The sequence below is a fragment of the Larus michahellis genome, chromosome 7 (genome assembly GCF_964199755.1).
Source record: "Larus michahellis chromosome 7, bLarMic1.1, whole genome shotgun sequence".
Lineage (NCBI taxonomy): Eukaryota > Metazoa > Chordata > Aves > Charadriiformes > Laridae > Larus > Larus michahellis.
The window spans coordinates 58591997-59168712 of NC_133902.1; the positions used below are offsets into that span (position 1 = coordinate 58591997).

Below are 576716 nucleotides of genomic sequence, written 5' to 3' on the forward strand. Positions count from 1 at the left end.
AGCCCCTGGCCCAGGTTGCCCAGAGAAGCTGTGGCTGCCCCATCCCTGGAGGGGTTCAAGGCCAGGTTGGACGGGGCTTGGAGCAACCTGGGCTGGTGGGAGGTGTCCCTGCCCAGGGCAGGGGCTTGGAACGAGATGATCTTCAAGGTCTCTTCCAACCCAAGCCATTCTATGATTCTATGACCCCAAGGGTTGTCATTTCAGAAGCAGTAGGAATAATCCATACCATTATAAAACAATTTCCAGCCAACTTGTGCAACTGGGCACTTCCAGGATTATGACGCAATGTCAAGAATATTAGTTAGCACTGTACTGAATTCTGTAATCGTGGTATTGCATGCGTAAGGCAATGATCAGAGACACCAGCTTGTTTCTCTTGAGCTCACAGGATGTGAATGGTGCCCACGCATATAAGCAAATCCATAACCTAACTCCCCACAGAAGGTTAGAAAATGGGTGACAGAGATCTAATACATCATACTAAATGAAATAAAATAAAACACAAAAAAAGCTGATAAAATACTGAGTCACCATGGCATTAGGAAAAGACAGAAAATTGATTTCCTCAGAAGCCGAAGCAGACAGCAGGAGGGAGGAGAGAAAATGAATGTGCAGTGGGGTAGGAAATGAGTGTTGCAGACATAAAGGGACATCTTAAGCAATGACTGCTGAGACTAATCCACTGAGTATGTTATCACCATATTCATCTATCTGGGTTTCAGAAAGGAATTTAGCATAAAACTGCAAAGCAGATTAATGGGTATGGTCAGCTTTTGTGGGACCGGAGGTACTGCCCTTGAGCTAACGAGGCGCCTGTGAGACCACAGGCAGATTCTGCCGCTGCCATGCCAGTGTCCGGGATGGTGAGCTAACATTTGGTTTACCAAAGGACATCCCTGTGGAATATCTCTGTATTCAATTAGAAAATCTGACATACCACACAAAATGAGGACTGAGGTAATAAGAAAGCAAATGACAAGTAATAGAGGGAGAAGTAGGGAGAAGGAGTAATAATGGCTGATGGCTTTTGGAAACAGGAATGTGCAGAACGCTGAGGCTGTCCAGATGAGAGACGGGGTTTGACTCCAGCGCGTATCTGAAGGGAGTACCAGTGCCTGGGGAGCCTGGCGATGGGCTTCCTGGGAAACCAGCCTGGGACACAGCATGGAGAGAGGTTTGTCCCAAACCATAAACATCCTTTTCCAGATCTAGGGCATTAGTCTGCAGTTCCAAGCTTGTGACCTCCATCCAGTTGGGACTCACAGCGTGGGGGGACACCCTGGGCACGGGTATGCGAGCTTCTGAAGAGGAAAGCAGACCTTAGCCTGCTTTTTGTGAAACGAGCGGCTGGCGGTGCGGTAATGCGGCAACCCGGGGCAGCAAGAAGGCATTAGACTCAAGGAGTCTGAAGGAAATAGTGGAAGAAAGAGCCTGAACAGGTAGCCCCTAGTGAATTAGGGATTTTCCCGTTGCCTTGGATTCTATGCCCTTCCCCAGACCCTTTATGCATTTTACATAGCTGTATTTCTGTAGCCACTGGATAAAACAAGTGACGAGTTCAGTGGCCTCCAGGTGTTCCAAAGTGCTGAGTTTAGGGAGGAGTGAGGCAATGCTGGGCTGTTCACTTCAGTTCCACCCTGGGTCTAATAAATTCCTTTTTAAATCTGTCTACCAGGAATATCGATCAGAAACAATGCATCAAGAGCACAGAGCAGGAGACATTTTGATGACCGCTTATAAGGCCCATTTTTCCAAAGTATTTAGATACCTGGCAAGATTTTCGCAAGTATTTGTGTGCAAACTCATGGGAGTATTTTGCTTCCGAAAATTCACTGCCTGCCTATGTACATCTTAGGGTACGAAAACAACTTCTAAGATCTAAGATGTTATGAGATGGACAAATGAATGGGGTTTAAAGTAAAAGAGGTGAAAACCAGGGGTCGGATATTCAGCATGTATATGCTCTGAATGCCCGTTAGAGGCTCACTTAATGGAAAGGCTCTTAATTCACACACTTAAATTAGATGCTTGGAGTTAGATAGTGTGAATAGCTGTGCTATATTGTAAGCCAGTTAAATAATTATAAACATAGGAGACTAAAACAAGCCCTTATGAATGCTTATTTACTTTAATTATGAGGAAAAAAATAATTAAAATAGTGACAATAAGTGTTTTCTTTGTAGGCAATACTTTCAATTTTGCAACAACTTATTTGCAATAATTTGTAACTATGCAAGATCTCACTGAAAATGTAATGTGAGTAACGTGAATTTTTGCTGTGTTCTTTAATTTAGTTATTAGTTCATTGTGTCCGCTTGGTGTATTTTAACTGTTGCCAGGACAGGGATCATTCTCACAGTGCCACAAAACTGAGTAGTCACATAATTAGTGTAAATACATAAACCGGCAGAGAGAAAAAACATTTTTTCCTTTTTGCTGAAGTAATTATTCACTGCAGCTTATTAACTGCCCTTGGTAGGCATAAATAATAATCACTGCTATTTCACACATGGTAGGATTTCTTGGAATTACCCATTTTTTAAAGCAAATAAGCTTACAGGAATGTTTATTTCCCCGAACTGCTCGAACACAGTCTTCCATGCAAAAATTGTCTCCATGTGGTTGAATGAGCACCAGCGATTTGGCTCTCATTTTGCTTTCACCAATGTAAAAATAGTTAATATACAATGTTTTTAAAAAGCCTTGTAATGTAAATACTAGATGTTTCATATAAGTTTGCCAGACACTAGTATTTTTATGGACATGCTTACTAAAAAGAAACACATCATCTTTTAAACCTCTGATTATTAGGTCTTTTATGTATGTATTACAGGCATGTATGTATCCTTCTTAATGTCTGAGCACATCCTGGTGCTCAGCACAGCATAAATGTTGAGTTGATGGGATAAACCAATATTTTGGTGGGCAGGTTTTCTTCTGGGAACCAAAATATTTGTCTTTTGAGGTCAGATGTGACTTCAGTGTGACCAGCTGCAGGAACACGGAGCAGCAGAACCCTCCCCGGGATCTTCTTCTGAAGCAAGTTCCGTTTCCCAGCAGGCAAGAAGACCTTTCTGTAGTGGCACCACTGGATAACAGCTTCCGAAACATAGGTGCAACGTTTTCATCTGCTTGAAGGTATTTGAACCTACACAGCTTAGCCACAACGGCATATGCCAGTCAGCAGTCCGTAGATATATTGTGGTGATTCTCTCTTAGCGTTTCCCTTTAAAGCTGCTCCACTTTGCCTAGAAAACTAAACAGTCCTTCTATCCGAGAGAAGGAAAAAAGCGTCCTTCTAAGAACGCTGGAAGAACAAGGCCTGGGTCAAGTTTTTTACTACATTGGCTGTTTGATACGTGGTATTCAGTGGACAAAACTCAAGTGTCTTAACTATGGTACTGAGGGACCAAATTCTGTACATCTGACTCTTCGCATACATTAATTTTGCAATTGAATATTAATATTTTCACATACACACACACATACACCCCAAAAGTTGTTGCAGTTTGCTTTGCGATGGCTGGAGTTGCAAGGTATTTTTTCTTTTAGGAGTTTCTTGGCAATCTTTGGAGCCTGTTTGTCTTGGCGTCCCCCTACCATATTACCCGTTCTTCAGTATCAGATTCTAGAAACTGTGTTTAAAATATTTTGTGATTTTTCAATATATTTGTGTAGTCTAGTAAAATGTAAACATAGAAGAACATAATGAGACACTTTTAAATTTTATATCTGTATATATTTTTAATTTTGATAGATTCAACTGTTTTATTTAGAATTACTGTCACTATAGGATTTCAACTGACAAATATTTTAACTTGGCAAATGTTCAGATTTTTTATAAGTGAATCCATTATACTCTCCTAACATCTGCTTTTAATAATCCCAAATGTTTTTGGTTTGTTCAACTTTCACATGAAGTTTTTTCTTTGCTTTTTTTTAACTAAAGCACCATTACACAGCACGGTTGTTTCTTATCTCATTGATGTGCTGATAAAAATTGGCATCGATTTCAATGAGAATTAGACCAGAAGACAAAGGAGAGTAAGTTTTAAAATAGTTATAAGACAAAATACTCTCTGAAAGGTTAACTTAGCACTGTGACAATAAATAGTAAAATCATTGGCCAAATAAGTTCTCACGTTATAAAATTCTTCTAAAATTGCATCATCTGAAGCATATAGGGGAGACAAAAAGTTAGGAAATTTCATTAGAAATTCCTTCCGTCTTTAAGTACAACAAATGTGCGACAATTTAGAAAACCTGTTTTGTAAATTCATCATGAAGTGAGTTTCTCACTAGTCCAAAACATAAATCTAAGAGTTCCCTCAACTCTTTTCCACAATACACCATTTCTGTAACACTTTTCAGCTTTCACGGAAAGAAACAGAAAGCATACAAGAAAAGAGAGGTTGGAAAAGCGGATTAATATACCCAGGTAGGCCTACCAAATCTCATCGGTTCCTTTCATTTTGGCTGCATTTTCACACTTAAAGCATCTTCTTTTCAAAGGCATTTTGCATGAAATAGGTATTTTTAAAAACTATTTATTTTTAAAGGAAATTTCACTAACAGCAAATGCCAAACTAGGATTTTGTATAAATCGAAATGCCATCTGGAAAATATATGACACAATTCTGCGCTATCTGACACGGCAGAGTCTTTTGTTGGAGTATTGTGTTTAGTTTTGGCATGACACTTCAAGAAGGATGCCGGCCACCCGGAAGGAGTACAGGGGAGAGGAACAAGAATGATCAAGAGTCTAGAAAATATGAGCTACAGGAAAGATGAGAAGAAGACCCTGTTTATTTTTCAGGAGAGACCTGAAGCGAGGTAGAGTAACAGTTGTAACATAACTTTCCTGCTACAAAGAGGCGGTAAAGAATCCACGACTTTAAGTCTGCTGAAGCAAAAAGAAGAAATAGGCCAAAGTCGCAGCAGGAAACATTTTAGTTAATACAAGATGTTTTGATTAAGGATGGTATTTAAACTGTTAGGAAGAGTTAAGCCCCAGGAGGCTGTGGAATTGCCACCACCGCGGGTTCATAAGAACAGGCTACGCAAGTATCTGCCAGGAATAATTCAGGTGTAATTATTTCTGCCATGTGGCAGATGGTTGGGATCTGATGGTTCTTAAGGTCCCCAAGGAGGTTCTGGAGTGTGGGACAATCCTTCAACTTGTACCTTGACAGCTTCAGTTCATGGAAAAAAAAAAAGTTTAAAATAAGATTTATTTAAAATGAGCTAAAAATAAGATTTATTTAAAATGAGCTAAAAATAAGATAGCGCTGGGAGTGGCCTTCTTTCAAAGAACACCATCCAAGCTCCTGCTCAAACATCATCTCAAAATAAGTTAAGTGTTCTGTTTGTTTGGCTGTTCTGAAACTTCTCTGGTCTTACGGATTGAAATTGACTTCTGCTTTTCAGCCTAAATTTAACTCTAGATGGGATGAGATGGGATGATATTGTTGTTGGGCTAACATTTTCCTTTCTTTCTTTAGGTTAAATAGCTCTTCTTCCATTCTCAGGTTTCCCAGTAAGTAAATTCAATCAGTGTGGTCATATTCCCCCTTTCACATCGGCTATTTTAGGTTTTTTTCTCATAAGAAAAACCTAGCTTTAATTGTTTTGCTATCTTTTTCCCTGCATCCCTTTTTCCTACACTTTCCACCAAGTAATTTTTTCTGAATGAGATTACAGTTTCTTGCAAAAGACCCCTCCCAATGAAAGGCTCTTCACTGCACGCCTTTCCATTTAAATACGTCATTCTTGGTGTCACTCTCAAAGCTATAAACAGTATAATTGTAATGTATTCTATATCACTGATAGTAATATATGAATCTTCGAATACAAAAGCTAGAAATATTTTTACCATTTTTGTTCATTTATAAATAGAAAAGTGAAAAGTTTAGGTGCTTAATATTTAAATTAATGCAAAAGAGATTCATGACCCACATAACACTGCTGTTGTTTTTTTTTAAATTCCTTCATCCTCAGTGGTTCATCCATTAAGCTACTGGATTGTTTTTCCTTTGTGTCATTGCAATTAGTTTTATATTGCTGCGGGCTTCCCGTCACAGTTTGAGAACTACCAAGTTAGGGCTTCACTTCCAACACCAGTCAAAACCACAGAATAACTTTCAAACTGTATTTCTTAACACATGTGTGTGTGGAAAGAGTTAAGGAAAGCCATCTCCCTCTCCCCCCACAATTTATATAAGATTTGTCTGGGATATATTTAAATGTGGAAAACTTGGAAGAAAACTTAAGAAAATACTGTCAGATGAATGTCTGGAAGTGCCCATGTACAGCTGTGGAATATCTTCTTCTTGGTGAGGGGTTCTGCTAGGATTTGCAGATGAAAACTTTCCTTTCCAGCTCACTTGGGAGGCAGATGTGTAGGACTCAGTGTCTGAATGTGTTACTTTATTGACGCTGCAAGTTGCACAGACTTATGCCTGGGCTGAATCTGAAGCATATGTCTAATGTTACTACAACACAATAGCAAACATTAAGTTGTTTCCTCAGGTATGAAAATATTCACCCTACCCAATTACTCGTCACTATAAAACATGTACTGAACCCTGTAAAGCTTTTGTCACCGTCCCACAAATTAATTTGAGGGATTATTCAGAGGATATTACAACAGACATCTGAATTCTGGCTTCAAGATTGGGTGACCTCTCGTGATCCTCAGTTATTCTCTGATTCCGTGATTCATAAGCCATTGTATTTCTTTGGACTTATTAGACAGTCTTGTTCCTCCAGGGAGGTGTGTATTCAATCAAACATTAGACCCTGTATAAATCAAGAGATGCTGTCAGGCGCTGTCATTATTAGAACTGTTTGTTACTTTATGTCCTTTATTTATTAAGTTGCTTTTTCTAATTGAAGCCTTTCACCGTTAGCAGTTAACTTCAGTAAAAAAATATTTTTTTATTCATTATTGCATGAGTGTCTTTCTCAAGAATTTCAGTATGGTAGTCCATCACAAATCATCTCCAAGTTGGTGTTCACTCCTTGCTTTTATGAGTTAGTCACTACTAACACATTTTTGTGATCTTGTGGGATTGGGACGCGCCTACCACAGAACAGAACAATCCCCTGTGGTGTAGACATCTGGCTCTGATAGAAGATCGTTAGGCTATCAACTCACGTTGCAATATCATCCAGAGGAATTTGCATGGAACGGCAGAGAGAAAAGGTGGCCTGTGCAGCGATAGACATCCACGTCATACTTCTTCCAGAAAGAGAAATCTTCGCATCAGCCTAAGAGGATTCTCTTTGTCTGAATCAGTAATTTGTCTTTTTGGATTACCAGTGAATTATATTGCTGTTGGATTTTCACTTTCCTTTGGTTTTCATTGCTTCCCTCATGCCTCTTTATTGTTTTTAGGTTCCCAGAAGATACCATGAATATGTCACAACGCCAAACCAGCAAAGGACAAGTGCCAGTCTCCTTCAGCTAATGAGAAACGAATGCTCCAGAGCAACACACTCAGCACTGTCTCCTCAACTCACCACCACCCCATCGGTTTATACTTATGTAACTCCTATCCCAGGTAACCTCAGATACATGTCTGGGATGTTGACGTTTAGAAAGCAACAGACTTCTATCAGAATGCTTTCACAGAGTAATGTCAAATTAGGTCTCATACAAAAAGCTTGGACTCTTATCTCTTGGGCATTACCGTAGAAAACAAGTACAAATAAAGCACCAAGCCTTGTACCTAGAAAGAAGAAATGGAGTAGGGCTCCTACCACTATGCAATGAGACAAGTCATTAGGACAAGAGGAAATGGCCTCAAGTTGCGCTGGGGGAGGTTTAGATTAGATATTAGGAAAAATCTTTACACTGAAAGGGCTGTCAAGCATCGGAACAGGCTGCCCAGGGAAGTAGTGGAATTGTCATCCCTGGAGGTACTAACAAGCCGGGCAGACGTGGTGCTGACGGTCATGGTTTAGTGGTGGCTTTGTCAGTGTTGGGTCGATGGTTGGACTCAAGGATCTGAAAGGTCCCTTCCAACCTAAACAATTCTATGACTATGATTCTAAGTCTCTGAAGTGCTTTCTTGTTTTGGTGACAGAGGAGCTGTAACATATGGTGGGACAAGCAGTGTGGTGGGACCATCAGTGTGGTAGAGGCTCGTGAACAAACTGGCAGGCAATATCCCTGGTCCCAGCATCCCGCTCTGTGATAGCTCACCAGCACAGGAAAGAGGACAATAAGCCACTAAGCCCGGAATGTCCCAGGCTGGTCAGAGAGAACCAGGAGGCTGTCATCAGCTGGATGTTTAGCCTGGAGAAGAGGAGGCTGAGGGGAGACCTTATCACCCTCTACAACTACCTGAAAGGAGGTTGGAGAGAGATGGGGGCTGACCTCTTCTCCCTGGTGACAAGTGATAGGACGAGGGGAAACGGGTTCAAGTTACGTCAGGGGAGGTTTAGATTGGATATTAGGAAACATTTTTTCACTGAAAGGGTTATTAAACATTGGAATAGGCTGCCCAGGGAGGTGGTGGATTCACCATCCCTGGAGGTGTTTAAAAAAAGGGTAGATGGGGCACTGAGGGACATGGTTTAGAAGTGGCTCTTGTCAGGGTAGGCTAAAGGTTGGACTCAATGATCTTAAAGGTCCCTTCCAACCTCAACAATTCTATGATTCTATGATTCTATGATACCTGAGCGGAAAGTCCCAGTGCCAGGCCGTGACATTAGTGCACATGAGCTTTGCTGGGCATGAGAAGACACGTATAGATTGTACACCTACTGCTGCACACCGCAGGTTCAAACCGAGTGGGTAAGGCATACAGCAGGAATGTATGATAGGTGAACTTTGTTGGAAGAACGGGTTTGCTCTCATCAGTGAGTGCTGAAGAGTGACAGGTCAAGACATCGGTACTTTGGTGGAAGATGCCTTGCTACTGCGACGCAGGGGAAGGACTCTCTCTCTCAACTCTTCTTCCCCACAGCTCTCCCCTTCAGCAGCTGCCTGAGTTGTAGGTGGGAGGAATACGTGTGTGTGTGTGCCTGTGTATGCAGCGTAGCTAGGCATTCATCGCTTTGTGTTCAGACTGGTGTGGTGAAGAATATCTTCCTCATTGGTACAACAGTCATCTATGTAAAATATTTTTGAGTAGGCACAGAGTCCTCCACCCTTTCCTTTTCATTTATTTTAATTTGATTGTCTTCATGGTCATGAGCACAACTTCTTCTATAGCTCCTGACTCAGAAGTTACGAATGTTATCAGAACTGGAGAGCAGAGTCTTCCAATGGCTGCTCGGGAGCGTGGAGCACCAGACCATTTTCCATCCTGTCATCTTTCCCCCTTTCTACTCTCCCACTCATCCACAAGGAGCAGCTGCAGTATTCACTTGCAGCCAGAAGGGAAGACCGGCAGACAGCTGTCACGCTATGAATCAGATTTTAAACTGTGGTTTGGAGGGGAAGATTTTAGCTTTATTTCCCACTTGCAGAACAAAGAGCATCTGTTTTTGACACTTGCAGTTTTATGCTGATCTGGGAGTTTGACTTGCAATTACAGATTCCATGTCGGGAAACTCAATTCAGATAGCCAATGCAAAATATTCTCCTTACATTTTTTCATTGATTAGGTCACTGTGAAATTAAATCCAAATTATACATGAAAGAACAGAATGCTTAAATGAGAATAAGAGGTAGTATGTGTGATTCTCTTCAGTCCTGTAAATGGTGTGACTAGAAACTCTATAAGCAGATAGACTGGTTATTAGTTTTATTGTTTTATGGAATTTGAAGACAGTGAGTGCTGAAGAATGAACAGACTTTGGCTTGCAAAGTGTTCATGTGTGCTGCAGTAGTGAGGGATAGAACGGTTTCTTGGACACGCTGGGAATGGAGGGAGCCAAAAGTGAGTCACATGGACGACTGCAGACATCACATTTAATTGTGTAATAATACTACAGCAAGCACAATTGGAGCAGGCTTGCTGACCTCACAGCTGAAAGCACTATTTAAGATCTGGCTACCAGATGTTCCAATAGGATCTAGCCAGCAGCTAGCAGAGGTTACCCTGAGTGTTTTAACAGGGAATATTTACAGCCTAATAGTTCGGAAGAGATGATTGCACTAATTTTCGTTTCTGCCCTGCTGTGGGACAAGGCTCAAGCATGGGGATTCAAGGACGGAGTGCTGCATAACTCCATTTGGTTAGGTAAGAAATACTTTAATCATGAATGTTTTGCTGCAAAAGTCACTGTGCCTAACAGTATAAAGATGAGCACCTAGCAGTACAAAATTGAATCCTGCATTAATATTAGCAAAATCCTTTTGTTATTTTATCTTTTTTATCTGAGTGGCGACTGTAAGTTTTGTCCTTATGAGCTTACTATTTTTACTACTTCTCTGAAGTGCAGGGAAAAGTAGTTATGGAATATTTCATCTGAATGTATTTTCCTGCAGCATGAGGTAAAGTGAAAACAGCATTAAATAGTAGTTTCTTCTAATGAAGGAAAATGGGTATGAAAAGAAACATTTGCCAAAGGAATGAATTACTTTCTGCATGAACATACTTCAGATGCCTGGGGTCCTACATATGAAACTAAATGATCTGGAAATAATAGCAATAATATTTCCTAGGTTTCTAGGAAAGTACAAAAATGTGTATGTTTTGGCCGTTGGTTTGTTCACATCATTAAACAGTGGAGAGAATATTCCAAAAGGGCTATAGAAAATGCTGTGGGAATCATTTCTTATACTTCAAGTGGGTTTAAATAGCTCTTAGAGTTCCTTTATAGGTCTTCATAATTATCCAATGCAACAGAAAAACATATCCAGAATATAGTCACGTAAAGGAGCCAAAACAAGAACATACACTGAGTGCTCCGTTTTATAGACAAATATTCACAAACTCCTTTTACCTCTCTAGGATGTTGTGTATTTCTTTAAGGATTTTAAGGAACTCCTGTAGCCGGTACTGTTTCTGTTGTGCTTAGATGTTTCGTGAGGGATTGGGGCCACGCTCTATTAGCTGGTGCAGCAACCACGTGACTCCGGTCCCTTCTCAGAAGACCACATAAACTAACAGGAACATAAATGAGAAGGAGAAGTGATCTATATTGTTTTCCATTTGACTGCACATTTTTAATGACTTCCCTTTCCTTCTAAACTTGGAACGCGCCTGCTGTGTCCCATAGTTGCGGAAGGTGCTCAGGTGGGGGAGAGCTCCGAGGGAGGACAGCTTGGCAGCTTCGTGCGCCACCACCTCAAGGGGCTGCTATTCAAAAAAATGATGACAGAGAAGAGGTTTGCGCGAGAAACAAGCAAAGCTTGTATTTTTGTCTGGAATAACAGGAAAGAGACACAGAAGATAGGTAGGACTGAGGCTGTGTTAAGCCCTGATGGTAGGAGCAGACAAGTTGAATTTAATACGGGCTGTGATGGGTGCTCTCATATGGAAGGGATGTGGTTGGAGCAATGAGCAAAGGGGCTTGCTGGCTCAGGCCGTGGTTTTTCTGTAGCTGGTACAGGCTGTCCCTGCAGAAGTAGTTGGACTTGATGATCTGAAAGGTCCCTTCCAACCTAGACAATTCTATGATTGTACGATTCTAAGTGAGGAGTACATGGCCAAGCACAGGTCTTGTCTGTGGTTTAACCATCCTCACGCTCCCTGGCACAGTTTTGCCCCGAGCCAGCCACTGGTCTGCTAGAGAGTACTCCAGTGCAGCGCCAGGGAGAGCTGGACCACGGACTGTCCCTGGATGAGACCCCCCCGATGGTGGGGAAGGGAGCTCAGGCACACGCCGTGCCGCTTGCACTCATGGCCACAGAATGGGCCCTGCGTGTTTTATTTGCAAATATTGGCATATCCACGTGAGCGCGGCAATCAGCCACCCTGGATGTCACCTTTAGGGGCTTCTACAACGTAAATGCGAATTTGTGATAACAGTGATCATTTAAGCAGTTTTATGAATTGAAGTCAATTTGAAGAAAAAAATTGCTATTTCTTTAAAATGAAGAAACATAGTGCTAACTGGAATGCATAACAAAATTATGCTTTTCTACACCTTTAGCATTTACCATGAGAGTAAATAAAAATAAACCCTGGGGTAAAAACTGATGACTAGCTCTAAATAAACAAACACGTGCAAAATCTGGAAGCGCAGTGTGCAACTTTGAAATAACCACTCCGCTTTCTTATCTCCAGGACTCTCTTGAAGCTCCTTTAGAAATGCACCATTGAGTGTAACTACAGCAATAAAGTTATTGAAACAAAGCTCAAAATGCAGTTAATTGAATTACCAATGGAATTCAATGACATTATATATAAATATATGAAGAAAAATTTGGCAAAATCACAGCCATGCAATTTACGCATCTTTGTATTTAAAAAAAAAAAAAAAGGTGTAACTTGAACAATAAACCCAGTAACCCCAATCTCATACTCAGCATGCATGAGTATTAAAGCAAGACCCTCTCCCCTGAATGAAATCTAGGAATGCGCAGCAACATCCGAGCTTTGCTTATCTCCTCTTCTCCTGATAAAGCATTATCAAGGCCAAACTGAAAATGAAGGGAGTTTTCCATTTTAGCTTTCTTCCTCAGGAAATCATTAGCACAAATATAAAATCTTCAGTTAATGCCAGTCAGAAATGCTCGTGTCTTTTACTTTTTGTCTTGTTACAAAGCATCTTCTGTTTCCTCGGTGAGCATGTAGCGCTGCTGCAGCTCACTCTATTGCCTTCCTGTTAGTGTCTTTCCTGTGTGAATGGAACTTCATTATTGCTCATTTTTGACACAAGCATATTATAACCGAAGGTTTATTGTAAACTGATGAGAGGCTCAGAACAGTCTTGCCCAAATACGCTCGTATGTTTAGTCGAGTGCCAGTTCTTAGTGCCACAAGGTAGGTTTCCCAGGACAGCTGCTGTGCTTTTTGTGTTCCGAATTTCATCCCCGTTCGCACATTCCCGTGCGTCAATGCGGTTTAGAGGCCATACCTACTCCATTTGGTAGGCGGTTGGAACGAGATGATCTTCAAGGTCCCTTCCAACCTGAACAGTTCTATGATTCTATGATTTGGTGGAGTACTCCGAGTATCACTGCGTGCGTCAGCAGAGGCCCGTGCCAGTAACTCTACATGGCCATCCCCTGCTTAACAATTAAATATTTCTTTTTATTTAGTATTTAGTATTTGTGTCATGCATATTGAGGGAACTGTATTAGGCCAAATCTCATTCTTACTGTGTTTGTGCAGAAGAGATTGGCTACCTATTACCATCTCCCATGCTGTGGGTGAGTAGAGGGTCACTGTCCTTGCAGGATCCTGCTGCCTCTGGTCTTCAAGGAGAGATTTTAAGAAATGTGAGTTGGAAGAAACATGCCCTGTCAGCCAGGTAACCCATGATCTTTTGAGTAAGAACCAAAGAAAAAAAAGTGGGTGGAGAAACCCCTGAGACAACAGTCCCAATACGCAGGTTTTCAGGCAAAAACTTTGCTGAAAGTTCTCCCTGTTGCCCAGGAGGAGATTTCCGGCAGGTCAGATAAAGAGAGCAGCCTTCAAGCAGAGTCCCCATCAGAGAAGATGCCGCGCTGAGGCTGGGGCACGTCGTACTCTGTGGTGTTGGCCCCATGGTATATGAACGGTCACTGCATTTACAGTGGTAGGCACGCGCTTGGGCTCGCAAGTAAAAGCAGAATTTCATGCAGGTTTATCTACACGGCCATGATATCGCCTCCATAAAGACTTGCAGTAATTTGTGTGTGTGTGTGTTCATGTATGACTGTGAATATTTGTATATATGTATACAGATATATAAATATGTGAATTTATATTAATTGTTAATAAGTGCAATGCTTTGACCTAGGTCTGTTTTTGCTGGTGCAGTTTATCTTTCTGCACAGCCCCTAACGTAATTAAGAGGGAGGGGAAAAAAATGCCCGGCCAGTTAGATACAAAAAGATCTGATCAGTTAATTAGGATATACTGTTAGGGAATACTGTATCGTTAAACTGTGACACACCGAGCCAGCATCAAGTTGCAAAGCTTGGCAGAGTACGTGTGTGTGGTCTGTATGTTTCCAAAGGCTACTTTTGTCACTTTGCAAAGGGGTGAGAGAGATACAGATTGGTTATTGCTCTCAGCAGGGTAATGCCACCCATCAAGACCTTGCAGGAAGACTCAGTGGTGCTGCTGTTGGTAGAGCAGCCCTTGCAGATGCTGCGGAGAGCAGATTTTCCAGCAATATTCTGTAAAACGTGATGCCCGTCCATACTGGCATTTTAGCGTCAATAAGCGGGGGTGGATACCTTTTGAGGGATAAGATTTGAAAACAATATTGCCAGGTGAAAAAGTCAGGAGAACAACTGAAAATGAGAAGTTTTTACTGTCAGCTCCAAAAGTGATGAGTCTAAGCAGTGGCCGATCCCTGGTGGCACGTCCAGCAGCACTTCCAAGGAAGGAACGGGGTGGGTCTCGCAAAGGTGGCTGCCGGAGCGATGGGAGCTTTTACCAGCAAACATCACTGACAATAAGCTTTGAGACTGCTCTTGCTTTGGCTGTGGCTGGCCACATTTGCAAAGGTGACAAACCTTAGAATTCAGCTGCCGTGAATTGTCAGTTCCAGGTTGTCCCCGGAGCGTGCAGTGAGGCTAAATGGTGCGCTCTTTTCTGTAGTACTCAGATTTTCAATTCAGGCACACCGAATCCAATACAATCGTAGTGTAAAGAAGCAGTGAGTGGATTTACCAGGTTAGACACGGTAGACTACTGAATGAATGAAAAATAATACTTCCTATGAATAATTTTTTAATTAAAATAGATTTATTTTTTTTTAATATGACATACAATTATTCCACAGCTGTTAATTTTTGTGACTCTTCTTTGCAACAGAGCTGGCTTCTTCAGAAAGATTAAGATTTTTCCAGGGGCTATATGTTATCCCATGCCTATGCCAGTGACATTCCCAGTGATGTTACAGAAAGCAGCTCTCCGTCTCCGAGACTCTCGTCGGCAATATCATTTACTTCACTGGGCATGAGGCCAGTGACTGTGTGGGTCCAAAAACTACATTGGCAAATGTCATTCTATATCTAGCAAGGGTTCTCACCATTGCTAACCACAATTCAGTGGTGACTTTATTTTTTTAAAAAAATATCCTAACCTAGCCAAAACTACTGACTCTAAGTATGTCCCTAGAAAAGACATTCTTTTTTTCCCATGATACAAATAACTACTGTGAAAAATGCTTCCTGTTTTGCGTCTTTTTTCAGCCATTTTGTCTAGCGATAGCTACAGACAACCATTTTTCTCGGATTATACTAAATATAAGAAACATCTAAACAAAAATGCCATTCAGATTACATATGCAGATTGGTTCTGAGACAGATTTCCATGCATATGGCATCAGACAAGCGAAACACGAAAAGATTATGAAACTTGCAGTAGTACTGACAGTTTCTAGTTTTCCCTGGAAAGCTGCTTTATATTGTACTTGCAACAGCAAGGAAAAAAATAATGAAAAAAGTGTATTAATTTTCTGTGCAGCAAAAATGTCAGCCAGCAATTGTTCTGGTCCTGCCCTTTGTGACACAAGCTCAGATATTTTTATTTCACATTTTTATTCTCATCGGTTTCTGCCTCTCCTCTATCTAAGTAGCTCTGATTTAACTCCTCTGGAGATTCAAAACAAAGCTCTGATTCATCTTACAAAGGCACTTACAGTTACATCCAAAAGAATGCTGTGATAGCAATCCAGAAGGAGCTTCCCCTGAGTCAGGACACACAGAACTAGTGACGCTGACACCAGCCGATCGTTCCCATAACTACTGCCTTCTGAGTAGTCCTAGGGGAGTCCTTCCCTGCATTTGTTGATTTTCTGTTGTTCAAAACCTCACCAAGCTCTGACTAGCTCTGTTGTTCAAAACTTTTCCCCAAAAAAACATACCTTTGGGTTGCAAAAACATGTCTTTGGGTTGGGAGGGACATATTTTCCTGACACTTTCCAAGTGGCACAGCCACTAGCTGAACGTTTTGTTTCTCATCTCACCTGGGCAGTAGCCCAAAGTGCAGGTCTGGGGGAAACTGCTGGAGGCGGTGAGAGCACGCCAGGGGGTGGGCCAGCTGGGATACCATACTGAAATCATTTATTGCTTTGGTCCCACAGAACGAGCAGCTGGAGTGTATCACAGGGAGGCACGCTCTGGGAAGTACCAGCTCACCTATGCAGAAGCAAAAGCCGTCTGTGAATACGAGGGAGGACACCTAGCCACGTATCAGCAGCTGGAGGCAGCAAGAAAAATAGGTTGGAAAAAAATCACGGCTGTTTGCTTTTCACCTCGCTCATTCATAATGTTGCCGGCCTTGTATTTTCATGAATGCTGTGAACTCTGGGACTGGGAGACTTGTAAACTCCCTGGATTTTTGCCCAAGTTGCATGCAGTTTTCCCCCTCAGTAACAGAGCATGACTGCGCTACCTACGGAGCTGTCGGGGATAACGTCTGCACACACTGCATGCCCCTGAGCTCTGGGTGCAGCGCAGTCCCGGAACCAGTAACACCCAGCGGAGAGCTCTTTGGCTGAGCTGGGAAGCAACGGTACCTCCCCAGGTACAGCACCTGGGGGCTGCTGGGGGCTGCAGGGGAAGGTCTTTATCCCCAGGGAGCTTCTACAGTAAATGTGCATTGCTATTTTTCATATCATCAGTCAAGGTGTTGTCATAATGTTTATTCCAGCCGTACTTGCTCTGAGAGTGGTGTGCTTGAAGCGAAAAGCGGAGCTGAGTGAGGGCTCTACTGTATTCCTATCTGATTCCTAATAAGAAATTATGAATTCATTCAGAGCATTGGGAAAACAATGGAAAATATCCTCCACTCTAGAAATTTGCAGGCTGCGCCGTTGAGTCAGAAGCTGGCTCTCAGCGCCAGCACACATGTAAAAAGGGTACTTTTGTCTTTTCTGAGTAGCTCATAGTCCTAGGGCGCCACAAATATGTTCCAGTCCGTCTCCGTGAAAACATTGAATTGGTCTCTATCAGACAGCAAATAACATTGCATTCCTTGGCTATTGTTGTTAAGTTCTCAGCCACAAAATGCATTAACAGGATCTTTTTGTTTAGCAAGAAATACTTGAGGTATTTCAGGTATTTAAATTTAAAGTGTTTTAAGTAAAAACTTTGTTTTCTTAGCTCTCTTTCGTATGTAGTATTTTATTCACTCTCAGAGCTTAATGCTGCAAACTCTTGAGATAGGATGACTTCAAAAGGGAGCCAAAGAACACACTTATCTAACTCATCCAGCATATAATTTGATTACAAATGCTGGTACAGCACTTAAAACTCACTACCCGGGAAAATATATAGTCCATCTGCATCTGATTTCTGTTTTCAAATGAAGTACCAATAATCATATTGTGGAGAACACAATGCAATTTTATATTCTGTGTTTAAAATTATCCTCTCACAGTACTGTTCTTTCCTGTAATTCAATTTCTATTAGGCCAATTACACCCAAGTCATTGATCAGCTTGAGTAAGGCTTTACCTACTAGAATAAGAAGCAGAGTTTCTTGCCTAGGACCCATTTAGAACATCCATGTCACGTTTTCTCCCTGTTGCAGGTTTCCACGTGTGTGCTGCTGGCTGGATGGCAAAGGGCAGAGTTGGTTACCCCATAGTAAAAGCTGGTGCCAACTGTGGCTTTGGAAAAACGGGTATTGTTGATTACGGGTTTCGCCTCAACAGAAGCGAGAGATGGGATGCCTACTGCTACAACCCTAACGGTGTGTTTAAAAACAACCCATTGCTCTTCGGGTCTAAGATTATGACTACACTCCATGCTATCTGGCTGCGCAAAGGCACCCCGGCTCTGCATGAATTAGCTTCAATGCCATAAATATGCTGTCTGAGGAGGGGGGTGTGTTGATAGAAATGTATTTGGAGCCTTGCACCAAGCCCCCTCTGCCGTTACCTGCAGCTGATCTGGCTTGCTCAGCGCTCCGTGTCCCTGCGCTGCATTGCACCACATGTAACTGGGCCTAAGCAAAGTCCTTTCAGAAACTAAAAATACAGTGATATGCTGTTGTTGATTAAAAAGGTAAGTAATATTTCCACGTGATGTGTGAATGTCTTGTTTTCTATAAGAGTGTTTACAATTAGCCTACAACTTCATCTAAGTAATCTGAATTGTTTAACATAGGAACCATTTTCCAGATATTTTGCCTGTAAACAGGCTAAATTTAGCGTTAACCCTTATTCCTTCTTTCTTGTGCCCGAGATAGAACAACTTTTGAAAATGCATGCTATGTCTGGGACTGAAATACCTGACAGATCCAGCTCCCAGCAGGTGTGGGGGGTTGTGGGGGGGGGTGCGGGGGTGTGTGTCAACTCTATGCGCTGCTTGGCTCTCCTGCTCCTCCAAGCGCACTACCCTGCCTGGCAGAGCCAAAAGCTGGAGTTGTCCGTGACGTCTGTACAGCTGTGCACATTTTGTTTGTGCTCAGAAGGCTGAAGCTTGTTTATGTTAGCGGGGCAGTTGTTAATCAAATAGCTCTGTGGGGTGGGGGACGCTCACAGATGTTCAGCATACAAAGAGAACTGCAAGCGGGACTACTGCATTCGCTATTACTGCATGTAAGCTGTCAGCCCCACTTTCTCCTTTGTCAGCCTCCTCCTCTGGGCTGAGAGGTAGTTACTTTCCAAACGCACTGTTTGGTTAGAGGACAAAAGGAAACCAGGACTGCCAACACTCAGCAGCTTGAGTCAGCCCCATGAAGGATACGTATTCACGCTTGATGGACAGCCTGCTAAAAAAAAGCCTGGCAGAGTTGTCTGCTTTGCAGGTGGGAGACAAGTAGCCTGGGGGAACAAAGACAAACCTCGGCTTGAATTGAGCCGGTGCTCTTCTCTAGGATGCTAAAGATGTCAAGAGGAACTTGCGGAACTGTTTGCATGTTTGAAATCTACATCCAACCTAGCAATGATCTGCAGCTGAAGAGTACAGGACAATGCACAGACTGAGGTTTAATCACACTATCCAGCCTAAGGGACCCAACTCAGGAGCCCTGGATCACCCTTAGAAAGTATCTCCCCCTCCCCCAGGTCTGAACATAGGCAACTATGACAAATCCTAACGTCAGGCCGTGTGAGGTCCCCAAATTGGTTTGTCCCACCATCAGGGAGCTGTTAGAGTTCAAATGGCCACTGAATCAAACCAGAATGAGTGTTTTTCGTCCCAAAGGAGACATTCCAAAGGGAGTGAAGAGCTGCAGCAATAACAGGAGTACAATGCAGTGTGTGAGATAATTAGCCTTTATACGTTTTCTTGAGGAAGACACACTTTCAGGAGGTTTTTGAAGAAGAAAGGATGAAACTGAATGGCAGGGTGACTTGGAAATACAGCTGTAAAGCTTACAGTTTGACATAGCCAGAAACCCCAAATGCCTTTTTCATAAAACACTTAGCTCTGGCCCAAAGTCCACTGGAGTCCATGAAAGGTTTTCCTCTGAATTGAGTGAGTTTTGGATCATGCCTCTTGTTTCCAAGATACCAGCTCCCAAAAGCTAGCAATGACTGACGTTTCTTGTGAATGCTGGCTGCTTAAATATATGAAAAGTGCAATCACCCCAGATGTTCCTATGTGATTTTCTAGGGATCTTCTGGGTCAAAGTGCACAAAGATTTAAACCATAGCCATATCCAGCATGAATGCTTAAGCTATGATGTTTTTATTTTTCTCTCAGGAAAAGAATGTGGTGGAGTCTTCACAGATTCAAAACATGTTTTTAAGTCACCGGGCTACCCAAATGAGTATGAAAACGAGCAAATTTGCTACTGGCATATTAGAGTAAAGTACGGACAACGTATTCATCTACAGTTTCTAGAGTTTGATGTTGAAGACGACACTGCTTGTATGGCTGATTTCTTGGAGATCTATGATAGCTATGATGATATCAGTGGCTTTGTGGGCAGGTAAAGCAATTCCACTTTTAATATGCAAATAATCAAATTATTTGATTTTTTTTCCCAGAACATTACTTCAGAAGAACACTGTATTGCCTTATCCAATTACCACCTCTGAAATGCCCATAACACTTGTAGCAATAGCACCTGACGTATCTTTCCTGGCAATTTACTGTCATTAACACAGGCCTGGAAAGAGTTTCAGAGAATTGCACTTTGCCCTTTTCTGCTTTGTTAAACGACATGAAAGAAAACTTTTTGCTTAACTGCTTATCATAATTCTCTATCATTATACAGGAATAACTCCTAGCAATCTCAAACAGTATTTTGTATTTGCTTTAATTGAAAGGAGGGAGGCAGGGTGTTAAACTGTTCGCAAAAATGTATTTCATTTAAATTACTATTTGCTACAGAAGTATAATATTTTCTAACAAAATTGCAACAGAACAAGTGTTATATATCATCTCTCTTACTAGATTTAGTTTCCCTCTTTGCTTAATTCTCACTTTCTTTTTTTCAATGTCATCTTTCTGCTTGTTCTTTAGCAGTCATGTTTTGGTACGAAGTACCTCAATTTTCCAGAACAAAAAGTAAACCAGAAAAAGTGATAATAAACACTTCTCAATTCCTGCCACTTTTCACATCCTCTCTACAAATCATGTGTAGCAAAGCAAGGATATAGTCCATTTGTTTTGTCTTTACAGATAAATTTGACAATGTTTTTCCTTTCTTAGCCTTGGGCCATTGCTCTTTTCCTTAGCGCCTTGTTAAATTGCTCTTTCTCTTGTTTTGCATCATTTACTTCCTGCATATATTGAAAAATGTTTCCTGCATTTTTCCCTCCCCTTAACCTTACTATAAGATAATGACAAAAATACATTAGGCAATTGCTTTAACGTATAGCAGAGAAGTAAAGACACTGCCTACCTGTAACCACTTTAGCCCCGGAAGCCACAGCTCCAAAGCAGAGTACAGCCTGCGAGCCACCAGGGCTGTGGCAGATTTCCTGCGTTGTTTAGTCGTGACCATTTCTATTTTTTCCCAGGTTTTGTGGAGATGAGTTGCCAGACGACATCATTAGCACAGGTAATATATTTGCGCTCTTTATGGTTAAAAAGAAAAAATCAGCCCAAAGCACCTTTTCTCCCTCCTTTCTAATAATATATGGTTAAGATGCCCATAGACACAATCTCTGCTTCCTGTCATAAATGGCTATTCAAAACTGCCAGCGTGCTCTTTCATCAGTGCAATTACTTCTAAATAAACGTAAAAGTAAAAAAAGCCTAGTTAGAAGATAACCAGGGTGCATCCTGCTGGCCTTAGGGAGGTAGTGCATCTACGCACGTTCCTGAGCTTTCACGCCGCAGATCCGGCATTAGTAACGGAGCCCACCTATGCACACAGCCTTCGGGCACCAGTTTTTCCCATTCCAAGAGCAAGGATTGCAAGAACAGTTCCAAAGCCGGTTATAGACATTATTCTTTGTGTATGTTTAAACAGCAGGTCGAGGTCTGATTACATGTAAATCGAAGCCACTTTTACCTCTCTTTGCTCAAGCATCACAAAGTCGCTGTAGCACAAATGTGACGTGAGCCACCCACGCGGGGAAGCAGCCGTGTTCCCTGGGACAGTCTACGGACAGTCTGCGCTGAAACTTGCGTTACCACACTCCAGCCACAGCTGTAATCAGCAGAAAGAGAATAGAAAAGTTGAATTGTGCCATCCCTGATCTCCCCGTTGCCTGGTGGAGACGAGCAGATGACACTCGCGGCAGAGCGATGCAGCAGCTGCACCGCTGTGTCACCTAGGGATCCATGAGGCTCTGTGCCAGCTGTGTCTCACACACGGAGTGTGACATTTCACAGGTGGAGTGAAGCAGAGCAGCATTTTAAAGAACAGGAGATGCTTTGCAGAAAGCACTGGGTACAGCAAAACTTTATCAACCTCTGGGCTCTGCAAACAAAGAAAACTGATGAGAGTCTGCCTGGTTTTCCATGGGGCTAATGGAACCAGAATCCTCCCAGCCGGGAACTAGACAGACCAGGCAGATTGCGCTAAAGGTCTCAGAAGCAAGCAAGCAAGAGCACTTTAAAAGTAACTCTGAAATATGCCACCTGAAAACCTAACCTTTGTTTTTCTTTTTCTTGTCCCAGGCAATGTTATGACCTTGAAGTTTTTGACAGATGCCTCAGTGACTGCTGGTGGTTTTCAAATTAGGTATATGACTATGGACATGCCTTCAAAGTTAAGTGATGGGAAGAATACAACATCCCAAGGGAAAACAAACTTCTTATCTGGGAAATTTGGTATTATGTGAGCAGACTAGTGAGATACGCTCAATAAGAAACATGTTTTAGAACTCAATTCAGATTCCTGTTTCTTCAGATAAGACATTTTCTTCATAACTTTCTGACTTTTTATTTTCTGCTTTTATATAAGTTTTGTTAATAAAGTATACTAGGAAATAAATTATAAAATATACTTACATGAATAATAGAAGACTATTTTTTCATTACATGTACTGTAAAAATCTGAAGAACTCATTGTTACCAAAGATTTTAAAAGTATTTTTCTATATAAACTGCTCCTTCTCCTCATTTCTTGCACCATTTGATCAAAATTTTTGTGTGACTGTTTCAATTTTTTTTTTAAATTTAATTTGCTGTTCTATCCTTATTTTCCTTTAGAGTAAGCTTATTTTTAAAATACATAAATTCATCTTGTGGATGGCCTAGAAGCCACCCATGTGATTGTCTGAAGTCAAAAGACTGGGAAGCAGCATGAAAAGCACAGAGTCAATTATATTATCATCATAATTTTGTTGTGAGATGAATCAGAAACTACTCAATTAATTTTGTCAGGGTTTCCTCATCCAGAGAAGAGATGTTCAAGTCCTTTTACTTCTCTGATTTCACTTAGTAAAGAATCAAATTAAATCAAATGAAATTGCATCAGAAGCAATTGCTAATCGAGTACCAGCAAATCTGTTCGGAAGATCCTGTCGAGATGCTGTATGTTGTTTACACGGGTTTTAAAAAGGCTGTACTATTTTGAATTGATGAGCATAAATCATTCTCCGTATGTTTTTAACTTCAGTTTAAATTCCTCAGTCTGAAGCAGCATTAAAGCTACCTCTGTTTTAATCGTGTCCTGAGTTTCCAATGAATTCTTTTTATTTCTTGAGAACTTTTCAGACTTTAAAACGTTTTTCTTGATTTAAAGCAGTAAATAGATTTTAAGAGTTTCTTTCTCTCGCTCTGAATGGTTTCCTGACCCCAGATCTGCTGAAGTCTAATGCCCGCTGAGAATCTCCCTGTGAACTATATTTTTGTTTGGAGCACTGGGAATTCCTCAGACAGAGTTTTGCACAAGAGGGGGAGAATCTTAAGCTAGTAAGACCCATCTTTGCTTTATTTATTCTAATTCTCAGTTCTTTAAATTTATTTCATCTTTGAGATTTTATTGTTGTAATTTCACTGGGAATACGATCCTGCTTCCCAGCTGTACTGGAGAGCAATGTTGCCGTTTGCACTGCAGCTTTTCTCCCTGCCATTTCCAAGAATTTATTAATGTTTTATATAATGCTATTATTTCCTGTGAGCGCCAGGAAATAAAGTTCATATCACTAGGTTTAATGGGATCATGCTGCACCTAAAATCTACTGGCGCTTTTTAATCCTGCCACCAGGTGGACTGAATAAACCTGTTCACATCCTCCCGTTATAAAATGTCAGTCCAAGATCAGCAAAAGTGTTTGTTAATAAGGAAAACACATGAAGAGAACTGTTAACATTTTTTTTATGACCTAGGATGGTTTTTTCATTGGTTTTGGAGTTGTTCTGTTGTTTCTTTAATTGAGAAGCAACAGGTCTTGAGCGGGTGTGGATCAGAACCAAAGGGTGTAAAGGGAATATCTGCCTGTCCAGAAAGCCCCATGGAGCCGGAGTGGTGACGCTGTTTGGGGAAGAGTTTCTTTCCAGGACAGGCACTCCTGCTAAGCATCTCCAACGCCATGACGAAGCCCTGCGGATGACTAAAGACTCAGCCATTAACGTTAGTGCTCAGGCCCATCACTACCCCTGGGAAAACGGGCTTCTCCGCACTTCAGATTTGCTGCCACTGCCATTATTTCATACTACACCCGCAAATGCCCTGAGGTAATTCACCACACGTCCGTTACTTGTCCCCTCTCAGTGGCTTTACCTACCATGAGGTGGGAATTACTGTGCACAGCCAGGCACTAACGTCTCCCACCCGGAGATGATGACAGCAGGTATTGGGCAGCGTGTGGTGCTGCAGCCATGGCAGGGAGCGAAGACCCAAGGACACTTTTCCCTGACATTCGGAAACCCTGCACCTACTTGGGGACCAAAAAAATCCCAACTGGAAATGGCTGCGGGGCGGTTTCTGCAGAGCTTGAGCTCCATTCTAGCTGCTGATCAGCTCTGGGAGTCTAGAGACTATATTCCAGTCACAAATAAATGATTTGGCTGGGGAGGTGGGCACATGCCAACCTCATAAAGTTCAACAAGGCCAAGTGCAAGGTCCTGCACGTGGGTCGGGGCAATCCCAAGCACAAATCCAGGCTGGGTGGAGAATGGCTGGAGCAGCCCTGAGGAGAAGGACTTGGGGGGGCTGGTGGGTGAGAAGCTCAACACGAGCTGGCAACATGCACTGGCAGCCCAGAACCCCCCACAGCCTGGGCTCATCCCCAGCAGCGTGGGCAGCAGGGCCAGGGGGGGATTCTGCCCCTCTGCCCCGCTCTGTGAGACCCCCCTGCAGCGCTGCCTCCAGCTCTGGGGCACCAACAGCAGAAGGACACGGAGCTGTTGGAGCGGGGCCAGAGGAGGCCCCGGAGATGCTGGGAGGGCTGGAGCCCCTCTGCTGTGGGGACAGGCTGAGAGAGCTGGGGGGGTTCAGCCTGGAGAAGAGAAGGCTCCGCGGAGACCTTCCAGCCCCTGCCAGGCCCTCAAGGGGCTCCAGGAAAGCTGGGGAGGGACTCTGGAGCAGGGAGGGGAGCCACGGGACGAGGGGGAAGGGTTTTACACTGACAGAGGGGAGATTGAGATGAGACGTGAGGCAGAAATTGTTTGCTGTGAGGGCGGTGAGCCCCTGGCCCAGGGTGCCCAGAGAAGCTGTGGCTGCCCCATCCCTGGAGGGGTTCAAGGTCAGGTTGGACGGGGCTTGGAGCAACCTGGGCTGGTGGGAGGTGCCCAGGGCAGGGCGTTGGAACCATAAGATCTTTAAGGTTCCTTCCCACCCAAACCGTTCTACGATTAGCACAGACAGAGCGCTCCTGTCAGGGCCGGGGCCGCACCGCGCGGGCCGGCAGCCGGCAGCCTGACGGCCGCCGGAGATGCGAGACGGACAGCCCCCCGCGCCCCCTCCACCAATCAGCGGCGAGGGGCGGTGCCCGCCGGGGGCGGTGCCCGCCAGGCGCGGGAAGCGATCCATCGCTCGGCGCTCCGCCGCGCGCGGAGAACGCGCGTGGCGCCGGTTCGATGTCCTCCGGTTCGGCCGCCGGCCCCGCCTCCCCGCGCTTCCCATTGGCTGGACCGGCGCAGCCCGGGCTCGCGCGCCGCGAGTCCCGCCCGCCGCCATCTTAGCCCGGGAGACGGCTGGGGTCGGTGCTGGCGGCACTGAGCTGCTCGGCCCTCGCACCATGAGCGCTCCTGCCGCCTGCCCCGGCTTGCAGCCGCTGCTGGAGACCCTGGAGGATCCGGCCGCCCCGCTGGGGGACCTCACTGACGCGCATCTCACTATCGCCAAGTGAGTGCGGGCCGCCGCCTCCTTCTCCTGTAGCGTGAGGGGAGCGAGGGGGCCCGCGCCTCCTGAGGGAACGGCGGCCGCCCTCAGCCTGTGTGGCCCCTCGACGGCGCGGAGGGAGAGGACGGTGTGCATGCCCGGGCCGGCGAGCTCGGCCCACGTTGGCCGGGCCGCGGTCGGAGAGAGGGAGCCTAGGGCAGGCGCTGGTGCCGTGGCGGGGCAGGCAGGGAAGCCTCTGCCCGGCCTGAAATTCGCGTGGTTGGGAGGGCTGCAGGGCTCGGGACTGCGTGGCCGCCGGCTGTAGGTCGTGGGAAATGTGCCGGCATGGAGTGGGGGAAGGAGAAGGGAGGGAGGGAGCGCGTCTTCTGCGTGTGTGCTCATCCGAGAGCCTCCTCTTACATTTCCTGGGGAAACTGCGGAGATAGTGGGGAATAGTAACTTTTTCCCTCCTGAAAGAAGACTTGCATGTCAGCTGTATGATTGATAAAGTTAGGTTTGTTGTGTTTTGGAATGATCGCGTCTTCTCTTAATTGCATTTCCTTCTGGAAAGTATGTTTTAACCATGAGGTTCTGCTTTTACCTGGATCTTTTGAATTTGTTAGCATATATGTGCAAAGGCATTATCTCTTTCTGTCGGTATCCCCCTTGAGTTCCTGCCTCTCAGTTTTGTAGTGACTTTTAAAGTTCTGACTGCTTAGATGTCAGTGATACTGATCACACTGTAAGATTTTACAGGCTTCTAGTAGTAACTGCCAAAAAAACCCAGTATAACTTAAAAATAGTATTAAACAACAGATTTCTCAGGTTGTCTTGTGGATGATTGCACTTAGTATGGTTGGTTTTTTGCTCTGTGAAACTAATAAGTTCACGTTTTACAGGACAAGTACAGCTTTTCTGTATGGATGTTCTTCAGATATATGCAAAGTCATCGCTATTAGTTGCCAAACCAGAATTTTCCCAGAGTGGGGAGCTTGCACTCTAGAACTACTTTTGAGGAATGAGCTTTTTAAGCTTATATATTTCTGTGGAAAGTATATCTAATTTTCATCAGTCCTTTAGAGTTTGCATATTAACTTTTAAACCTTTTTATAAAAGATGATTAAAAAAAAGTGAAAGCCCATAATGTTTTTTACAAAGACACAAAATGGGTCATTAGTGACTTCATTTTTTCCAATATACTAGGACGTGCGTACTTTATAGTACAGCGTTTTACTGATATGTCAGGCGAACTGCGGTCACTGGCATTTTTGCTCTTAAACTTCTTCAGTGTTGTATTTTAGCTTTGTAAGGAAAGAAATGTCTCCCTGCTAGGTAGTGAATTTTTTTTAGAATAGAAGTTTAAAGTTACGTCAGTTATATCATGTTTGACCTGTGAATATTGCTTTGTTTCCCTTCTGCAACTCGAAGTCGCTTGACGGGTGAGGAAGGCAAAGAATTCACTGCAGATGTCAGAAAACACTTTTCTCAACTTTGCAAAGTGTTTAAGGTACGTCTTTTCCATTTAATTTTTTATACTTTGGTGAACAAAGATATGTTTAGGTGGTCAAGCTTAGTGGGCATTGTAAGACTTGAATTCAAGTTCATTTCATAAGAATTCAAGCTAGTGACATAGCAGTAAGGGTTTGTTGGCAAAATATATCTTCCATGTTACTAGAAAATACTACAGAAAAAATAAAATACAGGGTCTCAGATATGTTCAGGCAGTGTTAGGCAGTCAAATCTGATCTTTCAGACAGAAGAGAGAAAGTGTGTTCTGTCCGCCTTTAGAAACACTTTGTTGAATCGGAATATGCAGTAAATGTCAAATTTTTTTGATCATTAAGGTAGAGACTGTTCTTAGCCATCTCTTTTTCCTGTCTTAGATGTTTAAAAACAATGGGGGCGTGAAGTGGTAGTATGCAGCAAGTGAAGAAGTAAAGAACTTCGGATGTTTAGAAGTTACTTCAGTAAAGATGTCTAATTACAGAGAACAAAAATGTCTTCAGAACGTCAAACTGTTTTACTGATTTGGAGTGTATGTAATTAGGAGGAGTTTCCTAAATGGGTGCATTTTTCATCAAGTGCGTGTGTTTGACAGCTCTCGCTTCATTGAGCAGAAGTGTTGGTATTAAGACGATACTTCACAGCTACTTCTGTAACCCGAAACTTTATGTTTATGTTTTTTTCAGGCACACATTTCTAATCAAAACTCAGAGCTAAGTAATGCAGCATTACAGGCGTTAGGATTTTGCGTTTTTAATTCAAACATTACATCTGGATTATCTGGTAAGCAAACAAACTTCAGTGTGGATGCTGGTTGTGTGTATGTGTATATATAGATCAGAGTTCTTTCTTTATGTCTTTGTTAGCATATACTTTAATTTTGACCAAGTTCACTGTTCCCAAGTGGTGCAGTGGTTTTGTCTCTACTATGAGAAGTATGATCAGTTCATTATTTCCATCTTGTACAAAAAAAACTAGTGTTTTTTTCATGCTGTTATACTAACACTGTTTTACTAACTTTTAATTTCACTAAATGCTTTGGTAGCAGTTAGGTACTGTAATTAGTTTTATGGAATTAGTAATAAAAAAACAAGTCCAGGCAGAAAAACAATGAAGAATGCTTTCTTGTTTGTGGAATTGGGGTATGATGGTAGTGCTTATCAGTGTTTTTCAGCCTTTACCTGGTGATTCCTGGTTGTTACATTGATTCATAGAATCATAGAATGGTTTGGGTGGGAAGGGACCTTAAAGCCCACCCAGTGGCACCCCCTGCCCTGGGCAGGGACACCTCCCACCAGCCCAGGTTGCTCCAAGCCCCGTCCAACCTGGCCTTGAACCCCTCCAGGGATGGGGCAGCCACAGCTTCTCTGGGCAACCTAGGCCAGGGGCTCACTGCCCTCACAGCAAACAATTTCTGCCTCACATCTCATCTCAGTCTCCCCTCTTACAGTTTAAAACAACTTCTGGTTGAATGGATCTTTAGTAATGTTAACTGAGCAAAATGACCCAAAACTTGCTAAGACGCTGATTAGAATTAAATGAACAGAATTTGAGTGCTGTGTATTCTGTTTTCAGCAACTGAAATACGAGACTTGCTTTCAATGGTGAACAGTGTTGCTGTAAAAACTTCAGACAAAAACACTCGCACTCGGGCACTTTGGGTGATCTCTAAGCAGGCGTTTCCTTCTGAAATTGTTAAAAAGGAGGTAAGTTTCTTTGCTATTTTTTGTGTGTGGCCTCTTTTCCTAGGGAGATGAGACTTGTGCAATCTCTTGGTCATTCTCCACTCAGTAGGTTTTGAATCTGAAGATCGTTTTCCATCAGATTTGACAGCCAAGTGTAGGGCCTAAGTTCTTGGAAAAAATCTAAGGGCAGCTACAGAGGGAGAAGAGCCAACAAATTATTGCATCTCTTGAGGGAGAAGCTGTGGTGTGAGCAATTCTGTTAGATACAAGTGAAGCAGCATAGGGGAGAAATGTGAATACTCAAGTTTGATCAGACTCACTCAGTTTGCTGTAACCTTAAAACTAGACCAAGCATAATCCAAACACAGGGCACAGTCCTGGGAAACAAAATTTCATAATTTTGGCTCCTCATGGAAATAGTTGTATTTAGATGCACACTCTAATGTTGTCGTCTTATTTCCTCAGGTGTCCAGTATAATTTCTACCCTGGAAACAATACTTACTAAAGGAGATGTACAATCTATGGTGGTTGAATACGAAGCACTAAATGTTATTATACGGTACGTGCGCTGCAATTTTGTTAAAATAGATGCTTAGTTTTTGGGGCAAACTATTGAAACAAAGTGTTAGTGGCACAAAGTATTCTAAAGAAATTTTTTTTGAATGCTCTTTGAACTGTTCATTATGTTCAAGACTGTTTCCCCACAGAGTTTTGTGTTACAGTCAGTAGAAAGAACAGAGTGAAATGGTGTAAACTACCATCTCTGTTTCTGTCTATTCGCCAGCGGTTCTCCTGAACCACTTCATTTGCAAAATATGCCATTAATGATAATATGACAAAATTATTCTGACACTGAAAGTAGTCAATATTCAGATAAACTTCCATTGCTTTAATTTTTAATGGCTTATTAGGAATTACTACCAAAGTCTCATGTGTGCTTCACAAGTCACGTTCTTACATTCTAGCTTTCATTTTCAGCATCTACCCAGTTGAGAAATTCTCGGCCATTATATGGGTTTTTATTTAAAAATGTCCCAGTGGTCATTTACAAATTTTACTTCAATGTTTCTTGTAACACTACTGAGGGTACTTCTTAGGACCAATACCAAGAATGCGTTGTTTTGGTCATCAGTGCTAGAATAGTCAGATTTTATCTTTACTTAGTGTTAATACTTATTATTAATTTCACTTCTTTATTAGTAAATATGTTGAGCTTATATCTTTACTCTTATTTAAGTGTTCTCTAAGCTCGTTGGCTTCTGTGTGTGATGGTGTAAAGATATGGAATTGTTTGTTATACTGTGCTCTAAGAGCTCAGGAGCAGAGGGATAAGGTAAGAACACTTGAGTAGGCTAACATCCATTGAGCCTGTGCAAACCTGTGCTGCTTCAGGGTTTGAGGAGTTTTTCAAAAGCGGGCATATATTGTTTTCAGCAAACATGGCCTGTCGGAGCTGGTCTGAACCTCTAAGAACACACAGGGCATGGTTAATATGCAAGCTTTGTACTTGGTCACTGATAAGGAAGTTATGGTGTGTTTCCTTCAGGCTCTCAATTCAGCTCATTTGCCCAAAAAGTTGTGAGAGAATGGAAAGGACAACTGTAAATGTCAGTCTATTCTGCTTTTGGAGGGGTTTATCTGAAATAACACTTCAGCATTGCGGTTTTCAGTGAACTGTCAAAATACAATTGTTTAGAAAAATAAAAAAAATTATTTAGAATGGTTTCCTGTAAATCATAGGTTGGATTAGAGCATTTATTGGTGAAACTAAGATTATCTTTGAGTGTCTAAGCAGTATGTCTGTTGGAGATCTGTAATACTTATATTTGTTTTTTGGATCTAGCTTGGTGGAGCAAACTCCAGCCCAGATGGGAGAGGAGGCTGTGAGGTGGGCAAAACTGATCATTCCTTTGGTCGTCCATTCAGCTCACAAGGTGCAGTTACGAGGTGCCACTGCTCTGGAGATGGGCATGCCACTGCTGCTCCAGAAACAGCAGGAGGTAGCGGCTGTCACTGAGCACCTAATGACCACAGTAAGTTTTTTCTAGAGGCAAAGTCAATTTTTCTACTGGCAACAGGAGTAGTAATCAGGGTTGTTGGTTGGGGGTGGTTTAATTTCATTTACAGTCTAGATAGTGGCAGCAGAAAGCTACTGTGCATTGACAGCAACTTCTTGATGGCTGCAGTTTCGACAGAAAAGTTAATGTAACAGGAATGTAAATACAGGACAACTGTATAAAAAAAAAATAAAATTAAGCTTCTGACAGGAATCATTGATCAGGAAAATAACTTGCTGTTTTTAAATGACCTTTATGCACCTGTCTTGATAGCATTAACTCATAAATATCATTAAACTTTTAAAGAGGATTTGCTTACTGAACTAGAATCAGCAGAACTTGGTGTGGCAGTAACTCGCATCATCTAGCTTAGCACTTCCTTCTCAAAACAGGGCTAGCTTCAAAGTTAAGGCCAGGTTGCTCAGGGCCTTGTCCAGTTGAGGTCTGAATATGTTAAAGGATGGAGATTCTACAGCCTGTCTGGGCAACTTGTTCCAGTGCTTAACCACCCTCATGGTAAAAACAGGATTTGTCTTGTTGAAACCTGTGTCTGTTGCCTCCAGTCCTTTCAGTACTTCTCTGAAGCACCTGGGTTCTTCCTTGTAATCCAGCTAATAAGTAGTGGAAGGCTGCAATTATATTCCTTCCACTCCAAGCTAAGCATGCCTAGCTCTCGTCATGAGCTCTGTCCCCCTAACCATCTTAGTGGTGACCCTCTGCTGGATTCACTCCAGTTTGCTGGTAGCTCTGGTACTTCAGTGTGGCACAGTATTCAAGAGGTGGTCTGATGAGTACCAAGTAGAAGGGTCAGTTCTTTTGACTTGGTTCTTGTGCTTCTGCTAGTGCAGTCCAGTATGCAGGAGCACATTACTGACTTCACATTAGAATTCTTCTCTGCCACTTTTTTTTTCTGCAGATGGTCACATAGCTAGTGAGTCCTCAGTGGGTACCAGGACATGGGGTTTGTCTATCCCAGGTATAGGCCTTTGCCTTAGAATTCTGAGGTTTCTGTCAGTCCATTTTTCAAGCTTGTAAAGATCACCATGAATGGTAAGCCTTGTCCTCCAGCATATCAACCAATACTTCCCCCCGATCATTGATTGTGTTAAATCGTATCAGCCCTTATCAACCCTTCGCAAATCGCACACGTAACCGGGGCTCTGAACTGCTAACCACCAGCCTTTGAGCCCAACAGTCCAGCCACACACCTTGTAATCTTAACTAGTTTGTATCTCCCTAGTTGGGCTACAAGGAGACTAGAGGAGACTGTCAAAAGCCTTGCTAAAGTTGGAGTGCAGAACATCTGCTGCGCTCCCTACGTCTGCAAAACCAGGCCTTTCCTCGTAGAAGTCAGTCAGGTTGGAAAAGCGGGTTTTGCCCATGGTAAAGCTATGCTGGCTGTTGGTAAGGACCTTCATGTTCTTCCATATGCCTAGAAATAGCTTCCGAGGGAATTTGCTCCATAATTTTTCCAGGCATGGGAGGAAGATTGGCTAGCTTGTAATTCCCCAGATCCTCTCTTTTGCAGGTTTTTTTGTAGGGTTTTGGGTTTTTGTGTGTCCTGCTCTACCCTGTCATTGGGCATCTCTACCAGTTGCAGTGACCTCCCAAGAAATAAGAGTGTGGCTGTGTTGTGTCATGAGCGTTTTTGATGAAGCTTTTCATGTTTCATCTCACTTCCATAACTGTAAGCTTATTTATTTTGCCTTATTCACTGCTGAAGTGAAGTATCTTTACAAAGAAACCCACGCAAACAAGGTGGTTTTTTTAGGTTCACAGTGTGTTTTTGACTTGAGAGTTAGAGAGACTACAAGTATTTAAGTAAATGGATTTTGATTTGTTGGTTGCCATTAGCAGAATAATTGAAAAATGAAAATAATTGAATAATGAGATGGTAGCAACATTGGACTGATTTACCAGCAAATGTTATGTGGTACAGAATTAGATCCTTTTAATCTAGAAATAGCATAGTTCCAGGTTGGTTGTGTCTGCAAACATTGGTATGAGTATGTAGTTTTTTAGAACACTTTGAATAGATTTCTTGTAGAAATTATGTTTCTTTCTGTCTGCAGAAATTAATTTCAGAACTTCAGAAATTGTTTTCTGCAAAAAATGAGACTTACGTGCTAAAATTATGGCCGCTGTTTGTCAAATTACTTGGAAAGGTAAGCAGAAAAGCAGTAAGTTTTACAGTCATGAATCTTTAGGGAAGGATTTTTTTTGACAACATAAATATCTTAATTCTGAACTTCTTTATCTTCAGACTCTGCATCGTAGTGGCAGTTTTATCAACTCATTGCTGCAACTGGAGGAACTTGGATTTCGTAGTGGCTCACCAGTGGTAAAGAAAATAGCCTTCATTGCGTGGAAGAGTCTAATAGATAATTTTGCTCTAAATCCAGGTAGATTTAAAAAAGTTAACCTGAATTGTTTTGACTACTGTCACTTTACAGAAGTGGAAGAGAATATTCTGTCTAATAGTGGTCAATACTATGGTACATACCATTGGATATACACATAGTATATCTGTGGTATGTACACAGTGGTGTATACTGTGTGTATATACAAAAGTAAAACTCAAGTTTTGTGTTTCTGTTTTTTTTTTTTTTTTTTTAAGGAAAAGTGACAGTTTGATCAGTAGCTTTGTCTTAATTTTTCTGCTAGGAGAAATGAATAGAATAAAATTAACAACCTTTGTTTTGTAACGCTTTAATTGATCCCGACAGCAATGAAGTAGAGAGTAAAACGTTCTGTAGATCTTATTTTGGACTGTGTGGATTAATTGGAGAAGAGCAATGCTTGAGGATTCTAGAGGTGTTAAAAAAGTTACTTTAAAGGTATAACTGAGACGTGAACAGGTCTTTTAAGTGCAGCCTGTGTCAAAGCACACAATATTATTTTTTTTTTTAACCTTGATTGTGCTTCTCCTTCATGTGTATCCTAAAGAGAAAGCTAAATGTGGGCATTTCTTAGTTGAGCTGAATTTAACTTAAATAGTGATTTTAATTTGTTTCTTATCTGGTCATGTGTTCTGATCATTGTTTCCCATAAATTAAATAACAAAGAATTTGACTCTATCAGAAAATAAAATCCCTGGCATAATTGGCATTTGCTGTGCGTGTTCCAGTATGGCGAAAGCAGTCTCTGTCAGCAGTTTCTTACGAATTGCAGGTGGGCAGGTTCTGATGCTGCTGAGCTGGCTAAAAGTTGTTGTTTTCTTATTTTCTAATGCTTGCATAGACTTGAGTAAACTTGTGTCCAGGCACACTGTGCTATTGCTGCTTCAGTGGGAAATAATCATTTGCAGCCTCAGAATACTCTATTTAAGATCATTTATTCTCATGCAGTGGTAATGCACATATTGTGAAGTGTTTGGTTTTTCTTCTGCTGTGGCAGGTAGGGCTCTCTAACATAGCAAGCAAGAGTGAATTTCTTCCTGTGTATGTTGGTGTTCAGTAGATTTCATTTCAGTCTTGGTACTGGAAAAAAATACTTGCTATTTCCAGGATGATTCTAGACAACAATTAGAGCACTAAAACAAGTCTGAAAGGTTCGTGCATTTACTATGTGTTTTAGTTCTACAAACTGTTAATTGCGTTTTAAGCTAAAATATATTAGGAAAAAATCGTTTAAAAGTTTTCCTTTTTTTCTTGTTCTGTGATTTAATTATTTAATTCTGTTGCTTAATAATATGCTCTTTTGGTCTTCAAGATATATTGTGCAGTGCTAAAAGGCTGAAACTGCTAATGCAGCCGCTGAGCTCGATCCATGTGAGAACAGAGGCTTTGGCACTGACAAAGCTGGAGGTCTGGTGGTATTTGCTCATGAGGCTAGGACCTCAGCTGCCCGCAAACTTTGAACAGGTAACACAACTGAAAATAGCCGTGACATCGTTAGCCTATCTTAAGTGCGTGAAGCCACGTTTCCTCTTTGTTACTGTAACTTATTCTGTACCTGCTTTGTCCTTCTCTAGTTTATTATTAAAATAGAACTGTCTTAAGGAACCAGATCTGACTTACCTATTTGCATGCTCTGTGTGTGTGTTGTATATAGCAAGAGTGCTTGGGACTATGTGTGCAATCTTTTTAAAGTTCCGAAAGATTTGAGAGCACATCTGCATGTCACGTGAGCATCTTGGAGAACATCTCTGGTGAGAGCACAGCTATAGTAAACATAAGCACATTGTATACAGACTGCTTTGTCCTTTTGCTGTGCAAGTGTTGCTTTGGAAAGCCTGCTATAGGGAAACGGATCACAGAATATTTAGAAAGATGCATAGAGAGAAAAATGATCCAGGTGTTTCGTTACTGCACACATTGTAACTGGAATGAACAGTTTCTGTTAGGATTGCAAATTTCATTTAATTAAACTTCAGGATGGGAGTAAAGGAAAAACAATTACCCTTTTAGATATGGTGCAGTTGGCTCATTCTGACATGAGTTATTGTTTAATCTAGCTGTTTCTAATTCATGTCTTGGTATGCATGTTTTATACAGCATCTTAAAAATATTGTTAAAAGTACCCAGAAGCTCTGAAACACTGATGCTGTGAACAACAGTGCAGTCCATGCGATACTTGAAATGTGTAGTTCTTTGGGGCTTATGGCTTGTATGGCATACCTATTTTCACTGTGGTTTGATATCGTTGCAGGTTTGTGTACCGTTAATCCAAAGTACTTTAAGTTTAGATTCTTCTGCTCCATTGCAAGGAACTCCCTCGCGTGTACCAGCTAACCAAAATTTAGCCTTGGCAACCCCTACACCAAAATCAGGTACTAAAGTACAAGCCTGTTTCCAACTCTATTCTAGATACAGGAAGTAATCTGTTCTGTTTAATGTGTTTATGCTTTTTCTTTTGCAGTATATTATTACTGAAAACAGTCATTTTTCTGCATGTTCATTGGAGAGCTCAGAGGTAGAGATTTACATTGGGTAAAATTAAGCTGTTGCAGTCAGTATTTCAAGTTTACAAAATCGTGCTAGTCAAATTGTGTTGAGGACCAGTTTTAATGTCCTGAGTTGTGTTCTTTTTTGCAAGGGAGCATTGGTTTGAAACCTACCACATAGATGAATACATGAAAAACACTTATATATGCCATTCTTATTTCTATAGCGTTTTTAATTTCTGCCTGAACAGTAACCAGTGATCATAATACAGTAATTCTGATACTTTAACTACATGTGAAATAGCACCTATTTGAGCTTTACATCTAAATGCCTGAGATACGGGACTGCCTCTTTTTCTTCTCTGTGTGGAAAGCCTAGCGCTCACAGCTTGTGTAATTCTAGACTGCTGTAATTAGAAGCTTCAGGTATGTTGTGGAAGTGTTCTAGACACGTAGATCTTCATTTGTTCCCTTTTTTTTTTAAAAAAAGTTCATCTTAGTTCTGTGAGATCATAACTGAGGTTTGCACATGAGGCCTCTTAAACTTGTGTTCAGTGTAAAAGTTTCTAATGGAAATTCTCACAGCAGTAGTTACTATGCAACTAGGCTATAGTGTAGCATGTGACTTCCTCTATAACCACAACTTGCATGGAGGCTTTTGTTGCCAAAGTGAAGTTTGGCATCTGAGACTTTGCAGTCTTTGGAAGATAAGTATTTTAGCTTTCAAAATACATGGTTATGACTGTGATATTAAACACTGCATAATAGGAGTGCGTGCTAGATGCCTGTCTGGCTGTTAGAGGTCCCTTTTAGCCCGTGCTCTTCTATGATTTGTGCTTTTCATGTTGACTTTGGGATTTTGGTCTATTGGATCTTTCCTTTTGCTTGATTGCAGGTGAAATATGAGGCAATGTAATTTTTCTGCCCTTGCTCTAGGTCCTTACCCGTTTGCAAGTGCGGTCACACCAAGGATGAACTTGAATTCTAGTACAGCAGGAGTGGTGGTGTTACCTTCCATTCAGCTTTTGGGAATTGAAATGCTGCTTCACTTCTTGATGGGACCAGAAGTTGTAGATTTTGCTAAGCAAAACAAACTTGCACTTAGTTTAGGTATGTGAGTTACATTTTTTTGGAAGTACTTTCATGTAACTTTAAATCGAACAATGTTGGTAATTTCAAGATGTCTACTAGCATTAAATGCTTTAAACATTTAAAACTGTAAGTTGTCATCTTTGATACTAGAAATTTTTATGTTAAATACTTGATTAATTTTCTAAGGCTTATCTTGCCGGTAGACTGCAAAATAACAGATTTATAGAACATGTTTTTTTGTTCTCCTAGAGCCTCTCCAGTACCCACTGATCAGTAGCCCTTCTTTTTTTTGTAAGCATGCCAGCACACTTATAAATGCAGTTCAGGATGGCTTTATTGCAATTGGAAAAGAAGTTCCTGGTAAGAATTTAGTGGTCAAATTTGATTTCTTTTCTGGAAAATAAAATGGGGGAGGGAAACCTGATTAAAAATAGCCACTTTCTGTAATATTCCAGTGTTGCCATTAAACAGGACTGGTCTGACTTGGTTTGAAAGGTTATGACGCTCTGGGCTTACGTCAAAGTCTGTGTTTAAGACAGTTTGTATTTTAACTGCATTTGTGTTTAGTGTTTTTATTACAAACTGAATAAAAATGTTTTGTTATCTTGTAGATTGTATGCTGAATGTTATATGGAAGGACATAAATGGATATGTAAAAATGGCTATTGAATCAGGTAAAAAATGTGGTTTGTTCTTGATCTGTGGGTTGTTTTTTTTAATTTGTTACTGCTGATCAGTTAGAGGGGTTTTTTAAGACTAGACCTTAAGTATTACTTGCTTCGTTGCTGGTAAAACTTGGTTTTAGGCATCATCAATAGTTGTTTTTGAGGCAACAACTGATGTTTTTCATGATGCCTGCATCTTTGTGTGACAAATACAAAATCATACTGATCTGATCCAGTGAGGCTTAACGGGGAGGGCAGAGTAGTATCGGACTGCAGGTGGATTGCATGTAGCAGTAAGACATGAAAGCGCTTTAACGGCTTTTCTTGCTGAAGAAATCTTTCCGTTAAAAAAAAATAAAATCAATTCCACCTCATCTTTGGTATTGAGAAATTGAGACATTCAGTGTATTACTCAAATAAGTATAAAGTCTTTGTTATGTGACTGTGACTACCTTTTTTTATTTAATTAAATTTTATTTCATAATAAAGTATAGTGTCTTTACAGGTTTAGAAAAGATGTTTCCTATTTAAAAAAGTCCATTACTCTGTACAGGCTTTGAAAGAACAGAATACTCTTAAAAATGAAGCTTTAATATTGAAAGATCTAACTGAAAGCATAAGAGAAATGGATTTTGCATTGCTTGGATGAACACAAAATTTCACAACTTTTCTTAGCATGTCAAAGTTAAGGTTGTTAATGATAAAAAGGTGCTTCCATTTTACTAATGAAACAGAGGGGTTTTTTATTTGAACTTCTCAGTTTCAGTTACACTGTTCTTCAGAGCAGAGACTTGGTATCCAAATATATTAAGTATTTGTTCTATGACTATAAACATACACAATTTTTTTTTTGATCTTACAGTGCATTATATTTAAGTTTTGAATGATGGTCAGAGTCACCATTACTTTGTTCTGCTCTAACTGCGAATATTTTTGTTCTAGGAAATAAGAAAGAAAAGCAAGGGTCAGAAATACTGACTATGTTGCTCCAGGCCTTAAAAAACACTGTTAGATCAAATTCTCTTCCTGTGCAGAAAATACTGGTAAGTTGGATGGATTTGTCTTGTTTTTGAGATCTCATTTCTTTTTGATGGTCTAGATTCTGATTGGTAGCAGGCGTTTGCATCTAACTTACCAGAATGGTCTCTTTAAGAGAAACAACTTTTTTGGTATAAATTAAGTTATGCAATTCTCATCAGGTGGTGGAGTCTTGCTTAAGGGTTTATTTCTCTAAGCGTTCTTCAGATTTATCAGCAGTGTTCAAATAATTGGGTATATGGTTCTAGTACCAGAACCTTCTGCTTCCAAGGACAATTACTTTTATGATGGATTTTTTTCTTTTTGCTAAACAGAAACAATTGTTACAATTTTGCTTTTATTTGTGGTGTTATTTAAAATATTAGGACACTCGGGGGAAAAATGTTTACATATGTTTTTCCTCTTTTCCCCTACTTAGTCTCTCATTGATATTACTGTTAAGGAATTGCCTTCAAAAGTATTGGGATCACCAGCTTATCAGGTTGCTGATATGGATCTTTTAAATGTAAGTCTGACTTCATTCCAGAACTTCCTTTATGCTGAAATGTATTAGGATGTCATATTTGTACCAACATACAGAGCACTTCATAAGTCGTTAGGTCCAGACCTTTCAGGAAGTTGTATTATTCCATGTTCCAGAATGCAGACTGTTTCCAGCTCTCCCTTCTGATGAGTAATCTACCTGTCTATAGCTAAAAACAATATGCTGAAAGTCCTGTAATAATGAAAGAGGATTTTTATTTTGAAGTGTTAGAATTGAGAGTTTCTGACAACTTTTAATAGTTGCAAATTTCTGATTTAGAGCTAAATGTAATAGATAGATAAGCACACGTGTGGGGGAGGCAGGTGTTTCATTTGATCAGTGTGTGTGTTGTTTTGACCTCTTAAATTTCACTTACCAGGGAACACCAGCTCTGTTCTTAATTCAGCTGCCTTTCCATAATAACCTCTTGGAATGCTGTGTAACAGATGAGAGGTATGTGGTGGTGTGTGTTTATTATCAGCTTCCCATAGGAGACTTCATAGAAGTTTTTTTCCGAACTTCAGCTGAAAAAATTATCTTACCTGTTTCCCTTTCTTCCCTAGATTCTTTGTAATTCTAACAACGCTCGTGGGTTTTGTTTTGTCTGGGCCTACGTCTCCGCTGGCTTTCAGTGAATCTGTGATCGGCATTCTTAATCAGAGCGCAAAGCAAGTGGAAAATAAAGAGCATCTTTGGAGAATGTGGAGTATTGTTGTTAATCCGCTGACCGAATGGATTAATCGGGTATAGTGGCTTTTTGTTCTCTTCCCCATCCTCCCCCGAAAAAAAAGCCACAGGAAAACTTTGTGCTGATCATTTATCTTAATGTATTTTTAGGAATTACATGCCTTGAAGTGATAGTAAAATTTAAATAAGCCTTTGTAGTATTCGTGAAACTGGAAGGTGTGCAGCACTTTTTTAAAGAGTCTCTAAGTGGAGTATGAACATTTGCAGTGAGGTAGATGAAGGACGGTAGTGGAGTAGTGACAAGAGTGTGTTTTGTAGTCATTCCAGTCAGTAAGAATGATCACTCTGAAGTACAGCGTCGGGAATGTTTTTCTCCTTTTTTAAGATCATAAGCATGTTTCAGATGTGCTTCGAGCCTTTACTCCTTGGCGTAGTCTTGCTGCTACCGAGGATGGGAACCTGCCCTCCAGGACCTGTTAACTTTTAAATACCAAGAGCCTTGTTTACTTTATGTGATAATACAATAAATACCAAGTCGTGATGTTCAGGATGTAATTAGAACAGTGTTTCTCACTAATGATACACTTCTTGATTGGAAGCTCTAATGAAAGCCATATAAATGTAATATTCAACAGGTTCTGCAGATTATTTGCTAGAAGTACATTGACTGTAATGTCAGAGCTGTTGAACTAATCCTCGTACAATTATTTAGACCTAAAAATCTTAGAATTTGTGAAGAAAGCTTTAGGTGCTCTAAGTAGGTTGCTGTTGTCACTTATTGCAAGTGAAATATTGGTACTGCTTCAGTAGAAAATACATGACACATTCGAACTGATTGTTTTTATTCTTGGAATTAAACTGTTTGAAATTTAGAAACAGTGCTTTTTGTCTCTTTAAATAGTAGGATCAACTTGAACTCTTCTAAGAACTGAAAATAGCTAATTTCAAAATGCCACCGGCAATTTAGCTTGCGCAGATCTTATGTACAAAGTAAATGTATTCAGAACAGCCTTATTTGTCATCTAAATTTTGCAGCTTCATTACTCAGAAAATTGTTTTCTCATTGCAGACTAACGAAGTAAATCAGGGTGATGCACTGGAACACAACTTCAATGCTGTTTATAGTGCATTGTTGCTACCAGTATCGCATATCTTCCCCATTAAGGAATTTCCACAGGTAATAGTGAATGCATAATGTCGATTAGAAACAATGTGGGGTTTATAAAAACAACTGTGAAGTACTATCTGATGGTCTCGGAGTAGAGTTTCTTACAAATATGTTTATACATTGGCCCACTGCTCCAGGGTTGGAATTCTTGAGTTACGTAGGTTTTGACACAAGAAGAAAACTTAAAGCAAGTTTTTCTCTCTATGCACAGACACTGATATTTATAAACTTTTTCTTTCTGTTGTTAAAGCCAACTATGAAATCCTTGTTGCGCACTTGGTCAGACCTGTATAGACCATTTGCTCGCTGTGCTGCTTTAGTTGCAACAGCAGAAGAAAACCTATGCTGTGAAGAACTTTGTGCCAAAATAATATCTGGGCTAGAAGGTGAAACTCCAGTAGTGAGTATAAACCAGTGATATTGAACTATATAAGTACTTTAGCAGATAAATTTTAAAATTAGATATAAGAACCTATTGTAAAGTCTAATGTAGTACTTTCTATAGCATAAAGTGTTTTGGGTGAGACTTAAAGCTGTAACAAAATTCTTTGTACTAACAGGAGTTGGAGTTAATCTAGAAATGGATTGGAAGAAGGGAGTAAAAATAATTATAAAGCTTAAATACTAAAATAGCAGTTAAGCAATCTTTGGATTTGTCTTCTAACTATTTAAGTAATAATGGTTTAGGGAGTGTCATCATCATGTTAAATATTTGTCTGATTGAAATGTGTGTGTGTGTGTATTAAGTAACTTCAGGTTGAATTACATATACTCCAAAAGTAGGCATTTGGATTAGGAAGGCGGTTAGAGTAGCACTGTAGTATTCAGAGGGTGTAACTTGCTGTGTTCCTGGAACTGTCAACCTTGTACGCTAAAATATAAAGATTTTTCTCTTTTATAAAGCTTTAGAAGTAAGCTTTTGAAAGGGGAAGCCTTACTGTCTCTGTCTTGCCTGTTTGCAAGCCCACATCATACGGGCAGATGGAGTGTCTGTAGGTGTTGGTGAACATTAGCTTTGGAATATAAAGTCCTTCATGCTTCAAAGTTGACTATCTTTTGAAAAAATACTGTGAAAGGAACAAATAGATGAGAAAGAGACGTGGAATCTGGAGAATTACACTTTTATAACTTGCTGTATCCTGATGACAAACTTCAGTTTTCAAAAATGAATAATTATTAAGCAAGCCAAGTTTAAACCATTTAGAGCTTCAGTATGTAAGTTATATTGAAATTAAACTCTTTTTGGCCCACGGTATCAGTGTTCCTTTTAAAAGCAAATTGTGTTTTATTTAGAAGAATTTATGATGGGTTGGGGGAGAAAAAACCCACCCTTGAGCCATCTTTTTGAATGTCCTACAAATGGATGGTGCTTCCTGAATGTTAATGACAACCTTATTGTTGTGCCCACAGTGACTTTTCTGAAAATCAGGCTTTGGTACAGTAACTGAACTTAAGCACACACTGACATTTGGTAACATGTTTTGTAGGCAGCTAGTGCATCAAACCTTAATACTTTTGATGCATCTTCTTAAACTGAACACCTTCTTACAGCTGCCTGTTGCTGTTTTGCTTCTTTAGATAGTGTAGATGCTTATGTTCTATTTGTATAGTGTGGGGAGACTCAATCTTCAGCTTCTGTAACTGTGTGTGTTTTGAAATGTAAACTTTTCTGCATTTTACCTCATAATACAGACGAATTTCATCCACTTTTAAATTTAAAAGTTGCTTGCGTTGCTGTCCTGAATAGCCAACTTGATGATTTTTTTTTTTTTGGTCACTGTTGCTTTTTTGGGCTTTGCTGATGACTTCTGTTTCCTCCTCAGATGTTTTCAATGATGGATGGTCTCACCCATATTATATCAGTTATGGTTGACTGCATCAACTTTGCACCATATGGTACTAAATATCAGCCAAAAAATAGATGTAAGAAAATACTTGAATGTTGAGCGTTTCTGTCTTTCTTTCAGAGCTGGTTGAAAATTAGAGTTGTAGATGCAGAAGTGATGACTGTAGGATATCAGTGGCCTGTGCATGCTACACATTCCAGCTAAGCACTGAAGGCGTTGACAAAAAAAAAATCATAAAAAGGAGCTAAAAACATCATCCAGTACACTGAGTATCAGATCTCTTCTACTCGTTGAGCAGTTGAGTAGTTACTGCACAGCCTGACAAAATACATGTGAAATTGATGGAAATGTTGAGGCCGCTTTACTATTCAGTCCACTGTAAAACACAGCTGGTTTCTGAAGTTGTGTTTGATATTTTGGCTATGATTCCATTTTTGCATGTGAAATCTGCTGCTCTTGCTTTGTTCAGACGCAATCCCAAGCAGTAATGCTTGACCATAATCCACAGTCTAAATACTGTGGTAAACCGATGCCTAAAACCAACGGTAAACTGGGAACATGATGTTTGCAAAGCTACTGCTCCTGAAGCTGCTTTGCATAAAATAGTTGAGAATAGGTTTAACAGAAGACAAAAGGTCATTGTATGTAAAATGTTCTGTGTTTTGTTTCCTCCTCCCACTTACAACTACTAAAGCTGAAGAAATAATTTGCAAAATAATGTAATTTAGTATACGACTTGAAGTATTTCTCTGCCCCATATGAATTTGTTAAAGTAGTAAGATGTTGTGTTGGACTGCTGAAAGAATGAAATGCTGTAATTGGAAATGTTAATGAGGAAAAGCATGATGGAAACTTCACTTATAAATAAATGAACTAATAGAACTTCCCCTTCCCTCCTCACCTGGTCTGGAATTTATGGGGAGCAGCCAGTACCTGTAGAGTTGTAGCTGTCCTTTTGCAAGTAGGCATTAAAGATACTTAAGAGCAGAGTCATTTGTATGACCGACCATAAATATAAGTAAGAGGAATAGGAAACATATCTGTACTGGAACGATAAAATTATGCATTAAAATGTATGTCTTCTGTTAGATCTGTTTTTAAACTATTTATGCGTAGATGTAGTTTGGGAATCGGAGTTCTGTTTTTCCTGTAGACAAAGTTCAGATGTCTTTTGTTATGTGTGTGGTTAAATAGCAAGAAGACTTAATTTATTTTCTTTTTTAATGTTAGCTCCACAGACACCTACAGATTGGTCTAAGAAGAAAAAGGAACCCCTTGGAAAGCTTGCCTCTCTATTTAAACTCCTGGTGATGTTACTAAACTCTTTCCATGTGTTCAGTTCCAAAGAAATCTGTTCAGAAACATTGGTCTCTGTTGGTCCTTCAATTATTGCTATTCTTCACAACATCATCAGCCACGTTTCATTGCCTTCAGTGATTGGGACTATGTTTGCAATTTTTTCAAAACCCCTGGCAGTGTTTTATGAAAAAACAAAGTAAGTACTTGAAGAATGGTTGGAAAACTGGATTCATTGTATTGCTGCATATTGGTGAAATTTTGTGTGCTCTGTAGCAAGCGGCGTGTTTGAATATAGCTCAGGTTTTTTCAGAGTTTTGGCACTAGTATGCTAAGGATTTTCAACTCCTGCCAAGCCTCTCGCTTTGAGAGCACCATGTATTTTACTAGATTCAGCCTAGTTAGTAGGTATTGTTTTTGTAGTGCACCCAGACACTGCAGAAAGAATGGGTCTGTAAGGCAGAACTTGCTGTTTTCTACAATTCCTGCAAAAAACCTGGGTGCTGGGACTGAGCATGGGGGTGCCTGAGCTGGGGTGACTGCATGGAGCTGCCAACCGGTGCATCGCAGCCCTGCCCTCTGGGAGTTCGTCGGGACTCAAAAACCTGCACATCTGAGTAGCAGTCTCCGTTGTCATGCTCTGCTTTAGAAATAAACCCGCACTACCTGGTCACACAGGAAAGGAAACCTGTAGGACTTCTGAAAGCTTGGTATTTAAAATTGGTGTCTCTTTAGAGTTGAGTGTATTCTCATCTCTGCAAGTCTGAAGTGTTTTGCTGTTTTCACTGCAGTGAAATTACTAAGAGTAATTTGGTTTCTAGTGGGCAGGAACTGCGTAAATTTTTGTAGGAAAAAGAGAAATCGTAATTATTTGAAGTGCAACCTGTAAGTTTTTAAGCAGAGGGAAGTACCGAGAAATGCTCGTCTGTTGCTATGCATGTTTTTATATGGCTTTGCTTTTTTATTTTTTAATTATTGTAGGTTTCTCTTCCTGGGACAGGATGGAATTATCAGGGGCTTGGTGGGAGGGGGCCGGCAGAGACTTGTCTCCAGTTTGTTGATGGTGCAGGAGATGTACCCTTGGCTCAGGATAAGGAAAAGAGGTGGAGCGCAGCTTTGAGGGCTTTGGGAGGAGAGGATGGGGTAGGACGCAATGGTGCCAGTCAGCCCATAAACGTTTTCTTGAAGGTTTTACTGAAACTTGAAGCAGGACTGTTACCACTAATGTAAAATTCATCAGGAGTCCCTGTCTCGAAGGCAAGAATCCGCTTGTTCCTGTGTAAGGTTGAGTTGAATGCCACCTCTCTCCATCTCCCATCTCATCTGCCTTTGTTTGAGCATTGTCTTTCTTAGGATAATTCATTAAAAGGGAGAAGTGAGTGTTGGATATACATTTTTAAAGGTAGGCATATGCAAACAAATACAAGTTTGGGAACCTCTTCAGGCTGGAGGTCACAGGCTTATAAAATGGAATGACTAAACGCAGTTTTCTCACATTTTTCAGGATGATGTGGGTACCTAGGGATTTGTAGACATGAAATTGCTTAGTTTAGGTGGTACTTCAGCTTTTTAATGCGGATTTTTCTGGGGCCTGGGAAATCTGCTCAGTGAGAGGGTTAAGCACAACACAAGGCAGTTAGAAGTTAATTCCTAAGTAAACCTTTAAGTTTGTAATAATTACTACTATTCTTTCCATTAGTTTCTCTTAAAGTTAGCATGTGAGCGTCACTGGGGGTTAAAGGATAGGCTGACTTGAAACTTCACATCAGGAAATCTTTTAATTGCCCAATGGGAGGCTTGTTTCACAACATTATTTCATCCAGTTGTATACTAAAACTAGTGTGCGGTGCTCAGTGCGTTATGTGTTTAATTCTTACACTTGGGATAAGTGAGGCAGCAAAACATAACTTTTTTGTTTGTTTTGACAGGCTTGCTGATGTACCTAAAGTATACAGTGATCTTAACAACAAGGTAAATTTGCTAGAGAAATAGCTGGGGTTTGGGAAAATGTGTGACACTAGAGTTTTGCCATTCATCCTGTATTCTAAAAAAATATTTTAAAAGTAATTAAGGTAGAGATTTGTTTTCAAATTATTTATTTTTTACTAAAAGGGTAGCTAAGGGGAGGACCACTAGGCTTAGCTATTAGACTTTTTGTATGGTGTGGCGCTTAAACTTGTTTATTCAGGCCATACTATTCTATGGGATAATAATGTTTTAAATAACATTTTAAACTCCTGAATAAAACCCCTCTTGTTTCTTCTCTCCCTCAGCTTGAAAAACTCCTGTCCGAGATCATCCAGTGTTTACAGTCTCACTGCACTGGCTCGTACGACAGCGATCTGCTAGCGCAGCTTTCTCCGTTGCTCTGTGTAATATTTCAGCATAAGAGCAAACAGATACGCAACCAGTGTGCCCACTTCTGGAACGCGACATTCGCTAAGACGACGTCATTGACGTACCCTGAAGAGTTAAAGTAAGATACGTATTTTTTCATATTTATTTATTTTTCAAGGAAGAGATTTTGGGTTATGTGCAAATGAGTTGATGTTGTTCTGGTTACTATTTGTATTCTGCTTTTTGTGCAAGCTGGGATATCTGCTGGTCTTGTTGTGTACCTCTCCCCCTCCTCTGTAAGTTTAAATTTCTTTTTTGTTGAGCAGATCTGTGTTAAGCCAAGCCAAAAAGAAAATCCCGCTCTTGCTGCCTGGTTTTGAAAGCGTGGAGATAGCCGAAGAATGCAGTGGCCCGTTCTCTGATGCGGTAAGGATTTTGTTGACCCCAATGGGTGCTTCACGGTGTAGAACTTCATGTCAGTTTTGATTTTTACTGTGACCGGCCTGCACTTGCTTCATGTTTGGAATGATAAACTACGCTGGGAAAGCATGTCGGAAGACTGAGCTGGTTCTGAACAGTTTATGCATTTTAAATTTGGGGGTTCACTAGCTTGTTTGAAATAACTAAATTTTCAAGTTGTCCTCTATGGAATTTAGAGGAAAAAGGGAGTGTGGGACAACTTAGTTGTCGAAATTAATACGTCTCAGGATGGGTTTGTTAGCTTGGTGTTTTTTCGTACAGTGCATTCAGTGTATTTTTATTTGACTAGATGGAAAACTCACAGCTGGATGCAAGGATAAGTGGAATGGAGGTAAAGTTGGGTCAAAAACGAGACTCTATATTGGCACAGACGAATGAACTAAAAAATGAAGTAAAAGACAAGTCCAGTAATGTGCAAGTAACATCTGCAAAGGTAAGATTACAGATAGGTGTGATAAAATCAAACCCATTCTGTTCTGGAGCAGAATATCTAGAACGGTGCTGTAAATTCTCGGGAAAAATGAATGGGCTTTGTGATGCTGGAATGTTTTTCTTTCAAACGTACGCTGTATAGCACACCAGTTCCTCTGCTAAGCTTACGGATTGGTGAGCTTTAAGGGGGGATGATGGGGGGCTGCTCGACGGGTGGGAGGAGCAATTCACACCGTGGTGTGTTTGCAGGTTGGGACAGGTTGAGGTGCTGAGGTCTGAAAAGTGCAGCCCTTGGAAGTGCAGAACCTGACTTCAGGGCAGGGAGGAGGGGTTGCAGCATCTCCTGGGTGGTGTTGGGGTGTACCTGAACTACGAAAACACTTCCAGCTCCTCTGTTTTGTTTGTAATCCAGTGGGGTTTTCTTTTTCCTTTCTGTAGTTGAAACTAGAATTTTCATCTTCGAAGACTAAAAGTGAGAGACTTCTGGAAGAGGAGCAATCTGTTGACTTTGTGTTTATTCCTCCAGAAACAAAAGAAAGAATACTAACAGAACATCAAAAAGAAGTGCTTAGGTCAAAGAGGTCTGTAATTTATTGTTTTAAACTTAATGTGAAATGTCATTACAGTGAGCCTGTTGGAATGGCATAATTTCAATTCCCATATCTCAGACTACTAGAGGCAATTAAAACTAAGTCTTACTCTTCCAAACAAGTTATAAAATTTAAAGCTAACAAAGCTCCTTGCTTTATTATTTTAATGCAACAAATTATTCTCTGATCAGCATCTCCTATTTTGATTAAATATACTTGTTATGTGTTTGGAGTTTGGTAATTTGGAGTTAACATTTTACATCGTGACTCTGACTTGCAGTGTGACATGGAAGATGTTGTTTTTCTTGAATCATTGAAATCAAAGGGTTTTTTTACCTGGAGTTCAGTCCATTTCATACAAGTATCTGCTCTTTTGTGATGAATGCATTGCACTACCCTATCCTTTTCTTTTTTTTTTTTTAAAAAGAATCTGCCTTACCATTTCTGGGTTTGTTTCAGAGTTGATATTCCTGCAATGTACAACAATTTGGACGCATCACAAGATACTACCTTATTTTCTCAGTATACTCAAAGCCAGGAAGATTCTTTGTGAGTAAAGGCAGCCACTATATACAGTAAAGGTGTCCGTCTTTTCTGCTACACTTCTAATCTGAGGAACTTCTATTTTAGGGGAAAATCACCTGTAACAGAAAATGCAAAAGAAGATACTAAAACCAAGCCTCAGGTAATATCTCCTTGTCTAATGGTAATTAAGATATCAGATTTATAGCGATTCCATTGATGTCGTCTTCATATTAGTAGCTCTGGTAATAACGGCAAAATGCTTTGATTACCATATATGATATGGCTTTAAGGTTGATTTGGAAACTCTTCAAGCCAAAAAAAAAAAGTACCGCAAGTGTATCAGCTCACAGGAATAATTTATTTTCGTTGTATTGATTGAGCTGCAAGAGTCTTTAATTTGTAAGTCCTAAACGTGGATCTGTTCAGTTTTGGAGAGGAGTTGGCTGCACAGCTTGCTTGAGAAACTGCAGTGCTGAACAGGCAGTAGGTAAAATATGAAAAACCTTCTATAAAAACTGCTTTAGTAATAGGTTTGTTTATGTCTCTTGCAAAACTCAAAATGTTTTTGCAGTTCTTTGTGTTTTGAGATTAGATGACTTTTAAAAAAATAATAATCTTTGCCTTTTATAACTACCAAAGAACAGATAATAAAATAATTTGAAGGAAGGGTGGTTTGAAAAACCTTGTGGCTGTGGTGTTTTCTATTCCACCAGAGCTGGGTTGGTATGTTAATGTTCATATCAAAATTACAATCCTTTGCTGTTCGTATTTTTGGGACAGGAAGAAAATGCAAGGAGTGAAAGACGCACCAGCAAATCGGATGAAATCGCAGAGGACTGCAAACCAGATAATCCACTGGAGAATGCTGCCTGCGTGGAAAAGTCACCCGTTACTCACATCAAGGAGAGCTCAACTTCCAACAGTGAGGGAGAGTCACAAAGGGATGTGGCTGAAGCAGCTCCGGAGGAGCCATCCGTTGGAGAGGGATTAGAAAAAAGTACTGTGGAAGCAGCCTCAAAGGAGCCCTCAGTAGGGCACAAAAACACTTCAAATGTCAGCAGCAGTTCAACGTCAAGTGACATCATTTCCGGAACACCGCAGCCCGTGAGCCGACGGCAGTCTTTTATTACTTTGGAGAAATTTGGTAGTTCAGAGAACAGACCCTTTAGCATTTCGGCATTAAACAGTTTCTCCGAGATGTCTGGAAGTGCTTCTGTGGCAGGGAAACAGGAAAACACAAACGTATGCAAGACTGGTGCTAAACCAGAGAAATCTGGAGAAGATAAAAAGCCTTCAAAATTTGAGACTGAACAAATAGTTACTGCAATACGAAGGCTGACTCGCAGGCAGAGTAAAATGGAGCACCAAGGAAATAAGCAGTCCAAGCTGTTGGTTAGGTCAGAACAAGAGAAAAGCATGCAAGAGTCTTTTGCTTCCAGCAGTATGGAAAACAGTCCTGAACTCTCTTCTACAGTAGAAGACGTGGAGCATGTTCTCCTTGCTCAGTCCCAGGCTCTCCATTCGACAGAAGAAGAAATTAAAAAAGTTGAAGATACAATAGCGGAAATAGAAAAGGTCCGGGTGTTAGATATGGATTCTAAAGAAAATACACCCCCAGAGACGACCGTGTCACCTGACCAGGTAACAGGGGACGATAGTCAGGTTCCACATGTGTCTCCTAATCAGAAGATACCAAGACGTTCTTCAAGACGACGGTCAGAAACCGTAGAAAGTACATCAGGCAGTCAAGATAAGGAAGATGGCCACCAAAAGAGAGACAGACGTAAAGACGATGAAAAATCTGGGCAAAAGAAGGTGCCGCAGGCAAAAGATGACGTATCCCAAAAGCAGAAAGCAGTTTCTGGGAAAACTACAGAAAATACAAATAAAAAAGAAAGCAAGCTACTGGAGAGAACTGCTGCAGAGGACATAAGCTCAAAGGAGTCTCCTGCTTCAAGGGGCCTTGACGAGGAAGTGAACAAAAGTGGTAGGAGGTCAGAAGATAACTCGAAGACTGACACAGAAGGTCAGGACTGTAGCTCGAGCACAGTAGATCAGAGGAAGATGGAACGCCCGCGATACCACACCAGACGAGCTTCACAAGGGTTGCTTTCCAGCATAGAAAACTCAGAGGCTGATGGCTCCGAGACCAAGGAAGAAAGCACGAGGAAGAAAAGATTGGCAAAAGCGAAGAGCAGAAGTGATTCTCTTGAAGGTAAATTGAAAGATCCGCAGCCAGGAGGCCGCAGCCAGGAGGCGTCTTCCCACAGAAACGAAACCAAGAGTGTGTTGGAAACAAATGAAGGTGAACTAAGCCCTGAAGTCGGCACAGATGCTGAGTTGACCTCTGAAGTGTGTGAGCCAAAGCACCAAGAAATGCCTGCAGATCCTGTCAAAGCTGTGGCATCTGCCAGCTCCAGGGATTCGTCTGATGCACAGAATGCAGATGTGGAACAAAAGAGCAGTACATCGATGGAACCGTTCCCCAACCCCTGTGTATCTGATCCGGATTTGAAAGCACCAGAGGAAAATAAACCTGTTAAGAAGCAAACAAATTCAGAAGACAGTTGTCCAACTGTTCTGCCTCAACAAGTACCAGGAGGAAATGCTTCAGGTGGTGATCTCTCCTCTTTGCAAATACCCGAGTGTCAGCACAAAAGAAGCAAAAGGGTAAAAAGACTAAGGAACTGTGATTGCTGTAGTACAAAGCCAAAGCAGCGAGTAATGTCAGTCACTGAACCGAAAAATGAGAACACTCTTGAGCTGAACGAGCCCCAGGCCACACCAGTTCAGACGCCTGACAATACATCAGAGGTGTCTGGTAATTCCAGTTTGGACGAGAGCTTGTCCGTGGCACCTTGTGCCATGAGCACTCCATTGCACCCTCCTAAGGAACCCAGGGCCTTTGACTTGGAAGGAGAGAGAACATCTGAAGATGATCTGCAAGGAAGTAGTGTTGTAGCGCAGGAGGGTGTGGAGAACCCAGAGCGTACAGCAGGTGAAATTACCGACTCTGTGGTGGAAACAAGAGAACCTGCTGATCGGAGTGACCCAACTGAGCAGCGTCTGTCTGAGCGTGGTGCAGAAGAGCCTGGTGACAGCTCTGTGCTGGCAGGGAATTGCAGCGAAGAACCATCGGCTACAGAAAAGGAAGAAATAAGTCAGAGTGGACAACTGGAGGAGATACCTGGGGCACTGATTGTTGCTATCAAACCTGAGAAAAATCAGGTGGATGAGCTAGAAAGCAATCGGGGTGATGAAGAAGCAGCTGAGAGTACTGTAGGAGAAACCTGCGTTATCCAAGATACAGAGATGAAGGAGGAATTAGTGAAAACTGAAATCACAGTGCCTGAAAGTGCAGCTTTAGACAAAGAAGATGCTGTAAAAAATAACGGTGTGGATTCACCTCAAAAGCCGGAAGACCACAATTCTTTGGCATTAGTTAATGAAAGCCCCAACGGGATGCAGGCTCGCTGCACGTGGTCTCCCTCAGCTTCTCCATCCACTAGTATTTTAAAGAGAGGTGTTAAAAGAAATCAAGATGATGATTCCCTGTCACCTGCTAATAAGGTATTGCGATGCGGTTGTGTGTTCGTAACTGGGAGCTGTAACGGTGTCTGTAGAGTTCCAGATGTGTTGGATTACTGGCTGTATTTTTCAGTCACTGGTGGTTTGAGTTCATAGTATAAAAACTGCTTCTCTCTAAAACCAGATTCGCCGAGTCTCTTTTGCAAACCCAATTTATCAAGAAGGACTGGCCGATGACATCGACAGGAGGAGTCCTGTTGTTAGGTCCCATTCTTCACCATCTTCCCGAAGCCTTAAAATTTTATCTAATATTCAGGCTAAGGTAAGTTCTGTTACGTATATTCTGTATGCCCTGAGCACTCGCGGTTCTCGCTTAGCGTCGGTCACCTTGTGTCAGCGTGTGTTCAGCCACTCGCAGAGAACCAGGGAGCGTAGAAAGGGTTGTCGCGGGCTTAGCCTGGCTCATTCTGTTGCCCTCTGAGGTGTAGGTCGGTAGAATCTTGCCGTTAACTGAATTCCTACGATCCTGAGAGATCTTTTTTTCCTCTTTTTCTATCCAGCATATTACCACTCCAACCAAAGGATTTCTGTCCCCAGGATCTCGTAACCCTAAATTTAAGAGCTCAAAGAAGTGTTTAGTAAGAAGTGCTTTGGTTATGTATCTCTTATTTTTTTTTTCCTGTATTCAGTCGTGTGATAGTTAGTTTAATATTTTTTCTGTATTATTCAAGATTACAGAAATGGCGAAGGAATCGCTGCCTTGCCCTACGGAATGCGTGTATCCCGCCTTGGTTGGCTGCAAAGCACCGGTTGACGTCATTCTACCTCAGATCACATCGAACATGTGGTAGGTGGATTGGTGCGCTTGAAGGTGACGTTTTACCAGAAACTGAATTCTTTACGCAGCCCGCAGAACCAAATACTCGGATGCAAAACGTGATGACTTGGAGACATTTTTATGCCACAAAGGAGGGAGGTTGGTTTGGTGTGGGAGAGACATAACTTTTTGTAAGGCTATGGAAAGCTTGCACCTGGGAACACGGGGTGCTTTCTCCGTGTGACGCGGTGGAGCAGACTGATCTTAACGATCCGTGATGAAGCCGTTGGAGCTTTCTGTGTATTGAAGACAAAGTGGGGATTTTGGGAAAGAAAAAAATCTACATTTGAAATGTACGAAGTGTTTTTCCTTCACTTATGTGCTTGTGAATCAGCATTTATGTAAGATTTGTCTGCTCCGCCGTGCCAGGCAGAAAGGACATGAATTCTAGCATCATAAACCATTTTTTTTCCCCTCCCTGCAGCAGCGCCAGAGGCCTGGGGCAGCTCATTCGGGCAAAGAACATCAGGACGGTGGGTGACCTGAGTACTCTGACAGCATCCGAGATCAAAACCCTGCCCATCCGCTCTCCGAAAGTTTCCAATGTTAAAAAAGCCCTGAAAGGATATCATGAGCAACAGGTAACATTTAACTTTCGTACCCAAAAGGCCAATATTAGCCTGACGAACTGCTAACGTCCAGCGTGAGGAATAATGGGGCTTCTGTTTTTCCCCCGTTGAAATAGCGCTTTAAAACATAATCTCTACCTGTCAGAGTAACGCGGGAAGTCAAGGTAGGGATGTGACTTAGCTACAGTATTATTAACAGGGATAATGACTGTATTTATTATGAGCTTAAAACATGTCCCACCATGCAGTCTTTTTTTCCTCTCGTTCTCTCACAAAAACTCTTCAGGTAAAATCTCGAGGATTTGAGGAAATGTCAGCGCTTGAGGATGCAGAAAAACCTGTAAATAACGTAGAGGATAAATCTCTTCCTGTAGATGAAGAAAAACTTGCAACAGGTACCCATTGCCCGCTTCCTGCTTAGGCTGCGGTTTCGCTGCTTTAATTCTCCCCTCGTAGCAACACTTGGTCGATTTTATTTGTTTTGAGTGTTATTAGCTATACTGGCACAGTAGATGGGTGATTGAGTCGGCCACTTCATGAAGCCGTGTAGCAATGGCTTTTTAAAACTTGTTGCGTATTTTGAGGGAAAGATGCTGGTTTTCCCTGAATCAGCGTGCGTAAGTGTGTGAGACACCGATTCAGCTGGGCTCCAAGTACTTATTTCTCAGTCTCAGCCGGGTTTGTCTCCGGGGCCGTTCAGCCCCGCGCGGTGGGTCTGGGCACGCGCAGAAACGAGCAGCATGACGCAGAGATAGCGGGGTGGTGCCTCATCCTGAGGGGGGTGTGGGACAGAGCGGGGACGATTCCCTGTGTATTTTGGATTTGGGTGCCTCAATTTTAATCTGAATTCTGTGCGTTTGGGGAGTTTGGCCTGATGGGCTCAGCCAGGCATCCATGGTTGTTCTTCCTACGTGACTCTTGAAGCATTTGCTAAACTGGAGAACAAGGAACCCAGGAGTAACTAACTTCTCAGTTGTCCCATTTAAAAGTTGGGCTTTGGGATAACACATCTCAAAGGACAGTGGCAGAATTGGAAAAGGATCGAATACTTTCATTTCTGTCCTTAGTTTTATTGTATGATCCTGATGAACTATGATGGAAGTCACCCTAAAGAAGGGTAGCATGGAGCTCTGAGGGCGGCCTTGGTCAGAAACTCGTGTCATGTGGAACAAATACTTTGTAGACTTTGAATACGTTGTTTTGTACAAAAGCAGCGGGAACACACCTCTGCTCAGACTGAAACCCGCACTCAGCCTGCCCTGCCCTGCCCCCTTTCCTGCCTTTCCAGATCTGCTGGAACCAGTTGTCCTGAACGCGGACGAGCAGCCGGCAGCAGATCTGCTGAGCCAGATCGACGCGCTTGCGGCTCAGCTCGCCTCCGAAGATCTTCACGGCTATTCGGGAAGCCAGCTCTTTGAGATGCAAGAAAAACTCATTGGGATGACGAACTGTATCATGAAAAACCTGCAGTCCCGCTGGAAATCGCCACCCCATGACAGTTCCGATTAGTTGCTTATTTCTAAGTAAGGAGGATTTTGTTACAAATTCCCCAAAACCTGCTTTTCTTACTGATGAATTATTCCTTAAACTGTGCATTTTGTACTATAGAAGATTTTTTTAATATCTATATGAGCAAAATGTATTGTGGTTTCCTCCCCCCCCCTCTTTTTTTTAATTCTAATTTCTGGGATTGCGTATTCCCTGTTGGAGGTGTTTGTACCGTATTGCTATGCATATTTCTTTCAGGTAGTGAAAGAAAACTTGGATAAAGTTGTGCAATAGCAAAGACTGTGAAACCAAACCGACACAAATTTTATGGGTTTTTTTTTTTCCAAATCCAAAGTGTTCTTAGTGCTGCAGACTCTTATCTCGCAGCTCTGCTCCGCTGCTGCCCCCCTTCCTTTCCTCCGAAGCTGCTGCCCCGGACAGACTCTCTCCCTCCCCAGCACCGTTTTCTACGGAGATAAACTGTGCTTAATTCCTTCCAGCAGCGGCAGCCCGGGAAGCTGGTGTTTGATAACTGGATGCCATCTGTTTTTGCATGTAGTTTTGTAAGAATCGCACCAAGAAGCTGATAACACACGGCTCCCGCACCGGCGAGAGGCTTCCCGAAACTTCTCAGGCTCTTTCCCATCTCCTTTGTTTGCAGCAGTTCTTCTGTGGAGAAGAGTTTTTTCCTTGGGGAAATGAATGGATTTGACGAGAGCTCTTTGTATATTATTGTACAGACTTATCATGGCAAATGTGGGTTAATAATTTATGATTTTGAGTTTCAATTGCATGGAATGCATTGCTGCTTCTCGGAGACCTTCAGATGAGTTCTCGGGTTTTACTCTGGAAATGGAATTTGTATATATTGGACTGTAGCTATCAACACGGACATTTATTGAAAGAAATTGCTGCAGGTGGTTTTAGAACTTACACACGGACAAATAAACCAGCAAATAGTTCCCAAATTTGTTCATGTCCTTGTGGTTTGGTGGGTTTGGGGTTCCCCCCCCTGCCCCCTTGTGATGTGTTGAGCCCTCCTGCAGCTTGGCTTTGGATGCTCAAGGTTGGGAGGGACCTTGGAAGGTCGTTGCTGCTGCGTGGTCCTCAGGGCCATGCGAGTGCCTCGTCAGCAAGACCTGAAATACTCTAAATATTCTTTGCCCTCATCTCTCGTGAAGAAAAAGGATAGGACAGAGGTGTCTTGGAGCAATAATGTCAATGGCGCCAGTTCAACGCCTGCACCCCGTGCCCTGCACAGACGAGGATGTTGCTAACGCACCTCAAAAGGGTGTTCACATCCAACCACCACCCTTCAGTGCTGGCAGTCCCGAGTCCTGCTCTGAGGAAGGATGTGTCCCTTTCCCGCTGGCTGTGCCCACCCTGACGCGCTGGGCGTTCCCTTTCAAGAACGCCCTCGGGTTAATGCTGCAGCTCCTGCTACGTTCACTTGGTTTTAATCTTTGGTCTCTCTGGGACACAGTATCCAGGGGTTTCTTATTTCCTCCTTTCTTGGAGACTGGCTGGTACCAGGCGCTTCAGCAGACGAAGCAGAACCCGCTGTGTTCAGGCAGGAGACAACCTGTGCGCTTCAGCCACAGCCCCTCGCGGTCGGACCTCTCCTGGGGCCGGTGCATCTGCTGTCGCTGTCTGGGTTCTTGCCCTTTCCCAGTAACGGTTTTCTGAACAAAACCACTTTGTGACGGATTCCTGCCCTTCCGCCCGAGTCAATACAGCAAACGTGCTGCAGGAACATCGGCTTTATTCGGTCACTAATTTACAAGTAACAACAGCTTCTGACCCAGGACAGGCGCATGAAGAACACGTGCGGAGCAGCTCAGCAAGCGGCGGGAGAGGCCTTTGGGTTTGTGGGGCTGGGTTTGCCCCTCCCCAAGCTAAACGGGGGTTTGAAATACTAAGCCTAAATATTGCTTATATGGGAAAGAAGTGAATGCATTCAAACACTTCAGAATGTTTGAAAAATACTCCTGTTGAGGGAGAATGAATAAAGTAACAGCTGGTGGTCGTAGTCTGAAGTACACGTATAGAACTGCAGCGAGGCTGAACTGGGTTGCAGTTCGAGCACCGTTAAACATTGGGATGGGACGTTGAACTGTTTGAAAATCCAGGCAATGTTTAAAAAAACCTTTTTTTGGACTCTGGAAGAAACACAGCTCTCATGAGGAAGGCCCAGGACTGTGTTTACAAGAAGTTTTCAAAAATCTTTTGAAAGAGTGTTTCCAGAGTATTTTACTCTGCAGTTACTTCCCACCCCCCCCGCCCCCTCATGGTTCCTAAGGTGCTCTCAGCATGGGAGACGATACGGCACTTCAGAAAACGTGTTACAAACCCTTTTCAAAGGTTACGTTTTGAGAAGTGCCGGCAGGTCTGTACCACACAGACGGACCTTAGGCAAAGCCGCGCTCTGGTTAGACGGCCTCCACGTAGTTGGCGGGCAGCATTCCCGTCTTGCCGGTTCTCTGGACAGTCCCGTACATCCAGCCTTCATCGATGGCCTGCACGTTCACTATTGTGTCGCCGTCTTTGAAGGACACCTCATCAGCGTCGGCTGCCATGTAGTCATACATGGCGCGGTAGGTCTTCTGGCAGTGTGAACGGGGAGGGAGGCAAAGAAGAGACACGTTCATACCCCTGCGCCCACTCGGGCTGACGCTCAAGTGTAACTACCGCTGTTTTGACTCATTTCAATACCCCATTGCATTGCCTGCTCTTTTAGATCTGGTTTTTAAATGTTTTTTTTAAATGTCTCTTCTCAGTACTTAAGTCCCTCAGTTACCCACGTCCACAGGACCTGAGTCACAGCCTGGCTCTCGGTGACACTGAACAAAGTGTTTTCAGAGTGTATTTGAGCAGCATCGGCTCCAGGTGGCTCCAGCCATAACTTTAAGGTGGTGCCTCCCAGGGGGTGGTGTGGGGAGGCCATGCCATGCCCATTGGTGTATCTACTCTAGGATTCAACCTCAGGAGGAGGAGGAAGTGTTAAAAGTTTTCAATTATAGGCGAGGGCCTGTCCCCCTGCAACGGATCTGTGACTCCTTCCCCTGGTTTTGCACCAAGCTCCAGCCCAACGGGAGGACACCCGACCACCTCACTCCTGGATGAATCGGCTGAAGCGTGATGGAGCCACACGCCGGCCCCTGCTGGAGCCCTCCCGCGCTCTGCTCCTTTGGCAGGCGGCCAGCTTTGCTCCTGCAGCAAGTTTGGGATTGTGTCTTACTACACGTGATGCGTGTTACTTACTCCAGCAGTAGAGGGGTGAGAAGGAACCGATGACACCGTGGTTTGCTGGGTGGCAACTGACGATGACCGTTGTTGTGGTAACTCTATGGTTTTAGCGTGTTTGTAGCCCACTGCAAAAGGAAAATGTATTGTTTAATGCAGACTTGGCAATAGGGTTAGAGTTGCTCTGAGTAAAGCTCATGCGCCAGGTCGTGCCGTGGGTCACATCTGCCTTTCACCCACTGAAATACAACTTTACATCTCTTGGTTCTGTCCATAACTCAGTGTTTCCCAGGTGTGTTTCTGTGCTTTTTCCTGGCTGAAGGAATTGCTGACCGTGAGCCCATGCCCAGCACCGCCCCGAAGAGGGTCTGGACACCATTTGTCTCATTTGTGAATAAATGGCGCTTCTGTTCTCCCCGTACCTGTGGTGGTGGTGGTGAAGAAGCCCCCGTTGCTGTAGTAGGACAAATGTTGATCCACGGCGTCCGAGGGTTCGGATTTTTCCTCGCCGCCGCTGAGGCTCAAGGCACTGGCGGAGCGGGAGTGCTCCCGGCTGCGGCGCTGGGCTTGGACTGCGGGGAGAGAGCAGCGGGAAACCATTTACGTCTTTGTTTTGTAAGGAGAGGCACGCATGAAAATACGTTTAAATATACACACCCACAGCCCCCCCCCCACACAGAGGTTACTTCATATGTACACACATATGTGTGCGCACACACGTTCTGTGAAAACACCCGAAGGGCTGCACCATCGTTACCGAACGCAGCCACGTTGTGCTTGTCTTGAGTAGAAAAGTGACGGAGCTAAGCAGAAGTGGTCACTGTATTTTACAAAGTTTATGGGACAAAGCGCGTGAATTCATCAGTCTGGTTTTATGGTTACTCAGTGGCATTGCCAGGGCTTTCTTAACATACTCTACAGACACCGTGCTGACGTTCTACTCAAAAAGGCAAAATTATTACGTCCCTTTTATCTTTAATATTTAGAATATTTTTTTTTTCTTTCTCCAACCTCCCTCCCTTTACTGCTGGCTACTTCTAAAATTTTGATTCCAGTTATCCCATGCTTTCCTTCACCAGCTGCCAGAGATCTGAGCCGTGCCAGAGACTCTGTTTCTCTCATTCAGGAGTTTAAAAAGAAAAAAAAAGGGTAAGTGAGGGACAGTTTTAAAAGGAAGCACACGTTAGTATCCCCAAGCTGCCGGTTTTGCAGACACAGTGCAGCGTGTGGCACAGACCAGAGATCATGTGTAAGCTTCTGGACTGAATGTTGTCTTCTGCTGGGTCGTAGTCAAAGACTGAGCCGGGGTTTGTGCGCCACACGCGGAGACCTGCAAGAGAAAGAGCCTTTTCTGAGGAGAAGCTGTAGCTCAGGCGCCTGTCAGAGAGCGGGAGCAGCAGGCGTAAAGGAGCAGGAGTGAAAGCGCATCTGAAAAGGGCAAGTAGTATTTCATAGATCTGTGTTTCCTAAATCTATAGCACAGATGAAAGTTATACAAAATAAAAGCCTAATCTACATCAGGTGAGCTAAGGTATTTCCCTAGGATGCCTAGAGATGAAGTTAAAAACGTAAGTAAGAAATGTAAATGTAGAGTTACATTACGAAGGCGGAGCACAGGTGACTTACAGCTGCTGTAAGAGGATGTTTTCAGAATGGTCTGATGGAAACGTCGCATCCAAGGAATGACAAATTTGAATTGCTGTGGCTGAGCTTAAATAAAGCAGCTCATCCAGGTCGGCCTGTGGTTTGTGTAAACGAAGCACTGGTGTTCTGCTCACCTGTGAGAGTCTCTTGATCCTGGTCCACGCGCTTTCGCTCCATTTCTACTACTCGCCTTTGAATGCCCCTGTAGCTGATGTCGCTGAAGTCCTGCATGTTCTTTTTCACGCGTTCTGTAATGGGGTCGGTAACTACAGGTGTGAAACTACCTTTGCTTTTCTCAAAATCTTCGTGGTATTTCACCTGCAATTAAAATGAAATGTCTGTTCTCCGCAGCTTTGAGTAACTTCCATCCCTGCTTACCTCAGGTGAGTTCTAGCGGAGGGGTCGCTGCTGGTCTCGACTTTGGCTTTCTCCACCCCAAGGAGCAATGAGAGAGCGCCTGACCCCAAACATGCCTTTCCTGCAGCCACTTTTGCCTTTAGTATTTAAGAATTTGGGTAACCAAATTTGGTACATGTACATCCTCCTTGAGCTGCCCACCCCGGAATGTCTCAGCAAAAAGGTTTTTATTTAAATCACTTGCCAAGTTAAAAATACATCTATAAATGCTCTTACTGTAGAGATATGTTTCTGGGTCTCTCGGACACGCCGCATTTCAGGTGTATCCAGTACATACGCAGCTTTGCCTTGCACTTGTTTTCGGAAACTGTCTGAATAAAGCACCTGCAGATGGGAAAAGGCACGTGAGCGCAGGGCACAGAGCTCCTCCGGCAGCGCGAGCAGGGGGCTGTACCCGCACACCCTGGCACAGACGGATACAAACAGGTGGCAGCAGCTGCGTCGGTGAATAACATTAGAATGCAAAGCAAAATTCTTTCTCATGAGACACGGACAGCTCTGGCCTTGATCCCAAAGGTTCCTGTTCTTAACTAAAAGTTCCTTACCTTTTTTTAACCGTGTAACAACAGGCGGAGGCCGTGCAGTGGCCTGAAATGCCCCTCACTGACTTTGCTGAAGTTATCAGTCAGACACACCGTGATTACACCTGTATTTATCGCTGAAATACTACCTTTTTTGCTGTATGTACTGTTACTGGAGAATGGTCATTTTGTATCTCCTACGGTATAAGATCAGTAAAAACAGAAGATGTTTGCCACTGACTCGAAGGCAGCATATGTTATTTGAAATCCAACTGGTGTTTATAAAACAGCCCCCAATCTAAAGCAGTGACTCACGCGAAAAGAAATACTCAATTGCAGCAGAAAGTAAAAAGCAAGAATTAAAGGATTGGACTTTAGTATGGTCACTGCCTACTCCCAGCCTAGCTAGCTAGGTAGTTAACATCTGCACTGTTAATTTGAGACAGGATTTTGGGGATTGAAATGGTACTTTTTAACGTATTTTCATTTACCGGCTGAACAGAACCTACCGAGCTGATGTTTTCTTGATTGCGTTTAGCTCTCTCCATCTCCGGAGTCATTGGTGTTGGAGTTCCTTTCGCCAGATGTTCCTTGTACAAAACCTACAAAAAGGTGTCCATAAATCAGAGCAGAGTAAGTCAGTGACGGTGTTAGTGTTTAAGCATACTCATCACTGCAGGGGTGGAAAAGATCTCGGGAAATAAAGCATCTAAAAAGTTATTTGCTAGAGCAGAAGGTAAAAATCAAAGGGAAAAAAAATAGGCAAAGAAAGGAAGGAAAACTGAGAAAATAAGGCTCAATTAGAAGTGGAGGTTATTTTTAGTAGAAGGCGGTTGTCTCGTCTTTCAATACCGAGCTAATGTGTTCTTGATTGCGTTTGACTCTCTCCATCTCGGGAGTGACCGGGGTGGGGGTCGCCTTCCCTAAGCCTTCTTTGTACCCAACCTACAGATCACAAAGTAACCCAAAGTCACAAATGAACAATTAAAAACTGTAACGTTACTGGGTTTAGAGTAAACACCACCCATTATGAAACCGAAAAAATAGGTCAGAGGAAAAATAGTATTAAAATGTTAATTGACAACAAAATCTTTTAAGTACGATAATTTTAAGAGACGATTTTTCTAAGTTTGAGGGGAAAAATTACAGGGTTACATAAAACCAGGCAGACGTTAAGTTATTAAAAAAACTTCTCTATCACATCCCCTCCACTTCTTGCAGACAATACCGAGCTAATCTGTTCTTGATTGCGTTTGACTCTCTCCATCTCTGGAGTGATTGGGGTGGGGGTCGCTCGCCCCAGGTTCTCTTTGTACAACACCTGTGGGATACAGAAGATGCATCCGGCATCTTAAACCCCCCCCAAATCAAAAGGATTCAAACACAAATTCTTACTTTGTTACCACATTTCAAAAAAGTCACTACTGATTATGATACGCAGCACTGCACAAAAGCCAAACATCTACTGCTGTGAGAAAGGGTAAGAAAAATAAACTGTAAAAGAAAAGCTTGTTATTTTTCTGGTTAAAAAGAAGGGCTCTATCCAGCTCCAACTGCGCCGCCGGCGCCACAGGCTGGGGAAGCTGCCTGTGCCCCGGGAGAACTATCTATTGAAAAATGTTTTAGCCACTGTTTTATCTGTATTTGAAGAAATCTGTGGCCGTGTTGGGAGGGAGGAGGCAGTTTTGTTGCCACACTGACCTTGGGCAGCCAAATAAAGGAGGGTGTCGAGGCCGGGCGTCCGGTATCGCTGCACCATTACGCCCACTCACCTCCCCGAGCCTTCGGGACACCTAAAAGCTCCTGCTGATGTGCCACCCGCAGCAGGAGCGGCCGCCTGCCTTTGTGTCATTCTAAGGCCTCCTAAGTCACCCGCCACAGCGACGCCACCTCCCGTGGGTCAGAGGCGGGACTTCTTGGTGTGCGTGCGTGGGTTTCTTGCTGCTTTGATTTTTTTTTTTTGCTAAAGTCAAATACCCCCGAAATGCCAATGAACGCCTGAACACGAAGCACAGATTGCTAAACACAAATACCTTCACCACAGGATGCTAATCTCTTACGGCTGTCTGGACAGAGCCCCCAGCGCTACGAACTGAGCAGCAGAAAAGGCCTACACATCTGGATCAGACTGTTAACACCAAAGTCATTTTATTTTAGAAGAGGAGCGATTAATTTGCAGAAACAAGTATTTCTAGTTTTCAAATCAAAATCAACTTTCAGTAGGTAGTTAGATTGTTACTTTATTAAAATATAAGCACAAAGGCAAAAAAATTAATCTGTTTTTAAGGTACCGAGCTAATGATTTCTTGATTGCGTTTGACTCTCTCCATCTCTGGAGTGATTGGTGTTGGGGTCACTTTCCCCACATTTTCTTTGTACAAAACCTACAGGATACAAGGGAGTATCCAAATGTCATTAAAAAGGCACCACAACCAAAAAAAAAAACCCAACACAAAAAACCACCCACAAAACCAAACCAACATACAATAAAGCTTTTGAACCATGACGCTTAGAGGGCATTAGCTCTGGGGCACGCTGCTGCTCCCCAAAGAAGCCACGGGAGCTTTGCCGTTAATTTACTTTGGATGCCAAAATGACCCCCGTATGGACTCAACACTGCACGAAAGCACAACAGTAGTGAGAAAGGGTTAAAAAAAAAAAAAAAGGCAAAAAAAAAAGCAACGAAACAACATCCACCAAACCAAAGGTCAAACCTAGCTCTAGTAACATCCCGCTTCAGACAGTGTTAAACAGAAGATCCTACGATTTGTTTGTAAGCGGAGAAGGGGGGAAGTTTATGGCAGATTCAGTTTATAAAGTTAGAAAGCAGCGACTGCTAAACTGCTACAGTTACGTTACACACGTCAGTCAGAGCTTTGGGAACGGGTTTCCTGTTAAAAGTACCGAGCTAATGATTTCTTGATTGCGTTTGACTCGTTCCATCTCGGGAGTGACAGGTGTTGGAGTTGCCTTCCCTATGTTTTCTTTATACAACACCTGGGAGACATAAGAAAGGAGCCAAAGAAAGGACAGTAAATAAAAAGCTGGTTGGAGAATAACTTGAAGCCTAAGGCATTTTTTTTCTTGTCTTTATTTTCTCAGGGCCCAGGTTAAAGGCGGCACTACCAGAGAAGCAGGGTGTGGCGTACTGGCTTTTTAACTACAGGATCACTCGTAATAAACAGTGTAAGTACCACGTAAATGAGACCACAAAATACCATAGTGAGGGGCTGAGAGTGTTACAAACATGTAAATTATTTTTTTTTTTTTAAAAACAGAATGTCAGCATTGCAGAGAAAATGAGTGGAGGCTGTTAAATGTTTTTAGGATTAGAATGGGGCAGTAAAATCACTCTTAGAACCCAATAAAAACGGTAACAAGTTAAAGTCACCACTGTAAATCTCAGTCAGACAGAGTAAGAAGTCATCACGTGTGTGAGCTGCTTTAGAGCTGGGGTCGGCATTATTTTGGAACAAGCGTTACAATGTCCATTCACTAAAACTGTTAAAATGTTCCTTTAAATCGAGTTAAAGGGAACTTTTTTTTCTTAGCAAAGTACCGAGCTACAGATTTCTTGATTGCGTTTGACCCTCTCCATCTCTGGAGTGACAGGGGTGGGGGTTCCCATCCCCACGCTCTCTTTGTACAACACCTGCGTAGGAACAAGAAGCACCCAAAAAACATCATCACAACTCAAGAAGAATTACATCCGACATAAATGCAAATATTATTTGAGTCTGCTGGAGCTCAGCCTGCTCTGATCTGCCCTAAAAGCTCCCCCAGGAAGCAATGGAGACTGGATTGCACTGGGAGGTCTGAAGGCCAAGAGGTCTATGGCTTTCTCTTCGCAGGTGTGGCAAATCCAACGCAGAAGCCTCTTACATCAAATACATTGTCCTGGTGGAGGGCAGCTTTTTGACTAGCACTGAAGCCTGCCAGAAAGGCAGACCCTCCCTCTTCTATAACAGCGTCAAAACAGGAAACCGAGAGGATTTAAAAAACCCAACAAAACAAAACACCACCACATATAAAAGGAAAAGGTTGGAACAGGGAGCAAAATGGTTAAAAATATTTAGGATAATGTAAATAATTAAATATATGAGGAAGTGGTAGGTCAGTAACATTGGAAAATATAGTACAGTGAAGAAGAAAGGATGGTTTTATAAGTTGATTACGTGGAAGTAAGGAGTGGAATCGTTCATTTTTAATAAAGGTTAAAAAGTTCTGTTTAAGTGGAGTTAAAGGGAACACATCTTTTCCTCCACAAAATACCGAGCTAATGTGTTCTTGATTGCGTTTGACTCTCTCAACCTCAGGAGTGACAGGTATTGGGGTTCCTGTCCCCAGCTCCTCTTTGTACAACACCTGTGGGGTGACACGTATTAAACAAAGGAAACGGCAGCAGCACACAATCCAGCTCGCTGAGAGAACAGACCCACTGATTGTCAAGGACACTCCGAGCCAAGGCTTGGAATAAAAGAGAAAAATTACAATGCTCCTCAAAACTATAAAGCTGAAGAGTAACACGCTGCAATGACCTCTGGCAGAAAGCTAGAATACCTCCCCTGGTCGCTTCTCGGGAGCTACAGAGGAAAACTGTCTGTGCAACAGCAGATCATGAAAGACCTCCTAAAGGCAGAAAATCTCAAATACAACACAAAAGGAACACAGAAATCAGCTCTGTTTCATGTACCCACTCCATAAACATCACCGCAGGTTACACTGGCGTGTGTTAGTGCACGGTTACGCTGGGGTCACTTCCCCAGATCTGCATCAGGTGCTGAACAGTTTAGTTTTCATGTGTAAATTAAGTAAACTCAAGAAAAAAGCCCACCACTCAAAACAGAACAAGGATTGTTGTGATTAACAAAAGGAAAAATGGGGTCTTTTTGAAGAATAAAAAAAAAAAAAAAAGATAATCAGACTCAAAAGAAAGGTGGAATTAAAAGTTATTATTAAGAGGACGTAATAAAAAAGAGGAACAAGAATGTAAGTAACAATTATAGAGGAAAAAATCTCATAGGGACCAGGATATTATTTTTGTGTAAGTTGATTATAGGGGAACAAGAATTGTTTTCGTTCTGTGTTAAAATTATTTTCAAATAGATTAAAAGGGAATTTTCTGCTTTTCAAATTAAAAAATACCGAGCTAAAGTTCTCTTGATTGCGTTTGACTCTCTCAATCTCAGGAGTGACAGGTGTTGGGGTCCCTGTCCCCAGCTCCTCTTTGTACAACACCTGTGGGGTGACACGGCTGCGTTAAACAAAGAGCAAAGAACAAGCAAACAACAGGAACGCTCTGTTTGCTGAGAGAACACACAGAACATGGGATATTTTTCTGAGCTGTCCTCATTTAAAAAATCCGTAAAAATAAAAAATAGTTTAAAACTCCGAAGACAAACACTAATACACCGGTATGGCGTCTACCAGAATGCTAGAATACCTTCCTGACTTGGTTAAGTGCTTCTCAAGGTGAACATTTAAAACTGGTGAGTATTTAGAAGATTAACGTCTTATATAAATTAAAATAAAGCATATTATTGTCTTTTTACCAGCAGTGAGGTAAGCTTTTTCCTGACTGTACTTGAGTCACTTGAAGGTTTTTCGGCACACACACCGCGCTCAGCCAAGAGCCATCCACTCCCAGAGTGAAACGCTACACACCGTCCAGAGTTTAGCAGCAAGGAATCTACCTTGCGAATGACAGGAAGGACGCTGAGACATGCCCATAATACAGGCGTACGTGTGAAAATGGTACCTGAGGAATTAGAATTACCGGTGCTCTCCTCTCTTACGTGACACTTACCTCACCCTGAGAAACGTCCTAACGCTACAAACTTTTTTACCCTGCAAACCTGTGCTTCCAGTGTCTCCAGAGCAGTTTACACCCGCTGGAGATTTGGGCCACTGTCTCTGTGCAACAATATTAAAGACTTCCTGAAGGAAGAAGGCGGCAAATACAACGCAGAAGGAATAAAGAAATCAATTCTGTTTCAGTTACCCATCCCATAAACATCACAGCAGGTTACACTGGTATCACAGCACTCTTAGACTGGGCTCATTTCCACAGATTTGGATCAGGCTATAAATAGTTTAGTTTTTATATGAGGTAAAACCAGGAAAAAACCCAACAAACCAGGGATTGAAATGATTAACAAAAGGAAAAGCACATATTAAAGAATCAAAAAATACGTTCAGAGTCAAAAGAAAGATGGGAACAGGGAATCTAAAAGTTATCATTAGTATGAAGATCTAATCAAAAGAAAGTAAGTCACAATTATGGAGGAAAAAATGTCAAAACATGGGGGATAGGGTATTCTTTTTTGTGTAAATTGATTACAGGGAAACACAAGAATATTTTTTTGGTGTTAAAATTATTTTTAAATAGATTAAAAGGGAATTTTCTGCTTTTCAAAGGACAAAAAGATACCGAGCTAAAGTTCTCTTGATTGCGTTTGACTCTCTCAATCTCAGGAGTGACGGGTGTTGGGGTCCCTGTCCCCAGCTCCTCTTTGTACAACACCTACATGGTAACACGGGAGTTTTAAAAAAAAGTTAAGAACAAAAAAAGCCCCTGCTTTTGATGGAAGTAACACATATAATTTTTATGCCCACTAAATATAGCAGAAAGCAGGAAAAATTAGGAAGTATAAAAGAGTTAACAATTGTGATAAATTCAGATGAAATCTTCTGATAGCTAGAAATACTGCATCCTAATTCTCAGATACGCTTCAACAGATAATAAAGCATTACGGGAATGGAATTTAGCAAATAAAAAACACAGTGTTTTTTAAAAAGAAAAATACCTTAAGCTTCACAAAAAACGCTTTAAAAATTAAAGGACATGAAGCATCAAGTGTTATTATTAAAAAAAATCTTTTTTAAAAAAAGTACATAAAATATAACTAACAATGACTAAAAATTTTAATAGCAGGAAGGGGCCGTTTCTATGTTTGTAAGTTAATTAGAGAGAGTAGAAACTTTACAAGTGTTAAATAGTTATAGGGAATCCTTTCTTAAATTACAAAAAAAAAATACCGAGCTAAAGTTTTCTTGATTGCGTTTGACCCTCTCCATCTCAGGAGTGACAGGCACTGGGGTGCCAATGCCCAGCCCCTCTTTGTACAACACCTGTGTGGCAACAGGGAAGCATTAAAAAAAAAAAAAAGGAAGGGAAGGAAAGGAAAAGAAAGGAAGGGAAAGAGGAAGACAGGGAGGAGAGAGAGAGAAGACAAGGAATTTAATATAGTGAAACTTCAAAGTAGGAAAATTGAGTTTTGTCAGCCTTGTTCAAAGGCTAGCAAAAAAAAAAAATAAATCAATGAAAATAACCAGCTAATATTGTTACGAGGTTTGTGGTCGTCTCACCTGGGTGCATGTAAATAACGCCAAGAAGACCAGCGGGGGTGTTGGTGCAAGCACAGCTTGTGCCAAGTTACCCCAAAAGCCTGCATTTACGTCTTTTTGCCCAAAGAAGTTTCCTTACTCAAACAATAGGCCTTGAATGAGCAGCTTTGCTCTAAGATTTCCAAATAGGCTCACCAGCGGGAAAGAGAGCCCAGGCGACCGCACAGACAATTACATGGAGCAAAAAGTTTAACACTGTGGCTTCTCTGAACTGTCCTATTAATCTCGTCAGGATTGAGTTTCGTATCAGTCACGTCTGAATTGGGTCAGAGTGAGTCAAAATGAGTGCTAAGCTGCGCTAACTGAAACAGAAATATAGAACAAAATTATGACATAATGGTGATTTGACTGGAATGCGTCAGGAGTCGAAACAATCTGGATAGAACGTCATTACTACAGTATTTTTCCTTACAGATGTCATTTTTGTCATTTTTTCATATGGCGGTGATATGGGCATGCCACCCAGGTTTTCTTAGAAAGACCTGCAGGATATAAGAAAGCATCCAACACAGCACAACCAGGAAGAGACAAGACAGGCTGCTTTGCATTAGATGGGAAGGGTTAGGAGTTCATTTTTCATTTGCAGCGCAACCAGCGTGGGGAGTCTGAGGACCATTAGAAGGATCGACTTTGTTAATGAGGAGGAGAGTGAGATCACTCAGACTACTACGATTTCATTGGGAAGAAAAATAAGGCACTGCTTCACTGCTTTAAGGAAATGAGGTTAAAATCTCACAGCTGGAATGATTACAATTAAGTTAGACTGAGTGAAAAATTAAAATATAAGGATACTGAGAGGGTTTTAGTGATTTGATTAAGAAAGGGTTGTTCAAAGTTCAGCAAAGAACTGAAAGAAAAATTTAATATGGAGGAGTTAAAGGGATTTGATTTGCATTTCAAATGGTAGGGTGTGTTTTATTTAGCAATACCGAGCTAATGTTCTCTTGATTGCGTTTGACCCGCTCCATCTCTGGAGTGACCGGTGTTGGGATGCCAGTCCCTAAGCCCTCTTTGTATAACACCTGTGAGGTACAAGAAAGTTTCCACAAAAAAAGCACTCAACACAGGCAAACTCATCAAATCTGAGTATTTTGTCAGTTACGTTTAGCGTTAGGATTACTTTTCAATTAATTTCACACTTGTTCGAGGCAAATATTAAGGAAGGGGCTGATGGTTGATTATTCTGTAAATACATAACTACAGATACTAGAAGATCAAGGGTTAAGATAAAACAAACATGGAGAGAAAAAACATGTTAATGTCACAGCTTACTTCCAGTTTGGGTTCTTAAAAGAAATGCATGTAAAGTTGTAAATCACCAAAAAAAGTTAAAGCACAAAAAGGTGGACTATAAATGAGTTAAAAATATTGCCAGGGAAAAGACAGGATCAGGGTGAGATTCTAAACCACTGAAGAAAACAGATTATATGTTAGGATGTTATGCAAAAATAAGTTGTTATAATTTTTTTTTTTAAATACCGAGCTAATGTGTTCTTGATTGCGTTTGACTCTCTCTATTTCTGGAGTGACAGGTGTTGGGATACCTGTCCCTACGTCCTCTTTGTACAGTACCTGCAGAACACAAGCACCCAGCAAGGTGAGAACTTCATATTCCTTTCACAAATACAGTACATTCGGATAGTTAATTTACCTGGTTTATAGGTAAATATAATCTGAGATTATACGTAAATACGTGCACAATTTCTTTTCCTCAGTGTGCATCTTTTTAAGCACAGTCACCAGCTCAGCAAAGTACTTAAAGTGGATGTTGAGGTGCTTGAACCCATTGAAGCCAATGGAGTACTGCACTGGAGCAGGAGACAACTTCAAACACTCTGCGGACCTGGTGTCAGAAGCAGGTACGTTCTGCTTTTCATCTTAGTTTAGGAAATGGAACAGTATTATTTTTCAGGCAGTCAGCATTCCTGAAGGGTTTTTTTTATGGTGCTAACAATCAGCTGAACCTTCTACAGACATGTTTAATATGAAAATACTTAGTTGTGGGCTCTATTTGATTTTGATCTCTGTGACTATTTGGTTGGAATTTTGCTCTGTTTTGTCTCTAGTAAGAAAAACAATTGAGTTTTAGCTCTCGTATCATTAGATTTAACTGAACCTGTAGTTGTCTGATTTAAAAAATTGCATTTTTCATGAAAGGCCTTGCATAGGAAATGCCTGGGTTGGTTTAAAACCTAATCATGTAGAAATACATTACAAATGCACTACCAGTTCTTCTTGCATCTAGTAAAATACTTGCAACAAAAAGAGCTAACAAAAAAAAAAAAATTCACTACTTTATGTCATTGAAACAATGAAAAAATACAAAAATAAAGCACTCACAGCAAGGGAAAACCAATTATGTAAATGAAAAAATGAAGAATCATTTGAAAAAACAACTCAATTGTGCAAAAGTGAGCTGTAAAAAACATATCATAAACAGCTCAAAAAGGAAATAGTACTTATAAAAACAGGAATGGAAGATCTTAAGGTACTCGTTACGTGGCTGTCACTGCTCCTCGGCGTTGTATAGCAAACAGCCGAGGTACCGACCGTCACAAGACCATATCCTGCCTCAGTTCTGTATGCAGAGAGCAAAGTAAAGCAGCAGCGGCTCAAAACCAGGAGAGCACGTTGTGGTTATTTAAATCCGTACTTAACTAGATACGGGAAGAGCCAGGTACTGTTTCCACTTAGAACCATCACTAGGTTTTGTGACTAGAAAAAAGGCTGCAATTATTTTTTTCCACAAAGCTCTCTAGCCGATCCATTTTTTTTCCAGGCTAATTGTAAGACACCATCTGGGTGTTCTTTGTTTCTAGTTCTGTGTTTAGAAAAGATCGCAGAAGTAATCCAGGGAAGTGGCTGACTGTAATGGTCACTGCAAAATTCAGATAATTGAACTTCCCGCTGCTGCATATAGGGATTTTAGACATCTGATCTCTTTTCAACAAAAAATACCCACAAACACTACCAAAGTTTGGAGCTTGAGCTCTGCATGAGTATACAGGTAAATCGGAAATATTGGCCTTTACCGAACTGATGTGCTTCTGCGTCTCCTTGACACGCTTCACCTCTGGGAGATCAGGAATTGGAGTGCCTTTCCCAATACCCTCCTTGTACTTAATCTACAAAGATGCAGAAAAAAGCAAAAGGACTTACATTAAAGCACAGCTGATGCAGGCACGAGTAAAAGTCCCATGAGTAAAGAAACACAGCTCCTTTACACTTTACAAACTCATTCAAATCTCAGCTACTAAGTGTATTCTCAGAGAAGGAAATCATCAAGGAACCTGTTACAGAGTGATGATAGCTAGCCTGCCACGCTTCTACAAAGCAGTTTAACGAGAACTCAGCTCAGGGAAAAAAGTAGTGTCTTCTTTGAGCCAGAATTTTTCAATTGAAGCTTAAAATTTGGGTATCTAACATCTCCCAGGAGCTTTATTTCAGCAAGAACCAACCCCCTAATTTATAACAACTGAACCATTTCAAGGTTTCTTACACCAAGTTCCAAGAAATTGCGATATTAAAAATTTAAAGTAATTTCTAAAAATCTTAGCCTGATGTGAAATAGGCACCTAGATTCATACGTGGATATAGAAAGAGCATTATCCTGATCTCGAGAAGACTGAAAATGTAAAAGACCTCATTTAACACGAGCAGAGAGCTGCTGTTAAAGCATTCCCATCACCTTTGCAAGCAACCCGGTAGAGGGTAACTTCAGCTGCTGCTGAGATGGCACTGTTTGTGGCACTTCACTGAAAGCGTTTTCTAAACACAAGTACAAATACCTTTAACCTGATACCATTTGGTCTTTTTACCAATGGAAGAAGGATTCTGTAAAAATCTATCATATTCAACAAAGGTGGGAGTCATCGCACAACATTTTAACAATTACAGTGCTGCGTGCATTTCTACTTTAGCGTAACAAAAAAAAAAGGCACAGCATTTCACAAGAACATATTTAACACACTATGCATGAAACAAATTGTGTGAAAAGTTAGTATTTTTTACACTAAAATGATGTTAGCGTTCAAAAAAGCATGAAAAAAGATTTACAAGTTTCAAAAGAAAAGTAATACACACAATTGTTCCCATTTTAGAGTGTTACAATTTTTTATGTGCTATAAAGGCTTTACGAGACATGCTTTAGTAAGGCTTTTGACACCGTTTGCCCTGGCATCCTCAGAGACAAGCTAATGAAGCATGGGTCAGATCAGTGCACAGGGCCAGGCACTGAAAACTGGCCAAACGGCTGGGCCCAGAGCACTTTGACCGGTGGCACAAGGACCAGGCCGCTGTGGTGTATCCCCAGGGGTCAATACTGGGGCCAAAACTGTTTAACATCCTCGCTGCTGACCTGGATGCCGGGACACGGTGCACCCTCGGCAGGATTGCAGATGACACAAAACTGGGAGGACTGGCTGATACACCCAGGGGTTGTGCTGCCACCCAGAGGGACCTCGATGGGCTGGAGAAATGGGCTGAGAGGTATCTCCTGAAGTTCAAGAGGGGGAAATGCAGTCCTGCACCTGGGGAGGAATAACCCCAGGCACCAGTACATGCTGGAGGCTGACTGTTTGGGAAGCAGCTTTGCCGAGAAGGACCTTAGGGATCTGGTGGACAACAAGCTGACCACGGGCCAGCAATGCAGCCTCATGACAAAGAATGCCAACAACATCCTCAGCTGCATTAAGAAGGGCACTGCCAGCAGGTCCAGAGAGGTGATCCTTCCCCTCAGCACTGGTGAGGCCACATCTGGAGTTCTGCATCCAGTTCTGGGCTCACCAGTACAAGAAACATACGGACTTACTGGAGGAAGTCCAGTGCAGGACTACAAAGATGAGTAAGAGGAGCTTCTTTGGGACGAGAAGAGGCTTAGAGACCTGGGAGTCTTCGGCTTGGAGAAGAGTAGGCTCAGGAGGAACTTAACAAAGTGTATAAATACCCAGGGAGAAGGAATGAAGAGGAGGGAGCTACTCTTCTCAGTAGGGCTTGGTGATGGGACAAGAGGTAATGGCCACAAATTAAAAAAACCAGAAAATTCAATCTGAACACAGGAAAACAACTTTTTTTTTACCATGAGGCTGGTCAGACACTGGAATAGGTTGCCCAGAGAGGCTGTGGAGTCTTCATCCTTCAAGATATTCAAAACTCGACTGGACATGGTCCTAGGCAACCTGCTCTGGCTGATCCTGCTTGAGCAACAGGGTTGGAATAGGTGATCTCTAGAGGACCCTTCCTACCTAAATGATTCTTTGATTCTGTGATAAATACACTATGTTTGTGAGGACATTAAAAATGATGGCAAGAGCTTTCATGTTTTAGAAATGGATTGTAAGTAACAAATTGAATGTTAATCATTAGAAAGATTACTGTTTCAGTAACAAGAATAGGAAAAACTCCTAGAAAGTAGCCCTTAGATGCATAGATTATTGCCAATCCGCTGTTAGCAACATTTAAAGAAATGAAGGGTAAAAAAAAATGTTATTTCAAGTTGAATTAGCACTGGTAGAGTATTAAAAATGAATTCTTTTGTACCGAGCTAATTGCATCCTGGGTTCGTTTAACTCTCTGCATCTCTGGTGTCTTTTCAATAGTAGTTCCAGTCCCAATATCTTCTTTATATAAAATCTTAATATTTAGAATGAAGACAACAAGGTTAAGCATATAAAACACAACATTATTTCTTCTAGAGAGTGAATACGGACTCATGACAGTGATTTGTAGACACCAGTGTAGGCGGAAAGCTGACTTGGAGGATCATCTCCAGTCACTGCCTCATTGCCTTATCTACGGTCTGTCTGTCCTGATACGAGTGCCATTTGTGCAAAAAAGGGCCTGATATTTTATATTTGTAGTAATGCATTTTAAGTAGAATGTCATAACATTTGTAGGCCACTTCTAGGATTGAAGACTAGTATTTGTTTAAGTACAGGATTGATTGTTTAACTGTATCACAGCTACGTGCCTGTGAAAGAGTGCCATCAGGGCACTGCACAAAAAGCAGTAGATAAAAAGGGGTAGCAAAAATCAGCTAAATCTACATTGAAAAAAATTTTGTTTGCAAAAGTTCCTATCCACTTTTAAGCAGATCAAGAACATAAGTACCTATAAGATAAGAGCCAAAAATAGTTATTTGATTGAACATACTAAACTGCATTTTTTTGGAATGAGAACTGAAAACAGAAAATAACTATACCGAGCTGAAATTCTTCTGGTTTTCTTTCACACGCAGCATTTCTGGTGTGTCTTGTACAACTGTAACTTTTCCTTTGCTGTTCTGTAGGTCCCACTGATACTGAAGCTGTTGAAGAAGTAAACCGTCAAATGTTGACCCTATGCCATAAAAATTTACTGACAGAGTTTTCTTCAAAGATGAGAAAAAAAATATTCAAGTATACCTTGCAAGGAGGTCATTTTAACACCACCATTAGTGATATAAAGATGCACCACAGTTACAAGTAATCTCATTTAAATTAGCAATAGGGGATCTTTAACTAGATTCATTGAAAGATCTTGACAGGTGCCAGTTTGTCTGTAAAACAATTAAGTCTCAACAATGAAAGGCGAAGATTTCAAGTCAGATTGTGTTCTCTTACTGACCATATACAGTCTCGCAGCAACAGACAACTTCTGCAAGTATAATTCTCTACTACTTGCAAAGGAATTGCCAAAGCACTGCAGCAGAAGGTTTATTTCAAGAAAACTATGGAATCATTCTGGTTCCCTGTGTAATACCCAAGTGGGCTGCTGCATACATAGCGGACCCTCTAACTGAAGATCCCTGAGAATATAAAGGCAGCCTAGTTGGGGTTAGAGTGTGACAGCGGGACCTTATTAAACGAAAAAAAAGCTTAACATTTTTTATTATTTGAGAGTAACAGTGTTTATTACTTATATACATACTGTGCTAAAGTTCTTTTGATTCTCACGGACTCTCTGCATTTCTGGGGTGTCTGCTACAGGCACGTAGTATGGCATGGTCCTTTCTGCATCTTCCTTATATTTTTTCTGATAGAACATATAAAATGTATTCCATTAATACAAAAACAGTAATAAACAATCTGGTATTACTTATTGTTGTATAATGCCCATCTTTATGGAAATGCGAGTACTGTGTCTGATACAAATTCAGATTATGCTTCTGTGTAAGATTTATTTTAAAATTTACTTAAGATTTATTAAAATAAATTAATTTCAACATTGAAATGGAATTTCAGAGTAAAAAATGCAACATCACAGCTCTAGAGGAATTTGTTTTTCTGGGGTATCTCCTGACTGTTGTGACAGGTAGTCATTTAGGTGTGTATCCACCTTAGTATTTAGTATCCACTCAAGTATTAGTATCCACTCAAGATTCCCACCTGAACAATGATTAAATTGTTTCATTCAAGTACCTGGCTTGAAAGATTCTTGACCTGCTGGGCATGAATAATCTCCGGAGTATCGACAACACTGGTGTAGTTGGCTTTCTCCATTTCTGCCAATTGTTTGTATTTGATCTGTTGGGCAAAGCTCACATTTAAGTGCCTGAATCATATCTTGACAATAATTTTCATTTAGTTTAATCAGAAAAAAATGTTAATAAATTTTCCATTAAAGAAGACATCTGATGCGATATGTAAGATATTCACACAGACCTGGCTGGCAATGTCAGTGGCATTCTTTGCTCTCACAAAATCTGGTGTCTCCAAAGCCAGTTCTGTGAGACCTTTTCCTCTGATTTCTAAGTCCAAGGCTTTTTTGTACTCTTTCTGCAGATGAAGACGGTAAATAGATACTTTGTCAATGTGAATGCAATACTCTTAGCAACTTCAGATAGTTTCATGACCACACCAAAAAACAGGGATATTACTAATACAAACTCACAATGAAACACAAAAATTGTCATTAAAGTGTGTACTTTCTGACTTAAATCTTGAAAACGAACAGCCCTACGCCAGCAGTAAATGGAGGACACAACAGGCCAGCTGTATTAAGGTCACTCTTCCTTCTCCCACCAGTAATCTCAAAGTGTAAATTTATTAAATATGAAATATTTATTGTACCAGTCCACCACCTCAATAAAGTAGCTGTTAGGTTTGCATTCTGACTGTCTGCTGGCCACCTCTTTCCATCAAAGTGAGGAAGACTGTCTCGGCCATCGGTCCTGCAGCTGCCAACTGGGCATCAGCCTGGGGCAGGGGAAACTGTTCAGGAGCACGGCTGGTGGTTCTGACTCACCCATCACGCATAAAGTGTTCAAAAAGGGCACAGCACGTCTCCCAGAGCACAATGACAAAGTTCAAACTAGTGTCATACAGCCACAAGCATTTATCAGTTGGAGGCTGTTACATCCCTTCAGGTATTTTCCAGATAGCTTTTGACATACCTCGTTCAGGATTTGAGTTGCATTCTTTGCTCTTAACATGTCTGGAGTCTCCTCTAAAGCTGTTAGTCCTTTACCTCTGACACCTTCCTCCAGATCCTTCCTGTACTCTTTCTGCACAAGAAAGAAAACGAAAACTGCAAAGCCAGACTAAAGAGAGTTTTTCACTCTGCAACTTTGTTCAAAAATTCAAAAAAAAAAAAAAAAAGAAGAAAAAAACTCCAAAAGCTCCAAAAGAAAAAAGAATTTTTTAAAACAACAGAAAATATTGCATAGGGCTATACAAGAACTACGACAACAGAGCAGAGTATAGTAATTATTGTTCAAGGTAAAATGCAAAGGCTCACACACACACCCCCTGCCATGGAATGTCAGAAAGGGGTACACTAAATACAAATACAGTTAATGAACAATGAAATAAATGTCCACAACAAATTAGATCGCAATACAAAATATATGTAAACACGCTTAATGTGAATGGTTAGGAAAATGAAAATGTGAAGAAATGCTGCTGAGAACACTTAGTGGAATTATTTAACTCAACAGAGGAAATAAGCACAGAATAATTGCTACCTCGCTTGCTATTTTGGTTGCATATTTGGCATGTAGTAAGGATGGTGTAGTCTCCAAGCCAGTAAGGTTCCTGCCCTTAATGGACTCTTCAAAGTCCTTCTTATATTCTTTCTAATGAGAGTAAGAAGAAAAAAAAGCAAAATAGCAAATATTTATTACATTATTTTTAATTGCGTGAAAAACTACAGGGAGGATGGAGCAGCAGTTTGATATTGCTGTCGCAATGATGATCTGCTACAGTCAGTGGGCACCTAAAGCAATAAATCCTGTTTCTACTAAAGCCCATGAAACAGCTCATTACTTTCAATGGAAATATAACCTGACCCTGCCTTTTTTCTTTCTTTTTCTACTTATTTGTATATGCAGGGGAAACATTCAATGGAACCACTCAAACATAATGACTAGTGGCCTTATACAATTGTTTTTCAGCATGTGTGACAAAACAAGATTACACTTCAAACAACCAGAAAAGTACTGCTTGAGGAAAAAGACAGGTCAGTGAAGAACACTACGACAGTGGAGACAAACAGGAAATAAATGGGTTTCTCAAAAAGAGAGGTCTGAGGTGAAAAGACTAAGCAGGGTGCTTTCTATGGACTATGATAACTGACACACATACTCTACTTGTGTTACAAAAGTTTAAGTGAAATGTATTTCATATTACACTTCTTCTAAAGACTTGAAGACTTTCTTAAGCTTCATTGACTGATAACCTCTTGATGAAAAATTACAGATAATATACACTTCATCGTGACACAGGAAAGCTTCATGAATTTTAAATGCAGTATTTCATAACCAATATAAAGAAATGTGATATAGCTATAATTTTTCAGTCTATCAGCATCCACAAGATGCAAGTATAACTGCCCGTCTAAATCACTGTGAAAGTTTAAGTACAAAAAATAAATTTTAAAGTTTTTTATCTATCAGCGTGGATTTTAATCGTACCTCACTCTGCATGAGCTGAGCTTCCTTTGCAGTAAGGTATGTTGGAGTTTCAAAGTCCAACATAGGTTTTCCTTTTTCCTTCTCATACTTTTCTCTGTATTTCACCTGAGAAGAAAAGAAAACAAGTTACCCTCCTAAATAATCAAGGAACCAATTCATTGACTGGTATGTGCCTACTTTGGCTGACAGATCTGTGGTAAAAATTGAATGTCTAATACTGTTTACCTCCCTGAAATCTGTATATTGACCATAAAATATAAAATCAAAGGTCAGGCTTGCAGCAAAATGTGTGTGGCCTACTAATTTATTTCCTGTTTCTTATTCCTGAGAATAAGCAGTGTCAGCTCAGATTTCAAGAATTTCCTGATCACAAGAAGGAAGACGGGTAGCTGTAAAAATGGAACTTGAAGGCACTCAGGCTGCTCGTGACCCTGGCTGAGTTCAGCCAGTTACACGTTAATGGATCGCTGGAGTGTTAGTGGCAGGGCTTGAAAAGATGCAATTTAGCAACTTGCTAACTAAGTCTGTGCGTGAGTGTCCAGGAAGTAAAATGTCCGCAAGGATGAAGATATTCTTGTTTCAAGTTATAATATCCAGCCTTTAGGGCACCAATTTTCAGACTGCTGCATGAGGTGATGCTATGCCTTTGGGTGAGAGACCTGGAGGTCAAACTGGAGCAACAAGCACCGTCTTTAACTACAAACTGATTAACAACTGTTTTTCTAGTCTTTGCTACGTAACCTTTCTGCTCTCCCACGCCATGCAGCAGAACAATAACTATGGCCCTTTGTGTTCTAGCAGTAATTTCTTTCTGGCTTTACAGTCACTAAACACCTGGAACAGGAAAGATCAGAGACCAAATTGGAGTATGGATTTCTCTGGAATGATCACCCCTTGCTGCATTCCAGAGGGAAAAGACGTCAGACACATTTAACAGCAGCAGTAGGTATCGTTTCGGTTAAAGCAATTTTGGATGCAGAAAAAGAGTGGCAGAGCCTTCCTTTGTATCACTTGAGGCTAGAATGGATAAAGCAGTTGAAAATATACTGTCAGCAACAACCCTACTTCTTTCAATTTCCAGTTTCTGTGATTACTGTGTCCTTTTTTTCTATAGACAAAATCACCCTGATAAATGTATTATACTGTGTAAAGAGATCCATACACAACAGACGTAAGTACCTCTGAGGTTTCCTCTAGAATGAAGAAATCATGCAGATATTTTATAGGTGTTCTGATCTTGCAAATATTTCTCATTGACTTGTTTACTTAGGTGTGGAGTGTTTATAATACAGATAGAGATTGTTATACACTGGAGAATCTGCAAGAATGACTTCAGTGATGGCGACCAGTACGCAACGAGTGGGGTTAATGAGAAACACACGACCAACTTACGTGGCTCTGTAGTTCTGATGCCTCCCTTAGATGAACCTGTTCAAGATTATCTGGCACCACATGGTAGTGACCCTTACTCTTCTCATATTGCTTCTTGTACTGGTACTGAAGGGAAAGTGTCAAAAATCATCTCAATAAAAAAAAAAATCCCTCAGCAAATTTACTTCTTAGGTCCAATCAAAGCAACACTTCAATGGAACATCAAAGAGAAATTAGAAATACAAAAAGCAAAACAAAATCAAGAAGTTTAACTGCCAGTATCAAAATATCACTTCTAAAGATGTGGGTGAACAGGGTTTTTTTTTGCCAATTTTGATTGCAACAAAGATTTTTTTCAAAACCAGGATTCAAAAAGAAAAAGAAAAAAAGAAAACACAGTGGATACATGAAAAGGCTGCAACAGGCAATAATTCTTCTCTTTTCTCAGAAAAATTATTAATTATTTTGTTAAGCATAATTCTGTATATCTACAACAGGGGTATGTTAAACACAAACATGAAATGAAAAAAACCAGACAAAACCAAAAATTTTATATACAGTAAGCGTAAAGAAAAAAGTAAAAAAAGAAGAAAATGGTATTTGTTAGTGTAATGCAATCAGTTAAAATGCAATAAAGAAACAATCCACCAAAAAATTATTAGAGGATTTAAAACATTAGCAGTTCTACAGCTAATAAGGATTTCACTTCCCAGAGGACAAATGCGGCAGAGGTGCTAGTTCACTAGGAAACAGTCATTAGAAAGTAGAGGAAGAGATCACTACCAGGTGATGGCCCATGAACAATAACAGAGGGAGTAATTGTTACAGAAATAGTTAGCAGAGATCAGTTCAGAATGGAATCAATCGGAACGGAAAAATCAAATGGATCTGGGATTAGTTAACGAGCTTACAGCACTGGCGAGCTGGCTTGTGCTCAGGACATGGTTCATGATCAGCGATTCAGACATGTCTGTGACAGGCTTATGAAGTTTCTTTAAATCCGCCTTGTATTTCACCTGCAGGTAAGAAAGGACAAACAACAATAAAACCTGTGATGTTGAATGTATTAATAACATAAAGGAGGTCTTCCTTAAAGAAATGTGAAACTTTTAATTTCCCTGGAGGAGAAGCATAAGTAAACATACCTCACTAGCCATGTTGTGAGCATCTTTCATGGTCTTGTAGATTTTAGCCTCCTTTAAATCATACTTTGGCTTTTTACCCAGCTCTTTGGAAAAATTCTCCTTGTACTTCACCTAAATGAAAAACAACCAGGTATTACAACTGTTCTTGACTACTCACTTGCTGGCTGCACAAGGCAAAGAGACCCTACTTCAACGCTGATGGTAAGCAGCAGAATGAAAATGTGGTAACTTGAAGGCATCCCCTGGAATAAAGGCTATTTTAAAGATGACCTGACATGGAAAGAAAATATACATCTGTATTTACAAAATAGCACTTGCAATTTTTCTTTCAGTGCACAGGTGATATCTCCTCATTTTAAAAATAACAGACGTAGTCAAGAGAAGTATGTTGACAAAATACAGCTAAATTCTGACTCTCAGAGATGAAGAATTTTTCACTTGATGGGAACTGTGCATAGATAAAAGATATCCAATTTCACAAAGAGACAAAAACCGACACAAGCGCAAAGAGTATTTAAAAGAACTTTTTACGTACTTCTTGGAGAAATATGAGCTTTACAAACTACCTCAAGACATACGAGCACCACAGAAGATGGCAACGTATCAAATACTTTTATGTATACTGTTATAAACGTATTGTGTTCTGTATAAATCGGAGATGAAGAACGATGTTAAAAATCACAAACAGAATAGTGACACGATTAATTACTAGGAATTAGATTATGCAAGAGGCTTAGTCACACTTCCAAACCACATTAGCATCAGCAAGGCAAAGCACAGGCATGTAAGCCATAACACTCCAGCAGACCCAGGCTGAAGGCACAGAAACGTTGGTAGCAGTAAGAGTTTTGCTAATGACTTAAATGAGGGCAAGCCCTTCTTCCATCGTGACTTGTCCCGTCCCACTGCTGCAGGTGCAGCTAAAGGCTAATTCCTCATTATTTCTTGGAAACCTACAAAAGGGACAGTTTGAGTAGGAATATTTTTGTTTTATTACTTTGCATAAAATTGTTTCAGAAGAGTTACTGAAGAGTGCAAGAAAAACTCGAAGTATTAAAGATTAAGTTGTGGCTTATCTAACTGGATCCCATAGTTAGTATGTACGCCCATCGCCGTTAGAGTAAACATCAGTAGAAAAATTCTAAGGATTTCTCCTGTCTTTCTACTACTAATATTCTACCAGGTCCATGAACAAGTGAGGCAACGTTTCTTTCTGTTTACCACTCCACATTTCCTTGGAGATACTTTATAGGAAATAAGCTAGCAACCCCCCTCCCTTGTCTAAAGAAGAAGAACTGAACAACGGTCATCAGCCTTTCTGAAAGAATTTGATCTTGTACAGGACCAAGATAATACTTACAAAAACATGCAGAAAATATAAGGCTGTGGCTGATGAAGTAAAAGGAGTAATGGTTCTTCAGGAAAAAAAAAAACAATCTCCCAAGCAATATTTACGTGAAAATTCAAGTGAAAGAAATAAAATACTGAAGAACTGATAACTAAGTTGAGGAATGGCTGACTCATGCTAGGGTTTTTTTAATGACGATTACAGAAATGTAAACAGATAATGTTATATTAGTAAAAGAAGAAAGACGATTGAATGCAGAATTAAATCACATTCCACAATCACATTTTAGATTTGAATTCGCTGCCATATTCTTGTCCGTACAGCACCATATGGTTCATGCTGGATACCACGGTTGCTTTTTGCTTTGCAAATTACGGCAACGTTCAGCTAAAACACACAGTGAAACAGGCAAATCCACAAATTATACAGCTGCTGTAAGAAAACAAAGAATATTAACATTTCTGACATAAAGGAAACAGTATTGGTTCTAACCTCACAAAAATTAAAATCAAGCAGAAGTATACTAGAATCTGTTAAGTTTTGCAAGCTACACAACATACGATGAAGATCAGACCATCATGCCAAAGAGTTCACTTTTATGCCCAGAAGAAATGTTACTGGAAGATCTATGCAAAATTAAAAGCAAGCATGTCAGACAGGAAGATGAAATACAACTGAAAAAAGGCAAGTGGATAAACAAATGGACATGAAGTTTTGTAAAGAAGAAGTTTATGTGAAGAAATGTCTACGGAAAAAAAATGTTAAGGATTATGCCAATTATTTTTTACTCCCTTACTGCCTCTACAACAGTTAACCTTCTGTCAGGACCAAATCAATCTCATCAAAGCACGTTTGTAAGACCAAGAGAACTGGCTAACATTGGAGAAAAAGCACGGAAAAGGAGGATATCATCACTGAATGCAATTCTTCTTTTCCTTGTCGTTCAATTGTTCAGTTTAAGAATCCTTGGTTCTTCTGAAAAGATTCTTGTTTCTCCTGACAAGCACGATGGCTGATATGGAAACATGCGACAGTTACATGCAGCACTCATGCCTAGATGTGGAAAAACCATAATCCCCCTTTTTTTCATTTGGAAATACATGTAAAAAACTGAAATGGCACAAATCTGTTTGCTGCCACTTCAAAAACTGCTATGCAGCCATTGTTTTTTCTATTTTCCAAAGGTTTTGAAATGTCAAGAAATATAAGAAACTACCTGCCCTCCAATCACTACAGACTACACTTCTCAGAGGCTCGGGGGCTGATTTCTGTCATACACTATGCTTCCATCTGCCATTCCAGCACAATGTAAACAGAAGAGTTTAAATGAAGTTTAAATAGAAGTTTAAATTGACGTTTGAATAGTTGAAAGGAAGTTCTAGTGCGAATGGCATGCATATGGTACGACTGTTCACTAAAAATTACCAGCACCATTGTTTGGGTCTGTCACACACACATATTTCTGATTTTTGCACAGTTTCACGAAAACCAGCTCAAACCGATATGTCTGGTTTTAGGTTTTGGGGTGAAAAAGGTGAGTTTCAACATTGCATGAATGCATCGGAAACTTTGATTAAAAACACTGGAAGCTCCAAAACCATTATGAAGGGCACAGCACCATTGCACGTGGCGTTTCTGAGACAGACAAATTCCCCAGGTGCAGAATTCCCGTGCACTGTCTTTCCAGAGCAAAAAAAGGAGGTCACATCCAAATGAGCAATCTCACAAATTTTGCCACATTCAAGACCTTTGACACAACATCAGTGCAACTGGTGTATCATAAACCCTTTAACAGCTTGGAATCGTAAGATGATATGCAAGCAAGAGACAGATGCACAAAAATGGCATTCCCAGATGTGTCACTTAAAATTATCTTACATGACTACTTAGCATATTAGCTTTCTTAAAGGTTCTCATCCATGGTGTATCATAAGATGCAGCTCCATGCCCTCTCATATGCCGTTTGAGGTACTCTGCCTATAATGCGTAGCAAGAAAGCAAGATCAGAAATTCAAACAATTACAGGATTAAAACACGAATGGGTCAGAAAGAACCAAGTTGAACTGAGGTCCTGGTGGAAAAAATTAATACAGGAAATAGGGAGCGTATACTTCAAATTTGACCATTGCATTGAAGAAAGCAAGCTTCTATTAATACAGCATATTAACTTCAAAATAGAAGATTCTTTTAAAGGCACAAAGTAGAAAGAAAGTGGCTGAAAGAAACTGAATGTCCATCTCATAAGTGATGGATGATAAGAGTTAGGTAAAAGGCTGCTTCTTTTAAAGCCAATACCCAGAAAAGATTAAAAAACAGAGAACACAGCTAACACTTCAGCCTTAGTATTTAAAAGATCTTGTCATGGCATTGTTTTAAGGAGATTCTATACCTCCATTACTGACATTTAGTAAGTCCATAGAAAAGTTATTAAAAATCTTTAATGCAAGAGAATTCCGTTTGTATGCAAGTGCCTATTTTAATTTAATTTCTTCAAAATATACCACACAAGTGAATAAGCAACATATTTGTGTCCACTTCACCAGGACAGGTACTACAGTTTCGAGGCTTCTTAACATTTCTAATTCCAACAATCCTTCATTTTCAGGCAACCCTTTTCTGAAAACCATCAGATTGCTTGCAGAGGTAATGACTGTCCTCAGTTTTAATCTTTAGGACATACAGATTTACCCAACTACGCAACTGTGAACCAACAGCGTCTTGTGAGAAGGCCAGTTTAATTCTCTGCACATCAACTGTTTTCAGCATTAACAGAATATATAAATTTGTAAGCGACAAAGATATTCAGGTACCTCTATACTTCTATGTTTTAACTTTCCATATTCCATAAACATTGGAAAGTGGACATTGTAGAATTATAAATGACATTTTTAAGAACACGGAAACATAAGATTTTAGAGATGACAGAAGAATTAAAAGAAACTGAGTATTAGAAAAGAACACAAATAAAATTCAGAGGAACTACATGTCCCTTCTCCCCGCTTCTGTGAATCCTCTCTCCAGCCGGTACAGAGGGGTCACTTCTGTTCCCACTGAAACCCGCCCCCAGGCACCACTGTCTGCCAGCCCAGTCTGTGGGAAAGCGACTGACCAGTCTTGTACGCATTGCACCGCTATAAATGACCATAAGAAAGTGGTGAATCACGTCTGACATTGCTGTAAGCAGAATCAGACTCTCAAGTCAATGTTTATTTAACAAAGAAATACCTTGCATTGGGATTAAATTTTTATTTTAACAAGTTCCCTTTCAAATGTTTCCTTTAAAATATTCCCTTATCCCCTAATCTAGAAATAATTTCAGTTATAATACCAGTATTACTCTGTATGTTAACATCACGTATGTTTTTTCATTATTACCTGGCTAGTTAGCTTGGACACTTCCTTTGCCAGCTCAATATCTGGACGTCCCAGCATGGTTACACCAATACCAGCTTCTCCACGCTTTTTATATTCAATCTAACAAAGAAAAAAATATATAGTTTAGTAGTGATGACACTCCCTTTTAATTATTTTACTGACAGTGTTATTAATAGTAAAATTACTGATAAAGAATTACACAAAAGTTTTAAAAATCACTTACATCACTAATTAACTTGGCAGCCTGAGTTGCTTTCTTAATATCTGGTCGATCCGCTATAGGTGTGTAGTGGAGCTTTGACTTGGCATCTTTCTTGTATTCAATCTAAACCATAACGATAGGCACAGGAAAGAAAATCACTGAGGTGTGTTCATGAGGAATATACCTAATAAGGTCACAGCAATGTTGCTGGGAAAGCGCCTGAGATTTTTTTAAAATACAATTCACAAGGAATGGATTTGGGAATCTGTTTGTGCAAGATGTCTACAAATGAAAATATGCGCATGTGCAATTCCATCTGTATTTGAAGGAATGAAAAAAATTATTGTGTGATTTGCATTAGATGACTATAAATCTTAGCCTGTGACTAAACAGAAATATGATTTTCAGAGAAATCCTTCAATTCAGTGTAATGTTCAATTTGTAAATATTTGCAGCTCTATCTTTCAGAATTATACCTGATCATGGAGGCTGGGAGGAAATCCAGAAGCATCTGAACTTCTGGTGTTGTCAGCTGACGGTGACTGAATTTGCTTACAGAAGCTACTTAATTCATGAAAACACAGAAGCCAAACTTACTGTACTCTGTTTTTTAGCAACTTCCATGGCATGTTTCACTTCGGGAGGCTCCAGCATGACAGAATAATTAGACTTCCCTTTCTCCTTCACAAACTTCTTTTTATAGTTTGTCTGTTAAGAGCAAAAAGAGCCATGTGTGATTTTTTGATTTCACATGGAGGTAAATGCTACCAAAACTTGGAAATAAGGCCACTGAAACAGTTAAGATAGATAAAACGCAGTCTATTCAGTCTCAACATGTATGGTCCCCAGCTTGTCTGTCATCATTTGCACTTCAGATTACAAAAGCTTGTTAGTTGGAGATAATGATTTGTGTTTAAACTGTGTTCCGTGAAAAATAAAATCTGAACTAAGGGCACCCATTAGCACTCCAGACTTTTCTCTACTCACTTTTCTCCAGCGTATTTCAACAGATTCCCAATAAAACACGATTAGCTCTTTGTTAAAGTCTCATTCTGGTAGAAATTAATCTTTTCTGACTCCTTGGGCATTTTATGATGAGACTCTAAATGTGCTGCATGTGTACTAAAACATGCGACAGTCTAATCAATTACAGGCAGCAGGGAATAATCTCACCATAAATCGCTACCACACTGGTTACTTACCTCACTGACATTCTTGGTCACCTCCTTCACATGCGCAGTGTCTCGTGTCTCCGGCAGGGTTGTGTAAGACCCGTGCGGGAGCTGCTTCTTGCTATGTTCTTTGTATTTATTCTGAAAGCCCAGAATAACAATTGGTAAAAAACAGCAATGCAAGGTCCATGCCCCGTTCTATGATTCCCCCCCAGTATTAAAAGTATGTACTTAAAAATAAGAAGTAATTGTCCGATGTTTTACCTCAGATACAAGAGAGCTAACATTCTTAGCCAGGAGGATCTGAGGCGTATCTGGAACGACATGGTACGTTCCTCGAGCTTTGTTGTGCTTCTCTTTGTATTTTATCTAGCAGAAAGAAAAGATATCATTTTAAGCAATGTGTATCTTGTCTTGTGGCAATTTAAAAATAAATTACTATAGTTGTGCCTGCTTGTTAGTGCAAAAGTTTGCAGAAAATCCCATATTTCGATGTTTTCCCCGATAATTAATTCCAGTTTATTTATTCCTATAGCTGTAACTTGGAATTTTATTTCCAATATTAGAATATATTATTCCAATAAAGTAGTTTACGTAGTAAGTAAAGTCCTAGCAGAACAAACCAGTCAGTGTGCAAGTACTTACATCACTCGCCAAAATGGCATTATTTAAGGCCAATACTGTGTTTTTATCATCTGTGACAGAGAGTTTGCATCCCTTTAGGAATTCCCGGTCCAGTTTGTATTCATACTGCAAGAAGAAAAAACAAAGATAAAAGAAGAGAGTCTCAAATCTTCTACAATCTTTTTTTTTCTATTCTGAACATGAGAGATGTGAGGAAAGGGACTATTCGGTTGTTCTGATTTTCTTACATCACTCTGCTGCAGAGATGACTTGGCTGCTTGAACAAAGTCAGGTCTATCAGCAATCCAGTGCCAATGAGCCTTGGCTGCTTCATATTTCTTCTTATAATCCAGCTTTTTATAATGAAACAAGAAGAAAAAAAATAAGTTAATTGGAAGTCGTGTACTTTACACATGACATTCACACAGATGCAAATTCTCCTTCAATCTGTACCAATGAAAGAGAGAAGAGGTAAGAAAGTGCATCTACATCAGAGTAGGGCTTTCCTCTGAATCATGTACCATCCAGTGGGAGTCCATTTACTCCAGTTTTTCCATAGCTACGTGAAGAATGGAATATAAATGACTGAAAAGATGGTGTGACTTTGAAGATGAGTGCTTTCAGTTCCTTGCCAATTGAAGTGAATGTTGGGGCACCAATAATAGAAGAGCTTCCCATGAAGCGCTCACTTTGTCTACGAGAACATCATCACAGAGAATTTCTGGGACAGATATGTCTCTGTCAGGAAAACAGAGGGGGACTAGAAGAAGAGTAGATGTGTGACATACAAGGAACCTCAAGTGACCTCAAGGACACCTTGCAAGAGTGAGCACTTTAGTATGAAATAAATTAACATATATTTTATTCAAGCAGCAGAAGAATTAGAAGCAATGTCCAAGCTCAAAAAATTTCAATGGAACTCAAAATCACTCTCGTGGTCTCCATTGCCAGTCCCAAACCCGTAATAACACTAAAGTACTGAACTCACGTTGCTGTTCAGCTTGTAAGCATGCCTTGGAGTCTTAATATGAACTGAATCTGCTACGACATTGCAGTTAGATTTATTCCTCTCATACACTTCTTTGTATTTCAGCTAGAGAAAGACAAACATAAAAATGTTTACAGAGATAATATCATCATCAACAAGAAAGGCATCAAAATATGAAAAACATAATACTAAAAATTGCTCCTGTCAAGATAAAATTTTAACAGAAGAAAAAGAAATTATATCAATAAAACTTGGTAAAAGTTTTAAGAAGTAAAAAGTAAAAAAACAAGGATAATTTACTTACATCGCTTATTCTGTCCTTGACCTTGCGCACATGCAATAACATAGGTGTATCATGGATTGTAGTATAGCCTTTAGGCTTCGCTTTGTTATATTCCAACTTGTAAATAATCTGAAGACAAAAATTATAGATTACATTATTTCTTGACATTATTGGTGTCAATTGAAAAAAATCAAGATGAGAAACATTAAAAACGCCATATTCTTAATTATCACACTTCAAAGGTCAGAACTGAGAGGAAGAGGAATGCTCGAAAGGGACCACGCTTACATCACTAATCTGTTTGTTGACTTTTGTAGTCCTTAAGTGTTCTGGAGTATCCACAACTGTAGTATATTTGTCTTTCTTCTTTTCATAGTCCTTTTTGTATTCAACCTGGTGATTGGGAAAGAGCGTATGTTAACCACACAAACCAAGACAAAACACCTACAGGAGATATGCTTATATTCACGCACAAAATTGCAAAATCCTTCCACCAAAGCCAATGGAAGCTCAACATGCACAATAAGTTAAACTTTTCAAACCCTTTATTTGCCTAGGAGGCTGCTCATCTATTTGCGTGATTAATTTTACATTTATTTCACTGAGTGTAAAAGCTTCACTTCTATCCTAAATCTCCAAGGCTGAGCTAAAAAAGCAATCTTGGCAGATTAGTGACTTTTAAAATTTGTCACTGGACAATAGCTCATTTTTAAATATTTGTCAAATCAAGAGAAACGTAAAACGTCTTACACAGTAGAAGAAAAAACATCCACTGACTATATCACAATGCCAGGCAATTTTAAAGGCTTTGATATCAGAATTTGTACCTTCATAATTTCTTTCTTAAAGATCCCCTTGCCCTACTCAGGACTCTAAGCCTGTTTTCACAGAATTCAGTGAGAACAGACTGTACACCAAGAACGATAATTCACTGTAGAAGCCTGAGGGCAGGTGGAAGAGGTTAGAAAACATTTTTAAAAAAGAACTTTCATGCTCATCTCGCATCAGAATATAAACCCATGCTTTTGAAACAGGACTACGACAGACAAAATATAAAAAGTTATACACAAACAACAAATCATAACATGAAGTCAACTCAGATGAACATGCAGGTCAGGCAGAATGCTATTTTTTTTCTTCAAACATATTCAAACTTACCTGCAAGGAGTATTTAATGAGATAATAGAAATCCACGGATAAATTGAACAAAAATGTCTAGTAAGAATCTTCAGTACCTTATTACTGAAGAATTTTATTAACTGTGCTAATAGTTACAAAGAACAGCCCTCTCCCTCTCGTGTAACTGTTTTCCACTGTTGCATTTCCAGTTTATAATTTAAATGTTATATGCCAGTTGAAAAGAGTAAGGTTACTGCTAGCAGCTGTGATTCCAGAGCAGAAATAAATATGTATAAGCTATTTAATAAGCCACATTTTTATCCAACTGGTACAACCAAAATATATAATCTGGAATCCAGATTAAATGAAGGTAGAATATGGAAAACTAATGCTTCACAGTAATATCAGAGTCACCACAGGCTTTCTTTTACATCATCAGAAATATAAATGTTATACTCTTTGTTTTGTATGAAAAAATAGGTGAATCATACTCACTTTCTACCTTCTGATTCTTATTAGAATTGGCAAAAGGAGAGAGTGGGTTTTTTTCATAAATTGTATTATGTGACTGCATGGGGACTGCTTTGTTAGCCTTGCTTAAAAGCAGAAGGTAGAGAAAGAAAGGGATGAAAACATGATTTACTGACCTGTGCACCTATACCTTTCTAAGAGCACTCAGCAGTGAGACATGACTCTGCTCTAGGCGCAATCTGACACCGTTCTCAGATAGTGGTAGATAAATGTTGTAATCTACTCGCCAAATTTCTTAATCATGTTCATACTGAATTAAGGGACTTGTGTTATGAGAGGTGGTCAGTCCAAGAAATGGTGGCAGAATGAGAATTTGGTTACGAAAATATCAGGAACAGCTAACATACAATATCTCAAATGTATGGAAAATTGCTCCTCATGTAAGTATGTGAATTATTATATGGAAGTATATATAACAATTACGTATAACGAAAGGAGAAAATGGAGGCAAAATCAGCCTAAGCTGAGTGAAGTCCAAGTTACAGTAAATATTGTTTCAGATATTCTGTTTTCAAAAGTTTTCTATCATAGCCAGCATTCAGCATATCAACAAAACTCTGGAGTCTGATATCCGTAGAAATTTAGAGACCTCCCAAGCATTAAATATTAGAAGTCCAAGCAGCTAATTTGTATATATATATATTTGTATTTATAATGTCTCCTACAGCAGCAGTTCTTCGTATTACCTGGCTCCATAAGTATGTGTTGTAGAGTGCTGTCAGCATATCTGGCCTCAGAATTTCATTACATCCTTGTTGCAGGAGCATCTTGGCAAGGCATTTATATTGTCTCTGTTCATGCAAATGGCAACGAAGCACAGAAGAGACTTATGAACACCATAAACAACAACACTGCTCTAGATCCCAGGCACTTTGAGAGTGGAGAGATTTAGGCAAGGTACCATATGTATTCATTCAGATGTGCATACAACTTACATCTATATAATTAAGAATGTCAAGAGTATATATTAAAGGATTTATATACAATCCCATTAAGGAAATTGTGAAATTTTGGGGGGGGAGAAAAGAGTAAATTATAGACTAAGGTGAGACACTCAAAAGCCAAATATGTTACTGTTGCTTGAGTAATGACTGAGAAGATAATGTTTGTAAAGGTCATTAAAAGAGAGGTTATAAAAGAAATGCATGATACAACATGCATTTTTTAAAACCTCTCCAATGACTTCAAGAGGCACGAGATTTCTGATGTCAATTGATGCACAATATATGAAAGTACATACAGTAGAGATTAGCTCACTCAAAAAGTAATAATTCTTTTTGGGTGGCAAAACAGAGACTGTCTGATGAAGTGAACTAAAACATCAGAACATCACAGGTGAAACCCGTGACACCGCTAGCTAGAGACACGTCACACAGACGGAGTAGCTGTGAGTGAACCAGGCACTGTCTGGCAGCACCGGCTCGTGCTCCTACAGTACCTGACTGCTCAGTGTAGTCCCCCACTTGGCCAGGAGGTTCCTAGGGTCATCCACAATAACGCTGTACCTATCTTTGAGCTTCTCATAGGCAGCTTTATATAACTTCTGCTCAGAATGGCATAATACAGTGTAACAAATTAAAAGAGAGTGAAGACACAGAGAGATCATAGTTCTAACCATTGAAACCTCTTTACATGGACTATTTTAAGGCCAGGATTGAAGTTCAGACCCAAAAGAGAAAAATATGTTAAAAAAATAAAACCACAGAGAGAAAATATTTCCAAATAGCATATACATTTCTACATTTCCTCTGGAAGGCCTAATCTACAATTTAAGGATGTCTATATTCTGTCTCTGCCACTCTTCAATAAGCCGTTTTATGATGGACTTTCTTCGTGAAAAATAACTGCTGAAGCAACTCTGTACGGAACGAGGTTCTTGATTTGAGTACAAAGAGAACACAATGAAATGCAAGGGTAAAATAAAAGGTTATATTATCATCAGACATTTTGTAAGCAAAAACTATAATCCCTCAGCGTAAAAACGATCACAGAAGATACTGAGGCAAGTTCATTTCAATGTATGGAACCCCCATTGCTAAAATTTTACTCATTTATGTTTCTCATGTTAAATTTTTCCTTATTTGCTCTACCGAACAACAAGAAGACTGAATACTAACAATCTTCTATAACAAATTCTAGCTCACTGCTAATCAAATTGAGCATGAAATTATAGCAACGGTACTGGAACCGTTGTGAAACAGTTTTTCTTACCTAGGACAGATAATACTGTGATACATTTACTGACAGGTAAACAATTTAACATAATGTCTGGTGAAAAGGAATAAAATACCAAGATCTGAGAGTCTAAATATACGCTGCTATAATGAAAAGCATCAGAGTCTGGTGTGGAACGCCAGCTCTAAGCTGATGAGAATTCATGTAGCACCCAGTGCTTTTCAATGGGCTTCGTCTCACGACAAACTCCAATCACCAAACTCCATTGGTGATTTTAATCTTAAACCCGCGGGCATTCACCAGCCCCCTTTGCTACTATGAGGTGTTTATTGTTTCTTTAGCACTGCAGGAGAAGAGTAAGAAAAATTAAGTAGCAGAGTGGGAGAATTCAAGGCAAAATATCTGAAATGAAACGGAGCTACGGTAACTTCAGACATAACATTACCTTTCTAACACTGATGAAGGTTTTTAACAATGTTTCAGGAAAGCAATTGTGATTCTCTCTATACCTTTTTCACATGACAATCAACAATCAGTGTTACTAAGCGAGCAGCATTATTTAAATCAGCAAAGAAATTTCTTTGCAATGACAAAGTAATGGAACAGGTGTCAGGATTCCACTTTTTAGTTACTGTAAACCTGCCCTAATACTCAGACAATAACAACAACCTTGTCCTTCATTATTTGAGTCTGACCTTAAGACACCTTTAAGCCTGAATGTATTTTGATTTCATAAGGAAGATCAGCCTTCAAGTCGGTATTAACATACACACACTTACTACTTCAGTATGAGACTCTACAGAAATCTTGAACACTTACCCCATCCATCAACTGAGTTGCATATTTAAAATGCTGGTTAATTGGAGAGTCAGCTACATACTTAAAATGAGACTTAGTCTTCTCAAATATCTCCTTGTACTTACACTAAGAAAAAAAAGACATACAAAAAAATTTTCCAGTGTTAATCCAAAGAAGGGTAAGGCAATGCAAACATAAGATTTTTAGAAATAATCTGCAGCAAAACCATGGCAGAATTATTGCATATGTGCATTTAACATATCCATAAAGAAAAAATAGTTGTAAACGCAGTAGTTTGCAGGATGGATCTACCACATCAAGAAAGCAATGGAAATTTCAAATCTTCATAATTTTAAAGCTAGAGTTAGAATCACTAGAAAAAGTACTATGGAGCTGATAGCTTTGCAAAGAACAGAGGGGATAAGTAAAAGATCATTTTGCCTATGTTTTCTTTTATAGTAAGAGTTTAAATTTTATATGCTATACATTAAGTTCTACCATGAGTCATTTATATCGAAGTCTAAGTCAAAATTGAATTCTCCTGCGAAAAACTTACCTACAGCACAAGCAAGCATCAAAAGAACATTTAGCAACAATTCCAGACGTTTTACTTACCCCACTGTAGAGCACCTTATTCTTTTCTGCCAGAGCAAAGCTTGGAGTATCCCATGCATAACAGCCAGTGCCCCTGAGCCATGTCAAGTCTTCCTTGTATTTAACCTTTAGAAAAGAAGTAAAAGGATTCAGTTTTAAGCAACACCAAGCGGTAAATTACAGTTATTCATACTTTTCTGATGGACTCAGATTATTCATATACCTAATCTATCATTAGCTATCGGAGTCCCTGATTGAATTAAAAAACATTTATTCTTGTACAATTAAGGGGTAACCGTATATGTACAGATATGTACAATTAAAGGTTGTTAAAGGGTTAAGAAACACATCTAAGCAAATGCAACTGAAATGCACTAAAACTGTTCTGTTAATTTCAAAAGGAGATGGGCTGCAATTTTAGCCATCTGATTTGCTCTGTCATTTCACGGATCTGCCAGGGGAAAGTGTAAATCACTAAAAATTTCAACTGCCTTCCCTTTCTCAAGAAATAAGACTTGGTTTTCATGTTGGAGACCTACTTACAACTTTCAGCCTCTCACATCCAGGAACTATTTGAACTCACATCACTAATAGCATCCGTGACTGCACGATGATGGAAATGGTCCGGACGGTCTGGGATCGATCTCCAGATTCCCAACTGACTCATATAATTTTCCTTGTATTTCACCTACAAAGAAAATCGAAGAATGAGGTCAAACAATTTGAGAAGAGAACACTCTAGACCATACAGTTTCAAGACGTTCCTTTTTCTGAAACGTCCGAACTAAAACAGTGGAAATGAGATTAACTTGCATTCACCTTTGTAACATCAAAGGCAACCAAGTGTATAATATTCCAGAGAAGGAAAGAAGTTAATATTAATAGTGCTGATCATATTTTTCTAATTATTTGACACACTTAAATAGAATGATAGCATAAATGGCATATTCCAGGTTATTAAATGACAAACACTAATTAGGAATGAAAATGTTGTATACATACACTGCTAATATCATCGGTGACCTTTCGATGATAGACAATATTCAAAGCATCTTTCACTGTGTGGTATTTGCCCTTGGTATTCTCAAAGGTTTCTTTGTAGCGCAACTGGTAAGAAAAATATCATATAAAAGAATATATTATATTTATCTGTCAGGAATTGTTTTAGTTAAATTTCCTGCCTCTTGGGAATGACATGCAAGGATATGTTACTGTCCAACATCCTAATGTAAGGCCTGAGGAATTCTAAGAAGCTGCAATTGCCTACAATCAATTGTAATTTGACTGAGACTTATGGTGAAAATTAGAGAGAAAAGGAGCTGGTACCTCTAAAGCCACATTTCACCCTATTCGCTTTCAGACTGAAGACTGAGGAAAAAACATCCATGAATCACAGGACTACTCTCTAGAATAGCAAAAGTGACACTTTTGGCATAAAAAACCTATTTATGCCTTCTTCCATGTCCTGGTCTAGAAGAAAGCAGGAAGATCATTCCAGTCTTTGCAGAAAGACCTTCTCAGAAGAAATTCAGATGTGCAAAAGAACTGGGATGCGCCTTAGCAGTATTTAAAAATCATTCTTACGAGAGCAGTAAGACTAATCACTAGAACAAAGCACCAGCCCAGCACATACCCTTTCAGGATACAACGTGCAATCTGAAATACATAGCAAAGTCTCATGAATGAGTAGAGTACTCTTAGCCACTGTCTGAGATCACAAATCACTATTCCGCTTGAAGGAAAAATCAATTTCACCTTAATAACTTTATGAGCAGCAGCTCAGATAATTTTTCTCTCTAATATGAGCACACTCTCTGTGACATGCAACTTCACTTCTAACACAAAACTGAGATGAAAATATCTGATAAAAGATGTTCTATCCTGGCTCCGGCATCAATCATATCACTCTGCACTATTTGGAGATTTCACGTGTAAGCAAATTACTTCAAGTCTATTTTTTCTTTGTTGTAAGACCACACTTCAGCACAATGGAAAATGAAAATTAATTATAATAAATGCAAAAAGCACTACAGTGACAGACATCAAGTAAAAACTCAACAATTGCTGTAATATCAAATGGAATTGTACATGCAAATGGGGCGACCTAGTTTATGACCCACACTGAGATACTCTGTGCTTTGCGTGCTTGTTCCCCATTGATCCTTTTCCTGTTCTTTTCCCAAAGAACGCAAGAAAAAGCAGCAGTGAAAGTGTTCATAGACTACATACATCACTGGCATTCAGGTAGGCTCTCTTGGCTCTTATCAAGACTGGTGTGTCAGGGACTGGCGTGTATTTGTCCTTCATCTTCTCATACTGGGTTTTATACTTTTTCTAAGAGGGACAACAAAAAGGAAAAGTTATATCTTTAACCTTAGAAGCATTTGCTAATCTGGCATTATGTTAACAACCAGGGGTGCTACACTAAGTGCATAACGGCATTCTTGCAAAGTGCTTCTGTCAAGGCTTTGGGAAACAAGCTCAGCTGCTCAGCTCTTTCTAGGGCTTCCTGGTCTTGCAGCCAGTGTACCTCAGACTGCAGACACTTAGAAACAGGTATCTTATAGAATACTAAAACTTATTTTAAAAGTGTACTCTTTTAACACAACTTATACAGCAAATGTGGAACTTAAGCATAACAGACAGAAAACTAAATGAAGGGTAAACAGATCTGAGCCTTGAAACCATCACTAAAATTAAAAATAAAGCTTCTAAACAGTTTGGCATGGTGGTACCAAACAAAAAAGCCCACATATCTTACCTCACTGACCATGTCCTTTACGTGCCTTGCATGTGTAAAGGCTGGAGTCTGACTACCAGCATGATGATGGGGTCTCTCTTTTGTGGCAAGTTCCACATACAAATACTGCAGTAAGAAGAAAAGAATCAAAACCCATCCATTTCAAGTACGACCTACTTTATCTCTCTGAAAAATGTCTGTAAATTCATATCGTATATATAACCACACAATTTACCCCAGAAAAAATAATGTGGCCTCTCCTCTTCCATACTACCTCAGTTCATCTTTCTCTGTCAGTACTCTTGATATCCCGTAACTGCCAGTACCACGCTCACAAACCAAGAAGTCAAATGCATGTGACATTAATGACCTCTCTGCCCTACACTCAGACCTAGCTTTAGATAGAGGCATCCATAAGGTCTGTTTTTCTCTGGTGAGTATCTTCATTTCGTTCTGCAAGTTTAAAAATTCCACAAAATTTGTAGCTAATAACTCAGATAATGAACTACTATGTTAATAAAGAAATGATGATGAATAAAAATAGATGGATAAAATTGCTCATTCCTCTGATGAAGACGTTCAGAAAATCAGAGCGTAACTGTACCAGAGCTCAATGCTCTATTTCAGATGGACAAAGCTGAACACATCCATTACAGACACAGTCAACACAAAAATTCATAGCCACTTAAAAATGAGCAACAGTCATTTTAAACATCCTATCTAGGAATTCTACATTGCTTTGAAATGGCCTGGAAAGATTTTGCTGTACTTCAAGAGTACATTAAGAGGGATTCCCTGATTGCTTTTCGATCAGTACAAATTTTTCACCTGGCTCTGTATTTTTTGTCCTTCCTTGGCTCTTAAGAAGTCAGGTGTGTCAAGGACAGAAGTGTATTTTGTCTTCAGCTCCTTGCCTGCAGCTCTGTAAACCAGCTGGAAAAAAAAAGGTCCATGAATTATTTCTTCTGTTACAGATGTTCATTTAGCAGCTGAGCAGCTTTGCAATTATAACATCTCATGCATTTCAGTCTGAGCTTAATTATGGCTAACAAAGATGTGCAAAAATAATAAAGAACTTACTTCACTCAAATGGGTTTTTAGTTCCTGAACTGCTCTGTATCCAGGAGTATCCAATACCACATTGTATTTAGGCCACATCTTCTTTGCAGTATCGGTGTATACATAATTAGACTGCAAAAAGAAAAGCAATATTACTTAGGAAGCTTTCCTTATTCTTAGTAGTGAAGAAAATTTTACAGTGTAACCTAACAGTGCTTTGAAACAACTAACTAGCTGCATGGCAAGAAATTCTGTCATAAGTCCTTACTCATTTTCATGTACTTGACTTCCTGGAAGCACACAGCATGCACGTAAATAAATCAATTGTTGTTATACACAGTTCTCAGAAAAAAAAAATCTTACCCAAAGCTTACGCAGGTGACGAGCACGGACCATATCAGGAGTATCATACAGGAAGCAACCCAAGCCCTTCAACCACTTCAGATCCTCTTTGTATTTATTCTATGAGGCAATCAGAAAAAGAAAACTCAAAAGTTAACTTTTGGGATAATTTCATTAATCAGTCCCTAAACACAGTTACAAAGCATTTATCTATTACAGACTAGAACGCAAGCGAGAGAAGCCAAATTCCATTTTCAGTATAAAAGCACTAGGCCTGTTGTATTCAAATACCAGGTCTCTTAACAGAAGTCACTTACATCACTTGTGATGTCCCCAACATGGCGGCAGTGCAACACCTGAGGAGTGTATGGCAAGGAAATCAAGTGTCCCTGCATCTTAAAGAAATCTGACTTGTAGATCAGCTGAAAGACAAAGAACAAATAGCATTTCACATGTCTGGTCATGCTGAATATTCTAAATCTCTTCTGCTTTTTATGTTAGGAAGACACATACGTCACTGACAGCTTCCTGTGTCGCTCTGACTTGACGGATCTCCGGTGTGTCTGGAGTGGTATGAATCTTGTCCTTGTACTTGTGGTATGTTGCTCGATACAGCCTCTGTATCAAAGGAGACAGCATTCTACACGTTAAAAACTTAAAATGGCAAGCAGTTTGGCAGAGTGTAAGCACTTCTCTTTTAAGGGCAGGTTTTTTGCTAGGTATTGCTTAACTACCAGAGAAAAGGGAGCAAGCATACTATTTTCTAATCAGGCAAAGACTTTCCACAGTTGTTTTTGATAGCAGTATCTCTAAAACATGGCGAATCAGAGACTCTAATCCTACAAATACATAAATCTGTATGTTTAATTTTCATCCTACTAAAGCCAATGACCAAAGAAGTGAGTACAGATATATAAAACCTAAAACTATCAAGACCCAGTGTCATACAGATACAATATTTTTATGCAACTTTAATCAAGTAGCATCAGATCGGTTAATAAAATTGGGCTGCAATTGATTTTATATTACGATAACAATTTTACAGGATTACAGAAAGTTAGGGTTATCAAGAACCTTAAAAAGCCATACAGCCCGACTCCAAGCCTGGATCAATGATTCCCTTGCCATTCTTGATGGATATTTGTCTAAAGTGCTCTTAAAAGCCTCAAAGAACAGGGATCCTACAATCTTCCCAGTCAACGTACTCTCATCATTTGTATCTTGGGCACTACAAACACAAGCGAAAGCAAATACATAGATTTACTGTACCTCATTAATGACTTGATTCACTTTCTTCACATTTACAAACCCAACATCTTTAGGTCCCAGAGTGTAGCCTTTAGCTTTCATGTGTTCATAGGCTTCTTTATATTTCAGCTACAAAGTGAGAAAAGGAACAAATCCAAACAGAAACTAAGTTTGATTGTGATTCTCCTTACGCAGCGGTGCTGACAGTAATTCATGCAGTATAAAGACCCAGATTTTTAAAGATAAACAAGTGAGATGTAGCTATATCAGAGTTAACTACACTACACATCATCTGTATTTTTACTGTTATCATGTGGCCCAAGATTAATAACATTTTAAATTTCTCTTGCATCTAATAAGGTATTCGCGTCTGCCTGGGGAAATTTATATTTTGATAGCAATTACTTCAGAAAATTATTTGGTTTGGTAACATTTAAATTCTGCTAAGGCAAACATTATCAATGTTTGGGCTTGCATGCACTAATAAGTTCTAACTGCCCTGACCAGCCACACCTGGGACATCAGGCCTTGCCTGAGCTATGCTGTAAGCGCATCTGTCTTCAGCCCTCTCTCTGCCCTCATTTCCTGCATGGGCACTGGTCCTATGTCATTGGTAACTTGTCTCTAGCCCTGTCTCCTGGATTTATCTTGGACCTATATTGTAGGTAGCTCATCTCCAATCTCTGCTCTGTTTCCTACAGCTCATGCCTGGATCCCCCTGGCTGGACCTCGGCCCTGGTTTCTCACCTTGTCTGGGACAATACAAGCTGCTACCATCCCCCTGCTCTGCCCACCCCATTCAGGTACAGTGTGACTTCACCCTGGAGGATGGACCACCACTTATATCGTGGTGACCCTCAGTTCCTGGCTCACGCATCCACATGGAACTGCCCCGCTCTTGTTGCTCTCTGACAAGCAATCTCGTATCTCAGAAATAACTTTCTCACACAATTGCGTGCTCATACAGGATGGGCATCAAATATTCCCTTGTAACTCGTGTTGTACAAGGATGTAGTACGTTACTTACATCACTGCCGATGTACTGGACTTGTTTAGCATGCTGAAAGCTGGGGGTATCTGTGGGAAGGCTGTAGCCAGTGGGTAGAGCATTCACACCAGCCCAGCGATACAAATTCTGCAAGAGAAGAGAGAAAGAGAGAGTTTGTGACAACTGTGTGTAATATTTGCGAGCATTCATTAGCTGCATAGGAAATCTCTTAATCGTAATTGGCAAAAGATTTCCCCCACATCTGCATTATAATGCATACTGATAGCTTAAAGGAGGGCATTTTCCCACTTTCATTTCAGAGCTGTGAAATCTAGCTTTTTTATCTGAAAAGCTAAAGACAAACATTGACTTTATAAGAATTTGCTTTTTGAATATCAGAAACCTCGTGGACCCAAAAGTTTTATACTTACTTCACTCTGTATTTTGTTTGCATGATATGCCCGCTCCAAATCTACTGTTTTATCAGTCGGAATCATTTTGCCTTTAACATTGTGCTTATATTCACCACGATAGACAGCCTGAAGAAAAGGAAAAGTAATTAGAGGAGAGTCATAATTGTGATGTTCTCTCACAGTATGTATTGTTTGCATACATAAGGGAATTTCTCTTCAAAAAAATGTATGAAAGTTTTTTGGAATCAGGCAATTCATGATTTTCGTGATTGTGTTCTCATATCTTAATAAAGGCATAGGCAATGAGTTGTAGATAACCAGCAATGATTAAACGATTAAAGAGCAAATTATTAAAAAAATATTAAAAGTCACATTTCTAGAACTTGTGAGGTGATGGCATATGCGATATCAGAGGCGAAAGGTGATACAAAAACTTACTTCACTTAAATTCAAGCCACTGAGGACATTCTGGACATAGACAGGAGTGTCCATGACCACACTGTAGTCATTCTTCATTTTTTCTGCCTTAGATTTGTACTTAATCTGCAGAGAGAAATTCAACAGCTCTAATTAGCACGGCTAGTTATTGTCAATTGAATTTATTATATTATTATATTTACTGTATTTACTATTTATTTTATTACTGAACTATTCTATTAGCAAACCAGCATTTAAACAGAAAGTCTATTGAAATTATATCTACTTCTAGAGCAGCAAAGTTTAAATAAGCATACATTTTCCAGATTACATCTGGAGTAGAATAAAGCTATGCCATCCTTTTATGACAACGGAGTGAAAAAACTAACAAGCAAAAGCAGTATCCACTCACATCACTGCGAAGATCATAGGCATGTTTGGCATGGAGAATTTCAGGAGTGTCCCAAACAAAGCAGCCAATGCCTTTCAGCCAGTTAAGATCATCCTTGTACACCACCTAAGGTAGCAGAGAAAAGAAGCAATCTGTAAGACTTCCACTGGGATCTAACCCCTTATTGCTAAATCAGTCTCAAACACAACTGTCAAACGATGGCAAGTAAGGTTTCCAGTATTTTGACTTTTTTTTTTGTTTGAAAAAATCGTAACAATTCCTTTTGGAATGTAAATACTTTTTCTTCCTTGCTTCGATCTGGCTAATAAACAAAAAAAACCCAATTATTTTTAAAAAAACTACTTGCATATCCTACTGCACAATGATTTACTGAGAGATCGCTGGCCTACTCCTGGGGTGACCTAGGCAAGGCAAATGCATAGCAGCTTTGCACCATCAGGATTTTCTCAAACTTCCAAAGTTTCCACACCTGATGCAAGCAAATAATAAAGGACAATTTACAGACAGAGTTGCCCGAACTGGTAGAACTGTAATGTTATGACCCAATGCCTACACTGATAACACTGAAATTATGCACACTAAGCCACATCTCAGCTACGCACTTATTGCCAAGTGTTACGAAAACACGATACAGCTGCTGTTTAGCAATGCGTAACACAACGGATTCAAGTGGCAACTTCAGAGTGCTCCGAAGTTTTTCCTAAATTATTTCCTCTAACAGAGCATAAATGCAAGAATCTTTTTAAAAAGTGAGCCATGAACACGTGATTTGTGAACTTACGTCACTGAGTTGGTCAGTTACTTTTCGAACATGGGCATTGATTTGAAGATCTGGTAGACAGATCCATTCATGGAGATGGGTGCGGTAATCAATTTCACTGACTTTCTTCTGCGCATCCTTAGCAGAAATTATGTCTACCATGTCTGGAATAATGTGGACTTTGGCTTTATTCTTTTCATAGACTTCCTTGTACAGACGCTGCAGAGTTAAAACAGCACATTAATAATGCTCACAAATAGTCTGAAACATTAACTGTTGATAAATTTGAAGCAAAATTGTTGATATTTTCACAGAATGTTAGTGGGAGAGCAATCACTTTGTCTATGACTAAAATTTACATCTTGCCTGCTCAAAAAATAATTTGTAGAACCTGATCAAGGGTGATAAAATACGATTTGTCAAATTTTCATTGTACTCACATGGTAAAAGGAGGCAGACTACGTAGTGCTCCCTTTTATACAAAAACATACTCACTAAAGGTTTAGCCATGCAGGCAATTTAACAGTTGAGTCCCAAGCCTGAAAAGGCATTCGTAGGTGTATTAGAGAATTCAGCAAGTGCATGTGAAATGTGGTATCTGAACGAAGGCATGTGGATTCTTTGAGCAGCCTCTTCTGAGATAAGCATGATTTTATCAGGGAAACACACATCAGAAAACAACACTTACATCAATATTAAGCTTTCCAACTCTAAGGCACCTTGCTGTATTGGGATCATCCTCAACACCTCTGGGTAGTGTGTAGAGTGCTTTAAACTTGTCATATTCTTCTCGGTATTTCACCTAAGCAGACGCAAAGAGAGGCAACAAATAACTGACTCCAACGAGTCAACTGTATTTTTGGAACAAAATTCATCAGTAAGCAAAATACGTAGTCAAGTTCAACAACCAGAGAAAGTCTTTGAAGCAGGATCTTTGTTTTCTATTTTATTCTAAGTAGCAAAGAAAGCACATCGTAACTATCATGTGAAAATAATGACAGCCGATGAGAAGACTTTAAAAATAAATAGACGTAGAATAAACTCTTTATTTATTGTTCCAGTTCTTTCATTTAAAGATATCCATGAAGAGAGTGATCTCTCACAAGCCTCAGTTCACTAAAGCATAAGATTATGTTCTTCTATACTCGGTAAAGCATCATTTAAAGACATTTGGTGTTTTTCTGACCTGGATGCTTATGCAATTTAGACTAAAAAAACCCACCTAACCAGACATTTTCAAGAAACTGTTACTACAAAACGTGACCTTTTTTTCCATGAAAAGAAGCAGCAAAGGACTATCTATCTGTTATCCAAATGCTTATCACAGAAAAGTGATTATCTACAGATACTTATCATATCTAAATTAAAAATGGAAGATAATTAAAAAAAACCAACTTTTTTACACCTATAGTGTGTGCAAGGCATGAAGGATTTCATTGCTAGAATTGATGATCTGATAAAAAAGAAGGAAGTATTTTATTCACTTACAATACTAGCGTTATGCTTCAGTTCTTTTGCACGTGCTAGGGATACAGCATCGGAGGGCAATATATAGCCAGTAGCTTTCACTTTTTCCCAGGCTTCCTTGTAGAGATTCTGTGGGGAAACAGAAAGCTTCTGTGAGTGGAAAAATTATTCTCCTGGATAATAACGAACAACCAGTAGAAATCAAAAGCCCTTCTGTTTTTATTTACATGCCGTAACTATTACTCAATATCAAGAGGCTGTACACTAGTTTAATCTTGAGAGTGCACATAAAGGGTGACAAAAATGCGTTCTACCTATTCATGTCCCATCTCTTAATTTTAATTAAGGTCTTAATTTTGTTCAGGTGGAATTTTCTTCAGGGAATCTGTTTATTAGTGCATGTATTTTGACACGACTGGAACTACAGTCAGAAAACACGTCCTCTGCATGAAATACAGCATCTTTCCCACACTCAAGCAATGTGGAGGACTAACACTGCTTTTGATAAGCTCCATGCTTGGACGGTTATCTTCAGAGTGAACAAACAAAATAAAATAAAAATCCCACACAGTAGTCCCTTAAGAGAAAAAAATGTGTAGAAACACTTACATTGCTAAAGAGATGTTTCAAATTTTGAACTCTTTCAGAATCGACTGTTTCAGTCACAGTTGTATACTTGTCCTTAGTTTTGTGGTAATCCTGCTTGTATTTCACCTGGAAGATGAAAGACAGACTTAGTTAACTTGTTTCAATTCTCAGAAGCAGCCGGGGGAAAAGCCTGAGTAGAAAAAGCGGGGAGACGTACATCACTAGCGTTTATACCACTCTGCAAAGCAGTCACGTAGAGAGGAGTGTCAGTAACAACGCCAAAGTTCTGAAAGTTCTCTTTTCCTGCAGCTGTATATTTTATCTAAGGAAACAAAACAAAGCAAAACAAAACAAACATTAATGCTGAAAATGACCAGGAATTCCCTGCCAGCTTCCTTTAAAATCAGTTCTACACAACGGAAGCCCAAGATTACAGCCCAGTTAAAAACTACTTTAAAAGTGACAGGCCATAGAAAATAAATACTGAATATATAGCCAGTATGAACTAAGGAATAATGAAAATTGCACAACGCTGTATAGCATCTAGTAGGCTAAGAGCACAATTGGCAAGGCAAGAGACACCATTTTCCCAACATAACTGTCTCACTGAAGTATCTTGTGCACAGGTGGCACACAGAAAAACAAAGTGTTATCTTCTCGCTGTCAAAACCCACAACCTCGCTGTCCTTCCTAAGCTTTCTGTGCATTCAGTAACAAAGGCGATCATGTCTCCACAAACGAAACTGAAAGTGTATTGTAACAGTTTGAACAAAATATTTCTGGTGTAATAGGAATTAGGACAGGTGTGGGTTCCAGTGAATCACAAATGGAAGAAAAAAAATAATCTTACAAATATTTCCTTATTTGAGGAAAACATGCTTACTTGGCTCTGGAGGTCATACGATTTTTTAGCATGCAGGATTTGTGGAGTATCCCAGACATAACAGCCAATTCCCTTCAGCCAATTTAAGTCATCTTTATACACCACCTGGAAGAACACAGACTATTAAGTTCGAAAGGAATTTGCCTTCTGCTTGAAGAAAGTAGTATTTGTTTCTTCTCTATATTCAGTATCTTCCACTTGTGCAAACTCAATGCAGAGGTTACCTGTGAATCTGAACCAGGCTCATTCAGTAATTCCCATTTATTTGGAAGTTTCGAAGACTAGCCCGTTTCACGGTTTGACTGAATGATTTTTACCCACAGGATTTGCCAGGGAAACTAAACCAAATAATACAGCATAGTAATAGGGCAGGCAATTAACACATCATCAAATTTTATTAGGAAGGTTGGTTGGCCCAAGTTGAGATATTGTTGACTACGTAACATGAAAAATTGTCGTGGTTCAGTGTGCCATTCACTCAGCTCAGACTCTGGGGGCTGACAGAACCCCAAATGAAGGAAGAGAAGTCTTTTCCAGACCCACTGGATCCAGGAGGATTGTGGATGCTGTCCTGGCCCCTGGGCAAATTACAACATTCCCAATTACAATACTTGAGGATCACTGCAGTGCAGAACATTCTGATTGTACCACGGTACATCCACGTCTCGTCTCTGCTTTCTATACATCTCATCCAGTTGAAAATAGATTTTGTGTTGATAGCAGTGACCCTTGGGAAGGTTTCATAAATGTTAACTTAAATTTTTTCCAATTTACGAGTGAATAATAAATAACCTGACCATTAAAATGTCCCAAAGAAAACTGTAAAAATGTAATTTTTGGTACTATGCTACTAAGCAATCAAAGACCATGGTTATCAATTTCATATATAAATACCATGGAAGATATTTGAAAGTATTTTATATTTAAATACCATAGAAAAAATTACTAAAATGTCAAACAAATAAATGAAACACATACATCACTCAAAATTTCCTGGGCTCTTCTGGCTTGAATAACATCATTTTCTTCAGGGGAACAACTCCACTGGTGGAAGTAAGTTCGGTATTCAAGATCGCTGAGGATATACTGGCACTTCTTGGCTAGTACATGATTCATCATGTCACTTGGAATATGAACATTTGCTTTGGTGTCTTCATAATTCTTTCTGTATGCCAACTAAAAGGGAAAGGTTGGGGAAAAGGTGAGAAGAGAGAATGGTGGTTTTTTGCATATTTTTTACTCTAGTAGGCTACAGGTTACAGCATAATCTGAGGTCTGCTTTCTAGATTTAGTGGCTAAAATCCCATGGGACTCAACAGGATGAAATCTCAACTTTCGTATTAATCGCTATTTATTCTGATATGTGGGATTATACTAACTTTATGCCCTGCATGACATGCTACATGTACAGTGGTGACAATAACAAAACACGAAATGTGCCTTCACTTTTCCAGCTCTTCAATTCCTATCTCAACTCAAAATTAACACTTTTTTTTTTGTAAAGCAAAAGAATCCCAAGTCCTGTAGTATTTCTTACTGTTCAGGTTCTTAAACTGAAATAGAAAAAAGTTCTTTTTCCTTATTCTAATATGTCTAATAGCTAAACAAATCCCTTTCTAACCTCCTAAATCATTTCAAGTTCAATTATTCAGCCTACATACAAAATAATCATTCAGGAAATAGAAACACGTTGAAAACAGTTTTACTGATATTATTAAGCATTGCATTATCTATGTTTAAAAATGTGACACTAAAATAAAGAAAATGGAAAATACCACACCAAGACTAATCCTTTCCTTACCGCACTCCTTATTTTCTGGAATGCCAGGGAATGAACGACACTGGGGAAATCGCCAATCTCTTTTCCAGCCAGGTAATGGCCTTTCAGCTTCTCATATATTTCCTTATATTTAAGCTGCAAAATATCCACGTGGAAATTTTAAAGTTCATTCTAACAACATACAGGGGGAAAAAAGAGGAAGAATGGAAAATTCATACTAACCTCACTATTTATGTAGTTCGCATGCTTTGCTCCAACAAGTGGAATATATTTCTCATCCAAATTGTACCCAATGGGCTTGCTAATTTCCCAAGCATTTTTATACAGTTTCTAGAAGAAAAAAAAAACACATACAGGTTTTGGTAAAAAACACATTATACTTTCCAAGAAACCTGTCTCTGCCAATTATACACATATGGAATATGATTCCTTTTATAAAGTAGTTCCTTATGCCATGAATTGTCCCAATAAAGAAAACAAAGAACGTTCATTTTGAACTCTCGTTCAGCATAAGGCAAATGGAATAAGTGTTCCAATTCAGGAATGCACCCGAGCACAAATTTGCGGTGATCTCTGCTTTCTTTACTGATTTTGGAATTCAACATTTCTCATCCAGAAGAGTCATAAAAATATCCAAAATGTAGATATGAACTCTTGTTTAAAAGTGCAGTATAGAATTGACATTGATAATCTTACAGATACATGTGCAAAATTGTGAAAAATCTCCAAGTAATACTATTGTTATTTATAAGAGCATTAACTGTGTCAGTGGCACTTTTCTAATACATCATATTTTGTTAAAAATTAAATATATTTACCTTCAGACTAAATTATGAAGCGCCTATTTGTTTGAATGAGTAGTCACGTTTTCAAAAAGTACATATCCCATTAAAATTAGTGAGGCTCTTCAAAAGTAACTGCTTAATAATGTAAATCGTCTACAATTTTCCTCTCTTACACAAAATAAATGTAAATTTTATCAGGAGTCTAGGAAGATATTATTGGATGGAATTATAAAGTGGTTTTGTCATACAAAATCTACTGCTACTACGACTACGGTATTACTACTTCCAAGCACCCCACAGCAGTGCTTTAAGATCAGTTCAATAAGAAAAGAAATTATCCTTATGCCAATGATTCAAACTGGGAAAAACTGAAACACAGAGATTAAATAACTTTCCCAGTGCCACCAGTAGACTAATGACAGAAACTGATATAGAATAGTTTTCTGAAGTCCACTCCACATTCTGTTGCTTTCAAAAGAAACAAATTAAAGCTTAGTTAGATATTTATCGAATCTTACATCGCTGTATAGTAAGGACATGTCTCTGGCGTGGTTCAGCGCAGGAGTATCATCAGACCCAATATACTGGCCTTTCTCAAGGTTAAATGTTTCTTTGTATTTTATCTACGAAAGAAAACAAACACAATATTAATTCCACAGGAGAAATAAATTATCCCAGCTAGTCCATCCATTAGAAGTAGACATTAATTTTCGGTTACGCTATCATATCTTCAGTGATGTTGTGTAGTACATTCCAACCAGTATAATACGCAGGCAAATGTCACCAGCACATCACACTACACAATCCACACCATCTTCTAGTGAAATTAAACGTACCGATCAGCAAATACAGGTTAGCAGCAACACCAGGAACTCCACTAGGACTATACAACTAACTGCTGTTCACCAAGGACAGGACTCAATTTTAAACTACTATAAGCAAAATCTATGTAAACTTGAAGTAAGGGACATGCTATATTCTACAGAAAAATGCAAATTATTTTGGATAGCAATATTGTGTTTTTCATTTCTATCACTTCTGACTAAACTTATTTACCCCGGTAAAAGTCTACTATTAATGAAGCATGCATATGCGCACACGCACACATGCGTAAGGCTAAACACAGTATAGTTTAGCAAAAGCAATTATGTCATCTACTAATTCTAGCAATAGAACAGTTTGTATTTTAAAAAAAGTACATACATCGCTCTGATTGACGGAGTTCATCTTTGCCAACACAATGTCGGGAGTGTCAACCACACTGGTATAATTGGAAAAGTTATCAAGGGCTTCTTTCGTATACGCTCTCTGCAAAGAGATGAAATATTTTCTTAAACACCGTGCTTGAGAAAGAGGAGCTAATCGCAGAACTGCTCAAATATTTTCTCTTACCTTATTTATCAGTTCTTGTGCATTCTTAACTTTCTTATGCTCCACCGAATCCAGAGGAATCCAACCACAGCCACGAAGCCATTCCAAATCAGATTTATAAATATTCTAAAACATAAAAGATAATAAAAAAGGAAAGAAATTATTTAATTCAGGGTGACATTTTTCAGTCTTACGTAATATGGACAACATACTTAGACGAAACTAAGTGGAAATTACATAGTATGTAGGTAACATCACTTACATCACTTTGCAGATCGTAGGCCTTCCTTGCCTGAATACAGTCATTCTGGTCGGGATGGCACGTCCATTCATGCAGGTATTGGCGGTAGTCAATATTGCTGACCAAGTTCTGACATTCCTTTGCTGCTACAACTGCCACCATATCCGGAGGGATGTGAATTTTGGACTTTGTTTTGTGATAGTCTGATTTGTACAACCTGTCATTCTGGATCTCTCCTGCGTGCTCAAACCACACCAGTTTGGGATCGTCTCTCATACTGGCAACTCCAACATAGTGACCTCTTTGTTGGATGTAGTCGGCTTTGTATTTAAGCTGATGGAAGAGGGGAGAAATACACATAAAATCAACACTGATTCTATCTGCTCTGTTCCTAACCTGTGAACAGCTATGGTTTCATCAACACAAAGAACAGATGAAACCGGGAGTTGTCAACTGCACTCTTAGGTTTTCAGGACATGACCAGATAAAAATATGACACAAACAGTAATGTTACTTTGCATAGTCCTTCTACTTCAAAATCTATAATTTTGTAAACAAAAAAAAAATAATTTCAGTAAACAGTATTTTCAACATAAAAGGAAAGCCTTGTCAGAAAATGTTTGCTAATAAGCATTTTGCCTCATTTTTTTAACATATCTTTGTAACAAATTATTTCAGACTGTCTGAAGAGTGGGTGCTTATTTAAGGTATCTACATCACACTGTTTTGATAAAATGTATATTCAAACTAAGAGACATGTAATAATTTCAACATCCATTATGCAGAAGTTTAAAATGTAATGTGCATACCATCTTACAGTTTTTCAAGGAGGAAGCCTCTGTAATATGCCCAAAAGTGAAATCAGAGCCATTTATTATAATCATAATATCACTTCATTTATTTAATGTTTATAAAATATGGAAGTCCACCTCAGTTGATTTTGAAAGGACTGTTTGTGGAGAAAGTGAAGGTGGAAGGATAATCTCACCTTTCAGACTGGTATCTGTAAAACCCATAATAACAAAGATGGCTGAATGTTTGGAGGACAGTGGACTTCATGGGCCATGAAAAGTCTCCTGGACGTTACCCCTAATGGAAAGCTTTCTATACCTGCTGTTGAATTTCCAAGGCTTTTAACATTTCCAGACTTCCAAGCCCTTGCTTTCCTAATGAGAAAAAGTATTACCTCACTTTGGACATCATTTGAGCGTTTGGCATGACAGATCTGCACAGTGTCAGGAGGCAAGAGGTAACCAGTGGCTTTTTCTTTCTCCCAGCCTTCCTTGTATAAATTCTGTAGAAAATGAAAGTGAGGAGGAATTCAACACTACTATAATGATAGTTATTACCATGTATATGTAACCTATATTAGAGTAGAAGAATAAAGAGTCTTTCCTTTAAGACATTCTTAATAGGGCAAGTTTTCTAAATTCCTCAAAAGAGTTATTAATGTGAGTAGAAACTGCCAAGGAGAGATCACGTACCTGATTAAGAATTCTGGCTGCCTCTCGGGCCATATCTAGCTGTGGGGTATCTGTGAGAGTATAATTTGACTTGACCTCATTCCATTCTTTGTGGTATTTAATCTAGAACAGAGAAAGAAATTACTACCTTGCAGCACCATCACAAAACTGTGAAAACAAAATAGCAAGACCTGTATTTTATGCATGAAATAATGTATAAACCCCTAAATTTGCAAAGCATTTAGGCATGACATATTAAATATACATCCAAATGGGTATTTTTTAAAAAAAGGAAATTATACAAGACAAGAAATTACAAAATTTTTCAGAGAAAATTTTGAAAACTTCTTCCAAGGCAGCTGGATGGACAGGGAAGAATCGTCAGAAGTCAAAGTTATGCCACCTCTTTGGTCTACAGGGATGTACAGCCAACAGCCAAGCAAGAAGTGTCCAAACCTGGGCAATAGATTTTAAGCTTTTTAAGAGCAATTCTCTTTACTCAGCATGATCTCTATGTGAATGCAGCATTTGAGCATCTCCCAACCACAGACACCTACAGAGTCATGTTCCCAAACGTGTGTATGTGGTTGCATGGCAGTACGCCATTCAACTGTACCATTGTTACTGCCAACCTTTCACCACTGTTTGAGTTCATGTAAGTGCTCAGCTTGGCCTGTCTCTAACAGAAGCACATAGAAAAAAAGAAACAAACTCAGGAAGTGAGAGGAGGTCATGTCATTTCATCCTCACAGACCAGCTCCTCACAGACTAGCCTCAAAAACATATAAAGAATGGCAAACTGACAGCACACCAGTTTTGCTCATGTTTATTGTTACACGGTAGTTAACTAAAAAGTGCGAACTCATATTGGTGTAAGTGAGAAGGATTAAACATTATGGTTGACAGAGTGCAAGTGGCTATTTATGTTCGTGTTGTCGATGATCACCAATGAGATCAGCCAAGACTGAAAGAAGGGCCTGGTTGCAGAACCACCACTGGCTTTTCACATGTCTAGGAAAGATGTTATTCTGCTTGAGGAGCTTCTTCCCTCATAAGTGATGGAGATGAGCTAGTGAGGTCCTGTTCGTATTTATGTCATACATTCTCAGAATTCCCAGAGACTGACCAGGAACTCTTTTGCATTTTTTTTAAAAGATAAAATCCTACCACATAACTATACAGACCAAGTTAACAGCCCGGAAACACGCTAGCAAACTTACATCACTAAGAATTTCACCGCTATTCTTTGCTGTGATATAATCAACTCTGTCTGCCACTGGAGTAAATGGAAGAGTTTCAGCTTTTGTACGGTACTTTCTCTATACAAGAAAAAAGATGAACAGTCAGATTAGACTGGGATATTTCATTGCTAACACAGCAATTCTGAATACATAGACAAGACAAGAAAGTTTACACGGGAAGAAAATCTCTCCATAGACAATGAATGCTGTTGAAATACTCCAGTTATATTTTTTATTTTAAAAAATATTGATGTATTCAATCATTAAAAATACTTTGAATTACAAATACCCTTAAGAAAATTTTAGCATGGGAAAACATTTTGTTACCTCGTTCAAGAGATCTCCAGCATATTTGACGTGGTTGATTCCAACTGAATCATTTGGCAACCATCCAATTCCCCGTAGCCATTCTAAATCAGATTTGTAAATAGCCTGGGGAAATAAATAGGGTCCATGCTGTTAGCTATAGTTTCCTGTACAATCCAGCAAGATTCATAAAGGCACTTACTTGTACTGGTTAAAAGGAGAGCAGTTAATTCCAACATGAGCACTATATCTGACTTTATCACACTCCAAACTTGGCAATATGTAACAGTGGCATATACACATGCATTCCCAATAAACAGTAACGCCAATTCACTGAATTCAGCAGAGATTCCCACTACTTAGAGCTGAAGCAGACTAAGAGGAGACAATACAGTAATAAGTTAACTTACATCACTCTGAAGATCGTAGGCTTTCCTAGCTTGTATGACATCATTCTGATCTGGAAGACAGATCCACTGATGCAAGTATTGACGGTAATCAACATCACTGACCAAAGACTGACCATGTTTAGCTGACAGGATAGACAGCATGTCTACTGGTAGGTGGCACTGTGTCTTCCACTTGGCAAAGTGTTTCTTGTATTCTAGTTCGCTCTGAACTTTGCCTATGCCAAGGGCAAACTGCATTTTCGTATCTTCTTTTGCATTTGGAACTCCAACATAATGTCCTTTCTGCTTCTCGTGTTCCAGTTTGTATTTATACTGGGTAAAGAGCAAAGAGCACCATTACTAACAGTTATCACGAAATAGCTCTTAAACCATGTGAAGAGCTCAATGCCTCTTTTGGCACTTACGTCACTAGCAATTTCCCTAGAAGCTTTGGCTGCCTTGATTGGGATTGCATCTGCTCTCAAATCATAACTCATCTTCACCTCATCCCAAGCTTCTTTATACAGTTTCTGAAAAGATAAAAAAAGTCACGCATATGTTAAATACTCTGGCATTTGCCATTAAAGAAACACATAGTTTACTGCCATTGGTTTGCTGTAATACCATGAGAATCTTTTGTGCATTACTCCTGCTCCTAGCCATAAATACTGCTGCAAATCTTACTGCCTTTCAAACATGTATAGTACCTGCAACACCAGTTTTGCAACCTCTACAGCATAGAAAGATATTTGTAAAAGTTTAGAAAATATTTATATGCCTTGGGCTCTCATCCATTTCAACAGAATATCATCTCAGTGGGGCATGATATTAACAATTTTTAAAAAACTGTATGTAAGCATTTATTTTAAAATGTCTGAATATTTTAAGAATACTCAGCAGAGGGAAGGGAATGTTGCATGCCCTGTACGAGGACAAACTTCAATGAGACTTATATCACTTAATCTTCAACTTTGTTAGAAACATCTTAGAATGTTAAAATTCACTGGATGGACATACTAGTTTATAGAAATGTAGAAAATAGAATGATAAGCATACCTGGCTATAATTAGCAGCATTAGTCTTGGCTAGGTTGATTTCTGGTGTGTCTGGCATAATATGGATCATAGTCTTGTCCTTTTCCCAGGCTTCTTTGTATTTTGGCTGTTAAAATAGTTCATTTTGTGATATTGTAATTATGGATTTTCACTTGTCAAGAACATAAAATCCCATAAATCTCTCCTGAATTACCATCTCCAAAAAGTAAAATGGCTGGAAAAGCATTAACTTAAAACACCACTGGTCAATTTTATATTTTAGCAGTGAGATTTGTCTTTAACCATTTATAGCCTCCAAACAACTTTAAGAACATTGTGACGTACAATGCTGACTTGTTCGGCATTCGCTTTAGCCAAAATAACGTCTGGGGAGTCAACAACACTGGTGTATTTCAGGCTTTCAATAGGCGTACGATACACATTATCACTCAGGAGATCCTGGGCATGCTTCACTCTCTTAACTTCTGGAGACTCATTCGGCAACCAGCCAATTCCACGGAGCCACTCCAGGTCTGACTTATAGACAGCCTGTATCAGACATGGTCAGAAAAGGACAACATTGTGTTTAAAATGCCTGTCAATTATTTTAAACTATACAAAGCAGTTTATGTTTTAGAAAAAGTCAAATCAGCTACAGCTAGATTAATCCTTTTTATATACAAGAAATGTTCAGTGTCATAAGTGAAACACAATCTGGGAACCAGGTTTTAAGTAGTTCATTTCTTACACAATACATTCTAAATCTTGTGCAGTTAAATAGAGGGGAAACAACTGAACAGGATTGCCGTTAATGATGATGAGTATTAAGATCTGAAAAGAGTCTTCCTGTCCCATCCAAAATACTTATTCCTCTAGTCACTTCGACAATTTACAAGTCCAAACAAAAAAATCAAGCTGCCCACCCAGAAATTTGACAAAAAGGACAAAAAAAAAAGGTAATGGGGATTGGAGGAAACTAGCAATAACTCCTGAAGTGGTATCAGGCAACATTATTAAGTTTTAATCAAGCAAATCCTTCAGCAAGGAATGTGAACCTCATCTCAAAAGCTCGTAATTGAAACAGAGGAAAAGTGACTGATACTGACTGATAAGTAGGAAAGCCAAGTCAGGAAATCAGCTGCACTGATGACTCCTGCTTTGAAATCAGCCACTAAAACATCCTAACTGCTATCTTACATTGCGTTCTTTCAGTTAAATAATTTTCCAAGTCGTCTCAGTTATACATATGTAATAAAAGCCACCTGATCCCAAAGCAATAAACCGAAGTTATTTCATAAGTCAGATCAAAGTAAGAGAGACAAATCCCTCATCCTCTCCAAATCACAACAGTCCAAAGGCATATGTAATATAGCAGTTTCAACAAAAGCTGTTATAAAATTTAGAGGTAAAACCAATACTTTTAAAAGACAAAAAGAGCAGATCATAGGAGTAACATGAAAAACTGAAGAGACTAAAGATAAATCTTTAGATATTACATAATATATATTAGATAGACATATATTAGATATTAGATAATATCAGGTCATCAAAATAAGGCTATAATATATTAAATAGCAACAGTAGTAACTACCACATCACTACTCATACGCACATCACTCTGGAGGTCGTAGGCCTTCCTTGCGTGGATCACGTCATTCTGGTCGGGTAGACACGTCCACTGGTGGAAGTACTGGCGGTAGTCAACATCACTGACTAGCGTCTGGCACTCCTTGGCTGCCTGCACGGACATCGCGTCGACCGGAATGTGGACCTGGGCCTTGGAATCATGGTACGCCTTCCTGTAAATGCGGTCGTTCTGCAGCATCATGGCACGCGCAGCCCACGACAGTTTGGGATCCTCCTGGGCAGTCCGGCACCCAATGTAGTGGCCTTTCTGCTTCTCGTGCGTTTCCTTGTACTTGTACTAGAAAAGCAGAAACAACGTAAGTAGCCACACATTGCTCACCTGAACGTGATTAATGAACAAAAAAGGCGCTCAGCTTCCTAAGCTGCAACCCTTTGAACTGAGCTTCACTCGCTTCTGCTGAGCAGGACACAGGGAGAGACAGACACAGCAACCACATTAAGAGAAGACTGTACCTCACTAGCAATGTCTCGGGAAGCCTTGGCGTGTTTGATGGGAATGGCATCAGCTCTTATGTCATAGCTTTTCGCCTTGGCCTCATCCCAGGCCTTCTGATAATGTTTCTGCAAAGGAAAATAATCACCATTGTTACATGCAGTCAGGACTCTGATAGTAATGTCTTTTCCTAAAACCTACTCTGGAAGAGCAATTGTCACACTCTTGATTTTGTAACGCTTCACATGCATATCATTTTATTCTCTTACGTTGCTGATGTTGAGAGCATTGACTTTGGACTGCAGCATCACAGGAGTATCAGAAGGTATGGAAATCTGCGTCTTATCTTTATCCCAGGCTTCACGATACAGACGCTAAGGAGAAAGGAAGCACAATGACATTTCACTATGGTCTGAACACTGAGAGAACCTCACCAACAGGAATTCTTAGCTAATTCTGACTTGAATTAGTTTCCAGTCAGCCATTCCCATGGCAGAAATTCTACTCCCCATCACAAAGAAAAGAAACACCATCACACAAAGGAAAGGTAAGGGAAAGGTAAGCTTACGTCACTCATCTGCAAAGCATTGATCTTGGCCTGGACAACGTCTGGCGTGTCAGTAATGCTGGTGAATTTCATCTCATCTGGCCGCGTGCGGTACAACCTCTCATTCAGGAGCTCCTGGGCTTTCTTTGCTTTGACCACATCTACAGAACCTTCTGTCAACCAGCCGATGCCTCGCAGCCACTCCAGGTCTGACTTGTACACGTTCTACAAATAAACCAAGGGTTAATGACGTTGCAGAGACAACTCTATGTGCAGAGCGGGTTTGTACAAGGCTTTCCCCAAGCTCCTTCTCATACAGCTACACAACAAGCAGCAAATGAGACTGTGGCGTGCCCAGCCCTTCCCACGCACAGCTAAACCCCTATTTTGCACAGCAACAAAGATACCTTTAAAGATACTTGCTACACACAAATCAGTGGCACAATCTGCAAGCAATCTGCAAGCAAAAGGCAAACAAACATTCTACAGTGGACCAAAAAAACAGGGCTTCATTCCATGCGAACTGCCTGGAGTACTTCTGGAGCCCAAGCTGAAAACACTACTGATCTGGAAAGGATCATCCAGATGAACTAAAATGAACATACTAGGACCGACTGCAGGCTCATGAACCTGCATTTGAAAAGATACTTGCGCAGTCACTAACAAACGGAGCCTGTCATAAAGCTTTTCTACAGTTATTCTCACTCACATCACTCTGGAGGTCGTAGGCCTTCCTTGCGTGGATCACGTCATTCTGGTCGGGCAGACACGTCCACTGGTGGAGGTACTGGCGGTAGTCAACATCACTGACTAGCGTCTGGCACTCCTTGGCTGCCTGCACGGACATCGCGTCGACCGGAATGTGGACCTGGGCCTTGGAATCATGGTACGCCTTCCTGTAAATGCGGTCGTTCTGCAGCATCATGGCACGCGCAGCCCACGACAGTTTGGGATCCTCCTGGGCAGTCCGGCACCCAATGTAGTGGCCTTTCTGCTTCTCGTGCGTTTCCTTGTACTTGTACTAGAAAAGCAGAAACAACGTAAGTAGCCACACATTGCTCACCTGAACGTGATTAATGAACAAAAAAGGCGCTCAGCTTCCTAAGCTGCAACCCTTTGAACTGAGCTTCACTCGCTTCTGCTGAGCAGGACACAGGGAGAGACAGACACAGCAACCACATTAAGAGAAGACTGTACCTCACTAGCAATGTCTCGGGAAGCCTTGGCGTGTTTGATGGGAATGGCATCAGCTCTTATGTCATAGCTTTTCGCCTTGGCCTCATCCCAGGCCTTCTGATAATGTTTCTGCAAAGGAAATTAATCACCATTGTTACATGTTACAGGATTCTCTGATACTATTGTCTTTTCTTAAAACCTACTCTCAGACTTAACAGCTTGGGCACTCTGTTGGCCCACTGTAACTGTCAGCGTTACAGTAATGATCCTGGCAAGTGTCTTAATAGAAAAGTCATGTCTTTTAGTAGGTGCAAAATCTAAAACACAAAGAGGTGCCTGAAATATTCCTGAAAACACATCACAAGGTCCCTTTTAACAGACTGCTGCAGACCACATGCATGAGCTCCCAACACAGGCCCCAGACAGGGAGTCCAGCTGACAGAGTGTACGCCTCCATGACCAACACTGAATTCTGCATGACCCTACAACAGTCAGACGTTCTGCTCACACACACCTGATTGCAGGATCATAGCTACTGGTGACAAAACATCTGTTCTACTGACAAAACGTATCCAGACCCTACTTAAGTTATGAAGCCTCCTGACAGCTGCTAGAGACTTCTTTCTTTACCAACGTTTTTTAGTCCTACCAAGAAAGTGAGTGTAGGCAGAGAGGCTCAGGCCATTGGTGAGACTGAACAGAAACCAAACTGCCTTCATGTGTCTAGAGACACCCAACCTGTCCAGGACATCAAGCCTAAGAACATGAGAGCTCCTTCTTTAGCGGCACCTGGGACCACAGAAGCTTGGTCAGCCCACTGGGTCAGCCCAGTTATCATTAGTACAGGTGGGTAAATGAAGTGATTTTTAGTTCATTTTTGATGACCGTGGAAATTCAGAAACTGAATGCTATTGCAGGTCAGACTACAAGGAAATTAGAAAAACGCAGTAATCAAAGCAGGAGCAAGACAAAAACAGGGTAAGTGAAATGTCTGTTTCAATAACACTGGAAATATTCACACCTAATTCAATCACATGAGGTATTTTTGAAAAATACTTAACATACTATCAACATCAAGAAAGGCTGGGAGTAAATACAGTTTCCAGGCAAAGCCCCAGACAAGTCCTGCTGAAAATGCAAAATGGGAAATGTTTCCAGCTTTACAGAACTCCCAGTGTGTTAGTCCCATAAAACTAGTGAGTGAAACAACAAAAATCTGCAAAACATGGCAGGGTCGATGAGTCTACAGACTCCAACAACAACTCCAGGGAAAGTATTTGCCAGTTTTTGTCAAAGGGAGGAGCAGTTGTGTGGAACTGCACACTGAACTTTGGAGTTCGCTCCCGAACACACAGCCTATCAAGCAAGGCAGGAAGCTCCATGAGTCACCCTCTCAGGAATCTGCACAGTTTAGGACAAAAGAAGACAGTGCTGCCACATTCCATGGAAGCAGTTCCATGAATTTCACATTCACACAGACTGAGAGAGGATACAATGGCATGGATTCCAGAACACCACCTCGGGCCTCCTTGCATAATGAATGTCTGGTCCGTAAACAGTGGTTCATCAACAACACACGCTGCCTAAATAGCCCCTAGATGTAAGGGGGCAGCTGTTTACAAGCACATTACAAGACGGTGTTAGTACACCAGCATTTACAGCAAAACCTAAGAGACACAGGCCAAACGCTGGAAGAACAATTGTCACTCTTAATTTTGTAACGCTTCACATGCATATCACTTTATTCTCTTACGTTGCTGATGTTGAGAGCATTGACTTTGGACTGCAGCATCACAGGAGTATCAGAAGGTATGGAAATCTGCGTCTTATCTTTATCCCAGGCTTCACGATACAGACGCTAAGGAGAAAGGAAGCACAATGACATTTCACTATGGTCTGAACACTGAGAGAACCTCACCAACAGGAATTCTTAGCTAATTCTGACTTGAATTAGTTTCCAGTCAGCCATTCCCATGGCAGAAATTCTACTCCCCATCACAAAGAAAAGAAACACCATCACACAAAGGAAAGGTAAGGGAAAGGTAAGCTTACGTCACTCATCTGCAAAGCATTGATCTTGGCCTGGACAACGTCTGGCGTGTCAGTAATGCTGGTGAATTTCATCTCATCTGGCCGCGTGCGGTACAACCTCTCATTCAGGAGCTCCTGGGCTTTCTTTGCTTTGACCACATCTACAGAACCTTCTGTCAACCAGCCGATGCCTCGCAGCCACTCCAGGTCTGACTTGTACACGTTCTACAAATAAACCAAGGGTTAATGACGTTGCAGAGACAACTCTATGTGCAGAGCGGGTTTGTACAAGGCTTTCCCCAAGCTCCTTCTCATACAGCTACACAACAAGCAGCAAATGAGACTGTGGCGTGCCCAGCCCTTCCCACGCACAGCTAAACCCCTATTTTGCACAGCAAGGAAATTACCGGTCTTTTAAAGATACTTGCTACATGCAAATCAATGGTGCAATCTGCAAGCATACATTCAGCAACAGACCAAAAAACCATCAGAAACATATGCTTTGTTTCCCTTCCATGCGAACTGCCTGGAGTACTTCTGGAGCCCAAGCTGAAAACACTACTGATCTGGAAAGGATCATCCAGATGAACTAAAATGAACATACTAGGACCGACTGCAGGCTCATGAACCTGCATTTGAAAAGATACTTGCGCAGTCACTAACAAACGGAGCCTGTCATAAAGCTTTTCTACAGTTATTCTCACTCACATCACTCTGGAGGTCGTAGGCCTTCCTTGCGTGGATCACGTCATTCTGGTCGGGTAGACACGTCCACTGGTGGAAGTACTGGCGGTAGTCAACATCACTGACTAGCGTCTGGCACTCCTTGGCTGCCTGCACGGACATCGCGTCGACCGGAATGTGGACCTGGGCCTTGGAATCATGGTACGCCTTCCTGTAAATGCGGTCGTTCTGCAGCATCATGGCACGCGCAGCCCACGACAGTTTGGGATCCTCCTGGGCAGTCCGGCACCCAATGTAGTGGCCTTTCTGCTTCTCGTGCGTTTCTTTGTACTTGTACTAGAAAAGCAGAAACAACGTAAGTAGCCACACATTGCTCACCTGAACGTGATTAATGAACAAAAAAGGCGCTCAGCTTCCTAAGCTGCAACCCTTTGAACTGAGCTTCACTCGCTTCTGCTGAGCAGGACACAGGGAGAGACAGACACAGCAACCACATTAAGAGAAGACTGTACCTCACTAGCAATGTCTCGGGAAGCCTTGGCGTGTTTGATGGGAATGGCGTCAGCTCTTATGTCATAGCTTTTCGCCTTGGCCTCATCCCAGGCCTTCTGATAATGTTTCTGCAAAGGAAAATAATCACCATTGTTACATGCAGTCAGGACTCTGATAGTAATGTCTTTTCCTAAAACCTACTCTGGAAGAGCAATTGTCACACTCTTGATTTTGTAACGCTTCACATGCATATCATTTTATTCTCTTACGTTGCTGATGTTGAGAGCATTGACTTTGGACTGCAGCATCACAGGAGTATCAGAAGGTATGGAAATCTGCGTCTTATCTTTATCCCAGGCTTCACGATACAGACGCTAAGGAGAAAGGAAGCACAATGACATTTCACTATGGTCTGAACACTGAGAGAACCTCACCAACAGGAATTCTTAGCTAATTCTGACTTGAATTAGTTTCCAGTCAGCCATTCCCATGGCAGAAATTCTACTCCCCATCACAAAGAAAAGAAACACCATCACACAAAGGAAAGGTAAGGGAAAGGTAAGCTTACGTCACTCATCTGCAAAGCATTGATCTTGGCCTGGACAACGTCTGGCGTGTCAGTAATGCTGGTGAATTTCATCTCATCTGGCCGCGTGCGGTACAACCTCTCATTCAGGAGCTCCTGGGCTTTCTTTGCTTTGACCACATCTACAGAACCTTCTGTCAACCAGCCGATGCCTCGCAGCCACTCCAGGTCTGACTTGTACACGTTCTACAAATAAACCAAGGGTTAATGACGTTGCAGAGACAACTCTATGTGCAGAGCGGGTTTGTACAAGGCTTTCCCCAAGCTCCTTCTCATACAGCTACACAACATGCAGCAAATGAGACTGTGGCGTGCCCAGCCCTTCCCACGCACAGCTAAACCCCTATTTTGCACAGCAACAAAGATACCTTTAAAGATACTTGCTACACACAAATCAGTGGCACAATCTGCAAGCAATCTGCAAGCAAAAGGCAAACAAACATTCTACAGTGGACCAAAAAAACAGGGCTTCATTCCATGCGAACTGCCTGGAGTACTTCTGGAGCCCAAGCTGAAAACACTACTGATCTGGAAAGGATCATCCAGATGAACTAAAATGAACATACTAGGACCGACTGCAGGCTCATGAACCTGCATTTGAAAAGATACTTGCGCAGTCACTAACAAACGGAGCCTGTCATAAAGCTTTTCTACAGTTATTCTCACTCACATCACTCTGGAGGTCGTAGGCCTTCCTTGCGTGGATCACGTCATTCTGGTCGGGCAGACACGTCCACTGGTGGAGGTACTGGCGGTAGTCAACATCACTGACTAGCGTCTGGCACTCCTTGGCTGCCTGCACGGACATCGCGTCGACCGGAATGTGGACCTGGGCCTTGGAATCATGGTACGCCTTCCTGTAAATGCGGTCGTTCTGCAGCATCATGGCACGCGCAGCCCACGACAGTTTGGGATCCTCCTGGGCAGTCCGGCACCCAATGTAGTGGCCTTTCTGCTTCTCGTGCGTTTCCTTGTACTTGTACTAGAAATGCAAAATGAAGTATTAAAAGAGGTAGGGAATCTGGGATGATTTTCCCATAATTTCACATTGCTACTGATCACGAATATATTTTTTATGTTATGAAATATACTCAGTAAGAGTTTAGAAATGTCTAACACATTCTTTCTCCACAGTTTTTGTTTGGTTTCATTTTTTTTAATTTTCTAATATATGCTTAATGTCAGGATTTATAATTCAATGTTCCTTTTGGAAACTGTTGCCATTTTCTCTCTGCAGTGAATTCATTTCAGCAGGCTTTCAAAATGAATCTGAAATACCCTGGGTTTTATATTGTACATAGCTTATTACTTCATTCTTGTTTCTCAAGATAACCGAAAATAAATATAAAGGAAGAACATACGTCACTCGCAATGTCTCTTGATGCCTTTGCGCTTCGGATTGGAATTGCATCAGCTCTCATGTCATAACCCTTCTTTTTGGCCTCTTCCCAGGCCTGTACATAAAGTTTCTACACAAAAAAAGACAGAAGATGGCTTCTCAATATTCTGAAAAACAGAATTTCTACCTTTCATAATTATTTCTTTAAATTTTCATGATTGTGTATTTTAGAAGATCTTTATGGTTAACGAAATGCTTACTTAACTTCTGAATTTCCATTATTTAGTATATGTTTAAACATTCTTACATGGCTAACATTAGCTGCATTGGCCTTCGCTAACAAAATTGTCGGTGTGTCAGGCATGATGTGAATTGTCTTTTTGTCTGCATCCCAGGCTTCTGTGTATAAACGCTAGGAGAGAGGAAAACACATTCCTTTAAAAAGTTTCTTTACATATGTGATGATGGAAAGACTGCAAATTTGAAAGCAGTAGTTAACAAAAATATATCCATGCTATAAAAGTAATCTTGAAGCAGAGCAAGATACATATAAGCAAACTAATATATTTGTCCAAAGAAAGTATTTCACAAACTGCAAGTGGTAGTTCAAGCAAGCTTTAAATACCCTGACTTAGCAAAGCTTCTCACTGAACAGCTTAGGAAGAAAACTCTGTCCTTCCTCCTTATTCCTCAGGCTAAGTTGGCACAGCAATTGATCGATTTAGGACTGCTGTAGGAGGAAAACTACATTCCTTATTCTGCCATATCTGTATGAGTTGTTTGATTGATGTTTCTTATTAAAGAGGAGTAGGCACTTTGCGACTTTCATCCTCCAGGTCTGAGATAAATTGCAGAAGCCTTACTTCCAGAGAACATAAGCTATTTCCTCATAACTTCTTCATCATAGAGTATGACATTCAGTCAACAATACGTTACTATAGCAGCTGCAGTAAAAGCCTCAACATTCCACTACTTTCTATTTCATAGCATGGTCATGGCACCGCCACCGCTGGACATACCCTAACACCTTTCTGGAACATCACTTCTGCAGATTTCACAGCATTGTCTAAGAACTGCAAAAAACTTTAGCCTGTTCTGTCAGAGATGAGCTTTGTGTAGTGAAGTAGCAGTAACAAAATAGAAAAGCCATACCAAACAAATATTTAAAAGTAGGATTTCAGCTGGGATGGGAGAAGAGGGAAATTCACCAAAATTTTTAGTATGATTCTTGAAAAATATGTGCTTCTGGTGAATTTTTTTCTTGGCATTTTTGCTAAGTGTTTAGTTCAGACAGAGTCCTGAGATAAGAGCTTTTCTGTGCAAAGGCTGAATTTAAACATCAATTTTCTCTATGTCTACAAGAAAAGTGTTTAGTCTTACTTTGCATTTTGTATTTTTCACCCCATGAACAAGTTCTATTAGCTAGTGAGCACACTAGTGATTTTGAGAAAAAACAAAACACCACAAATCTCACCTTGTTCATTATCTCAGCATTTTGCTTGGCTAAGACCATGGCCAAGGAATCTGTCACACTAGTAAATTTAATTTGGTCTGCTGGTTGACGATACTTCCTTTCACTCAGGATTTCTCCAGCTTTCTTAGCTTTCTCAACATCCATGGAACCAATAGGAACCCATCCGATACCTCTCAGCCATTCCAGGTCTGATTTGTAAACAGCCTGAAAAGATTTGGAAGTTCATTATATGGGTGCAAATGTGATAAAATATTAAAATAATTATAAATCAGGATATCCAAGTCTATACAAACAATTGTATATATTTATACATAGTAGCAGAATATGGTTTTTAAAACATATGGTTATTTTTGAAGAGCTAGTAAAATAATTATTAAGTAACAAAAGCGACAGAGTTATTGAAAAACTCCATTAATACCGGAGTTAGACACAAATTATAACTCAAGCTAAGGACTGAGAAAATAGGATCAAACATAAATTTGATGATAGAATATTAAACATTTAACCTCTATCAGTACGACTGATACAAGCAACTAAGGCATATTATATATATATTAAAAATTATATTGTACAAGACCCAGTGTATTTGATTATGTACTATAAATTTAACAATTTACTCACATCACTCTGTAGATCATAGGCCTTCTTAGCATGGATAACATCATTCTGGTCCGGCAGGCAGATCCACTGATGCAGATAGTGGCGGTAATCAATATCGCTGACCAACTCCTGACATTTCTTGGCCAACACGATTCCCAGCATGTCCACTGGGCTACTGAAGTGCGTCTTGGTCTTCTCAAAGGCTTTCTTGTACTCTCTGTCACTCTGGATCTTGGCTACGTGCATCGACCACATCATCTTGGGATCATCCTCTATGTTGCGGGCCCCTATGTGGTGGCCAAGCTGCTTGCGATAGCCTTCTTTGTATTTGTACTGAAATAAAGTATATTCATATTCACATGGTACGTTTTAAAATTAATAAATAATTCACATAGTCTAAAATAACCATTAATATTTTGTTTAGAGAAAAATATGGTTCAAGACTTTCTACTGTTCTATTAATTTCCACATAAAAGGGATTTTTATTACAGATATCATTATCTCTGATTTTTTATATAACTATATGACATTTTCAATTACCTAAAAATTTAATGTCACATACTTCCGAAAATGTTTAGTATTCCACATTCTTTTAATATTAATATTAAAATGTAAAGATTAACTTACTTTAAAAGCTTATTACAAAACACCTAGATGAAGACAGTCTGAGTTGGCCTTAACACTAACAGTTGAAACATCAATCTTCATAGAAAAACAAGGAGCACAAAAAACTGTTATCCTTTGTCTCTTAGTGATGTTTCCTCATCCCCGAAGCAAAACCTGTCATTGCATTTTTTTTTCCTTTTTTTGTATTCGGACATCTTACATTTCAATATGACACTTCGACAGAACTATTTTTTTCCTTGGGAAAATACAATGATTTAGAACTTTTAGAATTCATTTACTAATACATTTATTTTGGGGAGAGATTTTAAAGTATTTCCTATTTTGAATTAGAAATTATTTTGACTCGTACGCCTTATTGATCATCCTACTTGAACATCCACAGACATCAGTGGAACTATTACATGGGGCATAGATATAATCCTCACATTATTTTATTTATTTATGACTGCGATATATACCTCATACATAAAAACACCGGCTATCCATTCCTTTCACGTACTAAAGGCATGCAGTAGAATCACTGGTTTTCAGCATTATCTATTCTATAAACTCAAGGTATTACATTAACAAATAACGGAACGAACATTCTGATTGTTCTCCATTACCAAATCCATACAGACAGATAAAAAAACCTGCTTACATCACTGGCAATCTCCCTGGATGCTCTGGCAGCTTGAATAGGAATGGCATCAAAACGCAAATCATGACCCTTCTTCTTCGATTCCTCCAAAGCTAGTTTGTACATTTTCTATGAGAAAAACAGTCACATTTTTGTTTCAAAAACAGAATCACACTTCAGTTAGCAGAGCTGTGCAATAAAGCACATTAAGTCCTTAAACAATATTGTTAATATTCAGACAACATAAATATCTGAACACAGCCCTATCTTCTCTAGAAAATAAAAAAATGCAGATTTCAAAGGTCTTGTAATTGTGTTGTAGATGCTTGGAAATTGGAAATCATATAGGGAAGGCAATGAAAGGAATATTCTAAAAGTTACATTATTTATTTCCATACCTTGCTATAGAAATTATTTCTCATTTATGGCAGATAATATATTTTAAAAGCCCAATTACATACCCAGGAGGTAAATTCTAGCAAAAGAACAACTCCTATTTTAGCAGTGGAGTGGGCAAATTGTGAAACTAAACAACTTGACAATATAATAATACTAATTAAAAGCCAGAGATGACAAAATTGTACTTGTCAGAAAACCTTTAATTCTCTTAGCTCTTCAGTTTTACTCACATGACTGTAGTTTAATTGGTTTTGTTTAGCTAGCAGGATTTCTGGTGTGTCAGGCATGACATGAACCATGGTCTTATCTTTATTCCATGCTTCTGTGTATAAACGCTAAGAAAGAATATAAGAAGAGATTAATATTTCATTACAAAACAAGTTAATACCTAATTATTCAGGTAAAACATAGAGCGTACGGGGTAAAATTATAGGAAATACAGCATGGATAAACTGTTACGTATTTAATCATATTGGGATACCATTATTAAAAAGAGAATTTATCTGAGGAGATTTAACAACACTTAGAAAATTGCCACATTACTTAGAATAGTGAATAACCCAAAAGCATTATCACTGCTCACTGGACAGACATGTCAAAGAAAAAATTAAAACATAATATACAGAATATCATCACAAAGTTGAGTCTTCCATTACACGGCCTAATAGTTTTGATGGAAACAAACCGAGCCCACAATTTGGAAATACATTATCTCTGAACTTTAGCATTACTTGTGATCATTGTATTTCTACTCCTGTTTCCAGGGTTTGGGCAGAGACTGCTGATGTGTTACTTAATCGAATCAAGACTCACCTTATTCATTGTCTCTGCATTCTGCTTGGCTAAGACCATCTCTACAGAATCAGTGACGCTAGTAAACTTGATCGTGTCTGGAGGCTGACGGTACAGTTTATCACTCAAGATCTCTCCCGCCTTCTTGGCTTTTTCAACTTCCAAGGAACCAATGGGGACCCAACCAATGCCCCGCAACCATTCAAGGTCAGACTTGTAGCAGTTCTATTACAAAAAATACACAGGTTATTTTAGTAATAATAACCCAGTTTACATGGCGCATTTTTTCACAGTTAAGTAACCTACCTATCAACTTTTCATTCAAATAAACTCAAAACCCTAGAGAAAATCTTAGAAAAAATAACTGCATTTGATCTACATTAAAAGTGAAACCATTACCCAAGTTTCACAGAATGGCAAATAATAAAAAGCCCAAATTTTGGTATTACAGAATTTAATTTAAATATCAATTCGTTAACATATCCTATTGAAGATGTGAGTTTCAGTTAGCCACAAAACTTAAAAATAAGACTTGAAAATTTGGTTCTACCACACTGGTATTTGATGACCTGGTCCACCTATGTAAAATATCAAATACATTCCTCACCAAAAATTAAATCAAAAAGAACTCACATCACTCTGTAGATCATAGGCCTTCTTAGCATGGATAACATCATTCTGGTCCGGCAGGCAGATCCACTGATGCAGATAGTGGCGGTAATCAATATCGCTGACCAACTCCTGACATTTCTTGGCCAACACGATTCCCAGCATGTCCACTGGGCTACTGAAGTGCGTCTTGGTCTTCTCAAAGGCTTTCTTGTACTCTCTGTCACTCTGGATCTTGGCTACGTGCATCGACCACATCATCTTGGGATCATCCTCTATGTTGCGGGCCCCTATGTGGTGGCCAAGCTGCTTGCGGTAGCCTTCTTTGTATTTGTACTGAAATATAAATCACGATACTATATTTCTGTATCACCTCTAAATATCGCTTACTCGTATTAAATACTTGTAATAATAAACTCTCAAAATTTCTCTGTAACCTACAGTCAAAAACCCCAAACTGTCAAAGCAATTCTGGAGCTTATAACCATTAAATTTTTGAGATATGAGTTAGAACCAAAACAGAGATTTTTAAGTAACTTTTTTGAAAAAACACTCTCCACTAATATCAGTGAGAAATAATTATCTCCTTATTAAATATATTTAGTTCATATTAAATATAATAATATACGTACTGTTAATATTTAATTAATGATACAGGTTTATGAGCTATAAAATTAACATGAGAGCAACATTATATTGTCCTTATAACTTCTCAACATTTAATTTTCACAATTAAGTCTTTAAGCATATATAATAATTTGCTTCCAAAAATCCATTATTTGAGATCACAGCTTAATTGAAAATGCCGGTTACAGAATTCAGTTGATGACTTTCAGGTTGCCGAGATCAGATGTCGCCACACAAAGATACAAAAAAGTATTTTCTTACATCACTGGCAATTTGCCGGGACGCTTTGGCAGCTTGAATGGGGATAGCATCACTTCTCAAATCATAGCCTTTCTTTTTGTCTTCTTCCATGGCCTGTTTGTACAGTTTCTAAGTGAAGAATAAAAGAATGGGATTCATGTCAGTAAGTTCCATGTATTACATTCTATACAAAACAAACTGCTTGTGAGCAGATGTTAAAAATTATGCTAAGATTTATCCTAACTCAGATTTATCTAACTTTCTTAACTCAAAGCCCCAGATCAGTAGCTGATACAAATTCATATCAAAGGAACGCCTTTGCTAAACACATTAGCTAATGATTTTTTTCTTTCAATACTTTAAATAAGATAACATTGACTACAATTTTAGAGATAACTACTCTTCTATACAAGTAGAGTAAAACTTACTTTTTGAAGCCACCCCTTACCAATGTGAATTTATTTGCTTAAACTAACACTGAACACTGGGCTCAGAGCTCTTCAGAATTGTGCTAGAAATTAACTTTTTGGTATTTCCAATGTTGGAATTAATTTTGTGCCTTCCCAACAGTATGCACGCTGGCAGAAATTACTCCTAAAATCCACTGGGACACACAGCTTTTCATGGAATTTATTCTCAACAGTGTTCACTGACGTATGTATGCACTACCGAACAAATATGCAAACAATGTTTTTAAAGGCACAATTTTGAGGATAAATATTGGGAGTTACTTAAAGAAACTGATGGTATCATCTATATAAGGTTTATTAGAATACTGATGACCCAGACATGAAACACAGCAGTTACACTTGGAGAGCTAACACACTTACCACGCTGTAGTTTTGCATGTTCTGTTTTGCCAGTGTGATTTCAGGTGTGTCAGGCATTATGTGGATTTGTGTCTTGTCTTTATCCCAGGCCTCAGTATATAAACGCTGCAGGAGAAATAACGTATGTTAAAGGTGGGGAAAAAACAGTGACTACTTGGAGATGTCCTAAAACATAAGAATTACAGATCTGTACTCTAAGTTAAGTCTAAAAAATCCTTATTCCTTATATAGCAATGAGATTTTATATTCAATCCTCTAGGTACTTAATGTCCAGGTTAAGAATAGTAACCTCAAAGAATTCTGTTAAAAAAATGTTTAGAAAGATGCACAGAATGCTAATCAGACACACAGAGATCTAAACTCTAAAAACAAGGCCTGTTTGAAAGAGGAAATGTTTTTATTGACATAAGTAGAATTGAAACGAGGGCCACAGATTCAGAAAAACTCTTACATTTTAAGTACTACGCTGAATTGTTTAATATATGGCTATTTCAAAGACTACCCTAAAACAAGTAGTTTATTAAATACTAGATTAATAGGTAAACTTGATAAATTATTAGACTTATTAGACAAATTGTTATACTAAAAATTAGATGAAAGTTAGGTAACACATCACTAGATATACAGTAGGGTATGTGGAAAGCTTCACGACTGATAATTCCAATTTAACCTGGCAACTTGGAAGATATTATTAAATTAGCACTTGCTGAAAAGAAGTTACCTGTTGATTACCAACAATGTAACTTACACTTTTAAAGTCTCGCTGTGCTGAAATCTCACACAGCAACCGCACATCTGTGTTTTAGCCCTGTCTGCAGGGTTTGGGCAGAGACTGCTGATGTGTTACTTAATCAAATCAAGACTCACCTTATTCATTGTCTCTGCATTCTGCTTGGCTAAGACCATCTCTACAGAATCAGTGACGCTAGTAAACTTGATCGTGTCTGGAGGCTGACGGTACAGTTTATCACTCAAGATCTCTCCCGCCTTCTTGGCTTTTTCAACGTCCAAGGAACCAATGGGGACCCAACCAATGCCCCGCAACCATTCAAGGTCAGACTTGTAGCAGTTCTATTACAAAATATGAAGACAGCTGTCTCATTAATATTGCCAGTTAAATATATCATATATACCATGCAACTAATGCTTCCTTTCTGTAAATTGCCTTCCTCCTAGTTCAATCTGCAAAACAATTTCTGTTAGCAACCTAGATTCAGACCCCATATCTGTATTCAAGAGGCAATCATTCACCCAACAACATGTCGGGGAATGGTAAAGAGTAATGAGATTAAAACAAAACCCTGAAAGTCAGTATAAACTTTTCCTGTAATGTTTATTCACAACAAATAAATGGTCACGGACTAGGAACAGCGTGTCTTAATTTAAACCATTTTCTCCAACATAGAACAAAGGAATTATCTCCACTAAATTCAGGCAACGAAAAAAAAAGTCACACATGGCATTTCCTCTTCATATGCAATTAATCTGCATATAAAGGTATTAGGATTGTCTATTATGAAGGACTATCTGCAGCTAATTCTACTATTTGTCTAAATGATTAGCTGTACATAAACTCTCATAATACACAATGTTCCTTACACACAGATTCATTGACTTCTAAAAAACTTACAACCTTGCTTGGTACAGGTAAAGAAAAACACAATGTGAAAAACCACTATATGAGAGAGACAGTTCTAGCACCTTCTATAGCTTATACGCGAAGGAAATTACATACACTTTGGAACACCAACGCTTATCAGCAAGTACTCACATCACTCTGTAGATCATAGGCCTTCTTAGCATGGATAACATCATTCTGGTCCGGCAGGCAGATCCACTGATGCAGATAGTGGCGGTAATCAATATCGCTGACCAACTCCTGACATTTCTTGGCCAACACGATTCCCAGCATGTCCACTGGGCTACTGAAGTGCGTCTTGGTCTTCTCAAAGGCTTTCTTGTACTCTCTGTCACTCTGGATCTTGGCTACGTGCATCGACCACATCATCTTGGGATCATCCTCTATGTTGCGGGCCCCTATGTGGTGGCCAAGCTGCTTGCGGTAGCCTTCCTTATACTTGTACTACAGGCAAAAAAAAGTTCAGTGAGTATTAGTTGAGTTTTCTTTATATCCCTACCACCCCCTGTGACACAGCTTCCAGAAAACTTAGTATCTAAAACCACAGTGACTTCAGACTAAGAAAGAATTCAGCTGATGAACTGCAGCGTACGGCTACAAAAGGATTCATATAACATTATCTGCCTGATATGACCTTCACATTCTTGAGACACTCCCTGGCCTAAGAGCTACTACTCAGTAACTGAGAGTAAAAAAAGTCTCCAAATTATGGCAGCAATACAAAAGGCCCAAAGTTCAATAAATATCCACTACATAAAGAAACAGAAGTGAACTTCAAGCACAATAGCCAAATAAATTCCCATTCAATCTACTGAGGTTATAAAAACCGGAAGAACATAGAGACAGACCGAGAAGTTTAAACAGAGACACCAAACACATATATGGAACAAATTTCGATATTAATAGCAAATAAAAATAAAAAATTTATTTACTTTTACACTGCCTCTATTTATACACAACACCTTGGTTTCTGTTTCCTTTCCTCATGTCCAGCTCAGCTGTGGAGCTGCAACATCAGGGCCATGCAGACTGGCAGTTCGGGGGCAGCACACCACCTCAAAAGTACAGGCTGTTGCATGAGGAGATGCCGCCACAAGCCCAGCACGGACACCGCTTTGGAGGATGTCCATCACGCAGCTCCCACACTTACACCCTACACCATCTACGCACGCCCTCGCAACAACACACACCCATAAAGTGCAGGGACAGCTACAGGAAGACCCTCCAGAGCCAACACATTTATGGACCAGCTGAATGGCTATGACAGGCAAGCGCTTTGTTGCCTCCATTGGGCTGAGGTTGCAAACTCCGGGCTTCACCAGCAACCGCCTGGAAACTGTGCAACACACCGTGCCACCAAGGGCTCCTGCCTACTTACATCACTTGCAATATCTCTGGAAGCTTTAGCAGACTTGATCGGAATGGCATCTGCCCGCATGTCATAGCCCTTTTTCTTCTCTTCCTCCATCGCAAGCTTGTACAGTTTCTGAAAGAAAAACAAGTATTCCCCTCAAACAACACTTCTGCCTGGGCCATGGCAGTGTCCAGGGAGCAACACTTAACCCCAGCTCAAACACCTACCTCACTGAAGTTCACTCTGTTCTGCTGCGCTAGCAAAATACCAGGTGTGTCCGGCATTATGTGAACGCTGGTTTTATCCTTCTCCCACGCCGCTACGTACGAGCGCTGAAAAAATGAGAACAACGAGAAATAAGATCTCGCAAACACAGGGAAAGAAACTCCAAGAGCAACCTAGCCCACGGAACTGAAGCAATGGGCCTCTACTTTGCACCGACTCAGGAAGGTCTTTTCTTCTCCCAAAACCTTCCAACGGTTCACCCTTTGCTTCTACACACTGCACCCAATCACTCACGCAACCACACAAAAGAGAATTTGATCAAAAGCAAGGAACACAAATCCCTGATGCAAGAGGACGCAATACACCCCTTGCAAAACCCCGGCCCTGGAAGGAGAGGGCCCAACATCCTGGGAAAGGAAGGCACTCGTTTCCTTCACGTGGCAAACACAAGGCAATCTCACCTGGTTCATGATTTCAGAGTTGTGCTTTGCCAGAACCATAGGCATCGAGTCAGGAAGGCTCGTGAATTTGATGGTGTCTGGGTGTTGTCGATACTTCTTGTCACTCAGGATGAGGCTCGCCCTCTTATTCTTCTCATCGTCCAGCGAACCACTTGGGGACCAGCCAATGCCCCTCAGCCACAGCAGGTCGGACTTGTACACATTCTGAAAGGACAGGCAAGGACACAAAGCACCTCAGCAACCTCCCTCCTCCATGCAACCTCTCCTCCTACCAAGGGAAGCTCTGCCGAACAAAACACATTCCCCTCTGTTAACTCACCAGCTACCATGAAGGCACTCCCAGTAAAGCTAAGCCCCCTGGATCCCAGCTCCCCACGCCTACAACAGCACAAGCAGGTGCCAAGCAATCCACAAAGCCTTCCCTCCACCATCTTCTGCATATAAGCCTTAGTGTCCCTGGGATAGAGCGACCACAATCAGCAATCCCCAGCTGGCAGTGGTACGGGAAGAGTCTTTACCTCACCACATAAGGCTCTTCATACCATTCACAACTGCACACACGGCTTGCCTTTGCCCACTCTCAGTCCTCCAAAAGAACATATTTGACTCCATTGCTCTTCCCCTGCCACACAGAGCTCTAGCCACCTGCAGCAACCCTCCCACCAAGTGCTCAAAGCAACACAGGACTCTTCTGTGACTATAAAGTATGACACCCCCACACACGCTTCATCCCTACTCGTTCACAACAGCAACTCTCAGCAAGACAGTACAGCCACAACAATCTTAATCTCTCAAAAAAGCCCAGACTTATGCTCCCCACCTGGACTTCCCCCAACAAAGCAACAGAACACAACACCACAAGAGAGACTTCTGGCTTTCACACAGCCAGTAAAGAACAACTTACATCGCTCTGAAGGTCATACACTCTCTTGGCTTGGACAACGTCGTTCTGATCGGGCAGACAGGTCCACCGATGCAGAGGGTGCTTGTAATCCACGTCGCTGACCAACTCCTGACATTTCTTGGCCAACACGATTCCCAGCATGTCCACTGGGGTACTGTAGTGCGTCTTGGTCTTCTCAAAGGCTTTCTTGTACTCTCTGTCACTCTGGATCTTGGCTACGTGCATCGACCACATCATCTTGGGATCATCCTCTATGTTGCGGGCCCCTATGTGGTGGCCAAGCTGCTTGCGGTAGCCTTCTTTGTATTTGTACTGCAGGGTTAAAGAGGCTCAGTAAGTGTCAGGACAGCTGTTCTCCCTTCTGACACTATTCTCCAGCAGCACCTGGGAGCAAGCGCTTTGCTAATGGAGCCTGGCAGGATCACCACAGGAAGAGGTGTCTAAGCACAGCATATCCTTACTCTGTCCTACACTTCCACCCCACACTTACACTGGGCCACAAGAGACACATGGAGGCTCACCCTGAAAAAGCGGCACAGCAACCTGCAAGCAGTCCAGGAAACTTCTGGAGTGCATTGATGACTACTTCCTAGTACAGACGATGGAGAGCCTGACCAGAGAAGAGTCACTGATGGACCTGTTTCTCACTAATGAGGATGAACTTATCGAAGAAGTCAAGACTGGAGGTAGCCCGGGCTGCAGCAACCATGCCCTAGTAGAATTCTCAGTCTTGAGGGGTACAGGACAGGTAAAAAGTAGAGTCGGTACCCTAAGCCTCAGAAGGGCAAACTTTCAGCTGGTTTGGGCACTAGTGAGTGGGATCCCTTGGGAAACTGCCCTCAGAGATAAAGGAGTGAATGGGAGCTGGGAGATGTTTAAAGACATTTTTTTTAGGGCACAAGAGCTCTCAATCCCAACATGCAGGAAGTCAGGCAGGGGAGGCAGGAGGCCAGCTTGGCTAAGTCAAGACCTCTTTAGCCAAACTAAAACACAAAACCAAAATGCAATGGCAGTGTAGGCAGGAATACACATCCTGGGGAGATTATAGGGATATGGCCTGGGAGTGCAGGGAAGGGATCAGGAGAGCAAAGGCACAGTTGCAGCTGAACTTGGCTGGGGACATAAAAAATAACAAGAAGGGTTTCTTCAGGTACACAGGACAACAAAGGAAGATAAAGAAAGTGTACCCCTAGGTCTCCCCCAGTTTCACCATGATGAGCCAAACGGGAGACCTGGCTACAACTGACATGGAGAAGGCTGAGATACTCAACAACTTTTTTGCCTCAGTCTTCACCAGCAAGTGCTCTAGCCACACTGCCCAATTCACTGAATCCAAAAGCAGGGACTGGAAGAATGAAGTACTGCCCACTGTAGGAGAAGATCAGGTTCAAGACTCTCTAAGGAACTTGAATGCGCACAAGTCCATAGGACCTGATGAGATGCATCCGCGGGTCCTCAGGGAACTGGCAGATGAAGTTGATAAGCCACTATCCAACATATTTGAAAAGTTGTGTCAGACTGGAAAATGGGAATTGGTCGACAGCTGATGAATACGAGCCAGCAGTGTGCCCAGGTGGCCAAGAATGCCAGCATCATCCTGGCCTGTATGACGAATAGTGTGGCGAGTAGGACTAGGGAAGTGATCATCCCCCTGTACTCAGCACTGGTGAGGCCTCACCTTGAGTGCTGTGTCCAGTTTTGGGCCCCTCACTACAAGAAAAACATTGAAGTGCTGGAGCGCATCCAGAGAAGGGCAATGGAGCTGGTGAGGGGTCTGGAGCACAAAACTTATGACAAGCAGCTGACGGAACTGGGGCTGTTCAGCCTGGAGAAAAGGATGCTGAGGGGAGACCTTCTCGCTCTCTGCAACTCCCTGAAAGGAAGGTGTAGTGACGTGGCGGCTGGTCTCATTTCCCAAGTAGTAGCTGATAGGACAAGAGGAAACATCCTAAAGTTGCGCCAGAGGAGGTTTAGACTGGATATTAGGAAAAAATTCTTCACCAAAAGGGTTGTCAAACATTGGAACAGGCTGCGCAGGGAAGTGATGGAGTCGCCATCCCTAGAGATATTTAAAAGATGGGAAGATGTGGTGCTGAGGGACATGGTTTAGTAGTAACTTGGCAGTGCAAGGTTAATGGTTGGACTTGAGGATCTTAAAAGTACCTTCCAACCATAACGATTCTATGATTCCATAGCTGCTTTCCAGTATGTAAAGGGGCCTACAGAAAAGATGGGGAGGGACTCTTTATCAGGAAGTGTAGCCACAGGACGAGGGGTAATGGTTTTAAACTGAAAGAGGGGAGACCTAGATTAAGTATGAGGAAGAAATTCTTTACTGTGAGGGTGGTGAGACACTGGCACAGGTTGTCAAGGAAAGTTGTGGTTGCCCCATCCCTGGAGGTGTTCAAGGACAGCTTGGATGGGGCTTTGAGTAAGCTCATCCAGTGGGAGAGGTCCCTGCCCATGGCAGGCAGGTTGAAACTGGATGATTTTAGGATCACTTCCAATGCAAACCATTCTATGATTCTATGATGATATGACTTTTTCCACTGCCTCTTTCTGAAAGCTCAAGTAAGACTGAGGAGAGCATGCCTCCAAGGGCTCCTGCGTACTTACATCACTTGCAATATCTCTGGAAGCTTTAGCAGACTTGATCGGAATGGCATCTGCCCGCATGTCATAGCCCTTTTTCTTCTCTTCCTCCATCGCAAGCTTGTACAGTTTCTGAAAGAAAAACAAGCATTCCCCTCAAACAACACTTCTGCCTGGGCCATGGCAGTGTCCAGGGAGCAACACTTAACCCCAGCTCAAACACCTACCTCACTGAAGTTCACTCTGTTCTGCTGGGCTAGCAAAATACCAGGTGTGTCCGGCATTATGTGAACACTGGTTTTATCCTTCTCCCACGCCGCTATGTACGAGCGCTGAAAAAATGAGAACAACGAGAAATAAGATCTCGCAAACACAGGGAAAGAAACTCCAAGAGCAACCTAGCCCACGGAACTGAAGCAATGGGCCTCTACTTTGCACCGACTCAGGATGGTCTTTTCTTCTCCCCAAACCTTCCAACGGTTCACCCTTTGCTTCTACACACTGCACCCAATCACTCACGCAACCACACAAAAGAGAATTTGATCAAAAGCAAGGAACACAAATCCCTGATGCAAGAGGACGCAATACACCCCTTGCAAAACCCCGGCCCTGGAAGGAGAGGGCCCAACATCCTGGGAAAGGAAGGCACTCGTTTCCTTCACGTGGCAAACACAAGGCAATCTCACCTGGTTCATGATTTCAGAGTTGTGCTTTGCCAGAACCATAGGCATCGAGTCAGGAAGGCTCGTGAATTTGATGGTGTCTGGGTGTTGTCGATACTTCTTGTCACTCAGGATGAGGCTCGCCCTCTTATTCTTCTCATCGTCCAGCGAACCACTTGGGGACCAGCCAATGCCCCTCAGCCACAGCAGGTCGGACTTGTACACATTCTGAAAGGACAGGCAAGGACACAAAGCACCTCAGCAACCTCCCTCCTCCATGCAACCTCTCCTCCTACCAAGGGAAGCTCTGCCGAACAAAACACATTCCCCTCTGTTAACCCACCAGCTACCATGAAGGCACTCCCAGTAAAGCTAAGCCCCCTGGATCCCAGCTCCCCACGCCTACAACAGCACAAGCAGGTGCCAAGCAATCCACAAAGCCTTCCCTCCACCATCTTCTGCATATAAGCCTTAGTGTCCCTGGGATAGAGCGACCACAATCAGCAATCCCCAGCTGGCAGTGGTACGGGAAGAGTCTTATACCTCACCACATAAGGCTCTTCATACCATTCACAACTGCACACACGGCTTGCCTTTGCCCACTCTCAGTCCTCCAAAAGAACATATTTGACTCCATTGCTCTTCCCCTGCCACACAGAGCTCTAGCCACCTGCAGCAACCCTCCCACCAAGTGCTCAAAGCAACACAGGACTCTTCTGTGACCATAAAGTATGACACCCCCACACACGCTTCATCCCTACTCGTTCACAACAGCAACTCTCAGCAAGACAGTACAGCCACAACAATCTTAATCTCTCAAAAAAGCCCAGACTTATGCTCCCCACCTGGACCTCCCCCAACAAAGCAACAGAACACAACACCACAAGAGAGACTTCTGGCTTTCACACAGCCAGTAAAGAACAACTTACATCGCTCTGAAGGTCATACACTCTCTTGGCTTGGACAACGTCGTTCTGATCGGGCAGACAGGTCCACCGATGCAGAGGGTGCTTGTAATCCACGTCGCTGACCAACTCCTGACATTTCTTGGCCAACACGATTCCCAGCATGTCCACTGGGGTACTGTAGTGCGTCTTGGACTTCTCAAAGGCTTTCTTGTACTCTCTGTCACTCTGGATCTTGGCTACATGCATCGACCACATCATCTTGGGATCATCCTCTATGTTGCGGGCCCCTATGTGGTGGCCAAGCTGCTTGCGGTAGCCTTCTTTGTATTTGTACTGCAGGGTTAAAGAGGCTCAGTAAGTGTCAGGACAGCTGTTCTCCCTTCTGACACTATTCTCCAGCAGCACCTGGGAGCAAGCGCTTTGCTAATGGAGCCTGGCAGGATCACCACGGGAAGAGGTGTCTAAGCACAGCATATCCCCACTCTGTCCTACATTTCTGTCCCCCCCAAGCCTACACTGGGCCACAGGAGGCACATGGAGGGCCAACAGAGCCACTCCAACCAAGCTAGCTCAGGGAGCAGGGGCAATGCATGCCAGCAGACCGGGTCTCCATACAACCTAAGCATCCCCATGGAGAAACAACCTCAACAGCTGGGATGCAAAACTTGGGGAAACCCACCAGACTGCTCCAGCAGGCAACCTGGGCCTCATCCTGCACAGACCTGGCTGCCCTCACCCACATCGCCCACACCAGCTGCACACTCCACTGCACCAGGCTCTGCTGCACAGTGCTCAGGACTAATTTTCGCAGCCCCATCTGTGTCCTCATCTGCAGGCCTGCAGCCACTAAGCTTGGGAAGTGACAAGGGCCAACACAATACGGTTTCCCTCACCTCTTACTGAAATGTAAAGTAAGACTGTGGAGAGATTGAACTCAGGTCCATACAGTAAGGGAACAAACATGAACTACAGAACCTTGCATTAAAGAGTAAGTCCAACTCCTGCAGAGCCCAGGCCTGAAAAGATGCTCTGGGGCACAGTAACGAGTGGCTTACTGTGACTGGACCAGATAAAAATGATAAATATCCAGGTTAAAACACAAAACTTGCTTTGGGTTTCCTTTCCTCATGTCCAGCTCAGCTGTGGAGCTGCAACATCAGGGCCATGCAGACTGGCAGTTCGGGGGCAGCACACCACCTCAAAAGTACAGGCTGTTGCATGAGGAGATGCCGCCACAAGCCCAGCACGGACACCGCTTTGGAGGATGTCCATCACGCAGCTCCCACACTTACACCCTACACCATCTACGCACGCCCTCGCAACAACACACACCCATAAAGTGCAGGGACAGCTACAGGAAGACCCTCCAGAGCCAACACATTTATGGACCAGCTGAATGGCTATGACAGGCAAGCGCTTTGTTGCCTCCATTGGGCTGAGGTTGCAAACTCCGGGCTTCACCAGCAACCGCCTGGAAACTGTGCAACACACCGTGCCACCAAGGGCTCCTGCCTACTTACATCACTTGCAATATCTCTGGAAGCTTTAGCAGACTTGATCGGAATGGCATCTGCCCGCATGTCATAGCCCTTTTTCTTCTCTTCCTCCATCGCAAGCTTGTACAGTTTCTGAAAGAAAAACAAGTATTCCCCTCAAACAACACTTCTGCCTGGGCCATGGCAGTGTCCAGGGAGCAACACTTAACCCCAGCTCAAACACCTACCTCACTGAAGTTCACTCTGTTCTGCTGCGCTAGCAAAATACCAGGTGTGTCCGGCATTATGTGAACGCTGGTTTTATCCTTCTCCCACGCCGCTACGTACGAGCGCTGAAAAAATGAGAACAACGAGAAATAAGATCTCGCAAACACAGGGAAAGAAACTCCAAGAGCAACCTAGCCCACGGAACTGAAGCAATGGGCCTCTACTTTGCACCGACTCAGGAAGGTCTTTTCTTCTCCCAAAACCTTCCAACGGTTCACCCTTTGCTTCTACACACTGCACCCAATCACTCACGCAACCACACAAAAGAGAATTTGATCAAAAGCAAGGAACACAAATCCCTGATGCAAGAGGACGCAATACACCCCTTGCAAAACCCCGGCCCTGGAAGGAGAGGGCCCAACATCCTGGGAAAGGAAGGCACTCGTTTCCTTCACGTGGCAAACACAAGGCAATCTCACCTGGTTCATGATTTCAGAGTTGTGCTTTGCCAGAACCATAGGCATCGAGTCAGGAAGGCTCGTGAATTTGATGGTGTCTGGGTGTTGTCGATACTTCTTGTCACTCAGGATGAGGCTCGCCCTCTTATTCTTCTCATCGTCCAGCGAACCACTTGGGGACCAGCCAATGCCCCTCAGCCACAGCAGGTCGGACTTGTACACATTCTGAAAGGACAGGCAAGGACACAAAGCACCTCAGCAACCTCCCTCCTCCATGCAACCTCTCCTCCTACCAAGGGAAGCTCTGCCGAACAAAACACATTCCCCTCTGTTAACTCACCAGCTACCATGAAGGCACTCCCAGTAAAGCTAAGCCCCCTGGATCCCAGCTCCCCACGCCTACAACAGCACAAGCAGGTGCCAAGCAATCCACAAAGCCTTCCCTCCACCATCTTCTGCATATAAGCCTTAGTGTCCCTGGGATAGAGCGACCACAATCAGCAATCCCCAGCTGGCAGTGGTACGGGAAGAGTCTTTACCTCACCACATAAGGCTCTTCATACCATTCACAACTGCACACACGGCTTGCCTTTGCCCACTCTCAGTCCTCCAAAAGAACATATTTGACTCCATTGCTCTTCCCCTGCCACACAGAGCTCTAGCCACCTGCAGCAACCCTCCCACCAAGTGCTCAAAGCAACACAGGACTCTTCTGTGACTATAAAGTATGACACCCCCACACACGCTTCATCCCTACTCGTTCACAACAGCAACTCTCAGCAAGACAGTACAGCCACAACAATCTTAATCTCTCAAAAAAGCCCAGACTTATGCTCCCCACCTGGACCTCCCCCAACAAAGCAACAGAACACAACACCACAAGAGAGACTTCTGGCTTTCACACAGCCAGTAAAGAACAACTTACATCGCTCTGAAGGTCATACACTCTCTTGGCTTGGACAACGTCGTTCTGATCGGGCAGACAGGTCCACCGATGCAGAGGGTGCTTGTAATCCACGTCGCTGACCAACTCCTGACATTTCTTGGCCAACACGATTCCCAGCATGTCCACTGGGGTACTGTAGTGCGTCTTGGACTTCTCAAAGGCTTTCTTGTACTCTCTGTCACTCTGGATCTTGGCTACGTGCATCGACCACATCATCTTGGGATCATCCTCTATGTTGCGGGCCCCTATGTGGTGGCCAAGCTGCTTGCGGTACGCAGTTTTGTATTGGTACTAATTGAATGCAGAAACAACAATTATCCATATTTTTCAAGCTGTAGTGTAAATTTCTCTGTTGATAATATAGTCACTTAAATTTTCATAGGTAATATACTTCAATTCTGTTTTATATTCTTCCATGAATTTTAGTGTTTTATTGCATGTCCAGAAGGTATTATCTGATTTTTTTAATAGTTATATATTATCTCATAAATTATTGTATTTAACTTAATTAACTTTATACCGTTAAGAGTTATACAGCCTCTGGTTTGGGCAGCAATATATGCCTGATAAAATTTTTGATGTCTCCTTTTAAATAGAAGACATCTTTTCCCAAAAGTGTGTACCAGCTCTATGCCCCATTATCGTTTTCACTGCGTAAGACTTACTTCACTAGCTATGTCTCTGGATGCCTTTGCTGACTTGAGGGGTATAGCATCAGGAGGAAGATCGTAGCCTTTCCTCTTCAGTTCTTCATATCCTAACTTGTAATGTTTCTGTTGGAGAAGGATTCAAAATAATTAGTGGAAATAAAGCTCTCTAGAGAGTTTTTCAATGCTACAACTTTCCTCCCGACTATTGAAAATAAAGTATGAGATTCCAAACACAGTCTCATTCATCAGATTAAATACCTTTAATAATGTGTATTTTGTAACTGATGATATACAATATTTTAAAATTACTATCTGTATGTTTTCTGATTAACTCATTTGAGATCAAAGTTTTCTTTTACTTAATTTACCATTCTGAATGATTCCTAGTCTTCCAGAGAGGTGAATAATACAACCCCATGATTCTCTACATCCAATTTCAATTGCAATTATTTTTGTCTTCTTGATTTCCTATGACAGAGCTGCTAACTTTTCTTTATCTTTGCATGTAGTCTATATTTGTTCCATTATAGCCAGGAATTTGATGTAAATTACATAATCCTATGTAATTCTAAAGAGGGAAGTCAACATAACCAGACATTTTAACAAGAATGACAGGCTTACTAAAAAGTACTAAACACGTATCTACAATGTTAATATGATCAGTAGGGATGAAAGAGAAAACTGCTAACTTGTGTCGAATATTTTTGTGGTATTTTTTATATTCTAGCAGCTCCACTTCTGCTTTATATTTTAGCAATTCCCCTCGGGCTTCTCGGCCCATAACGATTTTCACACAAAAAGATCACAGGTGTGCTTACAGCTGTTAGAATTGCAAAATTACTGTACTGCATTTTAAACTAAAGCCACAATAGGTAATTTCAAATTCCATAAAAAAAAATAATTGTAGAGACAAACTTACATCACTTGTGTTAATTAAGTTTGATTTAGCCAGCAAAATTTCAGGAGTATCAGGCATGATGTGAACCTGAGTCTTGTCCTTGTCCCAAGCTTCTCTATACAGTATCTGAAAAGAGACACGAACAAAAATACCTTGTCTGATAAAAGGCTCCCACGCATAGCAGTAAATTCAGCAATGTCAAGGAAACAGCATGATGACAATAGATTTCCATACTACAGAGTAAGTGTCTTATGTGCAGTTATTACAGAATAAGTTATGCAACGCTAAAGACCTTAATCTTCCAAGCAAGGCATAGCACTTCTTGACAACTGAGCAGCAAGGCACTGATTGTAAACATCTGATGTTTGTTTATTTTAAGCACATGTTCTGATATGGAGATCTTTTTGACAAATGTATATTAATGTATTTATTTACTGAATCATATATTCTGTCTTTAAAGGCAACTTACATTACTTCTATTTTTGGCATTAGATTTTGCTAAAACGATATCCATGGCGTCTGGGATACTTGTGAACTTAATAGTATCTGGGTGCTGCCGGTACTTCTTTTCACTCAGTATTTCAGAAGCTTTCTTGTTCTTTTCAGATTCCAAAGATCCCAAAGGACTCCATCCAAGGCCTTTGAGCCATTGTAGATCTGCCTTATATAAATTCTGTTAAGGAAAACAAAATCAAAACCATACTGGATTATTTCCCTGTTCATTTATTAAAAAATATTAAAAGACCAACTGTTATTTCGGCTGTAGTCTGATCTATACTGACATCAAAAGAGAGTTATTAAAGACACTTTTGAATGAGCAGTAAAAATCTCACAAAAATTAAATTAATTAAATCCAGAGGAAGCTTACATCACTCTGAAGCTCGTAGACCCTCTTTGCCTGTGTGACATCATTCTGGTCCGGCAGACAAGTCCAGCGGTGTAGTATCTGTTTGTAGTCTATATCACTAACCAGTTCCTGACATTTCTTAGCCAGAAGGAAGCCTAACATATCCACAGGCATATTAAACTTTGTCTTCCACTTTTCAAAATCTTTTTTGTACTCCCTCTCACTCTGCATCTTAGCGACTTGCATAGACCACAACATCTTAGGATCATCCTGTAAGCTGCGGAATCCGATGTGATGTCCCTGTTGCTTGCGGTAACCTTCTTTGTACTTGTACTAAAATTATAAAGATTGCATTATTGAAATTACAGTAAGAAACAGACAATGGTAAAATATATAAGCAAAACATCAGGATATTCACTCAGCTTAATGTTTCTCGTTACCAATGAAAAGACCATCTTGTTATGGCATCTCATGAAAGTTTTAGTAGCCCCTTGATTAATGGGCATCACTTGGTGCCAGTGAATGCTCTCCCTGGGAATGAACAGAGTCCCTGGAGAGGCAGAGTACGTGGCTATAAACAGCCGCCTGTGTCATCTGATTCATACAGTCGTACTGTTCAGAACTCCCAAAGGCTGACACACTGAAATATTTTGATGAATAAAATAATCAGCAATGAAAAATGCAGATGCTTAAGCATTAGAAACATTTCCTAATGATTAATAAAATCTCTTCCATAAATGCAGGAGCTGTATTCATACAAGTTATGACAACAGCAATACATGTGTCACCGTGTCTACTTCAGAGCTGTAAAAGGGATTTCTCAGTATGGGCACTGGGATCAGCTAATTGAAGCAAATTTGCTGCTACTCTGAAAATGTAACATCCAAAAGAGCAGACAACCCCTAACTCTGTATGACTAGCCACTTCATGGATGGATCAAAATCTTTGGAACTGTCAAGATGTCAGAGCAACCATTCTTGAATTGTTTTCTTCACTGGCAGACCAGGAAAGAGCTTTGTCAGCAGTTTTGCTTTCTAGTCCAAGGCACTCCTTCGCCGAGAGGTGTATCTGGATTGAGTGCGGCTGTAAGTTATAGCAACTAGATAAAGTGCAATTCATATTGAATTAGAAATGTTGCTTACATCACTTGCAATGTCCCTTGAAGCTTTGGCAGATTTCACTGAAATGGCTTCAGGTGTGAGGTCATAGCCTTTCTTTATCATTTCCTCCCAGCCAAGCTTGTATAGTTTCTAAAATGGAAAACAATATTAATTAAATAGTCTTAGTAATACATACGTCACCTTCTATTTAGATATGCTAATGATCTTTGGGGTTTGAAACATATCAGGGGAATCTGAAATATATACATCTGGGATAACTGAAAACTTTTCAATTGGCTTAACAAAATTTTAATTAATAAGGCTGTAATGTAGCCATTTAATAGTTAATTCAATTTGTGCACAGTTGATTTTAAGTACCAGCACTTGCAAGTAAAAGATACGCCCCTGAGCAGTCATGCAAAGCAAAACCTAAGTATTTTATATTGGAACAATTGTAACTTTCTCATATCTGAAAGCTGTCAGAAAACTGAGAATTGCTGCATGTATTTCTTTTCCCATATCTAAGTAAAAATATACTCAATGAACTTGTAATTTTATAGGAAGGAATTTTTCATGGTTGATTTCTAAGGTAAGCACAGGGTATAGACTATGCACATCCACATTTCAAAAATAGGACTTACATTTTCCATACATTATAATGTAATTTAGGTTGTTTGTTACCCTGAAGATGCTACCTATTGCTACTCTGAAAATATTACTCACACAAAAAATTTTGCCTTTGTTCTAAACCCCCTATTCCATTTCTTCTAACTTATACAAATTACATACTTTGAAATGGGAGGCACCTTTAAATTTGAAGAAGGTAGATAGTAACTTAAAATGCAATAGGAAGTATTAAAAAACTCTACCTGACTGTAGTTCGCCTTGTTCTGTTTTGCCTGTAGAATATCTGGCGTATCTGGCATCACATGAACCTGAATTTTATCCTTCTCCCAAGCCTCAGTATAAGCATGCTATTGAAAAAAGTAACATCAGATGTGTTAATATAAATGACAAATGATGGCTCTTTCGAGGTTTTCACCATCGCCATCTGCGCACTTTGGATATGGATGGGTAAAAAGACAAAGCTGCTGACTTAGATATATTTTGCTACGCAATGACCTAATTCAGAATCAGCTGAATTAGGATCCAGTCTTGCTTCCAATGAAGTCCAATTATCAAGATTTTCAGGGCCAGTAATTTCTATACACAAATGAGAAGAACAGACGTTGGTGAGGTAGAAATGAGAAAAGATTGATTTAACCAACTCTATTTATCAGTAACTGAGTGTTTCATTAAGAAAAAAAATTAAAAAAGAGGAACCTGTAAATGACAGTTATTTTTCGTAGGGAAACACTGCTACATAAAGGCGGTGACTGTTTACTGAAATGGATTCTGTGTGAACGTTTGCCTAATTTTTCCCCATAAATACTCACTTTGTTCATTATATTTGCATTCTGCTTTGCAAGGACCATGTCCATGGAGTCATTCTGTTTTGTAAAGGGGAACATGCTGGGATGCTGGCGGTATTTACGATCACTCGCAATTTCTGTGGCTTTCTTAGATTTCTCCACATCCAGAGAACCAGCAGGACTCCAACCGATACCCTTGAACCACTCATTGTAATCCTGCTTGTACTCATTCTGCCAAACAGAACACAAAAGGATAGTTTAAAATTTACTAATGACTCACACAAAATAATTTTGTTGTTTCCAAAACACAGGCATAATGAAAAAACAGGGAAAAAAGTAACAGCTGTGACTGACAGAAAGAAAACAAACTTACATCACTTTGTATCTGATTCATGTTTCTGTACAGTTCTAAACTCATTGCATCTGGCAGAAGCATGTACTGGTGAATCAGTCGTTTGTAGTTAGTATTGGTTACACGACCTTGTGCCTCCTTAGCTGCCACGATGCTGAGTGTATCAGAAGGCGTTTGGTAATGTGTCTTGCTTGTCTCGTAAGCTTTCTTGTATTCACGATCAGACTGCATCTTAGCCACTTGCATGTAATGGACAAGTTTGGGATCATCCTGAAGGCTGCGGAAGCCTACAAGTTTTCCCTTATCTTGTTCATAACCTAATTTGTATTTATACTGTGAAGAGAACAGAGACAGAGATTTTAATTCTACTTAATTTGTTGAATACGCAATATCTATCTTTTAACAAAAAAACCCCACAAAACATCACAAAGCATATAGAGGTGGTGGCTTTGTCCACCTACTCTTACGGTGCACTCTAAAGCAAAACAGATATCTAGCATCCCTTCTAAAAGAAGTACATTTAAAACATTTTCTTAATAAATGAAATTTCCTTGCAATAGTTTATTCTGCTCCTGCATGGGGTTCGATTGCTTTCTAATCTCATTCTAAATGACACAATTATAATATGAAACATAGTTACAGAAAGCAAAATGCAAAGGAACACATAAGATCCTGTTTGCTGAAGGCAGTTCTTTGGAAAAAAGTGCACTTTTTATTCTTTTCACACTATAGTTTAGAGATACCCATATTAGCTCTAAGATGAGCTATCACAAACACTAGAACCAGGACACATTAACCCACACAGTTCTCTGTTACTATTGCTATCCTGCTTCCAAGATTTGGCTTAGGGAACTACTTTTGTGGGAGTCTGCACCATACTTAGAACGCTTGAGGTCACATCTAAAGACTAACCATAAAATCAGAGATCAAATCACCGCTTCCATTAGGTTCACTTCTTCAGATGGTTAAAAAATTCAAGACATTTCCCAAGATCTTTTGCATTTTTTTGTTTAATAAAACCAATAGTTCAAATTCTTAACCCCTTCCTCAATCTCTAATCAAGTCTGGACAATGAACTACACAGACCAAGCATCAATTCCTTTTTCCTTCACTGCTTACTGCTTGGAGAGAACTCAGAATGGAAGTATCTGCCCCTCAGACTTAGAGGAGTGGCAGAGCAAATTGACTTTGCAGTGTCTGCAATATCCCCTATGTTTTAAAAAACCCAACTGGCAGAATAAACAGCATGTCCTTAGGCCCTAACTTCACCCCCCTCTCAGGCTGGATTTGCCCCTGCCACATCCCTCATCACTGATACACAGAGGATTTCAGAATGGTCCCGATTCCAGACACTTGTATTTCCTGCACCAAGAAATTTAATGGGATTTTCAACAAAGGAATAAAGATAACTGTACCACAGCAGTAAAAATAATTTAAATCCGCATCTGGTTTTTTTCAAATATTTCTAAGAACAATCAGTAGTTTCTACCTAAACTACAAATAGACAACATACATTTATAAAGTATCCAAGCGCCATCACACTGAGGAATTAGCTTTTTTTCTTTCTAAAAGTCCCTCATACATCTCCTTAGCTTTCTAATAAAGTAACTGTTCTTAACCCTGTTAGAAAATGTATTAGAATATATATCATATATGTCAGAATTATTTACAAGCAAGACAATAAAGAGACTTTATATAATTGGCATATAAAATTCAATTCTGTCAAGAAAGGAATGTTTCACAATATCTGCAATGGATCATTTTTTTCTTTCGAGAACTTACATCACTAGCAATATCCCTAGAAGCTTTGGCAGCTTTAATAGGGATAGCATCAGCTCTGAGATCATACCCTTTCTTCCTAGATTCTTCAAATGAAAGTCTGTACATTTTCTGTGAAAAGAAAGAAACATCCTTTAAAAAAAGCAAAATACACCACAGCTACTGAAATAAAACTCTACTCATTTTATGTAACTTGAAACACAAACTATTCATATGTTTAACACTCCTTGAACAGTTGTTTAAGGCACTCAGGCACACAGAAGCAAATACTCCTTCAAAATTAACTGCAATCCTAGTATCATACAGCAATGCAGCTGGACCGCACTACAATCACTGCCAGTCATCTATAACAAAAGGGCAATAAATTGCATTTGTTTCCCAGATGCACAAATATTGGTGAAAAGTTACATCTATAAGCATGTCAGCTTTTAAAAAAATGAGATAAACACGTCTATTTCTGTGCACATTAAGGATGTGCACAATCACAAACAATACTTTATTTAGCCTATGCTGATTTAGCAACTGGCTACTGAAAAATCGTCTATAGTATCATCTGTTACTGAAAGAATAGGTTCAATCTGCAAGAAAGAATTTTGAATCCCATACAAAAAACTGCGCATGGGGTAATAAAGTAATAAATACAGTAAAAACATGGATAGTACTCAAACTCTACTATTTTGTGAGTAACTATTATATTTTAATGGCCCACGCGAACACTTCATAATCTGACTATAAATACTATAGCTTTTTCTTGGCAACTTTTGGCATTGAACTTTGGGGAAGGAACAGGGAAAAGAAAAATTAATAGTGTTTTATGAAATTACTCCAGGTTAGCAAAGTGAGAATTAGGGAGACTTTTGTATGCTGTCATCTCACTTACTTCTAATAAAAAAATAAGAGTTTTAGTCTTACAAACAGTACTCACATCACTTAAATTAAATGCATTAACTTTTGCTAAAGCAATCTGTGGAATATCTGGTGTGATGTGAACTTTCTTTTTGTCTTCTTCCCATGCTTCTTTGTACTTGTGCTGGAAGGATAGAAAAAAAGAGATGTCAACATAAACAAAAAATTAAATAAAACAATTTAAAAGGATATTTCCTATTTGGAATATAAACTTTCTTTACAATGATGCAACTACTAACATGGTAGGAGCATTTGACTTTTTATTTTGGAACTTAAAAGCAGTGTGAAGCAGGAATAGCTCTTATGAAGTTAATTGTGTGAAGCTGAAACAAAAGTGGAAGAAATACCAATCTTGCAAGTGTATTTTATTGCTGTCTCTTGCCCAGCAGTGTGTTCAAGCACATTCAACAGCACAAAATAACAGGTTTCAAAATGTACTGGGTCTGGCTGGGATGGAGTTAAGCCTCTTCATAGCAGCTTGAGTAGAGCTGTGTTTTAGGATTTGTGACTAAAACAATGCTGATAACACACGACTGTTTTAGCTGTTGCTGAACAGAGTTCGCACAGGATCAAGGCCTCCTCTGTTCCTCCCTGTCCCCGCAGTGAATGGACTTCAGGGTGTGCAAGACATTGGGAGGGGATATAACCAGGCGGATGAACTCAAGTAACAAAGACATACTCCATGCCATATACATCATGCTCAGCAAATAAAAAGGAGGAAAAGAGGGTTTAGGGATGTCACATATCTTTTGCTCAGCAAGTGGCTGGGCATCAGTCTACCTGTGAGAAGTGATGCGTGATTGCTTTTGCATCACTTGGGGTTTTTGTTTTCTTTCTCTTTTCTTCCACTTCACTTTTGCTTATTAAACATCTTTTTATCTTGACCCACAACTTCTCTTGTTTTTACTCTACACTTCCTGTTCCCCCATCCCACTGGGGCGGAAGGGAGGAAGCGAGTGAGTGGCTGTGTGGTGCTCAGCCGCCTACCGGAGTTAACCCACAACTAAAAGCCAAGTCAGAAGGTACATACAAAAAAATTGTTACAAGTGGAACATTATTAGTTTATCTCCTGGAAAATAAGTATCAGTTGAGAGAGGCAATAGAGCTTTTCTTAGGGGAGACAGAGCTAAGGGAAGTGCACATAAGATTCTGATGGTCCCTGTAACTACAACGCAGATGAAGTCTAGACATTTCTAAAGAACACCAGAAGATCACATCAGTTCAGCAGGAGAATCAGAAAATAAATATCTCATTATAAAAGCACTCATATCATGTAGCATTTTCATATTAATGTAACAGGCATCAGATGAAACAGATGACACATTTAGAAGTTTAAATCCTATTTCTGAAAGAGATCACTCCGGTATTCTTAGCCCCTAGATTTAAACTGTGAGAAGTCTACATTCAGTTATGTTGAATAACCTTTATTAATAAAATGTAACCCCCAGGTCTGTCTTTATGTGTATTTCTTAGAAATACTAGGGTCATGCTTTGCTTTCAGGTATAGCAAAGGCCTATTAAGAAGAAATACAATGACAGTCAAGCATATTCTTAGCTGCCAAAATCAACAATTTCCAAAGCTATGCATACAATAGGACTGGCTATTACATCAGGCATAGCCTGTTTCTTACTTCTGCAAACTTGAATGAATTTTGATGCGCACTTTCTTACCTCATCCATAATTTTAGCATTATTTAAAGCTAAAACAATGTTCATGGAATCCATAGGAACAGAATACTTCAACTTGTCTGGATGCTGGCGATATTTCTTTTCACTAATAATTTCCATCGCTTTTTTGTTTTTCTCAGCTTCCAGGGACCCCAGTGGCATCCATCCAACACCCTTCATACTTTCATCATATTCTGCTCTGTATTGATTCTGGAAGCAGAAAGAAAAGAAAATAATCAGATGCATGAAAAAGTCTTTAAATCATGACACTTCTTTCTGTGTTTAATGAATATTAGATTTTGAATGCACTTATTCTAAAAAGAGGCAAACAGTATCAAGACGCATTCAAGGTTTATTTAGAAACTCATTTGCTGCAGTGGTGTCTATTTTATTACTCTGCCTTTTATACAGTGTTCAGATCCTCCTTATGATGTATATCGTTTGCTCGCATGAGATTACATTACTCTTGAACCACTATACTGAGAAAAAAAAGCCCTCTTCTCTAGAGGTTAAATATCCTAGAAAATCTGAGACTATAGCTATTTAGCTGGTTTCCCCTTTTTGTGAAAAGATATCTTTTTGGAAGTATAAGATAAAGCTGTTAATGAAAAGTGAAGCTTTTCCTGTCTTGGCTGCACACAAGCATTACTCTTGAGGAGACTGATGGGATGCGTAAACAGTAAATATCCATTTTATTTTATACATAACATTTCTTATTTCTGAGCCCAAATTCTTTAGCAATAGGTGTAATGTAATATTTCAGAGTCTTAGGAAAAAACAATAGCTATCATTGCTGCAGGTCTCATTTCATTTACTACAATTAAGTACATAACTGAACTAATTTCACTAAGAAAACAGTACTATTTATCTTACAATGTGCTTTCGTAAACTAAACATCATTGTATTCAAAATGCAAAGATGGAAGAATCTCTCACTTACATCACTTTGTATCTGCATCATGTTTTTGGCTAATTCAAGACTCATAGCATCGGGCAAAACATTGTAGGTATGGATCAAGCTTTTGTAGTTTGCATTTGTAGCCACTTCCTGTGCTTTCTTGGCTGCCACAACACTGAACATGTCAACTGGAGTATGGAAATTAGTCTTTGCCTTCTCATAATCTTTTTTGTATTCACGATCAGATTGCATTTTAGCCACCTGCATGAAGTGCACCAGCTTGGGGTCGTCTTCAAGGCTGCGGAACCCAATATGCTTTCCTTTCGCTTTTTCATAGGCTAGTTTGTATTTATACTGACAGCAGGAAAGAGAAAGGACATCAAAAACTTAAATCAAAAAAACGCAGTAGAAGTTCAATCTTACCTCTAAAAACTGAAAATATTTGTTCTTTATAATCACAAGATTTCAGGTTTAGTCATTTAAATGTATTCAGTCTTACAAAATAGCCCATTGAACACAGGCACATGAAGCTCAGCAGCTTGCTGAACAAAGAGCAAAAAAGCACAATTCAGTGTTATTCCACTGGAGAACAAATACTGGAAAGGTTTATCTCATCAAGCACATAGCTGAAACCTAGACAAGTCAAGATACTTGAAAAAGCACATTTGAGCATAACAGAGCACTTTGAAAACGTTCTGCTTGTCTTTATAGCTGCTCTGCATACCATCACGCAATCAAACTCACATCACTTGCAATGTCTCTGGAGGCTTTGGCTGCTTTTATTGGAATTGCATCTGGCTGCAGGTCATAACCTTTCTTCTTGTCTTCCTCCCAGTCGGCTTTGTATAGTTTCTAATTTAAAATGCAAAAGAGAAGAGGTACTCTATTATGAAGGCAGAACTACTGAAGTACCCTACATCTGAATTTAAATATTTTCAAAAAGGACATAAAAATTACACACAGACATTGAATGCCCACTGTGAGCACGGTAACTCACGTTACTCATGGTGATCTGGTTCACTCTAGACTGCAGAATTTCTGGAGTATCTGGCATAACATGAATGCTGGTCTTCTCTTTGTTCCATTTATCGGTGTAGAGCCTCTGCAATTACAAAGTCATATTTAGCATTGAAAAGGCATTGCACTCATAAAATAAGAGCTTGCTTTCATTTTGCTCATTTGCAAGAAATAATATTTTACAGTACAGTAAAGTTCCATAAGCACGACAAATAATCTTCAGAAACAGAACTGCCAAGTGGCAATATTATATTCCTCCTCTTTCTTTAGTACTTTATTGGGGAAACTTGCAAAGTATGTTTTGATAACTAATAAATACTGAAACCGAAATTTTCAGTCTGCGTTCTTCCCTGCTTTAATGCAAAGCACAAATTTTGGTTTTTTTCACACACCCTCTTTCCATGGAAAACATGGAATATGTATAAGTGGTGTCCCAGATAACTAGGGACACATTTGTAGAACTCCACTTTTCAAGAAAACTTGCACAAAACAGACAGAATGTCAGGGTTTTTTCATCTCACTGATTATGAATACTCATAGCAGAAAAATAGCAAAGGTTACCAAAGCATTATAGATCTGGAGAAGACCTCTTTACTCACAAACACAAAAGAGAAATCTTTAATCTTTATAAACAGAAAATGAAACTACCTTAATTATGAATACAGTCTGAGGCTTCCATCATCTCTTAGTGTCCAGTCTTAACCAAGCAAACCACAACACCCATTTGAAATTCTAAAGACTTCAGTGAGAATGCAGCTGTCCTACAATTTTGCAAGACAAAGACCCAATCTCTGACTTAGTCATGATCATTTGAAGAAGTTCTCACCTTATTCATGGTCTTGGCATTTTGCTTAGCTAGCACTTGTTCCATTGCATCCATTGTAATAGAATATTTCAGCTTGTCGGGGTGCTGGCGATATTTCTTTTCACTGAGAATCTCTGTAGCTTTTTTGGCCTTTTCTACATCCAGTGACTGAATTGGTATCCAGCCAACTCCTCTCAACCAGTTATTAAAGTCTGCTTTGTACACATTCTTTTAAAAAATAAACAAGGAAAAACACAGTGAGACAAGGAAAATTAGAACGTCCACATACATAAGACCAGGTAAAACTTCTTAAAATGTAACCTGGTCATCCATTTTTGAAGGAAAATGTAGACAAGCATGTTATAACATCTATTGTTTTCCAAATTCTTTGCATAACATTAACAACTATTGATTTGTTAGGGATAAAGAAATTCTTTTCACTAAACCAATGTGTATAACTCACACTACAAACCAAACGCACAGACCTTACAAAAAATTCTGAGTGGTAAATATGAAAATCTGACAAAAACATAATAATTTTTTTAAATTACATTCTTGTTTGTTAGTAGACTCAGTTTGCAAAAGAATTAATTCAGAGAAAACCAACTTCTCCTAATCACCTGGTTCTGCACCATCTTGAATAGACACCATTCCTATTTAATCATACTTTATGACGGGGCTTTTAGAACAGATAAAGGTACAGGAATGCTGTGGAAATAAACCTGTTCCTGAACTGCAGTGTTAGAAATAACAGGGAGAATATCAGAGTTTGAGAAAAAGACCACATACTTTCATAGCATGTGTATACAGGGCAAAATCTGTCCTCAAGTATCATGTTTCTCTCCTTGCAAACATCCTGAGTTAGACAGCCAAGCAAGCTCAGCCAATTTAGCCAGGCTGGGTAAGAATACAATGGGCAAGCAAAAAACTTGAGAGAAAAAATTCTGTATTTGAAAAGAACAGTGTCTAAAGGTCAGATCCCTCTGTCTGTGGACCAACGGGAATATGCACATTACCCTCTCCAAACAATGCTTAGAATCTGAAGAACAATTTCAACCAGATTATTAACATTTTGAAGAATTTCAAATTTGTCAGAGGACTGTTAAAAAAATGCAGATTAAACGAAATACTTCCTGGATAAGCAAGCAGACCCTAAAGTTACAATAGTGAAAAAAATGGAAACGAGTCACAAAACCCAATGGAAACTACAAAGCTTTTGCATGACTCCTTATCATGCATGGCATATGCATCTGTTAGAGGATAAAGGCAGGAAGGAAAAGCGAACAAACTAAATAAGTCTCAAATCCCTAGGTATAATACAAACATACAAAATGTACATTTTCGGTAAACTTAAATAAAATATAGTCAGAATTTACACTGTACATAACCTACAATTTCTGACAATACAAATAATAATCACAGTAATAACTGGCAGGGGGGTTGGACTAGATGATCTCCAGAGGTTCCGTCCAACCCAATGGTTCTATGATTCTGTCATCCTATGAATAACATGCTGTAATTGCAAATCCAACTACAAAAAATAAATGAATTGGAAAAACATGTTCATTTGCTGAGAATTAGCCAGGTATGTAGAGAAACAAAGAAAGTTGTTATTTGCTAGTTAAGTACCCTAGAACTTATCAACTACACATAATTTTGATAATCTTTGGAAAACACAGGGTTCCAGACCAGGCGTTTACATGTCAATCTACTGTTAATCCAAAATAGTTAATTTTTTAGCCTTAAAAGGTTAATAATGTAACACAGTCACTCTGAGAAGAGAAAAAATGAGCTGATTAATCATTACATACGTCACTCTGAAGCTGCATCACATTTCTTGATAGCTCCAAATTCACAGAATCAGGCAAGAGTGTATAATCGTGAATCAGCTGTTTATAGCCAGTGTTTGTAACTGCTTCCTGGGCTTTCTTGGCAGCCGTCACGCTGAACATATCCAAAGGAGTATGGTATTTGGTCTTGGTGACTTCATAGTCCTTCTTGTATTCACGATCCGATTGCAGTTTGGCCACGTTCATGTAATGAACAAGTTTAGGATCATCCTGCAGGCTACGGTATCCAACCTGTTTGCCTTTATCTTTCTCATACGATTCCTTGTACTTGTACTAGAGAAAAAGGAAAAGAAAGCTTTATTGTTTTTCAGACAGCACAGGATTATTTAGGTCAAAAAAATAAGAGGATTGCAGGATTTCTCAGCGTGTCTTGACCCCTGGTATCAATCTAAATCTGGATATGCAGTTACATGCCCTCTCTTGCCATTGCTTCTGCCATATTATACTTTACTGCCATAGACTTCTAACTCCCAGGAACATTCAGCTCTTCATTAAAAGACTAGCATAATAATATATTATTGAAAAGCCCAAGACTACTAAACAACTGGATATCCCAATATTCAGCTACTGGAGGGGGGCATGTTTAAGTAGGGAATGGAAATAATTTGCAAGCTTTTGCTAAAGTTAGTGAATTTATTTGTGTTCCAAATTTCCTTTCAGAGTTTGTGTCAGACAGCACACCAAGCTTTACTATCGCCAATTGATGTAGCTGCCTGAGAACAGCCACATTTCTGTGCAGCTCGTGAATGCCAGACAAGCAGAAGTACAGGTCTCCAGCAATTAAGAATACAGCATAGATAAATTATAACAAAGGAACTTTCAAATAAGCTGATGAATACTTGAAGCATGTATAATAAGCAGCCCCAGCTCACCAGCACTCACACACATTAAAAGGTATTTCCAACCAAACAGGTTTTTTCAGAGGTTCATGTAAAAATCTGAATTAATTTGTTACTTAACAGTATCAGGAGTTTCAGTTCTCAGAGCTAAGTGTGTCTATACCATTATATGTTGACAGCATATGCTCTATAGCATAATATGCTACAGAAAGCTGGAAGGCAGTAGATGTATGTATTCTACTTCATGTAAATTATACTTACATCACTTGCAATATTTCGAGAGGCTTTAGCAGCAATAATAGGAATGGCATCTGGTTTCAGATCATATCCTTTGGCAATGGTTTTCTTCCAGTCTGCTTTGTAGTTAGCCTTATAGGGAAAAAAGGTACCAGTTCACAATGTTACATGTAGCAATTTTAACACAGTTGTTTAAGCCTATATTTTTGTTACAGTTACAGGAATCAAAATATTCAGTTTAGTCTGTGCAATTGCAAAGAAAAACATTAACCTGTACACAAACTACGGTTATAGTATGATAACTAAACCTATTACTAATATAGAAGAGTCCTTCAAGACTACCAGTTTAATGTAGCTAAATCATTAACTCCATAAGCAATTTTTCCAATTTTTACGTGGAACAACTCTATCAGTAGCATTTTTGCCCTTACTTAAGCAACACCCTTTTTCATTTGACCAAACCTTCAGAAATTTTTTCCTTTTAGCTTCAAAATCAGGCTTGTGGTCCTAAGTGACTGAAGAAAGCAGTCTGGCTGACTTTTTGTCAGCAGTGAGCGTACGGACAGACTAATAGTATTTCTAGGCTTTCTACGGGATAGGATTAAAGGAGATGTCAGCTTTTACCTAGTTCCTGGAGGCCTGATAATGCCACCAAAAATTTTAACATCACTAAGGCAATAAAACTGACACAATCAATGGAGATCTTTATGGTGTTGGATGGATGCAAGAAGTGATGGAAAGCAGGCAGACCAGTAGCTGAATGGCAGAAAAAGGCATTACTATCTTTCCACTGGATGACTTAATTTCTTTTGAAATATAGGAGCACAAAGCAACATACAGTGAACTTGTCCTGCTTGCCTATGCAATGTATTTTATATAAAAATGACATAAGTCTTCCTACCTATAAGAATTTGAATAGTGAGTCATGCTGGTTTTCTCATTCACGTTATCCAAGTAGTTCGGCAATAAAGCACTGAAATGCGTTTATGTTCATGAGTGCTCAGACAGTTTAAAAATTAGCTTAACAAGCATAAAACTCACTGACTTCTAGAAGTAAAAGTTCAGCTGCATTCAGAGCTTGTACATTTCTATATTCAGTATCATAGCATGAATGAATAAAAGTTGTTTTTTCTATTAGTAAATGACAAATATATTACTGAACAAACTATTGGTCATATGCTCACATCACTCAAATTGAAGGCGTTGACCCTGGCTTGAATAAACTGAGGAACATCAGGATCCAGGGTGTATTTGTGTTTTACTTTTTCACCCTCTTGCTTATATGTTACCTGCAAGGAAAAATAAACAAATATTGTTGACAAGTACAAGGCAGGTAACGTTAGTGTTAACAAATAGAGACAATGCAACAATGCTTAATTCTTACCAACAAATTGCAATTGTACTATTTTTACAGTTTTTAAAATTTAAAGGGTTTTTTAGATGGAATATCAGACAGTAACATTTAAATCATAAATATGGCAAAAAAAATAAAATCACTATATTGCATTAATAATGAAAAATTTCTTACATCACTCAGTTGTTTGGTGTTGTGCTGAGCCAAAACCATTGGTATTGAATCTGGTATACTTGTAAATTTGATGGTGTCTGGGTGCTGACGGTATTTCTTTTCACTTAATGCATCTCCAGCCTTTTTAGCTTTTTCAACATCCAGAGAACCGAGGGGACTCCATCCAATACCCTTGAACCAGCTGTTATACTCTTGTTTGTACGCATTCTGAAGGAGAGAAAGCCAACATGGACCAAGATTTTCCCACAGAACTGTAATCATTCTGTTTAAAACAATAATCGCATAGTCTAGCTAGTTTGTTCTACATTAGCAGGAAATATTTATAAATCCTTGAAGAGAACAACAGCTATTTGTTATGATTCCCTGTGATTTCATAAAGAAGAAAACAAGCTGTTTTTTTCATCATGAGTCATTTCTTATAAACTGTAACATCCCTTCAGTATTTACTGACCTTCCTTTTCTTTACCCACATGAAAAATTTCATGAACCTTCAATTCTTAATAACTTCTAAACTACCAAACGGTGACCATTTAACATGGGTTAATTTGTTCTATGTTTCAGCAGACTCTACGAGACTTGGCCTTATGCAAAGGTCCACAGAGCAGAGGCTCAGTTTTTGGTTTTCTTCCTATAGTTTTTCCTACAATAAAATATGCAGAATTCACAGACTGCAAGTGAAAAATTTATCCTGGCTACAAAATATGCAGAAGGTTATCCCATATAACCATTCAGACAGGGTTAATGCACAGTCTGAACGCAAGATTATTGTGGACACTCTTTTTTAAGACCCTTCTGTGTTCTGAGTGGTTCTCCACAGGGATCCATCCAGAGAAAAACTGCACAGTACACAAAGAGGTGCAAAGTGCAAGCATGTATGCCCAAATAACCATTTGAAACTCTGTACCTGCAAGAAGGACCGAGAACATCCTAGGAGAGATCTCCAGAATGTATTTCTAATAATATCAATAGTTATTTTGTCCACTCCTTCATCCTAAATAGTTAATAATAGTCCAACTACACTATCATATCCATCTCATGTGAAGATAAAGCAAGACAACTTAAAAGAAGTCTTAAAGAATAAAGCAAAATTGTGTTAGTTGCAAAATAAAGTTTTCTGAGGAAATGTGAAAAAAAAAAGTTAATTTGAATTCAATATTCCAGCAGTCTGCTCTCCACTGATATGCCAACATCAAAATCCTGTTGAGTAGAACTCACATGGAATTTGGTATTTCTAAATGCCACCACCAGCTGATAAAACTTTTAACGATCTTCCCCAAGACATAAGAAAACCAGACCATTCCCATATAGTAATGGCAATTTGCATTGAATATAAACTATATATTCTATTTTTCAAAGTGTGCAGGAAACCATCCATCAAATTGCGATCATTGAAATACTTACATCACTCTGAATTTGCATCATGTTCTTTGCAAGCTCAACATCCATGGCATCTGGCAGATAGGTGTAGTGACGGATCAGATTTTTGTAGTGGGCATTGGAAGCTACATCCTGAGACTGTTTAGCAGCCTGGATACTGTACATGTCAGGAGGTGTGTGATAGTTAGTCTTGGTCTTCTCGTAGTCTTTCTTGTACTCACGCTCAGACTGAATCTTTGCTACATTCATGTAGTGGACAAGCTTAGGGTCATCTTGCAGGCTTCTGAAACCAACCTGTTTTCCTTTAGCCTTTTCATATGCTTCTTTATATTTATACTAGAAACAGAGGAAAGAGATCAAATGTACTGTGGCATGGCTCTTGATATCCACGCTAATGCAAAAGAAAAGAAAAGCTCTCATGACTTTCATTGGAAAACGAAGCTGCAAGCAATTCAGGAAGATAAACTCTCCTAAATGACACACTCAGTGACTGTACCTACACTGGCTTTTCTGGCTCCACCATCTAAGCCTGTACATGACAGGTTACACACACCACAGTAAGATTTATCAACAATTAGCTTTTCTTGTAAGGAAGGGAAAATGTTTCCTAAGCATTCCTGTGTGGAAAGGTGTGTATGAAAAATGTCAGAATAATTGAGACAATCCTTCTCAGTCATGTGAAAGCAATATCAAACAAATGCAGTACGACTGGACAGCTTCCTCTAGTTATATGAAACCACTGAAACATATCCCACTTTATATAACTCGCACTATAAGGCCTTCTGATTCATGTATAAGTCATGCTCCGCGGTATAACCAAAAGCACCCTTAGCACCTCTTATCTCATGGTCTGTAAATAGGTGCTAATGTAGCGTGTTTTCTGGAAATTTGTCACAAAATGATTGCAAGAACTACTGATTTCATTTCTCCTGTGAAAAGTGAGTAAAGAAACAGTGCAATAGCATTTGCCTATCTAAAGCAAACAAGACAAGCATAAAAAAAGTTCTATACAAACTAAGCCTTTGGGAAAGACTAAGAATCTCTTTCTCATAATACTGACTCTAGTGACACTTGTGCAACATATGAGGTCTACCACATGGCCCAGAACAGACAACTTTTTTATTCAATGCCTAAGAAAAGCGTACCCGCAATAGATACTTACATCACTAGCAATGTTTCTTGAAGCCTTGGCTAGAGTAATGGGAATTGCATCAAGTGACACATTGTTCCCTTTAGCTATTAGATCATGGTAGCCTTGTTTATAATATGCCTAAAAAAGAAAATCCATATTATTCTAGAGAATCAAGTAATCACATTAACTTTATTCAAGCTACTCCTAAGCTACTCCAAGCAATTCTTTAGAAGCAGATGCAGTGGAGATCGTATACAACTATCCGTCTTCACTTATGCGAACAGATTTATCTATTGATTAAATTAATTAAATGATTACATTATTAAATGGTATCCAGTTGGAAATTCAAATGATACCAAGAATGAAAAATTACAGTGATACATGTTGATTATATAGAACTGCATATCAGTGAAAGGAATCTGCAATATGAGTGCATCTGTTAACGTATTACTCAAAAATTCAAGAACAATGTGAAAACATGTTGTAAAGAAGTCACTTACATCGCTGATGTTAGCTGCATTGTATCTAGCTTGGATAAACTGTGGAACATCTGGGGTAAGAGTATATTTATGTTTAACTTCCTCTCCAGAAGATCTGTATAGTTTCTGTAAAATATATGATATAGAAATAAATCCTTCTTTCCTTCTATAGCTAGCCCCAGCTCACCGTAAATTAACTGAGGGTTTATGATTGATTTTGCCAATAACTGTACATTTGCACCTATCTCATAAAGATCGAGGCTGCACTTTTCATACAAAATGTTGATCTTATTGATAGAAAGAACGCACCATAAAAGCTCTATGCAGTCTTTACGCAGTAAAATTAAGCCCTTTAATGGACATAAAAACCCATTTCTGAAAGAGTGGGATAAAACGGGATGGTAGGAGAGCATAACATAAAACAAAGCTTGCTGATTTATAATAATGGACATATTGTGATTCATCAAACATTCTGTAATTCATTCACTATTGTAGGTGGTAAAATGTCAATAAACAATGTGAAAATTTCACATTTCTTAAATCACATGTATTTCAAATGCACTTAAAATATAAATGTACAGAATCAACTGATTTGAACTGAAAAAGCCACATGATTTCCTTAGAGATTTGTAGACTTATACCAGGAAATTCGGGCAAAATCAGAGCACAAAACCATGACGACACAGAGAAACGCTTCCAGGCTAATGGTACTTAAAAAAAAATTAAAGACAATGCTCAGCTCTTCAGTAGATACATCTCTAATTTACTCTAACACCCATTTCTTTCTCTACTTACATCATTGAGTTGAACTGAATTCTGTTTGGCTTGGACCATTACTGGAGAGTCCACCACACTTGTAAATTTAATGGTGTCAGGATGCTGACGATATTTCTTTTCATTCAAGGCATCTCCAGCTTTTTTAGCTTTTTCTACTTCTAGTGAGCCAATGGGGATCCAACCAATGCCCTTCATCCAGTTATTATAATCTGCTTTATATGCATTCTAATAAAGGAGTGAAAACAATGTTTTAGAAGTTAGGAATTAGAAAAAACACTTCAGGGGCCTCTCCTGAGTCTTCACAGCTTTTGCTTAAGGAATCTCAAAAAAATTCTGTTCACATGAGGTTTTACTTACATCACTCTGAATCTCCATCATATTTTTGGTCAGCTCCACATTCATTGCATCTGGTAAATAAGTATAGTGGTGTATGAGGTTCTTGTAATTAGCATTGCTGGCAATCTCTTGAGCCTTCTTGGCACCAACAACATTGACCATATCCATTGGAATGTTGTAATTAGTTTTTGTTTTCTCATAATCTTTCTTGTACTCTCGTTCAGACTGCAGCTTGGCTACCTTCATGTAATGAACAAGTTTGGGATCATCTTGGAGGCTCTGGAATCCAACGAGTTTCCCCTTGGAAAGTTCATAGGCTTTTTTATAGTTTACCTGTTAGAATAGAATAGAACACGGAGAATATAATCTTAACTGTAGTAACTTAGCAATAAGTAAACTAAAAGCAAAGGCTACACTTTGTTTTCTACAAAGAGTATCCCTCACATTTAAGTCAATGACTATACATCTCAATAAAGCCAGACACATATCTCTTTACAATTCACTGCTACACAAATCAGTTAATTAGCTTTCAAAGTAGTATTATCTCACTTGTACTGATCACAAGAGGGAGAGGAGTCTTAAAATACTAAGGGACTTCTGCGAGGCCACCCCCAAGAATACCCAAAACCCAGTGAGTCTTTCATCTATGATCAGGCCTATAATTAAGGATAGAGAGAATTCAGGGGTCCATTGCTCATGGAGCTGTCACTACTGACCTGCTCCTCATGATCTTCCTTAACCATACCAGCATGCAAGGGCAGTCTGTTTATTCACAGAGAATTACATAATGAAACAGGCTTTTCTAAATGTAATTATACAAATACATTAGTGAAGCAATGAAATGCCAACGAAAATATAACTGTGTTAAATACGTCCAATAAAATGCTCAAAAAAAAGGCAATAGAGAACTTATCCTTCAGATATCCTTAATAAATGTAACTGCAAACATTGTTTAAGTAAACTTTTTTGAATTAAACTGTTCCTTTAGGAAGGATGCACTTACATCACTGGCAGCCTGCCTAGCAGCCTTGGCAGCTCGGATAGGAATAGCATCACTTTTTAGATCATATCCCCTTGATTTTAATTCTTCCAATCCCGTTTTGTAATAGTTCTAGAAGAAAAGGTGAATTTTGAATGAACGGTTTCTAGCTAACGGAAACTTCACATTGTTGATTCATTGTTGAATCGAGAGCTGGATTCAAAATCTACTTACATCACTAATATTGTAGGCATTAACTTTAGCCTGTATAAACTGAGGCACATCTGGAGGGAGGTGGTACTTGTGAATAATTTCTTCACCTTTGGATTTATACAGTATCTGCAAAGAAAAATAAAGAAAGAAATTTAGTAGCCCGATGTTTATAGATTGTAAATGCTTAATAACACTGTGACACAACTCAAAGGTCTCGTGTGACCTCCCTCACAAAGAAAGACAGAGACTGAATCCTAGCCCTTACCAACCGAATCGTATGAACTCCATTGCCTTAACTGGTGCAAGGAATACATCAAGAATGATGAACATAAGCAAATTACAAACATACACACTAAAAGTTGCCATGAGCAGCCACTTGAAAAACTAAAAAAAGCAAACTGATTTCCAGGTGATCTTCCACTGGAACATAACTGCGACCATGCACAAATGGTTTTGTGCTTGTGTGTGTGTATATGCACACACACTCACCTACACATTCATTTCAGGAGCTCTCTTAAAACTGGATGATAAAGGCAAGGTGGCCACAGTGCACAAATCGATGATGTCAGAGCGCAGCAACATGTTTTCTAGGTTTACTTACATCACTCAGCTGCTTGCTATTGATCTCTGCTTGCTTCTGTACTGGAGAGTCGGTCACTTGAGTAAATTTGGTTTGATCAGGATGCTTTTTGTAGGTGTGCTGAAGGAAAACAAGGAATATATTTGCAGAAAATGTATAAAAGCAAAACTATTTTAGAAGACATAGCAATGCAGCATTACTTGGGGTAGCCCCCACGTGTGTAGATAAGCACTGTCATGCACAACGGTTCTTATGTTACTTTTTAACATAATCAGAGAGGAAATAAATTTGTTAAAGTATTTTTAAAGTATTCATGTAAAATATTTTGAATAGGTATGTAAATATAATTTATAGTATATTACACTGTATATTGCATATTATATACAAATACATATTTAAAGTATTTTCCAAGTATTGATAAAGTAAATAAAACTAGTATTAATAAAGTAACTAAAGTACTTTCAAAGTATTCATGTAAAAATATGTTTACTGAAGCAGATAAATGCTTGTTCATTCTTCATTTTGGTACTATTCCTCTAATTTTATGTTTTTACTTGTTAAAGATTGTGCTATATCTGTCTTGATCACTAGGTGTCACAAAAGGCTCTAAAATACAGATGAATACGGTTTTTAGGGGTGCATATGGTAACAAGGCCACATTCAAAATCACTGAAGTTAACAGGAATCACTCTGTGAATTTCTATGTGCCTCAGAAGCAGATACTCCGCATGTAGTTGGCTACTTGATAACCACTACTGTCCTCTACTCACATCTTTACACTGCTCCAACTTCTTAATAGCTTCATACTCTTGAGTTATGGTCTGAGGGAAGTAGCATTTTGTCTTTTCCTCCTCATACTCTGCTTTGTAATTTTTCTAGGGATAAAATCAACATTCAGTAAGAGATCATAACTGAGTTTTCTGTGAAATGAAAGTATGACCGTGAAAACAGAATGATCGCCACACTTACATCACTCTTCATAGCTTCAACTTTCATGCAGTGTGTATGATGTGGGTCCTCGAAGCTGCCCAAATAGTGTCCTAAAATATTCTTTTGGTATGCATCTTTATATTTTACCTGGAAAAATAATCACAAGTTGATAAACAGAAGCAATCAAGAGTGTCAGGACAGGACGACATAACACTAATCAAATACATACATCACTAAAATTCTTCAGAACAGCATCAGTTTGGAACTTTGGTGTGTCACAGTAATTCATGCTGTTTCCTCTTGATTGTTCGTAGGCTTCTTTGTATAATTTCTGCAAAAGAAAATAACGTCAGATAATGCAGTACTTTTCACTGCAACTCACTCACAACACACTAAAAATGACAAAACTGTGAAATTATTGCAAAGAAAAGCTTTCCCAGAAGATTGAAAAACAGATGGCACTTTTTTCCCAATCATCTTTTAGAACAAACTTTTCTTAGTAACTATTAGGTTTGTAAGGGAAGATGGAAAGGTATGACTAATGGTTTTTTAACCTCTGACGCTTTCCATACAGATGAAAACAGCAAGAGGAAAGAAATAGAGAGCGCCATTACAGTGTGTAACCAGAATATAATATATATGAATTTTCAAAAGTACCACATATTTTATCATTATTGGCACAGGCTGAAGTTCCTTAGAGCCGTAAGGGAAGAACGGTCATCTTGTGATCCATTTTCCACGGGGATCTAAATGAACTATAGAATAATTAGCTATCCCGTAACATGCTACAGCTATTGTTACACTCTGCTGCAGAGAAATGACTCGTTATCTACACCGTTCTGGCTGGTGGTATCTCATGACAAATACTGGTCTATAAAACTAAAAATACTAACAGATCCAAAGGAGAAACCTTGCGAAGAAATGATGATTTTGATTTATTGTACACGACTGAAAATCATCCAGCTGTACTTTGATAATACTTACATCACTCAGCACATTTCCTGCAGTTTTTAATTGCCTCAGCAACGGGTTCTCTGTAGCAGGAAGCACATTATAATCTGCAATAGCTTTGTTCTTTTCATAGTCTGCTCTGTATTTTGTCTTTAAAAAAATAAAAATAAAAAGGGTGAAGTTCTAAAAATCAGTACTAGCCTCTATCACCTTGAACTTTTCGGGAAAATTTCCCCTGGTTTTTTAACTTATGATTCATGATGGCAAAGGACCATAAAAGGCACTCAGATGACAGGAGTGCATGGATGCCCTGGGAGGCAGGGTGAGAAGATAACTTAGAGCTATTTAGGAGATGTCCCCACCTCTAAGCACCTCTCCAAACGTTGTAATTTTTCAAATATCACTTGACATCTCAGAATAATCACATTCTTACAATTACTGACATAAGATTGTCTTTGCTAATGTATATACTGTTACAGGAAATGCAGAAGCCACATAGATTCTGTATTTTGAACAAAAGATGAGCCAGCAAAACATCACTGAGATACACTGAGCAAAGATGAATAAATATGAAAATACTGACCCAAATTCAGCTAGCTTAAGTTGGTCGGGGTTAACAGTATTGATTTGTTCCAACTAAAGATCAGGCACATAACATAATCAAAACAAACAATGAAGCAAATTCTACTTCACTGAAAGAAAATACTACTTCATGGGTACTATTGTTGAAGATCATACGCATGGCTAGGAGTTGTTCCAAGCTTCCTGGTGGAATGCACACAAGAATACATCTTTTGCATCTAGGAAAATATTTTTGGCACTTGACAGAACAGTTTCAGCACAAACTGTCCTGACTTCAGAACTAAACTCTAGCTAAACAAATGGGAGCACGCATAACATACCTTACTGACGTTATCTGAAACTCGCTTATTAGCTTCATATTCTGGAGTTTCAGTCTGCATAAAATAGATTTGGTCTTTTGTGTTTTCAAAGTCTTCCTGGTATTTTCTCTGTTAGGAAAAGAGACAAACAGATACCAATGTATCAAATGCACTTAAGTTATAAATCAGACATCCACAACAGTAGCTTATTAAGGAAAAGAGAAATACCACAAATGGAGCAGACAAAATTAATCAGTATTTTCCACATCAACCTAAACAGAGGATAAAGCTGCTCATTTCAAGATTCTCTGAAGAATTCACTCACCATACTTATATTTTCTGCATTCATTTTCGCAATTGCAACATCATAGCATGGAGTTTGACTCCACTTGCCTTTGATCTTGTTTTTATAGTCCTCATGGTAAATAATCTATAATGAAATAAAAAAAATAAAACGTAAGCCCCAAGATACAGCATAATCTTCACTTGGCAGATTTGTTTTAAAAAGTCTTCTTTTTAAAGTTGCTTCACATTTTACATCTGCCTTATAACGACTTTATCAGTTATTGTCAAAAACACCTTAAATATGATATGGCCTAAGGACTCCAGTTATTTCTCTTAGTACCTTCCCTGACCAGAAAAAAGGAAAAATAAGTGAAATAAGTCCTTGTAGAAGACAGTTATTAATAAGAAATTCTCTCTATGAGACATCACTAACATAGTCCTCTAGTTCTGTTTTCTGACTGGTCACATAATACTGGGACATATCCTTGCCCTTTGGTTAAGCCAGAATTTATTGTTATTGCTGCTGAAACTTGTTATAAGCAAATCCTTTTAATATATGGATTGCCTGGTATATGTGATTTCTATTACACTATATTCAAGCACACAGAAAATCAAGTATCAACTGTTTAAACAGACAGTTCCTGTCTGTCTAATAACAAAATATCTCTCCAAGTTTTGAAAATGCATTTGTTCCAAATGCATTTGCAGCCACAGTTGCATTGCTTATCACAAAAAATATAACTTCTCCAATGCCTTTTTAATTGTTACCACATTGATATAGAACAAATACACTAAAAACAACCTTAAAAAATATATCTACATTTTATCGTATTGGAGATACATATATAGCTTAATATTTTATTTATTTCAAAGATTACGATACTGATTTTGCTTTTTACATGCCTAAAAATTCTCTTGATGACAATTTAGCTTTGAAGCTATACAAGAATAGGATTACAAGAAATTCTCTCTAAATTAAATACTACTTTCTTTCACCTTCCAAATGGGTTCATGACAGTATTTTTTTAGTGGCTTTGCAACCATATGTGAATACTGTAACTGCGTAATCTTAAAGAGCACATAATTTTCAATGCACAGCAATAAAATCACGTGTGTCCTCATCATAATAACTAAATTCTGAATGGAGTTAAAATCCTGTTTCTGTCTTATAAGATTATGCAATTTAGTTCCAGTTTCTTCAGCAAAAGTTGGTCTTCCTATATTTTACTTCACCTCCTGCATTCCTCAGCTGTGATTTATTCTAGGTATACCCAAAATGCACTGAGGACTGGTGCTAGAGGCTCTGTTAATTATGCCACACAGTTATGGAATTCAATGTTACTTGTTAATTTGGTGTGCAGATCAGGAAATGCTTATCTAATTTGCCAGACCTTCCCACTCATTGATATATCCATGAATTTAGGAATGCTTGGGATATGTATGTGTACAATGGTTTGACACTGCAATGAACATTTAGAATGTATTCTGTGCAGTTGGCCGTGGCAACTTTTCAGCACCAAGTGATATTAATAAGCACCAAGGCTTATTACTTGTAAGCAAGTAGCTCACTCCAAAACCAGACACATATTTAAATGCCATTGCTGACACTTAAGAGAACACCGAAATGGATATTATTTACTATTTTCTCCTGTAAACACAGAAAGCGTAAAGCAGGAGACAAAAAAAATAGTGAGAATGGGAAGTAACGTGTGTCTGGCAGAAGCAGAAATGTTTGTTGAAAACTAAATTCACTGATAAGAAAATTAATTTTCACCTTTCACCTGAGACTGGGCAGGATTTTCTCTAAGACATTTGAGGAAGAAAGGAACTGACTTCCGCCACTGAAAATCAAAGGGTTCTTCATATGAGCTCTGGTCTTTTTTTTTGCCTTTCCTCTCTTTAGGTACCTTTTTGCCCCTCTAGCTCCAAAAGCGAGGTTTCTACAGAAAGAACAGCACTGCATTCTACTCACATCACTCAGCTGCCTTGTCACTTTCTTGGCTTGTTCCACATCAGGTGGATCTGGCAGAGCAGTATATTTAGATTTGCGTTCATCGTGCCCTTTTTTGTAGACAATCTGTAAATATGAAAGAAGTAAACATTTACAGTAACTACCAACTTAAGCATCAGAACATTTATTCTTAACTCTGCTAATGCCACCATTCTGTCCACAGCTACTGCAGCATAAACTCTTTCAATCAAAGTATTCTGGAGGACTACTTTCTCTTGATAAGAAACAGGAAAAAGAATCAGTTCCCTGGGAAATTTTTCAAGTATATTACTCTGTTGCTCCTGATAAACATGGACTAATGAACTTCTGGACATCTGCAAAATTCACTGAAATCTTTAAGTGAGGCCTGAAATTCTCGGCTGAAGAGCTCTATGTATCTAAGCATCAGCAAATCAGACAGCCTCACAAATTCCTGACTTTTTTTATCACCGTTTTAGAGAGACCGACTTGGAGACCCACAACAAAGAACTGGGCTTACATCCTGGGCTTACATTTTGAGAGATACTTGAGGTCTTCTTACTGATTAACTCAGATGATCTTTAATAAATTAATTATTTCATTCATTCATAATCTGGCATCAAATTGCCAACAGATTTATACTCTAATATAGAGTACATACTTTCCTATTGAAATAGCACTACTACCAGAGCAAGCAGCGCACATGTGAGCATTTTTATTTTCTGTTCCATTATGAAGTTTTTGTATCTAGTCGAAGTCCACCATGAAGACTACCAAGTTACACTGCAAGAGTGACCCAGCTGTCAATTGGGCTTTGATACTTACATCACTCAGAGCCTTCTGAGCCTGTGCCACCCTTCTGAGCTCTGGACTGTCATTGTATGGATAGAATAATGTTTTGTCTCCCTCCCAGTCTTCGGTATAGAGTTTCTAAAAAACAGAAAAATGCCAGAATACTCATTATGAATTAATCTCTGACTTGGAATACTTCTTGCACTTCAGCTGCCTAGACTTGGGATATTTTTTTTCTTACCTTACTGAACATTGCTGTGTTTTTTATTGCATTCACAAGCTCTGGAGCATCAGGGGGAAGTAGGTACTTATCCTTATTCTCCTCCCAGTTCTGTTTATATAATACCTGTAAAGAAAGATCAGCACCTTGGTTACTATCATTAGAAAAATAGTTATATTTGTGAATAAACTGTAACTTTGGTAGAGATTTTTTCGAAGTGAAAGGCTCAAACCAGTGACATTTGAAGACATGAATTGGAAATATTTAAGATGATTGTATTTATACTTGCCTTACTAACTTCTCTGCAATCTCTCCCTGTACATCTAAACTGTCTAAAAACATCGCTTTAGTGCCCTGAGCTCCAAACTTTATTCATATCAGTAACCTCACGAGCCACTAATCTGGCCTTCCAGAAAGTCGGAACTCGCTCACCTTGCTCACTTGCTGTGACACCTTCTTTGCATGTTCTATATCCTTGGCCTTTTCATCAACATGGCAAATAGTTCTGGCAACTTCACCAGCCATGCGGTATTTAACCTAGATGAATGCACAACAAAATGCATTTATTCTTACAGCAAAAAATGACAGTTTTTTAAAAAAGCAGAACATTGGCATTTTGGCACTTAATACTACGAATACCCAAAACCTGAATTCAATAAAGCATTTAGGACGAGTTGTTCCTTAGAAATGAAGCCTATGGAAATAAACAGATTTGGTGAATTAATTGAGAAAGAAATGCAGCTTTGAGACAGTTTCAAGAGCTGTGAATCCCTGTTAGAGGTAGTGCCCTTCTGTAATCACAGAGTTCTTTCTAAGAGTACTTCCACCCTGTATAATGAGATAGAGAGATCCCCATGCTATGCGGTATATCCGAATTTCACAGCCCATTACCACGTAAACACTAGCTGTACTGCCAAAAGCAATATAGCCACATCATTACCATGGCAAACCAGCAGCTTGGGCAAAAAATCATCCTAATGCGGTTATACCTCTCCCAGCTTGACAGTAGGCTCAGTCAGCATCAGTGTATGGATTGCTGCATCACGTTCCTCAATATAGCCAAAGTCAGGGGTGGTGCAGAATTTCACGCATGCTCTTCTCCTGGCCACCGGTTAGGTTAGTTGACTACCCTCTCAGTTTTAGGGGTTCCCATTCCTAGGGACTCAACTCTCCCTATCTACCGTACAAAGAATTAAGAAGCATTTGTAGGTGGGTTTCAGTTTCCCAGACTGTGATGTGATTTGTTGAAGGTAGACTAGCGTTGCTTAAAAGAAAGAGGGGAGGATGAGCCAGCTTCCAGAACTAGAGGCACTGCATCAGTGGGACAATCGCACCTGGGCTAGCTTTCAAAGGCACATCACTAAGAGTGGGATTCACACAGAGGGGACAACACACCTTGGAAATTCCCATAGTAAATTACAAGATCCACAGAAATTCATTTTGCAACACACTGAGAATCCAAGCATCATTTTTTCCAGTATCTCTTTAGGAAATTGACTTTCAGTTACTTTATGAAAACAAAAATGTTTAAACACATTTTAAAAACAAAATTCTAGGGTTATTTACCCAGTGCACAACTTAACAGAAAATCATCAGGCACATCATTCATGATGACTGCAGGGCATAATGTGTGGCTGCCCCATCCCTGGAGGGGTTCAAGGCCAGGTTAGCAACCTTTGAGCAACCGGGTCTAGTGGGAGGTGTCCCTGCCCAGGGCAGGGGGGTTGGACTAGATGGTCTTTAAGATCCCTTCCAAATCTAACTCCATGATTCCAGGAATCTTCAAATGCAATGATATGGGCATCACCATCATCTCCCGTGCCTGTAGCTTCTGATCAGAAATTTTCAAACCTCTTCAGGCACAATGAAGCAGGGCGATTATTCACCTAGAAAGGAATCATCACATCTCCCTTCCTGAAAGCCCTAAATTCCAACCAACATCATAGAACTCAAATTTGACATATAGTCTGTATTCCTTACTCTTGTAATCTGATAAAGTTTCTGTTAAACATTCAGATTGTCTTATCACAGTATTATCAAGAAATGATCACTTCTTATCCAACATTTAAAATTGTGATTCAGTTTGCTTCTTTACAACTCTGTAAATATTTTTTCTTGTGACAACTGCTACCTACCTCACTGAGCTGGTCTTGCACTTTTTTGATTCTCCGAATTTCTGGGGTATCAATTGTGGAAGCATACGGCTTTCCTTTTTCTTTTCTAAATTTTTCTTTGTACTTGTTCTGAAAGAAAATAATGACAAATGTAATTAAGACATATCCTAAAGCTCAGGCAGAAATGTATCTCGCAATTATTGATTTAGTTTATCTGGTTAGTAGAGGAATTTTGGGCAGATTATTGAATAATAAAAACTAGTATTACTCAATTACATTTGCAGAGTTATGCTTATTTTAACCAACTGACTTTCTTCCATCTGACACAAGAGAAAAATTCCATTTCTACCTTTAGCCTGTTTTAGGTCATCTTTGGTTGATTATATTCTCCTTAGGAGCTTGATATTGATAAATTCACAGTTATTTGTTTCAATGACAAAAGATAAGGAAAATATGGTGGTGAGGGTAGCAGTTCTAGACCTATGATCTCACATAACCCTTAAACAGTGAACACTGGTAGGTAATATACATTAAAATTTAGGAAAAGCGATATGATGCCATCTGCATCTGTGCAGAGTAGTTTTCCACTTTTCACAATATCGTACTCTATTGGTCTACTGGACTGTGACAGCCTGTACCAGGAATTTAGGTTGGTGCTTGTTCCTATATACTGTGCACAAGGATTTTTCTTGGATATATATATAGAGGGATAGAGATATATCCTATTATAAAAAATATTGAGGTTTGCTATTCAATAGACGTTAGTCCCTGTTATCTCCCTTCAGTTGGATATCCAAATCAGTGCAGGAGTCGTATTAACTGACAACTCTGATAACCTTCAGCCATCTGCCTCAAGTCACTTTTTGTGCGCTTAAGCAGCAAATGGGCAAGAGGAGCTAATTCAAAGAAGGAATCTTCCTACTTCAGGCAAATAACATTAATACATATCATAAAATGAAGTACAGGAGACAAAACAGTAGCATGAAAGTTTGCAATAATATGGATTAAACATCTTTAAAGTTGGTGTTCCTCAAGAAATAAAAGACAGGTGACAATTTACCTCACTGAATAGGTCCTTCATTTTATTACTGTGTTGCAGATAAGGTGTCAAAAACTTAGATGGGTCCACTTTTGTCCGTATTGTCTTCTTTCTGACTGGAGGTGCTGCATCCTCAACAGAAGGTTTTTTGCGCTCAACAGTATAGGTAGTAGTTTCAGGACCTCTGATGTCTGTGCTAACAGTCTCAGTGATCTCAGTGATCACCTGGGAACACAGAAAAAAATAATTATTTGCTTTATAACTGTAAATCATCATTTTACAATAAGCATGCAGCAGTACCTGCTGTTAGCCTTATAACAAAACAGTTGTTTATAAAAAGTTGTAATATATTTCTAAAACTTGGGAGGGGCTTGTTTCTGAAAATATTGCATTTTGTGCAGAAAAAAAAGCTTTTATTTTCCTATGATAACTCATAGGACAACATGATGCTAATGCATTAGACTATATATATAGCCGATGGGAAAAGGTCTAATCACTTTAGCTAGAAAGACATTCATACTCACACGTAATTCTTCATCCCACAATACTGTTTTCAAAAACAGACGCAAATCAGACACAAAAATAATCAGTCATGCTATTGCTCCCTTTAAATCCCGTCTGGCTACAGATTTTAGAACCCCTGATGAACGCAGTGGATGAATTGATCTTCAAAATAATAAGCTGGCAGTCTTCCTTCCAAAGTGTAGTCCTAGATTATTTGCTCAAACAGTATTAATCAAATCGTATTTTATTAAATTAAAAACTTAGGAAGACTTTGGGAACAGATTCCTTGTTTGGAAGGAAACACACTCACAAAGTGAAACGTTAAGCCTTTGTTTCCACATAAGCCTATGCCATAAAGAATCTTCCATGGTAACATAGCAGAGAGTTGCGTTATATCTACATTATAAGTGAATTTCAAATTATGGCAGTAACTCCTTGGTGATTCCAGTATTTGTTACCAGTGACATGAAAAAAATCTGCAAACCACCGTCTTTCAGTGAAATTACACAAGATGAAGGGAATAGAACTGATACATTGAAGCTGGTTTCAGGCAGAATCTTTTTATATTTTTCTTCATAACAAGGTTAAGTATAATGTATATATGTGCTTGTTGTTCATATGTACAGATCTAGTCACATTCACATCCACAATAATTCTGTTCATCTTTAACACTAATGTTTGGATTTTGTCAATATGGTACCCAAGTAATCCTTCCTGTCTGTGTTTCTTGTTGTTAACACAACCTGCTGTTTCATTTTGTCACCTCATGTGCACAGCTGCTGGGCAGGAGCAAACGGAAGACTATCAGCAAAACACAGGGTGGGAGAGAAATTAGCACAGTGCTTTCCTGATGGACACATCCACTCCTTCGAATGGAAACCAGAGTGGCAGATACGATACTCAGAACAAGCTAGGAACCCTCTAGCTTGGGGTGATCCCCCACAACAGGGTCCTGCAGAGGAAATAAAGTATTAAGAGGCAACTGTTCACTGATATTTGTATGTTTAATATGAAAAATTAGTCCTCAGAATATAAAAAGCCACTAATTTAGCATAATGTATTAACACTGCATGCAACATCACAGGGACCTTTACCTCATATGGTTCACCCTCCTCAATAACTGTCTCCTCAATGTAGTACTATTAAAACAAGAGAAAAAAGTCATTGTTAGGCCAGATCATACAGAATAGCAAATTGTCGCTTCTCTTAAGCTGTTGTAAAAACACACTTCTGGAGAAATATCACTGTAGTTCATAGTTGCCTATGTAGTCACATTTCCATCCTTGGTAATTCTGAACATTTGTTCCTTTTTTTTGCATTAATGGTCAGATTTTTTTTTCCCTACATTCCACAATTAAGCATCCTCCCAAGTAATTAATGAAGGATCACTATCTAATTTTAGATGGATCACTATCTAATTATAGACCTTGTACTACTGATCACAATTCTGAGCTCAGCAGCCCAGTTCCATCCACTTTATTGTCTACTTATCCATCCCACACCTCATAAATTTGGTGATAAGAAGACTATGGGAGACTGTTTCAGAGGTCTTCCTAAAGTAGTCAAGGTACGCAACATTCACTGGTCTCTCCTTGTCCATAGCAGCAGCGAACTCATTATAAAAAGCAATGGGTTTGGTCAGCCATGATTTGCCCTTGATAGATCAATGCTCACAGCTCTCCATGACCTTCATGTCTTTCACGTGTTTAGAAATACCTTCCAAAAGGATTTGCTCCATAACCTTCCCAAGGACTGAAGGGCAATTGACCAGCTTGTAGTTCCCTGGCTCTTCTTTCCTGCCTTTTTTGAAGATGCGCATCTGTCTTTTTCCAGTTGCCAGCAACATCCTTGCATCACTATGAGCTTTCAAAAATTATAGCAGCTGTGCAATGTCCTCAGCACCCCTGGATTCATCCCCTCTGGTCCCACGAAACTATGTACATCCCAGTGGATTAAGTCATCCCTAACTCTGTCTTCCTCTGCTGGGGCTACTACTTCACTCCCACGTCTCTGGTAGAAAGCTCAGAGATGTGGAGAAGTGGATGACCATAGGACAAGCCTTATCAAACCTGAGGCAAAAAAGACTTCAAGTACCTCAGCATTTTGCCTGTTCCTTGTCACTAGCTTCTCTGCCCACTGAACTATGGTCCCACACTCTCTTAGCTTTCCTTTTGCTGCCGATGGCACTTGCAGAAACCTTTCTTACTGTTCTTCACTTCCCTTTATGGCTTCAACTCCAGCTGAACTTTGCCCATGCGTGTAGGAATGGAGTTGATGTCTTATGTCTTTATGTTCCTCCCAAGAGGCCTGCTCCTGCTTCCACCTTCAGTATACTTCTTTTTTCGTGTGTTTGAGCTCAGTCAGGAGCTCCCTCTTCATCCATACCAGCCTTCTGCTGTTTGACTTCTGCACATTGGACTGAACTATTCTTGTGCTCTGAGAAAATTGTTCTTGAGGATCACTCAGCTCCCCTGGGCCCCTTTGCCCTCCAGGACTGTTTCCTGTGAAATCTTCCCAAGCAGGTCCCTGAACAGGCCCAAATCTGCTCTTATGAAGTTCAGGATTGTAATTCTGTTTATCTTGCCCATTCTTTGCTGAATCTTCAACTCACTGTAGCCATGGCTGCCCTTGACCTTTGCATCTTCCTCCAGTTCTTTCTTGTTTGTGAATAGCATGTCCAGCAGAGCACCTCTCCTAGTTAATTCATCGATCAACTGCATCAAGAAATTTATCGTCGATACTTTCCAGAAATCTCCTAGCTTGCTTGTGCCCAGCCATAGGCCCTTCCAGCAGATACTGAGGTGGTTAAAGCCATCCTTCAGCACAAAGGCTGTGCCTGTGAGGCTTTCTCCAGCTGCCTAAAGAAGTTCCCAGGGTGCTACATGTACTCTGAAATGGTAGATCTGCAGGTGGAGCACGGACCTTCCTCCCGTTGCCAGAAACCACGAGCTTCCTGCCTTCTCCAACCTGACGGCCATCCTCCATCATCCATTTAACCAGGGTTTCCAACCGGCACTCCTTCCTTGCCATCTGTGGCTCTGCCTCTTGCTTTTCATGCAGGTGCTGTCAACCTCTTCTTGACCTTCTTCCATGATGGTGTGAAGCCTGCTCACCTCTTCCTTCAGCAACCTGCAGTGCAACTGAGCAACCTGACCAGAACACGTCTCCCACTGGAGAGGCAACAAGGGCTTCACATCCCGGGTGGCCACTTGCCTTTCTCTCCACAGCAGCCAGGAATCGACGGCACCAGAGTCAGCTCCAACCTGAGCCGCTGCGCAAATGCAGAGCCCGCCACCGCCCTGACTGCCATTTGCTGAAAAGAATGTCGGAAAGGTCGTACTGGTTCCTGAAGCACCCACGGAAAAATTTAAAAAAAAAACAAAAAAAAAAAAAAACAAAAAAAACCCCAACCAACCTAACAAACAAACAAAAAAACCCCCACAAACCACAAAAAACAGCAAGACGAGAGCTGAGAAGAAGTGGGTGCAGATCGCGCCTCCCTGAGGCGCCACACAGCAAATGGCGGCCGCACGATGGCGCCGGCCCGCCACAGCGCCGCGCTGCCCCGCGGCAGACGGCGGCCGCGCTGAGGGGAGCCGGCCGCGCCACCGAGCCTTCACCGCCCCCAAGCTTCGCCCTCCGCCTCCCCTCGCTGCTTAATGAAGAAAAAAATAACCCAAAAAAACATTTAAAGGTGTTGCTCCACCCACTGTAGTAAAGAGCAGCTATTTTAGTCAAAAGGTGTTTGACTTGCCACTGACTTCCGGAAAGGAGAAAATGTAAAATGTGGGGTTTATCTTTGAAAAATCTCCTCAGCAAAGATTTGCTCAGGGTCACGTGCCAAAACTGTGGGAACAGAAAGCCCTTTGAACCAAGCCCTAAATAAATTCTCATTAAAATTTAAGCCCTTTTCCCAGAGTTGTCCCTCAAAGTCAGGTTTACGTTAACTAGCCCATACTTTTGAAGTTGTCTCATATTGGGCTGTTTCGAGGCGATTTCTGCTCACTGGCCCCATACCGTGTTTGACCTGTCTTCCACAAAGTCTCAAGTAACTCAGCAGAAGAGGTTTGTCTGTTCCACTGTGGTTTTTTGCACATCACAAATGGCTGCAATGCCCAGAGGAAGAAAAAATAGTACCTTAAAATCCTCAATATTTTCTCAGCCGCTCATTATTCAGCAATGATTTTCTGCTCTTTCAGAAGATGAATTTCTGATAGAACTCGTACAGGTTTAAAATAGGCGATTCATACAGAAGTGGAATTCTATTTAAGAAAACTCTGGAAAGGCTTAAGCTGCCTTAAAATTGTACCAGATGCTATTGTTCCTATTTTATTTAACTTCTCACTATGAAAATCTCGAGGGAAGCTACTAAAGCAGCACCATTCCGTTCTGTCCTCGGAAGGTGGTGACTGAAAATTAAAAACAAATAGTGAAACAGAGCTGTGTAGACAAAAAGCCCAACATACAATAATTCCAGCAGCAACAAATAAACACTGACAGCAAAGAAATATACATTTTGTTACAGAGAGCACATAATGCTCAGGAAGCATAAAAGCAATTTCAAGTAACATGGTAATAGGAAACTTAATGAAGGACGGATGTCTTTGTAACTAGGTGGTACGAGGCCTTTAAAATGGACTTTATGAGCGGTAACACTTATTTTCCAAAACACCTTTAACTGATTCAACTGGTAAACCATTTGACTTTACTTCATTCACTATTTGAAATGTATAAAGTTGGCAGTCAGGGCTCAATGCTGACACACTGCCTGAAATCAACAGTCCATTCAATATAGTGTGGAGATAATGAGTTGTGGGATGTCTACATTTGTATTATCTTCTCCTTTTCCTCAAACAAAAACTGAGCAATTTCTTATAATCACTTGTGTATTTCATAAGATGTAGTTTCATTTCAAAATAGTTATAAAGCAGCAGGTAAGACCACACTGTCTGTTAACCTCATAAACTGTTTCAACAGCGAAGTCGTTATTCCAGTGACACTCGCTCATGATAGTAAGCTGTAGTCCCACAGTTCCTGGGGATTCTTTTAATCAAATTGCTGAGACTAATGACCTATCGGCAAATTAATCCCTGATGCAACTCCGCGGACATCTACAGGTTTAAATCTAGCTCCACCTCTGCAGCTTCTAAGGCTAAATTGGTTAACGGTGCCTTTGGTGGCACAAACCTGCTGCATTTCTGCATTGCGTTGGGCACAGAGGCAAGGCTAGAAATTGTCTTCCAAAGTCTTCTCTAGCATGGATTGGATGACAGAGGGCAAGCCAGGAGCAGGAGGGAAAAGAGATGGCCCACTGCATCTATAATTACGCAGAAGAGTAACCACGAAACCTCGCGATGGGGGTGTGGGATGGATACAATCCTTATTTAAACAGAGAAACTATGACAGGAACCAGAAAGATTTTGCACCACTGTTGTTGGTTTTTACTGGTCAAACCGTTTAATAGGTATCTATCCATACCCTAACCTTCAGAGGGCAAACAGCAGGTAACCATCTATGTTCATGAGCAACATCTCATTAAAGTGATTAATATATTCATTTACAAGGCAGGAACCAAATATTGCTACTCTCAGATTTTCTTCTTACCTCCACAACTTCCTCATATTCTTCTTCCTCCATTTTGAGGGTATTTGTCTGTCTCTCCCCCACTCACTGGTCGTGCAGCAGATGAAAGAGTGAATATACAGTATTAGCCCAAGACTGAAAGTACTATAAAAGCTACTAGCCTAGTTCATAAAGGGCCTGGGTCATGGTTAGTAACTAGTCAGATTATTGCAATGTTGTTGGCTAATTAGTGAAAGAACTCGAACAACAGAGAGAACTAAAGTTGGCATCTGGCATTACTTTGTTTCTGACTGTTATGGGAAAGCATTGCATTAAGTTTCAAACATACTGATATAAATCACCATTTTGGACAAATACTTTATTCTAAAAGTTGTAATACCGGTACTGGAATTCAATGAAAACAAAAAAGAAAAAAATCAGAGGAAGGGATTTCTTGAAGTATGATTTGATTTTTTTTCATTACAACAAAATTATTTAAAGAATTTTTCTTTTCTCTATGACTACGTTCTATACAATTCCATCACGTTATTCAAGCTTCTGTTTGAATGGGATCTTTATCTGTATATTCTACTATATTCATTCACAAGTAAAAGCATAATGTAGAAAAAGATCGTAAATATTCTTTTTAAGTGACCTTAGGTTAATGAGGCAATTTCTTCTTCCAGCATTAGCCTATATAGATGCTATGGTTTGGGGATTTTTTACCTCTTGTGGCTTTTTTCTCTATATTTCGTCAGACCTGGAAAATATGAAAATCCATATAGTTGGCTGAATTCCAAAGTACAGATTACTGTCAAAACCTTTAAACAAATTAATTAACACAATGATTTTGCTATAAGGCAAAGCTACAATTTTCCACCAGAGACTGCAGCCCTGTTTCTAATGTTGGTAGGGGATGAGGCTTTGGAACAGCTGTTCCTGAGTCCAAAGATATTTGCCGTGTAAGCTAATACTACCAAATGACGGGGTGGTTTAGTTTAGCTGGCTAAACTGCAATTCCTTCTGAGGCAAGTGAAGTCTAGTAAGACAGGTTAAATATAGGAACATAGAATACTGTCCCTTTTTAGTTCCAATGTGTTGAGAAAAATTACCCCCAAAAAAGTCAATTTGTTAAACAAGAATGTTACCTATTAAAATAAATTAAGGATAACTCAGTAAGTGGCATGCCGTGTGAACAAGTAGGCCAAAGTTTATGTAGAAACCCAAGAAGTAGGGATTGCATATGAGGATACAATCTATACAAACTGTCACTATTCTAACCTTCAGTTACGCTTCCAAAACGCAATTCCAGGTCCTTTCCTCTTACTGCAATTTGCAACTAGTCATCCAGACAGAAAATCTGACTTCCACAGGCAAGGCACGACAACTACTCCCAAAAAAATTACAGAATCAGGAAACAGCCCAAGATCCTATTGTAAGGAAAAGAAGTCAAACACGATTAAAATGTTCTTACCAGCAACATCTAGTAAATATTCCTAGGAGCAAAGCCTCTCCAGTCCTCCCTCCTGAGCAGCACTGGGCGAGAACGAGCCTGGTGCATCACCTCCTAATTACGCATGTGGCTAGCACAGCCAATCTGGCTCCAGCCCGCTCGAGTTTCATCCCTAAATATACTTGGTGACCCCGGAGGAGGCCACCTGTTCTCAGCAACATGAAAGAAAAGGGAGCTGGGCACTTCTGTGCTCCCAAGGAATCCCAAAACACACCAGAGCTTGACTGAACTTCACCAGGTCTCTGCTGAAATGGATCCCTAGGCAAATCCAAGGGAACACTCAAATGAAAAAAAAATGCACATTTTCATCTTTCAGAGTTGGCAATAGTAACAATAAATTTGAATTGACAGTTTCATTCCGATATTGTACCTGAATCAAAACTGTCTGAATTCAAGAATCTCTGAACTTCAAGAGAAAGGAGAGAGGAGTCTGGACTTTGAACTAAATTTTTACTATAAAGCTGTCTTTAATTTCATCCCTTAAGTATACCTGAAGTGCTTTATCAACTTAACTTGATGCAAATCGTGCCAATAGTTTTATCACTGCTTATGAAATGCTATGTAGCTGAACACATGGACCCAGGAACACTGGCTACTTGCAAGGAAAAAAACTTGCAAGGAACCGGATTAACAGCCAATATGCCTGGTGAAGAAAGACTAAGAGTACAGCATAAACAGATTAAGTGACAGGGGAGCAATTCTAACACACAAAGTATTTTGGAAGGTCAAGAATTACATGATGTCATGTAACTGACATTACATGAGTCAGAATCACGGTGACGATAACAGAAGTGACCTCTTAGGTCATCCACTTGACTCACATTGTAGGGTTGGCTTTAGTTCTTCAAGGAGGTGCATTTAAAAGCCAGTATCAACAACGATCTCTTTTCAAATACTGTATCACATAATTCAGTAAATGATTGTCAGGAGCCCTTGAGAGACACCTTCTTGTTCCTTAACTCTTTCCAGAAGTTAATATTTATATCCAGATGAAATATCATATCTCATTCACTACTGCCAAGTATTTTATATTCTGCACAGAGCTGTAGATCCTTCCCTTTCTCCTTTAGGCAAGCTATATGCCTTCAATTACTTAGCATTTTGCTTTACTAGGCAATCCTTCCCCTTTTAATCTTATTTCTGTTTATTTAAAAGTCCTTCAGTTTCTTACGATCTTTTGAAGATGTCCAGAAATGAGTATAGCATGTTGATGGAGTCTCACAATAGCAATGTCAGCTTAACCTTCTGCTCTCCAGTCCAGATCCTGTCTGTGTGCATTCCAGAAAGAACTCGCAGAGTCGCTTTTCTCCTGAGTACTGCTTTTCAGTTGATTGGATGCATAATGTGACATCTACGTAAGTGATGGCAAACATTTATGTTGTGAAGCGCCAATTTTTTTTATTAAATATGTAATTCATTATTGCCGTTTCCAGCTCAAATCTCCATTGATGCCAAAATTAGCGGCACGTCTGGTGACTCACCATCCCCCTTCTTGGTTCTTTTCAGCAAGTCTGGGTTCATGGCTTCTTTTTCAGACTTAACGGTTGTACTTTACATTGCTTTTCTCTTAAATGGCATTCCCCCATAGTCACTGCTATGATATTGGATATTATTATGCCTCATTCCAATCACCCGATTTAAATCAGGTTTACTAGATCAACAGAAACTTCTGTTCCTCTGTCCTGATGGTTATTCTGACAAAATTAGCAAGCATTTTCAAATGGGATGCAATTTTCTGTGCAGTTCTCCTGCAAGTCCCTGCAAGCAATCTCTTCCTTAGTGATATACTCTGCAACTCCTAGGTTACTAGAACATCACCTTCAGATTCTTTTACAGTGCTGTTCAGTATATCTTATTTAGAAGGACAGCAAACAAGGCCAAAATTACATGCAGGATGCAAGTGTCACTATTTCTGAAATACGTCTGTCTGGTGCGAAGCATGTCAGATCTTTAGTAGCCAACAGTTCAGGACTAGAAGCGAAGCATGGAATAACACATCAAAATTACAGAAGGGGTTTAAGAACCAAAAGTATTATTGCTGAAGTGAAAAGTCGCACAGAACATAAGATCTGTGTTCTGACATCAGAACACGAAGAGGGGAGGAGAATGCTCATAAGTCACCTACGGCTGCCAGCAAATCTTTCAATTCTTACATTTGCTGCTTTATTCCTTCAGCTCCAAATCTCAGGGAACAACTCTGACAAAACTACCAATACTAGCTTCATTTTTGTTTAAAACTGAAAAAAAAACCCCACCACATTTTCTTTGATTTCTACTCAAGCCTACAATTTATTACTGAAAATTTAGTCTTTGCTTACTTAAGTGCTTTTATCTACATACAACACACACCACTAAATGGCTTTTTTGCACACCTGCCTATATATAAATACGTGGTTATTGGTATATTTATATATAACAACTAAACACGTGCACAGATATCTTCACATATGTCTATACATTGGTCTTCACTGTGGAAATAAACTACTATGCTCATTGTTACATTTCATAACAAATTTCTCAGGACGGTTAAAATGTCAATGATACATATTCATATTGAAATACCAGCAAGTATTGCATGCTGAAGTAGAGCACGCATGAGGTGCGTGGAATACTCATGGTTAATATTCCTTTAACGTTTTTTAATTGCTTTATTGTGAAAATTTGTGTCTGTGACTTGGATTTCAAATCCCTGTTTGCTGGAATATTCTGAGAATACCGTCTGGACTTTTTGAGGGACAAATGTTTAAAGGGCCTTAGGAAAATTCTGCTGTAGGTGACAGCCTGACAAGTCCGACACAGGTTAGCACACCGGACCAGATTCTTTTATCCACAGTACATAAATATGCATGTGCTCAGCAGTTTTGAACTAAAAAGAATAGTACAAAATGACTAAGGTAGAGGAAGATGTTGTTTTGCATTTAAATGGCCGAAAATTTTAAAGCAGAAAATATTTTCTTTTACTCAACTTTTTAAAATATCGCCATGTTTATCAAACAGTAACCACTCAGGGCAGGGGGAAAGGAAGGCAATAACATGTGACCTTCTCTAGATTTATGTAGAAGGTATATAATACAAGAACTGTGAAACAGCAGCCTACGTTTACTCACTCCCTTCAGCCACACAGCATTCACATACGAAAACTCACCGCTTTTTTCTAGAACTGCATGTAGTTCATTTTGGGAGGCAGTCTTCCACCTATGAAAAATACATAATTTAATCCTGGAGCCTGATCAATGTAGAGGGCAAAATATAGAGGATCCGTACGTAAGGCCCAAAGGGCAGACACACTGTAACTCCCTAACCCCCGAAAGACCAAACTATTACAGAAATTCTAGTTTTTACAACCTCCCCCCCAGCTACTGACATTTGTGTGTTGCCTTGATCATTCATTCCCTTGTATTTCTGTTATAGTGCCTCTCTCTAGATCCCCAAGGGAGAGTTTGGGAGAATTTTAATAAGCCACATGATCCCACATCATGAAACCTAGGCAGTACATATCACTGAACTGCAAGCCTGCACTTGTTTCTTGAAGACGACGACTTCGAGACTCGAGGGACTTTCTGTCCATCCTTGCATCTGTCTGACTGAAAATTGCACAGGAAATCTGTTGTGCCGGAGATTACACTGGCTTCTCTGTGCCTTGCCCTTTGTGTGGATAAACTTACTGACATCATGGGTACTATATTTAATCTCCTGAGGTAATCAGTAGACCACCCGGACTTAACAAGCATTGTATCATTGAAAAAGGACATATTTTAATACATATTTCTGTCATTTTTTTTAACTACTACTATTAAGTTACTTCTCATTCTTTTCACCATTCCTTTCTGCTTACCAGATTTTGCATGGCAAAGCTGGGAAAAAAAAATCTTGCACTTCATTATTTAGAGGGCTCCCACCTAATCTAATCAGGTGTCCAAAATTTTCCTTTAGAGTGCAGTCTCCGTCAAAAATCTAAAAGTGCCCTGGAGACTGTAAGACGCGAAATGTAGTTTGCTTACGATACATAATCTGCAAGACAGAAAAATGCTGTAACAATCAAGAAGCTTTAAACACGAAAGCCATTTATAGCCTGGGATGAAAGCATTAACTGAAGAGCACAACATAGCTTCAGAGCCCTAAAAATAAAGTAATTCTTGTTAGAAAAGCTGTTACCAGCCTCTGCTGGGAGGCCCATAAGCTATATTTGTATTTGCACTCCAGGGATCCAAACGATAGAGGAAACAGGTGTAGGAAATGCAAGTCATAGAAATTCCGCTAATAATGAAAAAGGGAGCGAAAAGAGAATTAGGTAAGGGGTTTCCCTCACCCTACTGTGCTTACAAGGGCTTACTGTTATCCAGTGTTTATTGTACCTTCCTAAGAGGTGGGAGAGAGTCCTCTAAGTAGGTGGGGAATGAACCATGACCTATTACAAGTTGCAGTAATCATATCGGGGCGGTGCCAGCACAAATTACAGACACTCAGGCCTGCATGAACATTGTAGTAGACCATTTTCTTGTATTTTTCCCCAAAGAACATTTACCAGATTGAGACCCTGTACAGGCTTGACTATACGTGGTTTCTAGATTCCACGTGGACCTGATGATGAAGTCCACACCTAAGGGGCATTCTCCTTGTTTAGAGAGCCTCGGTGGATTTGACTTGCTGCAGCGTGAGAAGCATCTGAGGAAACCATTTTCAGGAGCCCAGTACTGAATCTGTATGGCACTGCAGTTGGCAGTGTAGCGTTGGTTGAGCAAAGAAATATCTGCACTTGGAATACGTGCCATACATTTCTGCAATTTCTGTAATTCTCCTGCAGCCTAGTAACTAACTAAGACGTGGTTTTGAGTCATTGAGCAAAGGAAAAGGCATGCTCTCCTAGGACTAAAAGTCTTTATTTCTCAGTATCTGCCTTATTTTTCTTCTTACTAATTATCATGCAGTAAATGTGGCACATCATTTTAGAAGTACAGAAAAGCCACATCACGAGAGCTTCAGCTATAGTCAAGGAAAAGAAAAGCTTACACGAGTAAGTTGAACTTGTGCGTTTTTAATGGTCCGACTGAGCTTTCTGTTCATAAGCTGCAGGTGCAGATGCAAAATTGGCAGATAAGGATATGAAACATAACAATGTGTTTCTCTTTTTAAAAAATTCAGGTGCGGTCTATGGTGCAGACACGTGTGCAAACATCTCTCTCTCGTAATTGTTTTGAAACTACTAAGGAGATCTATTAGCATATGAAACTGTGAGGCCTGGGTGGAAGCCTGAGTGTTCAAAATCTGATAAAGGCCTCCAAAATGCAGAGGATGTTGATGTGTTGTTGACAGAGGTGGCTGAGAAGAGAGGTTGTTCTGGAAGTACCTTGTCTGGTGCAGAGCCGGCAGCCACAGCAGCCGGCAGCCAGGCTGAGCTGTTGGCCCCGCTTCCCCACGGGGTGGTTTGACTGCGAGGAGCCGCTGCCCGGGACCTCTGCAGTGGGGGCCGGCAAATTCTGGTCTGATGTATAGAAATATTGTGGCAAGTGGGGGAAATTTTTTTAATGAAAAATACAAAGTGAAGGGTTTGGTTAGACAAATGCAAGTAATTGCCTTAGAATTATATATATACGTATGTATATTTCTCTGAGACCTACCTTCACGATATGACAACTGGCAGTACATTAAGCCAACCTTTTTTCTTCCTCATGAAAGCAGGCAAGGAGCGCACGCGTTGTCAGCGACTGGGTCTTGGGTTAGGAATGAAAATTTCCAACCGACAGGGAATGTAGTTGTTTGAACTATGGATAATCCTTGGAACTGACAAGTTGCATAGCACTGAGGAGTAACGCTCACCGTCTGTGCTTGGAAGACCTCTAGCCCCCAGCCACTGAGCCGTTAGCACTGAGTCCCTGCACACAGGCTGGAAAACTATCCACAGCTGCGGCCATCGGCCACGGCTGAACCGCCAGGTCCGTGTCCCCATGTCCCAAAGCTGTGAGGCAGGTGAGAACCTGAATATGACAATATCATAGACTCACTGTTCTGTGGTGATTCCTGAACACTGGAGGCAAGTCAGTATCTAATGATGAATGGTTTCCTAGTTCATTAACACCTGACTAATTAACTCACTGGGAATATAAAAAAAATACAAACTGAAAAAAAGCTGCTTCCCTTCATCCTGTCCTGCAAGAATTGATGCCTATGCATTTGTAAAAGTAATAAGGTGATTTTTTTATATCTTGTTAGGTTATCCATCCAAGTGAGACAAAGATTTGCAAAAATTATTTTTTTAAATGGAAGTACCATAGAAATGCGTTTTTTTAGGAAAGGATACGTGTTCTAGCAAGATGAACTTCACTTTTTACTTTGGTGCTGCTTGTCTTCTTTCTTAAAGTATTAATAGAAAATATTAGATCATAACAAATAATATACTTAGAGGCCATGCAATCAAAATGCCGTAAGTCATCTACAGTGTCTTATTTTCCCATTTATTTTTTGATACTGACAGGTCAATACAGGGTGAGTAGCAGCACAAGCTGGCAGCTCTGTGGTGTGCGAACCAAACGCTACGTACGCTGCCATGAGTCAAAAAGACTTTGCTGGAAGAGGAGGAAAAAAAGGAATATTGGTATGAAACCAAAATTCATTTCACACTTCCTGATGTTTCTGGACAGAGGAGGAACTGTCTTCTCACCGAGCAAATTGTTGGGTTAGGAAATCTGTCTATGTGACAAGCTTCTGTTTACTGTCCCCCCTCACCCTCTTGGTGAGATTGCAATCTTCGCTTTTTTCTGTCAGGTCCAAGCTGCAAAATGAAGTCCAAATAAATGTTAACCCTGTCCTTGATGGTCTTTGGATATAGGACTGAAGTTTTTAGTACAGAATGGCATTAGGAAAAAAATCACCAAGGTATTTCACGTCCCTCCTCATCTTACATCTAGGCAACTCACATTCAAGCAGCAGTCAAAATCACCGCCCCATACTGCTTCAGATGATTGATTATTATTTGAACTCACAGGGTAACATGTATGCACTGACATGTTGGTCGCTTGCTGCAGGTATCTCTCCTCAAAACCATAAACCAACTACTGTTCTCACACAGAATATTTGTTTTCGTTGTCCATTCATGCAAATCTCACATGGTCACCTCTGTTAGTGTCCAACCAGGATTATTTCAAACATTGAATCAAGAGGGGATTCAAAGGGGAAAAACCAAAACCAAACCCAAACAGAAAAGAATGTGAACAAGGTGCCAAGTTATTTGTTCATTTTTCTTTCATGATGAGCTATCATGAAGCAAAGAGAAATCAAATGAACAAAATGCACCTCAACCTAACTCTCCCAACTACTTGTAGAAACTTAAAAATTAGTATAAGATTTTAAAAAAACAAACCCTAAAGATATAAAATCACAGTGTAAAAGCTACCGTATATTGCCACAAGATATTTACACAAAATTAACAGTCAGCAGCAGCCTTGTTCTGTTGTTTTTTTCCCAAACTGAATCTGGTCATTGGCATGAAGGGTAGTTCTCCTCACATGACAGCGTCTGTCACAGCCTCCACCGTTCTTTACTTAGGTCTTCTGAGAGTCTTAAAAGAAAACATTTATCAACAAGATGATGTCAAACACCCTAATTTATCTCTCCTACTAATGTTCCCAAGACAGCAACAGGGCTTTTCACATAGGCACTGAGCAGAAAGAAGATCCACTGAAGGAAGGTTTCTTCAAGAACACAAAACCATCGCTGATTGGATTGATCACATTTTCTAACATGAGCTTATGGGGTAAGCTTAGACACAGCACACAACTCTCTCATCTGTAACTCAAACTTTCTAGTTTTCAGAATATTAAGTTAGTATAAACTATGAAAGGAAGGGGAGGTTCCTCTCAAATCTTTTCTTCTTCCTTCTATTTATAAGATAAATAAACTTTTATATTTTTAGAACAGAGGTACAAATATCAGCTGTAAATGCCAATGAACAGCCATGACTGGCAGCCAGAAATTCAGTTCTTATCCTGTCTCCAGCACTCGTCCCTTTGGGCGAGCCTCTGCCTTACCACTGTGCAGTAAAGATAACTCAGATCTTTTATCTGTTGACAAACTTTTTCATTATTATTACCACTGTTGCAAACCATCAGCTTACAGCAACTGCGGTGAGATATGCAGGTGTGATACGCACTCTTGTAAGCAGAGTGATCTACAATTGAGAGCCACAGACACCCGGTGAACGGTTGCAGGGGGAAGCGGTGCGGTGGCAGACAGGTCTGCCCTGCAGGGACAGAGATCCTCTGGAGTCACGCAGGTCCACGATCAGCAGGGAAAACATAATTTCTCCTTGGTTGTCCACCTCGGGAGCAGGTACAAGAATTGTCCCGCCTCAGTTCTCAAAATGCTGCTGGCCGTTATGACACGATCCAGTTTTCTCACAACGCGCCAGTTTAATTTTGCCTCAACTTTTCAAACCTATCTATTCGTTTCCCCCTGTATGCATTCTTCCCCCGGCTTCTCTCTGAACCCAGCAGAGCCTTACTGTGGATTTAGAGGCACAGTCGTTGTGGTTTCTTATGCAACTGAGCTGAAACAATTTATTGAGAAATCATAAGCCAGTCCAGGTTCATTTATATCCCAGCCCACGTTCAGATCGTTTAATAAGTCTTCACATTAAGTCTATTATTTCTAACAAAGCTTGGCAGCAGGAAAGTTGCATGTGGCTTTAACAGCATTGCCAACTTTCCACATCACCCCAACAGCAACCAATAAATGGATGGATAAACACAGCTGTAACATAAAGGCATTCCCTGTCGTAAATCCCTTGGGATGAAGGGACAGGGCTGAACACGCTCTTTGATTTCTGCAAAAACGGTGATCAGTCCCTTAATTCTGGAATCACCTCTGCTGCCGTTTTAAGTTCAACAACAATTGCACCGATATTGATGAAAGATATTCACACCCTATGTGAGAACAGAGAGAATAAATCAAATATTTACTACTTAGGCCCCCACACCTTTTTTTCACCAAGGACGTGCTTTCTTCCAAAAAGGGAACAAACTATGAACAGAAAGGTGTGATTGAGATAACAGTCCTTTGAGCTTTTCTTTTCTTGGGCAAAAGAAGAAAAGTGCTTCTATCAGTCTCCCTTATGGCATCTCACCACTCCAAGGGGTTTTTGAATTTGTGCAGGGTTCATTTGTAAAGTCTCTAGTAAAATGGCATCAGGCACTGCCGCCCGATCCCTCTCCCTCGGAGCCCCGCTGGCTCCCCTCTGTTGCAAACTAGTTCCCGCAGTAAAGGGAAAAGCAAACATGCAAGTCAGAAGAGACATGGGCTTCTACAAGAATTGTCCAAGGGCAAGATCACACAAGCTGCTATAAAAGAAGGTCAAGATTTAGATCAAAGCTCAATGATATGCTCAAGAAATACCATAATAACTAAATCACTCCATCAATATACAATCCATGTGTCCGTAGTCTTCTTGACCTGAAGGATGCTAAAGTGCATGTCTAAATCTCGATGTTACAGACTTCAGCGAACTTTAACCCGTGTCCAAGAGCCATTTTTTTGGAATTCCCTCTTTTACTCTGCTTGTTTAAATGGAGCATATGTATATGAAAGGTTACTAACACCTCCAACTGTAAACCGTGGGGGAAAGATTGCAACATGCTTTGCATTCCTAGCTTACATTGCTGAAATGGTATCTCATATCCAGAAATACAATCTGCAGTAGTCCATAAAATATTAAGACTACTCGCTCGTTGTGGCCAGTAATACTTTGCAGAGGCAGTTCCCGGTGGCAGAATGCTCCGTGAAAGGTCATTAACACAACAGAAAGGTCATTAACACAACAGCCACCATGAGAAATTCCTCCCTGGCCTATTATTAACAGTGCTAACCCGTCACCAGGAATCTGCCGTTGCTCCCGCTGCTCAGCTCTGCAGCGCCACTAGACAATAAGATAACCACTTCATTACTGAAGTCAATAAAGTGACATTTAATTGCAATAAGGAACGATACCATTGCAAATAATGTCCTCTAACTCATTTGGCATTAGGCCATTCTGTCCTAAGAGCAGTTTCCTCCGTGGTGTAATTTGCAGGAGCTCATGAGCTAACGCAGCCTTCTGCAAACTGAATTCCTCCCATTGATGCTCCCTCGGCGACATAAATGGGGATCGCACCTGAATAACTCACACCCAGGACGGAACGAAAAGAAACAACCAGGAAAGTACAAATTATAAGACTGAAATTCAGCCTCTGGGAAATTATTTTCTTCACCCTTACGTTACGCAGCCTTTTCAGCACTGGGTATCACGCCGTCAGGATAAGAACTACAAGCCCTCGACTGGTCTCATGTTGAGGTGAGCCACGGTCCTTCTGCTCACCCCGTGCTGTAGCTGCCCTCTGAGCCCCCCAGCCCTCCCCACACACGTGGGGAGTTCGGGCCCATTTGTCTCATGTACGCATCTTTTAGCATCGTCTCATTCATCTGTCAAAAATGACTCAGGCTTCTTGATGCGTTCTTTCTCTACAATAAGGGAGCAAGGGGGAGGAAAACTTAATTCGTTAAATAGTTTTCATTTCAATGAGTCTGGCAGACTTTCAGCTCATTTCCTTGAAAATGATTCCATGGGAGGCTAAACTCCTGATGACTTCATGGGTCTTTTTATAAAGCAACATAATGGCGAGGGACAGACAGAAGCAGCTGCAGAATCACCCGGGCTTCGGCAAAGATGCCCTGAGCACAGCGGCCTTCAGCAAGCCCACCACCCCGGCGGCTGCCAGCTCGAAACCATCAGTGACCAGAGGCAGAGCGTGTCCTTGTCACCCCAGAGCAGGGCGAGTTACCACCAGCATCACGTGGGACACGCTGGTTTTCAGGGGAGGAGACGACTTACCTTGCATTTGGGAATGTCTTGTGACGGATCTTGCTATACTCGAGCACGTTCTCAGCGTACGTTCGTCAGAGTTATAAAGTCATAGAATTGCCCAGGTTGGAAGGGACCTTTCAGATCATCGAGTCCAACCATCAAGTCTGGGATGGTTTAATGCAGACATTCACTTCACAATCTGAAAGTTAAGCGTAATGACACAACACAGCGATGGGGTTCCATCAAGTTCAAACACTTTTCACCGCAGCACATCATCTTTGGCGTTAGTCAGTGCACGCTCCTCTTCCATGGGATTGCAAAGGACGTGAACAGAAGTCTAAATATCAAGTGGCTGGAAACCCAACAACCCTGGGGCAATACTTGCCATTCCATCGGTGAGGCGCAGGCAGCTCTGCACCCCCCGCCTCTCCTGAGACTCGCAGCCGGTCTCGGGCTGGATCCGGCCCATGGCAGGTCAAGAGCAATGGAAATCCACTGTCGAGAATATCATGCTGAAACGTACAGGAAAGATTCAAAAGCCTTGAAGAACACTCTTGCAGAAGTGTTTTTAATCCACAGATTTCTGAGTAACAACCATGGAACAAATATTTCTGTTCATTTAGTTTGTTGAATTTTTTTGGCTTAGACACTGGAAAGCAAGTAAATCATTTTCAGGTTTGAGTGGAGTCGTTCCTACAATGAAACTGTCTGTTGAAAGCCAGCAAAACCTGTCTGTTTAAAAACAATCCATCTCCTTCACCCTTCAAAAATACCGGAAAACCCGTTGATCTCAAAGTTACTGAAGAAAGGCTTTTTTTTAAAAAGCAGAAACAAGACAGACTGAAGCAAGACTGAAGACAGCAAGGTCCCGCACGTGGGTCGGGGCAGTCCCCAGCACAGACCCAGGCTGGGCGGAGAACGGACGGAGAGCAGCCCTGAGGAGAAGGACTCGGGGGTGTCGGTGGATGAGAAAGCGCGGCAGAAGAGGTTCCCGGGTGATGACCGAGGGCAGGGGACAATCGGGGAGCAGCTGGGTGCGGAGGAAGCATCGCGGGCACGGCAGGAGGCAGTGAAGTCCCCATGAAATCGCTGTGGGACTGTCTTCTATGGAAGATATAAAATAATAAGATAAAAGATCTAAAAACTAACTTGAGTAAGGGATTACTAGTCTTCAAACCAGCTCATTAAATTACTCTGTGACGTTGTCAGCATCTATTTGGGCTGAGAGGTGACCGAGGTTTTAGCAGCACTGACGAGTCAGAGGAAAGACGATGGTCTGCAGGACCAGGATGGCACAGGGGAGCCCCGGCGGGGAGAGCGCTGGCTTTGTGACACAGAGCCACCTGAAATCCATCAGGCTCCAGCTCTAGAGCGAAACCCAGGAGCTTGTAAAATCAGTTCCAAAAACTCCAGCGTGAGCAGGATTTCCACCCCGAGTGCTGGACAGAAAGATGAGAAGCTGAAAATGCAGCTGAACTGAAGAGCGAGCCCGTGCAACTCCCGGCTTCAGCTTCAATAGATTAAGAGAGGAGTTTGTGGAGGTTAACTGTGCTTTAACGTTCATTCATGTAAAATCAGAATAAAGTGGTTTTATACATGAATACCTGAGGGACTAAAAAGCTAGTTTAATGTCAAGCTGAGGAAATTTGAAGTTCAGTATATGTTATAATCTTCACTCCAGATGATAAAAATAGGGGCTGCTACAGCCGCTTCCTTAAGGTGACAGCTCTACAAGCACCATTTTCTAAGGGAAGGCCAGTAGCAGTGGCTTCATGGTCTTAAAAGTATTCCAGTCATAGAAACACCCTACTCCTGTGAAACGACGGGCTCAGATCCTGGCAGGGGTTCTTTTCGGGGCAGAGGAAGTCGAGCCCCACACAACGACTAAGGCACTCGCTCAGGAGAAGTGCTCACCGCCTTTCCCAAGCTGCTGCTGCACTTTCCTCATCACAGAAGTTAATAAACGATGTCGTGCCCATTCGGAAGGCGCACAATGAGTGTGAAAGAAGGACTTTTCCTACCGCCCGATGGAGGGAATGAAAGGAGCCTGGAGCTTCCCGGAGCCGCTTCACTCGCCGCTGCAGGACTGCGGAGCCCCTCTGCCCCGCGGCTGGTGACTGGGGGTCCGCAGTGTTCTCCTTCAGAAGCCATCCCTGAGCTAAAACACTTTTTCCCAGCTTTAGTAATTGATGCTTCCCATTGTTGAGCTTCAAGTGCAGCTGCAGCTGCTTCCCCCCACCCTGGTCCTTGCAACCTGCTGTTCCTTCCGTGATATCATTGATGCACTGAGCTTATGCGTCACCTTTCCTTTTACTAGACTGAGGATTCACCTTATCCAGCCATTTCATCAAAAAATAAGATCCAAGAAAATAAGAGCCTGTTACTAATGACTGCAGCAAAGATCAAGCTTTATGGATTTGTTGCATGGCTTAAACTTAGCCAGACTTTTCTAATGCAAGTGACAGGTACATTGAGACAAATTTGATTATTTTTTTTTTTAAAGGTAGAATTTTAAGAACCCTAATCCATTCCTCCTTGCTTGCTTTTGTGCTGTGTTGCCGGCAGAGATTTCTGAAGCTGGGGCTGAGGCAGCAGCTGCCCATGGCACAAGTGGGTTTTCCTCCCAGCATCGCCCGGCCTCTGCCGCGGGGATCAGCTGCTCCGGCCGTACCGACGGCAGGACCGGCCTCGGCACGCTTTGTCGCTGTTGTGGTTTGAAAAACCCACAGCAATTTATTGTTGTTTAAACAATTATTCTCTCACACGATGACCCCTCCCCAGCCGGGAAGGGGAATCAGGTAAAACCAAGGAAACCCGATGGTTGAAATACGAACAGATTTAATAGAAGACTAAATAATTAGCATTAATAACACTAAAGAACCAGCATTGATCCCGACACCAACATACAACACCCCAGGACTGTCCCCAGCCCCTTCCCCAGCAGAAGCCGTGCGCTCCCCGCAGGGACAGCCAACGGGGGACCCTGCGAGCGCTGCGGCTGCGGGAGGGAGGGAAGGGCTCAGGGCTGCGGCACCGGGGCGAGGAGGGCTCAGGATCCCAAACATCACGGGAGAGTGAGAACTCCTCAGCAAACTTTCTAATTTCTATGGAATGTGCCATTCACATTCTGTTGGCAGCTTGGGGCAAGTGCCCGGGTCTCGCTCCTCCTCGTCCCCACACCCGGGGGACTCAAAAACACCAAGACCTTGAAACCCGCACCCCAGAGCTGGCTACAAAGCAAATATTTTCCCAGATTCAGACACCAGAGTCTTCTAAAAGCGCAGTTTTCCCAAGCATTACAAGAGACCTTACTGCAAAGTAAAATGAGCAAAAGAGAGATTAGTGCCGTGTCACCCAAAGCAGGGCAGTCGTACCACTCGCAACACACCACTGTCGTCCCAGACACTTTCTGCTTCTCCCTCTGAAGGGCCCAGTTACTAAGGAAACCAACAGCATTTGCCCAGGCGAGGCTTAGTAACAGTAAAGCGCAAAGGAAAGTAAGTTTATATGTGCCACAGTTTGAGAAATAAGGCAGTTTACGTGACACATCCTACCCACACAGATGGTATGACTCAAAACCGCATCTCCTTTAATCTGGTCCTGTTTTTCCCCCCATTCCCTTCTGCGTAAGAGGGGATCTGTTCAGACAGGCTGGCACACGAGGACATGGAGTGACAACCCGGCAGCTGGGGACACGCACACCCCTGGCAGCGCTGGGGAGGGCGCTGGGGTCCCGCCAGGCCAGGCAGGCAGCGCGGCTCCCCCGGGCTCTGGGCCACCTCCACACACAGCGGGGCAAGCGGCGGCCACCAGTGACACCGCCCCATTCCCACGGCTTCTCAGGAGCCCTCCGTCCCAAATAGTCACTGCAACCCTCACCTAAACCAACAGGGCTTGTCCCAAGACTTTTCCCTTAATTCTACCAAATTCACATCAATGGTTTATTCTGCCTATGGACCCTGGAAGGGAGAGGCCTGAAGCAGCTGCAGGTGTTTCTCTGGGCGAAGGCAAAGCTACCACAGATTTTTAAAATAAAAACAAGGTTTTGAAATTTCACGCCTACGTAGGATTTCCTTCCCCTCCCAACATGCCGTGCAGCTCCGTGCTTTGGGTTTCTCGCTACTGGTGGGTGCATTAGTGCAAGTGCTCAGGTCTCATTCCTTTTGAGGTCTACGATGATCTGCATGACGCTGATGGTTTCAGCCCTTGCCCTTTACTCAGGAACCTCCTTACATCAGTGACAGCCTCTGCCGGGTTCCCTGTTCACGGGGTTCCGCTGTTAACATCACGTTGCAGGCTGATAAATAGAATATTGCCATAAAAAAGGCCACAGACTTCCTATCCACGCGACAGCCCAGGGTCTCGGTCTCAGAGCTTCTCTGGCCTCGTCACTCTAACTGTTACGTTGTGATTAGACATTAAAACATTAGGCTAACACATTACCAGCCCCACACATTACCAGCCCCACGTGAGACGCTGAGCCCAACGCTATGCCAGAGTGGGGCCACTCAGCCCGTGTCTCAGTGTAGCAGCAAACCACTACCTGGGCACAGGCATCATCTAAATTAATTGAAATTATACTGTACCCGAAGGCAGGCTCAGGAGCTAAACCAGCACTAGTGCGACAAAGCGACACGGACCCTCCCAGCATCTCCAGCTCTTTCAGTCCTACCTCCATCATCGCTCTTCCTACCCTTGCCAGCGCCAAAAGCAGCAGTTTGAGCAGTCAGCACACCGATTTAGCTATAAATTATTCAGAAGGTTACAAAAAACCAGTAGTTTTATCACAACTACATCTCCAAGTGCCACACAGGCATTCGTAGTGCTGCAAGGGACGGAGAGGGGAAGGGGATTTCTGTTGGTGGCAGCACCAATAGAAGTCTTTGATCACCTTGGATACAGCTCAATTCCCACCAAAAAAAGCTTCTAGTTTTAAGTATTTGCTAATAAAAAGGAGGATCCTGCCCCCGTCTGGCCTCCCTGGAAGGAAGCAGCCCCGGAGCAAGAAATCCTTCGCAGCGGCTTCGGAAGGGGAGCGCTGGGCAGGATGCGAACGCTGGCTCCCGAGCCGCTCTCCGCACCCAGAAACGGGTAATAATTCAGGTTTTGGATCAAGGTTTGACTGGCAGAAAAGCAGAGATAATTATAATCTTTCTGGAGCAGCTCCAGTCACGCTATCGTTTGTTTGGGGGGTGCAGATGGGTCCAACTGTGCCGTGCGAAGGGGAATATATAGGCTTCACCATCTGCTGCCGATGTGGGAAGGGAACCGTAGTCCCCTCAGCAAATCTGCGCCCACCGCTGAAAAACAGAAAAACAATCGCTTTATTCGTTTTGCCTCCATAAAGCTCCACCACAGCACATATTCCACATACTCTGTATTACGCTTCCAGGCAGAAACAGCTTTTGAAAAAAATTACTCAGCCTGCAAAGCGGAACCGGCCACAAGGAGGAAGGGGGAGGAGAAACCGCTGGGTGAAAATCCAGAAGGACCTCTTGCTTTCAGAAAAACAGAAATACGGTTTCATTTTAAATCTTAAATTAGCTGAAGCCTAGACACCCTCCAAACGCCTTCCCCCACTCCCTGCCCCAGCCGCCCTCTGTCCCGGACCTCTCGCTCCTTTGCTGGGCTCAACATGAAATAGCGGCTGTCGCTGCTGGCAGGCAGCAAAAATCACAGAATCATGGAATGGTTTGGGTGGGAAGGGACCTTAAAGCCCCCCCAGTGCCACCCCCTGCCCTGGGCAGGGACACCTCCCGCCAGCCCAGGTTGCTCCAAGCCCCGTCCAACCTGGCCTTGAACCCCTCCAGGGATGGGGCAGCCACAGCTTCTCTGGGCAACCTGGGCCAGGGGCTCACCGCCCTCACAGCAAACAATTTCTGCCTCACATCTCATCTCAGTCTCCCCTCTGTCAGTGTAAAACCCTTCCCCCTCGTCCCATGGCTCCCCTCCCTGCTCCAGAGTCCCTCCCCAGCTTTCCTGGAGCCCCTTGAGGGCCTGGAAGGGGCTGGAAGGTCTACCCGGAGCCTTCTCCAGGCTGAACCCCCCCAGCTCTCTCAGCCTGTCCCCACAGCAGAGGGGCTCCAGCCCTCCCAGCATCTCCAGGGCCTCCTCTGGACCAGTGTAATCCCACGGAAGAATGGGATTTTCCCACCTTATCTCAGTTAAGAGTTACCTCACTAATACACATATTTTGTGCATTATCCCAGGATTCTCCTTAAATGCACCAGGAACAGTAAGAGTTAATGGCCTAAGCACAGGGTAGAGAAGCTGTTCTGCCTGGGTTCTTCCTCCATGGGATGGCGAAGAGGAGCTGGTTTCTCTCTGCAGCAGTTTACCTTTAGGGAATAATCCACCACTGAATAAAAGTGAGGTCTGGCCGTGGCAGTTGATCAGCACACAGATCGCCGAAGGATTCCTTGTACAAGACACGCAGAGGGCAAGCGACGCTGGGATTCGCCGGCCACAACTGGACTTGGGTTGCTGCTGCCAGAACCAGAAAACAGATCTCGTATCAAAGATGTCCACATCAGATGACCTGAAGGCCACTTTGTCTCCACGTCTTACATACATTAAAAAAGGAATACAAACGGGGTAACTTCCAAAATCAGTTACTCAAAAACTGCACGTCTGAGTTCCCGTCTGCTGCAGACGAAAAGCTCCAGAGGCAGTGGCTAACGCTTTTTGGATAAAATCAGTTGTTTCGATCACCTTGTCTCTTGCATAAAAAAGCACAGGTTCATATTTTACGCCAAGGTCCAGAGGGGATCCACAGAGCGTTGGTGTGTGGAGGAGGAAGGTACGTGGGTATCTGAGTGCCTGTAAAAGAGGGTCTTAGTGGTCTTAATTGATTGTTAGCAACTCCCAGCACACAGCAGGCAAACGGTTACCACCGAGAAGCCTCGCCCAGCGCAGCAAAGATCCTCCACGACCCAGCAAGGTGTGGAGGAACCGTGCTACGGGCTCCACCTTGGCCACCACTGGTCGTGAGCAAGTGCAGGCACGATACGAGGATCGGTGCCTAATTACGACTGTATTAACTCCCAGCTGGTTTGATTTCTCTCTCATGCCCCTGACTGACGCGTGCAGGAGCTGCTCAGTGGGGAGAGAAAACTTACAGTTTAAAAACGTGCTTTGGAAAGCAGCTTCCCCTTACCATGTTAACACGTTCGTAAGAAACTAATCATTCTCGCTTTGTTCCTCGAGACATGTTTTGGGGAAGTCCGGGTGAAAATTTAGATATTGGAAGGTCTTACGAAAATTCATGTATGAAGCAAAGTTCAAGACTTTCCTTCATTTATCAGCCAGCCCATCCACTGCAGCGTAAATAGTCCGGCACCTTTGGCATCCCGGAGCAAAACACATCCGACACCCGGCCCACGAACTACAGGCTACGCTGCTTCTAGGAACGTGCTACCAACAACCGCAACTGTACTCAAGTATGTTGTCAAATATATTTAAAGCCTTTCAAAAAGACCCCCAAACCAACAAACACTTCTCGACCAACAAAGCAACTGGATTATTAGTTGCTGACTACAGTGTATACAACTGAGCGTTTTCTAAAAGCACAAGCAAATCCTATTGCAACCGCGTGGGAAGATCAATCACAGCATCCCCCGGCTGACCGGCCACCGTCGCTCCAGGATGAGACCAAACACACGCCCAAGCCATCATCGCCCACGGGCTCTAAAACAATGCTCACGTGCTTCTGCAAACAGTAGCAGCTACGTATGACGCGCAGCAAATTCAAAATTATTAAAATATGCATTTCACCTTGAAAAATGAGTTCTCCAGCTTACTCTGAAAATGGTACGGTGACTCCAAAATGAAGAAATTATCTCGCCAACTTAATAGAAACAGTCGGTTTATTAGTTCTTTACACAGCTGCAATACGCATCCATTAATCCAGGTACGAACGGGGTGTCCTTTCGGATTCAACAGGACGAGGACCTCGGAAGCAAGTCTTCAACAGTACCGGCATTTGCTCTGAGTCTTTACTTATGTACAAAAAATCAGACAATTTTCATTGTGACTATTCCATGATCTGTGTCTCTTTGCGTGACCCCGGTAGTTTGCCTACATATGTATATACACACACACATGTATATGTTTGGAGGTGGAGAAAAAAGAAAAGCCTTCCAATTCTGAAGAATCAGGGACAAAAAGTAAGACGGAACAAAAAAGTTAATAACGAATTAACTCTGAAGATGCTGAGTATTCTGTAGTTTTGCAGCTAATTCAACCTCATATTAAAGAGCCACATTCAGAGACTAAACCGATGTAGCCCAGGCAACAAAAGAGTTATGACATGACCTGTGATTTCAAAAGTGGTAATAGGATCAAAAAAGTACTGTATGATGTTTTAATTAAAAAAAACAACCAACACAATAAAAACCCAACCCAACCCAACTAAGAGAACGCAGCAGTCAAACTTTCACACAGTCAAGAAAAAAAGCCAAAAAGTTACAGCATTTTCTGTTAAAACGTCTATTGACAGTTCCGTAGCCCAGAAGTAAATGCCGAAGCCGAGGCCCATCTGAGCAGGTCTGCTCTGCGCGGGATGCTCCGCTGCTGGATGCAGAAGTAAAACGGTCAGAGTTCAGCCGTGGCAAACGCTTTTCTTGTGCGCAGTTAAAAAGAATAAAGGTATTTAATGCTAAAACCATCCCGGAAAAAAACCCTTTGGAAATACTCCTTCACCCTCTCAATGAACACAGGTGGAACAAGCCTGTTGGGCCTGCAGAGATCTTTGCTTGGGAAGTTTCCCCACAACACACACAGACAAAAGGTTTAACGCAAACAGTAAAATTTTGACAAGTGCTTTCATCTTACAATAATAACTACTGGTCGTTTTTCAAGACTGAGCAGTTCTGAAGCAATCTATCAGTGTGTGTACACGCGGACACAGCTCCCCCAACAATTCCACACCACATCTGTGTTTCACCTCGTCAACAAGAATGACAAGAACTGGATGAGTCCCCTCCAAATAAATGAAAATCAGATTTGGAAAGACAGAAAGAGGTAAAGGGGAAACAATCCGAGGAATGTTATGATAATATTTCAGGAAAGGTTACTGAAGAGAATCATAATTGAACTTCATTATAATGAATAGCTTTTTAAAAAGTTTTAGCTAAATCACGTGAATAAACATGCTTAAATTTCAGGCACAGAAGTGCTCGGGCCAGGAAGTGCAGCCCTCGCAAGTCTCTGGATTAAACTGAAGCAGTAATTTTGTATGTTCTGGAATGACATTTTATTGCAGTATTAGTGTTAGCCACATATTTCATGCATTTCTTTCGGAAAGAAGACAAACTTTTCAGAAAGAGAAGTATAAAATACAAGTGATGAAGAGAAATACGAGCTTGGTCGTATGATTAATGCGTGAAAATACGGACTTTGCATTTGTAACAGACAGATAATATACTGTAACGTGTCCACATGGTTGGTATACTCATCTGAGATGGTTATTTTAGACTCAAAGAATGCCAGGTTGAGTGCTGGAAGTTCGCATTGGCATCCAGAGCTCGGCAGAGGCTGAGGACACGGAGCTCGGCTGCATCCCCGGGGAGCCAGGGGGGCAGCCCCACACCTGTGGCACCAACGGGCTGAGTACGAGACTGCGGCTGCAGGATTGAAGGTCTTGGAAAAGAAGGTAGCGAGAAAGCAGAGGCTACGTTGAAAACATTTCATCAAAACATAATATAGACACAGTTTAAACGGGATCGGTTACCATTCCGCTATCATATACTACCAATTCTTCAACTTCTTTGCCATAAAAGTGCTCAGGCTTTCCAGTCGGAAAGGATTTTTTGTTTTGTTTTTTAATCTTTGAATCTCTCCGCAGGAGAATACGTCTGTTCATGGCCACCTCTTCCGCCCTCTGCAGTGTTTGATGCGGGAAGCATTTAGACAAGAGTAACACCGAGCCGACGATTTACAAAGAGTGACTTACAGCCTTCTAGGTACAGCAGCGTTTTCTCGCCTCAGCCAGCATCAGCCAAGTTTTCTGAACTGACAGTAGGAAAAGCTTAAAAAACCTCACCCAACTTGAGCCTTTTCTCACAAGGCACCTGGCTCACAAGGCGAAGGCCTGTACACCGGTATGACCCTGTCGGGAATAAAGGCTACGATCCAACGTGAAGAACATTTGTGAAAAAAGTCTCTGTACAATATAAAAATTAACCAGTAAAACCCTTGTAAGGCAAGAATATAATTTCTGCTTATGATGCTAAAGCACACTGTAAAAAAGTTACAGTGGCAACCACTTATCATTTCTCATTTTTGTACATTTACTATATTCACTGCAACAATTATATTCGAGTCACATTTGTATTTATAACCCACCACAACTATATGCAAAGACGTTTTTCTTTCTTAGTGCCATTCGTCACGGCACCAAATCATTCTCGTCCCGCAACGCTCAACCGCGCACCATTTAAAGGCTTAACATTACGTTCATTTGAATGAGCTGAAAAACTACTTTTCAGATGTAATTAGTCTGACAGTAGCAAAGCTAATGTTTTACTCGCCAATTAAAAAAGGAACTACTTACATGAGGATGCTCACAGGGCCAAGGAGTCTTGGATTAAGTTATTTAAACAGTTCCTTGAAAAGAATTCCAGCTACCCAGTCGGATACAAGGACAAATTTACCATTTCCTCTCCCAAAGGAAGCTGGCTACAGCGTGTCTGACAAATGGAAAAGCGCCTGGAACGTACAGGGTAGAAAGAACCGTAACAAATATATTTATCATAAATCACGTTAAAACCGGTGTGTAGGGAGGGGAAACCCCCACTCATTTACACGCATTTAGATGCTTTTATAGAAATAGATCTATTTGAAGGAAAATGGAAATTGCAGCATAGGAAGAAAAAAACGGCGATCACTGAATCAGTTTTAGGCACTTGAGCTGCACAGAGGGGAGGAGGCGCCCGTCAGACACCTCTGACATTCGCACACGCACCCCCAGGAACACACCACACAGTGCACAGGAGAACAGCTAGTATAAGCCTCCCTGAAAAAAAAGAAAAAAAAAAAAGAAAAAAAAAATGAAGCTAGGCAGATCCCTGTTCACATTTTCCAAGTTCTATATCCCACCTTTCCTCGCAATTAAAAACCTGCGGAACTTTCAGATCACAGAGGCAGCGAATGGCAGGATCGATTTACCAAGTTTATTATTTGCTAAAGCAAAAGAAACATTTAAAGTATTATTGAAATATGAGTTACTGCTGTATTTTTTTGCTAGTAAAATGGCATTCTGCGGCATAAACTTAATAACCATTTTTAAAGACCCCCTCCCTTTTTCTGTATAATATCCTAAGAATAAATTTCTCGAAGAACAAAGGCAAAGTCATGTTAAGCTGTAGCGAAAGGCAAGGCAACACAACGGACAGAGGGAGAACACACAAAAGCAATACAAATCAAGGTCATGACTCACGTTAAGACAATCACTCCCAAACAATAACGAGAGAAGTTGAAAGCAGCATTGATGCAAAGCTGCTTTTCTAAAACTTGCTTTTCTATGGACAGAATTGTGAGAAAAACGTGAATTGTCCCACGGGGAAAAGGGAAAAAGCCGTAAACAAGAAGTACGTGCAAAGAGGGTTTGCGTGTTCAAAAGTTCATCCGCTCTTCTCCAGCTCTACTAGGGGGCTAGATTTAAAAACATTTCTAACACTAGGCAAGGTGTGTAGAAAAGGACCGGCACAGCCACAACACTACCCGAGCGCACAGGCTTGTGCATCGCTCTGATGTTCACCTCGTTAGTACCCGAGCAAACACACTGGTGCTCACGAAGAACCTTCAGGCAGACAGACTTCCCTACAACAACTCCCACCGCAACGTCTGGATGACACAGCTCCACTTCTGCCGTGCCGTGCTGCCCTTCCCGCAGCACCACACCAGCCAGGCAAGGGGAGGATCCGGAATTGCCACCTCGTGACAAAGAGTTTCCCAACTACTGTAGACAAAATCCATCATCCTTAGAGACGGCAAATCCAGCACTTAAAACAAAGGTGTGTCTTCCTTCGATTCCTAAGCCCTACTAAGGACGCTACAGGCACACGATGCGTCAGTAAGCATCGGCCACCACTGATGCCTTGCTACTGAAGAGCGCATCTGCCCGCTAAAGTACTAGGGATCACAAAACAGACAGAAAAGACGACTCGTCGTTACATTGATGTGACACACACCTGTTTTGGAGTCGGGTTAAGGCCGATTGCTCACCGCCCAACAGACAGACAAGAACTGACTCTTTAGGGCACAAGAGACATGGTTTGAACAGGCAGCATTCACCTGTGCGGTCGTTCCAGCTCCCTGCTGGGGTCTGGTCTCTCTTGTGAAACCAAGACGAAGCGAACCACCCAGTATCTCAGAGGCCACAGAAAAGTGGAAGTGGCCAGGATACTGAGAAGGAAGAAGAGTAAACATACAATTACTGATGTGTAAACATAAGATGTCTGGTTGCAACGTGAGCCATATCTGGAAAAAACACCACACTTCCATTATACGGATGACGCACGTCCTACAAATTTAAGCACAAAGGAGTAAGCAGCAAATTTCAGCAAGAAGCAGATAGCAGAATACTGCTCCATGATTTTTCTTTCATTAACAGGAACAACTCGTTTTCTTAAAAACAAAACCCCACCACACACAACCTGTGTGTTGAGGCAAAGGGATGCAGTATTTAACAATACTAAAGCAAAATATTTTAAAGGGGTGAAAGGGAAGACATAAGACTCAAAAACCAAATACTTAGGTTTATAAGCAAGTCTGCTTTTTCTTTTTTAAGACTAGAAAACGTACAATTCCATTTCATATGCAAGTGTGCACAGAGCTCATTTCTTGAAGATACTATCAGATAAACTGAGAAAGTCTTTGCATTAAATTGTTATTTCTTCAAACATTTATACATTTTGCAATACACCAGTTAAATACCAATATCTATGTGCATGCACTATAAATATATGCATGTACACGTTAAAATGTTTAACAAAGACAGCAGATTCCCTAGCCAGTGAGCATCATAAAGAGATACCAAAAATATATTAAAAAGTTAAATTCTTTACCTGCCTTTGTTAAATACAGACTTTTGAAATTGCCTCCCTTCTTTTCCCCAAAAATCCACACCATGATCCCCGGAGAAGCGGCCAAATGGGAAGGCAGGTGCGCTGACGAGATTATCCCAGAACCGAAGGGAAGCACCTTAAAAAGTTCAAACTAAGCTTTTTCTTTAAAATGTCTTTTCCATCCTTATCAGATGTATGAGCTAAGAGAGGGAAGGACATTTTAAACAAAGTTTTATTTCATTTTGCTGTACTCCCCAAACATACATCTCCAACATAAAAGCCTCTGATTAAGGCTACGTACACTTTCACAATACTGACATTTCAAACCATCCAACTCATCCCGCTGCAAAGCCTGTATCCTTGAAAATGCTCATTCTGAACGACGCCGGTATGGGACGTCCACCCATCCCGTTAGGTACTACAGTAAGAAACGACAATCCCATAGTGTTCTGACACTTCTTTATAACTCACCTGGGGACCATGCACGGGAGTTACATTTTCAAGAAGTGCTGCCCTGGAACTTCTGTGGGAACACGATCCAGGGGTGACTTACGGCCTTTCAAGTAGTGTAATCTGTTTTGTTCCCCACCTCAGTTCCATCCATTGCATATAGATATATATACATTTTATGCTATCAAAGAGAAGTGTGCCTTCCTCTGAAAAACACTTAATAAAGAGTATGACTTGTTTTGTAAGATTCCAGTGGGACTTTTAAACATACTTTTGTGCCTCTTCTTTGGTTAAGAAAAAAATGAGAGAGATGACATTTTTCCCTTTATGACAGCTAAAGGTACTTCTACTAGACCTGAATCATAAATGAAGAGTACTGCAAAGAAAGAAAAGCAGTACCACAGGACAGCATGACGTGAACCTTTTGGAATCGCCTAATCCAATGATGACTACCATAAAAAAAAGAAAATCCGTTTCATTTTCAAGTCTTTGGCAAATGCTTACTGTTTGCCGACACTGTAATTTGAAGTTCAATCCATGCCCCAATCCGTTATGGCATCCTCCCTAACTGAAAAATCATGTGAGAACCAAGCAACGGTCTTAAGAGAGAGTTTGCTTTACAAAGTTCTGGTGAGCCAACTGTCTGATGGACGTTACAGCCATACAGATAACAAAGGAGAAGGTGTGACACGTTGGCAATGTCAAATATTAGTACTACTGTCAACATACTGATTCAGCTTTACACGCTGGTCTGAACAGATTGCAATTAACCTAAAATTGAGGTATAAATATACACAAATATGTACAGTACACATACAGGAAAATATTTTTGCATTTGTAACATCAGTAACCTTAAAAATACTGGAAAATTGATATCTATGCCATTGATTTGTTTGCTAATTTACTGGAATAATGAAGCCAACATCTTCAACTAGAGAGGACTACAATGGAATAATAAAACTCAAAATTAAAAGCTCCTTCCTCTCGCTTCATCTTCACCACACTCAACGTTGGACTGTTCTGACTGGCTGTATCTTGAAAAGAAGGTTGATCACAGCTTTTAAATGCGTCCTCGGAGGAAACCAAACAGGAAACCAAACTGGAGCCTCAACTGCATCTTTTTGCTGAATGGTCTTAATTTATATACACGTGTGTGTGTGTGCATCTATGTAGAAAATAAAGTTGAAATCAGTTCAGTATAAATACATCTAACCCATTAATTCTGCCACTGTGAAGGTAATCATGGGTACAGCTCTTTTTAAGCAATGTCTGTGCAAAGAGGTCATTAAAAATCATCTGATCTTAAGTCTTGACATCATCCATTCGAGTCCTTGGCACAGTCTGTAAACAAAAGAGAGAATTTTTAAGGAATACATGCACTTCTCAGGATAACTTCAAAGATAATTCCACGGTACCAATTTAATTTCTTCCTAAGAACTCTGTAATTCTGACTGAAGGAATCATGTCCAGAAACAATTCACTCCAAGCACAGCATTTCCTGGATCTTATCATGCAATTTACGGGTGAGAGACTTCAGATCCCAGCATTTCCGAGACATACACTGAAGTTTTCTCAAATTATGATTAGTCTTAACAAACCAGAAGAGATTTTAGGTCACCCTCGTTAGGCCCAAATCATACCAAGTTTTATCACTGTGAGGTGAGACTGCGGATTTGATGTAAAAGTTGGTTTTCAGATCACACTGATCCTAAGTCAGTATGTTCTGAGCCCAAAAATCTTTAAGCGTAAGATTATTATTGACAGGGGAGGAATGTGTGTTAAAACCAAACACCACAATTAAAACACCAAAATAATTCAAGATTCCCCTCCTACAGACAAGAGTAACTCTTACCCCTCTCCAGTTAGAGCACAGCATGCCTGAATGTGCCACTGGTGATCCTTAATCGAAGTCAGCTTCAGGAACTGAGATATTTCAGCGACTGTCATACACTCCTTAACATCCTGCTTGTTAGCAAAGATCAGCAAACCTGCTTTTTTTAAGTCCTAGGGAGAAAGAAGAAAACAAGATGATGATTACAAGTCAGCCCTCGGAGGCAAGAGATGTGACACCAAACTAGAGAACCCAAAGCCCTAGCAAAAGAACCTAAACTATAAGACACTGCAGGCTGATCGGCAGGTAACTTCAGAAAAATCTTTTGATCCAGCAGATCAAACATCCAATTTTTGCCTAGGATGACCTGTAAAACTACGTACAGTGTTTTGTTGTGCTGCGTGAGGATCAGAGGCACCCTGTAGCCATGTGTTTGCAGCTGCAATAATGCCACACACCCCTCCAACAGCCAAGGCTCCTGTTTAACCCTGACCTTGCAGGTCATTCCTGCCGGCGTATCCAAACCAACCGCTGCCTTCTCCTCAGCCTGGCTTTTCTATAGACACACACCGCACTTTTACATATTACCATCCTGTTAAAATTGATTTTAGTACAAAATGAGTAGACTGTGCAGTTCTCACCCAGGGCAGCATTGGGTTACCCCACCAGAACGTTTTAAGCACTGGTAAAACCTTGCCAAGCCTGACGGCAGCAAGCGCCAGCAGCGTGCGTGCTGGCACCCAGCCTGGCACCATGGCTGCCCAGAGCCAGAAGGACACTCTGCCCACGCTGCAAGCCCTCAGCCAAGGAAATGCCACCCATTAAGAGGCTTTAAGACTGCCACTGACAGTGTAAAGCAAGCTGCGGTAATATTTTATTTAGAGGATACACAGAAAATCATCGCTTACGCTGCTTCAGAATCAAAGGACGGACATCTACATGATGCAATATTTAAAACATCAGTACTAACAATTTAGAGAACAGCAACTCTAGGGGCAAGCTTATTTTATCTCAAGCTGCTTGGAATTACACTAGTACAGGCATGTATTATTGAAGATCTGTCCCTCTGAAAGTAAAAATGTCTCCCCAGAAAGCCCAGACAACTCATTCGCTTAAATGCCTATCAGGCACACTAATTTTTACAATCAGTAAAATTAATTCCCAAACGATCTACTGGTCCAGAAAATAGCTGGAACTGACCTGGGCAACTCAATTTTGCCTTAACAAAAATTCAATTGGACTGGTTTTCAAGGACTGCAAGGAAAAGCCATTCTAAATAAATACTTGACTTTCATTTCAGCTTATATGTATTGTTATTCTCCCCAAACGTCATAGCATCTGGGGAGCGAGCAGAATATACTGAAAACATCCTGTTGTAAAACAATGTTAGATTGCTCTTTAGAACCCATCAATGTTAGATGGGTTCTTTCGGAGCACAGAAATAGTCTCCCAACACGAAGCAAGGGCATTCATGCTTCTTGGGGTTTCAGCCTTCCCTCATGTCAAATTCAGTTCGTTAACAACTTCCGCATCTTCCTTTATAGATGATGAGACAGAAGATGCAGATTTAGTTTAGGGACTGCAACAGACTGAAGAGCACATCTCTGAAATTCTAATTATGACAGCAGCAGACTCAATGGCCACAGTCCCCCCCGCCACACTTAACACTCCACCAAAGCCAGGAAAGCCAGACCTACTTTATTAGAATGTATATTAAACACAATTTTAATTTAAATACCAAAAATTATAAATACAAGACACTAGGCAAAGCACTTGTTTTTTCTCAAATGCTTTAGATCACCATGATCACTCAAAGGAAATACATAGGCAGCCTTTGCCCTTCCTGCAGTCATCTGCTAAACATTGGCTATAGTTTAAATATAGATGTAATATTTTGGGATATAATGCCATCAATTTTATGCACGTTTTTGTATTCCAGCACTTAGATTTGGAAGCTCATTGTCCTCAGTATCATCTCATACAAACTGATCCAGTTTGAATTAAACTTGTCTTATGAGTCCCAGTAGTCAAGCTTATATAAACACATCTTCAGTAAAAACCGGGGCTGCAGTCCTGTGGCACTGCCTGGGCTGATTAAAGTCTTTGGGACGTTCAGGTCATGCAATAGGTGCTCCTTGGCTTATACAGCAGTCCAGCATCTCTGAATCAGACCCAGATAGCTCAGTTTTAGACCTGACACAGGGCTCAATTTTAAGGAAGGTCTTTACAAGTTAGCAAATTCTACTCTCATTCTGTAATTTCAAGTACAAACAGACAGAATGACAGCTATTGTGGCCATAGGCAGTCTGTTTCTTCAGTTTGATAGCTGGTTGCTATAAGACATATTATTAAGGCTGTATCTGTCTTGCTGTGAAAACAGAAAACATCAAGCAACCATGAAGGTATCAAAAATACAATTAAGTTGTTGGAGGAAACAATGTTTTTTTAAAATTATCTCATTCGGCTATTAATATGGATTGAAGCATAAAACACGAAAAAGTCACTTATAGGACCTAACTTCTGTTTCACGGAAGCATTCAGAAGTTGAAAAGGTACTTTCGTGGGAGTTCTCTTTACTAATTTGGTATTAATTTAGATCTTCGTTAGGAGCTTCACAAAAGACAGAGCCTCAAGCAGGACAAGACAGCTCTGACACAGCACTACCTGCAGCTGGGAGAACGCGACCGGTAATGTTTGCCTTGGGCTTCACTGGAGAGGCCTCTCTCTCTCTCCATTCTGGTCTGTCTCCAGCCAGCAGGCGTAGGTGAGAGCTCTCACAAACAGCATGCGAATCTGCTTCCCTTAACACCTATCCGCCAGATCTTACCCACAAAAAATATTAAAAGAAAGAAAACACAGGGTCTACTCACCTCGTGTGCTAACATTTTATACAGTTCTTCTTTAGTCACAGAAATCCTCTCTCTGTCTGTGCTGTCCACAACAACTATCACAAACTTTAAAAAGTGAAAAGTTATTAGTCAGAGAACAAACTCTATTTTTCTGGCCACACACCTGTCAGCAGAACAGATTACTGTTCCCATCACGTCATCCAGACAGTCAGTTGGATTATCAGATAGCATCATATCCCAGATACACCTCTCCCAGCCAGAGCGTGATTACCCACAGCACTGGTATCGTTTACAACTCATGCTGTGGTTTGTATACAAAAGTAGCTCTGACACATCTTTTGACTTTCTGTTTTCCATTTCCAAGTGAAAAATTTATATTGAAAGCAAGCGTTTCCCTGTAATCCCAGATCCGGTTTTGTTCTTTGCCTAGCATAATTGAGGTAGCACACAGATCCCTCAAATAGTTTGTTGCAGCCTTAAAAAACTTAAACTCTGTCAGCTTTCTCCCTCAACTTCAAATACTAACATGCAAATAGATATTTGCGAGGGATTTTAAAAAATCCATAAGCTCCATACTTCAAGAACAGACATGCAGATGCATGTCACAGCATCTTATAGGGAAGCACAGGAGAACAAAGTTAATTATTATAAAAATTAACTTATTTTTAAAACCACAGTTGATAACACATAGGAAACCTTGACTTAAATCGTTATTTTGATCAAGTTCAGTATATGTGCTGCAACTTCATCACTGAAGAGTTCTTAAAATTCTTGGGGGTGCTTCAGTAAATTGATCACGGGAGCTTGCAAGACAGAGCTCCCACAGTCTTGGAGGAAACTTTTGGGTTTCAGTATTACTCCTGAGGGGTTACCCAGGTATTAGAGTACCGGTTACAGAGACAGAGCAGTCGGCCACAAGAGGGGACCTGTAAACACGGGGATCTGCAACACCAAGACAAACTGAGCACCTGCCCTAAGGCCGCAGATACCCAGACACAGAATCCTTACAAACAAGCTGTTTTTAATTGCAACTCCATATTACGCATCTTACTTAAGAAATCTAAAAGCGAGTGGTACAACAGCTTGCTAAGGATGAGACTTCAAAAAATCAAAACAGGAGTACCCCGAAGTAGCTACGGTAACTTTCAAAGGCCAGTTAACGCTGGAAAGGCGTCTGGTACAGATCTCCGGTACGCTGTATTCCTGTCACCAGCAATGGTTGCACCAGGACTTCCAGCAAGGGGTTCAGGTCATTCTCACCTCAGTGTTTGTGTAGTAGGTGTTCCACGAAGACCGAAGAGACTCCTGCCCTCCGATATCCCACATCAGAAAGCGCGTGTTGTTGACCACTATCTCTTCCACGTTACTCCCTATGGTGGGCGAGGTATGCACCACTTCGTTCATGGAGCTGCAGAGGGAAGAGAACAACTCGGTCAGACACGGCATTGTCGAGCACCTTAGGACTCCAAACTGACCTACTGCTGTAAAAGCTAAACTCCATGCTTATTCCAAGCTAGAAAGCTTAGTGGGAGAAGTATAGCAAACACTTCTTATGCAGCAAATATAGACAAGGTTTGACGGTGGAAGCTGAATAAAAATAAATAAAAATAGCAATAAAAAAGGAACCAGTGAATAATCAAATTATGAAGCTGAGAGAGCATTCATGAAGAAAGCTATATTACAATTAATTAAATCATAAAGCTGAGAGAATATTTGGTTCTGAAGCTGTTTTAAGCAGTCAGCTTCTCTTTTTCCGGGCTGATTTTGGCACGCATGGGAGAGAGCAGTTGTTTGCTTCAAGAATGCGGTTAAGCCACAAGATTTCCAAGGTTGCAGAAAAATAATAACTCAGCATCCAACTCCACCAGACACACTCCATCGCGCTCTCCTTCCAGTATAGGCCACGAAGAGCGTACTTTCTTCACAATGCAGTCACTTTATGACCAAACTTGCTTCCCTCTCCCTTCAGCACAATCCAATAACGCCACTTTTTGGAGACAAATGCAGACATTAAGTCTTTCAAATATATTGTTTTAGAGATATTGAGTGCAACTTTGTCATTAAGACCACCACTTTCACATCAATAGTGATAACCAAATGTGTACTCTGGGTACTCCTGAAGTTCAAATTATTTAAAAACTCTACTGTATCGAAATACGCAAAAAAAATTAAAAGCAGCTTCAAGGGAAACGTCAACCATTTTCAAAGAACTTAATTATTTTTTCTTCTTGATAAATTTTTCATTTTATGTGAACATTTTTGAAGTTTTAGCAGAGCTTTTAGTTACAGTGACAGCAATTTGAGACTTGTAACAGTGCTGGAATATTTCCTGAAGAGGATAAAGAGAGCCAAGGAGATAAAAGGATGGTCCAGTGTTCTCAAAAGGAATCCCAGTTACCCAGTGCCTTAGCAGCATAACGAGATACCTTCTCACCCCACACATTTCAGGGCAACTATGTAAGGGAAAGAGAAGGACTAGAAGAAAGAACCATAAAACCAAATAAGATCCCTGTGGCTGATTTCATATTTAAAAAAACAGGTTTTAGCAGAGGTCTTTTAATGCTTGAAAGAGATGTATCACAAATCACCTCCCCTTGGTTGAGCCTGCAGCCTTTCACGTTCAGGCTGCTGGCATCTCACAGTTTGCAACACAATAGGTGGATTTTTCCCTCCTCCTCACCGAAACAAGGTGAGCACGAAGCTTAATGGCACTTCTAGGAACCTGATCGCAAAATCCTATGGCTACCTGAGGGGAGGGAGGAGATCCAAGCACGAAAACAGGAAGAAGTGAAGCGTCTGTGGAGCTGCCACAATCTCTTAGAAGAATCACCTCTCCAATGCCTGCTGTGACCCTCCATGGCATCAAAGTGACGGCCAGTGCACTAACCAAGACTAGTTGTCCTGCTAGTTATCTCTGCCCATCTCTTATGAAAAAGAGTTAAACATATTCATCCATGCTCAGAACACTTATCTGCTATGAAGAAATGGCAGGAGAAAAAATGGGATATGCACAGATGGAGGCAGGGCTTAAGGAGGAGTCAAGCAGGAGGAACAGAGGCCAGCACATACAGAGCTCTGTCAAAGCGGCAAAGTGGGCAAGGGGAATACAAGCAGAGAGAAGGGGAAGTCCTGTGGAGCTAAAACGGATATAAAGAAAAAGGAGGCATATAGAGATCCACTGTACAAAAGGGAAAAGAAAACACTGAGGCTGCAGAAATAAGAAGATGAGAAGAATCATGAGACATTCGTGGAGGAAGTGGAAAGACACCAGCAGCATTAAAACGCTCCAAGGACGGCCCTCAGCTGCAGCCGTTACTAGTTTTAAAAAAGTATTCTTCATTCTATTTATGCTTTTTAAAATCTCTCACTCCCGATTTAAATAACGACAACCACCACCATCTTTTCACTTTCTCTGCAGAGCATGCTAGGGCGTAAGTGGCTGGAAATGCTGCAGGAGTTTCACGTTTCAGAAAGGCAAAAGCAGATCATAATTTGACAAAATCCGAACACTTTGAGAAAGCATATTTTAAGTGTAGGATTGGACCAGTACGACCATATCGCTTAACAGGAATTATTTCTGATACTGACCCAGGAATACTTCCTAATACCAGACTACTCGACGTGAGAAATCACAAATCTGTTTCTATTATAAACAGACCTTGAGTCCCCTGTCCCACCCAGAAGCTTATGAGCCTGTGGACATATTTGTACCCTTTTATCAAAATGCAGTTGAGGACCAGAGATATGAAGCTCGTACGAGTTTCATGCAAACCAGTAGCAAGGTTAACGCAAGACAAACACAAGTCAGTGCCACCACTAAAGGCAGAAGCTGCAGGACAGCTACCAACACTGGGGGCTCACATAGAGCCCTGGCCAGGCAGCACGGGCTGCCACCAGCCGCAGAGCTGTGCTCTCCTGGGCTCAGCCCACGCTCAGCTCCTCCTTCATCCCCTACCACAAATGACATGGAAGCACACCTTGGTACGCCGGACACGAGTCATGGCAGGGAGAGGTCAGGCTTTGCTGCTTTGCTACTCACAGAACAATTTGTTTAGTATTTATGTGCTGTGGCATGGATCAGTTTAGCAGCACTGTCCTGTGGCTAAACCTCACTATAATCATATTTTGTGGAGCTGGCAAACGGCCTACACGGTGACACCAAAGGCAGTTGTGATTAAGTGGTAATAGCAATGTAATCTGATGAATAAAAGCTCTGAACAAAACCTTATTCATATATCAGGCAAAACACAGACGATTTCAAACTCTAAACACACGCTCTGACCCACCGACACCTACACTGTTCAGTAATCTTCAGCGTAACGCTTTTAAAGTAAAAACTAACTGGGAAAGCAGCGACAAGTCAGAGAAATATATACAATGCACACCTTGAAATACAAGAAACGTCATCTGCAGTTCATACTTACAATTGATAAAGAATGGTCGTTTTTCCTGCATTATCCAGACCAACAATGATTACTTTGTGCTCTGAAATAAAAATATCACCAGTAAGCCACATAGTTAACTTTGCTATCACGATAACAACTGTGTTAAGAAACAAGGTTGGTGTTGCATTTTTGACTGATTTCCTACGCAAACACTGCCAAACTTCAGGTGCCACATTTCATGGGCCATGGCTAAAAGCTGGTTTGACTGTGGAGGTGTACAAACCCACGTACTGTTCTGAGTGGGTAAGTGACCGTTGATTTTTTCCCCATCTGCACATGTACAGGAACAGTTTCTGTGAGACTACATGCGGATTTGTTCCTTCTCTAAACTGCTGGAGAAACCTCACGCTGGAATCCTTTCCTGAGCTTCTACACATTTTTGCAGCTTGTAAGAGACTGTACTCCCTATCCCCCCCAACTACAGTAATTCTCCAGAACACATGCTCACACGTGTTAAATGTTCATTTCCGAGGCCGTACTTTTATTACGGCCTGCAACATCTCGATGTCTTTGCAAAGAGTTGTTAAAAACCACAGCGACGCTGATTTGCACTGTAAGCAGGGTGATCCACCTGTCTCCCTAAGTGCCCTCTTTTCCTTTCAGCAGGTTTGGAACCCAGAGAACACATTTGCCTACGAATATTTTACAGTACGCATTCACCCAATTTAGTTTTAGACAAACCAACGAATACTACACAAAACTACTCTGACACATATGCGAACACATTCTGGAGCTCAATGCCAGAATCAATTATTGTTTCTATTTAGCACCTTCTTTCCTATACACCACAGAATTGAATTTGAGTTCTACAGCTGGTGTTGTCAAGCACATTCAAATTTATGATTTCCAGGACGAGTCAGCGCTGCCTGCTCTCAGCTATATTACGCAACTTTTAGTTGCACAAATAACCTTGGCTTCAACGGGACTATTCATGCAAGTAAAAGCTTTGTGAGAAGGGGCTTTCTTCCCCCCCTCCCCAGTGGTCCAACAAGGGCAACAAAAAGCCATTATAAGTCTGCCCAAGCTTCCTTCAGACAACCAGAGATCAATTCCTTCTGTTAGCAAAGTACACTCGCATTGATTCATCACAGAGGAGAGAGGGAGGGGACAGGGGTCAGGTAAGTGGGGTTTCTTGGTTTTGATTTTATCAATATTGTGTGGTTTTGCAGAGTTGTCTTATGTACCATCAAATATAAATTCCAGGTTTAATAACTTTGCATAACTGCACAATATTGTAAAAGTATCTGCTTACCTGACCCCACATAACTAGGAACTTTTGTTTCTGGTGTGATGTTGCCAGCATAGTGGATGTTAGGAAATCAGTTGGAACAGAAGATCTGAGGTGGGGCTGGATGCTACAAGACAAAAATATTTTGTTGTGGTTGCACTAAGTGTTAATGGGCATATAATTGGGACATTCAGCATGCATGTGTAAGAGCATTTAAGTTTACTCTAAATCAAATTTAAAAGACCTTATAAACACAGAGAAGAGCCCCAGCATGTGTTTTATAGTTAAAAGTTACAACTCTCATTAAAACCTCACTGTAAGGAGACAAGCGTCACCAATCTGAAGTTACTTATAATATTTACTCCATAAACAGCAGTTTTGCCAGATACGGGGGCTGATCACTTAAGGCCATTAATAAACAGCAGGTGACGAGACTAGACACTAACGACGCAACACGGCTGTATTCTTTCGGCACAGGTTAATAATTTAACATCCACCTTTCATGAAATGAGCTTTTCAGTGACTTATGAGGAGGGAGGTTAAAAAAAAAAAAAAAAAAGGTTAACACCCCCCCCCCCCCCCAACTTTCCTGGCCGCAGCCTGTCCTCCCGGGCCGCTCCCCCCGCCCGCCACCTCAAGGCTCGTAGCCTCGTAGCCCCAGTGGCCACCGCTGTGGCGGTTTACCAGAGCGGGCCCCCACCTCAGAAAGGGGCGAGGAACCGCCGCCTCAGCCCGCCCCGGCGATCGCCCCTCAGGCCCCGACACGTTCCGTCCTCCACCTCGCCCTCACCCTGATGGTTGAACAGCCTCCATATCCTGGTGAAGAGGATCCCCATCCTCAGCCGGGGCCCTCGCCGCCGCCTCCGCCTCCTCCTCCTCCTCAAGCGCCTACCGCGGGCTTCTTCCCCACCCCGACCCTCTTTTCAGGGCCCGGTCCAGCTCCCGCTTTGCCGGCTGGGGCCTGGCCTCATCACCTCACGCTGGGACATCGCCGCCGGCTCCTCTCGCCTCAGCCGGGGCCGCTCTCTCGCCTCAGCGGCGGCGGGGGGGCGGGGGGGGGAGGGGGGAAGAAGGCGCCGGCGACACCGCGGCCACCGTAGGGACGGGGGAAGGCGGGGGCTGACGCGTCGCTGTGACGTAGGCGCGGCGGCCGCCATTACGCGACGCCGCCTCAGCGAGCGGCTGCCGCGGCGAAGGCCGCGCTCGCCCCCTCAGGGGCGAGCGCGGCCTTCGCCGCGGTAGCCGCTCGCTCAGAATGCTTCCCCCCGACTACAAAGACACCTTTAAGCGGTTCGCACGTTTTTTTCCCCTCATTTATTGTATAAAAGTTAATTATAATGCAGTTTTTGTTTTTTTTTCTTTTTATACATCTAAATTCCATAAAACAAACCCATAGAAACGAGGACGCCCTCAGCATGCAAGCCCGCGTTTTCTCTCTCTCTCTCTCTTTTTTTTTTTAAATGATTCCAGTCACAAAAATAACAACACTTTTTTTTTTTTTTACTTTTTTTTTTTTTTTTTTTTCCTTCGAAAGCCACTAAAAGCAGAGGGAGAGCAAAGCATGCAACACTGTACACAATTTGCATAGTATATTTTACCCGGCATGCCTCGTAGAATGCTACACATACAGTATCTATAGGAGTAAAAACAGAAAAAAAGCGGGGGGGGGGAACCGGCAGAAAAAAAACAACACAAAATTTGTGTGTATTCTTTCTTTTTTATTAGTAACAGCTGAACTGGCTCCCACCGAGGTACCACCGCCAAGCTATCGCTGGGAACCAGTTTGGGTGAGAAACGGGAGATTTGTCTGGGATGCGAGAAGCCCAAGGTCCGTCGTTCGCAGGGTGAAGGGCCCCTTTTCACTGCCTTCCGCCACCCCGCTGCTTCTCTCACGTACATGCAAGTCGCGCTTCGCTCGATTCTCTTCCTACGCTGCTCTTCCACAACCGTGACTTCTCTCTGCGTGAGAAGAGAATCGGGCGTATTCCAAATGTAAACACACCTTGGGCCCAAACATGCATTCCTTAAGCTTGCTTGTCTTTACTTTCAAATTTACTCTTTTTTTTATTTATTTATTTATATATTTTTTTTTAAATTCAATTTTAAATTCTCAGCAATATTAGTGGAAGTTTTGGGTGGGCTCATCCACAGCTCCTATGGTGTAACATTCTTCTCTCCCCCACCCCTCCGTCCCCACACACGAAAGCACGTAGCTCTGTGGCCCCGAGCACTGATTTACCGGGGGTATTTCATTCCCAACCTTGGGCTACTTCCGTGTTTGCAGGATATTCATCAGTCGTATGCCAAAATCTGTACACTGGCCAAAAGTAGAAGTTACTCATGTAATTTCAGCTTTGAGGAGGAAATTAGCAGAAATGAATGCAGTGCACTTTCTAATTTTAAAAGGTTCTTTCCCCCCCTCCCCATTCATTAGTGTGGAGGGAATACAAGTTATTGAAAAATCAATCACATATGCAAAATGTGAGGCTTAGAAATAAACTGCTGAAGTATCAGGCAGCAAGTTAAACTGATCAAGAATGCAATAAATCCATTGACGCTGGATCAAAATATCTACTCCTTTTTTTCAAAAATACAATGCCAAATGCAATAGTGGAATTACTGTAAATTTGTGCTATTACAAATGTGCTTCTTTTTCCTTGCTCTGTTTTTACATCATTGGCAAAATATATTATTCTGTATTGTACAATATATTTTCTCACTATATAGATTTTCTACTGCTTATACAGAGTAGAAGTAGTATCAAAGGGGACTGTGGTGTTAAATTTAATTACATTTTGTTTTTCAGGAAATACGGATAAGGCATATGATCATCAGTATGCGACATTATGGTCAGACCTTGCAAATACTGACTCGGAGAAGACAGTAATAAACGCTGTGGCCGGCAGTAGGTGCCTGTAGGCTCTAGTCCAGATAGTAACTCACTGCCAGGAAGTTTGAGGGGAAGAGGCAAGTCTACTAAACATGGCCGAGACCAAGCCGATGCTACTCCCAGCTTCCCCACTTTCCAAGGAACAAAGGGATGACGCACTCTTCCTAACATTTTTAAATGATTTCTACCTTCTCCCAAAATTCTCTGCATGGATTCAATTACAACATTTCTCTTCACTTCTTAAGTGGATTCCACAAATAATGAAAGAGATCTTAACACAAATTTCAATACTGAGTAGCATTTCCAGCTCCTTCTCCAAGTTAATGCCCTACATATATTTTACAACATAATTAAAATGTCCCTTTATTTTTAAAGGCATACCTTTATTTTTCTATATAAAATAAACTGGACTTGAATAACAATCTAACAGAGGTTATTCAAACGACAACTCTTCAAATAATATACTCTCTTTTGGCATCGTTTTAAAGATAGTGGGAACTTAATTCCCCCAAAGTTAAAATTGGCTACATTACAGTATCTTCATCCTTGTTACTCTTTGTACAACTACTATTTGAAGGAATGAGAGGTAACAGCAACAAAATACATGATAGCAGACCACCACCTATCCAAGCTTGTATTGAGACCAAATGGGGTAATACAACCCAATTTGAAGATACAGATTTTTAGGAGCAAAACCAGATTTGTATCGGTGATATTTTACAAAATATGCATTTGATTTTTTTCTTTTTTGGTCTCCAATTATTTTTGCTTTAAAGAAAATGAAGACCATAGCATTAAGGACAGGCTTCAGAAGCACTGAACTTGGAAAACAAAATATAGCAGAGGACACATTTAATACATTCCTAAAGAAAAAATGACTTGTGAAAGCCCTAATTTACCCAAATCAGTATGCTAAAAGTAATAGTATTAGCAATATTATTTTGCGAATGGTAACGTCAGTAAAGATATGAGATTCGGGGATGTTTCAGAGAAGTCTACGGTATTGAGACCAAACTGAATTCAGAAGATTTGGAGTCAAACTGAAGTTACGGGCCTACGCACATCCAGAGGAACTACCATCCATCATCTTGTTATTCCTACAGCTACCTTTCCTCCTTTTTGTCATTTTCGCTCTCTAAAGTACATATTAAACGTTAATTTAAAAGCAAGGAGTACAAAAGATTAAACCCCCAAATAGCAACTTCAGAAGCAAACCTGGAGAAAGCACAGTAAAATGTTTTTCTGTTTGCAGCAACCCCCGTGAGTGCCATCACTGGCAACTCAGTCTGCCGAGTCCGCGAGCCACCTCCCATCCCAAGCACACCTCATTTATCTGGCTCCGCCAGAGTTACCTCAGAAAGCCACGGTATCGGAAGCAGGCGGAGTGCCCAGCAGGGTACCGAGATTGGGGGTGATTAGCAAGAGATAACAGCACTTGCTTCACAAACTGCTCTTGCTTATCAAGTACAAAATCAGGGGGTGCCACCTGATTTCTGTGGCAATATGATTTTTCAGGATAAAATCTAGGTGTCGGGCCGTACTGCACTATCAGTTCTCAAGCAGAGGAACTGATTTTTGCCAGACCGACCTGTTTAGGTAATGATAATCTAATTTGGCCCACTGTTTATCAACTAAAATTTGATACAGAATGCTTTAGTTGCATTCCTTTAAACGTAATTTCATAATAGGCTCGGAAAACCTCATCAGTTGTGAGTTGCGCATCCCACGGGATAAATGTTCGTCTGTGGAACTGGTAAAAGAACCTATACGTCTGTTAAATACAACTCGCCAAAGTATTTGAAATTAAAAGCTTAACAATTAATGGTCTTTGAAGTGGCTTCAAGATTTTTAAAATACTTTGTTAATTCATTCACAAACATATGAATGCACTGACATATATTGTCTTTAGATATTAAGATTGTTGTTATCACCTTTATTGGCTAAATTGTCATTCATCCAAAAGTGTCCTAATGAAAAACTCAGATAACAACAACAACAACGAAAAAAAGTTTTTATAAACATTTCTAAAAATTCTCTGTATAAGCCAGAGCCTAGGAACAGAACTCTGATCTTTAATAATATTTTAATAACAAGAAGAAATGGTATGAGGACTGGAAAATTAGTCTTACTCGTATTCATTCAGGAATACATGAACTTCACAATTTTATACAGCGCCATTGCATAATAAATCACAATACAGCTGGCTAGCGTTGCTGAAGTTCTAATACAAATACTATGAGTTAACATGTCCTGATCAACATCGCAGCTTTTACTGATTACTGTGGTTCCTAAAAATAATTTGCTTTTTAAAATAAAGAGTTCCCATAGCTTGTATCTAGAATAAATTAATCATCTATTAGCATGTTCAATATATTTGTACTTAAAGATGTATCTGTCTCCAAAGAATAAAAAATAGCAAGCAAGGAGACCTGCTGGATCACTTATAACTGGTTTCTTATATTAAATGGGCGATGGGCAAGGAGAGAGTAAACTAATTACGTACAACAGTAAAGTAAACTTAAACCCACATAATAAAGGAACTCCATGTGTTCTTTCAAGACAATACATGACTTCCCTCACAAGCTTGTTTTTGTTAGAACAAACAAAGTAGTTTTGGCACTTCAGATGCTGCAGGTGATGGAATTTGTGCATATGTGTCGTGTAGATCTTTCCCTTCACTAGCATGACATGGAAGACTTAAAAACAAGGCTCCAAAAGGCTCTAGAAATAAATGACATTTTTGTCTAGGAAATGATAAAGCAGTAACCTTGTTTACTAGAAAATATATGTAGATGCTTCGCAGCTACCTGCCATTAAAATGCAAATATCTTCAAGCAGTTAAATGATCTGATCCCTAATGCTACTACAGAATAAAGATAAAGAGCTGTCTAATCTAGGTTTATACATCTCAGTGCATCCTTTGCAATTAATACTTTAATGCACACAAACAAGAAACTTATTAAAGCTTATAGAAAAAATGTTTTGCCTAATGCCTTCTTTCTCATGCAGGTATGTGTGCTGTACATGTAACAAAGATTTGTAAAAATTACTGGAGAATGCTCCACTGTGCTATAGCAGAAAATATTAGAGAAGGCAGCTGAAGCTACCATTCCCAGACCGGATCTTGCCGCGCTTTCTCAGCCTAAATGCTCTTTGGGAATCCGCAGACATCCAGCCTGAGAAAATGAAACAGGATCAGGTCTGTCATATCCATTCTTCACTCTGTTACTCCAATGGATGCAGATATTCTCTTTTTTGGTTTTTTTTTTGGTAACCGGCCCATTCAAATCATCTAGTGGTGCCTTTTAGGCGGTGAAGTTGTTTAAAAAATTAATCATGCATCCACAGTCTTTTAATGCTGCTAGAGATGTACATCGTTTTTGGTTGTACCAGATATGAGATGAATTACTTTTCTCATCGTTAACATCAAGAAGATAACCAGACTCAACAGTGGTGGAAAAACACCAGTGATTTTTGCCAACTGGTCCAGAAAGTAGAAGAAACCGTAATATTCAGGAAATTCATTTAGTGCTACATGCTTTTAAAGCCTACTGTTAGCAGGCTTTGGGAAGAAAATAAGCAAATATAAAAGTTTATGATCCTCATTTTTGAAAAAAAATAGTTTTGACGTGAACCTGCATAAAAACCTGCACGTTCAGCACAGGTGTGTCAATTTTAGAAAACGCATGCAGTGGGGATTTCAGGAGTCTCTGCTTAAAGACATCAGTGGGTTGTACAAAACGGTCAATTACGGTCAATTTTTCAATCACATCGGATCTAAGGCTTCACTGATCATGTAAGACATAAGGTCCAATCACATAAATTTATCTGTTCAAAGAAACTGAAGACTCAGTAGGTGGAAAGAAGTGATTGTTAGGAAGTAAGGCAGCGATATCTCCAAAGATTTACCATAGTTCTTTGAATCAAAAATGTCAGATCTAAGACTTTACTGTGAGCAATTTTTTTTCTGATACTCCCATTTTTATTGCAAGCTAATTCTGACCAATATGTTATTTTCAATGTTCATCATTTCGAAATATTTAACCCTGCCCCCTTCCCTCAGATTTCATGACTGGAATTTAAACTGATGTTCTTCTGGAGAGTTCTTGTGCGATGCTGGAATTTTCAGACATTCTGGCTTTTGGAAGATGTAACACACAGGCAGGTACTCGGATGTACTGGAATGTAGATACTCTACATACTGGGTAAGAAGAGTGTATTATTTTCCATTTAAAAAGGCAGAATACTAAAAATGGGAGAAAAAACTATTATGTATCTATACACTAATGTTCCATTTTGGGACTACTAGCTGTATTCAGGTAAACGAGAGGAAAACAAAAGACTTCTCAACCTCTAGCCATACAAACTATTCTTCCGTTTGTTCATTTTCCTGGTTCTGTTTCCCCTTATCCTGTCATAGTTCATCATCGCTGACCGCAAAAAAAAATGTCAGTACTGACTAAACTAAAGAAATCATTTTGCTGCAACATTCATGCCAGGTCTAAAAATAATTTCAAACTGGAAAGTATTTTGTAACTGCTGCAATAATTTGTGATATTTGGCACTCTCAATAGTTTACATTTGGTTCGTCTGAAAAAGCCATTCTGGAAATAAGTAGTTGTTAGAATAAATCCTTTTATTCTAACCTTAAATGTAAATTGAGCTTCCAGCAAACAAATACTGGAGCTGACTTTCTGGCTTCTAGCGGTTTGTAATTTTCAGATTTTTGATTTGTATTTTTTTCAATTGTTTGCAACATGCTCAAGTCGACTTTCCAGTCAATTCACCCAAATTCCAACAGGAATTGGTTTATAAATTGGTTCCAACTGGAACTGGTCATTTGGAATTTCCAGCACAGGAAATTATTTTATAAGTGCCTTGATAAGTACCCTAAATTACAAACGGATGCGTCTAATATCTAACGACAAGGAAAAGTATGGCTATAAATGCAAATGCTGTACTAAAAAAAAAAAAAAAAATCCAAAAAACAACCTATATGATCGGGCATAAACATAAGGGCATGGTAACTTTTTTTTTGCCCCCTACTTAACATCAAATGACAGCAGAGTGCAACCTCAGTATAACCGCGGTACATCTGCCAAATTAAGATGATTTATTTTTATTTTTCCTAGCTACGTTATGGCAAGTTATCAACTGATGAATACTATTTTTCCCCAGGTTCTTGAACTCAAAGCCTATGTCGTGAATCATGGCTATATCCTCCAGGGGATCCTCGGTTCCTATGGGGTTTGTAAGTGTCCTGGTACGAGTCAGAGTATTCTTCTTCCACTAGAGGATAGTGATCTCGGCTGTGTTGGGAACTGGAAGACAAGCGGTTCCTGCTCTTCCGAGCCCTTTCATTGTGATAATTTTCATCTGAGGTCATTAGACTTCGTCGCTCAATTGGAGAGTTCTCTGTAGAATGGCTGCTGTGCCTCATACGCTGGCTCTACGAGTGCCAAAGAATCCAAGCGTTAATACAGACAAAGAATATTTGACAGTTTTTAGCGCGTTTTGAGACTTATTCTGAGGTCTTTCAGAATCCATCCACTTTTGTGTTAGTCATTTTATATTAAAGTCTGTACGCTACAGGAATGGGTTACAAGAATAGTCTGGTTCCTAGAGCTGAAAGCAGACCAAAGGCAGGATTACAGTGCGCACCTTACGGTATTCACCTTGTTAAATATTACAGGCCAGTTAGCATGAAAAGTGAGCTGATGTATTCAGCATTTATCACTTTTCTCTGATCATGAACATAACATTCATGCTTCTATTTTGCTTAGAAAATTTTGAGCATTGATTTATGTGGTTTTAGAAAACATCTGAAGGTGTTTGTTGTTTTTGGGGGTTTTTTGTTTGGTTGTTTTTTTTGTTTTTGTTTTTTTTTAAAAAGGTGCGGTTCTGAGCCCTGTTTAAGAACCTTCGTATGACCAAACAAATGGTGGACTGCTCACCAGGCAGCTAAGGCGTGGCTAAAATGATTAGGTATTAAAAAATTCTTTCAACTAAAACATAATAAATATTTTAAATATGTTGACAAAAAATCCTTTTCTAAGATTATTTATTAATTAAAGGGTTTTGCTTTTGCTATCCTCACGTTCCCATAATATGCTATATTTGTCTCACGAACAAAATCAGTTCATATTTTTTGCCTGTAAACTGGCACAATGAAGAAGTAGCCGGAAAACGTATTTTGTTAGCTGTGATCACACGTTACACCTCTCAGGAGTATAGCCATCTGTGCTCTCAGAACTAACTTGGGCAATACTTTTCTTTCTCCAGATAACACACCCAATGGCATTTTCCTGATGCTGTCACTGCCAAGAGAATGCTGCCACTGTGGCTGCACTCTTGTGGCCTCAGGTTCCCGTGCACAGACGGCATCATCTGCTCCTCTCAGTTCGGAAATGCCAACCGATGCTCCCTGTGCTCTGAAAACCTTCCTCCTACTGCTGCACCCTCTCTGGATGGCAACTGTTGAGCTGCATAATTTATAACAAAAGGCTTGTCTGCGCGGGGCAGTAACTGTGCCGACGGGTGTACATTTACAGCACAGCAGATGCGGTGTCACATCTCCTTCTGTGGATCGATGCTCCCAAGGTTACTCAGGGAGAGATGCCACATTACGAGCTGGCACGGAAAAGGTGCCCTTCTGCAAATTCACACACTCGGCTACTGGGCAGCAACTTCTACCACATTATCCCCAAGTTTTCCCTATTGCATCATGTTTTAGTAGTCATTATAAGTCAAAGTCCACATCTTTTCTTCACAAATTACACTTCTCATCTTTATTTGGCCTGGGCATACAATTTTCATATATAATCACCTAATCAACTGCAACTTTACCTTTGTGTGCTCACACTCTCGATCTTCCCTGTAGTAATTTAGTGGCCTGGCTGCAACCTGCTCCTTTCTGGAAGCCTTCCCGTCTCCCTGCCTTGATTGCAATCCCCCTATTTACCTCCCGAGAGGTGTAAGCGTGGCACAAAACTGGTGTGGCTGCATGCTGGTCTTATGCCCCAAAATAACTTTTGATCCAGCAGTGCAATTGGAATGATAAGCTGCATTATGTTTTCTGCAGTAATGGACTTAAAATGCAAATGCCCTGGAGCCTAAGGGACACACATCCCCGAAAGCTGACTTACAGGATTTAAGGCCATTTGCTGAAATTAGACTAGACTGTAGGTTTAGAGCTAACCAGGGATGAGGTACAAGGGTGAACCACTGGCCCCTAGGAGTTAGCAATGACAAAATTTACTCTTCCTGTTGAGGACTGCAAACACACACAGCTCAACATTGGCATCTTCCCCTTTTAGGCGAGGTCACGACCAAGGACACGGTGACCACTGGCTTTGGCAGGAGTACCACACATGGTGCGATGGGACGCAGCGAGAGCACACTGTCGCATATACCCTCTCTTTTTTTCCCCGATTCCTCTGATTCTGTGCCATTTAACTTCACCCTGGTGACCGTCACGAAGCCCGAAGACTTAAGTTAAATAAGAAGTTTCAGTTTCCAGTAAACTAAAGCCCAGGCCACAATCAAGTAAAAAAGAGATACTCCTAAGTCCTGATTAGGTGAAGTATGTACAGATCGTCCCAGCAAATCTGTACCGTTCTCAGGCGTGACTGTTACACGAGGCTCTGGGCTTCTGGTATTCAGTTCCCCAAAGGATCAGGTGAGAAGGAGTCACAAGGTCGTAAGTATAAATTCAATATATCATAAGCACCTAAGCTAGTTTAATTCTTAGGATTTGCACGAGTGCTTTAATTACCATCTTGCCATCATTTCAGTTAAAACTGATGCAAATCCTTCTGAAGGCTTGACTTAGTATAAAGCCTCGCGGTGGATAAGCACTTCAGATGATGGAAGTCTTTACTGCGAGGTAACCATGTACAACATGAGAACTCTTTACGTGGGGCTGAACACTGGAGTGGCACCGAAAGCCAAATCCAGCAGCCTCCAGCTGGGCGCCATTGACTCAGGGAGAAAGTGACCCCTCTGCAGAGAACTAGCACCATTCAAGTCCCACCTAAGCCTTCACGATTAGGGTGAAGTGGGGATTAAGTGATGCATACCTTCAGCCAGCCCACTGCACAGGGGTGATTTTCATCTTCAGTGTGAGTTTTCCCTAAGTAAATGGAGCAACATTTCACAGTTACTGCTGGTGTCCATTGATCAGAGAGAAATAAATGCCTGAAAAAAATTCTGTGGATACACCCAGTTTTCAAAATGAAACTGAAGAGGTGAAAAGTTCTGCAGATGGTATTTTATTGTCATGAAGGGATGGAAAACTGAAATTTTAAGGCAAGTGAAAATGGAAACAACACTTTACATGTGCATGTCATTAGTAATAGAACGGTGCTTGTGCGTTCAGCCAGTCAGGAAACAGTGACTTACTGATCCTAATAAAATCAAGCACAGCATTAGAAACGTGAGCATCAGGTATCATGCACCTTCAGTGAAGTGCAGTTCACTCACAGAAAAAACAGCTTTATGTTAATTGAACACACTGAACAACTCATCATTTCCTTCAAAACTGTTACCTGCTTCCAGATACTCTACAAGCAGAACAGAGGTTAAATTTGTCAGGTGAATTATTCATTAAATGTCATTCTCTCAACTCTACTTTTGACGTACATTAGCAAATGCACACTCCTAGAAAGTCACACACATACACAACTCCTTTTGAGACTTTCAGACTTAAAAGTTCGCTGCAATCCTGATCTTCTCAAGCATTCATAACTATTAATCAAAAACATTTTCTGTTTTCAAATTTAGTAAAGCACGTACTTCTCATTAAGGACTATTTACATGCCACGTTTGAAGTTTCAAAGTTCAGCCGTTTTTGAGCTATCCCTGTGGAAAAAAATGGTCAGAATTTTTTTCAATGGGTAAAAAAAAATGTATTTTATTCACACTCAAAAGAACTCAAAAAGGTGAAGGCATTTTGCTGATACAAGAGACAAGCATGGAAGTTTTTCACCCAAAAGCGAATGCTTTGTGAAGTTATGAGGGAAGAAATAAGAGGGACCATTGCAGACACTGTTCTGCATTCTAAAATACGGCAGCTGTTAGCGCGACTGCTGTCACATACTCTACACGCTGACTCGCACTCTGACAGGGGCTCATTTGCAATGGCACTTTTTCCAGGTTAAAAAAAGGCCGTTTTCTAATACGGCTACACCACCACTTGGCAGAGCGTCATTTAACTCTTCGTCAAGAACTCGCTCCTTGCCAGAGAATTCATGGCCGTTTTATTTCCCACGAAAGCAAGCGCGGCGACAGCGCTTCAGCACTCGCCGACTACGGGCCTTGCCTTGCCTTCTTACTGCTGGCAGTGGCCAAACAGTGAATAACAACTCACGAAACAAACGTAAATTATGCTTTATAAAGCCTATTACGCTATTTCCCCATAAATTAAAACCCCCACCTGATCTGCCCTGGGGTTTGGGGCTGAAATGGATTTTCATACCTGTAATCCAGAGATCGCGGCAGGGTATGGTGAAAGCGCGGTGGATCCTAAATTCCGCCCAAGGAGAGGGGTCATGGGTGTGCTACTGGTGGTGTGAGTAGCACGCCAGTATGCCTCCAGATATTCTGCCAAGTGTTCGCAAGCATCTTCGAGCTGGTTTTCATCCAAAATTACATCAAACATTTCCTATCAAAACAACAACGAACTTTGGTTGGTTACAATGTTACAGACGAAAACAAGAAACATTTAACAATTCTCCTTGTGCTAATGCCTTTAAAAGTCAATAAATAAGAATCAGAGCATGGGATTGCACAAGACAATCACGTCAGTGGATTTAGAAGGTGATCAAAAGCCAAGGCTCTCAGAAGTCCCTGTATTCAGCGAGGTTCACTAGAGGCTGCGCGAGCCCGACCACGCTCAAAGGCACGAGGCTCCTTTAATGAATTTATTTTGCTCTAAGACAGGGACTGAAGCTAGACGTCAGAGTATCAGGGGTGCCTGCCGTTGGTTTTGAACCTGAGGACTCACACGCACTTCTCTCACCCTAACTGCGAACACACTTCTAGGGTGACGATGCCCCTAAAACAGTTTCCACTTGAGCAAACGCAGCGTGCGGTTCTGTCCGCAGAGGGACTTCTGCTTCAGCAAGGCTATTGATAATGAACCGCCGTAAACTGAGTCCCTCCAGAGAAATATAAACAGCAGTGAAATTTTGTACCTCATCTTTAACCTTAACTCACGCCTTAGTGGAAAGAAACTATTGTGCCAATAGCACAGGAAATGAAAAATAAGTGCAGGCGTTGCAGGTGTTAAGAGTAACCGATACAAACCACAGGCTGCTTTTTCCTCCGTGCATATTCATAGACCTAGCCAATATCCACAGAGCTGACATCTCCAGAATAAGATGTGAAACTGCATGGTGAATTTATCAGAAATCTCTACCACGCACCTACCTTCTGCCCCAGAGTCTGGTCCAGAACTTACTTTAATACTAAAGCCATTTTATTTATTTTTTAATTTATTCTCTCCTGGTAGAGAAACGTTTCCTCCTCTGCCAGCAAGTGTGGAGTTGCCTTCTACTAGGAATACTTTTAACACTACATCCTTTTACATCACTACATCTCCATTTATCCATACCCTTTACACCCTCCTTTTTGCTATTTAAACACACGTTGATACACTACATATTCCATTGTATCACTCACATCATCATTTGTGGAAGAAGTTAGGAAGAAGTGAGTAAGAAGTTAGTAATTCAAACATACTTAAATTAGGAAATAAAAGAATGTGGTTTGCTTACATATACTTTGCTTTGGAAAATACTGAAATCAAAGTATTACACTTGGAATACAATGAATAGTCATTTTCTGGTCTGAGACTAGTAAGCAGTTTTCCTGCGCTGCTCATTCCTTGCGTCGCCAGCCGCCGGTTTGAGGGCAACGCTGGCTTTTTCTACAAAACTCCGCTTTGCAGGTTGCCAGGTAATTCTGTCTCAAGGCCTGTTTTCAGCTGCGGGGGCTTTTACCAGCCAGTGGGTCAATGAATACTCTTCAGCGCCCTCCAACCTCCTCCTGCTAAACTGGGGAACTGCTTCTCAAACTGTTCTTTTTAACCTGGATCAGTTGATAAAACGTGGCATTGGCATAAGTAAAGGTGCAGGAAGGTGGAGGTAAGACAGAGATGGGAGAGGGGAACGCCAGTCCTGCTGCCCACGGCTCCCTTCCTTCTCGGGTAACGCCTTCGGGCACCTCCAAGAAGCGCACAGCTAACATTCCAGTTAACGCACAGCTAACACTCCAGTTAGCGCACCTAAACCACCCCGTTCTGTGACGGTACGTAGCTTCATGTGGTATTTTGACAGTGATCACAATTAAATTGAATTTAGGGAAGAAGAACTTTTAATAGTTGCAGTAGAACTGTCACCTTTTTAACTGCTGACTGTAAAATGACCCCAGGGCCGGTAACGGCGAGCCCCGCAGGCTGGCATTTGAGGGTCATGGGGAAAAGCTGCAGAACTGGCAGGAACCTGATTCCAGGGCTCTACAGTGTTTCACAGGGAAAATAAATTACAGGGAAAGCACTCGGGCTTTTTCTTGCATTTAACAGTTCAGCTCATAGCTAAACTGTGCTTGCTCTACTTCTGTGTATTTGGGAGGACAGAATCTTTCAAGGAGATCCTTGTTTGTAAGGGTCATGGAGCAAAGCAATTTCTTCCCAGTTCCCCTTACAACGCATTTTATTCACCACAATATTTTCTAACAACATGCATAAAATAGTTATCAAACGGGCATTTCCATATACTAGTACTTCTTCAGTGATATACATTAAATCAGCGCTCTTTCCTGAAGAGAAAATTAGTTGCACCGTCCTCTGCACTTTCTTTTGGTTTACTGTATCACAGAATCACAGAATGGTTTGGGTTGGAAGGGACCTTAAAGATCGTCTAGTTCCAGCCTGTGAAATATTCGAGGTGCATTACCCCACATCAGCATCCTCAATTAGTGGAGCCAAGGGCAATCCCAAATTGCATCTAACTCCCAGGGGCTGGGGAAGGTGAACTCAGGCTCCAGGGGAAAAGATGCCCCAAACAGAACTGCAAGGACAGAGATGGACCTGAGGAGGAGGAGGGATCTGAACTTGTACATATAGCTGAGGTACTGGCTATTTTTAATTATGCCAATGCGTTTTAGTTCCACTGGAGTGTAATTTCTGGTATTTTTAGGTCGTACCAAATAGACCAGAGGGATACGTACCCTCTCTCAGCATTGGCACGAATCCAAACGTTTAAAAAAGAAATCATCATAATGAACTGTATATGACTAGTGTATTTAAAGCTGTAAGGTTAGTGCAGTTCATGTTTCCCTGAGCCACGTAACGCTCCCGCTTAACGCAGTCACGCAGTGAGAGGCAGGCCCAGCACCGGCTTCAGCAGCATCAGTGAAAGATTAGCGAGGAATTAATAATGAAAGCGGTTCTTGAACTTGAATATGCCAAAAAAGACAGCTATTTTTAAAATGTCTAGACATACAGCACCATCTGATTACTTAAGGCTGGCTCTCAGCAAATGAAAAAAAATCGAGTTTTTTATGGTTTGCAAGTATCTTCACTTTAAACAAACACTCCTCTAGCAGGAATTTGAGCTGCAAAACGTATGAAGCAGGTCACAGTGCCCAAGACAGCCAGCAGCGTCAGTGGTCTTAGCAGTATACTTTTACTTCATTAAATCATGGATCAACTTGGTCCTTCAACTTAAAGTTAAGCAAGACTGTCATCTCCCCTCGAGTGCTCCAAGTCAGCAACAACTTTCTTGAAATCAAACAGTGCGAAACCGCTCGGGTGGTTTCTGCAGAGGGCTGCTGCGTGACTCAGAGTGGCAGGCAGCCTCTGAGCAGGTACATGTTTGAAATCCGGACACCCTGAAATCTGGAAATATTTTTTTTATCTAGGCAGGGTCTCACTTTGTTGCCTTAGGCAACAAAATACAGTTACGGGGTTGGGTGTTAAGCCAGAGTTTACAGGATCCTGGGGATGGACAATCTAAGTGCCATGACGCAAGGAGTCAGCTACAACGTGCATCTGCTGCTCCACGCTGTTTATTTCCATCCACGCCGCGACCTGCCTCACTCCAACTGATATGAGCAAACCTAAGTGGAATAAGAGGAAATCACTATATAAAGAGCAAACAGGGCGGTGACACATGCAGAGCCTTCTCTGTGCAGGTGGAAGAATAAATACACCTTTCAAATGAGAAGAATGCGCAGCGGACTGTTCTCTGTGTACGCTCAGTGACAGCTCGGTGTAAATACCACAAGCCATATTCAAACGGGTGCAGGTGCCACTCCATTTGACTGGGCTCACACCCAGTAAGAGCTAGGATGGTAAATGCTTTTATAGAAATTATTCTGTACTCCAGAAAAGTGTGCAATTTTGTTTTGGTTAATGGGACCTGAATGGCTCACAGGAATTCTCTGTCATCAGTTTAAGAGATAACAATTCAGTAGAAAGTGACACGTGAGAAACATAATATAGCTGCGTGCCCCAGAAGAACTCGAGATGGCCTGAACATCTTTCAGGGCTGCTCGAAGTGGAAAACAAGGACGAGACAGTGAGCAAAATGATCTACAGTTACCGTAACCAGAAGCTTACAGGTCTTTGCAGCGACACAACCAGCTGGAGGCAGAGGCAGTCACCATCTACCACTTTGGACATCTGCAAGCGGGGTGACAGGGCAGGAGGGCGGCTGCGAAATCCACACCGCCAGGGAAACAGCAAGTGCTCTGAGGCACGGTGAGCACTGCGAAAGTGTATTTAACTGGTGGGAGATATACCTCCCGCATACCACCAGCACTTTTCTGGATTATTTAAATTCTTGCTCTATATCAGGCAAATGTGGAATTTGAACCATATCTCTCCCATTCTGGACACAAACCCTTCCGCTTTTAGGTAAGGAGGACAGAATTTCAGTCAAACTTATTACCTTTTTTCTCTGCTTTCTAACATTCCAGTGTGAATCTAGCCTGAACATACACCAAAACATTGCAAAACCTGCCAAAATTCAAAGTTTGACAGACCCACATTAATTATTCCTCACTTTGCATTTGGCTGAAACTACTGAGTAAACATAACCTGAACTTGCCGGCAGCGTCAGCAGCTTGAAATGGTATTTTCCAGAAAGGTATTTTCCTGTACCCGTGGAATTACCCCACACTCTGGCTAAACCAAGGCGGAATGATTGGGCAGAGCTGAGGCCAGAGAGGGGCCCAACTCTTCCATGTGGGCAGGAGAAGGCGACGCTGCTGAGGAAAGATGCAGAGCAGCCTCCACACGCTGGCTTGCAATTAGGTGAGGTCCACCTGATGGCAGGAACCAACTAACCTGAAAGGCCAAGCAGTGGGCAAGAGGAGGAGAGAGAAGGAGAAAGCTCTCTCCAGGTCTCCCTTTCCGCTGGATGGAGTGCCGCCACTCCCACCACCAACATCTGAGGGGTGTGAGAGCACTGGCCTAAAGGAGATGGGTCTCAGCCTCAATTCCTACCAGCAGGAACAGTTAGAAAGCAACATCTATCGCTGTAATTTAGGTGGAGTGCCCAGAAATACCTGAATTATCTTTTTTATGGCCAATGGCGACAAGAGAAGAGGAGGCTGTGAAGTTTGGTATCTTACGAGCAAACAAAACCGAGTTCCATGGAAGTAAATCCTTGTAGATCAGTACTGCAGAACGAAAGCTCCTTGAACTTTGTTACTTTCATTTGAGTCAAGACTAAAAGCCATCTGAAATGGAGGCGATCTCTTTAAGGTCTACATAACAGAAGGCAAAGTCTTCTAGAAGCATTATCTGACCATGAGCGTCGGGCATTCGTTCTGCTGATCCCAACTCCCAAATTTGTTCCTAGATTGTTCCAAGACATTTCTTTTGTCAGCACTTTGCCTATTTTAAATCAGAGAGTACGAGCAGGGAAACCTTCCCAGTGCCTATTCTGAATTTCTCAGAATTAATCTGATTTCTCCTCACAGTTCTCTGGCATGAGAAAGATGGGCGATATGGCCAGCCGTAGGCTGGAGTGTCTGACCATTGCCCCAGTACGAACAGCAGTCTCTGCGCTACCAGAGCGATGTTACCAGACCAACGAGGACCAAAGTCCTCATCCAAGTTTGTTTCTACTGAGTGGCTTTCTCTTTTGCTGAAACCAGGTGTGGTTTTCAAAACTAAAAGCAAGTTTGAGCCGCCCTGTCCAAACACCCGTACGGCTTCTCCGCACAGCACTGCCTGCCTCATCAGCTCTCCCAGACCTCTGCTCCTTCAGCAGCAGGCGATTCAAGGTGAGTAATCAGTGTCTTTGATAAAATGGTTGGTGAGCAGTGACTGTGCTCCTATGAGGTAACCAGAATGGCTTGCAGGCGTTGCTGCGTCAGGAGTCCGAGACTTTGGCCCTTTGAGACGCTAAGATAGCACTGTTTCACAAATGATGTAATTTGCTCGTGTGCTAGTACATCAGTTTTACCATACATGTCATTTGTGACCTGTCACCTTGGCAAAGATCATCATAAACCCAGCACAGGAGATAATCAGGAGGAAAGTATCAAACAACTTGTTTCTCAGCAATAAAAGCTGGTCGAGGGTTGCAGTTGCAGGGCTGCCTGAATCGCCATAAAGGGACGTGATAACGTATCAACTCATCTACAATCAAGGACGAGCACAGCAGAAATCTTTAAAACTCCACGTATTACAAGCTCTTTAGCCTTTCTTCTGTACTTACTGGTGGGCATTGTGCAAGTTTATCAGCTGCCACCAACTGAACGTTCAAGTGTTTACTTTGTGACTTGCCTCTAGACTTAATCAGTCGCTGCAAAACCTGGCAGAGGAAAAAGGAAAATGTGAGTTGAAGAATCGTGTATCTCCGTAAAGCTCAGAGCTCCATAAAACACCCCATCGGAGGATTACCAAGTTCAGAAGCTCTCCATCATGTTTAACAAAATGGATAAAATATTGTCCTTGAATAAAAGCACAAACCTTTCTGATAACCTCCCTGAAAGCTGTGCGCATTTCCCTCTGCATCACGTTTGATCCCTTGCAAATATTCCAAATGCAGTGTGAATGGTGATTTTGCTTTACTCTGCTTGAAGCAATAGGTTATTTTTGACAAATGTAATCTTCTGCAGGACCACAAAAATTACACATATACAGAATTATACTGGATTGCTGGATTGACTGCGGCACGTCAGTAGCAGCATGTTACATTGTGTAGCAATAATGCTTTAATTTAATCTGTTTGAGGTGCATTTTGGGTATAGAAGGTATTTTACACACACAGTTCATATTACCTTTTTATTTTTTTTCCTTCCACTGTGTTCATTACTAGAATTTAAAGGGCAGAAAAGTTAGGAGTCCTAAATTATTTCTCTGTGAAGTTTAAAGAAAATTGGTGATAGAAGAACAGAGCATTTTTTGAATTGGAAGGACCTCTAGAGGTCTCTGTGCCAAGCCCTCACTCCCAGTAAGGCGGCTGGATCAGATTGCTCCCGTCCTCGTCCCGAGTTTTGAACACTTCCAAGGAGATCCCACCACCTCTGCGCCGGGACTGATGCACTGTTGCTCGTACAGCCGGACATGCAGCCAATTCCCTGCTGCAAGGGCACACTGCTCACTCCTGTCCAAACTGTCATCCCTCAAGACCCCCCGGCCCCCGGCCGCAGAGCCGCTCCCCAGCCCTGGGGTGGGGGCTACTCCAGCCCAGGGGCAGGAGTTGGTATTTCCTGAACTTCAAGAGGTTCCTGACAGCTCGTTTCTGCAGCCTGCCAAGGTCCCACTAAACGACGGCCCTGTCCTCTGGGACATTAACCTGCCCGAGAATTAGGTATTGCCCACAACCTTCCACATTAACAAGGCTTGCCACATTCTTACAGAAGCCTTTTTCATTACCCTTAAGATCTCTAAACTTCTTCAGGAGCAGATAGCACACTGCTCCCTCCCACACTGCCCGCCAGGTCCCTCTCAAATGCACGTCTTTCAAGGGTGAGATACATTACCTTTGGAGAAGACACTTTAACATGGACGATAATTGGAGCTAAAGATGTCTTGATAAGTTGTGCGGGGTGATTGATAGTGTCTGCATCTAGCACAACCAGTTGTAAGGACCTCGCCAGCTCAAAGATTCTTTCAATTTCACTCTGTACTTCGGCTGGTAAAGGAAAATAAAACAGGTGAAGCCATTCAACCCCAGCATTACTTAAGACAAAAACATCATCGCTCATTTATTTTCATAGAATTTACCACAGAATAACCTATTACTCAAGGCAATTTTTAAATTTGGAGATAATTTTGTTGCCTGAAAATACATATGTACTATGTTAATTTATAATACGAGTGTATTTAAACATTGGGTACAATTATATGCACATTTCTATTAACACAAAACAGACTAAAGCATATTTTCCAAATCTGCTAAATAGCTCAGGAGTCATAAGATTTTTTTTATCTCAGATAACAAGTGATGTGTTGATATCCCTTAAAAATTTTTTGTTCTTGGATTGCAATTCTGATTTAACTTAAACAAGAGTCTGTATGAAAAGCAGAACTGTGACCTCCTAATTCTATAACCACAAAATTTTGTTTATGATAAATAATTGACAGGGTATTATTTAAGACGACACGAATGGCAATGTTCATACCAAAGCACTTTTGTCTGAAGAAAAAGGAGAAATTTATTGCCATGTAAGTTGTATTTTTGATATTCATTGTTCTGATCCTTCTTAATCACGCGCATGCATGTGATGAATTTTAACTAGATACTAACTCAGTGCAAATTGAAGCCTCTAAGTTACACCAAAGTACAAAAGAGCTGTGTGTCAGCAACTCACATGCATTTAATTTGCCTAAGAGCTGTTCCTCGGAGCAACGTACGTTCACAGGCACAAGAAGACTTAGTACTCACCCTTGCAGCACTTAATTTTGGGGTGCCTGCTCCTGTACTAGAATGGCAACTAGAAGGGAAGCATCCTGTGACCTGCACCTCTAGTTCAGCCGCTCAGGATGTCAAAGAATTGGGTTTAAGAGCCTTTTCTTCCTGAGAAGACCGAAAGCCATCTCCTCCTACCTCCTGGGATGGTGTCCAGAGACCGGGTTACCAGCAGGCATATACTACACACAAATTTCCGCCCTTGTGAAGAAATACAAATTCCCCAGGGCAGTGTAAGCCAGCAGCCGTGTCACGGAGGGGAGAGTGGGAGGACCCAGACCCCAGCCTCTGCTCTCACTTGCTAGGCAGGAAAATTCAGCGTAAAATATAAAACCAGTGCCAGGGTCAGGAATAAGAACATGTTTCCTTCTTGGCTGGGCAAGGTGAAACCTCTCCAGCACCTTGGGACACGGAATTCAAAGCACAGGGCTGAGAAGAGGGAGCTGTGAGGCCAACTCACCCTGGGAGGAACCAGCACCGAACCGATACTCTGCCTGCAGGTCCCCAACTCATTTTTAGCAAATAATAGCTAAAATACTGCTCACTCCAGCCCAGGTAGTTGCTTAATGCGAGGCCAACACAGCACACTGTGCTCTGTTGCCACTCCTTAGTCAGGCAAAACTTGTCTGCCACTGGAGTATGTGAAATTCAGAATTATACATTAAAATGCTGGAGACACATTTAAAATTGCAGAACTGATGATGTCTTGAAGGCTGAAATCCTGTCACTTTCCTCCAGTACGTAAATATGTTGAGAATGTGTCAATGTCTTACCTAAACTGGATCTTGTGTTTGACCGCTCAATTATTGCCCTCTTGCTGGGATTATTTAGAACCGACCTCTTAGCGAGAGAAATGTCAGCCGTCACTCTAGTTATTGATATCCTATGAGTAAGAACACAGGACAGAACAACACAGCAGTCAAATTTTCAGTGCACTGTGCATGATTTACAGCTACATTCCATTCCAAAGTGCAAAGACAATAAAAATACCACTCAGACATGTTTTATAGCTGAGTTATGTCATCGTTAAAGAACAACTAAAGAGAAATGCTGCATAATTGTAAAGTATTTTCTATTCCCTACACTACTGTAGACTCTGGCATATAGTTTCGGCTATTCTACTTAATGCATTAGTTGACTTTTCTCTTCCCCAACTCACTTATCTCCTACATGAATTTACGCAGTACCGGAAATACTATGAGTTATGCGAGCCTTAGGGCACACAGAACAACGGAGTCGTAACAGTAAGAGCACTTCTCCTCCCAGACAGTTAAACCATTGATTAAAGCTGACGTTGCTGAGGGCTAAGGAACCCAGGTTTGGACCGAGCAGATTGTGTCACCCATATCCAAGTGCCCGGCAGGCACTGAACAGAGCTGCTGGCTTTGGGAGACTGGTCCTCCAACACACGCTCTCCTTTTCCAGGCCCGGAGCTGTGCCCATGGGCTAAATGACTTGGCTCCTGGTTAAACAGGAGAAAAACAAGTTGAGTGCAGCTACCTGTACTGCCGGAGCCTCCTCTTTAATTTAAGGAAGGTGATTTTTTTACTTAATATGTCAGTGAGCTGACAAGAGACAAAAGGTTATAAAACAAAGACCACAATCACTTCACCTAAAATCCATTTAGGGCTGTGATGAGCCAAAGAGCCATGAATAATGAAAAGAAAGCAAGCTGGAACTGACTAGCAGCTATTCCACAGAACATCAGATTTATGCAGCTCTAAGTGAAATTACCAGATGTGGGGTTAAAAAGAAGTGCAAGTACTTTTCTACATAATACATAAATAAATTTACTGCCAGAAAATACAGTAGAGACCAAAAGTGTAAATGAGTTTTTAAATTAAATGGGAGAAATTAATGGATCATGGGTCTAGAGGTGACGACAAAACACAGTGTTCCAGATTGCACCTCTGGCTCAGGGAGCTCCTGGACCTCTGACTGCTGGAATCAGAGACGTGTAACAGAGGACGGAGCAGAAATGCTCACCTACTGTGCCAGATACAAGAAGCATTTCAGTCTTCCTGAGGAAGAAGTAATCCTAAGTATCACTGTTGCTGAAAGATGTGCAGAAAAATACATGCCTTTGCAATGTGCACAATGCAACAGTGATTAAACACAATGCGTTCAGAAGACGACGCACTAGAGCCTCTGCAACAGCCATTCCCCGAGTGCCGAGTGCCAGCCGAGCTTCAGCAGCTTCCTCTCTGCCCAACATGGCCCTCCAGCCATTCCTCCAGCCCTTCCTTCAGCTCGCTGCCCAGAGGAGCATGATGCAGTTAGAAAAGGAGGAATCAACAGAAGCCAAGTGCGTTAAGAGGGAAGGAAGGAGTCCTGCAAGTTCAAGTCTTACTGGAGTTTTCTGAAAAGCTCCTCCTTGGACAGTCATTTCCCGTCTTGGTAATGGGGAACTGTCACGAAATTGCAGAAGAGATGGAAAGAAAGAAAAGGAAAAGGAGGGGAGGGGAAGGGAAAGACTGCAAAGCCATAAAAGTTGGCAGGAGAACCAAGGAGCAGATGAGGTGCCTGAGAAGGAATTTAATTCATTTTTCTGAAGTTACTCAGAGCTAAAGTCAATTGTATCAGTTTGCTTGTGGCACTTAACTTTTTCAGTGCTGAAATTTCATACTTCTACCTGATCTCGTTGCCAATACTGCTAATGGCACTAGAATTTCCAAAAAATACCTCACTCCAGGCAGAATCTCCCAAGGGCATGGTGGGGCAAGGACAGAGCATGGGGCAAGGCGCAGTCCTGCCTCCCATGGGATTACGCAGCCCAAATGGGTGCGTCCAAGTGAGCTTTCATCTTCTTCTCTGTAGTCAAGCACTGCTGGTCTTTGTGGATCAGGCCTCTGCTGAGTGCATTCTCATATAGGCTACAAAAATATACCTCATAAAGGATATATTCATAGCAATCACGTCGTGGCAACTGGAGATGACTTATCACTTCCCGTTGCCATGGTTTCCTACCGAAAACAATGACTCTCTGTCACTACCAGCATATGCAAAGCTGACAGACATATGCCAACAGCTGGAAGAGAACATACACTGCAGTTCTGTACCTGCCCCTAACGCAATCGGGCAGCAGAGCCCATGCGGGAAGCGGCAGTGGGACCAGAGCAGCGCCACGGCTCCGGAGCAGGGAGCAGAGGCACCGGCAGGACGCATGAACAGCCCAGAAAAACCATCCTTTGACTGCCACGGACGGCGCTTCATCTGTCAGCTTTTAAATCAATCACTGCATTTGTAGGATCTGCTAAAATCGCTTGAGCTGGGTAATTAAAAACAGGAGAGGAGATGAGATATTTTGCACAAAAGTTGGTCATTAAACGTTTTGTCTCAGCTGTTGATGGCTTCTCCATCAACATCAACATCAGTGAGTCGCCATCTCCTCACTGCACCCAAAAGGGTACCTTGACCATAAATCCTACTCCACTGCTTCTGAACAACAGACACTACTGTTTTCACTCTCCTAGTACCAATGTTTTAGGTATTTTCAAACCTGACTTACTGTCATATACTAGCTAGCACAGTATAAGCTCCTCTTCTCAGTTAGAATATTCTGGTCAAACCAGGATGAAGGAAGGGCAGAACATCCCAAAGATGCAGCAGACACCTACGACTACTGATGAGCTCCAGTGGAAAGGAAGAGATGCCATGGACCAAGCCTGTGTTCCTAGCAAAGAAATCCAAATTATCCTTCCCACAGCTCATCAGGAAATAGCCTCTGTGTTCCAGCTGAACAAGATGAACCTTCCTTACAACTTCTGAAGTTTTGACACACTTTTTTTGTATATTTCAGTTCTCAGCATTTCCTTCCTTAAACTGCCTTTTTAAGTATTTTTGACAGAGAATGTTTAAGAGTTGATTTTTCTTAGGTGTTGTTCTGAGGCACCATCACTGCACCCTGTTGAAATCTGCTGTCTCTGCTATGTATTTCAGGGCTAGGGTGTGATCAGTTTTATTTAGAGAACATCCTGTTGTAGAGGAGCCTGGAATGTCACAAAAGGTGCTGGAATGAACCCAGCCAAATACAGCACCTTCAAAATAAAACCAAGAGGCACTTATTATTTGGTGTCTGCACACTTCAGCGGCTGGCTGAGCTGCTCCAGCAGTACACGCTTGTATCCAATGGTTAAGAAATTTTCATATGCCCAAAGGACTGTGAATAAAACTACACTTTTACGTGCTATCAGTCAGGCTGGTAAGATACAGAGGCAGAATTATTCTGTTAAACCTAAGAATGATCTTCAGATATGAAAACACATGCACTTCTAGCAATACATTAGCTGTGTTCCACCCCACAGCTGGCTGCATTTCAGTGTCGACACAAAGCCAGTAAATCGGTTTTGAACATGCATCAATCTTCTTGCATGAAAAATAAATAAATCACTGAAATGTTAGTAACACAAGGGGGAAGGGAGGGGGGAAGCATGAAAAGGACAGTATTTCTCACCTCCCATCAAACCTGTGCTTCAGGAAGTCAAAGAGAGCTTTCTGCATCATGTCTGTCACCTTTGCAGAAGTGAGGAAGATTGAACAGGGAGGATTGACAGGGAGAAAAAGAAGTCAAAAGTAAGAAAAGAGGTAAGTAGAAGGCAAGGATACTGCCAACAATCAACACCTTTTACAGGTAGCAATCATTTAATTTTCATGCTCTTGGCAGCACGCTTTGTAATAAACACTTGCAAGTTTTCTGACTCACTCTCCAAAAGGCGGAACGGAGGATGTGAGAGCTGTCACTCTCCCTGCTCTTGTCTTGACTTGCACTGAAGCACCAGAGCACTGGAGCACACCCCACCACCTTCCCCAGCAGCACCCTTCCCAACAGCCTTCCCAACACGTCAGAAGCATACGGGATTATTCCGCTCAAATACGTCATTTGGGTTTTTCCTACAGTAACATTATTAGAACTGGCTTAAAACCTCAGATACAAGATTTATCGTGTTGGATGACTGTTCTAACAGCAGAGAAAAACGATTCTCAGAGAGGCGTACAAGCAGAAAAAATGGACGCTTCCATTCCTGGGCATGGTAAAGCACCCGAGAGACGCTCAGCCCCAGCAGCTGTCATCTCCTTTATTGAATGAGCTCCATGTCCTTTTCGGGACAACTCAGGCTGACACCTATTATCTGCCAGTCTAGACAGGAACTTCAACAAAGCCCCCAGGCCTCTGGCAGTTTATTTCTCCTCCTAGGTTATCTTTCAAAATGGTTCCTTCAGAATTTAGTCAGAAAAAAAAACGTCAAAAGAATTTTCCCATGTAGGTTATAAAGTAAGATCAGTGCGTTTCTGTTATGTAGACCAGTATTTGTAATTGAAATTAATATTCTGTGTTACCATTTATACGCTTCTATATGTTCAGGATGTCATGTTTAGTGTATTTTCTTAAACAAAGGCAGAAGGGCCTATTTGTAGAGGTCTGTATGAACAAACAGCCTCTCTCCCCTCCAAACTCGAGCGTCCCTGGGCAAATTAATCTGGGGTGCAGCACCATGCAAGTCAATGGATGAAATTTACTCCTGCCAAGAAACATCACCATAAAATTAAAAGACAGAGAGTAGAACATGAGGCACCTGCTTTGCTAAACTACACTTTCAGTCATTCTTAGCAAAAAAAATATTGCAAGAACACTGCCATTATGCCAATAATGGTACCATGTTGTAATCTTCCCAAAAGATCCATGTTTAATAATATTCTATAAAGTACTAACAATATTAATTTAGCTCAATACAGTGTATCTTTGATTTTATGTTCATGTTCCTTCAGTTCCTAATTCAGCACAACACTTAACAGACGGTTAAGTGCACTAAAATGCCCTGCTAAAAGCCTATGCCCCTTTAGCACGTGCTAAATGCTCATTTAAATCTGCAGCAGCCTCAGAAAATGGTTATCATGTTTATCTGTGCATGTTATCACACTTCCATGCTGAACAGAGGCAAATAATTTAGAAGGGTTAAAGGTTTCTTTACATATATTTCAATATACTAACAATCTTAAAAAAATAATCATCAAGAAAACATGCTGAAATAATACTCAGTCCCATGTTCGGTTTCAGGTGCTGGAGAACTGGATACGCTGTGACAATCCAGCTACCTCATTTGCCAACGCTGAGTTTCATGGGAAGAGGTTAAGTTTTTATACGTGAAAAAAGGAGAAAAACAGGAACGCTTCTTCAAATTTTTTTGCTAATTAAGTTCAAAGCACGTGCTAGTTTGACTACAATTTCACTTGTGTACAGAAGCCCAACTAGTTAATTTGACTGCTCCAACTTTTTCTCGTAGCACGCACAAATTCTCTTTTTCTTATTTGATTTAATCAAGAATAACCGATATTAATGACTGAAAACAATGGATGCGCACTGCGTTCAAAGCAGTAAAACTAGAAGGAGAGCACCAGTGAATTATGCTACCTACCCTTCGGCTGAGACACCACAGACACCGTTGCAAGGCAGAAAAAAATTCACCTCACCCAAACGCTGCAAAGTGCTGACTATGCTCTTAGTTCTTATACAACATTTTTGACAATTATTTAAGCTTAGATCACTTAATTACCATGAAACAGTTGCCCTGGACCACACACACTGAATGTACTACGGAAGATTACAGATAAGAAGATGCTAGCTCATTGCAAACGCCTGGAACACATACCTCATAGCCTTTCAGTGATGGACCCACCAAGACCACGGGTCTCATGGATGGCACTACATCATACGGGGGAATGTGTTCTGTCTAGAAGAAGAAAACAACCCTTCAGATCATTAACCAAAGAAGATCCATACGAAAATCCTGGGAATTATGTGTTAGAATAAAACAAAGTAAAATGAAAGTGAAAGTACTACTTACCACTTTTTGTTTCTGTTTTGCTAAAAGACCAAATGAGAATTTGGTTAAAAAACACACACCATGTATAACAACCACAAGGCTTGCAAAACAAAAATCCCTTTGTCAAGGCACTTTCAGTTTCTCTCAGTTCACGTCCCTTTTGGTCAGCCCTGTTTAAATTGGTCATTTATTCTGTTTTGGGGCAGCTGCTACTTTTCCCAAGATTTTTTTCCCAGTCCCTTAGCAACTACCGCATGTCTAGAAATAGACGTCTTTCTCCACCTCCGCATGCAAGTGTTTTGTAAAACCTCTTAATAAGTCAGCAAAGGGCGGGGCGTGGGGGGAATCGGCATTTTTTATGTATGGTTTTTAAAAACAGAAGTATTAAAATAGCAAGAGTTTCCTTAAATAAAATTCTGTCTTACCTGTGGAAGTGGGTGTGGCTCGAAACGTGCCAGAAACCATTTCTCCAAGACTTGAAGAAGAATTTCCACTCGATTTCCTGTGGTATCAGAAAGAGCCCCATTAACACCAAGTGCCCAGAGATGCAAATGTGTGAGGTTTCAGGCAGCAGCGTTGAGAAGTGGCCCCAAGAGAAATCATATGGTAAAAGAGAGTCTTCACCCACATTCATACTGCAAAAAAGCTTCCTCTGAAGCGAGAGGTCCCAGGCAGGGACATGGGGAAATCAAAGTCTCTGTAATTTAGTAGACCTCCACGTCCAGCAGACCTGGCTACAGGCTACAAGGGGAGAGCAGGTTCCAGCACAGACTAAGCACAGCTTTTCTGTCGTCTGCTCTGGGCACGGACATCTGCTAAACTCAGCGCAGAGCCCAGCTCGGCAGGAGACTCCCACCCCGCACTCCGCTGTCGTGCTGGGTCTCTCCACCAGCACAGGTGACTCACCAGACACATCTCTTGGGAGGTTTGGGGTCTTAACTGGTGGTTTAAATAGCTGTTGGTGTGTAGCAGCAGTAGTTTAAGTAGCTCCTTTTTCCACTCGCTGTACCTCCCTGCTTCCAGTTCTGCCCCTGTGCCCTGCCCTCCTCTCCCTGCGGGATGCACCCAGCACAAACCAGCAGGAGACTGGAACGGGAAACTGGTCTGGGGAGGGGGAAGATGCTCAGGTGAACGAACTCTCCAGTTCAGCTCGTTGCACAAGCAGCTGAGGAGGAGCTGGGAGGAGGGAAGAGAGCCCAGGGCAGAAAGGACTGTTGAAGGAACCCGCTTACTGCCGTGACACAGTCCCAGGGTACAACCCACGTCTTTAGCACAGTATTTAGTATTTTTCATTACATCCTGACGGAGCAGCAAGAGGACACTAGTCCCAACCAGTATTTTGCCCTTGCTTTCTTGCCATATGCTCTCCAGAGCAGGGATTGTTTACTCCTGGGCTTGGGAAATCCTTTGTGAACGTATACTAGGCTGTAGAAACCCTCTTTAATAGATGATTTTTCACTGCCTTACTCAGACAAAACTAGAATTCTTCCTCGCATGGAGCCTTAGTATGACAGCTAGTCACAGGTTTTAAAGAAATCTTAAGGTACAGACACCATAAAGCTATATCTAAACCAAGATGCTCAAAAATAAACTATGGTATCATTATACATTACTTTCAATTTTATCATAGAAACCCAGAAGTGTTAGTGCAGGCTACTTAAAATCTTAATAGATATCCGTTACAATGTTTCCCCTGTCTCTTTCATACTTGATTTTATTCCTGATATTCTCCATAGGTGAGATTAGACAAAACCTTTGCAAGAACTGGTGGATTCAGTGGAGTTGTACCCATTGACATAAGCAGAGAATTCTTCTAATATGCTGTATCTGAAACAGTATCCTACGTACTCTGTCAGTGTCCATCTCTCTGAATTAGATAATCTTCTTTCTGTACATTGAGATACACTGGCTTCCTCTGAAGCTATTGCAAAAATTACAAAAGCAATTTGGAAAAAGCACAGTTAATGCTGTTCAATCATTCTAAAAACATTTCCCCAGATGGTTTACACTTGAAATGATTCCTGACCTTGATTCAGTATATTAGTATGCCAATTCCCTGACAGTGCTATACCGGCTAAATTATGCTCCTCTTACTGCTATCTATTAGGTCCAGATTCAATTGGCTCACATCTCTCTCCTCTGCAGTACTAAAGGTTTTGTTCTCCTTGTTATCTGGGTGAACATTTACATTTTGTTTTCAATTAGTGGGAATAATACGTTAATAGTAATTTTTTTAAAAAGAGAAAAGTATTTTGTGTATTCAGTGAACAGAAGAGTGTCTTCAGTGTCTGAACTGAGACTACAAGAAATCAGTTTAACTTCCTAGACCAGTGACCAAGTTTATATTTTTCCAAGGACTTGCAATCTCCAGCAGCGCAAAGACACAGAATGGTCAGGCTGGAAGATGAAGAATAAAGAAAGTCGAATGACAAAGCTCATCTCAAAGTTCAAAAAGTCTGGTTTTGCGCAAAATGGAGAGAGAGAAAGAAAAAAAAAAGAAAACCCCACAACCTTAAGAATATAAACAGTTGGGAAAAAAATCTGGCAGCCTTTGAGCACCAAGTTGACTTAAACCCATGGGGACGTGAAACTCTCTAGCCTTTCCGAAATTTCTGTCATTACCACTCACACCGTGTTACTGATCTTTCCTAACATCAATACACATTTTTTTCTTGTTTCTCATCGTCAATATCTAACACGTCTGTTCTCTGCAAATATGTATTTTCATTTGAAATCCCAAATCAAACACTCCTCCAAACGCACTGCAATAAAAAAGAATCAAGTGACCTTTGAAAATATGGTCCGGTGTCAGAAATGATTTTAAATTATTTTAAAAGGTTACAGCATTCTTACCCTCCATGGAAACGTCCTCGCTTCTGCTCCTGTTGAATGCGGATATTCTCCAGTCTAAGCGGGCTTGGAATAAAGCCAATCTCGCAGCCCTCCTTAACCAGCCTTCCTATCCACCAGTCATTATTATATTTCTGGAACACAGAAAGGTTACTGGCTTCAGTTCAAAGCGCTCCGTGGCCAAAACTCCCTTATTTTGTTACCCGCAATCCTGAACTCCATACTGGTCAACAAAACCAGACTCACGCTGACATGTGAATGCTGGACAATCCGTCAGAATTTAAGTGAAGTTAAAAGGTGCTAGGCAATATTTGGAAGGTTGAGGTCTTCTTTGTAGCCAGAGAGTGGAAAGCGGCGCTATCTGTGGCAGTACTGGGTTATCTCTTACCTGCCCCAACACATCCCGCTGTGACTCTGATGTCCCCAACTAAGGTGCTTGGTGTGATGGTCATTTAATGAGCCAAACCAATTTCAGGTGAACCAAGGCCACCAGAATACCTCAGAGAGGCCACGTAAAACATAAAAATAACACCTTCAGATCACCATCAAACTCATCATTTTTGGTTCCTTGCAAAAGCCAACACCAAAGGTCACCACCCACCACGATCATTTTTCCTTCTTCCTTTCCAGGTACTTGTACGGATGTCATTAACATGTTGTCCCTTTGCAGAAACCTTATGTGCTGGAAAAGGTCTACAAACACCATTCTAGAAACCAAAATACAGACAGACCAACTTCCCCAAGACAACATAGAAAACTTACCAGCTCCAGCAATAAACTGAACCTGTTTCTGGTTAACGCTATGGTAGAGCTCTAACCAAAGTTGTGACACTGCTCTACAACTGAAGTTTTCATTGTGCTGCTGTCTAGAAGTAGCATGCCTATTTGGAGGCATACACTTCCAAATTTATGACAGATGAAGAAAAATTCACCTTCAGGAAGAAACTTTAATATGTACCTGAACATATAAAATTTATTTTTATCATTAACATACATTTTTTCTGCATTACTGACAGCCAGGCCTAACTTTAATGATGGAGAGATGAAAAGCGGTATCATAGCGGAAATCATAGTGGAAAAGGATTTGTTGTAGCTGGCTGCCTGCAGAGCGGAGCTTTTGAAGAGAAACATCTGAAAACCTTATACTCTGCTGTGCTTCATTAGGTACTTCAGTGTTCAAATGAAACGTTACTTTTCACAACAGACCTTCAAGTCATTAAAACCAGCACGAGTAAAACCAATTCTGTCTGCGTGCCTTGAGGAAAAAGTTATCACAGAAATCTCCTCTTAAAAACGATCAGTTCTCTTGGCTCCGTATTCTCGAGCACTTGAGTTCTTGCAGAAGCACAGAAATACGATGCCCTAGCTGTCGAGGGTACAAGAGTGCCTGACTGAAGTCTCTGAAACATACAGAGCCTCAATGCCTTTGAAAAATAAACTACCCTATTTATTAACCCATACATACACACAAATACGAACATACACAGCTACGGGAAATGCAATCCTTACACCATCATCCTGAAAGCCTGTCCTCTTTATATAGCTGTTATTTATGCAAGAGGTTCCATTACTTTATCATTTCAACTTTTTAAGTGTCTATTCTTCATGCTGTTATGATTCTGATTTGGACAATGTCAGTAAGCAAAGCTTAATTTTAAATACGTTGCTTCTGCTAAAGTCAACAGAACTACTTACATTCTCTAAAACAGACAAATACTTCAGGATTTAGCATTCTGCTGTTGTAAATCACTGAAATCAATCAATGGATTTAAACCACTGTCAAGCCTGAATCCCATGAGCATTACCCACGCTATTTTGGTTCTAAATGTAGGGCTTGAACATGGGAGTCTTTCTTCCATTAACAGGTCATGGACCTCTAAGTGATGCCTCTAGACATGAGATCAGAGCCAGCGTTACGCTGAGAATATCTGAACAATACGAACAATAACAATGCAGCAGGGAACGCGAGGCTATTTGCATTAGGTCATTACCTCCCATATGTTATTCCTCGTGTTCAGCATGTGGGAGGACTACAGTTCGTTCCCATTGGTTGCCATGCCCATGATTTCTCCTGCATCGTCAGTAATTGTTGCCACTTCATCTTTTAAGTAAGCACATAATGTATAGTCTTGTAGGAGACAGATGAGACATACAAGACACATTCTCAATATAGCAACTCATCAGTTACTGCTGGCGTTTCATCCTGTCAGCAGACTGACCTTACTTCTTACCTAGTTTAGCACTATTCTAAAATCCGGAACCATGCTTGTTCTAGCCCAAGCAAGCCTGCCAGATAGTTGAAAAACAAATTCTGCAAAGCCTTTCTCCATGCACCTCCAGATTCCAGCACGGGGAACCATTCCTGAAATCCTACTGAGTTACAGCCACAGCTTCAGGCAAGCTGAAGGTTTCAGAGTTAAGAAAGAAACTATGCTAAACCCTTAGCAGAGCTGACAAATACCAGTAAGCCAGATGGCTTATTGTTTAGTGGTGATGTGATCCTAGTCATTTACAGCTTGGAAGGAGACTCACAGAATGCCAAGACATGGACTTGGCCACTTCTTTGGAAAAATGTGCAGGGCAGCATGATAGGAGCACATTCAATTCAATCACTGGCCTGACAACAAAGGCAGCCACATCCCAGGGAAGCCAAGATCAAATACTTGTTTTAATGGTGATGCAGAGTTACCTGAACGGTTACACAGGACTATGTATGCTAGAAAGATAGTGTGTCAGGTAGGGTACACTGCTGGTATGGATGGGAAAAAGGAAGGTAGGTGAGAAAGTGGTCTGAGTGCTGAAATGGATGCAGCTGTCTGCATTCCACTTTGGGTGCCAGCAAAGGACCTTTTCCTGATGGGAAGCAGGTTTAGAAAGTGGCGGACGTCCGGGGAGTTCAGGTGTGGTGCTAGACAGAACAGGACACATTCCTGGTGGACGAAGAGGAGGGGCAATCCCCCAGTTCTGCGTGCAGAGATAGCCAGATCCAGACTCAGTGCCCCACTTCCTCAGCAGGGGTTTAAGGACTCTTCCACACAAACATGAAAAAAAGATACACACACACAAAAAAAACCCAAACCCATGCAAAACAATCCAAATCAAACTTCCAACCGTTTGCAATGAATTGAGAAAAGGGAACGAGGGATCAACTGCCTCTCCCGTATCCTTCTCAGGGAGAAATCTAAAGCAAACCCTTCTGTTCTACCACCAATCTCTGCTTCTAGAGGTGCAGAAGCAGGTGTTTTCCTCCTAAAAGTGCTCAGTCGAAGGGAGATCAGTGCTCTGAAGTGATGATGGACACTTGTTCAAAGAGAGAGACAAATAAGTACTGAACACCCTTAAAATAAACCCAGAATGCAGAGATGAAAAAATGTTTTTGCAAGCTGGAGGCCTGTGTACAAATCTACAAAACAACAGGGGTCTATGCAAATTTGGAGGGCTCACTTCAGATAAAGAATTGCAGAAAATATGCTCAACATGCAATAAAACGTATTTTTCTCTATCAAAGGCATACTCAGGGACCATTTGTTCCCATTCCTTTTTCCTTATTTTTGTACCTGTCCTCTTCAATATTTTCTTTTCTTACTGTACTATTCTAAGTCTTATTTCCTCCCTTACAAGCCTATCTGGTGCTTTATGAAGACCTGGTGTAACCTGGCACTACTCCACTTTTTGGTCAATAGAATCCCTTTCTATTATGTAATCTCTGATCCATCACAAATTTCATTTGATGAAAAGAATCTGTATCTACCACGTTGAAGGGGATTTAAATTATAGCAAGGTATTATTTCCTTCCTGTGACATGAAAATCCAACAACAAGCTGGTGACGTCAAGCGTTTAAAAAGTGCAGGATAACCACCCCAGGGTGCTGGAACTCTAAAAAGGCTGAAGTACCGCCCCATCATCATTAATCAGACGGATGTGCTGTGCTCTCCTGCCTCCACTCGGCTCTTGGCTCGCTTTTCAATCCAGTATGGCTCAGCCCCGACTGTTCAAATCCCTTGGCATGTAAAAAGATTCCCTTTCACATTCCCTTTTACTACTTCTTGATTTTACCTCTTTAATGTGTAGGAAGTCCTTGGCGTCAAAGGAGATGGCAGTGCTTGGGACAGGAACATCTTCATCCAGAGCTCCACAGTAACTCACATTAGTCTTAACAGCAAATGCTACTGGTTTGGACTACAAACAGAAACACACATCACAAACAGCGGAAACTTTTCTGAATCAAGGACTGTATCAAATTACCAAAAACCTAGCAGAGGTCATTGGCCAAACACATCAAAATTCCGACCTGATAATTTCACACAAGCCAGCAGAGTTCAGCTCACTAGAGAAGATCCCTATTAACAGGAAAATATTTATACCATATTCCCCCAAACATCTTGTCTGCAGGTAACCTGACTCAGTTGCCAACCTATTTCAAAAGGTAGCAGCATCATTACAAACCAACAGTGTGAATTCTAACACTAGGCAAAAGATAAACGCCAAGTAACTTAGTTATTATTAAAGTTGAAAAGAACACACCTTCGCCCTTTCGAGTTGTATAGCTGCTTGTTGTTCTCTTTCTTGGCGGATTGCTTCCCTGTCTTCTTCCAAAGAGACATCAGAGTCTGAAGGTCTGCTTGTGTACGAATCTGCTGAGCCCTGAAATTAAATGCACGTCACTAAGAAAACATATGTAAGAAATAGAAACCCCCTCCCCACTCAGATTCATAAAATACTTCTAAAATATTCATTTCTTAATTTCTTTGAGTGGGTTTTATATATTGTTGCCAGCACGAAAAATCTGCAGAATTTAGCAGAGAAATAACCTGGCTTTACCGATCAGGTGCACGAAGCCAAAGACAAAAATCCCATGAAAAACCTCTCTCTTTCCACTTTCAAATAATCTCTTCACTGACACAGTGAAATAGAGCTCAGTTGTGGGCACTGTCCAGAAATCTTTACAATATTTAAATCCTGTTTGACAACCTTAGATTCAAGACTGTCAAGGGCTAGGTCACATGAAGTATAATTAAGGTATTATAAAGCTTGGTCAGAATCACCCCTCCTTGTAAATACAGTACCATTGTGTAAGTACTTCCCTCCCTGCCGTGGCTGACACTCGCATAAAGCTTTGTTCTGTCCTTCAAGAGGGAAAAAGTGCCAAAAGTCACATTATTAAAAGCTACTCAACAGGGCAACCCAAAAGCTGTACAATGATACGAAACGAAAACCGCACATACAAGCAGCAGCAGAATACAACAGCCTATAAGGCAGGAAATAAGGTATGGCCGCTGTTAGATTTTCTGTCTGGGACATTATTGAGGACGCCTGGCAACATCTGAAGTATGCAGTGGCTCCTCTCTTCTGTCTCCAGCGTCCTACGCAGCTGAGCTTCCTGTTTGCGTGGAGCCAACCGAAAAACAGGGCTTTAATCTTCCAAAACAGACAAGGTAAGGTAAAAGGCAATGTTTACTCATGATGAATCTGAAATATCCATCCCCCTCTCCAAAATCTCAAATGAACGCTCAACTCATCATAGAACCCTTCCAACTGAAACAGTCTATTCTATTCTATTTTATTCTAATGGCCCAGAAGCCGAGCAAGCCTAGGGCTTGAACCTAGACTTCCAGGAGCACCGAGGGAGGTGCGTAGGACTGGGTGTTCATACAAAAGGCAAAGTAAATTTTCACTATAGGAGGAAATTCCTACAAAGATCTCAAAATCCTAAAGTCTAGGTTTAACTTCCCACTCAAGGTAAGTGTTGAACAGGAAACAGATGTCCCTTATTGAGCTGTTTCCCCAGCAAATGGAATTTTTACTAATAAATTAATACGTCTGTCTGGTGAACGATGGCTTTTGCTTAAGCCAGACTCCAGCCTTGCAGAATCCTCTTCTGTTCAACACGGCATTGAGTGATTTGTGGTGGGGTGGTTAGTCTGCTCCCAGCAGGGAGAGGTCTGCGTTCCACCCTCCCCAGCCCGACGCAGGTGAGACGCAGCCACCCTGCGCTCCCCAGCGGGGCTGGCAACGGCTGCCAGAAACGTCGGCATATAAAGTTCAGCGTAAAGAGCTGCATGGAGTTTGCATTGTCCTCTAACTTTTTAACTTACGTATTTTACATGTCTTAGGAAAAATAACTAGACAAAACCCCTTTCATAAAAAAAAAAAAGCAAACTTCAAAAGGATCAGGATAATGCAGAGCTGCAGAAGGATCCGGCCCCAGTACTGTGCTCAGGAGGAGGAATACACAGCAACGTCTGACCACTGCTGAGAGACACTCTTTCGGTGTTTAAATAAGGGAAAGGAGTGACACACTGGACTGTGTATGCTGTATTTTATTACATAACCAGTGTAACAAATAATTTCTAAGTCATCACATTTCTAGCAACAAATTGAAGACATATACATCTATATATCCCCATAGAGCACCAAAATCTGTATCTCTATACATGTTCCAAAAGAGCCATTCTACAGCATTATGTCTTTCAAACTTTCTTCCTTAAATTGATTTATATCCTGCAGCACGGAGACACATATTCTATGTAATCTACCATAGAAGTCAATGTTCTTACTCTCCATGTGAACGAAGATATTCTTAAATATTGATGTGAGTACACATCCATTAGAAGACTGCTGGCAATGAACCACTGATGAGCATATGCTCTCTTCTTGTCACGTACTCACAACTTGGCCATAAGCATGGTGCTGTCACCAGGGAGGGCAAATTTCCTCTATGTCAGGAACAGGATTCGCGTAATGTGAGCTAGCGCACAGCGACGATTTGAACAGACCAGACAAACTCCTTCCCAGGACAGGCGGCTGCCCCGGGGAAAGGGCAGAGCAGTCTCAGCAGAGACCCACACGTCTGGGTCCTGAGCTGGAACAAGTCTCACATCAACAGGCTGAAAACCAGCGTTAGCCACTGGCAGTGGCACAGCTTTTCCGAGGTGGGAAGCTGGACGTGCTGCTCTTCCTTCTGCTTCCCTCAGGATGGAGCAGGGAACTGGCCAGGCACTGCACTGGGCAAGGTGGGCACCAAAGATGCCTCTCGTGCTGCCCAGTGCCTCCCAGTTACTCCTCTCTCCCCGTCTTGGGGGCAAGATTAAAACTTCAGCAACCAAATGCATCTCCAACAGAGGCATAAGAACGTTTCTTCCCTGATCAAAAGCGAGAGTGCGAAGCGTGCCCGCTCATCCCACCGGGGTGAAATGGGAGACCTCCTGCCTGGCCTGCTGCTCCAACCCCCATCTCCGGTCAGCACCTGAAGGAGAAGTCTAGCAGCGGGAGACTGAATTTATATGGTCAAATATTCTAGTCCTAAAATTAGAGCCTGTCCTTCAAACCAGACTCTGCATTGTTCAAAGCAATTAGAGAAAAAAAGGAGAAAAAAAATAGAGCAGGAGTTGCAAAGACAGACCAAGCTTGTGGAAGGGAACAGCTTATCATTTATTGTCCACTAAACACTCTGAAGATACAAAATGCTTTAGAGCTGCTGATCATCACATTTTTTAGTTACAGACAACAACACTTCAATAGCAGCAGAAAGGAAGAAGGAAAAGTAATCACACTCTCCAAATAATAAATATAAAGGCACAATAATAAATACAAATAATATACTGCAGTAGGAATGGGCTTCTTTCCAAGATTTTAGTCCTACCTGGCATAATAGCCTGGAGGAGGAACGCACCACATCCCGGCATGCCTGAAGCCTGAGACAAAGCCTCTACTGCTGTCATCGGGAGTAGCAGACACTGTTCCTCACCCACGTGCTCTCTGACCATGTCATTTCCCCCTTAATTTTCTGGGTACTGAAAGGTGGACGAGAACAAGGCACAGCACACATCACTGACAGGACAGATAGCAGCATCACGCACGTAGGTGGATCGCAGAAATCATCCGTGTGGGGAAATGGTGAACCAAAAGTGCACAGGCGCATATCTATATATTTATTCAAGTCCTCTGGATACGATTTAGCGTAGCTCTGTAAGGAAATTTCATAGAAATAGATACCTATGCTGGATGCACAGTTTCCCATACTGGCTTTTAGTGGTATATGTTTGAGCACTGACCTATTTAATGCTGTCAGAACAAAGCAGTCTTAACCAAAGTAGCTGATACTGCAAGGCTACCCCAGGCTGCTAATCACTGCCTGTACGCCAAATGATATGGACTGGTACAATCACAGCCGCATGATCCCTTCTCTTGCAAGTTATGCCAAATAGCAAGTGGCTTATCTGAAAGATGCAGCCCCAGGACTGTGACTCACATGATGCCGAGCTGCAGCATCACACTGAAAACAAGGCACGGTTCTGCAAATAGCAGCAAGACGGACAGAAAAAGCAGCCCGAGGTAAGCAATGAAAACTGGTATTCTGTAACGTACCGTACACGTGGAACGCCGGGGTCCACACTCAGTCAGAGCAGAAGACCAAGCAAGATTAAGGTTTACTTTTCTCAGCTCAATCACTGCCCTGCACTGAGCAAGAGCACCCCGACTACTGGGTACAGGCACGGACCATCGCAGGCATCTCACTGACGTACCCGTCACCTCTCATGCTTCTGCTGACACCACCCTCCATTTCTGCACTCAGCTTTCACCGGCCAAGATCCATCTGTAGTGACACTGGACTCCTGGCAGCAGCGACTTCTACTCACAAAATGGGACTCAGAATCTGATTATAGCTTCCGGGAACTACAATAATACAAGCAGTCCATAAATTAAAAATAACCCCCGTTATCCTTAGAAGTCCAGCTTTTGACTGTTTTTGAAAACCGTGCACAGACAAACGCATCACTTCTTGTATTTAATTAACTTAATCGGTTCTGTTTAAAATTTTTGATTGCAGATCAGAATATTGACAGCAATATTGTGCCATATTGACAGAATATTGTGCAACAAGCCAACACGAACGCCCCTGCCTGTACAGCACCAAGCCCAATGAAGTTCTGGCCTGACAGCTCCTATTTGTTGAAACTGCAATAGATGGGCTGATACTAAATACTACGATGCACCCAGGCCCTTGTTGCAGATGGGAAAGTATAACTCACTGCCTGACCAGACAATAAAAACAAGATTTTGTTAGTAGTCTTAGGGAAGTGAGAGGAGAATAAAGAGGAAAGAAGACAGCCCCCTTCTTTTCCTGTGCATCAAAACTTTATCAAAAATACCCTCGAATTTCTTTATTTTCCTATTGCTTACAGCAGCAAGCTGATAGTTTGGGGCATATCGCATATGTCCACAGGTTCACGTTTGCACATAATACTCAAGGACCAATTATCACACTAACTGTCACCCAACCTCAACCTCACCTCCCCCTGGGAGACAGAGGAACTTTGTGAAGTGGGAGCATATGCGACGAGTTCAAGCGCACACCAGATTTGACAATTTGAAGGAAACAGGCTCTGCTAGATAATTATATTATTCAAGGCAATGAAAGACTTGTTTCATATTTCACAGCCTTTTAACTTTGGGCTTCTGTGAATTCATTTTTCTTGCAATTTATTATTTATTTTCTCCCTCATTCATTTTCCTCTCTCATCAATTAGTATAATTCAGTTTTGACAAAAACACTGAGGTTGAAGCGATCCCAAAAATGCTTGGGAAAAAGGGTAAAGCAGAAAGAACAGTGGGTCGGTTTATTCAGCAACTACAAAATGATGGTAAATCATCAGTCCCTCTTGCTCACTGACTGACTGGTCTTACGCTTGAGACTGCTAAAAGTTAAGTGCTGCGGTGGCTGGGAAGGGTAACACGATATTCCTCATGAACATGGTGTTTCTATGCCTCAGCCTGTTCAGGGAGAAAACCTTCACACGCATCCTCCTCCCGGACACTACAGACACCAGCCAGGTCCAGCCTTCCTGCTCGCTGAAGAAAAGAGCAGAAGAAAATACCAACTTTTAGCTGCTATGGTTTCAGAAGGGGGAAAAAAAAATAAAGACTTCAGTGAGGCTGCAAATAATTTTTGTTCCCCAACTGCCATAAATATACAGATCTGAATTGCTCTCTATCCAGCCATAACTTGTAATGCTCTGTCATATAGCTTGTGCAATTAAAGCACCAATCCATTAGGAGCTCCAATAAGCCAGATGACAGGCAGTCTCTTTTGAAAAGATTTAGGGTGCTGCAGAGTCCATCGCAACCCAGAAAGCATTTCTGAAAACACACTCTGCTCGGAGAAAAAGCCTCTGCCTTATCCATTAAGCAAGACAACAGGGCAGCATTGTCTAATTGCAGGCATCCTTCTCCGACAGAAGGACTGGCTATGGGCATTCCGAGCGCGTCTCTCTCTCCAGGAATAAGCAGACATTGAGCACACGTGGCAATCGCTGTGCTTAATAAAGCATACGTGCCACTGAAGAGGAAAGCCCGAGTATCTGTGTTCATACGCACGCGTTGTTTTCAGCAGCGAACATGAAAAATGTCTTTGCAACAACAGAGAGTTGACTTTGAAAATCTACAGCACTTTAAAATGACAAAGTACCAGGAGCAGCAGCACACCTCAAGGCAGCCAATTATTTTGAATGGTTTGCTGGAGTTTGAATAATATCAGAGCTAGGGACAGCAGGAAACACTTCAGGGGAAAAAAAATCACTCCTCCCCCATCCTGTCCCTCCCTCTACCCACCTCTCCTCCTGTGCCTCCTCTTAGTTCCTCCCCACAACAGGAATCCCACTTGGTACCTTCAAGCTTCCCTACAGGTTTTTGGACGCTCGAGGCAGTTTCACTTCCTGGTGAAACCAGGGCCCCTCTGCCCCGCTCTGTGAGACCCCCTGCAGCGCTGCCTCCAGCTCTGGGGCACCAACAGCAGAAGGACACGGAGCTGTTGGAGCGGGGCCAGAGGAGGCCCCGGAGATGCTGGGAGGGCTGGAGCCCCTCTGCTGTGGGGACAGGCTGAGAGAGCTGGGGGGGTTCAGCCTGGAGAAGAGAAGGCTCCGGGGAGACCTTCCAGCCCCTTCCAGGCCCTCAAGGGGCTCCAGGAAAGCTGGGGAGGGACTCTGGAGCAGGGAGGGGAGCCATGGGACGAGGGGGAAGGGTTTTACACTGACAGAGGGGAGATTGAGATGAGATGTGAGGCAGAAATTGTTTGGTGTGAGGGCGGTGAGCCCCTGGGCCAGGTTGCCCAGAGAAGCTGTGGCTGCCCCATCCCTGGAGGGGCCAGGTTGGACGGGACTTGGAGCAACCTGGGCTGGTGGGAGGCATCCTTGATTCTAAGACACAGCATGCAAAGGCCCCAAAGATCCTAAAGTTCCTGTCCTGATGTTGGACACAGAGGTTACACAGCAGCCTAAAGAGCTGAACCAGAGGTCACTCCAATGCTTTTAAACCCAGTCAGGACCTCAACTCCAAATTTTTCAGCAGACATCCAAGTGTGCGAGCACACATACAGCACGATGGAGGTTTACGAAAGCAATATTGTACAAAACAAGATTGCTCATCATTGTTTAGCTGTTTTCTACTGGAAAACAGATAAACATGGCCTTGTAAAGCACAATGCGACTTTCTCCTACACGCTGTTTTTCGCACTCAGCCTGCGTTGTCACATCCCTGTCTCTGCGAGGTTGGGGCCAGCCAGCAAAATCCACACTGAAGGCTGGCGCACAGAAGCCCTGCTGCACAGCAAGCCTGCAACTTTTGTAATAATTAGTAAAAGAAAAATTTACATTTACAGATGGATGTACAGATAGGGAAACTTGTCTTATGCTGCAATTTGTTCCACATCGATTCCGATGCATTATGCTGACACTGCATGGCAGAAGCAGAACCGCACTGGTTGGGAGGAGCTGCAGACTCCTACGTACCCCGGAGGAGAGGGACAATACAGTGGATCTGGCTTTCTGCGGTGGTTTTGTTGCTGTTCTTGTTTTTAACTAATCATGTTACCAAGAATCAAAGCATCAGAAGTAGACTTCTGGGTGCAATCTTGATGTGTCCTTTAATGTCCAGCTCATTCAAATGTCCTTATATAAAGCTGGACACTGTAACTTGAGGATCTCTCCCCAGTCTCTGATCTCCAATTCCCACAAAAGCAGGGAAGTGCCCCATTTAGGACCGGAGCTGTTGTTACAGCACTGCCAGGAAACACTAAACTTGCATGCAAAAATGCTGAAATTTCATGTCTCAGCTAAAACATGGAATCGTGGAGATACTAGCTACTACTAGTCACTTTGGCTGGATTAAATACATACTATCATGGGGCTTGAATTGCTCTCAATCCAAACCATATTCCAACCCAGACCAGGCACGATTACTCACTTTACCTGAGCATCAAAAGCGAGAAGAGTTCACTCTAAACCAGTACCGTATTTGTTCTAGATGCATTCAGTACGTCTCTTGATATTAAGTTATTTCATGAGTACTGTAACCAAAAGTATTTTGTATAAAAGCAGGCAGGAAGCATTCTTCCTGCCACATAGGTGAAATCCCAAGATTTCATTCTCCCAAAGCAGAACAGAAAGCTGCGATCTCAAAAGCCCTGGTGCAGCCAAAGCTCAGTTCAGCGCGACGCGACCTTGTGCACGCTGCCTGTTCCAGCCCCCTCCTACCCACAGCACCGACCCATGCCCGCAAAGCCCCTCTGTGCCCACCACCTCTTGGCCAAACGAGTAATGTTTTCCGTATGACAAAAACTGCTGGCTGTTTTTCAGGATATGTATTTAGAATTATTTATTCAAGTGTGATACAGGTCTTTAAAACTACTCATTTACAATACTTCTGAACTTGGAAGGTATGTGCATGGACATAATGAGAAGACTCTTTTTTACTACCAGCACAGCACAAGCAGGTAAATGTTCAATATAACCCCATCAGAGGAGTGGTTCTTTATATTTGACATATATTGCAAGGTTTAAGCAACTCAAGATTTGTTTATTGATATTATTACTATTATTAGATTGTTTTCCTTCATTGCTTTGTCACTTCTTTTCCATTGCAGTCATTGCTCCATTCATTCATCCACTTTAAAAAGAATAATAAAACCCCATGCAATTGTTTACGCTCCCATCTTCAACAATGAGCCACAACAGCCTGCTCAAACGTCAGTGTGATTGGGGATGTCAGCACTGCTCAGAAACAAAAGATATCTCCTAAAGCCTGCTTAACTCCAGACCATAGCTCTGTCTCTAGCTGGCGCTGAGGTATCTTCACGCTCCGACAGTGGAAGTAGCCAAAACCCAAAGTAGCTCCTCGGAGAAGGAAGGCTGATTTAATTAGCAGGAAGGTGACATTAGCCCATCCTCTACCTGCACACGAGACGGATTCATCAAGAACCAGAGTTCTTGAAGGTTCATCAAGAACCAACCTGAAAAAAGACCGAGTGTCCTCAGTCCTCTGCAACTCTCAGCGAGAATCGAGGTCGACGCACATCGCACATGAGGCCATGCACCTCCTTAACAACTTCCCAGGAACTCGACAAAGTTCTTGGCAAAGCAAAAGGAGAACAAAAAAGCACAGTGCTGGCTGCAGGGCCATATGCTGCCATATGCCACATGCGCTCAAGGAATGATGGCTTGTGGTTTTTTTTTAAAAAGGGAAAAACTATTCACTTTAGATGCAGTTCACTGCAAGACCCAACATACACCCCATCTCTCACTGGTCCACGTGCATCGTGCAGTCCCTCTGCACAAGATTAGTCTCTACGCAAACTAGTCATAGTGTCTGTATTGTTCCCACTGCCTCAAAATGCTGGTTTAACTCACAGGAATTACTACTGTAAGTATGCCACAAAGATGGGTGTTACAGAGTGAAAGTACTAAGATATTTTTACATTGCAGACTTCAAAAAACCCTACATTTTAAATAACAGTGGCCACTACTGCTGACCACAGTTGGTGCTCACCTGGTCTCAGCACTCAGGGCAGGCAGCTAAATTTAATTACTGGGCAGGTGATGTAATTAAGAAGCAAATACAAACCAGTGGGTATCTATTCATTTGGCACGAAGACATTACTGTGCTGCAATCAGAGTCGGGGCCAGAAAAATCCATGTTTGCTAGAACAAGCCCAGTGCAATACTGCAGAGAGGTCCTACCTATCCTAGGCACGGGAGTGAGACTTCGGGGGGGGCCCGAGGCAGGAGGAGCAACCCTTTGCACTAATGAAACCAAAGGGGTTATTCCCACCCAGAAAGAATTTGCAGAATGAGGTGCAGAGATTACACTTGAAGCACAGCCCCTATTTTGCTTTTAATATCCTCTAGAATTAGTAATATCCCCCTAGAATTACAAAAGCTGTTACAGCTCTTGTAATGTGAAATAACAAGGTCCATCAGAGCCGTAGGAAAGCATTTTAGTGGGACTTTTTCACAAATTCACATCTATGTGACAATGTGAATGTGCCATTGAAAGTCCAAACAGGACAAGGTTCAGCTCCCAACCAAATCATTTTCCTGCTGAAGAACTGACACACACACAAGGCAGCTGCATAACCATTCTGCATTGAGTTGCCATTTCAGAATTAAATGCTCAGCAATTATTTCCTTCTATATGTTTGGTAAATTTATTTAAGACAACTCATTAGGTGTCTCAGCAATTTGGAAATTACTAGGTAGTTAGAACATGGGGGTTTTGTGAATACTAATTATTAGAAAATAGGGCAACTGTTGTAACATTTCTTTTCACCATCTCTTTTTTTTTCTTGAATTTAAAATCTTGCAGTCACATCTTTTTCAAGCTGCCTTCAGTTCAGCACAGATTGTTTTTACAGCTAAGAAATTTGGTTTTAAAAAAAGTACCAGTAATACATACATTTACTGCCAAAATACTACATCTTTTTCTGTAACGTTCAAATGAACATGCAAGACATGCAAGATTTTGCCTGACATGCATCACAGGTAAACATTCACGAGGTGCTACACGTGGAAAAGGTCTACAGTTTAAAGATCTCTGTAGACTAAAAAAGAAGTCCAAGATAAAGGTCATTGAATATGTTAGTCATTCTAAACTTTTCACGTTTTGACAGACGTGATTTCTTATGTTATAAATAACTGTAAACTCCAATGTTGTTTTGCTTTAGCCGGAATGTCAAGTGCTAATCGGTCAGGACAAAGCGTAGATGTTTTAGTGACAAAAAGGGCAGCATGAACTACTTGAAGTACAAAGATGGACAAAACGTTTCACTAGTTTGTCCACGAGTGTTTTCATTCTCTTGACCATAAAAATGCATTTACACATTATTATCAGTAATAAGTAAGTTGTTAAATGCGTTGTGGCACTACTTAAACTTCTCCAGCTATCTCACCTCTGCTGGCAACAACTACATAGAACAGCGGAGGGTACCAGAAGTTACCGGGCCCCCTTCACAAGAACAGTTCTTGGCTGCCGTGTCAATTAAGCACATGCCTACATCCATCCTCTTACTCAGCGAAGCCCATCAGGTTGCTCTGACTACCGCTGTGCAACCCAAGGAAAGAAACAAAGATTGACTCTGGGGCATCTCTAACCTGAAATATTCACCACGGGAGGCTGCCAGAATCTGCGATGTGTCTGCCCATGGCATTCACAGCAGAACTGGACATCGACAGACATGAGTATCTGCTTAGCCTTTTTTCTACCCCTCCCTCCAAATTAAGTCTTTTTATTTTGGGGTGAGGATTTTTCTCTCCCTCCAAAAAAGAGTTGAAATTCCAATCTTCCCACACTAAGTAACACCCAAAGCACTTTTCCTGCAGTCTCCAAGAAAGCTGAAGGGTGAAGATCACAGCCAGATAGGTAGCTACAGGTGCAGGTTGTTATTTCTCCAAAAATACATCCAAACCACGAAATTTGAACAATACACAAACTTTTCAAACTCCATTTTTTATTCACCCATAAAAGAACAAAGATCTGTCTGGGAATGCTCTGATCTGTGTTTTATTCCGATTGCCAGAAGTGTGATTGAATCAACAGCTGAACACCTCTAGTCTGAATTTTGCTTCAATCTCTGCAGCTGGTTCCTCTTTTTCATGAAAGCTATTTAGAAGACCCAGGAGAGAAAAAAAAGGTGTTTTTTTCAGTGATAAAAGGCACTAAACTAAAGCTGCAAGAGTATAGAGACACCACTTTATTTTTTCTAATTACTTCGGCTCTTGAAAGTATTGCGTGATCTTCCCGAGGCTCTGGGGAAGCTCCCACTATTGGGTTTTATGACACCTGATAATAATACACCAGCTAATAAAATTGCACCTGTTCTCCTAAATGTGCTCTTCTGGAAAGATGCTGCTCTGTGTCTGTCCCCAATAACATGTTAGGAAGCCAAGAATGTTCCATAAGTCTTTAGGAGAAAAAGAAAAAAGAAAAAAAAAAAATAAGAGAGACAAATATTGCCCCCAAACTAAACTTAATCATACTGCCAACTACACAAGCATCTGTGTTTACCATATGTGGTCTACCACAGCATTTCCTCAGACACACAGCATGAAGTCTTCAGCCAGGAAGTCCTAAAATAATATGGTGTATTTCTAAATCACTCCCTGAGCCCCCCGTCGCTCCCCCTGCCTCCTCTGCATTACTCAGAGATCTCTTTTGCTCCGTGTGCAGTGTCCTGGAGCAGGACAAATCAACCGCAGGTCTCGGAACACTGGGGGTGCTTTCCTGTGCTGGCTGTGATGAAGCATTTTTGCTGACATGGGTGGACCACATTTTCTTAAATCACACATCTAGTCCCTTTTTACAGCATCACATTAACTTGCCAATCTGGAAGAGGATTAGCACCCATTTCTCCTCTTATTAGCTTATTCTCCTCTTATCCTCACTCTGTTCAAGTTTATTCCCATTTCTCTTTTGTCTTCATCTAGCTTAGCTTTGGTTTCTCTTCCCGGCGCACTCTTCAAACTGCTGGCTGCAATTAAAAAAAGCCCTGAAAATTGAAAGTATTTCAAATTTATTTTCTATCTCTGCCTCTATTTTTCTTCTGGTGAACAGACTGCAATTTGCTTCTGAAAAGCTAATTCACAGAGGGAGCTGGAAGTGACCAAGCAGAAGTTTGTTACTTATGCTTTCTTCTGTGCCTGAGGATGGCTGGTATTTCAGCTGATTCCTTTAGAAAAAGGGAAAATTAGAGAGCTGAGATAGAACAGGTAAGTTTATTTTCCTGGAGAACTGTTCAGCAGCACGTGGACATCTGACATTCGTTTTCCTCAGTATCTGCTGTGACCTCCGGTTTCTATTTCGCAGACTATGTGCATAAGGGACCTTATTTTAGTAAACGGGACCTGAGCGCAGAAGTTGATGGCACAGAAACAGAGGAGGTAGGGTGAGCCAGACTGCCGCTGTTTTCCAATCACTGCCCTCGCAGTGTGGCTTGCACAGAAGAGACTGAGGGAACTACGTTGCCAAGTGCCACCCTCGCCACCACCCCCCTCCTTGGCACCTCTTCCGCCCAACACACTCGTGCTGACCTGGCATTACTGAAAAAGGTAAGAGGTATAAAATGAAGGATCTCAGTAATTCTTTTCTCCCATTCATTGGCTAAAATGGTTTTTCTCAACTTCCCAAAAACCAGTACATTTCTCCTTGGGTTGCAAACACACACAGAAGACTTCAGCTGCTGAAGCAGGAATGTTCAACACAATAATCTGCATAGTGTTATAAATGCGAGGAAAGAAGTGGAATTTTCCTCGAGACCTCATTGTTGAGAAGATCCTCACCACATGTCTGTTTTCACTGCATGCTTTTCCTAATTCAAACAGTTAAATTAAAGAACATATATCTTTTTAAGGATTTTTACGATTACAGCGTCCCGATTTCCTTCTAGTGTGGTGTCACCACTTCCCACACCATCAGGTTTTATACAACCAAAATAACCCTGACTATTTCTTTTTATTTTTTAAACAGAAGTGGTTTAGAACACGCTGAACCGTCTCACAATTTGACCCAAAGCCAATGTGGTAAAACCACAGACTCACTGACGGTGCTCAAGCAGACGGGTGGTTGGCTTTGCAATCACCAGTTAGTTTGTAAGACAGAAGCAAGCCCCGCACGTCTGTAGAGCACCAGGTTTTCCAGCTCCGTACCAGGCCCCCAGCTCACAGAAGTCAAAATCCCGATAGCACACGCTTTGTAATCCTTCACTGAAGAAACCTGGTGGGCAGCCAAACTCCATTTATCACACAGAGGACTGCAGCTCTCTGCTGTGACAAGTTCTATTTAGGTGGCAATGACTTCCTCTGAAGTCATCCCATCCACTTTGCCTTTGCCCACCTCTCACAGGTTTTGCCAAGGGTCTCACCAGGGTGCAAAAAACCAAACCAGACTTACATCTTCAATGAAATTATAGGAAAACTACTTTGTTTAAAATATTCACGCTGTGGAGTGAATGGGAAAGAATTGTGACACGCTGTTACGGTGTTGTTGAAATGAATTTCATGCTGCTTAATTTAAGCCAAGCAACTGATAGGGTTTGGGCTAAGGTTTAGTATGTTGTGTTGTATTGTGTTTTTAATTAGCTTTTTCCTTCCACAAGCTTCCAAACTCAGAAGCTTAGAAACAGCTTTAAACACTAATAAATAGGACTTACAAACAGCGCATTTTACTTTTTTTCTTTTTACATTTTCTACTCTTTTTTTTTCTTCTTTTTCTTCCCCAGAGAACAGACTTTCAGCTGCTACGATCTCTTAATATTCTTCTTGCAGCAAGGACCAAATTCTGAAATCACACGACTCACAATAAGCTATTACATAATGCTAGAAATAGCTTAGTAAGAAAAAGCCCTAATTTTCTAAGTACTACGCACTCTGTAAATAGCAACTCCTTTCCCCCTATTTTGCAGAGAGCAAAATACAAGTGAAAGGGCATCTTGCTGTCACCTACTGTGGTAATATCTGAGCGACACTTTGTGGAACTTAATTGCTGTAATCAGTTCAGGACTCCAGGGACTTTCTAGGACCTCGAGGTTATTACAGTCCGTACTTTGCTGCCCCACAGGCTGGATGGGGACGTCACAGTGACAGGGCTGGAAATCCAGTTTGCCCAATTACACCAACTCTGACCTATTCCCACAGCTCCGAGAGCATTGCTGAGTAGTGACGGAGCACAGGTACCCCAAACAAACTAGGGGCTTTTTATCACTACTACATAAAATAGGGGGAAAATCCCCACTGATAGTATTTGCTGAGTGCTACAATACCTGTTCTGACTTGGATATTCACATGTTGGAAACACACCAGTGTTTTGAGAGGTACTTGTTATTATCATCACATATTCTTAGATGGGTTGTAAGAAGGATCAACAAAACACAGGACAAACAAACAACAGTTAATTTGGGGGAGATTAGAAGAAGGAACAAACAATGTTAAAGACTTAAAAAAATCTTGGAATGCCACTGACTCAATAGTCTCTCCATATATTCACTGTTGGGATAAATGGGAAGGTACTATGTTATGCTAGGTAGAAAGGTAAATCCAGGAAGAAGGAACAGCCAAGACCTAAGTCTAGATCTAAATTCCAGACACTGTAAATAGTTTTTCACAAGCTCATGGTAGTCGTAAGAACTTGAGAAAATATGTTCAGACCACGCTACATACCGAAAAAAAATATTTCAATTTTACATAGTACAAAAGTATTTGACAGTTATTTAAGAGAGTTAAAAATTAGAAACTCAAAGACAAAATCCTTTTTCTTTTTTTTAGTAACTGCCTCTAGTATTATCTCAAAATGGATTCTTAATTAAATGGCTTAGGAGAAACAATACTTTAACATTCCTTCTTACTAGCATCCAATAAGCATTCCAACCAAGAAAAAACCCTTTGGGAATCACTGTCATACCCACAGCCTCAGAGATTTGACAAAAGCAGTAACAGAGAGACAGGGAGGATCTCATTCTGTGCAAAAAGCTCCTTCCCTATCAAAATTCTCACATGCATCAGTAACACAAGTCCACAGAAGCAGCAAACAGGACAACTTTAAGCACCTGGATATTGCTCTTTGCTGAACGAAGGGAAAAAAAAAAAAAAAAAAAGAGCCTTGTCAGGAGTGGAATCTGTCAAAAGCTTGACAAGATTTTAAACGCTTATTTTGGTCTAAAGCTTTTGCCGTTATTCGGGATATTCTAGAAGAGGTACGTCTGCTCAAAAAACAATGTCACTGCTGTCAAGGGTTCTGATAGCGCCCTATAAATCTGCACTGAGACGTAACCAAAAAGGCAGGGAATGGGTATGATGCTAGAGTGAAGTCAAAGCCTGGTCAAGGGTACAGAAAAATATTCAGCAGAAAAAAGGAAAACATACAAAGATCATCAACCAGAATATAAAAATCACAAGTAAGGAACTAAAGTCCAAAAGACGGAAGATGGTTGCTTCCTCACAACCACCCTTACATTGCTATTACTCCCATTGGGTAGGTAAGCATCTCACTGACGTCAGACGCAAAACCATTCCTTGCACTCCCCAAAGAAAGAGGAGGATGAGGGGAAGGATGTAAAGTTCAGTCAGATGAACTTTAGGAACTTCCTGAGTTCCCTTTCTGCCTTGGGTTAACCAAAGTGAAACCCTCAAAGCTTGATTCTTGTGTAGACAAACTGCTCACGCTGAACAGACAGGCCCTCAACTTACACTGCAGGTGTAATAATAAAATATTTCAATGCCACGATAACATGATGTTGATCTAAACATATACATAAACAATACCCATTTTAGCTCCTGTAACAGGAGAGATTTGGGGATGCGCATACACTGAGGCATAGCTTATCTAAGTATTGATGCATTCGTGGCATCACTTGCAGAGATCACCACGAGATGTCCATGCTCCAGAATAATTCACTGCAAGTCCAAGTGCCCTGTGCTGCTGGCAGGAAGGAAAGGCTTGTATTAAACTCACGTTTTCTTCAGTGCATTTTATCATTAACTAAATCTTTCGTATTTCATTCTTTATTTGCAGAGCGTTTTCTGTGCCAGGAGCTCACTCCCTGGAAGCTGTAGGGTTGAACGCTCCTCTGGGATCAGGTCCGTGTTTAGCCGCGGTGGCTGCTGTGTAGATCCTACTTCCCGCAGCACAAAACCTGCAGGAGAATTCAATTACTAAAGAGTTCTCCCCCAGTCCGTTCTGTAAACCCTCCTGTGTTCCATTAGCTCCGTGCGGAGGCCACCGCATCACTCTTCTGTTGTTTTTCCTGCGCTCAGCATCTCTCTCCCTGGCTTGGCAGCAGGTGGGAAGGCTACGGAGACAGCAAACGGTGTGGAGGAGCAGCAGGCCTCACGCCGTGCTCCAGCAACCTCCTCTATAGCTGCAGAACTGATGAGCCTCCCCGCCGAAGGGACGAGCCAGCACAGCAGCGTCTGCAGTGGCCAGTGGTAGCCAGGGGTGGCAAAGCCCATGTACGTCCCAGCTCACCCTCAGCCTTATGGCAGCAGGAGCCGTCAGCACAGCCAAGCCTTCCCCAGACACCGCCAGGGAGGTGGCACTGCGCCCGCTCCATCCCCAGCGCAGGCCGTGCTTTCATGTGTATACGGAGGAGCTGAGCACCTCCACCAGGCTCACTTCAGTCCCACCAAGGCTTTACACCACCCTCCTGCTCAGAGCCACCTCCTGAAGGAGGATTTTTACCCAGTTCTACCAGCAAGGCACAGCACAGTGAAAAGTACAAAATCCCAGACTCCCCCTTGGAGGCTGTTTGATGTCCCCCCTCTCCAGGAGCAGGGCCTGGAAGCCCTGGGCTCCTATGAAGCTCCTATTCCACCGCACGTGTTTTCAGGGCACACTGTGGGCAGGGAACTGCAGAGCAAGCGCTGTCACCGCAGGAACAGCCTGGGTTCAAGCTGGTCCTTGCTGACATTTGTATCTGTATCGCTCTTGAGTTGCTGTCCTGCTGCCCCCACGCAGCCCCTTCCCTATCGCTCTACACCTCGGTATCTCTCTATATCGCTCTTTGAGCAACCTGGTCTAGTGGGAGGTGTCCCTGCCCATGGCAGAGGGGATGGAACGAGATGATCTTTAAGGTCCCTTCCAACCTAAACCATTCCTTGATTCTATACTGCAGCTCTTACGTCAGTCTCAAACTTAGAAAAGCTGTGCAAGCCAGTGAAATACAAATAAATTACCAAATTAGTAAGAGGTACCAAACAGAATCATATAATTGTTATGGCTGGAAGTGACCTTTAAGATCATCAAGTCCAACTATTAACCCAGCACTGCCCAAACCCCCACCACCCCATGTCCCTCAGCACCACGTCTGCCCGGCTTTTAAACACCTCCAGGGATGGCGACTCCACCACTGCCCTGGGCAGCCTCTTCCAATGCTTGACAGCCCTTTCCGTGAAGAAATGTTTCCTAATATCCATCCCAAACCTCCCCTGGCACAACTTGAGGCTGTTTCCTCTTGTCCTATCGCTTGTTACTTGCAAGAAGAGACTGACCCCCTCCTAGCTACACCCTCCTTTCAGCAAGCTGAAGAAATAAGCAAGAGGAAAAAAAAAGGGCTGAGCCTTAGGGAGGAGTGATTCCTCTTCCTTTCCCCTACTCCATCATCCTGAAGCAGTGACCAGTGGGATGGTCAACCACCAGTTTTGGCCATTTCCCTGCGATCAGACTTGAGGAACGATAACAGCAGCTGCTGAAAGAGAGAAAAGCGGAGAAGAGCAGGATCCGTCCTGCTCTTCCTGGCAGCCATAGCTCCCTCGGGCAGAACCTCTCGCAGCCAGGCTCTGTCTCAGCAGCACCGCTGCAATTCAGAGCAAAGGCAGAGAGGGACTTGCTCTAGGAGAAAGGAGCAAAATAAAATGAAAGCAAAAAAACCAAACAACGCCGAATGCCTCTAGGATCTCCAGAGACTGCAGCATGTACCCAGCCAGGCAGGCAGCCGCTTGGGAAACCACTTTGCTCATTTCCTTCCTGAACCGGTTTGATGGGGGAAAGCTGGTTAATCCTCCAGCTGCCGCGAAGAAGCTTTTTTGTGTGTAAGTAATACAGCAACTGTACTTGGGTTAAGAGGCAATACAACCGAAGGGAGGAATTATTTAATGGCTGGAAAAGATGAGCAGGAATTGGGACTTTTGGGCTGCACTTCCCTGAAATACATTAGTCTAGCTTCACTGAAACCTAGGCTCTCGTCTTGATTTTATCCCTCAGTTCAGTTCTGGCTCCGAATTTCAGAGTTAACGGGCACGTGTAATTTCTACTTAGGCCAGACAGGTTTGCAAACGTTCAGCAAAATCAGCCTGAAAAGCAGGCTGTAACGACTTCGGACATAGCTCTTCACAGATCAGTTTTCAGCAAAACAACACTGCAGTGTTTTTATTTATTTACATCGTTGTTGTTATTCTGAGGATACAGACTAGAATTTCTCTATCTGTAAGAGATCAGACCATCCAGAAGAAAGTTAGCCTAGCTTCATATTTTTTTGTTGTTATTGAGGAATGTAAAATATTCAATTCTGATGCCAAACAGACCTCACATATTTTTCATAAATTAAATGCTTGCTTATGAAGGAAGACACAAAATAGCTGTGCAAAGTTACATTCCTTTCAATGCATTTTCCCACTTAGCGGCTATCACTTGCAGGCCGAGAACCAGAGTAAGAAACCTTACAAACAGAAGCTTCCTCCTGCAGACAACAAAAAGTCTACGGAAGTACAATGTTTTTGTGTTTTACATCCAAGAATCTTAGAAATAGATATTATTACTTAGCATATTACACATTAAAATGACTGTCACAATCATCCCTTAGATATCCCTTGGAACTTTAAACTTGGTTGATACCAGGGACACACTTGGCCTGACGCAGTCAAAGGCCCAAGACGTTATGGTCTTAAAATGTATAAAACCAATGGTTAGAGATCAACCTGAGTATTTTAAACTTAGAACTGTACACACAAGGAAATATTTGATGTAGTAATCTTTTTCTGGACCACTCTTAACTAGTAGCAACATCTTCAGCAAAACTCTCATCCTGCAAGTGTTTTTTTTTCAGTCATATGCAAATTCTTTTTTTTTTTTTTCCTGTCTTCCAAATGTATATAGACCAGTCACTGGGAGGCATCACACCTTTTTCATGAAGCACAGCTTCATACTTTTTGATGTATTTCATTACACATGAAATACACTGAAATACACGTAACTTTGAAGTTGTCAGTTGAACACTTCTCCCACGCTGGTGCAGTTCTACCTGCAGAGTCCACACAGCACCAGCCGCAACCTCCCTTTCTCAAAAAAATGATATTGGAAAACAAGAGGCTCAGAAAGAACAAGAAGAGGAGCCAAACACATCAAGAACAGAGACAGACCAGTAACAGGGAAACTGCTTTCTCGGGGGCTGGAGGCTCTATCAGTCAAACCCCTGAGTACAAATTCCTGCCCAACATAAGCCTACACAGCAACTGCATGCGCTGGGAGGGTGCTATGGGACACCTCTCTTTAAAAATAAGATGGAAAGGTTTTACTATGAAATGGAAAACTACAAATCTGATTCTAAGCCAACCAAAAGGAAACATTCATATGTGATATATTCAGAACCGAGCAGTGAAGCTAAAAATTTAACATGGTTCTTAAATATTATAATAGATAAAACGTCTTCAGCACAATTAGAACTAGTGGCACATCAGCACTAGAAATGACATTCAATGGCAAGTTTCAAAGCCTAAGTCAACTTCTTAATTCCATTCAGCAAAACAATTTCTATGTATCCACCAGCACACTATGAATTTTAAATGTATAAGAGGAAATATTCCAGTCTGTGACTCTTTTCCTCTCTTACACTCCCACTCATACTGTATGTTTACATATAGTAGACCTAATCTATTAAAGGGAAAGATTACTTAACGCATTCCTGAAATGAATCCACTCCAGGGTGTAACACAAAAGCTATTCAACAGTGTACTAAAACACTTCCTACTGCTCTGCTCTTTAGGACAGTAAGCAAAAAATAACAGACAACTGAAATTAGCATGGAAAAGTGTAGGGAGGCAAAGTGTAAGTCATTTGTCTGGTTTTCCACCTGTCAATATCCTGGTCATTTTCTAATAAGAGATCGATTAAAAGTGCAAAGTTCCAATATTCCTGTTTTATGGGGTACAAGAAGGTCTTGAGAACATTTTAACTAGAATAAGCACTACACTGGGGATAAAGCTACTTCTCATATCTCATCAGAAGCTTTGAAAACAAATACACTTAGAAATAATTTTGCCCACTTTTTTTTAAACAGACACTTCAGTAAGTACACTTTATTACAACAGCATATCAGTAAGGTCATTTTGCTTGAAGAACAAGACCCCCAGTGAGGTGAGATTTTTTTTTTTTTTTGCAAGAAATAAAAATAATCTAAGATGAACAAGTTGGTCAAGACATCTGAAAGGTAAAGAGACTACCACACGCCCACTTGTTTACTCTCCTTTTGGCACTGACCTACTGCAGTTAGTGCTTGCCACTTGCTGGCTTCTGGCTAGGTCAGTCTTTCAGTAGCCCAGAAGGTAGTCCTGGCTGGCCGGGAGGCCGGAGAGGCATGTTAAGAACACGCCATGTCCCATCTCTGGGTCTTGGCAGTCTTTGCCTGGAAATCCTGAAATAGCGTTCAGTCCCACAGCGATGGCGCAGGACAAAGAAGAGATTCTCACTAGTAAGGGAACTTGCACGTCCTCCAGATCTGGCTCATTCTGGTACTCAGGCATGAAAACAGTGATGGAGAGGCCTTTTTCCCAGGGCCTGAAGCTTTTTTCAGCACATGTGAAGACCAGTTCTCCAATGCTGAACTGGAATGTCGTAGGGGAGGGTCTGATCCTCTGTACATTGGTCCCAGCGCCAGACCCGACAGAGCAGCTGACACCTCAGCCAAGTCCATGGGCAGCAGCAGCCACCGATACAGACTGTTTTCTGCACATCAGCAGGGAGAGCGGACACCAGGAGGTAGTGAGTCACACATGATGCTGCAGATCATGCTCATGCTGGTAGCTTAGTTGCATTCCCAAACTGGACAAACCTTTGATGAATCGAGGTTGAGTCAGCAGCAAGGACTGCTTTGGTGGAGGCAGGATGAGCGCCATCACAGCCTGCTGAATCACGGGTACTTCTTTTCCTAGCTTGGCGTCACCTGGAGACATATTTCTGTGGTATCTATCATTCCTGGAGTGTGACGGGTTTATTCTTGAGCTTTCATCATGCCGTTTAGGCCAGAGCCCTCGGTGCCAGGAGCTGCTGCTAGGTCACACCCAGCAGCAGCCTTTGCTGACAAAGGCAGGGCGAGCTGCCACCAGATTTTTTTTTTAACTTGGTGAGATTTGCTTTGCATTGGTCATAATTGAAACTCTCTGCCCAAGAATGATTCTGGGGCTTGTTTGGTCAGAACCTGATGAGATCACCACTGATTGTTTTGGAAAATAAAATTTTATTGGGGTATCTCATGACCTATATATCTTAGCAGAGATTAATTGATGATTTGTCAAAATACACCTTTTTCCCAGGCAAGAGAGATACACCAATCACACAAGGAACATGGCTTAAAAATATTGTCAAGAAGTCCCGCATGGAAAGAAGTTTAAAGAAGCAGAATAGGGGGGTAACCATTAGAAACATGATTTTATTATGTTCTTATAATAAGAGATTAAAAGATGAAAAGTTTTGAAAAAGTTTAGTTTGAACTAATAAGCCAGAGGTTTTCAGGTTGTACCCAGCTACCCGAGCAGGAAGGGGGATGGGGAGGATGCGTTGGCCACCTCACTCTATACCTCGTCCCATGGGGGCGAGAGGTGCAGAGGGCTCGTTTACGGCCATAATGGACACAGCTGTTAAAAAAACAAGTCTTCCAGCCTCATACACACCAAGAGCACGTAGTACAGCATCGACAGCAATGCATTTTCAAAGAAAACATGATGTTTATGATCATGTAATCACTAAACTGTGATGCCACTGCACCAAGGACAAACAGCCCACGGGAGGGAGCAGGAAGCGCAAGTGAGCCGAGCAGACAGAGAGTCGATTTGCAGGGAAATGTCCCAGCACAGAGAAAAAAAAAAAGAAAATAAGAGAGGACTCACAAAGAAAATATATTTGGTATAAGCAGAATTCTCTCAAAATAGAAAGGCTTGTGAAGTTTTATATGAAGTGTTAGCAGCTCGTTCGAACACACACTTCACCACTTCAGTACTCAGCAAGATGATAGGGAGTATTTTTTCCTCATGATTTCTTCCACGTTGCTGTAATAAATCAAATCACTGCCAGGCTGCATTCCCCATGCTGGTGAAACAGCACAACCAAATAGCTCCATCTCTGTAAATTATATAGCCTTTGTACTACCTGTCTTTTTAGGAAAAAAAAAAACCCAAAACAAAACAGAAGAGCAGCCCCTTGTCCCCCTCCCCCAGGATTTTCTTGCTTTTAATGCCCTTGTGAAAACTAAAACCCTCACAGCCCTGAGGAGCGGAGCAGACCCTGCAGCCCACCATTGCTCCTTCTGAGCTCTTTCCTCAAATCACTTGGTACTCTTTCTGACAAGGCTGGCTTTAGAGAGAAAACAGAAAATGCAGATTTACATCCTGTGCTGTACATGCACAGAATCAGGCACCACTGGCTTCCTCCAGCTCTCTGTGCCGGGTGGAAATGCTTGGCTGACTCTGGACATACGGGTGGTCCTCCAAATCAAAAATCAAGTTTTCTTGATCAGCGCCATGGGGTAGACAAAGATAGATAGGTGGGCAAAAGACAGAGGCATCAGAACCTGCAGTTGGAGAGACCTCCCCTGGCTTCTTGCCTCCCTTTCTGCTCTGAAAGTCCTTCAGTTCTCATAGAGTAACTGAACAGCTGAGGTTGGAAGGGACCTCCTGAGCCCAACCCCCCATATATACATATGTATGTATATACACATATGTATGTGTATATATAGACACAAACCCATCATCTGTTCAAAGGGAGTATGTTAGGAAGTGAGCCAACTGAAGGGAAGCCAGAACCTTAGAGGAAGGGAAGGTAATGAAAGATGCAGGAGAGAGGAAGAGGAGGCCCCGAAGTTATTTGGCACATGCCAACCTACACTGCCTACCGCTCTCTCTAACCCACCCAGCTGTCCACATTGCCTCTCATTTTTCAAGAATTGCTCTCCTGTGTCTTTTTCCAGAGGAGAACTCCCTTCTGATGCCCAGTAACACAGAGAAAGATGGGCACAAACCACATGAGCCAGTAAGCTTTAATGGGGCATGGGAGCTCCAGTCCCATTTTTCTTTTCTTCAGCAAATAATGAAAAGTTCCCTCTAAGCCACACTCACGAAGAGTTTCATACATAGATGTAACATCAGGAGTGACTGGCAGGCAGCGAAATTCATTTGGCATGCACAGGTCCATGACCTGAAAGATGTCATGAGTGAAGAGAACTAAGATTCCCGCTAGCGATGGACCTCTCCTGAAAGAGGGAAACTACCCGGGCAAAGCCGAGCCCATGCCTGTTAACAGGCTTTAACCTCCTCACTGTGCTCCGTGTGGCAATACTGCACCTGAACATTAAGTACATGTTGAAGACATGAGAAGAAGGAAGGGACATGGCAAAATGAGACACTCAAGAACTGAAAACAGTTCACTGTTGGCATGAAAACCAGCAACAAAGCACTGCCGAAAAATACAAACCAGGATCTGACAGAAGTCTGCAAGCAAGTCTTGACACCACCTGCAACCTCTACAGAACTCAGCATTCAGCCAGCTAAATGACTTTTTGAAATTAATTACTGGATTCCAAATGACCGTGAACAGTTGTCAGGCTTGTCCTGTTTGTAAAGTCATCTGCATTCGTTCAAGTTGCTGATTTTCAAAACCAGGCTCTACTCTCTCTGTAAATGCGTACTCAGTGGAAAAACATCTAACGGCTCAGTATCTCACAAGCAGGACATGCTCTAGGGAGATACGGAAGCAAGCCGTGACATCAACAAAGCCTAGGTTAAGCTTCTCCCCTTGTTATTTATTATTCCTATGATGTGTTCCTTCAGCACCAAGAGCCATGTTCCTCCCTGAGATGCCCTTGAGCCCAGGGGGAGCTGTTAACACTTCCTAAAGACAGTAGCACTTTCTTAAGCACTGGGAAACGTTTAAAGCAACCTGCAGTCCAGGATCAGCAGGTTTGCGAGAAGCCCTTGTCATTTCAGCTGCGCTCCGCCGTCATTCAAGAGTTCACCAGAAGGAATCCAAAAGCAGAAGTAAAGCTATAGTTTATTACACGCTTTAGTCCTTCGTATGAACAAACAATATTCTAAACACGCACCATCCCAATCAGGTGAGCTCCTACTTGCAGCTGAAATGGAAAACATGCTGTTAGCTATTCTTCATTATGTTTCTTTTTTTTAGATGACTTGGCTTTTTTTTTTTTTTTTTTTTACATTTTAATGTATTTTGCTGAAAAAAAGTACCTCTTTGGAAACAGCAGGTAGTAATTTATTAAAATTATTTATGATTCTTACTGAAAGTTTTATTTGACTACCATACTATCAAATCACAATATTACATTTAACAAACAGAAGATCTGAGTCAGTTAGAAAATCATGTTCATGCGAGCACAAAACATTAGATGTAGTAAGAATAGCTAACGTTGTAGCAGTACTAGGACTTTGGACATTTTAGTAGGAAAAACGTACTCAAAAACATCGAAGCAACCCCCAAAACAGAAAAGAAGCTAACTTCCCAACCCCTGTCAGACAGCCCTTTTGTATAAAGAGAAACGTTAGGCACATGATGAATCATTAGTCAAGGGAATCTATTAAGAACTAATGGAAATGAAAACAGATTTGAAACTGTCAAAAATGCACAAACGCTTTGACCATGTAAAAGCCAAATCTCAACGAGAATTCGGAAAACTTAAGGGGCAGAAGATAATCTCTTTTTATCAGAAATTATCGCATATGTTCACAGCCAAGACATTAGTGCACACTTGAAACTAAAAATCCTACATAAACAAAGAGCAAGTCAATAACTGGTAGCAGTTAGGCAAGCGATCCTGCAATGAGTAGGTCCTGACATTACTCATCCTTTTTGGATTAAACATGAGGAAACTTAACTAATTCAAACAGAGAAACAAAGAACAGCTATGCCTGAAGAGAAGCCAAGGGCCATCAACAAATGAAAGGCACTGCAAGCACTGTTTTCTCAGTTCACATACGCATCCGCGGCCTCTCTGAGGAGTAACAGAAAGGAAATCTAGTTGCCTCCTACCGATAATCAGCCCCACAACTGAGGGTCTTACAAGACCACCCACCTGCTGTTTTATAAAAGTAGACCTTCCAAAGAAGGACGACTTCAGCAGGCTCCATCTCACTTCCCTTCGTGTCACCAACCACGAGGAAAGCTCAACGTCTCACAGACGGTCTGTACAGCCGGGTACTCAGCACCTTCCCTGTGCAGTCTTACCCTAAAACTAATGTTACCTATAAACCAAGCAAAGATTTTGCAAGTATGAAAACTCCTCTGTGCACTGTAAAGAGTGTGTATCACCAGGCTTTCCACTACCAGAGAATCCTGCTGGCAAGCACGCTGGAAAAAAGAGAAATGCATTGACTCTCACTAGCAGTTTTCATCCCTGCCTACAAAATCCATCAAGCCATATAAAATGACAATCAGATGCAGACTACCGACTTTCAATCTTCAGCTTGAAGATTTCAGAAGGGACCTGTGGAAATGATGTACCCAATAACCACTGACACCCTTCTAACCCCACTGAAAGCCCCAGGTTTTGTTTGACAGATGTGTGAAGCCTTCTGCTTAGTCTCAGCTGCACGTTGTACAAAGATGTTCTATAAAATGGCTCAGGTATTAGAAAACTCACTACAATAACTGGCTGTGGGACAGCAGAAAGAGAGGACAATCTCTGCAGGCACAGAGAATGAACTTCAGAAGCAAGTGCAAAAGAACGGCTGAGAGTGCAGCCCCAGCGTACGTGCTCTGTGGGCATTGCCCCTTCCCAGGACAGCCTGTCCGGCACCTCTCCCCTTGACAGAGGTAAGAAATCAGATTAAATATATTTGCTGTGTGAGCAGCAGACTGATGTTTTGGGCTGCAACTTCTGCATGGATCTACGCTTACCACAAGCAATACTGCAAAACCGTTTACAACTCAACAGAATGCAACAAGTCTTTAAACTTACACTAACTGGAAGAGTTTTGTAGTATAATCACCAAAGAGACAGGATGAAGAACACTTCTAAATACACATTTTATTTATTTCTTATTCTCAACCTATGACAACTGATTAAGATGTACAGAGCAAGCAAAGACCACCTTTCCTTCTCCTTCAGAGATCAGAGAGGGACCATACAGAAATCCAATCAATATCTGAATATGAACTTCCCTACCCAGGTTTATGCTTCTATAATCATGTTTTTCTACTTGAGCAGCATCCAGATCTTCTTGTCTCAGTTGCCATGAGAAAAAGTGCACACTAGCAACAGAAAGAATGACTGGTGTGAGGAGTAATGTCACGCAACTGGAGAAAGGGAGTGGAGTACACTGTCCTCTAAACACTGACACTGGCCATTTGCATGGTGAATAAAATGTATTTTCCTACTATTCCCATCACCTCTTCCCTAAAAATTCTCAGCAATGCTTTCTCTAGAATTATATGCAGTAACTGGAGACAAAACCTACACGTCAGAATGGTTTTTACACAGATGTCACATCGAACTATGGCATAGTGGAATGAAGTCCCAGTGCTGTTGCCCTGCATCAAGCAGTCTCCTTTCTGGCTCCAGTAGCGTACACATGATGTCACCAAGTTGCGGTAATACCACAGTTTGTACCACTGGTTAACGACAGGCTGGCATGGCTCCAAGCAGAGCCTTCTACCCTAATGTATGACCTAAAGCCATTAACACTGCAGATGAAACTCAGACCTACCACCGCACACACTGCCAATATGATAATGCTATATGCTGTATTGAGATGCTGTACATCGCACTGCCAGCCACAGTTTCCCAACTCCCCGCTACAGCCCTGATGTTCCAGGGAGATTCTACAGGGCTGTAGAAACTGCTACAGAGTCTAAGCACCTGCATATGCAGCCCTTCTACTGCCTTTTTTATGGCATACTCTGAACATTAGCTACCAGGGTCAGTCTCACCAGTGTTCAGTTCCTATAAACACCAAAGGACTTGCTTTTGTGGATCCGGGTACGAATCCCACTGTAAGTGTTTATCTAATTCTTGGTGATAGAGTTTGAGCTCACATGGTACCTTTGGTTGACACATCCTGGCTTACAAACCAGTAAAGAAAAAGCCCTGCTTCTCTGGTGTACTGAGAGCCCCTCTAGCACCAGCAGCAGGAGGCAGGCTGTGGATGCAGGGATGAGAAGAGCCTGAAGGAAACCAAAGCAGGGTTAGATGCAGGCCAGAAGGCTAAGAAGTCAAGAAAAGAAGGTGTATAGACAGCTTTGGAGATGGAGACTACTCTGGAGAAAAAGCAAACAGGTAAAAGCAGTTAAGAAAAAGGACCTACTACAACAGAGATGTGTAGGGCAAGGAAAGACCACCTTTTCTCCTCCTTTAGACATCAGAGAGGTACCACAAAGAAATCCAATCAATATTTAAATATGAACTTCCCTACCAAAAAGACAGTCAGAAGACGAAGGCACAAATTAAATGCCATCTTAAATGACTTGAGGACAGAGAGGAAGACAATGACCTGAATGGGAAACGCTGGCATTATTAATCAGAAAGGCATGCGGAGGGAGCGCTGCAGTCTGTCACCGGCTCACACTGAGTGGTGACACCATGCAGCACCCTCACCACCACCGTGGCCGTACAAGAGGGGCTTCTCGCCCAAGCCGGCTTCCAGCCCTGCCAACAGCAGCCCCTTGCTAATCCCCTGCCAGGCCACCCCTCGCTCGCTCTCTGCTCTTTCTCCTGATGCCAAACCAAGCACCTACCCAAAGGCAGCTATTCCCAACAGCCCCCATAACCCATTTGAGTGCACAAGATAAAGCCTCTCACGTGTTGACAAGCCTTAAACTTACACCTTGTGAGAAGTGAGGAAAGCCATTTCACATGCTCAGGTGTTGCTCTGAAATGAGCGCTTTGGAGGTATAAATATAAACAAACAATCTAAAAGGGACCGGTCTGATAGTTCCACAGGTGCAAAGAGGGTGACACTTATTGCAGCGGGTGTCATTCCCAATCGTTTACTGCGGCTGGGAAGGACTCTGCATTAGAGGCTACTTGTTGCTAACCCCTGGAGAGAATTTTTCAATGAAATGCTGTTTTAATGGAAAATGTAATTTTACAGAAAATGCTATTTCTTATGGGAAAGTTTCATTGAAGCTTGTTTCTGAAAAAGATGGAGTCTTTACTGAAACCAAAGAGCACCGGGAAATTCTGGACCGATGTGTCAAGCAGCAGTTACATCTTTCCCCACCGTAAACAGACACACACCTGCTAGTTCACAACTGTGAAGGTAAAACAGTATTATCTGTTTACCCAATGGACCTCACCGTCTTAAGCCCCCTGTGCTGATGGGAGTTTATGTCCTATTCTCCTCTTATCAAGAATGTGAGACATTTCCCTACAAGGCAAACAAGCCCTTACTCCCAAAAGGGTAACCTAGAACTACCCAACGCACCAAAAAAAGACCCTCAAAATCAAAGGGAAGGGCAACAAACAAGGCAAAAACATTCACTGGGAAGATGTTTCTCTCTATGGTCACGCACCTTCCATGACCCGAAAGCCTGTGTTCATTACAAGGACACTTGTGCCTGCAAAAGTTGTTTGCTTCCATATCTCTGCACCTCTTTTCCTCAACATGGCAACTAGTTTTTGTCTACAATCGCTGGTAGGTTTTTTTCAGCTTCAACAATGTAATTTTCCTCCTCCAAAAAGCCTCACACTAGCTAGTGCATCATCTACTTCACATTAATCATCACAGCTGGTAATGGATTGTAATACCCATGGATTGTAATACCCATGCACGCACTCAACCCATTTCTTTATATATACATAAATAAAAATATGTATTTTTGCATATATAAACGCACACATTCAAACACTCTATAATAATATCTTCAATTACAAGAAATCATCTATTTATCTTTTCCTTGTTAAAAAATGTCATGTTTGTTCCTAGTTTTAACAGGAAAATTTCACCTGCACCCTTCTCCTAGAGTGTTCTCTGATCACTTAACCTGCGTATTATCTACCAGAAGAGACTAGGTATAAATTCAGCACATACCTCAGCATCTCTGTCTTTAAGTGTTGTAACTTCACAGTACCTTTCCAACAGTGAGCACGTTTACTCTGTGTAAGTGTCGTACACCGATGGTTCCCCTTTTCCTCCAATGCAAGTTAAAATGTACATACGGGACTTAGGTACAGTTTTATTTCTGAAAAAAGTCACCACGGATATTTGAAGTCAGTGTGCCATTCAGCTGATTTCTAACTGTAACACCACTAGGTTAGCTTGAAGCACTTCAGAGGCACTCAGCAACACACATCTCTCTCAGTCCAGTGAAGATCGACAAAGGTTAACCCTTGATCACCATGGCTGCTCTTCTCACTGCTTTCATCGACAAGGGACAGATTCGCCGTGGTAAACCCAGCCCTCTAGCTACTCTCTTTATGTTGCAGGGACAAACCCCGAGAAAGGAGGGTGAGTGGACGTTCCTTTTGGCCCTACCAGTAGAGCTAGGCACAGCTTCAGCTCCCACCGCATCTCTGCACAAATCCTGCCTGGGAGCGTGCCTAAAGCACGCTCTGCAGCTGCACGCTTTGGCTCGCTCTGGAGTGGCTGCCTTCCGAGCCGGAGGCTGAGACAAACCTTCTGAGTCAACATCGCTAGTCCACCAGGTTGTAAAGGTTTCCAGCTGCTTCGGACACACACCAGGATTTCCTTCAGAGAAAACGCAGTGTGGACATTGTGCACACACAAAATAATGAGAACTAGGGTAAAAAATACAATGATTTGTTAGCTTTTATTTGTTGCCATATTAGACTGTATGGGTTTTATAAGGGCAAATACCTACTTTAGGAAGATGCTGCTGTACTAGAATGACTCATCTTGATATGGTTTATTTTATGCTAGAAGCATTGCAAGTAGCACAAGTCCTCGATCACATCTCCCTGTGCTTCAGGGAATGAAAGAGCACATAGAGTATACAAGCTCGCAGCTCCTTCAGTTCACTTCAGCACTACATCTGGGCTAAGCCTTCCAGGTCCTAAACCCCAGAACAATACAGAGGCCTTTTCTTTCATCTTTCCACACTCACAGTTATTTTCTCTTAACCGCAGGGAACCAGTATTCTACCCTTGATTTGTTTTTCACTATATTAATTCTATTACGTTGGCTCTCTTGGGCTTGAAAGTAATACTTATATGACCCATCACGCTACCTGTTTGCCAGAACATTGTCTCAGCAGGCATTCTCAATTCATGAGTCAGAATTCAAAATAATAATAAAGTATAATGTTTTAAGCAAACGGTTCAGGAGCATAAAGCAAACAAACACTTCGGGAATTTTATCTGCTTTGTGTCTGAGCCTTTGGGGTTTACAGCCTCTAGCTTCTCCCTATGACTATGAGATCTAGATTGCTTTTAGGGTTTGGTGGTTTGGCTTAGGGTGGGTTTTTTTTTTAATTAATGAAAGCTGAGATTCTCACATATTCCCACGATTCCAGAATTTAAGTCTACCGAAAACATTCTCAAGTACTGAGAGACTGCAAAATTACAAAAGCTGTCACCAGCATTATCATGAACTAGTTAAGGGTATTAAAGAACCTGGAAATGCCTTCTTCATCCCAGTCCTTCGAAGTGGACGACTACAGACTAGTTCCTCTCTTCTATTACTAACATGACTCGTACAGTACAAACCCTAACACAGATGCTCGTGTAACAGGTAGGTCTCTGGTCTTCTGCTGTCATTAAAACTGCTTAAACTGCTTTTCCCATATAACGTTCTTGGAAGAAATCAGCGGGGCTTTATTGAAATACATGGAGTTAAGCATCTCAGAAGCACCCTTGAATCCCATTAGACATTTAACTTTAAAATCTGGCTTTTACAGATAAAACATTTCTTCTACAGCAACCACTATCCAGCAAGTTAGCCTTCTTAGCCACACTACTGTACTTTTAAGTTGCCTTCTTAAGAGCGTATTTATGCTGTGCTGAGAGACATTATACCAGCACAAGGCAGACTCAGGATTGAGAACAGTTCCCAAGAATTCACGCTTTGCCTTACAAATGCCTGGTTTACAGAAACATCCAGTTGGATCCTAAAACACATCCCTAAAGGAACCAACACACTCATATGCACTTGGCATGGCAGCTTGTAAGCAGCAGTCAGAGAAAACACCAACACCAAACACAAATTAACACATGCATAGTAAAAAGGCAGGAATTTCTAAATTGACCTAAAGCAGCACAGTTTTGAACGAATTCATAGTTTTAAAGGATTCAAATACGAGGGGATTCCTCTCAACACGGTGTACTGCGTTAATTTCAATTCTGCAGTTGGGGCTCCTCTCCCTCTGAAATAAACAGAGGCTAAAACAAGTTGCCGGTACGGGAGGCAACATGTAGACAGATGACACTTCCCAGCCCTACACCGATACAACCTCATTGTCAGGCAAGGAAAAAAGCCTCATCTGAAGCGATACAGGATCCTGTCCATTCTCCTGGGGATACCACATCATACGATACATACGTCTGCATTGACGTACACTCTATTTTATGTTATCATCTGTGTATTTTACGAGCTGGCCACAACGCCTTATGTAACAGATCCCTGTTTAATATGGAACGGCGCGTTCATCGCCGCGGCAATCCCGGCAGTTTCCCTCGCCCCGAGTAATTCTGCCCCACGGGGCTCCCGCTGGAGCAGCTCCCGCTGGAACGCAACACTGCTCGGACGGCCACCGCCAGCACTTCTTATCCTTATCCATCAGGGCGTCAAGCCCTGGCCACGGTAACGGGGGGGGCCTCCGCAATGCAAGAGAACCATTTTGTGAGAGATGTCACCGGCTTCCCAGCAAGGCTGGGGGGGAGGCGGTGGGGAGATCGTTTCCCAGCAAACAACGCCAGCCTGTCCCAGCTTCTTTTGGGCAGTAATGATACCGTCACACCGGTGATGCCTTGGCCACCACCGGCACCTGCATCGCTGCTTTCTCCATCCACACCACAGGCGCCCACGCTGACCGGGTGGCCAGCAGACGTGCCGTACAGATGGCAGCCGGGCAACTTCTGCTGCTGTTTCGGCAAACGCGCACCGGGTATTGTGTAATTAGCAGTTCTCCCTGCTCCGCCGATGCACCTAACGGCGGCAGGAGCGGGTAAGCTCTGCCGGGACCCCCAGATACCGCCGCTCACCCCCAAATTATGCAACGGAGGAGGGCTTCGGGTGGCACACGCCACCGCCGGTAACAAAGCCTGCGGGGTGGTTTTGCGGCCCCCCCCCCGCCCCCGCGGGACCCCCGCCGCGGCACTCACCGCCTCCGAGTCTTCAAATCCATGCAGGTACAAATTGTCGTACATGGAGGTCCGCTGACGCCGGGCGCCTCTCTCCGTGCGGAACCGGCGCTGCGAGGCGCCGCGGGGGAGGGGAAAGGGGGGGGCCCGAGCGGCGGCGGAGGCCTGTGCGGCGGCGGGGCCGAGCCTGCCCTCTCAGCGCTGCGGACGCCCCAGCCGCCCGGCGCCGCCTCCCGCGCCCACCGCCGCCGCAGGTGCCACTGCCGGCGCCGCGCCGCCCCGCAGCTCCCCCCCGCGCCCCTCCGCCTTCCCGCCCGCCGCGGCCCGCTCCCCGCGCCGCCGCGCCCCATTGGCTGCGACGCGCGGCCGGCGCGCCGCCATTGGCTGCGACGCGCCGCTACGCTGCCCCCTGCCGCCGCCGAGGCAACGGCCTCACGGCGGCCGGCCGCAGCCCTGACAAACTACCGACGGGCGCTGGCTGCCGGCGGCGGGGCCGGCTTCTGCCGGGACGCCCCAGGAGGAGGCGAGGGCAGGCAAATAACGGAGGCATTTCCTTCTTTCTTTCCCGCAGCCTCACTTCTTCGAGATCCCAGAGAGCAGCGGGTCGTTTCTGAGGAGAAACGCACACACACCCCCAAGGTCTGGAAAGAAATAAACCAAATCCTGAACACTGAGAATTAAAAGAACATAAGTCTGGGCCTTATTTACAACTAAATTAAGAAACAAATTTCTAAAACGGGTCCTAGTGGAGCTCTGATACTGAAGTTTCTGGTCCCACCTCTCAAATAACTCCTTGCTCCAAGCAAATAACTGCTTGTTCCTGTGGAGTACCAGCCACCCACACACGATGCTCATGGGACAGGCCACCCTCGTCCCACAGGTGAAGGAACCACCTCCAGAGAAGCTAATTGAGCATCAGAGTCAGTCACACAGCGAGTAAACTGCAACGCCAGCCCTTCGCTTGTACGTCTTGTGATCTCATACTTCAGCACTCAACGTTTCTCCTTCCCAGAACTTCAGAACTTGTAGTGGGCAAGAATAACGCTAAAACTGCCCTATCTCTCCTTTCCATTTGCTTCCTCTCCTTATTCCTTCCAAAGGCTTAAGCAAACTTACCACTAATCACTTGAGAAGTGTCCAGCAGACGTCTGAAGCAAAGCCAAAGGTATTATTCTCCCCGTATTCACAATCTCTTACAAATTTCATCAAAGATTCCACAAAGTTATGGTAACTCTTATTCCCAATTTACTGTTTCCCCTGTGCTCCCAGTGCATTCTTTGCTTCTGTCCATATAACTCCCTGGTTTGCAGGAGCTTATATATCTACATACAGAGGAAGCATGGTCCCACTGATGATCAAGAGAAGAATCTCATGGTTAAAGTTTAGATCTCTTGAAGAGGATTTTTTTTCAGGAATGAGTTCTCAGACTACGAGATCTTCCAAGGAATAGCAAATTCATCTCTAGCCCCGTGCAACGAGCTTATTGCCGATGGTAACCCAACAAACAAAACACAAGTAGTAGTTAATTAATAATGAATTTCTGATGGCTTTTCAGTGGTCTGTTTCAAACAAGACAGCACTTGTGTCAAACTCCTCCTGGTGGAAGGGTTATTCAGATGACAGAACCCTCTTCTACCATTGATGCTAACTGCCTCCTTCCTGGCCATCTCAACTGAGCGCGGAACAGCCCCAGAGGCTAAGCGGCTCCTCCTCCTAATGGGGGTTACCTTTCTAGTTACATCGGGGCTGAAGAACACAGCCAACATGTTTGGGGACACTTCACAGTGATTTGAGCAAGGCTGTTCAGATAGAGGAGCATTTCAGCTTCTAAGATTGCTTTTAAAATTCTCATTAAACTTCCTATGCAGGAGTTAATGGATCAATTTTTAGGGCCCGTGCTACGGAGCAGGCCCCTTCCCCTCCCCACCTTGAAGATCTGTGATGTTACAAACTTAAAGAAATAAATACATTGTTGGTGGGAGACTATTAAACTTTAAAAGGAGAATGAATTTCTAAGTGCGACATCAGAATCATTTGTCATCTCAAAATAAAAAAAGGCCACAAAATCACAAGAAGAAAAAAAGGAAAGCATCTGAACTTCACATAAATTTGTAATGAAATAATTTAATTCAGAAGTCAGGGGAATCACTATTTGATTTCCAGTACTTACATTTCACACTGTCCTTTTAAGACACATAGGTTATTAAAAATATATATTTAATGACTCAACTTGAAAGGCTCCTAAAAGATGCTGTAAAAATACACACAGCTCATTAAATAGGGATTGTACTTGAAAAAGATCTAAACATAAGGGACAGTTGCACAACCTGCTTCAAGCATTTAGCTTAGGTGCCTAAAATCCAGTGTTTAAGCCATTTAGGGTCTCTGAATCCCCCTCCAGGAGCCTCGGATCACTTCTTCCTGGTTTGCTGGAAGGGCTGCGGGCAGGTCTGGCAGTCCTGCCCCCCGACACCTCCCCAGGGCCACCAGCACAGGGGCCAGGACGTGGGGAGACCCAAATTGCCCCCCCATGACAGTCAGCCCAAACATACACATCTAACACTCATTTTCATAGTCTAAGTTGGTGAAAATCATTACAGACACAAATAAATATAGGAACCCTTGTATTCATAAGGTTTTTTTTTTCCCCAGGCATGTGCCTAGAATGCAAAAATTCTCTATGAAGTAGAGAAACTCTAAATCAAAGACCCTTTTGAATATTATGAGGTAATTTATCCAAGAAACACGCAACGCAAATCGACAGAGACAGCACACCGAAGCGAGAGAGGAAGATGTCCAGCTCTTTGGAAGTTGCCTGAAAAGTAATCACGGTCTCAAAATATCCTGAAGGAAAAGGAGGCTGGATGGAACTGGGGAACAGGGAGCAAGGAAGCTTTGCAGAGAGGAGGATATACAGGCTATGGAAAATGACTCAAAATTCATTTCAGTGAAAAGCCGTCACTATGCCACTGTTACATGTCATGCAGGTATCTCCATACATGACTGCCAGAGTATGGGGCATTATTCAGTAAAAACCTGCTGTATTTTTACAGCGAGGGACACCGTGTTACACTGGATATATGGGCGGTCATCTCTGTCAGCTTCCAGAAAGTCAAGTCTCTTTGGCTTCAACTTCTAGGCTAGCTTAGCACAGGCAAAATGGAAAGAGTACAATGGGAGAGGCAATTAAAAGCTTCGTCTTGTTTAGGTGAGCTTCCCAAAAAGTGGTTCAAAAGAATTAAAAAAAATAATCCACTACAATAACAGATGAGGATCACACATTAACTGAAGGTTTTGAGAGATCAAAATGAATCCTGGCCTGTTTTGGAAAGAGAATACAGATGATCTGATAGTATCAGGCAGGGAATTCCACTGCCTCAGGCCATAGAGAAAGACTCTGGTACCTGTCATCTTCACTCTGCACTTGGCTAACACTGCAGCAACGAGCATCCAAAACCCAGCACTGCTCGTGTGTGTGCACACGCGAAGCTGTGAGAGAGATGGTGAAAACATGCAATGGGGAAATGAGCTGAACTGAGCCTTTTTAAGGTCTAACGCTTTAAAACAGGCATTTTCAAGCAGTCCGGTCTCCACTTATAATGGGATTCAATAATGGTGCATTGCAGACTCCATAAGGGTGTGGGATATTCCCCACTGAGGATTGCCGCCCTCTGATGATGATGGCAGGACCGCTATGAAGCAGCTTTCACATGGATTTACTGCAATATTTTATGCAGAGAGCGTATGTTGTCCTTTGATCTCAGCCCACAACTCCACATGTTTCCAAGTACACAGGAGATTTTGAAGGAGATATAAATAAAAAACCACAAAACAATCCAGTTTCTGTAGGACCTACCCAATGCGTCTGTCAAAAACCAGGCTGTCCCATCGCTGCAGACTCGCACAGGCAAATATATACTGTAGCATAATCACAAGTGGCCGAAAGTCTCTGGTCTCAGAACTGTTACACAGAGGAGGCTGTTCTTCTGTGCTTCCTTTTCATTTTGGAGTTGGAGAATGATCCTGCAAACATGTGCCTTAAGACAGCACTACCTATAGCTGCTGTTTCCACGTGGCTCCTAAGATAATATTAGCATTTCCAAAGAGTCTTCTAAGACCTCTCACGACCAGTAAGTCACTGGGAATATAACACAGACTGACACATTTTCCTCTGGCCTCAAATAAATGCAACATATAGAAATTCTGCATAGAAAAGAGCACATAACAGTGATTAACTATACCCACCTTCAAATACTACCTACCAAAAACTTTTCCTGAGCAGAAATGGGAACCACACAAGGAAATCCAGGAATTATTCCAAAGAAAGAATTCGTCATGAAGTTAGGGGCCACATAAGAGACTAGGCTCAGTGATAATTAAGCTGTTCCTGGAATTTTGAGCCAGCATGAACATTAAAGCCAAGACTTCATTGCACCCTACTGGGAAGTGTGGGGTAAGAGAAGGGACTGCAAGTCAGAATATTTTTAGCGTCCCTCAGACCTCTGAAATACTTGGCTTCCTGCAAATACTCTGATCCCACTAGAGATTATTCATATTCTCCTTTTTTATTAAAGCCAACCCTTTCTGAAGTACAAAGGAAGTCTCTTTGAGACATGCATCCATATATTCCTGAATATCAATTATTTAGTCCTTCCTAACCTATCCAAATGTGGGAATACTGTTTTTGCTCAGGGCATGAATTTTGTACAGAACCATAGGAAATTTTATTTAAAGCCCCATCTAATGATTACACAATCAAATGACAGCACTTGTGTGGTTCTTTTAGGAGATGTAGCAATGAACTATTTGCATAAACACACTAAAGTGCTATTTGAATAAATGCACAGTAACTAGATTGCCAAGTCAAGGAAATGCCTCGGCACTGCAGTGCGCAAAGCCAGAATGTAAGTCAGCAAGTTCTCTCTTTTTCCTACTTGAACAAATTTCACTTTCACCTGGGATTTCGCTGTTCCTAACTCACTGCGAGCCATGCAGCAGGACTGCAGGCCTTGATGCCTCTTTTCCTGCTACTGCAGAGGAGGGAAGGATCGACGGGAATATTAACCCTGAAGCAACAAAAGCCAAATACCAACTCGGTGAAGAAAGTGAGAAGTTCTTCATGGCCTCTTCCTGCTCTGACAGCAAGGTTATGATCCTGGACTCTCAACATCAGTTAGGGGTAATGAGACAATATCCCCACAGCAGGTGAGGGCATATTAACAAAAAGCATTAGTTTAGTGGTTACATTAACAGCACATTTGGATATGAACCCACTTCTTTCAGCAGTCTTAAGCACAGAGAAGACTCCAAAACTCGCAGTCTTTATCAGCGTACTTCATATGAAATGTAAGCATTGGGTTTGATCTTCCATTGCCTGAATTCTGGGACCTGTTGAAGAAAATTGCTCTCTCCCATATAATGCTGCTCTTGTTGAAATCAGCAAAACAGCCCAAGTATACATTTCATTAATATAAAGGAAAAGGACCGTCAGCATTCTCCAGCAATCCACCTAAGGCAGAACTTGCTTCCATCATTTGGAATGAGTCCAATTCCTCACTCTTCTAAGTTATTTGGCATAGCCCAATTGCTTGCCCCTTCTCCCTCTAAAGAAATTTCCTTCTCTCTTTTTCTCCCCTCCTCTGTTTTATAATATAGATTAAATAAGCATCTGGTTCAGTAATAACAGCTTCTGCCTTGGGGTGGAGGTACAAATAAGATAACCTCTTGAGATCCCCACTAACCCTGTTTTCCAACATCACAGGAGCAATGAGAACTGGATGACATTTGTGGTATTCGGCAGTCCTCAAAGCTATCAGATGAATAAGTATTAAGTATGTATTTTTATATATATATATGTATTTCTGTTTGGGATATATCGTGCAGAGGATTCTGCGCATTTAGAGGTTTTATTCGAAGAGACTACTGGATGGCATGCTTTAATTCTTTGAATTTCAAGTAATAAATTAGTCTGGTAGGGTCTAATTTGACAGTTCTTCTGGAGGAAGTGAGGTGCCACCTATTCTAAAACACATTTATCTGACACTGTTATATAAAGGCTGCTATAATTAAAGAGAGTGTGAAGACTTCATTGTCACTTTCTCTTGGTTTAAAGCACCTACAATGAGAGAGGTAACTGGGCTACATTTGTAGGTATCCTCTATATTTAACTAGTTGTGAAATTTCTCCTTCCTGCAGGCACTATGGAGATTTGCAAGAAGCTGCGCTGTGGGGAACTCGGAACCATAGCTACAGCCTTCCAGAGTGTTTTTGATAAAGAAGAGTAGACTACCTCCACCTCCTGAGGCAGATCTGAATGTGCTCTGAGGTTTTAATAACTCAAGCCAACTCTAATTGTGGCTTCCACTGGTGCACAGTATCGAGCAAAGGAAATCCAAAATTACCTGCAAAATGTTGCAAGACGTATCCTGTAGCCATACCACTGTATTAGCACGGGTCTCCCTCTTAAAGACTTGGAACTTGAAATGAAGTACCTACACTGGTACGTGGGCAGCTGAGCAGTCATGGTGACATCCACAAACGCCAAACACACAGAGAACTATCTCCTACCAGTAAAATTCCCATCGATCAGCAGCTCTCAGCATCCACCAGGTTGCTATGGGCTGATGGTCCAAAATACCGAGTCATGCTACAGGTACCAACTCAAAGAGAAAGAGCGGTTTTATGGCTAGAACTGTGTCATGTTTCTTTGTTGGAAAGAAGATAGGGGGTTCTGTTCTTAGAGAAGATACACATTTTTATCTTCCATGCCAAAAGCCATCTGGGCCAAAGGATTAAGCATTTGCTTTATTTCTTATTTTAAGCTCCTCTTCTTTTCTTATGAATGCTAATCAATCTTCTTAACTGCTGTAAGTGCCGATGCTGAGTGTTGCTCTACACCACTTTAGACTGCAAGGGATGAAATGATGGGAAACTATCAATAAAAGCCAATTACAAAGTTTATGGGAAGCTGGTGCTATTTTACCCAAGTAGTAGAAGTCCCCACTGCATTCTGGAAAGCCTCATCAGTACTGAAACACAGACAGACACACACAGGAGAGCAACAATCATCCACCTGGGGCTGCTAAAAGCAAAGTTTCAGGAAGCCTGTAATGGGGGAAGGAGCGCTGCAAACGTACGGATGCCAGGTACATCACACCCAACCACAGCTCTCTGTATAGTGTTATGCGCTCTGCATATGGATCATCTCCAGATCATAGAATCATGGAATGGTTTGTGTTGGAAGGGACCTTAAAGCCCAGCCAGTGCCACCCCCTGCCCTGGGCAGGGACACCTCCCACCAGCCCACGTTGCTCCAAGCCCCGTCCAACCTGGCCTTGAACCCCTCCAGGGATGGGGCAGCCACAGCTTCTCTGGGCAACCTGGGCCAGGTGCTCACGACACTCACAGCCAAGAATTTCTTCCTCACATCTCATCTGAATCTCCCCTCTTTCACTTTAAAACCGTTACTCCTTGTCCTATTGCTACGCTCCCTAATCAACAGTCCCTCCCCAGCCTTCCTGTAGGCCCTGTAGCATCTTCAGCATCATCTGGTACCCATTATAACAAAAGAGTGTATTAGCTGGTAGCAGTAACACGCTGCTACCCTAAGTGAGTTCATCAAAATCCCAAACTTGTGAGATGGAGGATGTCACAGAGGCTACAGAACAATGAGCAGAAAGATTTTCCAATCTTATAAAAGACATACAGCCTTGACAGTGTCAATTTCCCAAACACATTCAAATATTTGTAGGTTTATCAGTAAACATTAATAAAAAGGTTACTTGAAATATATTTTTGATAAATTACAACTACCTAGTAATAGCTCTTTAGAGAAAAAAAGCCTTGACTGAGCAGTCGGAGCTGGACAAATGACCCTGCTAGCTACAGTGAAATACCCGCTTCTGTAAAAAACATGATCTCCCTGGAGTTTTAGGTTTTTTCTTCAGATAAACTAGTACAACTACAATTTCTATTTTGTATTTAGGGTAACTTAGACTAGGGCAAAGGATGTCTTAAACAGAGTCAGACAAAAGGTTTTGAAGTCCTAGCGCTAAGGAGAATTTGTTGTTCTTGTTAAGAAGTTAAAGGGATAAATAAATAAATAAAACTAGGCAAACGTAACACAAACTTATCTGTACTTCGGTGCTTCTGCTTGGGATTTTACAGGGATGGCTTGATTAGCCTGGTGATTTTATTGCATTTTCTTATGCTTTATAATCCAATTACCATATACTGCAACACAGCACTTTGAATTTCATGGCAAGGGACTAGATGAAACTCTTCAGTTCATTTCAGTAGATTTCCATGACAGCCGTCCAAGTGGAGAAACTGATCCAGAAACAACAGATCAATGAATGAGGAACCACTAATCCAACCTGATTTCTTTAAATATTTAGTAAAGATAGTTGGGAATCGAGTTGAGGAAAACAAAGATTCAAGGATTTGGCTATGTGTATTTAAGTAAGTCGAGTTCTTGCCTATAAAGCCTCTGTGAGATCTTTTCTTATCTACCTGATGAAACGACGAGTTTGTGATATTCTCACCATCCAGAAGCAGAACACAAACTCTGTGTAAAAAATCCTGAAAACGTAACTGCTTATCATCATTATTCTAAAGTATATTTCAAATGTGTCTCTGTTTGAGAGGTTCACCCCCTTCCGTTGGTAATTCTTGCTATGAGCGTCCTTGAAGGAAATGGCATCATTTCCAGGAGGAGGACTAAGGTCCTTAGTCAATCTTGTCAACAGTCACTTTGTGCGCTGTAGGATGGATCAAAACAGACACAGAGCAGCCAAAACATCAGCCCTCTTCCTTCCACAGTCTACCCTCACTGCAGGGAGACCTCATGCCAGGTGGGGTCTGCACCAGTGGACCCAGGTCCAGCAGTGCCTTGGGACAGGACAAGAATTCAGGGATCCTTGGGCACTGACATCTTCGAGCAAAGTCAGACAGGAATCTGGGGTGAATTGAGTCATCTGTGTTCCGCCCAGGGTGATAAACACCTGCAATTCTCACTTAATTCATTCAGCATCTCAAAATACTCCACATGCCAGCAGCACTGTATGAGTCCTTTTACAAATCTGAGCAGTTAGAAACGACTAAAAATACCTTCTGCCTTTTCCTTACAAAAGGGAACAATCATAATTATAAAAATCCTTGCAGCAGCAGAGCCCATCTTCATGTTACAGGTATGAAAAGCCCTATGTGTAAAGGGGGTTTGATGAATGAGGAGCGACTGAAATAGGATAGAATGCAATCTGTTTCTCAGCTTTCAGGCAAAGATGTTTGAACCCCCTGGTAAACCTTTAAAATTCCCAGTTTGAAATGAGGCACCAATGCACATGATGTTAGGATGCAATTCTGTGAAAGCTCAGGTGTACTTCAGAAGCCTGATCACATCAGGTAACTTCTGATGCTCGGAACACTTACACAAATACTAATATTTTCTCCCCTGACTGTATCATGCAATTGTTAGACATGTATTTTCCCTCATCTCCCAAATCCTACAGTCATGCACAAAAAAAGAACAGAATGATTAGTTTATTCCGGCCTTTGACAACATCCTTACAGAGACTACTTAAAAAAAACGCCAAACCCTAAATAGATTGCTGAGAGGAAAGTTCTGTCCTAGATCTAAAACTGCCTATGAGACAGGAAACAAAAAGAGTAGGACTAAATGGAGAGGATCAATACATAGGGTCTAATATTTGCTATGGTCCAAAAAAAAATCTCCATTACGATAGCAACGTTCTCACATGAAACCAAGTCATTTGAGAGCAAGCATGGAAAAATTCAGCTTGAACAGCTACGCTTGACAGAGTTACAAGCAGAAAACAGAATATTATAATTGGAAGTGTAGAGAATAATAAATAATGGCAGCTCTGTCATCCCTGCCTATAATCATTTTTAGCAATAGAGAGCAATAGAGAAGCAGATCAGAACCCCATGTTCTCAGAATTTAATTCAATATCCAGATGAGGAAGTTCAGAATTAAAAGGTGATAAAAATCAAAATTTATAAAAGGACATATTTATCCAAACTATAGAAAAATTCCAAATTCTCTTTAAAGAAAGGATGGAACCAAAACCTTGTAAAGCTTAGCCTTAAAAAAAAAGATTGTACATTTATTTGAATACTGCAACTACTGTAGCTCTACACATTCTGCTTAGCAACATTTGAAGGGATATAGTCAAGCTTCGCTTTCAGCCTTGATCCCCTGGCAGGGACAGGCTTAGGAAGAGACCTAATATTGGTGACAGATTATTCTATGTATTTTCCACTGCATTTATTCTCCAAAAATATCTGCCATTAGCTGCTGTGATGGGCAGAATATTAGATTAGACTCTACTGAAATACGGTAGTTATTACTTTCTACAACACTGACCCCTGTGCAGCCAAAGAGAACCCAACCTTTTAGGTGTAGACCAGAAACTTATAAGCATTATTTTCAGACACATCTGTGCACTGATGAAAAGTTGGTTTTATTCCAGTTCCACCTAGAAATAAAATTATGACTTGAACCTTCATTACTGCTATTAAACATTATACTACAGTAAAACATGTCAAATGTCTTCATAATGAATACTGCTGCCACCTCTTGGTTCAGCAGAATAAAAATAGCAGAATAAGATTACCGAGTAGCGTTCTGCAGATGGAGCCTTATGTACGAGGAGCTTTCATTAATCTCCAACATGACTTGTACAGTCACAAACTTGGCCATTGGAAACCTGTGGCTTTAGGATGGCTTTCCAAACCTAGCTGGTACCGGGATACTCTGAAGTCACTTCTGTTGATCTGGACTGAAGTAAAATTGGGTGGACATGGAGCAAATCTCAGGGGGAAAAAGCCACATTTCAGTTTTACTATTTTCTCATTCAAACTCTCCTTGGAACGCAGCTCCTTCACATCTGGAGCATGAACCTGGAAACAAGGGCAGGTACAAGCCATAGCTGTATGTGGCTATACCCAACAGCTGCTTCACCCAGGGAGCGAGAGAAGACTTGTTCAGAAATTCAGAGTTTATGTTCAGAAAGGACAGTGATCGAGTTTGACCTTCTGTAAGTTGTAGACCACCACATCCCTTAACTGAAACCTACAAATCTGTGTGAGGAAAAATAATTTATACTAGGTGAACAGAAGTTCCCAGGAAGGCATTTGGTCTCAATTTGAAGCCACCAGTGACAGGACCGTCGACAGCTTCCCTTTGCTCTAGAGGTTAATCATCCTCACCATTAAAATGCCACTGACAGCTACTGTTAGGGAGCTCGGTTCAGAGACTTTTATCTTCTGATTTTTGGGAACAGTCGCCTTCATTCTTTTTAAAGTACCTGAGCAAATGTTACTGAAGATAGTTGTTCCCTTAGCATAGCATTGGGAGTTCACTAGTAGAAACGCCACTGAAACTTGCTGTTTTTCTAATTGGTTGAATAAAGAGACGAGATTTAGAGCATTAAAATGACACTTCCATGCTTTAACAAAAGACATGTTTCTGAGAAACATAACGCATGTTTTATGCTCACCTTTGTGAGACGACTTCTGGCCTTGTTTTTCTCACCATCCATCTGTTCAATGGACACTTAAGATAACTTTCCTTCAGACTGCATTTTTGCAGCCAATTAGCATTTTATTGTCTGCCCACATTCATAACCTGCCAAGATCCCTTTCAATTAGTCCTCTGTCCTGACAGGTAGTGTGACAGCGGCTGGCCAACAAACAGGAGGATGTCAAGACTCTAATGAGAATTTTTTACCAAGAAACTGAAAAGCCCATCAGTTTTACTGGACTGCCAAGGTCTCTGGTTTCACACAGTCAGAGCTCCCAGACCTGAGGTCTGCCCAGGGAGGCCACGGTGTGGTTCAGCACCTGGGGCCCAACCTGCTGTATTCCAACATAGTTGGATCTTCATAAATCCCCCCCCAGCTACTCCTCAAAATAACTTGGTACAGCTTCCACTTTTGCTAGCTGCCTGGATACATCCCTGCCCCAGGAAGACACACGCCAGTCTTGCTTCACTCTTCGAGGGTGTATCATTTATGCATCTTCTCACTGCATGGGGGAGGCACTGCTATGACTTGTTGAAGGTAATAAGATGTAATTGCTTTGCAGATGTACAGGAAGCAGCAAAGTTAAAAATGTGTTGTAACTAAAATTCTGTGCAGGCATACATTACAACAGCAATACAGCCAAACACCACTGTGTCCAGAGCAGGGAACGGTCCTTCAAGCAGGTGATAAAGCGCAGCATCTTATAGCTGAGGAATGTAACACAACTTCAGTACAGCTGCCTTACAGATTTAGCCAAGGAAAAAAAATAAAAATAAAAGACTTTTTATTAAATGTCTTCAATACTTTTCATAGTAGCAGGAAGCAAGCATTAAAGATTTAATAGCTTCTTTTGTCAGTGGACTCGTTCCTTCCCACACACATGCATGCCTGCTCTCCCCACTGAATTTGAAAGCCTTGATTCTTCTTCATGCAGCTAATTCAGTTTTATTCATCTTTTGAAGAACCCACCTAAAACTTGGGGGTGTGAAAGTAGGTGGTAAGGGCATAGGTGACAAAGGAATAGCAGCGAGCTGAATTACGCTCTGAACTGTGAATATCTAGCTCAATAGGTGAAGCTTGATGGTTCTGATACATTAATGAGAACATTTTCTTAAAATACCAAATGTCTTTAATTCTATGCAGATTGTAAATCAGACATTTGAATGCCTTTGTCTTCAATGAGCAGTGATGTGGGGGTAATGAGAATATTCCTTCTACCTGCAGGCAATTTTTTCCCCTCTCCTCTCTGGGCATTAGCAGACATAAGCTCCCAGAGCTTTTTTTGATCTTGCTAACGTCCATAATGCAGACTAAAATGTCAATATTGAGAAATTGAGAAGCTATTTCCAGAAAAAGCTTTTGTTGTAGCAAGACCCACAGGCATAGTTTGCCAACCACAAAGAGCAAACAGCCCAAAAGTATTGTCAGGTGCCTGTATCATCTTCACAGGTAATTTACAGTACAGGCAACCCATGCATAAGCCCCTTAAATACATTTAATGAATGGAATAAGCACATTATGGCTATTTGTGGCACAGGTATACTTCACACATGCTGTGCCATGTTCTTGTTTCAAATGAGCTGTCTTTGGTCTCTGCTTGAAGTCCAACGTCCAAAACAAGCATCAGTTAATGGCAGGTGCGGAGTTACCAGCTTTAGAGACCAGATCTCTGATTTTCAGCATTTCTAATAGGCCACTGAATATATGCGTGAGCAAGACAAACATGCGTACCAGCCTAGGCTGGATGTGGTCCAGTAACCCAAAAAACCGAAAAGCCATAGTCTTTGCGAGAACACTAAATTGCTAACTTGCTGCTGATATTACAAAGCAATACAAATGACTTAAAATAACTTTCTAGAATGAGGAAACGGCACCACACTAAGTGTACCGTGGGAAAAACAGCTTTATGCTTGCATTGTATCATTCATCAAGGAAGGGAGGAAAGCATTTCAAGAATCTCTTCATAAGAGGAGCACCATGTGGTTTCAGTTAAGTTAGGAAGTACAGACGAACCAGATTCCATATCAGTGTTTTGAACAAAGTGAAAACATACCCTGAACTTGAGTTTCAGTTCTGCATCAACTCTTAGAGACGCGATGCAAAAGTGAATTTTCAAAGACTTCATCAATTGTATTTTTACAACTACATCTCAACCTCACTGAGCATTTTCTGAGCATCCACTACCTCAACAGAACTGTGCATAAACCCACCCTCTGTACTGCTCAGGAACGTTCTGGCAAGTAAAATAATTGGAGGACATGAAAAAAAGAATGCATTCCTGTTACACTTCACTGATCACAAACAAACAGATAAATAAAAATACACAAGTGCGCACCCACTAAATTTATCTCCTGCAGTCATCAGTGAAATCATATCATTCCTATTCTCCTCCTGCTAGAACAATTGCTTTGCAGCATGAAAACCTTATTTATTTACGGGTTCAGTGCTACCGACCTCTCCACCATGGGGATCTGGGACCCACCATGGGGCAAGAGCAGGGTTTTCTGCATCCCCTTCTGCGCAGCATCCCCAAAGCCCCTGCCACAGCCTTTCCCATCAGAGCTGCACCACCAGCTCTCCTGCAGATAGAACAACATTGGGTCTGTATAGGCTAAGCTCATGCTCTTAATCAAAGACCCAGCAAGGCACTATCAGGGTGCCCCGATACCTTCCTCTGCAGCTATGCTGGGGTGTGACTCATAGCAGAAAGCTCATGTTTTTACACCAATGATGAGTAAAATATTTACAGGATGAGAAAGTCTGTCAGTTATACCAGGAGTGCTATGACATCAAATGCTTTCCTTAACACTTCAGTTTCTGGAGAAAGAATAAATAAAATTAAAAAAAAAACACCAAAAAAATACTTCTCAGCTTTAATTCAAAAGCTTCTGGCCAACAAATTGAGGCAAACAGCCTTCAAAAAAAATCGCAGCTGCAAACCGCTTTAAAACAGAGGTACACAATACGGACAGGCATAAAGTTAATCCAACCAGCTATTCTGATAGCAACTGAAGTCAGCTTTATTTTTGGGAGTCAATACGCGATTCCTAACTTCTTGGAGTTGGTAAACCCTCACTGATTACATCTGCATCAGATCCTTTTAGCCCAATCGATCATCCCGCTCAAGTTTCACTGAGTCCAGAGCTATAAACTGGAGCTACAGGAAGGACTGCATAGAACTTAATAGCTGTGCCTTCAAGATGCACCTAAAAATAGGCTGCCTTGCGAACCTGGGAATTCTGCCTGTAGCAGCCACTTGTCCTCCATTACTAATTGCTGTCAGTCAGAAAAGTCAAAAATATATAGCATGTGTTATGCAAAGCAGAAGGTTAGCTATTCTGTGAGAGATGCTCCTAGCACGATCACTCTTCGCCTTTTCCTAGGAGGATTCACAGTTACAACATGACTGCAATTAAAAAGGGAAGCGCCTCCATTTTAAGGATTTTTTTATCAAAATCTATAGTATGCATCAGTTAATAAGGGATAAAAACCTGGTTTTCTTATGCTAAGTGGCCTTATACTGCTATTTGGAATGTGGGTTACCATGGTAATCAGCAGAATCTGGAATTAATTTGTTTCGTCATAATTGCTGCATAATTTTGTGCAAACAGCTAAATACTATCCTTACTATTTCTACTGGGTCGACTAAGTAGCTGGAGCTTTCATGCAGCTCATGATTTAATGAACAAGCCATCAAAAAATATGACGAATTAAAGCAATTATAATTATTTAGAACAACGAAGCCTGAATACTGCAAGCGGGTAGGAGTGTTTATTAGTGTTTTCATGACTCAAAACAATTCCATCTTTACAGCATCTTCAAGATTTTCTCTGTGCTCTACGATGTCTGGGGAGCAAGCAGCGAGATTTCCACATCAGCATACCGTGTCTGGGGCTCCAAGAAGACAAAGACAGAGGATGAGCCAGCTCTGAGATCCCCTCCAGCCTGCCGACTTCTCCCAGTCCAGGGCACAGAGAGAAGATAAACCTACCCCACACTCCCAGGAGATGCTGGAAATGCTATGGGCTGCCCTAAAAACGTACAAATCCATGCAGCTGGAAAGCACTTATCAACAGGGCTCATGAATTCCCAATCAAATAAGCTTTTATTGAAGGGACTAGTTGGTGCCCAAAGCAATAAATTACTAAATTTGAGCCACCATATTACTCTGAGCCTTCAAGGCCATGATATAACCCAGGACAGTAAGGGCACAGATTTTTGTATTTAATTAGAAATCTATAATGTCATCATGCAGAAGACCTCATGAGACCTTTTCCTCTGCTGGTTTCCATGCGCACTGTCCGTGGCCCAGCAAATTTGGATTTAAAAAATAAAAATAAAAAAAATAAAAAACACAAGAAAATCCAGAAAGGAAACACTTGATCAGGAGTATATAGCTAAAAATATAAAATCTCACGGGGGGTGTGGGGGGAAAGCTGTGATTCAGACACAGCAAGGTGCTCTTACCTTGGCTTCCAGGGTGAAAATAAGGCAGTGTCCCCTCCCCACAGAAATGCCAAGCACAGCATGGTGCGAATAACCCCCTTTTCCCTATGAAAGAGCTTTCAGTACAGCACATCAAGGGATGGGCCTGAAGTCTGCTGGGAAAAGTAGCCTCTCAAGTACTCTTTCTATCAGATTTCTCACAATTTTGTATTGCCAAACGAGCAGAAACAGAGTCGTTTGCATCAACAAATCTGGCTGCCTTTACCAATTATTTTATTTTACAATTTAATCTGGAAGAAAACCCAAGAGATTATAGTTTAAAAAAAAATATTAAAAATCCGTTTTTAATTTACATAACCCCAAATCTCATCAGTGCCACCATACATTACACCTCCTTGCCACGTTGCCTGGTGGCTATTTATATATCTAAGCATATGAGCATATCACATTGCCATGAGCAAAACAAACCAGGCAAAACAAGCGCTGCATTCCAGCTCCTTGCTTATATGAGCTTCAAATGCAGAGGTTTAACGGTAAATTAGGTGTATGTTTGTGGTCTGATAGCATGTAATTTTCTTCTTCTGAAAGTGTGTGTTGCAATTCCCATCCTTTACTCTCAGGACAAATATTTTTATGAAATTGTGTCAGCGCAGCACCAACACGTTCTGAGGCGGTGAAAAGAAATTAATAAGCGCTTTTGAGTAAAACCCTTCAAAATAAGACAATGGTCTGTACTGGTGTAAATAGAAAAACAAAAGCCAGTGCTTGGGCATGCACAGGGAGGAGTACAAAGCAAACGTTTCTTCCTCAGTTCCCTTTCATTAGTGGCTTAAACACTGCAGGTTGTTGCAAGTGAAGCCTTAGGAGGACGAGAGCTTCAGGCAGCTGTTGAAACAGATGTCAGCTGCCTAAAATACGGTGCTGGCCTTATTACCCGGGCAAGTGGGCAGAGTGCTGGGCATCTCATTAGGAGTGTGACTCTCGGCCATGAATGAGAGATGACAGACAACGAACGTGGGGCCAGGCTGTGAGGAGTCATCGGCATGAAGATGAGGGGGTTATATTTGTTTGGGAGTGAGGAAGAGACACACACAGGAACACGTGTCAGCAGAGTCCTAAACATGGAATTGAAGAAACAATTTTTATTGCATGCCCAAAGAATGCTAATTAATCACAGAAAATGTTTTTTAACACATCTCCCCTTCAGAGGACAGATTCCAAAGACAGCATAGCACTGATGTTTGTTTGTCTTTGCACATTTTAAAGTGTCTTTATCCAACAGAGGTTTTTTGTATTTATTTGTTTTCAGTCTTTGGGTGTGCCCAGTAAGTATGAGAAGACAACAGAGAGTGTAGATGAGAGAAGGGGGGAAAAAAAAACTAGCAAGAAAATGATGATTGACATCTCCCTTCTATGGCTTAATGCTATGGGAAATATTTAATTTTAGAAGTTCACAAATGCTTCGTAATTACTGAATGTTCGGTTCGTCTCGTGCATCCTGCAAGCTCCCTGCCTACAAGTGTAAATTCAAAGCAAGAGCAAGAACTTGCATCTTTCTTACCTGGGCTACAAAAATCAGAAATTCCTGAAAGCACTACTCCTTGTAGCTCCAGCTAACTCTGCTCCCCTAAGATAACCTAGGCATTTTACCAGACATCCAGGACTGCAAATTATTCCCCAAAAATCAGCAGGAGGAACTCTTTGGAAATTAATTATATTGTGCTTGTGACCTTTGTGCCTGAGCCAAGCTCTTTGCTTGTATAAAGACCGCATTTAAATGACTAAAAGGACATAAAGACTTCAGGATTCCGAACTTGCTGCTCAAGGACTGAAGTATTACAGCAAGCCTTAAAGTAACAACCCCACCCTGTGGCTTTTACCATAACTGCAGGTTTTTTAGCCCATTAGGAACACAGCTCACGCTGCAAATAATTGCAAAGACACATGGCACATTTTCCTGCATGCCATCCTGTCAGAAAAGCATGTTTATATTAATTTATCTGAGATTATAAAGAATTGGGAATTTTGTGTTTGATAAGCAATGAAACACCTTTTAGTAAATCAAGAAAATCTCTATCTTCACCTTAACGCTGCCACAAGAGTAGATGAGCGCAGAAACCCCAGACACCCGTCCTGTACAGAGATGACTGACACAATTACCCTTAGGAAATATTCACATTTACCTATCAAAAACCATACTCACCAGGTGAACCAGGATTTTCCAGCTTAACCTTGCCTGCAATACTAAGGAAGAATTTTGTGAAAAGAGGCTTTTAAAATCTAGTAAGTGTAATAATTAACAACTTTCTATGGAAGTGAATAGATGGCTCAGAGGTCTAAAACTGTTATCTGAATCACTGTGCCTATTTTTTCCTAGGACCAGATACTTAATTCCCATGAAGTTCCGTGTTGTCTATCCTTACAAAATAGCTCGAGTGATGGCATTAGGGTGGAAGGACTACGAAAAATGCAAGACAGCATCAATACAAACTAATTGCCAGCTGAGCCCGTCCACAGCGCAGGGACCCAAGTTGATGTACTGTTGACGGCACCCAGCTTCAGCCAGAATCCCAACTTCTGGAGCCACACAAGATACAGATCAGCAGCAACAACCACCAAAAAAAAGCATTTCTGAAGCCTAAATTGGAATTTGATGTTTCAGACAACAGCCCAGCTGTTTGTGCCCAACTCCTGCGCTAGACCCGAGTAACAAGTGACTGAGGATGAGAACACAACCACGGCAATAGCCAGTTGCATGATCTACAAGGCAGCAGCATCCTCCCCAGCCTTCAACCTACGATTCTGCCTCAATGGCCCAAATGGTCCTAGCCCTCATTACAGGGAAGACACAGGATTTATTTCCAGAAAATCTTACATTTTGGAAGATTATTATTACTGCCAGCTATCTGTCAGAAAAGCAAGGTCATTTGTGTCTGCTCCCTTTCGTGCACAGAAGACCTAATAGCCTGCTGCGCACAAGGAGGTGACGGCTGCAGGCAGCTGCCCCCCTCTAATGACACCAGGGCACGGACAGGTTCCACTCATGGCATCAGCCACGGCAAGGATAATGTCCAAGGAGGACAGGCAGAGCAGCAAGGACTCTAGCACGGCCATGCAGGGAGTTGCACACCTTGTGACGGAGCACGTGGCACTGGCCACTGCAGCCTGAGCACGTGCCTACTGCATGGGCAAGCTGGTGCAGTAAAAACTGTGCAGTAGATGATAGATACCTTATAGAAGATGATAACCATGAATATAAGGGGTGACACCGTCTATTAGAAACGATCAGAGACTCATAGAGGGAAGCTGGACTTGCAATCTTCCCAGCCCCGCTGCTGGATCAACTGGATGCCACTGGATTTGGGGTCAAATAACAACAATTAGTATGCTGCCGCCATAAAGAAATCCCTATGGCAAATCCAGCGCCAAGACAAGCACGCCAAGACAAAGCCGAGCACGTTTGGTCCCAGAAGATGCAGAACCAGAGCAAGACGACGCCGGAGCTGCTGGTCCCAACTCCAGAGGTGGGCCAGCCCCCGGGACATCGGTGGTCCCTGACACTGCCCATGGCGCAGAAGCACCCATGGCAATCTGGGGAGACAGACCCCAGAGGGAGCAGCCAAAACCCCCAGGAGCTGCTGTTTGAGGAGTGGCAGCATCTGTGCCCTGCTCCCATTGTCATGTGACCACACAGCCATCTCGCTACACAGCTCCGCCCTCCAGATGGTGACAAATTCCCAAAGATGTTTTTAAATTCAGGGTTTGTTTTTTTTTCTTTGCAGAGCATTTTGCTTCCATAGGAATAATGCAAGTTCATTCAACCCTAGGAAGCTGCTTTTTAGGTACAAAAGATAACATTTTTCCTCCTACAAAACAGTAACATGTAGGTGAACACAGCAGAACTAATTAATGGGCACAGTCCCAAACATGGATACCGGAGAGTCAGTAACCATCTGTACAGTGCATTTTGTTTTGCGATTGTATTAAAATATATTGTAGCAAGTAAGTATTCTAAGAATAGAACTGAATGAGAAAAAAAATATGGCTTGAAACTGCTGCGTACAGTAATTTTATCCATCTCTAAAAGCCATATTTAGCTGAACTCCAAAAACCCCACAGAATTATTGCTGTGAGTTAATACAGTTCATTCTAAATGCTCGTTAGCAGTTAGATTATACTGCCAGGGCCTGAACTTCGGTATTTAAGTGCATGACAAAGACTGCAGTGGATATGGAATTGAGACGGTGCTGGCTGGCATCCCGTGAGAGGCCCTGCCCTCCTTGCCTTTGCTGTGCAAACCCAGCACAGAAAAGAATTTACACTGCAAGGTATTAGGAAAATTGGCTAAAGAGCTCTCTGAGTTGTTACAGGTTGACCAGGTTTTTTTCTTTCAGGAACTTCTCAGGACTAGGGGTCAGGTAGCATTGCGTATATAAATGGGGATCATTTCCAAAAGACATTAAGGGAATCCTGAGGTGGATCATTATCACTGAAGAATTGAAGAGAATTAGCAAAATAACGGAAATAACTATAATTTCATTGGAAATAAAACAGACTTTGAATGGTTTTCATCAGACAACATGTAAAAACAGGTTGATAAGGCTTTCTTTCACATACACTAATACCTGATTGAGACCTGCCTCACATTTCAGTAAAAGGGATGCTTTATTCAATAGAGTCTAATATTAAAGAGATTAGAAAATGGTTAATCAATAGATCTCAGCAACATCGCTGCTGAAAGTTACTGAAACACTTATAAGATGCTTCAGCAATGGGACAGTGCAAGCCCAGAGCATGTTCACCTATTCCCAACCCATGGAGCCCTCTCCTCCTCAGGCTCCGAGCCTTTCCCTTGCCTTTCATCGAGCACCCATGTCAGAGCAGACATCCCCACAACTTCACTTTTTTAGCACCCTACCCATTCATGATGGCCATCTTTGTACTAAACGCAGGTTGTGGCAAAAATATCGTAATGTTCCACTACATGTAAAATTCCATAATATTGCTTAACATGAGTATCAAGCATAGGGGGAATGCAGTTTCCAACTCTGTGTTTTTGTGTGAGCATGCAAAAGGTCTATATGCCTTTGAGAAGTAATATTTGCCTGCATAAGACTGGAGACAAACTCTAAACAACAGCAACACTGAGGAGGGGGATTTGGGGAGTAAAAGGCTGAATGAGCAGCTCCACAACACTGGGAAATGCAGCCCTTGGGGGCCTGAACACAACTATGAAACAAACAAACAAACAAAAAAAGGAGCATCATGTAGCCACAGGGGACACGTGGCATGACTTTGCTTAGGGCATTGCTGAGGTCATTCCTGGATATGCCATTTTCTGTTACCCACATTGGGAGAAGGATGTGAAAACTTAGAAGGAATACAGAAATTAACCACAGAAATAATAAAAGCTCTGAATATGTGCCTTGAGAAGAGAGGTATGAAATACAGTTTACTTAGTGTATCAAGAAATGTCTTTCTTACACAGGGAAGAAAAGGAACCTCAGGGCTGATCAAAGATCTGCCTGTCCCAGTCCCCTGCCTGTAGTAGTACCAGTGCCTTTCCAGGGAGGGTGTAGGAAGAGGGCAAGTACATCGCCGTGTGCTCTGAGCACCCAGGATTTGGCTCCATCCCAGAGACAAAAATTATAGCCAAGTACTTGACAGCCTGTGAAAAGATTTCTCTCCTGCTGGTTTGTCCATTCCCTTTTTGATTTGATCTGGTTTTTTTGGGTTTTTTTGTTGGTTTTTTTTTGCATCCACAGCATCCTGGGGCGAGGGGTTCCCCGCCTGAAAGACAGCGCTGAGCAGCTCCAAAAGATAATTATTCTCACTACCTTGTAAAATGGTTATTATCCGTCCACACGGAGTCCTTAAAAGTCAAGTTGAAAGACCTAGCACTGTTTTTATCATACCGATCACCAACAGAAGTGTTTCTCAGTCTAGTGCTACCTAGAAGACCGGACTATATGAAAACTACTTTTCCTAGCCACGTCACCTTTGAAATACGAACAGCCAGCTGGTGTCATACATCATTCCCCCAGGCAAACCATATTTCATTTTTCTGTTGGGAACCAAATTGATTTTGGGGCCATTCCCACAAATGTTTATCAAAACGTAGACGTGCAGGGGCAGCAAACTTCAATTATGCTGACAATGGCAGACAGGAGGAAAAAAATATCTGCTCGTGTTATTAGCTCATGTAATCCTGCTTGCTTTGCACATGGAAGACCCTCACTGCTTTCAGCAGGAGCAGGACAGAGGCACTGTTTGCTTAGACACATCAAAGGAAGAGAAATAATTGTGCTTTAAAAATAACATAAAAAAGAGGGAAAAAAACCACAGAAAAATACTCAAGAAAGCACACAGAGACCAACTATATATATCCTAGGCAGGCTCCTAACATATGACAATGAAATATACCAACTACCTCTCTTCAGCATCTTGAAATTCCTTTTTCCGCATCCATGACAAAATCAAAATGGTCTTCCATGACTGCCCCCACCTTCCTCGCCACTAAAGCCTTTGCTTGCTCACATCTCCGCTCCTCCACTCCAGGCGAAGCCTCATGCCACCCCCTCTCCCAGGCTTGCCTACGCTGGTCCACCCACACCTTTATTATAATGAAAATCACACTTCTCTTTGACTTGTTCTCTCCATAACATTCTGTATCCTTGTAACAAGCCGATTTTAGGTCCAAAGCTGTTCCATCTTCTCATGTTCCAAACAACCATTCTTCACCTTCCAAATCCTCCTCAAAGCACTTCTCAAAAAATTGCTTCTTGCCGGTTGGTGCTCTTACTGCTGCCGTCTCATAGAGGGAGCTCCAGCTTTGCAACTGCTCCTGAGGTGAAGACCAGACCTCCACCCTGCTGCTCCCCAGTTACTACTCATGGCTAAGTGGCTAGGGCTATATGCAGCGTTCCTCTAACCACTCCCAAGCTTTGCTAGCTTATGGCCAAATAAATATTATATTTCTATATTGGGCCAAGCAAATATTATATAGCGGACAGCATCATACTTTGCTTTCTTCATGAATTGTTTGCAACTTCTTTATTTCTGCGCTCAGGTTCAAAGGTTTTGTGTTGCCCGTGACCCAGGAGAGAAAGCTACAGTTCTGAAGAAGTCTACAGCCATGGTTTGCAGGAAGATGACTGCACCCAAGAGCAGGCTGCATCTTCATAAGTGCATTTATTCACATATATCCTTACTACAACAGCCACAGGATCTCTTCAGAGATCTCCAAAGCATAAGATGTAGCTCTCACGTGGGAGGGCTCTGGGAGAAGTAGTAAATTTAGGAGCCCCTTTTCAAAACAGGGTCTTTAAAGAACAGGTCTGTTGTAAGGAAAATAAAGAAACATCGGGAACCGCACGTTCAGCAAAAGTTTACAGATGATCTAAAAATAAAGGTGGGGCAAAAGGGAGACATTTGAGTCAATGTATGTACTGTAGAAATTTAGGGCATGATTCATTAGCCAAAAAAAATCTGAACACCCTCTGTAGCTATTTTCAAGGAGGTACATGCATAATTTATGTGGAACAAGAGTGGGCTGCAATTTCCCCCACACTGCTTCTGCATAAATTACACCGGCTTGTAATTCATCACACTTCTGTTTTTCCTGCATGTAAGTGGTAACCTCTCATTTAATGATCACAGAAAACAGAGTCATCTGCAGGAAGGAAGGTGAAGTATTTACAGGTGAAACAGTTGCATATCTGACACATACATGTGGTCCAGAGAACTGGAAAAGGCACCATTTTCTGGTAAGGGGTTTGCTGTGCGGTGACTTTTCACAGTTATCTCATTTTCAATGACCACAGTTAACAACAGAATACAGAATTCTTTCTAAATCACCAGCACTAACTCAGAGAGGACCAAAAGCACAAGATTATGCAGAATTTTAAAATACCAGGAGATTTGTCATGGAGGGGTGTAAGCTGCTCAATTACTTGTTAACGGTCTAAAGCAGAAAAATCCTTAAGTGCATTAAATGAATAAATAAAACACCTTTCCTTCGAACAAGGGTAAAAACCCACATGAATCTGACACATAGAATAAAAGCTCCATTATGACCAATTACCCAGTTGACTGAACAGAGTGAAAAATGTACAGCCTCAGCCTTTGCCTTGCAATATGAGCATCGCGGCCTCTGTTGAGTCCACCAGTCCTTTCTCTAAGCAAAGATGGGGAGAAGAGAAAATTAATTGTTTTCCAGTTGATCAACAAGAAGTTGGGCAACAGATTGGCACTAATAAGAAGTACAAAGCTCGCACCAAGAGATCCGCTGGGGACATCAGTAATACATTTGTACCAGCACATCTGACAAGAGGGCAGTGCATTAGAAACGAACAGGAACAGATGAGGATGAAGGAGGCACAGTGCACAGCAGGGACACACAGTGTGCATGCCACTCTTCATTCTGTTCTTTGGAACACAAACTCAGACAACGTAAATTTCAGGATTTACCATGAGAAGCAAGTTCATTATAAAAATCATAAGCAGGAGGGCTTGGATATTCAGCCAAACAGATGGGTGTGCTCTGCTCAGCAATGCTTACATCATTTTTTTTCTTTTTTTTTTTTTTTGTACTTTTGGGCTCTGAAAATCATCTGTTTGACAGTAAACACTGTCATGAGTGCTGAATATGGCTAAGAGTAAAGCACCCATTTCTAATCAGTCCCCCCTCCTTGAGGTTGGTGTTTGGGGGCTCAACATTAGGATTGGTAATTCATGCTTTCACTTTAAAAAAAAAAATTGCAAAAAGAGTAATACAAAGAGCAATGGTTGTTTTAGTTGTCTTTCATCTCCTCCTGCATCTTGCCATTCTGCCATACAGCCTAATGCAACTCATGCAGCTCACCCTTGGATCCTTCGTGCCAGGACTGTGCCAGGACAGTACACAGCTGAACAGGCCAGGACTCTAGGATTATTGCAGTAACTTTGTAAGAGTTATTCCATCTTTATTTTGTTTCATCATGTTTCTTTCTGTGGTAAATAAGGAATCTTATTCTTGGCTGAGTGGAGATGAAAAGGGATGAAAACAGAGGAACCTGCTATAGGACCAGCTAGCATAGCTAGGACACATCTAGCTGCCCCCTAAAGGAAAAGGGAAAATGTTCCTTCTAGAATACATACGAACAGGGGTGAATAAAGTCATAGAGGATGAGTTATACAAGAGCCACCCATTTTGGCAAGCCACTACTAACATTATTAGTTCATATACTCTTTGTTCTGCAAACCAGCTAGAGATATATTCCACCTCTTCTTTCTCAGTTTCTCCTTTTCCCCCCTTTTCTTCTTCCTCTCACCTTCTTCCTCCGCCCCTGGTTTTTGTTGGGAATTTTGTGGATTTTTGTGTTTTGGTTTTTTGCTAATTTGATGGCTGGCACTCTGTATACTGGGCAGCTCTCGTTAGCCAGGGAGCGAGTGTCACAACATGCTGAGTCCACTGTCAGTTTTATGAAAGAAATACAAGATGTGGCAAACAGAATGTGAGATAAGAAAATAACATTCCCAGGAAAAAAGCAAACCAAAAAAATCCCACGCAGCGTCCACAGTCAAATTTAAATAGTTACTTAAGTAAAAATTTGTGATATCCCCTCTTCCTACTCTTTTTGTCTTGTGCAAAACTGGGTAACAAGGCAGCTGCTGAAATTCAGTATGGAGGAACGAGAGGCACCTGGGGTGAGAAAGGAGACAGACAAGTCTAGGCTAGTGACCAGAGGGAGGTTTCAGAAGAGGACGGGAATGCCAACAGCGGAGTTGGAATAGGACAGAGATAAGAAGCAGGGCGGTGAGCTGCAGGAGGCAGCACAGGAACTCTGTGGTGAAAGCCATGGACAGCAACTAAGCAATGGGAGGTGAAACATCAGAAGGAGGATATTAGTTTAGAAAAAAGGGTGAACGTGGCAGGAAGAAAAGCATCATGCAAAGGTCTGTTGTGGCACATGGCAATGCCCATTTACCCATACCTCCAGAATCTCACTTCCAAATTGCCTCAATCCTCCCTTCACCTCACCAACATCCTTCCTACCCAGCTTTAAACCTGTCCTGTAACTGCATCCCTGGCTCATCCTCTTCTTTCACCTTCCTGATGCCTTTTAACCCCATCTCATTCTTCATTTCTCTGCATCTCCGACCTGACCTTCTTCTCTAAGGAAGCAGGTTACATTCAGCAGTCCTGGATTCCCTCTCCTGCTATCACAGTCTGCAGAAACATGAAGATAAGCTTCATTACTGTTGCCACCCAGCACTGCCACCAGCAGCTCTCCCATCTAACACCCCCAGGTCACACATCTCGTATGTCCACAGCCATCACGGCAGAGCAGCTCACATTACCGCCCCGCGGGAGGGATGTTTTCTCCCCATGACGCCAACATGTGGGGAGGGGGGAGAGGGAGACAAAGATGCTCCTAATGGCCCAAGATGCTTAAAGCCAAAACAGAGGCAGAATATTTAAGCCATAACTGCCACCAGGCACTTTGAAGATTAATGACTGGCTGGATGTTTAATATATCCTGGGACACTAACCCCAACTGCTCATTAAGCCCTAAGAAGTGCCTGATGCTGAGGTCATTTTTATCACTCTAAGACAAATAAAAGAGAGAAGAAAAACAAACAAACAAACAAAAAAAAAATCTACTAGCTTATGAAATTTCTCCTAATGGAAAAATCAGTTTCAATTGCTAAGAGGTCACCCGAGGAACGAACGCCCCTCCAGGCACAGCAGATCAGGCCAACCAGTCTACAGAAAGAACTGAGTTTGGACAAGATTTCTTTTCAGTTCTCCACATCTTCTGTATTTAAGAAGAAACCATCCCTTTCGTGGCTCAATGTCTATGACCGGGCTGGCCATGGGGAATCTGCCACTGGAGGAGCTCAGAATATCTGACCTGTCACATTAACTGGGGGAGGCATGGAAAAGGGGTCTCCATTTCAAAGTATAAACCCTTTGCCTTTGCATTATTTATAGGTATGTCCTTCATTCGTAATCACAAGCATAAAAATGGCCATAACAAACATAGATGCTTTAGCAGAACTGGCAGCCTAATTTCAGCAGAATTTCATTTCAGTTAATTCCTAATACAAAGTTTCCACTCATGAACTTCCAGGTACATAGTGCCTTTGTCATAAAAGGCTCAAAAAACACTTCACAAAAATTGAAGTAGGACACGTATGTATGATGTGCATGTTGAAACCACGGTCTTGTAGAGGACAAGGTACCACTAAACCCCTAAGGTGGGAAGTAAAGAATATACCTCACCACAAGAATTTGGGCAGGCAAAATCCAAATCAAAGGTATAATTTGGTTGCAAAATCATAAAGTAATCTACCTTTATCTTCAGAAAGAGACATGTAACGCTGTAATTATCGAGGCTTACTGAAGTCACAAGTGAGGAGCTTAATTTAGGTTTTCTTACGTATCATGCTGGATGGGATTCTCCTGCTTACACTCAGGTGTCTAAGGTTGTTTTCAGATGACCAAGCAAATCCCGTGGGGCTGCAGCAGGGTGATGGTCTTCCACAGTTGCCCAGATCCTACCTTCTACCTGCCACAGCATGCTGTCCTTGGATGCTCTCGGCCTGGGATGTCCCAAGTGGGATGAGACACCAGAGCTGAGGCAAGTGACTCCTGCCTGTTGCGTCCAACTACTGCAGAGCACACCATGAAAGAGCCCACACCAAAACCACACCAGAAGTGTCACCTCCTCTTTCACCATCCGGATGAGAGCCCTTACAAGTCTCTCCTGCCCACGGTAATTCAGGTATAAGCCTGTTTTCAGTTCACAAGACCCAATGTATTCCCAGCCAACGAGCAGTGTGAGAGCAGCTCTTCACGGAAAGCTCAAGAAACAAAACCAAAGGGCCACACGAAACACAGTCAGCAATACCATGAATGTCCCTAAAACACCCATTAGGGTGTAAGCTTAAGGTGACACAGAAAACCCCGAAGATGTGTCCTGAAATGCTTATAATAACAACTAACTAATTTTTGCACGCATTACACAAAGAGAATCTACTATTAAATTCCGATGGGAATTTGATTACAGAGCTGCCCACGTGTAGCTCGCTGCCTCACTGCACTTCTGCTTCTTCCTCCCAGAGAATAAACCACTGGAAACATTTCCACAGGTGAAATGTGCAAAATTAATGCAATATCACTGGGTAGAAGCTACCAGATTATCCCAATAAAAGGATTATCTTGACTTTCAAAGAACAAGTGTTTTGAAAAGGTGTCTTCAAAATTCTGACCTGTAGCATTTTCCTACATTATCTGAATCAGGTTATCAAATTTTGCAAGGGATATCAAAAAGCATTAAGTGTATTAACCTAAAGAAATATTGAGACATAGGGACGGTTCCTGTTGTCTGTACGTGTAAGTCGAAAAATTATATATTATGTAAACAGGGAAAAAGAGTCACTAGTTAAGCACTGACACCATCAGTCTTCAGAATGACCGTCATAAAAATACAAATGATAGCAGAAACAGAATACAAGTAAAACCAAATGAAGATTACAACTAGGATGTTGCTTCTTCTGCACAAGAAAAAGTATCATAACCCAGACACAAGCAACACAAAGCCGTCAGAATTCAGTATTCAAAACTGACTCTTACTTAAGGATGTTAAATCTCTTATTGAGAACAAAAAAAGGCTTTCCCAAAACCAGTGATGCTCATCATAAAAAGTGCCAAAGAAACAGAGTGCAAAGAGGGTTTATTATTAAGAGGGAATGTGACTGGAGTGTAACTACTGAGATGTATTTTTACCCTACTACCTTCAAGCATTTAACGTGCTACGTCCCAGACCTCACAAAAAGACATGTGCAAGTCACTTTGCAAAAAGCAGAAACCCCAGAGGTTGGTGTGGGACCACTCTCATACAACAAGGTACCCGTGGGAATGCCGACATCAAAACTTCCGACAGCCATACAGCAACAGCCCCCTTTTACAAGCCATGCGATTTGGGCAAGGTCACAAAGTCGGTTAGCGGAAAAAACACACTTTATTTGTACACATCACAGATGACTTGCAGGGCAGAGAACGGGGACAGGAAGGCATCTCCATCCTTCCTCCCCATGTTTTACGAAAGCTTCCAGTTCTGATTAGAGGGATAGGGGAAGGCACACGAGTGCTATCTATTACCCATCCCACTTTGCCCCAAAGCACCAGGGACAGCTGGAGACCTCATTACAAGCAGCCAAAAATTAATACAACAGACAAGAGACATGTTGTTATTCAGACTCTCTAAACACGTTTTTGACATCTTTTCTCAATTGTCATGTGACATCGATTATGAAAATTACCTTCTAATTGTTTTTATTACATTGACTGTTAGCCAAAAACTGTCTTTTAACAGATCTTTTTAACATCCCAAGTGGCTGAAGAAGTTCCCATCTGAATTTTATTTTGCTAGAGCTCTGCTTTATTATTTTAAAGCAGAATTTTGAAGATATACACGTCAGGCGTTCCAATATAACCCTGAAACCAACAGAAAGGAGTTAAGAAGCTATTTTCTCCAACTCTGCAGGTCACCCAAGACCTAAGGATTTTAGGAAAATGCTATTTCTGTCTCTACCCTATTCTTTTCAAAGCAACAGAACATATTTTAGCAAATACAGGTTTGGAGTCCCATGTAATCATCTCTGCTTCCTCCATATTCAGCACAGACAATCGCATCGAGATTGCATTTGACACAAACCATCGGTGTCCATAGAAACTGCATGACAGCAAGCGCAGGCAGAGCCTGGGCATGGCTTGAGCTCCTGAAATCTGCCAAAGTGGCTCGAGCGCGTGGCGTTACACTATAATCACACAACTGGAGTTTTGCACATTCTGTTACCGTACAGCAAAAATATCGGGGGCAAAAAAAAATACCGGTGAGACTGTCAGAAGGTGGTGGGCGATGGGAGGTGGGAATGGAGCTGCCCAGGGCGCTCGAGCCCCGGCTTTAACGCAGGGTTTGTAGAGTCACATAGCATTTTTGCCTCCAGTTTCCCCATTATTGAGACAGTAACAGCACCTTGCATTTATACTGTCATATGCTGTGCATGTCTGTAAAGATTTTTTTAATGGTTACCTATTAAATATTATGCATTTGGTATTATGCTAGTATTCTAAGTGTTACTGTACTCATGTAAACATTTCACGGTAATAACATTGCATGAATAAAGAGAAGTAATTTTACAGGTCACGCTAGAAAAGTACATTTAAACAAACACCCACAGTATGTACAAAGAGACAGACAACTCCCAAATACGAGAAATTTTGGATGAGGAATAGCCAAATCCTATTTTTTATTCATACCTACGCTGCTTATGCTATTAATATCTGACTTCTCTTTTGTGACTTTAGACTATTTTAAAAACGAAACCTTGTTACCATGGAGACAATAAGCCGGTCAGCACATCTGCTGAAGAATAGGACATAAAATTTTTAAAGCAAGAATTTCGAAGGCTCAGACTTTTATGAATCCACGCCAACAACTCCATCAAATACACGTAAGGGAGCCTGATAATTTAGTTAGCTGTCACCTACCAGATTTCTGACAATCTTATTAGCTGTTATTGTGCATCAGGACCCACCAGCAGAGACTGCAGTGCTACGAGCACGGGCACACTGAGGAGATGAATCATATTCCCCTTCCACGTGCTGCCCTGGCCATGCTCACGGAGCGGCGAGGACAACATCTTACTATGAACATAACCCAGTGAACCTGCCTAAAAGGTTGATAGATGGCTCCAAAGAAAACAAAAAAAAAATAACTGGGTGATTTTTTTTTATTTAAACGCAATCATGATTATTATTTGCTTGCAAACAGACACACACACAAAAAATCTTTTTCCGTTTCTAACAGAACACTAAGTGGGAACACAATTTGAGATTCAATTAGTACATTAAGAAACATTCAATTAAGCCTCCCAGTGACACAGAGATACACAGCCACACTCGCTTTCCAGACAAAGAAACGAAACTCGCATAAGTCTGCTGGCTTCTTCATGGTCAGATGAAGTGATGGCAGAATTAAGGAGAGAAGCCAACTTTCCTACTCTCTGTTTTATAACAAAAAAATCCCTTTAAGTTGCCTTCTACTGTTATTTCAACCTTGTGAAGCTTGTCCCCCACCCACCACCTCTTCCTCCCAACCATGCAAGGAGAAACCCAAGCAAGGCAGGATTTTGGGGTGCCAGGGATCACAGCAAGACCGTTAGATAGGACAAGGCAGCTTTCAGGAAGGCAGATGTGCACACGTAGGTGTGACAGCCACATGCCACCAGCTGTTACCAACAGGGAAGCCAGGAACAGGGGACACACTCCAAGTCCATTAGCCTCTCAAGCTGTATCAGAAGACAACTCTGGAAAAGCTATCAGCTCTGTATTCTGTGATTCTGACTTAATCTGCATAGGCAGCATCCCGTAGGAAGTTATGGAGCAGAGAGATGTCATCTAAGAGTTGTCAGCACCGGTGAGCTGGTTAGAAGCTGCTCAGATATAGCACCCTCCATCACTGAAACAGGCACAGCGGTAACAAAGCGTTGTTTTATTTCACAGCCTTCATCATTTCTGTATTTTTCCTAATTACAGTTGTCATTACGAGCCTCACCAAGGGTCACAACAGATCTTCTCTTCCAAACCTAGCTGGACCCATCCGTCGGACAATCTCTCTCCAGCTGGCAGGAGACAACTCTGTGAAATCTCTCCATCCCATCGCAGGCAAATCCAGCCATGGTGGGTCAGATCACCCCAATGCCAACCGTTCAGGACCCAACCGTACAGGACCCTATGAAATTCAGGCCATGATGACATCAAGGGAAAACACCGATTTCTCTTGAAGCTCATAGGACCTTTCGTAAACTTACTCCATGGTGCTGTACGCAAAAGAAAACTGCAAACCAGCTTCTAAGTCAAATGATTGTTGGAGTACAAGAGCAAGATGCTCCCTGGAAATTTATTTCAGTTCAAGCATACCTTACTTTGCCTTATTTTAAATCTACATATTTAGGTTAAATCAAAGTAATCTGGTCTTAAGCATGGTTTAACTTGAAAGAAGCAACTGTTGTATTCGTTAACTACATCGATTTAAGAACAAATGTGAGTTAAAACAATGTCACTCTGCTGTGCAGACAAGGCTTATGTTCTTTGGAGAAAGGGTTGAATCTTTTATTCACCTGCCAAATGCTTTAACAGTTTCTGAATGCTGTATAGAGAGAAGTAACGATCCAGTCCTGTGTCTAAGGAATAATCATATTCTATGACAGCAAGTTATATTTTAGAAATTAATGACTCATTGTAGAATTGAGCTCATCCTGGTAAATTACTGAAATTCTAATCTGCTCCTTTGCAGATATGTATTTTATCAATCTAATCAGCATTTGATTTTGAGAAATGCCTGGTTCACTGCACACCTAGGTTGGAACGGACCACACCACTCAGCATCATCCACCTCCTACATACCAGAAAACATGTATTACCAAAGACCAAAATCTCAAGAGCATAACTGAGGTCTCATTTCATCCTGGGGAAAATTATTTTAAGACAAAAAAATGCAGAACTGAAGGAAGAAATCAAGTGCACATTAAAAAGTTTGTTAAGAAATGGTCACTGAAGCTGCCTACCTACACTGCTGAGGAGCAAAGACCAAATGTTGATTCCCCCTAATTCAGATCATTACTTGACAGGACAGTCAGCAAATAACATCAACTTCAAAACTCAAACCTGTATTTCAGGCCATGCATTGCTCTTGAAAACGTTGGTGTATGTAATTAAGCTAACATCTGCCAGAGCTGACGAGCAGCCTTGTGTGCTTCACATCTGTGAAGTCACACCTGAGGGGGACACGGGGCAGCTCGGTGTGCTGTGAGCCAAGGGAAAGGAATGAATAAATAAAGTCAGGAATGACTTTATAAATGACAACAAAGAAAATTCAGACACCCTTAAAGCTTCCCAAGTCTGACCTACAACTATTTTTGCTTGACTAACCAAGAAGATACCTGAATGTAGATGCCAACATCCAGCTAGAGTCCAGCACTCAGTCCCACTGGAAGGACACCACAACCCCATCTCCACACACAGAAAACCTCAACTGAAAACAAGGCAACAAAACTCTTGAAAGATTTTTACTTTTTTCTGGTCACAATATCATTAACTTTTTTAAAAGGTTGCTACAGCTTGAGAGCTGGTCTAATAACAGAAAATGGTGGTTTTCTTTTCCTCTCAATATTACGTGGGAAAAATGATATTTAAAAGGGGGAGGCACAAACATTGCAAAAGATGCAATACTAGGTGTAACTATGTTTTAAAAGAAAATTAACTTTAGCTACCCCTAAACATAAGCAGCAAAAAACTTCCAGAACTAAAACGCATGTCTAAATATGATTTTATGTACAGCTTAATGTGCTTGGACTGAACAGGCACACTCGGTGGCTTTACCTGAAGTCTCTGGCATGAGCCGGAAAGAATTTCCACCGATCACTATGAGTGTTTCAGTAAGATTATATTACAAGGCCCTGCCAATTTCAAAGAGCAGATAACCCTGTATTTCACTTCAAGCATGTAAGTTATGGTAAGGTCATACAGAGAGGCAATGCAGCACGTGAGCAGACAAGTACCAGCCCCGTTGGGGACCAAACCACCAGTCCACCACCAGGCTTCAGTTCTGGTTACACCTTCAGAAGCAGAGCTACTTGACACCTCTTCAACACAGACCACCTCAAGAAACTTAATTCCACAAAACGTTTTTTAAGTGAGGAAGGGCATGCCGAAGGGAGACCTAGAATAAGGAGAGGTTCAATCACACCTGCACCGAGGGCTGCAGTTTGGGTAACAAAACGGAAAATGTATAAACACTTCACGCACCCCTGGTCAGAGCAGGTGGATGGGCACCGCTGTGGGGTGACACCCGGCCAAGCTGAGGAGTGAGGAGGAGGAGGAGGAAGAAGGGAGGCTGAACCTCCACCTCCAGCACCACAGTTAAAGAGCGGCCACCGTGGCACTTTCTTTTGACAAGAAGCGATGCTCTAATACAACCTTTGGGCGACTGTTGCTGCTCTTCACAGGTCACTTCGCTTTTCCCAGTGAAATAAATTCCATTTAAAAAAAAAAATCACAGGCAATAAAACTGATGCTACCAGAAGTCAAAGGAAAAAAAAACTGCATTTACTCACAAGTCACACCATGTCACAATAAGTGATGGAAACATAAAATCTTCCAGAAGAAAACAACAATAAATTATTATTAAAGCATTTTTCAAATTTATAAGCATATGTTTTCATCTGACCTACTTATTGTCTTATAATTGACTTCTGTCCCTTAAGGGGGTTCTTAAATATAATTGAGCAGCACCTGCCACGTAAGAGGAACAATTTTGTACACCCGTTCCTTGCTCAAATATCGCACTTAACAGCTTCAGCGCCAGGTTTACTCGCAACTGTGGCCATGCCACTGGAAATAGAGGTGCCTATCCGACAACCTGGGAACCTCCTGCACCCGAGGTCACTCCAGGACACAAGTGATCTTGCTCACTGGGTAGGTCTTAGGCTTTGTTTATACCAGGCCAATGATTTTCAGCACATACCTACCTGTTCCCACTTGCACATCACTCCATCCATGTCTTCCAGTGCAGCATTTCCCACAGCAAGAGGCAATTAGGGGCCCTGCCAGCTTCCCATGCTGGTGACGCTGGAATCGGGAGCTCTGCCCTTGCTGACACACACATGGGGCTCGGCACCATGAACTGCCTTTGCTTATCACCACGTGGTATTGACAAAAATGCAAATTCAAAAGCCCATCCAAACCTTATTCCCTTACTAAATTAGATTGGCCAATGGATTGAAACCAAAATTAAGTGCAACATCATGAAAAGTCAAGGAAAAAGTTCAAGTCTTGGGGACCTGTGCCTCTCCTGACACAAAAGGAAACCAATGAAACAATTTCCATTGGTATTTTGGACTTGGGCAAGAAGCTGGTGCACAATTCCTAGTGCATACAAGATCTACAAAAGATTAAAACTCTTTTGGGACATTCATTGCAAATCTTACTGACAGAATTTCTATTTTTTTTAAATTATATCTACAACCACCACAATGTTACTTGAATTTAATTTCTGCTTTTAGGGCTTCTTTTTTCCACTTATGCTTCTAAAGCCTGATTGCTGTTAGGGAAAACTCCACAGCGGGGGGAGAGGACAGCAACACTGGGCAGCTGGGACTGCTCTGCATCTGCGGAGCCAAAATCCCCCATTCTCAAAGAAAAACCACTAACCACAAAGGTTGAGAAAACGGTCTCATTCAAGCACTAAAGGAGCAGCAGAAGGACCGTTGTGCAAAGGAAACACTGTCCTGAGAATCGTCAGAATCGTCCATGATGAATCGTCCCATGATGAGGAACCTCCATGAAGCCCACATGAAAGAGCAGCGAGACCCTCATCCCAGCACGTCTCCGGCTCAGCCCCACCACGCTCTCCCCCAGCGAGGGGCAGGCAATCCCGGAGGTGGTTTGCTCGCTCAGCTCACACAACTCAAATGAAATCTTCTCGCCCATCTCACAGCGAGAGCTACTGCACTTGCCTGTTGAAAAGTTGCTAAGGTAGTCACCCCGGAAAGTGACAGCAATTTGTCTGCTCCCTTCTCATTTGGGATAAGCAGGTTCTGATATGGACCAATTTGGCAGCACCCCTCAAATGTGTTACCTAATGTAAAGCCCTTGAGCAGGGGTCAGAAGTAAAAGTGAGTCTCCCCATCTTCCCAAAGAAGACAACAGACAAACAGATGCTGAAGCACTTGGGGAGCACACCACATCCCAAGACATGGGACATAAAAGAAGTGCAAAGTGCAGGAAAGGCCCCAGTGCATTTTGCACAGGCATGAGGCGTGCGATGCCGTCCCTGGAATTCAGCTGCAATGCCCAGTGCGTCGGCTTGAGGAGCCAGGCTCTTCCACACCTGCAGCAGCTTTCCCCGGGCACTGGGGCGAGCGCTCCCTCGTGTGAGGTGTTCAAAATCCCAGGTCACATCCTCACTCCCGCAGACACCAAGTGCTCCGATGACGCCGATTACCCTCTGTTTGCCTAGATCACAAGCCCTCGGTTTCCGTGTGAGCTCAGCATGAAGTCCACCTCTTGAAACAACGCGTCTGACAAGCTGGAAGATTCTCCAGGACATCTCCAAGAAGGGCCCACAGCCACCTGCAACATCACTTCAACCACTACAACAGACTATCACAGGCTAAAACTACCTTTATATTTATTTATCCTTGTTTCAACTCTAATTTACATGGCTGAGATCCCATTAAACATCAAATTCTTACTGTGACATTCCCATCTCATTCTGCTGGTGCTGGAAACAGGGACCGATAGCCCAACATCACTGTGGTTCTGCTCCGGGCTGGATCGGTGACGAGGACACACCGCAAAGCAAAATAAAACTTCCCTGGATTATCTAAATCTCTTTCTCTGCCAGACCAGCCTCACAACTTCCACATCCCGAGCAAAATACGCTTCCATGCATGACAAGCGTCCCCGAATTTGTCAAGGGCCCAGTTCTGCTTTTCTCACGCTTCCTTAAATTTCTACTGAAGTCACCAAGGGATGCGGGGGGGTGTGGGACACAGGTTCAAGCTCCAGGCAACGTTCTACCTCCTTTACTTTTGAAGGAAATCAATAGTATTCACTCTAGGAAGCATCCTTCAGGAGAGAAAGTGATGCTTGAGTGAGGCTCGGGATGTTCGCCTCTATTTCACCCCGGGAGAGCCGGCAGGCAAGAGTGTGAGACCGGGAACGGTGAAGGAAAGGGTAACGATCCGTATCCGCAGGAGGTTTCATCTAGATCGCTCACGCCGCTCCGGCGGCGCCAGGGGAAGCAGGGCTGCTGTATAATTAGCACCGACGAGCCCCAAACCGAGATGCCAGTGCTCTTGACACCTTTGCAAGTGTCTCTTTTTTTTTTTTTTTTCAGAGACACCCGGCTCTTTGAGCTAGGAGTGCTGTAAAAATCTCGGGTTCCGTTCTTTAAGAAAAGTGTCTTGCCCTCAGCGTTACAGGGAACGGCCAGAAAATCAGAACAATGTATAACTGCCTTCGGGGACTGACGGCAATCACGATACCAGAATCAGAATAAATTACGACTTCAGGCGGGTTTTTTTAGGCCCTTCTACGAATTCTGGGGCTCTCTGGGTTTATAGTTTCAAGCCCAGCTGTGCCTTGTCCCCAAACTCCCCAGCTCCGGGCGCTGAGGGGACGAGCAGCCACCGCAACTTGTGAGGTGCCCTGAGCGGGGCCCAGCACGGAAAATCCGCCCCCCCCCCCTCAAAAAAACCCCGCGATCTTTTATTAAAAATCAGCCAAAAGGGGCTTCACGAAAAGGTTAAGTTCTCCCCCACCCCGCCCCTCACCTGCCGCAGGATGAAGCTGGTGGAGGTGGTGCTGCCATCCGAGCGCTTCAGCCGGCTGCGCCGCGTCGCCGTGCCCCTCGTCACCTGCCCCGGGGGGTCACAAGACATCAAGGTCGTGTCACCACCGCCGCCGCCACCTCTCCCACCCTCCCACCCCCGCCGTCCCCCGGCGCCGGCACCCACCGCGGCCATGGCGGCCAAGGATCGGCGGTTTCTCCTCAGCCGCCGCCGCCGCCGCGCTGAGGGGAGGCTGAGGGCGGGGCGGGGCGGGGCCGGGACACGCGTGGACACCGCCTCGCGGGCGGCCCGGCCCGGGGAGAACGGGGCGAACCCAGCCGTGGCGGGATACCCCTGTCACGGCTGGGTTTGCCCCGTTCTCCCCGGGCCGGGCCGCCCGCGTGGAACCACAGAACGGCACGGACACCTCCCACCAGCCCAGGTTGCTCCAAGCCCCGTCCAACCTGGCCTTGAACCCCTCCAGGGATGGGGCAGCCACAGCTTCTCTGGGCAGTCTGGGCCAGGGGCTCACCGCCCTCACAGCAAACAATTTCTGCCTCACATCTCATCTCAACCTCCCCTCTTGCAGTGTAAAACCCTTCCCCCTCGTCCCATGGCTCCCCTCCCTGCTCCAGAGTCCCTCCCCAGCTTTCCTGGAGCCCCTTGAGGGCCTGGAAGGTCTCCCCGGAGCCTTCTCTTCTCCAGGCTGAACCCCCCCAGCTCTCTCAGCCTGTCCTCACAGCAGAGGGGCTCCAGCCCTCCCAGCATCTACGGGGCCTCCTCTGGCCCCGCTCCAACAGCTCCGTGTCCTTCTGCTGTTGGTGCCCCAGAGCTGGAGGCAGCGCTGCAGGGGGGTCTCACAGAGCGGGGCAGAATCCCCTCCCTTGAGGTGCACCAGTGACCCTCATTCTCCATCCTGGCTCGCTGCCTCCCACACAGGATGCTCCTGCTGCATCCCACCTTGCCTGACTGGAGATGCCATGGGCAAGTACCGGCCCCCAAGCCCAGTTTAACCTCCTCAAGCTGAAATTGAGCCACAAGTGCCATGACTACATAAACCCCAGCACCACCCAATGCTTCCGAGTATTGACTAGCCTTTATTTGCATCAACTGCTGGTCACAGAGAGTGCCACGATTTCCAGGGTATGGAGGAAAAAAAAAAAAAAAAAAGAAAAAAGAGTAATCAGGAGATGAAGTGATTTGTTTGAAGTGAAAGGGGAAATCTAGGGAAGAATTGGAAGCAGGACCTGGATTTCCTGCTTCCCACTCCTGTGCTGTAACTGCAGGCACATTGCACCTCCCACTGACATGAGTAAGAGCAGAAACGTGTGCATCTTTGAACTGATCCCACTTTTACACGAGAAAGCTCTGAACACACACACACACACACACACACACACACACACCCTCTGCTGAAGGTCCACAGCAAATCACAGCAGACATTTCTTTCTCTCTTGCTGTAGACACAAACTGATGATTTTTTTTAATTCCTTGGATGAAATTAGGCAGCCTGGTTTCTTTGTCAAAGATGAATGTGGGTCATGAATGCTGTAAGTCTAAATTAGATTATTTTTAAATTCAGTTTAATCATTAAATTGGTACTAGGAAGGATAATTTTCTTTAAACGTTAATCTTAGTGCAACTGAGTACGTGGCTGTTCCCAAGTAAAAATACCATCCAGAAACCTAAAACATCACTGTCTCACTTTAACAAGACGTAGTAATGTTTAGGTTGAGATTCAAAATGGAAAACCAAGAAGCATTTGCCAGTAATTCAGCAGACGCTTGGCTTTGTAAGGGCTTTGTAAGATTTAGGTTTGCAGCCTGAAGTGACTTGAAATCAGCCCGCTGGGGTCAGTAACTCGAAAGGGCTGTAAATAAATGACAAAATGCAGTGATTTTTGTCTAAATAACCATTAATGGAGCTGCCCTCAGGTATATTAGACTCCCTGCACACATATTTTTTTTGGTGTCCATTCACAGCAGTAGCAGAAGGTATCTTTAAAGCCCAAGGATTTATTCTTATTTTGGATGAGCTAGAAATCTCTGGGTAATTCGTTTAGAATCTTTGTGAAAACCTGTAAGAAACCATAAGCACTCTTACTGAAGAAACTTAATACAACCAAATTTAAAGAGTAGAGTCGCTTTCTATATAAACACCTTGTCATTTGTGGTGAAACATGTTATAATTTCATGTAAGGTTATTCTCTTCAATTCCCCAACAGTTAACAGCTGGTGATATTCTCTCGCTAACCCCCTGAGCCGAGCGCACAGGCACTTGGGGCAACGGAGCGCTGCTCCCCATTTAGAAGAGCTCGTCAGCAGAGGTGACACGCAGCACAGCTGCGAAACGCCGGAGCAGAGCGCTGGCTGTGCTGACAGCCTGCGGGAACACGAGGAGCTGGAGCCCGCCGGGCTGGTGGCTGAGCCCACGGGTGTGCGAGCCCAGGGCGGGCTCCCACGGGGCAGCAGGGGAGGGCTGCAGCAGGGATGCTCACACGACTCACGGGGCTTCTGCCTCACCTTCCTGGCAAGGACTTTGCTACGTCGCAAACAGAAACTCTTCGCCCTCATCTGTTAAACAAACTTTGTTTTATTCAGACAAGGCAATGCACACATATTGCAGACAGGAGGCCAAATGGATATCCCAAGAAAACAGATCCCCTCTTCTTAATACTGCAAACTCTTTAAGACAATTTTCTGCAAGAACTGTGATACATCTATTAACCAGTACACATTCGCCTTAACCCCCTGACAAAACAGAAGTAGAACCTTGTTCTCAATTCCGAGTCCAGGCATGCCATCCGTAGCTGGCCAGGTCACCAGTAAGGAGCTGTTACAGCGCCGGTGACGGGAGCAGAGCCGTGAGAGCTCAGAACCTGCCCCAGGCTTATTTCCTTTCCTTCCTTTTTTGTTTTCACCAATTCAAAACAGTTTGAATCAGCTTCACATAAAATTTAACTGGTAAGAACCATAAATTCTAAAAAGTTATTCATTCATTCAACAGACACATCACAGTGTTCAATGTAAGCGAGAGTAGTGCCTATTATTTCTTAGAAAAGATGCATAGATTAAAATAAGGAAAAAACCAGTATCTTCCTATCAGAAAATAATTCCTGTGAGAGATTGCAGCTGCAGCCATGTCCCCCTCAGCTCTCCTTTCTTAGGGACAGCCTTCAAAAGAATTACACTGTGCCACAAGTCCACAAACACCTATGAACAGAACCTGAAGTAAAACGAACACAGAACATTATTTTTAACGTTTACTTGTTACAGAAACAATTGGATTTTTTAACATTGTAATTTCAGTACCAAATTAAACAGACAATCCATTTGTCACATCAAGGCTGTATGAAAGACCACAATTCCTCAGAACACGTCTCTGCATGGCGATATTACAGACAAATTCAATTGCTGCTGTCAGCTGACTAACTTAGACATAATAGGTTGCCAGCTCATACTAGAAGAAAATTTTTCTAGTATTGATATTTTCAACACCCATGGAACAAATATATTACAATAAAATTCTCATTATAAAGTTGCAGAGATTTCTATGTTAACCATTAAGAGTTTCTATGAAAAAGCAGAAGTTATCTACTGTTGATTCCTGATATAAAACAGTAGGTAGAAACCTAACGTAGAAATCTGAAGTTAGATAAATCCTTTGGCAGCATGTTCAGTTACAATCAGGCCTTAAAAATAAATATGATAATGTATAGAAGTATGAAGAGAAAAAAACCAATCCTATTAACACCAAAACCCTCTAAATACACTATTTTTATAATAATAATTAAATTATTTTACACTATCTACAAGTTGCATATCACAGAATTAGGAATATAAGAGATGACAGAGTGACAAATCCTGCTTTTATAAAATTTCAGGCTTTAACAGTATGCATATATGTAGCCGTGTAGAAAACCTCAGACAAATGAGTATATACATTATTTATATTTAATAATTAACCGAACATAATCAAATCACATCTGTCTAGCCATCTCAATTTAAGATACTCAGTATTTCTGCTGGATCAAAGTCTTGAATCCAATAAAAATACCTACCTTAATCTCAATTTACCATCCAACATGGAGAAGCTATAGAAATGACAGCAAGGTTTAGCTTGACTACATACCAACTTGGAACAAAGTAAACTCTTACAAAAAAAATAATCTCCAAACAAAAAGAATTTTGATCAGCAGCATTGAAAGTAATTATTCTTCTTAAAGAACACGAGGAACAAGTTATCAAAATACTTCAGTATTGCAACAGGTGTTATTGATACTAAGCTACTTCAAGGGGAAGGATAAAGACAAATTAAAGTCACATCAAAAGGAAAGACAAAAGCTTCCTTCCAATTGCACAAATCTAAATAAAAAAAAAGATTTAAAGGGCAGGTAATGAACACCTCATTGCATAAGCATGAGGCTGCAAATGAATAAGGTCATGATACTAAATAATTAAATAAGAAGTAAAAGAAGTGGAGGTGGCGCTGAGTGAAGGGTGTTTTTTATTACTCAACAACAGTCTGCAATCCGATAGTTCTCATTTGGTAGAAAATTTATACACCAAACATACTTATTTAGACATCTGGGAGTTTCATGCATTTAATCAAGACGTTTTTATCAGTGATTTGCTTCCACTGTTTTCCCAATCTAAAGATTACTACTCATCATAAAATTGTTAAAATAGGTATAAACATGACTGTGCTAAAGCGAGTAGGTATATAGAAGAATGAAGTGATTTTTTTCAGAGGCTGAAACAATAAAATAAAGAAATCCCACATTCCTGAAAGATAATTCAGCTCATCTGCTCCTCTTGTACAAACCCCACCCATTAAAAAAGTGCATCAGGGAAGAAATTCTTAGATTTCTTTTCTTAGCCACCAAATGCTACGCTTCCACGGTTCCAAGGCAATTCCTTTTCTAAAGACTCGTCTGTCATTTTCAATATGCAGCCACTCCTTGTATTACGTGAGGAGCACGGTCCCACTCACAAAGCACCTGTATTCTGCCCGTACAGGTAGTGCGTTAAACACACCTCTTCCAAATGGTTAAGGAGTTTCTCCGACTGTGATGGGCATTTATTTAGCCATGGAAATAGTGGCAGAGAAAGGAAATCCAAGAGAGGCAAGAACCTCCTGGTCCCATAAAAATGATTCCTGTTCCACTCGGCTCCCTATCGGAAAGGGAACAAGGCAGATTCTCACAGTCTTAAGCTTCAAACATTCTTGAGCCCCTCCTTTACCACAAGGAACTACAATACTCCTTCACTTCTAAATACATCCAAAAAGGAAAAGAAAAGAGATTCTGTACAAGTTTCTGGCTCAGCACCTTGTATCCACAGAGTGCCCACACAGTCAGCTGGGAGCATCCCTCGCCTGCTCTCGCAAAGGAGACTTGTGCTTGCAGTGCCACCTCCGTCAAAAGACACAAAACTCCACCTGTTTTCTTCAAGAGAAACACATCACCAGGTCTCTGTAGTTTCCCAAAACCTAATAGGCAGCACTGTAAAAATCTCATTTCTCACATTTCTGTAGGTACATGGTCCTTGCTGTCACAATATCAAATCATTTTCTCTTCCTTCTCTCATCTGCTGAACCCGTGCAGTTGTTCCAATTACGCAGTGCACATCATGTAAAGCTCGCTACAGCAGCGCAGAGAGAAGGTGGTGCCTAAATCAGCAGAGATTTCGTAAAGCCACTTGGACAGTAAGATACCAGAAGAGGCAACGCATAACAAGAGCAACACATAACAATGATTAAGCATCCTCAAGTTTTCAGAAACACGTTTAAAAGAAAATTATTTCTGGACAATATTTTAACTTAAGATTCGCAAATGGTATTTCTTGAAACCACTGAAATAAGGGCTCAAAGTAATCCGAAATTATTTTAAACCATCAGCTAATCTAGTTCAATCTATCTTTATGCAAATGCTTAACAATCAGGTCTGATGCATATTTACTCCGCATCACCCTAATGCCATAAGTTGGGTTATTTAAAAGGAAGATGTATTTTGATATCCGTGACAGGTTTCCATAGAAATCATTAGGTCAGGCAACCTTTATTCATTAATTCAGAAACATGAGCTGGTTTGGTTTTAAAGGAGAGGCTGTTGGTGGTAATTTGTTTGTTGCTGTAGAACGGAATGGGCAGGAACTGCCACGGGATAACCTGGTCCTTGAGGCAAATTGGATGTACTGTTCTGGTACGCCGACATATCCACTGACATTCCCATCTGCTGCTGGGTGTAAGCAGCTGTGCTGGCAGCTGACGGAAGGCCAGGGGTCTGGTTCACATACGTCTGGTTTAACACAGAATCCGGTCCTGGGCTGCAACAAAACAAAAACAAATCTAATTCTGACAAGTTCATGTCTATTTATCTGATAAGCAGATTTGCAAGAACACTGCTTAGTTCAAAAGCGATCTGCATGTTTTCAAAATGATCAAACAGTATTACCTGTCACTGAAAACATCCCAAGAACACCCAACCTCTAGACAAAGTAGTAAAATTACTCTCAAGAAGGCGATTTAACAGTTTGCTGAAGCGATACCTGAGATACGCAGCTTGAGCTGGCTGAGTTGCTCCAGAAGAGTTTATACTTTGAGGCAGAGACCTCAACTGCCCCATCTGATCAGGTCCTAGGCTATAACCTGGGGAAATGGTGACTTGGTGAACACCCTGGATCATGTAGTTTCCACTAGGTGGCTGTACAGGATATGACTGTAAATAAAGAAAAAAACCACATTGTATACCTTTTATTTTCAATTAAGTAGCAGCAAATGGGGCACAGAATACGACACTGGACAAATACATCAGGGTTCAAAACCTGAATGAAGGTCAATTGATTTTTTCCAACAAGGTTCTAAAACCAAAACACGTAACTTACAGCACGTAAATAGGCAACCTTTATTTCATCAGAGGGTACCTTTTCCAGAAATGCACTCTTAACGAGGTCAGTGCTTAATATCTGGAAGAAGAACCTTTTGTATCACATGCAAGACCTCTGTGCCTCCCAGAAAGCTTCTTTCTTTCACTCTAATTTGCCTTGTCTTTAAACGTTCAATCCTTATATATTTTGAGGCACAGAGTCGAGTAGGAAGATGGGCACCACACGAGATTTGTTATTTAACACATTTTTGGAAATTAAAACTTGAGAATATCCTAAGACACATAACACAAAAGGAAGGCAAAACCTTTAGTTTCTTGTATTTCTGGTTTAAGATAATGCAAGTCTTCACTCAAAATTCAGATAGAACAGGTGGTATAACATGCTTCGTCTACAGAATTGTATGCTGCTCGTTGGTTTTGCACTAAGCTCAGCATGGTTAGCATTACCTTGTATTTTTTACCCCTGGAAGCCCACATCTTGGAAGAAATGGTAAACTCCAGTTGCCTTTTGGCTTAAATTACTTTTTAACCTCCAAATATAATGAATTTTCCATCATTACCAGCAGTTAAGGACATGAAATTACTTTTAACTGACATATTTTCAGATCTAGCAGTTGCCATGGCAACTATTCTTTTCCCACTGAACAATTAACATTAAAGTAAAATTCACTTAAAGTAAAAACACTCATTCTATGCTTTCCCCAAAAAGGATCTTTAAAATCTCGTTCTCCTCCATTTTTGTTTTCTTAAAACACCAACATGGCACATTAGAAATACTGTAAAACAGTTCTGAGCAACTACACCCCCTAATACAACATGTTCGTTTCTTAAGAACAAAAAGAGAGCTAAAAGCAGACTAGGGTTTCTATACTTAGAAAAAGTACGCTGCACTCATGATTAATGCACTAATATTAAAGTTCACTCACATCCCCACTATTAGATAAGACAGTAACATTTTACTTGAAGACTGAGGACATGACTAACAGCAAGAATATCCACCAAGCTGCTGAAGCACACAATTCTAACTGTAAAAAATTAATCACGGAACGAATCTTTAAGTATTTTCAATAGAGTATCTTTCTGTTAAGTAGGGCAAAATTAACAACTATACCTTACTGTACAAGCAGGTAACTGCAAATTGAAGTACTCTGTTCTGCTGTGTAAATGGTGTTTTATTCTAAAGGCTATAAAAAGTCACCAGGCAATGTCAGATTGTTCGTAGGCTAGCAAGAAAGCATACACTTCATTTTTGCTGTCATCTTTTAAAATAGAAATCTATATTGGGAAAGTCTCTATTTCCAGAAAGGGATACTGACCTGCACTGAAACGCCAGAAGATGTAGGTGGGTATTGTGCAGGATGGTGGAGTTTTGAGTAGGCCGAATACATCGGTGTTTCATTCATCAGTTTGTTATAGAGCTCCAGAGCTTCTAGAACTTTCACATTCAATTCCGATAATTCTGAATGTTTTCTGTTTCAAAACAAATATATGCAAACACTAAGTTTCTCTAACAACTAGTGTTGGATGGCAAAAGAGTGGTTCATTAAATAGTTCTGAATATGCAAGAAAAAAAGCAAACTTAAAAGGCAGAATGTAGATGTGTAAGAAATTCACCGTCTAACATCGCCATTCTGTTTTTTACACCACGGGACTGGAAGGAGAGTCCAAGTTGTGAACAACTATTCTTCCCTGGCTGCAATAAGGCAAGCAACTCTACAGGTGTTAGTTAGCTTTTCTTTTCACCCCCAAATATGCCTCGGAGTCTGAGGGGGAAGAGGTGACGACAGCACTGAATAGATTTTCCTGTCGTGGAGGACAGTCAGCAGCAGACTGAAAATACCGAGCTCTAGACAGAGTGCAAAAGGCTGCAGTCAAGAAGTGCCAATATAAAATGAAAGTTCCAAAAAAAAAAAAAAAAGAAAATTAAGTACAACTGCGCAATTTAACGTAAATCATAGTAAATAATGCAGAAGCTACGTTACAGCTCACCTATCTATCTCTTCCAGTTTTTCATCTATCATTGGACCCATCTGTTGACAAATATCTGTGAAGACAAAAAGTGTCAAGGTGGTTGATGTCTTACACAATTAAAATTTTAAATGCAGACAAAGAATACTTTATCCAAGTACCCCAAAATAGCATATGAAATTGGAGAGTGCACCTAGTTATCATGTGTGTCCCATTCCTCCAGCCCAAATAGACAGAAAAAAATATTTTGGTTGTTCTGCCTTGTCAACCTCTCTCTTCTTTCCCTCTACCCTCTCAAACAAAAGGCTACTGACGAAAAACATGGAAAATTTTGCATTTCTGCTTGCACTGTGCAAGACCTATGACTGTCACCTCCTACTGGAACACCTAACCTCGACTGCCTATGAATCCATCTCGATCTGTTGTACTGTACGGCTTCCTTTACCTTCCCTTTTTCCACTCCAGGAACTCTCCTTTTTTAATGTATGCTCAATTGTTATTACACACCTTGAACTAATTGGCTCCTAAGCGAACTGAACTTTCGCTCCCCTCCTAGCCAGCAGCATTTTGGAGAAATTTTGACACAAAATTAATTGCTTGTTTCAAGCAGAGTTTTTATATGTAGATGGATCTTGCAAAGATCAGGCATTGCACACTAGCTGGAAGTTATGCAAATTACTCTGCTAAACACAGAGTTGGCTTGGCAACTATTAGAAAATTTAGAGTTATACATATAGCCCCACCCTCCCACTGCGAAATAAGCTATTCTGCAGCACACTATTAGTACAAACCACGGTTTCTCTAAGCCTAAAATAAATGCAAAAGAATTACCAGCTCAATCCACAAAATATAACTGTGAGAAGAAATACAAAACCTAGGTAACTTAGTGCTCAAAGTACCTTCTGAATCCAGCAGATCTGGAGAATCAAGCTTTAAATCTGTAGGATCTATACTCTGAAGTACCTGCAGTGTTTTATCCATCTTATCCTGAAAGGCGAAGAAAACATTTAGAACAGTTATTTTTGAAGCGTGGCAGAGACTGTTTTAATGTTCCATTTTTAAAAAGAGTTCTTTATATAAAAAGAGTCATCTGCTAACATTCAGTAACAAAAGAATGTTTCAACCAATGTAAAATCTCAGCAATTTTTTTATATTGAAAGTAACTGCATACCTCATCTATATAAACTGGCTCAGGTTCTACTTTCTTAATTTCTTCTGTAGTATCCTCAGGAACAGAATTTTGATCCACAGTTGCTGAAAGAACAAACATTAGTTTCTTTTCTGCAGCTGTGTTACTATGCTAACTTAAAATACACATTTTTCTCCTTGCTTGCCATCAGATCTTTAAATCAGAGAAATCTGAAAAAGTACTTTGAGCAGTGATGCACCTAGCTGGTGGAGAAGGGAAATCGTTCTGACAAGCTGCTTCCTTTGGGCTGTTAGCCTGATTGTGAACCTGGGCCCGGCAAGGGAAAAACTCTTGAGTCATATTACCATCTAAAAAACACCTCCAACACATATACAGTTACTTTAAGCCAAGTCATAAGCGTTAAAGATTTATTTTGGTATCATGAGCACAAATAAAGCTAACAATGTGATTCTTACAAACCACCGACATGGGTATGGATGTTCTTCTATACTAGGTCTGATGTCTGAAAAAAAGACTTTGACATTTCAAATGGCAACTTACTGGATTTATATGCAATATGTTACTGACAGAGAATTATGGTAAATTGAACTGAATTTCTATAACAGGAAAACGGTAACAACTTAGAAGATAATTAGAAGATAGAAATCGTTGAAGCGAGCTACAGCACTGGTATACGAGTGCTTGCTTGTTTGAAACAAGGGCAGGATTTCTCTTTCAATTCTTTCCTTAGGCTGATTTCAGGAAATTATTTTGCTGATAGGCTAATCAGTAGTTCCACCATAAGCCCACCTTTCTAAAATAATCTGTCAGCTTTTAGTAGCCAACTTACCTGCCTCAGGTTCCACAGTTAAGTCAGAAGTCACAAAATTAGATGGAAACAGTCCTACTCCTCTATGATTTTCACCTTTCCACCAATTGGTGTCACTGGGGAAATAAAGATATATTACAAAACTCTGAACATTAACACTAGCGTCAGCGACATATTTTGGGCTTTTGAAGGAAACCTGTGATATCCAATACACTGTTTCCCTGTGTATTCAATAACGAAGGCAAAGGAGAACATTTGCAGAGACGAGCAGCAGAGTCAAAAGAGCTGCCAAAGGGCAGAGGGGTGGGAGGAGGGATGAGGGGAAGTAAAGTCATTTGGTAGCAATCACTCAAAATTTAACACAACTCTTCAATTCTTTAGATTGATTAGATGATAGCCCATTACAGCTTCATCTAAAAGTTTACAAGAATTACACAAGCAGGGACTAACATTAGAAATATAATTGATCTGTCACAGTCTATTAAATTGTAACAGCATTAGCAGGGAAGAAGTTCTGTTTCTTAGCTATCGTTGGGGCAACGGTGATAACAACAATAATTATCTTAAGTGTTATTTCTTCAGTTTTATTCTTCGCAAACCTGGTGCTTCATAGCGAGAAATTTAACAATTTCTGGAAGTAGCTGGAATTTAGCACTGTAATGTGTATGTATATTCTTATGACATACGTTATAAGTAACAAATGTTTATCTTACGAGCTACAACTAAATTGGACATACGTATTGAAATACCCAACGTAATACAGTAAGGTTCTCCCTGCACCAAAAATGACTTGAGGTCAAAAACTTAGGGTATGGAAAGAATCATGAAAGACAAAGGGGTTTGAGGGAGGCCGGAATGACAATATACATTTCTGTATGGAAAAAAGCATCCGAGGAAAAAAACCACTATCCTGAGAAAACAACAGTTGTGGAATAAAAGCACTTTCATTGGAGTATATTATACCTGTCATCCAAAACAAAAATAATTTCTCCACTTTTAAAGGTGAGCTCATTGTCCTCGACAGCTTCAAAGTCATACAGAGCTCGCACCTTCCTCGAGTTCTGATTGTTTTGCTGGATTTCTGCAGATGGGTACAAGGATTTAGTTTCCATTTGTTGCTGTTTCTGCTCTTGCAAGGACAATTCGATAGCTACAATTAGAGGAGGAAAAAAAAAAAAGGTTTGTATATTTTTTATCACTGTATACAAAGGCAGTTTGCTTTCCTAATAAAAAAAGAAAAATATTTATTGCTATATTATAAATATGGTGTGTATCTGCATCTTTACTATTTTACATTGAAAATGCTTGCTCCAAACTACTAGCCGTATTTCACATTTCAATAGCTTTACTCTGCCCTGCAACAGGATTAGAAGACAAGATGTGATCACACACAAGTTATGAAACATTTAAAAAAACCTTCTGCTTTTCATGGTACAGGCCACTACTTGAAGCGGCGCACACACTACTAATGTCAGTAGCATCATTAGCACGATCAGAAATACTGATAAATTCTTCACTATGACAGCTGAACAACAGTAACTACATCTAAGGAAGAGGAGGAAGAAGAAAACATTTAAATGTTCTGAATTTTTTCTTTGAAGCATCAAGATGAAGGCTAAAATAAAACATGTGGGTGCAGAAGGGAGAAGACCAAGCTCTCTGGAGAGAAAGCAGTCACCAAATAATGCTTATGGCTACGTGATGGGGCAGAATATCTCTCACCCCAAATCTTCATAAGAAAAACACCTTCAATGACACAGTCCACTAATTCCCAACCTGCTGTGCCCTTGCTTTCCATTCTATGCAGCAGAAGAGAGTACAACTTCCTATTTCCATGCATTTTAACCAAACTTCTAGTGCGCAAGTCTAACGCAAGGCTGTGACTAACAATTACCTTTAGCTATATCTTCATCTTCTTTGGTTTTACTTAATGATGAACCATTCTTAGCAGCATTTGTGGTAGCCTGCAGATGTATTAACAACAGAGTAAGTTCAGGTTACAAAGGAAAAAGAAAGCTCTATAATTATATACTTTAAAAAATTCGTAGTAAGTTGTTCCTGGTTAGCTGCCCTACTGTTGCATTTCTTCACTGAATCAAGATGACACTCTAGAAGAAAAAAATTCACTTTTCAGAATCTCGGCCAGGTTTTATTTTGTTTTCAGCAAGGAACAAAATAAAATAAATAACAAGATCTAATTTAAATAGCTGATCTCATTTAAATAATCATTTTAGTCTCATTTAATAAAGTGAGAATACTCATTTAATGACTGCTTTTTCCACCTTTGTCCGCCGGGCCTCCACCCCTCCCTTCAAAAGGGAAGAAAAGTTCTTTGGAGTCCTACATTTGTGAAGACCCAAGTTTTAAGTAGCAGCTGGACTCGCTGAAAAGGGAGATCTCTCTCTGTATTACAGCAAAAAGCCACCCTCTATCTCTGCTGGTAGGACAATGGGAAGGAAAAGCAAATGCACATCAAGTTGGGAGCTGCTGACTTAAATAATACGAGTCTCCACAACAGCATAGTGAAATCATTCTTACGAGTTTTCATTCTGACAAGGAAGTCTTCCTGCGCATAACAGGAATGAAGAATCTCGTTTCAGATACTAGCCATGTCTAGGACTTACCAATGGTCCTCAAAACCAATTCTGTACAAGTGTACCAAATACTAATAACCTCAGATTTGCTTGTCTGAAGTAAAGTTTATGTGGTAAAAACATCAAGACGTCATTTTACATGCATTTACAGGAAAGGAAGCATAAGGTTGCCAGTACTCTAGATCTTACATGTTTCTGCCATATGTTTTATCACGTATCCTAGATTTAGAAGTGAAAACATCTTTGTGTAGGAAGGAAAGATTGTAAAAGTAAAAAAAACCCTCTGTTTAATACAGAGAAAAGTAAACTTCATGTAAGGAATATGTAACAGAAGCCGCAGTTCTAATTTTCAGGACTGATCTTCACCTGACTCATAATTAACAAGAAAATATTTAGAAGAATCAATAATAAAGCACAGAAAAAAACCACCTGTCATCGTATCTGCCAGCTAGAAGATTAGGCATAATACACCACCAGAAGTAAAATACAAAGGGTGAGGTTAGGGATTGGTGCACCCCACCTACTGCAGCACCAGGACAATTCACGACACGGACAGGTAACAGCATGCACAAGAAATGGGGACTCGGAAGAGGAGAACGTAGCACAGATCATCTTCAAAAATGTCTCAGTGCCAGATATTGCCCTTTGTTTTGTGAGACACTGGGAAGAAAAATGAAGGTATGTGCTCTAAGTCAGCAATTAGAACCATGAAACACCAAGTACAAAGTGTGGGTGTAGAATTGCTTCGATTTAAGGTGGTGACAGCTCAATGAAGCTCTAAAAATCATTGGAACAAAAGAAGGATCAAAAATGAAACAACTCATAAGGGCATCATGAAATAGCCTTTAGCCTGTTCTTAGGAAGGCAAGGACGTAAAAAAGCAGAATGAGTAGAAGTGAACCTCAGCATAAGGAGGCAACCAAATGAGAACAAGGATCGTACTCTCCTCTGATCGAAAGCACCAAAGATCTCATTTGGACAGGTTTTCATTTTGTTCTCTGACAAGAACAGTGAAGCTAACAGTCCACATATCCCAAATCAGCTCTTACCTGCGATCCAGCTGCAGGAAAAGTTACACCTTCTTCTTTTAAAGACTTAATAGTTGCAGATATTAAGCTACATTGCGGGTCTTTCTGAAATTCTTCTGCCCACTCCACCATTAGGGTTTTCAGCTTTTCACATACTTTTGGATGGGCCTAAGAAGACAAAATTGCATAGAAAGGGATGCTTGTACCTCAAAATGAACAGAAACAGTTATTCCCTCTCAGTAGAACTTTGTTACCAAAACCATTTTACTATAAGTATCCTTAATAATTGCCTTGATTATAAAATTTGGAAGAGGAGAGCCCAAAATATACTGTCTTTTATACATTACAGATAGCATGTTTGGCTTCTGGAGCGCCATCCTTTCATTGGGAAGCTGGCATAGCTGTTTCCAACACCATTACCCCTGTGCAGCAACAGACTGCAGGTAGTTCAGATTTCCCTGATTCTATCAAACAACTGGTTATTTTAAATCAGGGCTCCTTCAACCCTTCCAACAATCCTCTGGCGCAAATTCCCTTGCACAGCCAAAGCTCAGGTCTTGCAGGCAGCTCACCTACCTATACTGCTGTCACTTTAGTGGAGTCCATCTTAGGTGCTTACGGAACAGTTAAGGAATAAGACTGACAAACTTTTTGACTTTTCAGATGTCAGCCATGTTTCCACCTGAGTAGTTTTGGAGAGATTCAGGCTACCACGCTTATGCCAACTTTTCTGCACCTCTATGTTAGTTACCCTCCATTTTACCTCAATTTTCTCTTCGTTGCTTCTAATTTGTATTGTTATTCCCCTCCCAACCACCTAAGTTGGTCTAATATAATATACTGTCTTTCCCTACAAGACAATACCCCGTTGCTACCTTTTATGACCTCCGCTGTCTTCTCCTCAGATGCCAGAACACATTTCTCCCTGTTGACTTCTCAAGTGACACGATCTCACAAAACACGATCTTTGTACCATCTTTGTATGCACATATGTATGTATGTCTCCTTGATTCAGATTCTCTCACAAAGAGGAGTTACGCATCACGTACAGTGCCACCCAGCTCACGGGGACAGTTTATACTACTAGCCCTGAATTAGGAACTGAGGTGGAGGGACACAGCCTGGTAAAGGAAGACATTTGCTTGCAGTGGGGGCAAACCAAGATCAAGTTCATGCTCTGCCTGCAATTCCTCTGGCTCCCACATCCTTCTCTAGCCTCTTGCACAAAAGAGCCTCTACAGCTCCCCTTCCTCCACCCTCGTCCACAGGATTTACAGCTACTCTAAATCCACACAGGACCATGATTTCATTCAACACGGCAAATTTTATGTGCTAACAACCTCACCTGATGTGATAATCCACCTTCAGAAAAGCAGGACAGAGTCATGTATTACTCTACTGTATGGTTAAAGAATACCCTTCGGAGTATACCTCAGTCACATTAAACATCAGCTGCTGTTAATCCTGTAATAGCCTTCAAAAGATTACTGGAGCAAAAAAGAACAACTCTTCAATAGAGCAGCTAATATATGTGAAGGTCACGCCAACACTGTGAGGGTTAAACATGGACCAAAGCGCTTCAGACTTCCTGGTTTTGTTGACAGTTGCTGAAGAGACTATAGTTTAAACCCAAAGGACCCAAACTAACCTCAGGATACCTGCTGGCCAACAAGGGTTCTGGGGCTGCTGGGCTCACCTACACCTGCTTCACGTGGCTGGTCTGGATGAGAGCCTGGGACTGCACAACCGCGGTGCATGGCCAAGATCTCTCATTTGAGTGCAGTTCAGACCACACTGTAAGCCTGCGCCTCCCATGTAAACATATGCTGAACAGGAAGAATGTTGTCAATTTTGGGCTCAAGTATGCATTTAATTGAAAGAAGAGATGCAGCTTGATAGGCTCAGCATCAGCACAAAGACATTTGTGACACCTGTCTGAACTAATTTTCTTTTGGAGAAAAGGGAGAAAGTACAATTTTATCAGTCCTCTGAAGATTATTCCCCCAAGCGGTCCAGGGGTAAAACATAAGTATTTCCCAACAAAAAAATAAATTATGCTCCAGTAGACTGTTCTTCAGTGGGATTAAAGGTTTGTTTTTACATCCGAGTGCTGTCAGACCATGAAGGTCAATGTTCTATTTCAGAATGGACCATCGCTAATGAGAACAAAGGGGAGGACTTTAAGACCTATTTTTCCACACAAAGCGAGAAACAGAAGAGCTGTGAACTCATTTTGCTTCCCAGCAATTTTATTAGTTTCCTTAATTGCTTTGCTCCACCTCTGATGATTCCAGGCCTCCCATATATTTGAAGACAAACTTCTTTTTAACCCATTAGCCATTTTTGTCTTCAACTGGAGCAGTAATTAGGGGAAAGCTGTTGCTGCTTATTCAATTCATTGCAACCAGATTTAGATCCCATCAGTTGCTTTGACCCTAACCATTTAGGTCTTCCTTTCTTGGTTACCTCCTCATTCAGCATTCTGAGAATCTCTGGACACTATTAAAGTTGTCTGAAGACTTTATTCTTTTCCTTGCAAAAACATAATTTAGCAGTTTAACAGTTCTCATAGGTTTCCCTTTGCACTTCAGACCATGAATTTCATTCAAGCCAAATAAAAACTCTTTTCAAGAAAAGCTGCCTTCACCATTATCAAATTAATTGAGCTTAGAAAGAGTCCCTGATGTTAATTAATTGCTCATGTAATTTTGTAAAAATTTGGAGTAGGTATTATCAGCCTGTCACTTCTTCAATACATTACGTTTTCATAGTAAGAATTACACAAATTTCAGTGATAAGACAAATAACCATCAGTATCTGCAATTGCACCCAAAATAGAAAATGCATATTAACTAGAATGTTAGTTTTGCCAATTCTTTGCTACGCTGAGACAAAGCAAAGAAGTTCCCAAAATAATTACCCCCCAGTACTTAAGTTTATAAAAAATTACCTTATTTATTATACTTCGAGCTTCACTAGCAAAATCACGAGAACATACTTCTAAGTGAAATATTTTTCCACAGTTTGATACACAGGCTCCTAAAAGCTGACAACAGAAATACAATTGTGAAAATGTATGACAACAATGAAAATAGTCCAAAATAAAAGCATACATAAAAAGAATTAAATTTAATCCTCTGTTCAGCATGCACACTCTCACTGACTTCTACTGGAGATATATATAGGTATTAATTGATCAGTACACATTTATAATAGCTGCATTACATAAAAGAACATGAAGTTTATTGAAAATAGTGATAATCTACTCACTGTAAGTGCTTGCAAAGCCACATGGGGAACTTTATGGTTTACTCTCTTCATGATGGCTTTAAGGCAATCCTTTGCTCTGAAAAAGGAATAAAGAAACTGAGTGATAAATGCGACTGACATGATCTGCAGAATGAACAATACCAGATACTCAAGTTGGGCAAGCAAACAAAGCTGGGTCTATTGAAAAAAAAGTAACCTAACCTGAACTTTTCCCAGAGCTGGTCTGGAAAAAATATTTAGCAACTCGTTTCTTCTTATATGTCTATTGGATTGGAACGGACTCCATTTATACTGGCATTTTGTATTAATTTCCATAAAACCGCTGACAGGTCATAAAGGGAGCAATTGCCATTGAGTTGTGGAAATTGATTTGAAATAGACAATGAAAGAAATGTCTACATAAAAAAAAAAAAGGAGGAGCAGTAATGATTAAATAAATGGTCATTTTACTGGCTACTGTAAAGGGTCTCTATGATTTAATTTAAAAATTGTGCTCACAGGTTGTCAGCTCTTGGATCCTATTTTCAAGACACTAAGGACACAAAGATTTTATAATTTGCTTCAGTAAAATACGAGATAAGTTTAGAACAATGATTAGCACTCTAAATGTTACTCTACTAAGGAGTTTCATACTTAAAATGCGCATTAACGGCACGCACCAGGTACACTGGCTGAGGCATATGTAAGGCTTCTTTAACACCACTATATTGAACCTCCTAAAAACATGAAATCTCTACATAAAGGGCTGACGCTTGAGCTGCTGTATTACCGAAGCACAGAAATGTCTCTGCAAGGCTGTGTTTCTCCATGTTGCCCAGCGACCTCAGCTGGAACAACCTGTGCTCTTCACCACTAAGGCTCTGGTTCCCCGGTCACTTTATGCAGGCACAAGTGAAAGCCACCAATGAAAGTAGTGGACCAAACGCCCAGGTCCCTTCCTACAGCAATGCAGTCCCCTTCCCTTCCTGACTGAGGCTTTAGCAGTGCCTGGATCAAGGAACTGATGTGGCTGAGCACGTGATTCCCCCAGGAATCCATTGCACAAGGGAATAGAGGAGATATCTGACTACCCTCTTCAATGCAAATTCTCTCTCTCGTCAATTTAAAGTCGTCATGGAATTGCAACCTTAGGCAAAGCTTAAAAAAAACTGTGCGTAAATGAAGCCAAAACTGTTTCACTGTTAACATAAAAAAAAAAAAAGATGTTTGTTTCAAGGTTTTGTTTCAAAGGATGTCTGTTTCAGTGTATTGTGTGTAAAGTAGCGAGGAAGATTTTATGCCCCTGTATTAAACAAGCTAATAAATTGCATCTATATTCTCATTTTGGTTTACAGCAGTAGTCTGGTTTTGAACAAATTTTCTGATCATTCCCACATGTTGCACATTTAGTTCACAGTGGCATTTTGTGCAAGCAAATTAATTTCCTTTTGGAAGAATTTAAGCCAGAAGCTCCTCTGTGCACACCAAATGCGCTCCAACACCTCAAGGAGCCGTTAGAGGCAGAGCCAGTGACAGGATCTGCAGACAAATTTGCACCAATGCTGGTGTGGATATTAAGTTTAGGAGAAGAGATTAAACCAGTTCTGTAGGGGGGAAAAACCCCAAACACCCCGAGCTGCAAATTGGATGGATACAGCAGCTTCAGTACCAACCGCTCTGGTTTACACTTCCAGCCCCAGCCTGCTGAGTTACTTGGTGATGTACACACAGCCAGAGAAATACGGGTTTAGTCCTAACATTGAGTATGTTTGGTGATAGTTAATACACCAACCATCCAACAAAGTCAACATACTTGTTAAGCTATATATTTATTTAAGGGTAGGCAACAATATTTATTGTTTTCAGAAAATGGCTCTTACTGAAGGGCAGGAGGGAAAAAACTACACAAGATTGCAGTACAATATCCTAGCAGTAGTGGCATTTAAAAATTCAGAATTTAGGATTTTATTGTATATAAAAATATATATATTAAGATTTAATTACATAATTATGTATAGCTATATGTTTTGCACGTTTGATTAAAAAAAAAACCAACATCCTAAATTTTTTTACCATCTCCGCTCCCCAAAACAAGTAGATTTAAAACAATCCCATCTACTAAAGTGTTCTGGCACTAAAAAAAAAATAAAGAATAGATTTTTAAGAAACGACATTCTGTACTTTTCTTCTTCAGGACTAAAGATTACCAGATTGAATAGATCTGCTAATATTCCTTGTGGGACATAATTAATATAAAAAGAACTTTCTCAGTGTAATATTCTTAAACATTACGTATAAGTGATAAAAATTCTAAGATCAATTAATAATTCATCCTATGTACTAATTCAGGTTTACTTCAAAATTTAAAACATCACTCAAAAAGATTACCTTAAAATTCAGCAAATACTTTTGGCCATTATAGGATCACTGAACTACCACTCAGGCTAAACTGATTCAGATTGTTCTGTGTTTTGATCCCAATTTTTCCCCCTTTTCTCCACCATCAGTCCCATTGCTCCTAATGAATAAATACAGACAAATTTCTCATCATAAATAGCTAACTGTCCCAGCTTGGTAATTTTCTGCAAAGAAACTAGTTCACTGTTTCCTGCTGGCACAGTTGCTTCTTGAAATTTATGCAAGATCATTAAATACGAACAACTCGGTCTACTGTGCAAAACTCCATAAAACTTGGAATGCACTCAGCACATACAAATTGCTCTACTAGAAATCCTGTCGGAACATTTCTTTCAAAGAATTTTAAAGCCAACTACATATATTTGTAGAGCTTGCAGAAGTGTCAGATTGGTAGCACTTTTTGCATATCTGACTACGCTGAGCGTTTTGAGATGCGTTCTCTCTGAAACAGTATTCTTCTTCCTCACATAAACATGAAATTACACGTTGTAATGCTGAGGTACAGCTTACCCATTAGGAGTACTTCCAACTTTGTCACATATGTCCATAATAAGACCCCAGTCCTCACTGGTGGCGTATTCATTTGTAGCCTTTTCTATAAAGAAAACCAAGACTGATTAAGTGTAATACCCCAATAAGTCCAGATTCTAGTCAACAAACAGTGACTCGGTCACACACACAAAAAAGAGACTCCACGGACAAAATACTGAGAGGCGGTGTGTTCTACAGATTAGCGCTAATTCTTGCTATCTTGTAAAGCGTTATGTACCAGTTTTCATATGGGAAGAACAGCACAGGGCTAACAGTTGTGAGAGGTATTTAAAAGATCCAAAAATAGGAACAACTCTTGAAGTGTAATATTGTAAATGATGAAAAAGAAACTGCTTCTGTACAGTTTATTTAACTCCAGGTTTAAGTCACAGCCCTAGTTTAGATTTGCTCAAGGTCTTCTAATATTTGCATGCCGTTAAATATTTTGCATGGATGTTCCAAGGAAAAGAAAAAAATAAATCTCTTTAAGACTCTAAAGGAAAGCCATCTCCTAATTGAACACACTCATTAAATATTTTTTTCTACTAGATTTTTCAGGAAATCTAAACACCACAGCAAGTGTTGAGAAAAATAAATGGCATGGAAGGATGAATAAAGAACACAGAAGGGGTCAAGAAAAAACAAGACTGCTCTATCAAAAGCATGTATCCCTACTTAATATTTGCTGCATATGATTCTATATATTAACTGATAAGGCTTAATGTTATTTATTTGTGCTTTCCTTTTAAATTTTGATTAGAGTCATGTTCTTTTAATCACATGTAAATATTACAGTTCTATTAAAATAGCTTGTAAACAGCAAATTAAATATTTTATACATTGCTGCCTTAGCATTTAATTTTAACCTGATAATTTAGTATTTTAACTAAATTCAAAGATAAGTGCTTTTAGATTTTTACATTATGTATTAAACCCAGCAGAATGCACTTCATAATCATGGCAATATCATCACCAGTACTTCTACAGAATTTTACTTTGGTAAGGGAAGCCACTAAATCCCTCTGGGACTGAGTATTTTAAAGACTATTTAGTAGATTAAAGCAGAACATAATGGTCACTCACTACCAATGTGATGGTGTTCTGTGATAGCAGCTGTTCCAAAATTACACGGTTTGCTGACAGCAATACTACAGCAGGATAAACCCAATTTCATGTGTGCAATTAAGCATCTTCTCTGCTAATCAGCTTCACTACTTAGTTTTGCAGTCAAAAGTTGCAACAATGCTCAGGCTGGCTCAGCAGAAAGGCTTCCACAAAGAAAACGCAAGCACAGCAGCCAACGGTGCCCCGACAAATGTTTTATTACAGATGTAAAAGCAGATCGAGAAGGAGGAATAGAAATTTGCAATTTTGGGCATAGGTTATCTTCACAAACTAGACTCACTACTTAGAGGAAGCACATACTGTATTGAAAGCATGTTCCTACAGCAAAAACCTTCTTTAAAACTTATCTGTAAAAGACATAATTGTTAAATTTTCTTTTAAGTGCATCAATATTTTTAGGAGATTAACACAAAATTCATTGCTCGTTCTTGAAAATAAATGAGTGCCGGCAATTTTAAACACTTTAACATTCAATTTCTTAAAGAAAAAAAAGAATCAAACAAAAAACACCTCCATACGCACATTTCCTGGATCTACGTACCATAATTACTGAACAATCACAAAACAACAGCATAATGCAATGTTTGGTGACAGAACTTCAGCCTGGTGTTTCCTATGAAGTTCTGCCAGCTAAAACTGCTTTTTAAAAGCATTGCCTTGCACGTCTCCATCCCCAGTGGTGTGAATCCTCCCATCAAAACTAGTCAGTCAAATTAATCCATCTCATCAAATGACAGCAGCCATCAGTTGTGCGTATAAAGCCATCCCTCCAATGACAAATAGAACCGACAAATCTAAGCTTTCCTCTTCCCTTCTTTCTCTCTGCTACTCTCCCTTTAACAAATCACGTAATTTACTTTTGGAGAAGTTATTTTTTAAAAAAAACATAATTGCATCCACAAAATACATATAAGATGGTTTGAGAAGACACACCTATCTGATTCGCTAGTAAAAAGCACTCTCTTCTAAAATAATCACAGCAAAGAAACAAACTGAAATAGATACTTAGACATAAAAATATGTAGGAAATTTAAAATTACTCTGATCGTTTACAAGACAGTCAAATGCAAGCTTGTAAAATGACCCTGCAGTGTAAACACCGCAAAACCAAGCACCTCACTTTGTACACGCTGTCACGCAGATCCAAAAAAAAAAAAAGATTCCCCACAAAGAGTGCCAGATAAGAGACAAGGTAAAACAAGTGCAGTGGGGCAGCTCAGTGGGGCCCCAGCTCCTTCAACCTGCCGGGAGGCATCAACAGCTCTCCTCCCTCTATGGTGCTGGTTAAGTAGACATAAGTGTCACTTCTGTCCTCTACAAAAATTCAAAAGCACTTGCCAGAGGATATATGGAAGTTTTCCTGCACCCTTAGAGGAAATCAAAATCAGCTTTGCCTGCCGTGACAGATGTCCCATGCTACCCTGATAAACTCTTCCACTGTCAATGGGAAGGCTTAATATTTACCAGCCTTCAATGAGAAGTGTTCACCTCCACACCTTCTACACCGTGAAGAACAGCATAGCTTCCATAACGCTGAGCTCTACTCACTCACAGCTCCTGTGCTTTTTTCCTCCTCTCTCCCAGCCAGCACATTCGCACATGGAGGCACGTCAAACGCAAACTCTTGCATCTCCGCAGCCTGTTCTCGGAGCAGACGTGGTCCCGGTGAGAATATGAAGGCTGCCCTATGGCAAACTCTTACAACTTTTGGTTTCTTCCCTGCCAGCATGACAAATTTAACAGCATCTGTTTTTTTGCTTAACATGAGCTCCAGCTGAAGAATAATCTTGAAGGATAACTACTTCACAGATGCTGAGACATGGACTTTCATCAGAAGAAACAGATGTGTGAGGATGTATTTTCCAAGATTTTTTCAGTGCTAAGAGAACATAAACTGTAAGAAAACGCTATGACTTATATTCTGTAGTCCTCCAATTAATGAAGGAACACTAGATTTAACTTTTACAGAAATAATGATAAAAGCAAAATATGCTTCTTTTTATTGCTGCTTGGTATATTTTTAAAATCCCACAAAGAATTTAAAAAACCCACAATTAATCATTTTTGACTGGATCAGCTCCCTGATCTGATTGGCCATGCAGCTGCATGAAAAACTATGCCAACACAAGAGAGGAGATAGCACTAAAATGAGCAGCTGGGAAGGGGATAGGAACTGTTTACTGGTATTACTGCCAAAAGAAGAAATGCTTGTCAAGCTACTGCCTTAAAATACTGTCACCAGCTCTTCCAGAAAAGAAGGTAATGCTTCACCAGGACATGCTAAAGTCAAGTTTTTCAGGACTCTCCCTCTACCACACAACATCCAAAAGGAGAGCTGACTGTCACCCTTTCCAGCCTAACCGCACTAGTTCCTCTCCCCCTTTTTCACAAGAAAGGGATGGGTAATACACAGAAATAAGACCAAAAGACAGGAAACAAAATACTATGAGGACTGCAACTGGGCAACACGTGGCAAGCCTCAAAAGCCTCCCTGTTTGCATCTTTTCAAACATCAAGCCCTCAGTCTCTAAAGATGCTGGCATAATGTCAAAGTGTCCCAGATCGGCATTCATAATTAAGTGTCCTACTGCACATCCAACTCTTAAAGGCCTGAAAACACCAGGCGGAGCTGGCAGCCTCCATCCCTCGCAGCTTTCCTACAGCCCCTCTCTTCAGGCCTGCTGCACTTTCAGCAATGCACACCCAGCACTGGGATCCCTCAGGTTTGCAAATGCAAAAGCAACACGCCCCATCTCCAATACAACACTGAGAATTCTGCAGATATGCCTCGGATTTTTCTATACTCACAATGGCAAGGAGTAAGGAAAACAGCACGAGCATCCAATCTTAAAATACCTACATGGACATGAAAAGGAAGAATAGAAAGGGAATTGCGAGAACCTCACAGCCCCCAGAATTGCCTAAGAATGATATGAGCACCCCAAAAGTTCTGCAGAAATCTCTGCCAATGCAACAAATGTGACACACTGATTCCTACCAAAAGTGTATCACACTGTTACACAACAGAAGTCTCTCGCTGACTGCTTCTGCTGGAAATCTATATCCCATTTAACATACAGCATTAACATTTGACACTGACACAGCGAAATCAGCAGTCCTGGTCTGATGACAGCCCTACCTTTATGCTGCCTAGTACATATGACCTTCAAACTTACAAAATATTTGTTATTCCAATAATAACAAATTACTGAATTCCCTTGAGCCAAGCTTGCCAACATGCCAAATAACATGTCAGTTAAAACAAAAATAAAAATACTAGAACATAAGTTTTCTTCACACCTGTGTCAATTTTTGTGCTAGAAACAGAAAATAAATACTCAAGCACCGACTGAGCACAAAGAGCTTTTCAATTTTGTATGGCATTTGCTAAAAACTGTGGTCACTCAAAAATTTTTAGAGACTGATTTTCCCCCCAAAGCCATGTGAAATAGAATCTTGTCTGCACATAAATATTTTGACTTCCACACAAAGCCATTCTAAGTACGTAGAAACAGAGTTCATATATGAAAAATGAAAAATAAAAAAAAATAAAAAATTGAGGACTACTCCAGACTGCTGTGTTTTAGAAGATCAAGCAGAACCACATGGATGAAAACCAGAAATTTAATCCCACACGCCTTCATCTGTGTACTTTGCCTTTGTATAGCCAAAGTAGAAAATTCTAGCTTTGATTTAATTAGTGATCATAGACATGCTGACACTACAGTCATATGACCTGCATTTCCAGTAACACTGCATGGTCCTTTCTGAAAAGGCACCCCTAATTGTAATGATCCCAGGTCCCTACTCACGTCACTAAATTTTATATTCTAAAAAAACTGGATCAAAGTAGAATATTAAAATAATTTTTTGCAGTGTAAGTCCATTTCACTGAGAGGGCTTTTTGAGATACAATTTTTGCTTAAAAAGCGAGTCTGAGATTTTGTTTCTTTGAGTCAATTGGCCAATAACCTGAAAAGCAAGCAATTCTGTTTGTCAGACAATGTGCAAACTACAAGAAAAACACTGAGAAGAACAAGGAGAGATTAACAGAGACTTACACTTTAGAGCCTGGAAAGCACCAAAATTAAAGTTACCAGCAGTTGCATGCTATATAACAAAACATCCCTCATAATAGATTTAAAAACACAAAAAGTGAGGCTATGATATATTAAAAAAATAATCAAGGCAGGGGTGGGGGAGCAGACCAGTAATCTCAAAAATGAGAAAGAAACGCCTCCAAATTTCAAGCTCAGAATTCAGGAATTTTAATCAGTCAGATCAAGGAAAAGCCACAGACTGAAGACTGCAAAATACAGTCCCTACATTTAAAGAAGTGGGGGAAAAAAGAAACAGCCAAGCAGCACCCAAAAAAACCCGACTGGCTTGCTCTCAAACTTTAGACCCAACACTGAAAACAGGGATTATTACAGACTGAGAAATGCAAGGGAAATATGGTGAATTGTAACAGAAAGCAGCTACTCTTTTAGGCAGGCAAGGACATCTTACTCAAGGCTAATCTAACATCAATTGTCCGTTCAGACTGCAGAGCAACATTCCATAGGATGCCATGTGTAAGCTATTAGCTATGCTACTTGCAGGTTGATCCAAGAAAGCACTCTAATGAGGGCGGGGAGAGTTTACTCCCCAAATGTCTCAAAAATGGGTCTTGAAATCAATATTAACATATCTTGGCTGACACTGACAGCAAGGGTAAGGGTCTTGTAGGGAAGCTAGTGGAAAGTCGGAAGATATCATCAATAAAAGGAAAGGCTAAAACATAACATAAGGGGAAACACAAAACCTTGAGGACTGGATTAGGTAGAAAAAGGTAACAGTTAGTAGGACAAAATGCAAATTCACACAGAGTCAATAAAATATTCTCCTAGAAATGAAGTGCTCAGTGGTTGAAAACAAGAAGGGAATGACGAGTACGCTGAGTTCTAGCACAAGAGGACACAGGCCACCAAAGAAAGGGAGCCACAAAAAGGTAAATACAATCCTAGAACGAAACACACCAGATAAACATTTCAGCAAAGCACAAGGAAACATGCAACGCTATCATACAAGTTATCAGCTATCCATGATATGGCGTACAATTCTGGCTGCCAGTCAAGCTACACAGAAAAATACTTCCTACTCCCTTGATCACGTCAACAATCTTATGAAAGAAGGCTAACTAAACAAAAGATGAAAGGCAATAGGCTTGTTCTCTATTGAAGGAGCAACTACTTAAGAGATGAAGGTTATTTAAGAGGAAGGACAACGCTGGGAAAACAGCAAGTGCACATGAACTAACTATGAATAGATTTAGACAGGAAATTAAAAATCTTCTAACACTCTAAAGAACTGAAGTTTTGGGGTATCCTCTCAATAAAAAAAACAGATGATAGAAACCACATTCCTCTAAAACACTATTCCATAGGTTAATATTGCAACACTGCAGCTATATACAAAGCAACCAAAGCAGATGCCAAGGAATTAAGACTCTGCACAGCTCTGATGAAAAGAAAACATAGGGGTTTAGAACCAAGAAAGCAAAAACAGCTCTGGCCAAGCAAAAGAGTGTTTATCTACATTTTCTAAAGTGCCCCAAGAAAAGAGCAGTACTAGAAGTATGGTGTGACAAGACAGCTGGATCGACCTCACTGCTTGCTACTAACAAAAGCGGGGTCCTCTTCTTCCCATTCACCTTTGCAGGGGTGTCCTGCTCCTCGTTTTCACTGCCATTTCCCAGCCTTTGCTGAGCTGATTCAAGTCACCAAACGGTCGAACTCATCACCTTCACAGATGATCCAACTCACAAGCCAAATGCTTTCTTCTGGCAAATTAGTTTTCTGCCAGAAAGAGCTGAATCAGCTCAATGGTGAAACCAAAAAAAAACCAAAACAACTACAGGGTGGATGGGGCCATGGAAGAGGATCTCTCCTTTCCAGCTGCATCAGGCAACCAGCCAGGCTCAACTCTTTTCTTGGTACATACCTTTTTTCTTTTTTTAAATGAAAAACAAAACAAAATGTAAAAAAGTTAAATCCTGACAGATGCATATTAAAAGCATGAAAAAACACTTGTGTAAATACTGCAAGTTAAAGTACAGACCATCCACATTTGATATTCTGGATGGTCTAATTTACAATGGAATAATAACTTTTTAAAAAGCTCCTAATGGCAAACAGAAATTTCTCCTGGCAAGGGATTGTAAGATTTGGCCTCAAAAATTACAAAGTTCCTATTCTGCTACACTTGTTTAATTGTAGTAAGTGCAGACAGTTACACTCAGTATATACCAGGCAAAATTTAAGAAACTGCAAGTGAAGAGAGTGCCACTTTTGAAGTACTATAGTCTTGAAGTTCTTGAAGCACTTCGGTTTGCTAAAGAATTGTACAAAGCTGGGGTACTTTTTGTACCCCAGTTCAAAAGTCTTCACTTGTGCAAATACATTACTTAGAGCCATGCGAAAGACAAGTCTGGCAAAACACACATAAAACTTCACAGGGTATTTCAAATAACTGGACTATGCGTAGCTGGTCTGGCAAGTTTCTACTTCCATTTCAATCATATGTCAACAATAAAAATCTCACAATGGTTTGTGAAAAGATAAAGAAGAAAGGAAATGGGAATTACACAAACTTTGCAGACACATTAAAAAAGCAGTGTAACTTATACCCAACAGAAAAGAGATGGTGTGGTAATACGAGCACTCACAACAACCTCTTCTATGTGTATACTTCCCCAGCCTTGACAAAAATCCTAAGAATGTTGAATTCTTCTCTTACCTAAAATTCCAGTGTAACAACAAATGTAAATCTGACTCTGGTATCTAGCTTGATTTAATGGCTTCTTCCAGTGCTTTGATCCAGAATAAGCATTGTTTACAAAAAAAAGAAGGAACACCCACCCCACCCCCCCCCAAAAAAAAAAGCAACACACAGAACAAGTTTGATGCTCCAGAAAGCACAAGACAGAGCAGAAGCACAGAACAAAACAACTGAGTCATCATCTTCATCCCGTCGATGGCACCAACTCCAGATGAAGTTGCCTCATGGTTTCGTAATGGGAAGAAATGTCCACTCAGGCATAACCTGATGTCCCCAAATCAGCCTCTAGATGCTCCCAAATCAGCCTTGGCATCAGGTACTGGAAGAGGCATAAAAACGGGCTCCTACTGACATTAACAGAGCTGGTTTCCACCCTCGAGTTCTACCCCCAAATGACAAGCTTTACAGCCCACTTCACTCAGTGTACCGAGCAACCCACTGTGAAAGGCAGGAAGTAACGAGCCATCTCAAAGGCTGTAAAACTTTAGACGTTTCAGCACGAGTGGACACAAAACACTCCCTAAACCTGCTGAGCGCAAAGGGGACTAGGCAGAGCCGGAGGCTGCCGTACCCCACCAGCCCGGTTTCTCTGTCAGAGCCGCAGAGGGCAGCCGGGGCAGTCGGGGGTAATCCTGTCCGAAACACACCCGTTTTCCCCTAAAGCTTCCCGGCGGGACTGTCAGCAGCTGCCAGCCCCCTGCGGCCTCACCGAGCAGGCCTGGAACCGCGGCCTCCACCTCCGCCGTTACTCTTTCCCTTTCAGGAGCCCAGGGCCCACCGCGGGGAGGAGGAGGCCGCCGCCCCGCAGGCACCGGCCCAGCTGCTGCTGCTGCCGCCGCCGCCTCCCGCCCTGCCTCCCCGCCGTCCCGCTGGCTCACCCACGTCCTGCTCGAAGGGGTTGGGGGCGAAGAGCGGCATCTCAGCAACGCTCGCCCACCCTCCTGCCCTCTCCTCAGCCGAGACCGCCCGGCCCGCGGCCGCCCGCCCCGCCGCCGCCGCCGCCTCAGGGCCCCGGGGCTGCCCCGCCGCGCCTAACTGCCGGGCGGAGGAAACGCTGCAGCAGCACCGCGACGACGCACCGGTCCGTCGCGGGGGTGCGGGAGGGAGCCGATGCCTCCCGGTAGGATGGGGAGGAGCGGCACAGGGAGGAATGGGGCGAGCAGCGACCGCGGCAGCGGCGCGGTAGCGTCAGGCGCTCGCTGGGGCACCCCGGCGGGACAGGGGCCTCGCGGGGGCGGGGCTACCGGCGGCTGTGGGCGGGGTCCCTCCCCGGCCCCGCCTGCGGGGTGGAGTCGCTGTCGGCGGGCGCCATCTTGAGGCGACGGTCGCCGGCTGGGCTAGTCCGTCTTCGTCCCCCTTTTCCTAGCAGCCGCCATCGCTCGGTTTCCCCCTCCCTGGTGCCAAACCCGATGTTAAGAGCTGCCTGAGGGCACGGGCTTTGCCGCCGCCGTGGGTGTGGGGAGGGGTGGCGGGCGGGGAAACGGCGCCTGGTGCTGTGGGAGTGTGGCTGTGGCGGGAGCATGGCTGAGGAGATGGTGGCCGGCGGGGTATGGTTGGGGGTGTGCGGCTTGTGGGGGGCTATAGTTGAGGGGGGGGCGTAGTCTATCCTGAGGGAAGTGGCCTACTGCCGGCTGTCCCCACGGGCAGGGAGGGGAAGCCCCAAAAACAACTCCTGGGCCCTCCTGAGGGACTCCTGGCCCTCTGGGCAGCCATCACTGAGACTGTTTCACGCTTCTTGTTTAGCCACTTTTGGGAAAAAAAAACCACCTGGAAATCAACGTGATTTTGAAGTACTGAACGTTTTATTATGTTACACGTCACTGCTGTAACATGTGTCTTCCTTTATCTTTTATCAAATACAAGCAAGTTCTGTTCTCTAACCTGGGTGATTTATGAGAAGTGTTCACTCAAGAAATACATTCTTAGTACATCCCAGGCCAGGTAGGACAGAACTCGTGAGCAACCTGATCTAGCTGAAGATGTCCCTGCCCATGGCAGGGGGTTAGACTAGATGGCCTTTAAAGGTCCCTTCCAACCCAAACCATTCTGTGATTCTATCAACAGCTGCTTGCAGGAATGCAGGAGCTCCACCGCTGCCCGGTGTACCTGCTTTCTCTGAGGAGTATTGTGACTTCAAATAAACTCAGGCCGGGCGGGGGGTGAGTCAGTAGTTTCATACCCAGTGCCATGTGGTTTTTGGAATACGCACAGTCATACATTTTAGAGCCGTGTCTCAGAGTAGTCGTGAGCCTTAGTCATCATCACGGCAGTGTCAGCGCATTAGCGCATTAGTCAGAGCCTATTTTTGACTTTAACAAGAGAACTTGTGGAAAAGTGAGCATTACAGTGGCTGTATTTCTGTTAGAAGGGTAGGACTTTGAAAGTACTGAGAATAAGATACCTGAAAGATTTCTGTATGATTCAGTGATACTTTTCTTCCCACTCATCTCAAATTTGTGGGGCCACAATTTTTTTCCTCAGCTGTGATATGCAAGTATAAAACTTAAAGGCAGAAGTTTCACTTACACATGTGAAAGATAATTTTTAGCATATTCTGTAAGGAATTTTAGGTTACCTATGAGGAAATAAAGTTTATTTGAAGAATACACTGATGTTCCTTCAAAAATGATAGCAGAGTTCATGTTCCTTTAACGTTTTGTACATCGGAAGCATTTCTTTTAAATCATCTGGGGCCTGCAATGTCACACTATTATCAAATGTACTGTGGTTTTGTTTGATTATGAAATCGCATGAGCGGATCCCTTGCCTGGCTGTGTAGCCAGTCTCGCCTCTCGGATGGTCTTCCCATTTTGTTCCCATTTTCCCGGGTTTGAGGCAGTCTGCAGGTGGCACCGTTGTCCCACGTTCACAGCCATCATTGCCCGTCCTGAACTGACTGCTGGAAATGAACTCTGTCAGATTTTTAAGGCAAAATGGAGCGCGTTTCCTTCACTCTTAAATTTACTAATTACATCGAAACTTACAATTTCACTTAATGAATCAGACTGAATAAAAATAGCACTAATTTGTTTAATTGCTTCAAAAAGGAAGGATGAATCAATTTGTACAGAAATGCAATAAACACTAATGTTGTCTGGCTGAAACAGAAAATTGTAATGAGTTCTGTGTGATTCAGGACAATGAGTTTTCTCTTTTATTAACTTCAGCTCCCTTCCCCTCTGCAGCATCACATGTGGTGCAATAATCCCAGCAGCTGCACATGCGAGTAAATGGAGGGCTTCTGCAGTTCTTCAGATCCTGTAATGTTGCTTTTGTCACCTTGGTATTGAACCAAACGTCACACATCTTCATGTACGTTGCACTGGTTTTTGTCTGGTCGTGGTGGGACAATGCATCTGAGATGTGTTGTGCCTCCCAGCGATGAGGGACTGAGCAGGACCGCCCGTGCTGAGGCCTGTAGAACATAGAGCCCAGAAGTATCTGCAGAACTTCTCCTCTAGGTGACACCACTGCCAAAGCCACGGGACATTTCCCAATGGAAAAACCTAAGTCCCACAGTAAAGAATAAAATCCACAGTAATAATACGACCAAGGAAGAGAAAAGAAAGTATTAGGGCAATCCCGAGTCCTGCAGGAACGAACTCTTCGTTAAGGAGAGCTCCTAGGAAGCACTAGAGAGGAGGACGGAAAAACAGGTATGAAAAAAAAAAAGTTATTTCTAAACCTGTTTTTGCAGACTCCAGATCTGGCAATCTCTTTATCCCCGAGTACGGAGCAGTCCGTGCCCCCGTGTCTCGGATACGTACCCATCACCAGGAGAAGCTGCAGACTGGTGTCCGTATCAGTGATGTGTCCCTGGGGCTTTGTAGGAAGTTGATGCTTCCCCCTCCTCATCGCCAGCTCTGATCTTCCCTGTTATTTTTGGAACAATGTGTTGTATTATTTAATTTCAAGCCTTAACTTTTGTAATATGTTTTAAAGGACAATTTATATTGTCCTAAGTGTTTGCTTTTAGAAAACTTAGGTAATTCTCAGAAAGCTTTTTCCTGGTCCACAGAAGCAGCTTGCTAAAACTTCTAGCTTTGTTTTGTATCTGACTGGATTCTCTCTGTTTCTCCAGCTGCCCTCTAGTTTACTTTGTGGTTTACTGAAATATTTTCTTTCCTCTTTTTATAATGGACTCTCTCCCCTTGTGCTCTGTGTGGGAGTCATGCAGACAAAGTGATTAAACAGAAATGCTGAAAATAATTCTGTATAAAGCATTTCAAGATGTACACGAGGACTCTCTCCCCCTCAGTTCTGATTTTACTGCTAAGTGTTGCTTGTGACGAAGGAAGTTGGTGAGACGCACGCTCTTTAAAGTGTTAATATTCTGCGTTTTTACATCTCTCTGCTCAGCTGATGAATAAACTTCGTGTCCATCGTGCCCTTGCATGAGAAACGATGCTGCATTAAACAAGTACGGAAAAGCTTCAGCGTTTTTAATAACAAATTTTACTGTACACACAGTCTGATGCCACTTAAATGGAACACACTTTCGCTGTTTAAAGACTTTAATTCATTATTGTTAAGTTTTCCTTGGCTTTTGTTATTCAGCTCAAGTGCTCGGTTCCTCATAAAAGCATCTCAGATGCTTTTTCATGCATGGCTCTTGCAGCATGCTTGGAAACAAGTTGATGTTGACTGGAATGTGTTTATTTCTCTAATCATAGATTTTATTTTCTTTTACCTGTTGTTACACAGTGGGATTCCACTTTCTTACATTAGGGAGGGAGATTAAGCCGCCAAAACATACGCATCCCACTTTTCCCCCCTTCCTTCATGCATAGCACCCACCCAGCGTCTACATCCAGCAGTCACCCAAAGGCAGAGAGACAATTTCAGCAGTTAAGGACCAGGTTAATGGACCTTGCCCTGGGGTCTTGGCATCTCCCTCCAAAAACAGCCTGGCCCAGGGCAGAGTTGCGCCAGCAGGATGGGTAGCTCCTTCTGGAGCAGCCAGAAGACCCGACCCTTGGACGTTTCCCTGTACACTGCTTGCTGTAGGTTTTTATATGGGAATGTTGCAGCTCCTTCAGGCACAGCTCTTGACTCCCTGTTTCCAGTAGGGAACTCTACAAAGAAGTAGAATCATAGAATCATAGATTCATCAAAGACATGTCTAATGCTGTCTAAGGTCTTGGTCCACAAGCCTTTGGGAGGTGTTCTCCCAGCGGTGTAGGCTTCTGGGGATGCTTACAGCACCCTGCAGTGGTACGCGAATGCCCAGCGCCTGTAGTGCTTGTGGGAGAGGGGAGCTCACACAAGAATATGTGGAGCTGGGGCATCCCCTCCTCCTCTGTGCTGGGGTTCACCATAGTGGAGCAGCTCCTCTGTGCTGATGCTCACTGTGGTAGAGCAGCTCCTCTGTCCTGGGGCTCACCATGGTGGAGCAGCTTCTCTGCCGTGGGGCTTGCTGTGGTGGAGCAGCTCCTCTGTGCTGGGGCTCACCGTGGTGGAGCAGCTCCTCTGTGCTGGGGCTCACCGTGGTGGAGCAGCTCCTCTGTGCTGGGGCTCACCGTGGTGGAGCAGCTCCTCTGTGCTGGGGTTCACCATAGTGGAGCAGCTTCTCTGCGGTGGGGCTCACCATGGTGGAGCAGCTTCTCTGCGGTGGGGCTTGCTGTGGTGGAGCAGCTCCTCTGTGCTGGGGCTCACCATGGTGGAGCAGGTCCTCTGTGCTGATGCTCACCGTGGTAGAGCAGCTCCTCTGTGCTGGGGCTCACCATGGTGGAGCAGCTTCTCTGCGGTGGGGCTTGCTGTGGTGGAGCAGCTCCTGCCCGTTTGTTGTTTTTTCACGGCAGCACTTCAGAGGCAGGTGGACCAGGCTTGTTCTGGAACCATCTTTCCTACCCACCCATCCCCTCCAGCCAGCAGGCGAGAGGAAAGGAGTGTTTTGGCGGGTGGGATAAGTGCTCCAGTAAGCCAGTAAGTTTGCCTCAAAGCAGTGGTTTTGTTCAGTGGTGGGTCATGTGGGGAGCTCCTGTGCCACCCCATATGGCCATAGACACTCAAGCAGGGTCCCAGGTTTTGTCAACCAATTTGTCTCCCTTTGGCACCATATGGCCTCCCGCCACCTCCCCTCGTCTGAGTAACTGCAGCCAGGGAGGAATGCGGCCGTCGGGCCACCCCCATTGTTTCACAGTGCAAGCCAAATTTCGGATCAGATGCTTCCTCTCATCAGCTCCAAAGTTCAATGTCCTTTCACTGCCAGCATTTATACGCTGAATGAAAAATGCCGGTACGCTGCTTTGCATCTCGTTATCCGGCAGCAGCGTGCGCCCAGACAGCGTGTAAGCGATTCTTTCTGCAGGGACCAGATTTGGATCTGTCTGCGTCTCCGTCGGCAGGATTGCACTCACTGTACTGGGACAACTCCAGCTTTACAGTCCTTCACGACTGGCATATCCCAAAATATATAATTTTTGAGAATTAAAAATCTGGCTTGTGCTTTTCAGAGCTGTGGCTGCAAATAGTCAGCACTCAGCGCTGGGTAACAAGACGGCACGTTATTTTTAGGATACTCATCCTAACACAAGGCTGAGTATCCAGACATACCGTGCCTCGAAGCATGTAATTAACAAGACAGCCTAGAATATGCAAATGTACATTTTTAATTAGTTCTGAACACATACAGCCACCTGTACGGCTGTTCAAACAGGGGAGAGGACAGAGCACCGCGGCTACACCCCAGACAGTCCCTGTGTCACAGACACCTACGCCATCGCGTACTCTTAATGAACGCTCAGCAATCAGCTGATTTCCCATTACAAAACGTGTCCGGTTTGTGCTGCCAGTCCTGTTCCAGTTCTTCGACAACCCCCCCCGCCCCAAATGAATCAAAACAGAACCACCTCCGAAAGAGACTCGGGAGGTCATGAGATGTATGAGCAAGCTTGACAGAATTAACCCCTGCAAGTAACGAGCAACGCAGGTTAAAATTAAACATGCCAAAAATGGATGGGGTGGGAAGTAAAATAAATCAATAAATTAAGGACTGGATTATGCCCTTCAGATATGATTTACAAATCCAGAGTCACTCTGGTCAGCAGGATCCTGAGCGTGACCTGCCGTGGTCTGTGGAGCAGGGCCGGGGGACGGAGCATGGCCATGTCCGTGTCCGGCTCATGGCAAGGGCACGGGACACCCACAGCACCGCTGCCCTCCACTCCCCTGGGCAGCGCTTCTCACCCCGGCACAGTGCTCTCTAATACTGCTGGCAAGTCACAGTTTTACCCGAAAAGTGGGACTTCCTCTACTATTTTCAAGTGTTGCTCCATCAACTCTTTCCCTCTCCTAAACAATATCAAATACCATTTTTTTTTTCCTAATGAGAAGGCAATTAAAGCGGGTGATGCTGAAATAAAGAACTGCACAGTCCCCACCCTGATCCCAGCACCTACGGCATGTTTGGAAGCGGAGGCACCCGAAGCTCTGCCGCGGGGGTGCCGGCTGGAGGCCGGCTGGAGGGGCACGTCTGGGGAGGGAGACTGGAGAGATGCCGCTGGGACCGACGGCAAGAGCGGGACAGAGGAGCGGCAAGCGCCTGCCTCTTCCCATCCAGGGGCCAGGACCGGGCTGGCAGCCGGCCTCGCAGGGGCATGCCTGCTCCGGCTCTCCTTGGGCCACTAGCAGCTTGCCTTTTGGGGTGTTTTCTAGAGAATTCAGCTTCCTCCGGGGTTAACTTCTAAACAGTGCCTTTGGGAGTGATGGGGAGCAGAAGCGCCCTTTGCTCCCAGGCGTGTGTCCCGCTCAGGGCAGGATGCTCTTGTGCTTCTGTCTGTAAGAGCGGGGGTTTCGTACCCAGCTGGGACCCCAGGACGCTCCTGCCCCAGGATCACCAACGCTATATGGGCATGGTTTGCAATTAACACTGCAAGGGAGGAAAAGTGCCTGAATTCCCCATTTTAACGCTGTCTTTAAGAAAACATTTCCTTCAGTTTTCCTGTCTTGCTTTTTTCATATGTATTTCAAACCTGCCACAGTAGGACTTAAAGGAAATTCCCCAAATTGCAAGGAAACCTCCTCTCCTGTGCAAACCTGGGCAAGCCGTGCTTGTGATTACCCACTTGTTGGACAAGTATGATAGGAGAGGCGCTGCATGGGTGTTTGTGGCTTCCTTCATGTTTATAAACTACTCTGAGATCCTCAGATGAAAAAGGATTTATGAGCACAAAATAATAAGTTGCCAAACTGTTTCTAACCTCATAAAGAGATAATTTTAAATTCAAGGAGACACCGAGGAGGGCAAGATCTCACAAGTGGTCTGGGAACAGTGTTTCCATCACCCGTCCTGGGAGCTCAAACTGCAGAATTCCCTCCGTTGCTGTAAACCCAGCTAGCATTTTATTGTAAATTGAGAAAAGCCTTTCTAAATCTATTTTCTAAGTTTTAAAAATGGAAAACTCATTTGTTTTTAGCTAGCCTCCTCCTTCTTTTGTTTCTCTCCTTGTGCTGTATTCACACGGCGTTAGAGCAAAGCTTCCTGTAAATATTAACTGAAATGCGGGAATCAGTTCAGCTCACTTTGACGTTGTCCCTTTATGTCACAGAAACTACGGCAAATGTATTTGTCGTGGGGACATTTGCCGAAACAGCTAATTTGAAGCATTGTGCAAGCCGAGCTGGGATCCGGCGTCTTCACTCCTCCTGCGGCATATGGGCTTGCGGGGGGAGAGCCGAAATCGGGGGACAGGCAGCCTGCGAGCAGCCTGGGGCAGAGCCAGCCCCCGCCGCCACGCACTGGACCTGGGCAAACGATGAAGGTGTCGGGGAAGTTTATGAGTTATTCATGGACCATTTTGCAGAGTGGGCTGATCAATCATTAACTGGAGGCAGCAGTGGGTGAATGGGCCAGTACGTGACTCGGTGGCCAGGAGCTGCTCACCTGGCCATCTCGGGCTTCCCTGTCCTGGGGAGCGCTCAACCTCAGCCCCCCTGATTCATACAATCACAGAACGGTTTGGGTTGGAAGGGACCTTAAAGCCCACCCAGTGCCACCCCCTGCCCTGGGCAGGGACACCTCCCACCAGCCCAGGTTGCTCCAAGCCCCGTCCAACCTGGCCTTGAACCCCCCCAGGGATGGGGCAGCCACAGCTTCTCTGGGCAACCTGGGCCAGGGGCTCACCGCCCTCACAGCAAACAATTTCTGCCTCACATCTCATCTCAATCCCCCCTCTGTCAGTGTAAAACCCTTCCCCCTCGTCCCATGGCTCCCCTCCCTGCTCCAGAGTCCCTCCCCAGCTTTCCTGGAGCCCCTTGAGGGCCTGGAAGGGGCTGGAAGGTCTCCCCGGAGCCTTCTCTTCTCCAGGCTGAACCCCCCCAGCTCTCTCAGCCTGTCCCCACAGCAGAGGGGCTCCAGCCCTCCCAGCATCTCCGGGGCCTCCTCTGGCCCCGCTCCAACAGCTCCGTGTCCTTCTGCTGTTGGTGCCCCAGAGCTGGAGGCAGCGCTGCAGGGGGGTCTCACAGAGCGGGGCAGAGGGGCAGAATCCCCCCCTGGCCCTGCTGCCCACGCTGCTGGGGATGAGCCCAGGCTGCGGGGGGGTTCTGGGCTGCCAGTGTGCATTGCTGGCTCATGTTGAGCTTCTCACCCACCAACACCCCCAAGTCCTTCTCCTCAGGGCTGCTCCAGCCATTCTCCACCCAGCCTGGATTTGTGCTTGGGATTGCCCCGACCCACGTGCAGGACCTTGCACTTGGCCTTGTTGAACCTCATGAGGTTGGCATGTGCCCACCTCTCCAGCCTGTCCAGGTCCCTCTGGATGACATTCCTTCACAGACGCATGTCCCCTCCCTGGGCCAATGCTTTCCAAGTTTTTATTCCTGCAAAGGCAGAAGCTCACCCTATTCCTGAGTAGAGGGATTCTCCAGGTGGAGCGTTTCCCTGCAGAGCATTCCGGAGGTTCCTACAGCACCTACAGCACCCTCAGCAAACCTCCCGCAGCTGGCGGGAGCGCGGGGTGCCTGGGGGGAGGCACCCCCCCGCAGTGCTCCTCACTGGGGCCGAAGGCAGAGGATGGGGAGCCTCCACACAAGCCACGGTGCTCCTCGGGCGCGGGGCCGATGACCGGCAGCTCCCTTCCAGCAACAGGCTGTTCTCCGTGCGGTGGAGGTTGTGCTATTTAATAGCTTAATAGAAAACAACACAACTACAGCTTAATTTAGTGAATGAATCCTGATAAGAGCCACTGTAATATTTCCTGTTCAATACGTGCACTGCAGTTGGCGTTGGGCACTCGGAGCAAGGAGCTGGCGAGCCAAAACTGGCCACCCATGGCACGGGAGGCTGCGCTCCTGGAGACGCTGTGGCCGAGGGGGGGGAAATGCAAAATAAACAGCGTGGATGGCCATCTGCCACTTCCGAAGCAGCAGCCAGCACTAACACCCCATTAGGACACAGACCAAAAGCACAAATCTGGTGGTTTGGCCACCGGCAATTTTCTTTTTTCTACCAAAAAGGCTTCTGGCATTTGTTAAAAAAGAAAAAGGAAGAGGGCCAGGGGATTTGAGGATTTGTTTAAATAATAGAAAGGCTGCTGCTGCCCGTTTTGTTTATGTCATCAAAAAAAGTTACAGCTTTGAACTTGCTCATGGGCAACCACAGCCCTGACTTGGAAATGCCGCGGGGCCGCGGCAGTGCTGGTGTGCTGCCCTCGCCGCAGCGGGGACTCGGGGTGACTGCACCCGAGCAGGACGGTCGCACCCCCGTGTCTGAACCAGGGCTGCTGCCCCCAGAACCACCTGGTGGATTGATTTTTTTTTCAATACAGAAAAAGGAGAGGGCGAGGATCGTAACGTTTCCCTTCCCCAAAACATTTGATGCGCTGCAGCCTCCTCCTGCGTGTCCGAAGTGTCACCGGGAACGCGACAAAGCACAAAGTGGGGGGGGTGTCACCCGCCCTGGCTGTGACCAAAGCACGTCCTCCTGCTCTGAGACCTCCTCCAGATACTGGGACTAATTAGTTGATTTTTAAAAATATTTTACTGCATTGTGTAATATTAAAACTTACCATGATGCTATTATAATTCTATAAATCACAAATTGTAAAACCGATCTGGAATATATACGTAGGATAAACGCATGTGAAATAGCCCAGTGGCAGAGCCAGCCCAGTTTCCACAAGACAGTGGTTTATCAGGAGTTAGTTAATTAATAGAAAAAGCATCGTTTCTGCCAGCAGAAGCCCCGCTTTGCCCCCTGAGGGTTTTGCCGGCTGCAGCCCTGCGATGGCGATGAGGCCGGGCCAGGAGACAGGAGGAAGGTTTCCCTGTGCTGTCATTACAAGAGAAGCTCGTGGACGTGTAAACGCCCGATCTGGACCTGTTGGCATTGTCGAAAACTTCCCGTTTAACCACTTCTCCCTTGCTGCGTTTCCCCCTCAAATACGGGATGGGGCATTTGGCTGCCTTCTCTCGCACCTCCCGCTCCTGCACTCGTGTTCAGACCCAACCCGTTCTCCTTGCCAGAATCTCAAAACACGCGTACAAGGAGTAAATGAGTTGAAATAGTGTCGCACAAGTTTTCTTAATATTTAAAAAGATGTTATTTCATTGCTGCTCCAGAAATAGTCTTGCGTGATGAGTGTGTTTGGCCGGCCTGGCTGGGGAGGGGAGCTGGGCTGCACGGGGTCCAGCCTGCACTTACTAACTACCCAAAAATGAATACCATCTTGTCCGAAAGGCTCTGTGTGAAACAGCTCTGCGGTTAAAGCACTGCAGGTCCTCTTTCAGCTGGACCCCCGCTACTTCAAAGTCCCCCCATGGGCTTCAGCTGAACTCCTCCGGGAATGCTCTCCGGGCAGGATCTGGCCCTGCCCGCTCACCAAACCGCGCCGGGGCGTCTCTTCGGTGCACGGCAGCTGAACTCACCCGAAAATGCTTGAGTGGCTCCATCGCTCCTGCTGCCAACTGGGAAACATGAGCACAGCAAAGCTTCCTGCAGCCCCTCGGCACAGGGGTGTCCACAACCGAGGGGTTCTCGGCGTTGTTAGGACTACGACTTTTACCCTTATTATTGCAATTATTGGTGTTAGTGTATCACAGAAGGTTGCTGGAAGGACTCCACTATTACAACAGGGTTTTCTAGTAGCTTCATTAATACTAGTGCTAATAAGCAGGAGTGACTTGTATGATTGACGGTTCAGGCAATAAATTCACTGTGTTTCAGTGTGGGCTCACGGCGGGATGGGGCTCTGGCTGCGGCGACCAGGCAGGTCCCACCGGTGCCATCCCCCAAGCCCACGAGGACATCGGTGCCGTGGTCCCCTCCTGGGCATCGCCACAGTGATTGGGAAAGAGCTGCTCCATCCCGGGGAACGCCTGCTCCCAAATCATCCCCGTCCAAGGGAACAGACGTTAACCATTGCTGCTTCTTACGTATTTTAGAGGAAAGAAAACTCAGTTAAAAAAGCTGGAGGAATGTCACTGACTGCATTCTACATCTGTTACATCTCAGAATAATTTATTTTAACCTCTGAAGATAGAAGGGAAAATATTTGAAGGAGGTGGAGACTTGCCAGTATTTCCAGTTCATTATAAGCAAAGAACTGTTGCTTATAGCTCTTTTTTGGAGCAGAGAGTAGTCTGGTTTTAAATCCCTCAAGCAATGAGGAATCACGTACTCGCCAATGGAAACTGCTCTTCAATAAAGAATTTGCTAATTAAGAATCTTTAATTTTTAAATTCAGTCTGAATTTCCTCCCTTCACATAAATGTTCCGTCTGCTTTCTAGGGGCATTGCTGGGTCCCTGGGGTTCACGCAAACGCCTTGCCCGGTCTCGGCACAGTGGTGCCGGCGGCGGGGCCAGCTGCCCGCAGGGAGCAGACGATGGGCTCGGGGTGCGGAGAGCCGGGGGGCTGTGGGCGGGGGGGCTGCGCCTCTCATTCTCTCCAAAGATGTGCAAACTCTCCGAACGTCGCAGCCCGGAGGCGGAGGTGGGGCCGAGGGATGGCCCAGCCATGGAGCTGCCGTTTGGTGATGCTGGGGCCGGGCAGACCACGTGCCGCCCATCCCCGGCGGCGGTGGGGACGGTGGCACAGGTGGGTGGCACTGAGCAAGGTGGCAGATGTGGCCCCTCCACAGCCCCCTCCCTGACCAGCCCATGCAGCCAAAACCAAAATGCAAACCATCTATAAATTGCTCTTTTCCAGCTGCAGCCTTTGGCTGCTCAGTAGTGCCTTGGGGAGGACCACGAGCACCGCTGTGAACCCTGCGCACAAAAGGGCAGATTCTCCCTGTTCCGTTTGCGTGTGGGAAGGGAATATGGGACCCGGGGACAGAAGGATCATCTCCGGCCGAGCTGTGTGACAAGATGTGAGCAGGCTCGATGCCGAGTGGCCGGCAAACTGAAGCGAGGAGACCCAGAGACATAAATACTGAAGCGTCTTTGTTTGCAGATGACACTGTATAAGCAGATATGTATGTTACCAAGATTAAAGTTTAATTAAATTCCTGCAAGATTTTTGGGTCTTCATAAATTTCCTTTGAGCTTTCTGCCAACTAGGATATGCTCGCTGGCTTCAGAATATAAAAGCAAGTGTTGTTGTGTTTTGCAAATATATTTTATAATGCATGCATGTGCTGACTATGCAAAAGTCTCACTGGTTTCCACGATTAACAAAATTACAAAAGCACAAAGGGTAGCAGTTCTTCTTGTTTTCGACTATCCTTTAAAAACAAGAGACGGATCAAAGTATCCTGTGATTAAGTTCATTAATCACACCCACATCATGAAAAACCATTGACTCTTCTGAACCCACTTTGCACAGAGGGAGGGCGTGAGGAGTTGGCCGGGCTGGATTCTGCTGTGGGTTGTTGTTTATTTACTCGCTTTTCCCAAAGGAGGACCTGGATGGGTTGGTGCGGCCGGGGCAGGGATGTCTCTGGCCGGGAGCAGCTGGGTGGGTGACCAGCAGCAAACTCCCTGCCCGGCCCTCGGGGATCAGGGGGCACAAAACACTCTGCTGCTTTTAGCCCGTTTGTGGGCGATCCCTAGAATTGAAGGACTGAGCTGCGGGGGTGCAGGGTCAGCGGGCAGGATGGGCGCGGAGATGTCTGTCCTGAGCACGGCAGGAGCAGACGGATGGAAGGACAGCGATGCGCTGGAAACCCCACCCGGGAGCGGGATCCCCCTGCCCCTGTTGTGCTGCTCACGTGGGGTTTGTATCTTCGTTGCTTTTCGTCCAGTACTTGACCTTGTCAACACAGTGGCAGCTTATCTCATGCAAAGACCTTTTATCTGGTGTATCTGGTAACCGAGTGCTGCACCAGCCTTTGCGAGAGGGACAAGCAGATCATCACCCCCGGGCCCGGTCCCCCCCATCACGCTCCTTTAGAGGCTGCTGTAAATGTGCTCTCTCTGGGACCCCGTAGCAATCTTGCTTGACGCGTGTTAAAGCACTTGGAAAATTCAACAGCAAACTGACAGTAACGTTCCCAAGCTTGCAGATAAGCAAGAAAGGGATTGCATGTGAATTCAAGTGAGGATCACAGCTCTGTCCCTACAAGCGGCATCTGACTGCGGGAGCTACCTTTGTGCGTCGAGTGATGGAGCCGGAGGAGCTTCCAACCAGCTGGGAAATCACAGCAACCCACGTAGGATGGAAACATCACCTGCTGGGTTTAGCACAAACCCAGAGCTTTCATAGATGGCTTCTGTAGCCAGACAGTTAAGTGGGCACTGAGAAGGACGTGTACCAATGAGGGTTCTCCCTGTTGGGCAAACGTAGAGCACCTGGCCCTGGGCTCTGGCCAAAGACATCCCTGTATGGACCGCACACCCCAGCACAGACCAGGCTGTCACCCGTGCTACATCCTGCCCCTTCGAAAACCAGACCCTGGATGTGGTTTTTGATCAAATCCTACCTCTCTGTCCCGAGGCGAGGGGGCTTCAGCTTCAGTGGGGCCAGGGGCCAGGTCTGCTGCTTACGTCAGCTGCGGAGACCCACGGGAGCGACACGACGGCGGGTAGTTGCAGGAGGAAGGGGGAGTTTTCCCTCCCACCCTCCAAAAAAGCTTAAAGTGCTTTATCAATTCTGCAGCTGGCTGATATAGACACACTTGTTTTAATTCTGAGTTTCATCGAATTACAAATAATAATAATAATAATAGAGCTTGTTTGCTGGTAAATGATGATTTACTGAAAGGGCGGGCAGGGTCTCACCTGACGGCCGGGCGAGAAGGGCACAGGCGCTGACGGAGCTCGGCGCTGCCTGACCTCCCGGCGGGGGCTGCGTTCTCTGTCCTCCCTTAAGATCATAGAATCACAGAATCATAGAATCATAGAATCATAGGGTTGGACGAGACCCCTGGAGATCATCCCGTCCAACCCCCTGCCAGAGCAGGGTCACCCAGAGCAGGTGGCACAGGAACGCGTCCAGGCAGGTTTGAATGTCTCCAGAGACGGAGACTCCACCACCTCTCTGGGCAGCCTGTGCCAGGGCTCTGCCACCCTCAGGGTAAAGAAGTTCCTCCTCATGTTGAGATGGAACTTCCCATGGTCAAGTTTGTGCCCGTTACCCCTTGTCCTGTCCCCGGGCACCACTGAGAAGAGCCTGGCCCCATCCTCCTGACACCCACCCTTTCAGTATTTATAAGCATTGATAAGATCCCCCCTCAGTCATCCTTTTTCCAGACTGAAGAGACCCAAGTCCCTCAGTTTTTCCTCATAAGAGAGGTGTTCCAGTCCCCTCAGCATCTTGGTAGCCCTTTGCTGCACCCTCTCCAGATCTGGGGAATTCAGCTGGAGAAGAGATTAAGATTTAAAAGACAGGAGAACCAAAGGTCCAGCTAGCTTTCTGTCTCTGGGAATGGCCAGTAGAGGATATATTGGGAAATGTATGAAAAAGAGAAATATTCTTCCCCTGGCAATTTGCCACCTTGAGCACCCTGCAGGGATGGCACCTTCTTGCTCTGAGGCTGCACCTGCACCGCTCCATTGAATGAACTTTCTCCTCCACGAATTAAGCCAGTTTTGAATCCCACAGTTTATTAATCTTTGAGAATTAGTGAGTAACTTCCCATGATTGTACACACTTCCATCACAAATCCTCTTTGTTGTCAACACGGAGCTGAGCCAAGGTCCCCTGCAGCCCACGGTGGGATGAAGGTGTCCAACATGGACCCTTCTTGCCCAGCAAACAGCAGCCCAGGTTGGGCAAGAGACAAGAAGGAAGGCACGGTTTGACTTGAACCCTTCTCCAGGGTTTAAGTGCCTGAATCCAGAGCGCCGTGTGGGATTCACAGCCCCGTGGGTTTTGCTGGAATCGAGCTCTCCGAGGAGAGAGCTGGGAGTGTCTCGTGCCCCACAGTCAGTGATCTGCTACCGCAACGCTGGAGAAAATACCCGATACGCTTCTCCTCTGGCTGCTTTCTGCAGGGGACCAGGCCCAGCGATTGCCAAGATTGTGAAGATTGTCATTTTGTACACAGTAAAAAAATGTCTTTAGCCCCCACGCACAGATTAAGCCACAGCCAGAGACGAAAACTGCGTGGATTTGTGCCAAACTCCGCACACGGAGGTTGCGTTGCTTTCAGTGAATGGCATTGCACCACCTCATCCCACGCAATCTGCCACTTGCAAGGTGCAAAAGAAGCCTTTATATGACACCACTGTATTTTTTAAAATCTAAATTAATGATAGGGCAGGGGCTGCAGAGTTTGAATCTCGGTGCAGCATCGAAGCATCGAAGGGGTTATACCGATAAGCCAGCCGCTCCACGTGGAACAAAGCTGGCATTTCAGGGAGAAGACAATGGATTGTATTTTCTGTGTTCATTTTAGTCATCCATTTGGCATTGAGACTGAGGTCACCCACCCAGTCGTGCACTGCAGCATCTCTGTTCTAGCTAGCAAGGAGAAGCAAAACAAAGAGGAGCTGAGTCGGCAGGAATGGGATAGCAATCATGTATGGAAAAGCGCTCCGTTAAACGGCTTTTAGATAACGTTGTTGCAGTCCATTTCAGGACACTGTTTAAAATCCTTCTGAATAAGCATTTTGTCTGACACACATCTTAGCACTTTGCATGGCCACTGGTCACACTCAATTCCCGTTTCGCGGCCCTAACAATAATTACTAGCTTGGCCTGGTTTTGTAGCTGAGTGATATGATTTGCAATGCAAGCATCCAGACAGCAGCCAAAAGGATGTAGCGACTGCTATCCATCTGTAAATATTTTCTCTAGCAACAGCTTCATTTCCTTTGAAACATTAAAAAGGTTGCAGATCTAACATCCATGCATATGCAGGCACGTGTCTTAAAAATATATATAACAGGCACGCACACACACACGCGCGTCTTGGTTCAGCCTGAGTTTTGTGCCATGCAAAGAAGAGGCTCGGTTTGTCACCCCAGCCTGTTTTCTGGGAAATGTGCTTTAATTATGTTCCTAACAAGTGGGAAACCTGCGTTCTCTGTGGTATGGCTGTGTCCCCAGGGAGGTGGCACTGCGAGCTCCTCCGCCTTGTCCGCCTGAAGCGCAGACGGTCAAGGACGAGGCACAATCCCGCCGGCTGTGCGACCGATGCAACCAAATCACAAGGGTTGCTCCAGATGCAGGAAGGTTTGGGATGCGGCTTTCCAAGGCTGTGCTGGTCCCCAGGGCAGCGTTGCCACAACTGGGGACCGCCAGACAGAGCCGGCCAGCGGGCCAGAAAGCGATGGGGACTTCGGAAGTCTTATCAGCTGGTACCTCCAAACCCTCACAGCTGGTTTCTTAAAAAAGCTATTAAAGATGCAGCAAGTCTTCTTCACGCTCCCTGCGTCTAACGTCATTTCACTCTTGCCTGGGTTCAGGCGAAGCGAGCCAGTCTGCCTCCAGTCCCCTGTTTCACTGAGGTAGTAAATAATTCAGCGTGAACTTCTGTTATCCTTGTCTTGTAATAGAAGCGGGGATGTTTAGAGTTGGTCGGAAAGGGGAAATTTCTGTTTTATGGGAAAATCTGAGTTGTTGATCTTTCATTTAATTTAGCGTCGGAACAAAACCTTGCACTGTGGGACCTGGAGGGAAATTGATCCATCCATGTCCTGGTCCATCCTGCCCCTGCCAGCCTGCCGGCCATGGGTCAGGAGCAGAGCAATGACTTCTCCAAGGGTCCAGCTCCCAGCAAGCTCCTCGGGCAGCTGAGGAACTCCAGATTCATGTACCTGGGCCTGCACGGCAGTGACCTCTGCTCCCCTGAAAAGCTATCAGCTGAGGCTGAGTAATCTCAGACCAGTACCCACTACAAATGGGCCCTTAGAGGTGAAGACAGTCACACCAGTTCGGTCAAAATCAGCCCTGTGAAGCCTGTGACGCCACTTATCCTCCTAATGGCCCTACACGCGCCATGGGACCAGGTGGGACCTCACAAGGTACAGCAACAAGCAGAGAGCCCATACCCTGTCCTTACACAATCCTCTGTTCAGTGGGCAATGGGAAGCATCCCCGGCACAGCCCACACCCCACGCTTGTGCCCTTGTGGCCAAGAAGGCCAATGGTCTCCCGGGGGGCATTAACAGGAGCGTGGCCAGCAGGTGGAGGGAGGCCATCCTCCCCCTCTGCCCTGCCCTGCCCCGGGGAGGCCACAGCTGCAGCTCTGGGCCCAGGGCTGGGCTCCCCGCTTCCAGAAGGACGGGGAACTGCTGGAGAGAGTCCGGCGGAGGCTGCGGAGATGCTGAGGGAGCGGAGCATCTCTGTGCTGAGGACAGGCGGAGAGCCCTGGGGCTGTTCCGCTGGAGAGGAGCAGCCTGAGAGGGATCTCCTCAATGCCCAGCCACAGCTACAGGGCGGGGGGCAAGAGCGTGGGGCCAGACTCTTCTCAGTGGTGCCCGCGCACAGGACAAGGGGCAACGGGCACAAACCGGGACACGGGAACTTCCAGCCCCACAGGAGGGAAAACTCCTTTCCTGGGAGGGTGCCCGAGCCCTGGCCCAGGCTGCCCAGAGAGGTGTGGAGTCTCCTGCTCTGCAGAGATCCCAAACCTGCCTGGACGCGTTCCTGCCCGACGGCTCTGGGGGACCCTGCTCTGGCAGGGGCTGGGACCGGGTGACCTCCAGGGGTCCCTGCCGACCCCGGACGCTCTGGGATTCTGTGATTCTCCAGCGGTCAGGGATGCGGACATGGATGCAGGCAACTCTTTCCCTTGGGAAATGCATGAGTCCCTAAATTTACAACGAAGGCAAAACGAGGGCTGCAGTGCTGCCCGCCCTGCCTTGCCCTTGTGTCTGTGGAGCACCCGGGGCCACCGGCTATGCGTCCAGGAGGGGGCTGAGGGGGGGCCATGCCCAGCACAGCCCTGGCCAGGGGAGCTCAGCGCTGCTGGGAGCTCCGGCCGCAGCGAGACATCGATGAAGGGAGAGCTGGTGAGATTAGAAAACCTGCTTTAAAACACAAGGGCTGCAAAAGGTGTTTCCAGTGACTGCACAACTCCCGCTATTGCAAATCCTCCCCCTCCCCCTGCCTTGCTGGGGGACAAATGTTATTAATCAGTCCTGTAAATTGAAATCCATATTTTTCTCATGAGTTCTGAAACCCATTTAAGGCCTCTAAACAGCTCCTATCAGCTGAAGAAATTAAATTAATTTTATTCCTCTTGCCTAACCATCCTCGGGAGTTCTTTGTCAAAAGCCTTTGGTGGAAAAACAATGGAAACTTGTGCAGCGTTTCTGTCCGAAGCCTGCGTGGAAGCTCACCGAGCTTTTCTCCTGCGGTGGCTACAATGGCCGGCATTGTCCCACGGCTGTCGTTTGGAGCAGCGAGCCAGCTGAGGGCCGAGGAGCCGACCGAACTCCAGCCCTTCCATTCCACACACTGATAACTCTTCCAGGGGAAAAAAAAAAAAAAAAAAGAGAGAGAGAAAAATCTTTTTGCAATTAATAATAACAGTCCGCAAAGGTTAGAAAATGTCCCCGTCTTAAAAAAGGATTGTGATGCTTCTGTCCTACTCACAGTTTTTACAGCCGGTTTAAAGCTGACAGATAGGCACAGAGATACACATCTAGTCTAGCCTCTGTCGCCACCCGAGTTTGGAAAGTGCTGCTTTACACTCGGATATAAGCTTTATTAAATATTGACTCATTCCCTACCATTATTTTCTGCTCCATTATCTCAGTTTCATTAGCATTTACAATTCTTTGCCTTTCTGGGAATTCAGAAGTTGTGTTTTGTCTGCTTGCCTTCCTGCCAATAAATCATGAACGAGCTCCCGGCCAGGGTGCATCACACCAGAAAATCACACTCATGTTCCATTTGCTTGCAGCGAGACGGCATGAGGCTGGGCACGGAGATCCCACGCTGGCATCTCCCGGCCAGTGCCTGTCCGGGGAGCGTCTCTGACCCACACGGACACAGGCTGAGTGAGGATCACGAATCTGTATCCTTTCGTTTTCAGTGCATGGAAAATTTTAGCCTTAAATCGTATTAATTTCTTGAAGAAGCGTGACAGATGAGCAAGCACTCTGTGTTTGTAAGTGCCTCTCTCGGGGACGTGTTTTAAAAGCAGACACTCTCTGTACTCCATCCCACAGAACAAATGCTCGTGCTGCTTTCTGTAACTGATTTTTTCTCCAAGCTGTAGCAAGGCATTCAGACTAGCTGTCCGGAGAAGAAGAATAATCTTGCTTGCCAGAGGTGCTTTCACAGGAGCCATTCCAGCGCTGATGTGGGACACTGGAGTGCTGCTGGTCTGTGCCGGGCCATAGACAGGGGAAGGTGGGGTTCCATGTGCATCCTTCCCCCAGGTCCACCTCAACCATACGATGCCACTGAGGGCCACCTGGGTCTGCAGGCAAGAGACGTCTTCCCTCAAACACCTAACTCCTTAAAGGTCCCTTCCAAGCTAGGTGATTGTATGCTTCTAAACGCAGCTCTCAACCTCTGCAGCCACAGGGTGTTTGCGGAGGTGGAAGGTGCCGTGAGACAGAGAGCCCAGGCAGGACTGATTATAAACTTGCTGCAAAAATCAGACGACTTCCATTATGGTCTTGTGATCCTGCACCCGCTCTTCCTACCAGGCTTCCCTCCGTAGGAGAGGGAAAAGGTCACAGGCCCCTCGCAGAGGGAAAAAGAAGGAGAAAAAAAAAAAAAGACCGCTCAGCCACGGACACATGCTGAGTGCGGATCACAAATCTGTGTCCTCTCATTTTCGGTGCACAGAAAATTTTAGGCTTAAATTGTATTAATTTCTTGAAGAACCACCCGCTGGCCTCCCTGCTGGTTTTAACAGATGGCAGCAGCACGGACCAGGACCGGGCTCAAGCATTTAAGGAGAGCATTGGGCTGTGGGTCCCCACCTGCAGCAATCAGATAACGCCTGTGGTCCAAGCCCGGCCCTTGAGTCAGCGTGGTGGGACGGGCGGACTCCGCAGCTCTGCCTTCAGCCGAGTTAGCGGGCAGAAAACCAGGCGTGGGGCCCACGGAGAAATGGCAAATGAGTTTGGGGGCCTTCCTTCACCTCTCAGAAAACCAGGTCAGTAAACCGGCAGTGGCAGAAACGGGGCTGTTTGCCATTTACTGCAGCTTTTCTGCTGAACGCATCTGCTCAGGCTTCCTCTGAAAATCACACTCTGTGGACTAACAAGAGCTCTCGCTGCTGAGCCCCGACCCGCTCTCCTGGTGCCACCCACGCATGGCCTCTGCTTACTGATGAAGCCTACGTTTTTTTAAGGAACAAGTCAAAAGTCAGAAGAAAGATGAAAAATTATTGCCAGCTCCTCAAAAACTGAGAAAAAGTGCTATCATGTAGATACCATCAGATTCACACTTATTCCTCTTGCGTGTTGCCATGCATCATCACACGCTGGGTGCGGGGCTCGCACACAGCCTGGCTTTGGGCTTGTTAGTCCAGTACCACCAGCTGGGAGGTGCCCCCACGCCTCGGAAAGAAGCAGCGAGACTAAAAGGATCGATTGGTCTTGGATTAAGCGGGCGTAAAGCCCTGCACCCTCCTGCAGGAGATGGGGGTGTGATATTTAGTGCTTGCGGCTGGTAGAGGAGTGATCCCAAGCAGAAGCTGGGGGCTGATCTCATTGCCATTGACATCACAGTTTGCTTTGATGAAGCTGCAGCTGATCTACACAAACAAGTGTTGGAAGTAAGGCCAGGGACGTCAGCCCAGTGAAACCAGAGCATAGCTGCTGCAAGGAAATCAGATTCAAAGTTAATAATTTAATTTCTAGCAGACAGAGAAAAATCAGAGAGCTAATACAGTATGAACCTAATAACTTGGTGTGCTGGGACCGAGCATTTCCATCTGTTATCACGAGCTCAGATCTCAGCACGAGATGCAGAAACAGCAATTGCACAACGAGAATGTGGACACAGGCATGAAATGAGATAGAAGTCAGGCAGCCATGCCCACCTCTGCGGCAGAAGGTAGCATCACAGCCCAGGAGCTTTATGTGCTGACGTACAGATGGTTGTGGAACAGGTGTCGATATGGCAATTGGTAAGGTCCTTCGGAATGACGGCGAACTATTCAGGTTCCAGGTGGTTTCTAGATTTGTATTTAATTAATTCTCAAACAAAATACATGCTGTGCTAAGATAACCTACACTAACACTAAGGCTAACAGGCCTGACCATTATTTTGCAACTTATTTCTGCTTTCTGCTGAGACGAGATAAGGCAGGTTTCTGGTACTTGTAGGAAATTGCTACAAATAAAAGACTAATAGGCACTGAAGTAGATAGTAGATATATTGTACAAGGTAAAACATGATGAAGCAAAGTGAAACTGCCTCTTCTTTTACAGTGGATGTGCATGAGGATAAAGACTATCAAGTATTTACTTCCCATCATGAGGAAATTCCAGCAAAAGCCGATTTTCCTTGAGAAGACTGTTCTCAGAAAGCAGCCTATTTTTTTTTTCCCCATTTATTACAGAAAAAGTCCTCTGTAGTCTTCTAGGCAAGGTCAGCTGTTCATGTGCTGCAATCAATAATCTCTTCTTAAGTGTACACCGCTCAGCTCTCGCAATGGAGTTTATGGTTGCACTACATCTTTGTTATGAATGAATGCTACCTCTGCCGCTGCCCAGCTAGGGTCGAGCTATTTATTAAAGCCTGACGCTGACCCTCCAGCTTCAAGACCATTAAATCAGATCACCTAGAACTGAACCCACTGAAATGTCACCTCAGGATCCGTCTGGAAATGCTGAGCACTAGGGGAAAATGAGTGTTCATAAAACAATCTTATTTTCCCTTCAGAGTTTCTTCCAGAGATAGAGAAGTCTGGTTCAGGGGAACTTAGGAAGGGCGTGACCCCAAACTTCCAGCTTTGTTTTAACGTGGAGATGTTGGTGACAAACAGAGCTACCAGTTAGCTTCAGTAAACGCAGAGAAGTATTTGTCTCATTCTCCAGTGAAATTCCCCACACGCCCGCGGCACGCAGCCCTTGCAGAGCTGGTACGGCCATTAACCCCGGTGCAGGCAATGACATCCCTGGTGGCATCACCCAGCGCAAGTCGCCCGGCTGCCTGGGATGAGCTCGGTAAATTACGCATTGTGTAGCTGGTTATTTGGTTTAAATACATAAATGTAAAAACGAAGGTCTTGTTTATTAATTTTTAACACAGAATAATTTCTTTAGCTTAAGAGTGAGCCAGCTAAGTAGCTTTTTTATTTAGCAATGCTGCCACGCTAATTTTGACATTTGCAAATGTCGACATCCCAGTTACAGACTACAACAAATTGCTCAAAAATCGTCTTCTTCTCTTAAAAGGATTCCTTTCCTTTGCACTACTGCATTGATGTTAAACAGTCGCCATACGTATGGATGGTTAGTTTCATTAAAAATTTTGCAAGTCTGGTTTTGAACGGAATATGCCTTATAGCGTGATTTAGAGCTGCCTGTGGCTTCTTGCCTAAATGTAAGCCAAAGAATCCAGTTTGCCCTGCAATTATCCTAACCTTTCCCAGGTATGTGTGGCTAGCAGCGGCTCCCGGTCCCCAGACATCTCCCCTTGTCCAGAAGGAATTAAAAATGCTGATTTCCCCTTGATTCAGAAAACTAAGGCTCCTGGGTGGGAGCCGTAGCTAGAGACCGTCTTTTGCGCCCCGTACCCTGAACTTATCTGTGATAGTCTAATGCTCCCTTATCTCACAGCAGTGTTGTGAAGCTTAATTAACTAATTAATATTTTAAAAAACTGTGATAGGCTTAGATAAAAGACATCAGGCAAAGTATCTATTACTATTTCCTTCACTATTGACAATAACGTTGCAATTAACTCCCAACAACTGTCTGTGGTTTTAAAACTTTGTTTATTAAAGACATTGCAAGAATTCTAGGCTTTTAACAGAGCAGCTGTACGAAATTCTGACCTATCCCTGGGGGAACACGCTCCCCAGCACCCGTGGAGCGGGAATCCACACCTACAGCATCGCTGGGCGTCCCGCGCCAAGTGCTGCACTGGCTGACGCTCCGTGGGCAAGGTGGCCCAGTGGGGTGTAAGCCAGGACAGGGTGTGTTGCTCACCGTCCGAGTTAGGAACATATTACATCTTTTTTTCAATTAGAATGAGCACATTTAATTAGTAGTGGGTTTAGAGCATGCACAGGGAAAACCTTACTGTTGCTTCCGTGGGTTTCGACTGCAGGATTGTGTGTGTTGCAGCAGGTGACTCCCAACGCATTGATCTGTAGCAGCTTCCTAAGCACAATTCTCATCCTAGATAACGTAAATGAAGAAATGGTCATTTTCTAAACAATAATGCTTATCTTCTTGTTTTTCTGCCCCCAAATTAATCTCCATGTGGACAGCTACCATCTCCTACCAGGCAAACCCAGAAATGCTCCCACATCCCAGCAGAAATTTACGGATTTGGCCAAATCCCATTGTGGAGCGCGCTGGTACGTCTACTGCTGGCTGCCAGGTAATAGCGTTAGTAAAGCATCGTGTAGCTTAATTCATGAGATTTACTGAATTTCCTGAACCAGCTGGCAGCAAAAGGCAGAAATTAACAGAGAATCACTGAAAGCCTCTAATGACATTTGTAATTTTATCTGTAATTGTGAGGCTGGCACAATGCAGAGCACCCAGAGTGGGGACGGACTGAAGGCGGTGATGAGCAGGAGGAGAAAAGAGCAGTAAGCGTGTCGTCGTGAAGGGGAAAGCCGAGTGAAAATCGTTCTTCTCTAGAAGGATAATTGAATGTTAATATAGGACAGAGGGATATGGATTGGTGTGGGGTGACGGGAAGGGAATTAGGTCTTGGGCTGGAGAGTAAAACAGCTGTAAGTGCAATGGAGCAGTCACCAAATGGGTCGATACCACCTCGAGCAGAGCTGCAGTTTTCTCGGATCCAGAGGGAGGTACTGAGGTACGGTGCTGCTTCTGATGCAGCCCCCGCGCAACGGCCCAGGTTAAAGCATTAACGGGCTCTGGGTTTGACCACTACGATGCTTAAACACTGTGCTGGACACAACTTGCCGGGAATGATCAAGAAAATGGAAAGTAAGCCCTGAAGAACAGGTGGCTTTGATAGGCTTGGGATGATCGTCCCAATGATGCCCAGGTGGCATTGCCTCAATTATTGATTAGCTTTGGTGGTGTCACCCTGAACCTGGGGAGATTTATCCTCTCATGGTTCCCATTTCTATTGAGCTGTGAGCTATGGAGGTGGCAGGTGGGGCTGTGACTCCATGAAAGCCCCTCAGGGCAGCAGACAAGCCTCCCCGCCATTGGGAGCCGCTGAGGCGATGTCTGTCAGCCCCACCGTGTCCGGAGAGAGACCCCCGGGCCCCGCTGCCCCGGCACCCCCAGACCCCCAACCTCCCTCCCGGCAGCCTGGATAGTGAAAGGCCGGGGGCCGGCTCAGGTAAAATGGATGCCGATGGGGTCGCCCGCACCCCCGCCCGCCCCCGAGGCGGGTCCGCAGCCGGCCCCTTCCCTCCCCCGGACGGCGGCGGGACTACGAGTCCCAGCGCGCCCCGGGCCGGGGGCGGAGCGGGGCTTTGTGCGGGGCGGCATGCGGGGGAGCCGCCGCCGCCGGAGCCGGAGCGAGCCCGCCCCGGGGGGAGGGCGAGGGCGGCGAGCCATGACGGGCGGCGGCGCGGCGTTCCGCCGTCGGTGCTAGAGGGCGACCGCGGGGCGCGGAGCCCGCCTGGCTCGGCGGGCGCGGAGCGCGGAGGCAGCGCGGAGGGGCCGCCGGGGCCGCCGCCGCCGCCATGGGCAACGCGGGGAGCGTGGACTCGCAGCAGACGGAGTTCAGGGCGCACAGCGTGCCCCTCAAGCTGCCCATGCCCGAGCCCGGCGAGCTGGAGGAGCGCTTCGCCGTCGTCCTGGTGAGTGGCCGGCCCCATTGTCTGTGGGGAGCGGGTCGGGCCGCCGGGGAGGGGGCGGCCGCGGGCCTCCGCCGAGGGGCCGAGGAGGAGTTGCGGGGCCCGGCCCCGGGGCGGCGGGCGGCGGGGAATCGGAGAGGGAAAAGTTGGAGCTGCCCCGCCGCGCTCTCCGCTCAGCCGGGGGCCGGAGGCACAGGTGGGCTCGGCGGGGCGGAGGTGGGCTCCCCCCGGGCCGGAGGGGAGCGGAGCGGGGGCCAGGCGTGTGCGGCGGCTGCGGCTCTTTGTCTCGGCAGCCCCCGAAGAGCCTCCTTCCCCCGAACCCAGGCGGTTCCCTCACGCCGGGCGCTGCCCCTCCTGTGAGGAACCGCCGGGAGCGAGGCGCCCGCGGCGGCTCGGCGGCGGTGCCGTCGGCGGGGGAAGGGGGAACGGCCCGGTGCGGGGGTCGGCGGCCGCGGGGAGCCTTGGTGCGGCCTCGCTGGGCCTGGCGGCTGCCCGCAGCCCGGGCTGGAAGGGGCCGGGGCGGTGGGGACCGCCGGGACACGCCGGTCCCGCCATCCCCACCACGCCTGGGGCTGGCTCCGGGATGCCGGCGTTCCTGTCGGGCTCTGGGCTTTATTTGGCTCTTTCCCCCTCACCTGAGGAGCACCACGGACTCAGGGCTTGAGACCCCCTTTCCCAGGAGAGCTTCCCGAGGAAGGGCAGTGTTTCCCTTGGTGCTGCGCTGGAGTGTGTTGGGCAAACGTCCTGTTTTCTTTGGGGTATCCAAGTAGTGCAGATGGGTTGTAATGACCCATCTATTCTTCCATGCCCATCTTACTTGTGAGCCACGTTTACTTGAAAAACAGAAGCTGGGGAGGAGGGCTAGTAAACCCCATGTGCCTGCTGTGCCCTGAGCTCCCCATAACGCCATGTGAAACACAGCGAGACGAGCTGTTGCGAGAGTAATTCCTGTATCAGATACTAGCACAACCTCCCCAGTATTTGAAATACTCCCAGTGCTGAGCGAGGATTCACAAACTGGTGTGCGTTGGGGATTATTTCTGGTTAGACCCAATTAGATTATCATGTCTAAGAAAAGAATAAGCCTATTCAGTCAGGAACCCCCACTGACGAGCCAAATGGCGAGTGAGATGTTACGATTATTAGGCACAGTGGAAAAAGCCTGATCTCGCATTGCGCTTGTCGGGGAAACCCATGGTTGGTTTACAGATGGGAGATGCCCCCACAAGCAGCGCATTGCTCAGAATCAAGCCTTGATTCATCTTAACCTACTGAAAGGGTGCCTGTCTTAATTTGTGTTCATGGTCTGTGGGAGAAAATAAGTGGTTTTGAGTTAGGGCCGATTGATTAGATCAGTAAAAGGAAGAGACATCATTTGGAAAAGCAGAGTGGGTTAGATATGTATAACGTAAATATGGGAGATAACAGTACCACGCCTGTAATTTCTTGAGGTACTTGAAAGGAGTTAAATGGCATCTGTTTTTAGAAGATTGATTTAAATTAAGGGTCAGAGAATGAGTGCTGTAGCTTTGCTGGCGGGTGCGGCAGGCCGTGCAGATGCACGTCTGTACAACAGGGTGTTGGATGGTCTGCTCCCATCGGGAGGAGCTGCAAGATGGGGCCCAAACACCGCTGCTGGAACAGCTAAAAATCGCCTTCAGTCTGTTCTCGAAGCCAGCCGGGGATGGCTGGTGTTTGTTGCAGCTTCCAGGAAATATCTGACCACTTTATGAAAGAATAAACTCCCAGGCTGTTATTACTTTGTTTTCTCTGTGGCTCTGAGGGGAGGATGACTGTGCCACTGGTCAAACCCCAGAATGGGGTAGGCAATAGAACAGCAGGGATTAATGAGAAAGGAATGGTGATTGGGAGAGAAAAAAAGATGAGGAATATTTTCTGTAGGGAGAGAGGATTAGTCAGGAGATGAGAGTATGAAGAAGGAGATGCTGAAGGTTATAGGACTAAATCTCACCTTCTTTATGTGCTGTCTTAAGAAATTAGCCTGGCACAAGCATTGCTCACGCACTCGGAGAGCCCTGGTGAGGTCCCGAAGGGCTTTGCTGACAATAGCAATTTTCGTACCGCTAATGAAATTTCCAGGACTGTTTTTGACGTTGATGAACATGCAGCTCGGTTGAGTTGCAGCTGCATGCAGGTATACAGTCACTACGCTGAACAGTTCGTCCCTGTTTCTGTGGGTAAAGAGTGGGGCCTTGTGGGAAAGGTTCATCCTGTGCAGCCTCACAAAAGTATTTTGAAATTTTATTTGTCTCTCCATGTGCAAAACCAGCACAGTGAGCCATCGCCCTCTGGAACATGTGCATGTCTGTGAGGAGAGCGCAAGCTGGTCACATTTTTACCGCAAGTGCTGTGACATTGACTGTGGTTTTATTTTTTCCACTTTGAACTTGCTTTCCTGATCTTTTCCAGGAGCTCTGTGGTCCCTTCAGCAGGGGAGCGGATGAGCAGTAGTGTGCCTGGAGGTGACGCATATGTGCGCTAGCTTGTGTTTGCTGGGCTGTTAGCAGCCTTAGTCTTGAGGAAGGTCACTGCTGAAGCAGTTTGTCCACTTGTCCGTGCCTCGTCACCTTACTGCCTCCTTGCTTAGCCTTGCTCCTCGAGGTCTGAGGTGTGTAAATTGCAGGAGATGATGGGAAGTGCTCCAGGTCATGCTTTTTGGGTGAAGCTTTGAAATCTAACTGTGCTAATGCGCTCCTCCGGTCTGTTACGGTGCCATTGGCATTACTGAGGGTGCGCTGAGCACACGTGTGGCAGTGTCCGACCAAGGAGAAGGGCAGTGAGGACGGGTCTGGCTGCGTAGCACCTCTTGGTCCACTGGGCAAAGAACACAAGAGGGTTTCCCCCATGGGCCTGTTTTTGGGACAGGTGTAGTAAATGTGCTTCCCTGGTTTGTTTGTTGTGTTGAGATTTGTACTGGTCTCTGCTAGTGAGGACCAGGGTCTGTCTGTGTGTTTCAGGAAGACATTGTATTTGATGGGATGTACTTCCAAGAGATAAATGTGGAGGATAACCTGCGAGAGTTCCAGGTTTCTGTATGTAAGCTGTGTTATTTTTTCCACCCCCCTCAAACTGATGTGAATTGTTCCCTTTTGGTAGGACATGTGAAATAATTCCCATAGTTTTACGTTTACACAAGAGTGTAAAGTCCAGGGAAGTGGCGGTGTGTTATTGCCATCAAGTTCCCGATTTGCCCCTGAGGGGTGCCGGATAAACACAGAGCTGGATCCCGGCTGTGGTGCCGACTTTGAGCTTGCCAGCGCTGGCACAGCCCCTTGGGTGCGCGTCTGCAGGAACCTCCCACCATCATCCCTTCCCCAACATGCTCACTTTTCCTCCTCAGCTGTGTTGGACTTTTTTCCTGGCTTTCTCCTGTGGACACATAGGGCAAGTGCGCATAAATCATGAATTCTGGTAACCAACCCTAGTTTATTGCACAGGAAGCCATTGTTTGGCGTGTGTGAGCGCCGTTGCAACCCAAGTGCACCGAATGTGTCCGTAGACATCATGGCACCGCCGTCCGATGGGGCGGGTGTGGAGATGTGGGGGTAAAAGCCAGACTTCCAGCTCCAGCAGCAGGGTGGTCTTCCTCTGAACCGGTAACGGGGTTGCACGTTTGCAAATGACACATGGTTTGGAGGAAGCAGCCAGGACAGAGTTGGCAGGGTAAATTGTTGCCTAATGAGCTGTGATTGACATAATTTGACTGCTGGATTACAAATCTGCGGTGAGGTTAACAGGAAATATCCTCTTACCCCCACCAAGTGGTGTTTCATTTTACAAAGGAGCCTTCTGTGCCCAGTGCTGCAGGATGGAGGGAAGAGTCTGGAGGACGAGGGGAGTGTGGAGGGAGGGGGTGTTTCTGCCGTCCCGTTCCTGGCCCTGCTGTGCTCCATCCTCAGCTCAAGATGATGGTACCTACCTGGAGGCAGGGTGTCAGCTCTGCCTCTGTTGAATGCACGTGAAGCTTTGCCAATAGGAACTTCTCCGTTCCGCTGGAATTTCCTTCTTCAGAGTGGATTTTGCCTGAGCATCTTTTTCCATACCAGTCAAGGGAGTTTTAGTGTCTGTTGCTAAAGAATTTGAAAGCTCAGTGTGAAAACTCTGTAACGTTTCCCAGCTGTTTTCCATTCTTCTTCCTAATCCTCTATCAAATATATTATGCATTGTTTTATAATATGTATGGTTTAGAGTCTGCAAATCATTAAAGAGCATGACATGGCTGCAGGAGCTATCTGAGAGGTAGTATTAGTTCCCTCGCCTTGGTGGAATTGGTACGGCACTGGATTCTGTGTTGTAATTCCTAAATTTAGCAGAACTCTCTTGGGACTGAATTTCAGTTGAGATCCTGTGCTCTCGTATCAGGTGTGATTTGTATTGTTTTTGTGGAATTTGAAAGCAATACTATGGAAGTTGAGAAACACTAGACTAGATTCAGGAACTACCTTCAGGAAAAGGAGACTTCCAAAATTCAGATATTGAAAAGACCTGTTGTGTTTTCTTGTTCAGGCCTCATCTCTGACAGGCTTCTGCTGCTGGGCTCTTCCCTCAAGGTCTCATTTAAATGATTTGAGCAATGACACCTTTTGCTTGAAGAAACAATCCAGTAAATCACGTTGTTAAACATATGTATTTCTGAAGGGTTAAATTCACAGAGTGAAGTAGTACTTGGTGGTGACACATCTGTCAGACTGCCTTGTAAATCAGTAGACAGCACTTGTAAGTTTTTCCACCTAGACATTGCAGGAGAATATTTTTGTAAAACTAATTTTTTTTTTTTCCGAGTGTCTGGAATACAAGGATACTGTGGTGGGTATTTAGCTACTACCAAGTTAGTCACATTCCTAAAATTATTTTCAGATCCTGGAAATGTGGAAGACTTAAAAAGTAGCTAAGCCGATGTAGATGCATACATTTTTTTCTGTTTCCATACAATTTTCCATACAAAATAATCCCCTTAATTTATTGGGCTATAATGATGGAGGTATGAACCCATTCTGTCAAACTGCGTGTGTCACTTGTTCACAAGCTCCAAATAGCCTGAGAGAAAGCAGTAGGCTTTTTGTCCAAAACCCCAGGTGAAAGGGATAACTGTTTGATGTGACGGTTGGGGCCAGACCTTTCCCCAAAGGGCCTGGGCTGTGCTGGGGGGGGCTGCTCGTGGGGTGCTTGGCAGGGACATCCCAGGTGGGTGTGAGAGCCTGAAACTGCAAACCCCGTTGTGGTAATGAGGGCAGAGGGGCTTCCTCATCCTTTTTCTGCTGCGTGCTGTGTAAACCCATCATCATGTCATATTTCCTTGCAAATTGCTCTGCGCTTTTGTTTAAGGCGAATAACAACAGGTCAATCAACTTCTTCAGGCAAAAAATGAAATGGGGTGAGAAACCCGCGCATCTACGAACTTGAACTTGGCAGGGTTGTTACTTTTTTTTTTTTCCCCTCCTTTAGGTGTGCATAGACCCTGCTTTCCGTTTGCGGCCCCTATGCTGTGCAGGGCTCCGGGGAGGACCCCGCGGCTGCTGTGTGTGGTGGCCAAAGTCATCTTCTGGGGAAGGGACAAGCCTCTGCACAGCACTGGTGGGGTTGGGTCCTTACCCTGGCTGTGCCTGCATCTGGGGTGGCTTGTGAGCAGTGACCCTTGGGCTCACAGGGTGATTGCTCCTGCGGGTGCTGGATTCCTCCCGCTGAGAGCCAGCAAACCCCCTGCCTTCACCCTTAGCCTGCACCGTCATCCTCCCTCCTGTGCGTTGAAGCTTTATCAAGCATCTCTATCAACTTCCTTAACCTTGCGTGCAAGATAAGGTTTTTTCTTTTTTATTTTGTCTTCACAAGCAAGGTCATGCAAAACTTGGCCCTGAGGTGTTAAACGGTCTCTTCTGTGGTACTGTAGGTAGCGGGTGATGCCATGGAAAGAATTTAAGAGACACAAAATGAAATTCAGAGTTTACAAGATGATCTTGGATAAAACAGTAGCTGTTGAATTGTTGTTGATTGAATGACTTTGAGTCACTGGAGTCAGCCTTTAGTGTTTCATTTAAAAAAAAAAAAATCCCTTTAGCTTTTCATGCTGCATGAAAAGGTATTAAAGTCTACAGAAACTTTTTTTCCTACCCCTGAATAGCAAAACCCATCAGAAACACAAAACTGAACAAAAATGTTTGATTTCTCCCATGTGTTTTTTCAAAAGTACATAGTGGTACTTGTTATTTTTATTATGTTTTTGCATCATTTGACAAAGTTTGTAAGTTGTCCAAGCGACTCTTTAAAGAGTCCAAATCCTTTTGGAAATAAAACAGCTGTCTGAAGGTACACATGCTAATTACCAACCCATGTCCTTTGCTTGTACGGCTACTTAAGAGAAGGGGAATATTTTTCCATGCTGGGGATTGGGTGCTGCGTGCTCCTTACAGTTGCAAAAGGGACCAGTCTGGTGCTTCGTCTGGGGTCAGCACCGCCTCTGTCTTTAACAGGATCCTGTCAGTCTTTTGCTCTCATTTTGAGATGCTGAACGAAAGATTCCCTGCCTGTGGGCCCCCCTCCCCAAGTCTGTTAGAAAAGGTGGTTGAAATCTGTCATCTTGGTCTGTGAGTCCTTGGGTAAGGGAGTGAAAGACCCTACAGGAGTAGCTGGGGTTTTCCCTCATTATTTGTAGCTTGGAATATGTCCTGAAGTGAAACCAAGCTTTGACATTCCCTTTCTGATCTTTTGTTTGGTCATTGGGGTGTTACTAAAAGGCAAATCTAGTTCCTGCCTTTTCCCCCAAATACATTTTTAGTTTCAAGCTTTCAGTGTTTCTGCTCATTTTTTCAGTGTTGTTGCTGTTCTTCCAACTCGGTAGCAGAGACATGAGAATGAATACAGCCCACGTTTCACTTTTAGAAGTGGAAAATCCCTGTGATTGATTTCAGTTTTGCTTTTGCTTTTCTTTGCTGACCCAACTGCTTGTCTTCCTACAAGGTGTGACACTTGCTGTTGAGCAGCAGCAGCTTCTGGAGTGGTTGTGAGCGGGAGGTGGCCAGGGAAGGGGCTCCTGGGGTGGGTTTTTGCCCTGGTGGCATCATCACAACTTCTGTCTGGATAAAATGGTCCCACCTCGGTGCTGATGCCCCATGCTGACTTGTAGCATGGGGAGGGAAGTTAAATTGATGTCTCCGGTTTTGCTGCAGGTTCTGCTGCACAAGTTGTTGTCAGGAGTCCATGATGTCCCTTGGTAGAGTTTAGTGCCATTTACACCGTGGCTCACTGGTGTGTGAGGGGACATGCCTGGCAGATGTCAGTGAGCTGACTTGTGCCTAACCAAATGTGAAGCTTCATGTGAAAGGGCATCATCAACTTGACTCTTCTTGAGCTCCTTTTAAATCAAGGTGCTAACATGGTAGTCCTAAATAGACTGTTCTTAGATAAAAATTGTTTAAAAAATGGTAAGAGCTTTGTCCTGCTTGTAGTTTTCAAGAGTGGTCTTCCAGGAGAGACAGCGACAGGGGCCTGGAGGTCACACCAGCATCCCCCCAGAGCTCTTCCTCAGTGCGACTTGGTTGGGCAGGGAAGGGAAGGCTGACACCCGGCTTTGCCTGGATCAGTCTGTGGAGGAGCACGTGCCTGCGCTGCCATTGTGACCTTGCACGGAGTGGGAATTGAAGAGCTCTCTGTAGCACGATGAAATGAATTATGCAAAACATGCTAATGCAGCAACGCTCTTCAGCACCAGTTTATTTTTAAGCATCTGGGCTGCCTCTTGAGTTTGAATTAAGCATGTTATGAGCAGGAACAAAATACTTCCCAGTGCAGGAAGCCATAAAGAAAACTGGAAGAGAAGCGGTGGTTTTTCCCTAGTCCCTTTGGGATGCTGTGTCCTCTGGAGCTGTGTATGACAGCAGAATCATAGAATTGTCTAGGTTGGAAGGGACCTTTCAGATCATTGAGTCCCACCATCAGAAGGCACGGCTGTTTCAGACAGGCTTTGCAGGGTGGTGGTTGGTCCCCTGGGAGTTCTTATGGATGGAGTGTACCCTGCTCCGGAGGGTTTTCTAACTGCTGGGGGAGGTAAACGTGATTTTCTTTGGTAACCAGAAGATTAGACCTTAAAACCAGCTGAGGAGCAAAACCGTACGTTGCTGTTCTGAGAGGAGCAGTTTGAAACGTGCTTCCCAGCAGCGAAGCAGCCATTCCAGATGCTGGAAGATTTCCGCAGTGAGCAGACGCATTTTAGACAAACTGAGCTGAATTATTGTTTGTTTTCTTCATTGTTTGTTTGGAAGAGTCCATTTGGGAATTTGGTATGGGAAATAAGTGACACCAACTCATTCAATTTGATTTATAATCGAGTTAAAAATATCTAGCTCAAGCCTCCAGCTCTTAGGAGCTGCAGCATCACTGGAGCCAAAGGCCTCAGCCGGCTAGTCAGGTAAAAAGCACTTTCAGCTGCTGTTGCTTAAAAAGCAGTAACTTCCAATTTATCGCATCCTGCCAATTTCAATTCTGAAGGGTCAGCGTAGTAAAACAATCAGGCTTTTAGTGCTTCGGCTTTTTAGGATCGTACCAGTTGAAACTGAAGAGCTGCGCTCTTGCCCACGTAGCAGTGTCGCTGAGAAATGCTGTGTTCCCAATTACTTCTGCAAAGGGCCGTAGGTATGTGATGTGCACCCCTGTTTTAATTTAATATTGTTTCACTTGGCACTGGCTATTTTGACCTTGATCATCTGTTTTGTAGTTTTAATAGCACAAGATGCACAACATTATAGATGGATATATTGGAAAACATAAGCGTTAATTTGTCCCAGGCTGTGTCTCTTCCTAAAATAGTCTCTTACTGTCTTTCACAAGTGTTTCATTGCATAAAGACTTGGATAATGTATAACTTGCCCGTACTCTGTTATAACTAACATACTGTAGAAATTCAACATGTGTTGGTTTTCAATGTACCATGGGATCTCTAACAAAACAAGTGTTTGTATTCTGTAACTGTGCAGCATTAAACATATATTTGGGGAGGATATTCATAAAGCAACATAATAGTGGTATTGTATTGGAAATGAATGGTCTTCAGATGAGTGCTGCGCGATGCGTGGACCTCCAGGACTCTGCATTGCAGCTCTTGAGAGCAACTGTGTGTACTTGATCATGAGCTGGAAACGTGCCCAACCGCTTCCCGGCTGCAGCATTGGCGAGGCAAGTGGGGACACCTCCGCATGGGCCCTGGGAACGGTTCTGCAATGTGCTAGAACCGATCGGGTGACGGCAGCTAGTGCAGCCTGCTCTGTGCCCCAGAGAAAACTCCCCTGTCAGAAGGATCCTTAGGAAAACCCCTAGCAGATATGACTTCTCTCGTCACCTTGCCTGAACAACACAGAGAGCGCGCCATGGCCGCCTGCCCTTTCAGAAGTTGTGTCCAGGGCCGGTGGGCAGAAGTGCTTGGTGATGGCACCAGAAGCCCACAGAACTGCCCTTGCCTTCTCTGATGTTTGTGGCCTGTTCTGGCCGCTCTCCTCCATGTGGAGGTTGGCTGAGGGCAGAACTTGCTCCTGGAGAGAAGTTCCTGGAGGCCTCCAGGAGCATATGAAGAAGTCTTAGATTTTTTTAGTGTATGTTTGGGTGCTGTGGGAGATATCTTAAAATACAGGAGTTACTGGAAAATACAGGAGTTAGTGGAGTGGTTTTCGTGTTTGGGTTGGTTAGTGTTTTTTTTTTTTTTGTTTTAAATATACAATATTTGGCCAGAACTCATTTTACTGTAAAAGGACTTGGGGTGAATATAGATTGTACATCTGTTACTTGTTTGTCTGCAAAATGACGTACAGTCAAGGCCAAAAGTGAAGAATAGAGGGTTGCACAAATTGGCAAAGTTTCGGTAGCCTTTCAGAAGCCAGTAATTAAAATGAAGAAGCAAATTGTTCAACCCAGAAATTCTGGTTGTTCATCTAATGCTCTGGCATGTCCCTCTACTGACTCCTCTCGTCCTGCTTTCCACCTTGTAAAAGAGGCAAATGAACTAACGCATGTCTGCCTCGGGCAGTTCTGAATTCTCAAGCCAGCTGTTCCAGCAGAGGTAGGTGGCACTGTTATCGAAAGGGTCTGTGGAGCGATGGAGATAACTTGGTAGAGTTTATACAGCAGTTTTCTGACAAACGTTTCCAATAATTTAGTGTGTTTGGGAGTGCTTCAAAGGGCTTTCTGTCCAGCTTTGAGCCTTGCAAATACAGAAGATCAAATAAATTAACTATCACAAATATTTAACTTAAAGTGTGGTCAGCTAGAGCTTTGATGTTGCATGCGTGTATGAGAACCTCCGTGTATCTGTACACTGTCACAGATGTGTTAGGTCAGTGTTGTATTTGTCTCTTCTTTGAGATATAATAAGCCTAATACTGCAAATCTAAATGATTGTGTTCCACCTTAGTAGGCAGGCGTGTTACCTGGCATCAAAATGGAATACGGCGTATGGATTTTACTGGGGAGCTGGTGGCAGGCAAATCACTGCACAGTGTTGTCATACTTTGGAGGACTGTGGGGTGGGTTGGCGTCCACCTCTACAAAAGGCATTGGCTCGTAGCTTATTTTTCACTGCGTTTGCATAAGGTGTTGCTTGATGGCCAACAATGCTCTTCAGGTAAACTGAATAAATCAATTTGATGTAGTAATAATTATTAAAGCGCACTGTGGATTGGACCAGGAAGTGTTTGGTAATAATTTGAATCCTTTTGTGATAGCGTCTAGCTTACAGGTAGTTGATGAATTGTTGTGAATCTTGTTCTCTAAAAATTGCAGCTTCTTAAAATAGTCTACAAGTTGTCATGTTCTCAGCGATCCTCTCCCAGCGCGCAGGGGAGCGGCAGCGCGTCTGTGAAAACGCAGTTCTGCTCTGTGTCAGAGCTTCAAATACAAATGCCTGTTCTCTTGATCATGTAAATGAATATCTAAGTGTGGCAAATGCACAATATTCTTTTTGGTAAATAAAACAAGAACTTCTGTAACTGAAGGCATCTTTTATCCATGAATCACGGTGCTGCAGAGGAAGATGAGGAGTGAGAGTTACACTCCTTTCCTTTCGAAGAAGGACGCCTGAATTTCTGTGTGTCCCCAAAAACTGACCAACGGGCCTGAGATTAGAAATAATGTCTCCCAACTTCCCAGCGCTTGCCGTAACCCCTGGGAAAAGGGAATGGGAATGTTGCTCACCTCCCATTGTGAACATGTGTTTGACATATTGGGAAGCCCGCTGTGTCCCTCTCCAGCTAGCGTGGGGACCTGGGACCTGGCAGCTGGCATTTGGCTCTTTGAAGTCACCTTTGCAGATCTATGTCAGCTTTCCTCTGAAGTCTTTCATTTCTCTAGCTCAGTTACACAGAAGCTGAAGAGCAGCATTTATTTTGTTTATTTTCTGGTGTTTCAGGGCATCTCTTTGATGTATTTAAAAAACCAAATCTCGTTCTGGCTGGGACAGAGTTAATGGTTTTATTTGCTTCTCACCTTCTCTTCCAGTTTTTAATTTTCTGTTGTATTCTGGAGGTGAGATGAGGTTTTTGTCCCTCTTTGTGTATGCACATATGTATGAATTGAAACAGCTCTTTTTGGTGACCGCAAGGTGTATTTCAAAGATAATTGTCCTGTGAGTCCAGATGAAGGTGGGAGAGATTATTCATGTTCATCGGCAGATGCTTCAGTCTGGAAAAGCCGGTTGGCGCTGCTGTCTGTTCAGCACAGCCTGTGAGGTGCCATGCACCAGTGCCACGCAGAAGTCCTCTCTTCTGGAGAAGCAAAGGCAGTATGGAAGCTGTGGTGGAGCTTGTTTCAGGAGAGAAAACGATGATGAAAAGGGGTCGTGAAGGTCTGAAGAATCATCTTGACTTGGAAATTAATTCTGTGTTTTCTGTCAGTAGAAAAAAGATGTTTTTTCTTTACTGCAGAGATGTGTGAGTGGATGAATGATGTACACAAAACACTGGGGGAAAATTTTTTTATTTTTGTTTTTTAAATCCTTTCATGTGAGAACCTGTAATACCTGGGATAGACAGTCAACAGTGTTTGCCTTGTGCAAGTGTACTGTGCTGAGTGCATTCATGAAAAGAGATTCAGCTGACTTGGATCAAATGGCAAAAGACTGGGAGAAGAGAAATTTAGGAAGCCAAGTCTCAGACTTTGTATGGATTAAAATGAAATGACCTTTCACACTAGCACATGTGAAGGTTTACACGATCAGGTGTGTGACTGATGACCTTTCCCTCTAAGCGAGGCATCTCTCACACACAGTGAGTCTGCAAAAGCTTTGTACGGCAAAGTTTTGGTACCGTACCGTTACCGTGGTTGTCCAGCTCTATATTTGTAGGCCATCGCTTGGTGTGTGAACAACAGAGATGTCTTCCAGAAATAAAGCTGTGCGTACACCTGTAAATCCAGAGTGGTGTTCAGACCAGGAGGCAGGTGGGCTTCCTCTGACCAGAGAAGATTAAGTACCTCAATTGAGATATAAAAGAAATTGTGCAAGAGTTTACATGAGCTGAGTCCTTCGGTTCTCGGCAGCAGGAGGATCCTTCATCAGCAAGTGTGATGCAAATGAATTCGTCCTTTCACAGAGCAGGGCAGGAAAACCAGCTCGAAGTTTTCACATGCTGATAGTGCTCTTGCATCCTCAGATACTGCTGTGATTACAGAGGGCAGCCAGTGCATCACGAGCACGCTGGATTTTCAGTTAAGATGAGGAACTCAGATACCTACAAATGTGAGTGAGGCACAAAATTGATTAAGCATGAAATTCTTCTCTGACAGTGAATTCTTGGTTGGCTTGGAGACAAAAGGTTGCACAACTGAAAGGGAAAAGTACTTTTACTTAGAAAGCTCAAGCTTTTGTTTGTTTGGTTTTGCTAATGTTTGTTTTATGTCTGGTGGTAAATCTTTGTTAAAGGTGAATTATCCCTTCTGTTTAGCAAGTGGAGTGAAAACTACCAGATGCACTTTGTGGGCATTCAGTAAATTGTCAAAACTGGATCCGTTTCAGGTGCTCTGGGAAGTGGTGATCCTTGAGATGTGACAGCCCATGTGGACCAGAGTATTCCTTGTGTTTCTCGTACAAAGCTTATTCCTTGTACTGAATCAACCCAGGTGGTACACATCAATAAGCATACAGATGTATAGATGCATTGAAAAAGAAAAAAGAATATCTGTTGTCATACTTTTTTGTATGACAAAAAGCCGTGTTTTAAGGCTTTGGTGATCCGTGAGCGCCACAGTTTGCTGCCCCGAGAGCTTTTCTCACAAAGATACCAGTGAAAAACAGAGATTCTTTTGCTGAACTGTAAAGCGGTGTAGCCAAAACACTGATTAAGGCCTTGAATGTGACTGCTCTTGTCCTGCTGAGCTTATAGCATGGCTGACCTTGTGCTGTGTGATACCACGTCCATGGCCACGTCTGCTGTTCCTCTGTGGAAGCCACATACGCCAACTCTCCAGTGCTGTCTAATGACCTAACTTTGGTTTCCAAATTGCTGCTACTTAAGGTGCCCCGGGGCCTGGCTGTGGGCTGCTTCCTTCTCTTTGAATTATAGAGATTTTTAGTTTTCTGCTTATTCCCTTGATAAGCAATTTTTGGGTTGAAACTTTCTCGTCCCTCACAAGTGTGGGAATCAGCAGCTATTGCAGAATCTTGACATACTATAGTAATAAAGACTTCAGATAGTGGTTAAAACAGAGCAGATTTATGAATTTTTCTGGCCAAACTTCATCCTTGGAGATGTCTGTGCAGGTCCCTCCCTCAGGGGCTTCTCAGATGTTGTGCACAGCTGGGAGTGGAGTTTGGTCCTCAGCAAAGGTGGTGTTGACATTGCTGTTACTGCCCCGTTAACTGCCAGCGCAGGACAGAGACTTCTTAAAATGATGCAGAACTTAAAAGTCTTTGTGTTCGCCCCTTGAACCCCAGGAGTTTTACCAGGTGGCATCTCCTAGCTACCAAGCAGTGCTTTCTGGTGGGGTGGCCTTCAGTCCTGTGGAACTTCCCAGCCTCTAGAGCAGTAGAGACCCAATGGGGCTCTCAGAGGGGTTGCAGGTGTTATTTTATTATCCATGTGGGAACCTTGAAGGCATTTTAGTATTTTCACGAGCGTTGGCCTAAATGCAGCCTCGGCTTTGGGTTGCTGTGCTTTGTTTGTGGATCCATGCAGTGATGTGGGAGGTGTTGTGGTCTTGCATGGAAAAATTAGGAGGAGCTGGGTGGCTAGTTGGCACCTTCATTATGTTTATTAGAAAAGCGAAAGGCACCCTGGCTTCATTGCAGGCATGGATTTTACATGAACAGGACACTTCAAACGTGGCTGAGGATCTAACTTAGAGAGCAGCCTGCTCCGTTTCCCCTCAGTTATCTTAAAGGCATTTCTAACTTTGTGGGAGGGAATGCAGCTGAAGAAATATCAACATGCCAAGAGTGAGTACACTTCATTAGGGAACACAGTTTAAAATTTTTTGCATTACTAGGAGGCTGAACTGTGGTGTTTCTGTCTGGTTTGTGTAGTTGGTGGTGGATGGAGGGAAGGATCTTGCATACTGTGTGTTTGAGCAGCAGCGAGCAATTTGACAATATATAATAAAAATCTATCATGATGATAAAGCTTGTGAGGGGGGGAAACAAAAAAGAAAGTCTGGTAGGGCTGTGGGAAGCAGTGCTCCTCTTCAGGGGATGCTGTGGTTTAAGGAAGGGGCATTTAACTGTATTTTCACTGATGCTGTTATCTTGTCTGTCAGCTGAGGACGTGTGTCCTGTGATAGATGATGAGATCTATTATGCCACGTTTTTATCACGTTAGGATCACTTTTACACTCTTATTTTTCTTCATTTTTGGTTGGAGCAGCCTGTAGCCTGCAAACAGCTAAGCTTTTTGAGCACTGCCCCTGTTTTTTTGTCATGAGAACCCGATGGTGTTTGCACATCATCTTCATAGCATGCCTTTGGGCAGCATATGTTTTTGCAAATTCATGTTAACTGTGATGCCATTTTTTTCTACTTTTATGTCACATTATGATCTGTGGAAAATGTCACGAAACGTTTCAGCTGAATAAGAAATCAAAAGCCAAGCCCTTTCTTTTTAGGATAACTGCCTGCCATTGCTGCTTCATCCAGAGGGGGTCAAAGCGTTTGTATGGCTGTGGGCTCTGCCCGGTGCAGGTCTGTATCCCACAGGCTTATCTAGGTGTTAAAATACTCCCTCAGGTCCTCTGCAGGTGACCAGACATGTGGGTACGGACTAAGGCTGAAGTGTATTTGTCTTAAAAGCAAGATTTGTGCCTCCTGAACGGTTTCTTGGACCCCGCTGGGCGCAGGTCTGAGCGGGTGGCTGGTTATCGGGCTGTGCTGCATTGGAGCAGTGAAGAGATGTGGTGGGAGATGGCAGCAGGGAGAGGGAACAGCCTTGGCCCCGGCAGTGAGGACACCCTCGCCTTCCTGGGCTAGCATGGCCAGGGTCGGGGTCCGCTCGCTCAGAGGTGACATTCATCAGAAAAATCAGTGTTGCATAGGTGCCTGGACACAATAACGAGGTGATTTTTTGGAATCGCTGGGAGACTGTATGTATCTGAGCACTCAGCATGTAAACAAGGAGGTCGGCCGAAGCAAATGTCATTCCACTGAGCTGGTGGTATTTGCCCTCTGAAACGTTTGGTTTGTTTGTAACATCTGGTGGATTCGCTTTTAACTTGAATGCACTGTTGTTTCGGAAAGATGCTTTTCAGTATGTTCATAGGGCCTGATTTCGCTGGTGTTAAAGGCTCCTCTGCTTCTAGAGGGATACATGGATGTGTTGGGGGGATAAGAATTGGGGTCTCAGTTGTGCTGATGGCGAGGAGCAACAGCAGCAAAAGGCACTAACTTGTATCGATGTTGGCAAGGACTGTTGGTGGTTGTGTGTCTGTAGGTACAAATCTAATGCTTCATCCTAATCTGACAAATTTAGGAGGAGTTGAGGGACTCCAGTGGTGATCTCTGCTGCTGCTCCTCCTCCTTGGTAAAAAATACAGTCTTCCTTGTAAGTGAGGAATACTCTGTGTTACAAGATGGGACAATTTTTATTTTTTTTAACCTTTTGTCTGGAGGTGTAAGGTAAAACTAATACCCACAGCTCTCTGAGAGCTTTACTGATGCAGCCGAGCGTGGAATTTGGCCTGTATTTTCTTAGTTTTAATCTACAACAGTCTTCACTCTTAAATTAGAGAAGACTTCGCACTAGAAATACACACCATGAGTATTTTGAAAGACCCCGAGCCTGGAGTGGGGAGCCAGGGGGTGTCATGGGGTGGCTGGTGCGATTCCCTCCATCGCACGCAGCAGGCAAGGTCTGGTGACAAGTGTCACTGCCCTCCTTGTCCCCTGGTGTCAGGTAAAGCACTGATTCCCCATTCTTCTCTTTCCTCCTGCTCTCAGGTTTCGTCTGAAGGGGTTTGTGTCAGGGCTGTGCCTTTCGTTGTCTCCAAAGCTCTTCTAATGTGGGTAAAACTACTCATTTTTCCCCAGCCTGGCTCTTGTAAGAAACAGAAAAGTCTTGGGTTGAATATTCAGCCTGAGACAGACCCAACGTAGAGACTCCAATGAACTGGTCAATGCTTGTCACAGTTAAAGGCATCTGGAGATGGGCTGGCAAGAAGGACAGAGTAATGAATCGTATCGTTAGCCTAGCGAGGTGGATTTCTGTGTAACTCTAAGTACAAATTTAATTGAAATTCACTCCTGGCTGTTTACAGTATTAACTCCTTACATAACAGGAACAGCATATATTTATTTCTTAATATAGAATATTATATACAAGCTCCTGTAAAATGAAAAGATTTTATTTTATTTAGATAAAACAATAACTGTACTTCATAAACCTCTAAGAGTAGACCTTTTTGTATAGTGTTTTACACTAGATTCATTTCTTCTTTCTGTTAAGTGCTCAGGCCCTCAGATTACATGAAAATATAAAGCTTTCATTTTAATATGCACAATCTTTTCCAAAGATTTCCCAGAGTCCCTGGCTTGTGGTAGCACTGGATTGTGTGGAGGTTATGTTACATGAATAACCATTTCACTTGTATTCTTAGTCATACACCATTTAGGATCTATAGAGGTTTTTACTGTTCTTTTACTTAATAGTTAAATCATCTGGAAAACATATTTAAGTTTTTGCATAGTGTATTTTTTCTGATGTTAAACCAGTCTAAAAGTTGGCACAAGTTTTCTTCAGCGTGCAGCTCCGAGCCCTCGGGAATGATGTCCCACCTCAGCAGAGTGTCTGTGGTCAGTGCGGAATACGTCAGGAACAGCTTAATAGTTCTAAAAATCTGGTACACAAGTTCCAGATGATGAGAAATTCTCTTTACTTCTACAGCGTGGCTTTCAGACTGCGCTGCCTGCGTGTAGTTGCTCTGAGCTTCCTTTGTAAAGACTGTAATATTATAATATTTTTTCCCGTGCGAGTTCATATTGCTGGTGAAATCAGTGTTGTGTTGCTGGGGGGGAGGAATGTTGTGAGGCCGGGCAGGCTCTGCAGAGGAGAGGCGCTGATGGGAGGGAGCGGCTGACCTGACCTCTGTTGCTGGAGGGGTTTCTGTGCCAGGGTGGTGTTTTCTGCTAGAAATGAGGAGTCGAAGTGCCCGAACTCTCTGCATCCCTCACAGCCTTCTCCCTGCTCGTGTTTCCGTTTTGACGACATACGGTATAAATGTCATTGCTCACATGCTGTAAGCCGGGGCCAGCAGTGATTTGGGATGGAGATGAGAGACTTACTGTTTTATCTTCTCATTAAAATACACTGCTGTAATTCTTAAAGCAAAATCTAAGGTCTCTGATATAAGGGTTTTCACTTCAAAAGCAAATTGAGAGGTGCTTTAGCAAGTCCACTGCTGCTCTCTAATAGCTATTATTGAAATACTGTGTATGGTGGTCACACTCCCGGTATTATTTTTTTTTAGATAAAGAATGCAAGAGGGAGTTCTGCGGGAGAGTGGTCCAGATGCATGGTCCAAGGGCATTTTCTACTCAGAAGCAGTTACCAGTAGAAGAGATTTCTAAATAATGGTGAAACCATTTACTTATATAGGAATTTTAGCTTAAATTACTTAGTTTCTAGCCATCTTGTTAGCAAAGTTAATGTACTGGCATATACCTCGTACCCGAGTTCAGTGCGGTCGGGGCAGTAACTTGGTTTTGGTTGTCAGTGGATAGATTGTACTTGTTGCAAATAGGTACTTTATCACTTAGTGTGTGAACTTCATCTTTCCTTAGAACTGTGTTACAGCCAAAGATATGTTGTTACCGGATTTCATACATTAAATCCTCAAAAGCTGTTCTTTTAAACATCGAGTAATTTTTGTTAATTTACCAGATAATGAGGAAGCCAAGAAAACCTCAAATGAGATTTAATAAAGTCCATTACCAGTATTTATGCATAAGATGAATTGAATAATAGAAAAAAACCCAGACATTTGTTCATGTATTCCCTTTCTTCTTAGTATCCTGAAAATGAGTTAGGGTGGTCGAGTGCAGTGGAGACAGTTTTTCGAGCAGAAGAATTTATGCTAATTGACAGCTAATGGATCAGCTACTTTCCGAATAAAGATGGAGAGTAGGCAGCCATGCATTCTACTAGGTCAAGTTTAATAGTCATTCGGAGTAGAAATCTAGGGAGAAACAAAGTGGTGTCCCATTCAAATATAGCACTAGACTGCTAAAACACACAAGAAGTTCGTAGGTTTTGGTAATTTGACATGGTCAGAAAAAGGTACTGCCCCAAGTCAGTCATGTTTCTCACCAAACAAATGAGACTTTGTCTCTGAAAATGTGTAATTTAAAGAGGGACTTCCAGCTCTTTGAGTAGAGTGTTATTTTCATCTTAACATATGAATATTAGAACTGGAAATCCACCAAAGGTGCAGCCAGTTGGTTAGATTCATGAGGGACAGATGCCTGGAAAAAATGCTGGGTATTAAATGAAAAGGCTTTATATGAAATGTCGGTATTTAGGGGAGAGTTCTGCAATCTGTTTTCTAGGAGGTAATCCAGGAAAAGGAATCTGGTCCTGGGGAGGGAGGTGGGAGTGAAACCAGGCTGTGTTGATACGGGGAGCTAATGGGAGCTCTTCGTCAGATGCTCTTGGCCAGGTTTTGTGCACTGGAGGGGGCTGCAAAACGCAGGTGAGAGTACCTGTGGGCTCGGTGGAAGCATTACCTGTTGCTCTAGGAGGGACTGAAGGGGTTGCTGCTAAATACAGGTATAGCCAGACAGTTCTGCATTTTTCGTGTGCTTTTTTTATTTTATTTGGGTTATTAATTTTCATTAGGATTTTAACACTTATCCCAGAGAACAAATTAGTGCATTCAGCGGACATGAGAGAAGTTGGCAGCAGCCTCCTCCATGAAAGCAGGATGCTGAAAATTCCCTAGAATCATAGAATGGTTTGGGCTGGAAGGGACCTTAAAGCCCACCCAGTGCCACCTCCTGCCCTGGGCAGGGACACCTCCCACCAGCCCAGGTTGCTCCAAGCCCCGTCCAACCTGGCCTTGAACCCCTCCAGGGATGGGGCAGCCACAGCTTCTCTGGGCAACCTGGGCCAGGGGCTCACCGCCCTCACAGCAAACAATTTCTGCCTCACGTCTCATCTCAATGTCCCCTCTGTCAGTGTAAAACCCTTCCCCCTCGTCCCATGGCTCCCCTCCCTGCTCCAGAGTCCCTCCCTAGCTTTCCTGGAGCCCCTTGAGGGCCTGGAAGGGGCTGGAAGGTCTCCCCGGAGCCTTCTCTTCTCCAGGCTGAACCCCCCCAGCTCTCTCAGCCTGTCCCCACAGCAGAGGGGCTCCAGCCCTCCCAGCATCTCCGGGGCCTCCTCTGGCCCCACTCCAACAGCTCCGTGTCCTTTTTGTGCTGAGACACATACTGCTGGGTAGATCCCAGCCCAGTTCTGGTCTTTGACCCAAGGCACTGGCTTTCTTGGTAAACATCAGCACAAAAGTAGAGAGAATGGGAATGAGCTTGGGACAGCATTTGTCCTTTGCTATCTGAGCTGGTCACTGGGAATGAGGGACAGCCCTTCGGTGCCCCTTTCCTGGTACAACCTCTGCAGAGGAGCCTTGTGCTGGTCCCCAGCTGTGGGCTTATGCCCAGCTCTTGCACTGGGGAAACGAGTCTGTTCCCCAGCCTGGGGGCAAGGGAGCACTGAGGAACACTGTTGTATGTACGAGGGAGAAGCTGTTTAATTACACAGCACAATTCTCCATGAAATTCTACAGTAGTGATTATCAATACCAGTATGGGTGTGCATCAGCGGGAAAATTTTTTTCCTCCTTAACTGCTCAGGATATTCTAAAGCTCTTAGAAACAAGGAAAAAAGGAATCCAATTGTTTCCAAGCAGTAAATAATGTGTGAGTAAGTGGACCTTCTATGTGTTGTTTAATACTCATGTTGTTCATCATTTGCAGCAACTTCAGTTTATTTTAAGGTTTGGGAAGTCTGGGGAAAGATTTACTTTTGTCTGTTCCTCTTGTTGAATTTTTCAGGTGTATTGGTCTTAGATATCCTTTCACAGTCACCAAAAAAAAATAGAATGAAAAGAGGTTCCCGTTTGGAGCCTGGTGTGTTGCAGTCCATCCCTGCCTCACCTTTGCCAGAAGAATGTAGTTTTTTCTTAACCTTTTAAAGTGAGTAGGACTCCTGACCTGTGAGTGTTTTGAAGCCATCCGCCATCTCTAGCTTTGTAAAATCCTTGCTGATGGTGAAATAACTGGGTTTTACTGTTGCGTGTGGCATCTCTTGTCTCTCCATATTCTACATCCCAAACAGTTTAGAGACTTTTGTTCTTCTTTACGCTTTGCTCAAACCTAAGTCTGAATATGGGGGAGTTTAATTCATCCAATCTTAGTCTTGTTTGATCTAAGGTGGTTGATAAGCCCAGCATGATTTCTGAAAATGCTCCTTTACTTTGTATATTGTCTCGACCGCCTGGGCACCTGCCTTCCAGAGGTCCTCTCCCTCTCTACCCCAGACTAGTTCTGCACTTGCTGCATCCTGGTGCCCAGCTGTGAGGCTCACAGCTTGTTATTCCTTCTGCAGCTTTTTATGTTGTACTTGACTCCTTTCGTCTCGGCTGAGCTACAAGAGCTACTTTTCCATATCTTAATCCTCATCTGTCTAAATCAATCCAGGTTTTTTTTGCTCACAGATAATATTATCCCCTGGTTGTCTCTGTTCAATATTCCGCAGGTTTACTTGCATGTCCCTTAAGCAGCTTACATATAAAAATGAGGATAATTTCCTAGTAATTTCCTGGGTTACCCAATTAAAATTTAGTTGTTCCAGTAATTCAGTGCAAGGGTTATTTATAGCACAAGCATTTGTGGAGTCTCAGAGTAGTCTGGAGCGCTCAAGTGCTCTCAGCTCCGTGATGGGGAAGGAGTAACTGCAGGTACCCAGCAGGAAGGTGCTGCCTGTGAAGGGACAATTGTGACTTTGTGTGGCTTCTTGCAAGGATGTCTGGACAGAAAATGCAGTGCGTTTTCCTCGTTTATAGCAATGCCTTAGCCTGTATTTTCTTCGCAGAGAGGCTGGCGATGTGCTGGGACTTAGCAGGGGACGATGCAGTGAAGCCAAGGGCTCTGAGCTGTGCTGTTCCTGCTGGATGCTGCGCTGGAGCTGGCTCTCCTTCCCCTTCTGCCAAGAGACCTGGTTGGAAACCAACTTAAACACAGCCTAATGTAAAGAAGCGTGGCTCTGGCCCACAGATGTTTAAAATGAATCATGCTGCTTGTCTTTATTTCTCAGCTGGGGTTAACTCCTGGACTCTGGAAAATAAAGATGGTCTTTTTATTGCTGTGGAGGCTGCATTGTTGAGCTGATGCCATGGATGCTTGGTGATGAATACTGTAGCACCAAACAGCTGTCTGGGAGAGCAATACAATTGTGAGGCAATATGCAGCTTACCCGTCCAGCGATGATGTGATTGAATCGCAAATAGATAAACAGAGCTTTGTCTTTTCTCCTGTATTTTCTAGCAGGGCCTCCTCTTCCCCATGATTTCCGACAGAAATGAGTAATATTAAGTTGTAAGCTAAAATATTAAGCTATTTCTTTGAAGGAGGTAGCATTAATGACATATGACAACTCAAAAGCAGCACTAATAATTCTGGTCATTAATTTAGGGCACAGATTGGAAATGCTTAGGAGTCGTAGAAGCCAGGATGTTTCCCGGCTCTGCCGGGCCCCCCCGTTTGCCTGGTGCTCTTGGCTCTCCCCCAGGTATCTCACAACACCTGGTCTCTAAGGCAGTGCACTTTGACAGCCCTTGGTGTAGGAATATATGCATAAATGTAAGCATACATAATTCAGAGTTGATTGAGTAATACTTTTATTATGGTGTTAGTCGAGAATACTGGTAGGGGCAGATAGTTAATACAGCTGTTCTTAAGAAAATAATTCTGGAAAATATTTTTAATGTAGACTAAAACATATTAAAATACATGAAATTCAATTTAACTTTTCAATTTCTTAAACTTTCTCGACAGCAAACCCAAATCTAGGCTTATCAGTGCAAAGTGATCCTTACTGAGAGCTGTTTATTGACATTGCACTGTAATAAACCTTTCTTCGTCATTTTTGGTGATCGTTGTCTAGCCTGGGCTGTACAGCAGGGAGTTAGCACCGCGGTCTTGTTTCTGAAAGCAGTTGTTAGGGAAGGTGGGACACAACTGATGAAGGCAACTTAAGAAAACATAAGGATTGAAGATGGATGAGATGCAGTGAAAAGAGCAGACATTATTTTAAATACTACCCCCACTTCCACCCAAATGAAGCTTTATCTATTTTGGCCTGTTTGTAGAAATTGCCCAGTGGAGCTGATGGAGTAGAGCACTGCGTGAGAGATTTACTGAACGATGCTTATTGTTGAACATGGAATATGTTAATCAGGAAAATGGGACATTCTCGTAAAATAAATTAATTGCAGTTCAGACTTTCTGTGCGAAGAGGGAGTAATCGAAGTAATTTCACTCAACGGGAGTACAGCATGGAAAGCAGGCAGTGTGTTAGTGATGGTTACTGCGAGAGCACCCTAGTTCAAAGAGTTCCTGTAGTCTGGTACCTATTTTGCTATGCTTCAGCCATTAACACTTTGGGACAAAAATTGCACCCTAATTAGGCCTTATTTCTCAACTGGCCATCTGTTCACTGAACCCTCTCTAAATCTTCCTCTGTTGCAAACCCTCCTCTGGCTGCATTGAGATCCTGGCTGTCTCCCGGCTGCTTTTGTAAAGCCAGACTGAGCTGAAACAAACTGAGGTTGAGTCTTCGTACCCTGAACCTGTGAGTAGCTTTGCACCGCAGAAGGTTTTTTTGGACGGACTTAATAAATGAGTCTATCTGGACAAGAAAAGACCCAAAAGACACACATGACAGCAAGTTAACAAACAGCTATGGAAGACAATGGGCTTTTTCCCAGCCTCAGACTGCATGTCTCTCTGGCTCCCTTTTCTTTTTGTGAAATGCCAGGGCTCTTTTCTCTCCCTCTGCTCCCCTTTTAAACTCCGGTTTTCTCTCCAAACCCTTCATTTAACTCTCATCAGACTAGCGCATTTGGGATGTGGGCTGCAGTATTTTGTGCAGGCGGTGCTCTGGAGATTAGGCCAGCTGATCAGCTTTCCCTAAGCGTGGTGGGAAATCTCTCTGCTGTTATTGCTTAACAAAGAGAAACGAGAAATCTGGGAAGGTTTCACCTTCCTAATCTGTGCTGTATGCGACAGCCCCCTAAGCGGAGCTCTGTTTGGGGGGATAGCCTGCGGTTATACACCCAGGTACAGGTACACCTCCTGCACGTTCCCTGCCTGATCAGGGCTCGGAAACCTTGCTGTCTAGCTAGTGTGTTGGATTTGAATATGCCTGCAATCTGCTGGCCTCAGGGGGCTTGAGATGGAATAATAATAATTATATATATATTATATAATTTTTTTAAACATCTATATAGTTCCCTTTGCCATTGAATGTTTTATAGTGCTAGCGTTAATAATACGTCTTAAGGAGTGAGTCCTCCCTGCAAAAGCAGCCCAATCGGTTGTGTACAGTGCTTAGTCCAGCTCTGCGGCTTTTGGGGGTTTTTAGCGCTTCCCCTGTTTTTAAGGGAGCTCTCACAACTTGAAGGCTAATACCAAACTTGCAGTGATCTTTTTGGTTTTGTTTTTTTTTTTCTTTTCTTTTTCCTAGCGCGTTTTCAGTTTCTTTTATAATCACTGCAGATACAAAAGGAAAAGAGAGAACAAAAACCAGTTGAGTACCAAAAGGTTTGCAGGTCATTAGACATAGAGGTAGTAATAGTTAGTGTTACCTTCTCTCATGAAATAGAGCATAGAGAGGAGATACAGATCTGACAAAGAAACAAAACTCAAATTAAAGCTGTTTTGACACTGGATTAGAAGGCACATTTCTATTTAGTGCTGTCTGTTTTACATAATTCTTGTTGAGACAGCCGTAGGTGCACAGTGAGAAGCCACGTTCCTGTGCCCAGAACAGAGCATGTTCCTCTCTCCTCACCCCCACACCATGCCCAGTGTGATGCTGCTGTGTAGCTTTCCACGCAGAGCATGACAGTTCCTCTCTTTTCCATGGAAGTAAGTGTACACCATAACGTTTCAGGGAGTCCACACTGCTCCTGCACACCAGTGTAGTACATCTTTTCATGGCATCCTTGGGTGAAACTTGTGGATCATGACCCAAAATGTCCTTCTGGGCTCTGCACCCTGCCTTTGGGAAGGGCTTGGATGAGTCTTTGTGCCAGCACTTTCAAAATTCACATTACAGGGAAAGATGCTGGGGGTCGGTGGTCGTGCTCTCCCTCCTGCTGCGTTGGTGGTGGGCACCAGCTGGAGCAGCCACCTGCTCCGACCTTCCAGCCAGTTTTGTGATGATCAGCCATCTACACAGACACATTCCTGGGGTCCTCCTTCAGTGCCGAGGGGTCCTGTCAGCGCTGAGAGGGAGAGGGGCTCGGAAGTAAAGGTGGTGGCGCAATCCCAGAGCATAAGCGAGCTGCAAAAGAATGAGTTCTTTCTAATTTTCCGGGGTAGTAGTGGGGTTTGGTGTAAGTAAGTAGTAAAAGCACTTACCCTAGATGTGAGTTATCTCTGAAAATATGTTAGTAATATCAGTTTAGACTGTTGAGGGTAGCTTCTTGCTAATGCTCATCAAGAGAGTGTGAAAGGCATTTGCCACTTCCATTAAGTAAATGCCAGCCTGGGCTTAGTGATCCTGTGTCTGGGAATAGTGTTACAATGGGATGAGCCGTGCTTTGGTCAGTTCTGCCACCTTTTGCTGGTGACCATCAAGGCATATGTTAAGACTGCCCGGGGGATCCAGGCACGCTTTATTTAATTTTTTTTTTTGGGGGGGAGTCTCTCTCAGCGATGGTTTGAGGTTCCTGTCTCTCTCTTCTCAGGCTGCTGTAACATGCTGTCATGTTCTTTAGCACATGATAGATGAAGGCATAACGTAATGCTTTTTTCATACTGTCATTGTGTATCTTACAACCGTAGAATGCTATAATAAGAAGTTTAGGGATACATATGAAAGGTTTCTATTTTCTAGCCATTGCATAAGAGTTAGATTTGTGTATATGCAATTTATGATTTATGTTCAGGAAGGATGGAAATTTTGTCCCTCTGGTAGCTTCTCTTGAGTAATCAGTTTCATCCTTCATATTTCCTGTGTTTTCATTTTTAGCAGAATACAGTCTCTTTAGAAGAGTTCAATTTACATTTAATTCGTGTTCAGTTCTGTATGTATTCATGGTCAAATTCTGGTTTTAGTTAACTTATAGACAACTTCATTGACGTCAAGAGAAGCTGGATGCATGTAACAGTATGGCTCTCCATGATTTTATGCATTTATTGCTTTCATTTTGGCTTGCAAATACAGATCTCTGGTGTCTGCCATTACAAAGAACAGATGCCCTTCATTTCAGACCCAAATTTATTCCTATCCCACACAGATCTGGTTAGTGTTCTTGCCCTGTTATTGTTGTACGCTGCGCAAATGCATTTGAAGTGGGAGGTCAAGGAATCAAGAGTACAAACAGTGCTATATGTTTAAATTTTGTAATCTCACAATATTAACAGTTTCTCACTCTGCTCTTTCCACATTGTTTCTTCGGGGTTCTTAGGCTTGGGAGAAAGCTAAAGAGTTGGTTCGCATTTGTGTATTTGTATGTGTTTATATTTGTTGTCCTGTGTTTAGTGACAGGTTTTTGGGTGCTGGGATACACATTTGTCGCTTTCAAGTGAAATGGCTTTAAAAGCATGGGCTAAATTCTGTTCCTTGGCTATGTACATATTTGCGGATTTGCATAGATGTAAATGAATCTGGAATTGCACCTTTCAGCTTTGATGCTGTCCTGCCTCTCCGGTATCTGATTTCCGAAGCAGAGTGAGCTGCGAGTGCTGCCCGTGTGCCCCGTAGGTATTGCACTGGGCAGGGCCAGGAGGAGCGGGACCCGTCTCTTCCTGCTCCACTTGCTCTTGCAGATGTGCAGTCTCCGAACCTGCTGGCACCTGGTGTGGGTCCAGGCTGAAAATGGGGCCCCTGATTCTCCTGGTGGGGTGCTCTGAACCGTGAAGGGGAAATAGGAAAGGAGTTATTCCCAAAAGGAATAACTCTCTAGTTGTCATGAGGGTGAGACCTTCTGAACCAAGTAAGGCTGGGCTAAGCATCATCCCTCCATAAAACCCCCAAAGACCTTTTTAACACTTAAAAAAATGTAAATAATACTTTGCATCTGAGCTCCTGGAGAAGAGCAGGAGGGAATCTGCAGCAGTTGTGACCTTGTTCCTGTTTGACCACCGAAAAGCTGTCCGAGCTGCTGGGCTCTGTCCTGACTCGACCCTCGCCTGCGTGGGCCCTGCCTGATGGATGCGGTGGGCCTTTCCCTTCTTGGCATCCTCAGACGCTGCTGGCAGGGATGCCGATAGTGCCGTCTGTCGTGCCGGGTTGGACACAAATGCTCGCAGGCTGTGGTACTGGAGCGCGCTATGTGTGCCCTCGCGGCAGCCATCAGTGCTGCATTCCTCATCGTGTTGCTGGCACTGACTCTTCACCCATCATGCCACCTCGTGCCCTTGAAACACCTCTCTGCTTTTGCCTTTAGATGGGTAAAATGGGGTGGTCTCAGACTTGTTTTGGAACCTGGGAGATAAAACGAGACGTTAGGATGGGTGTAGCCACTTCAGACAGTCTTGCATCCCTTTGGCGTGATGAATGTGGAGATTTGGCAAGGCTTGTGCAAGAGGTGGGCTGGGGAGAACATCGGAGCTGCAGGGCCATGGTGGAGGTGGTGTGGCTGCAGGAGAGCCCAGCTGCCTGCTCTGCTCCGGACATGGGTGCTTGCCAAGGGATCCCGGGAATGGCGGGGGGATCTGGAGTAAGGCAGAAATCAGCTGTCTCCTTCCCTTCCTCTCTTTGCGCCGAGGGGTAATTTATAGACGCTGATACAAAAGCTCCCTGTTGAAGCTTCATTGAGTTTAATGAAGTGAGTTTGCCGTGCTTGGGAATGAAATAAAACCCCTAACAAGTCAGTAACCTTCAAGTGAACAAGAAGGTGATTAAAATGCTTTATTCTGAACTGGCTGAGATCTGGAGCCGTTTACCAGATATACTTCCTGATTAAATAGAGTCCTAATTAAAAATTAAATATCAGCAAAAGAAGATAATATTTAAAAAAAAAAAAATAACTATAAAAGAGGGCACTGATACCAGGGGAGTAACATCTTTCCTGAACCACTTTTCCAGAGTAGCACCATAGACCCCTTGGAGCTTCCACGTCAGCCCGCATGTCTGAACATATACTTTTTGCATTTTTTGTGCTGGGATAACTGTAAATACCTGCCCGCATTCACAGAAAGGCGTTTCACAAGAGCTTCTTCCTTCTGTGAAATTACAGCTTCAGCACCGGACTTGCCTAAACAGATTCCTGTCCCCAGAGCTGCTCGGGTCTGGCTGTGCCGCTGGTGGGGGGGCCGCGGTGCCAAGTCCTGGGCAGGGGGATGCCCGTGGCCGGGGGGGCCAGCGGGGCTGCTGTGGTGCACGGCTGGACCGAGACCACTGCAGGGAACCAAAGGGCATGGGGTGGGTTGGAAATCCAGGCTCAGTATCTGCTTTGGGAAGTGAATGCTGGAATACCGCGGCCTCGGTCACGGTTGAGGACCTTTCAAAAGTCTGGAGTATCTAAATATATTAATAAATCTCAGCTGTAAAGATAAAACAAGCTTAACCTTCCCTGGTTCCCCTTCAGAAAATATTGTGATGCACATATCCATTGTAATAAAACATTTCAAGACCTGAGGATGAAAAGCAAAATATGAGTGCAAAATCATTACTGTAAAGTAAAATCTGAGTGCAGACTCCTACTGTAAGGGAGGTGTAGTCCTTTCAAAAAAATAATATATTTTGTAGAGCCATTAACCATGAACTCAGGAATGTTAATTTCTGTATGATTGACCTAGACAAGGGATATTATCTGTAATAATTATGTGGATTGCACAGCCAAACATGCTCGCAAAGAGCAGAGATAATTTAGCCCAAATTCAGCCAAGCAGACTCTGATTTAACTTGATGAGAATGACATAGTCAGATTTAAAATCTGAAATCAGACCTTTGCAAAATGGGCTTGTGTTCAAGTCTCCGCCTGCATCAGAGCTTCCGTAGAGATCGCCAATTCGGGTTTTATTTAAGCAGCGTAAAAATGCATCAGAGGTAGGGGGTGTTTTTGAAAAGAGGCAGTGAATTCTGGCTCGGGTGTCTGGCCGAAGCAGGAGCTGCTTTTAAAGATGCACTGTAAAAGGATGCAGAACTTCTAAGTGACTTGGAGAAATTTAAACCACCTCCAATTTGAGTGACTTGAAAACAGTTTTCTGAATTCTTCTGTTTCTCCAAAGGATTTTGTGTTGCTGGATTTTTGGGTGTTTTTAGATGCAAACTGTCCCACTCGGATGCCGAGAGGATGAGGCTCTGAGGGGCTTTGATGTGGTTGCACAAACACGTGCTCTCGTGGTCGGGTTCATAGGTGTTTGCTTTTTCAGTAGATGAAGTGAAAGGAGGAAAGTGAGCCTGGATTTCTTCAGCCCCTTCCATTTAGAGGAGACGTGGAGTCAGTTTGCTTGTATTTCCTATTGGACATCTGGAAAAACCCTTTTGAAGGCATTTCTGATTTGTCACTACATGTCCCCTTTGTGGAGGGGAGCCTGTAGGTGACCTGGCATGGGGCTGGTCTGGTGGGGGAGGCTCCAGGAGATGCTGCTTTTGCTCCTGGCCCAAGGCAGTTGATGGATAAGCTCTTGATCCAAAATCAGGAGGGAGATTTGCAGCAGCAGGCTGGGAAACGGAAAGTGAAAGAAATCTCCAAGCCCTTTTGGTCTATAGACAAAAGTCCCCTCTGCAGGGAGCGAAGTGGAGAGGAGAAGAGGGAGCTGCTGGGGCGCAGGCAAGGAGGGTCTCCTGGGCTTTGTGGTCCTTGCGAGCATTTTGGAAGACCTTGGTCACGGGGCAACGTGTTGCTGGATGCTCACCTTGGAAAGAAGGTGTGTACCAGCCTCACGTTCTCCCTCCTCTTCTTTGCTTGGTTGTCTGGGGGAGTCAGAATTAGAGAAAGGGAGTAAACTGGGCTCCTGAGGGAGGATGGGTACTCCAGTGAACGTGGAATGGATTTGTCACATCATACAGTAACTGTGGGGCAAAATTATTAATTATTCCTTAATTAACTTTAAGGCCAGGGAAACTTCGTTACCTTTAAATTTGCCACTTATGCCACTGTTGATAGCAGCGACATGGTGCCTTCTAAGTTGTTTTCTCTTGTACCTTCCAGTCCCTGAGTGATGTGGTTCGGGGTTTTGTCTTCCTCTTCTCTGAAGGCAGCGCAGAGAGACCTCCCCTACCTGCAGAGAGACACCCCCCCCCCCCCCAAGTGGAAGGTCTTCCCATGATGTGTGCCAAACACCCATGTATTGCCATGCCAGCTGTGTGTTACACTTCAGACAATGTGGTGGGTCAAGCCCTGCGTTCAGCTGTGGTCCTGCACCCTCTCTAGAGCCGACAGGAGGTGTTGGAGTATGGGTAGACCTGGAACTGGCTTCCTGAGCCGAGGTGGGGAAGCGGCCGGAGTGGGGGCCCTGTTGGGATGCCGTGTTGGTGCTCAGCAGAAGCGCTGCAGGTCTGCGGGGAGCGCTCGGCTGTGGAGCTGCTGGGACTATTCCCACATGTCTGTGGATAAGATGGAGGCAAGGGAAGAGACGCGCCATGAACTCTCTCCTCCAAATTCTCCCTAAGGCTTCAGTAGTGCTGTAAGTCGCACTGGAGCTGCAGTCGGTAGGTGGAACTCCGGTGCCTTCGGGAGGGCTTCCTGGGGCCAGCAGAAAGGAGGTTTTAAGGGGGTGATGAGGGGTGCAGGGTCTGTGCACGTATCGGAGGCTCCACTACCCGCTCACACTGTGAAATGTCAGACCTGCCAGCTACGAAATGGCAGAAACACGCCTGGATTTTCTTGTTGTTTTAGAGATTATGTTAAGTGTTGCTTAAATGAAAAGGCTTTATTTTCTTACACCCACGTGCATGTTTACTTCCTTGTCATACCTTCTGGAGTTGAAAGGCCTCTTTCATTAAAAAAAATTCCCCTGCAAACTGGCACTTTTGTTGTGGTTTTGTATGATGATGGACCAGTGAGTGTGTGTCTGTTTCAAGTAAGAGTTTGGTGGATCCCGGCCTCCGTGGGCTCCAGTCTGTCCCTGTGCCATTGAGTCAACGTGGGCCAGTGACTTGATGATGGTTCCTATGGGAATGGGTTATGGATCCTAAGGAGGGGGAGGAGGAGTGGTCAGAGGGACGAGGGCTTCTGCTGAATGGGCCAGGATTTCAAGGAAAACATGACAGCACAAGTGCTTGAGCATGTGTTGTGCTGTTTGCACTCCCTTGAGGTTGCTGCTGCTGGTTTTGAATGGGTTATCACTCAGATCGCTGTTTAAGTAAGCTGGGGGGGGCAGTGATGCCAGCTCCTTGCCTGGCCTGGTGCAGGCTATAAACTGAGGTCGGACTCACCTTACAGTTGGGTTTCCAGAAGCGGTTCGTAGCATGGGAGCGATGTTTCATGTTGTCTGTGGAACCTGTCCTCCTGGGAACCTGTGCCGGGTTCAGGCTGTGTAAAAATGCCTCGGTACAACCTGACAATAAGTGCCACTGTCACCCCCAGGGGACTTTGCGAGCGGGCACTACATCTGTCAGGCTGCTCCTCTCGAGGTGTCTTGATTAGACTTTTATCTCTCCCTTCCTTCCAAAGTTCCCGAGGAAACACATGCAGTTCTTTTTTGGCAAATAAAAAAACTGTGACTTTAAAGATATAACCCCGCAGAAATACAAGACCCTTCCTGGTAGTACTTAAATGTTTGCTTCTGTGTTGTTTCAGCGAAATTAAAATAAACTACAGTCAGTTTGGAGCGGTTGCAGTGAAAGGTCTTTGTCTATAAGCTTTGCTCCTGGAATTTGTCATCATAAAACGCAAGAAAAACGCAAAGGCATAAAGCATGCATCTGTGCTTGTAAAGCAAATAAATTACTACAAGAAAATAAGGGAGAAAACGGGTTAGTGTTGGTACTGTTCTGGAGACAGCTTTGTCATTGTGTATGTGGGTGTGTCTGTTGTTTGTGTTATGAACAAGTCGCCTGTTTTAAAGGTGGTCAGCAAATAAAGGGAAACGTTATTGTCTCAGCTTAATAAAGACCAAGTACCCAAACCTCGCTAACATCCTGCACAGGCCGGACACTCAGTGCGTTCAGCGAGGAGTGCAGGGCAAAAATCGAAATTAGGATGGGAGCTGCACAGTTAGCACCCATGCCCGACATCTCTCTCGAATCAGAGAGGTGATTCACGCTCCAGGGGGGCAGTGAACGCCCTGTGTCCTTGTGCCCCCGGTGCTGGTGGTGTGTGGAAGGATGCAAATCTCAGCCCGTGACACTGACCGTGTGATATGAGGCTGCAGAGACTCGGGGACTCGCAGTGGCACTCGGGCTGGAAGGACCTCAGGACATCTCTGTTCCTCCTGCTCAAAGAGGGGTCAAGACTCAAATCAGGGTGTGAGATATTACTGAACACGAGAAGAACACTGCCCTTCTGCTGCTGCTGTATTTGATAATACTGAGGAAAGAATGCAAACAGGGGAGGGCTTTTCTAAAATGTCATTATTTTTTCCCCCCTTTGGCCCAGCTGCTCGTACAGCTCTTGGGGCTGGACGATGCTTGTTCTCCTGGAGTTGTGACTGGGTGGTTTACGCTGCTGCAGAGTGGTGGTTGTATGAAAACCTTTATTGTAAATGAGCCAGCAAACACGTTCCCTTTTAAACATTAAAAATGTGTGGGGTTAAACAACTTTGGAATATGGCTCCAGTGGACAGAAACACTTTTATTTTCCCCTATCTTCTGGTTGTGTGGCAGGAGTCCCTTTCCCAGGGCGCAGGAGCATTAGACGATGCAGCCTCTCTTGATTTCGGTTTTACCTGCGAGAGCACCTCACGTTTCCCTTTAAGAGGTCTGGTGTCGCTGGAGGTGCTTGTCTCGTGGCAGCACTGGGGCTGCACATGCAGCTGCCCGCAGTTAGCATGTTACTGGGTTAGTGGCACATCTGTGTCCTCGGCTGGCACCAAGCGCGATGTTGCAGAGTTTTAAGATTGTTTTGGACGAGCTGCATGGCATCATGCCATGTTTTTTTCCAGGCTCGCTATCGCTTGGCATTGAGAAGCTCTTTCTGGGCACTAATGACTCCCCGCGGTACGCGCAGAAGGACTGGGGAGGTGTTGGTGGCGTGGGTGGGATGGAGATGCTTCCCCGGGTTCACCCCTGCTCATCCCTAGGTAAGCCTGTGGCCATCGCAGCTGGAAGTGCAGTATGTGGCACGGAGACCTGCAGGTGGCAGGGAGGGCAGAGCAAAAGGCTGCGTGACTACAAACATCCAAAGAGGGCAAGTTATCAGCCGTCTTGCAGAAAGCTAGAAGGATAGGCCAGCCGTTAATGCTCCTGCCATTAAGTGTTGCTCAGAGTACCTGGGGAGAAAATTTCAGCCCAGCACTTCCACAAAGTGAGCGACGCCTTTGTTCACTACTTCTGTGCCTGAAGAACCTTCCTGGGTTTGTTTGTAGGGGGTTTCTAGATGCCTGCCTGGGAAATGCTCGGCCCTCGAGGGTATGACAGAAAAATCGAGGGGTTTCATTTGAGCTGTACGCCTCTCCTCTGTGCTTGTAAATTGCTGGCAATGCACTTTCTTACAGCTTTTAAGCCTTTGGGATAAAACGGGAAACAATCAGAGGTCAAGTGAAAAAAGGAATAGTTTTGCTGAAGAAGTAAAGAATGAGGCTGGGATGTAGGTCAGATGCACAGAGCACAGGGCTTTAAGAGCTGTTTTCTACAGTGAAATTGTACTTTGAGACTTTTTGAAGTTCACATCTGGTGAGCAGATTTAAGGTACAAGCCTCCAGTGTTTGTGTAGTAGTTTCTTTACTTGCTTTCTAAAAATATGACCTGGAGACCTCCCTTTTGCTGAAAATGTTGAGAATCTTGCTGGGCTTCTCTTCCCTGCACATTGCAGAAGTGAGTGTGGAGGCTCCAGAAATGCAGCAGGCAGATGAAGGCTTCCTATTTTCAGATTACCAACCACCTGCCGCTGGACCACCAAGTCCAGCCCTGGAGAAGGGACCAGAGAGCCTCCGGGAGCATCCTCAGAGACCTTTGGATAGTACAGCGTTCCCTCCCCATGACCCAGCCGTCCGGGAATGCTATGGGGCTGCTTACTGGCAGCCCGGTGAGACAAGCAAAGGGGTTTGGGTGAAGTTTTGGGAGGAGAGGAGTGGTAGGAAATCGAATGCGTGGGTTATGTCCGATTCTTCCCTTACTCTGGTGTTGCTCTTGTGTTTGATCTCGCTGGAGTTGCTCCAGGCTTGCGTCAGAGTCGGCCCCAGCTCTCCTTTCCTCCGACAGAAATCTGGAAGAGCTCTCTTGAAGGCAGCAGAACAGCAGAAAAATATTTATAGACAGGAAGGGAATCTGGTCTCCCCCCACCCTTTGGCAGAATAACTATCAGTTTCCTTAAGATACATGCTTGGCAGCGGTGAAACGTAATTCATCCCAGTGAGTATACTTCTCAGCATTCATCAGATGTAAAATGTCATGGAATTGTCATGTAATTTAATTTCTTCCATTCGGATATATGTTAGGAATGAAGTCAGCTGAGGAGATTACAAAAGGAGTATTGATGCTGTGGTCCCCGCACATATTTCGATGGAAGGAATGAAATGCCAGTCAGCTGGCAGTGCGTGCTCCTCCGCTGCCTGGGGAGTGCCTGCCCGTCCCCAGCGCCTGGCACTAGCCGGTTAGACGGAGAGATGCCATGTGGACACCCCAGCAAATCGGGAGGTGCTGGTGTTGGTTTGGCTGCTGTGCAAGGCTGCGTGCGGGCTCTCTCCAGGCAGCCCAGGGAGACCTGCGTGGAACCCCCTCGCCATCCCAGGCAAGCATCCCTACTTGTAGCCTGCAAACGCTGGTTTAAAAGATGCTTGAAAGCATCAATAAAAGCATCTTAGGGGTTTATTGGGTAGTTTGGAAACTTTGTCACGTTCCTCCTATAAACTGTAGCTTTAGTTTCATGTTTTATTCTGCCTTTCCATTTGAGACAAGACAGGCTATGACTTGATGGTGGTTCTGTCACCACTTGTAACGTTTGAGGAAAAACCTGGCATTGTTTCTTCACCTTTAATAGGAGTATTATTCACCTCAAAGTAATGGCAATAATCGCTCCTTTCAAAATAGATGAGAACTGGAGTGACTTTATGGGAAGAATTAGAGCAGTGAAAATACAATTTTATATGTAACGAGGATCTGGTTTGCAAAGGGGGATGCTGTTGCCTTCATGCATAGAAATTTTTGGCCAGATCTGTGGTGCTGTCAAGCCTGTGGGGAGCTGGGTGCGGTGCCTTCCATCAGCTGAGATCTGTACGGCGCCAGAGGCACTTCTATCTATTGGCTGCCAGGATTGGGAAAGGAGGCTTAGTCCCCGCTCCTCCTCCGGCGTGTCTCAGCCTCTGCGAGTGCATGGAGTACAGGCTCTGCTTCACAGGAGAGGAGGAAGGTTTCTGAGCCACCTGGCCAAAATGTGCCTGGTGCTCACCCTTGAGGAGGCGGTGGTGTCTCAGAGAATGAGATTTGAGGCATACACGCCCTGGGGAGGAAGGCAGAGAGGAGCAAAGCAGAACACAAAGCAATGATCTGGGTGTATGGATTGCGGGGAGCCCTGTCCTGCACCACTGCTGTGAGTGCCAGTGCCTGCCATGGGTGCTGGGCTGGCCCTGGGGTTGCAGCCCAGACCTCAGTGGGCACGGTGGCCTGCCCGGTTGTGTGGGGCTAATCCCAAGCAAGTGTGGGGGCAGCAGAAGAGGGCTCTTCCCCTGTGTTGGTCGCACTTGGCAGGGGTGGCTTTCTGGGACCGTGCCCGGGGTGCATTCCTGGTGCTCCTGTGCTGGGCTAGCTGATGCTCTGGAAGCGCCTGTGCCAAGCAATAGTTTTTCCTTGTGAAACGCTCCACTGGTGCTTTTCTGAGCTGTTATTCCAGCATCCACTGATTCTCTTATTCCTCCCCGCAGGGAGCCTGGCAGAAGGGGCAGGCTGGGCAGACCGGGGTCGGTCCTGGAGGTGTGCACCAGCCCCAGAGAGACCTGCCTTGCTGTGGGTCAGGAAGCATACGGTGAAGAGGATGAGTATGGGTTAACGTGGGCATGCGAGGAGGCACTAAGTACTTAGTCACAGCAGGAGCAAGCAGTATCTCAGAGAGGGATCAACAAGCATGCAGCGTTTTCTATGGAAAACTCACAGGAAGTTATTTGCTTTCCTGACTCACAGGAGAGGGAAGAGAAGTTGCGAAAGATGGGGACCCACACGCGGGCTGAGCCCTGGGACAGCCCTGGCAGGCTGGTGGCTGCCAGCCAAAAGGCAGAGGATGAGCCAAGGGTATAGAATCACAGAATGGTTAGAGTTGGAAGGGACCTTAAAGATCATCTCGTTCCACCCCCCCCGCCGTGGTGTATATATATTTATTTATGTTTGTAATGCAATTGAATGTTTGGCTCAAAGTTGTGCTTTTATATAAAGAGCTTTAGTGGTCTTCACCTGAAGGCAGAATCCATTTAATCGTTGCCCACTTGCTTCTCAGCCTTATTTTCTGGAGTCACTGCTCTGTGGAGCTGGGGCTTGGGCACCGCCTGGGGTTTTGAAGATGGGCATGGGCTGCAGAGATGCAAAGTAGGTCCCCCAGTGTGCGCTGTATTTGCTGAGGCAAAACATGGGTTAACCCTTCCGGAACAGATCGTCGTTTGGTGGGAATTGGTGTAGCTGCACTCATTCCAGTGCATCGTTACCTCTTTACACGAGCTGGGGATCTGGGTGTGATGGTCACACGCCGCATACTTAATTGGTGTAGCTGTAGCACTGTAACAGTTAGTTAATTACTAGTTCATGACCCCCTTGAGTCACCCCGGCTCCTGGCATTGACCCATCATGTTACTGCTTGTGGTGTGAGGTTTTCCTGGTGTTGGGGACGTGTGATTGGGGTCAGCTTCTGCAGCAGGAGAAGCTCCCGTGCCTGAGGAGCTGTTCAGTGCCCGGAGGAGGAAACGGTACTGAAGGTAAGAAAAGGGTGACAGGAGATACCTACACTTTACAAGAACACCCACCTGCGGGAGTCTTGCAGCAAGCAGCAACCTCCGCTGAGGGCTGGCGGCGGAGCCCATCTCGGGGGAAAGTGATTTCAGCGCCGTCGCTGCTGCCAAGTGGATGTGGTCACGACCGGCAGCATTGGCGGCAGCGGTCTTCCCCATACAAGTGCACAACCTTCAGCCAGAGGCGCCTCTCCACATGCTGGTATGCTAGTTTTGTGTGTGTGCGTGTGTATTTATCATTTCTTCTTTTTCTAGTTAAAATATGTAATCATTTTTGTGCCTGAGAAGGTGAAAGACTGCGAGCGTTGGTGCAGGTGACCTTGTGTGACTGCTGCAGGATCCAGGGCTAAAACCAGTCTCTCTGGTCCCTTCTCCCTCCCCCATCCCTGCTTTTTCCTGTGCAGTTCTTCTTGGGAAGAGATTTTCATCTGTGCCAGAACATGCAGGGATTTTGTGCTTGGGATGCATATCCCCGCTGGGATTAATTTAAGGCTTGTTTTATTAGTGACCTAATCCATATCTGCATCCATTTCCCTGGCTGGTGGATGCGCTAACCAGGCCTCCTAACTCAGCCGGGGTTTCTTCTCCCCGCAGCTCTGCTGTAGGAGACTGCTGGACAGTTGTCCAGTCGGTGTGACCGACTGTGACCATCACCAGTGGGTAGATGTAGACCTTCTCCTGCTCCAGACGTGATGAGGAGCTGAGGCAATACTGTGGGGATGAGAAGTCTCTTACCCTGCAGCCTATGGTCATACTGTGCAAAGGCCATGAAATAACGCGAGTCCCATAGATACAATGATGTGCTTTCCGTTGTGGGACGTACCCCTTGCCTTTCTTGGAGAACATTACTTTTTTGAGTAATGCCACTGTGCATTACCACTGACAGTAATACTTGCCCAGTCCTTCCTGGGAAGGGAAACTGTGTGCCATTTGCCTGGTGGAGCCCCAGTGGAGGAGTTTTTTTATACATTAAATACCTTTTAATTAAAGGTGAGGAAACTGAGATGTGGAGAGATTAAGGACCAGTTTTCTAAAGAAGCTCAGTGGCTAGTCAGGACTAGATTTTCAAAAGAGCTCAGCTCCTATTGAAGTAGTAAATGAACAACCGGATTTTCAAAGCATCCGATCATGTTAGATGCTGAGCCCTTCCAGCTGGGCTGTAATTGCTGGTGGGAACTGCCCACCCCAGGCGAAGGGCGGGTGTTCCTCTCCCGCTGCAGTCGGTAATGGGGTTGTTTACATCTGAACTAGCCCCTCGTAGCGTGGGGAGAACCAGGCGCTCGGGGCTGCGCGAGGTTTGGCTGTGTTAGTTTTGCATGGGGAGGTGGATGCTGGACGTGCTCGTTCCTCTGCGTTGGCCACAAAGGACCTTGTGAATGACCTCAGAGGTACGTGTCTGTATGGAGAGGCCGTGTCTATACGGGAGGTGAACCTCCATCCTTTCTGTTGCCGCTGTCAGCTTCAACACCATCTGTGTTGAAGCTCAGTGTCACCTACGTTGAAGCTCCCAAGTGCTTTGTGAGCCGGAGGGCGGTGTGGGTAGTCATAAGCAGATGCTTAAATCAAGCATCTACGTAAGAAGACATTAAAATTACTGAAGACACTAGTTTGGTGCCTTTGTTGAATCTTCGGTTTTCCCTGAAAGCCACTGAATTCTATGAAAAATAAAAGGACGTGAAATAGTCTGTAAGTGGTAAACTGGATTCTTACCATTAAAAATACTGAATCTGAAGAACAGAAAGTGACCGAGACATCATGAAAACTCTTCTTTTCCAGTAATTACCTAGTTTTGAGTGGAGACCCCGGTGTGGCAGAATTGCCCAAGGAAGGAAGGAGGAATGTGGCGTGTATTGTCCCTTTATATTCTAGAAAAAAAATGTGTAGGAAATTAAAGAAAATGTATTTTCCTGCGGAGATGCTTAAACCCATGCTGTGTATGCATGAAAGGCTGCTGCAGGAAGCTCTGTGTCAAAGAGGAATGACAAATAAGGAGGATCTTGCCGTTATGCTCAGAACTTGCATCCATATCCTGCGCTCCTTGCAGGGCAGCGGGGGATGTGGTCGTCCCTGCCTCTCCCTCATGTCCATCGTCCAGAGCAGCCGTGTGGCCCGTGGCCGCTCTGCGTGCGGCTGGGCTACTAGTCACGGTGCAGCTCAGGTAGCTCCGTTGTGGGAAACAAAGTCCCCCCCCCGTCTTAATTCTTCTGGCCCCTTTCTGTGGCTCTGCTGTGGACTCCGCCAGCTGCAGCTGTCCTCGCTTGATGTGGCTGCCTTCAGATGGCTTCCATCAGCTCCACTAACCAGCGGCACAGCTTTTTTTATTAAAAAGCACATGAAAGATGCCCGCGGAAGTTGCTGATTTCCCTCCCTGGCCTTTTCTAAAATCATAAAATGAAATCTTGGGTTGTCTGTCGTGGCACAGATGTCAGCAGTAGTTCTGCTATGGAGCTCCAGTGCAGGCACACAGCCTGCACTTTTGAGAGAGTGCTTTTTCCCCCCCTCCACTTTTTTCTTTTTGTTTTTCCTGTTTGGTGTATTTTTTCTGGATTTTTTTTCATTTTTTCCCCCCTAAATACCTCCTAAATACCTCCTGTGTGTACCTCCTAAATAATAAGAAATTTAAGAGAAAATGTGGTATGAAGGAAACCTGTGTTATTCTGCTAGTTGCCATGCCGAGGGACATCTTGCGCTGTGTTTTACATGCGTGGAGCAGAGTCAGTGGCCCGCAGCTCTGCAGCACGCACATCGTCGCTGGCCCAAGTGCAGCAGAGCTTCTCCTGCTCCAAAAATTGGTTGCCTTGAGTGGGTGCGGGTGGGACTGCCTCCACAGAATCCCGGAATGGCTAGGGTCAGCAGGGACCTCTGGAGATCATCTGGTCCAAGCCCCTGCCAGAGCAGGGTCCCCCAGAGCAGCTGGGACAGGAACGCGTCCAGGCGGGTTTTGAGTACCTCCATCTCCGGGCAGCCTGTGCCAGGGCTCGGCCACCCTCAGAGGAAAGAAGTTTTTCCTTGTCTTCACACAGAATTTCCCATGTTCCAGGTTGTGCCCGTTGCCTCATGGACTCCTTTTTCTTGCACCTCGTCCTGGATTAGGCTTGTTGTTAGGTATGTTTGATTCACAGGCACAGGCAATAATCATGTTTTGCACTGAGGAGGGCATTGTATTTTAAAAATTTAATTATATTATAGCTTTTAGATGTGACAGCAGTAAGATTTTAAACAATTAATAGGAAAAGCTGAAATCCCTTCGCTACTGCCTGCTCTTGCCCTTGCAAGGAGGGGGAGGATGACTTGCTGGCTCAAGTATTAAGGATTTGCTCGCTCTTTGTGTCGGAAACTGCTCGTCGGGAGCATCAGCTCTGGTGTCGTTGGTGAAAGCTGGTCTCCCGTCCGCTCACCACCCCTCTGCTGCTGGAGGAGATGCTCTGGGTTGGTTTCACGCCAGACGCGTCAGCGTGGGCCAAACCAGTCTGACTGGCTGCGGTGCGTAAAGGCAGATCCTGCTCCTGCTCTGTCCCCTTTGCTCTGATTTAGACTGGTCCTGCCAGTCCACGGTGCAGGACCAGTAGCCACCACCTTCCCGGGCACCCTCTAAACAAAGCAGGTGGCCACCGCAGCCATGTTACCTTCCGCTCGGGCCGCTGCAGCTTGTGCTGTCTCTGCAGCATCCCCAGCTCTCCAGCGGTGCATCAGCTTCTGCGTGCCTGATCTTGTCTTCCTCCACTGCGCCGTGACCCGAAGGGGAGCCCTGTACAGCTCTGCGATTCTTTAAAAGTGCTTTTTAGCATGAAACACTTAGCGTTTTCTTCTCCTGGGCTAAAAGCGGCACGCAGTCCTCGCCTGGCTGATCGCTGCAGTGTGGAAAGGGTTCTTGGGCTGAACTCATGACCCAAAGCTCTTGTGGGTGTAGGACGGGCTTGTGTGAATTGGAGCGCGCAGCAGCGGCAGCGTCCAGCTTCCTGCTCTCCAGAGGTTATTTGCTTTTGCTTCTATAGACAATCACTGCCTGAACGCTCTTTTTTAGGTTTTAAATTGGAGGAGGATTTCTGAAGGTAGTGTGTGTTTTGAAGGCAGAGCTGAGGTGTCCAAGAGTTAAATAATGCCCGGAGTATTGAAGTACTGAGAATTTTCCATAGATAATAAAGGAGACTTTATCGCAAGAATAGCGGTTATTAAAAACAGTCACAAAACAAACTGTTGGGAGATTTTCTTGTATCTGATAAGGAAAGTAAGAAGATAAAATGTTAGATCCAGGCAATGAAATCTTAGCTTAATTTAAGCTAAGAGGGATTTTTGCTGTTTTCTTCTCAGTGGCCAGGATTCCGGTTCTCTACTCAGACTTTTCACAAATTCCCAGGCTTGGTTATAATTTAAGGGCCACTTCCCATCTTGCATAAGAGCGGTCATAACTTCAGGGAGCAGTTCCCGCGTCGGTGTGAGCTGGCCGGCGTCTTTCAAGAAGAGGTCCCTTAGCGCCGAGCCTGACTTGCGATCCCACGCAGGGAAAATTCCCAGTGACATCAAAAGGAAGTGTATGGAGAGCAGGGAAGGCAGCATCAAACCCGAGAGATTATAATTTTTTATGTAAATCTGTTCTGATGAGCCACTGAAACACCTAAAAGCAATACGCGGGCTAAATAGTCTTTTTGCATATTGTGTTTGTTTATCTTGTAAGCGGCTCGCCAGTTTGCAAGGAGGGCCGTGTTCCAAATTCATTTGTGTAAGAGCCTCAGGTGGCTCCAGTTGCTCCCTACCCTCTCCTCACCTTTTGTCATCTTAGGTGGCAGTTTAATTGGGTCAGGAACAATATTTTTTGTCTTAGCTGGGGGAACAATGAGCTCAAGCAGCGACAGCAGGCAAAAGTGACGGCAGGGTGGCCACCGCGGTCTCTGAAGAGCAGTAAGAGGGCAACAGGACTTGAGGAATACGCTTCTAAAGGGTGTAACCACCACAACCTAGTTGGACGCCTTCAGGTGTTACCAGACAAATACAGTAACTCCCCACGGAAGAGAGTTCACGGGCACGAGCGCGTGGCGGGCAGCGCACAGTGTTCTTCTGCAATGTTCTTCATATTGCAAGAACAGGTTGACTTAAAAAAGGTCTTATTACCATTTTCTACTTGCGCTTGGTTTTCATTTCCACAGTAATTTTTTAACCACAGATTTGTGTTTTTGCTGCGTGAATAGCTAAATGAAAGGATGCCAAAAGCCGAACTTAAAGTCGTTATTCTGATTTCTGGCCAAAAAGTAATTGTTTACTTTACCATTGCAAATGTGTACACATGGCACCAGCAGCTGGCTGAAGTTATTTTGGGCCAGATTCTGCTTTCATTGAAAGTGGTGTAATTTCAAAAAATAAACCAAAATAAAAGCCCTGTGGTCAGACACCAAAACCTCCCTCTCCGTCTTCTCTTTGACCCAAATGCCTGGATCAAAGGGGTTTGCTTTTTGGGCTGCCAAGGAGGTCAGAAATCTTACGGGATTTATCTCAGGGAGCAGCTGGGACGCAGCGCACGGACGGTGTGTGCTCCGCGCACACGGCGGGTAGCAAGGAACGGCGTGAAAATGGAAATGATTTTCTTGCACTTTTCTGTAAGAGGGTAGAAACAAAATGATGGAGGTTAGTTGTGCCGGGAATGGGGAAACACAGTCTGTGAGTGAAAGCTGGTGGTGGATCCCGAGTGCTCCAGAACAGCAGTTTTGCTTTTTTTTTCTGGCTTTTTAGGAATGCTTTGCTCCTGAGTACACTTACGTGCATGGCGGGCATTACTCTTAGAAGCCAGGTATATTCCAGAGGTGGATAAATGGTGCTGTAGTAATTAGTATCCGAAGTAAACAGCGCGTGCACCGCAGGCAGCTAACAAGTGCTGGTCCTGTTGCCTTCAAAGGAGACTGTGTTTCTTAGAAGCCCACACAAGAATACAGTGAGTGTATATTTAAAGTGCTTGGGGTTTTGATTTTTTTTCCCCAAGGTCCCTACAGTTTTCATTGATTTATGCCTTGGCGGAGGTGTGGGATGCCGTGGTCAGGTTTTCCAGTGCTGGTTGGGACCAGAGATGTGACAGCTCCGGCCCCAGCAGTGTCCAGGCAGCGGCAGCCACCGTCCCCTGTCCCCCGGGCTGGGCCCTGGTGTGGCCCCTGGCACCCAGAAGGGACCCAGCACCGCTTCACAGCAGAGCCGTCCTAATGCTTTCTCTTCTAAAGCTCTTTTCAGAGCCTTAAGGATTGTTAAACTTGGAAAGCTACAAAACTTGTGTGATAATTAATTATGCAAATAGAGTTGAGGATGGGGTCTGACTCTGGGAAAGCAATAGAGAGAAATACACCTTCCCGGGATGGTGTCAGGGCACGAGGCTGTATTGCAAGTACATCCTGTGTTTTCATAGTTTTTAACATAAACTTATGACTTTTTGAAACATCCTATAGAACTTTCAGTGATCCTGAATAACTAAATAATCTTCAAAGGAATATTAGTATGTCTCCTCTCAAGCTCAGTTTGGCAGAAGGCTCAGCTTGAAGAAATATTAATAAAACGGTGTGTGATTCACATAAGCTTTGTGAAGCTTAATTGATTCAGGTTCATAAAGAACTTTGATCCAAGAATGAAAGGCATTCAACAGATGTGAACAATTTCAAGTGACAATTATCCTTTATTTGGAGGTACTCCCTTGTGTTGCTGTAATTAATTTGTATTCTTCAGCCACAAGCGGTGATGGGGATGATGTTTCCTAGTTGACGAATGACTCCTGTTGAGTTGAGGCTCTCGGGGTGAGGCTGGACCGAGCGTCTGCCCTCGCTGGACTCTCCCGACACCCACACCGTCTGCTCGCCTGCCCTCGCCGAGCATGTTAAAGCTTGACATCACCCTTCAGTCCCATCCCCATTTCGCAATAATAAAAAGCAGAATTTGGAAGAGCCGGCTGCCAGTTTTAATAAGCCCTAAAACACACCCAGCCAAGTTTACTTTATTGTTCTTGGGATACACAAAAAAAAATTTGTTTGTACAATTACATATTTCGGAGGGTTTGGCTGACTCCAGCCTTTCCTGCCTCCTCCTTTGTTTTCCGGATGCATCAGCAGATGTCCATGAAAGTGCTAAATCTGCACCCTGCCTGACCTTTACCACCGAGGAAGGTAAATCACTTCTGGCAGGAGGCTTCCCGGAATATCTCCAGAATGATACCATTGCTATTGTAAACAAATCTAATTAAAGAGGAATCTTAAGAAGGTTTGGGTTTTGGTTTTGTTTTTTTTTTTTTTTTTTTTTTCCTGCTAATGTTTTAACTAGTAACCTGCATCATCGCAGTGCCTACGTGGAGTTTTACACTTTGGTGCTTTCTCAAGAGTTGAAAAATTTGCTAATGATTTGAATGTTAGGGTTTTTGGCTGGTGTTTCTCATAAAGACCTTTTTGAGGGGGCAGAGAATAATTTAGAGATTAGGCCACCAAAATGAGAAATAATATTAGAAGTAAGACTTGGGGCAAGATGTTTTAAGTCTGCATTTGGCATATGTGGTGGTGATGGTGGACTCCTCTGGGCTCTCCTGACCTGGTCCGTGGTACTTCAGGGCTAAGAGGAACCTTAGCTGGAAGGAGCGGAGGATGGGAGCAGTTATCCATGTTACCAGCCTCAAAGCAATGGATGTTGAGTCTCTGTCTGGATACCTCTCCTCAGATGGATCTTCTGCTGTTGCTGTATGTCCACGGGTTGTTTGTCTTTCAATCCTATCATGCATATTAACATCAGCAATTAAGAAAACTTTCTGGGATCTAAAGATAGGCTCCTAAATCTATATGTGATCACCTAAATAAGCATATTCCTTTCCTAAGGGCATGTCTTTAGGTTCTTAAGTACAGATCTGGTCAGCAACCAACTTTGAAAGCTGGGCTCGGCCCTCCTTTGAGGACGTCCTAGTCCTGGTCCTGTCCCTGGAGCCACGGTCAAGGGAGTTGTGCCAAGTTCCCCTGAGCAGGGAGGGAGGGGCAGCCCCAGGTCCCACCTTCTGCAGGTGTGATCCTGGGAGCGTCTGTGTTGATCTCCTAAAAGGGCTCATCTGGAATATCATACAAGTCACATTTTCCAACGTATGTGTGGATGAGGGTTTATAAAGTGAATTACAGGGGAGTGAGTTGTTATACGGAAGGGTAGGGAATGGTATTCATCTGAAGGGCTGGTTGGGAAAATGACCAGGACAGCGAAGACTTTCTGCTGACTTCCATGGGAGTTTTTGGCACGTACTGTTTGCCAGTTCGCTCTGGACCCTAAGAAACGTAATCAGATTATTCTATTGATTTTTTTAAAAAAGAAAAATAAGCCCGCCCTTTTTAAATTATGGCAGGTACATGTTAGCAACATGAGCCTCAGCGTAACTGTGAGACTTTGGCTTAAAACAACTCAGACAGGAAACTAATACCAACGCCCATTTCAACAGATGTCGTGTGCCAGGAAATCAATATAATACGTTTCCAAATAAAAGCCACGTTCTGCATGAGAATTGAGTAATGAAGTCATGACTTAACACACGGATGCTGTCTGAGCCCTTCAAAAGCGTGAATTGTTTGCCATGGGGAAGAGGAATACATGCTGCAGGTGTTGAAGGGTCTGGTGCCTGGACAGGAGTGTTGAAGATGATGGGCTCCATGTTTGGTCCCCAGCTCCCCTAAATGCCCTGTCTCATCGCTCCCACAATCGGCATTTCCTCTGAACGGGACGGGGAAGAGGAGCTGTTCCTGGGGCGGAGTTGGATGTGTCTTCTCTTGTGGATAATCTGGGGCGGAGAACAGTCTTGTTGATCAGAGAAATCACACTTCAGTGCCCCCAGGTGTTGGGTTGCAGCCCTCTTTCTTGACACAGGTTTGTTACAAATACCCTCTACCATCACCTTCCTCTCAGCGCTATGTAATGCCAGATTTTCACCAGCTGCCAGGAGCTCCCAGGCTCTACCGCAGCAGTAATGCGTTTTCAGGGATGTGAACTGCTGCTTTGGGCTCCCGTTAGAGTAGTTGTGCAGTCCTGGGCTTCGCCCCCAAGAAAAAACATGGTCCCACTGGATTTCGGTGCTGCAGTGGGGTTTTTGGTGCAAGGAATGTCCGTTCCCCCTCTGTGTTTGTAGAAGCTCTAACTCGGTAGGTGCGGGACTGAGAGGGAAGGGTCTCTAGGCGCATGGGTGCTTTGCACGTCCCTTCTCCTGGGTGAGCTTGGCCGTGGCTCTGCAAAGAGGGACTTCGTTGAGCAAGGTGGTAGCCGCTTCTGTGGAAGAGGAGCTGCACCAGAGGACTTTGGGGAAAAGCAAGTGAAAGCTTTGAAATGCAAAGTGAAGGCGATAAAGATGTCAGGGTGCGGTGTGGTGGTTGGAAATTTGGGGTGTGATAGGCGCCTTGTTTTCGCTTTGCCAGGGGTGGGGGGCAGCGAGGGGAGCGCTCCCCAGGCACGTCGAGGCGTCGGTGCGGTTTTGGCTCCGGATCCCCTCTTAGGGAGCAGCCGAGACGGGGGAGATACGATCGAGATGCTGCACTTTTTTAAAGTTGGTGAGGCTGGCCAAGTTTATTAAGATAAATATACATGAAATTTGCATAACTGGCAAAAGAAGACTGTTTACTGAATCCTGAGAAAATCGCCTGGCTTTTTATTAGTGGTGCATTAAAATAACTGAACGCACAGCCGGAGCTCCCTGCGGGTTAGTGTTGGTGTGCAGGATGGGTCCCTGGGATACCATCCCTCCCAGGCTGCTTTGGGACCCCTCTGGGCATCCTCCTTGCGATGCCGTCTTCCGGAGGCCGAGGGTCACTGAGCCTAGCTGCAAAACGCGGCACACCAGAGCGCCCTAAAAATGCAAAGAGTGGCTGGATGCAGGTTAAAACATCACAGGTGAGGATTACGGAGCCCAGTCACAGGTTGTGCCGTTCCTCGCTACGGGCACACTGGCTGCTTTGCTGTCGCACCGCTTGGTGTTTTTTCACTCTGTGATCAGTATCTGGCCTGTTTTTTGGACAACGATTCACCCGATAAATAGGTGCTGTGAGAGCTTGTGCTGATGCAGCTGGGATTGAGGAACATGCTGAAATGGATTCCCATTTTTAAGATCCATTGGATTTGAGGTGGGATGGGCGGCTGTCCCATCTGTCTATACCAAGAATTGAGGCTAAAAGTGCCGTAAGACTGTCAGACTCCAGTAAGAACAAAAAGGAAGCTAAATACTGATGAATGCATCTCCCTTAAGACTGTATTGAAATCAGGTGACAGTAAAGACAAAAAAAAAAATCAGTTTTTAAATCTGTTTGGTAATGCCGTTGTCTTCTGACTTTGGAAGAAGAGTCCTGTCATGTCCTGACCTCATTTATATGCTGCATCCCCAAGGACGTTGCCATTTTAGTAATTTTTACTAAGGCATCATCAACGCATTCAGAAATGGTCCCCTAACATACCCGAGGTGTGGAAGCAAGGAGCATCCTGTGCTCGGGCACATTTACGTGACGAAGAGCTGCAGTCGTTCCTTGTACGGGGCAGAAGCAGCCGTGGCTGCCAGCGGGAGCTCGCTACGCTCCATTGAATAGCACAGGGTGGGAAGGAGTTTTTCTTTTAATAATGGGCAGAATGATTCCCATTTTCTGCTAAATGAAATCTTAACAGGCCTTGATCCATGCCGATATCTCTGCATTATTTGTAGTTCCCTAACGCTCTTCCTTTCCGAGCAGTTGGAGGTCCGCAGAGGTGTTTGGCCCAGAAGCCAGCCCTCTCCCTCCCTGGGCAGCAATGGGGACCCAGAGGATTTTACACCCCTCGGAGCAGGCTTGGGCATGGAAAGCTGCAACAGAAGAAAATCTTGGGATGAAATAGAGTAATGAAACTTCAAACGCACCTAAACAGGGAAATGGCATGACTTGGAAAACAAGGGACTATAATTAATTAAACCCACTTAGGCAGACTTCAAGGGGTTCTGGTGACAGCATTGCAGCCAGGAGAAGAAAGGACCTGCAGCTTGAGATGGTATCTGTAAAACCCCGATACGTGTGTTGAGCTTTATTAATGGCTTTGCTGTGTTGTGTTGGATGTTTTGATGGCTATCACGAGGTCCTAATTGGTAAAATATGTTTTATTAAAATAGCCCTCTGCCCTCATGCTTGGCTTTCTGCGGAGACAGTGTTTGTCAGGGAAGATGGGAAGATTCAGGAACGCTGAAGTCCCCGTAGGGCTACGCCCGGATTTCACTGGCGTGAGGTTTGCATGGGTGTATCTGTGAGGAGCTCGGGTCCAGCTGGACACTGGGCTGCAGTCCCAGCTGCTCGCCCCGCTTCGTTTGCAAGCCACAGGCATAGCTAATTAGGCTGTGAAATCTCCACTGGGTTTTTCTCAGCCATCCTTGGCGGCAGGGCCGGCAGCGCCGGGGGGGCAGCAGGTACTGAGGCAGGAGCAGGATGGTTCTTGGTGTTGGGCTGCGTCAGGAGCTGCCGTATCCCTCAAATGTGGTGATGTCCTCGTCCTCTCTGCCTGGTCCTGCTTGACGGACACAATAAGTGTCTTCCCGGGTACCTGGTGTGACCTGGGAAAGACTTGGGGCTTTCTTTGCTCTTTGTATTTTTATAGCACGTTACAAAATCATAGAACAGTTAGAGTTGGAAGGGACCTTAGAGATAGATCATCCAGTGGCACCCCCTGCCCTGGGCAGGGACACCTCCCGCCAGCCCCGGTTGCTCCAAGCCCCGTCCAACCTGGCCTTGAACCCCTCCAGGGATGGAGGGATGTTCTGGAGGTCGTCAGGAATCCCGTAATCACGGTTTCAGTGCGACAGCAGTCGTGCTGGCTGCTGGTGGTCTGTGGTGGGGAAGGGAAAGCAGTGTCACAGTTAGAGATCTGAATGCAATTCCATTGTTTATGTTATTTCTTGTAAAAGTATTTTTTCTAGTGCAGCAGTTGTCTTTATCCTTGTAGACATAAGCAGTTTCGTGATCCTGCTTTTGGAGTGGTTTGTAATAGAAAGTGTCGCAGTTGGTTCCTATTTGGTGCCTTTTAGCATGAAGGTGTTTTCTCTGGTTTTCCGTTCTGTGGAACGTGTCCGGGGGCACCATAACTCCCACTGTCAGCTCGGCCCCTGCTCTTGGAAAACTATGTCTCACTGGTGTAAATATTGTCAAACTGCAGAAGACACTGCATAAATCCCTCTCCTGGCTTTTCATTCCTTAGTTTGCGGCCATCTCAGACTGCTGCCGATGAAGAGGTCCGTCCCTGCCGTCTGCTGCCTCCTTCCCCTTTCTCTTTTTTAAGTAGTTGAGTGATGTTCAATTTTGGGTGGTTCTGTTTTTCTTCTGACAAATGCTTTTGGACAAAGGCCTGTGTTTCTCGGAGTGGTGGAGAGCTCGATTGCATAAGCTAATGAATCCCCGTCGGCAGCGGGGGCCTGAGGAGCCGCAGCGGGGGCCTGAGGAGCCAGATCGGGGTGTGGGGCTGGGGTTTCGGGGGCTGGTGTCTGCTGGGTCGGGCAGTACCTGATTCCTGCCTTCCGGTTAAACACAGGAGTGATCTGAAGGGTGTCCCTTGTGCTCTGTTTCCAGAAGTTATCCGATTGTTCTTTTCCGGTATCAATAATAAGGATTACCTTTAACCTGGAAAGTCAGAGCGCTTCCTAAAAATGTTTTAATGAAGAACTATGAGAGGGGTGTTTTCACAGCCCTGTTACGGAGGCACAAAGGGAGATGCAAGAAATACATTAAAGAACAGTATTGTATTGTTCCCCTCTTTCACAGATAGTTATTTTGTTGTCCAGCACAGCCTTTTGTGTCTGATCCTGCGTATCTTCTGATATTTCTGTGTCGTTTTAGGGAATACAGGCTCTTCTTTCGCATGTAAGTGCTCCTCTTTGGCTGCAAGCACGGCGTTCAGACTGCGGGGTGAGAGGCTGGAAGCTGTTGTTTCTCACTGTACCTTTTCCAGTTTGCTGTGCCGTTGCTCTGGCAGAAGGAATTTGCAAGTGCAAATGAGCCTAGCCACATTTGTGATAATATTGAGAGTGCCACCAGAGAACTGGGGTCCCCCCGCTCGGGGTCCCTGCTACTGCTCCAGAAGTCGCTTGCCGCAGGCTGTTGACCATTAGCTCCCTGATGGCTTGGAGTGAACGTGTCTGCCTGGAAGAAGCGTTAATTATGATGTTTTGAGTTATGTGATCTGGGAATTGATCATCTTTTCTAATCCCGTGGTGCTGTAACGTATCTGGTTGCTTTGTGCTTTTCTTGGCAAAGTGCGAGGATGGGCATTACCCAGCCAGATCCTGCATTTGCTCCTGCGGAGAGGAATTAAGACGGATGTGGTGTTCCGAGGGTTTCACACTGGCTTTATAGTGCTCTCTTTCTGTCTCATTTTAAACCAACAGCCCGTAATTTTAGCCGGTATTAATTGTGTAACCGAGCAGTAAAACTACCCATTTTAACGGTATGAATAATTGCTGTGAAATCATAATGTTTACCTCCAAATGTTTACGTTCCCATTTACGTTCCCTTTTCCGAGTGACCTGGCTAGTGGGCATTCGTGGCAAAGTGATAGTCAGGAATTCCTTCTTGCCTGGCCCAGGGACATTCAGGGTTAGCCACGGTGAGCAAATGGCTTGAAATCTTCAGGTGAAGGGGCAGTAAGGTACCATTTGTTTGCAGAGGATGGGTTTTATTCTTGTTTAGTTGCTGGGTGCTCGGTGGATACACAGCCTGGTAGCGTGGACCTGGTTTTGCAGGGAACCGCTCAGCCTGCGTGGAGGGGAGCGTGCCCTGCAGCTCCGGCCCTGCTGGGAAATGAAATAAAGCCAAGAGATTGAGAAGAGCAGGGCTTTTCATGGCACTGTCAGTTTTGGTGTCCACAAGGGCACTGAGGCAGCGACAACATTTGTCCTTCTGGAAGAACTACTGAGGCAGGAGGGGCTCCCGTGCCACGCTGCTGTTTTTAAGGACTGGTGGTGGTCTGCGCAAGTATTTATAAAAATAACATTTTCGCCTCCATCTGCCCTGAAGTGAAACCTCCCAGTCCGTTAGCCGCAGCAGGGGGCGTCCCCCTGTCCCTGTCCCAGGAGGGATGCTGGGAAGCCGAGAGGCAGGTGCGGAGGCAGAGCGGAGCCCCAGCGTGCCCGGAGTGCCAGTGGTGGGCTGCCGCAGCCAAGGGTGGGCACCTAGGAGCAAAAATTAAACATTTTTCTCTAAATGCCAGATTTGTTTTAGTTATTTTGCTGTCTTAAAGAAAAAAGTGGCTGGGTATTTAGGCCCTCTGTCTTGATTATACTATAATCTTATAGGCAAAACCAAAATATTAGTGAGATCTGCAAAATGAAGGCTGCATTAACTGTCGGGAGCGCAGGTACGGCACGCCGAATGCACTCCGTTACGGGTGCTGTGGTACAGATCAGCCTGGACGTGTGCTAAGCCCCCAGCACGTGCAATATTTCGTCTTCTATCCATGCAAGATTTTCTCACTTCCCATTGAAAACAGCTTGGTTCATAAGCTGGCATGGCACGGGAACTGCGGAGGGAAATTCCTGGGCTGGGGAATGCTGGGGCCGGTGCTCAGACTCCTGCTGCTCCTGTGAGCTGGTGTTTCTTTCAGGGGATGTAAATCTTGTCCTAAGGCATGAGCCCGACTCCTGATGGTGAGTGGCAGACATTGCCCGTGGGCCAGGGCTCCTCTCTGCCTTCTGCAAGGGGCTGTAGGTCCATCCTCCTCTGCTGCCCCGGCTGCTGTTGGAGGCAGGACCTCCAGCCACCGGAGCTCACAGGCCATGAAGGCGTTTGCTGGTCTTCAAGGTGGCTGGGTCCCATCAGCAGTGCCCATGCCGAATGATCTTCTGAGTGCAGACATGAGTTCTGCTCATCTTTTGCCTTGCTGGCAGGAAAAGCGGCTGCTCCACAGCTTGGCGGCTACTGCTGGTGGTTTCTGCCCTTCTGAGGAGAATAATTAATGCAGGTGTTTTAATTGTGAACTAAGTCCTGTTTCGGTGACCTGTTTCCCAGCTGGAGCAGTCCCGGGGCTGCCCTGTGCTCTCCTGGTGGGTCCGGCTGAGGGTGTCCATCGACGGAGCCGCTGTGTGCTCACATCATACACGCCAGTGTCAGCTCCTTTGAAACGCAGGCATTTAAGAGGGATTAAAGGTGTGGCTTTATCTTACATTATTTAGAAGGCTAAAATACAATCAGAGAAACATGGAAAGAAAATGGATTATGCAAAAGCACATTAGAATTGAGCCACTGGCCTTTTAAAGCTAGCAGAGACTTCACCGACCAAAGGAAATATGAAGATGCATGTTATAAAAGTGACTGCTGCTTTTATGGGAGGTTTGGTTTGGGAGGTTTGCTTTGGCTGTGTGTAATAGATTTCCTTACTGATAGCCCCACGTGCCCTCGCTGTGCTCCGGCTCAGTCGGGGCACCTGTGGCTATAGGAAAATCATCTCAACTGGGCATCCATCCATGCATGGTAAAGAAGAAATGACATTTCTGATTCAGGACTTTTCGTCCCTGCTGGGGTAAGGCGATCCTCTGTATATAAGGGCAGCACATTTAATCGCTCTTCAGTGCTGTCATCCTTTGAAACGTGGAGAGAGAGGTTTGCTTCTCTGCCACGCCTGTCTGTGGAGGTGCGAGGACTTGTGCCCTCTCGTCGTGCAGAAGAAACTTATCCCAGTCCTTTACTCGGCCAAGCAGCTCAAGACGGGAAAACTTTCACGTCAGCTGCCCTGAAATACAGACATCACAGTGACAGCGCAGTGCTCGTTTCCCACCCTCATTAGCTTAGCAGAAAAGGAAGGCTAATTAGCCCGTGCTGTGCTCAGTGTGGGTCTGCTGTGTGCTGTTCCTAGGAGCGGAGCCAGCCTCCCTCCTCGGCGTTGCCCTGCGCTGCATGCCTATCTGGGGGTATGCAGGGCTGCCCTCCCATCCAGCGCGCTCCCTCTGGATTGTGGGGGTCCCACATGTTTCCCCCCCCGCCCTCTTATTTCACCCTGCAGGCAGCCCCCCTTTACGGGCGCTGGCGTAGGTGCTTCCCTGAGCCGGGAACCAGCAGCCCAGCGCGGTGCAGCGGCCGCGGGGCTGCAGGCACCCGAAGGCTCTCTCTGCACTTCCGAATTTCAAGCAGTACCTGTCGGGCACGTCGCAAGGGCTGCACTGGGGGTTAAGAAAGGGTTTTCCTTTACGTTTGCCTGTATGCCATGCCTCCGTACCCTCCTTGCAGTGTTAATGAAAATAGTAAAAATCTGAGTGATCTGGTAGGTCCTGCTGCTCCTCGTGAGGACCAGCAGTTTTTATCTTATAAAAATACACAGTTACTACTTGAAGCATACTTTGTGAAGCGTGCTTAAGTTTCCAGTGCCACGCATAATGTGGAAAGTAACCTGACCATAGGAAGGCTGCGATTGACGTTAGCAATATGCAGCCCAAAGCCGCTCCTGTAACGCAGGAATTTCAGTTGATGCGGAACTGGATGTACCCAGTGGGTGGGCAGGAGGCCGCTCGATCAGAAAAGCTGCGGTTCCTCTTGTAGTCATTTCCCCCAATGTGACGACCTCAGCTTCGTCCTCCGCTGATGTTATTTTTGAATACTTGGTCGATTAAACGTTAGGGTGGGATTTGTCTCACCTGCCTTCAGTTTGAAAGTCAGGCATTTGGTCTCAGCTCTCCGTACCTCTGTCTGCAGTCAGTGTAGCAGGACAGTCATGAATTCCCCATCGTGTCGTGCCTAGAATTCTTTAGGCCACTAAAACCTGAATTTAGGTACTTAAGTAGGTAAGTTTTTGAAAACTTTCACCCCAGTGCCTATTCTGTACGTTGTGTGGCAGAGGTGTGAGGATGCGGATGTCCCGAGGATGCCATGGCGTCCTGCCGTGCAGCACACCCAGCGCCTCTCATCAAATGCCGTGTTTCCCACTGGGAGTGTGAAATCCTGTTTGCGGCACTGCTGCTGGTGCTATTCTGCTTCGTCTGCTGTCAAAGCCTACTTTGTGTTTAATGACAGAAGGCTGAACATATGTTCCAAAGGGGCGTTATTAGGAGCAATTGGTTGCAACCATGGTAATACTGGGATTTACAGTCGTCCAGTAATCTCTGGTGCCCATCAGGGTTGAGAAGATGCTCCTGAAGGCGGCTGAGGAGTTGGAGCCTTCTGAAAAGGTGTGTGTGGCTGGTGCCCAACTGTCTCTGATCGGGGATGGGGCTGCTGGTAGCACCCCACAGGCTACAGGTCTGGCAGGGGGCTGGTGGTGTATCCTGCCACCCTGCTGAAACGTTATCCAAGAGAGCGATCACCGTCCATGATTGTATCTGCATTTATTACGAAGGCTGCTGCTGTGCCGGCACTCCCCCGGCCCTGCGGGATGTCACTGTCGCTGCCCCGGAGCCTTGGCCGTGTGCCGGCCAGACCCACAGCTCTGTGTCTGTTTCTGGTGCTCACTTCTTTCCTGTGACTTTGTACCGCAAAAATTAATCCTCAAGTCTTGCTGGCCATCCCTTAGAGGTTCCCAAAGAGCTGGAAGGGCAGGTGAGGAGCATGGGGGAGGCTGGCGAGGAGGGAAGCGCTGGGATGAGATTTCCCAAAGCTCTCTGGTATGTGCCACGCTGTGTTGCATGGGGCCCAAAATTGAGGTCCCATAGGAATACTTCAAACAAGGTCTCCAGATGCCATCACTTGGTTTTAAAAGGTGCAGGAGTAACAACATTACGGACTGATGTTCTGTTCAGGCACTGGAGCTGAGACACCACCCTGGTGGAAGCACAGCAGCTCCAGAAGGAACCATCTCCGTCGCAGGCTGGGAGCTTTTGTTGGAGCAGGACCTGTGCCGAGGCTTGGAAAGGGAGCAGAGCTGACCCAGCTTTCAAATAGGCCGCATAAAGCAAGTATATCTGAAATCATACATGTGAATTTGACTTCTTTTTTGACATTTCTTCCTTGAGGCATCGTCAGCCGTGGAAGTGCGTAGTAGGGACCTGGCTGATAGCATCTTTGAGTTTTTGCAGATAATGATAATGAAGTGTGAGTACGATAAGGATGTACGATTGCCGGGAAGAATATGTTTTTCCTTGCCAAGTCCAACTAAGGGTAAAGGCTGATTGTGATCTGGAGCACAAAACTTCCTCTGGGTCTGTCTGTCAGAGAGAACGTGCTTTGCTGTGGGGCCGGTGCTGCGTCTCCCATCACCGACAGATCCTGGTGCTTCATTCCAGGCGATGAAAGCAGGTTGCTCAGGGCTGGGTCCAGTTTCACCTCTGAGAATGGGGGCTGCGCAGCCTCTCTGGGCAGCCTGTGCTGGTGTTGGATCATCCTTACTGTACAAAAGGGTTTGGTTTATTGGTTTTTTTTTTTTAATGTTTAAGTGGAGTTTGATGCATTTCAGCCTGTGCCCATTGCTTCTTGTCCTGACAGCAGGTTGGGGCAGGTTTGGGGGCAGGTTACTGGTGATGGCGGTGCCAGTGTGGGATTCATTCTGCTGGTCACCTCTGTCTTATGCCGGCCGAGAGCTCTTGCTCACACGCAGGCTCGTTTTCATTCAGTGCCATGCTCTGCTTCTGCGGGAGCCCATGAGCTGTTTAACCTAATTACCATCGCGGGGATGGCCTGGACTCCCGGCGTGGGAAGGCGAGGAAAGCCGGAGCTTGATTTAACAAAGATATCTTCATTTCAGCGCATGTGAAGAGCTCTGAGTGCGGTGCGTGGCCCAGTGACATTAAAACACCAGACTTTGGCTTGTGCTGATGATGCCCTTGCGCGTAGGTGCTGCTTGGGGTGTGTAGCAGGCTGGACGGGTAATGAATAAACATGCCTCCAGGTGAAGGAATTAGCGGCGTGCAACAGGGGCTAAAATATACTTGTTACCAGAAAAGAGTCTCCTTATAAATAGCTCTTTTCAGCTGCTTCTCTCTTTTGGTATTTTTAAGCTCAAATCCATTAAGTTTGCTGATTTTGCTGACAGCCAGCCCAGCTGCTTCTGCCTGGGATCTGCAAGTCGAGGCCCTCGGTTCTTTGGTCAAGGGCTGTGAAGCATAATTGAATCCAGCTTCCTCTTCCATAACCACCCTGGCTCTCTAAGAAATTAAGAGGCAGTTCGTAGCCGGCAATTAAGACAGCAGCTCTGGCTTAACGAAGCCGAGGAAGAGCAGGTATGTGGAGCAAGTTTCCATTTCTATGCCGTGGGCTGTGGTGAAGCACGGGGCGCCACCGAGCCATCCTGCTCAGGTCTTCCAGGTGACAATACCATCCCTGCTCCCTGCCGGTATTTCAGTGTTGGAAACTTGCTCTAGCTGTTATAAAAATTGGGGTTTCTCCATTCAGTAGCCGGATTCACAGGCCGATAGACACAAAGCCGTGCAACCTCCTCATGCGGAGCGCAGCTTTTTCCTCGCTTGTGGAGCGCCTGGAGGCTGCTCCGTAAGAACTGGGCTGTTAAATGGTGACAGCTAGGTTGGCTTGAGGTCTCTGCTGGTAAACCTCATCCTGGCAGTGCTGTTCTGAGTAACTGATTTTGGGGATGATTTAGGGAGGAAATGCTGGTTAGGTGTTGGAGATAAAGACAGGAGAGGCATTAGCCTGGGTTTGCCTGACTTGTTTGAAGTGTGCTAGCGCTGCGTGATGGTCGCAGCCGTGGGCCTGCTGCGCAGAAGAAGCAGGCAAGGAAATCTGCTGGAAAGGCAGGAGGTTGTTTTTCTAGGAGTGGTGATTTTGCTGTTTCTGTGCGCTTTGCTGTGTGTTGCATGGGCAGCGTGGGGAGAACCTGCAGACCCCCCCGAGCCCCTTTTGTGAAAAGCGATAATGCAGATACCTTGGCAGTAAAATCGAAGGCCGTTTGCACAGCATGTGGGTCTGTGACCCCTCTCCGATGAGGGGCTCTGCTGAGTTAAGGCCCTGTGCTAAATAGGAGGTCCCATCCAGGCAAGTGATACCTGCCGAGCGGCAGCTGAGGATGCTGTGCCCTGTGCATCAGCAACACCGGGCAGGGATGCTGCTTCGTGCTGCCCCGCAGCTCCTTCCATGCCCTGCTGAAGCTGTGAGGGTTCACGTATTGGTGTGGTCGCTGCTTAACTAACTCCAAGCCCTTGTATAAAGGAAACGGGCAGTGGTTTTGCTTTCCAGCAATTTCCAGCGCCAGCCTGGCCGGGTGGCACGTCGGGGAGAGGGCAGGTGGTCGGGAAGCGGCTGCCCTTGCGCTGGGCCAGCGCAGAGAGGGTGGGCAGGCACCAATCAGCCCCTCGCCCTCCTCCTTCCTTGGCTGTCCTCAGGGTTGGAGACACTGAGAAACATCTGCAAGTGGCCTTCTCTTGTTAATGGGGGTTAATGAAAAGAGCATTACTGCTTAATTTGGGGCTCTTAAAGAGCAGCAGAGACTTCTGGAAAGGCATTGGATAGCTCAGATTCCTTTTTTCCCCCTCCCACTCTTTTGTTGATATTTACAGTGTCAAGGTCATAAAAAGAGAATTAGAGGAGGGCATGGGAGGGCTGTGTGCTCTGAGCTTTCTTGCATAGGGGTGAGGTATTTCCCGTTCACCAGAGAGTATTTCCCGGGAAACCCAGTTTTGTTCTCCCGGGATGCCCTGCATGGATGGCTGTGCAGCAGCCTCCTGCTCGCTATTACCTGGTTTAATTTTCACCACAGTGACAAAGCAGTCCCTAGCAGACATCGCCAAAGAGACACCAGTATTTAGGCAGTTGAATGCTGCCCTTGACAGCCAGCGCCCGTGGTGTGCTGCGGGTGTCAGCGTGCGGCGTTGCAGTGTAATGCTGTGTCACGGTTCTGGTTACTCTGCAGTTTGTAAACATTCATCAAAGGGATTTTTGCTGAAATACAAGTTTATTCTGTTTACAGTCTTCATGTGCCGCATGGGGAAAATCAGGAGGTGGATGTCTCGGAGGGTGAGCAGGTGAAATACCTCGAAGATGAAAAGATTAAATTAGAAACATATTTGTGGATAAACAGAGGCCGTGGCAGTATGTGTGTTACCATCAGGTGAGGAATCCTGCAGGAAGCAGGAATAAAGACGACCTTGGGAGCGGGACTGGAGCTAGAGAGAATTCCACCAGCTGGTGCGTTGGAGCAAGCTCTTCGGGCAGTGGCTTTTCTCCCTGCGTCCTGGCACATCCTATCGATGAGGAACCAGACGATAACTTGTGTCCTGCAGTAAGGAGTGAAGCTAAAAACAGGAGGAAAAAAAAAAGAAATCTATCCATTGCAGTGGGTGTGCCATGGATTTCATTTGTGCGCAGCACCTGCACAGAGTTAAGCCCTGATTGAATACACAAAGCAGTTTTAGCTGTTTGTACACAGCATGTATAAAGAATTAAGCCCGTATTTCTGGTTATAGTTATCCATCGATGTGTGGTTCCGACGGGAAGTTTCCAGAAATTTGGTATTCATCTTCTTACAGAGATTAAAAATAGCATCCAGAATTGCCTCATAATTTTCCAATGCACTTATTTTAAGTGAGTTAACCTTAGCATGCAAGTCTCTGCGTTACCAGCACTTTATTTGGTTCACGTCTGAGCGTGGCGTTGGGTAACGTGTATCGTAGACGACTCGCTGACTTACTGTGAGGGTTTATTAGAAGCAAATTAGAAACCCGGCAAGGAAGGCTGAGGTCTATGAAGTGTCAGTGACTCCAGCGCACTGGAAACTTCAGCCTGCTGATCGTAAGCAGGAGCCCAGAAAATGCGGTTAGGGCTTTATTTGGAAAAACTAACCTAGTAGAAACTTTTATGGGAGAGTTCAAACGTTTATTGGTCTAGCGTCTACCTTTAGGACGGGTTTTTGGATGACTGCAGTAAAAGAGCTTAAAGAATAACCAGAGCGTGTTTCTTGAGGTGGAGCTTTTCCGAGGAGGGTTTTGCCCCATGTGTGGGAGCTCAGCAGGGTTTCCGGATGGCTGCGACCCTCTGGTACCCCACGGCCCGCTCAGCGTGCCAGACCGTGGGTCTTTGGACCCAGATTTCGGGGAAGAGAACAAACGAAACACCACTGGGATGAGGGGGTTGGCTGTGTCCACGCTGGGCCTTGGTGCTGCTGATATTGGGAAGAGCATCCTGAGGCTTCGGGGGTAAAACCCACGGGGGATGCATGAGGGAAGTTTACACTTGTAAGAATTGATTTACCTAACCAAAGAGCGGGTGGCTTTGTAGCATCTTGGGTGACTATGTGAACTCCGCTTGCCTGCTGCAGGAGCTATTAGTGCGGCAATACGTGTAGAAAAAATGTTGGAGACTGATGTAATGCAGGTGTCTGAATTCCCAATATCCCTTGGGTTGGTTTGGGGCAAAAGGACGTGTGCTGTGGACAGGCAGCAATAGTGAATTCTGGTTCTGCCAGAGGCAGGGGCACATTTTTGCAGCACAGGAGCAGGGCTGCAGCTGCATTTTGGCGAGGGCTGTGTGTGCCCCGGCTGCCCAGAGCCGTGCGCAGCAGGTCGGTGTTTCTCAAACCTGTGCGCAGCTCGGGGCCGTTTCCCCGCATGCAGCAGCTCTTCATTTATATTTCACGCCAAGTTGTCTGGCAGGGCGTGCGCGCTGCACAAACGCTGATGTATTGCTGAGTTTGACATCTCTGGTGCTGTAAAATGTCCGTCTGGAGCAGGGAGGAGGAGGAAGAGGAGAAGGAGGAGGCGGCAGCAGGAGCTTGGTGGCGAAGGCTACCCAGGCGAGACACAGGGACGCATTCGGGCTTCAGGTGGAGCAAGGGCAGACGGTGCCCGTCAAGGACGGGGTTTCTAGGAGGGGAACAAAGGGAGCAGAGACAGAGGTGTTTGCTCAGCCGCCACGTGCCGTTGTTCAGTCAAATCCCCGTGCCTCGTACTTGGCAAATACTTGGAGCCTAACACTTGAACACTGAACGGTGATGGAAAAAAAAAATACTTCAAGAAGGTTACATGAAAACGTGACTGGTGAAACAGCAAATATCAGGGCTGGTAGTTTGAAGATGGATAATTTTTAGGCACTTAAAATTATTCATATGATGTGCCCGCATCTATGTGCGTGCCCGTGTGTCATATGTTTTTAGTGACTCTTTTATTGTCAGCCCGGGCAGGCATAATGTAAGGGCGCCTTGGGGGTCAGTTATAATGGAGTAAAAGACACAGCAGTCTTGCTGTATGAAGTATTTCTCATTATGGCTAGAAAGTCACACGTTTGTGGTTTACTTTGGCTCCCCGTACACCCCTTCTGTTGGGTTGCGGTGGTGCCTGCAGTAGTTAGACCTGTAAATATTTCCAGTATAAACCAAAGTTTATAGCTCGCCTTTAGAAATTCACTAGGGATTGAAGCTTGGCATAGGAGAGCTTTTTCGTGTGTTTACATTTTTACGTGTAACAAACTTTCAGATAAATTCCTTTAGCTGTTCATCACGTACTTGAGTATGGAAAAGAGGGATGTAAATAATTTGTATTTTTTTAAAAAAGTGCTTATCCCTTCTCTCCGCCCTCCTGGGCAGCGTGGAGGAAGCCGCAGGGACCTGCGCTTGCTGGGGATCCAGGAGGACTGTGTCGGGCAGGGGGGAGAGCTCAGCTGTGTACAGGGAAGATTGAAGCTCGGCACGACGGGCTACTTTAGCTTTCGTGAACTCTGAGCGTCAGACCGGGGAGTTCACGTCTGCTTCAGAAGCAGAGGAGTTTTGTCTGAGCCGCGGTTTTGCGAGGAGGGCTCGTGCTGACATCCGTCGGAGACAATAAACCTGGGACCGGGCCGGGGGCCAGGCTTTTTATCCCTGAGTTCATTTATTTTTCTTGGTTTATTCAGGCCCTTAATATTATTCAAATGAAGATTTTGTTTCTAGACCAACATCAATCAGGGAAGCTGCCAACCGACAGTGTTTCCTCTGCGTCCTAGGACTAAAACGTGGTGGCCCTGTGGGTTTTATTTGCTTTTAGTTTTTATTCCGTGTCTGGTTTAAGTGTGTATCAACAGAAGCAGGGGCAGAAGGGTGGGCTGGGGCCGGCAAGCAGCATGTATTGCCCTCGGGGGTCCCTGGGGGCTCGGCTGTGCCAGGGGTCCCGTCCCAGCTGTGGGCGACCGTGGAGCGGAGGAGATGGAGTTCAAGTATCATCAGGCATTGGCGTAAGAAACTCGCTCTGAATAAATTCCATGTATTTATGTGCGTGTGCGTATGTATACAAGGGAAAAGCATTCACATGTATGTTCAAGCTTTCATTGAATTCAGGCTTCTTAGTTGTGGTACTGTACAAATCTAGCTGTGCAATTACAGTCTTCAGTGTGAGATCTGTTCTTCAAACGGTAGGTTGAGAAAGGGAGTGCTTTCTTTTTTTGCTTAATGTACGCTAAAGTGAAGAATAAAAGGTCTTCTGTGTTTTAGAAACAGTCTTACGGATTCCTGAAATATCTTTGTTTTTCCTTCCTGTATAGACATTCAGTAGAGCGATAATACAAGGGCATGAGAGGAAAAGAAAGTGCATTGATAGCACAAACCCCACTTTTTCTTATTTTTGTCACCTAATTCCAAAGCGCTTATTCCACTGTATTCCTGCAGGGAAGAAGCTTCAGTGGTGTTGGGGTATATTTTAGCCCGAAGTCTTTAGCACAGGCCCAGTGCGGGATTGAAGAGTTTCTGGGCAGCAGCTTGTTTTTTTCTATCAAAGAAGTGCATTTGGATAATTTGTGATCGTCAGCTGCTTTTTAAATTAAAAATAATGAAGTTTAACTGGTTTTTAATCATTTAATTGAAAGCTTGCAGCTTTTCTCCAGTGAGGTCGACTTTGCAGAGCGTCTGTGAACCGGTCACCACTTTGGGTGGTGGTGAAGTCAGGAGTCCTCCATGCGGGAGGGGAGGTCGGAGGTATTGCCTTGCACCCACCCTCTGCAAATCACTTCTCTCGTCCTCAGCACAGGAGAGACAAGGAGCTGTTGGAGCGGGGCCAGAGGAGGCCCCGGAGATGCTGGGAGGGCTGGAGCCCCTCTGCTGTGGGGACAGGCTGAGAGAGCTGGGGGGGTTCAGCCTGGAGAAGAGAAGGCTCCGGGGAGACCTTCCAGCCCCTTCCAGGCCCTCAAGGGGCTCCAGGAAAGCTGGGGAGGGACTCTGGATCAGGGAGGGGAGCCATGGGACGAGGGGGAAGGGTTTTACACTGACAGAGGGGAGACTGAGATGAGATGTGAGGCAGAAATTGTTTGCTGTGAGGGGGGTGAGCCCCTGGCCCAGGTTGCCCAGAGAAGCTGTGGCTGCCCCATCCCTGGAGGGGTTCAAGGCCAGGTTGGACGGGGCTTGGAGCAACCTGGGCTGGTGGGAGGTGTCCCTGCCCAGGGCAGGGGGTGGCACTGGGTGCTCTTGAAGGTCCCTTCCAACGCAAACCATTCCATGATTCTGTGATTTTATACAAAATAGTGCTCCAAAACATTCAGGCTGTGTACAGCATCTGTCTCACCTCCTGACCCTCCTGGCTGGGTCATCGCTGTTGATTCCTGCCCAAGGCCTCCTCTCACCGCCCCGCTTTGCCCGCAGGCTGCCCGGGGCTGACTCTCCTCCTCTTCACATCAAGGGCCCCTAACGCAGCACCGCTTAATTTCACAGATGAGATTTACACCTTTGTAAAGAACGTGGCCTTTGAACCGACTGTTCTTTGCAGCTGCTCTTATGCTGCTGAGATTCTGCAGTCGTCTTGCCTGCACAGATGGCAGATGGTTTTTGGCAGCCGCTGATGGGTGCCGCTGCCCTTAATTTTAATTTTTCTTTTCAACAGTGATTGATGAACAGCAGTTCAGTTACACAGGTAGCTCTGCAACATTTGCTCTTATTTCCATAGGGTTTGTAGTGAACAGTGTCACAAGGGGATGGGATCCTCTGCTTTACAGTAAAGCTTTTTTTTTTTTTCAATGAGATCTGGATAAAAGTTTAAGAGAACAACCAGGATTATTCTCGGGATGCTCAGACTTTGCTCCTTTGTCTGTACTGTTGCGTGCCAGCGCGGGATTGGAAAAGATGTAAAAATCACTGAAAACCTTTGCCTTTATGTCTTCTGCTGGTTCCCTGTCCTGCAGCATCCGGCAGCCGGGGTGAGCGCCTGGTGCCGTGGTCGGCCGCTCTGCGGCGAGGACACCTCTCACCTTAACTGACCACAAGCTGTTCAAGTCCAAGCACACCCTTTAGCGTATATATTTTGGTTCTTTGGAAGACACTTTCTCAGACATTTCACTAAAACGGCTTTCAGTTTGGATTTTGTGGTTTGCCTTATCAGTAGCGAGTGCCTTTGAATGATTTAATAAAGCCGCGGGGCTTGCTTGGGGCTTCCAGGCCGGGTGAGTCAGCTGTGAGTTGGGCTTTGAACCTTTTGTAGCATGAAACTATTTTTCAGTGGTGAATTAATGAGGCTTCAGCTTTTCCAGAATGTGAAATGCATTAGGCTGGGTTTGAATTTTTGAAAGGAACAAACAGCTCTGTGGTAGCAGCAGTCGTCCTTGGCCACCAAACACCCATGAGAGGTTTCCCAGGTGAAGTTTCAGCAGCGGCATCATGGATGTGGTGACAGCCCAGCGAGACTCGCCGCGTGCTCCCAGGTGGAGGCGAAGGGATTGTGACACCCAGGACATGAGCTGTGGCTGTGTCTGCACTGGGACGAGCCCGCAGGGGGAGATGCCGGGCTTCCCTCTCACACCTGCAGCTTCATGTGCAGCAGCGTTAAACCTCTCCGTGTTGGTCCTGTCGTCTGTACGACGCCCCGCAAGTGTTTGTAGGGTGGGGGTTGACCGCTGTGAAGAGTTTTGAAGTCAAACGCGAATTTATGATAAATATGCAGATGTTAATGGTGGTAAAGCAGAGAAGCAAAGTGAAGAGCAGCACCTGGAAGCTCAGAGGAGGGGTGAGCCGGCCTTGGAGGGGCTTGGGGAAGTCATGGGGAACCAGAAGGGTGGTAAAACACAGGCATCAAAACAAGTCTTTTGGCGTCTGAGTGTCAGCCTTCCCAGAATCACAGAATGGTTTGGGTTGGAAGGGACCTTCAAAGCTCATCTACTCCACCCCCCTGCCCTGGGCAGGGACACCTCCCACCAGCCCAGGTTGCTCCAAGCCCCGTCCAACCTGGCCTTGAACCCCTCCAGGGATGGGGCAGCCACAGCTTCTCTGGGCAACCTGGGCCAGGGGCTCACCGCCCTCACAGCAAACAATTTCTGCCTCACATCTCATCTCAATCTCCCCTCTTGCAGTGTAAAACCCTTCCCCCTCGTCCCATGGCTCCCCTCCCTGCTCCAGAGTCCCTCCCCAGCTTTCCTGGAGCCCCTTTAGGGCCTGGAAGGGGCAATAATAACAATAATGATAATAATAATTGCACGTGGACGTCATCCAGTGCCGCTGTGCAGGGCAGGAACCCCTTGTCTCTCTCTCTGGGATTGTCTCCGGGCCGTGCTCTGTCAGGATTCAGGGCTGATGTGCTGCCAGCAGAACTGCTGCTAGCGGGGCCGTTTGTCTGTAAACAGCCGGGAGGTGACTGACCTCCCAAGAAGTATTTACCCTTCCCTGCTGCCGGATTTCTGGATGGTTTAGTCCTTCCTTGTCTGCCGGGGAACCGCAGGTCCTCTGGATCCCAGCTTTCCCCTTCGATGCGTCAAGTAGATGTTGCTGGATGACCTCGTCAGGCCCACTGAGATGTCTGTGGGGAATCATGGATCCAGAGTTAAAGAATTTTCCTTATTTTTTTTCCAGTGTTGTTTCTGAGAATGAGCTCCATGTGGTCATCCCCACCGCAGCCCTGGGCTGTGATGACCCCCCATGGGCCGCGTCCTCTGAGCGGGGACACTGCTGTCACCCCATGCTGATCTGATCCTGCTCATCCCAGCGCTCTCCCTGCAGAGCCAGGGTGTGTTTAGGAGCAGAGTGGACTTGTGGGGTTAAGAGCATTGGTATTTTTAGATCAAAGACCAGTTTAATAAAAAAAACAAAAAAAAAAACCCAAAAAAAAACAAAAAAAGGAGGAGGAGGACTAGAACAATAAGAACATTTAATTTTAGCCTAACTTGGATACCACATGAAGTCAACGAACTTTGAGATTGCTTAACTTGCTTCTAGCTTTCCTAAATAAACACACCGTAGCAGGATTGAGAAGTTAAGTAGCACGGAAAATTGCAAAAAGTTAAATTTTAATATTGTAGAAGAATATTAAGGGCTGATTTACAGGCCAGGTCCTAGAATTAAATTTTAATACTGTACAAAAATATCGAGGGTTGTTTTAGTAGGCAGCTCCTGAAGTTAGCAATAGACTTTTTTCTTTCTTTCCCTTGCAGAAAGGGTCAGAGTTAGGGGCCGGGTGAGGGACGGGATGAGGGTCTCCTGTGGGCAGCGTGGTGCGGCAGAGCTGCGAGCTAACCTTCTCCAGCGATGGCAAGAGAGGCGAGTTTGGGGCCAGAGTCTAGTTCTTACGGAGTTTTACCCCAGGCTAAAGAGACCCGATTGCCACCAGCCTTCTGCGTTGCGGTGTGGGGTGATCTGGTCGATGTGTGTTCACCTGGGAAGGGGTTTGAGAGGAAGATTGCTGTTCCAAGGCTTTACATGTTATAGATCTTTGGTAGACATCAGGTTGGAAGTAACTTAAGTGAGTGGGATGAATAAGGAGGTCTCACTTGTGATGGCTTCTGGCCCCAAGTCAACATCAAACAGCCAATGTCTCCTCTGGAGCTGGTTGTCCCAGGAGAGGACAAGAGCTGGGTAGGTGCAAGTCATCCTTCATCGCTCAAGGATGAGCACAAAACCCTGGCTTCCCGCTGCTGCCTCTGCATCCTCTGCTCAGTCATGGTGTCTTTTTGTAATGTTATAAACTGGTTTCTTTTTACACCCACTAAATTTAGAAAATGTGAAGGCACATTTACAAACTCAGAGATCCTACGTATCTGTCAACGAAGGGGGACAATGTCAGTGTCTTCATGAATATACATGAACAAATCCGAACTGCAAGTTATGTTGCTTTCCATTCTCTTTTTATTATTTTTGGAATTTGGTTACTTTTGGATCCTGGTTTCTGGGAAGACGTAGGCACCTCGCAGTGCCAAGAAGTAAACCTGGATCCACTCAGGAGCCGGCGTTCTGTTCTCAGGCTCACTCCAGCCAGGGAAGGGGGCTGCTCTGTCTCAGGTTTACGAAGGTGGGAGGTATGGGTTTGACTTATAAACCAATTTTGGATCTACTTCGTCAGAACTCACTAGATATTAATAAAAGTTTAAAATAGTTCAGGCTGTGCTTTAAGACAACCCTGACTGTAATGCAGAAAAAGTTAAGATTGCAGCTCATCATGGTGGAGACGGTGGAGATAAAACCAGGAGAGCTGGAGGCAAAATGCAATAGCCATGGCTGTTATGAAACACTGCGAGGAATTGAGAAGTTGAACTGATGAGCTGGAGAATAAACTCAGATTAGGAAATTCCAGGTGAGGACAGGGGGTCCTTGAAGTCTGCGATTGCTGGAACAATGAACAGAGCTTTGATGTCGGTATGTAAATCTGAATCTAATTTACAAGGGCCAAGAATATTGTTTTTAATGTATTAAAGCCCTGATCTTTTTCATCAATGCTGTTGTGCAGCCAAAAACTACCCAGGTTTGTTTTTCTGTCTCTGGTAGTAGTGCAAGTTGGGAATAATCCCAATTAGAGGAAGGGCGGGAGGAGAAAGGGAGCTGGGAATTAGGTCTCAGGAATACGAGCTACTCTGCCGTGTCCCACAGAGGAGTGGATATTCACCCGCAGCCTTCCTGCCACGCTGGAGATGCCGTCGTTTTCGTGGGATACCTTTATTTCATTTAAAGTTAGCAGTGGCATTATGGCAGTGGGAAGTTTAACTCTTTGCTGAAATGGCTTTTAAATTTTGCCTTCCTCCGGCTCTGAAGTTTGCAGCGTTGGCTGACTCGCCTTGCCAGGCTGAGCTTTGCTGCCCTACCAGTACCTGGACTGGTGCAGGGCTGGCCTCTCCCGTGGTCACGTTGTCCCCATCTGGTGGATGGGAGGAGGCTGGTGGAAACATCTTGTATTTTCAGGGTACACGTGCTCCTAGTGCATGCAGGGCCGTTCATGGGAACAAATGGATCAGGAGGCCTCTGTCGTGTTTGCTGCTAGCACATTAATGTCATGATTCATAGATAAAAGGGATTTGGACTGAAAGATGATAAGATTAATAAGAAAGAGCAAGAGCCTAATGCTATTAATTAGCAATGCGCATGCTTTTGAGTCAGTCAAGTTGCTGCCACACATGTCATTCATCTCAGTGGCCAGTCCGGCCCAAAGCACGACATATTCCAAAACGTTGAGCCTTTTAATTCTCATTAAAATGAGGAACAAGTTAAAAAAATACAGCTCAGTCATCCCATCACCAGCATCTCGCGTGCGGTGCTGATGCCGATGTGACCTGGTCTGCGGTTCAAACCTGTAGTGAAACGCTGGTCCTTTCCTTAGCGGAATCACAGACGCTGCTGAATGGTTTTGATATTTCTGTAACGTGAATAAGCTCAGCGAGTTGAGCTTTATCCCTCGGCAGCGCCTGGGCTGCCCTCTTAGCTTTTTCTCTGGATAATGCTGATAATACGTGGTGCTGCGGGAGCGCTTTGCCCCCGAGGCCTGAGGCCACCACACGTGGCCACCAGCGGCACCGTGGGCCGAGCCAGTGCCCTCCTTTTCTGTGGAAGGGGCCACTGTGCTGTCGTAATTTGGGCTGGGCTGGCCACTAAAATGAACAACAGATGCTCACGAACTTCCCTCCCAAGGGCCAGGTTCAAGGCCAAGCGCCATGGCAGTGGTTCCCAACTCTTGCAAATGGGTCAACAAAAATAGATTTTAGTGCCAAAAAATTGGAAACGCAGTTTCCATAGAAAATCTAGATGCTCTGTTGGCTCAAAACCTAATTTGAAACTGCTTTTCTATGGAGACTTCTGGAGGACGGAGGTAAGAAGGTTACGACTGGCAAGCCAGAGGGATATAGTATATGGCACAACTTTGGTCAGTTTTGAAGAGGGCAGGGAAGTGCCACCCACAGCTTTTACCTTGAGTTACGGAATAGTTCAGCTCTCGGTGACAAGGCTGTACTTACCGTCGCTCTTCTCCTTCTGGGAATGGCATGCCAAGTGCGAAGCTGAGGTACCTGCACTACTGTCCTGCTTTCCTCCGGCTGCTCGCGGCCAGAAGATAATGCTGCTGCGTGGGAAACAGCCTCTTCCTGCCCTGTGCTGGACCGCTGCTCTCGCTCTCATAGCAAGGCGGCTGAAATCATCCCTTTGGGATGAGGCTAAATCCCGACGCATCCTGGGATGCAGTGCCGTTACCGAGTCATCTGGCCCCGTGCTTGGGAGACGCTGTCGGGGCTGCCAGTTTGGACAGGGCTGGGCTTTGTTTCGTAGGTTAAAAATACATATATTTCCTTGATGTGCTGTTGGTTTTATTTTTAACTCTTAAGCAATTTAATATTTTGTAGGTCTGCTAGTATTTCCCCCAGTTTTCCATCTGCTAATGTGATTAATTTAAGTTCTAGCTATATAATGCCAACCCGGAGCAAACGGAATGGAAACCTTACCTATATTATTTGGCACGCAGCAGTAGACATGAATAACTTTGGAATTTGTGGGGAAAAAGAAGTTATGTGGTTTTGGAGCCAAAATATGATTGGAAACCAGCCCTCGCAGACAGCATGATGCCGTGTCGGATCTAGCTGCAGTTACTTTTGAGTGCCGCACTCCAGATTTGCGTTTGTAGGTGTTTCTGAGGAGTCGGAAACCTCACTCAGAGGCTGTAAAGCAGCGGTGCGCACCCATTTCCTATTGCCTCGCAGACATCGAGGCAGAATGACGTGCCAGAGGTTCCCCCCCCCCCGCCCCTTCAGTCCTAGAGGCGGTGTGATGTAGTGGAAATGTGCAGCATGGTGAGGAAGGTGGGACTCCTTCCCTGAGGCTGTGGCTCTGTGGAAGGAGGGAGTGGAGCAGAGCTGCAGAGCTCACCTGGGCCCGGCGGCTGGCCTGGGCTGTTGAGCATCCGTATTTTACGCAGGGCTGCGTGACCCGCGGTGATGACAGGGTGCAAAGAGGCGAAAACCCCAAACACAGGGAGGTTGCATCACGGCTACCGTGTGGTCCAGCATGGGAGCTGCGGTGGGGCCCCGGCAGCTTCTCAGTTGGTGCCACCATGCAGCTTCTCGGACTCATGGCATCAACTTGAATTAAAAATAGCTTGACAAGAAGCAGTTATTTTTAATCCAGATCATATTCAGTATGAGCTGTGCGGGGCCAGCCCGGGATGGGGATGCAGAGCAGTGGGGTACAAGACAGTGGGGCTGCTTCGACTGCTGTTGCCACTAGAAGAAATGGTCTTTTATGGCCCAGGGTGGGATCCTACCGGAAGGTGGGTGCCCAGTGTAAAGGCGCAGTTCTTCTTCCTGAGCTGATCAGTCTGTGCTGCTGGCAAAGGGCCTCCAGCTGCGTAAGTGCTGGTGGTGACACAGGGGACGGTGAGGGATGACCTGGCTGGGGACACAGGCAGGGGAGGAGAGAGTGGGGCCATCCCTTCTGGCAACGGCAGGGATTTAGATTGTATCAGGAATGGAATAGCTATGCTATCAAAAGCCTTCAAAGCATGAACTCTAATTAGGGTAAAGATGGAAAGAGAAATCACGGGTCATAGACTGTAGTTAACTAAAAAATGCTGGTATGTGTGAAGCCCGTAGTCATAAGGGCTGGAAGTGGCCAGGAGACATTTGTGAGTCATTTCACTGATCCACAGAGAATGAGAAACCCAGACGACTAATGCATCTGGTTAGTTATGACTGGAGTCAAAACTATTGCAACCAGTAAGATCAAGCCAAGCCAATTCAGTAGCCGTCTTTGCCATAGTCACTGATGCAACAGCGGAAGGTTATGCAATTAGATACAGCGCACTTGGATTTCAGAAAGCCAATTGGTGCAGTGCCATGCATCACCATAAAGAGAATATATTGCTTCCCATTTAAATAAAAATATCATCATTTAGAAACTAGTTTTCCAGCAGGGAACGGTTGTTAACAGTAAGACCGGCCGAAGACCAGCGTTGGTCCATAGAGAAGCTATGTTCTACACCTGCGTTATTTTGTACGAAGGTAGAAGGGTTATTTGGTACAGCCTTGACGAAGGTGTGCTGGGGACTGGCCTGGGGGCTGCAGGAGAGCAGCGCCGAAGGACAGGGAGCCCTGGGGACCAGGAGATCCGATTCAGCTGGTGCGTCATAGACGGGGAGAAGGGAATAAACCTGCACGACAAGCGGAGAGCCTCAGGTCGTGAGCGAGAACATCTTGCGATAGCTTCCAGTAAATGGATCCAATTTGATCCAGTTGCTAAGAAAGCCATTCAAACTGATTTACGTATAAAACATAAAAAATAATGTCAAACTGACACTGCCAGCGTGAAAAGCCCTAGTCCAAGTGCATTTCCTCCTTACTGCGGGAGGGATGAGGCCAGAGGGGCGGCAGACAACAGAAGCGGCAGTTTCTTTCCCAGTTCCCTCCAGTAGGGGTGATGGACGGGGCTAGAGGGGCTGCTGGGGTGACCCGCCGTGGTTTGCCTCAGCAGAAGTCCTGCCCGAGGCACGGTGATGGACTCACACACGAGCAGGGTTCAAAACTGCTTGAAATCTCTTGCTGAGAAGGGAGTAGGTGCAAATCAGCCGCTGCTTACACACAGGGATTTGAGCCTGGTTGCACGCAGCGTGTTCATGAACAGTTTCACCTGTCGGACCAGGGCAGGGGCTGTCTGAAGTGAGTTGCAGTAATTGTTGAAATGCATGAAATGGTTGTGTACAGCGAAACGACGCGGAGCGAAGGAGTTCACATTTCAGAATGAGATCAGATTTAATTCATTTCGAAATGAGATCACTGGATCCTGCTGCCTGGGTCTTGTTTTCCCTGTTGCAGGCTTTCATCCGTGCTGAACTCTTGCCATGACTGAGTTCTGCAAAGATTTCCAGGCAGGTTTCTTGTCTGAGCGCCAGCCTGGTTGGCTAAGCTGATTAGCCATAAGAAGATCAGAGTTTGACAAGGGGTGTATTGCAGGTAAACAGTGAAGCTTTTCCTACAGCTGAGAGTTAGCGTAGCTCTGAAGTATGTTTGCATCCTCAGAGGTAAGGAATGGTGCTTGAAAAGCCCCGGGAAAAATACCAAGAAGTGCATTAAAGTGATAAGTAGAGCTGATAAGCTACGTGGCGAGAGACTGAGAGGAGAATCAAGCGCAGATATGATCACTGTCTATAAATACTGTCAACATGACAGCAGAGATGAGCAAAAGGAAGAGTATTTGTTATCTGATGGAAAACAAGCTTCAGGAAGAGCAGTCATCCCAGCCACAGAGCGGTGGAGGGGATCCCCAGGAGCGGGGGCTCGTCAGCTGGGACGGAGGGAGATAAAGGTCTTGTGGGACGATAGTGGGGACATCTGCAACATGCAGGTGGTGAGGTCGGCTGGAGACCCATGCTGTCCTCGCCTCCCTTGGAGGTCCTGCGTGGACCAGGAGGTGCAGGTGCACCGGAGGGGTCCCTCGGGGGTCCACAGTATTCCCGGTGAGGAGAGACATTTGCTGTCACACCGAAGATGTGGAAGGGCAGCGTTTGGTGCATGAACCGCTGTTCCTGCCCGTGCTGCCGTGCTTTGAGGGCGCTGGCGGAGCGTGGTGGTGGGAGGGCAGGTGGTGGCTGTATCTTGCCAGCCCGCCTGGGGATGCCCTCGGGCGAGGGGGACCCCCGTGCTGAGCATCACACGGGGCTGTTCCCCCCGGGCGCAAAGGCAGATGGCTGCAGCAGCTCCTCTGCCCTGCCTCCTCACAGCTATCGCTGCCGGCGGGCAGGAATGCCACAGCTGCTCCTGGATCACGCCCGAGCCCTCCTGGTTTCCAGCCCGGGCTGCGGGAGTGGAGCCGGGGAGAGGGAAATCTGGAACTGCAGCTGTGAGGGAGCTGGGGTCAGGAGCAGCCCCGGCCCTGCGTCTGCGTCCCCCCGGGGCTGGGAGCAGGCTGACAGGCGGCCTGGCTGCCAGTTAGAAAGGCCACCAAGGCTGGAAGCCCTGGGGAGGCGTAGGGGAAGGCAGTCCTGCCTCGTGCCCAAGCGCTGGAATACAAGCAGGGAAAGCCTTGTCTTTGTGACAGGGTCGTAGCACTCAGCCACGTAGAAACGGTGCTGGAAAGCTTTGCCACGGATGCCCAGCCGCTTCCAGTTAACCTCTTGGTTCTCCTTCACAGCCCTTCATCCCCCAAAGCTCGCCTGGGTGCCATCAGCGCTCTACTGACTGTCCCAGCGGCATGGGGATTGCCCTCGGCACCCACAGTCCCCGTGCCATTTTGGGGTGAGCAGACTGGGGTGCCAGCAGGCTGGGCTGGTGGTAACAGATGCTCTCGCGGGTGTTTGTGGCAGCTCGGGCCGTCCGCATCCCTCCTCTTCCATCACCTGGGGCAGGCTTTGTGCGAGGAAATGGAGGTCTGGGTCCCAGGCTGGGAGTGTTTCTGAGGATCCCCAGGACAGCCTGCTCTTCATAAATCTGTAAAACTGCCTGTCGCACGGGTTGTGAAGATGGGTGCTCCTGGAGCGGAGTGTTTCAGTAACTAAACACCAGTTCATTGATGACTGTTTTCCTGCGGGATTGTTTAACAGCCGCTGGTTCATTGATGACGCTTTTGCTGTGGGGTTATTTAACAGCCTTTGGTTCTGGCCTCTGCGTGCCTCCCTCAGCCTTTCTGAAATCAAACGCAGAGGGGTAGTGCCTGCTGGCGCTGGAGCTGTGTGCAGCTTCGCTCCCATCCCATTCCGGGCTGGACCAGAGGCTTGTGATCCCGAAGGGTTAACTGGGGATAACTGGGGCTGGTCTGGGAATTTGAATGGGAGAGCAAGGGGTGCTCAGCGGGATTACGTTTGGCCACTTCACCTTGCTGCATGCCGCCGGGCTGACGGGGAGGCTCTCCAGGCTTGGTGTTTGGGAAGCTCTTGAGGCGTTCCTGGGTTCTCCTGAGGCGTTCCTGGGCTCTCCTGAGGCATTCCTGGGCTCTCCAGCAGCATAAGCACGACAGTTATGCTGCGCGTTCCGAGACACGGCTCTTACGAGAACTGCCTTGGGAGCGAGTAGCCGGCCTTTACCACCCTACCTCTGACAGCTGCCCCTGGAAAGGTACCTCACCTGACAGCGAAGGAGCCAGAGCTCCACAGGCATCCTCTAATTGCTGCCTCTCCCCTGCCCTCCCACCCCACACTGCGGGTTGTCAGTCACAGTCTTGGGATCGTAGTCTTTGCGTGTGCAAGGAGCACAACGTCACGACAGGCAGCGGCAATCCCACCTCTGACATCTGTATTATCCAGAGGCGGTTGCATGCGGTGACATTTAAAAACCTGAATAGTGTCCCGCTGCCGAAATGAAATGAAATGGCGTTTCAGGATCTTGTTTGGAGGGAATGGGCCTTCTGCACTCCGTGTGTTTCCTGTATGAGTGTGTGGGGCAGGGGCAGGCGCAGGGAAGAAGGGGTGCTGGAGGGGATGTGGTGGACCATGGGGACCCATCTGGGCTGGAAGGTGGCTACCATGGCCAGGGAGCCCTCTCCTCTCCTCCGGATGGAGGTGGTTTGTCCTGAGCTTCCGTCACTCACCTTCTCCTGCGTCCCAGTGTGGCCCAGCGCTGATCCCAGCCCTTCGGTGCCTTGTGATTCACTGGTGCTTTTGGGGCCAAAGAGGACATTTAGAGGGAATGTTTCTGAATAACCCTGTCAACAGGAATTCACATAAAACAATTAAAGCAACCGCAGCCACGTTGCCTTGGTTTGCTCATGTCTGACTCTGCCAGAGCCTGAGCCCTCTGTGGTCCCTCACGTTTGCTCTCTCTTTCTCTGCAGAATGCGATGAACTTGCCGCCCGACAAAGCCCGGCTCCTGCGGCAGTATGACAATGAGAAGAAGTGGGAGCTCATCTGTGACCAGGTAAGGGCGGTGGGGGGGGCTTTTGGCAGACACCTCATCGAGAGCACCACCTGGGCTTCATCAGCAGTGTCCCCAGGCACCTTGCAGAGGACACGTACTTGAACGGATTCGAACACTCATTTCTTTGGCCTTACACTCCATTATTGCTAGGAGCTCATGGAAGCTTTGTAACAATAATTCCCTTTTTTGCCATAGAGCGATTTTTCTTTCCCTTCTGATGTTACCATCACTCCTGTGCTGCTTCTGCTGGGCGGTGAATGCTGCCTATTTTGTGTGCCACAGACTCGAGGAGACTGATGTTCAGTCACCTCTCGGCGAGTGCTTTGGGTTTGGTCTTGACCCGTGTGATAGGAATGAGTGCTCTCGATGCAGGGAGTATTTGGCGTTCCACGTCCTGAGCCGTTGTTGCAGCTGGGGGTAGCTGTCGCTTTCAGAGAAAGGCAAATGGTGATGGAGCCTGAACTCCTCTTCGCCTCCAGAGGCTGAACAACAAGCTCGGATTAAGCAGCACCATATGCTGAGGCATCTTTGTGTATGAGCTCTGCTCCGGCGTGCAGGCTTGGCAGCAACGTGCAACAATTAAGAGGTTGTCTCTGCCGTGACAAATGAACAGAAACTGCAGTATTTAGAGAAAGGGAAGCATGCAAGAGCTAGGATGTGCATTTGTGAGCCAACAGCAAAATCAGGTTCTGCCGTAGACTTCAAAAGTAATTGCTAATGAAAATAATTGATCCAGGACTGAGAAGGTAGGATGTTCCTTTGAAATGTAAACATGGGAGTACCAGGATGGAAGTTTGGCAGAAGGTTCGTTCATGCTGTGAGGTCAGGAAGATTTTAATGAATAGATTTGTGAGACGTTTCCTATTTAGCTGTGACAGTGGTGGAGCCTCTGATAAAATCCAACTACCTTACAGTGAAACTGAATAAAGGATTAATTGCTTTTTTCCAGGAGTTTTCTGCGCGGAAAACCTAAAGTGCTGAGCTATTTAAAGTTTCAGTTTAGTGAGACACTGAACAAGTTGCTTAGTCTAGTGTAAGTGTTTTGTTTCATGGGTGTTTGCTTAGAGCGTGCCCGCTCGGAGCATGTACATGGAAGGGTGTCCGTGCTGGAGTCTGTGGGCTCTGTTTGCACGGCAAATCAGAGCCTCAGCGTCTGAACTCCCACCTCGGAGCGGATCCACCCTGGGCGACGCGCAGCTGCTGCTGATTCACTCCTGAACTCCGCGGCCAGATAGGAGGGACGAGCAGATGGAAACGCAGCGAAGGAAATTTGCAATCTGCAGCAATCGCGTATCTTAATAGCTCCTTGCACAATGCCGAATCCACCCCCAGGTTGGGATGAGCCTGCTTCCCATCGCTGGGAGAGAAGCAGCGCAGGGCTGCTGGAACCGGCGCTGCGGAGCCCAGGATCCCCAGGGACGGGAGGTGACAATGTGCCACCCTGCCGGGGTCCGGCCACCCGAGGGGACCTGTTTGGGCAGGAGGGGGCTGCATGTCTGGGATGTGCCGCAGCTCCCCGGCTGCCCCGGCGGGTGCTTGCCAGCCGCTGTAAATCAGAGCAGCGTGAAGCAGGTGTCTGTAGAAGCACCGTAATACAGCATATGGGGTGTGAAATATTTATATCTGTCCACATAATTATGGTGAGTGGCTGAAAGTACTTCCAGGAATAGATTTTGTACAGAATCTATATTTTTAGTGTGGATGCAAATTTTGATTGATATTTCTATTGGTATCACTCATTACACCATTTTCTACCATTTTTGCTTAGTGAAGGACTGAGGATGTAAATTAATGTAACAGCTTGAGGAAGTTAATGCTCACCCTCCTGCCCTGGTTTTCAGCTTTTGTCTGAAAGTAAAACGGATCCAGAGGTTGCTCTTAAATTATATTTACTGAATAGTCTGTAAAGCTGACCCTGGCTGTTTGTCTGTGAAATATTTTGAGAAAATTAGAGGGAGAGAATTTGGCTCCCAGAAGGGAACTCTCGCTTTTGTGCAAGTGAGATTAACAAAAGCGGGCAGCTGCCAGTCTCACGATGATGATAACAGTAACAATAACAATAATAATAACAACAACAATTATTATTATTGTAACGATGTAGTGAATCATTGTAAGGGTTGCTGGGCTGGTTGTGTGGGACTCATCCTGGGTGGTGTTTTCTGTTCCTTTGTCTATAAACCTTCCAAGTCACCTAAGCGCTGCTGCTGGTGTCCTGAAAGCTTGCTCCCTGCCTCTCTGGCTTAGCGTACGAGGAGAAGAGCAGCGAAGCCAGTGAACCTGTTGCCCATCCTGCAGAGGGCCGAGCGGTGGTCATCTCGGGGTGAGCGTTGGGAAGGATCCGGGCAGGGAAGAGGGTACCGTTCCCAGGCATGGCGAGCCACACTGTTGGTGTACTCAAGGCGTCCTGCCTGAGGTATTGCAGAGGGGGCACGGGTGTTGAGGGAAGAGGCTGGGGACATCTTACAAAGTTCTTCGTTGCCCTCTAATGGCAAATTGTGGCAGGGGCATCACCATGTCCTCACCTTTGGAGACAGTGGAAGCATGTGTGTGGAATAACAAATAAAGAGACCTAAAATGGAAGTCATGCGGTTTACATCCAAAATATCCTCACTGAGGTGTTTGTAGAGCTCTCTCCATTTCCTAATGAAACTCCAAATGAAGGCAGGTGCCGGCTGTTTCGGAGGCTGGTGGCCAGCATGGAGCTCACTGGGATGGAGGTGGGTTTCTCCAGCAGCCTCTTGGCTGGGGGTCCTGTCCCACCCCTCAGCTTTGCTTCCAGGAGGCTCGGACCCCTCTGTGCCTGTGTTGGGGGTGACTGAACCTAAAACAAGGCCACGTGTGGTGCGTTGATGGGGTGCCATGTTCTGCTTCAGGGTTCATTTGTGACTGAGAAGTGCGCGGGTACGGGCCCTGTTGGAAGCATGGCCCCAGGTGAGGAGGTTGTGCCGCACCAGTCCCCGAGTCCTCCAGCTCTCTGGGTGAAACCCCGGTTCTGCCGAGACCAGGGTGGCCTTCTCCTGGGACGGGAGGGGACCTGGGCTCGCTGCCTGGTGGAACATCATGGTGGAGGGAGAGCTGAGCACAGAAATGAGGGGTCGTGAGATTGGGCTGCCAAAACCAGGCAGCTTTCAGCTTAGCCTGGAGAAGGACAACATCTGAAACCACAGAGGGACCCTCAGCCTTGTGTTCATTTACACTTAGGTTCAACAGGCGTTGGCTGTAGTGGTTACATCCTTCTCTAAATCAGCAAAAAGCTAATCACTTTGGCCCTCTTGACATTGACCCTCTTGCAGCAGACATCTGGATTTTTTTGCCAACATACAACCAATGTCTTTGCACGTGCTGCAGCAGCCGTGTACAGCTCTCTTTACAGCCTGTGCATAAAAAAAATGTTTTGTCAATCTCCCCGTTTCGGGGTAGAATGCAGGCTAGAAGATCCAATGTTTTATTGAACTCAGGAGCATTTGGACAGCAGAGATGCTCATGGCTTCATTTATCAAAGCCAGGGGCTTGGAGCAACCTGGGCTGGTGGGAGGTGTCCCTGCCCAGGGCAGGGGGTGGCACCAGGTGGGCTTTAGTGTCCCTTCCAACCCAAACCATTCTGTGACTCCGTAGTAAGACATACAAAGTGACATACAGTCCTGCTGGCAGGCGGCTGGATTGCTGCAGGGAGGACTGAGCCACCCTCCAGGTCTGCGTGGGATGGGGGATGGGTGGTGGAAACGCACCACGTTTATGACCTGTTTGTGCCCTGGGATTGAGAAGACCCTGGTTTCCAGCCCAGCTCGTCCACCTCCTTTCACCGGCGTTCACTGTCCGCGTGCTGCCTGCCTTCCTGGCGGTTAGGGGCTGCCTCCCGGGGCTTCTGGTACCGAGTCGGATGCGCTGCGTGAATCCTGGGAATGAAACAAGTTAGCGAGGGTAATAATAATAATAACATATGTCACCAATGCAGAAAATGTCCTGAATGTTTTTGGAAGCAAAAGATCTCTGGAAAAGCCACAATTTCCTGGTTACGGCATAAATACGTTTTCCAGATTTGGGTGGACAAGAGTTGTGTCAAGTTCTTTGTAGGATCACATGGAAGAGGAAATGCAGAAATTCGGCAGTTCCTCTTTGCTGCTGAAGTAAAGCCTCCCCCCTGCCCCCTTTTTTTGGTATCCGTCAGGAAAATAAAGTGCTAATTCTGGAGACTGCAGGTCCCAGAAGCAGAGGAGTGATGGTCTGCTCCTCAGCAATTCTTCACCTAAGAAAGGGCCTTTTATCCTTGGGAAATTAGGTTAGTTTGCTTTCGAGGTGGTGACAAAGGCAGGGTCGAGCTATTGCAGGCCTGTGCCTTTCTCCTTTCGGGGCTGGAGATAGTGTTGGTGCTTGTGTGAGTCATGTAGTGGAGATAAAATAGGTTTCTTTGGGATTTATTAACTTTGTTGTGTCTGAAGGGCCCGGTCCTGGGGCGACCGGGAGGGGAAGCCACCCTGTCCCAGTCGTGATGTCACCCACTGGCTGATGCTTTTTGCTCAGCGAAGTTTGGAGACTCAAAACCAGATTTTAAACTTCATATGTGTGTGGTAAAAATCCCCAACCTCCTCGTTCAAACAGCGTTAAACCCCTTGCCTTATAAATTCTTATTTTGAAAGCAGATTTGGCCAGTGAGTGATTGGGAATTGCCAGAAGCGGAGAGGAGGAGCAGACGGGAAAAAGCAAGGATTTTTAACTCATTATTTATGGTATCTAGGGCAAGTGGATTACGTGTGAACAGCAGTGCCTCGGTGTTAGCCGGGAAGCGTATTTGTCTCTACAGGGAAGTGATGCTCAAGAGGGACCGGAGGACCTTGAGAGGACCCTGGGCTGGCCAACCTGCAAGTCACGGCAAGTGAAATACCAGACTGGAATCCTGCTGGTCCGAGGAGCACCGTGCCTTCCCCCCCCCGTGAGCTCTGGCAGAGCATCCATTTTCTGGGAGGATGATGGCTGCGAGCAGACGTTCCGGGTGTCCCGGAGGCGTCGGGGTGCCTCAGGTTGCCGTTGCTGCGCAGCACCGAGCCCTGGTTCTTGCAGCTTGCGACGTATCAGCCTCTAATGTAAAACAGTCAAAGCTGGGTAAACCCAGACAGCAATCATAGCCAGGAAAGGGCAATTTTAAAGGCTAATCCCTCATGGCTTTCCAAAGCAAAAATAAGCACTTTAAGGGGCTATAAAAATGTTTCCAGGACTAGTAAATGTTTACCACAAGTGGTTCTTGGTCACTAGTTAGAGAAGAGCAATGCTGCTGTCTGCTGCTCATGGATAATGTCTTCAAAATCCTTCAACCCAAATAATTCCGTTATACAGTAATGAGCAACATCTTTTTCAATGACGTCACTGTAGAGATTATTATGTAAATACATAATTACAGCTAGGTTTTAAGAAAACAAACAAAACCGTACAGTATCTGCCTCACAGACTACTAAACGTGCTCGTTGAGTCTCTTGAAGCATTTCATTTTGAAGACTCCAGATATTAAAACTGGCAGTTAGGGAAAGCTCCTGTCACTTTGGCAGATGATGGCTGATAGTTAGTAAGAGAAATAAATCCGTAAAATAGCTTCTCTGGCGGGTTACGCTAAATGCAGCAGAGCTGCATCGGCATAAGAGAACCCCCAAAAAGGCGAGGACTAAGTCCGAGAGCTGACGTGGAGCCTCGTTAGCCTGGGACTCCGCTGCTCCTGCTGCTCGTGGCTGCTCTCACCTCGCCCACCGCCCCTCAAGAGCGGACCTTCGCCTCGGTGCTCCACCGCTTCCCGCCATCACTCGCAGGTGCCAAGAACGGCATTTGGACGCAGTTACCAAGTGGCACAGTGAAAACACTTCCACCTTTGTGGTTTTGTGCAGAGAAGGACGTGATCATTCAAGTGCTGTAACGTCTCTGAGCTAATACAAAGCTGTTGGGGGGGGAAATGAGAAGCGGTGGTGGTCTCCGAGGCCCAGATACCTCTATAACTCTTTACTAGTCTGCAATGGGCCAGATTCTCATTTACAGCAAAGTGCTTTTTTTTGTCTGTCTGCCAGCATGAAGAAGTTTTAAAATGGGCTAATGGATGGAACTTGCTTCTAAATAACTTACATTTACACCCACTGTAAAGCCACAGTCCACAGTGTCCTGAGGGGGCTATAAGTCTGACCGAGAAACTGGCCCAACAGTGGGCTATAAAAGTGAGAAATGAAGCTAGCAGTTACGGTGCCTGGGATATTGACATCTTATTCTTTTAACTGATACATTTGATGTGCTTTTATTTGGTTTTTATATTTTTTTATTTCCTTTAAAGTCCCTGTCAGCATCCATGGGTGTTCCTGCTCCTGTTTTCCAGAGAGCTGGATGCTAGGGCTGACCATCGCGCACCTCTCGGGATGTGGTAGCTGGTTGCTGCTTGTGCCGGTGGAGCTGAGCGATGGAGCCTTGGCACACCGCTTCCAGAGCTGTCTGCAGCTCCATCCATCTCTCTTGTGCATCTGTCTTTCCCGACACAGCGGTAGCAGTTCCACTTAGCAGCAAATTTAACTACAAGGGTGTGAAAGGGACCGTCGGACCCATGGGGGCCAGCTGAGAGGGGACTGGCTCCGAGTGCCCGTGCCCACAGAGCCGAGAGGAGGCCGTGGTGGTGGCCACGGTGCTGGGTGGGATGGAGCAGGACAGACACCCTTGGTGTCACGTTGGCCAGAGAGGAGCTGGCAAGGAAGAACTTTGTATTTCCTGAACTGTTTTTTAGATAAAGAGGAAATGGCAAATTCCAGGACTGTGTTTGGCCCGTACATGTGAGGGTGCATGGAAAAAAAATCCAGTTGTAAAAGAGGAAAGAAATGTCTGCTGTGTGCCTTAGCGAGCTCTCGCCTGGGGCTGCCGCACCACAGGGCAGACTTTTTGGTTGATTTTTTCCTTCTGACCATGATGGATTACTTTTTTTAAAGCAAGCAGCAAGATAATAACAGGAACAAGTTTTGGTGTTCAGACAGTACGTTCTGGTAACTGGGCAGCAGTGTCCTCCTATTCATTATGAAATAACTTTCAGATAATGTAGTCAAAATTGCATCCTGACCTAATAAAGGGAGGTTTCAAATATCAGTTATAAAATGCGAAATTTCGGGAGGAAATTGTTATGAGATCTTTCCTCAAGGGAAGGGGCAGAATAGTTTAAAATTCTTCCAAGATACAAATAGTATCAGAACTTTCGGTAATGCTCTTAACAGGTTTGGACATAGCATACTCCTCGCAGAACAACTCGTGTTTCACAGCAGCTTTGCAGGAGAAATTTCAAGCTGGCCGTGCAACTGGTAAAAAAGCAAGCAAAAAACCAGGCAGCTCTCAGAATACAAACCGTACAGACCTTGTATTTGTTGTTAAAATCTTCAGTTGAGTTCTGAACGTGGCTGGTGCTGGATTGCAGGTCGAGTGGCCCCCTGTAAGGCTGGGCGTTGGGAAATGGGTGGGAATTTCTTGGCATTGGAGAAGCAGTGGGTGAGATGGGGAAGGGAAATCGGGCAGAGTGCTGGTGTAGGACAGAAAGCAGGAAAGCAGGCGTGGGTAGTGAGGTGTTTCACATGGGTAAAGGCCATGGTTGCAGGCACCTGCCTTCCTCCGTGGTAAGTTCCCTAGTAAGTGGAACGGTGGCCTTGGTAGTGTCTGCCAGCTCACTTCCCACCACGCTGGAGATCCCTCAGCTCTGCTGGTCCTGGTGTGACACTGGTGCTGAAGGAAACCCTCTGAATCACGGGGAGCCATGGGTGGCTGGGACAAGCTCAACCACCAGTCATAGACTCAGAATGGTTTGGGTTGGAAGGGACCTTCAAGAGCACCCAGTGCCACACCTTGCCCTGGGCAGGGACACCTCCAACCAGCCCAGGTTGCTCCAAGCCCCATCCAACCTGGCCTTGAACCCTCCAGGGATGGGGCAGCCACAGCTTCTCTGGGCAACCTGGGCCAGGGGCTCACCGCCCTCACAGCAAACAATTTCTGCCTCACATCTCATCTCAATCTCCCCTCTTGCAGTGTAAAACCCTTCCCCCTCGTCCCATGGCTCCCCTCCCTGCTCCAGAGTCCCTCCCCAGCTCTCCTGGAGCCCCTTGAGGGCCTGGCAGGGGCTGGAAGGTCTCCGCGGAGCCTTCTCTTCTCCAGGCTGAAACCCCCAGCTCTCCCAGCCTGTCCTCCCAGCAGAGGGGCTCCAGCCCTCCCAGCATCTCCGGGGCCTCCTCTGGCCCCGCTCCAACAGCTCCGTGTCCTTCTGCTGTTGGTGCCCCAGAGCTGGAGGCAGCGCTGCAGGGGGGCCTCACAGAGCGGGGCAGAGGGGCAGAATCCCCCCCTGGCCCTGCTGCCCACGCTGCTGGGGATGAGCCCAGGCTGCGGGGGGGTTCTGGGCTGCCAGCGCGCGTTGCCGGTGAATGTTGAGCTTCTCCCCATGCAAGCGGTGCTGGCAGAAACGGTGTGGCGAGCCGACCCCAAGGCACGATGAACACGTTGGTGCTCAAGCATTGTGTTGATGTAGGAAGTGGGATGCTGCTGAGATTGGGCATATCGATGGAGAATAAAGAAGCCCTCCTGTGTGGTGGCTGGGTAGGACTGGTAACGAAGTCTCCATCGTTACTGCTGGAGAGCTGGCCAGCCTCACGCGTGCTTTGTAACAGAAATAAAGCCTGAGCGCTGGTCATCATCGCCTGTGGAGGTCCACCAGGACCAGTTGAACTCACCGTGGCCTGAATACTGTGTGACTGCTTTGTGCCCATGGCAGAGGGGCTTTGCCAGTGCCCATGTGGCACTCCCCCCTCGCCAGTCGGTGTCCCCACGTAAACGGGAACCTGCAGAAAGGGGTGGCTGGGAGCTGCTGGGCCACCCACAGAGACAATCCAGTTTAATATCATGAAGTAAAAATACTACTTGTTTGTTGCAAACATACTGCTCTTGCACTGATTTTTCTGGAGTCTGAACGATGAAGTGATGAGACTTATCCCATGAATAGACTGTGCAGCGTGTTGTTAGGCTTCTTCCAAACGATAAAAAGGGTGTCTCAGCTCTTGCAGTGGTGGCTTTCAGTCAAACAGGGACACACGTCCGCTCTCCCAACGCTTCTCTTTCCTCTCAGTGCTCCTGGTTAGCAGAAACCCTGTGATTTCAGATGTGCGTGTTGGTACGTGTAACTAAAATTCAAAATTGTCACTGAATGTGTAAGGTAAATTTTTATGCATCCCATATAAATACCAAATTTCAGAAAATAAAGTTACATGTAAATATGTTTTATTTGCATGCATATTGTAGATGCATAGATTATCTATTTATGAATGTAAGGTATGTATATATAAAACTATATTATGAATACGTACTGTTTAAATATATATGTGTACGCAAGCGTTTTATATATGTAGGAAGTAAATATAGAGGATGTTATAAAATGGCTGATGTTTATTCTCGTATCCTTTGCAGGAAAGATTTCAAGTGAAGAATCCTCCGCACACATACATCCAGAAGTTGAAGGGCTATCTGGACCCGGCTGTAACCAGGAAGGTGAGGAGCGTCCTGTTTCCTCTGGCCTGTCCCTCGTTCCTCCGCGAGGATGGTCCCGGGTCCGGGTTCCTTCCTGCCTTTGTGTAAAACGCCCCGTAAAACTCTCTGGGAAGAGCCTCGGAGATGGAACAAACTGCAGAGAGAAGCAAAGATAAATTGGAAAGACGCTGCGGTTTTCGCGGCTCGGAAAGGAGAACAGATGTTGCAAAGAAAAGGACCATCTGACACATGAAACAAATTGTTTTAATAACTTTAGCTTCAATAAGTAGTCTGACAAATTATCGCTGGGCCGTACTCTAGGTCTGACTTTCCATGTGGTGAATGAAGCCTCTGTTGGCTGGCGCGGTTCTCGCCCCTGTGAAGGGGGTGTTGAAGTTTTGAGTCCTTTTCTCTGGGCATTGGGGTGACACAGGTTCGGCCCAGCTGGCACAGTCCGCCGCTCGCTTGTCATCTCATCCGAGGCTTCAGGGCTGTGAGGTAAAGAGATAAGCTGGGGAGTATTTACATGGCAGAGCCTCGTCTATCCTTCTGTGTATTATTTTGTCCGAAATAGTTAGTTAATCACTCATGAAAGACTCAGGAACCTCACTTGGCAGTTCATGTGAATGTCGTGCATCCCTGAACGTGGCTTTTGTACCAGGGTGCGTTTGTGGCTGGTTCTGATATCTCTGAACTGTTTTCACGGGCTTAGTAATAGCCTCCGGGATTTTAGAATAACAGTGAACCTCCATCCCATTTGGAGGAACATCGCTGAACCTTTGGTATTTAACCACTTTGGATATCAGCTCATATCCTGTGCTGATAGTTATAATAGCCTTTAAAAAAACCCAACAAAACCAACCAAGAAGAGGCAGCGAGAGCATTGCCGGTCCTGCCATTGACGGGCTCTGCCTTGTCCTCAACAATCGCGCCTTTGTGTTGCCGTACAATGAGCCGAGGTTGGTGCCCTGCGGCAAAATCCGTGTCCTGACACAGGGTCGCAGGCCGGGGCGGGCTCCGGCCGAGGTGCAGCCCTGACGCTGCGAGGGACGAGCACTGGGTGCCCTCTGCCTCCAGCGCCCGCCCCAGCGCCAGGCTGCCGTGATGCCTTCTGACAGCGCCGTGCTTGTTGGAGGCTCTGACAAGGAGTAGGAAACCTTTAACTTTTCCTGTAGCTGATTATAGCGGTTTTTTTAAAAAATGAACAGGGGTCTTTGTGTTTTTCTCCTCCAGGGTTTTTCAAATTCATTTAGTGTTTGGCTTTGCTCCGCGGTTACTCCGTGGGCACACATTGAAGCCTTTCTTATCCTAATACCACTATAAGAGTCCCATGACAAAGGACAAAACCGAAGGAGCCTAAAAATAACTCCATTGAGTTCCTCTCTTTTGTTGCGTTATTCTGCATCCCCGGCAGCCTTTCCTCAGCTTGGGCTGCGAAGTGGAAAGATTTACAAATGGGCTTGGGGACGGAGGCGGGAGATTGTGGGGAGAGCTCGTTTTACTGGGATTATTGCTGTGATTGAGGTGGTGTCGGCGCTTTTGCTGACGATCCCCAGCGTGGCCGAGAGAAGGTGACTCCAAACGCTGCTGCAAAACGTGCGTTTCAGCTTGTAATCGGGGTCATAATGGCTCTTCCCAGGAAAACAATTGGGTTTTCGTCTGAGCTGAATTTTGAAAGAGGAAAAGGAAAGTGCTGAAATTACAAGTTTTTGTAAAGAAATTGCAGTTTGGTGTTTCTGGGAGCCCAGTAAAGCTCAGAGCTGGTTCCTGCTGGGGTTGCAGAGGGCAGCCTGGCCTCGCTGGGGATGACGGGCCCGCCTGGGAACGGGCTGCCCGCCTCTGCCATGCCCTCCCACCCCTCTCTGCCTCATCCTACATCAGTGTTTTACCTTTGTTTCTAGAGAGGTAAGGTCTTTGTCTTGCTCGCAGTTATATTGTGTGAACTCTCTTGGGAGAGAAGGCACTGTGTTTTTGTACTCTGAGCTAATTAACTGAGGTCCAGAATAACTACATGTCTGACCTCAACTAGCTATTTCAAAGTAAAAATTTATAGTGCCTTGTGTCTACTAGGACTTCACAGGGAGACGTCTATTTCTGTCTTTCTGAGCTGGGGCTTCGTCTTACCTCAAGTCAGGCGGTGGTGCAAACCAGCGTGTGATGAAACCCCGGTGAAAAAGGCAGCTGATGGTTTTCACATAGGTCAGCAAGGCAAGGCAAATCCCAGCCTTTCGTCATCTTCGCCTCAATAGATGAACCCCTGAGAATTATTAACTGCCAAGTTAGTCCCCTTGATTTTATTGTGGGTTTATTGTGTTGCACCGAGAACAAACCTTTTTTCCCCTAGTATTCATAGCTTAGCCCTACTTGCAGCAGCATCCCTTGCGTCCTAAACATGTATAAGCCCTTTTCAAACACCTCGAATCTGTGTGTGTGATAACTGGTGACTGAGCTGGTTGTTAAGTACTGCAATTCCAAGATGATTATCATCGTCCATCCGCTTCTGCTCTCATTTACCTTGTTCACAAATGAGAATCCAGCAAAACGACGGCTCTAGAATAATTTATCCAGCTGGTTTAGTGCATTTCCATGGGCAGGGAGCCCCAGGCAGGAGAAGAGGAGAGTCTTCCTCCAGCTGGGAGCGTTGGAGGCATCGCTGTCTGCCCACCAAAGGGAGTCCTGCTGCAGGGTGGTTGTGCAGAGGATGGAGAGGAGCAGCTTGACTCAAGACGAGTTGGTTTGCATTTGGAGGTCTTCTGCCGTGACCGATGCCTGCTTGAGCTGTGGAGTGAAGCGGGGCTCCTGGGGAGGTTTTGCCAGGTCGCCCCTTCTCCTCCCACAGGGAGACGACCCAAAACCTCATCCCCTTTCTGCTGCGTTGCAGCCCAGCGTTTGACTTCTTGACGTTTTACGGCCTTTTCCCAGCATCTAATTTTGCAGATACAGTTTAGCGTGCACAAATTGTTAAAGCGTGCAGATGGCAGCACACGTGTATTTCATTATTGGCACACACACGCACAGATTTGGTAATTATATAGAAATCACGGCAGGTTTTTCGGTGTGGGTGTGAAGTCGTGACAGCGAGATTGAAGCACCAGGCTGAGAGTGAAGCCCAAATGCTGTAGTTCTCAATGGAGAGTTTGATACTAAAAGAAGGCTTGTATTGTAAAGAAATGCTTGTTTATCTACAGGCGTTTAATTTTCCTAATCCTGGAAACTCAAAAAATGTGCCTGGGAACAGAAGTTATTTGTCTGAGTTTGTTTTTGTTGACTGCCGAACTATTGTTATTGCATTCCTCAGGATTTAGAAGGGTTCTCAGTTTACCTTAGTGTTTTATTTATTCATTCTGCACTGTGAGATGTTTATATTTTTAATAGCATCACACGAGTCTAATTGTTATTTTTGCCTGCTCACTCAATTACAGAAATTCAGAAGACGAGTCCAAGAGTCTACTCAAGTGCTCCGAGAACTGGAAATTTCTTTAAGAACAAATCACATCGGGTAAGAAATTTTGATGACTTCTGGTCTAAGACTTTTTTTTTTTTCTTACATCGACTGATGGGTGCCTTTGAGAAAATATCTCTTTGCATGTCAAGCAGTGATACCACTTGATTGATCGTTAAAGCCTGAAGGGCTCAGTTAAGCGATAGCCGGGCATCTCAGGAGAATAACTCAGCTTTAATCCTTTCATGATAGGGTTCATCCACATCTCTGTGCGGGCTGCGAAGAGATTGCAGTCAAATTCTGCTCACCCTAAGTCAGTCAGAGCAGGAGTGAGCATGATTGTGTCTAGAATAGTAATAGCATTGCAGCTATAAATAGATATATAAAAAAACCCCCATGCTGTTTTATAGCTTTAACATGATGCAGTTCATGAAGCCTGGCTGTGAGTAATATCCCCAGTATTTTACTTCTACAAAACACAAAATTCCTCTCAAATAACAAAGTTAAAACATGGAACATGCCATTCCCATCCACCTTTCCACCGGTCTCACCGCTCTGCTTCGGGTCTTGGCACCAGAACCCGGTTCAGCGCAGGTACATTAGCCAGGAAGGTTTCTTCAGTGTTTTGTTCCATGGCCACACTGCGTGTCCGCCTCAATTACATCAATTTTCTCGGGTGCTGCTCTTATTTTGAGGAAAGTGGGGCTGTGCTAGGAAAGGCACTTATCAGCTCCAGAGCTTCATACTTAGAAGAACAAACGTCTAGTTTCGGAGCAATGCAGAGTGTGCTTAGGGGTTTTTATGCTTTTTTTTTTTTATATAATATTTTTCCTATCGTAGTGCTGCAAAAAGGCTTGTTTCAGTACATTTGTAAAGTCCTCTGAAGGACTCTATTTTGAAGTCCTCTAAATAATAAATGGCATTGTTTAAAGGTCCTCTTTTCCTGAGTGAGAAAGCAAAGTTAGCTCAGCAGTCCTGCCTTTCCCGGAATGGCTCAGTCTCTAGTTTATCTGACCAGGATTCCAGTAACTGCCCAAAGCCTGTGAAACGCTCTGATGTCTAATGATTTTTCTAACAGATGGGTGCGGGAGTTCCTGAACGAGGAAAACAAAGGCCTGGATGTTCTGGTGGAGTACTTGTCCTTCGCGCAGTATGCAGTCACGTAAGTGAGACCTGTCTGGTGCTCTCCGGGCTTGCAGGGCAAAGCGGAATCCTGCGTCGCTGCCGAGCAGGAGGGAAGTACCGCGTCGGATGCTCAGCGTTCCCTGTAGCAGAGCTTTCCTGCTGGGTACAGCACCCTACCCACTTAGAGCAGAGAGAATGGTAACCTTAGTCCAAAACTAGTGGATCATAACATGTTGCAGAGAAAAAAAAAAGCCAAAGTTTAAGGCCTTGAGAGGAAATGGCCTCAAGGTGCGCTAGGGGAGGTTTAGGATGGATATTAGGAAAAATTTTTACACTGAAAGGGTGATCAAACACTGGAACAGGCTGCCCAGGGAAGTGGTTGAGGCACCATCCCTGAAGGGATTTAAAAGCCGGGCAGACGTGGTGCTTAGCGATATGGTTTAGTGATGGGTTTTGTCAGAGTTAGGTTGATGTTTGGACTCGATGATCTGAAAGGTCCCTTCCAACCCAGGCGATTCTGTGATTCTACATCTAATTTTTTAGCTTTGGCCTCTGACCGTCCTAGAGGTACAGGGCAAAAACATCCACCAAATGTGTGGAAGCGTGCAGGCATCCTTACAAAGAGTTTTGCAATGAGTACCCGACCCCAGAGAATTACACTAGTGTCCACCGTGCTCAAAGCAACATCCCCGCAAGAACCACTTCTCACAAGGCTCCGAGCGAGCAAAGCCGTCGGCATCCTGCGCAGGAGATGCGCTGCGGGACAGGGAATTTCAAGGTGATTTTGCAAGTCGGGAAGCCTGTGGAACAAGCTCTTGCAGTTCCGACAGCTGGTTAGCTGGGAGTCAGATGCAGCCATTTAGGTAGGAAATCATTAAATTATTAATGATTATTAAGTCTGATGAAATTAATGACTGTTAAAACAGATTGTGAAACAAACACGCTTTCATTAGTCATTATATCACACGATTTGAAATAGTTCTTCAGCGGAGGATCTGTTTTTGTATATCCACAGAGTTTCACTTCAGGATACTGTAGCAATAGGTTTTTGTATAAAATTGTAGGTTAAAGATCCTGTTGTAGTTAGGAACTCGAGCTGAGGAGAGTTGATACTTCAGTTTTAGAAAAGATGCCATCAGATGTATATGTATCATTGCACAGAAAATAGATTTTTGGTGGGGTTGCAATAAAATTAATGAAGGAAAATTATATGTTTTAGAATGTTCCTAACACTGGAAAAAACTGTGCGTAGCAAAAAGAAGTGTTTGTATAAAGACTTTCTTCCTAAAATTATACAAATGTACGCAAGTGAGCGTGCTGGGTTTTTCCCCTCTCTAACGTGGTAAGCATGAGTAATAACCTCAAACGCTGTAAGGGGAACAAGCAATTTTTGCTTGAAATAGCAGTACAATGGGCAACGAGTCAGAAATCAAAGAAAATGTGTAACGATTATGGTAATATAGGACATATGCTGGGAGATCCGTGAGGGCCAACAAGGCAGTGTAAATGCTCGCTCACGTATCGATGGAGGAAACTGCGCTAGTACTTGCACAAAGTATCGATTTATTGAAATCAAATGGAGACGGCTTTAAGCATTCCTCCCCTTTCCTTCAAGGCAGGGTTTTTCGTCAGCAGAGCAGCCAGTGTTGTGTTTGTTTTCCGTTGAAGCAGAAGGATACGTAGCTGTTCGATCCTTCTGGAACGGTCTGCCTGTGTGGTTAGCTGCTCCCTTTGTCAAGCTCCAAATTTGCCGCACTGTGCATTTGGAGCTGGCGCTGAATTGCAGCCGAGGGGAGGTGAGCCCACGTCGATCCCTTCCTTTTCTTTTTGTAAGCTTTTGGGACCCGCTCAGATCTGCAGAAGTCAAACAGAAAGGAGAACACCGTGTGCATCTCTTCTGCCTGACCCGGTGCTGGAATTTCTGTTTCCTTTCAGGTTTGACTTCGAAAGTTTGGAGAACAATGTGGAAAACTCGATGGACAAGTCCAAACCTTGGAGCCGATCTATTGAGGACCTGCACAGGGGCAGTAATTTGCCCTCCCCAGTTGGCAACAGCATTTCCCGCTCGGGCAGACACTCCACTTTACGGTAAGGCGTTGAATCGGGCCGGGGGTGACCTACAAACAGCGAGTGCCCGGGTGAGAGGAGTCAGTATGGTTTTTCCAATTAGAATATTTTTCATCTTCCCTCGTTCCACAGTATAGGCTTGACATATATAGGAAACGCGTCATTGTAGTGACAGTTTTGGGGTGCAAAGAAATGCTAAGCTAGGAACATGGGGCAGCGTTACAGCAGGGGAGGAAGAGGCAAGACTAACTCTGCCTCCATTTCCAGCGGCAGAATGATCTAAAGATGCACAACACGTTCCCAGCAGGTACAATGTGGCTTGCACAGAGGAAGCAATTCCTCTTCTCCAAAGAGTATCTCAAGATTTCCATGGACCCAGCCAGCCTGGAGCTCCGATCTGGTGTCTCGTCCAAAAAGGGCTCTTCTAGCAGCACATTCCTTCCATGCTGCTATGAACAAGACTTTTTTTTTTTCTTTAAAGCCACTTCCATCCTTCAAACTTGCTGTTAAGTCCAGCATAACCCTGGGCTTTACTATGGAGTCTCTCTTTCCAAATCCTGGGTTTTTTTTGAGTTTGTGGAAAAGGCAGGATCACTTCCCAAGACTGAATGGCAGTCGACTCTGTTACATTCCTTCAATGCTTCACTATTATAAAACAAACTAAACTAAAACTAAACTAAACTTTAACCTCGTAGTGCTGTTTCCTAGGGCTGCAGCTCAGAGCGCTGAATAGCATTTACTCATACGCTTTTTGACTTTTTTTGGCTTTTCTGGCGTTTTGTCACATAGTGCTGTGAGCATAAAGGAGTCCAGAATAGGTGGAGCCAGTGAGGACTTGCAGCTTTTTCCTCCATCTTCCAGTTGAGGTTCGGTTCTGGTTCGTCAGTGGATGGTAATGTTGGCTCTTTAGTTCCTGTGAAGTGCGTGCCTGCCGCCTCCAGCCCGAGCTGCGGCGGGTGGGACGCCTGCAGGATGTAGTTCACAGACGTCAGGAGCGGAGAGGAGACAGACACACGCTTCTGGTAAAGAGATACAGGCTGTGGAGTCCAGCAAAATCACTTGACCAGTTGATTTATTCTGGTTTTTAATGTTGCAAAGGTGTTCTTAGTGGTTTCGGTTTTCTTTGATCTTTAATTACTATGACAGAGAGGTGGGAGAGCCTTGTGGTTGCAGGAGGAGGTCTGGTTCTGCTCTGTCTTTGGGAGGCATGTTTGTGATTAGTTACACTAGAAATGCGTAACTCAGGTATACGTTACATGGCTCTTACATTTTTTCTCTTCATTTCCCTCCATCCTTTTTTCTTTCTCACATTCCCCTTTATTCCTTTCCCTTTCACATTTGAATGTCTCCTTCCTTGCATCCTTCATTCCCCTTCGTCTTCCAAACACTCTCCTCCGATTCCCTCTCTCGCATCCTTCCCTCCTCTGCTCTCACCCGCCTTTCACGTACCATCAGATTGGTTTCCCTGCCTGAGCAACTTCAGTTCAAACGCTGCCAGAGCTGCTTTTCAGCCAACTGCCTCTGGAGCGGCTTCACTTTGCGCTCTGCTGATGAGGCTTCGAGCCGGAAAACCCCGTAAGTCCCAGGAGGAAGGTTGGGCGCAGCGCGGGCTGCGCAGGGCATGGGAGCGCCCGCCCAGCGCTGCTCCCCATGCCTTATAATCTGGTAATCGTACGTCTTGGGAAAGCCACCGCCTGAGCATCAGGGGGAGTTTTCAGCCTCCAAAACGTGTGGTTATCACATTATAAATTCAAAGTGTAGTTTGCTTCCGTAGAGTGGGGTTTTCTAAAGAAAAAAAAAAAAAGTGGTTTACTTTGAAACAAGATACCAGTTTTCTGTATCATATTGCAAGTGGTATTATTAGATTCGTACCTAAAACCTAGAGCCCTTAGCCATTGCCCATGTTATTTCATCTTTTTTACAAATAGAGACTTCACTCAGATCCCAAACCGGCACAGAAACGTGACCTCATGCAGTGTTTTTCAGCCAAGTGCCCCCTCCTGCCAGCAGAGCCATCTACGCACCGGGGCAGCTTGGGCATGGGCTGTCCAACATTTACATGGAATTAGCGTCTTTGGGTTGTGATTCATTTAAAAAAAAAAAAAAAAAATCTGCGTTTTAAAATGTGTACTTTTTCAATACCAGTAAAAGCAAAAACTAGGTGGGAAGTTTTTAAGTATAATTAGTAAATATTGATTAACCGCAACAGAGTCTTTTCCTGAGAACGAGCTGGGTGCGCGCTGAATGAGGAGGGTGTGCGGGATGGTGTTTCTGGTCAAAACCAGGAGGTTCCTGCCCCATCACTGGGTAGACGACGTGTCTGGGACCTGCAGAGTCCAGGCCATAACTTCTGTGTGCAAGCTCCTCTTCTGTCTTTGTTATAAAAGCCATTAAAATGGAGAGGGAGGAAGAAGCGGTCCTCCCCCTTTGGATGAAAAAGGAGAAGGCTGACAATCTTAACAGGGTAATTTAAAATTCAGGAGCTGGGCTCATTCCTGCTATGCCATAGCAGTATGAAAAATGAGAACGGATTTGGCCCGGATTCCTCTTTATTAAAACAGCAAGAAGATTTGGGGAGACAATGTTCCCTGCCAGCTTTAACACCGTTTTTTTTCCTCATTTTTGGTGCCTGTTTGGCAGCATCGTGGCACCACCTCTCCCGCTTGTCCTCAACAGGGTTCAACAGCTGTAAACCTGCTGTAGCCCTCGGGACCCTGCTTGGTCCCAGCTGATGTGGGCTCTACACATTTAATTAATTATAGGAAAAGAAGAGGAGCTAAGGAAAAGCAACGCTAGGAGGTAGTTAGACCCTTCGAACGGTGCGGCTCCATCACGGTGAGCGGTCCCTTGCAGCCACCAGCGGTGAGAAGTCACCCGACGGTGACGTGGGCACGGAGGCTCTCTCTGTTCGTTTGCGTGGCTGAGGCTATCCATTGCTAATTGTGACTTCAACCGGCTTCCCAGGGCTCTTTTTAGTAGTGCTGAACCCTGCCAATTCCCCGCTCGCTGGGTTTCCTTGGCAACTGCGAGGTGTTTTTTTTTTTCAAGAGGAGACACAGGGATTTGGGAAGCAAACACCAAAATGAGGGCAGGAGGATAAAAATGGGGATGAACCTTTCGGGGATTTTATTGCTGCTTTTTGGGGGGGAAAGAGCATTACTTTCACATGAGAGTCATGCTCTCCTGTCAGATAAATATTAATGCAGACTTTGTAATGTCGCAGCCCATTAGAAATTCCCTTCCGAGACAAATACTTCAATTTTCGTGTGGCTTGAACTGAGAAACTTCATTTCTTTCTTCAAAATCTGTGGAGCCCGTAATGAGTGAGTGATCCAGGCAAACGTATCCTAAATCCATAAATGGGCTTTGAATGCATGCAGTAATTGGACTCAAATTTGGCACCGCTGCTTGGGCTGCAGTGAATTGGGCTTCACCATTAACACTTCCACTGCGCGGGGACCTGCTGACTTTGTCGTCACAATGTTTGTCAGGTCCCTGCCAATTTAACAGAGCGTATTTTTGAGCGGTCAGTTGTCGGTCTTGTGATTCTTGTGGTTTCTCTGCTTTGAAGACCACGATTTTTACAGGGCTGGGAGGTGTTGGTCAGGCAGTGGTGTCTCTGGCAGCTGAGGGTACCTCCGAGGCAGCGTGCCCCCCCTTTTTGTGTTGCCTGCTTGGTGGTGGTGTGGGGTGTCTGTCGGTAACTGTCCTGGTCAAACTGGAGGAGAATCCCCTACAGCACCCGTCTGTGCCTGCAGAGGTGAAGAAACACGCTCCTTCCCTTGCTGGAAGTTAGGTGGAATGTGCAAATCAGACTGTTCACATTTCTTTTTTTCACCTTCTTTAAGCATCAAAGATCTCCTCAGCTTTCTGGATTAATAATTTTCCCAGATTCTTTTAGATGAAGACAAACCCAGCAGGCTCAGAGTCACTTGCCCAGAGAAGCTGTGGCTGCCCCATCCCTGGAGGGGTTCAAGGCCAGGTTGGCCGGGGCTTGGAGCAATGTGGGCTGGTGGGAGGTGTCCCTGCCCAGGGCAGGGGGTGGCCCTGGGTGGGCTTTAAGGTCCCTTCCAACCTGAACCGTTCTAGGATTCTATGATTTATTTTCTTTACATTTGTGGCACAAACCAGCTTTGTCATCCCTGTTTGAAGTGGCAGAGAGGAGACATTTTTAGGCAGCACGGCTACCTACTCTGGCTTGCCCAGGGCTGATATTTTTGCCCTTTCATGAGCAGAGGAGCTGATTGCACCTCACTGGTTTTGGTGCTTGTGAGGGCCACCACTGAGCACAGGCTCATGGTCTTTCCCTCTCTGGGTCTCATCCCCTGCAACAGGGTGCAAGTTCAGGGTCCCCACGCCCAGCAGACCCAGCTTGTACCTTGCTCTAAGAGAAGATCAGAGAAATCCAAAGTTTGTAGGAGGTGCCAAGACCTTCCTCTTCCAAAGTCCCTTTCTGTTGTCAGAAGGACACTCGTCATACAAACATCACCACCTCCAAACCGAGAAAAACAAAATTGCAGAAATGCAATCCGAAAACCACCAAACCCCAATGAAAACCAGGAGTCCCAGCCCACACAGAGCTGGGCGAGCAGCCAGGGGGGTGGTGAGGTCCACCCTGGGCTGTCCTCTGCTCGCATTGCTCCTACTCTGAGGGAGCCAGTCTAGGCACATGAGGGCATGATATTCTTTAGCAGAGAATAAGACAAAAATGATAGGAGAAACTGGCTATAACTTGTATTCATTATTAACCGGGTGCATTAGAAGTCTACACCACTGGGCACGTGTCCACCTTTCCAGCATGAAAGTCCTTCCATTGAAGTTGGTAGAGATGGCAGGAGTTTGTGTTGAGATTTGTGCTCACTTACCATGATGGAAAGGGCTTTTGTTTACTTTGAGTATCTCGGTTTGTTGCGTAGGTGTTTTAATTACCCATCTGTGGGTCTTCAGTGTGAGCGTGAGCTGTTTTGCACCAGGAGACGCCCTTGCGTGTTGCGTTCTCTCGCTCTCGGTTGTACAAAGTGCTGGGTGAGTCCAGGACACGCTGGACATCTTCAGCAGTTCTGGCTGGTCACCTTAACAAAGTAACGTGGACACAGAGGCAGGAGAAGTGTAGAAATTAACAGAAAATCACTTTCTTCAGGCTGGCTGGGCTGAACGGTCCTTCTCGCCTTTCTGTAGGAGGCTGGCGGGTAAAAGCACAACCTGGTCTCCAGAGACATCATGGCAGCAACTTTACAAGCACTAAATTAACTAAATTGTTAACGAACTGAGTAAAAATGATGAATGAGCTATTCTTGAACAGAAGTGTACTTCTGTTAGATCTGGGCGAGGAACAGAACCTTAAACCGTACCGTGCATTTCAGCACAGATTTAGGCTCTCTCTTAACGGTGGCCTCCAGCAGCAAAGGCACGCGGCTGTGGAGCGGCTCCCTCCCAGGTGTGACATCCTGCACCCACCGCCGGTGGCTGGCAGGAGGACAGCGTTACACGCTGCAGGAGCTTGCACGCCGTCAGGTTTGCTGTTTCTGCTTTTTTTTCAGAAGTAAGGTTTTATAGTTCTTTAAAGGCGGGGCAGAGGAAATAAAAGAGGAACCATCTGAATTTAATTACCAGGATAAATATACTCGTGGTGACATAATCTTTGACCTGCAGCAGACAGGAAATCAAACCCAACAATTCATCCAGATGCTCGGATCAGCCTAATGTTTAGTAACAAGAAATGAAATAAAAGCAAAAGAAGATCATCCACCCTAGTTTGTCTCATGTCGCGTAAAGGGAGGTGTTGGAGATACCGCCAGGCTGCCCTGCCTTTAGGAAGGAAACAAATAACATCAGGGGTCGTTGCAGTTGCCACTAATGCAGAGAAAGCTTCATGAGCCTTAGTTCCAGTGTGCAGAGTCGTCGTAAAAGAGTTTCTGTACAAAAAATCCTCATTAATTCTTGGCATTCGTGTCTGTGTGAAGAAATTTGCATCTGTTGAAGGGAAGCGATCTAAATCTAGGGCAGAATCCCATCTGCGCTAGAGATATTTTCTCTGCACTGCAGCTCTCGATTGCATATTCCGTACCCGTTCCTCAGCCTAATGCTAAACTAACACTTGTGGAAGCTCTGCGAGCCGGAGGGTGCGGGCTCTGCGTATCGCTGGTGGTATCGCTGATTAACAATTAACGATGTGCAGGATGGCGGGGAGGGCAGGAGGGCTGCCGCAGAGAGCAGAGCGTGCAGCCCGGGGCTGGGGCTGTGTGCCTGCCCTGGGGCAGCGTCCCCACGGGTGAGGGTCATCTTGGCTTTTGGGGAGAGAACAGAGCAGGTCCCTCTTCCTTTGCCAGTTTTCCTGGCTGCGGGCAGGCGGTGCCATACGGGATGTCTGCAGCCCTTGTTGGGTTTCTGTGGGTCTTCCCCATCTCTGCAGAAGAGGCGGGTATTGTTCTCACCTCAGGCCTTCCCTTTGGTGGCTGCGTTGCTCTGCAGAGCCGGGTTTGGTTGGGTGCGGGTAGTGGGACGGGTAGAGGAGACCATCCCTCAGCCCGGGGAGGCTCCATCCAGGTGGTGGATCCCAGGAAGATGGACCCGACGTGCTCCAGGGTCCTGTGGCATTGCAGGGTGTCCTTGCTCCCCGATACTGTTTCTCCTCACTGCCCAAGGGGCTGGAAATGCCAAATTCTGCCTTTATGTTCATCTTTTATTGGTTTAAGGAGACTTGTTCCCATTTGTTACAGCTGACAAAGCTCTGTCAGATGTTTAAAGGCATTCGGAAATGTAAGGAGGTGATGCACCATGCACTGAGGAAGATTTCTTTTCTTCTATCAGTGGCATGATAAAAATCTAATTACTTATTTAAAATTTAAAGGAAAATAATTTATGCAGCCTTTAATAGTTTAAAACTGAGATACGTCATTGTAGGAAAGATCTTTGGATGACTACAAATGACTTCTAAATCTTTTTATTGCGGTGTTTTTCATATTTAGTGAAATGAATGTATGGAAACACGCTAGTGCGGTGTGGTGACACGTTCTCCAGCCAACACTGGCAGGGCTTCCACACTTCCCAGTTCAGATTCAAAGCAGGGCTCCCAGTTGAAGGTTGAACTGCGCTTTCTTTGTCTCTGGAAGGGAGATTTGGAAGACAGACGAGTCCCTGAGCGTAGGGTCTGTGTGTGGGCAGTCAGCCCGTCCGTGGGGACACATGGCTGGCTCCCTGGCTGTCCCCATTCCCCCCAGGAGCAGCCAGACAGTGTCCCGGATTCCAGGTGTGTGCGGTGCGGTGCAGCATCCCATCCAAAGGGCTGGTGGGTCCTTGGGGTCAGCCCCGCAGCGCAGGGAGCAGCCTGGTCCTGTCCCAGTCCCGCATCCCTCCTCGGGGTCTGCTCCCTGAAACCCAGCTCCCGGGCTCCCACCGCTCGCTGGTCTCCGGCAAAACTAGGTCATGTTTCCCGCAAACCTGAAATCCGTCTGGAGTGCCCTGAGCTGATTTATGCATTCATATATATGGGGGGAAAAAAAAAAAAGAAAATGCAATTTGACTGAATTCTGCTTTGAATTTTGGGGTTTCTTTCATCTCGGTGCTCCTGGAAAATGAAAGCCAAGGGAAGTAATTGCTGAAGCCTGAGAGTCGCCGGCTCTCCGTGGGCAGGGAGCTTTGGCACCACGCTCCGGAGATCGCCACCTGTTCCGCTCTCGGCCCGCGCCGGAGGGGTCCCGCAGGCGGCCACGGCGGGGGTGACACTGAGCTGGGATCCCTGGGATCGCTGCCCGGCGCTCGGTACATCCCCATTCCATTCGTACATCTAAAGTGAGAAAATGCGCAAGTAAGTCCTCTGTGCCAGAGAGTGAGCTAGTGAGTCAGAACAAAGCAAGTCTGTTATTACTTGTTATGTATTTATTATTAATTTTTACTACTATTATTATTACTAATAGTAATAATAATAATAATGATGTTAATGGCTGATTTTAAAAGCTACTCCTTTTTTATAAACAAAATGAGTAGCATGGATTAGACAAGTAACTGCACAGTAGCATCAGCAATAAATAGGGCAACCCCCCAAATGTGCTCTAAATTTGCAGAGGAGAGAAGGAGGAAAACGGTGCAGTGTGAGAACACCAAAGCCGTATCCGAGCCCTCTCTGGCACTGCCCAGGAGCAGACACTTGGAGCGGGAGATGCTTGGAGGACTTGCTTAGCACGAGCAAGGCAGAAACCCGGTGATGTTTCTTCTGGTACGTGCTCCTGCTTCTGGCACTCTGTAGATTCAAGCATCCTGACCTAAGGACCGCATCTTGCATTTAGCAGTTCTAGATGGATTTTTTCCTCTGTGAGTGCTTTTGGAGCCCATGCCGGGCTCTGGGCTCCGCAGCAGTCCCGCTCTCCGGAGCACTGCGTGGAGGAGTGCCTCCAAAATTACCAGGTTTGCTTTGATCCTGTCACCTGATAATTACATGTGACGCCACATAGTTCCCGTGTTACGAGAAATAATGACAGATCGTTCCCCATTGACTGCCTCCATGCCACTCATACTTTCTTGGAGTGTTGGGATAGTTCTCGGATGGAAACGCCCGGGTCTGTGTGTTCCCTGGAAGCTCTCACCTTCTCCCCTGCCTTGCCGTGTGCTTTGAGTCATCGCTGGGTACCAGTACGGATTCGTTTAACTCCTGGTTAGGGACTGGAGCGAGAGCTAAGGATGCTGTAATCCCGAAGCTTTCCCCACTGCAGTTGGTTTCCCGAATCAGAGAGAAGAAAAGCCTTCCCGTGTGTGTTCTCCAGGCTGCAAAGCTGGCAGTGGCAAGCGTGAGCCAGCTGCAGTTGCCTGAATCAGCCGCCTTTTTCCTGGAGGTTGTATTTACTCCAGCAGTCAAGCTTCATCTATGAATTTCTCTTTCCTCCCCCAGAGGAGTTGCTCTTTACATAGGAAATGTCAGAATTTGCACATCACTGCACGTGCATCATGTTATTTCTCTTTCTGTCTTCCTGTCTGCAGATTTTTATACTTTCTTCCTCCATTTTCAGGCCCAAGTGTGATAGTTGGAAACGCAAAAGCATTACTGTGCCTGCCTAGAGGTTTCGTTAGCCAGCGAGCCCGTGCCCTCTGGTCTCTGCTCTCACCTGCAGAGTGGAAATCAGGAGCAAATCCCTGGATGCTGCAGCCTGGACCTTCCCTCCCAGCGGTTTTTACTCTGTGAACTGGGGGAGCGTAATAAATAATGTGTTTTTCCAACCCTAAGTACCACCCTTTGCCATCCCTGTCGGCATTGCTGGCACTGCAGCCGGCTGGGGCTGCTGGGGGCAGCCTGCACAGCTTTGCGGAGCCCCCCGGTGTCCCTGACACAGCCGGGGGACCCCACAGCCCCCCCCCAAGTTTGGATGGGGCTTGGTCCTGCTGGTCCCGGGGCAGCGCCACGGCCACCCTCACCCCATTGCAGCAGTTCGCGCCTCACTGCCAAAGGAGTTTCTGGACCATAATGGTAGTCCGCGCATTGCTTGTTCAGCTTCACACACGTGAGCACATACGTGTATTTCACACGGCAGCCCGTCTCCTTGTCTCCGGTTTCCTGCGCTCAGCTCCCGAAGCCTGTTTGTTCTTAAAGAAAATAAGCAGTATCTCAGGAAGAGCTGAAACGTGGTTTTCATTTACTGTGCAGCAGAAATGACAGATTTAAAGATTTCCCTTTGTGTTTATTCTGTGTACTTACTTAATTGAATTCAAGGTTGATTTACCAGTTAGGGGTTACAATTAAAATAATTAATGCCTCTGTTCTGAGGAAGGTTCCTAAGGGCTGTATTTTCCTCAAACAGTTTGGAGGGCTTTCAGAAAGCTCAGCTGCGGAATAGAAGAGAGGCCCCATTCTTAAACGAAATGCAGTGGGAATTAATACATTTGCTGATGCCTACGAATGTTCAGATCCATTAAAAGTCCGTGCCTTTGCTCGTGCAGGGTAAAGTGCATGGAAAAAAATCCGGAATGCCTCTGGTTTGTGGGCGGATCGTTCTCTCCCCGTTGCGTGCCACGAGAGATGGAGGTGCCTGGCTTCGGATGGGTCCTGCCGTGGCTGGTGGCATCGGCTGTGCCGGGTGGCAGGGCTGTGACCAGCAGGCGTGGTCGGACCTGGCCCTGGCTGGGCAGTGGTGGCCACCAGGCAGCCGTGGACCGTGCGTCTGCGGCTTCCTACGCCGCCAGTGTCACAGCCCGTCACCTTCTCCCCACCACACTCCCATGTGTGTTCTCTGATGGGCACCTGCTCTGCAGAACTGACAGATTTTCACCCAGAGGAAGGATATTTCCATCCCTTTTTTCTTACCACCTAAAAGGAGTCTGGTGATTGATGAGCACTGTTTTTCTTTGCAGGTATAACACCTTGCCAAGCCGAAGAACGCTAAAAAATTCCAGATTAGTGAGTAAAAAAGATGACGTTCATGTCTGCATCATGTGTTTACGGGCCATAATGAATTACCAGGTACTTCCCTTTTTACTCTTTTGGATCACGCAGATATTTTGTTGTTGGATTTTAAAAATAATCATTTCAGTCTCAAAACTGAAACAATATTTTCCCCTTCTCTTTTCAGTACGGATTCAATATGGTCATGTCGCATCCACATGCCGTTAACGAAATTGCACTAAGTTTGAACAACAAGAACCCCAGGTAGGCCGCACTTGCTTTTAGAGACTTTAAGAAGTAGGTAAGTAAAGAGTACGTGGAGAGGCATTTTCAGGGGTATGTTTATGCACAAACCTGTAGCAAAATTCAAACTTCATTCTGAATCAGATTAAATCTGTATTATGGTGCAAATTGATGAGCCATTGCCGTCTAATTCTCACGCTACTGACTTCAGCTGAAAGTTCTCTGCGGGAGCACTGCGGCTCGAGTGCGGCGTGCAAAGACCTTGCTGATAACGAGCAGCTTAGCGCGGGATTTTCCTCAGGAGTAGGAAAATCTTCTTAACTAGATGTCTTCTGAGGAGTCCTTAGGTTTGCATTTCTCTGAGAGGGGGTTTCGTTCTCGCTCTGTGTCGGGTTGCTGGTCAGCCCCAGCAATAACGTCGTAGTGGCGCGGGGAGCTGCTGGCTGCCGGGCTGTGTCCCCGCCGCGCCCCGCACACACTCCTCACCCTGGCAGCCGCGTCCAGCAAAGCCTGGAGCTGCAGAGCTCTTGCACGTCTATCGAAACCAAATCTGACATAGCAAGGTTTGCAGGGAAAGGTAAAACTAGGGGATGAGACAAAACTAAACAGCACTATGTGTGTATGTAGATATAAATATATATATATAGCCTTTGCTTAGGCTGTCCGCTTGCCTTACAGTGCACTGCTTGCAACCTTGTCCTGATGGCACTCGGTACTTCATTCCTTTCTTTTATTTAGCCCTTAGTCAGCAAACCTGGGCACAACATACATGGGAAGTTTATTTTTTTTTGGTGTCCTGTGCCGGAAAATCAGGTGATCAATGTGAAAGAAGTGTATTATTTAGATTTCTGTTTATTAAAAAGGAAAAGCTTTCAAGTGTGGCTAAAATAATCTGAAGACAAAACTTAGTGCTGTTCAAAACCTAATTGTTTTTTTCTTTAGTCCCATCGTGATCGTGGAAGAAGCCAGAGGCTGGGGTGCTTAGGGTTGTCCGAGACGTGCAGAAAGGGAAGCAGCGGCTCTGAGCGATGCTGCCGAGCTGCTCCCGTCCCCAGAGCACCACACTGCCGAGCTAAGGGCCGCAGGAGCGGGTGGAGGATGGACGCAGGGACTCGGTCTCCTCTGGTTGTCCCCAGACGGATGCCACCGACCCAGCCGTAGCTGTCCTCTCCCCGTCGCCAGCCCAGGCGTGTTGGCAGCTCCGGCCAGCATCGGGGACCTGGGCATCCCCCTGGGCTCTGTGCGCAGAGATGCCCTCCCCTCTCCCGCAGTCACGGGTCACTGCCCGCCCTCGGAGCGGGTATTGCGGAAGATCTGTAGTAAGAACCCCTTGATGCTGTCTGAAAGAGCTTGGATTTTATTCTTGGGGCAGGAAAAATGAATTGATCAGTAAGAATTGAAAATGATACATTTAAAATTTCCTAGGAAAGTGAACATTTTATCTGGTTTCCAAAGATAACCTTGACACTTTGAAAGCCAAAAGGTATTTCTTTTTCTGTAACATCTGGTTTGAGTCGATGCTTTAGCATGGGACTAATTTCATATGTGTCTGCATGATTTTAATACCTGCTCAGAGCCCATCTGGCCAGAGTCTGGTTGGTGCTTTTGCCTTATGTGAACCCAGTAAGAAAGTACTGGGAATTATTTATCTTAGAGTTACACTGGCTCTGTTGCATGCTTTTCTTTCAGTAATCTGTTGTCTTCTCTTGTTAATGTGCCTGTGTTAGCACTGCTGTCAATCACTTGCCCGTATTTCTGATTCAAGAGGAAAAAGACGTGCTGAGGCATCCTGTATTTGCTTGACCAAACCACGTCTTTTTTTTTTTTTTTTTTTTTTTTTTACGGCGATGAATAATACAAATTATCATAGAAAATAATTCAGATTTGTATCAGGAAAAAATACAGATTTGAATTATAAGCACACTGGTTAAAGGCTGGGCTGAGAGGCCCGGGGCCGCGTTGCGGTGCAGCCGGTGAGTGGTGGCTGGGGTGCGGTGACCCGGGCTCGTGTGAGGTTTGCGCAGGGGGACGCTGCGGCAGGGCAAGCTGGCGAGGGCTGGCGAGGTCGGCCTTTGCCACAGCTGTGCGACTGCCATCGGCTTGCTTCAGTTTCCCCAAGTCTAATTTGCGATTTTGATTTTTGCATGTTTTGAGAAGTTGTTAAAGTGGGGGAAAACTGCACGATCCTGGGAGAGTCACAGTTCCCTGGATCAGATGATGCTCAGCATTACATGTCATGCAGGCTTACTAGTTTTAAGAGATTAAAAATACATGGGATGCAAACTACGTCTCCCAGTGTCTCCACGTCCGTTTTGCAGACAGGTGGAAAGCAGGCGGTTCAGCACGGGGTGGTCATTGACTGATGCCGGTTCTTGTCTTCGCAGGACAAAGGCCCTCGTCTTAGAACTTTTAGCAGCTGTTTGTCTCGTCAGAGGAGGGCATGAAATCATCTTATCTGCATTTGATAACTTCAAAGAGGTATGTTATTCTGCTTTATTAGAATGTGGTGCGCGTGTCGATAGTTCTCTTACTGTTGGCTAGAGCTTTCTCATTCAGCTAAATTTGCTACAGTAAGGATGTTCCATAAATGGCAGGTTTTCCGTAAGCCACTTTGAGGTGCAAAGTAGGCTGTTGATGTCATCATTTTCTTCGTGTTTGTGTAAAAGAGCCGTAATCCCAGCAAGGTGAATCCAGAGTGTAAATTACTCCCTTTACCTTTTGGTCAGTCAAGATGTGTCCCTGAATTGGAAAACTAATGGAGATCTCGAGAGCTTTAGTCCAGTTCTGTCTCTGAAACAGCCAGGAATGGAGTATTAGTTCTCCCATTTTCAGAGCCATTTACACAAGCCCTTGAGACGCAAAACTCCTGGCTTTACTGTCAGTGGGGGTTTTGTTTGTGAAGAAATTACAAAATCAAGTCTCTGTGATGGAACGCCAACTGCTGAAATTAATTCAGGTGTTCTGGTTGCCTCAAGTGGGGCAAACCAGTGTCCTTCAGAGGCGTGTAGGTTCAGGCGTATCACGTGTTTGCGTACGGTGGTTCTGAGAACATCGTATGATGGTTCAGAAGCACCAGTGGGGGAATCAGGTCCTAGAAAGCTGCCATTCTAGTTTATTTTGAGTATTGAATATATGTCTGGATTTATCATCAAAGAAAAAATGAATCTAGGCTTTCTGGCTCAAAAATCGTTAGACTTGATGAGTCCCAACTGGACGATGTGTAAACACGTAGTGTGTGTTTCCTTAGTGCTGCTGTTGCTGTAAGTGGGTTAATGCAGATGATCAACAAGCCAAGTTGTTACTTTTCTTTTAGGTTTTATGTTTTGGGAATTATTTCTGGTGGAGAGATAGCAATCTCTGATTTACATCCACTGGAAATATTTGCATGTTGTAGACAAATAACTGTATTTCTGAGGTGCTCGTCATTAGCCAGAGCAAAAGGTTTGAAGCAATCGCCAGCGTGGGCCTGTTGTAGAAACCTCAGCTCTGCAAGAGCAGACATGTCCGAGGTGTGAGCCGCGTTGTGTGTGTAGAGCTGCCGGAGGGAACGGGAATGGGACGGGAATGGCACGGCTGCTGGCGAGGCTTCTCCTCTGCCGTGGGGAAGTCAAGCCGGAGGTATTGTGTGACCGTGGAGAAAGCCTGGCTTCTGGGTAACACCAGGAAGAGCTGGGCAGAATATGGAAATAAAAGATGACATTTCCAGCTGGGGAAAGGTCAGCAGTCTGTAACGCAGGCACAGAACTGGAACTTGGTTCTTTCGTGTATTCACCTGGGGCCTTGGGCGAGCTGCTGGTATCTTTGTCTTTATTTGCACCTTTGTGAAATGAAGGAATCAGGGAAGCAAAGGCAGATGAGATTGTTACGAAGAACAATTGGGTAATACGAGAGAAGTGCTTTAAATAGGAAAAGCACTGTAAACATGCAAAGCACAATGTTACTATTCCAGGCTTAAATTCTTCTGCCTTATTACTACTGTATTATAGAAGAAATATGAGTCATTAGGGAGGACGGTGTGAGGGATTAGAGATACGTTGGGCAAATGACCGCAGCTGAAACAGCACTGGTCAGGACGGTCTGTGGGGCTCATCACACAGGGAAGGATGGGTAACGTCCCGTTTGCTTTCTTACCTTCCTGACAGCTTTAGTGGAGGTTTTGCTCCTGCATTGTCTTCCAAGTGCTCCGTCATCTCTCTTTTCTCCTGCTGACACTCAGAAATCCCTACGGAACACGTTCAGTTTGCCGTTATTTATTTATTCCATTCCTGTTTGTGTTTGATCAAGTCGTTTGCTGTAGTGGAGCTGTGGGGTGTTGCGGGCGAGGGGGGTGTGCAAGGAGGGCGCTTTACCTTTCCCAATTCTGCATTTAGCTCTTCTTCTCTTTATCCAATTAAGCTGCTTATTTCCTTGCTCTGTGCTGTTGTTTTCCAGTTTCCTCCTGGGCAAGGTTTCACTAATGGTTTCAAGTTTTCATGTTTATAACTCATTCAGCTGGTATATTAAAAATCTCTGAGTTGCTGACATGTAAAGTACGCAGGGTTAGATTTCTAGCAGTATACGTCCAATTTAAATTGCTGTAAGCTCAATAATATTTGTGTGGCTTCTGTAACTATGTGTTGCAGGGTTGCCACAGCTTCTCTGTGGTTCTTTCATCAGACACTCTGTGCATATTTAGGACAGATTAGACTCGTCGAACTAGATCTCTGCCACTTTATCTCCTTGCCATAAAATAACTTCAAAAGAAACCTGAACTCCTGCCTAGTGCTCACCCTGTAATAAAGGCAGTAGGGAAAACAGGACATTTCGGACCAAATTCTGCTCTCATTTACATCAGGGCGAACATCAAATATTTCATTAGGCTTTGAGCTTTGCTCGGATGTAAATGAGAACAGAATTTGGTTCTCAGGGTCTGAGCTGGAAAACCGCAGTTGATCTGAATCTTGTCAAGGATTCTCTTTGAAAATGACTTTTCATTTGAAAATGATTTTACAGGCCAGTCTTCTTCCGGCTGGGCCCAGGATGTTCAAATGGAGAGCGGTTTGTTTTGTTAAGCTGCCTCCTGAAAATCATTCTTGTCCCTTATTTCATCTGAAATCGTTGATTCTTGTGCGCAGGTTGTTTCTCTTCGCAGGGCACTCGGCTGCGTGCATGGCAGACGTAGCCCCGTGCTCGCTGTTCGGTACTGGGCGAACGTCGTGTTGAACAGGTCACGTCCAAACGCAGAAACACGCGGATGTTTCACAGCCACCGCGAAGGTACAGCAAACCAGGAGCGTGAGGTGGAATTGAATACAGCAGAACTCAAGAGGAAAAGAAAATCCAGAAGCGTTGTTACTGCTGGGGAAGGGAGATGTGGAGAGGGAAGGAGCAGGGTGGGAGGGGTGGGGGGGAAGGCAGGGGGTCTGTGCAGGGTTCATGAGAGCTGAGGAAACCAGGCTTCACGCTGCCACGCTTTGGGTGGGAAACGCGAGTCCCCCGTCTCAGGCCACTGAGTGGTACAACTGTTGAGTAAGCTTTTTTATTAATTTTGCCGAAAGTCAGGAAGTGGATACAATGAAATCCTTGTCTGTATCGTACAGAACAAATCGGGAATTTCAAGGGGGACACCAGTATTAGTTTCTCATCCGTCTTTGTATTTCTCCTTTGTGTTCTCTGTGCTGTTGAAGGAGTTTGCGTGTTGAGTATGAGCAGGGGATGGTTTAGGTCAGTCTCTCCTGGTGCACGTCTCTGCTTTCTGCAGCTGGCTCTGTGTTTTGGGAACTCTTCAGCATTGACAGAACAGCAACTTCCAGCTCTGTCAGAGAGAAACGCCCCAAATGGTCACACACCTTATGGGGTTGGTGGTTCCTTCCAGGCCGGTGCAGACGTTGGGTACATCATCCCCAGTATCCAGCATAAATTCAGCTCATCCGTTTTCATGACCTCTCAATGTGGGCTAAGCGGGAAGGAAAGTTCAAATTAAACTGTGAAGACCATGTCTCTGCTTGTTCCTGTGCAAGATGGATTTTTACACCATCCCATGTTACTCTTCTCAAAAAAGTTACTTAGATAACATTCGTTGCTTTTGCAGTCAGCTTAGTTCTCAGCACAGGAGAGACACAGAGCTGTTGGAGCGGGGCCAGAGGAGGCCCCGGAGATGCTGGGAGGGCTGGAGCCCCTCTGCTGTGGGGACAGGCTGAGAGAGCTGGGGGGGTTCAGCCTGGAGAAGAGAAGGCTCCGCGGAGACCTTCCAGCCCCTTCCAGGCCCTCAAGGGGCTCCAGGAAAGCTGGGGAGGGACTCTGGAGCAGGGAGGGGAGCCATGGGACGAGGGGGAAGGGTTTTACACTGACAGAGGGGAGACTGAGATGAGATGTGAGGCAGAAATTGTTTGCTGTGAGGGCGGTGAGCCCCTGGCCCAGGTTGCCCAGAGAAGCTGTGGCTGCCCCATCCCTGGAGGGGTTCAAGGCCAGGTTGGCCGGGGCTTGGAGCAACCTGGGCTGGTGGGAGGTGTCCCTGCCCAGAGCAGGGGGGTTGGACTAGATGGCCAACCTTCCAACCCAACCCATTCTATGATTCTGTGAAGTCCAGGTGCTGCTTAGCCCCTGTGTCATAAAATCATAGAATGGTTCCGGTTGGAAGGGACCTTAAAGATCATCTAGTTCCAACCCCCCTTGCCATGCCAAGATAGGCCTCAGCTGCTTGGCTAAGTTTGTACTAGCAGGATGATCAGATCTTGGTTGTGAGGAGCTGCACTAGCCAGGAGGACCAGCAGATGCTTTGGTTTGGCTGCAGCTGCTCTTGGTGCCATCAGGCCTCAGACAGCTTCTGGAAGGTCTGGGAGCAGGAGGAGCGGGAGCAGGTCGGGTGGTGCTGGAGGTGCTGCTCAGCCCCAGTGGTGGGTTTTGCCCTTGCCAGCAGCCAGCAGCTCCGGGTGTGCTCCAGCCAGCTGTACTCTGCAGCTGGAAAACTTCCTTTTCCTGAGTGGTTCTTGACTGAATTCTGCTGTAGTTATGGGAAGCAGTTTGAAGTTACTGTGCCCCAGGTAACCCATGGGAATAGCTGGGGTGTTTGGCTATTCCCTTGTCTATTTGACACTTTCTGGCCCGTTGCTGGCTGTTTGCAGCCACCTTATTCCCAGCACCTCGCCCCGAAGGCAAGCGTTGCATGATTGGGATATTGCAGCCTTGGCTGGGTGAGCCCTTCGGCACGGCTGCGTCCCCTGCCTGTCCCCGCTCTCCACTGGGCTTCCTTAGCAGTGTTCCCAGCCCTTTGTGCTTGTTTCCATGGATTTGTGAGAACAGGCTACATGGTTTTATCCAAGTTGCCTGGGATTTGTGTTGCAGGATGAGTAAATGCACTTCAGCAGAATGGCAGGGAAGGAAAGGAGAGCGGAGTTAGCCGTGAGACAGCTTTGGAGGAGCTCTGAGGGTCGCAGACCAGATGCTGAGAGCTTGTGCCCCGTTTAAGTTGAAGCAGGCTGAGCGCGCTGTTGGAAAACAAGATATATTTTCCTAATGCTTATTCAGAGTAGTTAGCTCATTTTAATAGTGTGACTGCATGTGTGGGTATACAGAGAATTAAGCTGCTGTCTTTTACTGCCAAAAGTAAAGCTTTGTTTTACCGTTATTTCATTGCTTACTCCCCTTACTGTTTCCTGGAAATGCTGTTTTGAATTTGCAAAGGCGTGTTGCACTGGAGCTTAGATGTATCGATGTCCTGGTGAATCACTGTGGCCATCAGAAATGGTGCAAGTGTGTGGCTGCTGGCACACTTCTGCTCTTCTGACACACTTCAGCTCCCTTGGCATAGACCTGGCGTGGAGCCAGTGATGCGGCTGTGAGGTACCACAGCATAGCCCGTGCGGTGGTACCTCACCTGGGACCCAAAAGGAGCATCATTGCAGAGTTGCGATCGCTCTCTGTCATTTCTCTGACATCTTGCCGTAATCAAAATGCTTTCATTCATTGCTGCCTTGTCAAGGAAGGATGTTTTCATGTTGACAAGATTCTACAGATTGGGAAGATCTTTTAATCATAGAATTGTAGAATTGTTTGGGTGGGAAGGGACGTTAAAGCCCACCCAGTGCCACCTCCTGCCCTGGGCAGGGACACCTCCCACCAGCCCAGGTTGCTCCAAGCCCCGTCCAACCTGGCCTTGAACCCCTCCAGGGATGGGGCAGCCACAGCTTCTCTGGGCAACCTGGGCCAGGGGCTCACCACCCATCATCAGTGCCATTGGCCAGGTACTTCTAATGTACTTGTGTGCCGGGAGTGAATCGCGTAGGAAATGTTTTGCTGCAGTTGATGCTGGTTGGAAGATGAAGAAGGTCTTACAGAGCTGAGAAGAAGAGCAATGGGATAACGAAGCCTGCTATTCTCATGTCAAGATTTCTATGGCGGGGTAAAGACGTCTTCAGCAGGTTGGAAACCAAGCGCTTTCCACCCTGAGGGCAGCTGTAGTTTGAGTCACCTGCACCCTGCCAGGTCTTCCTCCAGGAGGTGTGAAACAGCACGTGGGAAAATTCTGCTTTCCGTGTGGCTGGCGCTTTGAATTGGGAAATAAATTTTAAATGTAGCAAGATATTCAACAGGGAGATTGCAAAGTGCTGAACTCCACTGCTGATGTGTGTTACGGGATAAGGATCACGGGCTGTCCCTGTCTGCAGGGCTGGTGGGGACTCCCCGGAGGCTGGACCGCAGCGGCGTGGTGTCTCCCTGCGCAATCACAGCCTGTCGGGCTCCCGCTCCCACCTCAGCAAAGCCATCCCTTGGCTCAAGAGTAGGTTTTAAACTCAGGGTGCGTTTTTCTCTCGCTTTTCTCATCGGAGTGCCAAAACCGATGGGAACCTGCCCTGATGGAGGATGGGAACCCAATAACGATGTTATGAGGAGCTGCCCTGATGGAGACACGACTCAGACTCCTCGGGGACCAGCTCCGAGCTGTGCTATGGGTCAGGTTTGCTTCACGGTAAAGTTTCTTATGGTTGTGTGTTCTAGCAAAAGTTACGTGATGCTTTTCACATTATATATCCATATTTATATACATACATATATGTATATATGTGTATATACATACACACCTTTTTTTTAAGGAGCTTTTGCTTGCAGTCAGAGCTGGAGTCTCTCAGCCCATTTGTCTTTAGTTGTAGGAAACATCACTGAGAGAGCCTGGAGGCAAAGGTTTTAGTGCACCGGATATCCCCAGAAATACCTGAATTAGCCTAATTGCAGCCTGGGCTGGGGCAGCATCGCGGGGCGTCCCTGGGAGGGGGGACAGCGAGACCTCCCGTGGTGCCACCACCCGCCAGAAACCCCTTCCTCAGCTCAGAGACCCCACGCTTGGTCGCAGGCTGTCACAGCGTTACCAAGCTAAACGAGGATTCCCCAGGCGCAGAAATAACGTGGCCAGGCAAACTGTGAGCGAGGTCGGGAAATCTGGTGAGAACATCCAGAAATAGAAATAACACCAAAGTTCTTGTTCAACACAATTAAAGCTTGCTGAGGCTCTGAGTGCAGAAAGCTCTTTTCCAACTCACTTGTGGCCTTGCTTCAAAAGTGAGAATTTTTGCGGCATTTCTAGTTAGCGGTTTTATTTACGTGGTTTACATGTTTTTCATTTACTGAAAGCGTAGCAGCCAATAAAGGAATATCTTCAGTAAGTTCACAGATAGGTTGAAAAAAAAAATCACAACCCGACAGCGCTAATGTGATTGCATGATGAAAACAGTTACAAAGAAATTTTGGGGTTTTTTGCAAATATTAATTTCCTCCGCTTTTGTGAAGATCTGAAAATGACAGTTTTTGAATATACTTCACAGTGCTCCGAATTAACATTTTAAGGAGCACAATCTTAGATCCTTATGCAGCTTTTTGTTAATCTCCATTTTAAACATAGGAGAAATTACTTTAATAACAACTAAACATTTCTGGGAAAAGACTGGAGGACTCTACCACACTTTTTTTTTTTCTTCTTTTAAATAAGCACAATGGTAGTTTTAAAACAGATCCAAACCGAGGAGGCAAAAGAATGGACTGGGATCTGCAGCGAGACAGAAAGCCAGCCAGGAATAATCCTGGCTCTCTGCAGGGAACACTTCCTGACTTTGGCTCTCATCCAGCAAAGCAGTTAAATTGCTTATTATACAAGCATATACCAGAATAATTGAATTCGGTGAGGTGAGCGTGTGCTTGTGTGCTTCGCTGTATGGGAAGTAATTATAGTATTTGAAAATAAAACCAGAATTGAGGTGTTTTTCCTAAGGTGAACTATACCTTTCAAGAAACCAGCTTGTTTTGCTCCAAGAAGAAATGCCAAAAAATGAATGGGAATTCAGATAATCCAGAAAACCTTGGGGAAGCTCATTGTCTGGTGGTGATTCCAGCGTCTGAACTTCCTCACATGCTGGGAGAGAAGAGCTGGCCCAACTCGATGGAGACGAGGGGATGAGAAGAAGCGGGGTCCGGCACGCCAGTGCTCCCTCTTGTTTTAGCATTGGTTGAGTTGACTTACGTGATGTTTAGTTGACTTAAGCGTTCGCTGCTCTGAAATACCTGACGGGTATTCCAAGTGCAGGGCAGCCAAGGGATCAGGGCCAGCCAGCGTGGGTTTAGGAAAGGGAGGTCCTGCTTAACCAACCTGATCTCTTTCTATGACCATGTGAGCCACCTTCTGGATGCGGGGAAGGCTGTGAACGTTGTCTGTCTGGACTTTGGTAAGGCCTTTGACACCGTCCCCCACAGCATTCTCCTGGAGAAGCTGGCGAATCATGGCAGAGACAAGTGTACTCTTTGCTGGGTTAAAAACTGGCTGGATGGCCGTGCCCAGAGAGTTGTGATCAATGGGGTGAAATCCTCTTGGCGGCCGGTCACCAGTGGTGTCCCTCAGGGCTCCGTTTTGGGGCTGGTTTTGTTTAATATCTTCATCAATGATCTGGATGAGGGGATTGAGTGCACCCTCAGTAAGTTCGCAGGCGACACCAAACTGGGTGGGAGTGTTGATCTGCTGGAGGGTAGGAAGGCTCTACAGAGGGCCCTGGACAGGCTGGATCCATGGGCCAAGGCCAACTGTGTGAGGTTTAATAAGGCCAAGTGCCGGGTCCTGCATTTTGGTCACAACAACCCCAAGCAACGCTACAGGCTTGGGGCAGAGTGGCTGGAAAGCTGCCCGGCAGAAAAGGACCTGGGGGTGCTGGTGGAGCCAGCTTAACACGAGCCAGCAGTGTGCCCAGGTGGCCAAGAAGGCCAACAGCATCCTGGCTTGTACCAGGAATAGCGTGGCCAGCAGGAGCAGGGAAGTGACCGTGCCTCTGTACTGGGCACTGGTGAGGCCTCACCTCGAGTGCTGTGTCCAGTTCTGGGCCCCTCTGTACAAGAGGGACATTGAGGTGCTGGAGCGTGTCCAGAGGAGAGCGACCAGGCTGGGGAGGGGTCTGGAGACCAGGGCATGTGAGGAGAGGCTGAGGGAGCTGGGCATGTTTAGCTTGGAGAAGAGGAGGCTGAGAGGAGACCTCATTGCCCTCTACAACCACCTGAAAGGAGGGTGTAGAGAGGTGGGTGGTGGCCTCTTCTCCCAGGGGAATAATGACAGGACCAGAGGAAATGGGCTGAAGCTGCGCCAGGGGAGGTTTAGGTTAGATATTAGGAAGAATTACTTTACTGGAAGAGTGGTCAGGCACTGGAACAGCTGCCCAGGGAGGGGGTTGAGTCACCGTCCCTAGAGGTGTTTAAGAAACGTCTAGATGTGGCACTTCAGGGCATGCTCTAGTGGCAGAGATTGTAGGGGTTTTTTTGTGAGTGTATGGTTGGACTCGATGATCTCAAAGGTCCTTTCCAACCATTAAGATTCTATGATTTCTAGGTGAGAATAATCACAATCCCCTCACGTATCGCCCAGTGATTTTAACACCGGATCCATCCGAACGGCCGGGCAGCGAGCTGAGAGGCGGGGGCATGGCCAACGGACCTCATTCTTCACCTCCAGCAGTTTTCACTCGGGCGAAGTGAGACAGTATTGTTCGGCCCTCCCATTTTCACAAGGCTTAATTCGGAGTCATATTTCTCTGTTTGAATAATGAATGGCAGCGCTGAAAAGAGCAGTTCTGGATTGTTCTTACGGGCCATTATAATAACTCTTTGCTAAGGAGAAGCTGTTTGCAAGTGCTGGAAAATGTAAATCCATTTGTTGTCTTTTGCACTGCAGCAATATTTTGAGAGTGCCTTAACCCTGCTGGTAGAGAAGTAAAAGGTATTTTAACCTAGTAAGTATTAAATAACTGTTTACTTAACCGGTAACTTAGGGGAAAACTGATTTTTTTGTTCTGTAGCAAACTGCAAAAATGTCAGCGTGATCAGGCCAAACAAAGTGCTCCTGTGGAGTGCTGCTTGCCCGTGGTGGGATCTGCTGCTGACAGTGGGCTGTTGTGGGGGAGAGAAAGCCAGCATTGTGCCGCCGGACAAGGGAGCACAGACAGGAGAAATGGGTCACAAAGGGTCCCATGAATTTTTGGGTTGCATATCCATCAGGCTCTTTATAACACCACATCCAGCACGGGCTGCGTTTGTCCACACAGAGCGTGTTTGCTGGGAAATTGTGCTGCCGCTTCTCGCTCTCGCAGAACTCGAAAAGTTACTGAAGGAGGAGAGAGCAGCGTAAAACAACCTTTGGGCAACACATGGTTAGATGGTCATTTTAAGGTTTGCGCTGACAGAAAACCCACCTCTAGTGGGAGGTGTCCCTGCCCAGGGCAGGGGGGTTGGAACTAGATGATCTTCAAGGCCCCTTCCAACCCGAACCATTCTATGATTCTATGATCTATAAACAAGTCCTGAATTGCAAAGCCTTTACAGAGGTTTAGGTGGTTTAGATTTGGTCCGTCAGAGAATTGTTTTCCCTGCCTTGAGGTCACCGTTAGCTGCCTTTGCCACGCCAGACCATACTCACCTCCAGTGCAATGAACTCCAAACGATTTCACTTTCTGTATGGAGTTGGGACCACCAGGTGTTACCTGCTGCCTGGCACAGGGGCACTTTGGGAGTTGGTTAATGTCATCATTACAAACGTGTGTTGCTGGCTCAGAGCTGTCATTCCCTCTGCCCCCCCTTTGCTGTCAGACCGGCGCTGGCGTGGAGGCAGTCGCAGGAGGCAATTGCTGTGTCTGGATGGGGCGCTGAGGAGCATCAGTCCTCCAGATGTGGAGGAGATCGCGGTCTGGCAGCTGAGTCTCGTAGTGTGCGTTCTGTACCGTTGGCCAACAAGCTGCAGCTCCAGAGCCTGAAATGCTGCCTGTGTTCGCTGCCATCTCCGTATGGAGCACGCTGTGTTTGCTTGTGGGGAGGTTTAGTTAAGAGCTCCATTCTCCAACAAAAGGAGGTGGTGCGTGTCGTTAGATAACTGTCTGAGGTAGGAGGACGATGGATGTGCTTCGATCAGCACCGATTTTCACTTTCTGCCTGACACTGCACATGAAAACATCTTCAGTTTTTCCAAAGTACCCTTGTGGTGTCTGCCCGGGCTGCCCTTCTTGGAGCATCTTACAGAAATCCAGACGCGTGAGCAGGAGCAACGTGAGGGTTGTTGTAGTTGAACTTTGCTCTTGGGTGGTCTGGATGGGAAGTGTGTGACCTGAGAGCATTGCCAGGTGGATATGGATATAATCGTCACTAAATTTTTCATAACGGATCCTTTTGCTTCCTTATAGTGTTGTATGGTACCTTTGTGAGGAGTTTATACTTCATTAGCACCCAAAGCCTTCCCAAAGAAAGGACCCTTCGTGGGTGGTTCTCCATAAAGCCATATTGTTCTTCTAGAATGACGTGGGCTTAATGCAACCTAAAAAGTTTTTTTTCACAGCCTAAGTAGAGACAGAGTTTTTTTTTATAGCTGTGGTAACCCGTTTAATCTTGCTCCTTACACAGAATAATGCTAATAAAAGAAAGATCAGCCTTTCTTAGACCCAGCCATACTTTCAAATGACAGACCTCGGAAATTTATGCAAATATAAATGGCAACATATGGTTTTATGTGGTGGGATTTGATTTCAGCATTCGTCTTGGACGTGGGCCAATCTTCAGGCTGTAGGCTTCGTCTACAGTTTCACTCTCTTTAATCTTCCAGGGTAAATTATATCATTTCATGAAAGTCAGCTCGCTGTCTCTCGGAGTGCGCGCGGTGCCGGCTCTGACTCATCTGATGATAGTGCGAAATATCCGCGAGCAGCCACCGAAAGCTGCGGCTTGTTGTTGCTTTTCCTCTTGCTATCAGCTGCCGGATCCCAGCCAGCCCGGGCTGCTCGTCCCGGCATCGGCAAGTCTCTGCCGGGGCTGTAGCACTTCGGGTTCTTCCTTAATTTAATTAGTCAGCCATAAATGGCTTGTAGTTGTTTATGTCAGCTTTTCTCATCCATGTGGAACGGTTTACATTAGATTTCCCAGAAATCAGTCCTTCTGGCTTTTATTGTTGAGTGATCGTATGCACCATTGTTACGTTGGTTTCCACAAGACATGTATTTTGTTTAAATCAGCTCCATGTTTTCTGAAGTGGGTACCAGAGAGACACAATTGCTCAGAGCTCAAAGTTGAGATGAGCCTACTTTTTTTTCTTTTGTTATGTTGCCTCTTAACTGTTTTGTGGGGAGGGGAGAGGACGGAGAGTGCTGGAAGGATTTGCAGTTGGTTGAACTGAAATACCATCCTGTTTACTATAGCTGGAAAAGAACGGCTTGGGATAATAACGTAGGGATGGGTGCATCTAAGCAGCCTGCGGTGCGAGTGAAGGAGAGGGTTCCTCGGGTTTGCTTTGAGCGGGAGTTGGATTGGGCCCAGCGTACGCCTCCAAAATCAAATTACATCGGCGGGCAGCTGCTGCCTTTGATCCTCACAGTGCCAGTAGGTTCCTGAAACTCGGCCAGATTCTGGTTTTCTCTTTGGCTCTTCCTGATGGAGGCCGTCCTCTTTGCAGTGTTTGTCTCTTTTCCTCCTGAAGAGCGTGTGGCTGCTGCCTGGAAGCATACGTGTCCCAGGAGGGGCGTATGCCACAGCAGAGCCCTTGGTATGGTGGTGCCCTCGGTGAGAGGGTGGCCAGTAACACGTTCATGGTAAGTGCCCGGAGTAGGTAGCGTTGCTGCATGTTCAGTGAACTTCAGCTTCTTCAGGACAAAGCGATTCCTGGTCCAGCACGCGGAGAGCGAGGGAGCTGGACGGGATGCTGTCATCTGGGGCGGAGATGCTCTGGTCCCCGCCAGAGCGTGCTCATCCCACCTCCCGCTTTTACATGCACGCTTGGGAAACCAGGGTAGTCATGCCAAAATGCCCACGGCAATCACCCTGTTTTCCTAAGGGTGCTCCTGGCCACTTCGGGTTTGAGTTTGGCCGTTTGGTGGCTTTGCAGAGCCTAAGGCTCTTCACCGGTGACGCCAGCTCTTGAGCCACCTGCTGCAAAGCCAGCATGCTGGGAGGCTGGGCAGGGGCTCGCTCGCCCGCCCTCAGTTTTCCTTGGAGCTGCTCTAACTGTCAGCGCTGTGCGTGTGGTGTTTGGGCTTCGATCTCCCAGCAAAGCGATTCCCGACGCTGTAGGAAGGCTTTATGAGGATTATTCCTGAAGAAAAGCCCGAGATTAGACTGCAGATTTACAGCCTGAGGCTGGATGGCCGTGGCTCCCCAAACTCCCCCGTCCTTTCCGTGTCCCGGGGACCTCATCTCTACTAAGCAGAGGGACAGATCGGGCATATTTCACCCCTCACACAACCGCAGGCCAGGCAATACCGGGGAGGAGACTTGCTCCATGCAAGAGCGGGTCTCTGTGGGCTCTGGTTTACTCCATCTTAGACCTTCGTGTGTGTTCTATGGGCCTGGTGGAGCAGCCCATGTGAAGGCATTCAGTGCTTCAACACCACTTGCGTGGCACAGGCTGTAGAGAGAGGCGAGTCCTTTGGCTTTAAGATCATGATAATTTGCTTGACCGACAAGTGTAATCTGGTTTTCGTGAGGGTGCATGCTTTGGTGTTTTAAGTGTGTTTATTCTACCTTCTGAGTCTTGAAGCTTCAGCTGGAAACTTTTAAATACAACTTCAGCAAGTGTTTGTGTGGACTTCAGCACCCTGCCTACCAGAGCTTGTGCAAGCAGGGCATCCCGAGCCTGCACACAGCCCATTAGTTGCAACTTGTGGCCATGAATATTGATGGTAACGTTATCAAATTATTCATCCCAACCAGTGTCCTCGTCCTCTCACAGAGATCCAGTGCCAGCATTCCTATTGACGTCAGGTAGTGACCACTAATAACCTGAATAATAACCCAGTGGTGGCAATTCCGCTTGGGAATGACAGAAGATGTATCACATACACCACAAGTATTTTTATTCAGGCGTAACAGACAGCAGAAAGCGTGGCCAGAGGTCACCCAGCAGTTGCTGGTCACTGCTGACAGTGCTTTGCAGATCTCCTCATCTGCTGGGTTTAGGTCCCACTCAACTCTGTGTGAATTCAGCGAGGTCTGTGCGGTGCCTTAAAAAAAATACCCTGGACGATGCACCACAGAGGGAGGAGCTGCAGTTGCTGGGCAGGGAGGACGGGGAAATGGGTCCATCTCCTGGTGCTCACCTCTGCTCCCTTTTGCTGCCCAACTTATTTAATATTTTGTGATTTTGGTGTGGATTACTCTAGATCATTCGTGTGCTGAGGAAAGTAGGACCGAGCCAGAGAAGCTACTGGGAAGTAATAAGATTTAAACAATATCCTGAGACCTGCTTTATCTTAGATCTTATTTCTCCCTCAAGTTGCGTGTGTTTCCTGCCAACACCCCTGTATTACGGCTCTGTAATTCTGACCAGCTGATAGTTACGCTGGTGTATTTCACTCCTCATTTAGCCGGTGATGATTTTCTTTTTTTCCTCCCTGTAATTTGTTCTCCTTCCTAATTACGTTATATTACAGTGGAAATCCAGTTCTGCACTGTGAAAGAGGACGAATCTTCCTCTAGCATAGCCTGGTGCAACTCTCTTGCTTATGCTTGTACCGTCAGTGGGTGTGATTAGATTTTTTGCAGAAAAGGAGATACAAAGATTTGTGTTATAATTGTACCTGCAGCACGGGTGTTCACCTGTGATTCCTCCACTAGATATGTCATGAAGAAGAATATTTGTAACAGGAGAGGAAACCTGGATGGAGAGGTTTTGAACAAGCAGATAAGCTGCTTTTTAAGTGGTTTTAATACTCTCTTGCAAGCTGTACTTTAACAAATACGTGGTGGTTCTTTTGCAGGTGTGTGGGGAGAAACAGCGCTTTGAGAAGCTGATGGAGCACTTCCGAAATGAAGACAACAATATAGACTTTATGGTGAGTGCCGTTTATCGTCATCAGACTTTGCTTTCAGTGTTTACTGTGGCTGGTCCTGCTGTCGTAGGCAGAGATGAATCTGCCTTCTGATCCTTGGCCTAGAATTACCACAATACAATTTATTTTACATCCCAAACTACATAACGTGCGTTTCATTTTTAGCTTCAGTTCAATTCAGTTATCTGCAAGAAATGCCTTGTACCGTAGTGAAGGTAAGAGGAAAGTCACGTTTTGGCTGGGTGCGCTCGTTCGCTGTGGCAAAGCAGCAGCTTCTGCAATATCGAGATGCGTGTCCTGTCCGTGTGCCAACATCCCCGGAGTCACAGACAGGGAAGTGTGGGAGAGACTCGCTGCAGCTGCCGTCTGGCCTTATCTGCTGATAAATATAGCAGTAGTTTGCACCACTTTTGGTTCCTCAATGTGCATATGCATGATTATTCACCCCATCCACTTCCCCTGGAGCACAAGGGAGAGCGGCGAGGGAGGCGGCTCTGGCTGGCACCCACCCACACCAGCGCCAGCTTGCACGTGGCAGCACGGGAGAGGCAGAGGTCGCGACAGTAAGGATGAGCCAGCTGGTTATGTGTCTGATATCAAAAATAATTCTGCATCCGTGTCTTTAAAGTGAGTGCTGTGCCAAGTCAGTGCTTGTGTCAGAAGTGTAAGAAATTTAAGTCCTACTTTTAAGTAGAACACAAATGCTGGCATGGTCAGTGCTGCTCGTGCCTGATGCCTCAGATCTGACCTGATCCCGTTTTGAGGTGAGAGCAGAGCAGAAGGGCTTTCCTGGCTGGTCTGCCAAGCCCTCTGGTAAGCATCTGTGACACTTTATACTGTTTTAGTGCTGAGCTTTGTGTTGAAGACCTCTTTCTGCCAGGAACTGGGTGTTACAGCAGCCAGTGCGGTGTTGTGATGTTTCCAACACTCCGGTGTCAGTGGCTTGCAGCCCCAATGGCCAGGGCAGGCTCACATCCTTGAGGGGACAGCAGAATAAAAAGGAGGTGGTGTGAGGGAGACAGGATGGCCTCTTTCTTGTATTTAAAAAGAAAAAAAAACAATTTACAGCGATCCCTGCAATTCTACTGAAGTTAGCAAGCTGCTCTCAGTAGCTCTGGCGTGTTACAGGTGGTTTTGTTCCTTATTACTGCAGTCCCAGAAAGGACACGTTGGTCGTCACAGTATGCATTAGGTATTCTCAGACGTACGTACAGTTTAGTCTGGAATTTAACAGAAAGGTTTGTCAGTCCTCAACACCCGAGTCAGGCGTTTTTCCCGTGCTCGCAGGGAGGGATGATCGTTTTTGGGGAGCGGGAGAGTCGCACAGCTCCGCACAGCCTGGAAGCAAGACGGTGGCAGCAGCCTTGCCGTGAGCTATGGAATTTGTCCACTTTTTTTAAAAAAAATCATCCCTCATCTTTATTTAAGCTATGATGTAGGGGTGTAGTAGGGAATATGCATCTGAGTGTGTGTCCGTACAAGCTCGATGAGTTGTGAATATTTAGATGGCCTCTTAGAAACTTCCGTGGTCCTCTCAGGGATGAAGGTAGTACTGAAATTTGCTTGAAAAAGGTTAAATTGTTTTTTTTCAGGACTTGCCCAAATACTAATAAAATCTACATCTTTGGGCTGCTTCCACCGACTGGGGGCTTGACTATATGACAAGACTAAAGCTAGGAGAGAGAGCTCATGTCAAACGGTTTGGCTGATCAGCTCGTTTGTCACCATCTGTCCCTAACGAGCTCCACGGGACCCTGCCTGCTGGCTCGCTCCGTCCTGGCGCTGCAGGAGCCCAGGGAAGGCGTCCCTCCGTTCCGCAGGACGGGATAAAATGGGTGCTGGAGCCCAGGCTCCCGGACTTAACGTTAAAGCTCAAGTAATTCCAGGAGTTGCAAGGACTGAAGATAAACAACTGTTTCTGCAGGACCGGGCTTTCCCGTTGCCCTAAATGGAGAAGGCGAGATGTCTGGGAAGCTGAAGATGGAAGGGGCTGCGGTTAATTGCACGCATCGACAGGGAGGAAAGAGCACCAAAAAGGCAGAAGTATTTTAGAGAAGGTTCCTGTTGTTGACATTGACTGACTTCATTTTAAAAGCAACTCTCTCAGATTAGTTTTCTTTGACTTGAAAAATTCCTTAGTTGTGTATGTAAGGATCTGAGAAAGGAAATGAGAATTTGGCCTTAATGCAGCAAGAGCCAAAGCAAGTACAACAAAAGCGCTTTTGAAAATAGGGGAATTTGGCTCCAGGTGATAGGACAGGACAGCAGGGCTCAGCTGGCGAAGGCCGGTACCAGCACTAGGAAGAACCAGCGTTTGCCACAGGAACTGGAAAGAGTCCTGCAAAGACTCGAAACGTGAAGTTCAGTTTTCAGCTGCCTAGATCAGGTTGTTTGTGTAAGATATGGGTACGCACCAAGAGGTGGGGATGAGGCATTGCAGGAGCTCCTGGGTGAGTCTTTAGACCATCTTCCTTCCTCTCTTCCTTAGAGTTAGCCCTGCTTTCAGTCTCACAACTTTGCGTTATCTAGGGTTAAAGTCACTTTGGAAACAGCCGGTCAAGGTCTACTTGGGAAGATGTAGCTGACAGGTTTTGACTGACCTTTGTTGTGTCCCTCTGGTTCCTGTTTCTCCAAAGCCAGGCAGTACCAGGCAGTTAAGCTGGGAAAGGTTTTATGGCAGCTCAGCGGCTGCTGGGACCTCCAGCTGGAAGGAGCAGCCTGGGACAACCCGGCCAGACGTGTAGCCAAAGGCCACCATGCAGCAGGTGCCTGCCCCCAGGTTTATCCTCTGGGCCCTGGAGCAGATCACAGAGAACTGGCCAATTTCCTGTAGCAAACTGGGGATCCAGAGAGCGGCCTTCAGCTCTGTCTGCCCACAGAATGACCCAGAGATGTGGGGTCTCCTGGAGGCTGGTCCTGTGGCTAAAATCTAGTTGCTTCAATTTTATCTTCTCAGATTTGCTCTAGAAATCTGGGAAATATCTCAGTAGATGCTGAGAAGCTCATATTAGCCCTGTCACAGTGTTGCTAGCAGGATAGGCTTTTGTCATTGAGAAACCCAGCAAGGACTAGGCAAAGCCTTTCTTAAAGCAGCTCAGAAGGTGACAGACGTGGTCATCTGTGAGCTCAAAGAGGGCTGGGGTACTTCTGCAGAGCAGAGTTTGGCCGTGCCTTACATTCAAGTAAAGGGCAAACAAACCTTTTGGGTTTTGTAGCCCAATTCCTGCCGCTCTGCAGGAGGTTTCCCCACCAGTCCTTCTGCTCGCGACCTGCTTCGCTTGAGAGACTTTTCCTTTTCTTTGTTGTGTTGGGACATGTTTGGATGCCAACTCCTATGATCTGGTCCCTTGTTCACTTACCAAACCACAGCTTTGGAAATATGCTTTCTGCAAACAACAAAGCGCCTTTTGTGAAAGTCCTGTTTCCTAAGCTAGGGCTTCCCGTTGCAAAATCAATCTCACTTTTACAGGCCATTTCAGAAACAGCATTGTTTTCTTAAGAGCTTGTGTGCTTGTACAATGTCTGGCCGTGCGAGCTGGCATGGAAAGCCTTTACCGGCACGCAATAAAGGTAGACTCTGCAGACATGACTTAATTTCTGGAACCCGTGTTTGCCTTTATCACAGCAGACGAATGCCCCATTAAGCCCAAATCCAGCACCGCCCTGGAAAAAAGCTGCAGAATAGCGGATTGTGGTTTCCCCTCGTAGTAACCGCAAGGAAATGTGGTCGTTCGCTGTGCCTGACCCATGGGGTCCCGGGACAGCCCGCTCCGACCCTGCGCTGGGGCTTTCGGGGCGCAGCCGGGGCCACACCGTCGCCTCCTCTCACGTGCAGCGCTTCTCCTTGCAGGTGGCCTGCATGCAGTTCATCAACATCGTTGTCCACTCGGTGGAGGACATGAACTTCAGAGTCCACCTGCAGTACGAATTTACAAAGCTGGGCCTGGATGAGTACCTGGATGTGAGTAGCACCTGGGTCCCCCCCTGCCTCGCAGCGTGGGGCTGCTTGCCTGGCTGGGCCGGCCTCTGCCTGGGGCTGCAGGATGGGCTTGGAGCGTCCTGTGGCCATGGAGGCTCCATGCCACGTCCCCCAGGGCTGCTCAGCCTTAAACATCCTCAAACCCCCTCACCCAAGAGCTTTTGGGAGGGCAGAGCAGGGTTGTCCATGGGGCTTTGAGCAGCCAGGTCTCTAGTGGGAGGTGTCCCAGCCCCTGGCAGGGGGTTGGAACGAGAAGATCTTTAAGGTCCCTTCCAACCCAAACCATTCTATGATTCTATAGTCTCTGCTAAAAATGCAGTGCCTTGGCCGCTGACAGGGGGCTGTGGCCTGGAGCCACCCCTGCAGAAGAAAAATCAGCTGCAGCTAACTGCAATTACACACTGGGAGCTAAATTTGTAGCTTCGCCGTATAACAAAGGGAGGATGAACCGCAGTCGTCCTCGCCCGCGCCACGTCCCCGACCTCCAGCCACAGGCCTCGTGTTGGCCTTGGCGCAGGTGCTGCTGGGGACCCCTCTGTCTCCACAGGGAAAAATCCTCCTTTGAGTTTTCTCCTGACAGCCAGGCGTTTTCTGGCGTCCTGTGGGAAACGCTCTCTTTGAGAAGAAAGCTGCTTTTATATTTCCCCTTTTCTATTTTTCAGTCTCTCCCTGTGCTCTCTTGGGAGCACACACATGAAAACGGGGCTCGTGTTGACGAGGGGTTGATTTGTCCCTGCTGGCTTCTGTATCCGGGAGACGGGTTTTTGCTGTCTGCAAGAAGTATTTGTACATGGCGATACTGAGCATGGGGCTGTTTGGGGTCCCGGGGGGGCACAGACCCTGCAGCCCATCGGGAACAGGCAGAGCGGTTCAAAGCCTGCTCTGATGTTAGCTTTGGAGATAAAACACCCTCATTTTGAAATGAGCAAACCCAGCGCGAGGCCAGCCAGAGCAATGGGAGGATTTGCTGCGGGCCACGCCGGCTGCTTCCAACCCAAACACAAGAGATGGCCTCACTTCTGCCTGCCGGCCACTGAGCTGGTGGCCACCACAGGCAGCAGCTGGGTTGTCCCCACCAGCCTCGCACCATCCCAGCGCCAGGTGGTGGATTCAGAGCTTGCCACGGTCCAGCAGCAAGCACAGAGGAAAGCACTAGTGTCCTCTGTAGTCACAAAAGATAAGATGCTGCTTAGCTTTATTTGGAACCTCTGGATGTTTGGTCTTAAAACATGACTATTTGTCACTTTAGACCCCAGCTAATGTTAAAATGGGAAGTGTTTTGCTGGGTGATGGAAGCGGCCAGAGCTCCCACTGCTCTCCCACCCTGTTTGCTGTCTGGCCCTCCTGCTGGGACGGGCAGGCCGTGCCGAGTGACACCCTCGTCTTCTTGGATTTGCAGAAACTCAAGCACACGGAGAGCGACAAACTGCAGGTGCAAATTCAAGCTTACCTGGATAACGTTTTTGATGTGGGAGCTCTACTGGAGGATGCCGAAACCAAGAATGCAGCCCTGGAAAGAGTGGAAGAACTGGAAGAAAACATTTCCCATGTTAGTACCACACTTTGTCACCTTTGTCTCTGAAGCAGTGGGGAGCCTGCTCTGCCCCTGGGCTTTGCCACTGCCCGTTTCGGGAGGTGGAAGCACAGGGGTGAGGTTTGCTTAGAAAAAAGCGTTAAGACTACTGTGTTTTGGGGGAATAATTGGCAAATGAAGGAATTTGGGAGGTCTCGGGCAGGTAGACTTCCTGGGTGCTTTCATGCTGTATTTTGAACCTCATATTCTGCATGTTTTAGTTAATGGGTGTTCCAGGTGGAGTCACTTGGTGCCTGGAGCCTCTGCACAGAGTTACCTTATGAGCTGGGAAAACTGATTTATATCAAAATTGCAAATTGCTCAGCAGTGCAGTGCTGGTAAATAGAGCCGATAACCATCCTGTCCCTGTCTGAAAACACATTACTGGGCTCAAGAGGGAAGGGACTGGAAAATAACGCTGTGCGGATACTCGGGTGTTTGCTCAATTCAGTGTTTGCTTAAGGCTTTTCTGTCCCGTACCTTCTTGGCGTCAATTACTTTAGTCCAGAAAACATGGCTTGGCTGTTTTAAAATCAAAGTGTTTTTCCACACTTAAAAAAAATCATAAAAGCGTCATCATTCTCTTACCCTTCCTATGCCATCACTTAGAATAAATATGTTCTTAAAAACACTTGCTATGCAATATTCGCCCCTCTGAGGTGCCCTTCAGCTGGAGACAAGTGGCTCGGTACAAGTGGCACTGTTCGCTTCCCAAATCGACTCCTTTTAGCTGTTCAGAAACTTCATGGCTTACTCCGGTGGCAAATTTTGAAGGGCTCACTTCTGATCTCTTGTTACACAAACTAGATTCATCCCAGGAGTATGGACATAATTTTCTGTCATGTGTTGACAGAAATACTAATAATAGAATTGCAGAAGTTTTATCTCAAAACCAGCAACTAGTGCCACCTCACCACCTCTGCAGCCTCGCCTGGGTCGGCGTGGTTGGTGGTGATGGAAAAAGCCAACGAGAACTGTAGGGCATTCAGATCTCAGGTTTGTGGGGCTGGCAAAAAATAAATCAAAAGACCATGGGGGGAAAAAGAATAAACCGATTCATTCATTCCTGATCAAATTAGCCTCTTTGTGAGAGGTGATATTTATGGGTTCCACCATTTCAGCGTCGGTTGGTTTTGCAACAGTGCCACTGTTACGTTCTGTGGGCTTTCAGATCAGACTGAGTGTGTATGAAAATAATTGCATTTTAAGTGCTTTATTGTAGATTAGGTTCTTCACCTGGACAGGTTCACAGCTACACGCCGGCTGGGTTACTGCTGGTGATAGCTGAAGGGTGACATTCATCATCAGAGAAACCTTCATCAGGGCACTTAGTGCCCCCCGACCGCATGCAGGAACCCTCTTTCTTTCCAAAGAAAGACTTAGGGTTTGGTGGAATATCACTAATTTACTACGTACCACTGATCCAACTAGCCTTCCTGACATTTCAGTTGAGAAAACTACTGTTTTCTACTTATATCATCGGTTTCTTTTTTGAATTATAGTTATCTGAAAAACTCCAAGATACGGAGAATGAAGCCATGGCGAAGATCGTGGAACTGGAAAAACAACTTATGCAAAGAAACAAAGAACTGGATGTGATTCGGGTGAGTGCGATGGGAAAGCCTTGGCTGGGTGCCGCGCTGCAGGGGAGCGATCTCCTGTGCGCTTGGTGTATGGGAGGTAATGACTCAACGGGCAAGGGACTCCTGTTAGCTTCCTAAATTTGAACCCGGGACAGATTTCAAGTAGAATCACTAGTGTGTGCACTCAAAGATGGGCATAAAACTCTTTGAACATGTCAGCAAATCAGTGAGTGGGACAGGTACATCTTATCGCTCAGGTCTGTAGCATCTCTGTTTGGAGCTTTTCATGTGTGGTTGGCTGTGGAGCGGCGTTGGGGGTGGACGTGGAGTGCTTCAGGCTTGGGCCGCGCCGCAGCAGGATGGGAGCCAGTGCCCTGTCTCCATGCTGTCAAGCGCAGACGGCTTTCTCTGCACAGTCCAACCTTGTTACCTCTTGGTGTACAAACTTAGTAACAAAAATTATTAGTATAATATTAACTTCAGCCTAAACGTTGTCCCAACATGGGGCAGTTCTCCCCTCTGTATCAGGAGCTCTGTTCCTGCTTCCCTTCACAGGCCAACATCTACTCATAGGTAAAGCACCCATCAGATACTCTCTGTTAAAGTCACAATCGAGGTGGCATACCTCCACTGTATGTTTAAGACTAGCGTTAAGAAATGGGAGACATCATGGAAAAGCGCTGGTAGGAAATTGTGCTCCCCCAGGCATTGGTGCCCACAGGTGAGATTTCTCAGTACTAGCTTGGGAAAAACACCAAATTAATTCTTCCTCGCCAACAAAGACACGTGGTTTGCATCAAAGCTCATTGTAAGATAGTGCCTGGTGCAGTGACCATCCCGTGTCAGCCTGTTCCATTTCTGGTATTGCTGTTCTGTTTTGCGAGTACAAGTGCAAACTCCTTGTTTCTGCATCGCTCTCAGGAAATCTACAAAGATGCAAATACCCAGGTTCACACCTTGAGAAAAATGGTGAAAGAAAAAGAAGAAGCCATCCAGCGACAATCAACGCTGGAGAAAAAGATCCATGAACTGGAGAAGCAGGGAACCATTAAGATCCAGAAGAAAGGTGATGGTGACATCTCTATCCTCCCTGTTGCTCTGGCCTCTGGGATGGTGCCGGCAGGGTCAGAGGCTGTGGCTGGCACGTGTGTTGCACCGGTTGCTGGAGCTGCATCTTCAGTACCATTGCCACCACCTCCGCCACCATTACCCGCCTTAGCAGCGGCATCTGAGGCAGGTAAGAAGCATTTTGTCCCTGAGACATGGTCTGGCTGGGAGCTGGAGGTGGAGTTTGTTGTGCTGGGGACAGTCCCAGCAGTCTTACACTGACAAAACCACCTTCAGTTGTAATGAGCCTGCAGGTCGCAGCCTGTTGGAGCATCCAAGGATGCTGAGGTCCCCAGCACTCTCACTCGTGGGTGGTTCCCGTGCTTGTCTGATCCATTTCTGAGCCCTTCAGTTGACAGGAAAAAAAAAAGCTTCTTTCATTAGCATGGTTTCCTCCCATGTTAATGCACTGAAGTACTTTGGTGAAGGGTCCAGCAAATGCTAGGGCCAGTGTAGAGTCTAGTTGGAGGTCAGTGAGGAGTGGTGTTCCCCAGGGGTCAGTACTGGGTCCAGTCCTCTTCAATATATTCATCAATGACCTGGACGAGGGGATAGAGTGCACCCTCAGCAAGTTTGCTGGTGACACAAAGCTGGGGGGGGTGGCTGACACACCGGAAGGCTGTGCCACCATCCAGAGAGACCTGGACAGGCTGGAGAGTTGGGCGGAGAGAAACCTTATGAAATTCAATAAGGGCAAGTGTAGGGTGCTGCACCTGGGGAGGAATAACCCCATGCACCAGGACAGGTTGGGGGTGACCTGCTGGAGAGCAGCTCAGCTGAAAGAGACCTGGGAGTCCTGGTGGACAACAGGATGCCCATGAGCCAGCAATGTGCCCTTGTGGCCAAGGCAGCCAATGGCATCCTGGGGGGTATCAAGAGGAGTGTGGCCAGCAGGTGGAGGGAAGTCATCCTCCTCCTCTGCTCTGCCTCGGTGAGGCTGTATCTGGAGTACTGTGTCCAGTTCTGGGCTCCCCAGTTCCAGAAGGACAGGGAACTGCTGGAGAGGGGACAGCAGAGAGTTACCAAGATGCTGAGGGGACTGGAACACCTCTCTTATGAAGAAAGGCTGAGGGATTTGGGTCTCTTCAGTCTGGAAAAAGGATGACTGAGGGGGGATCTTATCAATGCTTATAAATACTTAAAGGGTGGGTGTCAGGAGGATGGGGCCAGGCTCTTCTTAGTGGTGCCCAGGGACAGGACAAGGGGTAACGGGCACAAACTTGACCATAGGAAGTTTCACCTAAACACGAGGAGGAACTTCTTTACCCTGAGGTTGGCAGAGCCCTGGCACAGGCTGCCCAGAGAGGTGGTGGAGTCTCCGTCTCTGGAGACATTCAAACCCGCCTGGACGCGTTCCTGTGCCACCTGCTCTGGGTGACCCTGCTTTGGCAGGGGGTTGGACGGGATGATCTCCAGAGGGCCCTTCCAACCCTATGATTCTATGATTCTATATTGGTGGAGAGGAGGTGTATAGTGGGGGACAAGGTGGATGCTGTGACTTCTTCTGCACGTGCTTCTGATGTTTTGGTCAGTGTTTGACGATTATACCTCGTCTTTCCTTCATTTCATAGTGCAAAACGGTCCTGTGTCGGTGCCGATGCCACCTCCACCACCGCCTCCACCGCCACCTCCACCACCACCGCCGCCGCCTCCTCTCCCAGGTCCATCTTTGGAGACGGCTCCTGCGGCTCCACTGCCCCCACCGCCCCCGCCCTCGGCACCCCCCCTGCCCGGGACAGCCTCTCCCACCGTGGTCTTCAACTCAGGGCTTGCAGGTAGAACACCCGTGCGTCTCCTCGGCACATCGGCTAGAGCAGGCAGGCTTCGGGGGTGGGACTTCATTACTTAATCGCCTAAATAACACCCATTATCTCTTAGCGGTATTATACTTAGAGGGCGTTATAAAAGGAAAGAGCGTTTATCAACCAAATGCTTTTGGTTTGGTCTGGAAGAGATGGTTTCTTCAGTGAAACTAAAGCCACTGCCAAAAATATTTTTCAAACATGATCATTTTTGGCTTTAAGCAAACAAAATACGGTTTTGAAAGAAACGCAAAGCTTCATGGTTTTGATTTCTTCTGAGAACTTGATGAAGAAATATCTGCGCAAAAAAATGGCACACTTTTTGTCGTTTTTTGGGAGGAAGAAAAATTTACTGACTGTCTTTAATCATGTTTTTATGCACTCTCTGACATATGCCAAGCAAGTAAATGCTAATTGGTATCATGCCGCTCCCCCCCCAGGAAATCTCAAGAGCATGATATGAGTCCAGAAAGAGAGACAGAGGAGCTCTGATTAATAGCTTTTTTTTTTCTTTTTTTGAAAACTGATTAAGTATTCCAGCCTTTAAAGTTTCTTCTGAAAGTGAAAAGCATCATGGAACTGGGGGGTCCCAGAGCGTATTACAAAAAAAAAAGAGAGAGTAGAACAGGCGCGACCCAGCTGAGGTTCTGGGCTCATCCCTCCCGGGGGGTTTGGCCGAGCAAAACCTGGTCCTGCGGCGTGCGGTGCAGAGTGGCAGCGGTGCAGGATGTGGCCGTGGTGGTCTCGTCCTTAGCCCGCTGTCGTGGCGGTATTAATTGGGGATGGGAGGAGCGGAGCAAGCCCTGCTTCCGCGCGTGGCTCCTCGGAGCTGCACCGACGGCAGGCGCAAGCCCCCGTGGCCGAGCTCCTCGCCAAGTGCTTGGGGGAGATGCCCAAGGGCGGGTGGGATGGATGTGTTGTTCTGCCCTGGGTTAGGAGAGGGAAGGAGAGTGCAAGCACCTTTTCTTGATAAAATAGCTGCGCAGAAAGGAGCCTTTCTAGGGCAGGAACCTTCTGGATCAGAGGGGAGTCGATGAAATAACAAATTTTGCTTTTCTGACCATTACTAACATTTTTTTCTCTATTCTTTCTGCTTCCTGGTAAGATGGGCCAATCAAGCTCTTCTGTAGGTTGCTTTCTGCTAAGTATTTACCCCCCCGCCCCGTGTTTCCCTCTGTGCTGTGCCCCTGTGTGTGCCCGTGGGGCGAGGGGGGGGCGGTGGGGAGGGGGGAGGCCGCAGCACGCAGTCGCTGGGGGCTGCTGCCAGCCACCCGGGAGGCCCTGGTTCAGCAAAGCACTTCAGCAAGGAATTAAGACGCGTGGTTTCTTTAGAGCCGTCCCCACTGCGGCATGGCTCCCGGGGACGTCACCTCGCCAGGGCTCTGTAACAGAGGAGGAAGGGAAATTTTAAGAGATTTTGATCAGGGACTGGCCAATGAAGCAGTTAGCTTCCTCTCCTGTCCTGAAATAACCCAGCAGCAGTTAATAATCTACTCTAATGTATGCGCAAGTGGAAAATGGTTTTTTTTTAATGGGTATTTCAGATGGAAAAAGCTATTTTTTTTTTTTATTTTAGGAATTATTTTGAAGAAACCACATTAATTAAGCAGAGAGTAAAACTGTTTAGTTTAGATGAGCAAAAGCTGATCACGTGTGCTCATGTCTTTCAGTTGGATAAATATAATTCTCAAAATGCACAGCTGAACGTTGTGTATGTTCCCTGTTACTCACTTACGGTTCTTTGTTCTGAGCAAATACTCTAACCAGTCATTTATTCTCTGTGATGTCCCTGCACAATGAGCACGAGCACGAAAGGGACATGACACCCAACTCGGTTCTTGTTTTAGAAGTGGAATGACAAAGTGACAGAAATGTTTTCAGCGTTTGCCCAACTCCGGTGCGCAACAGGACTGTCCCCTGAAATAGGTGACCTCTTTCCTATCAAAAACATACATACAGAATGGTTAGGGGAAATTAAAATAATTATTTGCTCAAGTGCTTTGCAACCTGGGAACCCAGCCATCTTCTGAAACCAAGGGGGGAGAATCTAGCATCTCTGCAGAGCATGGACTGCGGAGTGAGATTGCTCTTGCTTCGGGTGCAGGGTAGGCAGAGTCCGGAGCAAACACCGGGCTGAACCAAAGCGAAGGAGATCCCTCCTCGGCCGGGGGCAGCGGTGACCCTGTGTCCCGGGGCTGTCCCCTGCACCCCTCTGCCACTGACCCCACGCTCCTTCTTCCAGCACTGGAGGGGAAGGACCAGGGTTTCTGTTTCACGTTTGCAGCTTGGAAAGAAACCATTTATTTTCTAAGCAATTCGGGAGCAAAATGTTGGTTGATCACATCAGTGATTTTGTAGCAACTAACAACTTGGTGTTTACATCAAGATACAAAGAAATGAGAACTGAATTACAGAAATTATTCATGTACCTGTTAGGAATAGGAATAGAAAAGTGTTGTTTTCCTTGCTCCAGTATTCCGTTTTTGTACTCTGTTCAGACATTAATGAGAGCGGTCAGTCTTCATTTTCGTAGCTTCTCTGTGTAAGTTACTAACTCGTTCGCTGGTTCTGCACAGCACAAGAAGATTAAACCTGTTACTTCAACCATGTTAAAGCTCACCGCGCTGCAGCCCACCCCCTTTTGCTTAAAAAGACAAACCTGGGGAGAAGCAGCACTGCCCCCTCGCAGCAGGCATTGGGAGGGCCCATTCCCTCTACCGGAACCTTGGGAAAGGGGTTTTTTTCCTTCTTGTCACTTATTGTGCATTGAGTGTTGTGACACAGATGACAGACCAGCTGTGCGTGGCTCTGCACCAGCTCGCACCAGGGTGGGCTCTGCAGCCAGCAGGACAGGGTTAAATTCGACCACTCTCTCCGTTTTCTTTAGCATTTAAAAATAGCCTGGGCTTTTAAATCAATCCAGACACCATGCCGTAATAAAGTAATAACACATTTCCTTTAGTGAGGTTTTCACAGCCTCTGGCGTTGGGTGCCGTTCTGCAGAGGCTGGGGGTTGGATGGAAGCATCTCGGTTCTCTTTGCCTGGCAGGGCAGCACGATTTTTCCAGGCTTTCCAGTGTGATAATTTAGCTCTGGCCAGTTTTTCCCCCAGTGCTGAAATGCCGACTCGAAAGCTGCAGTCTGGGCGCGCGGGGTGTTTTTCAGCGGTTGGGGAATTTGTCATTTCCTCTCCTCTGCTGTCTTTAGCTGTGAAAATCAAGAAGCCGATCAAGACCAAGTTCCGCATGCCGGTGTTCAACTGGGTCGCCCTCAAACCCAACCAGATCAATGGGACGGTCTTCAACGAAATAGATGACGAAAGGATCCTAGAGGTATGAGTGCTGCTTGCTGCCTCCTGCCTCCCACTTCTGTCCATAACACAAGTGAATATCAGTCTTTGCAGGGATAAGTTGCAGGAATTATTTAGGCAAACAGCTCATCCAGTGACCCCTGGTAGCCAGTAGGTTCAGCGTAAGCACCTTGGTTGAGAATTAGGGATGGTAGCTGGTGGTATTGATTATAAAGGGTACGTACCCGTTATGTGCATTTGTTTCATAGAATCACAGAATGGTTGGAGTTGGAAGGGACCTTAAGGATCATCCAATTCCAACCCCTGTGCCCTGGGCAGGGACACCTCCCCCTAGATCAGGTTGCTCAAAGCCCCGTCCAACCTGGCCTTGACCTCCAGGGAAGGGGCATCTAATCTCAGTCTCCCGTCTTGCAGTGTAAAGCCCTTCCCCCTCGTCCCATGGCTCCCCTCCCTGCTCCAGAGTCCCTCCCCAGATTTCCTGGAGCCCCTTGAGGGCCTGGAAGGGGCTGGAAGGTCTCCGCGGAGCCTTCTCTTCTCCAGGCTGAACCCCCCCAGCTCTCTCAGCCTGTCCTCCCAGCAGAGGGGCTCCAGCCCTCCCAGCATCTCCGGGGCCTCCTCTGGCCCCGCTCCAACAGCTCCGTGTCCTTCTGCTGTTGGTGCCCCAGAGCTGGAGGCAGCGCTGCAGGGGGGTCTCACAGAGCGGGGCAGAGGGGCAGAATCCCCCCCTGGCCCTGCTGCCCACGCTGCTGGGGATGAGCCCAGGCTGCGGGGGGTTCTGGGCTGCCAGTGTGCATTGCTGGCTCATGTTGAGCTTCTCACCCACCAGCCCCCCCAAGTCCTTCTCCTCAGGGCTGCTCTCCAGCCATTCTCCACCCAGCCTGGATTTGTGCTTGGGATTGCCCCAACCCACGTGCAGGACCTTGTACTTGGCCTTGTTGAACCTCATGAGGTTGGCATGTGCCCGCCTCTCCAGCCTGTCCAGGTCCCTCGGGACAGCATCCCTTCCCTCCAGCATTTAAAACAGATCAGCCAAGATGAGGAAGATGCATTTTTCCTAGCCTAAAATTGCTGGTCCGGTCTGGAGGAGTTGGGCTTGGGTGGGTGGCTGCGTGCCAGGCAAGGAAGCCTAAAGCAGCACCGAGCGGAGCGGAGCACGCGGGTCGTGCATGCTCCCCGTGCCCTGGAGAGGCACGTGGCTGGATAAAGCCTGAGCGCTAATATTGGCATTTTCCTTCTGAACTTCTGAACGTGTATGGGGCTGTTGGGGGCGGAGGCCAGATTTCCCAATCACTAACTGGGGAGCACTTGTTCGTTAGATCCTGCAGCCCGTGATCCAAGTTCTCTGCTGTAGTCGCAGCGTCGCAGGGTTTGTACTGCAGTTGTGGCCCGGGCAGCGCGGGTTTTAGTGTTTGCTGCAGGAGGGATAAATCATTTTCTTTCCTTTTTAGGATTTAAATGTGGATGAATTTGAAGAAATATTCAAAACAAAAGCCCAAGGTCCAGCCATTGATCTTACTTCAAGCAAGCAGAAGATAACTCAGAAAGGGTCAAACAAAGTCACATTACTGGATGCCAACAGGGCCAAAAATCTTGCCATTACTTTAAGAAAAGCTGGAAAGACAGCAGACGAAATATGCAAAGCTATTCACGTGTAAGTAAAACACTTGTCAGCAAAGAAATCATGTTTAAGATTTACTGTGATTTTGGGAAGTGGAATGGTTTTGAATTGGCAGTTGATGTAAATGTTTTTGCATCTGGAAAAAATCCAGGAGTAAGGATGGAGCCCTTCTGAATTCCCAGAAATCAGATTCCCTTGAACTAAAATAAAAAACTTGCAGTTTTATGTTGCTGTATCACTATTTAGGCTTAACAAGTTAACACTTCTTATATTAAAGAAGGTAATTCGTGTGTATCCACAGCGTGCCATTGCATACTGCATCTCTCGTCCTGTTTGTAAGGTGCTTTGTGGTACAATGAACACGCCAAAGCCAGAGTATCAGGAAGAGACAACTATTTTAGTTTGCTCCATAAAGCATGACTTCAGTCTGAGTGCACTGCAAGGGCTTTGCACAGAATTAGGTTTATGTAGTGGCCCCAGGCAGTGCCAAACCCCAGTGTGATGCTGGTGTGCCCCAGGTACGCGGCAGACCCAGGAGCGCTGGGTCCCTTCGGGCTGGGGAGGAGGGTGACCTGAACCTGCTGCCCACTGAGGCAGGCTCAGCAGCTGGGGTTTGCAGGGCTCCGGACTAATTAACTAAAGCTACTATTTGCTCCTCCCCACATATCTTCTCTGATAAGAGGTGAGGCCATGGAGGGGTGGGGGGAATGACCATGTCTTTGAAAACAGAAACAAGGTGCCCAGCGGCACCATTCACAGCAGCACAGTGACCTTCTTCACATCTTCATGTGCAGGACTGTGCCCCCCACCCCCAGCTAGGGCAGCACGAGCAGGAGTACGCTCAGAGCATCTTTATAATTTCTCATTGTTACCGGCTCAGGCTCATGTGTAGCTGGGCAGTGTATGAATCACAGAACCACAGAGCAGCAGGGGTTGGACGGTACCTCTGGAGATCATCTGGTCCCAGCCCCTGCCAGAGCAGGGTCCCCCAGAGCCGTCGGGCAGGAACGCGTCCAGGCGGGTTTGGGATCTCTGCAGAGCAGGAGACTCCACACCTCTCTGGGCAGCCTGGGCCAGGGCTCGGGCACCCTCCCAGGAAAGGAGTTTTCCCTCCTGTGGGGCTGGAAGTTCCCGTGTCCCGGTTTGTGCCCGTTGCCCCTTGTCCTGTGCGCGGGCACCACTGAGAAGAGTCTGGCCCCACGCTCTTGCCCCCCGCCCTGTAGCTGTGGCTGGGCATTGAGGAGATCCCTCTCAGGCTGCTCCTCTCCAGCGGAACAGCCCCAGGGCTCTCCGCCTGTCCTCAGCACAGAGATGCTCCGCTCCCTCAGCATCTCCGCAGCCTCCGCCGGACTCTCTCCAGCAGTTCCCCGTCCTTCTGGAAGCGGGGAGCCCAGCCCTGGGCCCAGAGCTGCAGCTGTGGCCTCCCCGGGGCAGGGCAGAGCAGAGGGGGAGGATGGCCTCCCTCCACCTGCTGGCCATGCATACCTGTGGCAGCTTTCCCACTTCTGTTACTTTTCCATCATTTTGTGTAGAGCCTTGTCGTAACGCCACTTCTTCTGGTTTGTTATCGCCCAGGTTTGACCTGAAGACGTTGCCAGTGGATTTTGTTGAATGCCTCATGCGGTTCCTGCCCACCGAGAACGAAGTCAAAGTGCTGCGACTCTACGAGCGGGAAAGGAAACCCATCGAGAACCTGTCTGACGAAGACCGGTTCATGATGCAGTTCAGCAAGATCGAGAGGCTGATGCAGAAGATGACCATCATGGCGTTTATAGGCAACTTTGCAGAAAGCATCCAGATGCTGACCCCGGTGAGTGAGGGACAGCCGTGGTGACACGGGGGCGATGCCTTGGCTGTGCGGGGATCGGGGTTTCCCGGGGGTTCAGGCTGCCCTTGGGAGCTGTGCTCTGCGGTGGGGAGCATTGCGGCCACGCGCTGGTGTGGGGCAGTCGGTGAAGGTTATAGAGATTTTAATTTTTCTAAGACAGGGAGAGATGGTTTGAGTGTCACAGGGTGACTGTGAGTTTCATGGGGACAGAATGAGAAACGCGCAAATGAAAAAGTAGTTTTCTAGCTATATTTTCATGTAGCAGTGACTGCAATATCCCAGCTGCTGTTTGTGTGGCAGCTTGTAGCCTGGGCTGCTCCATACCATCCCGTTCCTTTACCCTGTAGAAGTTTAAAACCGGTTTAAATAAAAATCCAGTCGTTTGTATCGTCAGGGAGAGTTATAGTCAGTGCTGGTCCGTGGGCTCTTTGAAGTGTTTCCCATTCTACCTGATGCATCTTTCACAGTCGCATGGATTGAAATGTAAATATACACTTCTACCCAACCACACCTGAGCGTGGTAAATCTGCGGTGCAGGTGAATTATTTGAAAGCCTGACATGTCAGAGCAGGATAAGATACATGCTAGGGCCCATGGTACGCATGAAAAACAAGAGGCTTTTTTCAGAATGTGAGTTTTTAGATTTTAATTGTACTCTTGGCTTGGACAGGCATTAACCAAAGCTCTTCCTGTGTTTATCTGCAGCAACTTCATGCAATAATAGCTGCATCCGTCTCAATAAAGTCATCGCAAAAGCTTAAGAAAATACTGGAGGTAGGTCTGGTTTTAGATACGTTCCGTAGCTCCACCACTCACCCTCACGTGTGCTGAAGGCATACCTGGCTGCTGACACACCAGCTCTCCTTCCAGAGGGTTCTCAAGCGCCCTGCCTTTGTCCTGAAAATTCACACTCTGCTCTGTTTCATCCCGGCAGATAATCTTGGCTCTTGGAAACTACATGAACAGCAGTAAACGGGGAGCTGTGTATGGATTTAAGCTACAGAGTTTAGACCTGGTAAGTAAAGCAGCGGTGCCTCGTGGGGACCTGGTGGGAATGCGTTTCACGTACGTGGTGAGTGGATGCTGGGGCACTCGGCCGGTGCTTTCCAGCCGGTGAAAGCAGAGAGCGGCAGCGGGGAAGCTGCCCCCTGCCAGGCAGAGTGAGTTTGCTTTGCTTATCCTTGTTTTGGGGAGCTGCTTAGGAGAAGGCTTGTGTCTTTAGAGGCTCTGCAGAGCACAGCTTGAAAACCACCCGCTAAATGCTTAAATGAACTTTTATGGCCGTCCCTATCGGATGGAGAAACACCAAGGAAAGGCGAGCACCAGTTGCGTCGCTTTGCTTGGAGCCAGCAGCACCTCCACCCAGCGGTCTCTTTGCCTTCTCTCCCCAGCTCCTGGAAACAAAGTCAACAGACCGAAAGCAGACCCTGCTGCACTATATTTCAAATGTGGTCAAGGAGAAGTACCAGCACGTTTCCCTCTTTTACAATGAGCTTCATTACGTGGAGAAGGCTGCTGCAGGTACCGTCACCCTCCTGTGCCTGGCCGGCGGGGGTGGCATGCATGCCCTGCAGGGGACTTCACGGCACACCACGCATGGGCTCTGGGGGCTCTTCTTGGTGGTGAATTGTTCAAGCTGTGGGTTCGGGTGCTTGTGGAGCAGGAGGGATGCAGCGTTTGTGTTTTATTTCCTAGTGTCTCTTGAAAATGTCCTCTTGGACGTGAAGGAGCTGCAGAGGGGCCTGGATCTGACGAAGCGCGAGTACACCATGCACGACCACAACACCATGCTGAAGGAGTTCATTCAGAACAACGAAGGGAAGCTAAAGAAACTGCAGGACGACGCCAAAATAGCCCAGGTATTTCTTTATCCATGGGGTTTGGCGAGAGGGTGTGAGTGACACGGTGAGCAAAGGACGTGCTTTATATACGCAGCCGGGAGGAGAAGGTGCAGCAATGTTGTGGGTTTGTTCCCGAGTTCAGGTGCTAGATGTAGCCGTGCGGGTCTGAGCCGAGGGTTTCACATGCAGAGGAAATCCAGACCCTTTAGACTGAATACTGCAGTAATGGATGGTGAGTTTTTCTTGAAATATGTGCAACTCGGTAAATCCGTGCTTTTTGTAGGATGCCTTTGATGATGCTGTGAAGTACTTTGGGGAGAATCCCAAGACGACGCCCCCCTCGGTCTTTTTCCCAGTGTTTGTCCGATTTGTGAAGGCCTACAAGGTAAACAGGAGCATCCTCCTCTTCTCTTCTGTCCTTCTGAACCCAGTTTGGTCCCTGGGTGGCTCCGGGCTCCCAACAAAACGGCCTGTGGCTCCCTCTAGCTTTGATGCAATGTGAGCCATCCCCGACAGCAACACCAGCCCTGGGCAGCACAAAGAGTTGTTTTAGGATTATTTTCAGGGCTGAAAGACAACATGGCTGTCTGAGATGCTGGAGGAATCCTCAGAAATTGAATGGCTGGGCGGCCGCTTGCACCTTTAACCCTGACTTTTGGGACTGGGAGAGGGTGGTTTGTGCCACCGAGGAAGGTCTCTCCCAGCCCAGTTTGTCCAGACTGTGTTCAGAGGCAGCTGAATTGCTCCACCTAATCTTGCGTCCTTGGACAGCCCCGTGGGAGCAACTGATAGCATTACTCATGTGTAATATTTAGGTTCCCTATAGCAATGGGAAGCTCTGACCTGTGCTTTTTTTGTGACAAATAGCAAGCAGAAGAGGAGAATGAGTTGAGAAAAAAACAGGAGCAGGCCTTAATGGAAAAACTTATGGAGCAGGAAGCATTGATGGAGCAACAGGACCAAAAGGTAGGAAACAGATCAGTCTCACAGGCAGGAGCCGTCGTGTTCGTGTGTTTTTCCTGGTAGTTCAGAAACCTCAGCTCTGTGTAAGAACTCGGTTGCCCAACTTATAGTTGCCTAGAAATAGAGTCGCTGCAAGTTTTTTTCCTTATGTGGAGAAAACTGAAATAAGCTGAAAGAGTTACGGTGTGTGGTTCTGCTGCTGCTAAAGTTTGTGAAATGAAGAGAAGCTGAACAGACAGAAAACCATCTTGTCCACATTGCCATTAGCTAAACTTTGTTCTTCTCTGCCCTTGTATCTGATAAAAGCCCATCGGTGTTCAGCGTGCAGAGCCCCCCGTTGCTCACAGGGACAAGGAACCATCCTCCCCAGACCCTTCCCAGATCCCCCCAGCTCCGTGCCCTGCATGGCAGCAGGACTGAGCCCCACGTTACCACTTTATAGGAATTTTCCTGACATGTTTTCTTTTTTTTCTGAGGTAACACTTCAGATTTGCCAGAGAAAGATTCCCTTGGCTCCAAAACAGCCACTTTGTCGGCTGGTGGCGCTTCCCTCAGCTCTTGTTGGGATCTTTAACCCCAGCCAAGCTTTTTCCCTGGGAAGGAGAGCCCCTTCTCCTTGTTCCCCTAGTGCTTTTCAGAGGTAAGAGCTTGGAGCTCCAGTTCCAGGCGATGAGCAGGCTGGGAAGTAGATTACAAATGTCAGAAAGAAGAGCAGCCTGGCAGCCCGGTTAACTCGCGGCCCTGCCCGTCCTCTCCGTGGGATGTGAGATAACCGCACGCGTGTGTTTTCCCCGTCTTGCAAAATTGGGCAGAAAACTGGCAGTTGCTGTTTGCCGGTTGCTCCCGGCGGGATCACCTGGTGTTTCACGTTCAGGAAGAGAGGAGCAGGGTCCTCTCTTCTTCAGTCCTCCTCTCTTCGGTCCTTCCAAGTCCTCTCTTCTTCGCTTTCAGTCTCCTTCACATAAAACAAAGCGGCAGCAGCAGGAGCTGATTGCAGAGCTCCGACGGCGGCAAGTCAAGGATAACAGGCATGTGTACGAAGGGAAGGACGGTGCTATTGAAGACATTATAACAGGTAAACGCCTTTTGTTCCCTAATCTGAGGCCCTTTCACAAAGGATAAAAACGTTTATCTGCCTAGTAGCTATTGTAAGTGCTTTGTGAACTTCTTAAAAAAGCGTTAGTCGAGCACAGCGTAGGACATTGTTGATGTGACGCGAATCAAGTATAGAAACTTTTGCTAATGGTGTGGAACAAACAAACCCCGGTAACCTGCCTGCCCATGTCCGCTGCCGAGGCCGCGTGCGCAGACCTCGGGCACACGCTCTGTCTCTTAGTTCTTCTCTTTCAGCATGTGGGGACGGGCTCGGTCGCTGAGCTTTGGAGTAGCCAGTTCAGTGCCTGATCTCAGCGGGTGCTCCGCTGGGGGTCTGCATGCCCTGCAAATCTTTCCCAGAAACGTTTTTTTTCCCCCCGTAAATTGAATGAATGACGGACGTTTAACATTATTAAGAGCCTTACATTTTCATTAAAATGTACTAACAGTAATTGCACCACGTTATTGCACAGTTACAGCAAATCATTTAGTCCAACCTGAATGATTTATGGCCCTAAACTGCTTCTGGTTTTACTGCTTCTCAGTTTGGTGGGCAGAGCCCGCACCGAGCCCAGCCTGGGGCTGGAGGGAGGGGGGCAGAACCCGCTGTCGCAGCCAGGGACAGTCAGGACTTTGGTGCAGATATTTGCTGATAAGGAGAGCTGCCTTCTAAACTGCATTTTGCTCAGGAGTCAAATCATTTTTAATCTGTACAGCTGCTCTGATTGCAGTAATTCCATTTTTACTGCATGTTCTTCACCTGTGGTGTGAAAGGAGCCTGATTTTTAACTCTTCGACAGCTTTACAGTACTTTGTTTCCATTGCACAGAAGCTCAAAAAAACATCTTTGGGCAGAATTTCCTTGGCCGCTGCTCCTGAATGTTTTCCACGGGAGTTTTTCCTGCAGGAGGGGAGGAGAGCTGTTTTACCACTCGCTAAGGAAAGCCAGGGAATTTTTGCCCAACTAGATGACAGGGCTGGAACGCTTGAAGCTTTCACAACTCTTTTTAAACTTGATTCATAGCTTCCTAAGATAATATTCTTTATTTAAAGAGCAGAGTCGCTCTCATATCTAATCTGTTATTGCTACTACAACTCCCTCCGACTCCTGGAAGCTTGTTTAATTGGTGAAGTGGTTCTCCTGCTCTGTGGGAGGAAGAGCTGGTGTGGCAGTGGACCATCCACACGCAACAGGCAGTGCAGCGCAGGCAGAGCCAGGCTCCAGTTAAACATTTCCCGTGGTCTTGTGCCTGGTAATTCCCATTACGGGGGTGTCTCTGGGGGGCTCCGGCCATGTAATAATAAAGGTTAGGCACAGGAGGTCAGGTAGGACGGAGGTCAGTTGAAATACGGCCCATGAGATCTCCGTTAATGGTATGGAAAGGATGGAAATTGTGGTTTTAAATTGGCTAGTGCCGTGTCAGCTGCAGAGAGGAGCTCTGCTGATCCGGAGCAGGGCCCTGTCTGACAGCACACCCTTTTCTGGAGCACGTTTAGCAGCAGCTCCTCAAAACCATTGCAAAAGAGGTACTATAAGAAAGACTTACTCAAACTGCCTGGTTGCCGAAGCCTGCTGGAGTGCGGTGGCATCAGGCAGCTGGTTGGAAGGCGTGAAACCGTCCCTGGGTGTCCGTAACCGAGCACTAACACTGTACTAATGCGCCAGATCGGCTTCTCACGGCTCTGTTTGTCTGTTTGGCTGTTGTTATTCCCATGCAGTGCTGAAGACTGTGCCCTTTACCGCTCGAACCGCCAAGCGGGGCTCTCGGTTTTTCTGCGAACCTGTTCTCACTGAGGAATTCCATTACTAAACTATTCCTCTTTCACATCTGATGCTCTTAGACAAAAGAAAGGTTGCTGTAGATTTTTGACACTTCTCCATTTGTACGGATCTCAGCCAGGATCATGTGAATGTTGAGTGTGTAGTAATGTCCAGCGTCCACCTGCAGTTGTATTTCTGTCACCTCTGTTGCATGTTCTCGTGTTTCAGTGACTTTAGATTCCATCCCATCGACTTTGCGCTTGATGCTTTTGGCCATCCTTGCGTTTCAAAGGCATCTCTCCTGCCAAGTGCCATAGAACAGCAAGTGGTGGGAGTCACGGTGGCTTCGGTGCAGGTTTCCTGCCGTTTCACAAGGCTGAGGAGATCAAACGCAGTCAAAAAGTGACGGTTCACTTGGCTTTTCTATGGCATCTCTTCTGGCCTACAGGTCTCTCCCTGTATGCCAGGCTGCCTATGGAAAATGCATGTAATCCATCAGCTGTATGCCAAAGCGAAATTACGGGCTGCATGAACAAAGGGGGACTCTCCTGGGGTTCGCTCTCTGGCGCGGAAGGGTTGTCTGTAATAACGTACGTCCTCTGCGAGGAATGTTCTCTTCTCGACTTTTTAACCCGCACCTGCATGTCTGCATGTGAGACCGGGGATACAATGAACAGCATAAAATCTTCTCTCATTCGGTCACATCCATCTTTAACTTTCTTCAGTTCCATGCCAACGTTATCTGAATAAAATGGGAGATTTTTAGTGAGCACCCGCCGGTTCCAGTTCCCTGGGGCTTTGTGCGGTGCTGGGGAAGGGCCAGGTACGGCAGCGGGGGGAGAGGGAAGGAGCGGAGCCGGGGAACACTCGGAACCACAGAAACCATCACGGCGAAAAGCTTGACATGGAACTGAGCGGTTTGCATCGTGTGGTGTAAAGCGTAAGAAGGGTGTGTTTAACCAGCATGTCTGTTAACACTGTTGTCTTGAATTAAGGACCCAGCGGCTTAAGAAGACAACAGTGTTTGACTTTTGTGATATGTATTTTTATGAATGCTTCTAATAAAATCGCAAACTATATAATCAGCTCAACGGTTATTTGCTCTTTCGAGTTAACTTGCTGTATTACCTTCCTGGAGCCAATCTTCAAAGCAGCTTGGAATCCGGTTAGCGAGAGGCGAGGGTGGCCCTCCCGTCCTGTCCTGCCCTGCCCTGTCCTGCCCTCTCCACGTCTAACCCCCTCTCCCACCTCGGCCTTTCCCCTCTTGCTCTGTTGGTCACCGTGCCTGGGAGTTGTGAACGCTGAGTTGACTTGCTCTTCATTTTCCATCCCATTTTTTTACTTAACCATCATTTTGTGTTTTGTTTTGTTTTTGTTTTTTTTTTCTGTTTAGCCCTAAAGAAGAATAATATCACTAAATTTCCAAATGTTCACTCGAGGGTAAGGATTTCTTCTAGCACACCGGTGGTGGAGGATACACAGAGCTGGCAAGCATCACTTTTTACTTAGCTTCCTCCTCTCTCTGTATGCCAGGCAGCCTGTGGGTAGATGTGGCTGAGCTAATACTGGTGAGAGCCCCAGGGCCCGTGGGACTGAGACCCGTTATTTCCACCCTCCGTGGTGTGGGGGATCCACAGGCCGTGGGCTGGTGACCGTCTTCACGCTCTCTCCCTTTTGGCCCTTTCTCTTCCGAGTGTAGCCTGAGATAGCAGTTCTTCTCCCCAGGTGATTCCAGCCCCATAGTTCCCTGGAAGTTCTGCTGCCCCGTCTCGGTCCTGCTGCGGCCACCGAACGGGACGTTAGCGATGGACACCCAGCAGCTTGAGCAGAGGCACCTTCTGCTGGGGTACACCAGGAGCGGAGAAGTTTGGGAGCTGTATTTAAACCAGGCCATTAAGTCAGTCAGGAAATTTGAGGGAGGGTTTGCCCAGTCCAACGCAAATTTGTTTTCCAGGAGAGAAATATTTTAATTCGGATTAGTCTTCAGGTGTACCAAGTGTGCTCGTCATGTCGTAGCCGCACATGTAACAGCACATGTAACAGCACGTGTAACCCATGTAACAGCACACGTAACGCAGGCTTTCGTCGGCACCTCCATCTCCAGCTTTCCCCGCTGTTCGACCCATCGCATGCTCAGTGTTCCCTCCTCTGTCCCCCCAGCGCCAGCAGCAGCAGCAGCAGCAGAGTGGGTCGGGCCGGGCTTTGCTGCCGGCCGGGAGGAGGAGGAGGAGGAGGAGGGTGGGGGGTGGTGGTGGCTCCGCTGCCTTGTCTAACGCAGCATCTCTGCAGCCGGGCGAGCTGGCGGCAGCGGGGCAGGACGGCAGCCGGGGCTTTGCCAGCCGGTGGCAGGGGACCAGCTGCTTTTGCTCAGGGCCCCTCTCTCAGTCATAGACTCGGGGTGTTCGGGGAGCAGAGACCCACCCGTGTGTCACCGCACACCGGGTCACGCGTCTCCCGTGAGCTTCCTCCCGCTCCAGAAAGCTCCCTGGGAGGCTGCAGGGAGGACCAAGGCACGGTCAGGCAGACTGGTTTCAGCCGCTGGTGCCGTCCCCGTGGCCACCGACGAACACTCGCAGCCCGTGGGCGGGGAGACGCTCACGCTAACTGGAGGGCATTAGTTCCACCAGCATTTAGTTCCACCAGCATTTCGGCGCGTTTCACCAGTATTACCTGCTGCTTGGGCGCGTAGTAAAAGGGCACGTGGCATTTGCTCCCTCCTGCTCTCGTTGGGTCGAAGCCCCTTCTCCTGTTCCTACCACAAGCTGCTTTGATTGGCTTCCAGCAGGACTGTCCCCTCTCTAGGCTGCGTGGGTGTCTGTGTGCGGGGGCGTGCGCGGGGGCGAGCCCTGCCTGCTGACCAACGCCGCTCTCCTCTCCTTCCCCAGATCTTAGAAACCAGCCGTACCGACGGGCCGACGCGGTGAGGAGAAGCGTCCGGCGGCGCTTTGATGATCAGAACTTGCGCTCTGCCAACGGTGCAGAGATCACCATGTGAGCTGGAGGCCTGCGGGCGGCGAGGAAAAGGGGGTGCTCGAATCAGACCTTGTCCCTGGCAACTCTTGTCTTCTGCCGCTCGTTTACAGCCTTGGGAACAGTAAAACTCACCTTCTAAAGGGCTCGAAGACCTCGGCCAATGCATAGGAACGTCAGCGCTGGGCTCTCCACTCAACCGTAGCTAACAAGTGCCTAAAATTGGAGTACCTGCTCAAATTAATCAAAGCAATAGGACTTGATTTGATTGGGTATCTTTTTACACCAATACATTATTCAGTATTTTTAACCAAAATGTAAAATACATGTTGGGGGGGGGGGGGTTGGGGGGAGGGTGTTTAGTTTGGTTTGCTGATAGAAGAGTTTAGCGACTGGTCTCCTGCGGACGTGACCTGCATCCCGACTGGTTGTAAACTGGTGATACTGGACGCGCTCCGCTGCTCGGCGCATCGCCCTGCTGTCGGCCCGGGAGTCACCGGCGGCTTCAGCTGCACTTACTGCCTTCTCTGTGGGTTGGGTTTTGGTTGTTTTTTTTTAAAAAAAGGAAGACATTTAAGGGCTTTCTATATATATAACATGGAAATAATGCCAAGAGGAGACCCGTACCTTCCCCACCGCCCACAGACACCCCCCGGCATCGTTCCACGGACGTCGGCGATCACACGCGGTCGAGCGGGAGGCGTCACCCGGGGGTTGTGCCGTTGGGCGCGGGGGTGGCCAAGGCACGGCCCACGTTCTTCAGCTGGAGGCAGCTTTCAAATAACAGCCTGTTTATTAATTAGCACTAAGGTATTAACATCTCAGTAATCAGTATTAGGAGTCCGGGGCGCGCTGCCGCTCAGGCGCTCGCCCAGAGAAGCCTCCCGTGCCCTGTGCTGGGGATCGGCGCCCCGCGCCGGCTCCGGTTCTTGGACAATCCCAGTTCCCCGCTGAGGAGCGTCAGGGCAGCGAAGGGAAGCCCGGCCTGCAAAGCCCCATAGGTCGTAGGTTGTACGTTGCATTTTTAAAGCTTAAAAAGGGACGTGAGACTCACTTTTAGCAAAATTACACACCCCGCCCCCCCACCCCCCCGCTGCTGCGCACCAGTGTCCCAGCGCAGCCAAACGCCGCCGCACTGGTGCGGGCAGCACGCGCCGGCTTCTCAGCGGCGACCAACTGGACGGAAGAGAAATTGATACTTTCCCAGATGCATTTTGCTTCCAGCTTCCCTGTCCTGGTCTCACTGCATCAACATGTTAATTGTAAAATTTATTGTATAGTATTTAACCACTGAATTTCTTTTTCTTTTACGTTGTGCTTACGTGAACCACTGGTGAAGGTCCCCCTTGTTTTTTTTTTTCCTTGGATAATGTGTAGTTATATGATAATCTGTTTTTAAATGTACAGATATTTTGCTACAAAATTGGTGCAGTTTTTTATGGTTTTTACACTTCTCTTTTATTCCCACTTTAGCCTCCGGGTAATATTGTAAATATTGTTTAAAAAAAAAAAAAAATGCATCAGCCTGTGCTATACAATCTGAATGTTATTTTAACTTATAGTTTTTGTTTTTATATTTAACTAAATGGACAGTTTGGGGCTCAAAGTTACCACATTGACCTCTGCTTGCCTATTTACAGGAAGTTTACTTTAAAAACTGCCACTTTCTCGCATTTGCAGCCACGCGTCCCTGACACGCTAAAGAGAACATGCCACAGCGCCTCTCTCTTCACCGACGGTGACAGAAGAGGACTTTAATCCGCATAAGAAAAGTTGACAATTAATTTAAGAAGTTGTTTGTTAGGCAAATGGTTAAAAGCACTAGCTCTCACGTTCTTAAGCTCGAAGGTATTTTTTTAATTGAAGACAAAAATTATTGTACAACTAAATATAATGCTGGCATGTTCTCTTTAATATTTTTCTAGTAATAGACCTGCTTCTTAGCAATATTAGAAGTGTTTTATAACAGCAGTTCATGTTACTATCCTGGTCTGTTCCTGCCATAAGATCAAATAAACTATTTACACTACTACACAGGAAGCCAGAGGGGGCTTTTTGGGGCACTTTTATGTTTTTTTTTCCCCACAAAGATTGGTATTTTGCAGGTGAACCCCTGGAGCTTTCAGCAGAGTGAGCCCCCGGGGCTGGCTAGGTTTGGGGTGGGGGGTTATTTTGTTATTATTTGCTTTTGTGCATCCAATCACTTGGTGACCGGGGTTTTCCCCCTTGAAGTGGCAGCCTCTGGGGCTGTCGGCGCTGGGGAAGGGATGGAGGGGACCCCCCCGAGGCTGCCCTGGCAGCGAGGTCATGGTGGTCGCTCCCCACCTTCCGCTGCCGGCGACTCGCACCCACTTTTGATGCCAAGTAACACCAGTTTCCCCCTCGCTGGGGCCTGGCGGGGCCGGCGGGAGGCAGCGGGGCCAGTTGTGGCTGGTGGCAGGAGGCGCGTGGTGCCGCGGGACCTCGGCCCCCCCCGGCTGCAGCAGGTGCCAACCCTCCCTGGGACAGTGAGCGGCCAGCAGTAGTGCGGCATAAAAAAACAACGGTACAAATATTTAAGTCCTAAATTTCATCAGAACAACTTCATACTTTAGCCAAAATTCAGATTCAATTTTTAGAAGGGTTTAACAAAAATCAGACCTAGGGAGGTTGGGGGGGGGTGACAGTGAGCTGCGCCAGGGCTGTGCAAAACAGCAAATCAAATACAATCAGATTTCGACACCGTGAACACTTAAACCTGACCGATCTTGCTACAAACCCTTTCCAAGGCAGCAGCGCAGCGATGGCGCGCGCAGGTTCGCTGTGCCGGCCAGGCAGGAGGGATGGGGGCACCGTGCAAGGGGAGGGCTGGGTGACACGGGCACTGCGGCTCTGGGAAAACAGGGGATAATAATGAGAAAAATAATGGGAAAGAGGAGGAAAAACCACAACCAACCAACAAAAAAAGGCAAAAAAAAAAAAAAAAAAAAAAAAAAAAAAAAGCCTGCCCTCATTTCCCTTGAAAACTAACTTACGCCCTGCCAGGGCTGATTTAAAAGCAGGCGCCTTTTACGATGCATTTCTTTTGCAAGATCTAATAAGAAATAATAATAAAAAAAAAATCATTAGAATAATTTACATTTACAGTTTTTTTTATTTTTAATGGAAAAATAAAGGCAAACCTTTTAAAAGTAGTATTTACTTAGAAACACTTTTTTTTTTCCCCCCTCACGCAAGTTCGGCAAATGCAAGGCAGTAACAAAAGCGTGTTCAGCCGTTGTGAGGTGGTTGCAAACCCCCGTGAGCTCCTCACGCGCTGCCCCGGCTCAGCACCTTCCCCCGGCCCCGCGCTGCCAAACGCAGCCGTGAAATGATTAACAATTAACATCGCATTCTCCAAACCATTCCTTCCTCCGTTTTCCGCTTGGGCATCGCTACCTGCTACGTGAGCCTGCTCGGCTCCATTTTAAAATATAAAAACAGGAAGGTGGATTTACAAGGTCAGTAAAACACATTTAAAGTCTCAGCTGAGCGTGGGGAGCCCCAGCTCCGGCCGTGCCGGGAGGAGCCGCTTGCCCCAGGGGGAACCTGGAACGAAGCCCCTCCAGCGCTACAGCAGCTGCCCCAGTTCTGACATTAAACACTGGATTAAAAAAATATTACCTGTTCGACCAAACTCAGGTGTTTTTTCCCCAAGTAACAGGTGATGAGCCACTACCAGGCGCTGGAGGAACACGCCCGGAGTGGCGCCTGCTCTCAGCATCCCCCAAATCCCACCCCAAATGGGGCATCGTCCTGCCCAGTCCGGCCAGCAGCTGCATTTCAAATGACTAATTCCAATCTCCCGTAGCATCCATCACGGAACCACCCTAGCAAGAAAATGCGCTGCATGAATTGGACCTTTCGGGGATTTATTCACTAGTAACAGCTGCCATCTATTAGGAGAAAATGCACTGAAAAGGAAGCCAAACTCTAAATAAATCTTCAAAGTTTTGTGAGTGCAGACGTCGCTTAAATCCAACGACCAGAGGGTAGCAATCATTTATCAGAGCTGTACAGAGTATTTAAAAACTAGAAATAAATACTAGTACACACTAGAAGACAAGGTTTAATAATTGATAAAAATGTACAAAAATATTCCCATCAGCGAGGTTTGCGCAGGCGGCTCACGGCGGGGCCGGCAGAACCTTCCCCCACTGGCCAGAGGCTACCGAAAAGGAGAGAGACGGGGCATCGGCTTCTTCCTTCTCCCGGGGCAAGGGTTGGGCCAAGGCCCCTGTTGCAGACACGGCTCCTCGTGAAACCTGGGGGGACATTCTTCAGCAGGGCCTTAAGGCAATACATCGAAATGCAGTTACAATTGGATTTTTATTTTTAAATTTTCTCACTGTGAATGGTGCCCGTGGCTGGCCCGGCTGGGCGTTCAGGGGAACGCAGCCTCTGCCGGCACCGCAACCAGGGGCCGGTCCCATTCCCAGCAACCGCCTTTCCAGGGCTTTGAAAATTTGCCGTAATAATTCCCTCCGAGACCGTTCTTAGACACAAATCTCAGCCAGGAATCAAATCTCCTGTTTTGTACAAAAGCTCAACATTGGTTTGGCCAGTGGCGCAGTTCACAGAAGAGCAATTCCAATATTTGCTATTTTTTTGCAGTACAGATCAAGCAAGGGATTCATTACTCCCCTTCCTTTGCCTTCCCCTTTCCAAAATAAAAATAAATCCATAAAACAAATTAAACCACAAGGAACTATATTAAGAATCTCTCTAAAAAATGAAATGTTATCTGCCTCAGTGGCCGGGAAAGCCCGCGCTAATGCCTTTCTAGGAAGGCCCGTACTGAAGGGATGCTTTGCTAGAAAGGTGCCAAGGCCTCCCGGGGGCTGCAGACAAATCCAGCGGGCACAGAGGCGCCCGTGCTGCCTTCGGAGGGCACCCGTCCTGCCGGGCAGGTCCAGGACGGGCAGCTTTGCGCTCAGAATTTCATTCGGGTTTCTAGATTTGATGCCAGGCCCGTAATAATAGTACTTGAGAATGTATTTATGTGGTAAAATTAAAAGCCACTGTTATTTCAACAATGGAACTCAGGATATCAGAACCCACGTCCTGAATTAGACATTGGTTTCTTTTATTATGCCACAATGTAAACATATTTGGTATAAATAATGTTCTCATTGATCTTCATCCAGTTGTTCCAAAAGAGTCCTCCTCTGTTTTTCCAACTCCCCTTCACTCAGCTCGCTCCCAGAAGTGTCCCAGTTCCCCTGCGGAGAGAAGCGAGGTTACCGGTAAGCACGATGCGTTTCCATGCTGTATTAGCCCGGGGGCGGCACAGTCCGTGCCCAGCTCGGGGACCCCCAGAGCGGCAGCGGGAAGGGGGGAGGGCAGGGGGAGCGGAGCTGGGCTCCTGCAGACCACCTCTGCTCGCCCACGCCTCGGTCCCCGCTCTCAACAGCGGATGCCCCTGCCTTCGGCCATGCGATTGCTTTTTGCAAAGGCACGTGGAGGGCAAAGCAGCTTATTTTAAGAAGATACTGTACAAAGCAGACACCTGCCCTCCCATCTCCTCTGGGACGGCGGGAGGTGAGCGGCGTTACCCCGCACACCGCCGCCAGCGCAACCGAAATAACCAGAGCGAGGCAAATAATTCCACCCTGAAGAGACCCCGAAGATGCTGAACCAAAAAAAGTTCATGTTTTTCCTTCCAACACTTTTATGCGTCTTCGAAAATACTGTCCTAAGCCCCTGCCAAAGCAAGTTCCACAGAGAAGCAGCACAGCAAGGGCAGGACAGCAGCCACGCGCATTTCCCGGCTTGAAAAGTGCAAGAATTGTGGAACTTCCTTCCACTAAGATTTTCTCTCCCTGTCAGCCCAGCGTCCGCCCAGCGCCGCAACTGCTACAACTCCGGCACGCGGATGCCACCCGGCCACTCAAACGCTTGCGCGGCTGCGCTGCTCAGCAGTTTTGGTATCAGTCTGGCCAACGGGATGGAGAAAAGCCGGCAGTTTAGTGTCACGTGCTGCTTTGTCAGTATGGACCAAGCTTCAGTGCTGGCTATAAAATAACGTGCCTCGCTCATACTTTACGTCAACCAGCAACAATAAATAGCATTTAATCACAGGATCATTAGGGTTGGAAGGGACCTTCAAGATTGTGAAGTCAAACCATCAACCTAACGCTGCCAAACCGGCACCACCCCATGTCCCCCAGCACCACGTCTGCCCGCAAGATCAAGCGGTAATTTCACACATCAGTAACAAAACACTGAACGAGGGCAGAGGATCTGTGTGATCAAGCTCTGCTTGAACATTTGGTCCTTTTTATCTGTAAATGGAACATAAATAAAGCTTTAGCACCTTACTTAGGGTAAACCTATGAAGCCTGCGCACTATACTACAGCATCCCGCTGACACGTAAGCCCAAAGCATCAGATAAAGCGGAAACAAAGCTTACAGAATCTTTTCCAGGCCGTTTTTTAGTAGGAGATTTATGTTTCGATTCAGATCTTTGTCTAGCTCTATCCTTTTCGCTCTCTCGCTCTCTTTCTTTTTTGTCTTTTTCTCGTTCAATATCCGATTCTGGTGAATCCTGAGTAAATAAAGGGGGAAATATTAAAGATTAATATTAAATATATTAGACATTAATTGACAGAATAACCAGACCTCAGAAAAGTCTGACTTCGTTTCAATATAGACCATATTAGAAAATCTGCTTCAAGTGGTTATTAATCCAGCACATCCTATTAACCGCTGCAGAAGTAAATAATGCAAAATCGCTGCTGAAGCGATTTGAAAGGAAAAGGAGCGAGGTTTGTTCAATACAGAAGAACTGCCACCACTCTCAGTGCACGCAAAGACGGGACATGCTGAATGCCATACAACAAGTCTCTGCACAAATCCATTCATTAACATCTCCAGAAAGGGTGAAATCTGGGAAACTTTCTGTCACGTGGCTGCTTGGCCATACTCGAGTGCTTCAAAGCTGCTGGGCTTTTCCTGGATATTAACCTTACTGCGAGGGATTGGGTGGCAGGACTGTGATTTTATTCCACGTTTCCCCCCGGTGTTGCTAAGCTTGTGACCCTCTTTGTGCACTAGTATCTTAGTCAATGGTTATCAATATCCCCCCGCCTTGGGAACACTGTCCACTGACGGGCACGGCTAACTGCTCAGAAATTACAGAAACAGAAGAATAAATCAGCTTTGAAGAGTTTTGCAGCCAAGATGAGTTCAGAGACTCAAACTTCTTTCTTTACCCAGGAAAAAAAAAAATAATATTCTTTGGCCTCAACAGATACAAAGAGCGAAAGCTCTTTCTCCTCTTTTCTGGTCCTTTTAATGCCTCAGTGCATTCAGTATCAGAGCTTCTAACGCAACCCTGACGCTCAAGCAGACAAAAGGAACGATGCTCGGCTTAAGGCGAAAGGAAAGGATGGCTGGGATTCTTCCCAGCTCTCCCCAGTAAAAGCAAATGCCAAGATTTGCCACGATGGACAGCAAATACCAGGCTACTAGTGCAGTCCTTTACATCTGCCTGAATGGTTGCAGTTAAACCCCACAAATTTAGCAGTCTTAAACGGTTTAATATTAAGGTACAGGTAACAGACAGTTACTACATTACCAGTATCTACCCTCCAGCCTGAGCTCACACAGTCACTACTGCAGAGACAGCCGGATGATTAGAGACCTAAAAAGGATTACTGAGACCACAGCGTGTCAAGTTTTTCATTAGTCGACTCAAGACAGTTAACTGCACTTACAGACTTATGTCTTCTCTTCTTGCTCTTTTTCTTGTGTTTTTTTGACTTCTTGTAACTTCTCTCTGCAGACACAGGAAGAAACAAGAATACATCAATAAAATGGTAAAGACCCAGCAATAAAACATAACACTAATTCAAAAATAAACAAGAAAATCGCATACCGGATTCTGCACTGGAAGAACGCTCAGAAACTGATCGAGATTCTGAACGCTGCCTTTTCTTCTTTGAATGGCTGTCATCATCCTCCGACTCTGAGCCCTTCAGATACAAAGCCAACGTGGTTAGCAAGACGACAGCATTATGAATACTCACAGAAGTAGATTTTAAGATGTCACAAAACACCTTACCGAACGAGAACGTGATCGCTTCCTGTGATGTTTTTTAGACTTTTTAGAATGTTTCTTGTTCTTCGAATGATGATGCTGACACTCGTGCTAGAGTAAAAGAGAGGGCAAAAACGTTATAACCGGTCTGTTGGGCACAGCAAGACACTGTATCGATGTTTCTCATCATCCACAAAGGCACCTGCAGCTAGTAGTGGTTAAAAAAAAATAATCACGCATTTATTGTGTCAAAACCCATAAAGAGCTACCAGTCCTGCCATGTTACAGTCGTAGTAACAAGCACCTGAGGGCAAGGAGGCACACAGCTTCGGGCATGGATGCACACAGCTTCCAGTACCTCCAGTACCTGGATCCCTGCTTTGATGCTTCCAATTAAAGCCCCTGCTCAAGACAGTCCAGAACACGCTGCATACCTTGCTTTGCCAAATTTGAAATTCTGAAATTAAGCCATTTTAAAAACTCTTACGAACTCCAGAAAGTGAAACAAAGAGCCCAAAGAGCACGTGCTGCAAAATCAAATCTCACATTACCCAGGAAAAAACAGCACCTTATTCAACAAGAACGACTTGTCAAAACTTCAGCAACTTAACCCTTACTGCGGCCCATCTAAAAGTTAAGAATGAAACTAAACTACCGCATCCCTTTGGCACATCAGCAAAAACTGGCTACAGTAAAAAAAAAAAAAGTACATCTGCAGAGCTTAGTATGTTCTTGAAGTTCCAGCGAATAAAATACTGCAGAAGTTCTCTTTCCAATTTCTTCACTTTTTGTATGAAATCACAGCAAGAAACAATTTTTCTAAAATAAACCAGGAAATGCTGATGTTAAGTTAACTTCCAGAAATTATTGTAGGGAAGCAGATTAGAAGAACTATGCATCAAATAGCATCAAATAACTGTAACACCTTTCTTCAGTTCCTGACTTTCGCGGTGAGGCTTTATTATCCATTACTTTTAGGTAACACAGAATGTCCACTGTAATGGACATCAGTAGAATTCTGTTAAATCCCCCTCTTCCCATACAATTTAAGAGCCAATCAACTACGAATTTTTTTGTATATTCTCTAATCAGGAAAAAAGAAAGTAATAATTACCTCTAGTACATGCATGAAATCTTTAAATATTCTTTTTCTTTCGGACTCCAGAGTGATGTCTTCAAATGCTGGTTCCTTCACAAATCTATCTCTGATCTGTAAGAAAGGCAGCAATGAAATACTAATGTGAAATACAGCCACTCAGGAATAAAAGTAATAAAAAAAGACAATTTCAGCAGTTGAAAAAGCCATTGTACTGCCCCAAGGCTAAACTGTTTTTATGTCAGCTTCACAACCAAGCCCATCGGCAGTACGACTGTAAAATCCGGCTGTTCTTTCCTGCACGTGCCATTTAAGCCCCCCAGGCTTGGTAAAACATGCATTCTTATACAAAGTGTACTTCCACAGGAAAGGTTGCTAAAGGTTTTTTCTTTTTAAAGAAAAAAGTTACAGACTTGTGACTAAGCAGAGTGCTTTATCTCCGTTTAAACTACGTTTGGGGATTTTGTGTGATTAGGTTTTTTTGTGGGTTTTTTTTTTTTTGGTTGGTTGGGTTTAGGGTTTCCTTGTTTTTGTTTCAAATTGTATTCAAACGGATCAATAGAATGAAGTTATTCACATCAAATTTCAAACTTTACTGAAGAAATGACAGGACAGTTTTCACGGGTGCTTAGAGAATCTCGGTTTCCTTACAAAAGCCTTCGTGCGCAGCAGCCTGTTCGATATTTGGGAAGAGTTTCATAACTAAGTGATGATACATACATCTTCCCAGACAGCGTCCAGTTCAATTGGAGGAGTAGCTTGCTTCAACATACTCTTGAAGGCAGACTCTTTCCGCTTCATTTTGCGAGCTTCTTCTTTTTCCCGTTCTCTTTCACGGGCTTCTGCCTTTTCTAGCAGCTGTATCAAACAAAGGTTGTAAGATCGTTTCAAGGATATCAAAATGGAAAACTAACAATTCAGTTTAATGCAATTTTTTGGAAAGCCCAACAACAGTTCACCTTTAGAGTTTTCTATTGGTCAGCTGGGCGTACCCGAAAATTAACCAATTACTTATTCTTAAAGCATGCGACTCCTTTAGATTCTCAAACAGAATTTAAAATAGCGATAATACATCATGCAAGCCCAAACTTCAGAAACACACATGCACAGAAAAATATCCCTCCTGAGAGAAGTTACGTATATAAATGAGAGAATATTAGTTAATTCCCACCACAGAATTTCTCAATGAGATGTTTATGTTTTTAATAAAGATATACATCTGCAATTTTTATTTTGGGAACTGATTATCAGGATAAGCAACTCTAAAGCACAGCGTCTCTCTCAGATATGATGAAAGTAGTCATAGCACTACAGTGAAAGTAAGTGCCAACTCTTGTTTTTACTACAGATTTCACATTACAAGTTCTCGAACATTCCCATACATTACTACTTACACTGTTGAAAGCCAGCTTGATATTTCCCGCATCTAAAGTAGTAGCTCTTTTAGTTGAACTGATGACCGTAACAAAATCTTCAAAAGAAGTATTCACTTCAACCACAAATCCTTTATCCTGTAAGAAAATTGCTTCTTTGGCATCAGGTAAGTCAGGAACTCTCCCTTCAGTGCTAACGCACATGACATTAACGCAGCGTGAAAACCCATCTCCCAGTAGCAAAGAGTTCACTTGAATGATATATTTGGCATTTAAAGAAGAAACCACGCAATGGGCCATTTCCCCCCACTCTCACCTTTAGGATATCTTTTATTATCTTCTTTTCATCGTGGTAACGTGCTTTCAAGTCTTCAACATAGAACTTGAAAAGATCAAGTGCTGTTGATCCTGATGAAAAAACTAGATAAGTCAAAAGCTAGCTCTAATAAAAGAGCTGCATTTTTTAAAAATATTTAGAAAACATACAAGTAACCCTGCTCTATTCTGCCCCAAATCCAAGACCTCTACCTTACTTTCTACAGGGTTAGAAGAGACGCGTTCTTACCAGGCTGACCAAGCATGTTAGTGAATCTGATGTCAGAGCTTATGGTTGGGTACAACTCCATCCAGGAGGACATTGAATGCAACTGTCCATGCTCGTGCAGTTCATCTAAGAAGAGCTGCAAAATAGAAGTGAAATGGAAATTTGTAGTCGCTTATCATACTTTTACTTGGCTAACAGCTGGAATGGATACTTTTGATAACTGGAATTCCATTTTTGTTAAAATGCAATTGAAAAATCATTTTTTACATCATCGTTTCTTCCTGCCTCCATCCACCATTTACAGTGTTCCAATTGCACTTCATTTCCATTGAATTCTATTTCCTCTTACTTTCCCCTACTCTTGCAGCTTTCTGTCAAACAGATGTACAGCAGACAAAATGCTACAACACTGATAACTGACACATTATATGCACCCATTACCCTACCCTAAGAAATAAAAAAATCATATAGAATATCTAACCATGACACATCTAGGACAGAAAAAGAAAGTCCACCAACCTGAAAAGATTCTCTATTTTTACGCTGCCGCCTTCTTTCTCTCAGCAAACTTTTCTGTTTTTCTTCTTCCTCCTCTTTTTCCAGTGCCCTAATATGTTCCTCGAAACAGATCAGTGCATCCTCCTTATCCATGTCTAGCAACAGATAACAACAAAATGATAAGAGTAAAAATTAGGCATTTCTTCCCAGTAACTGCAGAAAGTTTCGTACTACGAGGTAACGGTTGCCAATTGTTACCGTGAGCGGTAATTTCATTGAGCACTGAAACGTATGAAGATCTGAGCAGCAGCAAAAACCAACCTCTCCCAACCTGGATAAATGATCATTGCCAATACAGAGCACAGAAGCCTTTATGAGAAAAGTGCTGCGGACGAGCACTTGTGCATCTCCCCGCACTACTGCGGGTATCTTAAAAACACGGGACAGGGGTAAGAACGCAGAGCACCTTTGTCAAATGCTGTAGCTGCGTATATTCATATACTGCTCTTAAAATACAGGATCAACTCATTTATAAGAAAAACATGCTCATAACGAAAAAACTGCCTTCTTACTCTAGAAGACTAAAAATAATTACTTTTCTAGGAAAATATACTCCGTAAGACCTCAGTCTAGCAAAAGGCAGTGCAAGTATTTGCAACAGATTACACTCTCAAATAATTCTTCAAATTTCAAAGGCTAACAACTACTAAGGCAATTCAATCCCCCAGAAAAAGGTATCCTTTGCTTTCTCATCAAGATTAATCAGTGATGATTTTTGAAGCTGACATCTGTTTCCTGGGAACCAAACAAGAAGGTTCCTTTATACGGGCTGCTCAGCAGCTGTCATAGCGGCTCTGGGCTGGGCAAGAGCAAGCCGTACCCAGTCAGGAGTCCTCGCTACACAAATCCATTCCCTCTTCCAAAAGAAACGCACAGACTTTTTACATACTCTGAAGTTCCTCATCTTCTGCAAATGTAGGATTGTCCATCAGATACTGCTGAGCCTCCGACCACGTAGTACAGTAAGTGACATTAGCCATGTTATCTAGTATGTTCTTCAAAGCTTCCCAATTCCTCTTCCGTAACTGTTTGGCTTGTTCCTGAGGAGAAAATGCATATTATTTTTTTGTTAAATTTGAGGTTGTATAAACAAAAATATATGACCCCTCAAGTTTGTTCTCCAAGAAAACACAAAATTAGTTTTTGGCTGCATGTACAACAACATAATACAATTTTGACCCGCATATAATTTTTACATACTATTATTGCTTGCATCCACAGACAAACCATTTCAGTACTATTATCTCTGACTGCTCCCCATGGATGGGAAAAGCTCATGAAATGGTGCTCGTCTTTTAGGGATACTGCAAAGAAACTGCCAGTATGTTCAAGTAAACAGTCAGTGCTGCAACAAGGTACTACTGGCCACTGTGCTGTTGAAAAGTGGATCTAAACCAGTTGTGCTGATCATGGGCAATTTCTTAAGCAGTGCTGTTTGACGGCTGGCCTCTTTCCGTTTGTTTCGCTTTTCAAGCAAGTGTGGACCTTAACACTAGTCTCACTTAAATCAATTTCACGAACAGCCTTGCTCCACAATTTGTTTCTAATTGCCTGTTTTCCATCTACTCCGTGATGGTGAGTGCTAGTATCACCACTAAACTGCAGCGAAGATGAACTGACCGGCTACAGTTCAGGCCGGATCCTCACAGTGGGTATGGTACTGCTGAGGTTAAAGGAAACACAGCTTTCTAACAAGCCCATGAGCATTCCACAGCCTGATTCAGAGCAGTTCAGAATAAAAGCCATCATAGAATTTATTAAAATCATACTAAAAGTTAAACACATTGCAAAATTAGCAGCAGTACATCTCAATAAGAACAAAGACCTTTCAAAGAAAGACGGCTGAGGGGGGACCTTATCAACACTTACAAATACTTGTGGGTATCAGGAGGATGGGGCCAGGCTCTTTTCAGTGGTGCCCGGGGACAGGACAAGAGGAATGGGCACAAACTTGCGCATAGAAGGTTCCATTTCAACATGAGGAGGAACTTCTTTACCCTGAGGGTGGCAGGGCCCTGGCACAGGCTGCCCAGAGAGGTGGTGGAGTCTCCGTCTCTGGAGACATTCAAACCCGCCTGGACGCGTTCCTGTGCCACCTGCTCTGGGTGACCCTGTTCTGGCAGGGGTCGGACTGGGTGATCTCCAGAGGTCCTTTCCAACCCTATGATTCTATGAAAGAAACTGCTACTGTATGTGCCATACAGAGTCAAATGAGGGGTTCACCTTCTCCACCAGCAAGGAAGACTGCAAGGAACTAGGGAACTGATAACAAGAGCAATCTACTCCTAGCGCGCTTGCCCAGTTTCAAACAGGTAGTTTTTCAGAAAATCTTGAGCTCCAAAACTACTCACTCTATTGTCTCATAGCTGATAAACCTTCCCTCCCTTCTGTTCTTGTCTCTCTCCCCCCCTTTGGAGAGAGGGTAAACTCACCTGTAACCTGGAAGCAGTACATGGTTCACGCTAATGCAGTGACGTACCCACTTTGTTCTCCATGCCTTTGCTACAGTTTCCTCCCCTGCTGTATAGCATTTTGCCTGTCCCTGAACAATACTCAGAACTGCACTGCTTGCAAGATTTCTTTATTAAGAGGTATAAACTAATTTACAGATAACAAGTGAAAAGATAAGTTTGAAAGAAAGTTACCTTCTCTTTCTTAGACAGAAAAAACAAGACATCTTCATAAATTTCGAGACGATCACGCTCAGATATGGCATTCCAGACTTCCATCTCCCCAAACATTTGTTCAGCTTTTCTGTACAAAACAAAGCAAAAGCATACGATCATTTATTGGTGAACGCTGATTTAAATTGTCCTGTCGGCTTACAACAGGCTTCACTAATGTTATTGCAAATAGTAACGCTTTTGTCTTGGGAAACTTCTCCTGTAACACTTTCCTAACTCTTACAAATAAAGGAAACAGTTAAAAATTAAAGCTGATGCCACAGTGCACTCCTCTCCCCAGAAGTGCAAGTTCACCTGCAGTGCATTACATCAGTATTTTTATCTGAGGGCTGGCACATGCTCAGGTCACTGTTCTAGCAAACATTATGAAAATTTCGTAGATCTGATTTCTCAACAAGCTTATTAGATATGATCTCCCTTTGGGCATGACCTTCCATGAACAATCTATCATAAATACTCTGTTTTTAATGTCAGATGTAATACAAAACTCCTCTCGGTGCTAGCTTTTGTTTCTAGAAGCTCAACCCATTATCATCAGCACTTCACTCACTTGAGTTGGGTTTTTTTGCCTGGGTCTTAAATACAGTCTATGAAAATGAGACTATTTGTGTTCCTGTAAAAATTTCAGTTCCAGTCTGAGCACATACAGAAGCTGGCATTCACCAAAGGCAAACCAGCAAGATCTGATTACTAACTTGGCAAGCTAGTAATGTCTGGAACTGCATTTAATATTGGTCTTACTTGTATCTTGTTGTGGATGTCATCTTTTCATGGTTTTCAAGAAAACGCTGGAATGATTCTTTAGCTTCTTTGTATTTTGATCTTGCTTCTTCTTTCTCTTCTTTTTCTGTTTGAACTTTGTAAGCATTAAAAGCTTGCTTTTTTTCACTTAATTTCGCCAAAGCACTTCATATCAAAGAAGAAGAAAGCAATGTCAATTATAAAAAGGGAATTGAATTAGAAAAACAAAACCAAAGAACCAAAAGATAACAGATTTGAATAATCCAGATTTTTGAGACAAAATTAAATATAACCTAAATGGCCAGTCATCACCCTGTCTCTTCCTCAGGATTAACGGAAGATCATTTTTAAAAAGCCATAAAATCAAGCACTTACTAATAAAAGCAGTTAATAAAACTGCTACTATCATGCTTTCAGGTTGCATTTACACATTTCACACTACAATACTATTTTTATCGTAGATAACAACCACTTTTCTGCCAATGTTTATAGCAGGCATTAATTTCAAAAAGTAACCTAGAAAGTTTTCAGCTCTGTCATTGTAAACGGGTGCTTTTATTCCCACAGAAATAATGCAAACAGCATGAAATACAACCAACAACTGCCACATCTTTTCCCAATGAAAAATTAACCCTAGGACTTGAATTTCTTTACATAGGAAAGGAACAAAGGTCTCTAACAATGGTACATTTTCACAAATGCACAAATATCTATTAAAACAATCAGAATTTATGTCAGTAAAGTCAAACTACCTAAAATAGTATTTGTGTAGAAATTTAAGGAGGAAAGAATCAAGCAGTACCTGTATCTAGGATCATTAATGATCATTTTCATAGCTTGTTCCCAAGAAGCATTGGACGGTACTCGCTGTAAAGACATTAAATCATTAAGTAATTAGATTTAGAACCAATATCCATGAATGACCAATTCCTTAAAAAATAGCCCTTAGTAAAAAAAAAAAAAAAAAAAAAGGCACTACACTGTCAAGGCTAGGACAACATTCTTTGTCACAAATGTTATTTTTATTTTATTAACAGTCAACATAGAAAATGAAACAAGGCACTTTGGGGGTTATTGCCAATAAATTCTTCTGGAAGTTCGTCTACTACACAACTATATTGACTCACTAGACAAAACACAAAGAGACCTCATACACTCCGAGGGAAAAACAAAGCTAATCTCATTTTACTCCCACTTCATCTCCATCTTTAAAACAAAGATAAAAGATTGAGGGCTCAGAGGATCAGGCAACACTTTTATTAGAAATGTACTTGACTGTCAGACAAAAATATTGGCAACCACCATAATTTCCACAACACTTAAATACCGTTTTAGAATTACTGCTTCACAGGGAAAGAAAAGAAGTGCCTTTAAATTAGTCCAGCTTGTGGAAACACTGCAAACTAAATCTAACTGTTTGTCCTTGTTCCATATGGACCTCTACACTGTCTGTCTCTGAAGCATCTACTGAAGCTGTCCACCAAATCGCTCACCATTCCAGTTCCAATTTTGGACAAAGACCAGATTACAAGTTTGCTTTACAGTGTGAGGATCATGTAAAAGGAAGAAAATAAGAAAAAAACCTCAACTGACAGCCCTGATGAAAACTCAACACCTCCCCACTCACCCAAAGAGCTGAAAAAAAGTTTAGACTATTTGTTTTCACTGTAGCATTCTTTTCCCTCATTTCTTGTCTAGTACAAAAGTTCTCTTCCACATTAGTGAGAAATTCTTCACAAAAAAACAGTCTAGCTATTTCTGTCAAATGCAGTTTTTGTAGTTCAAGAAAGCATTAGGAATAGTTGACCAAAATACCTTTTCTTTTAACAGTTCTTTAAATGCTTGCTTTGCTTCTTCCTTTGTATTCCACGTATAGGTTTTTTTAACTGGTTGGGCATCATCATCCTCTTTCTTTGACGCAGCACTATATACAAAAATCAGTAATTTTATTATTTAACCATTTTTTTTTGCTAAGTTACAGCCACCATAGTCAGATAGAATGAGTTTTTTAAATAACAAGTTAAAGAAAAATAATAACGCTACAACATTCTATGATAAACACAATTTATACAAGACTTTGTACAGGCTCCATACACAACTGATCAAAAAAAGCAAACTATTTCAGAAAAGTGTTATCACTTATGCAAGTGGCTAGCTGCTCAAGTTATCTAGAAATGATTCATAAAAATATAATTCTGAAATCTAGCAGGAATACTTAAATATATTTATTATATAAAAATATAAAAGGGAGTGCCTAAAAGTATGCCTCTTGCCCTTAGCTATCTCCTGGTGGCTATAATCCCCCACACGGTGGGGTTTTTTTTGTTTGAATGATAAAAAGCATAAGCTACAATTCTCCACATAATCAATTCTCCCAATTCTCCATTATTAAAAAACAAAGGATCTCATTTCTGGTGGAAGAGATAAAGATCTATTTAGTATTGTATTTTCTTCTAATGATAGCCAATCGCACAGATCTATGTGTCGCGGTTTAGGCTGGGCCACCAACTAAACAAGTGACAGATGCTCTCTACTAGCCCCTCCCCTTTCCCAGAAGGGGAAGGGAGAGGCAGTAAGGGAGACTTATGGGTTGAAAAAAAACCTAAAAAAGCTTTAATGAAATATTAAACTATAAAAAGAAAAGATAATATCCATAAGAAAATAACAAAATATCTACAAAATCAATATCAAGCTCCCAGGATGATGATCACATCAGTCCAGCACTGGGACTGGACTCAGTGGCAGATGGGAACTGGATTCGGGGACACATGGATTGGGATCAAAGGCAGACGAACAGAGCCTTCCTCAGACACCAGCCATTGAAGAAAGAGCCTGACCCTTTGCTCCCTCAGCTTTTATACTGAGCATGATGCTGATGGGATGAAATACCCTGTCGGCCAGTTTTGGGTCACCTGCCCTGTCCACTCCTCCCTGCCCTCTACACTCTTCCACTTCCGATCCTCCAACGTGGCAAATAAAAGTGAGCTGACCTTGGTTATTATAGCAATAAGTATAAGCAAGAGCCCCTCTGCATACCTTTCCTTGGTATTCACTATAAACACCAGGCCTTATCTCTGCTAGTAGCAAATACTGTCTGAAAAACATACTGTTAATTTCTGAGAGTGCAGTCAGTTAGAAGAGGCTTAAAGGAAAAGTAAAATTACCGAAAAGGAAAACTGGCTTTGTTGTATCTCAAACCAGGACACTACAGAAGGGGAAGCGTACAGGGTAAGCATATAATGTTACTCTGGGAAACTCTTACAGCTACCAAATTTTATGAGATGTTTGAGGCACAAGTGTTCTGTGTGGCGTTTAAGAGTTTTGGGGGAGGGTTGGCAAGGGGAGGATGTTAATTTTTCTAAAAACAGATTTACCACTCCTTCCTCTCTTTCTTACTCATTCTTCTCTGCTGTCATTGACTCACGTTCACATTTCACTGAAGAAACGACTAACTGTCAAAGAAGCCTGGCCACCTACAACTGAAGATAAACCAGATCCTAGAAGAAATACAAAACTGCAGCAAAGCCACACACTTTATCATTTCACTTACTCTGCCGAAGCCTCCTGCTTGGAAGAGTCGTCTGCTGCGTTAGCTGCAGTTTCTCCACTCTGTTCCTGCGCAGCAGATGCAGAAGTCGCTTGTCCCTGTTCCTCAGCTGCAGCCGTGCCAGTACTCTCATTTTCCCCAGAAGCAGCTGCAGCAGATTCTGCTTCGGGCGCTGCTGCTGCTGAAGCCGCAGTGGTGGTAGTGACAGCGCCGGCAGTCTCTCCAGCAGTTGTGGCTGTGGTGGCTGCACTTGCTGCTTCTGCTGCTGCGGCTGGAGCAGATGTTGTTGGAGTTGAGTCTTCGGGCTTTGTGCTAGAGGTATCAAAAAACAGGAACAGTCACACAAAAGTTTGGGACAACTTAACTATTTAGGAAAACGTGTACTTTAAATAAGTTAATAAAGTACAAAATGAGAGGTTTAAGTCTAGTTACAAAGATTTCTCAAAGTAATACAAAACAATCTTAGCTCAGGGAAAGGAAACACTTTACTGAAACTGTATATCTATGTAGATCAATCGTTTCAGTTAAAAAGAAACACAGAGTATATTATTTGAGTTTTTAGATATTAAGCCACTATTTGGAATGAAAAGCTGCAAGGAGAATGTTTAAAGTTTCAAGGACTAGATTCCCTTTTTAAGATACAAGCAACTTAACATAAAAAATGTTAGCATGCCATTAAAGACATACCTGTTTTCTTCAGCTTTAATCATTGCTAGAGGAGAAAGGGGAAAAAAACAATCAAAATATAGCTTAAAAATAGTTTATATACGCATGGTAAAAAGTTACTGTTAACACGATTTAATAAAAGCACAGCTTTAAATATTTTTGTTACTATCAATATTTTTAATATTTATACCCTTTGAAGACCGAAATCAGTTCAGACTAAAACACAATTTAGAAGTCACATTAAAGAAAGATAAGGGCACAGAAAGAATGACTTCTTGGTTTAAAACAATTATTTCAACTTTAAAAGACTAGCATAAAGAACAGATAAAGTCAGGCTTACTGAAACAGATCCTTCTTTCTTTTTTATTCTAAGTCGCTGATGCTTACTCTTTGTAGTACTTTTCAAATATTCATTTCTTACCACACCTGATTTTGAAGATTTTTCATCAAGATCTTATTTCCCTTATAATACCAAACAAAACCATGCTAAAAGTGAAAGAGGAGCACAGCATTGTATGACATTTGTACAAAAAGGGACATGGCCTTTATAATACAGAAGGGCAATAAAAAGTCACTAATATTTTTGCCACATCACAGTTTCTCAAAGCATTTTTTTGTCAAAAATTAAAAGCAAACTGATACCTAAGCAAAGCCTTACACACAATTTTGGCTTTTAGCAGACAGCCAGTACTACTGCTTTGAGTATAAAATACATCACTGTTTTCAAAATCCTTCCAAGACACACACACGCGAAAGTAATTCTTACTCAATTATAAGCTATACTGTATTAGAGAAGTCCAGCACCCTTTTACCCTCGTCTCCCAAGTGGACGAGGGTTATTACAGCGACCCCTCTGCCTCTTGTCCTCCCCCATCAACCTGAAGCCCTTCACAAATCCTACTAAGTTCTTACAGGTTTTCGAAGGACTGATGGCTAAGAGCGAGCCACATCCTCTAACATCCCTAAAATGAAGGCAGACCTGAAGCATTACCTACTGATAACAGGGAGCACCCACACAGCCCTGAACAAGCCACAGCCCGGCACAGCCTAATTCAGTTCCTGTTCAGGGACACGAGGGGGAGCTGAGGCTGCTGCCACATAAATAGGGAAGAACTATCAGTGTAATGGAAAAAGGGACGGTGATGAGGTGGTGAGGACTCAGGAGACAAGACTGCTCCACAGAAACTCTACTGCATAAAGCTTATTTCAGTAGATTTCATTCCTAACAGGAGTTTGAGTGCTATGCTTTGATACCAAATTTTTGCCAAAAGTCAGCATATGCACAGCTTGCAATCACTGCCACCCTCCCTACTCATGTTTGTTAACGTTACCTTCAAGATCCTCAAGCTCTTTGGGTTTTGCCCAGCGTGATTCCTTTGTTTGGGAATTGTAATAGTAGGGCTTTCCAGAGTCAGATTTATACTCTTTCCAGGGGCACTTAGACAACAATTGCTAATGGACAGAAAACAAAAACATAAAAACCAAACTTACAATGGTGTTTTACAATTAAAAGGATAGCTAGAAGTGAGCAACAAACGCTACGCCAAGAAATAACTTAAGGATCAATGAATACAGGCATATACTTTCCAAGGAAAATCAGGAAGGATTTTTCCTTTCCTTGATTTTCCAAGGAAAATCTCTAGCGGTAAACAAACACATTACTTATCTAAATATTAAAGAATGCCACCTTTTTAATAAGGAAAACGTACTTAAAAACTGAGGAAAACTGTTGAGAGTTTTGTCCATTTTGCAGCCTCAATTTCTACCAACACAAGGAGTGCAATATAAACATTTTTGCAACATTTCTTATTTTAAGAGTTTGCTGCCATTGAAAAAAAATATCTGTTGACCTAGCTATCCTCCTGCATGACAGTTATGCTAGGAAATTCTTGCGTTCACACAAATTCACACAATATGGTATTTTTTGTCTGAATTTAGTTTACCTCAGCTGGTGTTTTGAGATCATCTGGCTTCTCCCATGTAGACTGCTTTGTTTCAGTATTATAGTAATATGTTCTTCCATCGGGTGATTTGTGTTCTGTCCATGTAGATTTCTAAGAAAAATAAAAGATATCATTAATGATGAACAATAACTGCTGACCGAGATGCTATCAAAAGCCACTAAACTGTTAAATACAAGTGGAAAGCAGAAAAACCTGTTTGGAGTGCTCTTCGTTAACAGAACTGTTGGTGGTGGCAGTTTGCTGGGCTGCACAAACTACGGGATGCGTTGTCTGAGGGCGAAACAAAACAGAGCTCTGAAAAGACATTCTGGTTAATATTTGTTTTTCGTTTGAATGCGTATATTAAACATACCAAGTAATTTAGCAGCAAAGGAAAGACAGCAAACCAAAATCTAAACACATTTAAGTCAGTATTGTTTTCAAGAAACTACTTCCTTGTGAGAAGAGCTACTAAGACTCTCTCACCCCCCCCCTCATTCTGCAATCCAAGGCAGCAATTACCATCAGAAAAGAAAGCAAAAGTGAGTGTGACCAGACCCTAACAACTCCAAGTGAAAGTCCCAGAGGCACACCATGTTTTCAAAACTAAGGAAAATTTGCTTCAAGAAGATTCTGACTTCAAGGGTTTAGTGTGAACTCAGGAGTGCCTTCCTACTGCTTTGCGCTGACAGTTTACATCAGGTTGCTGAAATGAGGACTGGTGGAACACAGCTTCAGCCATCTACTGTTTCAGTTACTGCCTAGGGCTGAGGAGAAACAACTTCCTTAGAGGTCCAGTTGCCTTGTTCAATTACGCAGAACGCAAATCTCACAGAAATAAAGGGACAGTTGATATTCACCGATATTTAATAATTAAGCTCGGTACAACATCCCCAAATTTTGAACCAAAAAACTTACAATGGGGTATCTTAGAGGCCACACGTCCATTTTTACAGATTCCACCCTTTTGTTATCTAGCCAAACTATTTTCCTCATCTTAAAAACTAAAGGTAAAGGTCTGGGATATCCTCTAGAGAAGTAATTTAGTATTTACAAAATTTTAAATAGAAATCTGATAGTGACTGAAAGTTATTCACGGTCATTCAAGGTGCCATAAAAGACAAACTTAAAATTTGAGATTACTTTTAGATGACCTGCCTACCTCAGGACAAAGCTACATTAATTCATGATTCAGAAGTTTCAATATTGAGATATACAGCACCAGTTCTGTTCCATCAGTGATTTCCCATCTGATGGAAAGGTGGAAGACTACTGAAAATCACCTAATGAAATAAGTCTGGCCTACATGCCACCTTCCTGTTTACAAGTTCAACCTACATTAAGTCACCTTCCATGCAACCTACGCAATATTTATTCCTACTTAAGCTACTGAATTATGCTGTGTTCTCACAAGCATGGAAGGAGACACTAACAAATAACGTCATGACTTTGGGGGGGAGAAGTTAAGCTAAATTATCAATGATCAGCGAAATTGATGAAGTGGCAATGACCATTCTTTTGATGTTAGTCCTTTATATTCTTCAAAAACCACAGTGATGTTTTCAAAATTATTATGGGTAACTACATAGGCTATTCTCTTTTTATTGTTGAAGTCTTTGGTAACAAAACTCTCAGTAAGTTGACAATGCTAATAAAGGTTCCAATAAATCACACAGGACCGAACAATAACAGAACCTTGACCTGGCTTTTTCCTGCTAAGCACAGGTGCATTAAGGAACAGCAAGGAAGACTTAATCGTTTGTCCTGGTTTGCCTACTGAATTCTGCTATACACGTTAGAACTGCCACAGCAAAATATTCATTAATATGTAACAGGCAAGAAGTTACACAAATATAAGTAAAACAAAAAACTGCTTATAAACTGGTCACTGAAATGGAAGGAAAAAATAATAATAAAAAAAGGAACAACACAGAAAGAGGAACAACCTTCCATCTTCTTCAGTGCAAATAAAACCCCAGCTCTCCCTTGAGTATCTATCTAGCCCACCACTTGCCAAGGTTTAAATCTGAAAACAGTCGGCTTGAAACTAACACAGGTATCTAGGCTACAATTCGCTTGTTGCTCAAGTAGGGCAAAAAGATCTAAAAACATCACAAGAAACATCTCATATTGCTGTCCTGCACACTAGAAGAACTAGAAACAGACTTCAATGCTCAGAAATGAGAGGAAATATAACAGAAAAGACACTTTAACTATTAACATTAATTACAGACCAACAGTCAAATAAGCAAAGAAGCTCCACATGAGAAGAAAAATAAGATACAAGGCTTTCTTTTAAACCTGGAAAGTCACACACACACAACACCACACAGCCATTACAATCTTCTAGAATTTTGGTTTTCACATACCTGAGTTCCAGGAGGCGTTACGCCTGAAAAATAATAATAATTTAAAAAAATAAATTAAAAAGGGTTTGGTTGCTTTGCTTTTCTATATAAAGACTAATTAATCAATGTCTGAAAGAAAAATTTTCTGGGAATCAACGAAGATGTCAGTTACTTAAATGCTAAACCACGTTGTACAGAAAAGTATAATTTTTTATCTTTTTTTAAGAATACTTCACCTAATTTTCGTGAAATATTTTGAAACAGTAACAAATTGTTTATACTTACCTACTTGCGCATCCATACTGTTCACCCCTGGCTGTAGAAACAATCAATAGATATTTAAGTAATGAGTGCAATTGTAATTAAATCATCAATAAATACAGTACATATTCAAACAAGTGTTTTCATCAACAAAATTCTCTACTGCCTTAAATATGGATTCCTATCTTCCCAGCACCCACTGAATCATTACTGCTCCTTAAAGAAGCAGGAATATCAAGCTACTTTTCAGAAAGGAAATATATATAATAAAGCACACCAGCCATTGTTCCAATACCCATCTTTACCTCCCAAATGAGTAGGCTGGGAGGAAAAAAAGAGGGGGGGAGGGAAGAGATATTCTGAATTTCTGCTGGAATAGCTTAGTAGGCTTCTGTTGTAATTATGTGTCATAAGCCTTTGAATGTATTAGTGTTGAATTTGTTGCATTCATAAAACTGCTTGCAAACAACTAAAGCTCTTACAGATACCCTTTTTGAAATTCTTTCAAACGAAGGAAAAAGATTAACAGCATTCAAACAAGAGTCTTCCCAATTTCTTTTTCTGTAGGCAAAAATACAGCTTGCACGTTTATCTTTTGCTAAGGTTTATCCTTCAGCTCTCTTCTACAAACTTTATTAATAAAAAACTCAACTAAAAAAGGAAAAATTTCTAAAAAGAGAAAAGAAGTCATATGGGATCAATTACAGTTGGTATTATCCAATAGGACTAAACAAAGTGAACTGTCAACAAACTTTAGGCCTTTAAAGTGCATTCTGTATATTAACCATTTCAGCTACTCTGTGTGTGCATATGTCTATAACTACCATCAGTTAAGCAAGGCCATCATTAAATTTGTGTCTCCAGTAAGTAACCCTTCTGACATGTTTCTTTTCTTGCACCTATGTTTACTTTTCCAAATTCCACTCCAGTTTGCTGTGTATTGTAAGAGCACTAATCTGACTGAAATAATCATTTTTAAGAATTACACTGGTTCTAATCAGCTTTCTGGAAGTAAACGCTTCTGTAGACCACAAAACAGACAGTGAACCTGCATAGGAATGGTCTGAAAGACCACCACACCAGGATGAAACACAGCCAAGACCAAAGAGCCCTGACACCAGTACAAATCATCCAGTTGGCCTCGGTGAGCTTTAGATGACATTTTACACTGGGAGAAGGTATTTTCCATCAGACAGCCAAAACTATAACAACTCACTAATTCAATGAAGTTTACCAAGCAAATCATCAGGGCTGCAAAGGTCACCGTTTTTCACTCATCTACAAATTATTTTAAATTACTAAGTGGTAAAATCATTCCTTTATTTCTGAAACACTTCCCAGGCTGTGGTACACACGCTGCAGCAGAGAGGTACAAGAATGCTGCCAGGACAGACAAATGCCTTCTCATGCAAAGGTGTGAGCTCCTGCTATTGCTGCCAAGAGGGTTAAGGGCAAAATTAAAAGCCAGAACTGTCTGCTACACTACTTTGCCTCCTAAATACCATACATTCACAGACTTAATTCAATCAAAATTTATTCCTAATCCCATATTAGAAAACCAAGAGATCTGCCTTCTTGCCAAAATACGTAAAAAATACACAGTAAAATTCAAAGTTAGACTGATTTTAGTGCTGATCCCTCCTTCCCCTTTTAAGTCTCTTTGGGGCACAGAATTTTTAAAGATTTTTCTCTGAAGGTGTGAAATTCTTTCAAAATTTTCCGAGAGCATCACTTGTCAGAAATTCATGACAACTTCTATACGGAAAAATAGAGGAAAATCCCTCCTACTTGGTAGCTTCTAAAATATTTAGTGCATTAGGAAGTAGCTGCATGAGCACAAGAACTAACGAAGCACGGTTCCCAAGAATTGCCTAGGGAGTTACTTTTACTTAAATTACACTGTGGCTGTAACATACACTCACATCTCATTAAACAGAGACCAGCAGTGAGAAACAAACTTGTAACTAACAGGCAGCTTCTCTACTGTCTGATAAAGCCCAAGCCCTAAATTTCAGTTTTTCTCTCCACTGTTAAAATAATTAACATCCCTTCTCTGGTATAAATTCTCAGTCATCTAATACTTGTCAAGGTGACATTACATCCTTTTCCTAACAGTCCCTTCTCTACTTATCTTGCAGAAACTTTGTATCTTTGTGATTTTTCTCTCATTACTCCAGAGGGCGGATGGACTACTTAGCACAATACATCTAGTTACACATAGCTTATTTAGTAGATGAATTAAAGATCTCTTTCAGCAAACCCTTAATGAAAAAAAAAAAGTGAAGTACTAACCAACGTATTTTTTTAAAACCATCAACAAAAGCAGTAGCAAAGGGTTTGTGCTTAGCGCTATAGAAAAATACTGAGTTCTACAAGGATGAGGCCTGTCTTGGGAATGTAGTATCTGCATGGTAAGAAAATAAAAAAGAATATATTTCTAAATTTAAGTTGGATAGAAATGTTTTTAAGTGGTTCTTCTACAGATCTCCAAAAAGATTATGTTAATAGGAAATAAATGTAGCCTTTTCCAATTCAGAGACTTCATCTGTGATACCTGATAACTCTTCCCTCTCCATTTCCAGCCAAATAACTTCATACGTTTACTGATTTCAGCACACTTTACTCAAGATCTCAAACACGCTGAATTTCAGAAACCTTTATGAAAAATCAGATATATAGTGGTCAGACAATTAGCCCTCCCTGCAGAGAGCCAGAGTTCACACTGGTTCCTCACCTACAAGCAGGTGAGGGACAAAGGAGGAGGCTGGGGTGCGGAAAGGATTATGGGATGCAGAAACCAGACAGAAAAAAGAAGGAAAAATCAGACATAGATACAGAGAAGAGTTTAAAGACGGATGAAAATCCACAGGACACCAAGTATCCCTAGCTCTGCTTCTCACAGAAATCTTACTTTTTACAATAATTCAAGAGCTAGATAAAACTGAATTGCAATTAGCAATACCTTTTTCATAATCCAAGAAAACAAAAGCATACCCAGACCGAAGTAATGACAACTGATACAAAGACCTTTTAAAAACCAGAACAGTTAAGTTAAACTCACCGGAACTGTAGGCTGCATAGCAGCTTGAGACATGTGAGACATCATCATTCCAGGCATTACTGACTGCATCATTCCAGGCATCTATAATTAAAAAGTATTGCAGATACATTTTATGATATTTTAAACATAAAATATGAGGATTCTTTTATTTTTATTTAAAAGCAATTACTTGATACTAGTTTTTATTTAAAAAAAAACCTTTTAAGCACTTGGCAACAAAAAATACAATAGGTTTGTAGAATGTTGATTCCTTTCATTACATTCCTGTAAAATCGACTTTATGAATAACATATCTAGGGTATTCCAAAGGCTGATACAAAATATTAATAAAGAAGATCATTTAAACTACAAAAGAACAGCAGCAAATGTAAGATGTGTGATTTGTATCACTGAAATCCCACGTTAAAGCCGGAAAAATAAAGGTTGGGAAAGATTTCTGCAAAATTATAAGACCACACGGAACAAACCAAACAAAGGAAAGGTAAACTCAAGAGTCTGAGGGTAGTTCTGCTCGTGTTTTTTGACAACTTACAACCTGTCTCCCTTTCCTCTTACCTCACAAATAGGAAGAAACACTTTACAGGGACACTGGAATAATGAATTTCTGCAAACAACTTTGAGATGAAGAGAGCAATTAAATTTAAACACCAAGGCTCTAAAAAAATTCTAAACTCTTTTTTTAAAGATCTGGGGAAAAAAACCCACCTTAACATAGACATACAATGTTAAACCATGTAACAGTGTGAACTTGGTAATGGGGACATACCACGCTACAGAAATGAAAAGTTTGAGTCTAGACTTGTATCTGAGTTTGTTGAGTGGTCCAATGAGACCAAAAAATCCCCCAAAACTGCTACTCAGATAAGCTAGCTTTTGCTCAAATATTTATGCTTATAGTCTCAACGGAATAGTTATACAGAAGTTATGCATCACTGAAGTGAGGCACTAAAAGGATGTCAAAAATGCTACTGAAAAAGTGTTTAATATCTTGCATGTTTCCCATTATTTTTGCTGATCCTGGCTTTTCAGAACTAAAAAGCCAATAAAAAGTGGCAAAATGAACAATATATATAATTTAGGTCGTTACGAACATGAACTTTTGGCCACTCATCCCAAACAGGTCTTGAAGTCAACCCCCTTCAACTTTTCAGTTATGCCCCTTTACCTTTATTGTCCTTGGCAGGCTGGCCAAGTGACCCCATCCCCCTGTATCTTCAGGGAGCATCTGGTTACCACTCTCCTCATCTTGTATCTCGTGCGGAGAGAGGGATATGTGGTAGGGCTACAGCTCCACCCTCAAATCCACAAGGTTTTCTTGGGAGGGTGAGGGAGGAAGGAAAGACTGGAAGGCGGCCCCTCCTATTCCTCGCCATCCTGTAGAAGCAGGAGAAGAAAGCACTCTTGCCCCATCGCTACTTGCAACTAAGGGGGCTGTGAGCGTGTGGAACTTCTTAAAAGCCCTGGCTCGGGTCCTGAAGAAACCCTGCGCACTGCTTGGTTTCTGCATAACACTAACCTGAAGTCAGCAAAGTAAAAAAAAAAAAATATTGGGAAGAACGAATTCTTTTCCAAAAGACCCTCTTCTGACTGATGCTGACAGGAGGCCGTTGCTATTATCTATGCAAAGTACCTGTCCTACAGGGGTTCACCTCAGAAAGGAGAAAACAAGCTACAGGACACCCCATCCTGCAAAGCCTCACAAAGAAACCTCTGGTATTTGCTGGAAGAAGGAGCTTATTGTTCAAGCAAACAAGCCAACTTCCAGCATAATAGTTCGGTGTGGGAATATTACCGTCTTGTCGCATCCTTAAGACTGTAGGGTAACTGAGCCTCTAATCTCCTCTCTGCCACGCCACTTATACTTAGCTTTTTACTCTACATCTACCAAAGAGTCCCAACTTCTCTGTATTGCTCACTAAAATATTAAAAACTGAAATATTCAGTTCATGAGAGTGAGAACAGTAGAACAGAAGCTACAAAAGAACTGCTAAGTAAAGGAATAAAAAAGAATTGCTATTTAAGTTTCTAAAGAACGCATACAAAAGCTCATGCTATTAGCTACCTTGCTAACGGTCAAATCCTCCTCATCTTTTAAAATTGCATTATTTTTACACCAGAAGCTCTACTAGGCTGCAAAACCACGCTGATGATTCCTACCGAGCCTTTATACACCAGTTAAAAAAAAAAAAAAAGAAATAAAACCACACTCTATCCAAGGTACTGCAAAGGAAGACACTGAATTCCCAGCAAGAACTTGTGGGCTCTTCTCAAAGGGTTAATCTTCCTTGCCATCCTCTGTCTGCTCTGATCTACCCTATCCCTCTGGTCTAGTTGACGACACTCAATTTCTACTTCCTCAAACCATTATCACAAGTAGTATCTATCTAGAACATCTATTATATCCAGAAGGAGAATCACTTCTTTTAGAAGTTCAGAATTTAATCAGAAACTACACAGTAAATGGTATTTGATTATTGAAAATAAAAGCTTTACATTTGAAACAAGCACAGATATGATTCTGGCTACTCTGCCTGTTCACACCTGTCAATATGAATGGCCAAGTTTATTTTTCAATCACATTTAAATGCTTTAACAAAAAACAAATTATGGATTCATACCTATTGCTATTTACAATTAAAGTTCCACATGAGGTGCATCAATTACCTGTTACAAAGGAGAAGAGTTTCTGAATGGATGGGAACTGTGGCATAAACCATCCTGAATTATTAACCTTACCGTGTGCAAACTACGGTACGAGACTTACCTACCTCAGGGATTACCTGACATCATTATGGGAAGGAAGAAAGAAAAAAAAAATCTTGTAAAATTGCCTTACCTGCCCCATTGGCGGTCCTCCCATGGGGGGCATCATCTGAGGCATCATACCATGTGGAACTGGTGGCATGTTTGGTGGTCTCTGACCCATAGGGTGCATTCCCATGGGAGGATAATGTGGCATGCCTGGGTGTCCCATCTGAAAGGCAGCAACAAGGAAAATCAGCAAGAAACCAACACCACCAAACCCCACAAAAGCGTTAATAACAAAGAGATGCTCAACACTGAACTGAAAATGATTTGAGCAATTTTAGATTGATACTGCAAAACAGCAAGCAAGATCATTCACTCTTCTAGGTCCTCTAGAGCCAGAGTTAATCACAATTAACAAATCCATTTAAAATTTCAAAACCAACATTCAAATGAAAAAAACCACTCCATAATCTTTCATCTTATGCTTTGTCATGGAAAAACATACTAAATTTATGAATGCAACTATTTCTGCATGCTCTTCCAGACAATTACGATTAATGAAAGTAACTCTGTGGCACAGAAGTCAACTAGATAAACAAAATAGCTTCTACGCCTGATTCCAAGTCTGAAACAGCTTCTACACTGACTACCATCCCTGTCTCCATACTTTCCTAAAAACCGGAGTCCTGATGCTGTTCTAGTACTTGGTATAGTCACACTGCTAGTACAAAAATGGATACACATTTATTTTTATTTTTTTTTCTAAATACTGAAATATATGGACAGCTTTCTATTCTAATCAGAAGCAACAGCTCTAAGACTACTTTAGGATAAACTCTGGGAAGAATTTCACATCGAAGAATCACAGAATGGTTTGGGTGGGAAGGGACCCTAAAGCCCCCCCAGTGGCACCCCCTGCCCTGGGCAGGGACACCTCCCACCAGCCCAGGTTGCTCCAAGCCCCGTCCAACCTGGCCTTGAACCCCTCCAGGGATGGGGCAGCCACAGCTTCTCTGGGCAACCTGGGCCAGGGGCTCACCGCCCTCACAGCAAACAATTTCTGCCTCACATCTCATCTCAATCTCCCCTCTGTCAGTGTAAAACCCTTCCCCCTCGTCCCATGGCTCCCCTCCCCGCTCCAGAGTCCCTCCCCAGCTTTCCTGGAGCCCTTTTAGGGACTGCAAGGGGCTATAAGGTTTCTCCACACCTTTCAAACACATAACATAAATAAATACATAGAACATATAACTTGAAATATACACATACAGAAATATGTTAGAAAAGTGCACTAGTTTATTAATAAGAAAATTATTCTTAAGGCTTCTTTTTGTCGTGTTTTAAAACAAGTTTTCTACTACATTTTGTACCAGAAGACTCTCTGAAGCTGGGAGCGGGAGGTTCACACAAAGAAATCACAAGCAACCTGAAAGGTTTGAAACTTCTGAATATAACACTTGATGCCCCGCCACATCCTCGACTCTCACAAGAGAGGCGGTGACAGCTTTGCCTGTTACCTGAGCCCCTGAGCTCCCCAAACAACTCAAGGTAGAACAATGTTTCCTCTTACTCTCTGAGGGCCCTGCCGACCAGGAGGAGCCCTTGGTGGCCTCCCCGCCGGGGCTGGCACAACGGAACCGGCAGTGGCCAAGCCCCGCTCCTCTCAGCCTCACACCCACCCGCAGGGCTCCACGGCGCCGCGCCGCCTCCGGAGGCGGAACCCGCCCAGAGCCCGGCCCCCCTCACTGCTCTCCCCGGTTCTCACGACAGAACCGGCCCCGCCACGGCGGGCCGCGCCCCCCTCCCCGTCCGCCCCCACTCACCATGAGGGAGCCGCGGTCGACGCCGCCGGGCCGCATCGAGGGGCTCAGGAGGCTGCCCCCGCTGCACCTGCCAAGAAGCCGCCCTCTGAGTGGCTGCCGCGACGAGGGGCCAAAGGGCATGAGCGGCTCGGGTTCCGCGCGGGGCGGGAGCAGCGGGGCCAGCAGGCTGACTGGCTTCCCGGCCGGCCAATCCGGGCGGCCCGCCAGCCGGGTGCCCTTCGGCGATTGGTCGGCGGCGGAGGCGACAGGGCGGACAGCGTCCCCCGGCGTCAGCTGCATGAGGGGAGGGGGCTTCGGCAAGGAGAACGGGAGCGGCTGCGGGGAGGCGGTCGCCGCCGCCGCTGCCGAGTCCCCACCTGACATCCTGACCGCCGGGCCCAGCCGCCGGGAGTTCTTCTCCGCCTCCCTTCGCGTCGGCGCCCGGCGAGGACCGGGCGGATGGAGGGAGGCCCCCGCGCAGAAAAGGCGGCTCGCTGGGCTGGGCCGGGGGTCGCGGCGAGCGGAGGCGCTTCCCGGCGAGAGCGGCCCGCTGCCGGCGGTGGACGGGGCGCGGGCCCGGCGGGCCGCGGAGCTGGCGCGGGGGGAAACGGCTGCGGCGGGGGCCGAGCGCAGGGCACGCTGGGAAAGGGCTCACGTGGGTCGGGGGCGGGGCGCTGGGAGCTGGGCGGCGCCAAGGACGTCTGAAGGAGGGGGGGAGACTGCCGGCGCGTTCTTAGCTGCCCGTTCAAGCAAACCGGGAAGTGTCGTCCGCTCTCCCCCCCCGCCCTGCGGCAGGTGGTACGCGCCGCCGAGGAGGGTCGGCCTTATTGTCCGCCCCCCCCGTGATGGGTTGGTATATGCCGAGTGGGGCTGCTAGAGGCGCGCGAGGCAGTCAATTTCCCCCCAGGCGCGCGGTAGTAGGCGCCGCCTGAGGAGGGAGCGGCTGCTATGGCGGGAGGAGGCTCCTGAGGGCGGCCCGGGTGCTCTCCTCGCCGCCGAACCGTGGCTGAGGGCTAGCAGCCTGGGGCTGCTCGGTTGAGGTAGGCCTATGGCGCCGCTACTGCGGGCCCTAGGCCTGCCGGGCCGGCTGTGGGCCCGGGGAGGTGCAGGCCAGAGGGACAGGTAGTGCTGCCCTAAGGGTGGCTGGTTGCGGCCCTCGGGGTTGAGACCCGCACGGGGTGTGTGTGCGGGGACAGCTTTGCCTCCCAGCAAAACCTCTGCGTTGGCAGCTCTGTAAGTCTTCCTCCAGTTCAGGGAAGAAAAACGTCCTGCTTTAAATGGCTAGTTTGTTTAGGGCAAGTCAAGGTACTAATGTTGAGCTGGACAGTTATTAAAAATCTTGTCAAAGGCAGTTTAAGTAGGTTTCTTCAAGCGCTGAGGCCTTTCACCTTTTCCAAGGAGACTTGTGGAAAAACCTGAGAGGTTTTGTCCTTTTATGGAATCCCATTCTGCTGCCTCAAATAAGAATTGGGTAGGAGAGGCTCAGCTGGGCAAGGTGTGAGACTGCAAATGTGTGGATGCTTTCATGGGTTCTGTGCAGCATTTTCATGAAATCTATATTTTATGAATAAGAAGTTTCTGAAAAAGTATGGATGTGGATAGGGATTCAAAGCAATCTCAATTAAAAAACCCTACTTGGGGTTTTTTATAATATAAGATAATATAAACTGGGTTTGATAGAGCCTGGCTTAAACCAGCAGACTATCTTAAACATTAATTTTGCACTGTTCCTTTGTGCCTTGTCCCCCCTTCTGCCCTCTGCCCTACTTCAGATCAGAATGTGTTGTACTACTTCAGTCCTGGTCCCTCTGCCCCTCTGTAATTTGTGGTCAGATTCAGTGCTGGAAATGGTGGGAGGAGGGGGGGGGAAAGGCGGAAAAGAAGAGCTGAAAATTGACCTAATGTTAAAACTTGCTGTAACTTCAGCTGAAATTAAGTGTAACAAGTATGTAACTCTTGTTTTTCAATAAAGTGGTAAAAAACGTGTCAAACTTTGTGTATGGTTTGTAGCTACTTTTTTACAAGAAGTGTATACGCCTACTGAAAGGTTTCTGGTGTGGAGGAAGGAGTTAATTTATTATATCAAGGTAAAAATCATATGATATTTGTCTATTATATGTATATATGTAGTGACAACTCAGTTTTTTCTGTCTCAGTATCTGTAACTTACATGTAGGGGTGAGCACAGCGTACGTATTTTTATAGGTTTTTAAAATCCGTTGCCAATATGGACCTTTAGATGTAATAGTGTGTGAGGTTGTTTTCATTTGGGGCTTTTTTTGATGCTGCGAATAAGTGTTTTGGGTTTAAATAAAGATGTTTGGGTTTAAAGTTCTGGAAAAACAGTTTCAGGCATGGTTTAATGATATTTTTTTTAATTTCTTTTTTTAAGGGAGGAGCAGGGAGTGCTGTGAGCACTGGAAACAAAGTTTAAGTTTTACAGCCCTGCGTATGTGAATGAATCCCTGGATGATTTCTGTATTTTTAGGGAGGGTTGAATTTATGCTGTGCCCTTAGAGAAGGCAACAAGTGTCTGTTCTTGATAGTTTTGTGAAAGTTACAGGAACTCACTGTAAAAAAAAAAAAAAAAAAAAAAACAACAAAAAAAACCAACAACGAAACCACCATCTGCCAGTTTGTACTCAAAACTTACAAGAGGGATGGATGCCTATAAGCGATGTGAATGGTGTCGTAGAGACAATGGAGGTAAGAGTTTTCCTGAAGTGAAGAATTTACCTAATCTCTTGTTTAAAAACATCTTGCAGAGTTGAGCAGTTTGTTTGGTCAGAATCAGCTATGTTACAGCTGCTCTGTGTTCTCATTATTAGTCTCTGCAGAGGGTGTGTGGGTGTATTTCTTCTTTTGCTGATTACACTGATACAATATACTCACCAGACAGCTTGATTAGCAAACCACTGAGAAAGGGTCTCAACAGAAACCAGCCGTGCTGATTTGATGTGTCGCGTTGTCCATGTGGGCTGCCAGAAGAGCTGGAAGCCTTTCTGATGTTTTTTTTAGAGTTGTTATTTTTTGCTTGGTTTTTTTTTTATTTTTTAGAGGAGTGGAAGGAACTAATGTTGATCTGTGTCACGGCGGCAATAAGCGGCATGTAAGCAAGGGAATCACTAAATAATTGTTAAAGCTCTGCACTGAATACATATACTGTTATAATTATGGTGTCATCGATTTAGGTGCTGTTATTATCACTGGGATATGTATTATTTAAAATACTACGTATTCATTAAATGTAGATAAAATGCTCTGATTTTAGAGAAAACAGAGGAGAGTGAGGATTTATTTGGAATTGAAAAACTGTCACTATCTTCTGGATGCTGTCATGCACAAAGACTTGTTTTCTTACTTAATTCTCACTGTGATAATGTACTGCTAAAACAAGAGTTAAGTTTTTTACTACAGCTGTTGAATTTTCTGGAAATAACTTTGGTAGGAACTAAAGAGGAGAGCACACAGACCTGTTCCCTTAGCATTAGTCTGTTTCTCAGAGTGATGTCATATTTCCTCTTTCTGTTGCTACTATGTAACTCTTGTAACTGGAGTTTACTTCCTATAATTGCAAAACTTGTAATATGTTTTTATTTTACTAGCATTGTGCTGCATGTCATATGTTACATTGTCTTCCTGTTTGAAGAGAGTAGGTAGTGAGGGATGTGGATTTTATTTTTACGCCTGGATAATATCTGATTTCCGCCCAGTGCCGTGATTATCAGACACTGTTAATATCACATGTTGAGGGTACAGCTGTTTAAACCGCTTTTCTGCAGTCAGACATGAGCTGGTTTGGGTAAGATGCTGGACTGGTGAGGTTTGAGGCACCCCAGATGGGGAGCTGTGCTGGCTCGTTAGCACCTGCTGCAGCTAATTAGAGGCAGGGTGTAGCAGCACCCAGCTGCAACCAGTCACCTGCGGCTATTTCCCAGTTTGGGGAGGAGTCCTGGTGGCTTGGAGCAAGGGCAGGGTGAGCTCATACAGGCTTGCTTTCTGCATGAATGTATTTTAAGTGTTTTGTGGTGCTCTGGTGATGGAAGTAAGCGAGTAGCCTTTGCGTTTTATTTCTAATCTTTCTTGGATTGTGGGATCAAGGAAAATTTCTTTGTGAATATCCACTCTAGTTCTTAGGTTGTGGATAAGAGATTAAAAATGTAATCAGCTTGTATAATTTTAAGTCAACTCTGTGTGCGTTTGTGCCTGTGTTTATGCATTGAAGAAATCCATTATACATTGTGGTTTTTACATTGTTTGGTATATGAGATAAAGGTATTCTGATGAGGATTTTATTTGGTATCTCTGGTGTGTGTGTGTGTTAATGTTTTCTGTTGAATTTGGTATTAGTCTTCAGTGCTAGAGAAGAAAGACAGTTTTACCCCATTTGCAGAAGTTGCTTCTCAAGTGTTTAAGTTTTGTTACAAACAGCTTTAAGATGTTGTAACAGTAGTAAAATTGAACAGGCAGTGGTTTTACTGTTCCCAGTCCCACACCAAGCCTTCAGGGTGTAGATACTGATCCAATATCTCCTCAATCACTGTTTTACAAAGCTCATACATCATCTTGAAATTAGAGTTAAAACTTCAAACCATAATCCTTGCACCTCTTGCAGAGCCCAAATTAAGAGTCTCTAAATACATAAACAATAATATGCCTTTACTTAATCAGATTTTTCTGCCATGGTGCAATTAAATTTTTCAATCTCATATCTGCTGTCTAGAGTTAATGGTGCTACTAAAGCATCACATTTAATCTGAAACTTCTTCCTATCCAAACAAGATCTGCTCACCTCGTACAAGAAGAGAAGGGGTCCCATTCTAAATCTGAGAGCAGAGGCTTCGTCCTCTCCTGGCTCTGCCCAGCCCTCCCTGGGTTACTCTCTTCAGCTTTGTGATTTATGGTGCAAGTTGGTGCTGGTTACTGTAAACTGTAGGGGCAGTTCCTCATTTCTTGGGCATGTCATCCTGAACAAGGACACCTGAAAAATGTTCTTCCCCTCTTGTGTGAGTGTGTCACCTCATTTTGTGTGTTGTTGCCTCCTCAAGCTGTGACCACTCTCCCTGTGGCTGCTGTGCCCCTTCATTCTCTGGCACTTGCCCTTCCCCACTGTCAGGTGCGGGTTTGAGCTTGACGGGTGTGAGAGCCCCTGTTTGCCACAGGAACCAAAGCACAAGTTGCGCTAAGGAGTGATGCGATTGAGTTTGCATTTTGTGTTCAGGAGAGATGAATCTGCGGCTGATTTCACACAGTGAGCACAGCTTCAGCAGGGGGCTAAAGTTGCATTTGTTATTCCCAGGTGCAAGTTTGCTATTTTTCTTTTTTTTTTTATTTGGTTAAACATTGCTGCCTAAAAAAGTCTAAATCGAGTGATTTTTTTTTTTCCTCCCCTTGAAGTGTTTGACTTCTTGCGTTGTTTTTCATATGTTTTGATAGAACACATACCTTTCACCTTCCTTCCTTTCTGGTCCCGTTAGGAAAGTGCCCTGTCTATATATCTGTGTTTTGAAATACGGAATTTGTAGGCAGCTGGGGAGAGGAGTGCTTCAGCTTCTTCTACAATGGAATGATAGCTCTACTAGTTATATTTAAATACACAGTGGTCTTTTATTTTTCCTCTTAGAAAATCAATTACACTTTCTATGTATAAACTAAATACAAAATCACTCCTAGTGTTTCCTAGGCACCTGTTACTTTCTGTAGAGATGGTTATTTTTTGGGAACGCAGCGGTTTCCAGGACAGACAGTCTGTGGTCTGGCCAGCAGGGTGAGGGCTTGTACACAGAATGTGCTTTAAGACTGTGAATCGAAAAGGAAATGCTAGTGGAGCTTCCAGCTTGTCTGTCTTGGGATTCAGTTAATAAAACAGGATCAGCTTGTTAAGGAAAAAATATTTGTTAGATTTTGTTTTTAATTTTGGAATGCCATTTAGACTTCTGTCCTGCTTCATATGCACTGGTAAAATATTTTGAAATGTTGGCATATTGAGCAAAGAGCAAGCGGGTCTGAAAGGCAGTGTTGCCTTAGCAACTACGGTCTTAGTCTCTGGATAGATCAGAAGTATTTGTTTCTAACATGTTGAGTTAAAAAAAAAAAGTATCTCTGGCCATTAAAAAAAACCCAAACGGGTGAAATCGTATTCTACGTGAAGCTAGTTATGGCTTTGGTTTGCTGGTGTGTCTTGCTATTTAATAGCAGATGTGCTTTAGGTTACACAGAAGCCTTTTTTTTCCCCCTTCAGTGAGACCTTCGTAAGTTATTCAAGAATTGAATTGATTTTGTTTTTTAAAAATTGCAGTTTGTGAAAGCTTGATGTTTAGTAAGGGTGGGTTGTTGTTGTTTTTTTTTTTTTTCTTGCAATGAGTCCCAGGGATATCAGATATATTCAGCACATAACTTTAGTCTCTTTTGTCAAGAGCTGCAGGGAGCTTTTTGCCCTGTTCCAAATGTATTCTTTGCAGCTTATTCCTTCCTCTGAATAATGTTACTTAATTTTCAGTCTTTATTCTATGAAAAATGTATTGAAATTTTCCAGTAGTATATTTTGCTTTACAAACCGTGGTATTGTATTATATGCTGGGTGCTACATTCTCATGGCATGTTATCACGATTGCGTTCTGCTCCCATTTGCACAGTTGTCATGAAAAATGTCAGCCCAAAAGCAGGCTGGATTCAGATCAGTCCAATGCTGGGCAAAGTAACAAGAGCATGTCTAACCTTTTCCCTAAAAAAAGCCCAAAGCTGAGAATGCGTACAGTTATTTCTAGGGAGTACTTCGTGTGATAGGTGTCAGAAGAAACAGGATGGGAATGCCTCTGGAAATGAGGTGTCATCTTTGGAGGGGCTGAAACTTCCTTTGAGCATCTTGATCCTGGAGGTGTCTGTTTCCTGAGATCCTTTTGGGGAATTTGGGAGCCTGAAAAACTTGGATGCTGGGGAAAACAGTTGAATCTCTATTTCTCTGTCGGCTCAGGAAGGTAAGAGTTTAGGTGTCAGGTGCCATGAGGAGCAGCACATCCTAAACCCAGTGCCAAATGAAGGATGCGAGGCACTTGTAGCAAAGTTAAGGCAAAAAGCAAAGCAAATGTATGTGACAATTAAAAAAAAACCAAAAAACAATTGATACTCACCTTGGGTAGCTTACAGCTCTGTGAGTCTGTGTTATGCCCAGGGGAATTCTTACTCTGAGATGGATAATTTGTGTGTTTGCAAATCTTGTAAGGTAAATGTTGGACTTTTTCCGCCTGATACGCTTTTTAGAAGAATCCTAGTTGAAATTTGATGCAAGTGACTAATTATTGATTTTGATAAAGCTAATAAGGGATTTTATGCTAAATAATTGCATATCCCACTTTATTGTTTTCATATGCTTGTTTTGTTTCATAAAAATCATGCAATGAAACATAGATCAGTAATGCTTGTTGCTTGATCCCACTGCTGTATAGCTGATGAATTCATGGATTTAAGACAAATAATCCGTATTTCATTACTAGCAAGTGCTAGAAATAAAAATGTACTCTGGACTATTGGTTGAAAAACAAATCCTGAAGTCATAAGAGAGGATTAAAGTTGGAAAAAAAAAAAATCTCTCAAGAGAAATGTTAAAAAACGAAGAGAGTAATGACATCTGCTTAATAGCATCCAGCCCTCTCAACCAACAGTTATGAACCTTTGAAGTCTTTAAATATAGGAAATAAAAGCAGGAAAAAAAAAAAGGCAATGTGTGAGAAAAATCAGAATATTATAGCAGTCTAGGTTATCTGAAATTTTTATTTTCTACATGGGAAAGCTTTGAAGCCTGTCTGAAATGTGTTCTAAAGAGACTAATGAAGCTAAAGATAAAAGCGTAGGGATAAAGCTTAAAGGGCAATAGAGCTACATTTAATTCACAAACAACGTTAGCAATAGGAAGAGAAATCTTATAATGCTTGGACATTCTCCCTGGTTCTGAAGGCTGTTTCTTTCACTTCAGGGCACCTATCAGCAGGAAGGGCTTTTTCGTTGAGAGAAAAACAAAGACAGCCTTTCAAGTTAATGTCAAGTGTGATGGAAAAGTCAGAACAGAAATCCTAAAAAGGGTATATTTGGGAATAGTTGTGGAAACGCAGCTTGCTCCATACCTAAATGTGGCCTGTCCTTCAGGAAAGCAAATTAATTCTTTCATAATCTTCCTGAATGCCTTTTTTTTTTCTTTTCTCTCCTCTGCCCCCAATGGTACTGTCTTAAACACTTTCTTTCACTTCTGGAGTTCATTTCTTAGGGAAACTTCTTAATGCATCAAGAAAGGATTCAATGTGTTGTGATCCAGGAAGTTGTCTCTGCAAGGTAATGGGTTTCTGTGAATTTGACCTTGAAAATCAGGATAAATGGAGCTTTGCCATGCAGAAGAATGTTGTTCATCAGGCTTCTGACGGAAATGTATTTCCTTGTTTCTGATGGCCCTGATTTCAACTTACATGGGTAAACACGGAATGAGTGCTATTGGTATAAGAGAATTGATGACATTATGAATAGTTAAATTTTGGTCTACTGAGTCATGGAAAGTAGGCTTTACCATCCATAATACTGTTGCATAAAAATTATCTTAATCTTTTTTCAGTTTTATTCACTTCTTAGAATGACGTTTTCTGTGACAGTCGATGTGAAAGTGATTGGCTGTTGCAGAGATTTTTGCAGAAGTTCAGATGAACCGATAAAAGATGTAAAGTCAGACCATCCGTGGTTCATAAATGGGATATCACCTAGCAGGGTGGGCTGCTTGGGTTGCTTTAGCTAAAGCTTCTGGTGTTACTTCGCAGCGATCTGAGACCATTGGAAACTTCAGCCTTACTGTTGGGAACAAAAGTCACCAAGACTATTTAAAAGAAGCCATCCTACTTAATGGTGGGCATTTTCCAATTTGCTACTTCGTCCTGCAAATAATAGAATGGGAGGAATGAAAGAACTGATGTGAATCTGTTAATCTGATGTTGAACATGAGAGAGAAGTTGAATGTGGCAGAGGAATAGGTACACAGGGAAAGCAGGTTCCATCAGAGAAGGTGTCACACGCCTGGGAAGAGCCCTGTCCAAGAAGCGTTAGGAGCACCATCCCCAAAGGGATTTTATCCGTAGTGACCCAAGAAAAGCTTTTAAATTACACCAGCAGGTACCTGCAGAATAAAATAATGGGGAAGTTGAAAATATCTTTTTCAGTAATCCATTTGAAAGAAGCCAACGCTTCCCGGTTGGTCATCCTGCCACATTTCTATTCAGCTTAAAATTCACCTTAAAATGGCTTTTAGAATGACTACCAATCACTAACTTTCCCAGTGTTTCATTTTACTTTGACTTAAATGTTTGCTACCCCTATGCCTTGCTATGCAGGTCTTTCAATAACGAGGAGATTTCGACCTGTGTTGTTGTAATGTGTTTTTGCTTATTTTTCCATCGTGTTCAAGTGTACGGGCGATCTGCACGGTGTGTAATGGAAAATGAAATCAGTTTGACAGTACCAAATGTTATCCGTACACCTGCCTGCTTTTGGCACCATTCAGCAGCTTTACTGCTCTTCCTCATGCACGATGGAAAAGTCTGGTAGAGGCAACTTTTTTAATGATGTCAACAATTAAAAATGAAATATTTTAAGTCAAATTTTCACATTTTCCTGCTGGTGCACCACTTCCCACCGTGTGTGCTTGCAGCCTGGGCAGTGTGGAGAGCAGAACTTTCTGCTCTCTGTGTGTTTTCATGGGGAGCAGAAACCCACGGGGCTGTCACCTCGTCCAAAATCTGGGTTTGGAGAAGTGTTTGAGGGTGACTCTAGAGGAGAGGGATTTCCTGGTCACCAGCTGATTCTGCAGATGGGCAAACCTGACAAATCAAAGCCTACTGTCATCATGAAGAAATGTAATTAAGCATTTTCTTACGCTTATGGAGTTAGCCATGATTATGGGAGAAGAATTTTTCAATTTTTGCAAGTATGTTTGAAGATGTTGCATATAATCCCATTTTTTAATTTGTATACAAAGTGCAAATAAAATATGTTGTATTTTAATTCTGGCAGGGTTGAGCTGGGCCGAAGTTCTGCAGTGGTGCTGTCCATTTGCATTGTTTCCCTCTCTCTTCTTAAAATATCTCCATTTCAGAGGGTTCTTACATATTTTCAGCAAGCAATCATCCGATCGGCTGTGCTCGTGGATGCCCTTGAATCCATTCGTGAGGCAGGAAGGGGTCCCTGGAGGCTGCCCAGTCAGGTCCAGCGCTGGAGCAGGGCCAGCCCTGTGGTGGGTTTGTCCTTGAAGGTCAGCTGGCCAGGGACCTCGTCCGGCTGCGTGCCAGCCTCTCCCAGGGAGAGAGTCGGAGAGAGGATTTTCGTCGGTGTTATCCTTAATTGTGTTCTGCTTTTCAGACTCTGACTTTTGCGCCAGTGCACAAGTTTTTTTAGACACAAAAACTTTTCCCAACCAGAACTTCTCCCTGAATCGCACAGTGAAGAGTTTGTGGCTTAAATGTGTCTTTTGCAAAGATTAATTCTGAATTATTGTCATCATGGCACAGCAGTGTCAGGGCCCCGGCGGGTGTGAGCAGCACTGATTGCATATCAGAGCTATTGTTTCTGCTGCAGACAGGGGAGAAACGGAGGGGGCAAGTACGCTGCAGGACCTCCAAGATAATGCGTTATAAATAAACACCTAAATTTGTCTGAAGTCACAGCATAGGATGGCATGGAAGATTGGATGCTGACCGTGTTATCTACAGATTGCTGCCAACAGCTTTTGGCAATGCGGTCTCTAAATTGGAACGCTGGAATGATTGCGAATTGTCTGTTTCAGGATGGATCCTACAGCTGTCTGGAAGACGGTGGAAGGAGAGTTTAATCAATGTTTGTTCTTGTCAATGTACTGATCGGGTTTTCATGCAAGGTTCTCTTCTTTTGTGCTTTTTTTGGTCAAATTTTGTTTGAAATTTGTTTGCTGGGCTACACGGTAGCTCCAGTGGAAACATGAGCATCCGCCAATGAGGAGCTTAAATTTAGGCCGTGTAGTAGAAATCTGAGAGCATTTTTCTGTTTGGATAAAAACATTTTCTGTGTTTTCCGCTGCTGCTATGGGTTGCTTTAAAACAAGACTCCAAGACGTTTGCTTTCCAAAGTGTTGCCGTGGCCATTCGGTCCTTCATTTGTGCTCCTCTTTGGTCATGCTTTAGTGGCTGCAGCCAGCAATTCCTGGTCAGCTGGAGCCACTGCACTGATTTCTGAACTCCTGATCCTGCAAAGCCTTATTTTAGCTTCGTGTCTGATAAAATGGGGCTTGTGAGATGAGGGCATTTTGCTGTGTTGTTTCTTCTCCTCTGTTCTGTTCCCATCACCACCCCAGAAGAGACCTTTGGAGCCCGCTGGGCAGCTTTGATGGAACTGGAAGGGTAGAGCTTGCAAAGACAGGGGGGTGGCAGACGAGACAGTATTTTTCCCCAGCTCGATGGGAAAGCTGTTGGGTGAGCTCAGCTCTTACTGCAGAACAAAAAATTCACATGGGAAGCATTAGGAATGCCCAGCCACTGGAAAGCATCCAAGTTTGCCCTCTGTTGTGCATATACACACACACACACATATATATTCTAATATACGTATCTGTATATCAGCAGAGCACCTCACATCACATATGCTTATAGGAAGCTATAACACTAAAGGGAGCGGTTTGTTTGCTTACTCATTGCTTTACCTGTTAAAACAGTACTGTCTTCTAGAGACTAAAGGAAGGAGTCCACCATGGGTAAAGCCTTGAAGTTCATTTGTTTTAATGAATTTTGCTGTATTAATTAGCATTCTGATTTCCTTCTGCAGGGACAGGCTATTCTTTCCGTATGATCTGTGCTGTGGCAGCCCTGACCGGCGTGGTGGCTGCGCTCGTGTTTTTATGGTACCCGGTGCGGTGACTCAATGACGGCTGCTGACGCTGTCTTGACGATGCACCCAGAGCCTACTGATGGGGTTTGGTGTCTTGAGTAACACTGGAGAGAATGGTGGTTCAGGTCTTAAAATAAAATAGTTTGCTCTTCCCTGTGTATTTCAGACCTATAGACGAAGCGTTAGACGTAGTGGGTGTTATGTGTAAGAAAAAAGGCAAGGGGGCGCATGCTTGCCTGCGAAATAGGACTGTTTCTTTTCTGGAAAAAAACAGACAATGTTTCAAACCCAGAGGGTATTTTTTGTCAGGTTTTCTGTCTGTACTGCTAGCTGTGCTGTAGAAGTGCAGGTAAAAGGAGACAAAACTAGTTTGCAATTAAAGGTATTAATGAAGTCCAGTAACTTTTTTTCCCCACTGCTCTTGCTGTTTAAATTATAGCTGATAAGAATCAGCAATTTTTAATTCACGTAGGCAAATACTTGGGCTCTCTGATATTTGTACAGCACAGTTGTCGGGTTTTTTCCTAACACTGCAGAGAAGTTAGTTAAGCATTTTTATTGGATTCAGAGAAAATATGATATATCTGATTTTAGAAGTTACTCCTTCTTATGTTTTATAAGCAAGCTCAAGCTTTTGCGCAAACTACTTGGTGTTGTATTTACCTGCAAGGCATGCAGCTATGTGCAGCCATTATTGAATATGCAAAGATACTTGTGCTAAGAATATAAGAAGATTTTGACAAAGAGAACAAAGGATAAAAATGCTGCTCTGTTCTTATAGACTTAAATCTTATATATATTCTTGTGTTTTGGAGGTTTTTTGGCAGATGTACGCACTGAAAAGCTGCAGAAGTAACTATTACAGGAGGTTTTGTTTTTACAAGGTATATAAAACTGTTAACCGTTTCTGCAGTATTTTTTCCATGTTTTTAGAAGACCATGGTGCAGGGCTGGATGATGGAATTTGGTTTGTCTCGCTCAATTTGCTTAATATAATCTATCAGAAAAACATCTAGTTTATATAAATGTAAACTGGTTGTATGTTATAACTAACATTGTGAAGAAACATTCACTTTAAGTAATCTGTATGATTTCAAAGTCAATATTCTTAAGAATTTACAATCTTGATATTTAATTTGATAAATACCACAGTTGCTGACTGTACACTGAAACCTGTTTCTGTCTGAAAGCACATGCCTATGGAATTGAATTTTCGTTATCTAAACCTATACCTATAGCTGGGGTCAAATGCAGCGTTTTCCTTTTTTCATTTTTGCACTGCCCAGAAAACACTGTAGATCTGAATATTGTGTTATATTAATAACCTGTGTTTTCTGACCTGTGTTGTTGCAGAATATTGTTGGTCTGTTTGTAGACACTTTTTCAAATGCCGCTGGCAGGTGGAGCAGTTCAGCGTTTTCACCCTGAGTCTCTCAGCCGCATGAAGCTTTCCTTGGTTCAGACTCATTTTTTTGTCTCGAATTATTCAAGCCCATAATGCCCGTGTTCTCTGCTCAGGGCAGCAGTGGGGTCTGTGTACCCAGCACTAGCCTAATCAGGGTAGTGGTTGTTCTTGGTTGTAGAAAGTCCGACGTAAATCTCTCTAGCTGGTGCAGGTAAAGTGGTCTCCTTAAATTATGTTACGTTGGAAATTAAAACTCTTAATTAAAATGGCCATATGAGATAGAATAAATATGTCGGTGATACCGTGCGTATGGCAGGTGGGCCAGTTTGGGGGACTTTGTGTTTATTTTAGTGCTTTCTCCTATGTGCCGTGTCTGGTGCAGCCACCGATGGACTAACGGGCGTGGGCGACTGCCAGCTGCCAGCTCGGGGAGGACTTTGCAGCTGAGTGTCCAGCTAAAATCCAGGTAGGCTGGAGATACAACCTACTCCATGACTTGCCCTCAACTGGGAGGGAAGGCAAGGTAACTCATTGTTTCTTCTCACAACTGCTTACCAGCAGCTAGAATGTCCAATGTCTGCCCAATTTGGTGTTAAAACCCTAGTAAGAAGATCCTGAAGTTCCCTTCTGAGCTCTTTTGGATGTGGGAGGCAAACCCTACAAAGCCCTGTGTGTTTGCAATGACCGATGCACCTCTTCAGCTCCCCAGAGCGTTTCATGCAGAAGGGGCATGGACCTGCACTCTGAGAGTCAGGCTTGCTTCTTGTCCTATGAAAAGTTCAGAAGGAAGCGAGATCTCTATGTAAGATACTTATACTTGCTCTTGTACCATCCACATTCTCATAGTGTCGCATGAAATAGGTGTGACCCTTCCCTTTGTGCCTTTCAGTGTATTTTTGGATTCCTGTTGCCGCCGTCCAGTGAAGTGCAGTTCCTTCAAATGCTGAGTAGTTGCAAAGTTTTGGTCGGCAGAGACAGCTTTAGCCAAAAGTGCCCAATTCTCTTGTATGTCAATCCCTTACATGTTTGCTCTTCGTTACGTGCTGCTTTATTACAGCTCAAGAAAGAAAAATACAAAGTACACAGGTGAAGTGGGCTTGATTATCATCACTGTGTAATGAGGTGGCTGATCAGGAAAGAGCTTTATTTAAAATGCAGCAGCATGGGAGGGTAAATTGCCATGCTATTAAAAGGGTGTGCTGGATTTTTTTCTTTTATTAAAGTGCCTGGGCACGGATCGCAGTTGTATCAAGCACAAGCTCGCTGAAGAGGTGAGCTTTCTTTGAATTAGGCTGGTGGTCAGGTAGCGGTACCTTTCCCTCGCTCAGACCCTGCCGAGAAAGGTGTTGCAATTATTGATCCTGTCCCCCAAACCCGCAGCCCCCGCCTGCCCCCTGCCTTCAGCTTCCCATCCCAGCTCTGCTTTGTGCTTTACAGGGGAACTGTGAAAATGTGTCCGTCAAAGAGTGGTTCTTCAAAGATGTGAATAAAAAGCAGCCATAATCGCAGCAGGTAGTTTATGACTGACAGCTCAAATTAAAAACGTATAAAAATACACTTGTATTAATGCACGCAATGTCTGTGAAATCTTATGCTGCATTTTAACACTTGTTATACAAAGCAGTCAAACGAAGTCCGTCCTGTTCCTCCTCCAGCTGTTGATGTCGTGGGTAGGAAAACAAACTGCTGCTCCCATTTAAGTCTCTTTTAACTATTGCCAATTTGAAGAATTCGAAATAAATACATTTTGAAGTCAATGGGATTTTTGCAGGACCTGGTTCATTTAATTCGGAAACTATTCCTCGTAAGTAAAATGTGTTTTGGAACTTGGCAGGACTGTTGCTGGAGCACAGGGAAGAGCTGGGCTGCTGCAGGGAGGAATGCAGCGGTGCTTCTCCGAGGGGTGATGGGGACAAACCTCCTCCCCGTGCGGTGAGGCTGGCCTGCAGAGCAGGTACAGCTCGCTGGGGACGGAACTCCACAGGGTGTTTTTCCACCTGCTTGTCCTTAAGTACACCGCAGAGCGCTTGGGCCCTTTGATAGCGTGATTCTGAAGATGCTGTGTGGCCTGTGGCTGCGTTTTGTAGGGACAGCCCCCCTGACACACACCCTTGCACCCTTCTTTCCGAGCAGAGGTGGGTTTTGGGTCTGGCTTTAAGCTCTCTCTCACCACCCCGCCTTCTGGAAGCAGGGGGCAAAGGCAGGCGACACGCTCCAACTCTGTGTCACTGAAAGCGTGTCGAGAGGGAATGCAATCGTCCTTGGCTGGCATTATCCCTTCTGGCTTCTTTTTTTACTCATTTGTGGATCGAAACGTGGTCTTTCAGGGTGTTTCAGCCCTAGTCGTTCCACGCAACGTCGTCCCCCTGGACGTGTCTGAAACATCTTCGGTGTTCACAGGTGATTCACTATTTCTTTATTACACAGTGTGTGAAATTGTTCCCTGCACTTCCTAGAGCATGCATAACACCCGCTGGGGATTTTTTTAAAGTTTATTTTTAGCTTTTCCAAATAATTCACAGATTTGGATTAAATTTCACTCTATGTAGCAATTTAAAACAGTTGGTGTGTGCTAAACGTCTGTCGCTGAAAACCATGACCTACAAAAACTGTGTTATAATATCCTAAGCAATGAATTATTCAGATGCTCACACATACTGTAGATGCAAGAGTGGCTTCGGAAATCCAGACTGAGCTTTTGATCCCATCATTCCTCCCCTTCTGGCACTTGGCCTGCGCTACACTCGGGGAAAGGGCTACGGAGGCCACATAAAACCACGTGGAGTAAACCGCAGAAAGAAGATGGAGAAAAGGTAAAGTGGTTATCATACAGGAACGATGCTCCAGGATGTTGCATACGGAGTCTCTGCTCGTTGCCTTGGGTCATAATGGACATGGAAAAGAGTTTTTTTGGAGAAGGAATAAAAATAACAACTGGAAATGCAGTTGCAGCATTTATATGAGCAAGTTTCCAGCCACTGCTGCCATGAATGCATGAAACGGGATCAAACTTCATGCCTGAGGATCAGTTCTTTACCGGTGAAATATTAATGTGTTATAAAATAGTAAGAGTTCTAAGTATGCATCTCGGAGTTAGGGAGCTGCTATGATTTTTAGGGAGAACGGTTCAGTCTGAGGACAGCAGATGAGTGCCTGTGTTGGCTTTAAGTGAGGAAAAAATGGACATTTCACAGCACTGCTGTCCCAGAGGAGCTGGTTTATGTGTCTCATAATGGAGATAAGAGAGCGAAATATTTACTCTAGCTTCTTTCACTAATTTAAAAGCAAAACCTGATTAGACAGAGGAGCTGAGGTTGGCGAGGTGTTTCAGCAGCATCTGGCAGAGAGGAGACAGCTTCACCAACCCCACCGTTAAGGCAGGCGGGATGTTAGTGGGAATCGTGTCCCACCGGGGTCTGGGCAGCCTCAGCTCCCAGCGCAGGGCTGCAGGTATTCCCAGCTCTCCCTGGAGCACTGCTTCCTCAGCACCCTTCAGCACCAGCCGCCGGCAACGCCGGGGTTTCCAAAACGCTGCTGCCCGTAGCCAACACTGCAGCAGACACCTGTATTTTCCACAATTTATACGATTGTGGGAACCGTGAATTTAGCTGTGGAGAAACTGGCTCACCTACAAACTCCTGACTTGGCGCCTTTGCAGTCAGCCTGTGAAGGGAGCCTGTGCAAAGAACTGAGCGTGGAAGCAAAGCAAGTGACTTAGTAGTAAAATATTTCTTTAAATAGACTGTTACCTGTAATGTACTGTTCATTTTGCTTTTGTAGAATTTGTAAATGTTACCTTTTTTTTTTCTTCTTGAAATGGGACTTGTTATTTGTTTTGATTTGCATTTTTGTAGTTGACCGCGCTGTGTGAGAACAAGGAAATTGTCCTCAAAAGCAGCAGGTAAAACAAGCGATGCTATTTTAGCTAATTTATTCATCAACATAACTCTCTGCAAGTTCACTGCCAACTCAATGAGAATTTCTCGTTCTTTCAGCCATTCAAAGCAGGTCTTTGCTGTCCTGCTTTGTCAGCGGTGAAATATTGCGCGTGTCTATTTTGAGATGCTTGCTGGTTTATTGTTTTAAGCTGTAAGAATGCATTACAAAAATACCCAGCTCATCTAGTGCAAAGTCTTGAGAACAAATGGAAATCTGCGTGCAAGAACACAGCTCTTGGTGATGGAAGGCAGTCGTGCTGCTGGACTGAAACCTCACCCTTCTCCCCGTGAAGTGATCCACGTATCCGGCGGTGAGAGGCACCAGTAAAGCCCTGCTGGAAAATCAGTGATGCCGCCATTTAGCCATGGTACGGCCGCCCGCAGCGGCAGACGCTCAACAGGATCGGCAGCAATGCGAGAAGTGCAACTGCCCACTTCAGTCTTGCATTAAAGATACTGGTGCTAGGGTCTTGTTTTTACAGGACTGATTGTACTACACGTTGTCTTCGCTTTTGCTATGAGCAATGTGCATCCTGTTTGTGGTTGTCAGAGTGGCCCAAACACCAGCTGTGGATGTGCCACTGCTGATAGCCCCGCGGTCACTGGGGGCTGCTGTGGCCCCCAAGGGCCACGACAGGCTGGGGGGGGCTTATCTGAAATATAACCTTTTGCCCAGAGAGCTGGAGTCTTTAAATTTTCTTGCTAGACTGCAACACGTAATTCTACTACCAAATTTTATTGTATTAACTAGGGACTGCTAGGCCAAGTTCATATGTACGTATATTATCAAATAGCCTTTTGTCAGCGCCCACTTCGGTCACATCAGGACCTAGGGACAGTCTCTGTGTTGCAGCGTTCATTTTCCTACTATTTTACTTACTTTTGGGGCAGCAGTGAGGAAAGCTGGGTAAAGGGAGCATGTGCCTTCAACCACAGCCTGCAGTGGCACTAATTTTGTATTTTTTTTTGTTTATTTTTTCAAAGACAGAGACTGCAGTAACAAGTAAAAGTAAGTTTACAAAGGTCTACTAAAATACTTCTTATTTTTTTAATGGCAGCTAAGACAGAAATCTATTATTAATTTCAAATGACTTAAAACCTATCTGTCTCAATAGTTAAAATGCAATTTGCTGAGTCCTTTACGCTTTTGATATAAGTGAATAGAAACTGCTATTGTTCTGGGCTTTCATCTAAATATACTACCGTTTTTAATGTGAAAAAGCGATTCATCTGTGCCATTAGCATTTAAGAAATTTTAGTACTGATGCTTGTACAACAGCATTCAGTAGTACTTTGTGTTGAAATTATATATAGGTATTAAATGACTGCCTGAAGGCAGCTCTTTGCGTAATAACATCTTCGAAGCCCTGCAAATGGGGTGTAGTTAATGGTCACAAGAGGCTTGTGACGCGGCTGGCAAGTGCAGTGGCTGTTGTGGCTCCTGGCTGCCGTGTCCCCAGCCCTGCTCGCCCCCTGCCCCCCTCCTGGTGACGGGGCTGCTGGGCTGGGGAGAGCCCAGCCGGGAGGAGCAATCCAGCCAATGGTGCCACCAGTGTGACCAGCGGTCTTCTCGGGAAATAATTACGAAAAATGTTTTATTTGGCTTCTCTTTGGTCTTGCAAGATTTTGTAACTGTGTTTAAGAACGTTGTTTTACAGTGAAACCAAGCTCCATGTGTCCCTTGGTGTGCCAATATGAATAGGTTTTCTTCTCTGGGAACACGTAAGAGGGGGATGAGAGGGAGCGGTGTGTCTGATTATCGGGGCCGTAACCTGATTTCTTAGGAACCTTGTAAAACTCTAGTTTGGGGAGGGCTGTGCAGCATATTGCAAGGTAAACAGTTTGTGGGAGAAGGAGGAGGTGAAGGAAAATATGACAATGGCCTTTTCTCTCCCCTTCTTTCTCTCTTTCTCGTTCCCTGATAACCTGAACTGCGTGTAGTAGCGTTACTTCTGCTGAGCTGGTTGGCTGGTTTGTTGCCCGGTTGGTTACTGGGGGCCAGTGGTTTGTTGCCCGGTTGGTTACTGGGGGCCAGTGGCACACCCAGACCTCAGGAGGGTGGTGGGGCAATACTTCGCGTGGCACACCACGAGGGGACATGAGGACTGACACGAGCGCAGGCGACGACCGCTTTCCAGCACTGAGCTTCAGTTCAAGAGCGGAACCCCCAGTGATTTTGCTAAATATGGCTTTGGGGTTGTATCCCGCCTGCTGCCCAGCTCGGTGGTGAAACGAGGGGGCTGTCGCGGGTGCGGGAGGTCACCCCGCAGGCACGCTGCCCTTCATCCTGCCTGCGGGCTCATGGAAGTGTCCTTCCCCTTCCGGAGCGCACCGCTCGCCGGTTGAGCCGCTGAAGTTTCACAAAAGGCTTTGCAAGCGATACAGAGCGACTGTGCTCCGCTTTTGTCCCGTTGCGAAGTGGCCAAGGCTCGTCTGTCGGCTCGCTGCTCGTTTTGAGCTGAATTCCAGCGGCGCTTCCACTCGTATTGCACAAAGGACCATTGAAACCAATTTTAAAAAAAAAAAAAAAAAAGAAAAGAAATCAGCAATCTGCATACCTTAGTGGCATCCATGGCAACAATTTTCCACTGGCAATTAGGTAGACTCAGGAGACAATAAGAGTGTTTATCATGCTAAAGGAGACAAATAAAGACTAATAGCCACCTTTTTAATAATGCTTTTCCCTTACATCTTCCATTTTTCCTGGATTCATGATTTATATTTAGGAATGTGTTATCTTGCTGATCGGCGGGTTTTGTTCAGATACTCATCTTTTACATCTTTTTGGCATCTGCTCGGTGTTATTTCTGAAGCAGAATTTCACGTGTACCCAAATCCACTTTGTCTACCCGAGTGACAAAGCACTGGCCTGATCGCAGAAAGGATAAGCTGCACGTGAAGCGTATGAAGTGAAGTCAGCAGCATATACCACTATTAACGCTCATTTCTCTCGATTGTTTCAAGGAAGGCTGTGTCTTACCTTCTGAGCTGGACAGATGCGCTTGTCACAATCGTTGTACCTGTGAATTGAGCTAAAACCCCCCCAAAAGACCCAAGTAATCTGACAGTAAAGGTTCCCCATGCCGTCACCCTCTCCCCGGTCTCACCCGGGTCTGACCCAGGTGTTGCTCAGCCCAATCCCTCCTTGGCAGGCGAGATGGGCGAGAGGGAAGGCTGGCGAGCGCAGAGCTGCCATCCCACCGAACGATGCAGCTAATGGGGCTTCTTCAAAGACATTTTCCTGTTTTGTCCTTTTTTTCTTTTTTTTTAGAAAGCAGAGCGGGCAGGGAGCGTCGATTTGCTGGGATCTCGGCAGCACTTTTTTCCACGTTCATTGTTCATTGCCACAAAAATCTTTTTCTTTGCTAAGTGCATTTTAGGTCCGGGATGGTCTGTTTTTCCGGACCAGAGAGCTTTCGGCTCCCTCTGCCTTGGGGCAGGGGTGTGGAGTGAGGGGCTGAGTTAGGGACCCACACGGGGCGACCCTGAAATTAGGAAATGACAATTGGGCAGAAAAATCAGGCGATCCTCTGCTTTCATCAGCACCGTACACATTGCAGGACACAGGATGTATTTTTTAAATAGCACACCCCACAGTTTACAGTGCCTTCCACTTTCTAAAGATCACCCTTTTTGAATTAGCTCCTCTGCTAATGCCAGGACGTTCATTTCATTAAGTCTTCTTAACATAAATACTGAGAAACTATCTGTTACTTTTTGGCAATGGACGATTCATAACAGAAAACTAGCACTGCGGTCCTTGCAAACTGTGATGCTTGATTAGAAGGCTCAGCATCATCAAAATGATGGAAGTGGATGTTCTCAGGGTTGCCGAGTCCCACGGAGAACAATCAAAAAGTCAAGTTACGAACCCCCAATTAGCTGCAGGGTTAACTTCTGATGAAAATGAGGCATCCAAACTGCCTGCAAGTGCGTTCCACAAGGCTTTGTACAATGAATTGCTCAGTGCTTTTGTGCTCTAGCAGCACTCTTGGCTTGCTGAGCCGCAGAGGTGCTACGTGTGTGCTGGATCAGAGACTATAGGTTGTGTTCCTTGCTTACGCTATTGTATCACAAGGAATAGAGAATGACAATTATCATTTCTCTCACTCCTCCAGAGCTGGGGCCAGATGGCAGCGGGGCTGGGCGCACTCGTTTGCTGGAGGTACGTTCCGAGCTGGTCTTGCTCCATTCGGGCACCGGCCCCGAGCACGCACAGCTGGGCTCTCGTCCCTGGGAGCCGAGGAGAAGACGCAGTGCTGATCCCGCAGAGCGGAGGAGGGCGAGGGGTAAATACAGACGGCAGAAATAACCCGAGCAGACTGAGGGAGGGCAGAGGTGAGCAGCAGCAGCTGTGGGCAGGGGAGCTGCTGAAGGACGCAGCAGCGCTCGTGTCAGTCCTCGTTTCCCCTGCTGATGAGCCTGTCTGCAATATTTGCATCGTGTTTACACCCGTTTTAAGCCATAGCATCGCAGTTTAGGCTCAGCTGATAATGCGGGTGTTATGCTTAGTTTTTCTCCCTAAAACATGCCAGGAATAACATTATTAACTAATGTTACTATCAAGCCAGCACAGCCAAAAGGCAAAGTGCGACAGCAGGAGATCCGTGCAAGACAATTATGCTATGTCTTAATAAACCGGCTGTATGAGCAACCTGGTCTGGTGGGAGGTGTCCCGGCCCAGGGCAGGGGGTTGGAACAAGATGATCTTTAAAGTCCCTTCCAACCCAAACCATTCTGTGATTCTATATATAATTAATACCAGGCTTGGATGGCTACGTCTAAGCTGGGAGTGCAAATGTACCCTGGGAAAATGACTCTGCACGTGGTCAGGATCGACGTCTCCTGGTGTACGACTTTACTGAGAGCAGCCCCAGCCTCACCCACCGGAGATTTATGAATTGCTTGGGAAAAAAAACAACTTAAGAAATTACTAGAAATAGAAAAATTGCTATGGTTGTTGAAATGTCTGGGAATTTTGGTGTTGATTTAAATGGCGTGAGGGCGTTGCCCACGATGCTCTCCTAAGCACCTTGAAAACACCTCACACAGTTTGCTAAGTAGGACTGTAGTTATTTTTAATTGCATGACTGCTGCGCATGTACGATACTTGCATTTTAAAACAAGTTCCAAAAGGCTTCTCATTAATAGCCCTAGGACTTGTTTAGCACTTACAGCAAATTTTTGGGCTGTGGAGAACCTAAAAGATCCAAAATAAATCTTTCTTTACAGGTAGATGGTGCACATCTTTATGCCTTCATAATTCACTGTAACAATATCAAATGATTAGAGCAAGCCCAATCACTTGTTCCTGGGAAAAGATATTCATAGGAGAGATCACCATCAAAACTTGTTTATTCCTTTGCTTCACATAGACAATAACGTAAGGTAACACAACAATAACCAGAAGAAGCATGTGGGAGAAGGTGCCCCCGGTTCCGCCACAGCCTGATGTGTGGGGCACCTTGCTGTGGTGGAAAACAGCCCCATTTACACCCCTGCAGAATGGGGCTCGGGCGTGGGGGCTGCGGAGTGTAAGCGCGTGCTCTGGCCACACCCCAGGGCTCGGGTCCCTGTTTCTCTGGTTCTGCCGTCCTTGTCTGTCATGGTAGCTCAGTGTACACCCGTGAGTAAGGATTCGGACGCAGGGTCCTGGCAGAAGAACTCAGCTCGTCACCTTTCTTACAAAACATTTTTCATGGAGGGATTTAGTCTCCCTTCGCCCCTTGCATATTTTCCCTTTTCCTCTTCTTCCAAGCTGCCAGGAAGACCCTCTGTGTGATATTCCCGAGGGAAGGTAGACGAGTAGCATCCTGTCATCTCCCTTATTACAACGGATGGGCTGGAGATTTTTTGCTCACACTGTTGTTAAACCCGTTGTCGATTCGGTCAGAACTGCAAATGGTTATAGGGACAAATGTAGAGATAATCCCTTTGCTGATGAATATCCCCCAGAGAGTGGTTTATCTGCAAATTAGGAGCCTATGCTGCAAAGTGAGAGCACTCTCTCAGTCAAATCTGGGCTTTATTTGAAGATTATCTAAAGAATAAAACAGATTCTCCATTGCCGGTGTTTAACGCCTCACATCTGGAGCAGCCGAGCTGTCTGAAGAGTGCTGCTGTGGTTCGCAGCATTCATGACTGGGCATCATTTATCAGGGAACGATGTCCTAATTTAAACGAGTAACAGCTATTCGCATCTTCAAGGACAATTGCGACACTGGGGGTGGGTTTCTTGTCACTTTGCTAGTTTCCATGTCAAAGTGGTCAGAAGACACATCAAGTCAACCAGCAGAGCATCTGCTGCACCGCGAGTCGTGGCTTCCTCTGCCCTTGCTGCTAATTCAGCTTCAGTTCTCACCCACGGTCTAATATAAATACACATTCGGAGCCATACTCCACGTCAGCCACGCTGTCAGCTTTATGCGCAAGGATATTAATTAAAATAGTGTCAGATGCCAGCTTTATTAGTTAGACTTGTGCTCCGTGTAGATACGCAGGTGTGTGAGAACAAAGCCAGAGAACCTGGGCTCGCTGCATCCCACCGTGGTACGCGGGGCCGGCGGGGCTGAGTGCACGGCCCCCCTCCTCCAGCTGCTCCGTCACCAGCACTTCCATCGGAGGGAACCTTTAAGGGGATAGAAAATATTATATCTGGAGAGCCCGTTTATGGGAGCGCGTTAATGCTGCTTTTTATTACTATGGCAAGAAAGCAGAAAACCACCAGTGAGTGATGTGACCTTTTCGTTTACCCCAGCTCTTCCACACTGAGCTGAAATTCTTCACTGATTGGGAACTCTTGGAATGAGATCCAGAAGGTGCAATTTGGCTGGACTTTACCCAGCTAAATTCAGGAACATGATCCAAGAAACCTGGCTGATGGTGCATAGACGCCATAAACAAGTTTCTGAGAAACACGTCCTTGGGCACCTCCAAGTTCTTCCCTTGTACGTACCCAGGCTGGGCTGAGCATTTAGGCTTACGTGTGCCCTGGTGGTGCTTGGCATTCAGAAAACTAACGGCCCTGCAGACCAGGCCCTGCAGGACCCGGCTCATGAGGCGTGATTTGATCCTACCGGCACACGCTGCCTGGGCTGAATTCTGCTCCGAGTGGTGGTCGTAATGGCCGTCTGTCCATCACCAGCCTAAAAGTCCTGAGGGTCGAAGCTGACAGTGCCCACCGTGGGGCCAGATCCTGGGCATGGAGTGGGCTATGGCTCTGCTCCCCTCGGGCTCTCCTGGCCCCAAACAGCATTGCCCGGAGAGCGGGTGGCAAAGTCGGTGCTCCTTGCTAGTCCTCAGGAGGGCATTTCCTCAATGAAGGTCTGCGCTGGTGTCCCATGGGTTTGCTTTTTGTCTCCTTGGTCCTTTTCCCCCTCTGTGGAAGTCTGTATGCGCTCCCCTCATCCCGTGTTTCCCGTGTGTGTGTCCCAGGGCGGCAGAACGAACCCTCACCAGATGGGCAGCATCTGCGGTGGCCGAGGACTCACTTTGCCTGGGCAGAGACTTCAGCTCCTGCCAGATGTTGATGCCACCACAGATGAGAGAGAAGCTAATGCGGTGCTGGCAGCTGCCTCCCCTCCGACAAGAGGAGGATCGAGGTCTGGGGGCCGTGGCTGGCAGAAGAGGGGTTTGGGGCTCTCTGTCTGCACCCCGACTTCGGAGGAGGACAAAGGCAAATCCCATCCTGGGCGGTATTTCCTCTCTGATTAGCGCCGGGAGATTAATTGCCAGGGAAGTGTTGATGGCTGAGCACAGGAGGGGGGTGAAGGAGGGGCTCAGGCAGCCCCCGCTCCCCGAGCCCACCCGGGGCCGCACGTGGGGACGGGCCGTCAGAGCTCCTCAGCCGCGCTTTCCTTCCTCCGAGCATCTGCGGGGAAAAGCACGGCATGGAGAAGTTTTTAAATACGTCACTAATTTCCGACTGTCACTCCCAGCATAGCCAGGCTGGATTTCACAGCCACCTTCGATGCGGGTGGTTTTGGAGCTCTCTTGTACAACCTTAATTTCACTCGGAGTGAAAAAACCCCAGCATTCCTTTTCTGGGGGGGCTTGGCTTATGGGGGGAGGAAGGAGCGTTATGCATAACCACATCCCGCTCTGAAAGAGGAGAAATCCAAGCCTTTTAAGCACAAACTGCTCCTCGTGCCATGACTAACCTGCCTCGAAATGCAGATTGTTTGATATTAACATCTTCATAGACTCCTAGAATTGCCCAGGTTGGAGGGGACCTTTCAGATCATCGAGTCCAACCATCGACCTAACTCTGAAACTTGAAAACCTGGCAGAACAAATATTTTAGGCCGCTCTCTGTTGGCTGACTGATTCAATTAGTATTTGGCTGTGAAAATATCTTATTGTAGGCAGGCTATTTGTCTGGCATGAAATTATCTAAGTGCTTGCCCTGCTTTCACAGCCATTTCCATCCAGAGCACCATTATCGTTATGTTTTATTATTTGTGGGACTAATGTGTTCCCGTGTGCCTTTATACAGCCTGGTTCTTGCTCACGCTGCCAGCTGACTTAATGGTGAAAACAAATGCTGCAGTTAATTTTAGGCGTGTGTTTGTACTTTTAAAGACTTTCGGCTTTGTAGTGAAGGATTTAATATACAGTTACGTGAACAGGTGTTTATATGAGAGTCCAATATATACACGGTATTTGTAAATATTATATGATAGTCAATAAGCTGCATTAATATGACAGTTTGGGTTAAGCTCTCCCTTTAGATGTGCTAATTTAAATGTCTTTGCAATCAATGGCTGACTAATAACAGCCTGATAAATCTGATCCCCAGCCTGGATCGTGCTCTCTTGCAGGTCTTGTACATCACAGGCAGCGCCACGGGGAGCGGAGCTGCCGGCAAACCCACCCCATGGCACCACGGCATGGCACGGCATGGCATGGTACGGCATGGCATGGCACAGCACGGCATGGTATGGCATGGCATGGCACGGCATGGCATGGTATAGCATGGCATGGCACGGCACAGCATGGCATGGCATGGTATGGCACGGCATGGCATGGCACGGCACGGCACGGCATGGCATGGCACGGCACAGCATGGCACGGCATGGCTGCTGAGCTGGGCATGGCACCCGGTGTTTGTCCCTGTCCCAGTGATGGAGGAGTTCCCAGTAGGCAAACTGGGAACTGGGACTCCGTGCCCAAAGCCCGCTGCACTGGGGACATCAGCCCCAGGGGCTGTGCTGGCGGCCGTGCGGGAAGGCGGCGAAGGTTTGGTTTGGTTTCATTAGTCCACGCAGACAAAGCCAGTAAAACGACTTGCTGAACAAGTTCTGCCAAATTTATGTAAGAATATCCGCGATCCCGGAAAGTCGCTTTACGGTTTGGAGCGGCTTATGACTACTTATTTTCATCTGTAATCCTTGTCACTGCTGGCTTTTAATGAGCGATTTGGTTTGGGTTTCATTTTGACTCCTTTCACACCCAACTGGAAAGCTCTGAATGCATTGACATCACCACAAAAAAGCTATTATTTTTTATTAGTTATTACCGACGTCGGGAT

At 44.0% G+C, this 576716-nt stretch overlaps 8 protein-coding genes and 1 long non-coding RNA gene across 78 annotated transcripts; 4 read left to right on the top strand and 5 right to left on the bottom strand.

Annotated features, from left to right (window-relative positions):
* Positions 1–9941: 9941 nt before the first annotated feature.
* Positions 9942–23178, top strand: TNFAIP6 (TNF alpha induced protein 6). Its single transcript, XM_074594570.1, has 6 exons — positions 9942–10193; positions 16144–16281; positions 17595–17756; positions 19715–19943; positions 20980–21020; positions 22088–23178. Exons 1-6 carry the CDS (start codon positions 10100–10102, stop codon positions 22249–22251), a joined length of 828 nt encoding a protein of 275 aa, XP_074450671.1. The 5' UTR covers positions 9942–10099; the 3' UTR covers positions 22252–23178.
* A 2328-nt stretch (positions 23179–25506) lies between these two features.
* Positions 25507–55916, top strand: RIF1 (replication timing regulatory factor 1). Of its 2 annotated transcripts, XM_074594104.1 has the most exons (35): positions 25507–25702; positions 27107–27185; positions 27868–27964; positions 28757–28887; positions 29332–29426; positions 30711–30900; positions 32997–33089; positions 33188–33326; positions 34636–34787; positions 35575–35695; positions 36746–36919; positions 37151–37261; positions 37513–37575; positions 38509–38609; positions 39023–39109; positions 39507–39580; positions 39691–39871; positions 40884–40991; positions 41233–41382; positions 42806–42905; positions 44060–44324; positions 46054–46096; positions 46399–46601; positions 46789–46888; positions 47232–47375; positions 47813–47955; positions 48424–48513; positions 48595–48649; positions 49270–52059; positions 52202–52339; positions 52578–52655; positions 52749–52864; positions 53319–53475; positions 53750–53858; positions 54752–55916. In XM_074594104.1, the coding sequence occupies exons 1-35, from the start codon at positions 25596–25598 to the stop codon at positions 54970–54972; spliced, it is 7005 nt and encodes a 2334-aa protein (XP_074450205.1). In that variant the 5' UTR covers positions 25507–25595; the 3' UTR covers positions 54973–55916. The 2 variants fall into 2 exon arrangements, with proteins under 2 accessions (XP_074450205.1, XP_074450206.1); XM_074594105.1 differs by lacking the exon at positions 52578–52655.
* Positions 55917–56696: 780 nt separating this feature from the next.
* On the bottom strand, positions 56697–180838 carry NEB (nebulin). 50 transcript variants are annotated; one of them, XM_074594049.1, is made up of 157 exons: positions 180708–180838; positions 179889–179993; positions 179276–179341; positions 174766–174810; positions 173189–173392; positions 172150–172257; positions 170447–170551; positions 170036–170140; positions 169828–169932; positions 169006–169110; positions 167074–167178; positions 166770–166877; positions 165901–166017; positions 165146–165247; positions 164956–165063; positions 164757–164861; positions 164008–164106; positions 163428–163532; positions 163218–163325; positions 162236–162547; positions 161897–162103; positions 161123–161227; positions 160653–160760; positions 159515–159826; positions 158114–158320; positions 157770–157874; positions 156610–156717; positions 155471–155782; positions 153681–153887; positions 152835–152939; positions 152582–152689; positions 151880–152191; positions 150944–151150; positions 149292–149396; positions 148370–148477; positions 146609–146920; positions 146260–146466; positions 145693–145797; positions 144866–144973; positions 143745–144056; positions 143346–143549; positions 142898–143002; positions 141994–142101; positions 141308–141619; positions 140404–140607; positions 139945–140049; positions 139742–139849; positions 138243–138554; positions 137338–137541; positions 136879–136983; positions 136676–136783; positions 134060–134371; positions 133156–133359; positions 132697–132801; positions 132494–132601; positions 131248–131559; positions 130344–130547; positions 129477–129581; positions 128668–128775; positions 127804–128115; positions 127192–127395; positions 126609–126713; positions 126001–126108; positions 124755–125066; positions 124134–124337; positions 122967–123071; positions 122682–122789; positions 121991–122302; positions 121303–121506; positions 121004–121108; positions 120755–120862; positions 120267–120578; positions 119580–119783; positions 119281–119385; positions 117549–117656; positions 117061–117372; positions 116373–116576; positions 116074–116178; positions 115825–115932; positions 115337–115648; positions 114070–114273; positions 113747–113851; positions 113116–113220; positions 112712–113023; positions 112323–112427; positions 111975–112073; positions 110776–110877; positions 110478–110585; positions 109313–109624; positions 109072–109176; positions 108883–108987; positions 108198–108302; positions 107117–107224; positions 106916–107029; positions 106093–106290; positions 105115–105219; positions 104449–104553; positions 104253–104357; positions 103665–103772; positions 102865–102978; positions 102198–102395; positions 101417–101521; positions 101026–101130; positions 100606–100713; positions 100214–100321; positions 99208–99315; positions 98452–98556; positions 98256–98360; positions 97960–98058; positions 97618–97728; positions 97366–97470; positions 96559–96663; positions 96027–96131; positions 94800–94904; positions 94381–94485; positions 93819–93923; positions 93225–93329; positions 90917–91021; positions 88869–88973; positions 88602–88709; positions 88298–88402; positions 87558–87662; positions 87331–87435; positions 86950–87054; positions 86716–86826; positions 86111–86221; positions 85535–85636; positions 85312–85410; positions 83815–83913; positions 80589–80699; positions 80355–80459; positions 79465–79569; positions 78073–78177; positions 77125–77235; positions 76555–76665; positions 75824–75937; positions 75581–75685; positions 75090–75194; positions 74383–74487; positions 73722–73814; positions 71216–71308; positions 69663–69755; positions 69113–69205; positions 65922–66014; positions 65049–65141; positions 64336–64428; positions 63681–63773; positions 63068–63160; positions 62005–62097; positions 61629–61721; positions 61286–61378; positions 60472–60579; positions 59973–60156; positions 59432–59524; positions 58617–58766; positions 58213–58322; positions 56697–57554 (listed from the first exon to the last, which is right to left on the bottom strand). In XM_074594049.1, exons 3-157 carry the CDS (start codon positions 179306–179308, stop codon positions 57381–57383), a joined length of 21912 nt encoding a protein of 7303 aa, XP_074450150.1. In that variant the 5' UTR covers positions 179309–179341; positions 179889–179993; positions 180708–180838; the 3' UTR covers positions 56697–57380. The 50 variants fall into 50 exon arrangements, with proteins under 50 accessions (XP_074450150.1, XP_074450154.1, XP_074450151.1 ...); XM_074594053.1 differs by lacking the exon at positions 83815–83913; XM_074594050.1 differs by lacking the exon at positions 65922–66014.
* A 23492-nt stretch (positions 180839–204330) lies between these two features.
* ARL5A (ARF like GTPase 5A) lies at positions 204331–216620 on the bottom strand. Of its 2 annotated transcripts, XM_074595853.1 has the most exons (7): positions 216238–216620; positions 215472–215574; positions 214199–214259; positions 211035–211182; positions 209796–209879; positions 206947–207098; positions 204331–206435 (listed from the first exon to the last, which is right to left on the bottom strand). In XM_074595853.1, the coding sequence occupies exons 4-7, from the start codon at positions 211176–211178 to the stop codon at positions 206387–206389; spliced, it is 429 nt and encodes a 142-aa protein (XP_074451954.1). In that variant the 5' UTR covers positions 211179–211182; positions 214199–214259; positions 215472–215574; positions 216238–216620; the 3' UTR covers positions 204331–206386. The 2 variants fall into 2 exon arrangements, with proteins under 2 accessions (XP_074451954.1, XP_074451953.1); XM_074595852.1 differs by lacking the exon at positions 215472–215574 and having other exon boundaries at positions 216238–216561.
* LOC141746768 (uncharacterized) lies at positions 216608–220164 on the top strand. The gene is made up of 3 exons (XR_012588479.1): positions 216608–216737; positions 217173–217275; positions 218254–220164. It is a non-coding gene; the product is annotated as an uncharacterized LOC141746768 (long non-coding RNA).
* Positions 220165–220236: 72 nt separating this feature from the next.
* CACNB4 (calcium voltage-gated channel auxiliary subunit beta 4) lies at positions 220237–320866 on the bottom strand. 7 transcript variants are annotated; one of them, XM_074595848.1, is made up of 15 exons: positions 320790–320866; positions 320607–320690; positions 250464–250583; positions 249996–250118; positions 245942–246072; positions 243514–243590; positions 243110–243129; positions 242915–242995; positions 240721–240779; positions 237041–237150; positions 235339–235490; positions 234069–234164; positions 227813–227998; positions 226416–226468; positions 223450–223786 (listed from the first exon to the last, which is right to left on the bottom strand). In XM_074595848.1, exons 1-14 carry the CDS (start codon positions 320796–320798, stop codon positions 226418–226420), a joined length of 1299 nt encoding a protein of 432 aa, XP_074451949.1. In that variant the 5' UTR covers positions 320799–320866; the 3' UTR covers positions 223450–223786; positions 226416–226417. The 7 variants fall into 7 exon arrangements, 4 of the variants coding, with proteins under 4 accessions (XP_074451947.1, XP_074451948.1, XP_074451949.1 ...); XR_012588476.1 differs by lacking the exon at positions 226416–226468 and adding an exon at positions 227131–227196 and having other exon boundaries at positions 223719–223786; XR_012588477.1 differs by lacking the exon at positions 223450–223786 and adding an exon at positions 227131–227196.
* A 2313-nt stretch (positions 320867–323179) lies between these two features.
* STAM2 (signal transducing adaptor molecule 2) lies at positions 323180–350342 on the bottom strand. The gene is made up of 14 exons (XM_074594716.1): positions 350058–350342; positions 341215–341299; positions 338308–338383; positions 337988–338083; positions 335059–335205; positions 333310–333379; positions 332379–332565; positions 331437–331531; positions 330629–330711; positions 330357–330444; positions 329479–329533; positions 328806–328959; positions 327152–327321; positions 323180–326929 (listed from the first exon to the last, which is right to left on the bottom strand). The coding sequence occupies exons 1-14, from the start codon at positions 350095–350097 to the stop codon at positions 326698–326700; spliced, it is 1578 nt and encodes a 525-aa protein (XP_074450817.1). The 5' UTR covers positions 350098–350342; the 3' UTR covers positions 323180–326697.
* A 24834-nt stretch (positions 350343–375176) lies between these two features.
* Positions 375177–520560, top strand: FMNL2 (formin like 2). Of its 9 annotated transcripts, none has more exons than XM_074595583.1 (28): positions 375177–375435; positions 448957–449040; positions 458488–458568; positions 461970–462046; positions 463068–463151; positions 465050–465202; positions 475520–475628; positions 475738–475814; positions 478178–478271; positions 493027–493101; positions 496949–497059; positions 498477–498626; positions 500153–500254; positions 501155–501470; positions 502912–503115; positions 504248–504268; positions 506350–506474; positions 507901–508103; positions 509646–509880; positions 510604–510672; positions 510833–510913; positions 511290–511419; positions 511594–511757; positions 512023–512124; positions 512607–512705; positions 513654–513777; positions 515517–515650; positions 518445–520560. In XM_074595583.1, exons 1-27 carry the CDS (start codon positions 375319–375321, stop codon positions 515606–515608), a joined length of 3279 nt encoding a protein of 1092 aa, XP_074451684.1. In that variant the 5' UTR covers positions 375177–375318; the 3' UTR covers positions 515609–515650; positions 518445–520560. The 9 variants fall into 9 exon arrangements, with proteins under 9 accessions (XP_074451684.1, XP_074451686.1, XP_074451687.1 ...); XM_074595585.1 differs by lacking the exon at positions 515517–515650 and adding an exon at positions 516953–516999 and having other exon boundaries at positions 518445–520024; XM_074595586.1 differs by lacking the exon at positions 504248–504268.
* Positions 520561–522598: 2038 nt separating this feature from the next.
* Positions 522599–550620, bottom strand: PRPF40A (pre-mRNA processing factor 40 homolog A). Of its 5 annotated transcripts, XM_074595594.1 has the most exons (27): positions 550336–550393; positions 549980–550046; positions 548248–548385; positions 545412–545492; positions 542375–542405; positions 542111–542133; positions 539955–540056; positions 539742–539852; positions 539130–539250; positions 537820–537844; positions 537136–537444; positions 535401–535509; positions 534388–534452; positions 533586–533750; positions 532806–532914; positions 531050–531200; positions 530122–530255; positions 529624–529738; positions 529375–529478; positions 529080–529196; positions 528406–528543; positions 527704–527799; positions 526614–526700; positions 526428–526524; positions 526267–526328; positions 524961–525095; positions 522599–523769 (listed from the first exon to the last, which is right to left on the bottom strand). In XM_074595594.1, the coding sequence occupies exons 2-27, from the start codon at positions 550013–550015 to the stop codon at positions 523677–523679; spliced, it is 2754 nt and encodes a 917-aa protein (XP_074451695.1). In that variant the 5' UTR covers positions 550016–550046; positions 550336–550393; the 3' UTR covers positions 522599–523676. The 5 variants fall into 5 exon arrangements, with proteins under 5 accessions (XP_074451695.1, XP_074451694.1, XP_074451692.1 ...); XM_074595593.1 differs by having other exon boundaries at positions 529375–529466; positions 539955–540032; positions 549980–550620; XM_074595591.1 differs by having other exon boundaries at positions 539955–540032; positions 549980–550620.
* Between the last annotated feature and the right edge of the window lie 26096 nt (positions 550621–576716).

Bases quoted from the DNA above. Each gene is read 5' to 3' on its own strand.
- TNFAIP6 (XM_074594570.1), top strand. From the start codon at position 10,100: ATGATTGCACTAATTTTCGTTTCTGCCCTGCTGTGGGACAAGGCTCAA. The intron at 10,194-16,143 runs GTAAGAAATACT...TTGGTCCCACAG, and splicing joins GCATAACTCCATTTGGTTAG to AACGAGCAGCTGGAGTGTAT. The intron at 21,021-22,087 runs GTAATATATTTG...TTCTTGTCCCAG, and splicing joins AGACGACATCATTAGCACAG to GCAATGTTATGACCTTGAAG.
- RIF1 (XM_074594104.1), top strand. From the start codon at position 25,596: ATGAGCGCTCCTGCCGCCTGCCCCGGCTTGCAGCCGCTGCTGGAGACC. The intron at 37,262-37,512 runs GTAAGAATTTAG...GTTATCTTGTAG, and splicing joins AATTGGAAAAGAAGTTCCTG to ATTGTATGCTGAATGTTATA. The intron at 44,325-46,053 runs GTAAGTACTTGA...TTGTTTTGACAG, and splicing joins GTGTTTTATGAAAAAACAAA to GCTTGCTGATGTACCTAAAG.
- NEB (XM_074594049.1), bottom strand. From the start codon at position 179,308: ATGGAGGAAGAAGAATATGAGGAAGTTGTGGAG. The intron at 73,815-74,382 runs GTATAGTTATTT...CTAAATATTAAG, and splicing joins ACCAGAAGAATTTCAGCTCG to ATTTTATATAAAGAAGATAT. The intron at 61,379-61,628 runs GTATTGAAAGAC...ACCTTTTTGTAG, and splicing joins ATCAAGAACACATTAGCTCG to GTTTTGTACAAGGAACATCT.
- ARL5A (XM_074595852.1), bottom strand. From the start codon at position 216,283: ATGGGGATCCTCTTCACCAGGATATGGAGGCTGTTCAACCATCAGG. The intron at 207,099-209,795 runs GTGAGTAGACCC...CTTTCTCCCTAG, and splicing joins ATAAAATGTTAGCACACGAG to GACTTAAAAAAAGCAGGTTT. The intron at 206,436-206,946 runs GTAAGAGTTACT...TTTTGTTTACAG, and splicing joins TGTGCTCTAACTGGAGAGGG to ACTGTGCCAAGGACTCGAAT.
- CACNB4 (XM_074595846.1), bottom strand. The intron at 243,591-245,941 runs GTAAGAATGCTG...CTGATACCACAG, and splicing joins CGAGGACGTTTCCATGGAGG to GAAATCGAGTGGAAATTCTT. The intron at 243,130-243,513 runs GTAAGACAGAAT...TTGGTCTTTTAG, and splicing joins AGCCACACCCACTTCCACAG to CAAAACAGAAACAAAAAGTG.
- STAM2 (XM_074594716.1), bottom strand. From the start codon at position 350,097: ATGCCGCTCTTCGCCCCCAACCCCTTCGAGCAGGACGTGG. The intron at 333,380-335,058 runs GTAAGAGCTGAT...ATACATCTGCAG, and splicing joins TTCCTGCAGCTGGATCGCAG to GCTACCACAAATGCTGCTAA. The intron at 329,534-330,356 runs GTACTTTGAGCA...TTGTCTTCACAG, and splicing joins AGATCTGCTGGATTCAGAAG to ATATTTGTCAACAGATGGGT.
- FMNL2 (XM_074595579.1), top strand. From the start codon at position 375,319: ATGGGCAACGCGGGGAGCGTGGACTCGCAGCAGACGGAGTTCAGGGCG. The intron at 498,627-500,152 runs GTTAGTACCACA...TTTGAATTATAG, and splicing joins TGGAAGAAAACATTTCCCAT to TTATCTGAAAAACTCCAAGA. The intron at 512,706-513,653 runs GTAGGAAACAGA...CTTCGCTTTCAG, and splicing joins TGGAGCAACAGGACCAAAAG to TCTCCTTCACATAAAACAAA.
- PRPF40A (XM_074595589.1), bottom strand. From the start codon at position 550,342: ATGTCAGGTGGGGACTCGGCAGCGGCGGCGGCGACCGCCTCCCCGCAG. The intron at 539,251-539,741 runs GTAAACTAAATT...TCTGTCCATTAG, and splicing joins ATCTCAAAACACCAGCTGAG to CAATTGTTGTCTAAGTGCCC. The intron at 528,544-529,079 runs GTAAGTAGTAAT...TGTTTGATACAG, and splicing joins TCAAGCTGGCTTTCAACAGT to CTGCTAGAAAAGGCAGAAGC.